Source organism: Narcine bancroftii, chromosome 11, assembly GCF_036971445.1.
Source record: "Narcine bancroftii isolate sNarBan1 chromosome 11, sNarBan1.hap1, whole genome shotgun sequence".
NCBI classification, from domain to species: domain Eukaryota; kingdom Metazoa; phylum Chordata; class Chondrichthyes; order Torpediniformes; family Narcinidae; genus Narcine; species Narcine bancroftii.
The window spans coordinates 79216916-79793631 of NC_091479.1; the positions used below are offsets into that span (position 1 = coordinate 79216916).

The window sequence follows — 576716 nt, forward strand, 5'->3', positions numbered from 1 at the left end:
ATTTACCCTCACTAATCCTTTTCCTTTTTAAGTACTCTGCTACCTCTCTCGGCCTGTTTTATGTTTCCTGCTAGTCTTTTCATATTGCATCTTGTCTTTATCAATTTCTTCATTCTCCACCAAGTTCTAAAATACGCCTTTCCCTCGGGTCTATTACTTCCAGCAAGTATGTAAGCCTTTATCTATAATAGTATTTGTAACTTCACTTCTTAACTAATCACTATTCCTTTTGAAATTATTTTGTTTTGCAACTTTCACATTATTCTTTTAAATGTTAACCATTGCCATTCCACCATCATACCTTTCAATATAGTTTCCCAACTAACCACAACCAACTCTCTTCTCACACCTTCAAAATTTCCTTTGCTTATATCTGTCCTAATTTTCCGTTGATTTCAGTCATTGTAAAATACTTGAAGTAAACTAATCTGCACAGAGAACATTTTATGTTAATTAATTTTATTTAGGGAAATTTTATCTGCATCTTAATGCTCTCTTTGCCTTAAGGGAACCTAATAGAGGTGTACAGAATTATGATGGGCACATTTTGGTGTGGACAGTGGTAAACTTCCCCCATTGCAAAAGTATTGACAACTGGATGGTGTAGGAAGCTTAGAGGGGATACAGGGAACATTCTTTTTTGACACAGAGTGTGGAAGGCAGAGACTATAGTCGAAACATTTATGAAGTATCTAGAAGAGCAATGAAGTACACTTCTGGTTTGATCTTCCTGAAGTCAACAGACATCTTGCTTTTGGAGACGATGAGTGTGAGGTTGTTGTTGGTGCACTATTCGGCCAACTTTTCAATCTCCCTCCTGTATGCTGACTCATCGCCCCTTTTTATACAGCCCCCCTACTCTGGTATCATCAGTGAAAGTAAAGCCAAATTGTATTCTTCATTGAGATTATGTCATCATCCCTCAACCATGCCACTTGAGGCCAGAATATCAAATAATTGTGTATAATATGGATGACGGAAAATAATTTTTAAAAATCACATCATGGTTGGTGTCGCAGTTAGCACAATGCCTTTACAGCACCAACAGTCGGGACCTGGGTTGAAATTCCGTGTTGTCTGTAAGGAGTTTGTACATTCTCCCCGCGTCTGCGTGGGTTTTCTCTGGGGGCTTTATTTCCCTCCCACCCTTCAAAAATGTACCAGAGCGTAGGTTAATGGGGTGTAAATTGGGCGGCACAGACTCGAAAGGTTGAATTGTCCCGTTACCATGCTCTGTCTATACAGAAATGAAAGGGATGCCAGTTTAATGGTAAATCTGGAACTATCCAAGTCAGGAATAATGTGTTCATGTACAGGATGGGAATGGTAGGGAGTTAATAGAATGGGGTTGCTGCTTCCCCAGAGCTCATTATAAGGGATTTTGTTGGATGCAATTTTGAGTATATGAAAAATTTCTTCCAGAGGAAGGCCTTGAAATGAGTACAATTTAGAATTACAGGATTAAATCTTGGGATGGCCATGTTGCCTTATGAAGAGCAGTTGAGGGAGGAGTCACGTGATGGAGTAGTGGCCGGTCGGGGAACTCTAGCCCTCTCCGGAAAAGTTTAAAAAAAACACAGAAAACACAAAGGTACAAACATAAAAATTAAAATAAAGTGAAAGTAAAGGTGGGAAGAAAATGGCAGCGAAGAAAGAAAAGTCGAAAGCAACGGGAAGAAGAGAAGAAGAAAGGACGTTGGAAGAAGAAGGTGAAGGCCTTACCTGTCCGAGGAGGCCCGCCGCAGAGAGAGAAGCCCGCTCCCTAAGGTCAGTTGAAGTCCCGAGCTCGGGACTACAAAAATGGCTCGCGGAGCCAAGCAAAAGTGCGCAACCGTGCATGACAAAAAAAACACTGATGGGAGGGGGGACCAGCTGAGGAGTCGATCTCCACAGCTGAGAATGACAGCTGCAACACAACAACAGGAAGAGAACATAGAAAACAACAAGAACAAGAAAGGAGAGTAAAAAGAAAAGAAAGAAACAACAGATGACCAACCCAGAGGAAGAAGAAGAAGAACATAGAGAAATGGAAGAAGGGAAAGGCAAGACAATGGATTTTTTTTTTAAAGAATATATGGAATCAGTAAAAGAATGGCAATCACAAGAATTTAGTGAAATAAAAAGAAGAATTAAAAGTACAGAAGAAAAAATGAATAGATTAGAGATGGTCATGTCAGATATAGGAAAAAGAGTGGACAAGGTGGAAGAACGAGAAACAGCCATAGGAATGGAAGTAGAGGACTTAAAAAAGAAATTCGAAGAATCTAATAAAAAAGTTAAAGAGACACAAGAGCTGTTAGCTCAGAAGATAGATATAATGGAAAATTATAATAGAAGAAATAATATAAAGATAGTGGGCCTTAAGGAAGATGAAGAAGGCAAGAATATGAGAGAATTTATAAAAGATTGGATCCCCAGGGTCCTAGGAAGTCCAGAATAACAGGAAGAAATGGAAATAGAAAGGGCACATAGAACATTAGCCCCAAAACCACAGCCACAACAAAAACCAAGATCCATTTTAGAAAAATTCCTAAGATATACAACAAGAGAAAATATATTGGAGAAAGCAATGAAGAAAATAAGAGAAGACAAAAAGCCACTGGAATACAAAGGTCAAAATTTTTTTTTCTATCCAGATATAAGTTTTGAACTCCTGAAGAAGAGAAAGGAGTTTAATACAGCAAAAGCGATCCTATGGAAAAAAGGATATAAATTTATGCTAAAGTACCCAGCGGTACTTAAAATAGTTATTCCAGGGCAGCAAAACAGACTATTCTCGGATCCGGAGGAAGCACGAAAATTTGCAGAACAACTACAAAACAGACAGAGAGATGAAGACATGTAACGAGAGTAAAAATGACCACGAACTATATGTATGTGTGTATATGGGTATATATATATATATATATATATATATGTGTGTGTGTGTATGTATATATGTGTGTACATGAGTGTATCTGTATTTAAAGGAAAATATATAGAGTATAGATAAGAATTAATAAGGGAAAGAAAGGGAAGAGAGGAAGTAAGGAGGGAATTAAGAGAGTGACCTTTTGTTATATATGAAAATTAAAATCTTTTCTGGGGGGAGCTGGGTGGGGAGGAGTTACGGTCACTGCGAAATCAGTTGACACCTGCGAGTGAATTCGCAAATCCAAATGGAGAGGGGAGATGTGGTTGCCTGACAAGGGATAAAGGGCAACTCAGGAAGGGGAGGGGATAGTGGGGTTAAAGAAATTTTAGATAGGAGAATAAGGGAAATGTTTGATGTTTTAGAAATGTTGTCTTATAAAGTGTTCAAAACAAGAAAACAGAAATGGATAAGAAGGAAAGGTGATGAACAAGATAAACAAAGTATGAAATGGCTACGAACTACATGACTTTAAATATTAACGGAATGAAGAGCAGTTGAGGACACTGAAATTTGACAAAATGAGAGATTAAGGGGATGGAATGCTGATATCAAAAGGCACTCCCTTTTGGTTGTCTGCCCTAAGTTTCAATTTTGTTTGCACGATATTTCAATAAAGCCCTTTGCAACCAGCAATTTTCTTTGAGTCAGATGCTGCAATTAATGGCAAAGAAAATAATGCCTGTGTCCATATTTCTTTGGAAACTATTTTCATTGGTTCATCAGGTGCTAGACCATATGTGCCTCAAACTTTTCAGAAGTCTATTAGAACAGCATTCAAGATGTTTTTCATCCCTGAGGTCACTTGCAGCTGAATGACATGTCCTACATTTGGCAACATAAAAGACGCAAAGATAATGGTCACAACTTGATAGCTTGTTCGCTGCACCAAACTTTGAACTACAGTCATTAACATTTTCACCAGTCTTTTTCCATTAGTGATGTTTGTGTTTAAAAAAAAATTGTTGCAGCTAAGAGCAGTGGCATGAGCCAAATGTTTGAACAAGTTTGAGAAGATGCTGTGATACATGTTATGACACATTCTATTTGGCATTCTGTCCTGCTTGGGAAACTTTGAAAGGTTCTGGGCAAAATCTGTGCTGTTGTCACATGTGGAAAGCTTTCCACCCAGTTAAACATGCATGTTTCCAAAGAGGAGGGAAAAAATGCACTGTAGAATCCCATCAAAAACTCTAGCAATTAAATAATAAACAGGAGCCTTCACACCCTGAGCTCCAAAACTTGTTAAATGGCAGCAAGTTGTGCAAGAGTTGCAACAATATTTTGACAATTCACATAGGGAGGAGAGTAAGATTTTAGTTATTTCAAACAAATCCACATGATTTGTGATTGAATGTATTTGAAAATACTTCATACGGCATGAAGATGTGAGAAAAGCACATTAGCTATCATCAGAATTGGACATGGAATACTTTCAAAGAAAAACATAAGGCATTGACAGTATTATACAGTAAAATCCCTGCTCTCTGGAATTTGAGCAACTGGCAAACTCAAGCAACAGGCAAAAAAAAAGTAAAATAAATGTAAAATTAGAATACAATATTTTAATACATAAGTTTAAAATTGTAGAAATAAATATTCTCTGAAGTAACACATAAACCTTTGGTGAAGATGGGAGCATTATTTTTCAGACAACAGATGCCTTGGTCGTCCTTTGCTCGTGGCAGCTTTTTGAATAAAGTTATGTGAAACAGCGATGGTATTGCCCAGGATGAAGAGCTCTTTGGCGCCACTTACTGCTGGGTGACTTTCTTAATATGTCTCATCCCTGCTTAGTAAGAATCCCCCTGGTCAGAGGCTTTATTTGGGGGGAGGAGAGGGTGATTGTCTATAATGTAAGTGCTCATCTTTTGGACAGCTCTGTGAAGAGGGAGATGCAGTGACCATTCAATGCTTTCAAAGAATGTGACTAAAAATAAAGTAAAATGCTTTGTTTATATATTCATGCAAGTGACATTTGCTCAGAGTAAATACAGTGCAGGTTTTTGTCTGTTTTAACCTATTTATTCTTTATGCAGGTGTATTAGTTACGCATTGTAAGAGCAAGTCTAAAGCAACCGGAAAATATGCTTATCCGGCATCTATCGATTCCCATGGATACAAGAGGTTTTACTGTATTAGCAAGTTACCAATAGATATATTGGAATATGCAAGACCAGTATTTCATTAAATTAACGTGCTGTGCCTTGGGGGCAATGTCAGCTCATTTGGCCCTCTGCCAGTGCCAGGGAAACACAAAGCTGCAAGGGGATTATGGGTAATGAAGCCAGCCATTGAGCCAACCGCCAACGTAAGTTTTAGTTTAACTATATGTGTAATTAAGTTTTAACGGGAGGGGAAGGGGGAGGGTGCAATTTCAATGTAAGTATAAGTGCAAAATGTGTAAGTAAGTTTTAACAGGGGAGGGCACAATTTCAGTGCTTGTCATAGGCACTAAGTTCCCTAGATATGCCACTGGTAATCACTGAATGTATAGTGATCTGAGTAAGCTAGCATTATTTCATGAAGAATAATTAAGACTATTTCAATCTTACCAAAACTGACATGCAGGGTGGGAGGTGAGGACTCTTTTGGGAGGGTGGGGTGGGGGCACTGCAGTCGCACTTCCCCCTCATCGCACAAGCGGCAGCCGGCACTATTTAGGACCACGAATGTATCAGCAGGCACAATCTAAGACCCCCTTAAAATAAATGTTACATCCCCCGCAATACCTCAATCGGGCACTACCTATATTCATTCAATCCTTAGCTCATTCTCTTCCAGTCATCTGTCAATGACAACATTTCAAGATTCTTGACTTGAAAATGTGCCAGTTTTTTAATGTTCGTATTATGTGATGGAGTAGATTATTCAAATCAGCACCTATGTTAGTTTTCTCAGTGTTAACCACTTGAGCCAATCCATTCAGTTTTGTTGTAGTTTCTATGATGTTATTTTTAAATGTGTCTATTTGTTTTACTATTCTTCCTTAGCAAATATGGACTATTTTTAATCATGCATTTTGTATCTGAAAATTTCTCAATACATATTTCTTCTCACTTTTTATTATATTTACAAACTTTGTTTACCATTGAAATTATATTTTCCTCATCTGTGTCATCAGAGTCTTGATAATTTTCATCAGCTTCCTCAGCTTTTTTCTAAACTTTTTGAACTCGAGTGTTTCCAGAAATAAATTTTTCAAACTTTACTTGCACATTAAAGAATTTCTTCTCCATGCTCTCCATAATTTTTACATTATTCCTAAAATAAAGTTAGAAAAATATTGACACATGGCAACACTGGTGTGACAAAAGATATAGAAATGTTTTTGGGAGATAAATTGGGAAAGGTTTGTTAGAGTAGGTAACATACAAACACTTTAAAACAGATCTTATTTAAAATATTGGAGCTCTGCCCCATGCTAGACATATCGGCTCCGCAACTTTTGCAAGAGCTTTGAAGAGTGCTCAAGAGACTTCACTAATGGATTGTTGTTTACAAAAGGCAACAGATGAAAGATCATGTCAGAGCCACCTTCAATCTGGAGATGTTCTAAGAGGGTCATGTGGTTTGGCAAGCAGAAAGAGTCAAACAGGATTTCTCTCAGAGGGAAAGACTGAGACTGTAACAGGGCAAGCTGGCAAGCTTGTGGAAAGCTTTTTTGGAAGATGGCCTGGTCAAAGCCCTTGTGGTTCATGCAAGAGTAGAGGAGTGGCTATCTAATGTTTTGCTTGGAATAAGAGAAACACAAAGGAACTCTGTGGTGACCTGAAAGAAAGAGGTTATCATCTGGAGAACCCGAAGGGGCAAGTTTTGTCAGCAAGACACTGAAGTGATTGATGGAAGTACATCAGTTGTGGACATCCTGAAAACCAACAAGAACTTTCCTGAGTGATAACCATTTACCTTTCAAGCACCAAAGCCTGGTGAACTTTATAAATGTCAAATTCTGTGCACAGTTTAAGAATTGCCTGCAACCAGTGAACTTGGAGGAATGAGAAGTGAGATTGGACTATGAACCAAAGAACTTTTCTGAATTTACACACACCACATACATGTGCGCTTAGAATTAGAAGGGGGTTAAGTTAGGTTAGAAGTTAAGTTAAAGTGTGATTCTGTTTTCATGTTTAAAGATAATTAAAAACAACTTTTATTTAAGTAACCATTTGTCTTGGTGAATATCTATTGCTGCTGGGTTTATGGGTCCTCTGGGCTCATAACACTGGAATCTAACCAATGCTTTCCTGGTTTTGGTATTAACTTTTTCTTTCAAATTCCATTTGTATAAGAATAAAACTAAATATCCTGCTTTAACTATTGATAGCCCTGTGTTATGAACTAACTGTCCAACCCCCCTCCCCCGTTAGTATGAACACAGGAACAGAAAAAGATTTGACAGACAGTTCTTATTAACTCTAAACTTATGTAACTCAAAGCTTAACCCCACTATGCACAAATATAATTGTATAAATGTGTGTGTGTGTATTGAAGTCTGAACTATTTCAGTTTAAACTCAAGTCTGAAAAGTAATTTTTAAGGCCCAGTATTTTAAAGTTGTGTTGAACTTGTAGGTCTATTAAATTGTAGTTCAAAAGTGATTATGAAACATTAATTTATTTTAAATTGTTGCTCAAAACAGTAATGAAGTATTCAAACTCACAAATCTTGTTGAGCTGTTTTTCCAGGAAGGGATTTCTTCTTAAATCTCGCACTGGTTTTCTTCACTCCCTGTTAGCTTCTTAAGAGTTCTGAAGCAATGAGGCTGCCTTCTAATACCAGAGAGACAGTCAGAGTGGTCTTGCTTACTTTAAAGTCATTAGAACAGCACTTTCTCCAGTATTATGTATATATATATATATATATATATATATAGAGCCAGCTCTTCAGCGCTTGACGTCCTGCTTTGCGGAAACTGCCAAAATGTTTGGCCTGGAAGTCAGCCTGAAGAAAACTGAGGTCCTCCATCAGCCAGCTCCCCACCATGACTACCAGCCCCCCCACATCTCCATCGGGCACACAAAACTCAAAACGGTCAACCAGTTTACCTATCTCGGCTGCACCATTTCATCAGATGCAAGGATCGACAATGAGATAGACAACAGACTCGCCAAGGCAAATAGCGCCTTTGGAAGACTACACAAAAGAGTCTGGAAAAACAACCAACTGAAAAACCTCACAAAGATAAGCGTATACAGAGCCGTTGTCATACCCACACTCCTGTTCGGCTCCGAATCATGGGTCCTCTACCGGCACCACCTACGGCTCCTAGAACGCTTCCACCAGCGTTGTCTCCGCTCCATCCTCAACATCCATTGGAGCGCTCACACCCCTAACGTCGAGGTACTCGAGATGGCAGAGGTCGACAGCATCGAGTCCACGCTGCTGAAGATCCAGCTGCGCTGGATGGGTCACGTCTCCAGAATGGAGGACCATCGCCTTCCCAAGATCGTATTATATGGCGAGCTCTCCACTGGCCACCGTGACAGAGGTGCACCAAAGAAAAGGTACAAGGACTGCCTAAAGAAATCTCTTGGTGCCTGCCACATTGACCACCGCCAGTGGGCTGATAACGCCTCAAACCGTGCATCTTGGCGCCTCACAGTTTGGCGGGCAGCAGCCTCCTTTGAAGAAGACCGCAGAGCCCACCTCACTGACAAAAGGCAAAGGAGGAAAAACCCAACACCCAACCCCAACCAACCAATTTTCCCTTGCAACCGCTGCAATCGTGTCTGCCTGTCCCGCATCGGACTGGTCAGCCACAAACGAGCCTGCAGCTGACGTGGACTTTTTTACCCCCTCCATAAATCTTCGTCCGCGAAGCCAAGCCAAAGAAAGATATATAGACACACTTAAAATCATATGAAATTACATCATCAATGAGGTCAGTCTTAATTCCTGGAAAATGTGATCAGTTATTGAAATTTTAAACAGTTGCCAACCCCAGTTTCTTGTAAACCATGAGATCTTCTAACTCTGGCTTGCAGACGTCACAACTCTGAAAGATGACCTCTCTTCTGTTTCAAGAGGCTTAAGTATATCACTCGAATATCTCTGCATTTCATTTTCTTGCTCAAGAGGCCTTAATTCCTTTGAAGAACCACACCTGGTACTTGAGTTTCAATTAAGAACACTTCTGTTCCATTATGACACTGCAACTCCAAACTGACACTTTGCTCAATCTCCATCAGTACCGGAGTACCACAGGGCTGTGTTCTTAGCCCCCTACTCTACTCATTGTTACTGTGTAGCTCAACACGACAATAACACCATCTACAAATTTGCCGATAATACCTAGTGGGTTGTATAGAGAAAGGTAATGAGTCAGCAATCAGGAAGAAGATTGAAAACTTGGCTAAATGGTGCACCAACAACAACAACTTTGCACTCAGTGTCACCAGAACCAAGGAGATGATTGTTGACTTCAAGAAAGGAAGGCCAGTGAATCATTGGGGGATCAGAGTTGTAAAGGGTGAGAAAATGTGTTCTTAGGAGTCACTATCTGGGAGGATCTTTCCTGGGCCCAATACACTAATAGCATCGTGAAGAAGGCAGTCAGCACCTCTACTTCCTCAGGAGTTTGCGGAGATTTGATCTGACATCAAAAAGCCTGGTAAATTTCTACAGATGTGTGGTGGAAAGTATGCTGACTGACTGCATCACAGTCTGGGATGGAAACACCAATACCCCTGAGCTCCAAATGGTAGTGGACACAGCCCAGGACATCACAAGCAAAGCCCTCCAACTATTGGAAGAAGTATAGGTGTCACAAGACTTGCGCCATTGCTACCCCTCCACCATCAGACTTCTCAATGGCAAACTTAGTCAGAGACTCACTTAAGGACTCGTGCACTTTATTGATTTTTTTTCTCTCTGTATTGCACAGTCAGTTTGTTTACATTCATTAGCTGTTTACAGTTCTTTATTTGTTTACATTGTATATTGTGTACAGTTTTCTTTGCACTCCCAATAAGTGGTAATTCTATCTCACCCACAAGAAAAGGTTCTCAGGGTTGTATGTCTTTTTCTTCTTTCTTCTGGCTATCCATCCAATAGTATGATGATGGTTCCTTTCAGTCAGTTTGTGGGGTTTGATATGAGGATACCCCACTCCTCAGAAAGGAACAGCATGTGTGTGAATGGATTTTAAGTGATTAGGGGTTGCACAGGTCCAGACCCACCCTCTTGACATCCCCTCCCAGATCCAGCAGCATAGTAAGGTCCAAGATGGCTGGGGAAAGTTCTGTGGTAGTGAATGCAAGGGATGTCCTTTCCATACTTCATGGCACGTGTTTGTTAGATGGCCGATGACCCTATGAGAGAGTTCATCCGCCCTTTGACAGGTTTGTTCTTCATCCTGCAGGGTGTCTAGCCACCCTCCGCACCAAGAAAGCCTGATGGGGAGCCAGTTTAGTCACTGACCACCTGACCATGCGACTGGGTTACATGGTACCGGTAGCACTCAGACAAGTGACCTGACCTGACCAGGTTTGCACATACTCTGATAATAAATCTAAAATCTGAAACAAACACGTTCCAGATTTTATTCAAGGTTGTTTGTGTACATTTTTGTTTGATCATGAAGGAATTACAACACTTTTTAAACATAGTTACCAAGTTTCACGGCCCCATAATGTTTGGGACATTTGGCTTCACAAGTGTTACTGATTACTCAGGTATGTTTAATTGCTTCATTGGTGCAGGTATAAGAGAGCTAGACTTGCTTTTAAGCTTTTGATCACCTTTGGAGTCTGTATTTGCCATTTTTCAGCATGTAGACCAGGGTTGTGCCAATCAAAGTCAAAGATGCCACTATGAGGGTGAAAAACAAAAATAAAACATTTAGACGTCACCAAAACCTAATGATTATAAAAAAAACAACAGTTTGGAAAATCATTAAGAAGGAAGCGTGTATGGGTGAGTCAGTAATCACAAAGGGACTGATATTCCAAGAATGACCTCCACCGCTGATGACAGAAGAATTCCCACATAATAAAGAAATATCCCCAAACACCCATCCAACAGGATGAAGATCTTCAAGAGGCAGGTGTGGATGTGTCAATGACGGCTGTCGCAGAAGATTTCATGAACAGAAATACAGAGGCTACATTGCAAGATGCAAACCACTAGTCAGGCCCCAGAAATAGAATGGCCAGACTAGAATTTGCCAAGAAGTATTTAAAAGAGTCTGCAGAATTCTGGTTAAATGTCTTGTGGACAGATGAGACCAAGATGAACCTGTATCAGAGTGATGGCAAGAGCAAAATGTGGAGGCATAAATGAACTGTCCAAGATCCAAAACAATCCACCTAAATTGTGAAACATGATGGTGGGGGTGTTATGGCTGCTATTGGTACTGGCACACCTGTCCTCATTGATGATGTAACTGCTAATAGCAGTAGCAAAATTAATTCTTTGTCCCAAACATTATGGAGGGCACTGTATTTACAACATTTGCCATATTCCTTTATCAAAATGATACTTCATTCTGTGGAACAAAGATTGAATCCCTCAGAGTTATCTCATATGAGCATAACCAAGATATGGAAAGTGCTGAACACCAATAATGGCTCAGAATGGCTATACAGTAACATAAAAACAGTGCCACGAGGAAACTGGAATCAGCAAATGGATTTTTGTGTTAATCTCTCAGCCTCTCAGATAGTGTTCAAGTTTCAGGCCACATTATAATCATATGCAAGAACTGGGGATTGAACCTTCTGACCAGAATATGGGAAAGCGGCCAATTCATTTAACCAATTTTAAAAAGCAGAAAATAATTAGCTTTAAGGAATGAGTCATTAATGAGATCAGCATCCTCGACATACATACGATCTGCACACTTTACATGTTAGTCTCGTCATTGTGTTTATGTTACTATTTTCTTTTTTTTTGTGGGTGACAGAGGTAAAGCTTTTGCTGAAATAATCATTACACTGCGCTTTCACCCGTTAAACATTACATAGAAATTTAATTCAGATGTATTCAGCTTTGTCTTGGACAACTTGGCTACTTTCCACTTCCTTCTCTCTCTCACACAAACACACACACACTCTCTCTCTCTCTGATGGAATTCTTGCCAAACTGCAATTCCTTTTAATCAGCTCCAACATTGCCTTCGGCTCCTACAGATACAGCTTGTGAGGAACATATTGGGGACTGTGCAGCTCTGGAAACAAGAATACTGTGCATGTCAAAATATCTCCACCAGCAGAAACACCAATAGATATATTCTGTAAAATTTGTTGAGTATACTTTTCCCAACATTAGTTGTTGGAAAACCATGGAAAATGCTTCAGAAACTAAAACTGAGCGGAAGGAAGACGCTGTATTTTTGAGGAAGAAAGTTGGGTTGTTTCGAGCCATTTCTTTTTTAATTGGTACAATAATTGGCAGTGGTATATTCATTTCACCAAAAGGAGTTTTAGTCAATTCTGGGAATGTTGGAGCATCCCTGGTGATCTGGGTGGCCTGTGGAGTACTCTCAATGATGGGTGAGTGCACAGTTCTCAAAAGTGAATTCTTATTGAGACCTGCCATAGTAATAAATATGTGGTAACATCTTAAATGCTTTGATGCCTCAATGGATCATAGCACACACTGTAATTTCTTTAGCATTATGTTTATTTAAAATTTACACTAATATTTTTCACTTTCTTAGCTTAACTTGATAATAAGCAAACAGGGTATTTGGAGAAATTTCATATTTCTCCTTCATTCTTTGAAATGAAATAAAATACCCAGCTTCATAACAATCCTCTACCAACTTAATTCCTTCTGTTCCCACATTTTTAGAAGCTGATTATTTAATGAAAATAAAGTAAGTTTATTCTGAAACAAAGGAGTTTTAGCCGATATTTTATCTTCGTACCAATAATTCTATTCTTCCTAGTCCATAACTCCATTAGATGCTTCAACACCTGTAAAAGCTGAGAATTCCATTTGTAAATAAAATCTTCTCATCAATCTGAGATTATTCAATCTTAGCCCAAACCAAAGATTTATTCATTTCAAACATTCTATTAATAAAATTCAACTACGCCGATTCATAATAATTCTGAAAATGAGGAAGTTGCAGTCCTCCTAAAGCATATTTCTAAGTCAATTTCTGCAATGATACTCTCTCCATTTTACCTTTCCATAGAAATTTCCACACCAAAGCATTCAAATCTTTTTTTAAGATTTTGGGAATTCTGCAAGGAATAGACTGAAATAACTATTGAATACGAAGAAAGACATTCATTTTCACACAATTAATTCATCCGATTAACGTTATTAGTAAATCTTTCCACCAATTTAAATCATATTTAATTTTAATGGATGTACTGAAGCAGGTGACGGAGACTGTTTTTTTTTCTGGTTTCTTTTTTCTAGAGCGCTTATTACAGTTATTCCTAAGAAAGATAGGGATCCTTTGAAAGTGGGATCGTATTAGACCTATTTCTTTACTAAATGTGGATTATAAAATTGCTGCCAAGGTTCTAGCTAATAGATTAGCTAAATACTTAACAGATTTGATTCCTGTAGATCAGATGGGTTTCATTAAAAATTGGTATTCAGTGGATAATATTGTGAAGTTGATTTCTTTAATTAATATTTCACGGGAGCAATTCAGCCAATCCATGGTAATTGCTCTCGATGCAGAAAAGGCCTTTGATATAGTAGAATTGAGGTTTTGTTTAAGGTGTTGGAAAAGTTTAAATTTGGGCCCTTTTTGATTGGCTGGGTTAAGGCTTTATATAAAAATCCTATGGCCAGAGTTGTGACAAATGGACAGGTATCTTCTTCATTTGTACTATCTAGATCGACTAGACAGGGCTGTCCTTTGTCACCAGCTCTATTTGCATTAGTTATTGAACTAATAATATTAAGGATGTTAGGGTGAAAATGGACGAATATAAAATAAATTTAGTTGAAGACTAAATGATGTTTTGATATATTTAACGCAACTTATGCAATCTTTGGGGAGTTTGTGTGCACGACTGGAACCATATGGTGCAATATCGGGATACAAGGTTATTGGGATAAGAGTTAAATTATGCCTTTGGCTGATGTGGACTACTCATTTTGTAAACATATTACAAAATTTAAGTGGTCTGATCGAATTAAATAGTAGATAGTAATTATAATCATTTGTATGAATTGAATTATTTACCTTTACTGTCTAAAACTGGATAGCTTAACTAATTCATTAACCTACATTGTAGGCACGTGGACGTTTGAAAAAATTTTTCTACAGAAAGAGTAATACTTTCCTAATGTTAGTCCTATGTGTGATAGAGATAAATCACAAGTGGCCACACTAATGCATATGTTTTGATCTTGGTCTGTATTGGATAAGTATTAGACAGGTATTTGTCAGATATACTGGGTATTAGATTGCAACCTAATTCATTGACTGCTATATTTGGAATCCTAGTTCCAGAGATGGATTGAGTTCCCATCTCTGCACATCCGGTTGTAGCCTTTACTACACTGTTTTAAATGGAAAGAACCTAATTCACCTACTTCGATGCAAAGGCTCTCTCAAGTTATATCATGTTTCAGTTTTGAAAAAAATTAGAAGCTAAACTTTTGTTACCTCTGTTAAATTTGAAGAGACTTGACGTCCTTTCATATGAGTTCAATTGTATTTTGACTTTACCTTCCAGACTGTTCTGGATTTCTGTTGGGTTTTTTTTATTATTGGCAAGGACCAGATAAATAGTTTGTACTGATCTGTTGTAGTGAACTCTCAGTTTAGGCTGCCCAACCTTTCTTTGTTTTGTTTATTTTAGTAGGTTAGATTGGGTTTTAACAATAATTTTTTAAATTTATTTTGAATATTCCAAATTGAGGAGAAAGGGAGAATATTGTTAGACTATTCGATTCTCCTCATGTATTGTTTACTACGTTTAATAAAAAGATTGAAAAAGAAAGAAAGAGTCACTCTGTGCCTGTGATGTAAGGGCTGTAAAATGGTCTAGTTTTTTTCAATACTGTATGTGATAGTACAAATTCTATCACCAATGTGTATATGTACATATGTACAGATGGTAGTGTAGGATGACTGTGATTGGCTGAGAGTGTAGCCACATCTATTGGCAGGTCTTAAAGGATTGCTCCTAGCCAGACCAGGTCATTCTGGACTGGTCGACCTAGTTGTGATATGCTCCAGTCTTTTAGTTAATAAAAGCCTTGGTTTGGATCAACAAATCTTTTGTTCTTTCGATGTGCATTACACTGTACAGCTGTTTCAGTCGTACTGTTTAGTGACCATTTGATGAATAGCATTGGCAAAGAACAGAAATGTGAGACTAAGGAAGACTGGAAGTATTTTAACAAGATCTAAAATTGCATGTCAGAGCAAGCTTCAAATCAATGCTCAAACAGTCTAAATTACAGGAGTTACAAAAAAAGTGAATTTTTTGATCAAGGTGAAATTAAATGAATCATGAAATATTAAAGCTAAGTCAACCCAAACTTAGATGTTAAAAGTTGACATTTGCACATAAATGTTATGCAGAAATATCCTCAATATTTATTTCAGATGACTGCAGTAGGCACCATCTTCAGCCTACTGATGCAATTGATCCCTGACAACTGAACTTCCAACTTCTAACCCATTCCCCTCCAGAGTTGAGGGTAAGGATTTAGTCTGGTTCTTCACTGCAAGCAATACATAAAAGAGCTGTTCTATTAGAAACGTCTTTCAGATGGGATTTTCAAATGTGATCTTCTCAAGTAAATGCCAAAGATGCCTTGCTGCTGGTCTTGAAAACAATGGGGGCATTAATGCTTTGCTTTGACTAACATCCATCCACCGATAGCAATTTTTAAATATATATGGTCATTATCAGCTTGCGTCAGTGGAATCTGCTGTGTGAAATTGACTGTTATATTACCTCCCTTTTAACAATGGCTACAAAGGCAAATAGCGCCTTTGGAAGACTACACAAAAGAGTCTGGAAAAACAACCAACTGAAAAACCTCACAAAGATAAGCGTATACAGAGCCGTTGTCATACCCACACTCCTGTTCGGCTCCGAATCATGGGTCCTCTACCGGCACCACCTACGGCTCCTAGAACGCTTCCACCAGCGTTGTCTCCGCTCCATCCTCAACATCCATTGGAGCGCTCACACCCCTAACGTCGAGGTACTCGAGATGGCAGAGGTCGACAGCATCGAGTCCACGCTGCTGAAGATCCAGCTGCGCTGGATGGGTCACGTCTCCAGAATGGAGGACCATCGCCTTCCCAAGATCGTATTATATGGCGAGCTCTCCACTGGCCACCGTGACAGAGGTGCACCAAAGAAAAGGTACAAGGACTGCCTAAAGAAATCTCTTGGTGCCTGCCACATTGACCACCGCCAGTGGGCTGAAAACGCCTCAAACCGTGCATCTTGGCGCCTCACAGTTTGGCGGGCAGCAGCCTCCTTTGAAGAAGACCACAGAGCCCACCTCACTGACAAAAGGCAAAGGAGGAAAAACCCAACACCCAACCCCAACCAACCAATTTTCCCTTGCAACCGCTGCAATCGTGTCTGCCTGTCCCGCATCGGACTGGTCAGCCACAAACGAGCCTGCAGCTGACGTGGACTTTTTACCCCCTCCATAAATCTTCGTCCGCGAAGCCAAGCCAAAAAAAAGAAAAAAGGTTGTTGGCTAGAATGCACAATGGGATTTATGAAAGGTCCTTTATGAGACCAGATCATTTGGATTAACTTAAAGAGATCTAAAGATGGATATTTGGCCTAAATAAAGTAGTAATTTCATGAGATATAGACCATACCTCATATCAGAAATGTCAGTGTGGTTGTGTTCAACCATATTTTGAATTTTTTCTTAAATTTTAATTTTTAATAAATTTAGACATACAGCGCGGTAACAGGCTCTTTTGGCCTATGAGACCGTACTGCCCAATTACTCCAACCTCAGTATGTTTTGAACAGAGGGAAGAAACTAGAGCACCTGCAGGAAACTCATGCAGACACGGGGAAAGCATACAAATTCCTCACAGATTCAAATCCCTATCCCGGTCATTGGGCTGTAACAGCATTGTGTGAATTGCTACATTAGTTATGCTACCCTTGATGATGAAGGTGATTATCTGGAGAGGTTGAATTTCCCCAGATTTTCTCTGTTCCCTCAGTGGCTTAACCAAAGTCAAGATCTTGACACACTGACAATGCTGAATCATATTTATTTTGATACATGCTCCAAATGTATAACATTAAACTGGGTCCTTGTGACCAATTATAAATCTATTAGTTGTACTTTGTTGCATGAACAGGTATGTGGCTAGAGAAGAGACCCCTGTGATAGTACAGATCTATCACCAATGTATATAGTGTATATAGTTACTGTATCTAGACTGTGCTTACAGCGATTGGCTGAGAGCTAAGCCACGCTTACTGTTTGGGCCTTAAAGAGTTGTGTCCCTAGCCAGGTCGGATCATTCCGGACTGGTCGGCCACCTGTGAAGAGCTCCTGTCTTTTGCTAATAAAAGCCTTGGTTTGGATCAACAAGTCTTTGGTTCTTTCGACAACCCCTCATGAGGAAAAAAGGACAAGATGACTGTCAATTTGATGTTAGCACAAGTGGTTTATATGGAATTAAGTTAGACAGCAACTCATTGGTTCATAAGCTTGACGGGTTAAATTGCCAACTCCTCTTCTTTGTTCCTTTGAATCCATTCACCTGGAGAAAAGAAAAGAGGTAGCAGTGAGCATGAACATTATCAATTTCTCCTTCATAAATATCAGAACAAAATGTGTACAAGGATACTAAAGACAACAAAAATAATAAAGAAAAACATTTGATGAACTGACGTGAATTAGGCCAACAGTGCTCTGAGACCTTTTTTTCTATCTACTTGGGTACCAGGAGCTCTATCATATGCAGAACTTGGAACAAGTATTAAGAAATCTGGTGGTCACTATATCTATATTCTGGAGACTTTGGGCCCACTTCCAGCCTTTCTTCGCTTATGGAGTGAAATCATTATAATCAGGTATGATCCAATGGTTGTTTTTAATAACGTTGAACTTTCTGCCAAATTGAATATGCAGATTTTTACCACACAAACCTTCAAATAGGTTTCATTGATTTTAAATGAACATTATGCTTAAGATCTGTTTATTGACATACTGGAAAATATATGCACATGTGGGAAATGTTTGTACAATTAAAGTCATGATAAAACATAACATCTGATCACTTAAATACCCAGTGAATCTTCTGTGGTGTCCATCTGGTCTTGTTGCCATGGGGAGATCCAGTGGTTCTAAGGAAGTAGATTCAGCTGTGCTCTCATTCATAGATCCACCACTGCCACTCCACCACTTTTACTGTGGTTGTTTTCCAAAGCTATACCTCCTGGAACAAGTCAAGGCTGATCAAGCCCATTAGAAGTCTCCATCACTGCAATTCAGTGGCACCATGCTGTAGTTACTGGAGCAGCATTGCATGGGTGCACAACATAGGCAATGCGCATGAAAGATAGGTGCTTAAGAACTCCAGAGAGTTAATTAATTAATGCCAGTGTTCAAGTTGGGATATTTAGATATATTTATCTGATTTGGAATGTTTGTTTTATTTAAATTTAGACATACCACATGGTAATAGGCTCTCCAGCCCACAAGCTGTGCCCCCCAAATACACCAAATAACCTACAACCCTTGCACATTTTTGAAGAGTAGGATAGAACCAGTGCATCTGGAGAATACCCACACATACATGGGGAGAACATACAAACTCCTTGCAGACAGCATTGGATTCGAACACAGGTTTCTGGTGCTGTAATAGCGTCGCAGTAATTACTACACAAACACTGCAGCATTACCATTGTGCTAGCTTTTGATTTGGTATTGTGGTCAAGAAGATGCTGAAGTGGTCTTGCAGAGATGAGGCAAGATGAAGGATTGTTGATGAATGGGGAATTGGGACGGATGTCAATACGCTCTGTTGCCCAATCTTGGCCTAATGAGGACCCAGGCTCTGATCTTGCACCAGCTATATAGTGAATGCATATTGAGGAGAGAAAGGAGAGAGGGAGGGAACAAGCCTCTCTCTCATCTGACTGGCAGGGCAACCCATCCAAATATCAATAAACAAAGTGCAAGTTTTTTGTTCGTCACTTGGTGTAGATGATTTTTAACTACTGCTGCTCATCAAAAATTGGGCCTTTGTTGAGGCCAGTGAGCAGCACTCAATCTTAGCTGAGCAGAAAGCTGCAGTTTAATATGCTTAGTGCATGAGAGGCAACAAATGATCTCTGAACTTTTTTTTGTGAGTTATTAAGTGGCAAGCAGCCAAAGTGGGAAGCCTTTGTCTCTGTCTAAATACTGAGGGGGATGGTAGGAACGTTAATAGTTTCTCAGTAAAGAAACATTGTTGATCACATCTTTGTCTAAATACTGAGGGGGATGGTAGGAACGGTTAATAGTTTCTCAGTAAAGAAACATTGGTGATCACATCTTTGTCTAAATACTGATGGGGATGGTAGGAACGGTTAATAGTTTCTCAGTAAAGAAACATTGGTGATCACACTGTGGTGAATATTAAATGCTTTAATTCATTAAGGACCCTTCGTGTGCTTCGATGGCTGCATGAGGATCGTTTATATCAGACAGACAGCATGGTAAGAGGGCCTTCAGACCCATGAGCCTGTGCTGCTCAAATGCACCAATTAACATACAAATCCTGAACACTTTTGGAGGGTGGGAGAACTTTGGAGCACCCTGATAGTTGTTATTTTCCACAGATGAATATAGCCAGAGCAGAAAATCTAAGAACCCTTTCATACCAGTTACTCATATTCACGGTGAAGGTAATATATTCATTGATGATGCTGAAGAGGACACAGCTGACTTTCTTGATCCATTTATGAAGTACAGACGGAAAGATAAGTTGCTCATTGTGGCCTCCTGGAAAATAAAACCAAAGGCAAGGTAACTGCCACTGCTTAGGCAATGAATATTTTTACTAAGTGCTTCTGAGGTGGAGGACTCAGATCCTGGTCAGTTGTTTTCTACTTCCTTTTATTCAGCTGATCCCCTCACTCTACTTTAATCATCCAGATCTTTGAAGGATGCGATATTGAAGATAGGTGCCCCCTTTCGCTTTCTGAAGTTGAGTTTAGGTGTAAGTTTGATACTGGTTTTATTGGTTCGTGTGATCATACAATGAGCCCACCTCACTGACAAAAGGCAAAGGAGGAAAAACCCAACACCCAACCCCAACCAACCAATTTTCCCCTGCAGCCGCTGCAACCGTGTCTGCCTGTCCCGCGTCGGACTTGTCAGCCACAAACGAGCCTGCAGCTGACGTGGGCTTTTTACCCCCTCCATAAATCTTCGTCCGCGAAGCCAAGCCAAAGAATGTAGTAAGATATTGTAAGAATTCAAAGCTACACTATGGGTACAGATTGAATGAGGTAGGAGAACTTGGGGAGACAAAATAGAGGATTGAAAGAACGTGTGACAGTGAAACACATATGATTTATGAACAATATTTGCCTGTTGGGTTGGAGTGGAGAGATCATAGCAGATTATTTTGCAGATGTGAAAGATTTGCTGTCAGTGAAAACACTGCAGAGGAAGGAAGAATTCACCTTCTGAGTGTGGGTTTCCCATTCTTCAGTGTTGATTTAAAATGACTAATATTCATTTTTAAACACAATTCTTTTGGTATCCTACTTCCGTGATTCCTGGTCTATATTTTGTCAAAAAAAATGAAGTTGAAACATATTAAAAAAAGGAATATCATTTGTCCTCCGCTCATCAGCCACATTCTGTATATTTATCTCAAAGCCGCAATTCATCTTCACAATAATACCTATTAACATTTCCTTCACATATTCTCTTTCTTTTGAGCAGACCAGCAATCACAGCTGTTGTTGGCTTGTCGTTTGGGCGCTATATTGTTGAACCATTCTTTGACCCTTGTCCAGCTCCAGCTTTAGCAATAAAACTGCTCACAGTTGTTGGAGTCTGTAAGTACCATTGTTTTGCTTGATTGTCTCAGAAAAGTGATCTGTCTGTCACAAGGTTAAAGATCCAGGCCTAGATTTCTCCCAATTAAAAAAAAATTACTAAATGGCATTCTGGAGTTCCAGGATTTGAACTTGCACTGTTTCTACAGCTCATGTGTGCCAAATGATGGCATGTAAATATTTCTGGCACAGCGAAAAGCCACTTAAAATATAAACAGCACATTTTATTTTAATCAATGGCATGGAATATGGCTTATTTCAAAAAAGGGAAACTAAACACACATTGTTGGTGGTCCAAGGTATATTAGTTAAATCACACTATGCTCTTGCACCTTGTTTGGAAGCCATGTACCAAGCTTCTAAGTCTAGGAAATGGTTGCTTATGTAAAATCCTGAGAGATGGAGGGGATTCACAGGAATTTGAGGGCCGTCTAGTGTTGGATCTATAAATCTGGTATCTTCCCTTTTTTTCAATGTAAATGAAAGAAACAATTAAAGATTTTTTTTCCCAATGCTACTCACTCTTGAGGCGCCATATCAAAACACTTAGTATTTCCCCATTGCCAATTTTCCTGATTCTGCCTTGGCAGAACATGGATGATAATTTGTAGAACGGTGCGGAAAGTATTTGACTTACAGGTTGTATACCATATAAACAGGTATAATGGAGCTAATAACTTCTTCATTCATAGAATATGGACATCACTGGTAAAACCAGCATTAATTGTCAATTCCAAATTGCCTCCAAACTGCAGAATCAGTTAAGAGTCAAACATGTTGATGGGTCTCGAGTCACAAATAGCCCATACCAAGTAAGGATGGCAGTTTCCGTTAGTTCACAAAGGAGTTTAACTGCATTCCAGTAGTTTAGTATGTACTTTCTTTTTAAAATAATTTTATTAAGTTTAACAAAAACCCTTTACACAAGACATACCAATGATAGCATAAATCATATTATACACATATCACATATCAATTGTAAATTAGAAGTAAAACCATACATTAACTTGTTTTGTTCAGGACATCAAATTATATAATTATTAAACCATTATGTCCAAAAATAATATTGAATACAAAAATTATAGAAAAAATACTCATAAAATTTCCTTATGTCCTTATTCCTTACAAACAATTTCCTTAGGCATAAAGATATTTTGTGCTTCTCTGATGTGATCATGTTTTCTGTGTTACGATCTGTAATCTGTAGTTAAACCCCTTCCCCTTTTACTTACTTGTCTTCATAATAAAAAAGGAATAAAACAGCTAAATTAGAGAGAGGGGGTAGATTAGTAGGGATGAAATAAAAAAATCTTTTTTTTTCCTTTTATTATAAAGTTTAGTATGGGCTGAGGTGGGTTTTTTTTTAAATTCCAGACTAGCTTAATTACTTGGATTTTAATTCCCCAACTGCCAAGGTGGGATTTTAATTTGTGTTTCTGGATCAACTGTCCAGGATTCTGGATACAAATCCAGTGATTTAACCACAATGCTCCCCACTATTCTCCAGCCATGAGCTATAAAGCTTGTCTCTTGATCTCTAAGAAATTCAGACCCTGGACAAATTTGTAATGAATGCTGCCAGTTGCCTTGCATTCATTCAATTGGTTCTGGGGATGAAGAATTATAATTTGTGGAGAGATTGAGTAAAATTGACCTATTCTCACTGGAGTTAAAAAGAATGAGTGTGAGTGACTCAGTCAAATATTAAAGATTCTGTTCTTTCCAATTGGTGAGTTAAGAACCAATGGGCTGTGTCTTTGGGGTTGGCCATTTAGGATTGATATTTATCTTCACAATCTTTGGAATTCTGCACCTGAAAGAGCTGTAGACGCTCAGTCACTGAATACCTTCAAGGGTGAAATGCATAGTTTTTTTTAAACACTAATAAAATCCAAGGGTGAAGAGATTAAACTAGAAAATGGAGGCAGGCACAGGATCACTCTGAAGGGCTGGCCAATAGGTGCTGACTGTGCCACTCTGACACGGAATCTTTAAAAAGTTCTGTTTGCATTTAGTGTGCAACACAAACCTAACAAATGTTTTGTTTTGTTTTATTTCTATTCACTGCAGCATTGATAATGTGGATAAATTCTTGGAGTGTGAACTGGACCGCCCGAGTTCAAATCATCCTCACAATTTCTAAACTGGTGGCACTGGGATTAATCATCATTCTAGGGATGATGGCTTTGGCCCAAGGTACGGAGTATCCAGGAAAAGGTTCATAATACAACATTTCACCTATTAATTACAATGCAGAGAGAGGCCATCATGTGCCAACCAATTCAATCTAGTACATTCACCTAAATTTCCCTCATTCATTTTAATTCTTTCTTCTTCAATTATTTATCCAATTCCTTTGAAAATATATTTTGAATTTTTCTTCCACTACTGCCTTCATTAAGCTCATCGCTATCTGAACATACCTCCATTCAAATAATCCCCAAGATAATTAGGTCAGTGGTTTTTGTCTACTCACATGCCACTTTAAGTAATCCATAGGTGCTCTGTGGTTAGTAAGGGATTACTTAAGGTGGTATGAGAGTGTAAAAAATGTTCAGAACCACTGCATTAGGTGATGACATTGGATTTAGATCCAATTACTGACTCACAGATTAATGGAAAGAAATGTTACCAATTTATCAAAATCTCTCATGATTTTTAAAAGCTGTATTAGATCTCCTCCTCTTTGATCCCAATGTCTCCAAGCTCTTTCCTCACAACTAAAGAATCATGTTCAGTGCAGACTTTATGTGCCAAAAACTTGATGCTATGCTTTCCTTTCTGTGTTCTATGTAAAGCCTCTCCTGTCGGAGATCACGATACATCTGTCTCTGGAGAAGAGACCACAAAGTTTCATGTCTAGCTATGTACATATCCTATATATAAAAAAAATATAAATACAATATTTCAAGACATTATCTTTTATCATACATTAGCTTAAAGCTTTTTTGGCTGATTTTTAAAAATAAATTATTCAGTGAACCCCCTACCCAAGTTGCCGATCAACAAATGTAAGAACCACATGATTAGTTGAATTTAAAATGCAAATATATGCATGAATTGGCATTTTTATCTAGACCAGTGGTTCTCAACCCTTTTTTCCCCACTCATGTACCACCTTAAATAAAAGGTTGAGAACCATTGGTCTCTTTCATTATTTATCTATTAGCATTCTACATCAACCATTTAATATCCCAGGTTGCTTTAAATAAGTTTTATTCTACAAACAGAGTGCCACACTACAAAAAAGGTAGATAATCCAAACTCAATCAAACCAGAGAAATTTTGAAGTCTTTCTTAAAGGAAAGAAATAGAACTAAAGAAGTTGAGGGAAACCACCGATTAATTTGTTAGTTGAAAGGATGATCAAAAGAGGAAGCATAAATATCTGAAGGTTAAAGAGCTGGAGGAAATTATAAAGATTGGGAATGATGAGACTGTGGAGAAGCTAATGTGATCAATACATACATAGGTAGAAAAGTTTCAAATGAATGCTATGGAGAGCACAGCAAGAAGACACTGACCAAAAGAGTGTTGGAATAATCAAGATTAAGTTTAAATAAGTAGTACAGTGGGAAGGGTTCTTCTGTGAACAGACCAACAGATTATCTTTGAGTTATGCTCTGAGCTGCATTCACTACCCTTCTGCAGTTCCTTCTGACCTTGAGCAGCTCCCTTTCCACTCTGTGATTCATCCAGGAAATACTGTCTGCACCTATCAGTTTTGTTGAGGTATAAAGGCATAGATGAGAATTTTAGAAGCAGATCAGGTCAGGTTGTTGGAGATAGTCAGTGCAAAACATGCAGACACACGACCAGACATAACACACAGAGACAAATAATACATATGTAGGATTAGTATTTTATTTATAAAAACAAATAAAATAAATTTTGTACTAATGAGAGTCTTGGATAGTTAGTGTGAGTAGTTCCTTTGGTTGTTCAGCATTCTCACTCTCCATGGGAAGAAACTGTTTTTCAGCCTGGTGGTTCTGGTTCTGATACTCCTGTATCTCTCCCCCAATGGGAGCAGTTGAAAGATGCTGTGTGCAGGGTGGAAGGGGTCCTCAATGATTTTGCACGCCCTCTTCAGACAACGATCTGGATAGGTCATGTCGATGGGGGGGAGGGGGGAGGGAGGAGACTCCAATTATCCTCTCTGCCATTCTTATGGTCCTGTGGATTGACCTCCAATCCAGTAAGTAACTGTACAATTGCACAGTCAGTACTCACCACTGATTCAAAGCTCACAAGCAACTGACTCACTTTCAAGCATAAGTCAGGTAAAGGGATAGGGGGACAGATTCTGTGCTGACTTAGGTTTCCCATTATTTTGTTGCAAATTTTCACTCATCCACTACTGGCAACCTCTCATTCTACAGAGGGTTGGTTTAGCTATGCAGAATAAATGCACTGCATCACCTTTGACAAATGTACTTTCAATGTCCCTAAATGAAGCATGACCTTCTGCATAATATTTCCATAATAAGGATCTGAGAAATAAATATTTATTTGCATATTTAAAATGTATCTTAAAGAGATGATTGAACCATAGATTTGGTTTACATTTGGAGTTAACTTGTTTATACAAACCTTTAGATTTTTACTGTTTCTATTTCATCTATGTGGAAAAAAAATGGTTTGTTTATAATCTTTAATCGCCCCTTAAATTTGTTATTCTTTCAAAAGAAATGAGAAGCTGGAGGAACTCAGCAGGCCAGGCAGCATCCACGGGCCCTTTTATCGAGCATAACAAGGAGAGAATGAAAAGGGGAAGAAGCTGGGGGAGGGGCAAAGGGATGAAAGGTTATTGTATCAGCAGTGGAGAGACAACTGAAGGGAGAAACCACTGGCAGTGGGGTGGGTGGGGGGGGGGGGTGGGGGGGAGGTTTGTTGGAAGGTTAGAGAGTCAAGAAGGTAGAGAGATAGAAACCAGGGAACTAACGGAGGTGAGGGTTACCTAGAGTTAGAAAATTCACTGTTCTTCTTTCACCTTTTTATATTTGTAAAATATTGTTTTTAACCTAAGCTTTAATTTTTCATCTGACCTTTGTTCTTTCTGTTTGCTTTCACTATTTGCCTTGATTTTCCTTAGCATTATTTGCTTTATACCTGTCATATATTTCTCTTTACATCATAGTTCATTTTCTGTATTCAGTAAAGTGTCCCAGCTTCTGCTGGCTTCTCTTGGTGAAATATGCATTGCTCTTTAACCTCCTGGTGGAACAATCACTATTTTGTTGTTCACTCCCCGATATATAGATTTTCTATGAATTTTAATTAAATTAATTCACTTTCAGCTTATTGTTTTCTTTCCACTTTCCATCAATGTATCCTTTTCTAGTTTGAGGCCAATTATAAAACTTGTTTCCATTATACAATCTACTTAGACCAAGTAATAAATGAACTGATTTTTTTTCTTGATGGACTTTACAGAGGCAATACCATTTTCTGAATGAGAACAATATTTCTATACGACAAACCCAAATCACACATATTTCCTGTTCAATTTTGATTGGTTGAATACATTGATCTATAAATATAAACAAAGCACCTAAAAGTTTCCCATTATTCCTAGTGGACAATTGTTTATTATATTGGTGATTACTTGCAAGGCAATGCCTTTAAACCCAGCCTCAGCAAACGGCGGTACATTTTATAAAGACGGAAAGCCATGAAATTGAATTGAATTCTCCTTCTCTTCTCACAGGTCACAATGAAAACTTCCAAAATGCTTTTAACAGTAGTTCTGTCACACTGGACAAAATTCCCCTGGCTTTCTATTCGGGCATGTTTGCTTATAGTGGCTGGTACGTAAGCTTTCTCAACTCATGCAAGGTAGCATTAAGAGACTTGTATTCACAGTTTCAAAGGGTCACTTGGATTAAATTTGTTTTTCTTCCCATTGTTTTTAATTAAACCAAAATTTCTAATTAGTGACTGTTTTTAAAGTGAATCTTTGAATTGATTCTGCATATATATTTATTTGTAGAATGCCTTCAGAGAGTAGTTTAGATACTGTTATACTCCAGCATCCTTTTTGTGCAGTGGTTCTTAACTTTTTTTCTTTCCATTCACATACCACCTTACTGACCACAAAGTACCTATGACAACCTATGCCAAAGATTTCAGATTTTCAGATTTATTGTCAGGGTACAAACATGACATCACATACAACCCTGAGATTCCTTTTTCCTGCAGGCACAACAGAATTGCCACTAATTGGTTGTGCAAAAAATAAACTGTGAACAGCATAAACATGTAAACAAATAAAAGAACTATAAACAGAAAACAGATGTAAACAAACTGACTGTGCAATACTGAGAGGTCAAAAAGAAAATCAATAGAGTGAACAAGTAAGACTCCTTAAATGATGGTGGAGGGGTAGCAGCTGTTCCTGAACCTGGTAGTGTGAGCCTTGTGGCACCTATACTTTGTTCCTGATGGCAGAGTGTGTGCTGGGTGGTGAGGGTCTTTGATGATTGGTGCTGCTCTGTAGTTAGTTAGGGAATATTTAAGGTAGTATGTAAGTGTGTATTAAAAAAAAAGTGGAGAACCACTGTTTTAGTCATTCTGGTCCATACACAAGGAACAGTAGATCTAGAGACTATTTCCTTGTGTTCATAGCATGAATAGAACCTTATTGCAGACTAGTTGAATAAATGTGTTTTATACAAGTGGATCTGGCATTAATTATGATTTCACTTTTCAAAAAGCCAAACTGAATATGAAAGTAATTTAGCCAAAAATAAAAAAATATTTAAATTGGTAGAGTGTTAAAATTTCTAGCCCATTTCGAAGTTCAAATTTAGTACCCAGTTTGGTCTTATCACTAATTAGCAAAATTTGAATCAGTCTAGAAGTACTGATCTGAAATTTGCAGTTATATCATTCAAAAGCACCCTAATCCATCAAAACAGAAATATACATATGGTCTGTTTGCCATTGACACAGAAGATGTGGACTGTTCTTGTTTACACGTGTTAAAAGATAGTATGGATGGAGACCAAGGGATAGAGCACATGTGATACTGATGGCGGAGCTAATGCGAGTGGATGTTGCTTATCTACAGAAGAGAGAAGCCCATCTCATCCTCCATTCTTTCTTTTCTGAAATAGTAGGTGGTGTCCAGTTTGGATTCATGCTGTCCTGTTCCTTGTTCTGATCAATGTGTTCTCCCAGCAATATGTCAAAATGTTCCAAATCTCCCTGTACATTCCTGTTGGGCAGCACTAATCTTGTTTTGTTGAAACTATGGATTAATTGTTGATAGAGTTTGCGTGAAGCCTTGCTAAAGTGTCCTGTCCTATGTTCAGAAGTTCTCTCGACCACTCCATTAACACCATCTTGATATAAAATGGAGTAAGTAGCGATTGAAATTGGCATCAATGTTCTACTTATTTCTCAGTCAGCTGGCTGCTCTTGGAAGGGTGTGTTAGCTAAAGCTCCAAAATCTTGTGCACACCCCTTCATGAGAACTAGCAGATTACGTAAGTAGATTAATAATGTGAAGCAGTTTTGAAGAATACTTGTATGAAAGCTTAAATTGCAAACTTCATGATAAATCATCACTGGAAGGCCTCAATCTATCCTAATTCGATTTCTAAACTACCATGGTAGAGAGAAGATTCTTGATTTAGCAATGAGGAGAGTTAGAGAATATGGACCTTTGAATTATGAAGGGGATAAAATTTTTGTTTATCCAGATTTCAGAAATCCTCACGGGGGTTATTCCAACTTCACTGTTGCCTTCAACTCTTCCCAAGCAACTGTCTCCTGAAGTTAATCAGCAGTTGCTCAGAAGTATTTTTGCTGTTTAGACCTGGTACTGGTTTGATGATGATTTAATTCAGGGAAGAGTAGCTCCCAGATTATCAGGTGAATTTCAGGTATTTTAAAATTATGTGAATTAATTAAATCTAATATAATTGTTAATTTAAAATATTAAGTGTTTTAATTTTTGTGGGTCTAACTGTTATAATTATTTTTACTTGTTTCTTTTTCTTTTTAAAATATTTTAATGATTTTTAATACAAAGTGAACAAAAAAAGGTGCAATTCAATAAGACAATATGGACAGTTACACAAACTAAATAAGACATTCTGTATATTTCTAACATACATACATTGTAAATCATATCCATAATTCATATTCCAAATAGTATGCATTTTTTTTTAGAAAAAAAACTTCTAATAATGTAAACAAAAAGGAAAGAAGAAAATAGTAGAGGAGAAAAACTCAAACCCCTTTCCTAACCATGTTGCCAGATGCTAAATATGATTGGTATTAAAAGAAAAATGAAGGTTAAAAAAAATCACTGTAAAAAAACTTGGAAAAGATACAAGTTGTTATTTCTTGTTTAAAACAACCTGATTTTAAAATTTAGATTAAAGCCCACTGGTTGCTCAACTCATGCAGAACTTATCTCAAACATAGCTTCTAAATTACAAGCAAAATTTTTAGTTAATTGACAGGATTTGGATATTGCTGGCAAGGTCTGCTTTTATTGTCCATCGTCACTTGCCTTTTGGAAGGTGGAAGCGAGGCACCTTAATTTTTAAACCTTTTTTTAGACATGATGCACCGTAACAGGCCCTTTTAGGCCACAAGCCAAATTGCACCCAATTGATCTATAGCCCTGGTATGTTTTGAAGGGTAAGAGGAAACCAGAGTACCTGGAGAAAGCCCATGCAGACACAGGGAGAACGCACAAACACCTTACAGATAGCGGTGGTTTCAAAACCAGATCACTGGTGCTGTAACAGCGTTACACTGTCAGCTACGCTAATTGTGTTGCCCAAAGTAATTTGTTATTACTCCCATGTAATCTAGCATTGTAAATTACAAATCTTCAAGCCTTCATTCAGTTTATATGTGGTGAGGATTCCTGCCTCCACTGCCTCTTCCAGACCCCTGTTATTGGTGGGACTTGATACGTGGGGGTAATGGGAATTATCATGCAACTCAGCAAACACTTGAAGAGCCAAATGGCTTCCTTCTTTATTGTTAAAAAATATGAAATACTGCTCTTCTGCAAGAAAAATAAGTCTCAGCTCCTCTCTAATCCTTCCACCATATAAGTCTTCTGCTCATAGTGTCTTGGGCTCTCATGTAAAATCTCCCCTCAGAATCCTTTGATTGTAGTCCCATCAGCCTTTGCTCAATACTATAATCCTCCAGGCATAAGAGCCATTGTCATAGAGTTGGAAAAGTGAAGAAAAGGGCCACTCAACTAATCATCTTCATGTCACCCATTGTACCTATCTACATTAGTCAAGTCAAGTCAACTTTATTGTCATCTGATTGTACAAGAACAACCCAACGAGACAGCGTTCTCCAGTTCTTGGTGCAAAAACATGCAGACACACCACCAGGCATAGCACACATATAGACAAACAATACATATGCAAGACAAGTATTACATCTATATAAATAAATAAATATAGTTTCATGAAAAGAGTCTCGGTTGGTTAGTGTGCGCAGTTCCTTTGGTCGTTCAGCATTCTCACTGCCCACGGGAAAAAGCTGTTCCTCAGCCTGGTGGTGCTAGCACTGATACTCCTGGATCGCTTCCCTGATGGAAATTGCTAAAAGATGCTGTGTGCAGGGTTGAAGTGGTTCTCAATGATTTTGCTCACCCTCTTCAAACAACGATGCCAGTAGATCACGTTGATGGGGTGGAGGCAGTGGTGTATTAAGCATTAGCCAGTGTAGACTGATGCCTAGGGACCTGGAAGGTAAGGGGGCCTGGCAAACAACAATAGAAATAAGAGATACAACAATAAAAATATTACTTTAATGATACCAAATGGAATTAAACCACAATATTAAAATAATTTAAAAATTTCAACAATGCAACTTTCACTCCTATCGATTGGCATTCACCTATTCACTGAAATAAAAAAATAACGGGCCTACTCAGGATGGCGGCGGCAGCTCAATGTGGGATCAATGGGTGATCCCACATTGTTACCCATAATCCCCTGAGCATCTGGAACCACTCTGAATTTCCCTGACGCTGGCACTGGTAGAGCAGTTCCAGCTACGTGGGGGATTATGGATGATGAAGACAACCTTTGATCCTGCATTGAGCCTTGGCCGCTGCAATTTTCCCAATCACTTCCAGCCTCATACACTGCAGGGCACTGGCGTGGATTGCATGTGTGAATCGCGCGAGCACAAGGCGTGAAAAGAATTTGATGTTCCAACAGTAAATCGGAGAGATGAGATCAGTAAGTAAAATGTTTGTTTTATTTAAAAACTGAATTGATTTGCAAATTGTGCCCCACAGTTCAAGGGGAGGGTTTGGAGTCAGCGTCGGGTCCTCCAGTCACTGGAGCTCCCAATGCCCAAGTCCCAACTTCAAACCCTCCTCTGTCCCTTCGGCCTACTGATATGTTTCAGACAAGACCAAAGCTTCGGCCTCCCCGGCAATAAATCATGCATTGCTGGAATTAAATATATTTTGCAGCTGTTTTCATGAATTGCAATTTTTTTTTCAAAAATGGAACATTTTATTTTGTATTAAGTGCAATGTTAATGCTTGCATGTTACATCTCTGCTACTATTTGAAAGCGCCTCCATAATTGAAGCCCTGTGGTGGTACACCGCCGGCCTACTGCAGGGAGCAACCTCTGAACCTGCAGGAGTGTAAGGGTATAGGACACACCTGGCCGGCTGCCAATCAGTCAGCCTAAATGGATCAAGCCTTACCCGGTTGGGTGTCAATCACCCTCCGGGATATAAGCCTGCGCCGGCCTCCCGCGGCCTCACACTGAGTTGCTGCAGCCACAGCCAGCCTGGCTTTATGGATTAAAGCCTGTTGTTCAGTCTTTACCTTGTGTGTGTGGCTGATTTTGTCTAACAGCGCACCACAAGCCCTTGACTAGATGCCATGAGATTATCTGCCTCCCACCTCCAACTACCCTCTATGTGAAAAAATCCCCCCTCAGGTCCATCTAAATCTTCTATCCCTTACCTTAAACCTAGATCCTTTTGTCTTAGACAAACAAACGTGCCATGTGGAAAAAAAATGACTCTCTACCCACCCATTCCCTCCTAACTTTATATCCCTTTATCAGGTCAACCCCTGAGCTTCCTCCACTACACCAAAAGCTAACTCAGCCCATCCAATCTCACCTTATAATTGAAATGTTCCAATCCAAGCAACATCCTGTAAAATCTCATAAAACTCTGCATCCTCAGGTGATTCCTTCAGCGTTATAAGCAAAATGGTACACAGTTCCCTGGCTGTGACCTAACTGAATTCATACAATTCAAACATCACCTGCCTGTTCTTATATTTGCTGCCTCAAGCAATTAAAAGCAAGTATCCATATCTATTATTAACCTTCTTATCTTCTCCCCTCGCCCCTCACCTTTTGGAGTTTGTAGAAATGCACTCCAAGATCCCTCCATATTTTACATGTCCTGGTACTCTACCACATACTGTATATTCCTTTGCCTTGTTTCTACTCCCAAAAGGCCTCACCTTAAACTTTTGTGGATTATTTTCTATTGACCGCTTCTGTTCGTTGGTATCTTTTTACAGTTTAGATATTCTTTTCTCATTAATTTGTAAAATAAGAGGAGTCACGTGATGGAGTAGTGGCTGGTCAGGGAATTCCAGCCCTCTCCGGAAAAGTTAAAAAAAAAACACACAAAACACAAAGGTACAAGAGTAAAAATTAAAACAAAGTAAAAATAAAGGTGAGAAGAAAATAGCAGCGAAGAGAGAAAAGTCGAAAACAATGGGAAGAAGAGAAGAAGAAAGAACGTCGGAAGAAGAAGGTGAAGGCCTTACCTGTCCGAGGAGGCCCGCCGCAGAGAGAGAAGCCCGCTCACTCAGGTCAGTGGAAGTCCCGAGCTTGGGACTACAAAAATGGCTCGCGGAGCCGAGTAAAAGTGCGCAACCGTGCATGAAAAAAAACACACTGACAGGAGGGGGGATCAGCTGTGGAGTCGATCTCCACAGCTGAGAGAGACACCTGCAACACAGCAACAGGCGCAGAACAGAGAAAATAACGACAACAAGAAAGAAGAGGGTAAAAAGAAAACAAGGAAACAACAGATGGTCAACCCAGAGGAAGAAGAAGAAGAACAGAAAGAAATGGAAGAAGAAGAGAAAGGCAAGACAATGGATATATCTTTTTTTAAAGAATATATGGAATCAGTGAAAGAATGGCAATTACAAGAATTTAATGAGATAAAAAGAAGAATTAAGAGTGCAGAAGAAAAAATGAATAAAATAGAAATGGTCATATCAGAGATAGGAAAAAGAGTGGATAATGTGGAAGAACGAGAAATAATCGTAGAAATGGAAGTAGAGGACTTAAAAGAGAAATTAGAAGAATCTAATAAAAAAGTTAAAGAGGCACAAGAGCTGTTAGCTCAGAAGATAGATATAATGGAAAACTATAATAGAAGAAATAATATAAAGATAGTGGGCCTTAAGGAAGATGAAGAAGGCAAGAATATGAGAATAATTTATAAAAGATTGGATCCCCAGGGTCCTAGGAAGACCAGAATTACAGGAAGAAATTGAAATAGAGAGGGCACATGGAACATTAGCCCCGAAACCACAACCGCAGCAAAAACCAAGATCCGTTTTAGTAAAATTCTTAAGATATACAACAAGAGAAAATATATTGGAGAAAGCAATGAAGAAAATAAGAGAAGACAAAAAGCCACTGGAATACAAAGGTCAAAAAATTTTTTTCTATCCAGACATAAGTTTTGAACTCATGAAGAAGAGGAAGGAGTTCAATACAGCAAAAATGATCCTATGGAAAAAAGGATATAAATTTATGTTAAAGTACCCGGCGGTACTTAAAATAGTTATTCCAGGGCAACAAAACAGACTATTCTCGGATCCAGAGGAAGCACGAAAATTTGAAGAACAACTACAAAACAAGCAGAGAGATGAAGACATGTAATAAGAGTAAAAATGACCACGAACTATATGTATGTGTGCATATGGGTATATATATATATATGTGTGTGTATGTATATATGTGTGTACATGAGTGTATCCGTATTTAGAGGAAAATATATAGTATAGATAAGAATTAATAAGGGAATGAAAGGGAATAGAGGGAATAAGGAGGGAATTAAAAGAGTGACCTTTGTTATATATGAAAATTGAAATCTTTTCCGGGGGGGGCTGGGTGGGGAGGAGTTACGGTCACTGCAAAATCAGTTGACGTTTGCGAGTTAATTCGCAAATCCAAATGGAGAGGGGAGATGTGGCTGCCCGACAAGGGATAAAGGGCAACTCAGGAGGGGGAGGGGAGAATGGGGTTAAAGAAGTTTTAAATAGGAGAATAAGGAAAATGTTTGATGTTTTAGAAATGTTGTCTTATAAAGTGTTCAAAACAAGAAAGCAGAAATGGATAAGAAGGAAAGGTGATGATGGAGAAACGGAAAGGGAAGATAAACAAAGTATGAAATGGCTACGTTGAACTATATGACTTTAAATATTAACGGAATACATAACCAAATCAAAAGGAAGAAACTGCTAAATTTACTGAAAAAAGAAAAAATTGATATAGCATTTATGCAAGAAACACATTTAACTGAATTGGAGCACAAGAAATTAAAGAGAGATTGGGTAGGACATGTAACAGCAGTGTCGTATAATTCAAAAGCAAGAGGAGTAGCTATATTAATCAGTAAACATGTACCAATTAAAATAGAAGAGGAAATAATAGATCCAGCAGGGAGATATGTAATGATAAAATGTCAGATATATTCGGAGTTTTGGAATCTACTCAATGTATATTAACCTAACGAAGAAGATCAAAAGTTTATGCAAGATATTTTTTTGAAGATAGCAGATACGCAAGGGAACATATTAATAGGAGGGGATTTCAACCTTAATTTGGATTCAAATATGGATAAAACTGGGAAAAAAATTAACAGAAAGAACAAAGTAACCAAATTTATAATTAAATCGATGCAAGAAATGCAACTTTTGGATATATGGAGGAAACAACACCGAAAGGAAAAGGAATATTCAAATTATTCGGGTAGACATAAAACATATTCAAGAATAGACTTATTTCTGTTATCAGCTCGTATGCAAGATAGAGTAAGAAAAACAGAATATAAAGCTAGAATATTATCGGACCATTCACCCTTGATATTGACAATACAGTTAGAGGACATCCCTCCAAGAATGTATAGATGGAGATTAAACTCCATGCTACTTAAAAGGCAGGATTTTAGAGAATTCATTGAAAGACAAATTAAAATGTACTTTGAAATAAATACGGAATCAGTGAAAGATAAGTTTATACTATGGGATGCAATGAAAGCATTCATTAGAGAGCAAATAATAAGTTATGTAACAAGACGAAGAAGGACTATAATCAGGAAACAGAGCAGTTGGAAAGGGAAATAGCAAATATAGAAAAATAATTAGCAATGAAGGAAGATACAACTAAAAGAAGAGAATTGGCTGATAAAAAAATAAAATATGAAACACTACAAACATATAAGGTGGAGAAGAACATAATGAAGACAAAACAGAAATATTATGAACTAGGGGAAAAAACGCACAAAATTCTAGCATGGCAGCTTAAGACAGATCTAGCTAAGAAAATGGTATTGGCATCAAGGAAAAAAGACAAACAAATCACATATAATCCAACGGAGATCAATGAAAACTTTAGAGAGTTCTATGAACAATTATACCAAACTGAAAACGAAGGGAAAGAAGGCAAAATAGATGAATTTTTAACTAAAATTGAACTACCAAAATTACAAATAGAGGAACAAAATAAATTCACAGAACCATTTGAAATAGTAGAAGTACAAGAGATAATAAAAAAACTACCAAATAATAAAACACCAGGAGAGGATGGATTCCCAATAGAATTCTATAAAATATTTAAAGATTTATTAATTCCTCCCCTCCTGGAAGTAATCAACTAGATTGACAAAACACAAAGCTTACCAGATTCATGTAAAACAGCAATAATTACAGTAATACCAAAGCAAGGGAAAGATCCACTCACACCAGCGTCATATAGACCAATATCATTATTTAACACAGATTATAAAATAATAGCTAAATTATTAGCAAGCAGATTAGCAGATTATGTACCTAAAATGGTAAATCTAGACCAAACTGGATTTATTAAAAAAAGACGCACAACAGACAATATTTGTAAATTTATTAACTTAATTCATGCAGTAGAAGGGAGTAAAGCGCCAACAGTAGCAATTGCTTTAGATGCAGAGAAGGCCTTTGACAGAGTAGAATGGAATTATTTATTCAAAGTATTGCAAAAATTCAGTTTACCAGAGAAGTATATTAATTGGATTAAAGCATTGGCGAAAGTGACAGTAAATGGATATATATCAAAGCAATTTAACTTAAGCAGATCAACAAGGCAGGGATGCCCACTATCACCCTTATTGTTCGCGTTAGCTATAGAACCACTAGCAGAATTGATAAGAACAGAAAATAATATAAAAGGGATAAAAATAAAAGACAAGGAATATAAAATCAGTTTATTTGCAGATGACGTTATAGTATACTTCTTTTCTTTCTTTCTTTCTTCTTTGGCTTGGCTTCGCGGACGAAGATTTATGGAGGGGGTAAAAAGTCCACGTCAGCTGCAGGCTCGTTTGTGGCTGACCAGTCCGATGCGGGACAGGCAGACACGATTGCAGTGGTTGCAAGGGAAAATTGGTTGGTTGGGGTTGGGTGTTGGGTTTTTCCTCCTTTGCCTTTTGTCAGTGAGGTGGGCTCTGCGGTCTTCTTCAAAGGAGGCTGCTGCCCGCCAAACTGTGAGGCGCCAAGATGCACGGTTTGAGGCGTTATCAGCCCACTGGCGGTGGTCAATGTGGCAGGCACCAAGAGATTTCTTTAGGCAGTCCTTGTACCTTTTCTTTGGTGCACCTCTGTCACGGTGGCCAGTGGAGAGCTCGCCATATAATACGATCTTGGGAAGGCGATGGTCCTCCATTCTGGAGACGTGACCCATCCAGCGCAGCTGGATCTTCAGCAGCGTGGACTCGATGCTGTCGACCTCTGCCATCTCGAGTACCTCGACGTTAGGGGTGTGAGCACTCCAATGGATGTTGAGGATGGAGCGGAGACAACGCTGGTGGAAGCGTTCTAGGAGCCGTAGGTGGTGCCGGTAGACTTAACAGAACCAGAAATATCAATAAAAGAATTATATAAGAAATTGAAGGAATATGGAGAAGTGTCAGGATACAAGATTAACGCAAATAAAAGTGAAGCAATGCCAATGAATAATGCGGATTTCTCAAAATTTAAGAAAGAATCACCATTCAGATGGCAAATGCAAGCAATAAGATACCTAGGTATACAAATAAATAAAAATCTCGGCCATCTATATAAACTCAATTATTATCCACTAATGAAAAAATTACAGGGCGATTTAGAGCATTGGAAAGATTTACCATTAACACTAATAGGAAGGATAAACTGTATTAAACAAATGATAAAACTAAACAAAAATGGGAACAAGATTTAAATATAAAGATAAAAAAGGAAACATGGGAGAAGTTATGCTCTGGAATGATGAGAAATACAATAAATACGAGGTTACGTATGATACAATATAACTGGATACACAGGCTATACATTACACCTCAAAAGTTAAATAAATGGGACCCAACAGTATCTGACAGATGTTTTCATTGTAAAAAAGAAATGAGAACAACAATTCATGCAATCTGGACATGTGAGAAAGTAGAAACATTTTGGGAAGATCTAAACCAGATATTAAATAAAATTACATAAAACAATATACCAAAAAACCCAGATATCTTCCTCCTAAGTAACATAAAAAACAAAGAATTTGGACTTGATTTGGATGGTGCACAAAAAAGATTTGTTAAGATAGCTCTAGCCGTAGCAAAAAAATGTATTATGTCAACCTGGAAATTGGAAGATAATTTGAGAATACAACAATGGTATATAGAAATGAATAAATGTATTCCGTTAGAAAAAATAACATATAGTTTAAGAAATAATATTGAAATATTTGAACAAATATGGGAGCCATACATGAAACACAATAGAGAAAACCTACCGGGCACATTTACCACCTAAATTAACGAAAGGAGAAGGAAATGAAAAGAATTGACTCAGTGGAATTTCTTGTTTATTTTTATTGAATGACAACATTGTTTGACTGGTTTAATGTATCTTAGATTTTGTTCTTTAAATGAATTGGGGGTAGGTAGGGAGGGTGGGATGGGAGGAGGGAGGAGGGAGGGGTGGGAGAAAATGACACTATATATTTGAAAAGGAAAATGTATGTATCTTGGTCAATGTGGTTTATGGTGTGAAAAATAAAAAAATAAAAAATAAAAAATTTGTAAAATAAAATAAAATTGTAATTGTTCACATTACAAACTGAGTGATTTTGAACTTGGTCAGAACTTCCCACTGGCCCCTCTGCAACCTCCTGGGCAACCCCAGCTCTGCTTCCTATTGCCTCAACAACCTGCTTTGAACTCAGGTATAGAAGGCAGGAGTTTTCTGAATCCAAGTGGCTGGCATCCTGGGTGATAGGTAATAGGCCTCAGCTCCAACTCCTGTTGATATATTAAGCGACCAAGGTAATACTTTAAAAAAAAATTAATTAAGGATTTTCAATCAACATGGAGTTACAAAACAAATAAACATCACAGATATATACAATAAAACGCCAAAACCGAACTACATGTTGATATTCAAAGAAAGAAGAATCAACACGTTATCACAGTAATTGAATTCTGCACTGTTGTTTATAAATACAAAATTACACACCAGGCCGATCCTTAAAAGAAAAGTAGGCGACAGAAAAATGAAAAAGAGAAAGACACCCTTCCCCAAAGAAAAAGGAAAAAAGAAGAGGTAATTCTCCCATATGATGTTACAAAATCATCTGTTTTCCAAAAGCATTAATTACATACAGATGAAGCATTACGCGATTCTCCTTCCTCCCTGGAGAAGATAACTTACAACCTCAGAAATTGTTACAACTTTTTTTTAAGAATATGGAACCCGTATTTAAGATATATGGGGGCTAACCTTTGATGACTCCCCCATCCAGTCTCCAATAGCACTATTTCCAGTATCCCTAGCGATGTCTATGTTCAGATATTTATCCCTTAAGGAATGAAGGTACATAGTTTCTAGCTGAAACCTTATGTAAATTATGTAAGGTGTTGGTGATTGGAATCTGTTAATACGATGTGTGTTGGGGTGGGAGGGGTGGGAGGAGGGTGGTGGTGGAACCAGCATTTGTTCATATGGAAGATCTGTGAGTAGCAGTGCATTTTAACATCCAAGGAACTTGTGTGTCAAATGGAAGGGGCCTGAGAAATTTGTGTTTTACTGTAGAAGAGATGTGTGAGTACTGTATATCTATTTAGTGGATACATATGTGAAATTGGTGTATGTCAATAATGAGGGGTTCAGGAATGTTATATTCATAACAAATTGTATATTGATATTTATTTAAATGCTATAAATTTTGCATTTCCCCGCTAGGTTTTATATGAACTTTTTCACAGAGGAGGTTATTAACGCAGAAAGGTATGTAATTGCATTTTGTCAGTGTGTAAGAACATCCAGTTATAAATACATAATACTTTCATGAAAAGGTTATTATCTTAAACTCACTCCAGGTGCTGAAGTGTTTAATCTCAGTGCTACATTATCGTTTGAGTTGAATTGTCAAGTCTGCCTTTTTGCATAGATGGAGGTGTTTGCATGGCATGATTTTAAGGGCAGAGAATCTCTGGTCATCATTTTCCCCTCAAGTAAAAACATTAACAAATATATTGCCTATTCTCATAAAGTCATAGAACATGGACATTGGGATATTGTGTCCACACTGATCAATGTGCCCCACCTACCTGCATTTGGCCTGGATCACTCAAATCCTATCCTATCCATGAATCCATCCAATTGTTTCTTAAATGTTTTCCTCATTGGGAAATGTACGTTTGGGAAAGTATTTTTTTGTAGAAAATCCATATTGCTGATTTCTATTGGTTCTTAATCTATTGATCAGAAGTTAATCAAAGCCTTACACTAATCCTACTTACTGATAGATTTTATTCATTTTTGCTTTATTCCTGCCTACTCTTTAAAAAAAAATCTTTTCTATCTTGCATTATACCATTATATACACACCATTATATGAAAGAACTGTGGATGGAAAAGTGATTCCACTCATCTTAATTCATTCATTTGAGATGAAACCAAGGGCCTATCATAGAACCATAGAATATTACAGCACAGAAACAGGCCCTTCAGCCCTTCTAATCCATGCCAAAATATTATGCTCCCTAATCCCACTGACCTGCACCCTAACCATAATCCTCCATACCTCTCCAATCCATATACCTGTACAAATTCTTCTTAAAAATAAAATACAGCCCACATTCACCACTTCAATTGGCAGCTCATTCCACACTCATACACACACTATGTGTGAAGATGTTGCTCCTCACATTACCCCTAAACTTTTCCCCTTTCACTCTTAATCCATCTCCTCTGGTTTGTATCTCGCCTAACCTCAGTGGAAAAAGCCTAACCACATTTGGTATCTAGACCCCTCATAATTTTAAATCCCTCTATCAAATCTCCCCTCATTCTTCTATGATCCAAGGGATAAAGTCCTAACCTATTTAACCTTTCCCTGTAGCTCAGTTCCTGATGTCTGGGCAATATCCTAGTAAAATTTCTCTGCACTCTTTCAATCTTATTGATATCTTTCCTGTAGTTAGGTGACCAAAACTAAATACAATACTCCAAATTTGACCTCACCAATATCATGAATAATTTAGCCATGACTTCCCAACTCAATACTTTGATTTATGAATGCCAATGTGCCAAAAGCTCTCTTTACAACTTGATCTTCCTTTGGTGCCACTTTCAGAGAATTATGTATCTGCATTCACAGATCCCTCTGTTCTACCACACTCATCAAATGCCCTACCAGTTACCATGCATGTCCTTTTTTGGTTTGTCCTTCCAAAATGCAGCACCTCATACTTGTCTGCATTTAATTCCATCAGCCATTTTTCAGCCCATTTTTCCAACTGGTTCAAATCCTTCTACATGCTTTGATAGCTTTCCTCATGTGTCCACAACACCTCCAACCTTTGTGTCATCTGCAAATTTGCTGATCCAATTTACCTCATTATCATCCAGATCATTGATATAGATGACAAACAACAATGGTCCCAGCACTGATCCTTGAGGCACAGGCCTCTAGTCTAAGAAGCAATCAACCGCCATCACTCTCTTGTTGACTATCTCACAATGAATACCTCGCATCTGAACTTTTCTGATTATCCTCCGATGTGGGACCTGGTCCAATATCCTGGTAACATCCTTGAAAAACTCTATAAGATTGGTTATACATGACCTACCATGCACAAAGCCATGTTGGCGATCCCTAATCAATCCTTGGCGATCCAAATGCTTCTATACACGATCCCTAAGAACACCTTCCAATAACTTACCCACTACTGAAGTCAGGCTCACCAGTCTATAATTTCCAGGGTTACTTTTGGAGCCTTTTTGAAACAACTGAACAACATGAGCTACCACACCTGTGGCTAAGGACATTTTAAATACTTTTGCCAGACCCTCTGCAATTTCTACACTAGTCTCCCTCAAAATCTGAGGGAATATCTTGCCAGGCTCAAGGGATTTATCCACCTTTATTTGCTTTAAGACAGCAAGCACTTTCTCCTCTTTAATCTGTATTGGTTCCATGACCTCACTGCTTTTTTTCCTTACTTCCTTATACTCTGCACCAGTTCCCTGAGTAAATACTGATGTAAAAAAAATTTAAGATCTTCCACATCTCTTCTGGCTCCATATAAACCGACCACTCTGATCTTCAAGGAGACCAATTTTGTCCCTTACTATCCTTTTGAAACCCTTAGGATGTTTGTTTACATTGACTATGAAAGCAACCTCTTTTAACCTTCCTGATTTCTTTTTTTTTCTTGCATTTTTATACTCTTTGTGTACCTCATTTGTTCCATGTTGCCTATATCTGTTATACATCCCTCTTCTTCCGAACCAGATCCCCAATATTCTTCAAAAACCAAGGCTCCCTATGTCTGTTTACTTTGCCTTTAATCCTAACAGGACCTTACAAATTCTGTACTCTCAAAATTTCACCTTTGAAGGTCTTCCACTTACTGAACACATCCTTTCCAGAAAACAACTTCTCCTAACCCATGCATTCTAGATCCTTTCTCATTTCCTCAAAATTTAGAATCTCCAATTTAGAATCTCATCTTGAGGCCCAGACCTGTCCTTCTCCATAATTAATTTGAAACTAATGACATTCTGGTCACTGGATCCAAAATGTTCCACTTTTGTCCCATCCTGCCTTGTTCCCTAATATTGCACTCTTTCTAATTAGTTCCTCTAAATCTGTGGTTCTCAAACTTTTCTTTCCACTCACATACCACTTTAAGTAATCCCTATGTCATCGGTGCTCTGTGTATGTGAGTGGGAAGGGAAGGTTGAGAATTGCTGCTCTAGACTCAATTGTTACTGAAATATTTTGCTTGAGAAAAATTGTTATTGGTGCATTTTTTTTGGAGTTATGAACCGTGCACATAACGAGTCAATTAGATATGATTAAAACAGTGGTTTTCAACCTTTTTCTTTCCACACATACCTCCTTAAGCAGTCCCTTACAGAGCATTAATGGCATAGGGAATACTTAAAGTGGTATGTGAGTGGAAAGAAAAAGGTTGAGAACCACTGTTCTATACATTGATTTAGAGAACTTTCCTGAACACATCTGGTAAACTCCAAGCCATCTACAGCATGGGAGTCCCAGTCAATATGTGGAAAGTTAAGAATATCTGACTATCACAACTTTATGTTTCCTGCTGCTCTCTGCAATCTCGCTATAGATTTGCTCCTCTAAATTTCACTGACTATTGGGCAGTCTACAATACAACCCAATGAATCTGGTGATACCTTTCCCGTTCCTCAGTTCCATCCATATAACCTCAGTAGACAAGCCCTCTGGTCTGTCCTGCCAGGATCTAACTAACCATAATGTGATCGCGAGACATTAACCTATCTGCAATGCATTTCAAACTTCTACCTTCTCCCTTCTGCTCAAGTCTCATTTCCTCAGAGCCACAATTTTAAATCTTAACCTCCTGTCAAACTTTAACCACTTGGTTCAGCAAATATGAAGGCATCACTTGTGATGTCATTTTTCTCAGTTAAGGAAAATTAGAATATGGACACTTGATGCTTGCTTTACACTCTGTTGAACCCTTTTCCAAGCTATGTATTGAATAACTGCAGTGTTGTGTGTATTTTTCCTCCCAGTATGTAAAACTGTCCATCAGCACACAACATAAATTACCTCAAAATGCTATTAATCACTCAGACTTCCAATATATTTTAAGCAAGTCTAAATGTATTAGAGGTTTGAGGTTATATTTTGTGTTTTTATAGGAATATTCCTTTGGCAATCATCTCCAGTATAGTAATTATTACAATACTATACCTGCTTGTAAATGTGGCTTACTATACTGTATTGACAGCAGATGAGGTGATGGCATCTGGTGCAGTAGCTGTGGTAAGTAACTAATAACATCAGATCTGTTTTTCTTGCTGCTTTGCCTGTTCAATAGTTGATTATGAATTTTGATTATAACTTACCTAGATGTATAATTAAGAAAGAAGCATGCATATGTTTGTTAGAAATATAGCTCATGCCTAAGTTACTCCCACATTCTAAAATAGATTAATTGGCCATTGTTTGTAGGAGAGTGGTGAAATTCAGAGAGAGTTCAGAAGAATTTGGGGACAATAAAAATTGTGATTAATGAGGAATTGATGTAAAGAGGTGCTTTAGGTAGTTGGTGTAGTCTCAGAGGGCCAAAAGGCATGTTTCTATGCTGCACCTCCCAATGATCCTGTGAATCGGCTCGATGTGAGCACAGTAGAGGTCAGTTTGGACCATTGTACTGGCTCCAAGATCTCATTTTAAAGAGAGTGCCTAAAGCAATTTATCGAGTCCTTCTTTTGTGACTTTCAAATGCACGATTGGCCAACATCTACTTGGTGGCCCGATTTCATCAATGTTCTGCTGGGCCTCTGATGGTAGTACACTGGAGCTTCCATATATAACCATATAACAGTTTACAGCGCGGAAACAGGCCATGTCGGCCCTTCAAGTCTGCGCCAGTTCACTTGATCAACTCCACTAGATCCCCCCCCCTCCCACTCTCGACCCATAACCTTCCAACCCCCTCATATCCATGTACACATCCAACCTTCTCTTAAATGACAGAAAGGACCCTGCCACAACTATCTCCTCTGGAAGATCATTCCATTCTGCCACCACTCTCTGAGTGAAGAAGCATCCTCTAACATTTCTCTTAAAGTTTTTCCCCCTTTCCCTTAACTTATGCCCTCTTGATCCAACCTCCCCTGTCCTCAAGGGAGAGAGTCTACTCACTTCTAGTCTATCTATTCCCTTCATAATTTAAAAAACCTCTATCAAATCGCCTCTCAACCGTTTACGTTCCGATGAATAAAGTCCCAGTCCCCTTAATCTTTCTCTGTACTCTAGATGTTGTAAGCCAGGTAACATTTTTGTTACCTGCACACTCTCCACCTTAACTATATCTTTCCTATAAGTTGGAGACCAGAACTGACCACAGTACTCCAAACCTGGCCTCACCAATACCTTAAACAGTTGCAGCATCACTTCCCAGCTCCTATACTCTATGCTATGATTTATGAAGGCCAGCATACCATATGCCCTCTTAACCACTCTGTCTACATGGGAATCCACCTTCAAGGATAACTCCAAGATCTTACCATAACTCCAAGATCCCTCTATTCCTCTGCATTCCTCAATGCCCTCCCTTTAACTACATATGTCGTATTTTGGTTATTTTTTCCCAAAATGCAGCACCTCGCACTTGTCTACATTAAATTCCACCTGCCATCTTTCAGCCCACTTTTCCAATGCAGATGTTGCAGATCCTGGACTGCCCTTTCCTGCTAAAAGTAACATACGTTCTGAGGCTGTGGATGGAAAGTTCTGGGCCACTGTTGTTGCTGGTTTTTCTAAGTTAAGCCTAGTTTGTTGCTTCTTCTATTTGAGGTTCCACCAAGATTAAAGTTCTGCCGCAATTGAGAACCAGGAATTTCTAGCCTGATTTAGAAAGAACATCAAAAGGGCACAAGTCTATAAAAGTCTTCATCCAAAACTAATCCCTATGCTATAGGTGCTCTGTGATTAGTAAGGAATTACTTAAAGCAGTATGAGAGTGGAAAGAAAAAGTTTAAAACCACTGTTTTAATCATACCTAATTGACTCGTTATGTGAATGGTTTCATAACTCCCAAGGAGTTTTGACAATTGCCAATGACAATTTCATCAAGCAAAATATTTAAAAATAACAGTTGGGTCTAGAGCAGAGGGATTACTTAAGGTGGGATGTGAGTGGAAAGAAAAAGTTTGAAACCACTGATCTATACATTGTTACATGCCTTTGGACTGCTGGTTAATGTTTCAGAAAAAGAGAAATAGAGGAGAAATTATTTGCAAGTAATGATACTTTTTCTTCAATTAGACTTTTGCAGAACGGACTCTGAAATCCTTTTCCTCAGTGATTCAAATTCTCGTATCACTATCATGCCTTGGGGCAATAACTGGAGGACTCTTTTCTGCTTCAAGGTAGTGTTGGGGACATGTTTGTGGCTATCTGACATAATAAAGTGCTCTCTTTAACTTTTTCACCCCATGATGCCAAAGGCTAGAATCTTAGTGTTGAATGAATTCAAAATCAATAAAAATATTGTACCTTTTGATATTTTTATATTTAAGTAAAGAATAAGAATTCTGTGATTAAATCTGTTGCAACGAATTTATACAATTGTTCAGTGATACTTTTAATAATCTACTTCACATTTTATAGTCTGCCCCATGCTGAAGGAATGCTTATTCTTCCATTAGCCATAAATGAAAATAATAAATACAATAAAGAGCACATGTATCAACCAGGTGACCCAATGGATGTAATATTAACAAATTGGGTAACAAGGCATATTTTGTGGAGAATTATTGTTGATTGAGCATTAAAGAACGATCTAAGCACCATGTAAAGATTCAACAATACTATCATGTCATTGCTACAGGAATCAGAAGCTGACACTAAGATACAGGGTGAATACAGCAATTAAATTATTGAACTCATGATCCATTGATTCAGAAACATGGGTTTAATCCCACTTGGACATCTAAATGTAATCAAAAATATATTCTGAAAATGGCAACCATGAAATTAAGAAATTCTTGTCCAAATTTAACTGCTTTACTGATGTCCTTAGAGACCAAAATCTCCTCTCCCTCCCTGGTCCGTTCTAAATGTGAATTTGGAGCTCAAAAATGTAATTGGCTTTTTAATGAGCCTCAGAAATGAATTTATGTGTGTGTTAATCCAAGGATTAAGGAAGGCATTAAGTGGTGCCCTTGCTAAGGATATATACTTGTTGTGAATGACAACTGCAAATATATTTGACAATGTTCTTGACAAGGTGCTATTTTCTCTCCTTCAAAGAGTATTCTTTGTAGCTTCAAGAGAAAACCAATGGCCAACAATCTTCTCCATGATCCACATCCGGCATCATACTCCACTTCCAGCTGTAATTCTGATAGTGAGTACAGATTGCAAATGACTTCTGTACTTCCCTGACCACCATCTAATAAATGTACAGACAAAAATATTCCGCATCAAGTCTGCTGACTTGTCCCAACTTGTTCAGAATTATATTACAGTACTATCAGTCAGATAACTAGAAAGGACATCTTTTTTTTTATCACAACTACTTTGTTGCCAAAATATTTTCATAAGTATGTTTTCTGTTTCACATCAAATATCTGAGAGAACCAGACATTATAACAGTTTTCAAGTGTCACTTGAAAAATCATCAGTTCAATGGGATCCAGGTGTCCTGGGGATACCCATAATCCCTTAACATGGTTTGCCCTGGTATTGAAAGTGCTATGATACTATTGAAATGAACAAACAATGCATTATTCTGTGGTCTGTGCACTGGAATGGAGTATTATTCATTTTGAGATGTGTACAATTTGTGTACTACACCATCCAAGTCTTCAGCATCGCTGACAGCGACTCCATTCTCAACATCAGGTGTGGTGCCAACTGCATCAAAGATGCGGGCACCTGGTTGGAGCAGGGACGAGGGGTTTCAGGTAGGGGCGGAGACCTTGGGCTCCCAACAGGAGTGGGGACCTTGGGCTCAACAATTTTTTGATCCCAAAAGATTAATCCCTTCCCCTGGCATTTATTGACTCCTTTTCAACCCCCTGGCATTTCTCATCCCCAAGGGATCAATATTGACTACTTTGGAGACCCCTAATTTACAGGGAAAGATTAAACAGGTTAGGACTTTATTCCCTGGAGTGAAGAAGAATGAGGTTTACAAGGTTATGAGAGGAATAGGCAGAGTGGATGCGAGAAAGCTTTTTCCTCTTAGATTGGGGGAGATAAATATGAGAGGTCATAGTCTTAAGCTGAAAGGAAAAGTTTAGGGGGAGCATTAGGGAAAAGTTCTTCACTCAGAAAGCGGTGGGAGTGTGGAATGAGCTACCATCAGGTGGGGTGAATGCGGGCTTGATTTTGACTTTTAAGAATAAATTGGATAGATACATGGATGGGAGAGGTCTGGAGAGTTATGAAGTGGGACCAGGTCAATAGGTCTAGCGAAATAATGGTTGGCACAAGCTAGAAGGGCTGAATGGCCTGTTTTCTGTGCTGTAGAATTCCATGGTTCTAATTTGTTTCAGACTGCAAAGGTGGATAACATCAGATGTACTGTTATAAATTAGTTGTAGCAAGGGTGTTGATTTTTCAAACTCATTTCAGTCAAATGAATTTCACAGACAATGTACATTTTAAAGCCAGTAGAACTGACTGCTGGCAGTATAAAAACACAGCAACATTCTATTCACATAGGAGCTAAAAAATAAATGTGAAGGTTCCATTATTGTTACATAATACTACATTTTAGAATGTAATATACATGAAATTCTTTAGCATTTGTCTACCGTAAGGCAGACTTTGTCCAGCGCCCCTCACAGAACCTGCAGCACCTGGTGTTTCTAGACCGTCTCCCTCCAAGTACTGATCAGTCCTGTGGCTGCTTAGCTTCCGAGATCAGTCAACTCCAGGTGTATTTTGTGCAGCTTCTTTACCAGAAAATTATTCTTATTCATTATTCTTCAAATAATTTCCCAAGGGATTCATTGAATTATATGTGAACATTATCCTCTTGGTGCTTGCAATGTAAGTGCTGTATTTGGTGTATTTACTGCAATGCCTGTGAACTATCTCTGTCTTTTTCAGTATCCACTGGTCATCCTGATGATTTTCATTGGTGATCTGTACGGTTTGCTGAATTTAAACAGCTTTCCCCGTTGGTTGTTTATGGGGTTTGTAACTTTTGGACTCATCCGACACCGTTATAAGCAGCCTGATCTACACCGTCCATTCAAGGTACAGTATAACACTCCAGTCCCAACTCTTAGCTCATGATTGTGGGACTATTTTTGGAAGAACAGAGGGTTTTGTAAGGGCTTGTCTCCCATTCAGTCCTCCATGATTTTGGTATTGATGACCCCGATCTTTACTAAGACATCTGCAGGTTTCTGTGCCCTCTTGAAGATTCTCCCTGGATCTCCTGGTAGGGGGAACCATCCTTCCAATATACCAGTAGATAGTTCTCTTTAATTCAAATTCCTCATGGCATAATTAACAAGCCTTGATTAGGAGGATGTCTAGTATCAAATGGAATTTCTGCCCATCTGAGGTCAATTGTCCTTTTGAGCGTCAGGGTTTCTCCTTATCCAGAAGCAATTGGGGTGTTGCATATTCAGCCACCTCCACTCAAGCAGCCTATTCTTGTCCATTAAAATGTAGCTGATGTCACCAGCTCTATTATTTTTACCTACTGCAGCACAGAGGGGTTTCATCCCCAGATATGGTTACTATTCCACACATTCTTCCAGTGAAGTTAAAAAACATGGATAGGTACCACTTGTTGTGTACTATAAAATGTAATTAATTGTCCTCTATATTCAATCAGCAAACCTTTACGTGTTGCTAACTTGTCAGTGTACACATTGCCATCCAATGATAAGCTCCCAGTACACGAAATCTATTACGATGGAGCTGCACTGGGCTCTCGAAATTGGGTGAGGTCAGTCCTCGGTGATGATGTTGAAGTGAGGACTGCCTCAATTTTTGTATTCATAAATAATAAGCAAGCTTCAGTCCATTGCGATTGCTACGACTGATTGATTATTGATAAGAAAAATAAATCAGAATGGATCACATCAAATCATAGAGTTGTTAGGGCACAGATGTCTTTGTCAGGATGTCTTTGCCAGCTCCAGTACTGCTCACATCATATGTATTTTATATTTTTTTTAAATAAAAGATAGAAGATCCTTGGCAGGAGCATCAAAGAAGAGGGCATAGGTTTAAGGTGAGACAGAAGTGGTTCAAAGGAGATTTGAGGGCATAAAAAGTTTTACACTGAGAGCGTGGAGTCAGATTCAATCATTGCATTTCGGAGACATTTGGACAGGCAGTTGACTAGACAAGGCAAAGAAGGATAGGGTCCTAATGTGATTAATTGGGATGAGTGAGATGGGTAAAATGGTAGGTGAAAGGGCTTGTTTCTGTGCTGTTCTGAAGCAGTTAAATAACACTAATTTTAAAAGTAATGTGGAAATGTTCTGTTCAAAAATTCCTTTATTTCTTTAGGTTCCAATGATCATACCTGGGCTATTCAGTGCACTATGCCTGTTCATAGTGGCCACATCCCTTTACTCTGATCCTCTCAGCACTGGGATTAGCTGTGCTTTAACCCTTTCTGGGGTACCTGTCTATTACCTGATGATAAATAGATATCAAGGACCAGCTTGGTGCAGAAAAGCACTTCGTGAGTAACAAAGTCACAATATTTACCTGTATGATTGTACTAAAAATAGGAATCCATAGAAGATGATTAATATGAAGTACTATATTAATATATGTTAATATATGAAGTACTATATTTGTTCCAAAAAGAGAAAATCTTAAAAGAATACTGCAAGTTAAACAGCATCTATAGAGGTAAAAGGTTTTGGGTCATGACTCTGCATTGGGGTTATAATATTTCAAACATGTGAACGATTTGACTTTATAATACCAGTTCTGTAGCTTTCATTCTCTTTTATTTTAGTAGCAAGTGCAAAATGCTAGGATTTACTGGGATGCTTCTTGCTGGCTCATGCTTGAAATCTGAATGGCGCCACTTTGTTTGAGACTTGTTTCACTGTAAGCCCAGAAGTCCCAGACTTGCTATCCAACTGGGAAAATTGAATTTGTAAATTCATATTTGTGCTGGATTCTACATGGAGTCCATGGACACAGTCTTGCTGAGATTCCAGCAGTATCTCTATTGATTTCAACAGGGATTTGTTAATGTTTAAATTATGTGCATATTTAATATTATTGATTTGAAGGTAAAGGTTCCATTATTGTCACATAATATTACATTTAGATTGCAACATACATGAAATTCTTTAACTTTTGTCTACCGTAAGGCAGACAGAGAATCACCACTTTTGTCCAGTGCCCCTCGCAGAAACCCACAGCAGCTGGAATTCCTAGGCGGTCTCCCCTCCAAGTACTAACCTGCTTAACTTCCAAAATCATTATTTTAATGTTTTTGGTTAACTTTTATAATAGAAAACTAATTTAAGTTTTTACTTCAATTTTTGTTTGTTTGTGAATATGAACAATATTTACAAACTATTAAAAAGCTACATAGCTCTTACAGATGACAAAACTAGCATGAGAGGTTTTTACGGTGTCACTGCTTTCAAGACTATTTATGGGATGTCCTGGTGACTAAACTGGTATAGATCCTCATTGAAAATACTTTGTTAAAATTCTAGATTCCTTGCATCTGTGAGCTTGATCCTCTGCATCTGGATATTTTATGGTGACAATGCCAGGCAGGGAACTGACCCAACAGGATCCAAATCACATTTTCCCATTGTTGGATTTGAACACAGCTTTGAGGTTGTTAGTTCAGTACTGCAATAACCTTGCCTGGTAATGTAATGTAAGATTATCACGAGAAACAAAAATATGGCTCATTGACATTCCTTTTACAACGAATGGTCTGCAGTAGGTCTGTTTGTGTAATGAGATGTTTAAGTGCCTGCCACCCACAGTATCACTGAAAGTAAATCTGTTTATTTTTGCAGATCTCTTCACTGTCAAACTGCAAATTTTAATGGAAGTAGTGGCACAAGAGATTGTAACCTACTGAAAATCTACCACAGAAAACTGATCCCTGTGTATTTGCATTAGAACCATTGCAAAGCACGCGTCTTGAACGATAGAGTATAATCAGAACGTAAAAACTTCATTCATACCAACTTGTGTGTGAAATTGTTAAGCAAGAAAATATGTTAATTTCACTTGTTTCAGCTGTTCCTGCTTCCTTGATGCGAAATACTGGATGGACTATGCATGACAGTCAAGGTTTGGATGCATAAATGGATTTCAATAAATTCAAGTGAGTGGACTAAAATTAGATAAAAGGTAAAAATAAAAGATAGTAACTTATCACTGTTCTGATACACGTTGCTCGGTTCTGCAATGACAAATAGATGTGTGAATTAATACATTGATTGATAAAACTTGCACAAAATTTAGAGGCTTGAATTGACAAACGGTTTATGAGTTTCTAAAATGTCTCATTTTCTTTGAACTGGACAATACTGAATAATGTATGGAATCAGCAAGCACTTGGACTTAATTACATTCTATTGAGAGTTATAGTCAGAATTCACCAGTCTAATAAAACTTCAGGTGAACTACACTTAAAAAAAAATTCACAAAATAAACGATTAAAAATTCACCAAGTACTGAAGATTATTTTTATGGTGCCTTCCAGTCTTTTCAAGAAAAAGCAAAGCAGATAATTTTCAGAATATTGCAACTGTGTTCTGTTCTGCCATATAACCATATAACCATTTACGGAGCGGAAACAGGCCATGTTGGCCTTTCGAGTCTGCACTGGTTCACTGATTTTATGCGCCCTCTTCAGGCATTAGTCCCGCTAGATCTTCATTCAATAACTATGGGCGAATTCAATGCAGGTGGAATCAGATAATAGCAAAATTATGAGCAAATAGATTGGCTGTCTGTGTACCAAAAATATTAAAACTTGATGAAACTGGATTTATTAATTGTAAATGGAGGTGAGTGTATAAATCATTTGTGCATACACGATGAAGATGATGGAAAATTGTGTGCACAATGCTGGTGAAAAGAACTAGATGATGGACTCTGTGGTTGCATAGTTCTGGTTTCATTTTCTTTGGCTTGGCTTCGCGGATGAAGATTGATGGAGGGGTAATGTCCACGTCAGCTGCAGGCTCGTTTGTGGCTGACAAGTCCGATGCGGGACAGGCAGACACGGTTGCAGCGGTTGCAAGGGAAAATTGGTTGGTTGGGGTTGGGTGTTGGGTTTTTCCTCCTTTGTCTTTTGTCAATGAGGTGGGCTCTGCGGCCTTCTTCAAAGGAGGTTGCTGCCCGCCGAACTGTGAGGCGCCAAGATGCACGGTTTGAGGCGATATCAGCCCACTGGCGGTGGTCAATGTGGCTGGCACCAAGAGATTTCTTTAGGCAGTCCTTATACCTCTTCTTTGGTGCACCTCTGTCTTGGTGGCCAGTGGAAAGCTCGCCTTAGAACACGATCTTGGGAAGGCGATGGTCCTCCATTCTGGAGACGTGACCTACCCAGCGCAGTTGGATCTTCAGCAGCGTGGATTCGATGCTGTCGGCAAAATCTTACATATCAACTAGGAATCTTACAGCTTCATAGAAAAGATAGGTATCTTCAAAAAACTGACAATTCAAATGTCCAGCATAAACTGCTATGCCCAGCACTAGCAAGGAGAATCCAATAGCCTTGTTTGAATTTGGCTATCTGTGTGACCAGAAAGTTATAGCAAAATTCATCATTTACATGAGAAAATTAAAGTTTGTTGTGACCTGCTGCGAACTCTGGTTCGACGTCTGTTTGACTGTCTTTCAGAAACACCTTCCTCATTCATCTCCAGTTGAAAAAACAAATTCATAACTACTGTTCATCTACTTCACGTGAAAATGCATTTTCTTCCACGGGACATTATTTGACCCACATATACATTTTATGCAAAATATTTATCTGATTTCTAGGATGTATTCCTTAACTCCGTGGTCCTCCATAATTGACAAATTTGTGTTGATCTTCTGAATATAGTTAATTTCTGTTCATTCGTATCTGTAGTGATACCAAGTTTAAATCCAGAGGCACCTATCCCAACATAATTCTATTTAATAAATCCCTCCTGGTTTTTTTTTTACCTCCCCCATGATTTACCCAAGGAAATATATAGATGCTGCAAATTCAGATTCAGAGTTTTTTGGATTTATTATCAGAATACATTCATGACATCACATACAACCATGAGATACTTTTTTCTGTTGGTGAGGCACAATTTATTATCGTGAACAAGTCATGAACAGTTTGGTGTTTTGTGGCAGCATCAAAGTGCAAATCTTCATATTATAACCATCTTACAACGTTACTATAAAAAAAATAGTCCAGGAAATGTAAGGCAGTGTCTTTGGTTCATTGTTTATTCAGGAATCTGATGGCAGTGAGGAAGAAGTTGTCCTTGAGCTGTTGAATTGGATCACCTGGCTATGCTCCTCTTGCCTTCATTCAGACAAAGCCTAACAAGAGCGGCCTTGGAGATCAAGAGGCAAGAAGGTGGTCACAGGAGGCTGAAGAACAGTTACAGCTTAGGCTCCTGTACCTTTTTCCCGATGGTAGCAGAGTGAATAGGGCATGGTTTGGGGGTGGAGGTCTTTGAGGATAGAAGCTGCTTTTTTAAGACTGCCTTGTGTAGTGTAGTGAATGGAATAGTCTGGTGCCTGTAATGTTGCAGGTCGAGTTAACAACCCTCTGGGGTTTATTCTTGTCCTGAGAGTAGGCGCCTCCATACCAGGCAGTGATGCAATCAGCCAAAATGCTCTCCACAGTACACTTGTAGAAGATTACAAGAGTCTTCGGTGACATACTGTATCTTCTCAGACACTTCAATTACCACGATTTGCCACTTATTGGCAGTGCAAAACCTGACTCAATGTACATTTAAAACTGACTCAATGGCTCAGTGATTTTCACCAGAGTTTATATCCCTCCCAATGCCGATTACAAACAGGAACTTGCAGATTTGCATGATGTGGTCAGTAAACAAGAGACAGCCCAGCTCAATGCACTACAAATTTTAGTTGGCGACTTTAATCAACCCTGCATCAAGAAAACCCTGCCCAACTACTGCCAGCATGTAACCTGCTTAGCAGAGGTTCCAGCACACTCAATCACTGCTACACCAAGATAAGGAAGGCCGACTATTCTTTCCCGAGACCACATTTGGCAAGTTGGATCACCTGGCTATGTTCCTCCTGCCTTCATTCGGACAAAGCCAAAAAAAACGGCCTTGGAGATCAAGAGGCAAGAAGGTGGTCACAGGAGGAGGAAGAATGGTTACAGGACTTCCTTGAGTCAACGGATTGGGCGGTGTTCAAGGACTCAGCTGAGAATCTCAATGATTACACTAGGGCTCAAAAGAATCAACAGAAACACACAACAAAAAGAGGAAATGATTTCCACAGATGTACCTGCCAGGCCATGGTACACAGTGGGAGCTGACCCGTTCACCAAGAATCAACAGTAGTATTTAATAGCAGCCTGTTACTACTCTGTTTCCATTCATCAAAAGGGTGAAAGACCTGAGAGTGTCAACTATCACTTCGGTAATGAGAGCACTCCTTGCTGAACAAGGAATACCCGAGCAAGCAATATGTGACCATGGAATACAGTTCATGTCACAAGAATCCAGAAAGCTGGCTGGAGAGTATGGGTTTGTTATCCCCATACTACCCCAAAGGTCATAGGTTCATTGAAAGACAAGGGCAAACTGTGAAATGCACACTTGTTAAGTGTCACAAAACAAAAGAAGACCTATCCCTCGCTCTTCTATCATTACGAGCAACACCTTCAAGGGCTGACCTGAAGTCCCTGTCAGAACTTCTAAATGGCAGGGGATATAAAACAACTTTGCCAAGCAAATATACCCTCCAGAAGACCAGAAGAAGACTGGCTGACACGTAAGAAGAAGAACACCAGCATTATAACAAATATGCACAAACATTGCCAGAACTCTTCAGAGGGCAGCATGTGCATATTTAAGAGCCGATGTTGAAAACATGGACCCCAGCAAAGGATATCAGAAAAGCTGAGACACCAAGATCATATATTGTCGAGACAGACTCTAGCAATCAGCTGAGGAGGAACAGAATTTACATCCAGCCGACACAAGACGTAATGAAGCAGAAAGCTTTACTACCAGCAAAGTCTGCAACAACAATATCAAGTGAAGAAACCACAACCACTAATGCTGAAACGCCAACACAGCAGTTGTCAGGTGAAGCACAACAAGTTGCATCACCTGCACATCTACCAGCAATACAGAGCCCAATGGTCACAGCCAAATCCACAAGATGGCGAAGCAACATAATGCCGCCAGTGCGATATTGATAAGAACTATTTAAAAATAGTTGTGTAAATAAGCTAGTGTATAAGTTCAGTTACTTACTTTGCATTGGAAAGAAAGTGATAAGTAAATTTTTCTTCATCTGGAGAAGGAGGGATGTTATACCATCAGGATAATGTGAACTATTTTGTAACCAGGTAAGAATACACCCTTCTCACTGTAATAACTGTAGGGCACCACTGTGGGGCGTATGTATATGTGAGTGTGAACAGTTTCCTGAGTTGGTGGAAGGCATCAGTAAGTAAAGTCACTTGTATCTAAGTTATTTAAGAAGCTTCCCAAGGAATACAGAGACATGACACTGGAAGCTCTGGTGCAGCAGGTTACACACTGGTGGAGTTAGGGTTTTTTCTTGACACAGGCCTAGTTAAAATGACCAACTGAGATTTGAAATGAGTCGGGCTGGGCTGTCTCCTGTTTAGTGACCACATCATGCAGGTCTGCAAGTGCCTTTTTGTAATACCATACTATATCTGAAAAGAAAATGGTCTCCTGACAGCACACTGGTGCACTTAGTAGAGCTGCTGTTTTACAGCTTCGGGGATACGTGTTCCAAAGTTGACCTTTGGAATTGTCTGTGTGAAGTTTGTCCATTCTCCATCTGTCTCCTGAAGGAGGCTCAGGCCCCAAACGACGACTGTGCTTTGCTGTGAGACCTGCTGAGTTTGTTCAGCACTTTTGTGCGCTCTATAAGGGGTGGCTTGGATTTCTTTTGGCTACCCAGCTGTTCACTGTAAATTGGCCTGAGAGTGCAGGCGAGTGACTGAAGGTTGGAGAATTTGAACCTCGAATAAATGTGATTGTTGGAGGTTTCATGTGGATGGTTGGTGTGCTTGCAGTGGGAAATTTGAGGTGGTACACAGTCGGCAGACACATTCTCCACCCAAAATAGATCAACCGACAGCCAGCGGTGATTTGATAGGTCAAAGGGCTGCAGTCGTGGCAAAGTTCATTTTCGGAGGCATCAAAAAGGTAAGGGATGTGGGGCCATGGTGTGTTCGAGTTGCTTCATGGAAGGTGGGGTGAAAGAGGGGGTGTCGTGTCGCTGATGGAACTTGGAAGTAACTAACACAAACTCCCGCAAGTCGCCAACACAGTTCATGTTAACTTTGGAGCAGTGACGATAACTTAAATGTTAACCTAATTGGGGGGGGGGGGGAGCCACTTTAAACGGGAGGTAGCAATGGGCAATGAACTGCTGGGGGGGAATGAGTAAGTGGCGGCGCCTTGGTGCCGAACGGCGGCGGCAGATCGCTCCCTGGGACCGGCCGAAGCCCGGATCTGGGGACCGGCCAGCGAGCAGAATATTCTCCTCTGCCCGATCTAGGTGCCTCTCCATAAAGATTAGTTTATTTCCAACGGTGCCATCCCTCTGTATCTTTCCGATTTGGTCGCCGCTGGGACACATTTCTGCTACATTAATGTAAACGATGTTTCAATTTGATTAAAATTCTGCTCGTCTTGTCTCTGGCCCTACAGAATCGAGCAGGAGGCATGTAGAACTTATAAACAGTAAAACATAGTGACTGAGAAATTCTAAAATGCTTAAAGATATATTAATGGGATCTGCCCAAGAGACTGTTTGAATTTTGGGCAAAGTCACTGGTGATAGGGTTCCTCTATTGTATCTAGTTATTGCCTGTTGTCTATGTGGAGCTGGCCAGCCCATGGATGACTCATATCCTATGATTCCTCCAACGTTGTCCTCGGCCATAAGCTTAATCGTCTAAATAGTTTCCAGGTCCCTCTGCAACTTTCAGCCATTGTAGTTCCAAAGCTCTGCTGAATGACTAGAGCAGGGTTTCAAAGTGCCTCCGCTTTCACCAGATTACCAATACAGAAAAGAGACCAATGATCAACTTCTGAATTTAATTTTGAAAATTCACACCATCTCAATCAAAACATTAACATGAGGTTTTTTTTTAAATCTCTACTTTGCTTATCAGAACATGAAACACAGAAGCAGGAGTTGATCATTCAGCTCCTGCTCCGCCTCTTTGTGATTTCAGGGTTGATCGTTTATCTCAGTCCTTCTCTGCACTAACCTAGTATCTCTTGGCCCCTTAATGGTTAAAAATCAGTGAAATCTCTGGCCTGACTACCTTGAGTGACTATGTTGAATTCCCTTGGATAGGGAATGCCAAATATTCACTGCTCTCTGTGTTAAAGGATTTCTTTGAATTAAGGAATTACTTATTATTTCTGTAACCCCAAGTTGTGGAGATATCCCAACCAGAAGAAGCATTATCCCTGATCAAGAAGTGTGTATGTTTTAATAAGACACCCTCTGGAGTTTAGAAGAAGGAGAGTTATACACTCCCCAGAAATGATAAGCCTGCCACTGTTGGAATTGATAGAATGAAGATTCATTGCATCCCCCTATCATGTATATCCTTCCTTGGGTAAGAAGATGAGACCTGTAAACAATATTCCAGGTGTGGTCTCTCTCTGGCCCTATATAATTTCAGTAAGATCACACTAGACAAAATTTATTTTCATAAGATTTGCTTCCTGAAAAAAAAAGGATTATGATAGACAAATTCAAACTGAACAGATTTGCTGTAACATGAAGGAAGTTGGAGAAACATTAATTTTTATTGTATTCAGCATGTTTAATTGCATAATGATGCTAACAAATTGCATTATTTCAAATGACCTAAAAATATTTTGCCGCTGATTTTCATTTGTACTTAGCATCTGATGCCTCTCATGTTAGTGTCCAACAATAGTCAGCCAGAATTGATGGATTCCCTGATACTGCTTTTCTATGGTGGCAATGTCCTGGTGAAACCTTACACCATGTTCATCACTGACTGCACCAAGATCAGCAGGGAAGATGTCCAAGTGTGAAAATGAATTTTCAATGACAAATTGTACTTTGTGGTTTTGTCTGCTTGAAGTAGACTTAAAATATGATAGGAAATCACAAAAATAGGTTATATCTTAAAAAAAAACAGAATGTGATAGGATATTTTTAAGGTGATTTTCATGATCAGCAGCTCAAAATCCATAAAATACCCCCAAAATGTTCAGGAAGCAAAATTTTTGTTGTCCATTGTTATTCTCACTCTATTCAATTTCTCCTGCAATAAAAGCCATTTCCTAAATCTTTATCTTAACTTTCACCCAGGTTTTCCTGAGCACTAACACCTTTCAACTTCTCACTGTTTGGTTCAACATAACTATGCTTAATCTCCTTGGTGATTGATTTTTTTACCCCCCAGAATCTTTTCATCACAGTGAAAACTGCAGCATGATCCCTAAGTTAAACTGTCTTTCCCAGAACAAATAAAATGAGTTGAATGAAAGAGTAAAATCACTATTGCTGCCTCTTCATCTCAGATGATCAATGTCAACTTAAATACGAAGTCAGGAGAGATGAGACACTGATCACTGCCTTGATTTTGTCTCCTCCTTTAGCACCTGTTTTTATCGGAGAATGTGGAGGAAGATTTCTCTTTCTCTACACAGACCTAATATGGAATGGGTCTGTGGGACTGTCCGAAGACTTCTCCATGGTTTGTTCACAATTTTCTTCCTTTTCCATTGAAATTTCTTCTACTGTACATAAGAAATGGAACAGGAAAAGTTCATTTCACTGCTTCAGCCTGCCTGTCATTCCCTAGGACATGGAAGATCTGAATAAAAGATCCAAGTATCTGCCTTTCATCTACCTCCCTCAATATTTTGTCCAGCAATGTACATTAACTTGAGATTCAAAGTTAGCAAGTGACCCAACATGATTTGTGCCTTGTGGAAAAAAGTTCCAAACCAGCACTCCCTGTTGCTGTGTTCCCTGCTCTGCTTCTAGTCTGTGCCCCAAGTCCTCCATTCCTTTCATTTCAGTGTTCTATTCAACCTCTTATTCTCTTTTGCTATCAACAAATTATGGTATTTTTTAAATTTCCATTCTAATATTCATCAAACATATTTTAGTTTGTTCAGGATGGGACAATTTTCTGCATGTTGTGAAGAGGTTGGGGTCAATGTAAAACTTGATTGCGTCGGACACTGCCTCCGTACCCTGTCTGCTGCAGTGTGCTGTTTGTATTCTACCACTTCAGTTTCATGGCTGTGGAAATTTCAAGTCTGACACGATTTGAGAGTATTTTCACTCTCATGTCTGCCTATTGTGTTCATTACACTGTACAAAGAGACAAAATTGTATTAAAATAGATGTATTAATTTCTTTTTAAATTACATACTAAAATGTATTAAAACAGATTTTAAAGACAAAGGGGAGGCATAGCAAATTGGAAAGCCTGAACATGCCCCCTCCCCCAATCATATGAATAAGATATTTCTTCCTATAAAACTTTTAATTTATATAGCTTATTCTCACATTTTATGGATGTGCCGTGGGATTGTGCACTACCTCACAAATCACAAGTACGTTTGTTTATCATGGTACTTGGACATGAGAAATAGGAGCAGAAGTAAGACATCTGGCCCTTCAAGCCTGTTCCACCATTCAATAAGATCATGGCTGATCTGGTAGTTGATTCATCTCCACCTTCCTACCTTTTCCCCATAATTCCTCTACGATGCAAAAAATCTATCTAACTCTGTCTTAAACATATGTATTGAGGCAGCCTCCACTGCATCCTTGAGCAGAAAATTACATGGACTTACCACCATTTGGGGAAAAAAAGCAGTTCCTTCCTCATCTCCATTCAAAATCTCCCTAGAATCTTGAGACAATGTCCCCTAGTTCTAGCCTCATTTACCTGTGGAAATAACTTTTCATGCCTCTACCTCTTTCATATCTACAAGATCCACTTTCATTCATCTAAATTCCTGCAAGTACAATCCCAGACTACCCTCATCTCTGGAATCAACCCAGTGAATATCCTCTACATTGCCTCCAAAGCTAGTATGTCTTAAGTAAGGGGATCAGAACTGGCCGCAGTATTCAAGGTGCAGCCTGAACATTATCTTGTAAAGTTGTTGCAAAACCTCTCTGCTCTTAAGGATAATCCATTTAGCAATGAAAACCAACATTTGGCTTCTTGATAACCTGTTGCATCTACAAACCAAATTGTTGCAATTCATAAATGAGCACTCCCAAGTCCCTCTGCACAATAGCATGCTGCAATCATAATAAATTGATCTAGTTTTCCTTCCAAAGTGACTAACCATGCATTTATTAAATTGTACTCTATCTGCCAGACCCTTGCACACTCACTTAACCGATCTATATCTCTGCAGAATCTCCACAATCTGCACAATTTGCTTTTGTGCTCAATTTAGTGTCATTAGATGCTCTACACTCAGTCCCCTTCTCCAAATCATCATTATTGTATATCATGAATAGTTGTGGGCCCAGCGCCAACCCCTGTGACACTCCACTCACCACTGTTTGCCAACTCGACAAACACCCATTTATTCAAACTTTCAGCGTTCTTCTGTTTATGTTTTCATGCTACATCCTCTAAACAGGCAGGTGTAGACACAGCTTTAAGTTCTGATTAAAAAGTGGTGCGTCTGTGGCAAGTCTAAAAGACAGTAAATTCATGGTCTGTAATGAGGTTAAAATGCTGTGATAAGGGTAAAAATATGTTTGAAAGGAATGTACTTAAATAAGACCCCAACAATGAAGACGCTGTTTACATCCGGTACCGCACGGATGGCAGTCTCTTCAATCTGAGGCGCCTGCAAGCTCACACCAAGACACAAGAGAAACTTGTCCGTGAACTACTCTTTGCAGATGATGCCGCTTTAGTTGCCCATTCAGAGCCAGCTCTTCAGCGCTTGACGTCCTGCTTTGCGGAAACTGCCAAAATGTTTGGCCTGGAAGTCAGCCTAAAGAAAACTGAGGTCCTCCATCAGCCAGCTCCCCACCATGACTACCAGCCCCCCCACATCTCCATCGGGCACACAAAACTCAAAACGGTCAACCAGTTTACCTATCTCGGCTGCACCATTTCATCAGATGCAAGGATCGACAATGAGATAGACAACAGACTCGCCAAGGCAAATAGCGCCTTTGGAAGACTACACAAAAGAGTCTGGAAAAACAACCAACTGAAAAACCTCACAAAGATAAGCGTATACAGAGCCGTTGTCATACCCACACTCCTGTTCGGCTCCGAATCATGGGTCCTCTACCGGCACCACCTACGGCTCCTAGAACGCTTCTCCGCTCCATCCTCAACATCCATTGGAGCGCTTACACCCCTAACGTCGAAGTACTCGAGATGGCAGAGGTCGACAGCATCGAGTCCACGCTGCTGAAGATCCAGCTGCGCTGGATGGGCCACGTCTCCAGAATGGAGGACCATTGCCTTCCCAAGATCGTGTTATATGGCGAGCTCTCCACTGGCCACCGTGACAGAGGTGCACCAAAGAAAAGGTACAAGGACTGCCTAAAGAAATCTCTTGGTGCCTGCCACATTGACCACCGCCAGTGGGCTGATAACGCCTCAAACCGTGCATCTTGGCGCCTCACAGTTTGGCGGGCAGCAACCTTCTTTGAAGAAGACCGCAGAGCCCACCTCACTGACAAAAGGCAAAGGAGGAAAAACCCAACACCCAACCCCAACCAACCAATTTTCCCTTGCAACCGCTGCAATCGTGTCTGCCTGTCCCGCATCGGACTTGTCAGCCACAAACGAGCCTGCAGCTGACGTGGACTTTTTACCCCCTCCATAAATCTTCGTCCGCGAAGCCAAGCCAAAGAAAAAGACTTAAATCTTATAAACAAAGATGTGTTCAAAAGGTGCCTAAAACAGTAGAAACTCATAAAATGGTTAAAAGGCCAAAGTGTTGTTTATTTCATTCTTTATTGGTAAGAATAGCTGGTTTCAGGTGCATTCTCTGTCAAGAATGCGCCTGCCAAAGCGGATGCAGAGCTTCGGAATCGTTGTTCAGGTGGCAACCCTGAAAGCAGTGGGCTGTCCACCTGAAAAGGGACAGCTGCACGGGAGGTGCCTCCGAGTGCACTCCGGCTCCTGTCCACTGTAGCTTTCAGGCAGCTAGGGGGACTTCAGTGCTCCGGCAATTATCCCTCCCGGAGGAGGGTTCGATAGTGCGTCTCAGAGGCACCTCCTTTTCTCTCAGGTGGGTAATTCATAGGGGTAGAATATGCCACTTTACATCGGGGTATTCTGGTCACCTGAAGAAGCCTAATGGAACCATAATATTATTACAGTGTCTCCGCCCACATTGCCCAGAGGGAATTGTGGTATGTCCCTCATTTGAGTAAATGCTCCCACTGAGGAAACATCACCTGATCACTCTTGTGACTATATTTCTGCCCATTTTTTGGAGCGTAGCACGTCCAACAACAAAGCAATCCTTCGAAAACTCTCAGGGTTTTATGTGCAAACTTGATGGGGCTGTGCAAGGTCTTAATCGATGGATATACAATATAAAAAGTAAATAGAGAGAAGCTTTCCCCATTAGTGATTGGTTTAATGATCAGACTCAAAGTGATGAACAAAAGATACAGGGAGATCTAAAGTAAAACTCTTCTTAAACAGAAAGAGGTTATAGGAGCATGTGGAACTTTTAAATTTAGGCATACAGCTCAGTAATAGGCCATTTTGGCCCAATTTACACCCAATTAACCTGCACTCCTGGTACATTGCAAATGGTGGGAGGAAACTGGGGGCCCTGGGGAAAATCCATGCAAACATGGGGAGAAAGTACGAACTCCTTACAGATAGCGCTGTAAAGGTGTTGCGCTAACTGCTGTGCCAATCGTGCTGCCCTTTGAGTGATGGGAAGAGTCAGCTATAACTTTCAAAGTGAATTGGATTACGTCTTGGAGAAAATATTTGCAGAGCTAAGAGAAAAGAGCATGAGAATGAGATCCAACTGATTGCTGCATATGGAACCAGCATGAAATTAATAGGCTGAATGGCCATCTTCTAAATTATAGCTTCTGTGAATCCCAAAATAACCTTGAAGAACCTTCTAAACTATTAACTTTTTAATACCAAATGAAGCAAACCTGCAGCTTAATATTTGAGCATCTTGGATCAGTTTTGCCCATCTCCCAGGAGCTGGAGCTGGCTGTTATGTGACTTAGGAATGGTCAAAATGGGACCAAATAAAATATTGCAAATTAAGAAAAAAATGTTTGATATTAATTTGTTGCAGATGGACTTCTTAAGCTCCACCCAGATGTCTCAAAAGCAGTTGCCAGTCAAAAGGCTGTGGTGGCTTTGGAGAGCACGATTATCACACATGGTATGCCATATCCTCACAACCTGAAGTAAGTGGACAATGACAAGGTTCTGGAGTTGGGGAGTCTGGGATTGACACTGATGCTCATGATCAGAGTTCAAACCAACCTTCCTGCAAAGAGAATCTCCTCACTGAAAAAGCCGGCTCCTGCCAAGAATCAAAACGAGCCTATTCTGAAATATAAACATTGAATTATGTTTTTCTGAAACCTATGATCTGAAAAGTTAATGTCGAAATGTCACCGTTTCATGATTTTCCTGGAAAAAAATGATTTACAGAATAGAAACTTTGGGAAATTCTGTCTGATAAAAATAATACTGTAGATGTTAGGTAATCATGATTCAGTTAGCCCAGTTTTAAACAGATGGTATTCCTACAGAATAAAACTTGGTACAGAAGAGCGTCAGTCACAATCTCATCATCTGGAATGAAGAGGTGATATGAGAAGCAGAATGATTCAACAAACACAGTATACTAAAAAAAATAGTATTTACGTCAGGGGTGGCCAAACCTTTTTGGTTGTGGCTACATAGAGAAAAATATAAAGAGTTACGACCAAACAATTTTAAGTCCAGCAGTCTTCAATGATGTTTTTAGATCAGGATATCTCTGTGGCATCAAAAATTCATTTTCTATCAAATTAACTATATGGCACTACTGAACAGTTTAACTGTTGACATTACAATGGTTTATTGATGTACTAACATATTACAATAGGCATTTGTGTATCTGCTACTCTTAAATTTAATTTAAATGAATGCAATTAAACTCTTTAAAACTCTCATTCAAAAAGCTGTGCAAAATAAAAAGCTGGGTTCAAAATAAGAACAGGAGAAAAGATTAAGGCAACATTCCTCCACAACTCAGTGAATACAGTTCATGGCCAAAATGTCCACCTTGATGAATATGATGCAAAATGTAAATCTGTAGATAGGCTATTAAAATTACCAGATTCATTATAAATCAAATAAACTTTCCCTTGATTTCTATGAAAAAGCATTCATTTTCCCACCATGTCTGAAATTTTCAACACTCCCTTGCTATTTTCCATCGTTCGTTTCCACCATGTTTAATGAATTGCAGTAAACATTTTTTTTTAACTGAGGTAAACATTTTCATCGATGATACAGTGGTCGGTCTTGGAGTTGTTCAAGTGTGGAAACTAAGTGCAATGTACAGACAGTGCAATTTATTGTTAAGAGACTATGTTCTAATGGGCCATATTCCATTTTATTTTCAAAATTCACCCTGGACCACTTAAAAATGGACAATGGGCCCATAGTTGGCCTGGGGTCATAGTTTGGCCATTCCTGATTTATGTGATTGAAATCATTCAATTAAAAAGGGAACTGTAAGGTTGTTATAAACCTTTCAATAAAGAAAAGAAACGCACTTGGCTCCAACCAAAATGTGCTTTGAATTCTAATACAAAAATGGGGGAAGCAGGATTAGATACTATTTTAGTTTCCTGTGTGTTCTGGGTCAACCTTGTCTCATGCGATGGAATCAAGTTCACAAGCCATATTTAAAGCCAGCCCACTCATTCCTTCTTGTGCCTGGATAGCCCAGTACAGAGGTGTGAAATCCCTTCTGTGCCCTGATGCTGGTTCCTTTAAATAAGATCAAAACATGGTTTAATCCAAGAGTCCTTTAATTTGTTTCAGTACTGCCAAGGAAGTTGAACAGATAGTAAAAGAACACAATGCAATTCCTGCAACAATTGCCGTTATCAAAGGCGAGGTACACGTGGGACTGTCAGAGAGCAACCTGGAATATCTGGCAGAAAGCAAGGATACAGTGAAAGTGTCTCGGAGAGATCTTCCATATATTCTCAGCAAGGTGAGAACTCAATTAGATTAAGTCTAGTTTCTTCCCTGCATCAATTCCCTCCATTAGTAAAGCAATATAGTAGAAGGATATTTGCAATGTGGTTATTAGATCAATAGATCATTATTTATCAAGAAGAGGGACGTGCCAACCAAATAAACACTGTTGCTGTGGCACTAAATGCTCAGAGGGTGTGGTGATACACCACTAGCCTACTGCAGGGGGTGATCTCTACTTGCAGGAAGATCACCAGAGGACAGATCACACCTGGCTGGCTGTCAATCAGCCAACCTGAATAGGCCTAACTCCACCTGCCCGGCTGTGAATCAACTGCCCGGGATATAATCCTGAGCCGGCCCCTTCCGAGCCAGTCACTCGGGAGCCACCAGTACAGCTACCGCTTTAGCAGAGACTTTTAACTGAATAAAGGCTGTTGTACAGTCTTTCTCGAGTTTTGTGTCTCCTTACTGCTGCAGCAGGGCATCACAGAGGGAACATTGAAGATTCCTCTCCAACCCGTTAGCATTTAGAGTTAGGGGTAAAGAGTCATAAAATTATGTTAATTTTTTTTGTTGACATCTTTCAGTATTTTCTCAAGAATAAAAAAAATAAAATGCCACCAAAGTAATTTAAGATGCTCTCAGTAATAGTCTTCAAAAAGCAACCCTCAAATGTTGAAATTTAAATAGTTTCTTTAATTTTTGATTGTTTTATAATCAGAATATCTTGCATTTTCCTGAGTTGGTTGTAATAGAATTAAGTGCCTGAATAGTAATCTAAGGGAATGACTGAAAATTAAATTCAGTCATTAATAAATACAAGAGAACAGAATATATATCTGCAATGAAGGCAGATACTTCCCTGTTTCTTTATTCATGCCCCTTAATTTTGTGTCCTCTGTTCACTAACAATTCTCATCATATCTCCTTTAAGATTTTGAAGAACTCTACGAATTTCCTAACTTCCATTGCTGTTAGAAGGACAAACTCAGAACACCTCTCACTTCTCCACAACACAGAAGTCATTAATTGCTGGATGCATATCAAAATCTCCTCAGCACCATTCCTGTAAATCTGCTCAATGATCTCTTCTAAGCATTGATATCCTTGTTAAAGTACATTGTTCAGAATTTGCGGCAACACTTAAGCTAACCGATAGCCAGCGTTTTATGAAGCTTACCTTAGCTTTGTTGTGTTTGTTCTCTATTATCTCTGTAAGTCAAAGCAATCACATATGACTATTTACCATCCTTCTCAAACTACCTTTCCTATTTGAAGACATTACATTCAGAAACCATCTCTTCCCCTCCCCTTCACACATGGCTTTTGATTCCATCTCCTCTCTAAATTTTTTCCATACTTACTGCATGAAAGAACCATGTTATACTTCTCTGCATTCATTCTCATCTGCCAAATGTGTTCCTATTTCACTAACTGACAAGGTTCCCCTCAAGTTTGTTCCAGTCTCCTTCCTTGCCTACTGTAATGCAATACACATAACTGCTGGAGAAACTCAGCATGTCACACGGCGCCTACAGGAAGCAGAGATATAACCAACATTTCTGGCCTGAACCTTTCATCAAGGTTATATCCCTTTACTTCCAATAGATGCTACACTTTTTGTGTATTGTACTTACAATCACAGCATCTGCAGACTTTGCTGTTTGCACATTGTAGTATTGCACTTTGTAACACATGGAAACATTGAAACTGTGGCTTATATTACTTAAAACCCAATGATTAATGTTTAACAGAGAGAGCAATGGTTCAAACACCAAGCCCTGTGGGATGCCCCCTTGTTCAGTGCAACTTTTGCCTTTTGATCTCAAGGACTGTATTCTGTTAACAAATGGGTTGTTTTGAAAAATTTTGTTTGAAAGTCCATTATCTGCCCTCCTCTCATCTACTTTCCACTATTTTATCAAATCACTTATTTTTGTATATTATTACTGATGACGTTGACAAGGCGAGCTAGTTTTCTTCCATCACTAATTGACCTTGAGGATGGTTTTTTTTTTGACATACAGGGTGGTATTAGGCCATTTTGGCCCACGAGTCCATGCTGCCCAATTTACACCAATTAACCTACACCCCCCGATATGTTTCGAATGGGGGAGGAAAGTGGACCCTCCGGGGAAAACCCACACAGACACGGGGAAAAAGTGCAAACTCCTTACAGACTGTGTGGGATTCGAATCCAGATCTCAATGGCTGGCCAACCACTACACCAACCATGCCTCCCGCTGTAGTGGCAACTCACCTTGACCTCTGGTAATTCTTTTGGTGAAGGTGCTCCCACAGTCCAATGAAAATGAAGGAATGTGAATTTATTTTCAAGTCAATATTGTAACTTGATGAGGAACCTGCAGGTAGTGATGTTTCCGCTGCCCTTTTTAATAGTATGGATAAAGGATTTGGGAGTGCTGTCAAACCTGCCTGCAATACATTTTGCACACGGCAATTACTGCCCTCACAGTGCGTTTGGAGAGTGATCTGGAATTGCGTTTCATTCTTAGGAGAGTTCCATCATACTCCTGATTTTTGAATTCCAAGTGGGAGAAAAATGTAGATGAGTTACTTACTGCAGGATGCCTCGCTTCTGAAAGCAAAGATCTGGACTCACTCCAGTTTTTCAATCATCGCAAATCGCTCCACGGCAGATGCAATATCTCTGGCTCTTCACTCATTTCTGGATCACCTCGAAAACAGCAACATACACATGGCTGCTCTTATCGACTACAGCTTGACCTTTAATACCATTATTCCCTCAGTGCTGGTCATGAAGCTACAAACTCTTGGCCTCTGTATCCCCCTTCTGCAATTAGATCCTTGACTCTCTCATCAGAAGCCCACAGTTAGTATGAATTGGAAACAACATCTCCTCCTCACTGATCATCAACACAGGCGCACCCCAAGGATGCATGCTTAGCCCGCTGCTCTACTCATTATACACCCATGACTGTGTGCACAGGAACAATTCCAATGCCATCTAAGTTTGCCACAGTTCTCAGCAGAATCACGAACGGCAATGAGGAAGGGTACAGAAGGGAGATAAATTAGCTCGTTGAATAGGGTAACAAACAACCTTGCACTCAATGTCAGCAAAACCAAGGAGATGGTCGTGGACTTCAGGAGGAAGTCTTCATCGAGGGCTCAGTAGTGGAGAAGGTCAAGAACTTCAAATTCCTGCCTGACAACATCACTGAGGATCTGTCCCGGAGCCTCCACATTGATGCAATCACAAAGAAGGCTCGCCGGCAGCTATACTTTATGAGGTGTTTGAGGAGGTTCACTCGTCATCGAAGACCCTCGTAAACTTCTACAGGTGTCTGGTATGGAGACGCCAACCCTCAGGACAAGAATGAACTCTAGAGGGTTGCTAACTCAGCCTGCGACTTCACAGGCACCAGACCTCACTCCATTGAGGACATCTACATGTCTTAAAAAAGCAGCCTCTATCCTCAAAGAACCCCCACCCAGCTTCTTCTCCGCTGCCATCAGACTCCTGAATAATCAATGAACAAAAGACACCTCTTTACCTTTCGTCCATTGGTATTGTTATTATTATTTTATTTTTATAGTAATGTCGTAAGATGGTTATAATAGGTAAGTTTGCCCTATGATGTGCAGCAAAACATCGATTTTCATGTCTTGTTCATGACAATAAATCCTGATTCTGGTGTGCTGTTGCAACTCAGGTTTTATGTAGTAGATGCATTTCCAGTTCTGGTTACTGACGATTGCCATGTGACTACTTCTGTCTGATGTTCCTTAGCATTCTTGTATGCCGTTGGTTTGCCTCCTTGCCGATCCTTTCCAATCTTGGAATTCTGTGCATTCCTCTTTTATTTCATCAATATTCCTACAGTGACATTCACTCAGTCCTGCTGAGTTATAACTGATCTGATTCAGACGGTGCAGTCCCAGTCGCTGCAACGGCATTGTGTTTACTGTGCCACCCTTCGGTCAATACCAAAAGCTCCCCTCATTACCACTGAGTAAGATACTAGACCTATCCTTGTTGTCTGTTGCATTTTAAACATTATTAGAAGGGATCTGCTATTGCTACTGGGCTGTTTTTAAAAATGACCAGTTCTCAAAAAAAAAATGTTTATCTGAAATAGGACCGGTCCCAACCACTTCGGATAATGGGAGTTGTACTCTATTTTTGTTTCTATCTTTCACCAACCATTTTGCTTCTATTGAATTTTTGAAATGTTGAGGTTTTTCACTGATTTTTGTTTTGTTGAATTGTTTTCTGTAGGGTTTATCAGGTGGCACCACTGTGTCAGCCACCATAACAGCAGCACACAAAGCTGGCATCCACTTGCTTGTGACTGGTGGCATCGGAGGGGTCCATCGGGATGGACAAAACAGTAAGACATTTGTAAGCTCCTTTCCAAATGTCCAAGACCAGTACTTAATCACAAACCTCAGGAAACATTGCAAAGCAAAGTTCTTTAATGCAATAACATAGTAACCCTACCTCCACCACTTAATTAAAATAGATAATGGCCCTGATTTTTAATCAGAGATGTCTTTGTGTGATAATAACATTCAAGGGCACATTGCAGTAAATTAAACTCATCTAAGTGGAAATAAATGTTGCTGCAATGGTATGGTACCACAACACAAACCTGGGAGAGGCTGTTATAGGAGAGACCCACGAGCCAACCAACTCCAACTCCATGGCCCATTAATCATCCCTTGCCTTCCTCTTATGAGTTCTAAGCCTCCTGTCATTACTGTGGGTCACTCTCCGCAGTGTCCACCAGATTTTGACCACTTTCATGGTTCTAGTGTACTCAGTCCAGCAGAGAGGGTCACTGTGTAAATTTTGCTCTGGGAGTGTATCAGTATAATTAAGGTGACACTATTGCAGAATTAATTACTGTGTCTTGCTTAAAGGGTTTTCTCTTACTGATATAAATCCAGGAGAGAGCATCACAATGAATGTTATCTGGTAGAAAGCACTACACTCTCAATTTACTCATACAGTATCAATGCACTCAGTCCATGTGAAACTGTTCCTTTGCCACTTTCCTTTGTAATAGCATGTTAGAGTACCACTATGAACAATTGGGTGGGACATTTTAGTACAAATACAGAAGATAATATAAATGTATGTCTAAATTTTAAGTACCCATATAAATTAATTGAGGAAAGTATTACAGTATCCAGGAAAAGTATTACAATAATAGTATATCCAGTCTTGAAAACTATGTCACAGTACCAATATATTCTTTTTTTTTTTAAATTTTTTATTTTTCACACCATAAATCACATTAACCATGGTACACACTTTTTACTTTTCACACATATACAGTGCTATTTTCTCTCCCTCCTCCCATCCCACCCTCCCTACCTCCCAGTACCAATATATTCAATGATGTACATCATATGTACTCATTCTGGGACAGTGTTTAATACTAATGAACCCAGACGAGTAGGAGTATTGCATTACCAATAAACTCTTGAGGAGTATGTAACGGTATCGATATGAGCATTTTGTTAATACCCAAAACATAAAAGCAACTGATGGCATTTTCTAAACCTCCAAAGAGCATCAGAATTTAAAGTGAACAGATAAACTACTTTAAGTCTTTTTACATATTATGTTTTTACTTGTTTCTTGGGATAGCACACAGTAATTTTAGACTGGCAATGAAGTAACTGGCCTCACAAATGCTGTTATTTTATTATATTTGCAGCACTGGATATCAGTTCAGATCTGACAGAATTGGGTCGCACCCCTCTGGCTGTGGTTTCAGCAGGAGTCAAATCCATCCTGGATATTGGACGAACACTGGAATACTTGGTACATCCTTCTTTGTTTTGTTTCATTGTGTAAGTGCCTGTTTAGTTCTGATTTTTGTTTACCACTCTTTCATTCCTCAATTGTTACTTCCCTCCCTTCCTCACATGTAAGTATACATGAGCTTTTTGTTTTACGTTTCTCTGATTTTTTTATTGCTGCCTCTATCTCTCCTGCCTTTCCTTTGGCACCCAATACCACCTTCTCATCTGCTTCTATGTAAGTTCCTCAGGATTGAGGATACTTTGCTTACACTCTGGTTTTGTTAGTTATGAGGTAACTGTCCCACTGAAGAAGCAGGGGATGAGCAGGCAGTGGACAATTTGAAGTGGTGCACTCCTTCCACTGTTTAAACAGATCTTCTGTTGCCTCCTGATGTGTGACCTCAAGGTCCTTAACACTATGCCCAATGCCCCTTGTAAAGGTTAAAACTTTGTGTTTTTGATTCTTAGTTAATGTTGTGCCTATCTCTTTAAGAGAACTTTTGTAGTGACTAGGATGTAATATGTTGTAATATCCGCCCAGGCTAAGTTCTTGCTCTCATTTTCTACAAGATGTGAAGGAAGAGTGAGCACGAGAAATTTTTCTTTTGACTTTAAGATCTCTTTAATATTTTGTATTTTTATATACTTTTTATACCTCTATATATCTTTGAATCGTTGTACAGTAAATGCTTTATATTATTCACTGTTATGAAAGTCTTAATGCGAAGCTATGCAAAATGTTTATCCGTTCTATCAATGAATTAAAACTATATAAAGTAATAGCCACAGAGTTTGATTTGTTGGGTTAAAGCCATTGAACTTTGTTCATGCTTTGGAAGAAAATGCTTTGAAATTAGGATATATTAGAAAAAGGAAAGTGTTGTCTATACCCCTTCTCTACTTCAATTGATTTTGGGCCAGAAATTACTAGTGGTTAGTGGGGATGTTGTATTTATTTATTTACATACAAGTTGCGAGCACATCCTTGAGTCTTTTCCCCATGTTGTCTGACCCATGAGGAATGGATCTATGAGTGATAGATTAAAGTCATAGCAAACAACTCTCATTTTGGATAAGCTAATGCTCTATTTTTCTCACTTTAGGAGACACAAGGGGTGTGCGTGGTGACATTTGGCAAGACATGTGACTTCCCAGCATTCTTTCTTCCAAAAAGTGGCTTTCAATCTCCTTACAATGTCGCAGATGAAGAGGAAGCAGCCAAGCTTATTGGTGTGATTCTTCCCACTTGTTCTGCTTTAAAAAAAACACGATAAGTAAATGGCATATTGTCATTCCTTCATAGACGTCTTCATACATCTGCATCCAAGTAGAAGGATGTGTTGTCATGGCATTGATTAGTGGTAATTCTGCCATGCCCACAGGAAAAATGAATTTCAGGGCTGTAAGTGATGTCATGGATGTACTTTGACAATAAATCTGATTACTGATATATGAATTTATTGATTTTGATCACAGTTGCTTAAATCTTCCCATTGACCAAAATCCAGCGTCAAACTATAATCAGGGAAATAGATCCAAATATCATTCAGTGGAGGGTGGTGGGGAGAGGGAGAGACCCTTAATTATAACTGCCTCTAAACACTCCCTCAAATTGCACCCAATTGAGGTTAATGCTTAAACTCACAGTCTGGACCTTGGACTTCATATCTTTAACGAAATAAGGATCAACCCTGTCTCTGCCACATGGTGCCTGTCCTTAAGTCCTTCCCCTGATCCTATATGTTGAAGTTCCAGGATTTGAAATGTTTTAAGGCCTTTGTGTCTGAGAATTTACTTTCCCTTTCACCATTTAACCTAATGACTAAAACAGTTAATATTAAGAACAGGGTCCTCAAAGAGGCAAGGCCTGGTTCTCACAGTAGGCCTCCAAGTTTAGATTCTATAGTGTGTTTGAAATTATCAAATTAAACTGTTGGTAATGTAAGATGTTCAATTTCAGTTTGACAGAAAATCTTCTCTCTTGATTCATTGATCCAATAAATCTTGGTCATCCTATTTTGCTCTTCAGCTTTTGCAGAAGCTTCAGAATAGTTGGGAGGTTGAGGCTATGGTTTGAAAACCATTGATAAGTTTTGAATTCTGTTCACAAAGTGATATCTAACCTTTCTCTATTTCTATTTAAATCAAGAGAGGTAGATAAAATTTGCATTTAATATTTGGTTTGGTTGTAGTCTTCAAAGTGTCCCAAATGTAATTCATATCTGGGTGGCTTGAACCGAATGCAAGATGGATAAGTCTAATGAGGGAGATGTAACTTGCTGGATAATGAAGTGAAAACCTTTGTTGTTTTTATTTTTGAATAGCCAATATCTATAGGTTTGGCCAGGATAGTGGAGTGTTGATTGCTGTCCCTATTCCAGAGGAACAGGCTGCATCAAGCTTGGTTATTGATAATGCAATCCAGCAGGCTGTGGAAGAGGCAAGGTGAGCAAGACATGGATGCATATGAGGAATGCTATTTTGGGTTGAATTTCCCTGTTAATTTCCTAATTTAATTGTATTACTTCAGGGTACGAGTTTATTATCATACAATTGTTAAGTACAACTGGACGAAACAGTTCTTTGGTCCTAGGTGTAAAAACATGCAAACTCATATATAGAGATAGCACACATATTTGCAAGTGGTTTTTATGCAGTACGTATCTAAAAATAAATAAATATTGTTAAATAATGGCAGATCCTTGAAGGGATTGTATGAGCAGTTCATCGGTCAGTCAGCAGCCTCACTGCTCGTGGGAAGAAGCTGTTTCTCAGTCTGGTTGTTCTGGCTTTGATACAGTAACTGGAAGATGCTATGTGCAGGGTGGATGGGGTCCTTAATGATTTTGCAAGCCCTCTTCAGAAAACGATCCCAGTAGATCATGTTGATGGGAGTGAGGAAGACCCCAGTGATCCTCTCTGCTCTTGTTATAGTGCTGTGGATTGTCCTCTGATCCAATGCTCTAAAGCACACATGTCAAACTCTGGTTTGGCCCGCAATATAATTATATTTGGCCCATAAGATCATATTAAATATATATTAGAGTTGGCCCGCTGGCCGCCGCGCCAGTATAGCGCATGCACACTGAAGGTGTGGAGGGATCTCAGAGTCCTGAAACCCGGCGATCGGAGCGCCGCACTCAGCCCGCCCGGCTCCCGGACACACAGACGCGGCTGGAGTTGGGGACCATCCTCGCTGGGTCTGCGCTTCAGCGGCGACGCCGGACCGAACGTCTCGTTGGCGATGCCTTCCCCCTCGCTCCGTGCGCAGCGGACCCTGCCTCCCGCTCCTTTTGTTGGAGACGAGCCCGGTGCCGTGAGATCGCAGTTTAATCCCTCTCCAACCATGGGAGGGGGGTGGGAGCAACGCGCTCTTCTCAGCCAATTCCTCCACCGCCCCGGACGCCGGCGTTTCAACGGGGGATTCGGGTGCCTTCGTCAGGCGACAAGACAAGGGGAGAGCGTACAAACTCCACACGGACAGCACCTGAACTCGGGTGAACGTGGAGCTGCGACCCCACATTCCACATCAGGACTGTGTGTAAGATTGGGAGCAGTGAGACGGAAGCTTATTTTGTTCCTATGATTTAAGCCTTTCTTGGGGTGGGGGGGGGGTCCTTCTCTGACCACTTGCCTAACAATTACCTAATCAGATGTGGAGTTACCACAATACAACAGTTCTCAACCTTTTTCTTTCCACTCGCGTCCCTGTGCCATTGGTGCTCTGTGATTAGTAAGGGATTGCTTAAGGTGGTCTGTGGGTGGAAAGAAAAAGTTTGAAGACCACTGCTTTAATCATCCCTCATTGACTCGTCATGTGCACGGTTTCAGACGCTAAAGGAAATGGGCCAATGACAATGAAAGAGTTTATCCAAAACTATTATTAAACATATATTTTAATAAAAGTTTAACATTACATATGTTGAAAGAAGAGAAAACATGCAGATGTTGTTGAAAATTTTCAATAAATATTTAGTTCGGCCCTCGACTTAGTCCAAGTTTTTAATTTTGGCCCTCCGTGAATTTGAGTTTGACACCCCTGCTCTAAATCAACCATACCACACCATGATAGAGCCAGCCAAGATGCTCTCGATAAAGCTCCTGTAGAAAGTTGACAGGATGATGCCCACATCAGTCTTCTCAGGAAGATGAGTAAGTTATTTGTCCAGGACATACATGGCTTTTCTGCCAAAGTTATAGCAATCAAGATTTTTATCTCCTATTGGCAAGCACCTCAGGCAAGCACTGTTGGGTCAGTGTGCTGGGAATCAGCAGTCCTATGGCTTGTTATGCAGCTGCCTCCATCTCTCAATAACCTTTCGTGATGAAAAGTGAAATGAGTGGGATGAGCTACAAATTCAACCTAATATTCCAAGTTGGAAATACTTCAGCATTGAACACATACAAATTGTACAATCACAGGGGACAACTTTCGGTGAAGTTAACCCCCCTCTGATCAATGAAATAAAGGCATCTCCCAAGATGCAGAAATCTGTCTCAAAGCCCAGGCAACCAATTTTTCCATTTGTTTCTATTTTATATTCATTGGCTTTTCTTGATTAAATGTTGTCAGCCTGTATGCTTAGAAAACACTGCTGCTTCATTGGTTGGTGAATCTTAAATCAGAAAAACAGTGTCAATTTGAGGTCGTGCCTCGAGAAATATACTAATTAGCAAGAGCATGAGGTCAAAGTTCCATGATATCTAACTGATTGTGGCTATGAAAATATGAACTTGGGTGCGCTTGATTTGGAGGAATGAACTGAATATGACATGACTTTCCTTGTTTCTTTCTCCACCAGAGATAAAGGCATACATGGCAAGGGTGTAACTCCCTTCATTCTAGGACGGATTTATGAGCTCACCCAAGGACTTTCCTTGACCACCAGTATCCTTTATATTTGGACCACATTCCTACTAGTATCTTATCTTCCACAGAATTTAGTTCAGATAGACAAGAATCAGAGAACAGAGGAACTAGATAGGCAAATTGAAGGTTTGCAAAATTAAGTTCTGCCGTGGACTTGTGTGGCCTTCCCTGCAGACACAGGTGTATCAGACAAATGTTGATCAGAGAATAATGAATTTGAACATTCTTTTCCAAGGTGAAAGCATTGGTTCCAACAATATGAGCTTCTCCATGAGGCAGAATTTTAGGGTTGACTTGTTGAAAGCAGCCTTTGTTGTTCTACTGAAGAATCGTGAGTGGAATGTAGAGCTGAGGACAGGATGCTGACAGCAGAGTGTTGAGGCAATACATTCAGATAGGGTTATCTAAGTAAACTCAAATATTGCTTTGTATTGATTGGGATTGAAACCATTCACCTAATGAGCTACTGTTAATTTGGATCAACTCTGCCATTCACTTTCAGGGTTGAGAACTCCAATTGTAAATCCTCTTTGTAAATAGTCTTCCAGGAATAAATCTTCCCTCCTCTTCTGAATTAGGATTGCGGATGAATCCCCATCACGTCATAAAAACCATATGTTGGATTTCATCACAGTATAGATTGACCTGAACTCAAGGGTCAGTGAAGAAGGAATAATGTGCTTAACCTCTCCACCAACTCCGCTTTTTGGTTTTTATTAACATCTGAAAGTAGAGATTCATGATGAAATATACTACCGTTAAATTTATAGCGCCACCTGGAACTATCAGCTATATTCTTATATTCACAGGAACTCTCATCAATGGGCATAGAAGGGAACAACATTTGATGTGATAGAACTGAAAAATTCTGGTTCATATGAATTTAGAATCCATTGGGTTAAATAAGTGTGAGTACTCATTTCAAAAGCCAGAGATTTAAAATTTTTAATTACTTATAACTTATTGGCAATGAAGTCTCGTTAAAGCAACTTTAAAGAAATTTTTTTTTTAATTTTTTATAATTTTTTTAATTTTTCATACTGTGAACCATATCAACCAAAATATATACAAACGTTTCTCATTAAATATACACAGTGGCATTTTCTCCCTTTCCCCCCCCCCCCTACCTTCCCTCCCCCCTTCCCACCCCCTCCAAAACCAATAAATATTCAACATATACAATACAATAAAACCATTAAACAATGTCATCACACAATGAAAAATAAACAAGAAAAATGTGTCATCTACTTTTACACAATGGATCAGGTCGTTTTGTCTTCTTATTTTAGGGGATGGAGGTCCAAGGCAAGCCCTCCCTGTTATGTTCCATATACGGTTCCCAAATTTGTTCAAATAATGTGACTTTATTTTTTTAATTATATGTTATTTTTTTCCAATGGAATACATTTATTCATTTCCATGTACCATTGCTGTATTCTCAGGCTCTCTTCCATTTTCCAAGTTGACATTATACATTTTTTTGTTTCAGCTAAGGTTATCGTAATAAATCTTTTTTGCGCTTTATCCAATTTGAGGCCTAATTCCTTACTTCTTATATTACTTAGAAAAAAGATCTCTGGATTTTTTGGTATGTTATTTTTTGTGATTTTATTTAATATCTGATTTAGATCTTCCCAAAACATTTTCACTTTCTCACATGCCCAAATGGCATGTACTATTGTTCCCATTTCCTTTTAAGAGCGAAAACATCTGATAATGTTGGATCCCATTTTTTAAAAAACTTTTGGGGCGTGATATATAACCTGTGTAACCAATTATGCATAACCTTGTGTTTATTATATTCTTCATAGTTCCAGAACATAACTTTTCCCATGTTTCATTTTTTATCTTTATGTTTAAATCCTTCTCCCACATTTGTTTGGGTTTATAGCTTATTTCATCCTTTTCCTTATCTTGCAGCTTAAGGTACATGTTCGGTATAAATCTTTTAATTATCATTGTGTCTGTAATCACATATTCGAAGCTGCTTCCTTCTGGTAACCTCAGTCTGTTTCCCAATTTATCCTTTAAATAAGCTTTCAGTTGATGATGTGCAAACATTGTACCATGAGTTATTCCATATTTGCTCTTCAACTGTTCAAATGTTAATAGATTATTTCCCAATAAACAATTTTCTATTCTTTTAATTCCTTTTCTCTCCCATTCTCTAAAGGAAAGGTTATCTATTGTAAAAGGGATTAGCAGATTTTGCGTCAATAGTAATTTTGGTATTTGGTCATTCGTTTTTTTTCCTTTCTAAGTGAATCTTCTTCCATATATTGAGTAAATGATGCAATACTGGTGAGCTTTTCATCCCACTTATAAAGTAGATGTTCTGGTACCTTCTCCCCTATTTTATCTAGTTCTATCTTAGTCCAGTCTGGTTTTTCCCTTGTCTAGTAAAAATCTGATAAATATCTTAATTGTGCTGTTCTATAATAATTTTTAAAATTTGGTAACTGCAAACCACCTTGGTTACACCTCTCTGTTAATTTATCTAACGCTATCCTCGGTTTCCCCCCTTTCCACAAGAATTTCCTTATTATTCTCTTTAGTTCATTAAAGAATTTCTCTGTTAAGGGAATTGGTAATGATTGAAATAAGTACTGTATCCTTGGGAAGACATTCATTTTAATGCAATTTACCCTCCCTATCAACGTTAACGGTAATTCTTTCCAATGTTCTAAGTCTTCCTGTAATTTCTTTATTAGTGGCTGATAATTTAATTTGTACAGGTGGCTTAAGTTATTATCTAACCTAATACCTAGGTATCAGATTGCTTGTGTTTGCCATTTAAAAGGTGTTTCTTTTTTAAATTCTGTATAATCCGCATTACTCATTGGCATCACTTCACTTTTATTTGCGTTGATCTCGTACCCTGATATTTCTCCATACTCCTTCAATTTCTTATGTAATTCTTTTATAGATATTTCTGGTTCTGTTAAATATACCATGATGTCATCTGCAAACAAACTGATTTTATACTCCTGCTCCTTTATTTTTATCCCTTTTATTTTATTTTCTGTTCTCATCAGTTCTGCCAATGGTTCTATTGCTAAAGCGAACAGTGAGGGGGATAATGGACATCCCTGTCTAGTTGACTTACTTAATTTAAATTGGTTCGATACATATCCATTTACTGTTACCTTCGCCAATGGTCCATTATATAATGCTTTAATCTAATTAATATATTTTTCTGGTAGATTGAACCTCTGTAATACTTTGAATAAATAATTCCATTCTACTCTGTCAAAGGCTTTTTCTGCATCTAAAGCAATAGCCACTGTTGGCTTTCTATTTCCTGGAACTGCATAAATTAGATTAATAAATTTACAGACATTATCTGCTGTTCGTCTTTTCTTAATAAATCCAGTTTGATCTTGTTTTTTGGTACACAATCGGCCAATCTGTTTGCTAATAATTTTGCTATTATCTTATAATCTGAATTAAGTAGAGATATTGGTCTATATGATGCTGGTGTTAGTGGATCCTTCCCCATCTTTGGTATTACTGTAATTTTTGCTGTCTTACATGAATCTAGTAAGTTTTGTGTTTCTTCTATCTGGTTCATGACTTCCAGGAGAGGAGGAATTAATAACTCTTTATTGTTTTATAGAATTCTATTGGGAATCCATCCTCTCCAGGCATTTTATTGTTCGGCAGCTTTTTTAATATATCCTGTACTTCTTCTATTTCAAATGGTTTTATCAGTTTGTTTTGTTCCTCTTCTTGCAATTACAGCAGTTCAATTTTAGCCAAAAACTCTTCTACTTTATCATCTTTCCCCTCATTCTCAGTTTGGTATAATTGTTCACAAAATTCCTTAAAGTTCTCATTAATCTCTATTGGATTATATGTAATTTGTTTGTCCTTTTTCCTTGATGCCAATACAGTTCTTTTAGCTTGTTCTGTTTTAAGTTGCCAGGCTAATGCTTCATGTGTTTTTTCTCCTAGTTCTTAATACTTTTGCTTTATTTTCATTATGTTCTTCTCCACCTTATACGTTTGTAATGTTTCATGTTTTATTATTTTGTCCGCCAATTCTTTTTGTTATATCATCCCTTTTTACTAGTTCCTTTTCTGTACTTACTATCTCCCTTTCCAACTGCTCTATTTCTCGATTGTAGTCCTTTTTCATCTTAGTTACATAACTTATTATCTGCCCTCTAATGAAGGCATTCATTGCATCCCATAATATAAAATTGTCTTTCACTGATTACGTATTTATTTCAAAATATGTTTTAATTTGGCGTTCAATCAACTCTCTAAATTCCTGCCTTTTAAGTAGCATGGAATTTAACCTCCATCTATATGTTTTTGATGGAATGTCCTCCAGTTCTATTGCTAATAACAGGGGTGAATGATCAGATAGTAATCTAGCTTTATATTCCGTTTTCCTAACTCTCCCTTGAATATGGGCTGACAACAAAAACATATCGATTCTTAAGTATGTTTTATGCCTACTTGAATAATATGAGTATTCCTTCTCTCTTGGGTGCTGCCTCCACCATATATCCATAAGTTTCATTTCCTGCATTGATTTAACCATAAATTTGGCCACTTTATTCTTTTTGCTAGTCTTTTGTCCAGTTTTATCCAACTTTGGATCTAAATTAAGGTTAAAATCCCTGCCTATCAATATATTTCCTTGTGTATCTACAATCTTCAAAAAAATATCTTGCATAAACTTTTGATCCTCTTCATTAGGTGCATATATATTAGGCAAATTTCAAAATTCTGAATGTATCTGACACTTTATCATTACATATCTCCCTGCTGGATCTATTATTTCCTCCTCTATTTTGATTGGTACATTTTTATTAATATAGTGACCTGTTAATCCCATCTTTTTATTTCCTGCCTGTCAACCAATTTTCTATCCATGTCAGCACCCTACCCCCAATACCTTGCTCTCTGATTTTCCTTACTAATTTCCTAAGCAGGACCTTATCAAAAGCCTTCTGCAAGTCCAAGTACACCACATCCACTGGCTCTCCCATGTCCACCCTCCTCGTCACATCCTCAAAAAATTTCAGAAGATCAGTCCAGCATTATTTTCCCTTCAGAAATCTATGCTGACTTGTAATGACACTATTATTTCTCTCTAAGTATTCTGTTATTTCTTCTTTTATAATAGATTCTAATATCTTCCCCACTACTGACATCAGGCTAACCGGTCTGTAATTGCCCTTTCTCTCTCCCTCCCTTCTTAAAAAGCGGCACAACATTAGCCACCCTCCAATCCACAGGCATCTCTCCTGAATCTATAGAACATTTGGAAATTGTCAACCAATGTGTCCACAATTTCAAGAGCAACCTCCCTAAGCCTCCTGGGGTGCAGTCCATCAGGCCCTGGGGACTTATCAGCCTTCAATCCATTCAATTTACTCAAGACCACATGCTTCCAAATTTGGATTTCCATCAATTCTTCCATTACCGTTGGAATTTCTGTCAATTCCTTCGATACCATAGGACCTCTTCCCCTTATCTGACCTTTCCCTGTTTCTTCCCTGGTGAAGACAGATCTGTTAAACTCATCAGCTATTCCCTTGCTTCCCATAATAATTTTGTCCGTTTCTGTTTTTAAGGGCCTAATTTTGGTCCCAACTTATTTTTTCCTCTTTTCATACTTAAAGAAGCTTTTATCACTACTCCCTTTTATATTATTGGCTAATTTACTCTCGTACCTAATTTTTTCCTCCTATATAACTTTCTTAGTTATCTTTTGTTTCCCAATCCTCCAGTTTCCCTCTCCTTTTTGCTATATTATATTTCCTCTCCTTGGTCTTGATACTGTTCTTGACTTCCTTTGTCAACCACAGTTGGCTTTTGCTTGCCTTAGAACTTTTCTTCCCCTTTGGAATGAACTGGTCCTGTACCTTCTGAAAAATGCCCAGAAGTACCTGCCATTTTTGTTCCACAGTTCTCCCAGTCAGGGTATCCTTCCATTGTATTTTGACGAGCTCTTTCCTCATGGCTGCATAATCCCCTTTATTCAATTGTAATGCTGATACTTCCAATTTTCTTTTCTTCTCCCTTTCGAATTGCAAATTAAGACTTGCCATATTATGGTCACTATTATGTAATGGCTCCCCTACTTCAAGGTCCATTATCAAATCTGCCTCATTACACAAAACCAAATCCAGAATTATCTTCCCCCTGGTGAGGTCCATCACGAGTTGCTCTAAGAATGTATCCTGGAGACTCATTTTCTTGCAGTCCCTGCAGGTTGAAATCCCCCATAACAACTGTATCATTACCATTCCAACACGCCAATCTTAACTCCCGATTTATTCTGCCTCCTGTATCCAAGCTACTGTTTGGGGGCCTGTATATGACTCCCATTGTGGTCCCTTTCTTTTTCCTCTTTTCCTTTTGTAGGGGGATAGAGGGTGGAGGGGTGGTATATAGGGAAGTTTTCTCATTTTTTTTCTCTCTTTATAAGCCACGTATTGATTTGCATTATTTTTAATCATGTATTTTTTTGTGGTTCTAAATTTTTAAATTTTTTTTTAAAGAACCAAGTTTGTTTCAATTAGAGAAATTCCTGTAGTAAAGTAGGATTTGGTCTTTCAGCAGGTTGAAGGAAACAGATAATGATAGTTTTAAAAGGGAGCAGCCAAACATGAATAAAGGTCCAAAGGTCTGGGTTTTTTTGCCTTCCTTTCACAATGAGATGGCTTTGCTATGTTTCACATTCCATGAAGATTAACTCCAGTTTAAATGAAATGCAACAGTTTCTATCTGTCCGGGCCAGCAGGTATCTTGTTAGAGCTGGAATTGTTGTAGTTCTTGTTTGTGGAGCGCAAGAACCGATTTCACAAACAGTTTTGCATATTTCCCTTCTCTCCACTCACTTTATTGTGATCATGAGCTAGGCAGGTCCACAATGCAATATAGTGATGGTTGGATCACACATACTTCACTCTTGTATGCTTTTTACACTGTCCTTTCCTTCCAGGACATTTGATCCTTTTTCCCAGAATGCCTGCAGTGTTAAAAGCACTGAGATGGAATGGGGGGCAGTTGTGGGAGAGGGAAGGGTGTCATTCCAGTCCTGACTTTTCTCCAGCAATGGATCTAGTAACATTCCTGGAATGCTGGCAGTGAAAAAGGCACTTCATGCATTCCAGGACCAATTCAGGTGAAGATTTATATGAGTACTGTAATTTTTTTTTAGTGTATTTATGGGTAAGTTTTTAAAACTTGGACAAATCGTGCAAGTAGGACAACAGGAAAAATCTTTTAATAATAATACTGCTGTCTCGCTCTCTCCCAGCAGCCCACTATCCTGCTCTGACCCAGCTGCCCACTGCCTACTGTGTCCCAGCGGCCCACTGTCCCGATGTCTCCCGGCGGCTCACTGTCCCGCTCTATCCCGGCGGCCCACTGTCCCGCTCTCTCCCGGCGGCCCACTGTCCCGCTCTCTCCCGAAGGCCCACTGTCCCGCTCTCTCCCGAAGGCCCACTGTCCCGCTCTCTCCCGAAGGCCCACTGTCCCGCTCTCTCCCGGCGGCCCACTGTCCCGCTCTCTCCCGGCGGCCCACTGTCCCGCTCTCTCCCGGCGGCCCACTGTCCCGCTCTCTCCCGGCAGCCCACTGTCCCGCTCTCTCCCGGCGGCCCACTGTCCCGCTCTCTCCCGGCGGCCCACTGTCCCGCTCTCTCCCGGCGGCCCACTGTCCCGCTCTCTCCCGGCGGCCCACTGTCCCGCTCTCTCCCGGCGGCCCACTGTCCCGCTCTCTCCCGAAGGCCCACTGTCCCGCTCTCTCCCGAAGGCCCACTGTCCCGCTCTCTCCCGAAGGCCCGATGCCTGCACTCTGTTGCTGTGGGCCACTCATGGAGCCCTGGGGTGAGGGGAATCACAAAGTGTGGCTGGGTCCAGCATCAACTAGGCAAGGTATCATTCCCAGTACATCATTGATTTGACACTAGGTCTGCCAGATTGAGCAAAGGTAAAAGGCAGAGTCAATCTTGTTGACAGCGAGTAGTTCACTAGGCAGGCGCTTGGGGTTTAGCCCATCTTGGATGTGTATGCATGCTCCCATAAATGCAGGTCTGAAATGAGCTGGAGATGAAATAAACTGATGGTGAAATAATGATGCATCCTCGACTAGACTCACTGTTTTGTTGGGAGGGTGAAGCACTGATGTGTTGCTGGGAGGAGAATGAGATTTAATTCATAAATACATAATTCATAATATACATAAATACATCATTCATAATATACATAAATACATAATCTATAATACATAAATACATAATTCATAGTTTTGACAGGACAGGTGGCTGTTGGCCTTTCAAAATAGGGCTTGATCATTCATGAATAAGATAAGTATGTATCAAAGGGTACTGAATCTGGAACTTTACAGTCACTACAGTTACTGAATGTGTTCAAGACAGTCACTGACAGATCTTCAAATATTAAGGTAGAGGAGATTAGGGTTAGGGAGTGGCTTTGTGATAGAAGACCATCCCCCACACTGATCCCATTGCCTTGCTCTCAGCTGTCTCCAGGTGTCTCTAGTCACCTTGTGCTGTGAGCAAGCTGGTCTGTGGGTTTATCCTCAGTTTGAACAGTCTGAAGCTCACTGCCCCACTCCCCTCCCACCCCCCCAGACCCGACAGCCCGCCACCAGCCCTCAACTATAGATAACAGTGATTAGTAGGGGATTACTTCAGGTGGTATGTAAGTGGAAAGTAAAAGTTTGAAATCCACTGCTATAGATCAATGTTTGCAGTAGATTTTCCAACATTCTTATAAATGGTGCGCATATATTTTATTAAATTGTGCATATTTTTTTCCCATGCTCTTTTATAATTTGTGCATGTGTGTATTTTATTTCCACTACAATTTTTCCAATCCTTCCCTCTGTTAATCCTTAACTCTGATAAAAGATATTGCTCTCATCAAAAACAATGCAAAAGTGGGCAGCCGCATAGCATGTGTACTATCCAGGTGGAACATGCACAGATACAACCGCTTGTCACAACCACCCAAGGGCAGGGATGGAGCTCCTGCAAAGCCAGTCAGTGACATTCATCAGGCATTGTTTGTTTCTAATACTGCAGTAAATCCCATTCTTTCATCAAAATGTCTTGTAGTATTAGCAATGAAGCAAGTTTATGTCCATTTCTGTTGCCATTCTCATTTTCTCATTTTATTTCAATTTTTCAGAAAGTGGGCACCACTGGCTGTTTAATGCCCATTTCCAATTAACTTTAAGAAAGTGATGGTGAGCCACTTTCCTGATCCACTATGGTCATTTGTTGTTGGGGAGTAAGCTCTCGGGCTTCAGATCAGTGACTATGAAGGAGTGACGATTATACTTCCAAGACAAATGGAATATGACATGGAGGAAAACATACAAGCATTGCATGGGTTTGGAGGTGTGGTGAAGATGAATTACTGCAGTGCATTTGCACGAGATTTAGTGGAGAGAATAAATATTTGGTATGATGGATGGTGTGTCATCAAGTATGCTGGTTTGTCCTGAATGGTATCAAACCTCGTGAACATCTGTTGTATCTACTCTATACAGCACCCTCATAATATTTTGGACAAAGACACTTTTTTCCTTTATTTGCCCCTGTGCTCCACAATTTTAAATTTGTAATCAAACAATTTACATGCAATTAAAGTGCACATTCCAGATTTTGATCAGGGCTATTTGTATACATTTCGTTTGACCATGTAGAAATTACAACATTTTTTATACTGTACAATGGTCCCGTCATATCAGAGCACCATAATGTTTGGGACATTTGGCTTCACAGGTGTTTGAGATTACTCAGGTATGTTTAATCGCTTCATTGGTGCAGGTATAAGAGAGCTAGGTTTGCTTCTAAACTTTTGATATCCTTTGGAGTCTGTAGTTTCCATTTTTCAACATGAGGACCAGAGTTGTTCAAATGAAAGTCAAAGATACCATTATGAGGCTGAAAAACAAGAATAAAACAGTAAGAGACAAAGATACCATGGTTGGCATCTTGTAGTGTAGCTTGAAATTGAGCATTTGGATGACCTTCATTTAAATTATTAAATTAACACTGGAGAATGGTGGCATGTTTATATTTGTCATTCAGTTTCTGGTCCAGTACACAGCAATCCAAAGTTCTCAACATTCTCATGTTTCCTTAAAATAGTTCGAGCCTATTTGGCCATTTATGCTGGTTCTTAGAGCTTTCCTATCAATCGTGTTCTATTTATTTCCCTGTTACCTCTTCTCTTCCACATACTCATCCACCGCTTCTCTTCCCTCCCCTACTCCACCACCCTCCACCCATATAAATTCTCCTGTCACCCACAAGACACCAGGGGTGGGGTACAATGGTCAGCCAATGTGCCAGCCCATTTTTGGGATGTGGGAGGAAAGAAGCTCGCAGGGGAAATCTGTCTGATCACAGGGAGGACAAGCAAATTCCATACAGTTAATACTAGGTCGTATGATTGGATCTGTGTTCCTGCAGCTATGGAATATTACCTTCTGGTTTCTGACTTGAGTGTTTTTTTTGCCTGGCTTGGCATTAAAATATCTACAGATTTGGGAGATACACTCTTTCCCATTCAAATCAAGCAAACCTTAAACTAAATTAAAGGGATTAACTTGTGTGGTTCTCAGATCATGTATTCTGCCATTTGGTGTTGATTAGGGTTATTTCAACAATCGATTTAAGGTAACAATGTCAAAAACGGCAGCACATGAAATACAGGTGTTATTGAACTAAGATCAAATCCTTTCTCCTGAATGAATCAGTCACAATTTTTCCCATCTGTTCACCAATTCCTCTTTTCTGTTTCCACAGGTCGTGATTGGTGGCTGCAATGTTGATTTCATTGTCAAGGTGAAGCAAGGTGATATGATGGTATGTGAGCATGGCAACAAAGTTGTATAGACATGAAACAAACTCTTGTCGATATACTCAGATACCGTTCAGCTTTTTAATCCAATTATCCATTATAAAATGTACCTCTTAATTCCCTGTGGCTTATCAAGTTTTTCTTTAAACATTGTTAATGACTTCCTTCTGCCTCCTCAGATACGTATCATAGATAAACTTTCTATTTTAATAGTTCTTTGTTCATTTTATAACTGACTTGGGTAGGAAGGGTGGGTCAGTAAGTTTGCAGACGACATGAAGGTTGGAGGTGTTGTGGATAGTGCAGAAGGTTGTCACAGGTTACCACAGGATATAGACAGGATGATGCAGAGTTGGACAAGAAATGGCAGATGGGAGTTCAATCTTGATAAGTATGAAGTGATACACTTTGGAAGGTTGAACCTAAAGGCAGCATATGTGGTTAATAGCAGGATTCTTAGCAATGTGGAGGAACAGATCCCTCAAGGTTACCACCCAAGCTGAAAGGATGGTTAAGAAGGCATATGGTGTGCTCAGCTCAATGAACAAAGGGGTAGGATACAGTCTCACCCAGAGAACAAAAGAGCAGAACACAGTTTCAATGAACAGAGAGCAGGTTACAGGCTCATTCACTGAACAGGCTGGTACATTGTATCAAGGACTCATTCTATGTAAATTAACACAATAATAGAGAGAAATAATGCATTTAAATAGTAATTTTTTAATGATCTCAAAATGTTTTACAATGGTTTATAGACAATGACGTTCTTGGTCCAAGGAAATGATTGTGGACTTCAGGAGGGAGCCAGGGTAACATAACCCAGTCCTCATTGAGGGCTCAGTACTGAAGAGGGTCAAGAACTTCAAATTCCTGGGTATCAACATCTCCAAGGAGGATGTCCTGGAACCTCCATGTTGCTGCAATCATGAAGAAGGCCCGACGGCAGCTATACTTTGTGAGGTGTTTGAGGAGATTCGGTACGTCACGCAAAAACTCTCGAAAACTTCTTCATGTGTACCGTGGAGAGCACACTGGCTGGTTGCATCACTGTCTGATATGGAGGCGCCAAATCTCAGGACAAGGAAAAACTCCAAAGGGTTGTTAACTCGCCCTACGACATCATAGGCACCAGACTCCACACCATCGAGGACATCCACATGAGGCGGTGTCATAAAAAAAGCAGCCTCTATCCTCAAAGATCCTCACCACCCAGGCCCTGCCCTCTTCACTCTGCTACCATCAGGGAAAAAGGAGCCTAAAAAGAGCACTCAGCAGCACGAGGACAGCTTTTTCCCCACTGCCATCGGATTCCTGAATAACCAATGAACCAAAGGCACGGCCTTTCTTTTCGTGTACGACTATTTTTATTTATTGTTTTTTGTTGTAATATGGTTAATAATATGAATGTTTGCACTAAGATGCTGCCGCACCACACCGAATTGCGTGAGTTGTTTGTGACGATAAATTCTGATTCTGATTCTAAATTGTCTAGTCACCATCAGAAAATAATGATAATTTTCTAGCAGTGTTCATTGAGTAATAAATATTGACTACTTCATGAAAAGTGCTTTGTTCTTTGAAGAATAATTGGTGGAATTATTTACTTCTTCCTCTTAAGGATTCATCTAAAAGACCACACCACAAATAGTGCCGGCCCAGACTATCTGCTCAAGTTGGGGAGTGGTGTTTGAGTCCACAAACTACTGCTTCTGGGAAAGGCACCTTTCACAGGGCAACCTGAAATGGAGCATGGTCTTGGAGTGAAGTTTGTTATTGGAAGTAAACTGATTGCTGTTTTTCACTTGTAGTTTGGCGGACCTACAAATCCCAGCATCATACGTCAATCGTTAGGAGGAGTTGGCAGAAACCTGGCTGGTATGTAAATCTTTCAGCACATGGCAATTTGGGAGCAATAAGACGCACAATGCATAAGAAATCTGCTCTTCTTGCTCCTGTAGTGATATATGAACATATTAATATATCTTCAACCAATATTTGTTACAATACTACAAACATCATGTAAACGGATGATATGATCTCTGCGCCACAGGGTGAGGTATGAATATTGGGTTGTAGAGCTCGTCGAAAGAATCAAAGACTTGTTGATCCAAACCAAGGCTTTTATTAGCAAAAGACAGGAGCTCTTCACAGGTGGCCAACCAGTCCGGAATGATCCGACCTGGCTAGGGACACAACCCTTTAAGGCCCAGACAGTAGGCGTGGCTTAGCTCTCAGCCAATTGCTGTAAGCACAGTCTAGATACTGTAACTATATACATTGGTGATAGATCTGTACTATCACATGGGTAGAATGACATTGTGAATCAAATATTATCATGAAATCTTTTGCAATCATCTGACTGCCTCTTGTATGTGGTAACACCACTGCATTGTAACAGAACAGGCATGAGTTGTCAGCTAAAATTTGCGTTCAGATTCATGGTGTGGTCAAGTTTGATTCAGAGGTGGCAGTAATATCAGCCAACATTCCTCAATCAGACAAAATAATTTTCTATTTTTTGTATTGTTTATCAGATTTCTTAACTTAGTTCACATTTCCCCCGATAAGGCACATCTCTGCACTGTATTACAATGTTCACCCCCACGTCCCCTGATGATCCTCCGCTCCAAAGATGACGTACAGGCTGCCTTCAGGAGAGTGAAACCCAAGGGAAGTATCAGGTCCAGACAGAGTTACTCAGTTGAATACTGAAAACTTGTGCTGGTCAATGTATTCATGGATATCTTAAACATCTCACTCCGGCAGAGCGCAGTACCAACCTGCTTCAAACATGCCTCAGTTGTGCCAACTCCGAAGAAAAGTGTGGTAACCTGCCTAAATGACTACCCACCAATGGCACTCACATCCTCAGTGATTAAGTATTTTGAGAGGCTAGTGTTGAAGCACATCAGCTCCTGTCTGAGTGGATCCATTTTAATTTCCCTACTGCAGCAACATGTCTACAGCAGATGGCATCTCATTGGCTCTATGCAAGACCCTGGAGCAGCTGGACAGAAACAATGCATACATCAGGATGCTCTTTGACAACTACAGTTGTGCATTCCCCTCAGAATTGATCGGAAAACTTCAAGACCTGGGCCTCAATAACCCACTGCACAATTGGATCCTGGATTTCCTCACCTCCAAACCCTAATCAAGACCTGGGCCTCAATACCCCACTGCACAATTGGATCCTGGATTTCCTCACCTCCAAACCCTAATAGGTGCAATTTGGCATGAATATTTCCTCCACAATCTCCATCAGCACCAGAGCAGCACAGATTTGTGAACATCCCCCTGCTCAACTTGCCTTACACCCCTATGACTGTGACTGTATGGCTTGGTACGCCAAACACACCATTTACAAATTCGCTGACAATATCACTGTAGACAGCAGTATAAAAAGGGGCGAAGAGTCCGCTTACAGGAGGGAGATTGAAAACTTGGCTCAATGGTGCACCAACAACAACCACTCACTCAATATCACCAAAACCAAGGAGCTGATTGTAGACTTTATGAAAGGAAAACCAGAGTTGTACAATCCAGTGATTATTGGGGGATCAGAAGCGGAGAGGGTGAGCAAATTTAAATTTCGTGGAGTCACTATGTCAGAGGACCTATACTGCACCCGTGAAGAAAGCATGTCAGCGCCTCTACTTCCTCAAGGCTTTTATGAGATTCAGGGTACTTTATTGGAAACCACAGCAAACTTCTACAGATGTGTCGTGGAAAGAGTGCTGACTGGCTGCATCATGGCCTGGTATGGGGTCAGCAATACTTCTGTGTGGAAAGCCCTGCAAAAGGTAAGTGGATACAGCCCTGTGCATCACAGGCTAAACTCTCCCCACTGTTGAGAACATTTACCTGGAATGTTGCCGTTGGAGAGCAGCAACAATCATCAAGGATCTATTCCACCCAGGACATGCTCTGTTCTCACTGCTGCCATCAGGAAAGAGGTAAAAGTGTCACAAGATTCCCACTGCGAGGTACAGGAACAGCTGCTACCCCTCCAACATTGTGATAGTACAGATCTATCACCAATGTACATAGTGTATATAGTTACTGTATCTAGACTGTGCTTACAGCGATTGGCTGAGAGCTAAGCCACGCCTATTGTCTGGGCCTTAAAGGGTTGTGTCCCTAGCCAGGTCGGATCATTCCGGACTGGTCGGCCACCTGTGAAGAGCTCCTGTCTTTTGCTAATAAAAGTCTTTGTTTGGATCAACAAGTCTTTGATTCTTTCGACGAGCTCTACAACCGTCAGACTCCTAAAACAACAAACTCAATCAGGGACTCATTTAAGGACTCTTACTTTGTACATTATTTATTACTGAATATTTGTTTCTGTATTGCACTGTCAGTTTGTTTACATATGTTTCTTTGTTTATATTTCTCTTTTATATACTTATCTTTCTTCTTGAGTATAATTTACAGTTACCAATAAGTAGACATTCTGCCTGGGCCACAGGATAAAGAATCTCTGGGTTGTATGTGATGTATGTACTCTGACAATAAATTTGAACTTTGACTTGATTTTGACTGTGATGTATACCCATTTTGCCATGCAAAATAGTCAATTCAGTGCATTTGCTTGTACAATAAATTGACAAATCCCCTTAAGTTTCATCGTAAACCTTGGCAATTATTGTAATTCACCAACTATGTTTAGTATGTGAGCAAGGAAGATTTACTGCACAACACTTACCAGGATGCACATGTTTATCTTTTCTTTAGATTGTCTCAGCCGCCTGGGCTTGAATCCACTCTTCATCTCTGCTGTCGGAACGGATTCCAATGGAGACACAATTCGACGCTTTTCCAGTCACATGGTAGTCCATTAATATAAATGTTTAGCTCAAAATAAGCATTATGTATAAATGAATAAAATAATTTTACTGTTGTGTGATGCCTATAGAATGGAAAATTGCATTTTTGTAAAGGAGTCTTTCTCCACCTCCTGCTTTGCTTGAGTCCCAGATGAGAACAAGGGGAGGTGCCAGAATAGACCCCACCACCAGGTAGCATGAAAGCTCAGTCTGGGAGTGTTGTGATTCACAATGCAACCATAAGTAAGAGGCGGGTTGTCTCTGCCTTTCGAGCACTAGATGAAAGAATTGCAAGGTGGATGGGGGGGAGGGTTTCTAGACTTACCTATCTTTGATCTACCTAGGAAGGTAGTCTCAGCAATGGAGCGTATTTAAGGGGTTTATGATTACATTGGGTGCCATCCACAAAATGTCCTCCTGTTACTTACCTTACACCTATCACCAAGAAGGGGAGAGCAGAATCAAGTGCAGACTCCAATCCAAGTCACACAGCTGCACAATTAGGAAATGTCTCAGCATTGTTAGGTCCAACTCTTCCCAAAATTGCAGAAGCGCCTTCAACTGAAGGACTGAAAAGATTTTCAAAGGTGGGTCTGAGACAATCTGAACCATGGCACCCAGGAGGGTACATAGCCTCTTCGATCTCACGATCTTTTCCACAGAACCTCTTATCTGTTCTCCTAACTATTGAATCCCCCATTACTACAGCTCATCTCTTCTCCATTCCCCTTTTAGCCACAGGACAAGACTCTGTACCTGAGACCTGACCGCCATGGTGTTATTGAGGGGAACGGCCACAGGGGCATCCTGCATGGACTGTCTATTCCCTTTCCCTCTTCTGACTGCCACCCAGAAACCTTCCTCCTGCCTCTTAGGTGTGATTGCATCTATGTATCACTCCCACAGCCTCCTGAATGATCCAGAGTTCATCCAACTCCAGCTCCCATTCCCTGACATAGTTAGTAAAAAGCTGCAGTTGGATGCACTGCTCACAGATGAAGTTGAAAGGGACTTCATCTGTGAGCAGTGCATCCAATTGCAGCTGGGTGGAAGGAGATGCTCCACTTGCACCCACACCTTCCCCCTTCACCACTATTCAGGGCTCCAAACAGTCTTTTCTACAGCATCTGATGATCCTGTTGTGGTCTCCACTATATTGGAGAGGCTGGAATATCATTTTGTTGAGCACCTTGGTTCTGTCCACCGCAATAGCATGAAACTCCCATTTCAATTCCCTATCCCATTCCCTTGCTGACAAGTCTGTCCAGGGTCTCATGCACTGCCAGACTGAGGCCACCCGCACATTAAAGGAGTAACACCTCATCTTCCATCTGGGCACCCTCCAACCAGATAGCATTAATATCAATCTCTGGTTTCCATTAAAACACCCCTCCCCCTCCCCCTCCATCTTTCTCCCCTGTCTTCTTTCCCCTAGTTCTCTCCCTCTCTCTCTCTCTCTTGCTCTTTCCTTTTTCCTCTGTGCCTTTCAGAGTCAAAATCAATTCTCACCTTTCCTCTGATCGTACCCAATTAATACTTTTTGTCTGTTAGTCTGAACTGCCTTTCCCATGCTCCCCCCTTTCTCCAATCTTATTCAGATGCATGCCTGCCTGCTTTTTCCTTATGTAGGTCTTATCCCTTTTTACGTAATTCTGAAAACAGAGCATTTTTTTTTACTGCATGTACAATATATTTTCAGGTGTTTAGCTTAGATTGAGCCAGTTTAAGTTTGAAGTTTTACTGTACGTTTTACTTAAAAATACAGGGATTGTTCTGCAAAACTTCAGCAACCCCTGCTGAAAGGGTATTTGACAAAGGAAGCGGCTCGGTGAAAGAGTGCCAGTACGACTCGGGCAAGCGAGCGGGGAGAGAGCAGCAGCGTGACTCGGGCGAGCGAGGAGGGAGAGAGTGGCAGCATGGCTCGGTCGGGCAGGCAGAGTGCGGCTGGGTCGGGCGGGGAGAGTCTGGCAGCACAGCTTGGGGGAGTGGGGAGAGAGCAACAGCATGACTTGGGCGAGTGAGCAGGGAAAGAGCGGCAGCGCATCTAGGGAGGGTGGGTGAGTGAGTGGGGAGAGACTGGCAGCGAGACTCAGACAAGCAAGCAGGGAGAGAGAGTGCCAGCGCGACTTGGGCGAGCAAGCGGCAACAGCAGGCGAGTGTAGCAGTGAGACAGAATGGTCTATCTTTATCTCACTTCATTTACCACTCCCCCTTATCCAACACCACCGTGACCCCTCCCCCTCTACAATTACTTTAAAATACCGCCATTTTAATATTATTCCATTATCCAAAAAATTACATAATCCAAAAAGTGTCTGGTCCCAAGGATTTCAGATAAAAGATTAATCACCTGTACTTTGACGTTACCTCCAATGGACGCTGCATGGCCTGCTGTGTTCCTTCAGCATTTCCGTGTACTAGCTCCGTGCTCTCTTCACAGTTTCCCACTCAATATAGTGTCATCAGCAAACTTAGTACATTCATAGAACTTAGAATAGTACAGCACAATATGGACCCTTCGGGAATGATGTTTTATAAACCTATTCCACGTTCATCCAATCCTACCCAACCTTACAAGCCATAATCCTCTCTTTTTCTTCAATGTACTTATCTCAGCAACTTTCAGTGGAACTTGTGATCATTTATATATATATTGTGGAAAGTTGTGGTCCCAGCAACAATGCCTGTGGCAAGAACACCATCGATCACCTGCTAGAGAAATATGTATTTATCCCAGCTGTCTGTCTTCTATTGGTTAATCAATCCTCTATCTACGCTAATACATTACCCCAACTCTGTAATGTGTACATATGATGTAGCCCATCATTGGGTACATACAACACCAATTCCCCTCATTCAAATGAAGCTGACTGAGCTCCCACCCCAACCTTTCACCACCAACTGAGGCTACAACCTTATCTGCCACTCCTTCACCTCACTTCACCCAGGGGATCCTCATCATGAGTCACAGATGGACGCATGGGCAAATCTACGCAAAATGACACGGGTGGTCAATCCGTCAAAATAAACAGTGACTAGATTTTGCAAGACCTGGCCTTGGTGTATTTGGCGTTGTATGTTGAGAGCAAACGAGGAAGGAGGGTGGCAGGGAGTGGCAGTGGCACTGGGGGGTAGTGGTGGCACTGATGGGGGGGGGTTGCAGCTCTGATGGGGGTGGCAGCAGTGCTGACAGGTGGCAGCACTGATGGGCATGGCAGCAGGGGTGCACTGGCGCTTAGTGATGCACCCCTTCAAGTGGCGCTCAGGGCACATGCCATGCCTGCCATACCCAAGATACAGTCCTGGATGAACGTCTATCTGAGACCCACTGTGGTGGAGTTTGTGAAAACCCATTTGTTGGGCAATGTGCAGTTGAATTTTGCTGCAGAGGACCATCACCAACTTTATATATCTGAACTCGTAAAGAAAATTGCGTTGCCAGCTACATTTTGTACAGTGCTGTCCGTTTGCAATTAGTAAATAAGTGTTCTCCCTTTTTCTAGGATACCAGTGCTGTCGCAATATTTCCAGAGCACAGCACAGCGGTGTACTGTGCAGTAATTGCGCCTACAGGAGAGCTAAGCCTGGGCCTTGGAGATATGGATATCCATTCGCAGATAACAACGCAGTATGTAAGGGAAACCAAGCTCATGATTCACAGTGCATTTCCACATTCCAAACTGACTCTTCAGCTGTTTTGGAAGGAGAATGAAACTAAGTGAATGATTTTGTATAAGTACATGGTGTGGTATTGAAGTTGAAGGTCCCAGTCTGCCTCTTGCTCAATTTTGTCCAACTAAATCTGTTCAATTAAGCAGAAAGCAAGCAAGGTGTCTGGCCCGAGTCACCTAGTTCGACTTAGGTTAAAAATCAAGATTAATGGGTTTATATTTTTGCCTGCCCCTAGATACACTCAGTACTCAGAACTAAGTATGGTGATTTATGTGAGATTTCAATCCTCTTTTCCCTTTCCCATCTCTCATGTCTCCTTCAATACAATTCTTTCTGTACATCCAAACTGCTTGTATTTTTTGTTAGGTTTCCAGGTTTGAGGAGCAAATCCGAGTGGCCTCATTTGTGTGTCTGGATGGGAATATCCACATATCAACAATCAATTATGTCTGCAGTGTTGCGAAAGAACACAGCATTCCAGGTAATGGACTGCATCAGACAGATAAACTGCATTCCACAGCAAACTGCCTCCCTTGGGGAAGAGCTAATGATCCAGTTACAAATAAAACAGCTGTGCTCTCAAGTGAAATACAGTACCACTGCCTTGTAAATACTGATTTGAGGGTGTTTTGTACATTGCAAAGGGGTGCAGAATGCAAGGAACTCAACCCCACTGCTTCTAAAAGACAGGGCTGAAGAATCAACAATGTTGATTTATGCTTCTGTACTTAAAGGTTTGTTTGTAACAGGAGCACCATTTAAAATGTCATTGGTGCATTGGTGAAAAAGTCAAGGAAACCTGATCACATTCTTTATCTTTTGGCTTGTTTTCAGTGTTATTTGAACCTACAGACCTCACCAGTGCTTGCAAACCATTTGTGACAGATAGTTGGAAAGCCCTAGCATACACGTCACCTAATCTGATGGAGCTGCGGGCAATGAACCAGGCACTCGGGTTGCCAGTCCCAGCAGGTAGTCCTTTCTAACTTGTATTTTGAGACATTTTTCAAACTGGATTAATGTCACTTTGTTTTGTATTTGGTCAGAAGTGAGATGTGGTTTTCTTGTTTACTGTAGGGATGTTCCCCCCCCCCCCCCCCCCCCCCCCCCACCCCGCAGTTTGCATTCTCCACTACAACCGCAACTCTGTTGTGATCAGGAATTCACAGAGTGTGTGAGGAAAATTTTGTATGTGAGGACTGATCAGATTCAGATTTATTGTCAGAGTACATGCATGGCATCACATACAACCCTGAGATTCCTTTTTCCTGAGGCTGGGGTAGAATTAACTGGTAGTGCAAAAAATAAACTGTTGCACTGTCAGAAACTGCACCATCTAGGTCCTGTGCAAAATGTTCCATTCCTTTGGGAACAGTGCTGTGTGAGTGCATTTTAATGAAAGGTTTATCAGTCAGAATTTATGGTCATTAAAATATGTCACGAAATTCATTGTACTGCGGCAGCATTACAGGTCCAAAATTGCTATAAATGACATTTTTAAAAAATTATCGTATTTGATGGCATATAGGACCCCTTTTTTTACCCCCCAAATATTTCCTCAAGAATCACCTATGTGCAAAGGTGACATTTTTGTCACCGGAATACAAACCACTCAAACTACTCACCGAACTTCAAGAAGCCCGCAGAGGTGCTGTGGCTGTTCAGGAGGTTGGCCCGCAGCTATGCTGACCACCTTCCCTCGGGCGGCCCGTGATTTCCAGAGCCGCCGCCACTCACTTCCCTCATGAGAAGGCCGACTACGACTGCCCCCACCACAAGAAGCACAATGGCTGTGTTTGTAATCCACTCTGATGGTACAATCACTTGCTTTGAGGGGAGCGCTGGGCCTTTGATCAGGCTCCACGCTGAGCCTTTGTTCAATGAGCACGGCCCCCCGATCAAATTGAATGAGGCGCAGTTGGGGAGGCCTGCCTCTCACCAAACCGCCCCACCATCATACCCTCAGTACTGGTAAAATGCTCTGCACCCCCTTCTGCTCCTGGATCCGTGACTTCCTCATCAGAAGACCAGTCAGTATGAATTGGAAAAAATGTCTCCACTTATAATCAACGCAGGTGCACCTCAAGGATGCACGCTTAGCCTAATGCTCTACTCATTATATACCCATGACTGTGTGACTAGGTACGATTCAAATGCCAGTGAGACCATAGTCATTGGCAAAATCACAGTCAGCAATGAGGAAGCATACAGAAGTGAGATAGATCTGCTAGTTAAGTGATTGCACTACAACAGCCTTGCACTCAACATTATCAAAATTAAGGAACTGATGGTGGACTTCAGGAGGGGGAAATCAGGGAAACACAAACCAGTCCTCATCAAGTGGTCAGCAATAGGCAGGGAAAGGGTTAAGAACTTCAAATCCCTGTGTGTCAACATCTCTGAAGATCTGTCCTGGGGCCTCCATGTCGATGCCATCACAGAAGGCTTTCCAGCGGCTATACTTTGTGAGGAGTTAAGGAGATTTGGTGTGTAATGAAAGGCTCTTGTGGATCATGGAGAGCATTCTGACAGGTTGCATCACTGTCTGTTATGGAGGTGCCAATGCGCAGGACAGGAAAAGATAGAGAATTGTGAACTCCACCAGCGCCATCATGTTCATGAGTTTTTACTCCATCAAGGATATCTACTAAAAAAGGACCCTCACCACCTTGGCCATGCCCTCTTACACTGCTATCATCAGGAAGGAGTTGCAGAGCCTTTAGTCACCCAAGCAGTACAAAAATAGGTTCTTCCCCTCTGCCGACAAATTTCTGAATGGACAATGAACCACAAACACTACCTCACTTTCTCTTCTCTTGCACTTTTTTTAGTTTATAGAAATATTTTCACCTTTAATTTACCGCAAAACAATGAATTTCGTGACAATAAATTGTGATTGTGATTCTCCTTCTGAATCAGGAGACAGCCTCACGTTTCTGCTGACTTAGTTTGCCTTAAAGCAGCATGTGCATCTGAATGTAGACCAGGTTGCTTGGACAGGAGACAGGAAACAAAGCTAATGACATGGCTTCATTGGTTTGAGGTGATAAAGTTGACTGCCATATGATGTGCGACATTTGCCAATCCTGCTAATCGTAAATTCAACTTGATCCTTATAAGGTTATCACCCAGTTTTCCTTAATTGTAGAGCTGCCCTCAGTGATGCATGAAGTCATTGATGTTGCACTGGGAATGTCACAGCCATTGTTAAAATACTTGCAGTGTGTGATTGTCACCCTGGGTCAACAAGGTGTGCTCTTGTGTGGCAGAAGTGAAGATGGCACAATTTCTCTTCAGCCAAGGAAAGCCTCTCAGGTCAGTCACCAGTGAATGACAAGCCTACAGCTTCTCAAAACTCTCACAGGCTCTGGGTCCCTCCACGCTCTGGGCCCCTCCATACTCTGATTCTGTGCAACCTCTAGGTCTCTCCGCACTCTGGGTCCCTCCTCCCCTTCAATCCCTATTCAGCTTCTCACTCTGGATTCTAATTCATATTTGGTTTCTCACTCATCTTGTGTTCCCCTTGTCCCTGGGTTTCTCTCGCACTTCAGGTTTTACTCGCTATGGTTCCTCTCTCACTTTGTCTCCCAACTCACTCCAAGTCCCAGCCTCTCTGGGTTCTTGTTTCTCCAGCAGGTAAATACTTACTCAGGCAGGCTTATAGCTCAATAATTCTCCCTTTCAAAGAATGCCAGTTTGTTGCACTGCAAGATGCAAGGGAATGCTGGGAATGGGACTGATGAGACAGGTGAGAATGAATGGGGCATTCCCCCAGTTTACTTCCAACTTTGATCAGCTTCTCCCAGTGACATCCTGAGAGCTGGCTAATACACCCTTTCAAAATCATTGCACTTGCCCCGTTGTTCCATACCATGGTTAATCCCCGATAATGAGAATCATTGTATTGATCTATTTTGTTCTCTCCCAGGTGTCACCTGGTGGGCTTTGTGCTGTCCACTACCCAGCCATTGGTGTCAGACCAAAAGAAGTATTGAATGTTTCTGGCGCTGGTGACAGGTAGGAGATCTTCACAATCTTCACCTGACCTGTGTACATGACAATGGGAACACTTGTCAGGATCCAAGATGATGAACAAAGCTTCAAGCGGTTGTTACATTGAGGAAAGGAAGAGAAATGCTTCAGTTCAGGCCAGTCACGTTGGTCAGCTTGTTTTAGTCAGGTTTGATCCAGTCAATGCCATTTGTAAGAGATGTAGGTTTCTTATCAAGCAGGTGGTGGAAGTATATTGAGAAATATGGTTTCCTCCCTGTGACCAGTATAGTTCATCATTTCAAGAGGAGTATAATCTAACATTACTGGTATTTCTCTCAGCTGTTAAGATAGCAGAGCTCTATTTGGGGAGAATCTTGAATTTAATCTCTTCACTGTACTAATCAGGCTGGCCACTAGTGGAGAGGAGAATTGTCAATCGTTCCCACACCTTCTCATATCCACCCTCCAACCACACTTCAGTAATGGTTATCCCTTGGTACTAAATAGTGCCACAAATTCACTGACCTCATGACAAAAACAATGGGCATTTAAATAATGACCTTTTAGAATCTAGTAATGTTTGTGCCTTTTGCATTTGATTTTTCTGTACTCCACTCTTGCTTTTCTCTTTTCTAACATTTGCTTTTGTCTCTGCATTGCTTCCCTCTGTCTTTCTGCCTGGATTCTCAACCCCCTGCCATATTGGCTGTATCTCATTTGTTAGCAGGACTATTGTGCATTTCTTAGTGTGCAGGACTTTGTAAATTTACACATGCAGGAGGTAGATTAGACTTTAAAAAATCTCTATTCTTCATTCCAGCCAGCAGTCATTCTCCAGGTGTGCAGGCTGCTGTTATCATACAGATCAATTACTTTCTTGAAATTGCCACATTCGTTTTGGAAAATTTTGCTTAAATTTCCTGTGTTTTTCTTTACAGCCTGACTGCTGGAATAATTGCTGGTCTGCTGACAGGACAGGAGACCCACACCTGCATCAGGATGGGACTGTTGGCCGCTAGTTACTCGGTCAGGTCACAGGAGGCAGTCTCCAGATTGATCAGCGTCAACAGTGTGAATCCACAGCGGGTCATTGAGAGGTTATGGCAGCAGCCCATGTATCATTACAAAAACAAATCTCCCACCAACAGGGAACAGTAGCTCCTTAGAGATCGGATCCCAGGTACACTCATGATCATTTTAACTCAACTAGACCATTACCTGGCTGTGAATCAAATCAGGCAGGTTGCTTGACCACATTAGAATGGTCACTCATCACCTAGTCAGCAAGAGTTAGTTGGCACACTACATTAGGGACGCTATAGATTAATATACCCACACTCCTGTTCGGCTCCGAATCATGGGTCCTCTACCGGCACCACCTACGGCTCCTAGAACGCTTCCACCAGCGTTGTCTCCGCTCCATCCTCAACATCCATTGGAGCGCTTTCATCCCTAACGTCGAAGTACTCGAGATGGCAGAGGTCGACAGCATCGAGTCCACGCTGCTGAAGATCCAGCTGCGCTGGATGGGTCACGTCTCCAGAATGGAGGACCATCGCCTTCCCAAGATCGTGTTATATGGCGAGCTCTCCACTGGCCACCGTGACAGAGGTGCACCAAAGAAAAGGTACAAGGACTGCCTAAAGAAATCTCTTGGTGCCTGCCACATTGACCACCGCCAGTGGGCTGATAACGCCTCAAACCGTGCATCTTGGCGCCTCACAGTTTGGCGGGCAGCAACCTCCTTTGAAGAAGATCGCAGAGCCCACCTCACTGACAAAAGGCAAAGGAGGAAAAACCCAACACCCAACCCCAACCAACCAATTTTCCCCTGCAACCGCTGCAACCGTGTCTGCCTGTCCCGCATCGGACTTGTCAGCCACAAACGAGCCTGCAGCTGACGTGGACTTTTGGATAATCTTCGTCCGTGAAGCCAAGCCAAAGAAGAAAGATTAATGACAAAATGATCAGTGGGAAGTTTATGGACATGTGTCTCTGAGTTTGCAAGCTTCAGGTGAATAAAGAGCAGTGAAATGGGACCGATAGAACTGCTCTCCTGAGAGCTGGAATGAATTCAGTGGTGTGATTTGCTTCTGTGTGCATTGTTGTAAGTGTAAGACAAAACTAATCCCAGGGTTGTCTGTTTAGAAATTATTCATGGTGATCCAGACCTGAATAAACTTAATGTTGCACTGGAGATAGCATCTGAAGCGATTCTTTTCCTAACATTCTTGCTATTATTGAACACAAAGTATGACTAAAGGATTTATTTTCTCCTCCATGGGCTGATTTTATTTGGATTGTTTTGATTGCTGAGGGAGGTTTCACTGCAATATACACACGGTCGACCAGGGAGATGTCGCAAATATTGTACTCATAAGACAATGCAAAGACAACTATTCTTCCACAGCGATTGATGCTAGTTATGGTTAGCATGGTAGCATCAGAAGCTCAGTTGCACACTGATTTTGATTTGATAAACACATATTTTAGCAACAATCATACATTACATTAATTAGAACAGTTGAGGCTGTATCAATCTGGCCCAAGGGTCAAACTGCCTGCCTTTGTCAGATTGACTACTGGCAAGGAAAGGCCTGACTGGGTTTCTTTTGCCTGGATTTAAGGAGGCTGGGTGGGGCGGGGGGGGGGGGGGGCTCTGATAAGTGTATAAAATTACAGAGGGAATAGGGTAGATACTAAAAAAAAATCTTTTTCCTTGTCTAAGATGAGGGGTAGGGGATTTTAAATGGACCTGGAATGAAGAGGTGATGGAGGCAGATACTCCCACAACATCTATACAGCATCATTACAGAGTCACTTTTAGATTTAAATTTAGACATACAGCACCGGTTACAGGCCATTTCAAGTCCATGCCACCCAATTTACACTCCATTAACCTACACCCCCCAGTACAATTTGAATGGTGGGAGGAAACCAGAGCCCCTGTAAAAAACCCACGCAGACATGGGGAGAAATTGCAAACTCCTTTCAGACATTATGGGATTCAAACCCTGGTCTGGTCTCGATCGCTGGCATTGTAAAGGCTACACCAACCGTGTCAACATAGAATAAGAATAGGGAATTCTGTAGTCTTATTTGGGCAATGGTACAAGATTGTGTGGATGGACCCATTCTGTCTTGCATTAGACATTGATGCCCTTTCTTTACTTCCATAGCCCAAAAAACAATGTTTCCTCATCATGACTTATTTTTGTTTCCAGGACATTTCTTCCAATATTAGTCAACCATCTGAATTGTTCCTGTAAACTTAATGCAGCTCAGGTGAACACTCCCATAAATATCCATTGAAAGAAACAGCACTATGGCTGGCTAACAATAATCTTTAAAACACATTTATTCTATCTGCATAAAGCCATTAGAAACAGAGTTTTTCCTATTTTATATTGAGGCTAAAATGTTTATCATTCAGTAATTTGTGGTATCAACAGTTGAGTTTACTGACAGCCAAACCAACATTTCCAACCAGCAATGTCTTACACCACAGAAACAGACCCCTTGGCCACTGAGTCTGCTCCAATCATTCCATGCCCATTTACAACAACTCTACATAATCCTGTGTTATTGTCCTACATCAATGTCCCATGGATTCAACCACAAGCCTACACAATAGGGATGTGGCAAAAACTGGGAGAAGCCTATATGGTTCAGAGAGAATATACAAACTCCATAAAGGCAGCTCCTAAGGTCAAGATCAATCCTATCTCTGGAACTGTGAGGTGATGGCTCTACTAGTTATGCCGGGGCACCCGTTCAATCAACTCGGAGATCTGATTGGACAGCAAGGGAATCATATTCTGCCATCAATATCTTTGACTTTCTTTTCTGTCGGTCCCACCATTTACTTCAACGTCATTCTAGGCATGTAGTTAATGTTTGGATTACCCTGCAGGTGCCTGAGTTGATTGATAAGTACCAAATGGCAGAATTCTGCACTCATTTGTTGTACGTTCCAAGTTCTGTCAAGAAGGAATCAGCTGTTCAAGTGCTCCACCTGGTGGCAAGATTAAAAATAACAAAACTTGCCGAAAGAGTATACATGTGCAGCTGCCAATCTAAATAGAATGCTGCCTGGAAATGGCCATTCACTCCATCTGGTCTACACTGCCTCTCATGGCAATCCCTCATTTGGGACATAGAAGAAAGCTATTTAGAACTCTCATAGAAGTTTTGTCAGTCTTAATGCCCTGTACCCCATTCCTTCTCATATGGACATCAACTCCAATTACTCAGTTAAACAGGATAATTTATAGTAGCAAATTCACCAACTACAAGCCAATAAATGGGATGTGGAAGAAAACCAGATGACATGGGTAAAACCCAAGCAAACTCCAGAGACTAAATCATCTGGGATTAAAGTCACTCAAATGTATGTTTCTATAAGATCTCATTCTTCTGAATTTGAGTGAGTATAGTCCCAGGTGATTTAGGGTTAGATAAGAGGCAGAAAAATTGTTTTCACTGGTAGGTATGAGACACAGCCTTCAAGATTCAGGGGAGTAGATTTAAGAAGGAGATGAGGAAAAACTTTTTCCTAGAGAGTAGTGAATCTGTGGAATTCTCTACCCAGAGAAGCGGTTGAGGCTATTTCATTAAACATATTTACGGTTCAGTTAGATAGATTTTTACATAAAAAAGGAATCAAGGGATATGGGGAAAAGGCAGGTAGGTGGAGTTGAGTCAATGCTCAGATCAGCCAAGATCTTATTAAATGGCAGAGCAGGCTCAATGGGCCAGATGGCCAACTCCTGCTTCTAGTTCTTATGTTATTATGTATGTTCACAGACAGGAACGGAGTTCTGGATTGAATTCAGATCTCTGGAATTTTCAGGAAGTAAGCAGTAGTTGTGTGGGCCTTTGCGAGGTCACCCACACATTATCAATTTGCAGTGGCTCTGAGGTGAATCTCATATGTTTTAAAAGTTTCCCAAATTTATTTTCATGGGGTTTGATTCTTGTTCTTTGGTTTAGAGTCAATCTTGATTCAAAATAACCTCACTACTTACAGAGTCTGGAATAAACAAATTAATACTCAGAAAATTGTGGCCTGGAGAATATGGTTTTGGACAGGGTATCTGAAGCAATTGAACACAGAAAGTTATTCAGATTATGTTTGCCAAGAAAGCAACTGGAATGGGCAAGCCGGGGGGGGGGGGGGGGGGGGTTAAAGACAAAAATAAGTAAGTTGCTATAAACTGTACTCCACAGTTAAACAACAAATAGAAACTTACTGCTGCACTCATATACAGAGGAATAGAATGCAATAAAAATGCCAATTTAGTGAATAAAATCTTGCTGTATAGCTTTCTGTTTGGATAATGTTCACAGCACTGAATCACAGAACAAAAGGCAGGAAAGGAGTGTGGGTTGCACCAACAACCTTGCACCCAATATTGACAAGGCCAAGAAGATGATTGTGGATTTCAGGAGGAAATCAAGAGAACACGAACCATCGAGGGATCAGCAGCGGAGAGGGACAAGAACCTCAGGTTCCTGGGGGTCAACATCTCAGGGGATGTGTCCTGGAGCCTCCACGTTGATGCAATCATGAAGAAGATTCACCAGAAGTTTGAGGAGATTCGGTACGTCACCAAAGACTCTTAAAAACTTCTACAGGAGGACCATGGAGAGCATTCTGGCTGGTTGCATCAATGTCTGGTATGGAGGCGCCAATTCTCAGGACAAGAAAAATCTCCAGAGGGTCAACTCACCCCACGACAACACAGGTACCAGTCTTCATTCCCTTGAGGGCATCTACAAGAGGCAGTGTCTTAAGAAAGCAGCCTCCATCCTCAAGGACCTCCACCATCCAGGCCATGCCCTCTTCACTCTGTAACCATCAGAAAAAAAGATACAGGAGCCTGAAGGCGAGCACTCAGTGGCACAAGGTCAGCTTCTTCCCGGCTGCCATCAGATTCCTGAATGAACAATGAACCACAGACACTGCCTTTTGACTTTTTGTTGCACTATTTTTATATATCATTGTAAGGTGGTTTATATAAACGTTTGCACTGTAACGCTGCTGCAAAACAACAAATTTTCTGAGGTACCACGACAGATTGAACAGGTTGGGTCCTTTTCTCTGGAAAAGAAAAGACCAAGGAGGCCAGGTGGCAATTTTGACAGGTTGGTATTTGTTTTGTCGAGGTTACACAAGGAAGTTACATGTCAAACAGGGGAAAGAACATTTTAGTTTTTGTGTTTCTCTGGAAGAACACTTTGCTGACTGGCCTGAGATGCTGAATTCGAGAAAAAAAACAATTGCCCATACTAATAATCCAAAAACTAAAACATTCATGTTCATTTCTGCAAGCAGCTTCATATTCTGTGACATCAGAAAGTGGTGATAGGTTGATGACAATAACTGTGGTGGTCCACCACTGGCCTACTGCAGGGGGAAACCTCTGTACCTACAGCAAAGTGCACCATTTCATCAGATGCAAGGATCGACAATGAGATAGACAACAGACTCGCCAAGGCAAATAGCGCCTTTGGAAGACTACACAAAAGAGTCTGGAAAAACAACCAACTGAAAAACCTCACAAAGATAAGCGTATACAGAGCCGTTGTCATACCCACACTCCTGTTCGGCTCCAAATCATGGGTCCTCTACCGGCACCACCTACGGCTCCTAGAACGCTTCCACCAGCGTTGTCTCCGCTCCATCCTCAACATCCATTGGAGCGCTTTCATCCCTAACGTCAAAGTACTCGAGATGGCAGAAGTCGACAGCATCGAGTCCACGCTGCTGAAGATCCAGCTGCGCTGGATGGGTCACATCTCCAGAATGGAGGACCATCGCCTTCCCAAGATCGTGTTATATGGCGAGCTCTCCACTGGCCACCGTGACAGAGGTGCACCAAAGAAAAGGTACAAGGACTGCCTAAAGAAATCTCTTGGTGCCTGCCACATTGACCACCGCCAGTGGGCTGATAACGCCTCAAACCGTGCATCTTGGCGCCTCACAGTTTGGCGGGCAGCAACCTCCTTTGAAGAAGACCGCAGAGCCCACCTCACTGACAAAAGGCAAAGGAGGAAAAACCCAACACCCAACCCCAACCAACCAATTTTCCCCTGCAACCGCTGCAACCGTGTCTGCCTGTCCCGCATCGGACTTGTCAGCCACAAACGAGCCTGCAGCTGACGTGGACTTTTTACCCCCTCCATAAATCTTCGTCCGCGAAGCCAAGCCAAAGAGAAGAACAGCAAAGTAAGGGGACAGGACAACACCTGGCTGGCTCTCAATCATTCAGCCTGAAGGGATCAAGCCCCACCCGGCCGGGTGTCAATCGCCCTCCAGGATACAAGCCTGCGCCGGCCTCCCGAAGCTCACTCAGAGTTACTGCAGCTACAGCCAGCCTAGCTCTGTGGAAGTCTTTGTGGATTAAAGCCTGTCGTACAGTCTTTACCTTGTGTGTCTGATTCTGGCTAACAGTGCACCACAATCACTTCAGCATGAATTGGGTGCACATGCTCTGTCCACAGTTCTTCTGTCCACATGACTTGCTTGCACTTGGGTTCTATAGCTGATGAGGCCAATGGACAACCTGCACGAATTGAGGACTTTTTTTTTCAGGGAGGCCTTGGGAACATCTTGAATCTTTTCCTCACTTCATCTAACAATCTTTTGTCATAAGAGAACTCAAAGTCAAGTGCCTATAGTGGGAGTCTGGTGTTGAGCATTGGACTGCATGGCCTGTCTGACAGAGATCACTGAGTGTAATGCAAGCTTCAATGCGAGCAGAGCTGGTTTGACAGCAAGCCTACAGCATTTCCTGCTCAGAAAAAAATCCTCAAAGAAGTAACAACATTTGTGATAAGGTTTCCTTTTACAATGCCCGCTGACTTCAGGCATCAGTTCAACACAACCCAAGGCATCCAATAGATGATTATCAGCTGACCAAACATCTAATTGAGGAATTTAGAGTGGAAAACTGGAAACTATTTTAAAATGTACACATTATATGCAGTGCTACATTTTTTTTTTAAATCTTAATCTAAATTAATCAAAAATTAATGTAGGAACTAATATAATAAACATTCAAAATATTTCAGTTTCAAAATTCATTATATACTTTGAATGATTCAAGACAAAATTGCATCAAATTGATTTGCCAAGCAGTATGTTTTACTGTTACAAGTCCAACTCACTCAATGCCAAAAACTGAAGAATTTTCAGCATTTGCCTCTGAGTGATTGGTCTTCTAAAAGAATATCTTTAATAGCTTCTGTGCATTGAAAATTAATTCACTAACTTTAAAAAGGTGACGTAAAATGTAATGACAGACATTTGTTTAAGATATCATTCACTCACAAAATAAATGTAATGCTTTTCTGTGTTACTTTGTGGAAAGACTGCAAACATGTCTGATTAAATAGAGAATAATAAAACATGCAGAAAATTATTATAAATGGCAAAATCCATCAGTTCTGCATATCCTGCAACATAAGCAAATGGGCCCATTATAGAATTTGTCAACCTTTCTGAAATTTTTTTTTCATTTTTATGGAAAATAACCGGATATCCATTTACACATACAACACTCCCATTGTTTAACATTATACTATTTCCACAGAAAATATATTGTTAATATCACAGCAATTTTGTTCTTGTATGTTTGATCATTGTAACTCGTACTTACGACAGAACATTTAATTCCATCCCAACTAAATATTGCATAAAATTATACCCTTCACAGCACTAATTAGACTTTTCAAGAGCTAGGAAATGGGATTAGATTAGTTAGCTCTTTTTCACCTGGCATTTAATGGCCCCCTAACAATGTTACAGATTTTTGATTCTCTGTCAGTTGTCCACTAATGTGATATCCCTTCTGTTTTCTTACATATGTTCATATTTTTCCTATCCAAAACTTATGGCATTCATTTTAAAATATATTAGCCTTCATCTTGAAATACATTATGAAAACATCCTTTGAACTTCCATCTTAATTCATATATATATGCACACACATTTATATTATATATATATATACACACACACACACACACACACACACACTAAATATATATATATATAAACACATTTTATGTATATACATTATATATATAAAACACACCATATATATATATATATATATACACATTACATACATACACACACACACACATATATATATATATATATATATATATATACATAAACCGTGCATCTTGGCACCTCACAGTTCGGCGGGCAGCAACCTCCTTTGAAGAAGACCGCAGAGCCCACCTCACTGACAAAAGGCAAAGGAGAAAAAACCCAACACCCAACCCCAACCAACCAATTTTCCCTTGCAACCGCTGCAACCGTGTCTGCCTGTCCCGCATCGGACTTGTCAGCCACAAACGAGCCTGCAGCTTACGTGGACATTACCCCTCCATAAATCTTCATCCGCAAAGCCAAGCCAAAGAAAAAAAAAATATATATATATATATATACACACATTTTATATATTTCCTGCTGACTTTTAAACTCAGAATTAATCTCCCTGCCTTGTCCTTACAAAATCTTATTTTTTGTAATATTTTATAGAACAATCAACAATCATACCAAATATAAAACATCAAGAGAACCCCTCCCCTCTATATAAATCCTATTAAACAGAGAAAGGACGAAGAAAAAGAAACAAAAAAAGACAGTGTGTACAGAAAGACATGGAGACACAATAATACAACAGTTAAAATCTTTACAGAGGTCTACTGGCCAGCTAGTAGCAATTGTAACCCTATATTGGTACCAGTGAGATGCCTATATGTTCTAAATGAGGCTACCACATTATTAGGGAAGTGTTATATCCCTTCCTGAGATTGTACGTGACCTTTTCAAGTGGGATGCAGTAATTCATCTCTGAAGACCACCTATCCATGAGTAGATGAGAGTCAGACTTCCATGTTACTCCTATACACTTCCTGGCAATTTCTGTAAATTTAATTTGAGAATTGGTTAATGATCCACCAGCCATGGTGAATTCCCCAAAAGACAATGCTCTGGGTCTACTGGGAAGATGACTCCCATGATCTTGATTAGGGTGTCACAGAGGTTTATATCAGAAGGGCCTCACCTTCCTGCAAAGCTAAGTAGAATGTAAAAGGGAACCAATCTCTGAATTCGTCCATCGTTATTGAATGAAGATCTACCGGGACCAATGCCTGAAGAGGACAGACAAAATCAGTGAACCGGTGCGGACTCGAAAGGCCAACATGGCCTGTTTCCGCTCCGTAAATGGTTATATGGTTATTAAACCACACCTAAATCAGACAATTCAGGTTTATATTGGTGTAATTTCTGTGGGGTAAGGTGCAGTTGATGGAGAAAATTATAATGGACCAATCTATACCTGGCATTGATAGTGGCCAACAACCTTCCCTGATGCAGATCTGACCAGAGTTGTTCGTCAATTGTTGTGTCCAAGTCTGAACTCCCATCTCACACTAGACTTGCACATACCTGGCTTTGGGCTCTCACTCATCAATAAAAAGTACATTCTAGAAATAAACATATACATTTCCTTCATGGAGTAGTTTCTCCTTTTCAGCGAGTCCTGGCAGAGTTATTTCAGTACAAAATCCTATTTTAAATATTTCTATTAGATTCAACCTCCTCTAATGATGAAAAGACTTCATAAGCATAACCTTCAATTCTGGTATTATTCTAGTAAACTTTGATGAACCCTTTTAAATTAGTCTAAAATTGTATACAAGTTATTTTTTGGATATGGACCAATGATTTATCCAAAGTAACATCTGCATTCAAGTATCTTACTTATTCAAACTCAGTGAATATTTGTCATTTCTTATTTTCCCACTCTTGAAGTCTTAACTGCATTTATCCTTAAAGATTCATCTGCATTAACTTTTGAAATGATGTAGATATTTGAATGTATTTCCCTCCCTGAAAATGTTGACCTACTCAACAATAGCAAAATACATCATTACACAAAGTATTATTCACATCATTGTGGATTATAAATTAAGAAACCTCAGGTCAGCCCTTTGACATGCAGCACACCACTTACCATTTAGTTCTTACTGAGAAGCCCAATTACTTACATGATCATCACATGAACAACTTTATCAAATGCTCTCTGAAAATCCAGGCAAACTGCATGGTACATTTTCACCTTTGGCCCTCCAGCAGGGACCATTGCAGCCAGGAATAATGAAATGAGAAGTTCTAGGCTCTTATATTTTCCATTCAATATTTCAATTAGCAGATAATCTTTGCAGCCATGTCACACAGATGAGCGCATTCCCAATATGTTTAACTGTAAATTATTGAATTACCTTGGCAGAGAAGTAGCTGGATGTTGATCAATAACAAAGAATGAAATGATAGTTATTTGGGATTTTTCAATACATATATTTCTTTATATTTAATCCCTTTCTCTTTATACAGGCACATAAATCCTTGCCTACATTAACATTTCAATGTTCTCTCAGTCTTCAATTCACAACTTTCAGCCATTGTTATTGAGGAAAAGACTGTTTATTTCAGTGTTCAAAGAATCGTGAATAAAATACATAAAAGTATGTAATTTGTACCATTTTTTCATGTTTGTATCACACGAGGTAATTTCCCTGAAAATTATAGCAATTGATGCGTCCTGCAACACTCATTTTATCTAAGCCAAAATAGTAATGTTTAGTGTAAAAAAACAAATACATTCCTACTTTACATTGCAATCATACCTGCAAATGTATAATAAATTTTCATGAAAATGGTCATTCAATTACAAAAGATTCCATCCCTTTAGAAAAAAAGGCTTATGAATCCATATTACCCAAAGCCACTATAGCAACTACCATGTCCTAGATTCAGACCCCTACCTTCCTATCAGATGTAAGTGTATATGTCAGTTAAATAATATAAGAGCTGAACACAAGGTTAATTGTCTGAAATGCTACACATTCCTTCAAGGGCAATGATTCAAAGAACATTACAATCCACTTTCATATTGTAACTGCTTTGGTTATCAGGATTCAATAGACAATAAAAAAGATGAATAGGAGAATTGATCCGGCTAAGTTACACAGGTTAAACTGTAGAAAATGCATTTAGCACAATATGCAATTCTGTCTAAAGATTGAAATGTAGAAATTACTTCAGTAGTCCTGCAATCTGAGCTCATACTGCAATCAAATGGGCATTCTTATAAATCCAGTAAAGAACATAGAAAAACACATTGCAGTGAAACATGAAAGTCTACAGATTGCAGTAAAGCACAAAAATGCTGGAGGAATTCATCAGGGTCCAGAGGAGGTAAAGATATATAACCAATGGTTTGGCTTTGAGCTCCTAATAGTCAAGATCAGAATACAAGGAAGATAATAGTTGTGCTTTTATATTATGAAAGATATGTTGAATAAGTTAGTACATGTATCTTTGCATCCAACTTAATTTTTGATGACAATGGCAAGGAAGTTTGAAAATCTGGTAGTGTGCCATGTACATTCTTGGATGAGTTTGTGACATTGTTGTAAGGATTTAAACAGGATTATCTGCAGACGCTGTGACTACAGTGCAATACACAAAACTGAATTTCTCCAGTACTTTTGTGTTTTGCATTAAAATAATTTGATTCATTTAAATGAAACCAAAGTAATTTACAATCTATTTTCTGATGTAGAATTGGGGAAAATTCGATTGGGCTTCATCTGATACCCTTTGTTAACTTTTTCATGAATTTGCTGAAAGGGGTACATGCAGATTAGTGTGTACCATGCCAAGAACTTTATGTAGAAAGTTACTGCCACAATAAAGCCATCGCTAAAATCAATAAAACAAATTACATTAGGCTGGTCCTGGTGAACATTTTCCTAAATGAGCAACTGTTACATTCTACAATGTTGATGCAAAGGAACTATACAAATTAAACAAAATAAATGTGGTAGATATGGTGTGAAATGAAAGGATTTAGTTGCATGTTTGATAAATGATCAAGATAAATCACAGTTTGCAAACTTGCATCTCTTCCTGATTTCAGTCATTTCTGTTGCTCTTTTCAGCTTTGGTGACATCTTGTAAATCAGACCTCTGTATGTTTTTGAATCAAAACAAGCTGGTAGCAATCAGATTAGAGAATTGAGTGAATAATGACTCATTTTCTTTCATTCTGCCTTTATTTTGAATGTTAGAATTTTTGGTTAGAAGGTGAATGTCACGGAAAAATAATAATAATGTTCCAGGTGGGCAAATCTCCAGCTGTATTGATACAAGATTACTTGAGAATAAAACAAAAAAGTTTGCAGATACCATGGTTGTAGTAAATGTACAAATTTTCTGGAGAAGCTCAGCAAATCCCGCAACATCCATAGGAGGAACTAGCTTTGCCTCCAACAATTTTGTGTAGTCTACTTGGGAGTTTTAATTAAAAAATATAAACAGGAATTTTTAAATTGAATAGCTAATGCAAAACTGTGTCAGAAAGTATAAACAGAATTCCTTAGTGATTTTTCTTTGGCATAAAAGCTTTAGTGATTTGGCTTTCATCCTCTGATGTTCCCATTAGCTCACGATGATTGACTGTCTGTTTGAATTTCAGACATCCTTGCATTTCCCCAAAGTGAATCACATCAGGGAGGGAATATTTAATCGCCCTCTTGTGAGTGGAAAAGTTAGGACAAATGAGAAATTAGTATCCCAACATGTGGAAAGGTGTTTAATTCTTGAACCTCATTTTCATATTGGACCATTGGTTAAATGGCAGGAATTGTGGAGTGGATATTAGAAAAGGGCCTCAAGCAAAGGATTCTGAGCATTAATGCTACAGATGGTTGAGAATAAACTCAAATAGAATAGCAGGACCAGGAGAGAGAAGACCTGATACTTCAGCCTCACAGGAAAACTTCACATTCAACAAAAATTCATCTTTTGGTTTCTCTGGTCTTACTCCAAACTACCACAGGTTTTTCTGGTGATCCAGCACTCTGAGCAACCTGGGGTTAAAAATTACATCAATACCTCTTTAAACAGGCCCAAAACTATCATCATCTCCCAAACATCCCCAAGCACGGGCAACAATATAACATAAGGGGTGAGGTTCTACACTGTTCAACCACCATTCACACCCCCTCTACCACCCTCTCCACTGTCAAGCTTACAATACAGTTTACAATACTAAAAAAAAAGAAACATTTGTATAAATTACTGCCATGAAAATCAAAGGCAAAACACTGTTTAACAAGAGTAGGTAACACAATTTTTCCAAGAAAATTTTGATCTGGAAATGAACACAATTTCAAACAGGTATTTTAGTGTTTCTGGATAAGCTAATTCTAATGCAATGGCATGACCACGATCATCACACTGGCAGTGAAACCAACATGAAAAAATACCACAAACACCCATTAAAGCAATGAATGTACACAGTTACCAGTAACAGTCATACATTCAATTTCATATTATATTTCAAAGGTTTAGAAAATGTAAATGTGACCCAGCACTTCTCCCCCAAAAAATCTTAAATATCTAAAGAAAGGATTTAGAAAACATTATTTCTATTATTAAAATTTGACAATTAAAAAAAAGACGTCCACCACCTGGGTGAAGTAAGTGAGCAAATATGCTGCTTGACCAAGACCAGCTTTGACGATCAAGCACTGGGCTTGGTTTAGGGTTTGTACATTTTCCACCCAATTGCCACACCCAGCACGGCAACCATGAAGATTCCAAACAGCCATTTCAGGATGGTAGTCTCGATAGAAAGGGCAGTGGTCTGTAAAACAAAAACAAAAGAAACTCAAGTTAACAAACAATATGTTACAAGCTGCATCCACTCTGCTTCTTGTTTCTTTCTTAGCACAGTTTTAATAAAAGGACTGCAGTAAAAGTCCTAAAATCCAAACTGCTCGGAGATTGGGTCCAGATTTTCTGGATTCTTGGGCAGCTCTTTTAAAATTCAAATTTAAAGAGAATATTTTGATAGTTTGTTAACATGTTTTCAAACAAAATACAAATTATATATTTTTTTTAATTCTTACATTTCCGCAACTGACTTGCTGGTTGCCACTGTGCATCTGTGATGCTTACTCAGGCATACACACACACAAAAGCCCACTACACTTTAAAAGTTTGAGAGTTTTCGAGAAGTCTAGATTCTCGGTGGGTCCAGATTTTTACTGTATCTGCAGCTCCTCACTTCAAATCTTAGTGAGAAGACATTTTTCACAAACTGCCATTATTCATCTGTGTAAATGCCAGCAAGCTCAAGACTTTTTGAATATGCATTTCTAGACACAAATATCCTGGACATGCTTATAGATTCTTGTTGACAAAATTTGCACTACACTGTTTAGAGTCCAGCAGTGGAGGATGTATCTAATTAGAATCACCTCGCAATTATAATGAAGAATTCTGTGCAAAGCAAACCGGTAAAAATAAGGTAAGTTACATACTTTTTAAACTGCTTCTGGTTCCTCCAAAAGGCTTTAATCATTTGAAAAGATTTTCGGTTTAGCCTTCCAGAAAAGAATCAAGTAAGTGAGTAGCAAACATAAACAACAAGGGAAAGAGAGGGCCCAGAGTCAGAGTCTTGGAAATGAGATATGCATAAATACTGCTGTTTAATAAAGAACGATGATAAATGGCAAACAGATCTGACTGAAACATTGACAAGCAGAGGGATTATTTGTACATAAGAAATTTGACTGGAAGTGGGAATTTTTTAATTTTTTTTTAAAAAAAGGTTCTCATTTCACAGGATCTGGACATCAAATGGCAAGGCCAGTATTAGTTGTTCATCTCTAATTGCTTTTGTGAAAGTGATTTCTTTGAGCACCTGACAGTCCTTCTCATGATAACTCCCTCACAGGGCTATCACTGAGGAAGCCCCGGGATTTAGACCAGTGGTGGTGAAGGACCACTGATATATTTCTTAGTCAGAAAGCTGTGTGATCTACAAGAGAACATGCAGATGGTTCCCCCTGCACCTGCAGCCCTTATACCTTTTGATGACAGAGATTGAAAGTTGGAGAGGAGGTAGAGGTATGGAAGCCTAGAAGAGTATATACAGACCATTTTGTAGTTGGGACACACTGCAGCTACTATCTAACATAATGGAGGGAATGCAGGGTACTGTGTCCTGAATGGTGATGGACTTGCATGATTTTTTGAAGCTGAACTCATCCAAGCAGGTGAAGTATAGCCCATCAAAAAGGGTGGCACAGTTGGCGTGGCAGTTAGCACAGTGCCTTTACAGCACTAGCAATTGGGACTAGAGTTTGAATCCTGCGCTGTCTATAAGGAGTTTGTATGTTCTGCTTGAGTCTGCGTGGGTTTTCCCTGGGAACTCTGGTTTCCTCCCACCGTTTAAAACATACCGGGGGTGTAGGTAAATTTAGTGTAAATTGGGCAGAGCAGATTCATGGGGCCAAAATGGGACGTTACCGTGCTGTATGTCTAAATTTTTTTATAATTTAAAATGCTCCTTATTTGTGCCTCGTAGGTGGTGTGAAATCTTCAGTATATCAGATGAGCTACAGGCTACAAAACAACCAGCTACTGTCATTGTCCTTGGTCCGCTTAACACTGCAGTATGGCCAAGCCCCAAGCTCAACCATCTAATAAATAATAAAGCTAATAAAACCATGATAATAGCATTAATGGTGAGTACATCACTAAAACAGCAGAGACCTCTTCAAGTGCTTGTTAACTTTGTTGTGTTATGAAAATAATTCTTAGGTGTCCAAATCACAATATTGTCTTGAGAATGAGACAATTTAAAATCGAGATTGGGAACATCCCTTCCCTCTTGGTTGTAAAAGATAATTTATCCAAAAAAAAAAGCACAGAAAATGATCAGGAGGGGAGACATCAGTGATCAAAATGTTGATCACCTTATCTTTTTTATCCATTTAAATGATGCTATTATGTCAGATGGAAAATGCAATTTGATGGGGACCAGAATGAGGAAATGGATATTGAAGGAAAAAGCAAGAAACAGAAAATATTGGGCTTTAATGGGTAAGTAGAGAGACAATTGCTGTACCTTTCTAGAAAATAAAGTCAATAGCTATTTCCTTTGGAAAAAGTAATTGACCCCCCACCAATCCAGATGCAAATATTGGTAAAGATATTCTGCTGTCATCAATGGCAATTCATTATATTTGTTCATCAGGATTTCCTCATATCTAATCCTAACTAACTCTCATGTTTACATATCAATGCTTAGAATCTATCTTACTTTTCTTTAATTTCTCAATAACAAATAATTGAGGCAGAAACTCAATCTTACTCATAACCCATAGTATATACTTACCCAGCCTCCTCGCCCAGCAATCCATTGAGTGATTTGATTCTTTTCTATAATCTTTGCAACCATTTCTGTAATTCTGTCAAAATATTCCATAATTCCTCTCCGAGAGACATATCTCACACCATTGTGAGGCAGGGTGATGGTTTGACGCCAGTTTATTTTACGAGCAAATCTGTGCAGTTTAAAATTTTTATTTAAAAATTGTTATATTTTATCAGTTGTTAGAAATAAATGATCATGAAACGACATTAATATTAGTCATTAGTTGCATTATATGGTTGATCTTTGAAAAAACTCTGCAAATTTTTGAATTATTTTTAAAGTTTCCTTTGCGAGGACTGAAAGTATAATGGAATCTAATTGCTCCACAGCAGATGCAATTTCACTGGCTCTCCACTCGGCCTTGCATCACCTAGAGAACAGCAACACATCCATCAAGCAACTTTTCATCAACTACAGCTCAGCGTGAAATACCATCATATGCTCAGTACAGGTACACAATCGTTTATCTGGACATGTAAAATCCAGAAAGCTCCAAAAAGCCGCATTTTTTTTTTCCTGGTGCTGGTACAGCAGAGAGAGAGAGAGAGAGAGAGAGAGAGAGAGAGAGAGAGAGAAAGAGAGAGACTCGGGTGGACGAGGGGTGGGGGAGACAGCAGCGTGACTTAGGTGGGTGGGGGGAGGATTGAGGCAGCGCGACTGGAAGGGGTTTGATACGGCAGCGCGACTGGAAGGGGGTGGATACGGCAGCGCGACTGGAAGGGGGTGGATACGGCAGCGCGACTGGAAGGGGGTGGATACGGCAGCGCGACTGGAAGGGGGTGGATACGGCAGCGTGATTCAGGTGGGCTTAACTCTGGGGCAGCTGGCTTTTGTTCTGAAATCCAGAAAAATCCAAAATTCAGAACACACAGTCCCCCAAGGGTTCCAGATAAAGGAATGTGTACCTGTACTGATCAACAAGCTTCAAAACCTGGGCCTCTGCACCCCTCTCTGTAACTGGATCCTTAACTTCCTCATGGGAAGACTGCAATCAGTATGAATCGGAAGCAACATCTCTTCCTCAGTGACAATCCACACAAGCGCCTCTCAAGCATGCGTGCTTAGCCCTTTTCTTTACTCGCTCTACACCCATGACTGTGTGGTTTAGCACAATTAAAATGTCATGTATAAATTTTCCAGTGACACCGTGGTCATTGGCAGAATCACAGACGGTAATGAGGAAGTGTACAGGAGTGAGAAAGATCAGCTGGTTGAGTGATGTCTCAACAACAACCTTGCGTTCAAAGTTAGCAAAACTAAGGAACTAATTGTGGACTTCAGGAAGGAGAATCAGAAGAACACAAACCAGTCCTCATCGAGGGATCAGCAGTGGAAAGAGTGAAGAACTTCAAATTTCTGGGTGTCAACATCTCTGAAGATCTATCCTGGGGCCTCCATGCCGATGCAATCACAAAGAAGGCTCGCCATCAGCCTCACTTTGTGGAAAGTTTAAAGAGATTTGGTATGTCACAAAAGACTCTTGCAGATTTCTGTGGAGAGCATTCTGACTGATTGCATCATTGTCTGGGATGGAAGTGCCATTGCACAAGACAGGAAAAGACTACAGAGAATTGTGAACTCAGCCAGGTCTACCTTCACTCCACTGAGGACATCTACAAGAGGTGGTGTCTCTATTCTCAAGGACCCTCATCACCCAGGCCATGCCCTATTCACACTGCTACCATCAGGAAGGAGGTACAGGAGCCTGAAGATGAACACCCAGTGGTACAGAAACAACTTCTCCCCCGTGCCATCAGATTTCTGAATGCACAGTGAACCACAGACACTACCTCATTTTTCTCTTTGTTTGCACTAATTTATTCATTTCGTTTAAAAAAAATGCAATTTATAGCAATATTTGCACCTGTGATTCTGTCACAAAACAATGAATTTTGTGACATGTTCATGACAATAAATTCTGATTCTGACTAAGTAAACACCGCTTGGCAGCCCAGTGGATTATTTTAAGGTTGGTGTTGGGATTGCACCATTGGTAGCCTGGGCGATCCCAATCAAAAGACAGGGAAACCATTGCTCTGTTAGATTTTTAAGACAACTTTTGACCACATAAATTGTGAACTAACCTTTCAGCAAAACTGTACAAGTACCCATAGCCATCTTGAAATGCAAACAGAGGATACACCTGCCTGCTTTGAAGTTCTTGGTTCTTTTGTTTATTGAGCTCATCTCCAATAATTGCCAGTTGACGCCCTATTTCCAATGAGGAACTAAAGAGATAAAAAGTAAAAATCATCATCAAAAAAAATCCAATGATTCATTTTATACCATGTCAAGTAAATTTAAAAAAATTTGAATTCTAAAGACAGCAAAGCAAATTCCATGGACTAAACATTTACTTTCCTCCACTTCCATTAATTTCTACTCTGTAATGTCCTTTTCCATCCAGGCCAAGATCTCCAACACCATAATTTAAACACTTTTGGAATATTATTTCACATATAACTATGACACATTTGAAGTTTTGAATATTTTTATGAAAAATAAAAAGTTCCAACTCTCAAATTTCATTCATTAGCTCCAAAGGTAAGATAGTGAGGATTGCAGAAGTCATTGTGCTCACTTCTCTGAGCCCATTTCTTCTGATTTTGAGGGAGAACACTACTAATTAAGCCATATTTTATTCAAAAGATTATATGTAAATGATACATGGAAAGATTACAGAAATATTTTCATTAATCTTTTAAACAGAACCATATTCCAAACACAATTCCCAGGCTCTGGGAAAAATTGGTACACTTAAAATAAGAGAAGATTCACCAATGGTGAGACTGCAGAGAAGGTTCTGCAGAATGTTATCTAGATTGGAGGACTTTAGTTATGGGAGAGAATAGATGTACTTCCCCGAGTGTTATGACTCTTCGGTCTGAGAAGAAGGCGGCTGAGGGGGACCCAATATAAGTGTATAAGATTATGGAAGGGAGAGTAGGGTGGATAGTCAAAATCTTTTTTCCGACGGTAGGGGTAATAGAGCAAGGTGACATCGATTTAAGGAGACACTTATGTAGTCGTGAAATAGGATACAGATCTAATGCAGGTGAATGAAATTGTGTAGATAAGCAAATGAGCCAGTAGGCCCAGTCTGTGCTAATACAGTATAACTCCCGATTATCCAAAATCAGATTACCCAAAATCCTCCTTTATCCAAAATTTGTTTGAACCCAGAAGTGCTATCTGTTTGCCTCCAAAGAAATTTGGATAACTGAGGATATTTGAAACAATTAGAAATACTCAGTTATCTGAAATTTTTTTGGAGTCGAACTGACCTTAAAAATAAAATTCACCTGACATAAAATTAGAACAATGATTTTCCTTATTTCAGGTAACTCCCTCCCCTCTCTCTTTCCATTTCTTCTTTACCTTCCCCTATTGACTTTTCTCTCCAACTTTCCCTCTCAAGCTGCGTGTCAGTGGTAGGAAGAATCCCTTGTCCTGGAGTCATCAAGGAGAGCAGCCTCCTGGGCAGGAGCGGGGTCCTCAGGCCCCTGGGCAGGAGCAGGACCTTGGTGGAAACATGTTGGTGATCATCGGCGACTGTTGGGAGGGGGAGTGTGTGCAGGCGAAGGCGAAGACTCCAACATCAAGAACCAGGACACAAAGCCGGAACAACCCCTGCTGGAATGAGCCCACAGGGAAACAAGAGCCTGCCGACTCACCAGTGAGTGTTCCACCGGCCCAAGAAGCCTTCCCAGTGATCAGTGGCAGCAGTGGGGACCTGTCTGGGATCGGTGGAGGCGATTGGGAGGTCTCAGTGATTGGTGGCGACATTGGGCATGTGTCGGGGTTTGGTAGTGACCATCATTATTTTGGTGAGAATTAAACATTAATTTAATCCTTAAAAAGCCTTTCCTTGTTGTAGAAATGTTTAAACAACAACAAACAAGTGATTTGCTGTTGCTACTGGGCTGTTTTTAAAAATGACCAGTTATCCGAAAAATTCAGTCATCCGAAATAGGTCCAGTCCCAACCATTTTGGATAATCGGAGCTGTACTGTAAACCCTCATCTCTATACCTGGAATATGCTTGCAAGTGGTTTGTAACCATTGGGGTGCCAGGCATCGTCACGCCATTGTCTAGATTGGCTTCAGCCACATTCTGGTATTGGCAGTAGACATTATTCTGAAAAATATCCTCTGCTTCTTCCACCTTGTCTTGGTCTGTAAATGAGGGAAAAAGCATAGAATAAGCAATTAATTCAAAAAGGAATAAGAAGTAGATAAAAGCAATGTACATTAAAACTCACCTATCATTTTATAACAATTAAGGAACTGTTATACTCTGTTTTTCTAACATTAGCTCAATAAAGCATTGTAAATTTACTTGTTTTTTTTTTCTATTCAAGCCTTTGTTATAGGATTATTAATTATTCTTGGTGAAGTCCTGCTTGAATTGAGCCTAAAGGTTGCTGCTCATTTACTACATGGAATAGAAAATAAAAGCAATTTCATGAAGATGTCAGCAAGTCTCCAACACCTGCTTTAGGAAATCTGCAAAAAAAGTTAGCTACCATTTTGTCAATGTCAAGTAGATGGGTAAAGTTTGCAAAACACATTCAATATCCCTGGAAAATAGGCATGGAAAATCAGCATGTACTGCCTGTATTCTGCCTAACCATGATAATAATTGCTTATTTAATCAGTGCAAACCTAACCGTTGACAAGATGAAAGACCTGACAATGGCTTTCATGAGTTGTACATAGTTGCACTGCTGAGAGAGAGAGAGATTTGTTGTTGAACTGAAGCCAAACATGTTGCACAATTAAAGAGAGCTAAACTAAACAGGGGATTTGAGAGTATTGGATAAAAGACCTTCGCCAGAAGAAATGATCATAAGCCCTTATGAGACATGGATGAGGCAGATTTAAATTTTGTGTCTTTGAAGAGGCAGTTTGAAATCTGATGTTCAAGACTGGTTCATTTGGGAGATATCTGGCCATCGTCATTGACACACAGGAATCATTAACAAAATTCACCAAAAGTGCAGCCTTTGGGTGAGTGAAGAAAACCCATTTTGAAGAATCAAATGCATATCAAGGACCAAGCTGGGTAAAGTTCAGAGGTGGCCTACAGCTGGGACCCAAAAAAACCGCCAAAAGATAACACTGCAAATCCACTGGCAAGGAAGGTACACCATCAGAGTCTCTTCCAGGCCATTATGCACAGCATCACAGCTGTGAACACACTTTAAAACAGTTTAGAACCACACTGTGGCTGGGCCACGTGGTCCACAAGCTTGATACAAGATTCTCAAAACCAGCACTTTACTTGAGTTCTGTCACAAGAAATTTCCAATGATCCTCTTGAGGAGCTACTGATTTGTTGGGGCAGCCTACGTCACCACAAGGAGAGTTCAATCTGTGGTACTTGCTCACATGGATCCCATGTGAAGTTGATGTGCTCTTTAAGTAATTTGAAGGTGAATTTCCAACAGGAAGTGCATGTGTTAAGAATGGTTAATGCCATTTAATTACCAGTTACAGTAAAATCTGGAACAATATCATGGTGCTACATTTACTAATAATATAGCCGCAGATTTTTAAATAATGAGGCTTATCAAGTAATTTTAAACTTAGAAATTCAACTTCTGCTTGCAATATCCATTTTGCAGACTAACTCCCTTCAACCAGAGGTCACCTATAAAACAATTTAATGATAGATCAGTTCTGAATCAATTTATCTCTCACTACAATTGCTGCCAAACCTGCAAACTATTTCCAGTATTTTCTGGTTTTATTGATTTGCTGTCGCAATTAACAGCTGTTAGGTAACTGATTAAAACCTTGCTTCTGTAATGATAGTTATCATGCTTGCAATGCAACTAGCACTGCCTTAAGGATTATAGCTCCCATTTGATTATACTTGGCTGCCAGCAGGGGGCTGACACATAGTATATAAGATCTGTAATGGAGGCTTGCAGTCTCATGGCATGCCTCATGATGTTGTTTACAACAACTTTAAAGTGAAGAACCTTTTCCTTCATCCATGTGTTGTCTAAGAACTCACACACATGAATATAAGATGAAACATCTTCCTTTATGCATCATTTGTGTATGCTGCAGGAATAAATTTTATCTAAAACTTAACTAATAGTGAGTTTCCATAAACTTTATATTCATGAACATTCAGTTAAGACAAATGTAGAAGTTGTAAAGCCAAAAAAAACCGCAGAATTTTGAAATAAGTAATTGTGAAAATGGGAAGCCACCTGTTTAAAATGAGTAATTTTGGGGCCAGAGAAGTTATAAAGGTATAATTAGAAATCTATTTACAGGATATTCAACAGAATGCATCATTTTCAGAGATAGGCAGTGAAAGTCAATCATGTAAATGTGTTTAAATCTGTTTGACAGTTCAGTGATTCATTAGATTATTCTGGAAAAGATTATAACAGTTTTACCTCAAAATTTGGACTAAAATTTGTGTTAATGTTCCTTTCCCATCACCATAATATTCAATATGGCCATACACACAAGGTGACCAGAACTGAATAAAGGAATATAAACAGCCTGGTCAAATTTACACAATGTACTCTATCCTTCTAGACACAAAATATTTGGTTAACTTCAATTTTAGCAATCCTTCCTAATCTTTCATTTCTATTTAAAAAGCATCATCATACAGTACATATAGGAGACTTTCTATTTCATTACGAGCATTTATTGTCTCAGGTAAATCTTACCATTACATAAAATATTTGCTGGTTTAGCAACTGAGTGTTTCTACCATTTTCTATGTGAGTGAAACAGGAAGGTCTGGTGATTTCAGTGAAAAAACAGAAATGCTGGAGGAACTCAACAGGTCTCACAGTGTCCATAGGAGGTAAAGGCTCAGGCCCGAAACATCGGTTACATAGCTTTGCTTGTTGTGGACGTGGCGAGACCTGTTGAGTTCCTCGAACATCTGTGTTTTCACCACCATTATCTATTTTTGTTCACATTTCTAATACTGCAGCACTTTTCGTTCAGTATTTAAAAGACAAACAAGGGTAGATCGGCAGAGACACTGAGCTGAAATCCTCAACCTATCTCCTAGCTGTAACAATGCTTGCTGGAAGTATGGCCAACTGTATCTATAATACACAGAAGAGTTTGTGCCCACAATCCAGAGGAGGAAGTAAACATGGTCACTTACAGGAGCCCAGTCTTACACTCATTGTCAGAGAATCTATCACCGAGTACAAACATGATGCATTTAGCAATGAATTTAATCTCACAATGTTCGAGGTAAAGCCTTCTATCAAATGAACGGTCATTTTAAGGATTGCAACCATGAAAGATAATTGTATTTTTAATTTGCAGTTACATGAGGACATTCATTTAAGATGAGGGAAGGAATGTTTAGGGGAGACATAATGGATAAGTTTATTTTTAAATATAGTGAATAATGGGTGCCTGGAATGGGTCCCATGGTGGTGATTTAGGCTGATAAAATAGGAAAATTTAAAAGACTCAGACAACCACATGTTTGCAAGAAACGTAGAGGGTTATGGATGTGAAGGTTTAAATCGTTGAGTAGGCTTATGTAGGTTGGCACAACAACGTAGGCTGAAGGGCCTGTACTATTACAAGGGTGGCATGGTTAGTATTGTGGTTAACACAAGGCTGTTTCAGCACTGGTGACCGAATTGGGGAACTGATGAAGCATCAATAACTTCAAAGACTAGAAGATGTAGAGAAACTGATAGGCTTTTATTCACAATAGAATGGATGTCCTTCCATGCTGGTTGACTGTCCTGGACTGAGAAAGGGGCAGTGGCACAGATGCATTTGATCAGGGGTGGGTGGGGAAGCCTCAGGCTTAGTCAGCAAAGGGTGTGACCTAACACATCCAAACATACATGCAGTCATTTACCACATTCTTCCCTTATTTTAGAAAGAGTCCAGTGGGGTGAAGTGAATTAAATGATCTTACAAATAGAGTCTGTTGGGTGGTCTGGTCTGCTGCTGTGACTGTCATGGTACCAGCTGGAGTGCAAGTGTTGAATCTTGGTTGGTCTGGGACATCTGTACGTTGCCATCAGCATTGGTTTGGTGGATGCATGGCAATGGATCTGACATGTCATCCACTGTGGCAAGGGTAGCATGTCGTGACACTGGTGCATCAAGGATAGCAGTAGATGAAGGGAGTGTGGGGTGGCTTAGGGACTCCTGAGGGTGCCAGGTCCCCAACAGAGATGGTGTCCCCATACCCATCAAGGTACACCATGCAGGCGCATGAGGGTTGGCGTGGAGGAGATGGACCCTTTTGACCAGTGGATCAGACATGGCTCCTTAAGTGCTTCCGGAGTAGGACCAGCCCTGGGGACGTCAGCCAGGATGGCAGCGTGGTCCCTGAAGGAAAACTTCCTTTCATGTGGAGTGGCATTGGTAGTGGTACATAGGAGCAATCTGATTGAGTGAAGCGCAACAGGGAGGACATCTTGCCAGTGGGAGGATGGAAGGCCACTACACCTCAGGGCTAGGAGGATTGCCTTCCAGATGGTAGCATTCTCCCTTTTCTCCTGCCCATTCCCTTGGGGTTGTAACTGGTGGTTCTGCTTGTGGCAATGGCTCTGGCCAGCAAGTATTGACACAGCTCATCACTCATAAAAGAGGACCCCTGGTCCCTATTGATATAGCAGGGGTACCCAAACAGGGTGAAGAGATTGCATAGGGCCTTGATGACTGTGACAGTGGTCATATCTGGGCAGGGGATGGCAAACGGGAAACGTGAGCACTCCTCAATGTTGTTGAAGAAGTACACATTGCATTCAGAGGAGAGGCCCTTTGAAATCAATGCTCAGGTGTTCAAAAGGGTGCATTGCCTTTCTGGAGGCACTGTGGCTGGTCAACTAGAGTAGGTTATGGGCTGGATCTTATGCCTGCGAAATAGGCGTCTCTGATCAAGTCCTCTATGTTCATCGCAGCGGTCATGGCCTTGTAGTTACAGGCCCATCCGAGAGCTTGCAGGGCCCTAAGGAACTCGGCGCCTAATTCTCTAAGTAACTGTTTTAGAGTAGACAGGAGGTGCCTAGTGTAGACCTCATTTGCCTTCCTCCGGTACTGGCTTTTCAGAACGTTCATTGCCGCTAGGTACGACTTAGCATCCTTGATCATCGAGTATACCAGGGCCCCAACCCAGGAATACAGTACTTTCAGCCTGTCGTCCTCTGATCGAATGATAGTATAGGGAAATCATTTCAATGGTGCAGTTGATTTTGTGTGTGTGTGTGTGTGTGTGTGTGTGTGTGTGTGTGTGTGTGTGTGTGTGTGTGTGTGTGTGTGTGTGTGTGTGTGTGTGTAGATAGATGGATAGATAGAAAGGAAGAAAGATAGCTAGATAGATAGAAAGATAGATAAATAGCTAGAAGAATGGATAGATGGATATATCGATGGATAGATCGATAGATGGAGAGATAGGTTGATAAATGGATAGGCAGATAGATGGATGCACGCACAACACAGTAACAACTAGAAAACTAAATTATAGATGGGATAGAATTGCAAACAGGATGCAACTTTTGGAAGAACTTTGAAAATGCAAAATGTTGATTTAAGATAAAGATTAACCTTGAAAATATTTAAACAAATCCAATGAAGAACTGACTTTAAACCATGGTGTTTTTTCATGTCTGAAAAAATGTACATTTGCAGAATTTTTCCTCCCTTTACAGAAGTGCGTGTATATTAACATGAATTACAGAATGATAAATCATGGTATATATTGTTTATTTGTAATCTATGCTGGGTGTTTATAGGATGGAATACCATGACATTCCTGTACATGATGATAACTACTCGTCCTGGAAAAAAAAAATCAGCCCATCAACTCCTTACTTCACAAGTGAAATATAACCTCAATTCCAAAGCTATATGCAGGCTAACAAAGTAAACACGGCATTATTATTAAGACTTAGAAGAGGTAACCTTTTGAAAACTTTCTCATTACTGGCTTCCTCGAAGAAAAGTTGATATTTGCAACCTAACAGTTTCTCCTTCTTTCTGTCCCATATTTTACATGCATTCATATAACCACTAGGAGAATAAAGTACACATTGCACAATAAAATCATCTGACAGTCTAATGGATTAGAACACCTTTTGAGTTGATCCTACCCACCCCTCAACAGTCAAAAGAACAATAGCCCCAAAGAGTAAATGCTTAATAAGACTAGATATGCAAACAGTAACCATCAATGAACTGACAATGAACCAACAGAAAATGAAATTGCCTCATTGATCGAGATGCTATTGGACAACTTTCTTTTGGCAACAATTTGTTGATGCACAGTTAACCTTTAAATCTGTTAATGCAGGAAGTTCCAGTGCCACAGGTTCCTTGTGCATCAACCAAGATTGTGCCTTTAGAGCCACCAACACAGATGGAGTTCCAAAAGTTTCCTTTGGCCAATTCAATGCCTCCTTCAACTTTCACCATTTCAGGCAAAATTATTACTCAGCAAAAACAGAAATCACATTATTACAGATCTACCAAGAATCATGTCATGTTTATTGTCATCTGATTGCACCAATGAATGTGTTCTCTAGTTTTCTGTGCAAAACATCCAGATATACAACCAAATATAGCATACACAAATCATACATACACAGGACAAGAATTCATACATATAAATAAATATTATTTTATAAACGTGAGCTTTACATCTGATTAATGTGAGCAGTTCCTTTGATCATTCAACATTCTCACACTCAGTGGGAAGAAGCTGCTTCTCAGCCTGGCAGGGCTAGCTCTGATACTCCTGTATCTCTTTCCCAACAGGAGCAACTGAAAGATACTGTGTGCAGGGTGGAAGGGGTCCTCCATGATATTGCACACCCACTTCAGACAATGTCAATGGAGGAGGAGGGAGAATCCAAATGATCAGCTGCCCCTATTATGATCCTGTGGATTGAACTCCAATCCATTTCTCTGCAACAACTGACCACACGGTGATGCAGCCGCCAGGACACTCTTGATAGAGCTCTTATAGTAGGTTGACATAATAGTAGCCGGTAGCCTTGCCCATTTCAGTCTTCTCAGAAAGTGTAGTCACTGTTGCGCCTTCCTGACAAGTGATCCATGATAGATCACCAGTTAAGTGAACTCAAAGGAACCTGGTGCTTTCCATGCTCTCTACTACAGAGGTGTTGATGTGTGGTGGAGGGTGGTCATTCCTGGATATCAAAGACTTTCAATTTTTATTTAAATGTATAAAGCCACAGTATCAAATGGAACAAGCTACAAAGAAGCAGCAAACAATGAATTGCTGGAGGTAGAAATGATTTCTACTCCAAGATGCTGCCTGACCCATTGAGCTCCTCCAGAGGCTCATTGTTTGCTCAAGATTCCAGCATCTGCAACTTCAGTGGTCCTCAACCTTTTCCTTTTCTTTCACACCCCACTTTAAGTCATCCCTGTGCCATCGATGCTCTGTGATTAGTAAGGGATTGTTTAAGGTGGTCTGTGAATGGAAAGGAAAGGTTGAGAATCACTGCTCTCGACCCAATTGTTACTGAAATATTTTGCTTGAGAACAATGGTCATTGGCCCATTTCCTTTGGAGTTATGAAATCGTGCACATAACACATCAATTAGATAGGATTAAAACAGTGGTCTTCAACCTTTTTCTTTTCACCCACCATCTTAAGCACCTAGAGCATAGGGAATACTTAAAGTGGTATACGAGTGGAAAGACAAAGGTTGAAAACCACTGCTCTAAAAGAAGCAGGCTGATTTTCATTTTACACACCTATTTTGATTAATATATTAATATATAATTACACTGCTGCTCTCTGGGAGGTAGAAAGTTAGGGAGTGATGGCTCAATTAATTCAATTGGTAGACTTTCCCAAGCCAGAAGTATTATTTATAATAGAATCAAAGAGTTCCTTAGGACTGTGTTCAAGGCCCATATACCTTAAATATACAAATCAGAAGCCAGGATGTTTACAGATGCTTGTACAATGACTTATTGCATTAGCAGCTCCTTGAGTAATAAAGCAGCCAGTAGCCAAATTTGGACATTATTTAGACATAGGAATTTTTAAAATAGAGGAATCACTTAACAGAGTCAGTAATTTTTTTTTTGCCAATCCTCAATTGGTGCCTTCTTGAATTGCAGCAATACTTCTAATGAAGGTACCCCCACAGTTCAGTTGGGAAGGGAGTTGCAGAATTTAGATGAGGAAATGATGATGGAAACATTAACATATTTCCAGAGAAGGACAATGTGGAACTTGAAGGGGAAATTGGACCTTCCCACCTTCCTGGTAGCTTTGTCTTTCTTGAAGGAGATGATCAATGATTTGGGACAAGGGGTATGGGGTAATCGGAATAAATAACCCTGAGAAAATTCTGCGGCACTATCCTTGGAATGACTGACCTCCATCAACCACAGCCATCTACCTTTGTGTGATGTACGCTGGAGGATTTCCCTCAGATTTACGAATGTTGACAATCGAGACTGCCAATGTCGGATTTTGGAGCAAGAAATTAGCTGTTGGAGGAAGTTAGTGGGCTTGACAGAATTGTGGTGGCAAAGACATTGTTGGCATTTGGGGTTGAGACCCTGCAGGAGTCCCAATATAGGGTCTATACCCAAAATGCTAACCATCTCTTTACTTTTGAAGATGCTGCTTAACGTTCTGAGTTCTTCCAGTGACTTTTTTGGTCAAATGTTGCTTTAATGGCAACTGCAGGGACTTTGATCCATATGTAATGCAAAACTGTGGTGCAATCTGGAGCTGAGTACGCCTGGTAAATCCCAATCAGTACACTGGTGCGCATTATTATCAAGTAACTACCAGTTGATCACATTGTTGATAACACCTTCCACCTTCTGGTGATGTTTGAGAGCAGATGATTGGCAGAAGTGGTGATTAGCCAATTGGATTATATGGTGAGGACAAGCTTGGGTTCTTTCCTGACAAGTCTGTGGAACAGTGCTCCCATTTTATTAACTATTCCCCAAATGGGTTGGGAGCCTCTATTTCATCAACTGGGCTGGGAGCAATTTCGTGGTGTTCAAATTCAGTCTTTGCTGGATGGTCCTTGTCCTTATTCAAAGTAGCAATGAAGATACAATGGAATGTCTTGCCATTTCAAATGGGAATTTAAGAATTATTCACATTGCTAAGGGTCTGGAGTCATACATAGGCCAGTTCTCGGAGGGCATTAATGAACCAGCTGGGTTCCAATGACTGTCCACAATTTTCATGGTCTAAATTATTATGGTGATTAGAAAAAAAAATCATAAAAAAGACAGTTTAACATCCAGAATATGCCAGGAGACCTGGCCTTGATGGTGGCACAGTAGTAGGCCTGCAGCAGCCTCTTGGGGACCTGGTGCTTCTGTCCCTGTGCTGTTTGTAGTTGTTATGTTGTTTTTATGTAGCATCGCGGGTACAGGGAAAAGCTGTCTCATTATTTTCTTAAAGCGACAAATAAAACCTACTACAGGTACTACTGATACTATCACTCAACAGATTTGCAGTCATTAACTCCCCTGAAGTTCCTAACCTGAGATTTCAAATGACGACTACATTAGCTCCCTAAACAAAGCCTTCCCACCATTTACCAGAAGTCAATTTTTTACAAAAATGCCCAGGTTATCTGGAGGAGTGCAACTTTAATTCTCAAGAAACTCCCTGAGTTAAAACCGCTTGCTTGCTTGGCATCCCAACTATCCAATCCCCCAAATACATAATCCCTCCCTCTCCTGGGCACCATGAATGCAGCATATACCATCGACAAAATGCCTTGCAGGAACTTACCAAAGAATATTTGATAGTACCTCAGCCACGTGTGAGCTACTATCAAATACAGCCAAGAAGAAGAAAGGGAGCAGGGACATGGAAACATTATTCCTCCAAGTCACCCCTAGGAATTCCATATTTCACACTGAATAAAGAATTCTACTGTACTTAAAAAGTCTTGTCATCATCTAAGGAGTTTTTTTTTAATTCAGGTACTCTCTGACATGAACAATATTATTATATGCGATTTCTGGGTCAGAGCACATGACCATTTCATAATAACACTGGACAACACAGATTTTGTTTCCTGAATACTTTTGGGTGTATTTTATGGATTTTGGGCTGCTGATCACAAAAAAAATCACCTTAAAAGTTTCCTATCACGTACTTTTTTTAGGTATAACCTATTTTAGTTATTTCCTGTTTAAGTCTAAGTTTAAGTTTAAGTCTACTTCAAAACCATGAAGTACAACATGCCATCGAAAATTCATTTTCTGCATTCGCACTTGGACTTCTTCCCAGCTGATCTTGGTGTAGTCAGTGATGAACATGGTGAAAGAATTCACCAGGACATTGCAACCGTAAAAAAGCAGTTTCACGGCAACTGGATTCCATCAATGCTGGCCAACTATTGTTGGACACCGATATGAAAGGCATCAGGTGCTGAACACAAAAGAAAATCAGTGGCAAAAGAATTTTAGGTCAATGGAACTCACATCAGTATCATTATATGATTAGACATGCTAAATTTAATAAAAAGCTAATTTAATGTTTCTCCACCTTCCGACGTGATATAACAAATTGGAAATTATCTTTGTGTTCAGCTGCAAGTTGTCTATCATAATCCAAAATTTTTTTTCAGGAACTAAACCTTTTGAAAAAAATTGCTGTCTAGTGTAATTAGACACTGCAAATCATCTGTTTGGTTAGATCATAGCATGAGGAGAATGGTGTAATATTTACCATTCACATTGAAGAATATGTAATTTGATCACATGTTCTAATACTCTCCAAACAGAATCCAAAGTGTTCACCTCTCTATTACCTTACTCTGTTCAATTTATGCTTTATTGGGAATTATTAGGGCTTGGGGCATTTTTTAAGGAGTTATGGAATAAGGAGAACAACTTGTTTACAATGAAAGATATTCACATGTAACCTTCCCTCAACATTCAAAACAGACATATTAGTTTAAATCAGCAGTTTTCAAGCTTTTTCTTTCCACTCCCACTCCACTTTAAGTAATCCCTATGCCATAAGTGCTCTCTGTGATTAGTAAGGGATTGCTTAAGGTGGTATGAGAGTGGGAAGGGAAGGTTGAGAATCACTGCTCTAGACACAATTGTTAATTGGCCTTCAGTAAAACTCAATGATGAAATTAGGAAAGACGTTAAGTGGGCATCCCCTGTAATAACACATCATTAAAAACACGTCCCTGTTATTTAATTTGCAGTTCAGGACATGCCTATTTTGTTAATTAACATTCTGGCTACATGTACAGGCAGCAAGCCATCCCTCAACACTGTTAAAAAAACATCTATTCTATGTGTCTGGTGTTTTTAGCCCAGATTCCCTTGGACTAGCCAATAGTATTTGCATATTCAAGGAGATTTTGCCAGTTATAATATGCTTCCATTATAAATTGTAATTCTGCAAAATACCTGTCAAAATGATAAAGTTAAATGGGTAATTATATTCATGAAAACTACTTATTTGCTTATTGTTTTATACTTTTAAATACAAAGATAACAATGCTGTAACTGTTGAGCATCAGGTGAGATGAAGTAAATTCTCCAGCACCTTTGCTGTCTTCTGCTACATTATGGACCTCGCAGTGGCCAACTATTTTAATTTACACACCACTGCCACACTGACATGTTTACCAACAACATCATTTGTTGCCAAGATGAGGCCACCTACAAATTAGAGGACCAATACTTTATACTTCATCTCAGCAGTCTCCAACCACACAGCATCACTAGTGAACTCTCTCCCCTCCTTTTCCCCACCCCATTCCCTTCCATCCCCTCAGAGAGCTCTCTTTCTTAGCTCTCTGCCCCCTCCCCTAGCAATTTTCAGTTTCTCTTTCTTCTTCACCCTCCCATTTGTATCCGCCTATTATCTCTCACCTGTTAGCGTGTGTTCCTCCCCCTCACCCACCACTTCTTTATTCAGGTACCTTTCTGATTTTTGACCCTCCTAATGAGGGTTCAGGCCTGAAATGTCGACTGCCTTTCACTTTCTATGGATGCTGAGTGACTTTTGTGTACTGCATTGGATGGCAATGACGGTAGATTTTATGGTTTACCTCTCCAGAAGACTTGCATGTTATGAATGAAGATGTTTTACATTGACCAGATTCATTCTCCAGTGGTTTAGTCAGTCACAATATACCTTACTATCGTTTTCTCCCATGTAAATTCCTACTAAATATGCACAGGTATTGACAGAGGCAAATATGATATACTTTCTTCCATAATTAATCCTCCAGTTCTTTAAATTTAAAACAAATATACACTTGAACTCATATAGCAACCTCAAAATGAAGACGTGCATTTTATTTTTGTTGACAATTGAAAATATCTATGGATACTGTAACTTGTGTTGTACAATGAAACAAATAAATCACATTGTTACTCAAGTGCACCATTTGCAATCCATCATTTGGTGGAAATGAACAAGCTATAAATATTGTGATGAATGAGAACTGTTTGGCTGCACTGAGGATCATTTAATTCTTTTCTTTATTATATTTCGTGTCAAAATCGATAATTTCACACATTCACCACTCACATTACATGCCTATAGCATCCTATGTCCTCTTTGCAACTTACTCTCCTACATGAGTTGGTAGCTAAATTTAGCCCCTTATCTTTGGTTAACTATTATGCAAAGTCAAAGCCTCTATACTGATACCTGTAATTAGCCTCTTGTTTCTTCTTGACAAAAAAAAATCAACTTATGCCAAGTCTGTTTCCTATTAACACCCGATCTTTTTCATGTCAACTTGTTACCTCCAACTTTTTTTTTTGGTAATAACCTCTGATTCTGCACCATATCAACTACCTTCTGTAAATATAAAGCTGGGACATTCACCAATTTCCTTGATTCTCCTTCAAAAAATTCTAATAAATTGATCTACCGTTATTTCCCTTTTACTAACATATTGAATTTGCCTCTTAATTGTAGACTTGTAACAAGTTAAGATCAGTGAAGTAGCTCCATATATAAAAATGCTGGAGAAACTCAGTAGGTAGCGCAGTATCTGAAGGAAGTAAAAAAAAAGCCAACATTTCAGGCCTGAGACCTTCATCAAAGTAAGAGCAAAAAAGCAGGCAGGTGCCGCAATAAAAAGGTGGGGGGAGGAGGAAGGGGGGAGTGTGAGGTAACAGGCTAACAAGTAAGAATGGGAGAGTAGAAGATAAAAAAAAGCTGAGAAGTGATGGTAGAGGGGTAGCTTTCTCAATGGAGGGGAAAAGGGAGAGGTTGGAGAGCTGGAGGAAAGGAGAGAGGGATAGCGAAGGAGAGAGACCCAGGGAGGGATTTAACAGAAACTGGAGATGTCTACGTTTGGTAGTGATAGACATGTCAGTATGGGAATGGTTCATGGAAATAAAATGGTTGGCCACTGGAAGGTTCCTGTTATTGCTGTGGATAGAGCAAAGGTTACCCAGAAGTTGGAGGAACAACATCTATTATCCCATTTGGCCACTCTACAACCAGATGGCATTAACATCAAACTCCCAACTTGCTCTTTGGAACAGGGGCACCATTAGCCCCAAAGTAAACATCCTAATCTTCCCTTACAGCCTTCACATTTGCCTGTACTCTGCCATTTCATTTCAAGTTAGCTAAACAGTAGTTGTCATCCTAATCACATTTTATGGTTCATAACACTTAAGAAAATGTGTTAGTCTATGCTCATAAAGTTTACATCCAAGAGGATCAAGGCTCAGGAGAACTGATGCATTCACTAATACAGGCAAACAAAACTTTGGAAGTCTCTGATTTCTTCGCCTCTCTGACCAGAATGAGATTAGAACAAATGCATATGAGTTCAGAGGGTGGGGAAGGTAAATTTATGTTGACTTAATAATTAAAATTCAATTTAAATCGTGGAGTGAATGTTTTAAAATTAATGATGAAATGCTGACACGATTAAAAATTCAGTTATGTAAAACATTAAAAAACCAGTTGCATTTTCTTAAAGAAAACTATGAGTTTATTGTGAGTTGCTAGAATCTTCAACTGAAACTAGACTAGCTCTAAATGAATATTTCTGCCTTAAATATCGAATGAAAAGGTGACTTGTTAAATATACTGTATTTAAATTAAAACAAGTTTCATGTGTGAGTGATACTCAGCAACTATTTGGAATTATCAAATCTGGCACACTCGACATAAATATGGTAGCTTACTAATTTAAAGAACAGACTGGTGCCAACGTCTGGTAAATCTCATTGTGGCTTATTATGAAAAACATCATCAATGCCTAGGATTGTGACGTGTATTTATTTCCTATGTGCATAGGTATAATGGTAGAAAACCTAATAAAATTGGGGCGGGGTCGGGGGGAAAACACAATATACTCTAATAAATCTTATTTTAAAAAAAGTAAAACTAAAGATTTATGATTTCACTTAAAAAATAATATTAGAGCCTGCATACTGAAAATCTACAGTTAATAAGTAAACCAGACAATGTAAACACATCCAACAAAGGCTCAGCGTTCAAATTCCAAGTTTGTTTGAATATCAATGCAAATATAGACAGATGCACACAGCCCCTGGGAAGATCCAACTGTCACAGGGTTATTGATTGCCAGGTCCTGGTTCAAAGTATTTGTTTGTTCCCTGCAAATTTTATGCTCAGTTTATTTTCAGTACTTGTTTCAAACTGCAGCACAAAGCAAGGTCAATGTAAAGGAGATGACTGCTGGTTCTTCAATTATTCCCTGCCCCAAATTTGTACCCAATTCTTGCCCACCTAATACAACTGAATACTATTGCTGACTGCTGGATATCCAACACGCAAGATGTTTAGAGTTCCCTCGAGGGAACCAGAAATGTCATTAAAAGTAGTTGTAGGATGCCATCCAGATCATTATGATGGTCCCAAGCCCACAATTTATCTTTAGCTCCATTAAAAAAAATTAAAATTTTCAATTTGTTTTTAAACATTTTGTAAAACTTCCCTTTTTTCAAAGTATCTATTTCACTTTTCTCAGTTATATAGTTTGAATAGCAACAACTACCAGTACTTAAAAATATGTAATAGAAGAACATTTGTAATAGAAAAACAGTTTGAGAATAATTAGGTTTTGTTTCCTGACAGAAACGATCCCAGTTTCCTGACAGAAACGATCCCAGTTTCCTGACAGAAACGATCCCAGTTTCCTGACAGAAACGATCCCAGTTTCCTGACAGAAACGATCCCAGTTTCCTGACAGAAACGATCCCAGTTTCCTGACAGAAACGATCCCAGTTTCCTGACAGAAACGATCCCAGTTTCCTGACAGAAACTATCAGCGAGTCCAAGCAAGGCAGCAGGACATTAAGAGTGTGAATGGCATCACAGAGAGCCAGAACAAAGAAAGCTCAAAAAATAGGTGAAAAAGAAGACAACCAACAAAACCACATCCCCAACTGTGTATCAAAAACAACTTCAAACATTCAAATAAATTTACAAATACAAATAAAAATAAAACAATGTATTTTCAAATTTAAAATTAACCAAAAATATTAACATAAACCACTCAAAAATTGTAAAAGTACTTAGCCCACTGCTCTACATCCATGCTGTGTGGCTAGGCACAATATAAATGCCATCTACAAATCTGCTGATGACACCTTAGTTGTCAACAGAATCACAGACACCAAAGAGGAACCATACAGGAATGAGAAAGATTGAGTCACAACAACCTTGCACTCAACATGAGCAAATCTAAGAAATTGATTGTGGGATTTCAGGAAGGGGAAACCAGGAGAACATAAACCAAACCTCAACAAGGGATCAGCAGTGGAAAGGGTAAAGAACTTCGAATTCCTTGGTATCAACATCTCTGAAGATCTATCATGGGGCATTATGTTGATGCAATCATGAAAAAGGCTCGCCAGTGGCTAGATTTCATTAGGAGTTTGAGGAGATTTGATATGACACCAAAGACTCTTGCAAATTTCTATGCTGAGGAGAGCATTCTGACTGGTTGTATCACTGACGAGTATGGAGGTGCCAAAGGTTACAGAGAGTTGTGAACTCAGCCAGCACCATCATGGGCATCAGTCTTCACTCTATTAAGGCCATCTATATGAAGTGGTGTCTCATGAAAGCAGCCTCCATCATCAAGGACCCTCATTACCAAGGCCATGCCCTCTTTCCATGGCTACCGTCAGGGAAGAGGTACAGGAGCTGGAAGACGATTACCCAACAGTACAAAAGCAGCTGCTTCCCCTCCTCCTTCAGAATTCTGAATGGACAATGAACCACAAACACTACCTCACTTTTTTTCCACTCTTCTTTTGCACTAGTTTATATATTTTAAAATCGTATATTTGCAGAAATGTAATTTACAGCAATGTTTTCACCTGTAATGGAAGGTACTACTGCTGCAAAACAAATTTTACGACACATGTTCATGTGTAAACCTGATCTTGATTCTGATTAAATACATGCAATTACCCAAAAACCTACCTTTGTCTTTCACAATTGCACCTTTGTTTAACACAGTATATTCAGGTTGGTTTCCTTACAACAATAGGAAATTTGTACTCCATATCTAACCTACATTGAAGTCAAAAGATAAAGTATATTCAGGAAGGAAAGTACCGACACGGCGCAGCCAGCAAATTTAGAACTTCCACCTGGATACTCTCTATAAATGACTCCAAAGACTGAGTGAGGAACCACAGGCTTTAATACACATTAGATTTCAGCTGGCCCAACGCCATGTGCTCAAATGAATGGAAGGGGGGGTAGGGAAGTCGACCTTTATGGCCAAGTCACAGGGGGAGGGGTTACAGGGGATTGAGTCATCGGTGGGCAGGCTAACCACATACACAAAACAGAATATACATATCACTACATTCAACCCCTCTTTAAAAACAAAACCCAGTCCCAAGGTTTAACCGGTCAGGTGGCTTCCTCTGCCTCTGTGACCTGCGCAGCTCCACCAGGGGTGTACTGGTCAGTTCCGTTGCTGGTCAGGTGTCTTGAGGCAGGAGGGGCAAGGCTGTCGCCATGGAGGGGTGGGGTTTAGTTGTCTATGGGGGCGGTTGTGGTGGTCAGTTCATCTGGGTGAGGGTCCCAGGCATGTGGTGTGGATGCCCGGGGGTGGGGGCATCACTAGCCTGCAGCGCCCCTGTATGGGGACAATGTTTGTGTATGTGGTGGTCGGAGCCTGGGGTGGGTGGATCTCTCTGGCATGTGCCAGGTCCCGGAAAGTGACGGTGTCCTCATGGTCGACGGGGTACTGGAACATAAGCGTATTGTGGATTTGCGTGCAGGAGCTGCACCTCTTCCACCAATGGATCGGTCTTATGGCCCCTCGCATGTCAACAGGACGGGTCCCAGAGATGAGAGCCAGGGCAGCAGAGTGGTTCCTCCTGGGGAAGGAAAGCATGCGTTCATGTAGTCATATTTGTAGCAGTGCATAGGAGAGATCAGATGGCATGGACCTAAGTAAGGTCTTTTGACTTAAGGGCCAGGAGGATTGCTTTCCAAATGTTGGTGTTTTCACGCTCCACCTGACCGTTTCTCCGGGGTTATAGCTCATGGTCCTACTAGTGGCTATGCCTCTAGCCAACAGGTACTGCCACAGCTCATGGCTCATGAACGAGGACCCCTGATCACTATGGATATACTCCAGGTACCCAAAGAGAGTGAATATGCTGCAGAGTGACCGGATAACCGTCACAGAACTCATATTGGGACAAGGGATGGCAAATGGGAATCTGGAGAACTCGTCTATGTCATTAAGGAAATAGACACTCCTATTGGTCAAGGGCAGGGGTCCCTTGAAATCAACACTCAGTCATTTAAAGGGGCACATAGCCTTGATGAGTTGTGCTTTGTTGGGCCTGAAGAAATGTGGTTTACATTCTGCACAGTGTCTGGTCAGAGACCTAATATCCTCAATAGAGTTTGGGGGAGGAGTCACGTGATGGAGTAGTGGCCAGTCAGGGAATTCCGGCCCTCTCCGGAAAAGTTGAAAAAAAACGCACAAAACTCAAAGGTACAAGAGTAAAAATTAAAACAAAGTAAAAGTAAAGGTGAGAAGAAAATGGCAGCGAAGAGAGAAAAGTCGAAAACAACGGGAAGAGAAGATGAAAGAACGTCGGGAGAAGAAGGTGAAGGCCTTACCTGTCCGAGGAGGCCCGCCGCAGAGAGAGAAGCCCGCTCCCTCAGGTCAGTGGAAGTCCTGGACTCGGGACTACAAAAGTGGCTTGCAGAGCCGAGTAAAAGTGCGCAATGCAAATGAAAAAAAAACACACTGACGGGAGGGGGGAACAGCTGTGGAGTCGATCTCCGCAGCTGAGAGAGACAGCTGCAATACAGCAACAGGTCCAGAACACAGAAAATAATGACAACAAGAAAGAAGAGGGTAAAAAGAAAACAAGGAAACAACAGATGGTCAACCCAGAGGAAGAAGAAGAACAGAAAGAAATGGAAGAAGAAGAGAAAGACAAGACAATGGATATATCTTTTTTTAAAGAATATATGGAATCAGTGAAAGAATGGCAATTACAAGAATTTAATGAGATAAAAAGAAGAATTAAGAGTGCAGAAGAAAAAATGAATAAAATAGAAATGGTCATATCAGAGATAGGAAAATGTGGATAATGTGGAAGAACGAGAAATAATTGTAGAAATGGAAGTAGAGGACTTGAAAGAGAAATTAGAAGAATCTAATAAAAAAGTTAAAGAGGCACATGAGCTGTTAGCTTAGAAGATAGATATAATAGAAAACTATAATAGAAGAAATAATATAAAGATAGTGGGCCTTAAGGAAGATGAAGAAGGCAAGAATATGAGAGAATTTATAAAAGATTGGATCCCCAGGGTCCTAGGAAGACCAGAATTACAGGAAGAAATGGAAATAGAGAGGGCACATAGAACATTAGCCCCGAAACCACAACCGCAGCAAAAACCAAGATCCATTTTAGTAAAATTTTTAAGATATACAACAAGAGAAAATATATTGGAGAAAGCAATGAAGAAAATAAGAGAAGACAAAAAGCCACTGGAATACAAAGGTCAAAAAAAATTTTCTATCCAGACATAAGTTTTGAACTCCTGAAGAAGAGGAAGGAGTTCAATACAGCAGAAACAATCTTATGGTAAAAGGATATACATTTATGTTAAAGTACCCAGCGGTACTTAAAATAGTTATTCCAGGGCAACAAAACAGACTATTCCCGGATCCAGAGGAAGCACGAAAATTTGCAGAACAACTACAAAACAAGCAGAGAGATGAAGACATGTAATGAGAGTAAAAATGACCACGAACTATATGTATGTGTGATATATATATCTATATATATCTATAAATATCTATATATATAGATATATAGATATATCTATATATAGATATAGATAGATAGATATATATATATAGATAGATATATATATATAGGTGTGTATGTATATATGTGTATACATAAGTGTATCCATATTTAGAGGAAAATATATAGAGTATAGATAAGAATTAATAAGGGAATGAAAGGGAATAGAGGGAATAAGGAGGGAATTAAAAGAGTGACCTTTGTTATATATGAAAATTGAAATCTTTTCCGGGAGGGGCTGGGTGGGGAGGAGTTACGGTCACTGTGAAATCAGTTGACGCTTCCGAGTGAATTCACAAATCCAAATGGATGTTTTAGATGTTTTAGAAATGTTGTCTTATAAAGTGTTCAAAACAAGAAAGCTGAAATGGATAAAAAGGAAAGGTGATGATGGAGAAACGGAAAGGGAAGATAAACAAAGTATGAAATGGCTACGTTGAACTATATGACTTTAAATATTAACGGAATACAACCAAATCAAAAGCAAGAAACTGCTAAATTTACTGAAAAAAGAAAAAATTGATATAGCATTTGTGCAAGAAACACATTTAACTGAATTGGAGCACAAGAAATTAAAGAGAGATTGGATAGGACATGTAACAGCAGCGTCGTATAATTCAAAAGCAAGAGGAGTAGCTATATTAATCAGTAAAAATATACCAATTAAAATAGAAGAGGAAATAATAGATCCAGCAGGGAGATCTTTGGCTTGGCTTCGCGGACGAAGATTTATGGAGGGGGTAAAAAAGTCCACGTCAGCTGCAGGCTCGTTTGTGGCTGACAAGTCCGATGCGGGACAGGCAGACACGATTGCAGCGGTTGCAGGGGAAAATTGATTGGTTGGGGTTGGGTGTTGGGTTTTTCCTCCTTTGCCTTTTGTTTGTGAGGTGGGCTCTGCGGTCTTCTTCAAAGGAGGTTGCTGCCCGCCAAACTGTGAGGCGCCAAGATGCACGGTTTGAGGCGTTATCAGCCCACTGGCGGTGGTCAATGTGGCAGGCACCAAGAGATTTCTTTAGGCAGTCCTTGTACCTTTTCTTTGGTGCACCTCTGTCACGGTGGCCAGTGGAGAGCTCGCCATATAACACGATCTTGGGAAGGCGATGGTCCTCCATTCTGGAGATGTGACCCATCCAGCGCAGCAGGATCTTCAGCAGCGTGGACTCGATGCTGTCGACCTCTGCCATCTCGAGTACTTCGACGTTAGGGATGTAAGCGCTCCAATGGATGTTGAGGATGGAGCGGAGACAATGCTGGTGGAAGCGTTCTAGGAGCCGTAGGTGGTGCCGGTAGAGGACCCATGATTCGGAGCCGAACAGGAGTGTGGGTATGACAACGGCTCTGTATACGCTAATCTTTGTGAGGTTTTTCAGTTGGTTGTTTTTCCAGACTCTTTTGTGTAGTCTTCCAAAGGCGTTATTTGCCTTGGCGAGTCTGTTGTCTATCTCATTGTCGATCCTTGCATCTGATGAAATGGTGCAGCCGAGATAGGTAAACTGGTTGACCGTTTTGAGTTTTGTGTGCCCGATGGAGATGTGGGGGGGCTGGTAATCATGGTGGGGAGCTGGCTGATGGAGGACCTCAGTTTTCTTCAGGCTGACTTCCAGGCCAAACATTTTGGCAGTTTCCGCAAAACAGGACGTCAAGCGCTGAAGAGCTGGCTCTGAATGGGCAACTAAAGCGGCATCGTCTGCAAAGAGTAGTTCACGGACAAGTTTCTCTTGTGTCTTGGTGTGAGCTTGCAGGCGCCTCAGATTGAAGAGACTGCCATCTGTGCGGTACCGGATGTAAACAGCGTCTTCATTGTTGGGGTCTTTCATGGCTTGGTTCAGCATCATGCTGAAGAAGATTGAAAAGAGGGTTGGTGCCAGAACACAGCCTTGCTTCACGCCATTGTTAATGGAGAAGGGTTCAGAGAGCTCATTGCTGTATCTGACCCGACCTTGTTGGTTTTCGTGCAGTTGGATAATCATGTTGAGGAACTTTGGGGGACATCCGATGCGCTCTTGTATTTGCCAAAGCCCATTCCTGCTCACGGTGTCGAAGGCTTTGGTGAGGTCAACAGAGTTTAGGAATCTACTCAATGTATATTCACCTAACGAAGAAGATCAAAAGTTTATGCAAGATATTTTTTTGAAGATAGCAGATACGCAAGGGAACATATTAATAGAAGGGGATTTCAACCTGAATTTGGATTCAAATATGGATAAAACTGGGAAAAAAATTAACAGAAAGAACAAAGTAACCAAATTTATAATTAAATCGATGCAAGAAATGCAACTTTTGGATATATGGAGGAAACAACACCCAAAGGAAAAGGAATATTCATTTTATTCGGGTAGACATAAAACATACTCAAGAATAGACCTATTTTTGTTATCAGCTCGTATGCAAGATAGAGTAAAAAAAACAGAATATAAAGCTAGAATATTATCGGACCATTCACCCTTGATATTGACAATAAAGTTAGAGGACATCCCTCCAAGAATGTATAGATGGAGATTAAACTCCATGCTACTTAAAAGGCAGGATTTTAGAGAATTCATTGAAAGACAAATTAAAATGTACTTTGAAATAAATACAGAATCAGTGAAAGATAAGTTTATACTATGGGATGCAATGAAAGCGTTCATTAGAGGGCAAATAATAAGTTATGTAACCAAGATGAAGAAGGACTACAATCAGGAAACAGAGCAGTTGGAAAGGGAAATAGTAAATATAGAAAAAGAATTAGCAATGAAGGAAGATACAACTAAAAGAAGAGAATTGGCAGATAAAAAAATAAAATATGAAACACTACAAACATGTAAGGTGGAGAAGAACATAATGAAGACAAAACAGAAATATTATGAACTAGGGGGAAAAACGCATAAAATTCTAGCATGGCAGCTTAAGACAGAACAAGCTAAGAAAATGGTATTGGCATCAAGGGAAAAAGACAAACAAATCACATATAATCCAACGGAGATTAATTAAAACTTTAGAGAATTCTATGAACAATTATACCAAACTGAAAACGAAGGGAAAGAAGGCAAAATAGATGAATTTTTAACTAAAATTGAACTACCAAAATTACAAATAGAGGAACAAAATAAATTAACAGAACCATTTGAAATAGTAGAAATACAAGAGATAATAAAAAAACTACCAAATAATAAAACACCAGGAGAGGATGGATTCCCAATAGAATTCTATAAAACATTTAAAGATCTATTAATTCCTCCCCTCCTGAAAGTAATCAACCAGATTGACAAAACACAAAGCTTACCAGATTCATGTAAAACAGCAATAATTACAGTAATACCAAAGCAAGGGAAAGATCCACTCGCAACAGCGTCATATAGACCAATATCTTTACTTAACACAGATTATAAGATAATAGCTAAACTATTAGCAAACAGATTAGCAGATTATGTACCTAAAATGGTAAATCTAGACCAAACTGGATTTATTAAAAAAAGACACACAACAGACAATATTTGTAAATTTATTAACTTAATTCATGCAGTAGAAGGGAGTAAAGCGCCAACAGTAGCAGTTGCTTTAGACGCAGACAAGGCCTTTGACAGAGTAGAATGGAATTATTTATTCAAAGTATTGCAAAAATTCAGTTTACCAGAGAAGTATATTAATTAGATTAAAGCATTATATAAGGGGCCATTGGCGAAAGTGACAGTAAATGGATACATATCAAAGCAATTTAATTTAAGCAGATCAACAAGGCAGGGATGCCCACTATCACCCTTATTGTTCGCGTTAGCTATGGAACCACTAGCAGAATTGATAAGAACAGAAAATAATATAAAAGGGATAAAAATAAAAGATAAGGAATATAAAATCAGTTTATTTGTGGACGATGTTATAGTATACTTAACAAAACCAGAATTATCAATAATATATAAGAAATTGAAGGAATATGGAGAAGTGTCGGGTTACAAGATTAACATAAATAAAAGTGAAGCAATGCCAATGAATAATGCGGATTTCTCAAAATTTAAGAAGGAATCACCATTCAGATGGCAAATGCAAGCAATAAGATATCTAGGTATACAAATAAATAAAAATCTCGGCCATCTATATAAACTCAATTATTATCCACTAATGAAAAAATTACAGGCCGATTTAGAGCATTGGAAAGATTTATCACTAACACTAATAGGAAGGATAAACTGTATTAAAATGAACATTTTCCCAAGGATTCTATACCTATTTCAGGCATTGCCAATACACTTGACAGAGAAATTCTTCAAGGAGTTAAAGAAAATAATAAGGACATTTTTATGGAAAGGGGGGAAACCGAGGCTAGCACTAGATAAATTAACAGAATGGTATAAACAAGGAGGCTTACAATTGCCAAACTTTAAAAATTATTATAGAGCCGCACAATTAAGATACCTATCAGATTTTTATCAATCAAGGGAAAAGCCAGATTGGACTAGATTAGAACTAGATAATAGGGGAAAAGATACCTGAACACATATTATATAAATGGGATGAAAAATTGGTACAACGTAGGAATTCTCCAGTATTACATCATCTGCTCAATATTTGGAAGAAGATTCATGTAGAAAGGAATAAAACAAATTACCAATTACCAAAACTAATAATGATGCAAAATCAGTTACTCCCTTTTACAATAGATAACCTTTCCTTTAGAGAATGGGAGGAAAAAGGGATCAAAAGAATAGAAAATTGTTTTTCAGGAAATAGATTATTATCCTTTGAACAAATGAAGGATAAATATAATATAACTCAAGATACAGTGTTGGCATATACCAATTGAGATCCTACTTGAAGGACAAATTAGGAAGTAGTCTGATGTTACCAGAGGGAAGTAACTTTGAAAATGTGATTACAGATACAATGACAATCAAAAGATTTATAACAAATATGTATATTAAACTGCAAGAAAAGGAGAATGAGGAAACAAATGGTAAAACTAAACAAAAATGGGAACAAGATTTAAATATAAAGATAACGAAAGCAACATGGGAGAAGTTATGCTCTGGAACGATGAGAAATACAATAAATACAAGGTTACGCATGATACAATATAATTGGATACACAGGCTATACATTACACCTCAAAAGTTAAATAAATGGGACCCAACAGTATCTGACAGATGTTTTCGTTGTAAAAAAGAAATGGGAACAACAATTCATGCAATCTGGACATGTGAGAAAGTAGAAAAATTTTGGGAAGATCTAAACCAGATATTAAATAAAATTACAGAAAACAATATACCAAAAAACCCAGAGATCTTCCTCCTAAGTAACATAAAAAACAAAGAATTTGGAATTGATTTGGATGGTGCACAAAAAAGATTTGTTAAGATAACTCTAGCCATAGCAAAAAAATGTATTATGTCAACCTGAAAATTGGAAGGTAATCTGAGAATACAACAATGGTATGTAGAAATGAATAAATGTATTCCATTAGAAAAAATAACATATAATTTAAGAAATAATATTGAAATATTTGAACAAATATGGGAGCCATACATGAAACACAATAGAGAAAACCTACCGGGGACATCTATCACCTAAATTAACGAAAGGAGAAGGAAATGAAAAGAATTGACTCAGAGGAATTTCTTGTTTATTTTTATTGAATGACAACATTGTTTGACTGGTTTAATGTGTCTTAGATTTTGTACTTTAAATGAATGGGGGGGGAGGTAGGGAGGGTGGGATGGGAGGTAGGGAGGGTGGGATGGGAGGTAGGGAGGGTGGGATGGGAGGGGGGGGAGAAAATGACACTGTATATATTTGAAAAGGGAAATGTATGTATCTTGGTCAGTGTGGTTTATGGTGTAAAAAAAATTTTAAAAAAAGAGTTTGGGAGGCTTTTATGAAGTGGAACAACCTCGTGACTCCAGGGTGGCAGAGGTCATCGTGAAGATACTGGAGGCAGTGGAGATGCACGCTGGTGCACGTCCCCCAGGATAGGGCATCCAGGGGATCATTGAGTTTGCCTGGTCGGTACAGGATATCGTAGTTATAGGTGGAGAGTTCAATCCTCCACCTTGGGATTTTATCATTCTTGATATTACCCTCCAGTTTTGTGTTAAACATGAAGGCGATGGCCTGTTGGTCCATAGCAGGGTAAATCTTTTCCCGGCCAGGTAGCGTCACCAGTGGTGTACTGCCTCAACGATTGCCTGTGCCTCCTTCTTGACTGAGGAGTGCCATGTCTCGGGGCTGTGGAGAGTGCAGGAAAAAAAATGTCACTGGCCTGTCCACCTGGTTGAGAGTAGCAGTCAGCGCAAAATCGGAGGGATCACTCTCCACTTGGAATGGGATGGATTCGTCCACGGCATGCATTGTGGCTTTAGTGATGTCTCCTTTGGTTTGGTTGAATGCCGCCTGGGCTTCTGCCGATAAGGGGAAGCTTGTGGACCTTACTTAGAGGTAGGCCTTATCGGCATAATTGGGCACCCATTGGGCATAGTAAAAAAAGAACCCCAGGCACTGTTTCAGCACCTTGAGGTTGTGTGGTATCAGGAGCTCCATAAGGGGACGCGTCCCCCACCTTTAACAATGCTACACAGTACCCCCGGATCTCCACGGATTGGTCCTTTGCGGCCATAGAGATGGTGCTGCTCATGGATCTGTCAGAGAGAGAGAGAGAGAGAGAGAGAGAGAGAGAGAGAGAGAGAGAGAGAGAGAGAGAGAGATAGATATTCTGGGCAGTGTCCGGAGCAATAAAGCTCTTTGTGCTCCCACTGTCAAACAGGCAGCTCGTTCTTTTCCCATTTACCTTGATCTCCATGGATGGAGGGCCAGGCGAGTGATACTAAACACACATTTATCCTTGTAATAAGTCAAATTAAGGAACTTGGCTGTGCGGAGAAATTTTGAGTCATGGTCCTTCCTGCTCTTCATGGCTGCAGATGGTGATATTGTCAAATTAGGGGAACTTCACTGTCAGTTTATGCCTGTCTACCATCCGATCCACCTCCCTTTGGAACACTGAAACCTCGTTGGTGACTCCAGAGGGCACCCTGAGGAAGTGATAAAGTCTGCCATCCGCTTCGAAAGCGATATATTTGCAGTCCCCCAGGCCAAGGGGGAGTTGGTAGTACACCGATTTCAGGTCAATCATGGAGTACACTTTGTACTGGGCTATTTTATTGACTATATTGGCTATCCAGGGGAGAGGGGTGGGGGGGGGGAAGCATCTAGCTGAGTGAAGTGATTGACCATTTGGCTGTAATTAATCACCATACAAGGTTTGCTCCTCCCATGACCACCACAACTTGGGCTCGCCACAGGCTCGAACTGGGAGCTATGATCCCCTCCGCCAGGAGTCGCTGCACTTTGGACTTTATAAAAGCCCTGTCCACGGTGCTATAGCGCCTGCTTTTCATCGTGATAGGCCCGCATTCCCGGGTCAAGTATTCAAATAATGATGGAGGGGATATACGGAGGGTGGAGATGCTGCAGGAGGGGGCTGTGAGTTGGGGGATGCGCACCGTTATGGGTGGTTGTGGTCCTCCGAACGCCATCATCATGCTCCTAAAATGGCTCTGGAAGTCAAGGCCCAGGAGTATTTGCGCACAGAGCTGTGGCATTACAAGCAAATGAAAGTTAACGTAACATTCACACCCCCCCCCCACCTTTAACAATGGTACACAGTACCCCCCCAGATCTCCACAGATTGGTCCTTTGCGGCCATAGAGATGGTGTCCGGAGGAATAAAGCTCTTTGTGCTTCCACTGTCAAACAGGCAGTTCGTTCTTTTCCCATTTACCTTGATCTCCATCATCAAGTGGGCGATTGGATGAGGGCTGCCCTGGTTCAGAGTCTCGGAAGCCAGGACTGGGTTATCATCGTTGTTGTCAGAGGGGAGACCTGACCTGTAAGATGGTGACCATGTTGGCCATGCTGTCGTATTGGAGGAAGAGGGAGGAAGTTTCATCATCTGGGCAGCGGAAGGCAGTGGTGACATCATCCAGGAGGGCAGAAGAGACACTAGGTAAGATGGCAAGAGTGCTGCCAAGCTGGAAGGCTCTCTTTAGGGGCAGCTTGTCCTCCTCAAGCAGTTGCTGATGAATGTAGTCAGACCTCACTCCAACCACGCAGGCATCCCGGACCAGCTCCTCCACACGCTGGGCTAAGGGCATGGGGGCTGTAGCAGTGCCCCAGCAGTCTCTCCCAGGTTGCACAGTGTTCGGAGGAACTCATCCATGGGCTCACCATGTGGTTGTCTTCTCGAAGCCAGCCAGTACCGTGAGTACACTTCGTTCACCTGGGGTTGGTAGAGATTGCGGAGTTCAGCCTTGGCTTCTGGGTAGGTCGTGCAGTTCCGGATCACTAGGTATGCGTGATGGCCCACTCTAGCTTGCGGGACCTTGAGTTTCTTCTCATCAGAGTCCACCAGGCCCACTGCAACTTCGAGGAAGTTTGTGAAGCAGGCGATCCACTGCTTGTACCATTCGGCAGCTCCGAGTGTCTGGGGATTGATTTTGAGTCTGTCAGGTCTAAGCAGCTTGTCCATCCGTGTGGAAAATTAATGTGTATTAAATTGACCTGCACTATCAATGACTCCAAAGGCTTTAATACACATTAGATTTCGGCTGGCCCAACTCCATGTGCACAAATCAATGGAAGAGAGTCAATCTTTATGGCCAGGTTACAGGAGATCGATTCAACAGTGGGCAGACCAGCCACTTATACACAGAACAGAATATACATATCACCACACACCTACAAGGGACTTCCAAACTGGGAAACACCAACAGCTTGGTAATTGGTAGCTGTTACTTCCCTGCAAAATGCAGGACATACTACATTTGGTTTTAAATGTATCAACTTTTCTGGAATTTCTCTTCATACTGAAGCATACTAACTAAATGAGACAAGCTATCACTCGAACAGTCCATTCTTGGCTTTCCATGAAGATGCATCCAAAATTATCATGCATCAACAAAATAACTTGGAGAATAAATCAGAACACAATATATAAAAATAATGTATGTGATTCAAATAAAATCAATGTTACCACTACTTCCTCTAAATAAAATAATCCTGTGAACTTAAACTAATCACTTTTGCATCCAAGATAATATCCTGTAAATTCTACTCCAATGTGAAAGGTTCTGAAATAGAACTGATCAGAAACACTCATATGTTTAATTAATGACTAAGCCATGAACAGCATCATAGTTTCAGTCTCAATGTAAATAATGAAAGTAATATTTCTAAAGAGCTGAAGACTTGCTCACAGTTAAAGACGACATATTAACATTGTCTCGTATCTGACTTATTAAGTGGATGATTGAGACTCAGACATTTTACATAATGTATATACTCATGTAATAGTCGACTTTTGTGGACCAATTTTTAAGGTAATATTTTGGGGGTTGACTATTACACACAAGCTATTTTTGACTACAGTAAACACCTGTGTCATTTGGGACGTCAGGAGGTCAGATAGATGCACAGGTGGGTGGCCGGGTGGCAAGTCCACGTTGGGGGTGTCGGGAGCTCCGATGGTCAGGCAGGCAGCCAGGACCAGGTGCTAAGTCCACATTTAGGGCATCAGGAGCTCGTATGGCTGGGTGGGCAGGGCCTTGGTGAGAGTCCACGGTCAGGGTGTCAGGATCTCCAGTGGGTGGGTGGCCGAGGCCTAGGCAAGAGTCCATGGTCGTGACATCGGGAGATGTGGTGGGTGGGCAGCTGGGGCCAAACATAGGGTGGGGGGAGGGGGAAGGTCAACTTTTACATACCTGATTTTTGGGCCAAAAATAGAGAGGTCAACTTTTATATGATATCAACGATTACACACACGTATACAGTAATACATTGTGTACATGTAAAATTTTACATTATCATCTTCATCTGCAAGTCTTTTTGCGTCTTTGGTTCTAGACAGTGGTCATTCCATTAATTAAAATAAAGTACAAAATTTAATTCCTCTCATCAGTGGAGCAACAGATTAGTTACTTTGCAATCTTCTGGAATTAACCCATAATATCCCATCTTCAGGTATACTAATCTCTTAAGATTTCCCATTATTGCGTTCATCTCCTGGCCTTTCTCACTCTGTTTTTTTGCAGTGCTTTGCTAACAGTGCCTCAATTTAATATCCCATCAAAAAACTATTAGATCATAATTTCCACCATACAGGAACATCAACCTATTGTTTGTGTCTCCTATAACTTAAACTCACAGCTTTCTGAATTAGGTAAAAAAGAGCCATCAGCCTTGTGAAACTACCTTCCAAGACATCAAAACTGAATACGACATAAAAATTGTATGCAAAACATTTAATTTTATGACATCCTACATCTGTGGTATGCAATTGACATTGGATATTTCAAAAGGTCACATGTAATAACAACTCTAACCAGATCCTGTCACGACACTCTACAATTTTGACTGAGTACTTCCTTGTTCATCAGTTGTACATTCATTAGTATCATTCCCCCATATGCTTCTCACAAAAGAATGATCAATTCTCCTGATAATTCACCCCATGGCTACATCAATCCTACTGTCCCCACAATTAATTTCTTCCTCTCCCTCTCCCCTTCATCTCCACCAGAAATTCATCCCTGTCCAGACCATCTTCCCTTCCCCACACTACTATTAGGCCTCAGTCCTTCAAGATAGCATACCCAATGCACTATCAGTCATCCGTGAACCCAGCCTGTCCTGAGTGGTTAAATACGGAATATGGAAATATGCATTGTCTGTTCATTTATTATCACATAAGTTCAATCTAACAGAATGCGCAAAAATTTTAAGCCTAAATGCATTTTATGTGAGAAACTGTTGATTAATCACATATAACTTGTTACTGTTTGCAAAACATGGATTCCTAGTGACACTGGATTTAGAAGATCAAAATAGTCCCACAAAAGCCACTATGCATCACATCAACCCAACCCTTATCCAATAATGTTTGCATATATAACAACGGCTGTCTGGAACTTATGCACATCCCACTGTCCCCAAGAAGGACAATGCACAACAAAGAAGGAGGTTTTCAATTTTGGCAGATCTGCAATGGTCCTATATGAAGAAATTTTCCCATAATGATTCAGATACCCTTTTTGAGGTAATGGCCATTGATGACCATTAAGAAAAATTCTTACATATTGTATTTGATCTTGCTTGTCACACACTACAGATATAATGCATTAATTAATGCAAAATAAAACAAATGTTAACCAAATCCTGGCAACAGCATACGTTTTTGGAAATCCAAAGATCACTGGCTCCCTTCTGAAAATTACATCACCTCATAATAAAGTAAACATTACTTATTAAAAGACCTGATATCTCTGACAACCAATGGAGGAACTCAAAAGGTCAAACAGCATCTGTGGAATTAAAGAAATGGTCGACATTTTAGAGAGAATAAAACCCAAGTTTTAAGTTGGAGAATGTAGGGAACAGACAGAAAAGCAGAAATGATAGCTTTGATGGGGCGTGTCCAGGAATACCCCAGTTTGCAGAGGGCAATTAGAGAGAATAAACAAAGTGAGATGCATATAGAACAACTGTCAGAGGTGTGTAAACCTGAAAAACAGAATGTTGAAAACTCAATAGAATGCTGCAGTTAATGTTACAGCAGAAATGGCAAATTATGACATAAACAGGAAAAGTGAATGATCTCAAATTTCTGAATACAATATTGAATCTCAAAGGTTACAAGATGCCCAGACAGAAAGTGAGATGCTGCTTCTTGAGTTTATACTCCATTTACTTTGAACATTTGAGAGGCCATAGACAGATTAGTTGGAGGATGCATAATGATGGGAAATTTACTTGAAGCTCCTGGTCACCTTTGTGGACTGAACAGAAGTTTTCTACAAAGCAGTCACTCAATTTACATTTAGTTTCCACAATGCAGAGGACACCATAGAGTGCACAGAATGCAGAACGTCAAAATGGAAGAATTGGTCCGACATCTAACTGTTTCTATTTCATCAGATTCTGCCAGAACTGCTGATTTAAGTTTCAGATTTTCAACAGCTGCAGATTTTGACACTTACTCCAATTTTATGTTGGTTCTGAAACCCTGGTAATAGAAAACCTTTGATCCATCACAGTCCCTGGCACCATTGAAGAATGCATCAAAAATTCCACATCACATGACTGCCAGCTATCTATTTACATTGAATGGAGACAAACCTGTATCAATCTTATTGGTCTTCTTTCCATCTGGTGAACATGAACTGCATGAATCACCTTCATTTCCAGATGCCATGCTCTTGTAGTTCTGTTAACAGGATGAAACATGGTTTCAAATAAAGATAAGTATTTAGAAAAAAAAACCTTTACACAACATCAGGTACCAGAGCTTTTTAAATGACAAAAGCCTATTTTCCATCTTTTCAATAAAAGAATTGTGCATGTGGAATTATCTTTAATTCCAATCAAAATCCTAATTTCATAATTTGGACAATCTAGGTCTGTATTTCACCATCATTGATCATATTTACTTATTTCTGTCATTCCATGAAAAACTGAGCCCAGTGCCCTGTGCAAAGTACAATAAAGACTTTTCCCAGCGTTTGGACCAATAATCTAACTTCAGTCAGATATATCATAACAGATTCAAGCCACATCTATTCATTTCCAATGTATGAGATTTTGGTGCATATTAATCTACTTCTAAAGCAACTTATTAAATCTGAAGCATTTTCAAATATTCTACAGGAAAAATAATGACTATGCAACAAATACAGAACTTTAATCTACCCTTGAAAACTTGAAAAAAGAAGTCACCAGAGAAAGGTTAGCACTTGAAACTCTTTCACCTGGTTGACACCCATGGACACTGAGTGAGATCAATTTGGGATCAGGTTTCTTGTGTATCTCCTCAAGTGAGCCAAGACAAGAGGAAAAGTAAGTCAAACGAAGGCCAAGTTCACAAAATGGAAATGATGATGTTAAAACTCAAAAAAGTGAAAAGGAAAACTATCAACTCATTTGATTACATTTCAACGAAGTACTTTATTCTATGCTACTTACAAATTCTGATCCACCTTCTCTTTCCAACCTCCAACAGAAGAGTGAAACAGCACAGAAAAAGATCCTAGGATCCACAGCAGTCACACTAACCACCGAATACCCATCCATACTAATCCATCCAGCACTTGGCCCACATTCTTTTATGTCTTGGTGATGACCATCATTATATTGTATACAAAAGTCAAGTCCCTCTACAGCCTCCTCCATTCCAGGTAAAATCATCATTAAAGGGAACATCCCATTAAATCTCCTCTGCACCTTCTGCAATGTAATAATGTTCATCCTAAAATATGGCAGCATTAGGCTGAACCCATGTTTTATAATTACCATGTCATTACCTATCTGTACTTGTATCCAATGCTCCGGATTATGAAGGTAAATTAACTGCTCCTTATGATCTCATCTATTTATAAGGCCATTTTCAGAGCTCCATGGACCTGTCCCTCTTTTATGCAACGCTCCCTAGGGTCCTACAATTCGTTTTGTATCTCCCCGATTCAACACATTGCACATTGGGATAAAATTCCATCTGTTATTACTCTGTCCATCTTGCAAACTGATCAGTATCATGCTACAGCCTTTGATTAGCCCTGTTTCTTCAAAGTATTTATGAATACCTTACCTGCTACCTGTACACCATTTAATTGTGTGACTTCATCTGCAGAATCAATAATTCAAATATATTCTTCCTTTAACTTTATTTATCCAGATGCAGAGATTATGAATATAAAATGTTAGGGATGACAACTCATGACATGCTCATAAAAGAACACTCAACAGATCATCTGCGATATCAAAACACTGATTGTTTTCAAAGCAAATGCGTCTGTCACAGAAGACAAGTGGGATGGGATGCAATTTCTCTCCAAGACCAGAAGAGACTGTAAAATGATTCCCAGTTCTGAAAAAAAATCAACACCACAAGTAATCTTGAAAAGCACCTTGTTGTGGCAGGCAATAGGTTTAATTTTGGTGTCGGAGTACCTTTGACTGAGAACCAGAGATCAGCCTGGACACAGCTACTGGCACCAACTGCAAATTCAACATCTACTCTAATAGATAGGTCAGAGCTGGCTGCTTCTGGACCTCTGTCTGGATGGTGGAGGGAGGGGCAAATCCTGCCTCTGGATTCCTTCCTGGAGAGTGAAGTGGAGCAAGGTGTGGTTTTACATCTTTGGCCCCCATCCTCAGATCACCCAGGTGAGCATCAGCTGTGAGGCGTGGGAGGCCTCTGGGATCCCTGGTTGGACGGGCTGTTGATCCCAGTTCACATCAGGGAATCTCTATTGGGGTGGTGGGAGGCGAGGTGGGTCACCACTAGGCCCAGCCGCCCCTCAGCCCTGGGTTAACCTCTGTTCCCCCCGCCTGAAGCATCGGCTGCGCTTCGCCAGCCCTTTGTCGTCTCGGAGCCGCTCCGCCCGCCGCCCGATGCTGCCCACCCGGGTCTACCCTGCGCCTCTTACCCTTCCACAGCCGGGATAGCGACAGCCGCCCTGTAGGCACAACACAAAGCAGTAGATTAGAGTGCAATTCAGTTACTCGCGATCGCTCTGACGTAGGTTTTTAATTTCAAACCCCGAGCAGAAAGCTGGCGGTACTTACAGCAGCGTCACTCGCTCCGGGCTCTCGCTGCCTCTCACCTGGACCCAGTCAGTCCACCTGTGCAAACAGCGACGTCACCTTCTGGCAGCTGCTGTGGGAGGAGAGCACAGGTGAGCCGCCCGCTTACAGCCAGACTCCACGCCCTTTGGTCATGATGAATTATAAAGGGGAAGAGGGGGGAGGTGGAGAGATCCCAGAAGCCGTCACAGTTTCCCCAATTCCCCCCCCCACCTTCGTGGTTTCTCACTCACTATTGTCAGCTCAACCATCCCCTGGCACTTTCTCATGTAGGAAGAACAAGACCTGCACCTCACCTCCTCCTTCATTACCATCTAGGGATCTAACCACCCCTTCCCGGGGTGGCGGAGGCTCACCTGCACCTTTTCCAACCTGCTTTAGTGCAATCAGAGCCCATGATGTGGCCTCCTCTGCATCAGAAAAATCAAGAATAGATTGCACCATCCATCTTGAGCTTCCAGTTGCAGATTATTTCAACTCTCCTGGCTGTCTTTGGGCTACTTTGTTGCTCCAGAGATACCAAATATGAATTGGAAAAACAACATCTCATATTCCACAATGAGCTTACAACTGAATGGTACAAACATTGAAGATTCCACATTCCGGTAACTCCCAGCCCCATTCCTCTCTCTCTCTCACACACACACACACACACACACAGACAGAGTTTTCTCTACCCTTTGTTCATCTTTTCCCATCTATCTCCCCCACCTGGTTCCAGCTGTCCTCCATCCCCTCCCCATCTGAATCCAGCTATCTATCCCACCCTTCATCATTCTGCTTTATATTGGCTTTCTTTCCTCTTCACTGATGCAGGGTCTCAACCTGAAACATCAATTTATATCTTTTACCTCCATAGATGCTGTATGACACACTGAGCTTTACCAGCATTTGTTTTTGTTTCTTATATTGAGAAGTATGACAGGTTAATCAATTATTACAGAAAACAATGCCTTGGAAGCAAATGGTATCTACTGAAATTCTAAAACTTGGAGATAAAGAACTTCACATACAAATTCACAACCACATTTCTCATGTCTGGAGAAAGGAGGACATACTATAGAACCTTAGAGCTGCTATAATTGTGACCACTTTCAAGAAATGCACAACTTTAGTAACAACTAATGTCCAGAAAAGTCATCACCTAGGAACAACTTTAAAATAAATGCAGGGGGCAGCTTCAATCACTATTTGTGGCCTTTCTCAACCTCCATAAGGCACAAAGTCATTTCTAGCTACCCACAGAAATTAATCTCCCATCTTATATTTGTTCCACAATAGCATATAGCTGTAGTACTCAAAAAACCCAAACTCATTGCCCTCATGCTTTTTTTCCAATCTTTCTCACTCCAATGTCACAGCTCACCTCCCAACAACATTCCCATTGGAATGGAACAAATCTATAAGATGGGAAACATTTAATGCCTATTACCACTCCAGAAGTAAGATCAATAGTCGAACTACTCTTTCCTGATGACGCTTGCATTGGTATGTATTCAAGGTTGACTTGTCCACTGACATTTGCAAAACAAAGGCCTTCTACTGATCTACTCCTGCTACAATATACTCCACTCTAACTCTAAAGACCACAAACAAAGAGTATTTGAAGAGCATGGCCTCAAATCTGCACAAAGCTTATGATTTACCAAACTGCAATAATGCCCATCTTCTTTCTGCTTCAGGGACATGGACTACCTATAGCAAACTCCTCAAAGCATTGGAGAGTACCACCAAGTCTGACTGCAATATCTTCCAAGTCCATTGGCAGGATAAGTGAACCTAACATCATAATTCTTCCCTCGGCAAAAATTTCCAGCATCAAGTTTCTAATTACAACTTCAGACTCTAATGTTCTGGTCACATCAGACTCCTGAAATAGATACTCCTCTCCAAGGTCCACCATGCCAACAGTGCCATGAAGGCAGAGAAAATGCTATAATGATCTTCTAAAGCTTTGTTGAAATAATGTAGCATCCTAACTGACTTGTGGGAATCAGTGGCCCACAAGAAATATAAATGCCGAAGATAATTGTGGGGTGGTTCTGATTAACCTTCACTGAAAATGGAGAGAAATCCAATGAAAATGGTGGACTATCCACATGCTCATACTTCAAGCATTTCCAACCCGACCTGTGGCAGAGTCTGTGGATCCTGTGGAAAGGAAACAAAGGTATCCTTAACCCCATGGGATTGATTAAATAGAAGACTTGGTTATGGATTAAATTTTTTTCTACACATACAGAGCATTGATCAGATGTGAAAAACTCACTTGTCATGAAGGTTTTGATCTCCTAATTATATTGGTGAAGCTGTGTTCTATTGTTCACTTTGTTTTATTTTAATCCAGACCACACCTTGTGTTTACAGAAATATTTGTGGGTAATTGAATAATGGAATATGTCAGCAGATTGACTTGTGGCTTCACTTATAGCATTGAAAGACAATGAGATCATCCTCAGTTCTTCGATCAGAAACTAAATTTATTTTGGAATGAAAGAGGCTTTTCATGAATCAAAAAGGAATTCAATAAAAAATATTGTAATGAATGGATGGAATTCTAAACAATCACGCTAATGGAAGCATGAAGACTTTTGACTGAAACCAAATGACTGACAATTCTGCTCATTCTTTAACACTGGGGAAAAAAGTCTTACTTTTCTCCTGGGCTGTAAAAGTTCAAATTTACTATTAGAGTACATACATGACATCACATAAAACCATGAGATTCTTTTTCCTGTGGGCGAAGCAGAATTTCTACTTATCAGTAGTGCAAAAACTGGTATTCAAGAAAAAATACGTATACAAAAGAGAAATGTCAACAAAAAAATGTAAACAAACTGTGAAATACGGAAGGAAAAATACATGTACAAAGTAAGAATCCTTAAATGAGACTCTGATTGAGCTTGTTGTTGAGGAGTCTGATGGTGGAGGGTAGCAGCTATTTCTGAACCTGGTGGGGTGAGTCTTGTGGCACCTACACCTCTTTCCTGATGGCAGCAGTGAGAAAAGAACATGTCCTAGGTAGTGTGCATCCTTGATGATTGTTGCTGCACATGGACTGCAGTGTTTCATGTAGATTTTCTTGATGGTGGGGAGAGTTTTGCCTGTGATATTCTAGGATGTGCCCACGACCTTTTGCAGGACATTCTGCTCAGAGCTATTGATGCCCATGATGCAGCCAGTCAGCACACTTTCCATCATACATATTTAAAAGTTTGCCAAATCTCCACAAACTCCGGAGGAGGTAAAGGTGCTGACGTGCTTTCTTCATGATGACATTAATGTGATTGGTCCATGAAAGATCTTCCAATATAGTGATTCCCAGGAATTTAAATTTGCTCACCCTCTCCACCACTGATCTCCTAGTAATCACTGGATTGTACAACCCTAGTTTTCCTTGCCTAAAGTCCACAATCAGCTCCTTGGTTTTAGTGACATTGAGTGTGAGGTTGTTGTTTGTACACCATTCAGCCATTTATTAATTCTCTCTCCTGTCTCCTGACTCATCAGCCCTTTTTATAAAATCCACTAACATGGTATCATCGGAAAATTTGTAGATGGTATTGTTGTCGTACCAAGCCACACAGTCATAGGTGTACAGCAAGTAGAGCAGGGAGCTAAGAACACAGTCTTGTGGGGCTCTGGTACTGATGGAGATTGTGGAGGAGATGTTCTTACCAAACCTCATTGATTGAGATCTGAAGGCGAGGAAATCCAGGATCCAATTACTCAGTGGGGTTTTGAGTCACAGGTCTTGAAGTTTGCTGATCAGTTTTAAGGGAATGATGATGTTGATTGCCGAACTGTAGTCGATAAAGAGCATCCTGATATTTGTGTCTTTGCTATTGAGATGTTGCAGGGATTTGTGTAGAGCTAATGAGATACAATTTGCTGTATACCTGTTGCTGCTGTAGCAAATTGGAACTGATCCTTGTCATCTCTAAGACAGGACCTGATACATTTAAACACCACCCTCTCCAAACATTTTGTCACTGTGTATGTGAGTGCCTCTGGTCAGTAGCCATTTAGGCACGTTACCACACTCTTCTTGGGGCTGAGTACAATTGGGGCCTGTTTGAAAGAAATGGGTACCATGTCCTGCCAGAGTGAGATGTTGAAGATATCTATGAATATATTGGCAAATTGGTCAGCACAGGTTTTCAGTACTTGACCGAGTACTCCATCCAGTCTGGATGCTTTCCTTGGATTCACTTTCCTGAAGGCAACCTGCCCATCATCGTCAGATACTGACAGTAGAGGGTCATTAGGAGACATAGGGATGTGCAGTCATTCTTCCTTGTTCTGGTTTTGGTTGCCAAATCGAGCATAGAAAGCGTTGAGGTTTTGCTACCTTCTACTGCACTGGATTATAGCAGGTTATGTCATTTAGGCCCTCCCACAGCTGTCAGATATCCTTTACTGTTTGCATTATTACCCAGAATCTTCATTTTGCCCAGGAGATGGCTTTATGTAGCTCGTACCTATTCCTGTGCAGTGTTCTGGATCTCTGGATTTAAATGCCTGTCATCTGGCTCTCAGCAGGTTCCAGATTACATTGTACAATCTGGGCTTCTTCTTCAACCCTGAATAATTTGGTGGGAACACTCATCCACAGCTGCTTTGATAAAGTCTACAACAGCCCTAGTACAATCATTCAGATTCTCAACTGAGTTCTTGAACACTGCCCAAATCCACTGACTTGAAGCAGTCCTGTAACTGTTTGTCAGCCTCCCACGACCACGCTCTGGCTGTTCTGATCTCTAGAGCCTCTCTCTTTAGGCTCTGCCTGTAAAATGCTGTCTTGGGAAAGAATAGGAGGCCTTCCTTATCTTAGTGTAGCAGTGATCAAGTGTGCTGGGACCTCTACTACATCAGGATGAATGCTGGTGATAAATGTTTTCTTGAGATAGGTATAGTTAATGTCACTGACTACGATTTATATCTTATCTTGTACTTACAAACACTATATCTTGTTAATAAAAACAAATGACTCATAAGAAAATAAATGAAATGTGTTACCAGAACAATGTGAAAGAAATATATCAAAGTTTAGTAGATTGTAATAGACACAACATTCATATTTGCATCGATCACATAATTTATCTACCAGCTCTTGTTCATATTGTAAATATCACCATCTCCTTAAACCATTGTCTTCTTTATCAATTTTGAACTATCTTGTTATTCTTCCCCAGTTCCAAACACTTTAAAGTTCAGAATATATTTCTTCTTGTTCTATTTTAGTAACCCTTTGGAATGGAGGATGACGTCTCCATTCTGTTTTTGTAGATTCTAAGTTGGCTAATGAGACCAGAGTGCAGATGGGGCTGATGGGATGGGTATGTGGATCCCAAATATTCCTTCTTCACTTTAAGCTGTCCTAGAAATCACTGGAGATATGGCATTTCTTGAAGGAAGCTTGAATGCATCCTTGATCTCATTGCATGTGAGATCTTGAAATAGGGTAACTTTTTCAGGAGTCTGGTGCAAAGCAGGTAAACATTGTGACCTGCTTCAGGTACATCTAGAATACTTTTATACTTGGGAGGGGCTGGATAGAGGAGGACAAGATTTGATAATATTTTATTATAAGGCCAATATTTTTCTATGACTCAGTGAGCAAGTCAGTGATACTTTAGAGGTCGATCTCCAAGTCTGCATGTGCGATGTTTGCCTACTGCTGCTTAGTGGCTCAAATTGCAGTGACTCGAATTATGGAGCACAGGAGGAGATCAAGTTTGGGGTGCCATTCTCTCGTTTCTGTGGAGCAGTCCAAGAATAGCAGGTCAGTGGGAATGGGATGAGGGCTTGAACTGGCCACTATATGCACAAAAAATTGCAAAGAGAATGCAGGTACCCTGGAGATTCTCCATCAAGTCCATACTTAGACTTGCCAATGTGAAGGAGGCCACATCATGAACACCAAATGCAACAGATCAGATTAGAGGAAGGACACATAAATCTCTACCTCGCCTGGAAGATGGTGGTGAGGGTGGAGGTGAAGGGACAAGTTTTGCACCTCCTAGAGTTGCAAAGAAAAATGCCAGAGAAAGGGGAAAGGAAGGTGGGAAGAGATGAGCTGATCAAGGAGTCTCAGGGAAAGACTGTTTCCTATATATAGTAGAATGAGTAAAACACAAAAGTCTGCAGATGGCATAACTGAAGTAAAAACACAATGCTGGAGAAACTCAGCAGGTCAAACTGCGCACTTTATATAGCAAAGATAGATAGATATCCAAGAATTTGGGCCTGAGCCCTTCATCAATGTATGAGCAAAATATAAGCAGGCCCTTAAATAAAATGGTGCGGATGGGATAGAGGAGCATAGGCCCATAGGCAGAAAATAATAGGTGGATGTGGGAGGGAGGGTACAACAGCAAACAGGGGAGGGAGGGAATGAGTCTGTGAATGGAGAGGAAAGGTGGTGGAGAGCTGGAGGAAAGGAGATAGAGGGATAGGGAAGAGAGAGAGAATGGGGAGTGGTCCAGCAGAAATCAGAGAAGTTAATGTTAATGCCATCTAGTTGGAGACTGACTGGACAGAATATTAGGTGTTGCTCCTCCAAATTACAGGTAGCCTTGGTTTGGCAGTGCATGAGGCCTTGGACAGATATGTCGTCGTGGGCACAGAATTGAAATAGCTAGCCACTGGGAGATCCCTATTATTAATGTGGACAGAGCAAAGGTGCTCAGTGAAGCAATCTCCGGGGCGTGCCACGCGATGACTTGGGGTTAGACTGATAATCCCTGCTCTCCTCAAAAAAGTTGAGAAAAAGTGATAAAAAAGACTACGAAAGTTACAGAAACTGTCTGAAGGCATACAGAAGTCATTAAAAATGCCTCCAAAGAAGAATAAAGGTTTTACTGCAAAACAAGAAACCAAGCAAGAATAGGAAGAGAAGCCTACCTTGAGAAAGGATCCTGAAGCTGCCTGTAAGGTAACATCTAAAGGAGAGCAGCCATAAGCCAGGGAGACCTTGGACACTGCTGTACAGGATCTCCTCTGACGATGGCTACCGACATTGACTGAAGTGACTCTGTGCAGGCGTGACTCCTCGTGCCTGCGCAGAGCGTATAAAAAAATGGAGGAAATTTTTTAAAAGATTCAAGACTCCCACAGCTCCAGTGATCAAGAAGAGGACCTGGCAAAGCAAAGGGAAGATCAAGAATGACCTACAATCAAGAAAAAAGCAGAAAAAGGTGCAGAGGCTTCTGGAGAACTGAAGCGATTTTTAGACTTTTTTCGACAATCTATGGAAGTATTAACTGATGAAGTAAGGAAGAATGGTGAGACAATGGAAAGATTAATGCAACAACCACAGAAAGACTTTGCACTTTTAGATGTTATCTTAAGATAAAAAGAATAAAAAAGTGTTTGAAATAAGCCACTGCATACTCTTGAACTACAGGGAATAAAGGGCCCTGACCTGGAATGGTGACTGACCATTTCTACACATGGATACTGCCTGACCTGCTGAGTATCTCCAGTAGCTCACTGTTTGCTGTCTTGAAATGTTGGCAAGTCAATAAAACATCCTGGGTTTGGCACATGACAAGAAGCCAGTTAAGACCATAAGACATAGGAACAGAAATAGGCTTTTCAGTCCACCGAATCTGTTCTGCCATTTAATCATGAATTGATCCATTTTCCCACTCAACCTCACTACCCAGCCTTCTCCCATAACCTTTGATGCCTTGGCTAATCAAGAACCTATCAATATCTGCCTTAAATACAACCAATGACTTTCCCAATAATCAGAATCACTGTTAATGATGCAAAGAAAATCACATTTTATTGTAGTGAGGCACTTTCAAAAGCATGTTTTGGAAAATATTCCTGTAATTTAGTTGATTTCTTTTTGAATCTGTTAGTACTAGAAGAAAAATAAGTAAAAAAAATAATTGTTGAATTAGTCAGACATCTAAAAAAGGTATAATTATTGGGTTGCGGGTGTCCAAAAATTCCCTTATTCTAGTGACAGGTATTTAGGAAGAAATGCATTACATCCTTCACCACAAAATGTTTCCTTTGTGTGTGTGTGTGTGTGTGTGTGTGTACACAGGTGTTTATGAATGTGTGTGGGTGGGTGGGATGTGCATGTGTGTGTGTGTGGTTGTGAGTAGGTGCGTGGGGGGGGACGATTGTGTGCGGATAGATGTGTGTGGGTGGGTGGGATGTGTGTGTGGTTGTGAGTAGGTGTGTGGGTGGTGGGGGGATTGTGTGCAGGTAGATGTGTGTGGGTGGGTGTACACGGGGGTGTGTGTGGTTGAGTGCAAAAATATGTGTGGTTGTGAGTAGGTGCATGGGTGGTGGGGGGGATTGTGTGCAGATAGATGTGTGTGGGTGGGTGTACACGGGGGTGTGTGTGGTTGAGTGCAAGTATATGTGTGGTTGTGAGTAGGAGCGTGGGGGGATTGTGTGCAGATAAATGTGTGTGGGTGGGTGTATATGCATGTGTGGGTGGGTGGGATGTGTGTGGTTGTGAGTAGGTGCGTGGGTGGTGGGGGGGATTGTGTGCAGATAGATGTGTGTGGGTGGGTGTACACAGGGGTGTGTGTGATTGAGTGCAAGTATATGTGTGGTTGTGAGTAGGTGCATGGGTGGTGGGGGGGATTGTGTGCAAATAGATGTGTGTGGGTGGGTGTACACGGGGGTGTGTGTGGTTGAGTGCAAGTATATGTGTGGATGTGAGTAGGAGCGTGGGGGGGATTGTGTGCAGATAGATGTGTGTGGGTGGGTGTATATGCATGTGTGGGTGGGATGTGTGTGTGGTTGTAAGTAGGTGCGTGGGTGGTGGGGGGGGGATTGTGTGCAGATAGATGTGTGGGTGGGTGTACACGGGTGTGTGTGTGTGGTTGAGTGCAAGTATATGTGTGTATGGGGGGGGGGGGAGGTGGTGGACATAGGAATGTGTGTGCGGATGGATTGGAGTATGCGCCCGTAGGTGTATCCTCCGGCGAGATGCTGACCTTAATATTTCTACACATTGATCTATAATTATTAATTAAGCAGGCAACATCATTCCAAGAGAATAAAAATAGCTATCCAAATAGGTCCAAAAATTGAAACACTGCTGCAAGGTGAAATTGCCTCCCAGCCCAATTCATCCAAATGCCAATTGTGCAGCGAATCGCCGCCTACCTCTCACCGGTTGCTCGGAAACAGGCAAAAATGCGGGAAGAAAGCCCGCACGGTGACTCCGTTGAGCCACAGGCTGGGCTGCTGCTTTCCCGGGTAAGTTTCGCCCCCGGGGAGGGAAGTTTATACCAGAGTCCGGGGTTGGATTCGAGCAAAAATGTTCCCTTCGAGAGCGAAAAGAACATTCCAACGGGGATTGGTGTGCACCGAAAAAGCGGGGGGGGGAGAGGGGAGAGGGGGGGGGAGGAGAGAGGGGGGGAGAGGGGAGAGAATCAGGCGCAGCTTCGGTCTCCGCTGCTGTGTGGCCGAGAGGAGCCGTCTGCCCTGGTGTCAGGCTCCATCAGGGGAAGGGCGCTCGTAGGGTCCGGGTCGTTGCAAGTATCCGAGGAACTAGATTCGCTGACAAAGTTGGGGGGCTCCACCAATTCAATCGGACTTCCTTAAATTTATACTCCAACCCTCGAGCAGGAAGTACAACTGAGCCTCATAAAGTCAAATCATATGCAGCTAATTGGTGCTTACATGTCTTTGTCAGTGTATCACTTGGTACCACCAATCAGACAGAGGATCGTGATGACTAGGCTTCAATCACCTTCAAGTGTCAGCACAGCTTGCACGTGGCTGGCCCGGTTCCTCGGCAGGTACTGAGGGCGGGGTTTGGCCTTTATGGGGATATCCGGAAGGGAGGAGTCACAGGTTCAGGGGGGGCGGGAGGAGTCACAGGTTCAGGGGGGGCGGGGGGAGTCACAGGTTCAGGGGGGGCGGGAGGAGTCACAGGTTCCGGGGGGGCGGGAGGGGTCACAGGTTCGGGGGGGCGGGAGGGGGTCACAAGTTCAAGGGGGGCGGGAGGAGTCACAGGTTCAGGGGGGGCGGGAGGAGTCACAGGTTCGTGGGGGGCGGGAGGAGTCACAGGTTCGGGGGGGGCGGGAGGGGGTCACAGGTTCGGGGGGGCGGGAGGGGGTCACAAGTTCAAGGGGGGCGGGAGGAGTCACAGGTTCAGGGGGCGGGAGGAGTCACAGGTTCAGGGGGGTGGGAGGAGTCACAGGTTCGGGGTGGTGGGAGGAGTCACAGGTTTGGGGGGCAGGAGGAGTCACAGGTTCAGGGGGAGCGGGAGGAGTCACAGGTTCGGGGGGGTGGGAGGAGTCACAGGTTCAGGGGGGCGGGCCAGCCCAGACATTGACACACAATAATGGTAGCACCATACACTTGTTTAAAATATTTGTATTCCTCTTCACTCTCACACCTTTCTGCTCGAGGGACGATTAGTACAACACTGTTACAGAATTGGGACTTGGGTTCAAATCTCACGCTGTCTGTAAGGAGGTTGCACGTTCTCCCCGTAGCTGCGTGGGTTTTCCCCGGGGATGAAGGTCTGGTTTCTTCCCACCGTTTGAAACGTTCTGGGGGTGTAGATTAATGGGGTGTAAATTGGGCAGCACGGACTTGTGGGCCAAAATAGCCTTTTATAATCTAAATTATATTCCATCTCCCACCTTCGTAACTGTTCTTGACTGCCTTTGCAGTCTTCTCGCATCCTCTTCACAACTTGCCTCTCCACCTAACTGTATTTTAGCAAACTTGGATCTGTTACAATCTATATTTCATCCAAGTGCTCCCTATTCCTTCAGCACAACATAGAAATGCTGGAGGAACTCAGTCATTCTCGCAGTGTCCACAGGGGGTAAAGATTTATCACTGACATTTTCTCACAGCTTGAAGAAGGGCTCAGGCCCGAATCATCAGTTATAGATCTTTACCTCCTTTAGATGTTGCAAGATCAGCTGAGTTCCATCAGCATTTCTGTGCTTTTACTACAATCACAGGCAGCATCTGCAGACTTTCGTGTTTCATTGCCTATACCTTTGAACAACTTCTGCATTCATCTTGTAGACATTGTTCCCTTTTTTTCTATTATGAGTGCCAGTTCCTTGTTCTAGCACTAATTAAATGTACACTGTCTATATTCTTAAAGAGGGAATTCATTGTTACTACAACAGATGTAGTTAGTTGTGTAGGAAGTGAACTTCATTTGAGGAACCGTGAGTGAGAATCATATTTGAGAGAGTGAGTTGAAGATGTTAGATGTCTCACGAAAGGCCTTAAAGGAGGAAAGAGAAAGGAAATAGTCTGTATCAGAGGGGGGAGGGGTGGCAAGCAGGGTCCCTTAGCATATCCTTGGGAAGCATGGGAATAGGCTGTGTTGGAGGTTATATCCATCAGGGTGCAGATTTGCCAGATTCAATAGCCTCATTGATATGTTCAAGGCCAGTGAAAACATTATCATATGAAATTTCTTATCACCTCAACATCTTTAACCACCATTACACATTTCTTAATTTCTTTTCTTTGGCTTGGCTTCGCAGACGAAGATTTATGGAGGGGTAATGTCGATTTAATTATAAATTTGGTTACTTTGTTCTTTCTGTTAATTTTTTTCCCAGTTTTATCCATGTTTGAATCCAAATTAAGGTTGAAATCCCCTCCTATTAGTATGTTCCCTTGCGTGTCTGCTATCTTCAAAAAAATATCTTGCATAAATTTTTGATCTTCTTCGTTAGGTGAATATACATTGAGTAAATTCCAAAACTCCGAATATATCTGACATTTCATCATTACATATCTCCTTGCTGGATCTATTATTTCCTCTTCGATTTTAATTGGTACATTTTTACTGATTAATATAGCTACTCCTCTAGCTTTTGAATTATATGACGCTGCTGTTACATGTCCTATCCAATCTCTCTTTAATTTCTTGTGCTCCATTTCAGTTAAGTGTGTTTCTTGCATGAATGCTATATCAATTTTTTCTTTTTTCAGTAAATTTAGCAGTTTCTTCCTTTTGATTTGGTTATGTATTCCGTTAATATTTAAAGTCATATAGTTCAACATAGCCATTTCATACTTTGTTTATCTTTCCTTTCCGTTTCCTCATCATCACCTTTCCTTCTTATCCATTTCAGCTTTCTTGTTTTGAACACTTTATAAGACAACATTTCTAAAACATCAAACATTTCCCATATTCTCCTATCTAAAATTTCTTTAACCCCACTATCCCCTTCCCTTCCTGAGTTGCCCTTTATCCCTTGTCGAGCAACCACATCTCCCCTCTCCATTTGGATTTGCGAATTCACTCGCAAGCGTCAACTGATTTTGCAGTGACCATAACTCCTCCCCACCCAGCCCCCCCAGAAAAGATTCCAATTTTCATATACAACAAAGGTCACTCTCTTAATTCCCTCCTTACTTCCTCTCTTCCCTTTCTTTCCCTTATTAATTCTTATCTATACTCTATATTTTCCTTTAAATACGTATACACTCATGTCTTTGGCTTGGCTTCGCGGACGAAGATTTATGGAGGGGGTACACTCATGTACACACATATATACATACACACACATATATATATATATATATATATATATACCCCCATATGCACACATACATATAGTTCGTGGTCATTTTTGCTCTCGTTACATGTCTTCATCTCTCTGTCTGTTTTGTAGTTGTTCTACAAATTTTCGTGCTTCCTCCGGATCCGAGAATAGTCTGTTTTGCTGCCCTGGAATAACTATTTTAAGTACCGCTGGGTACTTTAGCATAAATTTATATCCTTTTTTCCATAGGATCGCTTTTGCTGTATTAAACTCCTTTCTCTTCTTCAGGAGTTCAAAACTTATGTCTGGATAGAAAAAAAATTTTTGACCTTTGTATTCCAGTGGCTTTTTGTCTTCTCTTATTTTCTTCATTGCTTTCTCCAATATATTTTCTCTCGTTGTATATCTTAGGAATTTTACTAAAATGGATCTTGGTTTTTGTTGTGGCTGTGGTTTAGGGGATAATGTTCTATGTGCCCTTTCTATTTCGATTTCTTCCTGTAATTCTGGTCTTCCTATGACCCTGGGGATCCAATCTTTTATAAATTCTCTCATATTCTTGCCTTCTTCATCTTCCTTAAGGCCCACTATCTTTATATTATTTCTTCTATTATAATTTTCCATTACATCTATCTTCTGAGCTAACAGCTCTTGTGTCTCTTTAACTTTTTTATTAGATTCTTCTAATTTCTCTTTTAAGTCCTCTACTTCCATTTCTATGGCTATTTCTCGTTCTTCCACCTTGACCACTCTTTTTCCTATATCTGACATGACCATCTCTAATCTATTCATTTTTTCTTCTGTACTTTTAATTCTTCTTTTTATTTCACTAAATTCTTGTGATTGCCATTCTTTTACTGATTCCATATATTCTTTAAAAAAAAATATCCATTGTCTTGCCTTTCCCTTCTTCTTCCATTTCTCTGTGTTCTTCTTCTTCCTCTGGGTTGGTCATCTGTTGTTTCCTTGATTTCTTTTTACTCTCTTCTTTCTTGATTCATTGTTTTCTATGTTCTCTTCTTGCTGCTGTGCTGTGGCTGTCATTCTCAGCTGTGGAGATCGACTCCTCAGCTGGTCCCCCCTCCTGACAGTGTTTTTTTTGTCTTGCACATCGTGCATGCGCGACTCCTCGCGCATGCGCGGTTGCGCAATTTTGCTTGGCTCCGTGAGCCATTTTTGTAGTCCCGAGCTCGGAACTTCGACTGACCTGAGGGAGCGGGTTTCTCTCTCCACAGCGGGCCTCCTCGGACAGGTAAGGCCTTCACCTTCTTCTTCCGATGTCTTTTCTTCTTCTCTTCTTCCCATTGCTTTCGACTTTTCTTTCTTCGCTGCCATTTTCTTTCCACCTTTACTTTCACTTTATTTTAATTTTGTGTTTGTGCCTTTGTGTTTTCTGTGTTTTTTAAAAACTTTTCCAGAGAGGGCTGGAGTTCCCCGACCGGCCACTACTCCATCACGTGACTCCTCGAGGGGTAATGTCCACGTCAGCTGCAGGCTCGTTTGTGGATGACAAGTCCGATGCGGGACAGGCAGACACAGTTGCAGCGGTTGCAAGGGAAAATTGGTTGGTTGGGGTTGGGTGTTGGGTTTTTCCTCCTTTGTCTTTTGTCAGTGAGGTGGGCTCTGCGGTCTTCTTCAAAGGAGGTTGCTGCCCGCCGAACTGTGAGGTGACAAGATGCACGGTTTGAGGTGATATCAGCCCACTGGCGGTGGTCAATGTGGCAGGCACCAAGTGCTTTCTTTAGGCAGTCCTTGTATCTCTTCTTTGGTGCACCTCTGTCACGGTGGCCAGTGGAGAGCTCTCCATATAACACGATCTTTGGAAGGTGATGGTTCTCCATTCTGGAGACGTGACATACCCAGCGCAGTTGGATCTTCAGCAGCGTGGATTCGATGCTGTCGGCCTCTGCCATCTCGAGTACTTCAATGTTGGTGATGAAGTCGCTTCAATGAATGTTGAGGATGGAGCGGAGACAACGCTGGTGGAAGCGTTCTAGGAGCCGAAGGTGATGCCGGTAGAGGACCCATGATTCGGAGCCGAACAGGAGTGTGGGTATGACAACGGCTCTGTATACGCTAATCTTTGTGAGGTTTTTCAGTTGGTTGTTTTTCCATACTCTTTTGTGTAGTCTTCCAAAGGCGCTATTTGCCTTGGCGAGTCTGTTGTCTATCTCGTTGTCGATTCTTGCATCCGATGAAATGGTGCAGCTGAGATAGGTAAACTGGTTGACCGTTTTGAGTTTTGTGTGCCCGATGGAGATGTGGGGGGGCTGGTAGTCATGGTGGGGAGCTGGCTCCATCAGCCAGCTCCCCACCATGACATTTCTTAATAATCTCAATCAATTACTCATGCCTAACATTAATCAGCTCCTTTTCCCCTTAGACATTTGGCATCTCTCAGTGTTTCATGTGATCATGACTCTGCCTCCCTTATCTTGTTCATTATTCTCTTCAGTTTTCCACATTGCCTCAACAGATTCCATGCCAAGGACAAATTTATTTTCTTCTCGCAGAAGATGGTAAACTTCTTCAGACCCTGTAGCTAGCCTTAATGGTTCTATGCTCATGGGCCAGAAGGCCTGTTACCACGCTGAATCTCTAAAAATTAAAATAAAAAATCATATTTCAAGCAGCATTCTAATTCCATGTCTTAGATTTCAGGTCCACTGAACTGAAATATTGAATGAGGAGCTAACCAGGAAGTTTGCATGTCCAAATAAAATGGAGGAGACTACCCTGACCTTTACTGGATTGTAGTTGATGCGTGCACTAATGATGTTGGTGTCCTCATATGTAACCTTTTTGTTCTTTCCACATTCTCTTCCTTTCAATCCACATCCTTTTGTAAATCACAGATTGCAGAAGGTGGAAACATTTCGAATGTTGAAAGGCATGGACAGGGTAGATATAGTAATGTTGTTTCCCATGATGGGAGAGTCTAGGACAAAGGAGGGTGAAGGGTGTCTGCTTAGAACAGAGATGGGAGGAATTTCTTCAGCCAGAGGGTGGTAGTCTGTTGAATTTGTTGCCACAGGCAGATGTGGAGGTCAGGTCATTGGGTGCATTTAAGGCAGAGCTTCAAAGGTTATGGGAAATGGTTGGGCTATGGGGCCAAGTGGGGAAAATGGATCAGCTCATGATTAAATGGTGGGGCAGACTTGATGGGCTGAATAGCTTATTTCTGCTCCTATGTCCTTATGAAAACTCTTCACTTCCTTGCTTCCTTAGCCTTGGCTACAATAAGGAACCCAAGACAAAGCAGCGAAGGATCAACAAAAAGACACTCCTCATTTGATTTCACATTCACAGTCATCAGTTTAAACATTGACGCTCTTTCTGCCTGGTTGTCTGTTGGGAACAAATCTGAGTACAATACTGGTAACGTACTCCTGCTCCTATTTCCTTATGTTTTTGTATACACATGTTAGCCACATAACATTCTGTTTGTTTTTGACAGGGTTAACTGAAGCTGTGGCAGCTCAAGTGTTTCTAAAGATTCATGGCAGGGAAACTCAAATGGGTTACTGATGTTGACAAATCTGTGCTCATAAATAACTTTCAAAAAAGAGGCTGGATCCAGGTTTCAGAAAATGAAAACTGGAATTTTTATTGGTGAGTAAATTGCTTAACAGTAAAATGCAGGGTTGTCATATTTATGGTGCAGTAGTTAGAATCATAAATAAAATTCCTGAGTTTGGAGCATATTGAAGACAACATCTTAATGCAGTAACATAGTGTTCATACTTGCAGGAAGGAGAAAATGAACCTGTATCTTTGCAGCAAATGAGTCTATTGTTTGGAGATCTTCAAATATGGTCGAGAAGAACTTTCTCAATGGTTAATTGTGAGAGAGCGTCAATGGGAAGGAGGGAGATTTTGTATAGTAGCAGTCAATGCAACTGCAATTTTTTTTAAAAGGGAAGTTCAGGTTGTATCATGAATTGGAAGAAATGCACCGCAAAAGTCTGGGAATAAAAATGAAGGCAACAGAGTTTGTACGTGACCATTGAAATGGCATCCCATTCTACAAAAGTATTTAATATGACTTATTGCTATCAGGAAGGAGGTACAAGAGTCTCAAAATCAGGTTGGAAAATAGCTTCTATTTGCAGGCAGTGAGATTGATGAATGGAATCCTGAAGATTGGACCTCTTAGAAATGAAACAAGTAAATTATTCTAAAATATATATGGTTTTTTTTTTACACACACGCGCACAAATACACATTGTGGGAGGCTGATGAATGGTTACAGGACTGCTTCTGGACAGTGGAGTGGTGTTCAATAACTTAGCTGAGGATCTGAACGATTATATCAGGTCTATTACGGACTGTGGACAAATGTGTCACCACCAAATCATTTCAAGGTTTTCCCTAACCAGAAGCCCTGGAAGAAGAATGAAATCCAGAATCTGCTGAGGAGCCAGAACACAGGCATTTACATCCAGAGATCCAGACCACTACACAAGGAGCAGGTATGACCTGCAGAAAGCCTTCTCTGAGGCTGTTAATCAAAAGCAATTGGATCAACCTATTTCCCGTGAAGAAATTGTCGAGGCTGTACATTCCCTACACTCTGGGAAGTCACCAGACCCTGATGGATTTCCTGGAGAATTTTATTAGGCTTTTTCCTCTTTACTTGCACCTTATTTATGTTCTGTTCTTTCAGATTCTTTTAAACTTGGCAAGTTGCCACAGTCTTTTTATGAGGCTTCTATCTCATATTCTTAAAAAGAATAAAATCTCAGTCAAATACTCCTCTTATAGGCAATTTCTTTACTCGGTGTTGACACTAAAATTCTATTTAAAGTTTTGGCTTGTAGACTTGAAAATATTTTGCCACTTATTGTATCAGATGATCAGACTGGATTTATTAAAAATCAGTACTCCCATTTCAATATACACTACTTGTTAAATATTATGCACCCTCCTTCTAAGGAGGTTTCAGAATATCTCTGGATGTGGAGAAGGTGTTTGATCAGGTAGAATGGAATTATTTATTTAAGTCTTTAGAAAAAATTTAATTTTGGGGTTGGCTTTATTCAATGGATTAAGTTACTGCCTGTGTTCTTACTAATTTTAAGAATTTTAAACCATATCGACTTTTTCCAGAGTGGAACTAGACAAGGATGCCCTTTAAGTCCATTGCTTTCTGACCTGGCTTTAGAACCCTTAGCTATCGCTTTTCAAAAATCTAATGATATGACAGGCATTTTCAGGAAGGGCAGAGCCCACAAAATTTCGCTTCCTGCTGATGATTTATTGCTTTTATTTTGAATCTTGAGGCTGTGGCGGCACGCCATTAGGCAGGCAAACCAGCCCCACTTGTAACACACGCAGTGGGGCAGCTGGGCAAAATGGCGCCATCGGGGGTTTCCCCTTTGACCTCAGCACCGGGCTCAGAAGCCAGTGCTTGGGGACACACGTGACACCCTGGTGACGTCAGCGCCCCCCAGCGCGGTTCTCAGCCAGGTCCGGGCTGGGAGTACGTCCAGCCCGGCAGCCTGCAATAAATCAGTTCTGCTCACTGAGCTCAACCCGTCTGGTTGTGTGTTATTTCAGTTAGCTGCTCACTGACAAAAGGCAAAGGAGGAAAAACCCAACACCCAACCCCAACCCACCAATTTTCCCCTGCAACCGCTGCAACCGTGTCTGCCTGTCCCGCATCGGACTTGTCAGCCACAAACGAGCCTGCAGCTGACGTGGACATTTACCCCCCTCCATAAATCTTCGTCCGCGAAGCCAAGCCAAAGATAGCTGCTGCTACAATTGGTGACCCCGACAGGTTCAAACGCCTTTGAACGCAACATGAGCGACCCTTCGATCAGTGCTATAGCCATCAAGCTCCCTGACTTCTGGGTTTAGGAGCCAGAGACCTGGTTCAGCCACACAGAGGCTCAGTTTCACCTCATCAGACACAACCAGGTTCTACCATGTGGTCGCCGCCCTCCACCAGGCCACCGCCAAACATGTGCTGCACCTCGTTCAACACCCACCCGCGGAAGATAAATACGGGACCATCAAGTGGGTGCTCACTGGCTCCCTCAGACTATCCAGGCGCCAGCGTGCCGCTCGGATGCTGCACCTCAATGCCTTGGGGGACAGGTCCCCGATTGAGCTAATGGATGAGATGCTCACACTCATGGACGATCACACCAACTGCCCACTTTTTGAGCGCATCTTTCTCGACCATCTGCCGGAGGACGTCCAGCCACTACTGGCCCAAGAGAGCTTTGCTGACCCGAGGAAGGTTGCTCAGAAGGCTTAAGAGCTATGGCTCGAGCGATTTCCCAGAGGGCTCAACAGTCCAGCAGGTCGTAAGACACGGGCACGACCACTCCAAGCCTTCCTCTAGCGCTGCGGTAGAACACCTGGTCTCTACAGGGGCCACAAAGAGCATAACCAGAGGCAAGGCATCTGCTCCGGGCCTCTGCTTCTACCACCATCGCTGGGTAGCCAAGGCTCAGAAGTGTCGTCAGCCCTGCTCGTTCCAGGGAAATGAGCAGGCCGGCCGCTGTTGATGGCTGTGGCGGCTGATCAGAGACACAGCCTTCTCTACCTGCGGACTCAGTCAGCGGCCGATGTATCAGTGTCATTCCGGCCATGGCCATCGAGTCCAGGAACCGGCCTCGAGGACCTCCCCTCTGTGCAGCCAATGCAACGGAGATCCAGACGTATGGAAACAAGACCATTCACTTCCAGATCGGCCGGCAAAAGTTCTCGTGGAGGTTCACCATCTCGTCCCTTCTGACCGCCATCCTGGGTGCCGACTTCCTCTTCGCCCACAGGTTCCTGGTTGATATTCGAGGTAAGTGTCTGGTAGATGCCAGTACCTTCCAGGCCATTCGCCTCAACACCTCCCGCAGAGAGCAGCCGCAGATGGCCACGATCAACTCGCCCAAGGATGAGTTCCAGCATATCTGAACGAGTTTCTGGTCCTCCTCAAGCCATAGTTCTCCGCTGGCTCACCGTGCCACGGGGTGTTCCATCACATCCCCACTCAAGGCCTACTGGTTCACGCCAAGGGACGCCAGCTCCCGCTGGATAAGCTCCAGGTGGCGAAGGAAGAGTTTTTGCATCTGCTGGAGCTGGGGATCATTCGGCACTCCGACAGCCCTTGGGCCTCACTGCTCCACCTGGTCCCAAAAGTCTCCAGCGGCTGGCGCCCCTACGGAGACTACCAGCCGTTCAACGAGGTGACAGTTCCTGACCGTTACCCGATCCCTCACATCCAGGACTTTACAGCCAACCTGCATGACACGAGGGTATTCTCCAAGGTCGACCTGGTGTGCGGATATCACCAAATCCCAGTGCACCCTGAGGGCATACCCAAGACGGCCATCATCACCCCCTTCGGCGTGTTCAAATTCCTTTGCATGTCATTCGTGCTCAAGAACTCCACTCAGACCTTCCAGCACCTTATGGACTCAGTGGGCAGGGACTTGGATTTCGTCTTCATTTACTTGGACGACATCATTATTGCCAACAGGGATCAGGCGCAGCACAAAGCCCACCTGCGCACCTTCTTCTCTTGACTGGCTGACTTCGGCCTCATGATCAACCCAGCCAAGTGCCAGTTAGGGAAAGAGTCCATGCAGTTCCTGGGCCATACCATCACGGCTGAAGGAGCCATGCCCACCGCTACGAAGATCACCGCAATCATGGAGTTCCCATGCCCGGACAACCTCAAGGGGCTGCAGGAGTTCACGGGTATGGTCAACTTCTATAACCGTTTCGTCCCAGGCGCTGCGCGCATCATGCAGCCACTCTTCGCCCTCATCACGGCCAAACACAAAACACTTGCCTGGACTCCAGAGGCCTGCAGGGCATTCGAGGCCACGAAGGATGCCCTCGCAAATGCTACCATGCTTCCCCACCCACACACCGACCTGCATATGGCGGTCTCCGTCGATGCCACTGTCACAGCTGTTGGTGCCATCCTGGAGCAGCAAGTAAATGGACAGTGGAAGCCATTGGCGTTCTTCAGCCGGCTTCCGAATCACCTCACCAGCGATCAAGGCACCCAGTTCATCTCTGCGCTCTGGGACAGCTCGCCAACAGGCTGGGGATCGAGCTACACCGTACCACGGCCTATCACCCGCAGGCCAATGGGCTGGTCGAGCGACTACACCACCACCTTAAGTTGGCACTTATGGCCCGCCTCACCGGTCCTGACTGGGTGGACAAACTGCCTTGGGTGCTCCTGGGCATCTGCTCGATGCCCAAAGAAGATCTACAGACGTCATCAGCAGAGCTGGTCTATGGCGCATCGCTAGAGCTACCTGGTGAGTTCTTCAATGCACCTCACAGCCCCCAGTGGTCACCGCATGAGCTACTCCCCCACCTCCAGGCCCAGTTGGGCTCCTTCGTACCCCACCACCGCCCAAACACGGCACACGGCCCTATTTACGTCCCCAAAGAGCTGCACTCCACGGAGTATGTTTTTGTTCGGTGAGGCCCATCCACGGCACCTCTGCAGAGGCCTTACGAAGGGCCGTACAAAGTCATTCAGCATTCAGGGTCCACGTTCACGCTGGACATCGGCAGTAGGAGGGAACTGTTCACGGTGGACAGGCTGAAGCCAACACACCTCGACCCCACCAAACCAGTAGTTGTGGCCCAGCCCAAGAAGCGAAGCCGCCCGACTAAAAAGGATGTCGGCGCCAGATCTGGGTGGGGTGCCTGTGTGGCGGCATGCCATTAGGCAGGCAAACCGGCCCCACTTGTAACACACACAGTGGGGCAGCCAGCCAAAATTGCACCGTCGAGGTTTTCCCCTTCAACCTCAGCACCGGGCTCAGAAGCCCACGCTTGAGGACACACGTGACGTCCTGGTGACGTCAGCGCCTCCAGCGCAGTTCTCAGCCAAGTCCGGCCAGCCAGGCAGCTTGCAATAAATCAGTTCTGCTCACTGAGCTCAACCCGTCTGGTTGTGTGTTATTTCAGTTAGCAGTGTAGCTGCCGCTACAAGACTTCAATGCCTTCTATCCTTTAATTTCTCATTTTAGTCAATTTTAAGCTTATCAATTAAATCTTCATAAGAGTGAATTTTTTTCTTTTGAATAATTTGGCACCGATAAATACTAACCTTCCTTTTAAAATTGTAAGAAATCAATTTAACTATTTGGGTGTAACAATTACTAAAAATTATAAAAGGTTATTCAAAAATGTTTTTGTGAAAGAGCATTATCAAATTGGTCACCACTTTTCTTTTTGGTCAAATCAACTCTATTAAAATGAATATATTACCTACATTTTTATACCTTTTTAAGGCTTTGCTTGTTTTTAATCCTAAAACTTTTTTGATTCCCTTGGCGTAATCTTATCTTATATATGGAAAAATAAATATCCTTGCCTAGATAAAGTCCATTTACAAAACTTTAAAAGAATGGAGGTTTAGCCTTGCCAAACTTTGGACAATCAATATACAAACCTTGCGTTTTGGTTATATTATATTAATCATGAAGACCCATCCAATGTGAGTCTCTTTGGAATCTAATTCTATAATAAAATTTTCTCTTCTTTGATCCTCACTTCCTATACTTTTAAATAAGTTAAATAATATTCCGGTGGTTAAACATACTTTGAAGACCTGAATACAATTTAGAAAACATTTTTGTTTAATGAGATTTTCTCTATCTAGTCCTTTTTTTTCTAATTATTTCTTTAAACCTTCCAATGTTGATGTAATTTTTAAAGAATGGTATAGATTGGGCATTAAATGTTTTAAATATATATTTTTGTCGAGGGGAGTTTCACTTATTTTGAACATCTTTCAGTTAAATATAGACTACCAAATACATTTTTTTTCAGTATGATAAGAATTTAATTGCAATTTTTAATTTACAACTTTTCTATAATGGCTCAATATCTAACATTTATGATATGTTTTTGGGAATAAAAGAGACTCCCTCAGATAACATTTAAAAAGCCTGGGAACAGGATCTACAGTTTTTAATTTCTGAAGAAACTTGGAGGGTAATTTTCAAATTGGTTAATACCTCATCTTTATGTGCCCACCATTCTCTCCTCCATAGGGCTCACATGTCCAAAGTCAAGCTATCTCATTTTTTATGTATATCTCCTCGTTGTGATAAATGCGGAGATGCTTTATTCGTTCATCTGTTTTAGACATGTCAGAGTCTTGAGAGATGTTGGAACAAAGTATTTCAAACTTTTTCTGCAGTTTTTAAAGTTCATTTTAAACCTAATCGCTTAATTGCTTTATTTATTATTGTTGGAGAGAATGACATAACTTTAACAGCATCTGATCTGCATATATTAGCTTTTATTTCTGTTATGACTAGTTGGGCAGTGTTGCTTAGATGGAGGGATGTTGCTTCTCCTACTCATGTTCAATAGGTACAGATATCGCCCCCTGCAGTAGGCTGGTGGTCATATCACCATATTGACCCCTTTGAAGGATACCCCGTCAGACTTCCCCTGAGCTGAGCTGCCTGTCACGTTAAATGTCTATCCTACATTGACCTCTCTTTTCTCTTTGGCCTCTGACAATCTTCCAATACACTCAAGGAGCAATCTTGAAGTATTGCAAATCACTTCCTCAAGTACAATTTAAGTTTGCCAACAATGTGAGTCTTGAATCTTATATTTCCAGCATTATATTTTTCCCCTGCTTCCAATTTACACCTCTTCCACACCTTAATCTCCACTTTCAACTAACCCCACTACCATTGCACTGCGTGTTAACAGATAGCCCAGATGTTACTACCTCTCTCACCATCGCCTGTTGAGTGTAGTGTAATGGAAGTTGCCCCTCTCCTTGTTTGCCTGGCCAGCATGTTACCATATAGAATTCTCCATGCTGGAAGTTATGGCTTCCATCATCCCTAACAGGAAGTTATAACAGAGTCCACAAGATACATCCAGCACCAGCTCTTGTAGGCAGCCTCTCCACACAGAACCATGTGTGACTCCTTGCTGTGAGGTCACCAGGGACAAGGCGTGTGTGCCAGGTTCCCAGCACAGCAGTGTGCAACATGTAAACAGGTGTTTTTTGGGAAAGGATGGGAGGCATATACCTACCTGTGAGTGTTCAGACTGGAGGGATAATGAATTAGTGCTATGTGGGGTTGTGTTCGGTGCAGTAAAAACAGAGGCACATGAACTTATCTATTGCTTTGAAATATTTCAACTTGGTGAATTTACTCTGCTATGAAAGCTTGGTTTTAAGTCATGCAATATGGAAGGAATACAGATCCAGCCAAATGGAGCTGCAGTATCCAGTATGTACAACATTCCTGTGATGTTGCCATGGCAGCTGATGTTCCTTCATTTACCTTTAGTGTTGGTGAAAGAGGAGATTTGACTGGGTGGGGCAGAAGAATCATATTTCAGCATTAGCTTTGGTGAAGTTTCTACTTTATGTTTGCATTTTTTATCCTCTATACTTAACATACAATGCAATGACTTGAGGTATAAAAACGATAAAGAAAGGGTTCAAAATTTGAAGTGGTTAGTATGGAAAGGGAGAGGATGCAAACAAAGTAGATGTAAGACCTGTGCAAACTGGGAAGGTTACTGAGGTTTGATATGTTTACATTTGGTCTCCCCTGATGGTTTTGGAAACATGTTCCAGTAAATCTGATGGCTGTGGAGCCCGTTATCATGTGTGGAGTTGCCATTCTGCAAGAGCAAAATAATTAGGGCAGTGTAGATCTAGCAGACTGCAGAGGGTGCAGCATTAAAAGGTTCCAGATGTAATGTGGTTTGCCAGGATTATGCACAGGAGCAACTAAACAAACTACGGGAAAATTTACATCAGAGAAAGTCATCACCATCTACCTCCTCCTTAGTTAAATAAACTGATAGTTCTTCATGCTTGGTTGTGAAGGATGCTCATTGGACCTAGGTTTACTGACATATTTTTGTAAAACCAAAGCCCGAGATTAATGTGATGAACATGTGTCTTGATAAAAGGCCCCAATCCAAAACATTAATTGATCTACTCATGGCCGCCAGATGACCCAGCAGCGATTACATACCCAAGATTCCAGCGCCTGCAGTTTTTTTTTGTGTTTCTCTTTTGCCCAAGATTAATCCTTGTTTTTGAAAAAGGAGACTTGGGAAAAGAAATACTGGCCACTAAAACCGTACTTGCTTTGGATCAATCCTCAGGATATTAAAAACATTTCATATCCAGCATATACAGATGCGCTAGCATTGATTATGTTCTGGGTTGAATCCCACCTGAGTATTTAGCCATCAAAAGGCAGTTTGGTATCACCATCCATGCAGTATTAAGAGAGAAAGTGATGAATGATTGATAAATCTGTTTGTTCCACCTCTAGAATTCAGCATTAAGACACTATGATGAAATTCTTTAGCATTTATGCCAGGGTATTATATCTTGAATACTTTAACAGGTTAGATCAAGTATGAGATCAAAAACCCTACTGCTTTCCAAGGAGAGTGTAGGATTACAAATAGGGAGTAAAAGCAAAGACATTTTTGTACTTATTCCGATATGACTCCCTGGTGTCAATTCATATTTATTTATCGTTCATACCATGCTCTCATGGTAAAGGCGAAATAGCGGTTCTCCAAGACCATGGAGCATATTTGCATAAATATAAATTAGAATAGAAGTTAAACACATTGAAATATTTAAATATTAAGGCGTATGCAGTACACTATCCACATATGTTTTGGGAATTCAGGATCCTGTTGGCTTGGGGGGGGAGGGGGGGGGGATAAACTGTTGCCGAATCTGGATGTAAGGATCTGAGTGCTATGGTTCCTCCTACCAAATGGCAGAAGGGAGAACAGTTTACATGAAGGGTGTAGAGTCTTTCACAATGTTTATTGCCTTTTGGCTGCATTGAGTGTTGTCGATGTCCTTGATGGTGGGAAGAGAGCCCCCACCATGATCTTTTCCACTGACTTCACTATCCTCTGCAGGGTCTTGTAAATTAAGTAAAACCTTGACAGGTCAGTGGGACTAGGCAAAAAAAAAATGGTGCGGCACAGACTAGAAGGACCAAAGGGGCCTGTTTCAGTGCTGCAGTGTTCTATGGTTCTATTTTCTTGCTTATGTCTTTTGAAGAACGTGGAAAACAATGCTGGAGAGATAGGTCTGCTGCAACCTTCTCAGGGCAAACAATAATTGACAATAAATAACATCCCTGACAGGATATATATTTGCAGTGTGAGTTCCCCCATTTCTCATAGAAAATTGTTTTGGATCATACTACATTTTGGATATTTTATGTTGTTTTATTTTATGTTGTTTCTTATACATTTGTATTTCCTAAGGTCATATATTTTAGCAATATATTTTCTTCCCTCATTTTAACTGTACAGGATGAATGTACAGACCATCCACAATGTCTTCAGTGCTGAAAATGGCTATCGTCTTTCAGATGATCAAATTGTAAACCATTTTCCCAACCACTATGAGCTGACCAGGAAGGACTTAATGATAAAGAATATAAAACGTTACCGCAAAGAGCTCAATAAAGAGGGAAGTCCTCTGGCAGAAAAGGATGAAAATGGCAAATACATTCACTTAGGTAACTATTTGTATATTTTGCAGCTATTTGCATCAAGACTCTTCAAGATTTTGTACGTCAATTAAATCACCTCTCACTCTTGTAAACTCCAGCAGATAAAGTAGCCAGTTCAACCTGTTACTAAAGATAACATCCATTTCAGCCATCTGACTATTAAGCCTCATCTGAACTCCTTCCAATTCACTGCATCCTTAAATCAAAAGACCAGTACTGCACACCAGACATGGTCTTACCAATGCCACTGGTTGTGGATGTATTTTGTTGGAAAACTTGTGCGCTTATTAGTAGAATTGGAAAAATTGCTACTCTTCAAGTATACCTGATTGATGTTAGATAAATCATTAAGGATATGTGAAATGGTAAATGTATCTTTTCCTCCTTCTTGGAGTGAAGTTCTCCATCTAGTGGCTTTGTTATAAACTAAATGAATTTACTGACCAGATATCTGTGATAAGTTCCTGCTGATTAAATTAAAAGCTATTGACACCAATAGCATCCCATTACGCTGATCTGCAATGGCCAGTCATAGCACTGTAGGAGATAGAATCTGTAAAAATCCTAGACTGACCAAACCTTTATTGCAGAAACAAAAGAAAGACAGAGGAATGGCTCTCCCTAATTTTAGATTTTATTATTGGGCTATTAATATCTGATATATTACTTTTTGGATTTATTATTCAGATGCACATGAATGTCCTTTATGGGTAGATTTTGAGAGGAGTTCAGTTAGGGGGTACTTGTTGGCCTCATTGCTGGGAGCTCACCTACCCTTTGCATTATCCAAAATTAATAGACAAGATCTTAACCCATTCTTAAGCATATAGTAAGGATTTATTATAAGGTTCCAGTTTTGAAAATTTGTTGGGTTTAATAATTTTGTTTTGTCTAGTAAAATGCATCTTATTTTCTTTTTTAAAGCATCATTGATTGATAAAGCATTTTCAGTATGGAAAATTAAAGGAGTAATAACCTTTTCAGACCTATTTGCAGGAGATTGCTTAATATCTTTCAACTAGTTAACAGACAAATATGATTCGAGCAAGGCATAATTTTTTAGGTATTCGCAAATTAGGACTTTCTGCATACTTTACTTCCAAACTATCCTCTGCTTAACCATTTAATATGATAGACACTATTTTTCAGGTGTATCTACTTCAAAAAGGGTTAATAGCTACAATATAACTTGCAACCAATATCCAACGATAAAATTACTTGGGAATTGGAATTCCAGGAATTGCTTCTGGATGATCAATGGGATCTTTTTTTTTTGACTAGTAAATACTTCATCAATTTGTGCCCATCATTCCTTGATTCAGTTCAAGGTGGTACATTGGGCACATATATCTCAAGATAAGTTGGCCCATATTTTTCCCAAAGTAAATACTACTTGTGATAGGTGCAAAGTTGAGGAACCCACTTTAGTTCATACATTCTGGTCATGTTCAAAACTAAATAATTTCTGGAAAGGTGTCTTTGAAACCCTAGCAAAAGTACTAAGATTAGAATTACACCCAAATCTATTAACAGCTATTTTTGGAATCATACCAGCACACAGTGAAAAATTGCCTTTTCAATATTATTGGCTAGAAAAGCCATATTACGTAAATGGAAGGATCCAAACCCACCTATTCTACTTCAATGGCTTTCTGCTGTCATGTCATGTTTAAGTTTGGAGAAAATTAGGAATCCGACATTTGATACATCTTTTAAATTTGAATAAGTTTATTCAATATTTCCATATAGTTTAAGAATTATAATTCCATACTGGATTCTCTCCTATGGTAAATTTGGTTTTAATCAGGAAACCCTTTGTTTTCCTACTTTACTTTCAGAATTGACTACCCAGTCCATTTTTTTTTGATTAGTTAGAGGAGATTTTGTAATAAAAATTATTTTTAGTCTCTTTTTTTCTTTTGGTTTTACAAGAGGAGAAGAAATTTATTATTAATATATATTTGTAAAATACTAATATGTTCTTTTTCTAATACACGTAAATACATAAATGTAATGTAACTCTCCTCTTTTATATCTTTGTTTCTTTGGCTTGGCTTCGCGGACGAAGATTTATGGAGGGGGTAAAAAGTCCACGTCAGCTGCAGGCTCGTTTGTGGCTGACCAGTCCGATGCGGGACAGGCAGACACGATTGCAGCGGTTGCAAGGGAAAATTGGTTGGTTGGGGTTGGGTGTTGGGTTTTTCCTCCTTTGCCTTTTTTCAGTGAGGTGGGCTCTGCGGTCTTCTTCAAAGGAGGCTGCTGCCCGCCAAACTGTGAGGCGCCAAGATGCACGGTTTGAGGCGTTATCAGCCCACTGGCGGTGGTCAATGTGGCAGGCACCAAGAGATTTCTTTAGGCAGTCCTTGTACCTTTTCTTTGGTGCACCTCTGTCACGGTGGCCAGTGGAGAGCTCGCCATATAATACGATCTTGGGAAGGCGATGGTCCTCCATTCTGGAGACGTGACCCATCCAGCGCAGCTGGATCTTCAGCAGCGTGGACTCGATGCTGTCGACCTCTGCCATCTCGAGTACCTCGACGTTAGGGGTGTGAGCGCTCCAATGGATGTTGAGGATGGAGCGGAGACAACGCTGGTGGAAGCGTTCCACCACCTCTTTTATATATGTTTGATATAACTCAATAAACAGATTGGAAAAAGAAAAAGGAGGTAGAACCTGTGATATCATTACAAGCTGGGAATATTTATCATTAATAATGTCCTGGATTTTGTAGTCAGAACCAAGTGATCACATTTGGCATTGACATTGAAGAAAGCTGCCCATGAATGTTTAACCAACTTTCTAGTTTGGTCTTCCCTTTCCTATCTTCAAATGTTATATGGCAACTGTTTAAGAGACCCCAGTCAACTGCATCAAGCATGCTGAACAGCCCAGCACAATGAGAAACTTTGACGGACAGAAAAGCAAGAGGAAATAACTTTTAACTATTTTTCCATTAACTTATGGCACATGATTGTCACTGACAAGGTTAGCATTTATTGACCATCCCAAAATGCTCTTGAAAAGAAACTAGTGAACTGCTATGCTCAATTTACTGAAGGTAGCCCAAAGAGAAAGATTTAGAATTTTGATCCATTGCAGATAAAAAATGTAATAATTTAAAAATCCAACATACTTTAAAGGTTAGCTGAGGCAATTTCAATCCATGAACATGAGATTTGTATTTGGTACCAGTGCTAGGCAGTAAAAATGATGAAATGTTTCATTAAAATATCACTTATCCCTCTTGTAATAAAGCACATGTTCAGGATATTTCACAGCAAGAATAATTCGCAAATACTTGGTATTTTTATTCATGGCATATCATAATAAGTTCCATCATGTGACCAAACACTTTTTGGTATATCTACAGTCCTTTCTCAATACCTGAGGCAATTAAATTCAGTATCTGAGTCTTGTTCGTGGCCTTGCTTTCTGGAGAGCTGGTACTTGCGGTATGATATTTCCCTATAACATTTCCTGCACTGTTATCCACTTAAGTGACCATGTGTAAAATGATCCTCCAAACTAGCTTTCAGCATTTGCGAGCTACCAATAAAGGAACTGGCACACAACAGAGCAAGTGATAGGACATCTTCTGATGCTGCTGTGGTCTTTCTCCACTGGGTGAAGGGTGTCAACATTTTCAACAATGAAGAACAGGCAATACTTTGTCTTGTGATGGAGAATAGAGATTAAAGAAATGCTTGTTTAACATCTCTGCACTTTATAGTATGTAATGAAGATACATTAGAAGAGACATATAGAGATTTAAAGAAACCATGTGAGCAAGTTTTTTCTTAATGAGACCAGAGAATGAGTTTAGAGTTGAGTATTCACTATCTCTACACCATCCCTTCCTATGACTGTCATATACCTCCTCAAGGGAATATTTCTGTGCAGATGGACCTTTACTTCTTTGTTTCTGCCCCATTGATTAAATATTTCAAGAGAAACTTTATAACAGTACATCTTTTAAAGCAGCACAAATTTTAACAGATGAAACTCAACATGTGAATAATTTGCATTGAATTTTATAACTGCTGTAAATCATTTGTTTTTTTTTTCCAAATTAACACAGTAGTCCCACAATACCTTCATTCAACATTATCATTTGCCTAACAGTTAAGATTTAGCAGGAGTGATTAAACATATTAAAGTTAAATTTACTTATGATTTTCATATTCTTTAGTTACAATTACCCAGATACTCAAATTACAACTTGTGGTTCACATCTTACCAATTGAAGATTTAGGAAAATCTGCACATTTTGTTTAAGTAATATTTTTATGTCACTTATCTGGTTTCATGAAGGACTTTATCCACAGTTTATGATACAGACATTTGATCTATAACCTTGAAAGAAAATATAGAGACAGATTGAAACTGTGGAGACCGACACCTTCCAGAACTGGAAGTAAACCAAAGTTAGAAATGATGTTGGATAAAAGTTATACTGGTAGGTTAATTAGCTACAGATGAGTACATGTCTTAATTAATTTTAGATCTTACTTAGAATTAGTTAATTAGGACAGATCTGTATGACAAATTTATAATATGGGGGACACAGTATGTTAGACCAGAGATTTTCAACCTGTAGAAATTTGTCTTAGGCATATTCTTTAATACAGTGGCTTATACGTTTTGTAGTCCATAGTTTTCTTGCTTGTTTTTATTAGTTTTAGTTCACTACTCCACAAACTTCTGAATCCCCAAAGTTAATTTAGTGAACTTGTTCTGTGTGTTCTCTACAGTTTTAATGTTCATTAAAAGAAACTCAAAACTATGCACATTATGCTAAATGTGAACTAATCATACAGTTAATGATTAATTAACTTAGTAATTCACATGATTCCTAGTTCTTATTAGAGAAAACAGCAAATGAAATACCAGAAATATTTATTCAGAAACTACAAAAACAACTCTAGAAAATGAAGAGCCCTGGCAATGTGCTTCACATATATTAGGTAGATTGCATCGTATTCTTTTGCGAAGGCAACATAGTTAGTGTCATGGATGGTGCCACGCTATTATAGCACCAGCAACCTGGGTTGGAATCTGGCACTTGATGTAAGAAGTTTGTATGTTCTTCCCTTAACTGTGTGGGTTTTCCTCGAGTGCTCCAGTTTCTTCCCACTCTCCAAAACAGGGGTTTCAGCCAGAATCGTCTTCTACTGCGCTAAAAATAAATAAATATACAGGGTATTGATAGTAATCCTTTTTTATTTTCCTATAATATTATACATTACAACAATTTTAATTTGCAGGATATTGAATGTTAATGAACAAAAGATTTCTTCAGTTTTAATTAAAGAAAAAGTCAAACAATTGATTTTCTCTTCCTATGAAATCAATTACTGTAAATATTCGTGTATAATGCGTTCCGTGTATAATGCGACCCCCTCCCTCATTTTTGAGGGGAAAAAGGGAAAAATTTTTACCCCCATGTATAATACGACCTCCCCTCCCCTCACCCGCCTGAGTCGCACTGGCGTCTCTCCGCTTGCCCACGCGCCCGCCTGGCCTCCTGAGTCATGCTGCCGACTATCGCTCACCCGGCCGGCCGCCTGAGTTGCACTGCTAACTACTGTTCACCACCTGTCTGCAGAAAAATATTTTTTTAAATTTACTCTCATGTATAATGCGACACCCCCCCCATTTTTTTTTTTGTAATTCTTTATATGAACTATATCAACCAATATATTTACAGGTGCATCTCTTTAAATATTCACAGTAACATTTTCTTTATTTTTCCTCCCATCCCTCCCTTCCCCCTTTCCACCCCCCTCCAAAAACAGTAAATATTGGACATATAAAATACAGTAAAACAATATCTTTATACAAAAGGAATACAAACAAAAAAGACATCATCTACTTAATCGCATTAAATCTGATCGTGTTTATCTTCTTATCATTTTAGGTGGTGGTGGTCTGAGGCCTGCTCTCTCTGTTATGTTCCATATATGGTTCCCAGGTTTTCCCAATCATTATAACTTTGTCTTTTAAATTATATGAGATTTTTTTTTCCCAATGGGATACACTTAAACTTGGTTATATATTCCATTAATGTTTATAGTCATATAGTCCAACATGGCCATCTTATATCTTTATTTTCACTTCTTTTCCGCCTCTTCACCACCTCAATCCCCTTTTTATCTATTACTGTTTTGTAAGTTTTCCTTTTTAATCTCAATATATGACAATGCACTTAAGACATGAAATATCCCAACAATCCCCACAAGCAATAACCCTTTAACCCCAAATGAACCTCCCCTCCTTGAATCGCCTCCTGTCCCTTGGCGGCAACCACAACTCCCCTTTCCATTCGATTTGCGAACTGACTCACAAGCTTCCACCGATTTTGCAATGACCCTTATTCTCCCACCCCCAGAGAACACTATTTTCCTATACTTATAACAAAGCTCCCTCTTTTTTCTTCCTTCTTCCCCTTCTCTTATCCATCTTTAAATCTTTATATATACACATTATCTTTACTTTATATTTATTACATACTTTTGTATATTTTCTTCCCGGTCATCCTTCTTGTCATTCCTCCTCCTCTCTTCTCCTGCCCTGCAAATGTTCAACAAATTCTTGGGCTTTCTTTGGGTCCTAGAACAGTCTATTCCGTTCCCCAGGAATGAATACTTTGAGTACCGCTGGATGTCTTAAGATAAAGTTATACCCTTTCTTCCATAAGATCATTTTCGCTGTGTTGAATTCCTTCCTCTTCTTTAAAAGTTCGAAGATTATGTCCGAGTAAAAAAAATATTTTTTGTCCCTTATATTTCATTGGCTTATTGTCTTCTCTAACCTCCTTTCTTGCCTTCCAGTATGTTTTCTCTTGTCGTATTTCTTAGAAATTTTACCAATATGGATCTCTGTTTTTGATGTGGTGGTGGTTTTGGTACTAGTGCTCTATGCGCCCTTTCGATTTCTATTTCTTCATGTGAGTCTGTTATTCCCAGCACCTTTTGGATCCATCCTTTTATAAATTCCTTCATATCTGACCCTTCTTTGCCTTCTTTCAGGCCCACTATTTTTATGTTGTTTCATCTACTGTAGTTTTCCAATACGTCAATTTTTTTGTGACAATAAATCTTGTGTCTCTTTAATTTTTTTTTTGCTCTCTTCCAACTTCCCTCTTAAATCATTTATCTCCATTTCTACAGCAGCTTCTCATTCCTCCACATTTTCTACTCTTTTCTCTATTTCAATCATGACCAACTCTAAGCTTTGCATTCTGTCTTTAGCTCTTTTGATTTTTCTTTAGATTGAACTAAATTCTAATGATAGCCATTCTTTTAATGACCTCATTTGTTCTTCGAAAAAGGCTTTATCTAAACTTTGTCCTTCTATTTTACCTTCTTTCCTTTGAAATTCTTGGTCTTCTTCCTCCTTTTCTTCTGTGTCTGTATGTATATCTGTGTCATCTTCTTCTCTTCTCTGTATCTTTGTATCTTCATCCTTCTCTGGGGAGCTGCTTCTGTATCCTTGGTGGGCCTCCAGCTGGTGTGTCTCCTGTTGTTGGGCCTCCTGCCGCAGGTCGTCCCCCTGCCGGTCGCCCCGTTGTCGCTCATCTCTTCCCGCCCTTTGTTCTCTTTCTCGCCATTCTTCTTTTCTTCTTTCTTCTGTACTTCCCCCAGCCGAATGCCTTGATACTGGGTGTCTCTCAGCTGGCCGTTCCGCAGCTGGCCACTCCTCAGCTGAGTCTCCCTCCCATCAGCGTTAACCTTTTCTTTCACTTGCGCACTACACATGCGCAACTCTTTGCGCACGCGCAGTTGCGTACCTCTTCTTGGCTCTGAGAGCCATTTTTTAAGTCCGCCGGTCGGGAGGACACCGCTCCTCTGGGAACTCACCAACATCGGAGATCGGCTGCTCCTCTCCACGGTGGCTCTCTGCTCCGACGTGCAGGTAAGGTCTTCTTCTTTCTTCTCCAGTGATTTTCCTTCTTCCCTTTTCTCTGTTATTCTTACTTTTTCTCTTTTTGGCACCATCTTCTGTCTCTTCTCTGTAACTTTATCTTTCTCTTCCTGTATTTTATGTTTATTGCACCCCCCCACCCTATTTTTGAGGGGAATTTTTTTTCGCATCATACACGAATATTTATGGTATACATTTTACTGCTATCTTAGTTGATAACAAACAACTTTGCCTCCTTAAGGCAGACAATAGACTGGAACATGGATCTTTCATACATTGCAGATTATTCATGGAACTACTGTAGCTTTATGCCATCTGTCAATTAAAAAATTGCTCCACCTAAAATCTACTGTACTTTATTGTAAAGATAGCCCTAAGTTAAGCAAGCAGAGAGATATTAATAGGTTGTGGATAGGTTAAAAAAATATGGCAAATGGTATATAATATAGGGGTGTTCATTTTGAACAAAAGTATAGAGTATAATTTCATGGAGAAAAACTGCAGAGAGCTGCAGCACAAAGGGATTTAGTGGTCCTTGAAAAACAGAATGCTTGCTCATATGTTCACCAGATCACATTGGCATTTACTTCAGGGGCTTGTATTATAAGTGCCAGGGAAGTCTTACTGCATTTGCACAAGGGACGAGACCTCATCTGGATTATTCCATAGAGTTTTGATAGTTTCCATTTTAAGGAAAAATATCATTACATTGGTAAGAGTTCAAAGAAAGTTAATTGATATGGGATGAACCCAATGCCCTGTGAGGAAAAGTTAAATAAAACTACAGTAGTATCCAGTACCTTGCACCTATGCGATTGGTAGATGATTTGCCGGTTGTTTGAGATTATATGTGGCGTGATTGGGAAACTAACCACTGGGTGGCGCCAATGTAAAAATTTTCATGTCTTTTATCTATTTATTTTCTGCAAGATTTTTGCCAGTTGCTTGAATTCTGGATAATGGAGATTTTACTGTATATAGAATAGTCTAGATATTTTTTGGGGGGGGGGGTTAAAAGAATGAGAGATGATTAATTGGGAACTAAACAGGATAAATGCAGTGGGTATGTTTTCAGAAATGGAGGGCATGGTCTTTGAATAAGGGGCTGATATGTGGATGAATTTCTTCTCTCACAAGGTTGTGTACTCTGTAGGGCAGAGTACATGTGTATATTTAAAGCGGAGATAGAAAGATTTATAAGGGAGTGAAGGGTTACGGGGAAAAAGCAAAAGTGTTGGCAAGGAGATTGTCAGATCAACAACAATCCTACTGGATGGCAGAGCAAGCTTGAGAGCTTATATAGCCAACTTATGGTTGTGATTTTAGGACTGTCTATGATGCTTGGGGCCAACAGCCGCAAAACTTTCACCCAATAAGATTGACAGTATTCTACAAAAGTTGGAAGTGATAAATGTGATGTAATTTTAATTGAACTACAAATTGGATTCCTCAAAGATTTTCATTTTGTTTATGAAGATTTTATTCCAGTCACGTTTATGCTGCCAGCAGACTATAATCTGTTTGTGGAAGAATTTAGAAGAACTCCCTGTAGCACTTGGATCATGAAGCCTTGTGGGAAGGCTCAGGGGAAAGGAATATTTCTTATCAACAAGCTCTCACAAATCAAGAAATGGTCTCGTGACAATAAATCCTCCAAGTGAGTACAGAATTTCTTCTTTACTATGTCTTTATTAGTAGGAATGCATGGATCAATGCACTTCAATAGATTACGAATGCTGCAGAAGCAACCAAAGTAAATTTACTGGCTCCATAGGTTCTTCAAAGACTATAGTGACCAGCTCTGCATGAAGATGAGAGCATTTTATAATTAGGTACAATAGTTAAACTGAATTTGATAATGGCATGGTATCACCTTCTTCCTGGACCATCCCTTGGAATTGTCAAGACAGTGAGCCAATATCTATTGTAGTTAAATCACTAGCTTAATTAATATTCAAAGGCCTAGTCCAGCCATTCTCCACATTTTTTAGCTATAGCCCCCTTAACCACACTGCTGAAAGTTTATGGGGGTCCCATTCCTTGTCAAGCAGTTGTTAGTTTCTTCCATACTTCTCTTCTACCGACTACATTTTTTTTCTGAAAAAAAAAATTTATGATTTCAGTGCACAGCCTCTCTTGAGAGTGGTTGGCCTTGACAATAGAGTTATTGATGTGAGTTCAAATCCCACCTCTACATCTTAAAAAATTCAATTAATGCAAATAAACAAGCCTGCAATACTCATGATAACATTAAATTTTGTGAATTAGCATAAAAACCCCATCTAATTTAGTGATATATCATTCTGGGAATGAATTTTACTGTCCTTTGTAGTGACCGGAATATAATTTGATACCTATCACAATGTGGTTTGCTCTTAATCAATGTTAAAATGGGTCAGCAGCAAATTTGGGAAAAATGTCAGGAGCACTCACAGTTGAATAAAAATAAAAGTCCATATTTAGCCTTTGTGAGGATACAAGCTATGTATATTTGCGGTTCATGTTACAATTTGCCTGAAATGCCTAATACAACTGCAGTTTGGTTTTATTTTGTTCCCTCCGCCATGTCACACTAAACTTATTTCAGTTCCACCCCCAAAAGAAATAAATTCAGAGAAAAGAACAGTTGAAGGGGCCAATCAAATAAAAAGAGTTTCTGACCTTGGAAAATGTTTCCCAGTTTACCTTCTCAAAAACACTAATAGTTTTGAAGCAGTCAGATTTATCATAATTTGCATTGTTCTTATGGTTGAAGCCCCTATTTTTCCTGCAGCTAAAGGCATTCAACCCTGATCGCAAAAGAGAAAATCTCTTCCAGATCTGACATCCTTTAAGTGGAATATCCAAAGTAGAGCACAATGGCTCTGATAGAGAGCATACCAGTAACTTAGTGGCAGTAGTTTGGCTCTAAATGCAGCAATTTGCCTCTGGATTTTGTGAAACTAACATATGTAACTACCTTAAAGAGCAACAATTGGATAAAAAAAAAATTAGGTGTACATCCCAAGAGTCTATTGGATCTCGATGAAGACATGTACTTATCTTTTGCCCCTCTCTGTAATTATGTTATACGTCCTCTGAACATCATGTAAGGCCCATTGCCAGCCTAAAGATTCCAGTACTGATTATAATTCCTTTTTCAGTTATGTGACATCCTCTTCCAAGGAAACGTATGTCATTTCCCTCTACATAGACGGCCCACTTCTAATTGCTGGGAAAAAGTTTGATCTTCGATTTTATGTGCTAGTGACTTCATTTCGTCCATTAAAGTGTTATTTGTAAGTACAATACATTTCAACATTTTATCTCTTTATTTTCAGTTAGTAATACTGAATATTAGAGAGTTTGAACATACTGTTGGAAGTTAAGAATGAGAGCAGCAGACATCTAACACTGAAGAGGCAGAAGTAATCTTGGGTATGGAAAATGCTGGGTCATTCTAACTCTATGCCATCCTATCACTGGCAAAAACCAAGATAAGTTCAGAAATTTAACCTTAATGTAGACCTCTTACAGACCAGAAAGGGCAAGAGTATTCCCTGGGCTCTACAAGGATTCCTTGCGTCTCAATAACCTGCCCTTTTCAGTTTCAGATTTATTGTGGGAGTACATACATGGCATCACATACAACCCTGAGATTCCTTTTCCTGTGGGCAAGGCAGAATTACCCCTCTTTGCTAGTGCAAAAAAGAACTATACTCAATGTAAACATCTAAGTCAAGTTTATTGTCATCTGATTGTACAGTACAACCTGATGAAACACCGTCCTCCAGTCATCGGTGCAAAACACAGACACACACCCAGACATAACACGCATACAAAGAATACATATGCAGGACAAGTATTTCATCTATACAAATAAATATTGTTTCATGAATATGAGTCTCCGATGGTTAGTGTGGAAAATTTCCTTTGGACGTTCAGCACTCTCACTGCCGATGGAAAGAAGCTGTTCCTCAGCCTGTTGGTGCTAGTCTGACACTCCTGCAACTTTTTTCCCCCAAAAATAGAGAAGTGTGAACAAACTGTCTGTGCAATAGAGAGTGAAATCAATCAATAGCATGCAAGAGTAAGAGTTCTTAAATGAGTCCCTGATTGAGTTTGTTGTTGAGGAGTCTGATGGTGGAGGGTAGGAGCTGTTCCTGAACCTGGTGGTGCAAATTTTATGGCACCTATATCTCTTTCCTGATGGTAGCAGTGAGAACAGAGCATTTGTTGGGTGGTGTGAGCCTTTGATGATTGCTACTTCTCTCTGACGGCAGATGTTTCCTGTAGATGATCTTGATGGTGGGGAGGTTTGGCCTGTGATGTCCTGGGCCGTGTCCACTACCTTTTGTAGGGCTTTTCACCCAAGGTTATTGGTGTCCCCATACCAGACCATGTTGCAGCTGCAGCACACCTTCTATCACATATCTGTAGAAATTTGCCAGGGTTTCTGTCATACCAAGCCTCCACAAAATCCTGAGCAAGTTGATGCCCTGATGAGCTTTCTTCATGATGCCATTAGTGTATTGGCTCCAGGAAAGATCGTCTCAGATAATGACCTCCAAGAACTTAAATTTGCTCACCCTATCTACCTCTGATCCCCAATGATCACTGGATTGTACACCTCTGGTTTTCCCTTCCTGAAGTCAACAATCGGCTCCTGGGTTTTGGTGACATTGGGTGCAAGGTTGTTGTTGGTTCACCATTCAGCCAAGTTTTCAATCTCTATCTTGTATGCTGACTTATCACCCCTTTTTATACAACCCACAACTGTGGTATTGCCAGTGAATTTGTAGAAGGTGTTGTTGTCATAATGAGCCACACAGTCAGAGGTGTATAGCGAGTAGAGCAGGGGACTAAGAACACAACCCTGTGGTGCTCTGGTACTGATGGAGATTGTGGAGGAGATGTTCTTTCCAATCTTCACTGACTATGGTCTGGAGATTAGAAAATCAAAGATCCAATTCCCCAGTGGGGTGTTGAGAGTCTCGGGTCTTGGAGTTTCCTTTTTCAGTTTTGTTGCGATGATGGTGCTGAATGCTGAACTGTAGGGTAGGTGTTCCAGCGCTTTGTGTAGAGCCAGTGAGATGGCATCCGCCATAAGCCTGTTGCTATGATCATTGAATTGGAATAGATCCACGTCGCCACTCGTACAGGAAGTGATGAACTTCAACATCAGCCTTTCAGAACATTTCATTACTGTTGATGTAAGTACCATTGGTCAATAGTAATTTAGACAGGTTACCAGACTCATTTTGGGCACCAGTACGATTAATACCTGTTTGAAACAGGTGGAGACTATGCTCTGCTGGAATGAGATGTTTTGAACACATTGGTAAGTTGGTCAGCACAGATTTTAATACTTGGCCAGGTATTCCATCTGGACCGGATGCTTTCCTCGGATTTACTCTTCTGAAGGCAGCTTGCTCATCGTCCTCAGATACAGACAGGAGAGGATCATCAGGGGACATGGGGGTGGTGTGCAGTGTTGGTTCTTCCTTGTTCTTTTGGTTGAATTGGGCAGAGAAGGCATTGGGTTTATGTGGGAGTGAAGATCCAATTGCACCGGATCTGGTTTTGTAGCAGGTAATGTCAGGCTCCTTGACCCCAAGTGGTGTTAGCTCTTCCCTTCTAATATATTTCCTATGGTGATCTTCCCATCATGTTTGGGCAGGAGACAGAACTTTAAAAAAATAAATTGGGTCCAGCAGTTAAATTGTATGATTCTTATTTTCTGAGCTTTCCACCTCATTCCCACATTATGTTAAGATTGACTCCTACCTAATTCTCACACAACTGAAAAATCCTTCACGGGTCACTTTAGCTACTCCACTATTTATTGAGGAAGCTGAATATGAATAGAGCCCCAAGGCTATTCTATTTAATTTATTTTCCCATCATTATCTCTCTATGAAATTAAGTATATAAGTCCTGGTATTTCATTGTAATTGTCCAATTCCTTTGTATGCAACTCTTTTCTGTAATTGACATTAAAATCAATGACTCATTTTTGGATTGAAAACAAAGACTTCATAAAACATTTTTTGTTATAGGTATAAGTTGGGCTTCTGCCGGTTCTGTACAGTGAAATACAGTCAAAATACCAATGAACTGGACAATGTGTTTGTGCATCTTACAAATGTTGCCATACAAAAACATGGGGTAAGGCCTGGTTAAAACAGAGGATTCACTGTGTTAGCCATCTAGGAGTACAATTGTTTAATTAAGATCAATTACCAATTGTGAACAATTTAGTAACAAAATTCTTATTTATTTTGAACTATTTTGAGCACCAATGGAAAACTTAAAATACTTTTGAAGGATGACTACAATCCCATTCATGGTGGAAAGTGGACTGTGGCAAATTTGAAACTCTACTTGGAGAGCACACGAGGAAAGGAAATCACTGATAAACTGTTTGATGAGATTCATTGGATGATGGTACATTCCCTCAAAGCTGTAGCCGTGAGTATAACTGATATTTAAGTACTATTCAAAAGTCGAATAAGATAGCTGTAAAGTGAAAATATTGAAAAGGATATTTGGCACATAACTAAATCTCAAAGAAACTTTAGACACCCACCACCCAATTCAATTTTATTTATTCACTTGATAACTGCTTGGAGGAAAATATATTGGTGATGGTGTTGTCTTATGCCTGAAGCCGCTTTTGTTCTTGGCAATGGAGCTTTGAGGTGTTATCAGAGTAGCCTCCTGGTGCACTGTAGCCATTGTGCACCTGTGGTGCAGAGAATGAATGTTTAGGGTGATGGATGGCATATCAAGTGAAGGAGATAGTGTTAATAGGGCAGTTTCAATCAGATTGGATTTTAAAATTAAAAATAAAATCTGAATCCAGCCTGTCAAATTCTGGTTTTAGTTTTCTCTCTCTCTCTCTCTCTCTCTCTCTCTCTCTCTCTCTCTCTCTCTCTCTCTCTCTCTCTCTCTCGCTCTCCCCCTCCCCACCCCTTTTCCCTCTGTCTTCTTTCACAGAGCCAAAGTTTATTCTCACCTTTCCTCTTATCATTCTTCCACCTTTTTTCTCTAGTCTTTAATTAAGATGTCTGCCTGCTTTTTGCTTCTACTGTACCTTGAAGAGGGCTCAGACCTGAAATGTTATATATCTTTACCTCCTTTGGATGCTGTGAGACCTGCTGAGTTCCTCCAGCATTTCTATGTGTTTTTCATTTCCTGGGATGGTTTAGCCATATGAATACCATACGAAGACTTAGTGCCTCAGACAAGCAAATGAAATCTGATAAATACAGATGCTGGAATAAATTGGAAATAAAAGCAGAAATGCAGGAAACACTCAACTGGTTAGGCAGCATCTGCAGAAAGAGAAACAATTAATATTTCAGATCAAAACACTTCCGCAGAACTGGGAAAGAGAAAAAAAATACAAGTACAGTAAACAAAAAGGCTTTAAGCACCCAAATTAGAAAGATTTTGAGAAATTGTACAAGTGTTTGGTCGGACCAAGTATAGATGATCACATTCTTTTATTTGTCTTTTTAGCTGAAGTAGGTGACACACCATCAACAATCACAAGAGACTGAAGTTGTGAAAATGATAGTCTTTTATTAACTATAGACTGGAACAGCCATCAACCTCATTGACTGATCAAGGTGGAGTGGAATGGGAAGCATGCAAAGAGCTATAGGCAGGATCAGTCTCGGGAGGCATCTTCAGCTGGCAGCAGTTATAGCATATCAGTGGACCACATTCACTTCTCCTTTTTGAGAAGAGGCCTATGGGGTGAGAAAAAAGGAAGATGAAACAATAAAATATATACATTTTACAGTCTGTTGGGGGGGGTCTCCTTTGCTGCAGCAAACGACGTGGTTCTGGTTGGGGTGCTGCCATAGCATCCTGAGTAGTTTGTGAGGTTGGCCTGTCATCATTGTTCACAGTTCATCTAGGGGGGGAGGGGGAGGAGGGGGTAAGGGAGTGTGGTGTTGGTGCATCATGGGTGACAACAGTAGCCATGGGTGGAGAGTGGTCAGCCGCAGGTTCAGGGACCCTTAAGGTAGAAGTGGGGGTGGGGGTGTCTGTTGGTGGTCAGTAGTGTTTGGAGGGGGCATCTGATGGTGCCAGATCCCGGATCAAGACCATGTCCTCGTGCCCATTAGGGAAGACAATGTAGGCATACTGGGGTTTATCGTGGTGGAGATGGACCCTCTCAATCAGTGGATCAGTTTTAGATTTCCTGGCATGCTTCCAAAGTAGAACCAGTTCTGGGGAGGTAAGCCAGGTGGGCAGCATAGTCCCTGATGCAGACTTCCTAGGGAAAGCAAACATCGGTTCATGAGGTGTGTTGTTAGTGGCCATACATAAAAGTATGGAGTGGAGTGCGTCTGGGAGGAATTCTTGCCATTGGGAGATGGGGTGGCCATGTGACTTCAGTGCCAGGAGGATGGTTTTCCAGACCACGGCATTCTCCGTTTCCACTATAAAGATTTATTGATGCTTCTTTATATGGAGTTGGTAGACCAGGCAATGGAGACCCATACCCTCCCAGAATCTTTTTCAACAGCAATCATTACACCGATCCTTAAAAAAGACAAAGATCTGCTAACACCATATTCTTATAGACCCATTTCACTGTTAAACACAGACTATAAGATATTTGCCAAAATCCCTGGCAAATAGATTGGTGGAACATTTGCCAAAACTAATAAATAAAGATCAAGCAGGCTTTTTAAAAAAAAGACAGACAGGAGATAACATTCGCAGGCTTTTGAGTATAATGCATCTGACACAAACCAGAAATGAGAGAGGTTTAGCTGTGGCCCTGGATGCAAGGAAAATGCATTTGACAGATTGGAATGGAACTTCTTATTCAAAGTGTTAGAAAAGTTGGGGTTAGGGCCAACTTTTATAAATTAGGTAAGGGTGCTATAGCATGAGTCCAACGCTAAAGCTGTGAACATTGGGACAAATTTCTCCAGCTTTCCCACTAACAAGAGCAAGTAGACCAGGGTGCCCACTATCTCCAGCCCTGTTCATACTAGCCATGGAGCCATTAGACAAAGCCATTTGCCAGGATCCATACATTAAGGGTTTTAGAGCAGGCCAGGAAGAACGTAAACTCAGTTTATTTGCCAATGACATACTGATATATCTGAGAGACTCACTGTCCAAGCTGCGCTCTACTCTGGAGGACTATTGAGATATCTCTGGCTTTAAGGCTAACTGGGACAAGAGCGAAGCCATGCCACTTACCAAGGGGGATTAGAATTAATAACAAGAAAACAGTAATCTAAAGTGGCCACAAAATGGGATCAAGTTCCAAGGAGTCAGAATAGACAATAACTTGAATAATTTATATAAACTAAATTATATCCCCTTGCTTTGGAGAATTGAGGAGGACTTAAATAGGTGGATGTTCCTGTCCATAATTTTAGTGGGCAGGGTCAATTTTGTTAAAATGAATGTGTTGCCCATGGCATTGTCTCAGAAATTCTTCCAAAATTTTCTCTCACAAATAAGGAGATTTCTATGGTATGGAAAGGTGGTCAAGGTCACTATGGAAAAATTGACCTGGAATTACAGTCTGGGTGGATTACAAATACCAGACTCCAAAAATACTATTGGGCAGCCCAGTTGAGATGCATCGCCTACTCTTTGAAGGGGGAGGTGCACCATCCTAAGCACAAATTGTCCTGCACAGGGTAGATGAGAAGGTAGCAGAGAACTTTATTTTTAAATGGCACGCTAAATTGTTATCTGGGAAAACAGTCAGCCCTATACTAAAATAAATGATAATTTAGAATAAAATTAACTAATATCTAGGAATCAAAGTCGAGTTGTCCCCAAAAATACCCCTGACTACAAATAGATTAATATCATTGATGTAGCTAACATGATCCTGGATGCTTGGTGGTGCGTAGAGGACTGTTATGAGTGGGGGAACCTCATGTTGTTTGAACAACTCAGGCATAAGTATGATTTATCAAATAAGACATTCCAATGCTACCTTCAGATAAGATCTTTTCTGAAGGACAAATTAGGTCCATCTATGGCCCTAACAGTGTGCAGTGACAAGAGACCATGATTTGAAGAGGGATCACGTGGAGGTTCATCTCAGTAATGTATTTCTTGCTCCAAGTGGAAGGACCTAACCAGGCCTTCTCAAATCAAGGCAGAGGTGGGAAACTGACCTACGGATAAAGATTGATGAGCAGTTCTGACCAGCATAACTGCAAACATTAATGCGTGGTGGAGCTGGTACAATACTACTTTCTACACCAGCTGTACCTGACACTGCAAAAATTGAACAGATCTAAACCAGAATTATCAGACCAATGCTTTAGATGTGGCATTGAGACAGGAACCTTTGTGCACACGACCTGGATATGTCTCAAGGTGAGACCCTTTTGGGTGGAACTAAGTCAAGTCCTAGGAAAAATTATAGGTAAAGAATTCTCACAGGACCCTGAGTTGTTCCTGTTGGGAAACATAATGGAAATGAGCCTTACAATGAATCTGCCCAAATTTCAAATCCAATTCGTAATGATCGCATTTACATTGGCCAGGAAGTTCATAGCGGTTACCTGGAAATCTGACTCCTGCCTGAGCATTACACGCTGGAACACAGTAAAATAAAGCTGTGTTCCCCCAGAGAAAATTACTTACAACCTTTTTTAAAATTTGGCAGCCATACTTAAATTCCATAGGAGCATGATTACAGTGTGGACCATCGCACCTCATTGCCCTACCTTACCCGTCTATCCCTCAGTCGGTGGGGGGTCCATCCCATCCCAACAAGGAAAAGTCAAGAAAAGAAAACAACCTGAGCACTACAAGCCCATAAAACTCTGATATATGTCTTATACCTTTATTGTGTATGTCTTGAATGTTGTGTGTTATTGTGGTTAGTTAAGTGTTAAATGTTGAGGGTGGGAGGTGGAGAGGGAGGGGACATAAAAAGAGTTTGAACTCTGCAGAAAACCTTGTATAAAATGGATAATTGTAAATTGTAGTCAATGCTGATATTGTTAACATTGAAATTGATAATGTTGATAACTGAGTTTAAGTTTGGAAAATCATAAATAAAATAATGAAAAAAAAGGATGTGGGTAATATCTTAGCTGTTATGGTCTATTATATTAATGTTTTAATAATATTTTAGTTTTGCATGTTCTAATTGCATGTTTTCGAGTCTTGTGCATATGGGGATACATTACTGTGCCTTGTCCATAATTTTGAGGCCTTGTTTCATCTCAAAACCATAACATGAATGTAATTAATGACAGAAAACCATCAGCAGTAAAAAAATCATTTGCATGAATAAATGTATGACATCTTGATATGTATTTTTTTATATATTAGTAATGTTTAACAAAAAAATTCAATAGTTATTAAATGCTTTTTATTGCTAAAGAACATTGCTTATTTCTAATTGAAAGGATTGTGAAGTCTCTGGTATAATGAGGATTGAATGTCTGCTTAATGAGCATTTGTAAAGTCAAAAATAAATAATCTTCTGTTTGAATTCATACAATAAATGTTTCTTCATCATTCTTGCAGATTTTAAATAAAACTTCTCTTTTGCAGCCAGTAATGACGAATGACAAACACTGCTTTGAATGTTATGGATATGACATTATCATTGATAACAAATTAAAGCCTTGGCTCATTGAGGTAATTACACTGAATAAGTGATAATTGAGATTTACCTAACTGCTACTGTTTATTCACTTTTAGATGAAAAGTATAGTAATATAGAATTATATATAATAGAATAAATAAAACCTGGCTTTATTCCACTATTGGAACTAGAGTAAATGACACCCAGTTGTGATGTGCCCCTAATCCTATTGGAGCATCTGATTCACCTTTTATGGCACTATCAATTAGACCCAACACACCAGAAGTCAAGATTAATAGACTTTAATCGCTATAAACTCACAGCCATTTCTTGCATGCCGTTGGCCCAATTCCAAGGCAGTAAAAATGGAGGGGATTGGGCAGTAACACCTTTATTAGGGATCCTGAAGGGGAGGAGCTACACTATCAAGGGCGGGCCACCAGTACAATGCATGTATTACAGTGTTCCACCATATTCACCCCTTCTCTTGAAACAAAGTCCTGCAGGGTGAAGTGTCAGAGTCCATTTCAGAGTATATTTGCAGGTTCAGCCTGTCCAGTGGTTTTGTTCATCAAAATAACCGTCGCAGTGCTGGCTGTTGACTCTTGGGCAGTTCTCTGTGTGACGGGCTGCTTTACAGCTTGACAGGAATAATGAATGGGCTTGGATTGGGGGGGTGGGGTGGTGGGGTGGGCGGTGTAGGTTGGGATTGGGGTGGTGCAACTAGTTCCAACGGTGGGGACAGATACCTCAATGTCCATGGTGGATCTTGCTCATTGATGTGGGCTGCTCTGGTCCAGAATGATAAACACCAATGTCAGTTCATTGTCCGACTCACTGCTGCTGTATGTATGCCTTGGCGACCTCCAAGATGTCCGCCCCAAAGATGACTGCCCCCATGGTTCACATGCGGTCACTGTTGAAATGAAGCCGGAAATTATGCTTTATATATCTTGTCCAGTATGGAAAATTTTAAAAGTAATTTAGGTTTATACTTGATGAAGTTTAATGAAAAAATAGGTTTTCAGAGGTGACATTTATTATTGAAATATTGAACTGAGTTACTGTCTAACTGCTCAGATGAGTATAAAAAGTCTGTTGGCCATTATAAAGAAAAGGACATTATTACTTCTAAAGAAGTGACTAAAGTGACTGAGTTCATACACAAATCATTTTAAAACTCCTTTTTAAGTTAAAGAGAAGATTTTACTAACTGAGATCATTAAAATGTTTCAAATAACAGTATTTTCCTTCAGAAGTCCATTTGTTTTGATTATTTTCATTTTGGTAAAATCTTTTGTAATCCATGTAGGTAAATGCTTCTCCTTCATTGGCATCCAGCACTGCTAATGACCGAATCATGAAGTATAATCTCATCAATGACACGTTGAACATTGTAGTACCTAATGGTGATATCTCAGCTTGGAAGTTCCACAGAACTCCTGGAAAAGATGCTCTTGGAAATTACCTTATCCTGTAAGTTGTGCTAAACTCTGATTTTTCCAATTTAAAACAAATTACAAAATAAATATTGTCTAAAGAATTTCCAGAGAAATTACTAAGTAATCTCCATTACATCCATAGAGATATAGCATGAAAATAAATCCATTTATTCTTTATTCTCCATTCTCTATATATGACAAAAGAATTGCCTAGCTTTGAAGATATTATGGGAATGTTCACATAAAATAAACTTTCTATATGATGCAAATATTTGACTTTTTAAAATATTGTGTAGATAATATAGTACAGTTTCCCTTGGCACTTTGCAGGAACATTACCAAGCTTTACCAAACAAAAAAAATATATATAATGGTAGATGAGCAAAACTGGAGAAAAGGGTTTTATGAAACATTTTTTAGACCTGCAAAAACACAACAGAAACACAAGTATGTCTTCGACTGTCCCCATCTTCCCAGAGTGGGATAGAAACAGGCCGCTCCAATGTTTTGTTAAAGATATTAACCCTACACATTACTGAGTGGCTTTTGAAGATCCAAGGCTTTCAATTTATATAGATTTATCTTCTGGTGATAATTCAGAATTGCAGCCAATAATGGGATCTATTGCACATAATCACATTATTCCCAAAGCAAATTTTAAAAAAATATAAAATCAATGCTGAATCCTCACCTAAATAAATAGCTGTTTTAGACTTTGAACATAAGAAATTCCTTGTTTTATGCTTCATTGTCAGCTATGATGAAGAATTAGCACTGAATGATGGAGCTGTCTGTGAAATGAAAAATCGCCTGGGTCAGTCTGGTTCAAAAGGTGGAAGAGCAACATATTTTGGACGACCTATCATCACAACTTGGAAATGATGTCTAAATGAAAAAGAAACCTTTGATGGCAGCAGCTGAACTAAAACATTGCTGTTCACACCCATGAGCAAATTGTTCTGGCTACCTAATAAATGACAAAGAAAAAAGTTGTTGTTGGCAGTTTGCTTTTTATTATTGGTTTGAAGAAAATGGGCCAAACATTACAGGGACACAGTTCCCTTTAAGATGCACACTGTTTGAATTATATTCTGTGTATATTCCTCTGCAGAGAACTTCATATAAGGTCCAGAGTCAACCATTTTTTTTATCCTGAGCTTCATGTGAAGCACTTGCCATAATCCCAAAATTTGCAGGAATGACATAACTGGCAGGTAGGAGTAGAAATTGAGCAGGGAACTCTTGAATGACAGCTGCTTGAGTTTAACATTCAGGATTAAGGTTCTTCATTTCATCATTTATAACAACATTCTGATGAATAATAAATGTGGAGTAGACAAGACACATTGCAGAAGGAGGGAGGTTTTAAGAGTGGAGGACCATGAGAATGCAGTACAAGTTCCCATTCATTATTCCTGTCAGGCTGATGAGATAGAGGTGGAGAATATCCCAAAGTCATTTGTTGCAAAAAGTGTGAGGTTTTTTTTCTTCTCCAGAGCTTTTCATGATAGCCTGGAATTCAATATGTATGGGGCAATAGAAAAGGGATTATTATTATAAAGTTGGACTGTTGTAAAGGAACTAATATGGTAAATACTCACAAAATAATAATAATAATCATAATGTTCTTAAAACCCAAAATATCAATATTTATGATTGATCATTGTTTTCTAGAATGAATACTAAATGGATTAATTTATGTATTTCCTAATTCACTTCAGATTGTACAAAACAAATTGTCCAATTAGCTTTTAAAATTTGTAATAATGTTTTATATTGTGATTAGTAACAATGGCATGAATGACCACTTTTGTTAATAGAGCTAGGTTTATTTGTGAGCAAGATATAATTTTTTTTTGTTTTTTATACTAACATGACAACCCCAGAAGATGATTTTAATCAATCTCATTGTAGATCACTGGAATTATATATGTCACTGTTGCTAATCTTAAATGTCATTTAAGATTCTGTAATGCTACCATGATAATCAAATAGTCAATGTAATGGAATTGCTGGGAACAAATTAAAAGAATGTAAACTGCAGATGAATGACTAAGGAGAAAATCTGGCTTGACTTCAGTCTTTGAATTTTTTTGTGTTAAAGAAAATAGAATCTGATCAATAGAATCTGTGGCAAGGTTGCTATAGTGGTTAGTGCAATGCCTTTACAGCACAAGCAATTGGGACTGGGGTTTGAGTCCTGTGCTGTCCGTTAGGAGTTTGTACACTCTCCCCATTTCTGCATGGGCTTCCTCCTAGTTCTCCAGTTTCCTCCCACCATTCAAAACATACCAGGGCTGTAGATGAATTGGGTCGTATGGATTCATGGGCCAAAATGGCCTATTACCGTGAAAATGTCTAAATTTTTTTTTTTTTAAACTCTTAAATGAACTGTTGATTTCAGAGCAAAACAAACCATCTAGTGTTCTGTACTCATTGAAATAATCCTCACTAATCAATTTACTCATATTTTCTATTCAACAAATTGAAGAGAATAGAAAATAATGTAGATAGGAATGAATTCTGCCAGCTTGTACAGAAAGGCTGCAGGGGATAATGGAGGGATGTTTACAGCAGAAACCAGAGAAGTCCATGTTAACGCCATCTGCATGGAAGGTGCTCGGTTGTTCCTTCAACTTGCAGGTGGTCTCACAGTCTGGCAGTGCATGACATGTCAGCAAGGGGAAAGGACGGGGGGAATTGAACTGGGAGATTCACGCAACTGCGGTGGATAGAGCCGAGGTGCTCAACGAAGCGAGCACCTCCAGAGCCGGATCAGCTCTGATCAGGTTCGACAGGGTAGTTGACCAACTGTTTCTTCTTATTTCTTCACCAATATGCAAACCTCAAGAAACAATAGGAAGAGTGTGTAATGGAGGATTAAAACCATGTGCCCAGATGCTTTTTGCTTATGTGGAACTGACGACACTGGGTCCACACGCAGGTCACCTTACTTTTAGAACTAGCAGATGTAATTAAACTCAGCTATGGGGATTTCTCTGAAGATACACTTTGAAATGGAATTCCACTGTGAGGCCCAGGGAAAGCAGTTGTCAAATGCAACACTCTGAAATTGACGAATTGGTCACAACCTGTCTTGCTCGAGAAGTTTTAATAAGTCTTTGTATCTACGAGATAAACCAGGAAATCATAACATCCTGGTTCCATAATAACTAATCTTCTAAATTGTAGAATATAATGTTCAGTTCTGATTTTGACTGACAAATGTTAGAAGGAGTAGGCGCATGATTAATTGTTTTTGGGGTATATAAGCCTGTGGTCCTGCTGCTGAAGTTTAGACTCTCCGAGGGGTGGGAACACCCCTTGTCAAGAAGGAAGAACAGCCAGAGTCCGAGCAACGTCCCGGTCGGGGGAGGTGGAGAAGCTGCTACCAGCGCCCTGACAACCTACTACAAGTGTGCAGTCGTTGCCTCGCTTCGGCAGTTGGGACCAGTCCAAGCGTTGATAAGTATAGTTGGGAAGGGCTTGCGTATTGTAGTGTGAAATCAGCTTTTGAATTTGTAATAAACATTTGTATAAACTGAACTGCTCTCGGTGTGTGTGTCTATTTTCTTTCGGTAGCTCAAACACTGTGACCAATCTAAAACGAACAGAATGAGAGGTATAAGTTTACCCAAGACAGAGTGATCCAACCATGAACCACAGTGAAAATTGCAATCGTCCGAAGATCTTTACAAATCTGCCAGAAGCAAATAGTTTGGGAAATTAACAACTGACAAAGAATGGAAGAGAACATTGAATCTGCGATGACACAGGCGACATTAACATGTCCGCTGATGTTGCTGCATCGACAGTCCAGGGCTCTGCGCAGCTTGATGTCGTCAGTGGACCCGGCGAGCGGTCTACGTCATATACCTGCGCCGCCCCTGTTCGTTGGCTGGAGTGGGGCGAGGGAAGATCGCGAGTTGGCGATCTTTGCGGCTGAGGATAGCGGCTCGGTAAAGGCTGGCGGGAGAGTTACCGTGAGGGGCCTGCGGACAGGTGCCTTCTCAGTCGGACGCGGTTGGTTGGCTTTCTGCGTGGTTCCGAGGCAGGGTGAGGCCGCCGGGCCCGGCGGCTCTGCTGGGGAAAGCGGGGCCACCCACGGCCACGTCGGGCCGACTCCCAGTCCGCTGCCTTGCACACGAAACAGAACAGTGAAGTTACAAGGCAGTGCAAACGGGATCGGTTTGGTTTGCCAATCCTTTGGATAAAAGGGGATTAAAGAAATCCGATCTGTGCAGTAACACGCAGAGCCCGTGGTTAAAGTGAAAACAATGCTGGAGAGGCACAGCAGGTCAAACTGTGTACTTGATAGAGCAAAGAAAATGATACTAACAATGAAGGGCTCAAGCCCTAAACGTTGGTTTTGTATCTTTATCTTTGCTCTATAAAGTACTTTTTTTTTTGCTGAGTTTCTCCAGCATTGTGTTTTGATTGTGACCTCTAAAGTTTAGAGGATTGAGGGGTGTTGGCGTGGAAATATGTGGAGGAGGTATGAGAGTATAGATGCTGGGTTGCGGCCTGAACTGTTGATTATTCTTTTTCTCCTACTGATGCTGTTTGGCTTGTTGAGTTATTTTCTTTTGGCCCCAGATTCCTGTGTCTCCACATCCTTGGCTCGTCAGAGTCTTGAACAAGCGAGAATGTAGCATTAAAGATTGGGGGTGAATTGAGTTGCAACTCCTCTGGAATTCTTGACTTAGAGGGTTCTGGAAACTAGCTCATTGGGGTGCTTAAAGAGGATGTTTTGAAAGTTGGAAAAATTAAGATCTCTGGGGGCTGGACACTCGGACTTAATCATGTTAAGTCGCTTGGCCTGCTGTTTTCATGTGTAATAATAGAAAATGTTGCAAATCAGGTGAAAGGGAAACAGCTGTCAATCAAGAAAATCTGCAGACGCTGAGGTTTTGTGCAGTATACAAAAGTTCTGGAGAAACTCAGCAGGAATTTCTGCTGAGTTTTTCCAGCATTTTTATGTACTCCAAAGGGAAATAGTTGATTGTTTTTGAGTTGATAGCTTTCATCAGGCAGAACCAGGAAAGCTTGAGGTAATATGTTTTAATTGGAAGAGAATAGGAGGAAAGAAAAAAAGGAAAGGTCAGTAATAAGTTGAAGAAAATTGGTATCAGAAGTAGGAATAGGCAAATCGGCACCTTGTGTCCTTAATATTGTGGCTAATATTTTGCTTCACTGCTACTTGTACAAATCCCATATCATTTGATTCATTTGAATGAATATACTGTATGATATTCTCTTGAATATGCTCATTATGTTTCTGAATAGCCACCCTTGTGTTCTGAGTCAGTGATCCTCTGATTCTAGATACCTGAGCCAGAGGAAACTTCAACTTTGTTGCAACTCTGTCAAATCCCATTGGAATTTTGTCCAGGAGAGATTAAATGATGAAAAGATGACTGATAGGTCATGGTAAAGTCCAGTGAAAAACAGAGTAAGTGTAACAGATAATGAATAATATTGCCAGAAGAGATTTGAAACTAAAAAATGGTGAATTCTGGAAATGAGATATTAAAATAGTGCAAATGTGTGAAATGCTCAGCAGGTAAAGCAATTTGGAAGAAAGAAATGGTTAATGTTTCTGCTCAAAGACCCTCTGTCAGAATTTGGAGGGGGGGGGAATAGAGACAAGTTGCAGAGTGGAGGAGATATGGGTAGGGCAGAGAGAATATCTGAGGGTGGGGAAAGGCCTTCATGAAGGCACTGATTCTATTTCCACCTCACTTGTGATATGAAGTCACAAATACTTTTTTTTTTAACAATTTTCTTGTCTCTTTTGCCCAAAATGATAAATCTTTATCTCCTTGTCTGTACAGTGTCTTTCTAATTAAAAATGTACTTTTTTAAATTTAAGGCTTGAATTAACTGGAAGACACAAGTAATGGATATCCGACCCAATCAGACAATTTACATTAACAATGTCAATGATAAAGTTAAAAAAGAAGGTAAGTGGCCATGAAAGATTTCTGATGATACATTACCTGTAGTTGAGTGACTTGGGACATCAAAAATGAATGAAATAATGAGGCAGAGGAATTTTTAATGCAGTCTTAGTTTTTCTTTTGAGATTATCTCTTTTGTAAAGTAACCATTAGACAACTCCTTTTATTCCTTTGCTTCTTGCATAATATATCAATACACTGTTGATTAAAATTGTTCTTAAAAGGTAAACTGTATTTGAGGGTAATCTGAGTAAGGGACAGAATGCAAAAAAAAATGATGCCTTGTTCAGAGATGTATGATTTCTCAAAGATGGATAACAGTACAGAGACAGCAGTGAAGATGTTGTGGTTCACTATTTTAATCAATGCCATGCTGCTTTAATTCTTATGCTGAATTGACCTGACAGTCCATTCATCCAACCTTGGGGTGAGTGTTGCTGCAAGAATGCTTAAAGGTAAAAGAAAATATTTTCAACTTCATTTTCATCATGTCCGAAATGCAGGAAAGTGTGAAATTCAGCATAGTCTAGTATTGGACATGTCAGATTTTGGACATTGGATGTCCAGAAAAAAAATCAAAGTTACAAGTATATATTCAATGCTTTATTAAACAATTGCTGTTCAAATTGGTTGGTGGGGAAGATGGTTGAGTGGTTAATTATTTTCCCATGTCATAGTTGACCATATGGTCCATGGCCAATGCTAGCTCACAGAGTAATCCCACTGATATAATTTGATCACATAAATCAAGCACGCACCAATACCCGGAGCAATTTAGTGGCCAACGAATCTATGAACCGGCACATCATTAGGATAGAGGGGAAAAAAAAAACACTTAGAAAAATCTATGCAGCCATTGAAATGTACAGATGATGCACAGAGAGCATTGAAGGTCAAGATTAAACATGGATTATTGGAGCTGTGAAGCATCAGGTTAACTCGTGAGAGTGGAAAATGTTTATACAGTGAGAGGAAAATGTGAACAGCCTTTTTCTTTCAATATAGTACATAGTGTTGACATTAGAGTTTATCTCATAAATCCAAATTATTATTGGCTCAGGGGATCCAAAGGATCCTCTTTAAACCTGCTTCTCTTCTCCACATTCTATACCTCGATAAAGGGTACAGTGCTGCTCCATCCACTGAGTTCCTCCAGCAGATTGTGTTTAACAGCAGAGGATCCTCGTGATTGGTGGAGGGTCCAATCAACAATCATGGAAGCTTGAGATTTTTTTTTTTAAAAATAGAAAGGAATTGTAAATGCTAGAAATCTAACATAACAGAAAATCTGCAATGTTGCGTTGGACAGGCAGCATCCGTGGGGACATCAACGCTTCATTTCATGTTGATCATGTCATACCAATGGTCTGACTAAAGTTCAGAGAATATTCCATGAATTTGGTACTACAATCAAAAGTATAGCTATTCCTAAATAAGATAGTGGTGAAAATTAAGAATCCCCAAGATGTGTTGTATAATTGAGGGACATAAAATTTGTTTTATTCCTATTTCCACCACATAGCAAAACCTTTCATGCTGCTCTCTGGGTATTATTGTTATGAACTTTCTCCAATGTCAGCATCTGCATTACTTATTTAGCTCCACATCAGAGAATGTTCTCACCCTAAACCTTTGCCTTCTACTTTTTCATGGCTTTTGTTCCTCTGGAACAAGAGGAAAACCGATAGATTTCATGTAAAGTTATTTTTAAAGTAAATTGTGTTGTTTAAACTCAAGGTACTGTTGTGGTATTGAATCCAAGTTTTGGACGTGTGGTGTGGATTTATTTACCTATATATCATTCTTTATTAGTGTTTATTAATTAGGGGTTTGCTTGCAAGATGGATTAATGAAATAGTTTATTTCCAGTGGTGAGGCTCTTGCAGGAAAACATTGAAGCACACTTACTGAACATGCTCTGATGGAAATAGAGTAATTATGCTGTGATTTACAGGCCTATATATATTTTGCCGACGAAATGTGCTGGTACTATGTAACCAATAAAATTTATTTTTGAAATTTGTATTCCATTTTAAAAAAAAATAGACAATCTTCCATTTAAATAACATTGATAAATCCTGTTTATTTCTTAATGAATTCTACCTTCATTTATAAAAGGAATTAACATAGAAAATTAACATTTGCCTTTTGTTTTTCTCTGTAGAATTGAAGAGAGCATTATATGCCCTTTTTTCTCAATTTGGTCAAATTATTGATATTGTTGCTTTAAAAACTATGAAAATGAGAGGACAAGCTTTTGTCATTTTCAAAGAGATCACCTGTGCTACGAGTGCATTACGGCAATTACAAGGATTTCCATTTTATGGCAAACCTATGGTAAGTTGAATATATAGTTGTTTAAAATGAATATGCCAAAACAAGCCCTTTGGTGCACCCTGTCCATGCTGACCATGTAGCCACCTATACTAATCCCATTTACCAGCACATGGTCCAGAGCCTCAGCAGGTCAGATAGCATCCGTGGAGAGAAATGGACAGTCAGTGTTTCAGGGCCAAATCCTTTCTTGGGAGCCCTGTTAGTTGGATTTTCATCAAAAATTTGTAACTAGCTTCGCTGAGGGTCATGACTTGAAATTGGTCAATGTTTAAAATGAAGATAGATTATTGGTGATGCATTTTTCTTGAACTTTAGTTTCATCTTATTTGCTATCAATCCTGTTTTTCCCCTGACTTGTGGGTAGACACCTGTAACTGATTCTCCAAGAAACACCACAAAGTCTAATGCCTGTTCATTATTTTATCAATCAACATGGTATTGATGTAATGTTTTCAATGTTATTGAAACACATACAAGTTTTTTCATTATGTAGCTACACTTCTTGAACATTGTTGCAGCTGAGTGGCTGCTTTAAAATTTACATGTGAAAATCCAGATTTAAAGTTTAGTTCAATAAATTTAGTTTAGTAAAGCTCCAATGCTTCACTGGGATGGCTGATTTTTTTTTGTATGTTTGATTTATAGAACTGTCTAATCATTCTTTTTCTATTTGTAATAAATAAAGATTAGCTTCATAGAAACAGAAAATTAGAAGATAGGAGCAGGAGTAGGTCATTCGACCCTTCAAGCCTGCTCCGCCATTCAACGAGGTCATGGCTGATCTTAAAGTTCAGTAGCCCGTCCTCGCCTTCTCTCCGTAACCTTTAATACCCTTATACTGAAGAAATATATCTAATTCCCTCTTAAATCTATTTAATGAACCTGTCTCTACTGCCCTCTGCGTCAATGAATTCCACAAATTCACCACCCTCTGGGTAAAGAAATTCCTCCTCATCTCGGTCCTAAATGGATTGCCTATTATCCTCAAACCATGGCCCCGGGTTCTGGATTTTCCCATCATTGGAAACATCCCATCTGCATCCATTCTGTCCAGTCCTGCCAGAATTTTATGTCTCTATGAGATCCCCTCTCAATCTTCTAAACTCCAGCGAGTACAATCCCAATTTGCGCAATCTTTCCTCATAAGCCATTCCTGCCATTCCAGGTATCAGCCTGGTGAATCGCCTCTGCACTCCCTCCTTTGCAAGAACATCCTTCCTTAGATAAGGTGACCAAAACTGCACACAATACTCCAGGTGAGGTCTCACCAAGGCCCTGTACAGCTGCAGTAAGGTATCCTTGTTCCTATACTCAAACTCTCTTGATATGAGGGCCAACATACCATTTGCCTTTTTAACCGCCTGCTGTACCTGCATGCTCGCCTTCAAAGACTGGTGTACAAGTACTCCCAGGTCTCTCTGCACTTCCCCATCTCTTAAACTATTGCCATTCAAATAGTAATCTGCCCTCCGGTTTGTATTACCAAAGTGGATAACCTAACATTTATCCACATTGTAGTGCATTTGCCATGTATCTGCCCAGTCCCTCAATTTATCCAAATCACACTGGAGCTTCCTGACCCCCTCTTCCGTGCACACAACCCCTCCTCCCTCCTAGCTTAATGTCATCTGCAAATTTGGAGATATTACATCCAATCCCCTCATCCAGATCATTAATGTAAATTGTGAACAGCTGGGGTCCCAGTACAGATCCCTGTGGCACCCCACTGGTCACTGCCTGCCACTCAGAAAATGAGCCATTTATCCCAACTCTCTGTCTTCTACCTGCCAGCCAGTTCTCAATCCACATCAATACTTTGCCCCCAATCCCATGAGCCTTGATTTTGTAAGCCAGTCGTTTATGCGGGACCTCATCGAAGGCCTTTTGGAAGTCCAGGTACACCACATCCACTGGCTCTCCCCCATCTATTTTACCTGTCACCATCTCAAAGAATTCCAATAGATTTGTCAAGCACGATTTACCTTTTGTAAATCCATGTTGACTCCGTCCGATCCCTTCTCTGCTAGTCATATGCTCTGCTATTACATCCTTAGTAATGGATTCCATCATTTTGACCACTACTGATGTAAGGTTCACCAGCCTATAATTCCATGCTTTTTCTCTACCCCCTTTTTAAATAGTGGGGTAACATTAGCTACCCTCCAATCCATGGGTACTGATCCTGAGTCTATCGAGTTCTGGAAAATAATTCTTAAAAGCATCTGCTATCTGAATGGCCACATCCTTAAGTACCCTAGGATGTAGATTATCAGGCCCTTGGGATTTATCTGCCTTCAATCCCATCAATTTCCCCAAGACCATCTCCTTAGAGATACTGATTTCTTTCAGTTATATTCTCTCTTGTAAAAACAGAACTAAAGTAAGAATTGAATTGGTCTGCCATTTCTTTATTCCCCATTATATATTCCCCTGATTCCGACTGCAAGGGACCTACTCTGGATTTCACCAATCTTTTCCTCTTGACATATTTATAAAAGCTTTTACGGTCAGTTTTTATATTTGCCGCAAGCTTACTTTCGTAATTTATTTTTGCTCTCTTGATTAATCCCTTTGTCCTCCTTTGGTGCATCTTGAACTGTTCCCAGTCTTTGGTTGTGGTATTTTCTTTCGCCAATTGATATGCTCTCTCTTTGGACCTAATACTGTCTCTAATTTCCCTTGTTATCCATGGTTGAGTCACCTTTTTTGGTTTATTTTTATGCCAAACCGGTATAAACAATTTTTGCAATTTCTCCATTAGATCTGTGAATGCTTTCCATGGTCTATCCACAGTCAACTCCCCCATAAACACCACCCAATCAATCTTACTCAACTCCCATCTCATACCATCATAATTCCCTTTATTTAAATTCAGGACCTTAGTCTCGGTTTTAATTTCATCACTCTCCATGTCGAGTGAGAATTCGATCATATTGTGATCGCTCCTACCCAAAGGGCCTCGTACAACAAGATTGTTGATTAGCCCCTTATCATTGCATAATACCCAATCTAAAATGGCCTGCTCCCGAGTTGGTTCCTCGACATATTGGTCTAGATAACCGTCCTGTAAACATTCAAGGAATTCCTCCTCCTCAGTATTTTTACTAATTTGGCTAGTCCAATCTATATGCAAAATAAAGTCTCCCATGATGACAGCTGTTCCCTTATTGCACGCTTTTCTAATTTCTCTTTTAATGCCTTCCCTCACTTCTACACTACTATTTGGAGGCCTATATACCACCCCCACTAACGTTTTCAGCCCCTTGCTATTCCTCAGTTCTACCCATGTAGATTCCGCATCTTCCGAGTTGATATCCTTTCTGTCAATCGTGTCGGTCCCTTCTCTCACCATCAATACTACCCCACCCCCTTTTCTTTCTTGCCGATCCCTCCTAAATATCATATACCCCGGGATGTTAAGTTCCCAGGCTTGCCCACCCTGCAGCCATGTTTCTGTAATCCCAATCAAATCATATTTGTTTATCTCAATTTCCACAGCTAATTCATCTACCTTGTTCCGAATGCTTCTTGCATTAAGATATAAAGCCTTCAGATTTGCTTTTTTCACCCTCCTTGCTCTTTCTGATTTTTTACTTTCGCTGCCTAACCTAACTTTTCCTGTTTTATCTTTTCAGTCCTTTGCCCTATCATACAGGTTCCCACCCCCCTGCCAAATTAGTTTAAACCGCACCTGACGGCTGTACCAAACCTAGCTGCCAATATATTGACCCCTTTTGGGTTTAGGTGTAACCCATCCTTCTTGTAGAGGTCATGCCTTCCCCAAAAGAGATCCCAATGATCCAAGAAGCCAAAACCCTGTCCTTTACACCAGCCCCTCAGCCACACATTCATTTTTCTTAACCTTCCATTTTTGTCCTCAGTTGCACTTGGCACAGGTAGCAAACCAGAGATCACCACCCTGACTGTCCTATTTCTTAGTTTCTGTCCTAGCTCTCTGTAATCCTTTTTCAGTACTTTCTGCTGCAGAGCATTACAACTGTTGAATTTATTGCTAAATTAGTGATGTTTAAATTTGGAGTGCAATACACTTGATTACTGTTTTTTGTACATCTGTGCCTCCTGTACCTGATCCAAACAAAAAAAGCAAAGAATTTAATTTTAAAAGGTGGGAATAGAATAATTGCATTACGTAAATGCAGTTAAGTTTTTTTTAATGCATGGAATCTCATGTCTTGAAAAGCCAACATTTAACACTTGTCTCTAATTATCTTTTAAAAGATGGTGGTAAAGTACAACATTTAATATTGCAGTCCTGGTGGTGCAGGCATTTTTGTCTAGGATCTCCTTTGAAAAATTTTTTTTCCATGTGTGGGAATTGCTGCCAAGACTAGCATTTATTGTCTCCATGCCAGTGCCTTGACCTGGGAAAAGTATGCTCCCATTTCAGATGGGATTGCTTTACTGGTGCAAAATTTATTATCAATTTAAGTAGATTATTTTGATGCACTAGCCTAATGATTAGTTTTAAAAAAATAAATTTAGGTGTTTTTCTTTGGTGAAATAAAATATAAAAGGGCAAAAGTTTTAACAATTTAATGTTCATTTATGGTTTATTCAGCTTTGCAATTGTATTTTTTAAAGAAAAGATTTTGACATCAAAAAGTACATTTACTTTTTAATCTCAGATTGCAAGTCTGATAGGGAAACTCAATTTAATTCCAACGTCTTTTGAATCCTTTATTTCTAGGTTAGGATAAAGCTATTCATGTTTTAATTGTCTAGCAGGTAGAGCAAATTATTTTATAAATAAAATACATTGTTTATGTACCAGACAGCAGCAATATAAATTAGTCCAGACGGTGTTATATTTAAAATAATATTTTAAATTAATAATGATATACCTTGCCTAACTTATTTACTCTTATCTAAACCTATCTAACTTAATCCCCAACTATACGTGAATATACTGGTGTGTGTGTATGGAGTACCCCAAGCCACTGCAGCTCAAGGCCCAATTCTTGAAAGGCAGTTCCAAGTTCAGTTTTGGATATTCAGTGTTGACACGGAGGCTTTAGATGAAATTATCAGTTCATGAAGTGGGTTAAAGAGACTGGAGGTGACAGAATGTTTATAATTTCTGAAACCCTTGTTGAGATGCTTCCAAAGAAATGACCTTTTTGGACGTGCCAACCAAAACTCCTCTCTTCTTTGACATAGGGGACCCGAAGCAAGTGATACTCACAAAGCTTACAGAACCCTTTCCGTGGGTCAGCCGAACTCGAATGATTCTCACTCTGGTTACTATCCAAGCACAGTATTTCTTCTGCAAGTAGAACCCCTTTTTGTGAGTCAGTTGAACAAAAGTGACATCACTCTTTTGGTCACAGAGTAGTATTTCTCATTCCTCTATAACAAACAGGAGGAAATCAGACAGATTGCCTATAACTATGTGTGAGGCCAATCTACACAGCATTTCTACTTCAGAGAGCTGTTTGCTCCTGTGCTGGATCCTTAAAATGGTCCCCAAGCAAAGCTGTGCACTGCTTCTTCAATATGCTGGTCTTGTGGTCTTTGCACCTGAGATTTCCACGGATTCTCTCCTCATTTGCAAATGTATCCAATTTAGGAACCTGCTGTAACAAAAGCCTGCAGGCTTTGAACATCTGTTCTCTTAGAAAGTGTCAGTCCCACACAAATGAAAATGAACTGAAAAATGGGAGGATGGGACCTGAAATTCATCCCATGAGGAACAAAGGTTAATCCACCGCCAAAACTTTCATTTTATTTTCACTGTATATCAATTGTACATTTGCTGAAATGTGCATATTTGATTGTTTTTTTTCCTTAGCGCATTCAATATGCAAAAACTGATTCTGATCTTGTGTCAAAAATGAGAGGCACCTTTGCAGATAAAGAAAAGAAAAAAGAAAAGAAAAAGGCCAAAACACAAGAACAAGTAGCTGCAAACAAAAAAGCCAATCAGGTATATACAACTTGTTACTAGCAACATTTTTGAAAACTCATTTTGTATTCCTTTTAAGTTTTAATTTGTTGTATGATGTGATTCATTAATAATTATCTTTGAAGCTTGTATTTTATATCATGTCCAGGAATAGCCTAAAGGAAAAAGCTGTGAAGAATACTAATGAATTTTGTGTTTGAGAACAAAACAATAACATTGCAAGTGTGGTGTTTAAATGTTAACCTTTCATAGTTGTATTTTAAAATTTTTTCACTGACTAAATGAAGAGAGAAAAATTAAAGAAAATAATTGGGTCAGGCAGCATTTGCGGAAAGAGAAACCGTACTATTGCCATAGATACTGTTTAACCTGTTGAATTTTCCTAGCATTTTTCATTTCAGATTTCCAGCATTCCAGTTGTAATTTTAATAAAAATAATAAACAGCCTGAAAATATCTTTCCAATAACAGTGTTACTTGCAATTGTTTAGGGTAGATAACTAGCTTTACAGGAGTTGAGGGAAATGCTTGTTCCTTAAGCCATTTGCTTTTTTTTAAAAAAAGCTATGCAGGGTAGGGGAATTTGGGGGGTGTGGGGGTGGGGGGGGATGTTCTTTAGTGCTTGTTTGAATTTGATATGACATTGTATTAAATATCTCCTCCCATGAACTTGTGAAAACTCCTGGACCATAGTAGTTACCAATTGTGACAGTACTTTCTTTATTCATAAGATACCAAAAAAAGTTTAATTAAGGCTTATTTTGATTTTAAAATAAAAGTTTCAATTTTGATGAGATTTGTTTGTCCCTCTTTTCAAGGGGGTGCATACTATTGCCCACTTTATGTAAAACTTATTCCTGACAGGGATTGCTCTTAATATCCTTACTCCTGTCAGGATACTTGGATATGGAGCAGGTTTTGATTTAATATTTAAAAATTGTAAATATTAAAGTTGGTCACAATTTGTTATGTAACTCCATTGTTGTGGGGATTGCATTAGAGAGAACATTTAACTCTATGGTGAAAGGCAGTTATTAAAATTGTGTGTATTGTACTGGAATAACCAAGATGAAAATGAAAAGCAAATTTGGTAAACTTCCACTTTTTTTGTCTGTGGTGCTTAATTTTAGGGAACAACACAGACAGCAACTGCAAACTCTAACCAAACGACCTCTTCGGCAGCTCAGCAGGTATGACTTTAAAGATGATTTTGTTAGAATTGCACCTTCAGTAGATAATGCGCTAAGATTCTGACTAATAGATGGTAGGTTTTCTCCAGTTCCCTTCTCAATAATTGGACAGGCAGTAACTGACATGGCAGTCACGTTAGTTATTTGCAAGCTCCTCCTGTCCCGTACGTAGAATCTCTGAGCTCCTAATCATGAACATGAGATTCTTAATTCCATTCCAATACCCCTTCTACACTTGGAACTGTTGACCCAGAAGCCATGAAGGCTTTAAACACCTGCTTGTGTTTGAATGGATCCTGTTTTGGGAGTTGCACATGTGAACAACATGTCCTCACAACTTGTCTACCTTTTGAATCACCACCAAACTTCCATACAAAGGTTCTTTCATGAATGTCATAAGTTATGTCACAAGTTATAAATAGATAAATTATTGTCCTACTGTGTTTTTTTTAAATAAAGCTTGTTGATTTAAAACATGTAAGGAAATTATGTTGGACATTTATAAAATGGAGAAGATAACAGCATCTGTTAATCAAAAGTTGGAACTATTTGATTCATACTGGGGAAAATAGTTTAACTACATAATACCTCATAGGCCTGACCTTGTTCTTTCAAATCATTTATTGTTTTTTTTAAAAAATCACTCCCTACTTGTATATAGTTTTTTTTTCTTGTTCTGTGTTTTCTCTCTACAAGTGTATATCTCAGAAAAATATTATGTAGCAAATATGAATATATGCTACACATAATATCTAAAATACATCTTATGGAAATGTTTGTTTAAACTTCAATAAAAAATAAATAATAAATAAAGCTTGTTGGATATCAGCCATATAAATGTTTAAATTTCCATGAGTATGAAGTTCAGTATTCTGACCAATGCATTTCACTTTTTGATGTGAATTGTATTGTTTAAAAAGTATATTTGTGCTTTAATTTATTATAGGGTACTTTAAAAGTTTTCAATCCTATCTTCCTTAAAGGTACCAGACAATCCGCCCAACTACATTTTGTTTCTCACTAATTTGCCTGAAGAGACCAATGAGATGATGTTATCTATGCTGTTTAATCAGTAAGTAGAAATTGGAAACATTTGTATAAACATGACCAGGATAATTTTTTATATTGCTGTAGTAAAGTACATTTTTCATGATCAGTTTTTATTGGTATGTATCTTCTACTTGGTGGAGCTTTTTTTGGTTGGGTGGGGGTTGATAGAGATTGGTGGAATGTTGAGTTTTTCTTGCCAGGACCCTGAAAAGTTGATTTAGAATATTTTGGAGCTATGTCATTGAAAATAATCTCCACCTGAGTATATTTGTAAAATTGATGAGCAAGCTGAAGATGCAGAATCTACACCTATAGGATATCTTGGTACTCTTCTCGCAGTTCTACTGATTTTTAACTGTGGTTTCCATCGTTTCCAATGGAGTTGCCCAGGAATGCATGGGTACTCTTCTATAGTTAGTACCAGAAGCATTCCAGCAGCAATAGAAGAAAAAATGGCTATTTCTAATGAACCATTTCACAAAAAAAGTACTATGTATCCCTGACAGCATTTAATGTTCATTGCCTACTTCACAGTAATAAACTTGGCAGGTCATTCCAGATAGTGGTCATTCTCATTTGAGGACATTTTTGTGTCATTTTTTTTGGACAATTCATGCTGATCTATTTTTTATCCATTCCATTGGATATGTATGATTAGGCCATCACTAATTGGTGTTCTATTATTACTATTAAGTTGGAGATTCATTGGCATTGTCACTAACATTTTTCTTCAAACTATTTTAACTGAATGTAAAATATTCTTGATTATGGTGGAGTATAACCATGACTTTAGTAGATCACTGTAACCCATGACTTTAGTAGGTCACCACTGCCTTCTCCAGAGCAATTAAAGGTGGGTTCTATCTAATTCCTGGACGCACTAGCCAATGCATGCTATTCTGCAAAATTGTTAAAAGTATTGTATTAATAATTTTAATTGACTTTGGCCGTGCTTCCTTATTCATGTTTAAGTGACTTGGAGGAAACACAACGAAAGAAATGGTGAATTCTGAAGTATGATGATATTTGGAACTCCAAGAAACATTGCTTAGCGGTGAAGAAACAGCAGGGGAATGGGAGTAATCCAATATGAATGAATTTGGTCTGTGATCTAAATTATGCCCCCAAAGCTGTTTAAGTTCTGTTAACCAATAAGGACCAAATTTAAAAAGTCCTGAAACTGTTTTTTTTTCAACATGGTAATTTCCTATCAAGTCTGACTCATGATCTATTTAGAGTTCAGAGGTATACAGCAGTGGCCAGGATCATCATTTTAATGGAGATTTCTCTTTAGTAATATAATTTTAACCATTAAATTGATTAGTTTCACATCTACCTAAATGTAACATTAATCTTTAGCATTCAAAATATTTGTTGTACTTGTACCAAATTACTTTTTTTTTAAACTACCTAGGTTCCCTGGGTTCAAAGAAGTTCGTTTGGTGCCAGGCCGCCATGATATAGCATTTGTGGAATTTGAAAATGAAGGACAAGCTGGGGCTGCACGTGATGCATTGCAGGGATTCAGAATTACACCGTCACATGCAATGAAAATCACTTATGCCAAGAAATAATTTTGAGGTTACTGGAAGAAAAACTGTTCCATTATCTATTACGTGATCACTCAAACCCCCCCCCACAAAACTTCTTGGGTAATTGTAGACTTGTCAGTAGGATTATATTGTCAGTAATTGAAATGTGCCTTCTGTGGTTGTTTCCCTGTTTGATATTGACTGCAGACATCTAAGAATGTCAAGAGACTAGTTATTTTATATAATAAATATGTTTTACGAATACTTTTGTTTTTTCAGAATGATGTCTGTTATTTCATGGGAAAATTTGCAAACTATTCTGACATTCTAAAAGCTTTGATCTAAGATTAACTGAAATTCTCATTTTAAAATTGCCTAGTTTTTGTGTGCTCAGATTAATGTGGAAACTAGATACTTGCTACAACATTCTAAGTGTTACTGATCTAAGTTATGTGGTGATTTGATAAATTGTGTGTGAGGAAAAATCTGGAGCTGAAATATGGGAAGCTGCATTAGCAATTTGAAGGTGGAGTTTACCTTTGCTGGAAAAGAATTGTTATTCATTGGTTGAATGTTAGTATACCCAGAAGGAGGCCAGAAAGATAGAAAGAGATAGGAAGACAAAAACATCAGTGGGGCTTTATAAATATTTTGTACACTGAAGTGCCAGGGTGAGGTGAAAACCATTATATTCAGGCTAGAATAAGTATATTGTTAATTAACAACCAACCATAAGTGAGGAAAATATTGGCTTAAAGATTCTGATCCCAGGAATACCTAATATTTTGTGGTCCTAACAAGAATTTACCGTCTAACCACTGAGTTTGACCCTGCCCTCTGCTGTCAGTGTGGAGTCTACACCTTTTCCCTATGACTGTATAAGGTTTCTGTAGCGTCCTCCAAATCTCAGACATAAAGATGAACTCTCCACCTTTTCAGGATTAAAGGATAATTCCCTGGGGATGGATACGATTTATCTCTGGCTGCAACAGGAGGCAAAGGACGAGATTGCTTAGGCTGTGACTGGGAGTGTCAAATCTTTACCTGACCAAAGAGAGAAACCAAGACTCAGGAGGACAATAAACATGGCCCCCCTTTCAAAAAATAGTGGGGAAAGATCTGTGGGCCTAACATCAGTATTGGGGAGAAAATTTTGAGATTACTGATCACTTGGAAAGATGTACGAGTTGGAAGCAGCGTGAATTTTACAAGGCAAAAACAGCAGTGGCACAGGAATCGGGAACAAAGCAGAATGTTGGTAGAACTCTGGGTGAAGCAGCATGTGAAGGCAAAAGATAAATGTAAATTTTGATATGTAGCATGTCCACCCCATGAGCCCGTGCCACCAAAATACCCCAATTAACCAACAGCTGCATGTTTTTGAATGATGGGAAGAACTTGAGCATCCAGAGGAAACCAACGCCAACATGGGGAGAATGTCCTTTGAGATGGAGCCAGATTTGAACCCAGGTTGCTGGCACTATTAATAGTGTTGTGCTAACAGCTAGATGATGTTTTGGATCAGGACCAGTGTCTGAACTGCTGATGCAGAGTTTCAACCTGAAATGTTGTCTTTTTTTTCCAGAGCCTGTTTGTTTAAAAAAAAAAAAAATCTGATACATTTTGGAAGTAAGGTGTGAACCACATCAACTGCACCACTGAAAGCAGTGCAGTTTATGTGGATTGTAATAGGACATTTGAAAAGGTGGAACATGGGAGGCTGGTCCTATAATATGGCCCATGGTATCCAGGGCAAATTGGAAAATTGTCTCCTTTTACCAAGACAATTTTGAACCCAGAGGATAGTGGAGAGTGTTTTTTTTTAGTGTGTGTGTTTGGTTGCCAGTGACTAGAGGGATTGGTGTTAGGACTGTAATATTTGGATGTATGAAACATGATCAGAAAGTTTGTAGATGTGAAGATTGGTGCAATTATTGATTAGTGTGGAGGATAATTTAAAGATTGATGTGTTGGTGAAATGGCAATGAAGTTTCATGTCGATAATTTTAGTTCCAATGAGGCCAGGACATGCATCATGAATGTTTGTGTTCTTGGCTTATTGAGGGATCTTGGTGTGCAAGTCCAAAGATCTTGGAAAGTGGCAGTACAGGTTAATAATGTGGTTAAGAGAGTAAATAGGATGCAGACCTTCATTAATTATTGAATACAAGAGCAGGGATGTTATGCTCCAACTTTATAAGATATTGGTCAGACCTCAGCTGAAATGCAATGAAGTTCTTATTCCCACACGAGGAAATATGTGATGCAACTGGAGAGGATGTAAAAGAAATTCATTAGTATATTGCCTTAGCTTGGGCATATCAGTTGAGGAGAGGTTGAAAAGGCTAAGTGGGACATGATTAAAATGTATAAAACTTGTAAAGCCTTTAAATATTAGTCCAGAATTCGTAGGGAGTTCATTCTTCTGGTATTTATCCTGGATGCATCGATGTTTTTAACATTAGATGTTCCAATAATGGCCAAGTATTTACTGTTTCCGGCTACAGTCGCACCCTAGATGTTCTTCTCCAACTGATCAAGCTCCGTGGACAATTTGTTGGCTATAGTCCAAAATGGGACTCTTCTGAGCAGTCACATCAGGGATTCTGCCTGCGGAACTGGAGTAGCAAATTGTTTATTGAATGGATAAGAAATGCTGCAGGGAAGGGCAAGTATAAATAATTTAAAATAAAATTACTTGAATTATTTTCAAAGTTTGAGGTATAGTTTCAAAATATTTTCTGGTTTACTTGAGTAAAAATGTTTGGCTTTCTGAATGTTGGCCATTTAAAACCAAATATTTAAGAGCAGTAAAGATTGTACAGTGCACTTTTAATTTTTTTTTAGGTTTGCCATTTTGGAACAGGGCCTCACCAACAAATTAGCATTGGGATCCACAAAAATTCTTTTACAGGTAGGATTGGCTTGCTTAGCAGCAAATTATGGCCTATTAATCAATTACTGTAATTTATATTGATAGTAAACAGATCTTAACTTTTTATTCACACAGCTGAAATTTAACATTCTGTAGACTATATTGATAGAGTTATAGAATCTCAAAAGCACAGAAACATGTTGGCCATGTTTTCTAAATGGACTAATCCTATTTATCTCTCTCCCATCTGACTACTGGTCCTTTAAACTTTGAAATTGTATTTATTTGTAGAATTTCCTCTGACAACTTGTTCCATGTATACACTGTCCTGTGGAAAATATTCCTGCTCAGGTCCTCTAAATCTTTCCTTTTAAACACACGTTCTCAACCTTGAGAAAGATCTGACTATTCACCTTATCCATGTTGTTAAATTCTTCACTATAAAGGTCAATCTTTTTTCTCCCCTGCTTCAGGAGGGAAATAAAGGTCCTGGCCTGTCCAGTCTTCTTCCACACCCTATCTAGTTGTCGCCACTTTCAGGGAGCCATGTATTTGCACCTTTGTGCCTCTGTTCTACAACACCTTCCAGGGCCTTACCCTGTACAGTATAACTCCCAGTATCCAGCACCTATGGGGATTGATAAATGCCAGATAAGTGTACTGTATTTTCACGCATAAAACATTAATGTGCATATAATGTGGGGAAAGTCTTAAGCTATGTAAAAATATTCTTGTATAGCGTATGCATTTATCGTGCGAGTGTTCTATTCTACATTCCAACTCACAACCAATTTGCATTTACTTGGGGTAGGAGGGTCACATTCCATAATCCCACTATCTGCAACAGATAATCTCCCACTATTTAAAACCCATTCAACTTCCCCTAGACGTGTCAATTGCCCATTATATAGATGATATCCTGCTGCAAGGTCCATCTTGCTGTCCACTGTAACATCAATTTTGGTAATGTTTCAGTTCAAAATCTCTTGATGGTAATGCTTATCTGTTGATTAGCATGGTCAAAAGAAATCTGTTCACCATTGGATCCACCAGTGTGGGATTTTTCTGTCTGCATGATTTATTTGAAAATAATATTTTCTGTAAATTATAATCAAAGTTATAATCATGCAGAATCATGGGTAAGTTGCCTCACTTTGCTTCTGGAGACCGTTCAAATCTAGACTTGCTTAAAAGAATGAATCAATTTATTGTCATGAACATGTCATGATATTCTTTGTTGCAATCACAGCAGGTTATGAATATTAGGGTGTATTAACCAGGAACTTGCAGAGTTTTCCATAAAGATCAGGAACATGCAAAAACATTTCTTGTTATTTCATTATTAAATGGTCTACACTTTGAAGAGTGGCCCCTGTGGTCTTAATCTCATTAGCTCAGGAAAATAAATTCCATCTACTGTTGAATTTTGAATTACCAAGAAATATTCAAGTTTCAATTGGGTCAGCCCTCAGTTTTCTAAAATCTAGAGAAAGTGGGCCTTGCTTATTTGATCTCTCCCTCAATGATGTTCCCACAGCCCATTCACTATTCTGCTGATTTTTCACCCTTTGCTACATTTCTTCAATGGGCCAGGAGTGGGCCCATATGGCCTGTTGAAACTGCTCTGCTGTACTACCTGTTTTCACCATAATCCTCAATTCCCCAACTATGCAAAAATCTGTCTCAAATATATTCATTGAGGCAGCTAACACTTCTTTGGGTAGAGAAATCCACAGATGAATTGTACATGGGTCCAAGTATTCATTCTATCTGTACTAATCCATTTCCAAACACAATGTGGACAGTTGCCCAGATTATGTTGTGTTCGATTGACAGGATAAACCCTCCCTTGTTAATTGGCACCAAATTGATGGTAGCTGTCATCAAGAGAACCATCAAGTGGGGAATACCAAAAATCTGCCCTGATGCCGAGTTTGGATTTCACCAGAAAATGGACCAGAAAATCACAGCCTTACTCCAAATGTGGATGAAATGAGTAAATTTTTGACATGAAGAAACAGTGGTCAATGCTGCAAGAAACAAGACACTGATTCCTCCAACTGTGTCTCAATACCAGCGAAGCAGGTTTAATATTGATGTAAAAACATTGCTGAGGAAATTCAGGTCAGACAGTGTACTTTTATAGAGCAAAGGTAAAAGATGCATAACATTCGGCCTTGAACCCTTTGTCAAGGAATGAGCAAAATTTTTTTTTTTTTTAATTTTTTATTTTTCACACCATAAACCACATTAACCATGATACATACTGTTTCCTTTTCAAATATATACAGTGCCATTTTCTCCCCCCCCTCCCTCCTCCCATCCCACCCTCCCTACCTCCCCCCTCCCATCCATTTAAAGTACAAAATCTAGGATACATTAAACCAGTCAAACAATGTTGTCATTCAATAAAAATAAACAAGAAATTCCACTGAGTCAATTCTTTTCATTTCCTTCTCCTTTCGTTAATTTAGGTAGTGAATGTCCCCGGTAGGTTTTCGCTATTGTGTTTCATGTAAGGCTCCCATATTTGTTCAAATATTTCAGTATTATTTCTTAAATTATATGTTATTTTTTCTAATGGAATACATTTATTCATTTCTATATACCATTGGTGTATTTTCAAATTATCTTCCGATTTCCAGGTTGACATAATACATTTTTTTGCTATGGCTAGAGCTATCTTAACAAATCTTTTTTGTGCATCCTCCAAAGCAATTCCAAATTCTTTGTTTTTTTTATGTTACTTAGGAGGAAGATCTCTGGATTCTTTGGTATATTGTTTTCTGTAATTTTATTTAATATTTGGTTTAGATCTTCCCCAAATTTTTCTACTTTCTCACATGTCCAGATTGCATGAATTGTGGTTCCCATTTCTTTTTTACATCGAAAGCATCTATCGGATACTGTTGGGTCTCATTTATTTAACTTTTGAGGTGTAATGTATAGCCTGTGTATCCAGTTATATTGTATCATACGTAACCTCGTATTTATTGTATTTCTCATCGTTCCAGAACATAACTTCTCCCATGTTTCCTTTTTTATCTTTATATTTAAATCTTGTTCCCATTTTTGTTTAGTTTTACCATTTGTTTCCTCATTCTCCTTTTCTTGCAGTTTAATATACATATTTGTTATAAATCTTTTGATTATCATTGTATCTGTAATCACATATTCAAAGTTACTTCCCTCTGGTAAACTTAGACTGCTTCCCAATTTGTCCTTCAAGTAGGATCTCAATTGGTAATATGCCAGCACTGTATCTTGAGTTATATTGTATTTATCTTTCATTTGTTCAAAGGATAATAATCTATTTCCTGAAAAACAATTTTCTATTCTTTTGATCCCTTTTTTCTCCCATTCTCTAAAGGAAAGGTTATCTATGGTAAAAGGGAGTAACTTGTTTTGCGTCAGTATTAGTTTTGGTCATTGATAATTTGTTTAGCAAAATGATTCTTGATCTTTGTTATGACCACTGATGAGTTTCTCCAGCATTGCATTTTACTTCAACCACGGTGTCTGCAGCCTTTCGTGTTTTGAGATTGGCCCTCGTTTTGTGTAGGTGCAGTTTGGTCCGTACCTCATCTGAAAGATGAGCTGGCTGGGAGGTTAATGGGAGGCTGGCGTTGATGGTGGTAGCAGGACGAAAGTTTCACTTCCTGGAAAGTCACGGCAGAGCCTCAGGACACGTCAAATCGCTACGGGAATGGAGCAGGATCAGCCCTGCCCACAGAACAGTTCAACCTCGGATCCGTTTTAAAAAAGGAACTGAATGAATTGAAGCAAGATACACCGATGTTTCCACGCCTCCCTCCTCTCTGCAATGATTCCACCGTTGGACTCAGAGCCGCATGGACCCGTTCACGTTGTTGCCTTGCCGTCTGGCGCCCAGCTGGGGAAGTCCCGGGGTGGTCGTGACGCCCCCCCCCCCCTCCCAGGTCACCGAGGGATGGGGCGTTGGGGTATTCAGCAGGGGCTCCGCACCATTCAATGGAAGACGGTCAGCCGCCGCCGACCATCGGTGACGGACGGAGAGCGGGAGCGCGCCCCGGATCTGGCGGCGCGCGGGGCGGGGTTGACGCGCTTGCGCGGTGCCGAGCGGACAGAGGCGGGGGGGCTGAAATTAGTTGGTGTGAAAGTGGAGCCTGTCAGTCAGCCGGTGAATGTGGGACGAGCGCAGTGGAGAGGCACCGGCCTTTCACGGTGAGATTGGTTCTCTTTTGGGGGGGGGGGGGTGAGGGTGGTGGGTTGGGGGGGGGTGAGGGTGGTGGGTTGGAGAAACAATTGAGCTCAATTGCGTGATTTGGAGGTGATCTTCGGGAGGGCAAAGGCCCCGATCTGTCCCAGTGAGCGCAGAGTGAAGGAGGGTGGGGAACGGACCCGGGGTGGGGGTGGGGGTGGGGGGGGGGGGGAGAATTAAGTAAATGGCTTACTTAAGATCCGCCTGCCCCGCCCTCCCCCCGGGAGCGAGGGGGGGGGGGGAAGAAGTTTGAAGGTAAATTGACTTCGGCTTCCTAATGACATCAGGTGACGCAACTATGTTGGTATGTGCTTGGGGCTTGGCTGTGCAACGAGCAACTTTGGCGTCCGCTTCCAACTTGCTTGACGCCCTGGACAATCCGCTCTTGTCCGACTGGGTGGGTGGGAGGGAGGGAGGGACCCTCCAAGGTGACGTGTCGCCGAGGTCCTAGCCCGCCCTGTTCCGCGCTCGCGAAAAGTGCGGAAGTTCTCAGACCCCTCCTTCCCCCGCTGACTTATCGAGTTGAGGAGCAGGGGGACCGAGAGTCGCTCTCGCCCAGTGGTCTTGGGGGTGGGGGGGGGGTCTTGACACTGGCGGGTCGTCAACGTTAACGACCTCCTTCTCCTGCGTGGACGCTGGAAGGGGAACTTGTATCATGTGAGAGAGCACGAGTGGTGGGCTCTGTTGGCTGGGTGGCGAAAGGGCAAAGCTTTCATTCGGGGAGGGGTCTCAGACCCCCCCCCCCCCTCTATGTGATGCACGGTGATGTGAACCGTCATCGCATGGCTGAGACTGACCTGCGTCCTCGTTCCCCCTTCATCTTTGGAAGGAAGGGGATCTCCTTGGGAACTTGGCTTGTGTTGAGAGCTGTGACCGAGGATCGTATTACGCTCAGGGGTTAGTCAGACACAATCCTATTCGAAACTGATCAAAATGTAAAATCGTCCCCCTGTGCAGAATTTGTGAAATTAAAGCTTCTGACTGTAAGCCGGACATGCACATTGACCACCTCATTCCTGACACTTCCTCGTCTTTCGGTGATTTGGGATACAAATTACAAATCCAAAGTTAATAATTGTTCTTCAAGTGAAGATGCAGCATTTTCTTTGAGGCCTCCGTGATTTAAAGTTTGCATTAATTCCATCCCAAACAGAGGAAATAATTTGTTCAGGGGAAAAAAAAAATGCTCTTATTTTCAGAGATTAGATTAGAAATTGGGGATTTGCGTTTCAAGATGCGTCAGCACTTTTTCCTTGGGATTTGTGTGAGTAGCGTTGAACCTGAAGGAAATTGCAGCCTCCCGACTGTACTTGGTCAGGCTGGTTAATTATTGTCTTTAAAAATCTTCAGTTTTGTTGGTCTGACGTCAATTTTAGTAATTCTTGTCTTGCTAAAAACTTTTTTTTTTCTCATTCTAATTTTTTTTGGATCTTTCAACGTCAGGAAGTATGGAGTAGTCTGGTTGTAGGTAACAAGATTTAATGGCAATTTTTAAAATCTTCCCCTCTGACCATGAAACTCCCCAGTGTCAAAACCTCCCCAAAAAGCGAAAGATTCAAAAAAAAACTGCATCCCTGTCTGCGTGAGGAAAGTAATCTCTTTCAGTTGATTCTCAGGATAAGGTGATCACATGCAACACAGCTATTGTTTATATCTTATTGACTTGGGTTAATAGATGCTTGTCTAAAACCGTTGGAAGGGATTCTCAGTCTGTAAGGTAGGGAGGTCACTAATATTAATTACTCGTGAAATAACGTACTCTATTTGGGATATTGCACTGGGAATTTAGAAGTAATGGTGCTTCCCATCTTTCTGCTCATTTTGTATTTCTGGTCTTTGCAGAGAATATTAAAGACCTCCTGGTGACCAGAGCTTTTCATTTTCTATAAAGAAAAAGTAGCATCAACTGTAATGAAAGTGTTTGTAGAGTTATTCCAATTGATGAAAATATTTTTGTTAGTTAATTCTACCATCAGCCATCACATTCTATAATAAAAAATAACGTTGAAGCATTTGGTCTTAAAATTAAGGCTCCAGTTGATTACGTTATTTAATATCCATTTAAACAGATGATGTGACTTGTTGGTGCTTTGTAGATCATTGATGTTTGATTCACAATTGTTCGTGCTGTTCTCACTTTTTTTTTATCCAAGAAGAGAATGATCTTTTGTAAATGAAGGAGAGAAAAAAAAATCACCTTGTGGTGCTTGCATTCCAGCATTTGGTACAAAAGTTGAATGCTTGCTTTGATTGAAGAAAGTTTCATTTTTTTTTGTCTATACCTCTCACTCAGGCCTGGATTAACCATTAAGCAAAAATAAGCATGTGCTTAGGGCACCAAGGGAAGGGGCACCACAGAGGTGGTTCCAGTACTGGATTGACCATGGTGCAGCTGAACAAGGGCCCCACAAAAAGGCCCCCCCCCCACAATAAATGAGGAAAAAAAACCTCATGTATATATGCACATTATATTTAATATAGTTGTGGGGTCTGGCCTGGAAGAAAACTGAATTTTTAATCTATTATTTCATATTCAGCACTTATTGAAGTCTTAATGTCTTGTCAGTTCGACAATGGAAAAGTCAAGGGGGAACCATCATTGAGCTGTGCTTAGGGCATCAGTTGGCCTTAATTTGGCCCTGTTCTCAGTCATAAATAAATCACATTTTTGCAGGGGGTGATGGCAGTGATGGTTTGTAACAAGGCTCAGAATGTTATATGAAGAGTAAATCAGCAGTGATGGAGGGGAACTTGTTTGATTTGGTTGTTCATTTTTGTTGATATGCTACCAGCATAAACAATGAAATAGCTGATGAGTGAGCCATTAGGGCACTCGTGAATCTGTTCTTTAACATGTATTCTTGATTTATTGGGCTATTCAATACAGTAGAACTGTAAAAAAAAAATTCATGCCATATGAGGCACATTTCCCCATGCCTGTACCAGTTGTCCCAGCCCATCCCTACTGTTCAGTTATAAGTTTTTAGGTCATAGTTCTTCAGGTGCGTGTTCAAGTACACTTTAAATGCGATGAAGATTTTTGCTTGTGTCATCCCCTCTGACTCATTGGGATTTTAAAATCCTAATTTCTTTTATTCCTTCCACCAGTTCCTTTAACTTTTTGTCACCGGTCTTTTGACAGCCTTGCTGAGAAAAATAGGCCCTTTTTATTGCTGCATGGAGCCAACCTGTAATTTTATATACCTCAGTTAACTCTCCAAGGGAAAATAGCCTGATATTTGAGGAAAGGTTAGCTAATCTTTCTAATCCTGGCAACATCTATATTTAGTCTCTTTTCTACCCCATCCAGTAGTGTTGCATCTTTCCTGTGGAGAAACATGCAGGCACTGTGATTGTAGTGAAAACACAGAAATACTGGAGGAACTCAGCAGGTCTCACAGCATCCACAGTAGGTAAAGATGTATAACCAATGTTTTGGATCCTTCTTTAAGGTTGAGTAAAAAGCAGGAAGACACGTAAATTAAAAGGCAGGAGAGAAAGAACTGAAGGGCAGGCGGGAGCACAGACAAAAGGTGGTAATGGGCCATGGATAGGACAGATGAGGAAAGGTGAGAATTGGTTGGGGGTGGGGCGGCTCTGTGGATGTAGAAGAAAGGAGACAAAAAGAAAGAGAGACAGCTAGAGAAAAGGAGAAATGGGGATAGATGGGGAAGGGGGGTGGAGGGGACTAACAGAAGCAGAAGTCGTCAATATTAATTCCATCCAGTTGGAAGGTGCCCAGAAGGAATATGAGGTATTGTTCTTCCAATTTAGGATTGGCCTCAGTCTGGAGTGCACGATTCCATGGAGAGACATGCCAGCATAGGAATGGAAGAGAGAATTTAAATGGGTGGTCATTGAGAGAGCTGGGAGATCCCCTCTATTCTGGAGGACAGAACTCAGATGACCAATGAAGCAATCTTCCAATCTGCATCCAGTTTCTCTGATGTGGAGGAGATCACAACGGAAGCATTAGATGACCCCTGTAGATTCATGTGAAGTGTTCTTCACTTGGAAGGACTGTTTGGGGTCCCAAATCGTGATGAGGTAGGCGATGTGGGCACAAATGTAGCACTTCTGTTGTCACTGGAGCAGGTTTCAAGGGGGCAATTGGTTGGCAGTGAGGAGTGGATGAGGAAGTTGTGGAGGGAGTGGTCTGTGTGGAAGGAGGAGAAGGGAAGATGGTGGTGGGATCATGTAATAGGTGGCAGATGATATTGTTGGATGCAGAGGCTAATGGAATGGGAGGTGAGGACAAGGGGAATCCAATTGATGTGGGGGAAGAGGGGGCCAGGGAAAATGTATGGGTATTGAGGATATGAGGGTGAGGGCCAAGTTGATGGAAATGAAGGGGAAGATGTTTTTTTTTGAAGGACAACTTGGATGATTTGGCATGGAATACCTCATCCTGAGAGCAGATGCAACAGAGATGGAAAAATTGGAAAGGAATAGAATCCTTACAGGGTGTAGTCAAGGTAGTTGTGGGAGTTGGTGAGTATGTAGAAAATGTCTGTCGAGAGTTGTCTCATGATGGAGAGAGATCAAAAAGAGGGGGGGGTGTTGCTGGAGAATGTGAATTTGTCAGGGTGAAAGTTGGCAGCAAAGTGGATAAAGTAGACAAGCTCATCATGGGTTCATGAGATAGCACCAAAGTAGTTGTAGGTGAAGCGGAGGAAGAGTTGAGGGGCCTTACCTTTGAAGCCTGGACTGCACCATGTAGCCAACAAAAAGGTAGGCATAACTGGGGCTCATGTGGATATCCATGGCTACCCTTTGAGTTGAAGAAAGTGGGATAAGGAAAAGAAGTGTGTCAGATTATGCTATATTTTATATTGTATGTTTTAAAGGAGATAAATTGCGGTAGGTTTTTAGAGTAGGTCACAAACAAACACTTCAACATAGATCTCATTTAAAATGCCAGAATTCAGCTCAAGCCAGACAGTTCAGGCTCCGAGTACCTTTGCAAAAACTTTGTAGAATCATGTAGAGACTTCACAAGTAGGTGATGTTGTGAAGTAATGGATTATTGTTTTGGAAAGAAACAGATGAATGAACTTGGAAGATTAGGTCCGGTGCTGCAGTCTATCTGAATGCAGTTTCCTATTCTATGAAAGTCATGTGGTTTTGAAAGCAGAGAGAGTCAAACAGGTTTTTCTCTAAGAATTCAGTTCTACATTTCAGCAACAGTAGCTAGGACTGGAACATGACAAGCTGGCAAACTTGTGGAAAAACCCCATTTTGAAGATGGGTGGTGAGTTCCTAGTTCAGTCTGTTCCAAGCCCTTGTGGTCCATATAAGAGGAGATGGCTAACTATATAATGTTTCACTTGAAATAAGAGAAACAGAAAAGGAACTCTGTGGTGACCTGAAAGAAAGAGGTTATCATCTGGAAAACCCTGATGGGGCAAGTTTCTTCATCAAGATACTGAAATGGCTGATTGGAAGGAATCAGTTTGTGTCCATCGAGCAACAAATCTCTCTATGAAAACCATTAAGAACCTTCTTGAGTGGTAACTATTTACCTTTCAAGCCCCAAAGAATTGTCATGAAAGTGCCACTCAATTTAACACCATAAATGTTAAATTCTATGCACAGTATAAGAATTGCCTGATACTGGTGAACTTGGAGAAGTGAGATTGGACTGTGAATCAAATAAATTTTCTGAACTTGCACACACTACATACATTTGCGCTTAGAATTAGAAGGGGGTTAAGTAATAAGTTAAAAGTTTGATCCTGTTTTCATGTTTAAAGATGATTAAAAGCAGCCTTTGTTTCAGTAACTATTTGTCTTGGTGAATTTCTATTGCTGCTGGGTTTTGGGGAGTTCTGGACCCATAACAGAAGTTATTGAGGGTGTGGACAAGCATTGCTGGCTGGAGGAAGGGCACTGGTTGGGATTGTTCAGAATCAGAATTTATTGTCATGAACGTGTCACTCAATTTGTTGTTTTGCAGCAGCATTACAATGTAAATATTGCTATAAAATGATGTAAAAATAAATAAATTAGTGCAAAGAATAAGAAAAAGTGAAGTAGTGTTTGTGATTCAATGTTCATTCGGGAATCTGATGACAGAGGGGAAGAAGCAGTCCTTGTGTTGCTGGGTGTTAGTCGTTAGGCTTGTGTACCTCCTTCCTGGTGGTACTAGTGTGAAGAGGGCATGGCCTGGGTGGTGAGGGTTCTTGAGGATAGAGGCTGCTTTCTGAAGTCACTGCCTTGTAGATATCCTCAGTGGGGTGGAGACTAATGCCCATGATGGCACTGGCAGAGTTCACATAGTCTGTAGATTTTTCTTGTCCTGTACATTGGCACTTCCATGCCAGTTTGTGATGCAACTAGTCAGAATCCCCTCCATGGGACATCTTCAAGAGGTTTTGGCGACATATCAAATCTTCTCCAACTCCTCACAAAGTATAGCCGCTGGCGAGCCTTCATTATTGCATCAACATGGAGTCCCAAGGTCAGATCCTCAGAGATGTTGACACCCAGGAATTGTGGGTCCCTTTGTCTTGTCGCAGATTCCAAAAGTCCTAAGTGTATTCAGTTACATTTGCTGTATTTCTGCCCAACTGACCAAACAATTAGATCTTCCTGCAGTGAAACTTTTCTCTGCACTATCAATCATGTGGCCACTTTTTCATTCATCTATAAACTTTGTTATCCCTACACTTAAGGATAAATCATCAATTTTGAAAATGAGAATTAAGGATCAAATCTTGTGAAACTCATTTGAGTGGTTAAAAAACAGCCTTCAAACTATTTGTTTCTTCTCTGAGCTGACTTGAAAACAATTTGCCATTCTCCAGATACCATAGTGTCTTGGAATTGTAGGCTTTTAACTGTTATTGACCCCTTTAACAGGACCCCACTAAAACCATCCTTCAGATGTGGCTGGTTATGAGGAAAGCAAATGGGATTTTCATCTCAAAAAGTGGATTTGAATGCAGGAGTTAGGATGTCTTGCTGTAATAATCTTGGTGAGACTGCATCCAGTTTTGTGTCAACTTTGATATTCTTGACCAAATAAAACAGTTGTACTTTCAAAGAAAATGCAGTGAAGATGTACTCGGCTAGTTCCAGTAATTATTGCAGTACTGGACGAGCTAGATGTAAGAACCATGTTTCCCAATAAGGGATATTCAATTGAGATGAGAAGAAATTTCTTCATCCAGAGGGTGGTGATTGTTTGGAATTCTCTACATCAAAAGACTAGAGACTGCTCAGTTCATTTATTATTATTTGATTGTACATTTACAATCTGATGAAACACAAAAACACACAATACACTGTGCATGATTGCATAAATAATCAAAATAAATATTTAAATGTTTGGGATTATTTACATAATTACAGGATACTGTTCATCAATCTCACAGCCTGCGAGAGGCAGCTATTACCCAGCCTGGCAGTCCTCATTTTGATGCTCCTGGATCGCCTGAATGGTAATGGGTTAAAGATATTGTGCGCTGGATGGAAAGGGTTTCCTCTTATTCCTTGGAAAGAGAGACCCCAGTGATCTTCTTGCCTGTTTAAATGATCCTCTGAATAGACTTCTGATCTGATGCCTTGCGGTGATCTACCACACAAGAGCACTCTCTATTGTGGTTCTTTAAAAGGTTGTGAAGATGGGGGCCAGTAGCCTTGCTGTCTTCAGCCTCCTTAGAAAGTATAGGCGTTGATGATTCATGAAGAGGTAATTTAGGATAGATCATCCTTTATATGCACGTCAAGGAACTTTGTGCTCTCCATTCTCCATGATGGAATGATTGATGTGCAGTAGTCTACTTGCTTTCTTTTTTAATATTTTACATTTTTATGTAATAATACATGCAGAAAAAGATTGATGCATAACACTTATATAGCTATAACAAAGTAAGCAAACTCATTGACATAAAAAATGTTTTAACATTAAAAAAAATTAAGTAGTCCACTTCCTGAGAAGAAATAAGTGGTCAAGGCTACAGGCCACCATCATGTCAACCTTCGAGAGGACCTCTACTGAGAGCATCTTGGTCAGCTGCATTCAAGTGTGGTAACATTGCTGTAGAGAAGCGGATCAGAGATCAATCCACGAGACCATGTGTGGCAGGGAGGATCACAGGAATCTCCCTCCTCTCCCTCACCCCCTTTGACGTGGTCTACCCGAATCATTGTCAGAAGGCATGCAAGATCGTTGAGGACCCCTACCACCCCACACACAATATCTTACAGCTACTCCCATCGGGGAAGAGATACAGGAATCTCAGAGCCAGCACCACCAGGCTGAGGATCAAATGATCTCTAAATGAATAAAGAACAAAAACACAATGAATTAAAGTAATAATACCGAGACTGCCTAATAAAACCCATCCTGCCATAGGGGAGGTCAGGACCATGGTAAGTATCTGAGTCATCAGGAGCTGTGAGTCCACGTTCAAGATGTCAGATGCTCTGACCTGCTGGCGTCTGGGGCAGAGTTGAGAGACTAGGGTCAACTTTTCCAAGAGATGTATGGTCCAGAACAGGTCTTTGGAAATATTTACTTTCAAAAACTTGAAGCTGTCTACTCTCCCCTTTAGAACAATTGATGTGGATAAGGATGTGGTCTCTACCCCTACCCTAAGGCTAGTGATCATCTCGTTCATCTTATTGATGTTGAGAGATTATCATCGCACTATAAATCATATTGTAACACAAATTTTATTGAATGTGAGATTTTAGTATGTTTGTGGTTGTCACAACTTGACCAAGTGAAATCCATCTCTTCTGTCAACATTTTAACCTCTGGCATCAAAAATCAGACTCATAATTCTTGTCTACATCAACTCCAGGGATTACAGCCCTCTGTCCCCTTTTTTTTCTCCAAAAGCCATGATGCATTTAAACATTTCTGTGCAGTGTGAGACTCTTTTTGATGCAATGTATTGAGCTGGATAAGTAGACCTATTGACAACTGGTTATTCTAATATCTGTTTGTTTTTAGATTTTCCTTCCAGTTGGTGATTGGCGTTAACAAAAACTGCCCATTTGCAGGTGAAGTGGAGTATACTGCTTGAAACTGCAATCTCTTGGCATTGGAGGGTGGCCTCTTACAGCAATTAAGACCTTGGGCAGCTGATTGCCAGGAGGTTTCTGGGTTAGACCATATGAAGGAATAGGATCTGTGACCTTGCGATGTGGGGTTGTGCCTGGTGCATTGTGCTGGCAAGGATAATTGCAGGAAGTAAATCAAAGCACAGATCAGATCAAGTGACATAATTTGCTGTTTATCATAATTACCCAATTTCCTCCTTATTGAAATAAGGCTTCTTGATCCTCTAGCCTACAGCACTTTCACTCTGTTTCAGCAGTAAGTCAATTTGCATCAATTGACCAGCTAATGCTGTTGCAAAAAATCAACAAACTAATAATGTGGAGATTTTGAATTTACATTTTGTGCACATGCAAGTGGACAAATTTGATGTTAGTGACAGTGGAAACTTTTATTCACATGTCAATTTGTAACATTGCTAAGAGGGGTATCTGAGGCAAAATTTATAGGGAGGCATCCAGGCAGAAATAAAGGAATAAAAAAGAACATAGTCCAACAACTTTCAAGGAGACACACAATCAAGATGAAGTATGATTTCACACCAGATAGGTCATTTTTTGGTGGTGTCGCAAATTCCATTTTACTAAAAGGTGCAGTTTATCCCTTCAAGGCTTGCTTACCAGTTTGGAGGGACCACTCATTTGTTAGTGTAACTCTTACCATGTTTACCTGAGCAATCACATGACATCATGATCTTTTTTTTAAAAAGTTGCCTCACGGTCCTGGCAATACTCAATCTTTGGCCAACCGCAGCAAAACAAATATGGTATAATTAATCGTGTTTATTTACGTGGAACTTTTGCTGCATGGCATTTGGCTGCTAAATTTGTCTAACACTCTCCATTTCAAAATTTTGCGAGGTTTTATTTTAATTTTTCAATGATCTCGGGTATAAGGAACTCCCAGGCATAATTTATCCCCAACTAAGCACCAAGCCAAAACAATATTCATTATCTCTAGAAAGGAGACATGTTGGGCCTTCAGCCTGGCTTCTCTGTATATTCACTGAGTAATGCACCTTCAATGACTCCAAAAGACTGAAGTTGAACAAACTGATAGGCTTTTATTAGCTTTAGAACAAAAGCATATACATGCTGCTTGACTGTTCTGCACTGGGGAGGGGGCTGTGAAACATCTCCTTTATTCTGGAGCCTGTGGGAGGAGCCATGTACAATCGGCCAATGGGTGTGCCCAAACATAAATATATATATACAGTGGCTTGCCACATTCACTCCTTATCTTTTTCTTGGTGGGGTGAAGTGGTGATGATACAGTTACAAAATAAGTCTATCAGGTGGTCTGGTTTTTTTCACTGAGACCGTTGTTGTGGTGTCCTGGGCAGTCTGGGGTGCCTGTGTGCAGTTGTTGGTGTTGGGCTAGTGGGTATATAGCAATGGGTCTGGCATATCCTCTGTTGGGATGAGGTAATGTGCCATGGCCCTGGTGCATCGTTGGTGGGTAGAGGTGAGGAGGGTATGGAATAATCGGTGAAGGTCTCCAGGGCCCCTGAGGGTTCCAAATCCCTAATGGAGACAGTGTCCTCATGCCCATCAGCCTATGACACATAGGTATATTGGGGGTTGGCGTGGAGGAGCTGGACCCTTTTGACCAGAGGGTTTGGAGAATAGGACTGGCTCTGGGGACATCAGCAATGCCGGCAGCATGGTCCCAGTCACAGTTTTCCTGGGAAATGAGAACATACAGTGTGGCATTCATGGCAGTACATAGGAGAGACCTTATGGAGTGAAGCACTTCTGGGAGGACGCTAGACCATAGGGCTAGGAGGATGGCCTTCCAAACCGTGGCATTCTCCCTTTCCACTTGCCTGTACCCCTGGGGGTTGTAGCTGGTGACTCTGCTCAGCATTGCCTCTGGCCAGCAGATACTGATGCAGCTCATCACTCGTGAAAGAGGATCCCTGGTCGCGACGTATATATTCGGCTGGGGAAACCGAATAGAGTGAAGAGACTGCGTAGGGCCTTGGTGGCTATGGCAGCTGTTATGTCAGAGCAGGTGATGGCAAATGGAAAATAGGAGTACATATTGCAGTCCATGGAGGGCAGGGGTCCTTTGAAGTTGACACTCAGGCGTTCAAAGGGTCAGGTAGCCTTTATCAAATGTCAAGACCTGGCAGCTTTTGGTCATTGACCTGATCTCTTCAATGGAGTACAGCAGGTTGTGGGCTTTGACGAAGCTGAAGAACCTGGTAACCTCCAACTAGATGCATATCCCCCCTCCCCCATATATCAGATATGGTGAACCCAATCGCACAGTATTGGGTTTTTTGTGAAGGGCTTGTCAACAATCAGTCTGTTCACTGGTGCAGATCCTATGAGATGGGGCATCGGGGCTCATTGATTTTCCGGGCTGGTACAGGATATCATAATTGTAGATGGACAGTATGATTCTCCAACTCAATATCTTCTCATTCTTGATTTTACCCCACTGCTGATTATTGAACATGAATGCAAGAACCCATTGGTCAATTAGCAGGGTGAATCGTTTACCGGCCAGGTAGTGTCTCCAGTGTTGTACTCCCCTGACAATGGCTTGGGCCTCCTTTTTGATAAAGGAGTGCCAAATTTCGGGACCATGAAGGGTATGGGAAAAGAAGGCCATGTTAAGGACATCGCTTTCCACCTGGAACGGGGAGGATTCATCCTCTTTGTGCATTGACACCATGGCACTATCTGCCTTGATGAGGCTGAAAGCTGCACAGGCCTCTTGTGTCAGAGGGAGAGAGGTGGATTTGATGAGGGGGTGGTCCTTGTCTGTATAGTTAGGGACCTACTGGGCACAGTAAGGGAAAAAGCCTAGGCCCCTTTTTAGGGCATTCAGGCAGGGGGGAGGGGGTGTTCCAGGAGTGGGTCTAGACCAATGACTCCGTTCTCAATGACACAGCCGAGGATGGCAAGGCAGGTAGTGCAAAATACGCACTTGGCCTTATTGTACGTGAGATTGAGGAGCTTGATGGTTTTGAGGAATTTTTGAAGGTTAGTATCGTAGTCCTGCAGATGGTGACATCAAGTAGCCATGGTAGATACTGATCTACCATGCAGTCCATCTCTTGTCGAAGGGGACCTACAAGAAGTGGTAGAGTCGGCCATCTGCCTTGAACCCAGTACATTGGCAGTCCTCTGGGTGGATAGGGAGCTGATAATATGCGGATTTCAGGTTGATGGCTTTTAAAAAAAAAAGCAATACTGTCCACGACCTCCTGATACAACGTGGTGTCCATGATAATCGAGTACACCAGGGTGCTATGCAGAGCAGTACCTGTAATTTGTCAGTCTCTGACTGCACAATGGGAGAAGATGCCTGCAGGAATGCCTCAAAACACCATAACCAAAGTTGATAGATTGAGGGTCAATTTCCATCTTCTCTGGCTTCAGGATCTGCTCCATTCTAAAACTAACACTAATAAAATTGATGCACTGTCAATTACTCTAAAAGACTGAAATTGAGCAAGCTGATAGGCTTTTATTAGCTTTCGAACAAAGGCACATCCATGCTGCTCGACTGTTATGCATTGGGAAGGGAGCTTTGGGAGGAGCCACAGGTACAGTTGATCAAACATGGTTATATTAGAATCTAATTATGATACTGATCTGTGTTTGGTACTGCATGCCTTTGCAGCTATGTTTCATATCTACATATCCCTGTGTCTGAGATTCTAATTGGCCAACTACAATGTATAAATTTAAAACCATTTTTGCAGGGAGGTGCACATGCTTCTTATTCATACATGCACTTCAGTTTGATTTCTCTTTACACAGGGCTGCTCTTGAATTGACTTTGCTCACGCCCTCTTTATGTTACTGCAATGGGATTTGTTCTTAAACAATAATAATAAGATCTGATCTTAAATGTGCTCAAAATCAATTTATTTCAGTACGAGGCCTTAATTTTGAGGATGAAGAGCTTGTTTCTTTGTCACCTGGGTAAGGTGGGGAGTGGTGTCTTAAATTCTGGCATCATCATGGACAAGGTGCAATCACATAGTGTTCTCTCTTCCTCTTGAAATTAGTGTGCCACAGAAGTCAGTGGTAAGCTGGATTTTCAAACATGGAGAGCTTGACAGGACAACTCATCGTTGACAAGTAGCTCTTGAGATAAATGGAGGTGGTAAATGTTGAGTTGGATATTGTTTTGTCAGTTGATGATTGACAGTGATTTTCAGTTGTTCAATATCGAATCTGTTTAAACCATAGTTCAACCTCCTGCCTGCCTCTTGTCACTCAATGCAAGCCCTCCTCCTTGCCTTGTTTTAGTTGTTCACATTCTCAGAGTCGTTTTGTAAACCATCTCACCGACTGAGCATTCAAGCCAGGCTTGGCTTGTCGAGTGGTGAGAAGAGCAGATTCAGTACAACTCCACTAATGATTCTTCTCCACATTAAGACAAATATCAGGTTCTGCAAGATGTCAGTGAAAGCTGCTATCTGGTCTTTTCCAGAATTGTGCTAGACCTGTCTCATTTTCTAGATTACTGGTTATGATCCTGACATGTACTGACTTTATAAAGGGCGAAGTGTGCTGAGCCTTTATTTCTGAGATGGATGAGAAAAGCCTTCCCTGTCAGGTCGTTTGTGCACCCGGAGTCTCGGTGTTGCCACACAGCCTTCAAAGTTGCTCTGTGCAGAAAAAGACATTGGGCTACTTCTGGAATGTTTGAAAAGAAGGAGCATCTGGAAGGAGTAGCAGTGTTTTTATTTGTAAAGGTTAATCCTTTATAATTCACTTGCAGAGAAAGCTTGTTCCAACTTATGTGTTCAATTGCAGGAAGGCTGTAAAATTAGTTTTTTTTTGTCTTATGGACCTCTGACCAGTTCATTCCGTTATCTCAGGACATTGCTTCCACCAATACTCCTGGCAGTGTTTTCCAGACACCTATTGTTCTTTATGTATATTAAAAAAAAATTCTTGGCACTTCTCCCTTCAACATCCCCCCCCTCACCATAAATGTATGTGATATTTCTGCGCTTGGAAAAAAGATTTAGATGCCTCTCATAATTTTCTGAACTTATCAGCTCAACTTTTGGTTTCTGACATTGCTGAGAAAACCCAAATTTTTCCAACCTCTCCTAATGGCCTCATAACCTCTGATCCACGTAACAACCTGGTAATTCTCTACTGTATCCTTTCCAAACCTCTATATAATTTCCTGTAATATAACCAGAAGTGGACATAATATTCAAAGTATAGCCTATCCAAAATTTTTTATAGCTGCAACATGATTTCCTTTTGTACCTCAATACCCTGCCCAATGAAGCCAAGTATATCATTCATCTTTTCACCCTACATGTCTGGCCTCTTTCAAGGATATCTGGACCTGATTTATCCTGCCATATCTATAACTGATCTATGTCCTTTTGTATTCTCTGATAGCCCTTTTCACTGTCCATAGTTCCACCAAACTAATGATATCTTCCTCTTTATTAACCCACCTACCTACTTTTTCATCCAAGTTATATATTTATCACACACAACAGGGATCCCAAAATCGATCCCGACAGAACACCACTGGTCACAGGCCTCCAGCCTGAATAACACCTTTCCATCACTACCTACTATTTTCTAAGGGCCTGTCAATCCAAATCCAAGTTATTAATTTACCTTCTGGATTAGCCTACCATGAGGGGCTTTGTTAAATGCCTTACTAAAGTACAGAGCATCCACCCTCCCTTTGACAGCCATCTCTGTCACCTCTTTGAACAGCTCGATCAGGTTTGTAAGACATGACCAGCCTGCATGGAGCCAAATCGTCTGTCCCTAATCAGATATTTCCTTCGCAAATGTGTTGACATCCTATCCTCTGGAGTAGTTTCCCTACCATTGATTCTAGGCTGACTGGTGTGTAATTTCTTGAGGAGCTGGGTACAAAGATACTCCCAGCCTCTCTGCCAATGATCTAGGGGTTAATGGTGGTGAGAGGTGGTCAGATGTGCTGCCACACTTCAATCTATATTTTCATTTACTGTTTTTTTTCCTGTGGAAATTGATGAAAATTTGAGGTCAGCTGTGCTCTTAACAACAAATCTAATCAGTTGATGGGAATTATTTAATGCACTAATAAGCAGCTCTGCAGGGGGAGATAAAAATCTCCTTTAGATCCTTTGAAGAAGATAGAATGCTCATATTAGAACTATAACATTTAAATAGAATCTCCTCTTACAATGAGATCACCTCTAGCTAATACAATATTTTAAAAAATATATATTTTATAGGCGCTTTTAAACCGCAGCACCTGGATAGCCCTCCTGGCACCCAGGTGTGATTACTGGGGCAAAGGTGCTGGAAGCACCTTTTAAATTGCAGGGGGATCGACCCATTAAATTGCCAACCCCGCGATTTAAGGGGGATCCCGTCCCTGCGATGATGCGGTAAGTGATGCATCACGCACACACGGGAACTATTGGTAAGTCTCCCTGCCCCTCCCCACCTCCCATTAGTCACTACCCACCATCAATCACCATCCCCCAATCATTCGCCACCCCTACTGTCAATCAACACCCACCCCATCAATCGCGCGTCTACCCCCCCCCCCCCCCACCCCCCCGCAACATCCCACTGCCTCAAACGTTAAGCTGTCACTGTGAACTGGAGTGGCGTTTGCACCAGCGGCAGTTCACAACCCTCACTCCCTCTCCCCGCTGGCGTGCGGCAGTGACTCCTCTCCCCGCCAGGAGTGCGACCCCTCTCCTCATCCCACCCCGGCGTGCAGCAACACCCCCTTTAACTCCCCGACGCGCGGCAGCGACCCCTCTCTTCCCCCCACCCCCTCCAACATGCGGCAGTGACTCCTCTCCTCCCCCCTCCCAGATTGCGGCAGGCACTTCAGCTAGGGGGTTTCCCTGTGATGCTGGCGCGCAAGCACTGTTGTCACAGGAGTAACCGGGTCTGCTATTTTCATTTTCAAGTTGCTGGTGGATGTGACTAGTTAAGTTTAACTGGGTTCCCTGACTCCCTCTGAGGTACGTCAGGGACCTGGTTGGATTAGGACCACACTGGTCAGATCAGACCCTTTCAAGCTGCCATGTGAGTAGGCTGCTAACCGGGAAAATTGCCCAGTTAACTCCATTTTACACGGCAGCTTGAAAGGGCCTATAGAAAACCTACTTTGTCTTTTAAGCAAGTTCATGAAAAAAAGCAGGGTCCTTGCCCAAACTTGTGTCTGTGATAACCTATGTGTGGCAACTTAATTTAGTTATCTTTCACTACTATAGTAAAGACTGGAAATGGCCTAGGCCTTTTATTTAAAAAAGATGTTGCTATAAAACCGTCTGTTTTAAACTTGAAATAAATACTTTGGTGGCCCTTTTGGAATTTGGGGGTGTAGGCAGAACTCAACTTGCACATGCTGTGTTCAACTTGGGAGACAAGTGATGCGTTTTGTTAAATAAAAAATTAAAGGCTATGTAACATCAAAATATGATGAATGCCAAAAGATTTTAAATGAGCAGTATGCTGATGTGTCATTGAAATTTGATATGAAAAATGTTTAAATTTTAATCTGTAATTTTATCACTTGACAGAGCAGGTTTTGAGGGGCTAAACATTGTTTTTCATGTAATTTATGTAAAACTTACCTAACTGGATTTTGAAAGATAGTTTGTATTTGTACAGGCATCAACATGATAAAGAATATTCAATTTGGATATGAAGTAAAAACACTGGTTGAAAAAAAATTAAATTCTAACATGTTACCAAGGGTAGCATCTGACCATATATCATGTGAACCATTTTATTAGATCATTGTCAACTACAAGAGTTTTATTCTCATTTTTTAACAAATAAAAATGATTACATAATTAACTGTTCATTTTTAAAATGGTACGTTCTTGTAATCTAAAACTAAAATATATGGCAAAGGTGGAGTTGTATCTTAGGTCAGTCATGATTTCCTTGAATGTATGGCACTAAAGTTGGCTAAATTGGCTTTTCCTGTATTAAATGATTAATTTGCTGAATATAAATATAGTCTTGACTCAGTGAAATGTTTAATAAAATGTTTTTTTTTGAGATAAAGAGGGATAGAATAAGAAACTAAAAATGCAGATAAAATAATTTTATATGTATTATTTGTTCATCTTTTGAATAATCTTATCTTAAGGTACAGAAAATAATTTAAGCAGTGTAGTTTAAAGAATTTCCTTATAGTGCATGGCATATATTTAGTCAATTTCTTAAATAGTTAATTTACTAAAATATTTTAAAACCTATTTCCTTGTACTGGACCTGAACAGACACAATTGTCATAACATTTGGGCAGCATATGCTTGGCGTAGTGGTTAGCACAATGCCTTTACTGCACCAGTGATCTGGACTTTGATTCTAATCCAATGCTGACTGTAAGGAGTTTGTACGTTCTCCACATGTCTGAGTGGCTTTTTCCTGGAGCTCCCACTGTTCAAAAAAAAGTTCTGGGGGTGTAGTTCAATTGGGTATAATTGGGCAGCGTGGACTCGTAGGCCAAAATGGCCTGTAACTCTGCTGTATGTCTAAATTTAAATTTAAAATTTTGTATCATTAATTTGATCTGTGGGTGTAGCCGCTTTGCAGCCAAGGTAGGTTCCCAGCATGTTTTGTTTAAGGCTTTCTTGTATTAAGGCATAAATTGTGGGCATCTTCCACTGTATGGAAAGTATCATACTTGTGAGCTAAGTTGGTGCCTTGTTATTTAAAAGCAGCAGTTTGTTTAGAGAAAGCAACGATGGGGATGGCGAGGTGGTGGTAAACATGAAAATTTTGATTCGACAGGACATGGGACAGGCAACGAAGGAGTCAAAAATGTGTTGGCTTGTTTTGCTTTGTTTGCATGTTGGACGTATGGGGTTATTAATTTCCTCAATAGATAAAATTTGCAGTCTGCGCAGTATCAAGAGAGCACATTTTTATGAATAAATCTGTCTTTTCAATGAGAAATTTTAATGCACAGGTAGATCTCAGTGATTAAAGATAATATGCTATGGCCATCTTTGTGATTCAGTAATATTCTTCCAGATTGCAATTAAAAATTAGTACAGCTACCTCCCAGCTCCAGCCATCCAGGTTTGAATCTGACCTTTGGTGTTGGCTTTGCAAAGTTTAACACGTTTCCTCGTGCCAGTATGGGTTTCTCCTGGCTGCTCTAGTTTCTCCCACGTTGCAATTTAAGTGCTGATTGGCCACTGTAAAGTGCTCCTAACATCGGAGGTAAAGGGAGAATCCAAGCGATAAGCACGTGAGAAAGAATAGGCCACAGAAAGATAAAGGTTCAATTGGTTTGGTTTGTTCTGAGAGCTGACATAGAATCAACAGATAAGTCACCAATGTTATTATGAAATAGTAAAATTAAATCTTCATGCCTTAATACTGTTTTTATGCTTAGTACATTAGGTATATCCTCATAATAAAGATCAGACTTGAAGAATGGTATGGTGTTGGTGGTTAGGTATATTTTATATTTAATCACTGGTTAATCCATTCTTGATGTGAAAGGGGCTATCTGATAATATTTTGGGGGTTGGAATGTAATTTAATTTAGTTAAATGTGTTACATTACAAAATGGAGTTTAAATTTGTGTTATTTAACCAACCTCTAGAGTGCAGAAAAGATGTGTGGAGTTCCTCATGCTACCACATCCCTTTTATTGTGTGATGACCAAAACTGAACACAATATTCCATGTATGGTCAAACCAAGTACTAGTACAGCTGGAATATGATGTACCAACTCTTATACTCATTACCTCTCTCTGCCTTTGATACCAAGCAAGCTGAACACCTCTTTCACCTGTGTCAACATTTTGAACATATCTCAAGGTTTCCCTGTACATCAATGCTTCTGAAGTCCCTGTCATTAACTATGTGTGTCTGTCCATTAAACCACCCAAAATGGGTCTTTTTTTTTACCCTAAAGGTGATGACACAACTTTGTTCTGATTATAAATTGTGATTACAGTGTTGAAGAATGTTTTAATGTAATAAATTGTATAATATCAGCATTTAGATTTCTGTTCATGCCCCACTAATATTTTTTAATAAAAGTTATGTAACATACAGACTTCTAAGTTGGAATCAATTTTTTTTGGCATAATCATCTCGAATCCAACTTGAACAAGACTCAACTACAACTCCTTTCACACCTATGTCCAGGACACTTTGCATGCTCTCCACAATTTTAACAATTTCCAATTCCCTGGTTGCAGCTCATCTTTACCATGGATGTTCAGTCCCGATGTATTTCCCTTCACCATCAGGAGGGTCTTGGGGCCCTCTGTTTCTTCCTAGAATTCAGATCCAATCAATTCCCCTGTACTAACTGTCTCCACCACCTATTGGTATTCATTCTTACCCTGAATTTTTTGATGCCCCTCTCTTTCTGCTAATTAATGGTGTACCTATGGGTACTTAGATAAGCTATGCCTACCTTTTCCTTGAGGATGAGGATTTCTACTCCCAAGACATTTGAAATGTCCATCTTTTCCTGTAAATGTTGCTTTTTTCCCCCACTGTAGTTGATGGAGTTTTCTCTGGCATCTCCTTCATTTCCCATACTTTTGCTCTCACCCTATGGTTCCCCCAGACACAGCAAGCCCTTAATTGTAACCCCATCAATCTCTATAGAAGGAACATCATTCTTTTACATTTTGACCAGTCACATCTTCTCCGTACCACTTTCTGTTTTCCTCATCAGCTTACGCAGCATCTATAGGAAATAAAAGGTAACCAATATTTTGGGCCTGGTCGGCTACTAAAAGACTGCACAGGCCAACTAATGGAGGACCTAACGGAGATCTTCAATGCGTCATTGCAGCAGTCCTCATCCCCGCGTGTTTCAAAACATCCTAGTACCAAATAGGGTGACAGTAACAGGTCTCGCTCAGCAACAACCACTCAGTGGCACTGTCTTCCACCATTATGAAATGCTTCAAGCATCTGGTTATGGAATTTATCAAAGCACACCTCTCAGAAACACTGAGCCCATTTCAATTCACCTACAGATGAGCCTCCACTCCTTCCTGACCCACCTGGAAATGACGCCTCATACACCAGGCTTCAGCTTGGCGTTTAATAGAGGAGAAGCTGTCCTTGCTGGGACACAACACACCTCTTTGCAACTGGATTCTGGACTTCCTAACGGATGTTTTCAGCTGAAACTCTTCATCAGGACTGATGGTGCTAAGTTCTTCCAGTAAATTGTGTTTGACTTCAGATTCCAGCAACTTCACTCTTTTGTTCAGTGTCTTGGCCTATGAAGGCAAGCAAGAAAAATGTCATTTTCATTACCATATCCTCTGAGGTTGTCACTTACGGAAAAATACTCACTTGTAGCCCAAGGCCTGTCTATACATCAACACTCCTAAGCTCCTTGCCATTCACTCTATACACAACACCCTCCATAATGTTTGGGACAAAGACACTTTTTTTCCTTGCCCCTGTGATCCACAGTTTTAAATTTGTAATCAAACAATTTGCATGAAATTAAAGTACATGTTCCAGTTTTTATTCAAGGTTATTTGTGTACAGTTTGTTTTGACCATGTTGAAATTACAGCACTTTTTATACATAGTCTCCTCATTTCAGGGCACCATAACATTTGGAACACTTGGCTTCACAGGTATTTGCGATTACTCAGGTAGGTTTAATTGCTTCATTGATGCAGGTATAAGAGAGCTAGGCTTGCTTCTAAGCTTTTGATCACCTTTGGCATCTGTATTTGCCATTTTCTTTTCAACATGAGGACCAGAGTTGAGCCAATGAAAGTCAAAGAAGCCATTTTGAGGCTGAAAAACAAGAACAAAAAAGTAAGAGACATCGCCCAAACATTAGGATGAGCAAAATCAACAGTTTGGAACATCATTAAGAAGAAAGAGTGTCCTGGTGAGCTCAGTAATCGCAAAGAGACAGGTAGGCCAAAGAAGATCTCCACTGCTGCTGCCAGAAGAATTCTCATAATGAAGAAAAATCCCCAAACCTATGTTTGACAGATCAGAAACCCTCTTCAGGAGGTAGGTGTGGATATGTCAATGAGTACTGTTTGCAGAAGATTGCATAAAAAGAAATACAGAGGCTACACCGCAAGATGCAAACCACTAGTTAGCCACAGAAAGGATGGCCAGATTACAGTTTGCCAAGAAGTATTTAAAAGAGCCTGCAGAATTCTGGAAAAGGTCTCGTGGACAGGTGAGACCAAGATCAGAGTAAAGGCAAGAGCAAAGTGTGGAGGCGTAAAGTATCTGCACAAGATCCAAAGCCTACCATCTTTGCCATGGTTTGCATCTTGCGTTGTAGCCTCTGTATTTCTGTTCATGCGGTCTTCCGTGGACAGTAGTCATTGACATATCCAGACCTGCCTCCTGAAGAGTGTTTCTGAGCTGTCAAACATACATTTGGGGATTTGTCTTCATTACAATAATACTTCGGTCATCAGCAGTGGAGATCTTCCTTGGAATACCAGTCCCTTTGTGATTACTCAGCTTACCCCTATGCTCTTTTTTTTTCCTTAATGATGATCCAAACTGTTGATTTTGTTAATCCTAATGTTTGGCAGTGTCCCTTACTGCTTTATTCCTATCTTTCAGACTCATAATGGTATCTTTGACTTTGATTGGCATAACTCTGGTCCTCATGTTGAAAAATGGCAACTGCAGATAGTTCTCTTAAACCTGCACCAATGAAGCAATTCAACATACCTGAATACTCAAGGCCCTTCTGGATAGATCTGGAACAAATTATAAGAAAACATTTTCCACAAAATCCATCACGGGTGTAAGACCTATAATGAGGCTGTCCAAATTTCAAACACAATTTGTAAAGATCACACTTGCGGTGGCCAGGAAATATATAGTGGTTACCTGGAAGTCTGATTTCCATCTAGGAATGGCACGATGGAATGCAGAAATGCAAAGTTGTGTTCCCCTTGAGAAAATCACACAGTTTGAAGAACAAATATGATGTCTTTATCAACATTTGGCAGCCGTATTTACATCTTTAGTTCCCTACTCCCCATCCCCCTCACTTTGGAGCACCCTGTCTGTACCCTTCCCCTGGACCTAGAAACCCTGGATAATTTAAGGCCCAGAAAGTGGACGATGCATACCTGACAACCTCTCATTTTTTTCTCTCTTTTTAGTTTAGTCTAAAACTATCTTGTTTTCTTGCTCTCTATTCTTTTTCTATTTTTCTTACTTCAGGGATGGGGAGGGGGGTACGGTCAATTACAGTTAGACATGCAATAGCTATTATTTGATGTATATTACTATTTTTTTGCAAACTTATTTTGTCCTTTGCACTATTTGATTTGAAAATTTATAAATAAAATATTAAAAAAACATACCTGAGTACTCACAAACACCTGTGAAGCCAAATGTCCCAAACATTATGATGCCCTGAAATGAGGGGACTGTATAAAAAGTGCTATCGTTTACAAATCACCTTGAATAAAATCAGGAATGTGCACTTTAATTACATATGAATTGTTTGATAACAAATTTGAAGCTGTGGAGCACAAGGGCAAATAAAGGAAAAAAGTGTCTTTGTCCCAAACATTATGGAGGCCACTGTACGAGAACAGAAGTTGCCTTCTTGAAATGCATTGCCTCTTGTTTGGATTAAATCCTACCTGGAATTGCTCTCCCCAACTTTCCAACTGATCTTAAACACTTGTCTTTGCAAGGTACAACTCCATTAATTTTTTGTGTTAGACCTCTATTCCAAGTTCATTTTATATTCACAAACCACAAAAGCTCTGACACCAATCCTTATGGTGTTACAGATTTGGTCCTTGTCAAAGGTCCAACAAAAGTCTATATAAATCACATATACACCTCTGACGATCAATTTTCTTAGTTACCTCTTCAAAAAACTAGATTTTTGATGTAAGATCTCCCTTGTACAAAACTATACTGACAAAATTAGATATCCTCCAGTTATGGTACCTCACTCATGGCTAACGAAGATAAATAAATCTCCAAGAGTGCCTCCCTTGTTTCCCTAAGCATCTTGGGATAGATCCTGTTAAGACCTGAAGATTTATTCATCCCAATGTACCATTATTTCTAGTACTTTCTTTTTTCGATATGAATATGCTCCAAAGTATTAGCATCACCCTCCCTTGACTCTCAGCCTCCAAATATTGGTTAATACAGAAATCTTCACTTAACATTTCACTTCCAAACCCTGATCTACACTTGGCTACTATCTTGCTTCTAATATACTTATAAAAGTATACTTGCCAAGGTCATTTCGTGGACCTCTTAATTTGTTTACTTCTATATCCTCGTTAAACCTGAAATAACTTGTTTGATTCCAATTTCCTTTGGCTGAGATGTGCTTTCTCATTTACCAATATCTTTTGATTACCATGGGTTCCTTTCTACTTTCTTTACCTGCTGACTCTCTTACTATTTTCCTTTTAAATGCGTCCCACTTATGAAATGTTTTCCTCTCAAGCAGCTGCACAGAATCTGCTCCTCCCAGATTCTGTCTCATGCTATCAAAATCCAGAATCCCCCTTGTTTCATTTCAGCTGCCACCATAAGCTATTAATAGAGGTTGTAATTTCACATCATATTTTCACAGGTTCAAAGGTTGTTGACATTAATTCTGTCAGCTCTAGATGATTCATTTTGTCAGGGAGGTGTAGATAAAGGAGTTGAATTGCTTACACATTTGTCTAGACATGGATCAAGTGGCAGCTGATTTTTCAACACATTTTGTGCAATTAAGGACTCTGCAGCTTAATTGTACATGGTTGCTCATGTGGCATTACCGATTTGAATAGTTACCAGAGAAGCTAAAGGGGGACTGTTGATTTATGTCTATAGATTGCTTTAGACCAGAGGCTCCCCAAACTTTTTATATTATCTATCTCTTTCTGGAATCCTTAATCCTTCATAGACCCCCAGGCATATAAATAAATAGGTCGGTCCATCTGTCGACGTGCATCAGTGAGGGAAACTGCATACCATATGCACGGTGTCTGGGTCTCCCAGCAACAACCCATACTTTGTTACCACACCCCAATTGCCAAGTTAAAAAAACTTTGCTTCTGGCTGGGAAGATGCCAATCTGAGCTTGGTCCAAGTCTTCAGACGCCGCTTCCATTCTCAACATCGGGTATGATGCCTTCTGCATTGAAGAAGTTGCGTGCATGTGATTCCTAAACCATTACAGCTTATTCACAATTCTGGAAAGTCATTCTAAAGTTCAGTCTTGAAGATCCATTGTTGAAACACAGACTTTTATACTGATGCACAAAAGTAATCACAAAGGAGATGGGAGACACTGAGTGAACAGACTGCAGATAACTGACAAATCCTTGTCAGGTTACTTCCAGAGAAATATCCTTTTGTACAAACGATTGTCACAACTCCTCTTTTTCTTATGTAGGGGAAACAAAACTTGATGCTTCCAAAACCCAGGTACGGGTCCATCGAAATAAGCATTACTTTGTTCACGATCCGATGTAGCAGTTCTCTTTTGCTTTCGGTCATGGTCAGGTTCAATAATTCCTCTGACCAGGAGAATCAGCCAAATTATTCATTACACACAGAGTCATTCCTGCTCCATGTTTGATGAGATGGCTGCTGGTCATGAAGTCTTATTCCTTCTGTGTTCCACCTGCATGATTCTCTCACCACCTGTGTTCCTGGAAAAAAAAACAACACAATGACCTTCCTTCTCTCCAAAGTAGCAAATTTGGGAACACCCTGTACTTGCTGTTGCCACCCAGTCTCTCCAAAACTGTGAATGGTTGCAGCCTGCACTGACCTTTAAAGTGATAGTCAGACTAAATGAATCACAAGCTCATTATAATTGCCATCTACCTTGTATAATGTTTATAGGCACATGGGTACCAAATGGGTACTTTTCAATTTCACCGTTTACACCAAAAGCTTTTCTCACAATTCAGGCTTTTTCTATATTCTACTGGTCTACGCAGATGTACAGCATTAATGTACTGTAGAAACTTTATCAACACAGCAACATTACCTTCAGGTTTAAATGTTGTGTCCTGTATATTTAATAAATCGGTCATGTATTAAATGGCCTGCAGAAATGTTCCACAGCGATGATTTTTTAAAAAACTTCAGTTTCAAAACACATAACCCAATTATGCTAGATTATAATTATGTTGCTTTTGTAATTGTACTGATGCATTTTTCTCTTTATTTTCAGTTTTGGAAGATTTCTAACTGTCAGTTCTGGAAATTAGTTGATCTGCAAGAATATTCTCATCACAATCATGTCATATGATGATTCAATTGTGATTGAAGCACCCAGTGACAGCTTTTGGGAAGTATGATTAAACTTGTTGCTTTGTATTTTATTTTATGTTTTTATTTTTCTGGATTCAGTTTTCTGAATTTGTACATCAAATCAACATAATTTATTTTACTTGAAATGCTTGATCATACACTCACCCCTTGTTGGTCAGGAATATGTTATTCCCATTTACAAATTTTCACCTCAAATATCTGTGGAACATGGTGATCAGTTTCCAGATCACTTGTTTTATTGGCTCCCTGCAGTGTAATGTTGCAACTGTTGATCCAATTGAGAGTGTCTGTGTTTACCCAATTGCACTTTGTCTTTTCAGAATCAATCACAATTTGTAATCAAACTGCATCTTGTTTGTGTCAAGGACTCCTATGTTAACTATATACTCCTTTAAAAAAAGCTGTTTCACAGACCATCTAGTAGTTTCTGAACCTGCATGCATACTACAATTTCTAAACTTGTGACATAATATACTTATCATTTTATTAAAACATTATGATATTGTCACTCCTTGGCAAGTGAATTCAGCTTATACCGTACCCATTACGCAGAACCTGTGTTTCCCATGATCGCAATGACATTTTGTATGATAGTTAACTTTGTGCAAAATTTGACCGCTTTAAATGCTTTAGGCACCGTAACAATTGTTCCCCAATCAATCTGTTCAGTTTTGACCAACACATTGTGTTGTTTTCAACTTTGATTCTTTCCTGTTGAATCTTCAGTACGTATTATACCAGACTATGCTTGAAATAATTCTCATGATATTGGACAATGCATTAGGAGGCTCTATGCCCCTTCACGATGGTATTCAAATCTTTGAGCTTCATATTGTTCTGGCAGTTTATCTAAAGAGGTCACTCGCAAAGCATTCTTCTAATCCACTTTTAATTTTTTGAGCCCAATTTTTCATAATAGTTGATCGGTTTGTGTTGTCAGTGGCTATAATTGGTAACTTCACTTTTTTAACCATCATGAGAAACTTTAATGAAACAAGTGAAGCTAAAATTAGTTGGAGTTCCACAAATAGGTTTTCCTCAACGTTAACCTCACAGTGATTACCAAATATTGATTGACATGTTAGTACAAAATATCACAGACAAAATCTTTTATGACTCTGACCACTGTCTGAAATCACTACCTACATTCCTTCTTAACCTATGCTCAACTGAGATGAGTGGAAATTATTGTTCTTATTGACGGTTTACACAGAAGTTAGCAGGTCTCAGTGTCAACTGTGCCTCAGACAGCCTGAGCATCTGTCACTCAGGAAGTCACATGTGAATAGTTTCAGAACTGCAGAGTAAACAAGCTTCAGCCAACATATTTTCAACTTGTTAGTTAGCCTGAACATTTTAGTTATCATCACTGAGAGGAAAAATGGAAAATTCTTGAACTCCTTAGAGTAAGCATTTCCATTGACCTGATCGGGTCCAACCACATTAGCATAATAGCCAAGAAAATGTACTGTGTTTCTACAAAGCCTGAAGAAATACAGGATATCATCTATGTCCATGAGCAACTCCTACAGATAAACCTCTGGAAATATCCTGTCGGGAAGCATCATTGCATACGTGAATGACACGAGAATCTGCAAAGAGTTGTGAACACGGCTCAGATCATCACACAACACATCTATCCTCCACTGACCCAATCTTCATTTCCTGCTGAGTCAGAAAAGCAGCCAACATATTAAGTGACTTGTACCATCGCAGCCACACTCTCTTAAGGACAGTTGCTTTCCAACCATTATTAAACTAACAAACAAACCTCACATGGACAAAATGTTACCTTTGCACTGTTCTAACATCTCTCTCTCTCTCTCTCTCTCTCTCTCTCTCTCTCTCTCTCTCTCTCTCTCTCTCTCTCACTGTGTAATGCCACATTCTGCCCTGTGTTTTTAACTGTTACTATGTCTGGGTTGGCTAGCTGGACTACTTTCAAAATCAGTACCTTGGTACATTGGACAAACTTGAATTTATCTAGAGCAGCTAAGGTAGTATCCTGTGGAGAAAGAAATGAGTAATATTTCAGGTAATTGACCTATCATCAATTCAGAAAATCAGAAAACAAATGCATTTAAAATGTAGAGGTAAGTGAAGGACATGTTTAGTATAAGGTGGGGATCAGGTTCATCAAGGTAACAATGCTTTTGGAGCAGTATGCTTAATAATTGAATAAGGGCAGTTAACCTTTCTCCCAACAGCTATCTCCACCTTTTGGACCATTCCGTAAGTTGTTGAGCATAACCCTTCTCTATACAAGCACGCTCATGGATGCAATTCATAAGATCATAACACAGTCTGTGGCCATTGTTGATGCGCTTTACAGAGCGCTTATAGTTGCCAACCTGTGCACACCAAGAGAAAAAGAGATGAAACTGGTTTAGTAAAAATATAATTGCAATTATAATGCAATCACTGTGAGGTTAATGTTTAGGAAAACCTATATGTGAAACTCCAACTAATTTTAGCTTCACTTGTTTCATTAAAGTTTCTCATGATGGTTAAAAAAGTGAAGTTACCAATTATAGCCACTGACAACACAAACCGATCAACTATTATGAAAAATTGGGCTCAAAAAATTAAAAGTGGATTAGAAGAATGCTTTGCGAGTGACCACTTTCTTTCTCCACAGGATACTGCCTTAGCTGCTCTGGATAAATTCAAGTTTGTCCAATGTACCAAGGTACTGATTTTGAAAGTAGTCCAGCTAGCCAACCCATACATAGTAACAGTTAAAAACACAGAGCAGAATGTGGCATTACACAGTGAGAGAGAGAGAGAGAGAGAGAGAGAGAGAGAGAGAGAGAGATGTTAGAACAGTGCAAAGGTAACATTTTATCCATGTGAGGTTTGTTTGTTAGTTTAATAATGGTTGGAAAGCAACTGTCCTTAACTTTTTTTTTAAAGTGCTGGAGTTATAAATGCCAAAACTCACCTGTTGCCATAAATCTGAAATGAAAGGCAATGCTGGAAATGGCCAATGGAGCAGGCAATATCTATGAGAAAGAAAATGGGTGGTTCAAGGGTGCAGCTGATAGATCTTCTTCCTCAGAGCTCACAACTGGGTTCATTCTTGACTTTGACTTCTGATTTATGGAGTTTGAACGTTCTCCCTGTGAGTGAGAGCTTCATGCAGATGTTTAGGTTTCCTCCCACACTCCAAAGACATCTGGGTTGATGGATTAATTGGTTTCTGTAAATTTCCTCTGGTGTTTAGATGAGTGGTAGAATCTGGGAAAGTTGACGAGGATGTGGGGAGGGGAAAAATAAAAGGATTAAGGTAGGATCATTGTAAGTGAGTGGTTGATGTGTCCTCGGTAAGCCAAAGGGAAAGTTTCTGTTGTATCTCACTATGAATTGATTTTAAGACTATTGAATTACTCTTAGAAATGGATGGTCTTCATCAGACTGATGTGAAATGAGATAAAGCTATTTATCTGAAATAATTGAAGTTAACATTGAGTCCTTTGTGCTGTAATAAACCTTAATGAATTTATGTTGGGTTTCCTTCAGTGGAGTTGGCAAAGAAAAGTGGTCTGAATGGGATGGAGAAATAAAATCACAGGTACAAGGTCAATTTATCTAGTCATGGATTATAAAGTCATCTATCTGCAACAATAGCCCAGCATTTCTTTCTTTGCCTGATCTAGGTATTCCTGGCATTTTCTTTTGTCCAACATGCTCTTTCATTAATCATTCTCTTTGCGACTGCCCTTGTTTATTAATAAATTAGACAGCTTCTGAAACATTGTGTTCTTGGACCACTCTATCGCAGACATCACCATTGTTCTCATATTCAGTTCAGCCCGGTTGGCATAGCAGTTAGCGCAATGCCTTTACAGCGCCAACGATTAGGATCAGGTTCGAATCCCATGTTTGTACATTCTCCCTGTGTCTGCGTGGGTTTTCACTGTGGGCTCCAGTTTCCTCACACCATTCAAAGCATACCTGGGGTATAGGTTAATTAAGTTCATATTGGATGGCACAGATTCGAGAGCAGAAATGCCCTGTTACCATGCTGCGTGCCTACATTTAAAATTTTAAATTCTTCCCACCCCCACCCTCAGCAACATGAAACATGTTTTCTGACTTCACTTCTGAAAGGTCACTGACATTAAATATTAACTCGAGGAGTCACGTGATGGAGTAGTGGCCGGACGGTGAACTCCAGCCCTCTCCAGAAAAGTCGGGAAAAACAAGAGAAAACACAAAGGCACAGAAATACAAGTTAAAGAAAAGTGAGTATAAAGGTGGAAAGAAGATGGAGACAAAAGGAGAAAAATCAAAATCAACGGAAAGAAGAGAGGAAGAGAAGACAACGGAGGAAAAAGGTGAAGGCCTTACCTGTCCGAAGATGCCCGCTGTGGAGAGAGGGCCCCACTACCTAAGGTCGGTAGAAAGAGAACTACAACAATGGCTCACAGAGCCGAGTAAAAGTGCGCAACCGCGCATGCAAAAAAACACACCGACGGGAGGGGGGACCAGCTGGGGAGTCGATCTCCACAGCCGGCAACGACAGCTGCAGAACACCTGCAGCAAGAAGAGACCACAGAAGACAATGGAAACAAGAAAGAAGAGGAGGAAAGGGCAGCAAAGAAACAACAGATGGTCAACCCAGAGGAAGAAGAAGAGGAAGAGTACAGTGAAATAGATAAAGGGAAAGGCAAGGTAAAGGATATACTTGCTCTTGTTAGAGGATACATGGAGTCATTTAAAGAATGGCAAACACAGGAATTCAATGACTTAAGAAGAAGAATAAACAACACAGAAGAGAAAATAAATAAAATGGATATGACCTTAACAGAAATGGGGAAAAAAATGGACAAGATGGAAGAACGGGCAATAGCAGCAGAAATGGAGGTAGAAGACTTAAAAAAGAAATTGGAGGAATCTAATAAAAAAACTAAAGAGACACAAGAATTACTAGCCCAAAAAATAGATATAATGGAAAATTATAACAGAAGAAATAACATAAAGATAGTGGGCCTTAAGGAAGATGAAGAAGGCAAGAATATGAGGGAGTTTATAAAAGAATGGATCCCTAAGGCCCTAGGATGTCCAGAACTACAGCAAGAAATGGAAATAGAAAGGGCACATAGAGCATTGGCCCCTAAACCACAACCACAACAAAAACCAAGATCTATTGTAGTAAAATTCCTAAGATATACTACAAGAGAAAAGGTACTGGAGAAGACAATGGAAAAAGTAAGAGAGGGCAACAAACCACTGGAGTATAAAGGGCAAAAAATCTTCATTTATCCAGATATAAGCTTTGAACTCCTAAAGAAGAGAAAAGAGTTCAATACAGCAAAAGCGATTTTATGGAAGAAAGGATATAAATTTACACTGAAGCATCCTGCGGTATTGAAAATATTTATTCCAGGACAACAAAACAGACTATTCTCGGATCCAGAAGAAGCACGAAAATTTGCAGAACAATTACAAAAATAGACTGAGGGATGAAGACGGGTAATGAGAGCAAAAATTATCACGATTGATATGTATGTGGGTAAAGACAAAAATAGACTGAGGGATGAAGAAGGGTAAGGAGGGTAAAAATGACCACGATTGATATGTATGCGGGTAAAGAGGTATAAGAGTGAATAGAGACAATGGGCATATGTGAAAGTATCTGTAATTAGAGGAAAACATAGAGAGTATAGACAAGAATTAATAAGAGAAGGTAATGGAATAGAGAGAATAAGGAGGGAATTAAAAGAGTGACCTTTGTGACATATAAAAAGCGAAATCTTTTCTGGGGGGGGCTGGGTGGGGGAAAAGAGCGGTCACTGCAAAATCAGTTGACGCTTGCGAGTGGATTCGCAAATCCAAATGGAGAGGGGAGATGTGGTTGTCCGACAAGGGATAAAGGGCAACTCAGGAGGGGAAGGGGAGATTGGGGATAAAGAAGATAGAAATAGGAGAATAAGGAAAATGTTGGATGTTGTAGGAATGTTGTCTGGTAAAGAGTTGAAAATAAGAAAACAGAAATGGAAAAGGAGGAAAGGTAATGATGGAAAAACGGAAAGAGAAGATAAACAAAATATAAAATGGCTACGCTGAACTATATGACTCTAAATATTAATGGAATACATAACCAAATTAAAAGGAAGAAACTACTAAATTTACTGAAAAAGGAAAAAATAGATATAGCATTTGTCCAAGAAACACACTTAACTGAATTGGAGCACAAGAAATTAAAGAGAGATTGGGTAGGACATGTAACAGCAGCATCGTATAATTCAAAAGCAAGAGGAGTGGCTATATTAATTAGCAAAAATGTGCCATTTAAAATAGAAGAGGAAATAATAGATCCAGCAGGGAGATATGTTATGATAAAATGTCAGATATATTCAGAGCTTTGGAATCTACTTAATATATATTCACCTAACGAAGAAGATCAAAAGTTTATGCAAGATATCTTTTTGAAGGTAGCTAATACGCAAGGGAACATACTAATAGGAGGGGATTTCAATCTGAATTTGGATCCAAATATGGATAAAACGGGGAAAAAAATTAACAGGAAGAACAAAGTAACCAAATTTATAATTAAATCAATGCAAGAAATGAAACTTGTGGACATATGGAGGAAACAAAACCCAAAAGAAAAGGAATACTCATACTACTCGACTAGACATAAAACATACTCAAGGATAGACCTATTCCTGTTATCAGCCCACATTCAAGGGAGAGTTAGGAAAACGGAATATAAAGCTAGACTATTATCGGACCACTCACCCCTGTTATTGGCAATAGAGCTAGAGGACATCCCTCCAAGAATGTATAGATGGAGATTAAACCCCATGCTACTTAAAAGTCAGGATTTTAGAGAATTTATTGAAAAACAATTAAAAATGTACTTTGAAGTAAATACGGAATCAGTGGAAGATAAGTTTATACTATGGGACGCAATGAAAGCATTCATTAGAGGGCAAATAATAAGTTATGCAACCAAGATGAAGAAGGACTATAACCAGGAAACAGAGCAGTTGGAAAGGGAAATAATAAACATAGAAAAAAAATTAGCAATAAAGGAAGATACAACCAAAAGAAGAGAATTGGCGGATAAAAAAATAAAATATGAAACATTACAAACATATAAGGTGGAGAAGAATATAATGAAGACAAAACAGAAATATTATGAACTAGGTGAAAAAACACACAAAATCTTAGCATGGCAGCTTAAGACAGAGCAAACTAAGAAAATGGTATTGGCAACAAGGAAAAAAGACAAACAAATTACATATAATCCAAAAGAAATTAAGGAAAACTTCAGAGAATTCTATGAACAATTATACCGAACTGAAAACGAAGGGAAAGAAGGGAAAATAGATGAATTTTTGACTAAAATTGAACTACCAAAACTACAAATAGAGGAACAAAATAAATTAACAGAACCATTTGGAACAGTAGAAATACAAGCGATAATAAAAAATTTACCAAATAATAAGACACCAGGAGAGGATGGACTCCCAATAGAATTCTACAAAACATTTAAAGACCTAATAATACCGCCCCTCCTGGATGTAATCAACCAGATTGATGAGACACAAAACTTACCAGATTCATGTAAAACAGCAATAATTACAGTGATACTAAAACAAGGGAAAGATCCACTCTCACCAGCGTCATATAGACCAATATCTCTGCTAAACACAGATTATAAGATAATAGCTAAACTATTAGCGAACAGATTAGCAGAACAGGTACCGAAAATGGTAAATTTAGACCAAACTGGATTTATCAAAAAAAGACGCACAACAGACAATATTTGTAAATTTATTAACTTAATTCATGCAGTAGAAGGAAATAAAGCACCGGCAGTAGCAGTTGCTTTAGACGCAGAAAAGGCCTTCGACAGAGTAGAATGGAATTACTTGTTCAAAGTATTGCAAAAATTCAGTTTACCGGAGAAGTATATTAATTGGATTAAAGCATTATATAAGGGACCGTTAGCGAAAGTGACAGTAAATGGACATGTATCAAAGCAATTTAACTTAAGCAGGTCAACGCGGCAGGGATGCCCACTATCACCATTATTGTTTGCGCTAGCTATAGAACCACTAGCAGAATCGATAAGAAGAGATAATAATATAAAAGGAATAAAAATAAAAGACAGGGAATATAAAATCAGTCTGTTTGCGGATGATGTGATAGTGTACTTAACAGAACCAGAACTATCAATAAAAGAACTATATAAGAAATTGAAGGAATATGGAGAAGTGTCGGGATACAAGATAAACGTAAATAAAAGTGAAGCAATGCCTATGAATAACGCGGATTTCTCAAAATTTAAGGAGGAATCCCCATTCAGATGGCAAACGCAGGCAATAAGATACCTAGGTGTGCAAATAAACAAAAATCTAGGCCAATTATATAAACTCAATTACAATCCACTAATGAAAAAATTACAGGACGATTTAGAGCATTGGAAAGAGCTACCACTAACACTGATAGGAAGGATAAACTGTATTAAAATGAACATTTTTCCAAGGATACTATACTTATTTCAGGCATTGCCAATACAACTGACAGAAAAAATCTTCAAAGAGTTAAAGAAAATAATAAGGAGATTTTTATGGAGAGGGGGGAAACCGAGGATAGCACTAGATAAATTAACAGAATGGTATAAACAAGGAGGCTTACAATTGCCAAACTTCAAAAATTATTATAGAGCCGCACAATTAAGGTACCTATCAGATTTTTATCAAACAAGGGAAAAACCAGACTGGACGAGACTAGAATTAGATAAAATAGGGGAAAAGATACCTGAACACATATTATATAAATGGGACGAAAAATTGGTACAACATAGAACTTCTCCAGTATTACACCATCTCCTCAATATATGGAAGAAGATTCATGTAGAAAGAAATAAAATAAATTACCAAATACCAAAACTAATATTGACGCAAAATAAGCTACTCCCTTTTACAATAGACAACCTTGCCTTTAGAAAATGGGAAAAAAAAGGGATTAAAAGAATAGAAAATTGTTTTTCAGGAAGTAGATACTTATCCTTTGAACAAATGAGAGATAAGTACAATATAACTGGAGATACAGCGCTGGCATATTACCAACTGAGATCCTACTTGAAAGATAAATTAGGAAACAACTTGAGTTTACCAGAGGGAAGTAACCTTGAATATGTGATTACAGATACAATGTTAATCAAAAGATTTATAAAAAATATGTATATTAAACTGCAAGAAAAGGAGAATGAGGAAACAAATGGTAAAACTAAACAAAAATGGGAACAAGATTTAAATATAAAGATAAAAAAGGAAACATGGGAGAAATTATGTTCTGGAACGATGAGAAATACAATAAATACGAGGCTGCGTATGATACAATATAATTGGTTACACAGACTATACATTACACCGCAAAAGTTAAATAAATGGGACCCAACAGTATCTGATAGATGTTTTCGATGTAAAAAAGAAAGGGGAACAACAATTCATGCAATCTGGACATGTGAGAGAGTAGAAAAATTTTGGGATGATCTCAATCAGATATTAAATAAAATAACAGAAAACAATATACCAAAGAATCCAGAGATCTTTCTCCTAAGTAACATAAAAAATAAAGAATTTGGAATTGACTTGGAAGATGCACAAAAAAGATTTGTCAAGATAGCCCTAGCCGTAGCAAAAAAATGTATTATGTCAACCTGGAAATTGGAAGATAATTTGAAAATACAACAATGGTATATAGAAATGAATAAATGTATTCCATTAGAAAAAATAACATATAGTTTAAGAAATAATATTGAAATATTCGAACAAGTATGGGAGCCTTACATTAAATACAATAGCGAAAACCTACCGGGAACAAACATTACCTAAGTTGATGGAAGGAGAAGAAAAGAAAAGAATGGACTCAGTAGAATTTCTGGTGTATTTCTGTTGAATGACAACATTGTCTAACTGAATCAATGCAACCTAGATTGTATACCTAAAATGGATGAGAGGGGGGGGGGTGGGGGGGTGGCTTGGGAGGAGGGAGGGGGGAGGGAGAAAAAGTCACTGTAAATGCGTGGAAAAGAAAAAGTGTATATCATGGCTATTGTGATTTATGGTGTGAAAAATAAAAAATTAAAAAAAAAAAAAATATATTAACTCTATTTCTCTTTGCACATGCTGAGATGCTGAACTGGTTAGTATTCCAGCACTAACTTTTTATTTTTGATTTCCTGCATCTGCAGTTTTGTTTTGGATTTTTAGTTAGAAAGAGGTAAGTTTGCCTTGTAATTTGCATTCATACAAAATTAATTAGCTTAAAAACCTGGGTTTAAAGTAATGTATAGACAATAATTAAAGCTTCTCTCATGTTCATTTGCAATAGCTTAGCATTTTTTATTGCCTAATAAACAAATATTTGTGAGAAAACCAAAGAGAACGTCCCTACTGTTCAAGTGCAATTAAATTTGTTTCGTCCTTGTGAGACGCCAACTGGGAGCGTCAGTCTCTTATTGTGCAGCATTATTTGTTACTACATTGAATAAGGGAGGCACATTCCTACAGCCTTCAGATTCAGAGGCCTATTGCCACTGCTGAGCTAAACCTGATATTTTAAACTATTGAAAAAGCAAAATATTACCGATGCTGGCAATCAGAAATAGAAAATGTGTGTAGGGAATGTTTAATTTATGTCAGGTAGCATTAGAGGTGAGAGAAACTGAATCAACTTTCAGGTTACTGACCTCTTTGCAGAAAGGGAAACAGAATTTTCTCCTTTTGAGCATCTCCTTTGGAGCATTTGCTCCAAAATGTAATTTTTACTAAACCAGTTTCATCTCTTTTTCTCTTGGCGGGCACAGGTTGGCAACTATAAGCGCTCTGTAAAGCGCATCGACGATGGCCACAGACTGTGTAATGATCTTATGAATTGCATCCATGAGCGTGCTCGTATCGAGAAGGGTTATGCTCAACAACTTACGGAATGGTCCAAAAGGTGGAGACAGTTGTCGGAGAAAGGTTAGTATGGTTCAAGTTTATTATCAATTGTACATGTACAACCAGATGAAGCAGCATTTCTCTGGACCACAGTTCGCAGACATAAATACCATAATACATTTATCATACAGCATATAATGGCAAAGGAGGAAAAACCCAACCCCAACCAACCAATTTTCCCTTGCAACCGCTGCAACCGTGTCTGCCTGTCCCGCATCGGACTGGTCAGCCACAAACGAGCCTGCAGCTGACGTGGACTTTTTACCCCCTCCATAAATCTTCGTCTGCGAAGCCAAGCCAAAGAAAAGAATAATAATCACTTACATCCACAAAAGAATAATATGAAATAAATATGTAAAAATATTCTGGAATAAATTACTCTATTTCATTCATAAGAGACCCAAGGTTACAGGATACCATTCAACAATCTCTCAGCTTGCGGGCAGAAACTATTTCCCAGCCTGGTAGTACTAATTTTGATGCTTCTGTAACTCCTACCTGGTAGTGAGTCAAAGGTGCTATGTAGTGGATGGTAGGGATCCTCAATAATTCTATGAACCATGTTTAAGCAATGGTCCTGATGAATGTCATCAATAGAGGAAAGTGAGACTTCAGTGATGCTCTCTGCTGTTTTAATGATCCTCTGCACTGACTTCCTGTTCAACGCTTTGCAGCTAGTCAGGAAACTCAGTTGTGCCTCTGTAAAATGTCAATATGGGAGCCTGCATAATTCATGACCAATTATCCTTTATATCAAGAGGACTTGAAAGCATTTATTTGTGAATTGAGCCACAAAATCATTTTCCTATTTCCAGGACCACAGTATGGGACTTTGGAAAAAGCATGGTTAGCATTAATGACGGAGGCAGAAAAAGTTAGTGAGCTGCATCTGGAGGTCAAGAGTACATTAATGAATGAAGATTTTGAAAAGATCAAGAACTGGCAGAAGGAGGCCTACCACAAGCAAATGATGGCAGGCTTCAAAGAAACAAAGGAGGCAGATGATGGATTCCGTAAAGCACAGAAGCCATGGGCCAAAAAATTGAAGGAGGTATGTAGAAACAAATGGTCTGTCAACAAGACATTTGAAGCAATTTCAATTGCTTGTATATTGCAATGGTATATTAATTTTTTTTTAAGGTGGAAGCTACCAAGAAAGCCTATCATGCAGCTTGTAAAGAGGAGAAGTTAGCAACATCCAGGGAATCGAATAACCGGTCTGACTCAAATACAAATCCAGAACAATTGAAGAAACTGCAAGATAAAGTTGAAAAATCTAAGCAAGATGTTCAAAGGGTAAAACTACTCTATGACTTGCAAAAAAAGTTAATTGATATTTAAGATTCAGTCAAATTATAATAAAGCCTGGCATTGGATTGAATTTTTCAACATCTATGTTGTGTATTACTGTATGTAGTATAAAATAACAAAAACACTAGCAGGCATGGAATCAGACTATATTCATAGTGTTGATCTATTCAACTCTAAAGTCTTCCTCAATGACGTCTGACTACTGATGGCAGACTTTTAAAAAAAAAGTACATGCAGGAATGTAATTGGAGTTTAAATTAACTTGCTACGTTATTTTTAAGATGATATTAGGGCATGTGTTATGAAATTCAATTCAACAAGTATGATCTAACGTAAAAAAGTAATTTACTGAATTATTTTACAAACCAATAGAACTTTTCAAGGAAGGAAAACTGAGATTCCCAATTAATCCTTATATTTCTGACTGATATCCTACAATATGTATTTGACAATCAAGGGCCAAACAAATAACTGTAGCTCGATCTTCTTGTGCTCACCAAGTCACATTCGACAGCTGCTTTCTCCCAATCCATCTATCATTATCCCTTTGTTTGATCTGTTCCACAGTTGGAGACAGGGGCAACCGTTCTCAATAGGGGCCGTACCACCAACACCCCCACCTCCCACCCTGAGGGCCACAGAATATTTGGTGGGGGGAGGGGGGTGCACAGACTGGAATCAAATTTTTTTAATGTAGTTGGTAGGCGCGAAGTACAGAAGAAACCAACTAAACTTGACTGCTTCACAGGGAATGGGGGCCATAAACTTTGAGCAGAGTCCTCAGGGGGGCATAGTTTAAAAAAAAAGAAGAGAATGCCTATATTAGGGTATGGGGCTCCTGAAATCCCAAGAAAGTTAATGATGTCATGATGCAAAACTGAAGGACCCCTCTTTGTTTTACCAACTTCCCATCTGCTCAACTAACAGACCAGAATTCTTTCACACTAGTGTGTGTGGATCAGTGATTGATCTTACTGAGGGGTAGCTCCTGTAGTATGTGGTTACACTCAATCTGTACCTAGCCATATATTTGCACAAATTTGGCCCACCAAATGCCGATACGATTATTACAGCATTGATCAAAAAGACTACTAAATAGGGTTATAAAATTGAATGATTCAATTTGGACAGCAAAATCTCGAATTAATTCTTTTTTCTTAATGTTAAAACATAAAATATACTTTGATTTTAATAGAATTATGAAACTACTGTAAGCTAGTATTATATGTATGTCTCAAATCATGGTACTTGGCATATTATGCATCAACTGATGAAACTTTCTCAATTGGTTTCATACTTTTTTAGACAAAGGAAAAGTATGAAAAAAGTCTAGATGAATTAAATAAATGTACACCGCAATATATGGAAAATATGGAGCAAGTCTTTGAGCAGTGCCAACAGTTTGAAAGCAAACGGCTAGATTTCTTTCAAGAGGTCCTTTCGGAGGTTAAACAGCACCTTTACTTATCTGCAACCAGGTATGAAATAAAGTCTGCTTGTAATTATATTGAAATAAAACATTTTTCTGTTTTAAATATGGCATTTTAAATGACAAAAAAATCTACTGAAAGAACATTGTCTCAAAGCACTTAACAGTTAATAAGAATTTTGAGGTCAGTCACACTTGTGATACAATGAAATACCATAGCAAATTAGGCACAAACAACAAAAAGGGATTGCAAACATTTCTTTAAGTATAATCTTTATACTCGAATTGTCATTTTTGTTTTGGGATTATGGCTGGCATCTAGGTGAGCATCTCACCAAAGAAAAGCATTAATTGAAATTGTTTACTGCACTACCACACATCGACATACTGTATATCCTATTGTATGGGACGATCCACAAAACTTAAATTTTCACGTCAAAATTAGGGGCTGCCGTCTTCCTGCCAGCTCCAATGCAATCTCGTGCATCCACTATTAGAGCCATAGAACATTACAGTACAGATATAGGCCCTGTTGGCCTTTTCTAGTCAGTGCTGAACCATTTTTGTTTGCCTGGTTCCACTGACCTGCACCCAGTCCATAGCCCTCCATACCTCTCCCAACCATGTACCTGTCCAAATTCTTCTTAAATGTTAAAATTGAGCCCACATTCATCACTTCAGCTGGCAGCTCGTTCCACGTTCCCTCCACTCTCTGTGTGAAGAAGTTCCCCCTAAACTTTTCCCCTACCACTCTTAAATCATGTCCTCTGGTCTGTATCTCACCTACCTCAATTACTCGAAGACTATTGTAGAGAAGCCAATAGGCTTTTATTCACTTAAAGACAGAAGCACATCCATATTGTTCAGTTGTCCTGCACTGAGCTGCAGGGGGCTGTGGAACAGTCACCTTTATACAGGAGCCTGTTAGAAAGGGCCACGAGTACAACTGGCAATAGGTGTGCCTAACTGGAAAATTATCACAATGGTTTACCACAAAGCCTATCTATATCTACTCTGTCTGTCCCCCTCATAATTTTAAATACCTCCAGGAAATAAAGTCCTGTCCTGTTTAACCTTCGCCTATAACTCAGTCCAGGGAACATCCTTGTAAATCTTCTCTGCACACTTTCTATCTTATCACTCTCTCTCCTGTAGTTAGATGACCAAAACTGCACACAATTCTCCAAACTTGGCCTCACATATCTTACATAACTTTACTATTACATCCCAACTCCCTACTCAATACTTTGATTTATGAAGGCCAATATCCCAAAATCTCTTTACAAACCTATCTACCTATGACATCACTTCCAGATCCTTCTGTTCTAGCGCACTCCTCAGGCCCCTTCCGTTTACTGAGGCTGCCCTTGGTTTGTTTGTCCTTCCAAAATGCAACACCTCACACATCTGCCATTTTTTTATTAGCCTATTTTTCCAGCTTGTTCAGCTTTGAAAACCTTCTTTGCTGTCTACAACCCTCAAATTGTCATGTCATCTGCAAATTGCTGATCTAATTTAGTACATTATCCAGATCATTGATACAGGTGAAAAACAATAATGGTCCCAGCACCGATTCCTGAGGCACGCCACGAGCCTCAAGCTTCCAGTCTGAGGAGCAATCATCCACCATTAACCTCCAGTTTCTCCCGTCCAGCCATTTTCAAATCCAGTTCACTACTTCACCATGATACCTAGCATCTGAACCTTCATGACTAACCTCCCATGTGGAACCTTGTCAAAGGCCTTACTAAAGTCCATGGAGACAACATCCACAGCCTTTCCTTCATCAACTTTCCTGGTAACCTCCTCAAAAAAACTCTATAACACAACCTACCATGCACAAATCCATGTTGACTATCCCTAATCATTTTATGGCTATCCAAATAATTGTATATCCATTCTCTTGGAACACCTTCCAAAAATTTACCTACTACTGACATCAGGCCTGTTCAGAGCAAACAGAAGTCAGACTGGGCGGATGGACTCCACTGTTACAGGAGCTGACAATGGTTTATTTAAAATATACAAGTAAAATTAAAACCTTTAAATGATCAATTGTTATTAAAATATTGTGATTTTCTTTTAACAGCATCCACTGGTTAATGGTAAATGCCAGATTTTTGGCGGGGGTGGGGGTTGCCTCATTCAAAGGTTATTGCTCAAAACCAACATTTTAGGTGAAAAGTCCAGGGTCTTTTTATACAGAATCATCCTATACAGTGACATTAACATCACCAAATGCACCTGTACATAATATGTAGCTCTGAGATATAGTAATTCTGAGATTTCATTTAGGGCTCTTTTTCTAAAATCTGCATACGGCTTATCTCCTCTTGGATTCTCATCCTGTAATCCTTACCATCTGTCATTGACTTCATTTACAATCTGCAAGAAAATGGGTTAAAGCAATTTCTTTGCTTTCCAAATGTTACAGAATACAAATCTGTATGCATCAAAAGAATTTGGGTGGAAATAGTGAAACTGATTTTAACTGTGCTGAATGATGGAAGTAGTAGTAGTGGCTTTAAAATGCTGGATCTCCTCTTTACACTTATAAGAGCTAGGAGACTGAATTGGCAAATAGTGTGTCTGCCTTTTTCAGGCATCAGGCTGTTTTTAATAATAACAGGACTAGTGCAGCAAAAACAATTTGGAACGATTTTTAAAAAATTACAACGCAGAAGGAAGCTATTTGACCCAACAAGATAGCCAAGGTCCTGCAGAATTTTTATATCTAGTTCTATAAGAAATGCACCCACCCTCCCCCCCACCACAAGTTCTCCAATGATAAAGCCCTTATCTAGATCTCCCTCCCTTATCCACCTATTACCTCCTGCCTTTGGAACCCTGGTCCTTCCCCACCAACCCCCCCCCCCCCTGCTCCCCAACCATCAGGAACATTTGGTGATGTAAATGCCATTGTATAGAATGACCCTGGAATTTCCCCACAACCATTTTGTTTGGGCACCTGCTGACATTTGTTCATACCTTGATGAAGGGATCATGTCCGAAACATTGGTTATAAATCTTTATCTTTGCTACATAAAGTACACAATTGACTAGCTGAGTTACTCCAGGATTTTACTTCGACCATGGTGTCTGCAGACTTTCGTATTTTACTACTGGTTCCTCTGTTTCCATTTGTCCTTTACCTGGTAGTGTTCTCAGTTTTCTCTAATGCCTTCCCACCTCCCTGTGGTCTCCTCTCCTGCCTGACTCTCCACATCTCCCACCTTTATTTGTCCAGTATCCTATCACTGCTTGTCCCATTTCCTGTCCCCACCCCCCACTTTTTTTTTTATCCATGCTACCTCCTTTTCCCATTTTAGTCTTAGAAAAGGGACTTAACTCAAAACATTAACTATTTCTCCATGGGATGGTACAAAACTGCTGAGTTCTTACAGCTTCTCACTGTTTGCTCATGATGACAACATCTGCATTTTCACTTTCTTTTCTCCGCCAGCTGGACTTTATACAATCTCTACTAGGTTGGTTTCTGCATAAAGCCAGGGTTAAACAATGTGGTATAAACAGTTCCTAAATAAGCCCATTTTAATTGAGATGTCCAAATTGTGTAGGGCTGGGTCATACTGATAGAAATAGGCTCTTTGCAGCAATTGAAGAGTCCAGAATAGAAGGGCAAAGATGAAGGATTTGGGTGTGATCTCATTTGAAATCTGAAACTAACAGCCTGGAAAATAAAATGTTAATTGCTCTAATAAGTCCTGATCCCTCTTCCTTTCACCTGTCCAACTCCAGATACAGGAGTTATAGAACCCCAAGTTTTGATTGGAAGTAGATATTCTCCTGCGGTTTAAAAACATTGCCAATTCTTGGGTATACCTTAATTAAAAATAGCCACAAAATGATTTAATGCTCCAGAGATAGGACTAAAAGCTGAACTGCTGCAAGGGGTGGGAGAACAGTTTTCACACTAACATTGTGGTGTTGCATTCAAATATATGGCTGAAGGAATTCTCATTTCTAATACTTGATATATATGGTATAATGTCTACTGTTTGATAAACTTATTTTGTTTCATAGCTATAAAGCTATCTATCAAGAGTTGGAGAATGTTGTTAAATCAGCAGACCCTCGGGAAGATCTTAAATGGTTCAGGTGTACTCATGGTCCAGGAATGCCTATGAACTGGCCCCAATTTGAGGTATGTAGGCTGAGTTAAATTCAATGGTATGGTAGAAATCTGCCTTCTTCAATTTGCATTCTAATAATATTATAATATTTTGCACCAAAAAAGTCTACATTTTGTTGCATTTGAAGTTATTTGAAGCTAGGGATATAATGACTGTGTTTCCACAAAGACTAATACCTCTTGTGGACCAACAGCTGGGCTTACATTTATTGCAGTTTTCTCTCTTTAAATATTTTTGACCTGTACCCTCCCCACAACCATTATTTTACTTTGCCACTGACTACATAATCCTCATTATTAGCAACTGTGATCCCAAACTGATTTTCTAACCCTAGATTCTACAAAGACTACTGCTATCTATATAACACTGCCTGTTACAATTCCACTCCAGCAATCTGCTGTTGAAACTTAACTTGAAATAATGCAACTTGTTGTATCTCATACCTTGACGAATGGCTCAGGCCCAAAACATTAGTACGACCCTACATAAAGAACACTGTGTGACCTGCTAAGATTCTGTAGTACTTTTGTGTATTGAACGTGTCCTACTTGCAAAATGTCCCAACTTTATCCTTGCGCTCACTGACCATCTTGACTCCTGATTCATATACATCATGATTTTAAAATTCTCATTCTTCTGTTCAATTCCAATCAATGTTAGTTAGAGTTGGACTGCTGGCTATATCAAGTTTGGCTACTTGTCTGCAAGCAATGAGGACATTTAAGAATGGCCAATGCACTGTTTCAAAATTATCTACAAAATAGACAAAATAAAATTTTAAAATTCCCAATCACTGCCTTGTTTTACTAAATCTGTAATATTGTCCAGCAATTATCCAGAAGAAAGGCTTTTTAACCCTCTATCTTAGGCCTTGTATCACACCCTTCTGTTCACCCCAGTGTTGACCACTCTGTCTTTAACTGTTTGGGATCCCTAAACCTCCTGAATAACCTTCCTAAATTAAGCTATAATTACCCATCATGAAAATCAAAAAGAGATGCTATGTTTGTGGGAACTATCTTGGAGCATTTTCCTGCAATAAAGAAATAATAATGCAGGATAATGAGGTAGTCTTGCAATAAAAGGTCAACTATGGCCTTATTAAGTGACAGCTTCTTATGTTTTTATAAGTACAGGTTATTTTTCATATTGCTGCTCTGATCTTTGCATCAGTATCTGTAACCAATGAATGTTTATTCCTCAGTAACAATGAAATATTTCCTGTAAATTGAAGAATGTTGGATTTATACTGTGCCTCTGCCTATAAACTGCATTATTCATTAGTATGACGTTAATATCATTTGACTTTCTATGTGAATTAAGATTACATAGGAACATAGGAAGTAGGAACAGGAGTAGGCCAAAAATGGCCCATCGAGCCTGCTCCGCCATTCAATACGATCATGGCTGATCTAATTTATGACCTAACTCCACCTACCTGCCTTCTCCCCATATCCCCTAATTCCTCTATCATGTAATTTAGGAATTATATAAAAACTTGAGCCTCCCTCCACCTTTTGTCCTGGAATAAGAAGCTAAAATTTTGGTTTTGTTCTTTGAACTGTGTTCAGCTACCATCAGATTTTCCGGTTAGGTTTTTTTCTTGTCACAGTTAAGAGGATAATCTTGGTCATGGGAAGTTTACAAAATGTGGATTGATCCATTGAAATTCTGGACATATTTTCTAATACACATCTAGTCAATGGTCTACAAACATATGTTGAAAATCATTTTAAAGTTGAGTACCAGTAAGTGGAATAACGGGAGAATAATCAACTTATATTAAAAATTTAAACTACTCCTAATGAAACTGCATTATGACAACAGTTGACAATGCAGGATATGATCAACCATTATAAAGTAAATGCCAACAATTCTGTATGTTCATTTCAGTATAAACCGAGCAATTGATATTCAGCAAGGATAAAAAAAACTAAATGGTTAAACATTTTTTTAAATAAAAACGTTGTTTGAAGAAAAACTAATTTGCATTTAAATAGTAAAGTCTGCAGTCACTGTGAATGTTGTGCAACACACGAAAGCACTGGAGAAACTCAGCAAGTCATGCGGCATCTTTCAGAAGTAAAAGGTAACCAAGGTTGGTGGCCTGGTCAGGTATGAAGGATTGTGCAGACCAATTAACGAAGGTCCTTGCAGAAGTCCATCATCTCCACAGGTTTCAAGACAGCCACTATCATCCCGGTACCAACAAGGGTGACAGTAACAGGCCTCAATGACGACAGCTCCATGGCTCTGACCTCTACCGTTACGAAATGCTTCAAGTGTCTGGTGATGGAATATATCAAAACACTCCTCTTGGAGGAACCCATTTTAATTCACCCACACGTGGAAAATGATGCCTCGTTCACAAGGCTACTGTTCATCAACTTCAGCTTGGCATTTAATACATTCATTCCCCAGAGACTGGTGGAGAAGCTGTCCTTGCTGGGATTCAACACCTTTCTCTGTAACTGGATTCTGGACTTCCTAACAGAAAGACCACAGACTGTCCGAGTCAGAAGAAGAACGTCAAACTCCTCTGAGCTGCGTGCTCAACCCACTCCTGTTCACGTTACTGGCCCAAGACTGCAACGCCAGATCCAACTCCAATAGAGTCATCAATTTTGCAGATGACACGATAGTAGTTGGTCTCATCAGCAACGACGATGAGTCACCTTATAGAGGAGAGGTGGAAAATATTGTGATAGGAGTCTTAATGTGGGCAAGACAAAGGAGATGATTGTAGACTTGACGAGGGATGACCACCCTCCACTACACATTAATAGCTCAGCAGTGGAGAGACTAGAGAGCACCAAGTTCCTTGACCTATCCTGGACACAAACCATCTCCTCACTTGTCAGGAATGTGCAACAGCATCTGCACTTCCTGTGAAGAATGAGACAGCCATGGCCACCAGCCACCATCCTGTTGTTGTTCTACAGGAGCTCTATCAAGATCATCCTGGCCGGCTGCATCACAGTGCGGTATAGTTGCTGTAGATCAGAGATCAATCCATAGGACCATAAAAGTGACAGAGAAGATCACTAGGGTCTTCCACCCCCACACCCCCCACAATTGATGTGATTTACCAGAATCATTGTTTGAAGAGGGCTTGCAAAATCTTCGAGTACCCCTGCCACCCTACACGTAGCATCTGTGAGCTACTCCTGTTAGGAAAGAGATAGAGGAGTTTCAGAGCCAGAGCCACCCAGCTGAGAAACAGCTTCTTTCCATGGGCAGTGAGTCTGCTGCACAACTGAATGAATATATGTAGTGCATATGTATCTTTTTTCATATATATGTTGTCTGGATGTATGTTACCATGTTTTGCACCGATGACGGAGAACACAGTTTCGTCGGGTTGTACTTGTACAATCAGATGATAATAAATTTGAACTCTCTGTTTAACTCCATTAATCTGCTCCATTGAAAAGTCTCTTTGAGGGATGCCTTATCCTAAAAAAGTTCTCTTTTCGAAGAGAGTTCTGTGAGAGTATCTCACTGATTCCCTTCTGCAATCCCTGCTGCTCTCAAGCTCTATGGCTATGTGCCCTATCTGTCTCCTTTCCTCCAGCTCCCCCCACCACCTTCCCTTTCTATTGTGAGCCACCCCCTCCCTCTATTATCTCAACTTTTTTCCCTTATTCCCTTCCCCTATGTCCTTTTACCTGTTAGCCTGTACTCCTCCCCATCCTTTCCTCCCTTCAACTTTTTATTCAAACACTTGCCTGGTTTTTGCTCATACCTTGTCAGGCCTGAAACTTTGATTACCCTAATCTTCTAATAGATGCTGGGTGACCTCCACTTTTGTCTGTTGACTTCCCTATTTAACAGTATGTATATAAATGCTATATTTGTGCTTGTAAAATTGTTCCTTGTGCATCAGTCCTTTGCATTTTATTTACATTAATTTTAATTTTGTGCCACTAGCAACTTTATCATTTTTCTTGTAAATTGCTTTACTATAGCCAGCACTTGGCTGCGTACAGCCTCAAAGCATACAACTCCTATGATACCCTGTGAAATTTTGAATTAGTCCTCTGTTACTACACTACAGCAGAAATGCTAAGTTAAAAGCACAAATGAAGCTGGAAACAACTGTAAGAGTAGCATAGTGTTTTCTCTCATTTTCTGTGTGTGTGATTTTTTTTTAAAAGATCTAGACTTGTTTCTCATTTTTTTGTGAGCACGGCTTGATAGATGTAAGACTAATTTGTGATCTGTCAATATTGCCTCAAAAAATGTATGAAAGTACATAAAGCTCGCTTCACAACTCCAAATTTTTGGTCTGAATAAAATGCTGTGGATATGGATTTTTTTTGGTGATAAACTGTTCATGTTTGAGATCATTATCCCATTATTTTCATATTCAAATTCAGCTAGCCAACAAATCTCTACTTGGAAAATGTTTTAGTGATTTTTCAAAATTGGAGAATAACTACCTTTATTTCTGAAATCTTTTCAAAAAATTAAAGGCAAACCACAGAAATATCAAAATCAAACCTGCTGCAATTTTATTTCATTATTCTTTTGGTAAAAGGTTGTACAGGTGTAAACAAATGTCCTCAGAATTATTTTGTTTTTTTAAATTTACACAATAGTGACGCAAATGCAATAAAACCCCAACAATCTAGTTTGAAAATCCTAAGATCGTTTAAAGCTCCTTAGAGCCCTTCTTCTCATGCTCCCCTTAAACTGCTGCTCCTTTTAAACTTGTTAGGTTTGCATGAAATCGTATTATATTTCTGGATATTGTGGGGGCTTTTTAAGTGAAATAGGCTATATATATTGGATTATTAAAAGGGAATAACATCCCTTTGGGGGGAAAAAATGCTGTTCAGGCATGACCAAAATCTCAAATGTGGTAGATTATAGTTTTATTTTAAAGAGAAAGCCAGAAAATCAAGTCAGTCAATCATTATAAATACAAATAAAATTAAATAGATTTTTTTTTCTAACACTTTGCAATTGAATGAAGACCTCCCTACTTTCCCACCCCTTAATTTCTTAACGTAGTTATCTACCTGGGCAGTTGATGTGTTTTGATCTCCAAATGATACCTTGCCTCTATCCAACCCCTCCCCCCACCTCAATCTCCCTTTTTTGTTTTCCTCTCTGAGTCTTGGCATAATCCTAGTCCAATTCCTCTTTGCCTTTGTCCAACCTCCCCCAAATGAACACTGCATTTATTGTTACTAATGACATTTTGTGAATCCCTAGCTAATAGCACCGTCAGAAAGCTTCACCCCATGGGCTGCAGATGATCTGAAGATCCCTTTATCTTAACACCATTTAAGAATGAGTACAAATGAATATCAGAGTATTTCATATCCCATGCATGTTTTTTTTTTAATTGAGTTCCATGTTTTCAAGTTTTCAGCTTACTATTGGAATCTTGATTTTCCAATAGGTAATTATTCCTGATTATCCATGCATTTTGCTAAACCAATTCTGTGCAACTTTATCTGGCCATCACAAAGTATTTTTTTCATGTATTAACTGGTATAATAATTTTAAATTTCTATATTGAAGCTTAAGCACAATAGTTTTATTTTGAAGGAAGTCTTAAAAATGCATTACATTTTCTCGAGACATCTTAATGATTTGTTTAAAAAATAATTTGGTACCATGCCATTGCAACAAAAATAGTACAACCTACTTGTCCTTAATTATTCAGTTTTTAAAATGTTGAAAGGTATTACGTGATAGTGTTTTGCTTTTTGCATACTGATTTCTGCATAGTCCTTGCTGTATCTCTTAATTCCTTTCCCATCAAAACCTTCTAAAACTCAGATTCATAATGATAAAGGTGACCATTTAGCCTTTTTAACTTTTTCCTTACAAAAAAATAGGCAAATTAAATTTTCATAGGGGCTTGTAATTAGTTTAGAGAAGCCTTTTAGCATTAGAAAATGTACAATGGTTATTTTTACCTTTATCCAAATGTATGCAAAGAATATTAAGATTGTTCATTTTTAGAATTTAAATCATCCTCGTTAAACCTTTGTTGTTTTTCTCACTCCCAAGGAATTTTTGATGTGACTCTGAAGTATGGCATGAAAAAATGGTCAGACCAGGGTTTTTTAAAACAGTTCAGTTTTGAAGCAGTCAGGGTGCAGAAGGGTTTTACAGTGAACTCCATAATGTTTTTGACAAGAGAAACTTGTTTTCTTTATGTGCCCCTGTGCTCCACAGTTTTAAATTTGAAATTAAACAATTCACATGTAATTAAAGTGCACAGTCCAGATTTTATTCACGGTTGTTTGTATACATTTTGGTTTGACCATGTAGATATGACTGAACTTTTTATACATTGTCCCCTCATTTCAGGGTATCATAATGTATGGGACATTTGGCTTCACAGGTATTGGTGAGTATTCGGGAATGTTTATTTGCTTAATTGTTGCAGGAATATGAGAGTTAGATTTGCTTTTAAGCTTTTGATCAACTTTGAAGCCTGAAGTTGCCATTTTTCAATGTGAGGACCAGAGTTGTTGCAATGAAAGTCAAAAGAAGCCCTTAGGAGGCTGAAAAATGAGAATAAAGCAGTAAGAGACCTTAGGATTACCTCAACAGTTTGGAACATCATGGCGGCGTGGTTGGCATAGCGGGTCGTGCAATGCCTTTACAGCGCCAGCAACTGGGACTGGACCTGGATTTGAATCCTGTGCTGTCTGTAAGGAGTTTGTACGTTCTCCCTGTGTCTGTGTAGGTTTTCTCTGGGGACTCCAATTTCCTCCCACTCTTCAAAAAACATAGTGGGTGTAGGTTAATGAGGTGCCAATTGGGTGGCACGGACTCGTAGGGCTGAATTGCCTGTTACAATACTGTATGTCTAAATTTTTTTTAAGAAGAAAAAGTGTACTGGTGAGCTCAGTAATTGCAAAGGGACTGGTATTTCAAGGAAGACATCCACTGTTGATGATAGAAGAATTTTCATCATAATGAAGAAAAATCTCCAAATAGATGTCCGACAGATCAGAAACACTCTTCAGGAGGAAGATGTGGATAAATCAATGATACAGTCTGCAGAAGACTTCATGAAAAGAAATACAGAGGCTACACTGCAAGACACAAACCACAGCAAAGGTGGTATGCTTTGGATCTTGGGGAGTTCCTTTACACCTCCACATTTTACTCTTGCCATCTCTCTGATACAGGTTAATCCTGGTCTCATCTGTCCACAAGACCTTATTCCAGAATTCTACAGATTCTTTTACATACTTCCTGGCCATCCTCTCTGTGGCTAACTAGTGTTTTTCATCTTGCAATTTGTGGAATGTCTCTGACTGTTCTTGTTTTTCAGTCTCATAATGACTTCATTGACTTTCATAGTAAAACTGTGGTTCTCAGTTTTAAAAAATGGCAACTACAGACTCCAAAGGGTATCAAAAACTTAGAAGCAAGCCTTCCTCTCTTATACCTGCACCAATGAAGCAATTAAACATGCACATAACAAACACCTGTGAAGCGAAATATCCCAAAAAGTTATGGTGTCCTGAAATGAGGGGACTGTGTATAAAATGTGCGTTAATTTCTACATGGTCAAATCAATGCGTATGCAAACAACTTTGAATAAAATCTGGAAGGTGCACTTAAATTACATGTGAATTGTTTGATTACAAATTTAAAACTGTGGAGCATGGGCAAATAAAGGAAAAAAATGTCTTTATCCCAAATATTATGGAGGGCAAACAAGCATTTTAAATAATGATTTAAACAGTGTGAATTTTACTCCAAGCTTGCATACATTATTTTGGCTTTTTAAAATGCATGTCAAAAACTATGTAACAACTCAGATGGTGTTACATTTTGTAACCCTTCTAAATTTTTTTTTCTCTGGCAATTACGTAGTATTTCTTTTGCTTAAACCTTTTAAATTAAAACAAATCTATAATGATTTGAAAGACTCCAGTTAATTCATGCTTTCTGATCCCTTGAACTGATTGTAGAAATCTTTAGTGTAATTAAGGATGGCACAGTTAACTCCACACTGTTACAGCCCCAGCAATCTAATCCTGCGCTGTCTGTAAGGAGTTTATATATTATTTCTGTGTCTGTGTGGGTTTCCTCGGGGTGCTCAGGTTTCCTCTCACCCTTCAAAACATACTGTAGGTTAATTAGGTGTAATTGGGTGGCATGGGCATGTGGGCCAAAAGGGTCTGTTACCACCGAGCAGTCTGTCTAAATTTAAAATAAAATTAGATACAACTATTCTTGTCACCTTTTGGTTACTCTTCCAAGCAATAAATAACAAAACAATAGCTTAAATTTGCCAATTAAAAAGAATTTGCATGTTTTTCCCCCTTGCCTACAAATGGCAACATGGTTGGCAGACACTATTACAGCACCAATAACCTGTGTCAATGCCAGATATTCCTTGTGACTGTTGTGTAATCAGTTTTGAAATTTAATTTTTTTCTGATAAAATTTGTACACACCTTCCAGGTTTACCTTGTGAATATCACTTTTGAATATGGTTCTTGTTGACAGTTGTTGCAAGAGCCAAACTGTCATAGGCCATCAGGGAAGCAAAGCGTGCGCAAGCCCAGCGCATTCATCGTCACTTCCTGGACAGCAAGGACATGCCACGCATGTGGAAGGGCATCCAGGATATCACCAACCACAGGACTACACTATCTATCTGTGCTGGTGATGCCTTCCTCCCAGATGCACTGAACAACTTCTATGTGTGTTTGGAGGCGAAAAACAACATGGCAGTGAACAACTCCACCTCTCCTCCAAATGATCAGGTGCTGTGTCTTTCAGTGGCCGATCTGAAGAGGATATAGGCAAAGTCAACCCACAGAAAGCTGCTGGACTGGATAACACTCCCAGCAGAGTGCTCAGGGGATCTGCAGCTCAGCTAGCAGGTTGTTCTCACCGAGACCTTTAACATTTCCCTGAGAAGCCCCATGGTTCCAACATGCTTCAAAGCTGCCATCATGGTCCCCTTGCCGAAGAAGTCGTCTGTGTTCTACCTCAATGATTACCGCCCTGTCACACTCACGACCATCGTCTTGAAGTGCTCCGAAAGGCTCATCATGGGGCACATCCTGCTCCTGTGGCTCCCATCACTGGATCCTCTGCAGTTGGCAAACAGATCCAATGACTCTATGGACGATGCCATTATCACCACCCTCCATCTAGCACTCATCCCTGGAAAATAAAAATTCATATGTTCGAATGCTGTTTATTGACTTCAGTTCGGCATTCAACACAATCATACCTCAGTACCTGATAAGGAAGTTGAGCCTGCTGGGTCTAAACACCTCCCTCTGCATTTGGATTCTTGACTTCCTGTCGGGGAGACCTTAAGAAGTCCGGATAGGTAACAGCACTTCCAAGAGCATCACACTGACCATGCCCCCCCTTCCCCCCCCCCCCCCCGCCCCCAGGCTGCATGCTGAGTCCACTGCTGTACAGTTAAAAGTGGCTCAAACCACATCATCAAGTTCGCTGAAGCCTTTTTGTAAGAATGAGGAGTTAGCATAGAGAGATGAGGTGCAGTTGTTAACAGACTGGTGCAGAGCCAATAACCTGAATTTTAATGTTAATAATACAAAAGAGATGTTGTCAACTTCAGGAGGGTCGGGGGGGGGGGGGGGGAGACCACGTTCTGCTGACCATTGGTGCTCGACCGTTGAGGTCATCAAGAGTATCATGTTCCTTGGAGTGCATTTGGTGGAGAATCTCACCTGGTCCCTTAACACCAGCTCCATAGCCAAGAAACCCAGCAGCACCTCTCCTTCCCACAAAGGCTGAGGAAAGTTCATCTCCCATTCTACATCCTCACTACATTCTACAGAAGATGTATTGAGAGCATTCTATGCACTGCATCACTGCCTGGTTTGGAAGCTGTACCACCTCGGACCACAAGACCCTGCAGAGGATAGTTAAGTCAGTGGAAAAGATTATTGTAGACTCTTTACATGAAGGACATCGATGCAGGCATAGGGCAATAAACATTGTGAAGAACTCCACACACCCCTCACGTAAACTGTTCTTCCTTCTGCCATCTGGTAGGTGGTACCATAGCACTCGGGCCCTTACATCCAGATTGGGCAACAGTTCTCTTCACCTCCCCCCCCCCCACCCCAGCAATCAGGCTCCTGAATTCCCAGAACATGTGTCGATAGTGTACCGTGGACTTTTTCTGTATACATCCTAATATTTTAATGTGTTTAACTTCTATTCTAACTTATATTTATGTAAATATGCTCTGTGGTCCTGGAGAAATGCTATCTCGTCTTTACCACGTGAGCATGGTAGGAACGATAAATAAGAGTAAGTTGACTTGAGTTGAGACTTAACTCCCATTTTAAAATGGTACACTGAGACAGTTAGCAGAAATTGTACATAGATTTTATTTTTTTAAGATACTGATATTTTCAGATAAATATTTCAGCTAAATATTGAGCTAAATGGGGATGGAAAGTTTGTTTTTTTCAATCCATCTTATTTGTAACACTAGGAATGGAATGCAGATCTCAACCGCACACTCACGAGAAGAGAAAAGCCCAAAAAGACTGGAGATGGAGTGATTTTGACAAGTGTCAGTCAGACAGGTGATCAGGCATCTCAGCCTTCCAAATACAGCAGGTGAGAGATTGCGTTATTTATTGTAAATTACTGTCAGTTTATTTTCGGGGAAAAGTAACAATAATCTTTGGCCATTGCAGATGGTGCAGTAGAGAATTTTGATAACTTTATTCAGATGACAAAATACTATGAGACAGAACTGAGTGCCCTAATACCTTTGAGACATAAAGTTAACATGCAGATACGACAAGTAATTAGAATGTTTGATGTTGGCCACTAATTATAAAAAATAAATCTTGCTACAATTGCATTGGGTATTGGGGGACTATCTGGAATGCTGTGTATAGTTTTGGTTTCCTCAGTTATGGAAGAGTCCATGTATTGGAGGATCACTAGGTTAGTTCCTGGGAAGAAGCGTTGTATTAGAAAGAAAGAGTGAGTAGTTTGGGTAGCTGCTATTGTGAGTCATACAGCACAGAACAGGCCATCGGCCCAAGTAGGCATTCTGTACTAGTCCCATTTGCCTGTAGTGTGTCTGTACCCTTCCTATCCACGAATCTGTCCAAATGTATTTTAAATGTTATCATTGTACTCACTCCAATAGCTTTCTCTCGTAGTTTATTCCAGATAAGGGCTATCCTTTGAGTGAAAAGGGTGCTCCTTTGGTCCCTGCTAAATCTTCCCTCTTTGACCCTAAACCAACGGCATCTAATTCTAAAATCAGTTACTCTGGGAAGGGAAAAGACTGTGAGTACTCAATTTATTCAAACTATTCGTGATTTTATACACCTCTATAAAATCACTACTCAGATTCCTACACCCGACCTATCCAATTTCTTCTTGTCACTCAAGCCCTCCACGTCCTGGTGGATCTCACCTGCACCTTTTCCAATTTATTAACCTTAGACTTAGCAATACAGCGTAGTAACAGGCCATTCTGGCTCAAAAACCTGTACCGCCTCAAACACACCAATTAACCCACCAACCCTGTTATGTTTTTGGAGGGTTGGAGGAATCCAGAGCATCTGGAGACAACCCATCCAGACACGAACTCCTCACAGACAGCGCCACATTCAAATTTGAGTCACCGGCACTGTAATAGCATTCCACTACATTTAACCATGCCACCCTGTCATAATTTCTGTCGTACAGCTGGGATACCGGGACTACACATTTCTTCAAATGTGGTCTTGTACAGCTGTATTAAGAGATCCCAACTTTTGAACTCGACGCTCTGCCAAATGCAAGCAAGTTCAAAGACCAAGGTGATTTTTATGAAACACTGTAATGAAGCAGAGAATGTTTTCCCTTGTGGGGAAAATTTATAAAAAGGATGTACAAGAAGCAGAAATTGGCCATTTGCCACTCTCTATCCTCTTAACAAGGTCATGACTGATCCCTTGTCTCAGCAAGAAAGTGCTGGACCAACCCCATTTCTTTTGATTTCATTAAACTTTATTGATTGCACTCAATGAATTAGTTTCCATGAACCTTGTGTTATTCCTAGGTCATAGTTTTAGATGGAGTTGAGAAGAAATTTCCTTGAGGAAAGTGAATTTTTGGAATCCTATGCTTCAATGTGGCATTGGAGATGAATATACTGAATGCAGAAATAGTCTTTTAAAAAAAATGCCTTTGAGGAATTGAAGAGGTAATAAGGTGGAGTGGAGGTCAACATCACATCAGCTATGACTGAGAAGCCTGCTCCTGATGTCCTTAGATTTATAATTAGTCATTTGAAAAATCTTATTACGCTTATTACATAAATGTTGCAATGTTTATAAAACTGTGGGTTCTGTACAGAAACCTGGATTCTTTTTAAATCACACTTCATTCGACTCTTACAGATTTGTATGGAACTAGACAACCATTTAATAACTAACCAAAAATGTTGGTTGCTTCAGTTCTAAGTTCTTTATTTGATTGGCAACATTAAGATTCTTCTTTAAAATATAAACTCTGCTGTACAGATTGCAACAGATATTTTAACTCATATTATTCTCAGATTAATTTCTCAAGTCTGAAGTTGCATAAAAGTAATTTTCTACTGCTTCAATGTTACCATTAGACAGTTCCCAGATAATGTGCATTGTCACAGGGGTTTTATCACCGTGTCAGCATTAAACTTGAAGTAATTTTTCAACACCTGTCACCATTAGAGGTTGTTTATTTAATCAACTGGCTTGGAAAACTACAGACAGGTCCTTCATAAAATTTTAAATGACCTACCAGCTTAAAAGCTGCAGATAAATTGTGTTAAATCTTCACAGAAATCTGACTAAAACTTGCACCATATATGAAATCTTGATATGCAGACGTGCTTTTTTGCTGCTAAAGTATAGATTAAAATTGGGCTTCATTTGCTAAAATTAAAACATAACTGTCCTGATTTACTGCAAAATGTTTTTTCATGTGAATGAATTCATGTTTGGAAAAATCATGTCAATGTTATTTAACAAGTCTGATTCATGAAGATGTTCAACTGGATAACGAATCTTATTTCTGGCAGCTGACAGAAGAGAATTATTGAATCAATTTCATTGTGAAAGAAGCCTGTACTTAATTATGTTATTTCAAATGACAGTCTTAGTGTCCGGAGTACTACTAACTCGATACGTTCCAGTTGTAACCCATTTGAGGAGGAGGAGAATCAGAAAACTGTCGAGAAGGAGAGCACAATATCAAAAAAGTTGGTGAAATATTGATTTTGATGAAATTCACAGTTGCATTCTGCTGCTTATTCTTGGATCAACAAAGTCTTGGAGTGATTCATGCATATTACTTGTGCAGTGTGGTTGTGTTCTTCAAAGAGCTCCAAAGAGAGTACACTGTTTCTTCCTTTCAATTACTTGGATTAGTGTCTTATGTTCCTTCTGATACAAAACTATATGTCACCTTAATTAATTATGCTTATGTGTTGATCTGCCGCTCTTCTACATCTGTGTAATGTGATATTCTTGAACTCGAATCTTTCGGTATTTGCATGCTGAATTTACATTTAAAAGGCTTAAGAATTTCAGTTCGTGAAAAGCTTTTGCTATTTTGGAGGAAATTGTCACTTGAGTTGGATAGTGGAAGAATTATTAGAGCAGTCATGATCCTCAGCTTCACCAGCAAAAAGCATATCCTGTTGATTTAACTTTAAAAAAATACATTCAACTCAACCTAAGTGTTGAAGTAGGACTTTCATAATGTTTATTTTATTTCTCAGGCTACTTCCTTTGCGACCTGAATGTATCCCCTCCCCACTTGTAGCTACGCAGCCTGCTCCAAAGTAATGGCTAGTCACCCTCCACCTTCTTTGTACATTTTTCATCATTCAGTTAGATCATATTGTTTCACTGTTCCTTGATGCCTTATCATTTATTTCAGTCTTGATTGCTAAAATCTATGATCTTTTTGGGACTAAAAAAAGCAAGCTATTTAACTAATCTTTTGTGTGTAAAATAGGGTTCCTTATTTCATTCAAAAATCACTAAAATTGTGCTTTTTTCAAAAAAAAAAATCCTGAGTTCTTTCACTGAGCTTCACTGAATATCTTTTGCAACCACTTTATCATTTTAGAAGGCAATGTTCTATCAGGGGCATATATATTTCTGCAATTATTTTAAGAATTAAATTTCTATATTGCCTTCCATTAAAGAAGTCAGACTGTGCTGCCCTCTGCCTTGAGGAATGCATACACCTCATCCTACGTAATACGTTTTCATTTTCTGTTGTTGATCCCGAGAAGATGTATTCAAATTGTGTGAAAATTTAAAAACATGCTCTCAGGCCTGACAACGTACCAATTTTCATGACTTTCCTTACAAAGTCTAACCCATAGCAATAACCATACCTGCTTTTCTCATCAATATGGCAAGAAATTGCTTAATAAATGTGGACTTATTCACTGTTCATGTCAAAGAACAAATACTTTGCTCGTTCTCTGATGATCTGTTTAGCTTGCTTTTTAATGACATTGAACAGTTCACTTTTATATGTAGACAGTTTAAATTGCTTTGATAAATGTACTAATTTGATTAATGGTTATTGCAAAGTAGCGTAATTTTATATTTTCTTTTGTCACAGTGTTAGCAGTTATGAAAATAACCCAAATTACACAGAGTGGTCAGACGATGAAAGCAATAATCCTTTCAACTGCAATGAAACAAATGGTGATAATCCTTTTGAGAATCATTCAGCAGAATCAGAAGTGCGAGTACGAGCATTGTACGACTATGAAGGACAAGAACACGATGAGCTTAGTTTCAAAGCAGGTGATTATCTGCCTATTTCTAAATGTAAATCTGAATAATTTTATTGTTGAATTCTAAAATAATGACACTTAATGTTTGAGGATTATTAGAGTATCTGGTATTACTTGTATTCATATTGTTTATGGTGAGGAAAAAGCTCAGGATATAGAAAAGCTGTCGCTTTTTCTAAGTGACTTGCATGCTAGGTCAGAGTCAGAGGCCAACCAGGCTGTTCAATATTTGGGATTCTGAAGAGAGTCAATCAAATAGATTTCTACCAATTGGAGAACTTTGCCAGGTTGAATGAAGAAAATTATTGGTGTGGTGAATGGAATAAAAATAGAAGAGGAGCTAGAAAGGCTTGACAAAGAGCTCAGGCCTGAAACATCGATTATGTATCTTTGCTTCTTATGCCTGCTGTGTGACCTGATGAGTTTCTCCAGCACTTGTGTGTATCACACTATAATCACAGCATCTGCAGACTTCCTTTAACTAGAAAGGCTGGTATTGCCTAGCAATTTTCTCTGTTTGACGGTGCTAAGCAAACTAAAATAGCACTATCTGCATATTATACTCCCCTTCCAAAATTTGTTCCGTGTCTTGGTGTTAGATATCTCATGCAATGCTGCCAATTAGCTACTTTAAATTAATTGCGTCCTGGGTTTCTGAAAGAATTTTGGAAATTATAACACTGCTGACCTCAATCTGCTTTGGATGGTGAGGAATCTCCAAAGAACAGGAGAACTTCAGCTCTTGTACTCTTGTTCAAAAGAGGAGAAAGGTATTCCTGGTCTATTTTTTAAAATAGAAATGGTTGGAAACATTTAAAAACAACATTTCTGGGAGAAATAAAAAAAGGCACCTGGACAGAAGTGACAAAAATATTTTTTTTAATGTAATGGAGATTTGTTTAAGGAACATATAAAATAATGGTCAGTCGGGTTAAAGTTCGCAGAGTTTAAGGTCATTTAGCAGCACAGATGCTAAACTGGTGAGAGTATAGGAAAAAGTTCTGGTGAATTGTTGTTTCAAGATGGAAGGAAATGTATGGGGTTGAGTCATTGAAACACTGATATACATTGATGAGGGGGAAAGTCATAATTTTAGAATTTGCTATTGGAATGAAACACGGAAGCTTGTAAACAGTGAGAAAAGAGATAATAGAATTTAAGACAACATAGGCCAAGAGAAGAGGCTTAGAATATGGCAAATAAAATCTGTGCAAAATGGTACCATAAAAATTGCAAAAGAAGTGAAAACCAGGAGGAGTCATTAAAGAACTTATGTTAAATCGTCTGTAACAAATTACTCCTAATTTTTGCATTGTAACATTTACTGCGTGGATGAAATCTGAATTCTTCAAACTAAATTATTTTAGTGCAGGGAAATGTATATTTCTTCCTGTCATTAAGTATCACTTATTTTTATCTTTTTGAAACAGGCGACGAACTGACAAAGGTAGAAGATGAGGATGAGCAGGGTTGGTGCAAAGGACGACTAGAAAACGGCCAAGTTGGCTTGTACCCTGCCAATTATGTTGAAGTCATCCAGTGATGTAAAATATACCACAAATGCTATATCTTGCAGTTAAATACACAGTTACATCAACTTAAAATAAAAGTGTATTGTTGTAGAGAATGTACAAATTCATTATATTAAGCACTATTGCTTCGGTTTGAGGAGAATTGTTTTTTTTAAATCAGTGAACAATGCATTTTCGCAGGATCAGGTCTTCTGAAGTTCAGGAAAGGCTTTGTGGTAACTGTGATGTTGGTCTTAAATATTATCTGTCAATGCAATTTTAGTTTTCAAAGACATAAAGATTGTAGAAATGGATTTTAATAACTTGCCTTATGTGACTGCTGAATACTAATTTTAAATATTTGTGTTTGCTTTAAGGCAACGTTTCTAACAAGTAATTCCCTTCAATTTTTGAAAAAAAATGGTTTATTGTCCATCGTTGATTTTATTTGTAAAATTAATGATCTGAATATTTTCCCATTGGTTATTTTAAATATTTAATCTTGAAATTCTCCCTTCATAGAAATAGCATTCTATTAGATGCATGAGATACATACAGGTAAGAAATGATGGCCTCATGCTCTTTAATTTTCCTTAGTAATTACAAATATTTAATCATTTATACTTCCTGCACCAAATATTTAGGAGATCAGTGAAACACTGGGATGTGTTTTAGTTAAGTACTACTGCACTTGTGGCTTGTTGCTTTAATGATGATGTATCATAATTGAAAATGATACAGCATTAAATGTAAGCATTCCACAATATGAAAATTGTGGATTTTAATCTGGAATCAGAGTACAGGACTCTTTGGCTTTTCATATTGATGTAATGTGCTTTTGCTCCTATCCAGGGGCTTTAGAAGGGAGCAGCCTGTAAATGGTGAAGAGAATGTATGCCAATGTTTCAGTTATTTTCGATTGTTACTACACTGGTCTACATATTTCTCCTATCTGTAGAATTTTGAAACTTTTAAAATCTATGTTAAAATGCAGCTGTCCTTCATAGCAAAGACTTCAGAACCCTTGTAATGTTTAAAAGTTTCAAAAATTCAATGTGAACAATTAATTGTGGACTTTGGTGAATGTTTTCTGGTGAGATTCTGCTTTGTAAAATCCTTCCAAGTAGTCTTCACTGCTAGAACTAAAGTAAAAATTGTATGCAGAAATAATAATGTATACTTTGGATTTTGAATGCATTTCTGGGCATCAGGGAGTGCAGAGGAACATTAAAACTCAAAATTTTTAGATAAGTACAGGTTTATTGGAATACACCGCATTATAATTAAACTAAATGGTCGCTTTAAAAAATTAATAGTCTCCCTGTTGCGTGTTTGATCATGTGAAATGAATGTATTAAATACTGCATTGTCATTTAATTCAGTAACATATTGACCAAGACTTAAAAGACTTTTCTCAAACTTCTTAGTAAAATCTCTAGTCAGTGGGTTTAATCTGTATCTTCATTGCAGACTAGTTACAGGTGAAATCTTTGAGATTAAATCCACCCTTTGTCTCCAATATTTTGAATATCTAATAAATTTAAAGAAAATCAAAAACTGCAGATGCTGAAATCTTGAGTGAACAAAGAAATGCTGGAGGCAGGTCTGAAGCAGCCATGGAGAGACGTGGTCTTTCAACATTTCAGTTATTCCCTTTCTCAAGTCAAAATAGGAAGGGGTGGTATAAAATATATAAAGGGAGCTTGGGAGAGACCAAGATATAATAAGGTATTGGTCAGAAGGAGAGGTGGGAGGCTATTAGTTTATTTTTACAAGACTACTTATTTTTACAACTTGGAGGTTTTGATTTGCTAAAATTCAGAGCACTTTCAGATTGTCACAAATATTGGTCATATTATCATTTCAAGGTTCATTTATTTATCATAATAATAAAAAGTGTCATGTTATATGTAATTTCTTTTTGCCTTCTGCAAGACAGTCAGATTCACCTCCTGCAGGAATTGCCTAAGCACCTCTTAATCTTATAGTTAGACTTACAGAGAGAGAGAGAGAGAGAGAGAGAAGCAAAAGAGAGTTCCCCCCAGAGTCACCGAGTATCTGTAGATTTGCCTCCAGCGCTCCTGCAGCCATAGTCCATTCCAAACCTCTGGCAATCTGAGGTCCAGATCCGAACCTCTGACTTGGTCAGGAACCCTTCTGCACCCTCAGCACTTCTTCGCATCCCAATTCTGATATCTGGTACCCCTCCAGCCAGTTCGACCCAGTCTCCAGCAGTTCACAACCCAGCGTGAGTCTCCTGACAGCAGTCTCCAGCAGCCCACAGTTACTTGAGAAAATATTTAGTGACCAAATTTAGTATCTTTTTGAGACTTCAGTATGCTTGCAGAAAAGTTTTATTTGGTAGTAAGATATTTTGTACAGCACTCTGAATAATTATTGAAGATAATCAAGAGTGAATTAGTCAAACAGTATGAGAATTGAGATGATGAAAAGAAAAACTATCTGACCATAGGGATACTTTGTGAACAGGAATAGTGAGTCCATCAAGCTCCTGAAGCTTGCTCTGCCATTAAATAGCTTTACCACTGATCTAATTGCAAACTTAGCTCTGCATTCAGTCTACCTCAGTGGTTTTCAAACTTTTTCTTTCCACTCACATACCATCCTAAGTAATCCCTATGCTTGAGGTGCTATGTAATTAGTAAGGGATTACTTAGTGGTATGTGAGTGGAAAGAAAAAATTTGAAAACCACTCTTTTAATCATACCTAATTGATTTGTTATGTGCACAGTTTCATAATTGAAAAAGAAGTGGGCCAATGACAATTTTTCTCAAGCAAAGTATTTCAGTAACAATTGCATCTACTAGAACAGTGGTTCTCAACCTTTTTACCTCCTTTAATAATTCCTTACTAATCACAGAGCACCTAAGGCATAGGGATTTCTTAGGATGGTATGCGAGTGGAAAGAAAAAGTTTGTAAACCACTGGTGTACCTACTCATTATCAAAAATCTATTTATTTCTGCCTAAAAACATTCAAAACCTACAATTTAAGAGAGAATTTCAAAGACATTCCCCCCCCCAAGTTCTATATTCTATCACGAGGAATATCCTATCTACATCTATCCATTTGGGACTCTGGATATAACATATCTTAGTTGTCTCCTTTTGCTCTTCTAAAGACCAAGAGATAAAAACTTAGCCTTTCCAATGTTTCCTCAAAAGGCAATGACCCATTCTAATTATCAATCAGGTACCACCCTCCATTGGTGTCGCTCTTTCCCTCATCTCTCTATCTCCCTTCAGCTCCCCGCTCCCTTTCCCTTCTTCTCTTAACAGTTATCCTTAGCTCCACCCCCCCTCTCCCCTATCACTTTTCAACTTCTTCTACCCTCCACCTGTATCCACATAGCCTCTTGCCTGTTAGCCTGTGCTCTTCCTGCATTCCCTTCATCTCCCCCTTCCAACCCCACCCCAACCCTACTTGGGCATCTAGTTGATTTTTTTTTCTTATTCTTGACAAGGGGCTCAGGCCTGAAATATTGATTTATATTTCCTGCCTGTGGATGATGCATGGACTGCTGATTTTCCCCAGCTCTCTTGTGTACTACAGCAGACCTCAACATCTGTAAATCTTCTTGTTCTCTATCAATCAGGTAAACCTCTGAGCTGCTACCAATGCTATCTTCCAGGTGTGATCTGTCAATAATGTATAACCAAGACCCCCCCCCCCCCCACCCCACTTTAATGTTGTATTCTGTTTTCCCAACAATATATCATAACAATCTTTTTGGCATTCCATATTACTTGGATCTCCACGATATCCACATGCCAGTTCTTTTGTGTATATGCATTAGTATCCCCCAGCTTTCTCTGCATCTCAGGAGTTCTGTAATCTCTTACTGTATAGATTTTCATTTTTCCAGCCAAAATGGAAAATTACCCCTTTTTTACATCAATTACAACAATGGTTTTCAACTTGCATACCACCTTAAGTAGCACCTATGGCATAGGGATTACTTAAGGTGGTATGTGAGTGGAAAGCAAAAGTTTGAAACTTTTAAAATCTGTGTTACATGATTTACAACAACTTGGTCCACTTACTGCATCTTTTATACTTTGTTGATCCCATCTTTCTTCATAATTTTCTATTTGTATGTTATAAGCAAATTTAGTAACTATCCCTTCAGTGTCATCATCCAAGTGAGATACATAAATTACAAAAGGTTAAAGCTCAGCACTGGTTGCACATCATTCATAATATGTTGGCAACCAGAAAAAGTCCCCTTTATACCCATTCTGTTTCAGTCCATTTTCTATCCATGCCAATGTTTTTGTACTCATTTAGTTTTCATTTCTGCAATAACCTTTGCTGCATCTTTTTAAAAAATTGTTTGGAAAATTAGGGATTTTTTAAAAATGTGGATTAGAGGCTGGGGAACAAGAAGCAACTCACACCATGAACAAGGTGTCAGATGATTATAAGCTACAGTGAGGCTTAAGGTGGTTTTAAAAATGTAGATGAAGATCTTGAATTCATAATTTGTGTATTTGAACCAGAATTGACAGTGCAGAATTGAATCCGGCATTTAAATGAATGATCTGGGGAGACTTGTACAGCGAGCGCTGAAGAAAAGAGTGGTATAATTTTAGGAATCACACACCCACACCCCCACCCCTTCAGAGAGAAAAACAAGACGTTTCATCCATTCCCAATATTCATGCAGTTTGGTTAGCACAATTCAGAAGCAGATTGTATACCTACATAGTTAATCATCTGGTGAAGTTAATGAAATCCAGGGGCATGTAGGTTGTAGTTATAGACAGATGGTTGATTTGAGTTTATTGCGCATACTGAATGACTGCAGTAAAAATGTACTGCAAAATTAAAACTTCATGGCAAAAGAAGATCAAAACACGGGAAACAGCTCCTGTTGGTCAGTTTTCATCTGCAAAGATCTGAATATAGAATTAATGTTTCATATTTGACTCTTTATTGTAGCCAGTCAACATCCCCTCCCCTCACCTACCACCAGTACCATTTGTGAAGGAAAGACAATTCCAGAAAAATACAAGGTAGTTTCATCCTTTTTTTTTCCTCTTAGATCCTGGCAACTTGGGCAGCACACAATTAAGTACAGTTTCTGGGTGCTCTGAATTCTTCCATGGTGTTAAAACTGAATGGACATAACATGAGTTCAAATTCTCTGCATTAAACAAATCGCTTTACAAAAGACATAGTATTACTGGATTGTATTTGCACTCTTGCAAATCTCAAAATAGATGCTGAAATTGGTAAATCAGTCACAATCAATTTTCTGGTTTCTTAGTCCCTTAATGTAATACAGACAAATTGAAAAGTCATTTATTTTGATTCGTTGCAGAGCTTTTCTCTCGTATTCTTCACAGTTAAGTCAATTTTGTAGTTTTAATCTTAAATGTATTATTTAAAGATAAGAAACGTGTTCTTTAATAGCAAATAGATATTGACATTGATTTTAAAATCTGTCAAGAATGGTGCAGTAGTCATAATATGAATGGTCAGTATTGTTGATAATGTCATGTTTATGGTTCAAGTGTGTCAAGGATACATTGATACCATGGACATAGTAATACAGATTTTCTGTTCGGTTTCACCACAGACCTGAATGAAACAGTTTGAAGTTAGAAGTGTGGATGAACTATCCTCTCTAAACATGCACATTTCTAGTTGTGTGGAAAAAAAGTCATTATTTTGTGTCACATCCAATAAAAACTCATGCAATGGAAAGTACTTTGTTAGGTGTGAAAGTGGTCAGAAGGATGGACGGTTATTCATTTCAGACTATTACAGGAGAAATCAGTTACAGCCAATAATCATTGTGCAGAATTAAGAAGCAGTAATTTCCCCACATTGTATTGACTTTCACCATTTACCCTTGCCTCATATCTCTTTTAAAACTTTCCCCTCTCACCTTTAAAGCCATGTATTTTAGTATTTGAAATTTCTACCCCAACACTCCTGTCTATGCCACTCATTTTATATATTAAGTTGCTCCTCAGCCTCTGATCCTTCAGAGAAATCAAAATTTGTTCAACCACATAATTAAAAAAACATTTATGAAGTTTAAATGTTTTAAACAAAAAGTCAAAAGAAATCAATTTCCCCCATCAAAAGTTTGATTTTTCAATGACAGAGATTTATGCAACACTGATAAATACCTGAAATAATGGACATTGTTGAACACATTAATATTGAGGTACAAAGTAATCACTCTGACATTAAAAATTATACTGGAAGTGTATTATGATGCTGTAGCAAATCAGAAAATATCCTCACTGAAGTACAGTTTTTTGGGCAATTTTATATGCTGCATATTCTGTAACACTCAGAAAGGCACATTACAGAACAGCTAGAAAAGTTGTCTACCAATAACAGAAAGTGTGCAAAGAGGAGCCCAAGGCAAAAGATTACATTAATTTGATTCTTAACATTTATTGTAGATATTCAGTGTCTGCCCCATGAAAATGCATCTCCAAATGACACATTTGGAGGAGAAAAGTTAAAAAAAAATTGGAAGCAGCAAATCAGGTTGCATCTGCAGAGTCGAGCATCTGCAGTTACATTGTGTCAACAGTTCACAGCTTCAATCTTATTCTTACTGCTTGATGTCATTAAATAATATTTATATAATGGTTTTGATATGCAGGAACAATAATTAGCCATATTCTTGTCTAATATGTTCTTCATTTGCACTGAAATAAAGTTTATTTTGGCATGAAATAACCACAGGTGAAAAGAACACCGAGTACTGTTTGTAAAATTCCAAATATTAGTCAGTGCAATGTTGGGTGGGGAACATGAAAAGATCGGTTGAATGTATTTGCAATGGAATTTTCATTTCAAAAGCACTGTCAAGACCAACAGAATTGCACATTTTTATTATAATAAGGCAAATTATTCTTAATCCCTGCAGTTTGCATAATTGGAAAAATGTATGCATGTCTGTTTGGGTTGTAAAGGAAATGGAGAGCTGAAGCAAACTACCATTTTATTGCCTCCACTTGGAATTCAAATTCCTCTCATGAAATACTTAACAGGAAGAACTTGCAAGTCTTGTGGGAAGTCTTAAAGCACTGAAAATTAATTACATGCCTTAAAAGTACGGCACTATTGTTATATTGACAAACCTGAAAGCCAATTTCTGAACAGCAAGGTGCCAGAATGATTAAATGAGACATTTAATCTCATAACTACTGTATATTTTAATGTGCAAATATAGTTGGGGATTTTTGTACTACATAAATCAAGTCATGGAGTAATTAAGATAACACACTGGTGGCTTGATTGTTGGGACAATATTGTTTCTGTAGCAATGCTTCTGTGCAAGTTCTGGTCCCTGAATGTTTTGGAAGATTCAATTAAATATCCATAATCTATCATTTTAAAATTTAGATTGTAACTCCTGAATCTACATTGATGGAGCGAGTAGATGCTATACATTCTGGCTATTCATCCCATCGGATGATGATGGTTCCTTTCAGTCAGTTTATGGGGTTTCATATGAGGATAACCCACTTCTGAGAAAGGAACAGCTTGTGCATGAATGAATTTAGGTGAGTAGGGATTGCACAGGTCCAGACCCACCCTCTCGACATTGCTTCCCTGATCCAGCGGAATGGTGAGGTCCAAGACGGCTGAGGGAAGTTCTGTTGTGTGAATGGCTTCAATTCAAGGGATGCCCTTTCCATGCTTCACAGCATGTGTTTGTTAGATGGCCATTGACCCTTCAAGAGGGTTCGTCCACCCTTTGACAGGTCTTGTTTTTCATCTTGCAGGGTGTCTAGCCACCCTCCACACCAGGAAAACCTGGTGGGGGAGCCAGTTTAGTCACCAACCACCTGACCATGCAACAGGTAGTACTGCGTTACATGGGTTACCAGTAGCACTCAGACGAGTGGCCTGACAACATGCAAACTTGCAATTTGTATAGATAGACTAAATATGAAAATCCTGTTCAGTATTTGAGGAACTGCAGATTCAGATACTTGGTGCATGTGGTTGGCCAAGGAGCCAATGGTGTGAAGCAGTCATCAGTGGGCAAGGACTGAACATCTCCAAGTCATAATCCCACCTAAAAGTAATGAAAGAATCTAATTTGTTAGGTATCACTGTTCCTGTCTCTGACCTTTGATTTGGCATTTTTGTATATTTAATTAATTGGTAAATAAAGGATTATTAACTTTAGCTTGTCTTCTACACTTCAATAGGTGTCAGCATATTATTTACTATCAAAATGTTTTTGAATGAATTGAAAAATGGTGTGCGACATTATAACCATTCCTGATTACTCAATGTCTTCATGCTTTCCCCCAGTCTTGATTCCATTAGTACACCAACTTGTCTCTTTTGATGAAAAGTCTACACTGAAACACAGTAGATGTGAGCAATAAATAAATAGCAAATGTAGAGGTAAATATATTTACTGGAACAATCAACAATTTATGTTATTATGCCTCATTGCAGATCTTTGAATCTTAGTTTTTTTTTTCTCTGAGTTATCACTACAGGTGCTGGGTTGCTTCTTTAATAGTCAATATGTTAAATATGGAAATAGCTGTTACATACTGGATAAAGTGCTTTGAATATACTAGGAATCTGAAAAGGAAACAAAAAAAAATGCAAGTAATGGCTTGTGTTGCAGCTTCTGGGAAAGAGCACACTTTTAATTCTTCCAACTTGTTCTACAACTCAGGTTGTAGCTGGCATGTAGCTACAACCACTCCAAACACTTAAAATTTTCTATAAATTGGCATGATTGAACTTTCAGATAAGTTCCTTTTTTATTTGTTGCCTGATTTCTGTATGGACAAACAATAGACTTTGTCTTCTCTGTAAGCAACACACTTCCCAACCCCACCCCTCCATCTTCCTCAATTATAGACTCCATTTCCCAGCAACAATTGTTATGTTAATTGATCTGTAATTGTGATTTCCACCTCTCTAATTAAATAGCCAAGTGATTTGAAATTTTCTGATGCAAGAAGAACATTGCTGAATTGAGACTTTGAAATACCCTTTGTAAAACAAAGTTATATGATCTAAGATGAAAACAGGGCTTGGAAATTTGTCACTTTTTGATTTCTCATTATTGTAATTTTTGTTCGTTTTAATATCTTCCGACCCCAATATGTTGATCTTTTTCAGTACATGACAGTGACTGCTTAAATGTTGAATGATCTATTGTATTGTAATGTAAATTTCCAATTTATTATTTGATCTGAATAAAGCTTTATTTGCATAATGAAAAACACTGCTAACCATTGTGTCCAAAATATTTTGGTTAGATATTTAAATTGTGTGTGTATGTGTTTACTGACATATACAATGTACAGATGCATTGAAATTCTTACTTGCTGCAGCCATATAGGTATATAAGATACTCCAATAGTGAAATATAGTAAAATGCCATGACAGCAAAAGAGGTAATAAGGTAATAAATATTCAGGGATAGATGAATTTTCATAGAGTGAAACAAGAAAGTCTGCAGATACTATGATTGTAGTAAATACACAAAAATGCTAGAGGAACTCAGCAGGTCATGCAGCATCCATGTGGGGGGGGGGGGGGGTTAAAAAAAGTTACCAATGTTTCAATTACCTCTTGGATAAGATATGAGCAAAAACCAGGTAGGCACCTAAATAAAATAAATATTGACAGTTTAGATAGTGCAGGAAAAAAATAAACTATAGTAGTGTGGACAGATCCTTGAGTAGTTTTAGTTAGGGTAGTATAGAGAGATTCAAGAACCTGATTGCTGATTGGATAGATACTGATAGTGAACCTGGAGGTGCTGGGTCTTGAAAGTAGCAGTAAGAAGAGATTGTGATGGAGGTCATTTATGATGTTGGTAGCCCTCAAGGCAGCACTGCATAGATGTAGATGTTTTCAATCGATGGGAAGTTAGTGCCTGTGATGGACAGTCATGCTTGCAACTTTCTGCAACCTGTGTTCCTGGCCACTTGTTTCCAAAAGAGGTTGCAATGCCTCCCCTTCCTTAAATCTGCAATAACCTCCATAATCTGGTGACATTGAGAGCAAGATTGTTATTTTGGGATCACACAACCAGATTCACAATCTGTATCCTATATTCTGTCTCATCATTCCCAGTTATTCTGCCAGAATGATGGTGCCATCAACAAATATATAGATTGCTTTGGAGCCAAACTTGGCAACACATTCATGAGTAAAGATTACTAGATTTTAATTGATGATCAAAATTTCAGATCCCAAAGCCTTCAATGAAACAAAGGGTTCAGACAGAAAGGTTGACTGCTTCCACAGATGCTGCCTGCTTTGCTGTGTCTTCCCAACATTTGCTGAGATCACAAGGTCATTGTGAACAGCTTTGAGGATTTTGATTTTTGTGGACTACCACATTACTAAAGAAAAATTGAAGATCGTGGTGTACAAAAGACCACAAAATGGACTCAATTATGAAAAGAAGTTTGTGTTATTCAGGAGTTAAAATGAGTATATATGAGAGATACACAAGTGATTCCAATGAGGTGTAGCCTGGCTGCAAATTAATTGACCAACATTTATTGATTCTCAGTCAGGAAGGAGTTTTCATAGCTAATGTATTCAGTTAGTAATTTGCATACCTTGATTATGATTCATGAGAGAGAGGTGTTAGTCATGCCACGAGAGATATTAGTCAGTTGTGCAATTAATTTTATTAAATACATTTTGGCAAACGTTTTCCACCTATCATTTGGAGAGAGTATTACTGGGCTCCATTTTATTTTGATCATATCATTTTAATGATTAATGCCAGTTGTGAAATTTTCAGAACCCTACTTTAAATGGGATTATGAAATGTGGTTACAAGAATGTCAGATGAAATTGATTTTGTTATCAAGGGGACTTGCATCCTTTTAGGTAAGGGTTTATGAATACAGGACACTAATCTTTCACCCTAAGTTATATTATTACATTCTACAATATTTATATTTTGTCAATATGGCATCAATAATTCTATTTCCAAACACTCCATCAGCAACAGGACAGAGATTACAATGGACAATTTTTTTTCAAAGGGTTTGTTTCCGCGGGAAAAAAAATTGTGATTACAATAGACTTCAAACTGAATACAAAGATAATTTCAGATTTGTTTTACCATGTAGGAAGTTGAAGAAACATTAAATGAACATTTATTGAATTTAGCAGGTTTAATCATACAATGATACTGATACATTGCGTTAGTTCAAATGAAAAAAATATTTTACCGCTGATTTTCATTTGAACTCAGCATCAGATGCCTCTCATGTCAATGTCCAGCAATAGCCAGCATTAATGGATTCTAGTTTCCCTGATACTGCTTTTCCATGGTCTCAATGTCATGGTGAAATCTTTCGCCATGTTTGTCACTGACTGCATCAAGATCAACAGAGTGCTGTCCAAGTGTAAATGGAGAAAATGAATTTAAATGACATGGTGCACTCCACGGTTTTGAATGCTTTAAGTGGTCAGGAAATTACAAAATATGTTATATCTTTTAAAAAAAGATACATGATAGGAAAGTTACGGTGATTTTCAAGACCAGCAGCTTAAAATTCATATACACCCAAAAGTACCTGGCTGTCCCTGAGAAGGTTGATACTGGGGGTCTCTGTTCTCAGTGCCTGGACGTCCATGAGAGGGTAATGCCAGGGGTCTCTGTCCTCAGTGCCTGGCCATCCCCGAGAGGGTGATGCCAGGGGTCTCTGTCCTCAGTGCCTGGCCGTCCCCGAGAGAGTGATGCCAGGGGTCTCTGTCCTCAGTGCCTGGCCGTCCCCGAGAGGGTGATGCCAGGGGTCTCTGTCCTCAGTGCCTGGCCGTCCCCGAGAGAGTGATGCCAGGGGTCTCTGTCCTCAGTGCCTGGCCGTCCCCGAGAGGGTGATGCCAGGGGTCTCTGTCCTCAGTGCCTGGCCGTCCCCGAGAGGGTGATGCCAGGGGTCTCTGTCCTCAGTGCCTGGCCGTCCCCGAGAGGGTGATGCCAGGGGTCTCTGTCCTCAGTGCCTGGCCGTCCCCGAGAGGGTGATGCCAGGGGTCTCAGTCCTCAGTGCCTGGCCGTCCCCGAGAGGGTGATGCCAGGGGTCTCTGTCCTCAGTGCCTGGCCGTCCCCGAGAGAGTGATGCCAGGGGTCTCTGTCCTCAGTGCCTGGCCATCCCCGAGAGGGTGATGCCAGGGGTCTCTGTCCTCAGTGCCTGGCCATCCCCGAGAGGGTGATGCCAGGGGTCTCTGTCCTCAGTGCCTGGCCGTCCCCGAGAGGGTGATGCCAGGGGTCTCTGTCCTCAGTGCCTGGCCGTCCCCGAGAGGGTGATGCCAGTCGTCTCTGTTCTCAGTGCCTGGCCGTCCCCAAGAGGGTGATGCCAGGGGTCTCTGTCCTCAGTGCCTGGCCGTCCCCGAGAGGGTGATGCCAGGGGTCTCTGTCCTCAGTGCCTGGCCGTCCCCGAGAGGGTGATGCCAGGGGTCTCTGTCCTCAGTGCCTGGCCATCCCCAAGAGGGTGATGCCAGGGGTCTCTGTCCTCAGTGCCTGGCCGTCCCCGAGAGGGTGATGCCAGGGGTCTCTGTCCTCAGTGCCTGGCCGTCCCCGAGAGGGTGATGCCAGGGGTCTCTGTCCTCAGTGCCTGGCCGTCCCCGAGAGGGTGATGCCAGGGGTCTCTGTCCTCAGTGCCTGGCCGTCCCCAAGAGGGTGATGCCAGGGGTCTCTGTCCTCAGTGCCTGGCCGTCCCCGAGAGGGTGATGCCAGGGGTCTCTGTCCTCAGTGCCTGGCCGTCCCCGAGAGGGTGATGCCAGGGGTCTCTGTCCTCAGTGCCTGGCCGTCCCCGAGAGGGTGATGCCAGGGGTCTCTGTCCTCAGTGCCTGGCCGTCCCCGAGAGGGTGATGCCAGGGGTCTCTGTCCTCAGTGCCTGGCCGTCCCCGAGAGGGTGATGCCAGGGGTCTCTGTCCTCAGTGCCTGGCCGTCCCCGAGAGGGTGATGCCAGGGGTCTCTGTCCTCAGTGCCTGGCCGTCCCCGAGAGGGTGATGCCAGAGGTCTCTGTCCTCAGTGCCTGGCCGTCCCCGAGAGGGTGATGCCAGAGGTCTCTGTCCTCAGTGCCTGGCCATCCCCAAGAGGGTGATGCCAGGGGTCTCTGTCCTCAGTGCCTGGCCGTCCCCGAGAGGGTGATGCCAGAGGTCTCTGTCCTCAGTGCCTGGCCGTCCCCGAGAGGGTGATGCCAGAGGTCTCTGTCCTCAGTGCCTGGCCGTCCCCGAGAGGGTGATGCCAGGGGTCTCTGTCCTCAGTGCCTGGCCGTCCCCGAGAGGGTGATGCCAGGGGTCTCTGTCCTCAGTGCCTGGCCGTCCCCGAGAGGGTGATGCCAGGGGTCTCAGTCCTCAGTGCCTGGCCGTCCCCGAGAGGGTGATGCCAGGGGTCTCTGTCCTCAGTGCCTGGCCGTCCCCAAGAGGGTGATGCCAGGGGTCTCTGTCCTCAGTGCCTGGCCGTCCCCAAGAGGGTGATGCCAGGGGTCTCTGTCCTCAGTGCCTGGCCGTCCCCGAGAGGGTGATGCCAGGGGTCTCTGTCCTCAGTGCCTGGCCGTCCCCGAGAGGGTGATGCCAGGGGTCTCTGTCCTCAATGCCTGGCCGTCCCCGAGAGGGTGATGCCAGAGGTCTCTGTCCTCAGTGCCTCGCCGTCGCTGACGGCCGTTCAGTCTCTAGTGCCGCCGTTCCGTGTGCAGCGGCTCGGTTTTCGTGGCCGGCTCTTTGCGCCCTGGGGGCCGGCGCCCGCGTCCGCCAGGATCAGCGGCCGCTCCACGTCCCTCCTCCCCGGGCCGGAAGTGTGACGTCTCCAGCCGCCGCCGCCGCCGCCGCTCAGCCTCGCTGCAAGATGTCGAATCCGGCCAAGCAGGACATTGTCTCGATCTTCAAGCGTCTGCGCTCGGTTCCCAGCAACAAGGTGAGATCGGCCGGGGAGCTGGCGCCTGGGTCGGCCGGGGGCCGCGGCGGCCAATTCGGCGTGGGCGCGGGGGGGGGGGGGGGGGGGGTTGGGGGGCGGGTGAAGGCGGTTGCGATCCCGGGCTGGAGTGACACGTCGCACGGCCCGACTGGACTGGGCCCCGAGCGGGCCGAGGGCCACGGCGGCTTTGCGCGGGAATCCCTGCCGGCCGAGGCGCGCATTCGCGGTCAACGGAGCAGGGCTGCGGGCGACCCGCACTCCGCTGTGGGCCAAGAGCATGGCGTTGACATGGAGTTGGTGGGGAGGTTGAAACGTGCACAGGTCTCAGCCGGAGTTATCATCTCCAGGGCCAAGGATCTGCTACTGTCCTGGCAGGCGAGGGACCTCCTCGGTCGTGCTTGACCCTCTCCTCTCAGATGCAGTTGAAACTGAGGAGCGAACGCTGGGGAACCTCTGAATAAAACTAATGCAGGTGCAATGTCATTGTCTGAGCCACGAAATAGTTTATGGAATGGAATGCTGTGCTTCGGTGGCTTCTTGGCAGATTTCCCCAGGTTGGAGTGGGCAGATCCTTGAGTAGTTTTAGTTAGGGTCGTCTAGAGAGATGCAAGAACCTGATTGCTCCTCCTCCTCAGCCAAAGTTGAAAATGATGGCATAGGAGACAAACTTCTTGGGGCAAAGGGAATAGCCAGGATAGATCTTGCCCATCTGGGGTGGGTGCTCATCCTCCATACTGGAGAAGATAGGAGCAGGAGGAGGTCATTCGGCCCTTCCAGCCTGCTCCGGGCTGATCTTAAAGTTCAGTACCCCGTCCCCCGCCTTCTCTCCTTGACCCCTTATACTGAAGAAATATATCTAATTCCCTCTTAAATAGATTCAATGAACCTGCCTCTCTGAGGCAATGAATTCCACATTCCATAAAATTTGAAAAATGATCGATGTCTTGAGAGGGTTTATTGAACAAGAAAACCGCGCTCAGTTTTAAAGTGTGTTAAAAGAAAATGAAAGCGTCATCTTTTAGGGAAGAAGGCACTCTTTAACTGTATTTTCTTCACCGTATAGAGAATGTGGAGTAAAATTTTATATCTTACTGATTCGAGGTTTAAAAGTAAAACCAGCCTTTAACAGTTTAACCTGTCAAAAGATAGTTTCACACAAACAAAAGATCATCAGGCATTATAATAATGCATTGAATTACTAAACAATATATTTAATGCTTTTGACTAGGTTAGAAAGGGATGCAGGTTTGATCTCACTCAGTTTTGGGATCAGGTTCAAGTGAGTTGTTCGCTAAGCTTAAGCAATTTCTTGAAAGGAAAAGAACAAGTGGAAGGATAATCATCTTTGATCCATAACTGCTGAGTTGGAACAGCATTGGCACAGAGTCAGTTTACCTTATCACATTTGATGGCTCATGACTTCAAGAGAAAAAAAAACGATCTTTTTTAAAATAAGTATTCAGTTTGACAACATTGATTTACTTGGCCATTTTTTTGGAATCTTCTTCCAAGGAGATGAGTTGGAATATCATCAGATGAAAATAATTTTGCTGTGATTTTTACAGTACATTTTGGCTGAACACCAAGGCGATTCCTCAGGTGAAATGTTTGTTTTTTGAAGTATTGATCAGAGCCATTCTGACCATAATGTCTTTCTATGCTGTCCCTATTTGCCTTCCTGGCACTTATCGCTCTATGCTTTTCTTACCCAAGTACTTATCCAAAAGCCTTTTAAGCATTGTAGTTGTGCCTGCTTCCACCACTTCTATTGCCACCTCAGTCCAGATGTACATCATCCTCTTGATCCTATCCTTTTGATCTTTAAATTTCTCCCTTCTCACCTGAAATCTGTGCCTCAAGTTATAGAATCCTATGTCCTGGGAGGTGGGGGGGGGGGAGATTCTGGCTATCTATCCTCATAATTTTTTTCAACCTTCAGATGACCATCTCTCAGGCTTCTATGTTCCAATTAGAACCATGGAACCATAGAACATTACTGCACAGAAACACACCTTTCAGCTCTTCAAGTCTGTCCAAAACTATTTTTCTGTCTAGTCCCACTGACCTGCACCTGGTCCACATCCCTCCAGTCCGTGTACCTGTCCAAACTTTTTCTTAAATGTCAAAATTGAGTCTGCATTTAACAATTCAGCTGGTAGCTTGTTCCACTCTCCAACCACTCTCTGAAGAAATTGCCCCAATGTTCCTCCTCAACTTTTCCCCTTTCACTCTTACCCATAGCCTCTAGTTTTCTTTAAATCTTACTTAACCTCAGTGGAAAAAGCCTGCTTACATTTATCTATTTATATCTACAGGTATGCTCTATCTAAACCCATCATAATTTTGTATACTTTATCAAATCTCCCCTCATTCTTCTCTGCTCTGAGTCCTAACCTGTTTCGCCTTTCTCTGTAACTCATTTCTTTAAGTTCTGGCAACACCCTTGTAAATCTCCTCTGCACTCTTTCAATCTTCCACTAGTTAAGTGACCAAAACTGCACACAATACTACATATTGGGCCTCACCAATGTCTTATACAACTTTACTCTAAAACATAATGCTTTGATTTATGAAGTCCAGTGTTCCAAAAGACCCTGTCTTCCTGTGCCACCATTTCTGGGGAATTATATAATCTCTATTCCCAGATCACTCTGTCCTACCGAACTTCTCAGTGCCCTACTATTTTCAGTGTATGTCCTACCTATGCAATACCTCACATATGTCTGCATTTAATTCCATTAGCCATTTTGCAGCCCAGTTTTCCATCTGCTCCACATCCCTCTGAAAGCTTTGAAAACCTTTCTCATTGTTCACTACACCTCCAATCTTCATCTCATCTGCAGACCTGGTGATCCACTTTACCTCCTTATCATTCCAAATGATCTTTGATCCCAGCACCAATCCTTAAGGCACACCACTGGTCACATCTCTTCAGTCAGAGAGGCTATCATCCACTATCACTTTTTGGCTTCTCCATAAAGCCAATGTTTAATCCAATTTATTACTTCACTATGAACACTGGGTGATTGAACCTTCCTGACTAAAATCCTATGGGACCTTGTCAAAGGCCTTACTAAAGTCCATGTAGACAATTTCCTTCATCAACTTTTTTAGTAACATCCTGGAGATTGGTTAAACATGACCTACCCCACACAAGCCATGTTGTCTATTCCAAATCAGTCTCTGTCCATCCAAATACATGTATATCTGATCTCTTAGAACACCATCCAATAACTTACCTGACATCATGCTCCCTGGTCTATAATTTCAAATTACTTTTAGAGCCTTTTTTAAACAACATGAGCAATCCTCCAACACCTCATTTGTGGCTAAGTTTTTAATTATTAGTTCCAAAATAGCAGATGGAACTGTGAAAGGATTGGTTTGAAAGTTTATTTAATTTAGTTCTGGTCATTATAAAGAGCTTTAATAATTGAAAATATTGGCACAAATGGGCATTTGGAATTTGACTCCCATAATCGTGTCACCTAGTGCTGACAATTTTTTTTCCCCTAAACTTTATTACTTTTATCTAACAAATAATAAACGATGACCTGTATGAAGGATAATAAAGGTGGTGATTTTGGTAATACATTCCCCATTTAAGTTCTTTCAAATTTAATTTTGAATAGATCCAGAAAGACCAATAACTTGGAGTTCCTTATTATTGAGAATTAATAGAAGTTGGTTGTTAGGAACTTAACAGTCAGTACCTTGATTAGAGCTCACTTCAGGAAAAAAAACATTCAGTTAGAGGTAATTTTAGTAGCATTGGCCTAACTCTTATGTTCTCAAAATTTCTGGAACAAGATTGGATCTAATTCAATTTATCGAGACTGTCCAATACTGTAGATTTTGAGTCGGTAAATCGGTGTTTAGTGTCATAATAGCAATTTGTGAGGGAGTATTCCAGATATTGATAAAATGAGCTAACAGAATGGGTGGCTTGGAACACAACAGCACAAAATAGACCCTTTGGCCCATGATGTTGTGCTGACCTATGTAAATCTACTTAATAATCCAATTCTTCCCAGGCTCACGCCCATAACTCTCTATTTTTTGACAATTCTGCTTTCCGATCATTCACCACTGAATGTCTCATCATTGTTTTCTCCCTTTGAAACAGGATTTACATTGCATGCACTTCAAAATAGACAATACTGGTAATAAGCAGGGTAAATATCAGTTTCCATCAGTATATATAAACCTAATTTTAACCAGTTATAATTTTGCTCAGAGTTGAGGAAATCTGATGAAAATATGTATCTCCCCGCACACTTCTGTGGGTTAGTTAGAAAAAAGGAATTATTTGAGACCGAGTAAAAATCCAGGATGAAGTCCATCAAATGGTCAATATTTGTTATTGATGGTTTGGAATAATCATAAATAAACATATATAAAACAAACATATATAAAAATATAAACATTTCAATCTCAGGGCATTTACATGATAGTGGCCCACACATATTCGCAGACAACTGAGTTAGGTCACTTAACCAGTATACTAAAAGAGTCCTTTGTCCTTTCTGCCAAACAGGTTGAAGTATAGTCTTGTTTATATATGTTAATGATGTCTACAAATACCATTGTATGTAACTGACCCCTATATATCACACCCAGTTGGGGAAAAAAATAACAGCTGAAGATTAAATTTGTTCATTGAAACAACCATTATAAATGCAATTTAAATGGTGGTCATCGCTTTGATCTTAAGACACCAATGACAGAGACTTATTTTGTCAGCTAAGGAGTGACTCAAGGAAACTTTAAAAAAAGGTAGATGCCTGGAAAATATTGTTATGAAAGATGAGCCTCAATAGTATAATGTGTTACATGAAATATTGTAAAAGGCATCATGCCGAATGTTATTTTTGGAACTAAAATGACAGCTGCTCAGACCAGGAAAAGACGCAGCAGAAACTGTATCAAGTTTTTGCTGTCTTAATAATTGTTAAAGTAGAATGTTGCAATACAGGGAAGCGATCAGACCATTGTGCCTGAGCTATCTCTGAAAGAGGTATCCATTCAGTTTGATTTCTTTTTCCTTTTTTTCAAATATTCTTGGGTGATCTTTATCAAAAGCTGTCTGCTTTCATTAGACATCCTACTCATAGCTTTCTAACAACTCTGTAATTAGAAAATCCAACTCTTTTCATTGTTCTTTTCACATACAGTATTTAACATTTTTATGTTTTTCATGCAATGTAGGAGGCCTTTAAACCCATGGAGACTTTGCTAGCTCTCTCGTTAATATCATTTCTGCCATTTATTTCCTTGTAACATGTTCTTTCGAATATGCTCATCAAATCTACCTGATTTTGCTATCTCCGACTTGTACCAGAAATATTTATAGAACCCAACTTTACCACCAATTCAGCATGTCTTTGGAATGTAGGAGGAAACCAGAGCACCTGATGGAAACTCCTGCAGTCACTGAGATGAATCTGCCAGATGGAGTTTTGAATCAAGCTTGGGTTACTGGAAATAATTTTCTCTTAATTACAGCTTCCATCAAATCTTACTATTTGTGCTTCAATGAAAATAATCCAGCTTCCTCAATATAAATCAATATCTTAAAGTAGTATGCCTGTCAGGGGATGTCATTTTTCTAATGGTATTCAAACCAATAATTTTCATGTTTAACATTACCTCTGTTATTGATCTCTATGCCCCTTTATAAAACTAAAAATATTGCATCTATTTAAAGTAAGTTGATTTACTCTATTTAGAGTTATTAAATTATTCTGTTTGTGCTTCAAAGACATAGGATCTTAAGCTTATGCACATCTTTTAGTTTCATAATTAATTCATTTATCCTTTTTTTCCTTCTTAAATGTATAACTCAAATCTCTTTATTATGTATTTCATCTGATAGCTCCTATCTACTCCTATCTGATTTTCCTAAGCCATGTGCCCCTAAATGATTGATTGCCATTTATAGGTCAAAATAATAACTTCTGTTTCTTGTACACAGTGAAGTGTGAAATATGTCTCCCATTTTCCCACTTACTTGCTGATTTCTTACCCACTTGAAGTGGGAGTCATTAGTATATAAATGCTGTTAGACAACTCAACAGTGTCGGACATCATGAATCAGCATGTCATTGGGCCAACACCAACCATCAACTCTCTATTTGCAACAATCCTACAGAAATCCTATTTTTATACTCCTTGCATTCTCATCAACTTCCCCTCGATTCCACCACTCACATACATTGAGGGCAATCTACAGTAGCAAGTTAACTTTCCACTCATCCAAACATTGAGGCAATTTACAGTGGCCAATTAACCTACCAATGCTCACATCTTCAGAATATGGGAGGAAGTAGGAGCTCTCAGAGGAAATCCATGCCATTGCAGAGAGAACGTGTGCTCTCTAGATGGGTCAAGATTAAGTCTAGATCACTGGAAATGTAAGACAGCAGTCTTTTCCACATGGTAGAAGAATCTAAAACTGGAAGCCATAGGTTTAAGATGAGGAGGAAATGGACGGGACCTGTGGGTGAACCTCTTCCCATACAGGGTGGTGCATATATGGAATGAACTGCTAGAGGAAGAGATTGAGGCTTATACAGTTACAACTTCTGAAAAAAATTTGGACTGGTCCATGGATATGAAAGGGTTAGAACTGCCCCCATAAACTCACATTCCACCTTAAGCAATCCCTATGTCATAAGTGCTCTGTGATTAGTAATGGGTTGGCTTAAGGTGGTTTGTGAGTGGGAAGAAAAAGGTTTGAAAACTACTGTTTTAATCGTCCCTAATTGACTCGTTATGTGCATGATTTCATAACTCCAAAGGAAATGGGCCGATGACAATTTTCCTCGTAACAATTGGGTTTAGAACAGTGGTTCTCAACCTTCCCTTCCCACTCACATACCCCCTTATCACAGAGCACTTACAGCACAGGGATTGCTTAAGGTGGAATGCGAGTTTGGGGGGCAATTTGAAAACCACTAGGAAAATGGAATTAACTTAAGACTAGCTTCAGTGCTTGGTAATCGTTTTGTAGTTTAGATGGCATAAGGGCATGCATTATTCCACATGTCAAATAAAGCTCCTGTATACTGTTACAACTACCTCCCTGCTTTTGAATTTGTTTTCTCATCTCAGTTGCATTCTTCAAGACATTGCCACTTACAATTGCAGCATATCCCAAATGATTCTTCAGTTTTAACAGATATTTGATCTATCTTCTAATAAACCAGAGGATTAACCGGTTTTGATCATATTTATCCCATAATCGGAACTCCAATTTACATAATCTTGTAATGGTACCTCTGTGGCTTGATTATTCAACCCTGACACTCGAGCAGTACTCTGTATCTTTATGTACTTTTGTCAGATTTCATTAAAAGATGCTAACAGTAAATACCCAAACAGATATGTTTAGTAGGCCTTTAGCTATTAGTCATATGTGATGGCTGCTACTATTTTCATTTGAAGCATTCTCCATGTGTATCATAATGCAAATAAATATTAAGCCATTATTATTGGCCCATAACATAAATTGCATAAGCTACGGTTCTCTCTGAGGTTGAATCAGGCTGTTGGTAACCATGGTGTCTTGATGTTCAGCTGAATTTCCATGCCTGTTATCTTTTCACCACTAGCAGAATGGAGCATGTAAGTTGCATATTAAGATTTGATTGCTGGTTGGTGACATCTATTTCTTTAGTCCCTCTGTGATATGCAAGTTCAAGACAGGAGTTGTATTGTTGCTCATTGACTGCAATTCACAGAGACACACTTCAGCACCTCCTAGCTCTTTAATGTTTAGAGTCAGACAGCAACTGGGCCTTCGGTCCAATTTGACCCTGCCAATCAAGTTGCCCATCTGAGTTAGGGGTGAAACACAAAAGTCTGTAGATGCTGTGATTGTAGTAAAAAACAGAAATGAGACTAACTCAGATGGGCACAGAAATGCTGGAGGAACTCAGCAGGTCTCAAAGTCTCCATAGAAGGTAAAGATATATTAGGGACATTTCAGGCCTGAAACATAGGTTATATTATCTGTACCTCCTATGGACATTGCAAGACCTGTTGAGTTCCTCTAGCATTTCTGTGCCCATCTAAGTTAGTCGCATTTCCCTGCACTTGGTGCATATTCATTTAAACCATTCCTATCAATGTACCTGTCCAAATAGCTTTTAAATGTTGTAATTAATCTGCATCTACCTCTTCCTTTAGCAGCAGCTTCCATATATACACCTCCCTATATGGCAAAAATGTTGCCCCTCAGATCCCCTTTTAATTCTACCATTCTCACCTTAAATTTATGCCATCTAGTTGTAGATGCATTCTTTATATCAGTCTTCATTAGCAAAAATCGATGCATAGATGGGCTAAAATTGTTAAAAGGATTATATCTATTAATTGCACTAAATTACCTAGTCCAGTTGGGATGCATCCCACGTCCCTGAGAGAAGTAATTGAGGAAATTGCATATGCCTTAGTCATAATGTTCCAAACATATAGATTCAAATTTAGTGGTTATGGAACTGGAAAATGTGTAAATATAGTAGAGATAAGACAGTCAGTTTAAACCTCGGTGATGGAGAAAGTCATAAAAGCAATAATCAGGGACAGAATTCAATCCAGATTGGAAAAAAATACAAAAAGAGCAGTGGTAGCATGTTAAGAAAATTGGGAAATAACAGAAAAAAAGTGTAAAAGTGAAATATTTCTCAGACTGGATGCAAGTACATTGCAGGGTTCTGCAGGGATTTTTGTTGGGGCACTGCTTTTCATTGTGGAGTTCTGCAGGGACACTGCTTTTCATAATAAATATATTTATGGCTTGGATGGGTGTCTCAGGTACAATTTCCAAATTTGCAGTTGACATAAGATGTGGAAGCCCAGTGAACTGCGAGGGGAGTAACAGAGATCAAGAAGCTAGGTATAGAAGAGTGTTATATCTTGGCCTGGAGATAATATATTTTTAAAAAGCTTGCAAGAACTAGCTTTGAAATGATTTTAAAAAGTGAAAGCAATCCTAGGTTACATTAATGAATAAATATTCATGGTAAAATATTATTTTGGCCATAATTGAAGTATATTGGGTCATGCATTTCATAAAAAATGTAAAAGGTTGAAAGAGGATGAAGAAGAAATGTATTAAAATAGGAAATGAGGTAATTTATTTGAACAGAGAAGTTTTACTTGAAACAGGTGGTTGAGAAAAGATCTGTTGGAGAGATTTTAAATCATGAAAGAGTAGAGGGAAACTTTTCACACTGGCACACGTCAAGGACACTTGAATGAAGATGATATGATTATTTCTGTGCCCAGGGAGTGGTTAGGCTTTAGTGTTAGTTAGTAGTAGAGGCAGATTCACTGGTAAAATCCAAAAGGGAGCTGTATAAATATCTGAAAAGAAAAATAATTTATGGAAAGATGTCAGGAAAGTGATGCAGGCTGTATTGCCCTTACAGAGAGCTGGTAAAGACTTGATGGACAAAACAGCCACTCTCTATGCTTAACCTTTCGTTGATTCTGAACAAGCTTATTGAGGCAAAATGCCATGTATGTCTCATGTTTGGAAGGAAGGAGGAAATAATTCTGAAGACCTCTCTACTATTCATGTTGAGCTGGTTCTTACTACTTTCCATGAGAACATCATTCCGAGGCTTTATGAAATATTACTGCAACTGTCCAAATTAACCTTTCTTCTTTGGCTTGGCTTCAATTTTTCAGGCATGCTTTGACTGTTCTGCCAAGAATCCTAGCTGGGCAAGTATTACCTACGGTGTCTTTCTATGTATCGACTGTTCTGGAACACATCGATCGCTTGGTGTTCATTTGAGTTTTATCAGGTACTATAGCTTCTCGAGTGAATATCATACTGGTTGTATGGAAAGCCTTTGTCTCCTAGAGTTACTTGGATGTTTGAGTATGCAAATATTAATGATTTTACATTAAAATATTTGTAAAATATGAAAAATTGTGTATCCACTTTATTGATGAAATTTCAGTTAAAACATAATGGCATTAAAAGCTTGACAAGGTAACTTTGAAACTGAAAGTCAGTAAACGTTCTTAATGATCACAACCTATGTATGAGATCGTAAGATATTGGAGCAGAAGTAGGCCATTCGGCCTGTCAAGTCCGCTCGGCCATTCCATCATGAGATGATCCATTCTTACACTTAGCCCCACTCTCCTGTCTTCTCTTCATAACCTTTGATACCCTAGCTATACAAATACCTAATCAATCTCTGCCTTAAATGCATATATAACTGCCTGTGGCAGCAAATTCCAGAGGTTCACCACTTTCTGGCTAAAGAATCTTTTCAATGGACTCCCTTTTACCCAGCAGCTGTACTCACTTGTCCTTGACTCCCTTCCATGTGACATTGCCACATCTACTCCGTCCAGGCCTAATTCAGAATGCTTCTACGAGGTCCTCCCTCATCTGAACTCCAAAGAGTACAGTCTAAGAGCTATAAAACATTCCTCATCTGCTTATCCTGCCATTCTAGCGATCATTCTTGTAAATCTATCAGCCCTCTCCAACGCCAGCACTTCCTTTTGTAAATAAGGAAACCAAAACTACACCATATTCAAAGTTAGGACTCACCAGGGCCTTATAAATTTTCAACATTACATCCCTGCTCTTATATCCTATTTCTCTAGATATGAATTCCATCATTGCATTTGCCTTCTTCACCACCGTCTCAACCAGGAGGTTAATCTTTAGGGTATCCTGTACGAGGACTTTGCCCTTTGTACCTCCAAATTTTGAATTTTATCCCCATCCAAATAATAGTCTGCCTTTTTAATTCCTTCTACCAAAATGCACGACCGTATACTTTCCAACATTGTATTTCATTTTCCATTTCTCTGCCCATTCTCCTAATCTATCCAAGTCTCTCTGCAGCCTCCTCACTACCTGCCCCTCCACCTATCATCTGAAAACTTAGCCACAAAAGCCATTTATTCTGGATTCCAAATTATTACCATACAATGTAAAAAGAAGTGGCCCCCAACACTGATCCCTGCTGAACACCACTGGTAATTGGAATAGGATCTTTTTATTTCCTTCCGACCAACCAATGCACTACCCATGCCAGTGCCTTTCCTGTACTTCCATGGGCTCTCATTTTGTGAAGCAGCCTCATATGTGGCACTTTTTCAAAACATTTTGAAAGTCCAAATGTACAACATCCACTGCATCTCCTTTGTCCAACCTACTTGATGTTTCCTCAAAAAATAGCATTAGGTTTGTCAGGCAAGATTTTCCCTTAAAGAAATCATGAGCTATTTTGTCATGCACTTCATAACCTCATCCTTGACAATTGACTCTCAACAACATCCCAACCATATATGTTAGGCTAATGGACCTCTCTCCCTATTTTTTCTTGTGAGAGATAGCAGAGTTTGTGATTGAGCAATATGACAAAATTCCTCTGAAATTTTGCACATCAATTTATTCTCTTAAGGAAACAATTCGATTGGTTAAGAGCTTATGCATACTTTAAAATATATTTTGTTCCTATAATCGAGCAAACATTTACATAAAATCAGAATAAAGGATAAAAATAATTCCACAAGGCAGTATTGGGTGGCATAATCAGTCATTGAAAATAAATAGATGATTAAATGTCAAAATAACCTTTCTATATTTTTATATTAAAAAATCAGGAAAAAAATTTAAACACAAAAGCTGTTAGTGAATATGATAATATGTGGCCTGATATATATGAAAGTCTTCATGTGAAACTTTAAACTTGTTTATGGATGCATTCACTCTTTTTATTTGATAGCCAACAATTAATTTGTATATGGATGTTCAGACATAATAAAATTTATGTGATAATATATCTGACATTTTCTAAAATAGATAACAATATTTATGATCACTAACTTGAAAATTAGATGATAACAAAGACTGGTGAAAAGGCATTTCTCAACAGTGCTCACTATTTTCCTATAAAACGGACTTTTTTTTCTTCTGAATGCCCTTTTAGGTCCACAGAATTGGATTCTAATTGGTCCTGGTTTCAACTAAGATGTATGCAAGTTGGTGGAAATGCAAATGCTGTAAGTGTGATTTTTACCAATAATTCCAAAACCTTGTTGACTGTTTCATGAACATTTCCATTCTGTGCCTAGGAAATTTGCATTTGACAAGTCTCTCTGCAACCTCTCTGTGTGCATTTGACAAATAATGAAAATAAATGCCCATAACTGCTTTATTTGCTGTATTTGTTTTAACGCCTTGGTAGAGGTGCCCCCTCCCCTACTTACGATGGTCTGACTTACAATTTTTCAAAGTTACGATATACTTTTAATATCGAATTCCGATCTGTTCCTGCATTTGCAATATGCGGTACACTACTCTCTCACATCCCCACCATCCAGCAATTCATTTTAGTTCAATGCTTCAAACCTTCTTCATCCCCAGTGTGCTTTCAGCTGTGTACACTTATGGTTTTTTTTCTCAGTGCGGAATAAAGGTATTCAAAAATTTTTAAATGGTAGGTGTGGTATTTTTTTGATGTACGATTTTTTTCGACTTACGATGGGTTTGCTGGAACGTAACCCCATCTTAGGTTGAGGAGCACCTGTAATGAATTAAGCCAAGCAAGTGTATTTGAAGGTGTGATCAAAAAGCAAAAAAAAGCTTCAGATGGTGAAAATTAGAAATAAAACCAGAAATACTGGAAGCTCAGGTCATGAAGCAGCAATGGAGATAGCAATGATGTTTCATGTGGATGAAGGAAGATCATTGATTTGAAAAATTAATTCTCTTATCTCTCCACACAGGCTACCTGACCATTTCTATTTTTTTAAGTTATGAGAAAAAAATATGGAGAACCTCTGGAATTAGATCATTATCAGTTTCTGAGCTGCAGTGAAGGCATTGAATGTTAATAGTGATTCCAAATGTGTTTTAGTTGCTCACTTTTCATTTACAAGTAATTTAATTTTACACTCACCTAAAGTACACTAGACATTATTCAGTCAAGGTTTTAATATTTTTAACATGAAACCTTTGTGTTTTTAGAAACCAAATACACAGCTTTCACATACAACAATTCTGCAGTATGCAATTACAATAGCAAAAATGGTATGCACAGCAGCCACAAAGTACATTGGAAAATATCTTTCTTGCACTTTTGACTACAATTGCATCTGGACTGTCTTAAGACAGATAACTTTTCTAATTTTTGTTTTCAATAGAATGCTTTCTTCTGTCAGCATGGTTGCAGCACTAATGACACCAATGCAAAGTACAACAGCCGTGCTGCCACACTTTACAGGGAGAAACTCCGATCACTGGCAGTTGCTGCAACAAGGAAACATGGAACTGAGGTAAGTAAGATCATTACAATTTTATGTATGAAACATTTTGATTAAGGACTGTTCAAGTTTAACTGTTCCAAATAAGATGGTTGTTTAAAGATTTTTAAAAATCTTTAACAAGTGCTTCATCTTTTCTTAACCATGTCAGACAGGATGTCAGCAGGGTAGCATGGTTAACATAGCGGTTACCACAATGCTGTTACAACACCAGCGATCGGTACTGGGGTTTAAATCCTGCACTGTCTGTAAGGAGTTGGTACTTTCTCCCCCTGTATGCATGGGTTTTCCCCGGGGGTTCTGGTTTCCTCCCACCCTCCTTCAAAACGTACCGGGGTTGTAGGTCAATTAGGTGTATGGATTTGTAGGCCGAAAGGGCCTGTTACGGTGCTGTCTAAATTTTTTAAAAAATAAAGATGATGTATATAAATATAATAGTTGCTTTCTTGAACAATTTGTACACAAGATTCATATGACACTTCAAAATTCCCCTTCAAAGACAAGTGGTACAATACTTCAGATTCTAAGAAGTCTGTTTCATTCTGGAGTCAGGTTGGGCCTTAACTTAAGATTTGCCTGCTGATGCCAAACTGGTAGCATATATTTACTCTCCCTGTTACAGCTGTCATTGTTCAGATCTATTAAAAGATTGACTTTCTCCAAGTATTTTGCAGGGAATTAGTGAATTTGTTAGGTTTCTCTATTTTTCACGCAAAAGTGCCTGGTCAGTGTACGATTCTGATAACAGGTGTATATACGTAAAACTGTAATCTATTTTATCTATGTTAACTCAGTTGCTGTACATTTTTGTGTTTTCTAATTTTATTATAAAGTAAATAAAAATAGATTTATGAACAGAGGTTCATAAAGAAGGAAGCCTGTCAAAACAGGAAAAATTTTTAAAAATATTGTTTTTAAGGAAGTATAATTAATTAAATTTCTTTATAAATATTGTGTGATTCAGCTATGGATCGATGATTTTGGAAATCCACCCTTATCTCCTCAGAGTAAAGATGAAGACTTCTTTGCCTCACACACAACAGTAAGTTATTAAACTCTTTGAAACACTTTGATACTTTTTTGGTGGAGATAGTGAGTGAAAGGGGAAATTTGTTAAAATTTTTCAGGCTGAGTATTACAGCACTCTCTGTTCACCTTCAACATTATGTTGACAGTAATATATAATGTAATTTACAAGAAACAAATCTATCAGGTTGCTCTGAAGTTAAAGTTACTTAAGAGCGAGATGCACAATTAAATAATAACTTTCACACAAGCTTGATAAGAACCCGAATTTATTGTCATGAACATGCCACAAAATTTTTGTTTTCCGGCAGTATCACAGTGCAAACATTGCTATAAATTATATTTTAAAAATAAATAAATAGTGCAAGAAAATAGGAAAAAGTGAGGTAATGTCTGTGATTCATTGTCCATTTAGAAATCTGATGGCAGAAGCTGTCCTTGTGTTGCTAGGTGCTGGTCTTCAGGCTCCTGTACGTTTTTTCTGATAGTAGCATGGCCTGGTTTTGGTGGGGGTAGTTGAGGATAGAGGCTGCATTAATAAGACACTGCTTTAGGATAAAAAGCAATATCAAGGCATTATTTGACTAAACTATCATTAAGGGAACCCTGATAAACCAGAAGAAAATGGGCATCAAGGCTGGAGTTGTTCTTCCTATCAGACCAGCCCAAATGATAAAATTGAAATGATACAGAGATTAGTGTGTCCCCTGATGGCATGCAAATCAATAAACAGTTCCATATTAAAAAAAAGGCCCCAGAACATTGTTGTAGGAGTTCCCTCAAAGTGTTCTCGGTTCAATAATTTTCAGTTGTTCCATCAATAACCTTCCTTTCAACAGGGAATTGCTGATTGCGCATTGTCAATTTCGTTCAGAATCAAGAATGTGCATCAAGTTTGACCCTACATTTCGAATGATATTTTCACTTAACTATTTACCTATTCTAGACATCTAATTACATAAACATTACTGACACCCCATGCACCAAAACTCTTTTAAAATTTGTTCCTTGATCTTCCCTGATCTAGCAGTAAGAGGTATTCACAAACAAAAGAGAAACTATGCATGTCTTCAAGCCAAAAAAAAACTTTATTGTGATTACACCAAGATTATATAAAATTACTCATCAAACACTTCAACAAAATACAGAAGGAAAATACTTATAAGCCACTCCAATTCAATGTTATGGGCAAGTGAGAAGAGGATGTGACCAGTGTGATGGGACCCTCTATCATGTTGGCTACCTTGTTAAGGCAGCGCCTCACATAGATGTCTTCATCCGATGGGAGGTCAGAGCCTGAAATGGACCTAGAAGAGTACAAGGAGATTTTAAAGTTACACAGATAGGTTACCAGTGTGAAGGGACCCTTTATCATGTTGGCTGCCTTCTTAAGGCAGCGCCTCACATAGATCTTCATCCGATGGGAGGTCAGAGCCTGAAATGGACCTAGAAGAGTACAAGGAGATTTTAAAGTTACACAGATAGGTTAATTTAGGAGCCAAATGTGAAATTGTGTTTTCTAAATAATGAGAGATTGTAGAAGGATCTGATTCATAAAAATTAGGTGAGGCAAAAAATTAGGAAGATTGATAGAATGTAATAATTCATTATTAAGGGAATTGAAAATAAAAGCGGAAAAGTTACATAGGGCATTAATTAGAGCAAATCTATTGCCTTGCAGTCCATATTTAAGGAAGTTAATACAATTCTTTGTGGCTTCACAATCCACTGTTGATTTTAATGTGTCTTTGGTATATCTAATATTATTTTTCTATATTGGTGCCATGTAATTGTTGGCTACTACTGTTATGTCAATTAATAATTTAAAATAAGTTATTGAGATCAGAGGAGGTAAACAAGAAAATCTGCACATGCTGGGGTATAGTGCAGTACACAAAAGTGCTAAATAAATTCAGCAGGTCACACAGATTCGAATTAAAAGGTAGTCAGAGTTTTTTGGCAAAACAGTGTCATTGAGTTTTATTGCTAACGAATGATAGTTTTTTTGCTGTGGATTTTCATAAGTACTTTACATCTTATTCCAGTCAGCCAGTGATATGTCATCAGATCAGATCTTTGATTCCACCCATCCAGAGTTGTCTTCTGAAAAAACACAGCAGGCAGACAATGGTAAGCTTTAGGTTTGTTTTTTTTAAATCAGAGGTTGTAAGCATGAAATAATGCTTTTTGTGCAACATTGTAAACTGAAAATAAATCTACACAAGAACTGATTGTGGTGACTGGGATATTGATATCTGCCTTTTTGATTATAAGAACATAAATCGGAGGCAGGGGTAGGCCATCTGCTCCATCAAGCTTGCTCTGCCATTCTCTGAGAACATAGCTGATCTGGCCATGACTCCTCCACCTACCTGCCTTTCCCCATAACCCTTAATTCCCAACAGTGTATCAAATATATTTAATGGTGTAGCCTCCACTAATTTCTTGAGCAGAGAATTCCACAGATTTTCTACTCTCTGGGAAAAGCAATTCCTACTCATATTGATCCTAAACCCTGAATCTTGAGACTATGTCCCCTAGTTCTACCAGTGAAACAACTTTCTTGCCTCAATGTTATCTATCATACCTTTCAAAGTTTTGTATGTTTCTCTAAGATCCCCACTCATTCTGTTTCTCTAAGATCCCCACTCATTCTGAATCTTGAGCTGTGCTTGGCCTTAGTGCATATTGGCCAAATTTGAGGGAGTTCTGAAACATTGTTTTCAGTTAACTTCACCTCTAGTGCATTTACTGTGGCTATCTTCAAGGTGGACAATAATGTTTTGGGGTGAACACCCAGAAAATGTAAAATTCAAAATAGAACAGAAAAAAAAGTTAGTTTTTTTAATTAAATTCTGTAAACCAAATCATATTCTAGTCATATAAAAGCAAATAAATGATGAATTGATTATTTCTATCCTTCCTTGGACTTCAATTTGATCTCTTTAAAAAATTAGAATAAAATGAACTAAGAGTAAAAAGTGAAAACATTGGAGCCCTATTTAGAAAATAAATTGTTATACAACCATTAGAACTGTGAAGTATGAAAATGTTCTGATTTGAAGCATTTTTTTTTTAAAGGTGAGCCGGAACATGGCCCAAATGTTGATTGCCTCAGCGTGTCTCCTAAGGAAGCATTAGGTACTTAATTTAGCCTGAGCATTGCTGCACGATTTTTGATGCATTTTTATAGATAGTTTATGCAGTTCATTAAATTATGTATGTTTTTAAGAAATGTGAAATATGTATTTGAAAACTGCAATAACACAAAGGTAATTTTGCATGTGTGCAATATCCTGAAATATTGACAAATAGAACAGAATCATAGATCTATTACAGTAAAGGAAATCTTTACTGATGTCAGATGTAAGCAAACGCATCTATAGTTTGTGGGATTCAGTGGGACACGAGTTGAATTTTTTTGAGGAAAGAACGGTGAGTAGATATGAGAATATGTCACAAATTTAGCTTACATCTTTATTCTAATATTCAAATTTAAAATATATTTAAGAATAGCTAAAATACTAGGCAACAGTGTATAAATGTTGGAATAGTGTTTAGAATTCGCTATTCACCACTACTTTTTTAAAAATGCTTCATTAATTGGAAAAATTGCACTCTGGGGATAAAATTATCCTCATGACGAATAGAGTAAAATTACAGAGAAGCAAAACTAAATTTCTGACTGCATCAAAAGTTCATTTAATTTCCACATTTACGGTATTTTACTGATGCAAAGCTTCATGTCCCAGAAAAATTGGATGGTATCCACACAATTTTCTCTCTTTCATTTTCAGGACTGTTAATTTCTAAATGTTTGATTTTTATTACGGTACATAAGTCTTTGTACAGGTACACATTCCTTTATCCGGATCCCTTGGGGGACAGTGTGTTCCAAATTTTGGATTTTTGCAGATTTCAGAAAGCCCACCTGAATTGTGCTGCCATATCCACCCCCACCCCCTTCCACTCACCCAGCTGTCTCCCACAACTGCTGGTCCCTCTGCTGCCTCCCCCAACCACCGGTCCCTCTGCTGCCTCCCTCAGCCTCCGGTCCTTCGGCAGTCTCCCCCAACCGCCAGTCCCCACTTGCCGGATTTTGGAGCTTTCTGGATTTTAGATGTCCGGATAAAGGATCGTGTACCTGTAGTATGAGATAAGATGAAAATATACTTTAAGGTGGCAAAAATTTGTGGAAAATGGAATAGTGACATTTCTTAGAATACTATTTATTATGGGATCTTGAAACAGGGAAAAAATGTTTTTGGGCTTAAAACAATTAACCTTCCCAGTAAATGTCTGATTTAATGAAAAAGAATATTGTTGAAAAGAGCTTCTAAAGAAGGTTGTCTAAAACTGGGATTTTTTTTGTTTCAAAGTACTTGCAAAGTCTTGGGAAAGAGTTTTACTCTTTGATTTGCTGAATTTTGGTTTTTTAAAATTTATGTTTAATATTTCATTTCAAATGTAATTTTGGGATTTTGATCATGAAAATGCCATATTTTAGAGTATATGGAACATAGTAACTATGAGGAAAAAATGTTTATGGCCTGTGTTACTCAGAAATTTTCATTTGTTTTTCCCTATTTTAGCTGACACAATGAGTTTAGTTTCTGCAGGAGTCACACCTAACAAAGGTGACTGTTAAGGTGTTTGTGATCTACCATTGGGTGCTTCTGAACCAAAGTGTACAGATGAACTTGGGCACAACTCCACGAACTGGAGAGAACTACTGTTTAACTCCTCAAAGAAAGACCTAATGCATTAAATGGACCTAATGTTTGCAGTTTTTATCAGTATTTTTAGAAAACTGTTTTGGGATCAACTGATTAATTTAACACTTTCCAGCTTGCATTTTATTTTTGTCTTAGTCATTTCAACTATTGCATGATTTTATTTATGTGTCTCATATCTTGCTTTCACTAACTCGCTTCTTCTTTCTTTCTCAACTTCTCTCACCATCTCTCTCTGTCCATTTTTCTAATTGCTTGTCTTGTTCTTGATCTCTTCTTCATTTCTCTTTCATCTCACTCCCCTCTGCACATTATTTATTTTCCTATGTGTCTGTTACTGAAAACACTTTGCCGGAATTAGCATCCAAATATTTTTGTATGCTAGTCTTTGATTTGTAACATTACTTAATCCCACTAGAAATGTTACAAATCAAAGACTAGCATACAAAAATACTATTCAACTGCCTGGTAATTTTAATCTTCATTTTCTTACTGCTTTGAAATAACTTTTACAATAGCATAATGTAAATTTATGTGATCTTTTACCTTTATAGTTTTTTATAAGTGGCTGGAAAGGGTTAATTTAATTATTTTACCTTGTTTTACCTTCCCATAAAACTAATTGGTGAAATGCTTATTTTAATTTTCATCTATAATTTTGCATTTCTTAACTTTTTATGGCAAAGGTCACACTGCAGTTCACACTGTGCTGCTACGCTTGTTTATAAAGCTTATAGAGACCACAAAATACTTTTATCATCAGTTATGTTGATTAATAATGTGGGCCTATAAATCTGCAAGTGTACCCTGAGCATTGCATATAGTTCAATGTAATCGCTATTGCATGAAGATGTATTCTTAATTGTATATGATGAAACATTATCTTTAATGTATTTAGCCTAACATTCATGAGAAATGTCTGAGTATGAAAATATAATAATTTGTGATTTGGATTTGTTGACAGAAGTCAAGTCCTCTATCATAACAAAAAAGAAGTCTGCTGCAACAAAGAAAATGGTGTGTATTTCAAGTTTTTTTCTCATATGTTTTAGTTTCATTTGGGCCTGCAATCAATAGTGCTATTTAAAACACGTAATTGTTTGCAATTGTTTTGAGGTTTTCTCAACATTTGGTTCATGCATTAAGTCTACGTATGTAGTTAAACTTGGGAATCTAGTATTGGGAGATGAGTGTTGACCTCGGACCATAACAGTGTACTGAGCTGCAGGCTTCATCCAGAGTGAACATTTCTAAACTCTAGTTTTTAGCAGCACTTCCAATTAATGCATTTTTTAAAAAATTATGTTTTTATTTGTAATTGTATTAACAGTGATCATAACTGTTCTTGGGCAGACCTTCAGAAATTAGGACGATTTACTTCATCTCTGACTTTGTAGGTTCAGAGATGGCTACTGAGGCCAATGTGGAAGCCACAGACTCAATGTTATAAGGTGTTGGAGGGTAGTAATCTTTCTATGACAGCTTGATATAGGGCGCCCATTTTGGGAATTATCTGGCCTGCCCCCTATCTCCTCTGTTCCAAACCCAGCCTATCCAGTCTTTCCTCATCAGTGAAACTCTCCACCCTATCCAACATCATGATGAATCTCATTTGCACCCTCTCCAATACTATCATATCCTTCATAAAGTGTGGCATGCAAAACTACATTGTTTTAATAAAGGTATACCATAGCCTCCCTGTTCATGTTTTCTATGGTCCAGATAAACACTTGTTCTGCCTTCACCTACTGTGCTACCACTTTCAGTGATCCTTGGACTTGTACACAAATATCCCTCTGCTCGTCAATATCCCCATCATTCATTATGAATGTTCTAGCCTTATTAAACTTGCCAAAGTGCATTATGTCACACTTATTTGGATTAATTTCCATCCATCATTGCTCTGCCTATCTTGCTCACTAATCTATATCATTTAGCAGTTTAAGATGATCCCCTTCACAACCATCACCATCTGCAAATTTACTAAGCATACCCATTGCATTCATATTTATTGTATATGTTATTATTTTTCACTTTTCAGAACATTTAAAATATTAGTTAAAAATTTGTATTTTACTTCCTGTTTTGCTCACTGTGAAAAACCTTTTGTACGATATTTGGCAGTAACCACCAATGAGAAAATGGGGTGATCAGTAACTCAATCTTCATGGGGAGCTGACTCAAATCTTCATCAGTTGGCATCACTTAGTGACTAATTGCAAAATTCATGTTGGATTTTTCTTGGAATATATTTTTGAAAAGGGCACATCATTAGCTTTTTCAAAACTACTACTCACTTTACAAAAATATCTTGTGTTTTCTGTGGCAGTGTCCTCATCTATTCTGAACTGAATTTTATCACTTAGTTTCCCATTTACAGGAATTAGGCTCTGATTAATTTGAACTGAATAGTAAAATAAATATATTGATTAGAATGATGAAATATAATTTTTAAATGACATTGAATAATGCAAGCAAACTTTTCTGTCATCATGAAGAGAGTTGGATCGTTTAAGGGCAAATCCTTGTGTTAAATTAAACCATTGCTATTTAAATTATACTCCTAATATTTAATTTTTATGGAAGTCAACTTGATAGAAAAAAGGAAAAAGTTACAATGTAATTATATAAAGTGCTTCCATGTAAGGAAGAAGTAAGTAGTACTTTTTTCACTGTTTTTACAGCTGGGCGCTAAGAAGGTTGGTTTAGGTGCACAAAAAGTAACTAGTCACAGCTTCAATGAAATAGATAAACAAGCTCAGGCTGCAGACCGAATGAAAGAACAAGAAGATTTGAATAGCAGGAGGAAGATTGAGATGGAAGAATCTGTGTACGTAAAGTTTGAATTTCAATTTTGTGTTCAAATGCTATCTTTATGTAAATTACTCTTAAGATGTTTACAATTTGTGAATTCAAAATCAACATCTATTGCATAAGTCAAAAATAGTTAACAGTTGGCGAAAAGAATGTCGTAGTTGGTTCAATCTGTAAGAGATATTTATTTGTTATCATGGTCCTTTGTGATCTGAACTACAGTACTTGTAAGCTACTGTGCAATTTATGTTAGATATTGTACATTCAGGGATAACTGGATTTTCCTTGAAATTACAGTTCAATTCTGTGCTCGAATTTTTCATGGTTAGTTCTTGTAACATAACAAAGAAGGAAACATATGCTATCAAGAACAAATATTAATATAGTCCTTGTGTCACCTTTATGTTCTGTTGGGTTACTCATTGAAGATGCTATCTTTAGTAATCTCAGACATCAGATGATGTACCATCTAATTTTGGATACTTTAAGTGTACGTGTACTCAAAATAAGCTGTTTCCCTGTATCTTTCACACGTGGTTGTGAAGAAATCATCCTGAGGTATGCTGGCTGACTTTGTGAGCAGCCCAATAGGCCATTCCTTGGACAAGGAATGACTTCCTGTCATAAACATGATAGTTGCTAAAGTAGAGAGATAGGACATGAGTTCATTGGTTTGGACAATGTTGAGGACTCTTAAGGGATTCCTACCGGACAACATCACAAAGCTGATGCCACTGGTGGATCTTTCTTTCAATTTGGTGAAACGGAACAAAATCAGAAATATTGGTGGAGAAGATTGGAAAAATTGCCTAAAAGATGGAATTCTGATTGTATAATGGTTTGCTTGTCTAATCTGTGGCACAGATCATATAATGTTTGTAACTCACGAGAGATTAGGTAGAATTTGCATTGACATCTTGGCTAAATATTATTCTGTCATACCTGCAATGAAACTATGAAGTCTGCGAACTTTTTCTCGCATTATTTTATGCAATCTTTGATTCAATAGTGATAAAGTGTTTTGAAAGGCTAGTGATGATGCATATCAGCTCCTGCCTAAGCAGTGACAGATGAAAGAATTCTTGGAGCCGCAGGCTGTCTGGAATGGAACTTGCTGTTCTAAGAGGGTCATGTGGTTTTGCAAGCAGAGAGAGTCAAGCAGGCTTTTTCTCAGAGAGAGAGAGAGGTGGGGGGAGGAAATCATTTCTGCAGTTTTACAGTCAGCGGCAGCAGCTGGGACTGGACAGGACAAGCCGGCAAGCTTGTGGAAAACCCCATTTGGAAGACGGTTGTGAGTGCTTAGTTCAGCCTGGTCAAACAAAGCCCTTGTGGTTTATGTAAGAGGAGAGGACTGGCTGCCTAATGTTTCACTTGAAATAAGAGAAACAAAAAGGAACTCTTTGGTGACCTGATGGAGTAAGTTTCTTTGGCAAGACACTGAAGTGGCTGGTTACAAGGTGTCCAGCAAACAACAAATCTCTCTCTAAAAACTGACCAGAACCTTCCTGAGTGATAACCATTTACCTTTCAAGCTCCAAAGCCTGGTGAACTTCATAAATGTTAAATTCTGTGCACAGTATAAGAATTGCCTGCCAGCAGTAAACTTGGAGGAATGAGAAGCGAGATTGGACTGTGAATCAAAGAACTATTCTAAACTTACACACTCACTCATTACATACAAATGCACTTAGAATTAGAAGGGGGTTAAGTTAGGTTAGTTAAGTTACTAGTGATGTTAAAGTGTGAAAGCAACTTTTGTTTAAGTAAGCATTTGTCTTGGTGAATGTCTATAGCTGCTGGGTTTTGGGGTCCTCTGGGCTCATAACAATACTTCATCTAGGTTCAAGGTGAAATCTCAATCGGCAATTTTACTCCCTCGAGGAATGAAGGACTCAGACACATCTTCAGCCAATTCTCTTTATTTAATACACAGGGCTTTGGGAGTTCCGTCAACTCTTTAATGGATCAAGGAGCTCCCTGAACATACAAATGCATGGGTTTATAAATGCTATCTGACATTAACTAATCACAAAACTCTTCTTATGTGGCAAACATTATCCCATCATCATTAAGCTACGCAGTGTCCACCTATGTGTTCCATCATTTGTGGACCAATCACAGAGACATGTCCCCCTGCCAGCAGGTATTTTTACAGTTTCAGTTCCCCTAATTTTTGTAAGTTACGTGATTTCTGAAAAATCAGGGCTAGTGGAATTTTATCAGCTCGGCTGTCGTTGCCAGGCAACATACATCCTCCCCCCCGCCCCCACTGTCCTTTGATATCAAGTTGTATTAATATTTTTGTTAATTAATGTGCTAATGTATTTGATGCATTAATCAACATCAATCTAAACTAGGAAGACCCTTACTCCACACTTCACTTGTGATGGCTTTTATGACAATCTGGTTATTTCAGTCAGGAAAAGTGGCAGATTAACTACCACCTGGGTTTTAGTAAGGCTCCCCCTGACCTTGCCCTGCTGCCCCGCCCCTTGGTTGAATAGAATAAAATGACATTAAGTTACGTTAAATAACATATCAATGTACTATGTATTACATGTATAAGTAAGAAATTTAATTGTAGCAAAAACCCTCTCCAGAAGTGCTTTCATGTGATCACGTTCTGACTCGTATAATCGAGTAATCAAGCATGGTCTTCACTTGAAAACAGTTTGCCGTTAAAATAGAATGCCTTACCTGTGCTTGGAAAATAGCGCAGCCAACTTCTGATTTTCTTGCCATTTGTAAGCGAGTGGCAAAACATGGACTTATTAAAGTAATGTTTCTGTTTACTGTCATATTTTATATATTTCACAATACTGGCATTCATGTTCTAATAGGATTCGCTCCCTAGCTGTAACCAGTATACGCACCAACTTGTGACATAATAACATTGTCATGGTAAACACAATCTCACGGCTGCAGTATGAAGTCCTAAAGGCATTTCTTCTAAAGGTTTATATGTTTGGAGCCTAATTTAGAAAGCAAAATAGTATTTGTAAAAAATATATGCAAAAGTACCGAAATATCATTCAAAATGCTCGTGTACACTCAATTAAATCTTTTTATTTTGCTCTCTGGCCCCTAGGTTTAAGCCTACCCAGCCTAATGGTTAATCCACCACTGATCAGGAATATGGATCTAGCTTTCTTTTCATTCCAGATTAATTTTATTAACTGCGTATCAAATCTCCAACTGCAGTGATGCTCATTATAACATCTAGGTTTGGATCATTGGTTCAGGCCTATGTACTACTTGTCTCGTGATCTACCCATGCCACTCTATTACTTTTTCCATTTGAATGTATTATACACCAAATTAGCATCCATATTCTTATTCTAAAATTCATTTGATGAATTTTGTTTGATTAATCAATTAGACTTTTAACTGTTAAGTTGATTCATTACCAGAAAAGAGAGGAAATAAAGAAATTCTCCATTACAGAGTTTCATCTCTTCGCCTGGCATATCAAGACTTGGAAATACAAAGAAAGAAAGAAGATGAGAAGATTAAGAGAATGGAAGGCAAAAAGAAGGAACAAGCAGAGAGACTGGGCATGGGGTTCAGCAGTAGAACGTAAGGACCTTAAAGGGACCTTGGGGAGAGGGAAGGAATAGTTGGCAAAGTAGAAAGAACATTTCACCATGATTAAAACTTAGAAACTGATTGAAGGGAAAATACAGAATTATGTGGCAGCAGAAGTTGTGATCACTTTTAGTCATTTACATATAGTCTTGCAATATAAAGCTCCCAGAATGGTTTAAGAAATCGCTTGACTAAGAACCAAAAGGATCTCTAATTATTGCATTTGAGCGTTGGGCTGCACAAAATATATTACCCCCCTGTATTGAGTGCAAAATGTACTGTGAAATTATTATAAGTAGGGTTTATGATTCAAAACAACTTTCGCCAGTTCAAATTTGACAATTTGTGCTCTAACTGGTACATATTTAAAATCATTATTTTATCACATTGATTTCAACTTTATTCCAAGTAGATCCTAGTGCTCATGTTTGTAATGAAAACTGCCTTTGTAAATATGGTGTCATTTCCTTTTGTAGGTATTGAATATTCATTGATTCTCATTGTTGCTTCTCTCAGTTTCTCAGTCTGAACTCTATTGCTGTTTTGCCAGAATACTCACTCCCCTTATTCTTAATTTTCTTGTAATAAAAACAGTGTCACATTATACAAAATTGATTTTGTCTGCTGTAAGGCAGACAGATTCGCCATTGGCAGAAACTGCCTGAAGTGCCTCTTCCAGAGAAAAAGAAGCAAAAGAGAAGTCCCTCCCAGAGTCACCAAGTGTTTGTGGATTCACCTCCAGTGTTCCCACAGCCTCCGCAGCCACGCAGAGTCCAGTCCAAACCATTGGCAACCGGAGCTCCAGATCCAAACCTCTGATTCGATTAGGAATCCTCAGCATCCTCTCGCATCCTGGTTCTGATACCTGGTACCCCTTTAGCCAGTCTCAAGCCAGACTCCAGCAGTCCACAGCCTGCCATGAATCCCTCAACCGCAGTCGCCAACAGCCCACAGCCTCCATGGGTTCTCGCCTTGAGAACTGCAGAACCCATCACTAGTCTGCCACCGTGGTCACAGTCCCGTGGGTTATCTCTTCTGCTTCTTAGACAGGGGTGGCGGGGGCAAGGTCTCCCTGTTCTCTGGTGCCCTGCCCCAGTCCTCTGCTTTCCCATAATCTATAAACCCCTCGTGCTGCTGCCAACAATCATATGTGCCACCATCTTTGGTCCAGACCCCACGGTTGCAGGATTTTAAATAAAACTACCGTTAACTTCTTTGATGGGCCGTTTAAAGCCTGTACAGAGCTGATGGCAGTCGAACTGGGTGATTAGACCCTGCAGAAACACTGTGTCACCTCTCCATGGGTCTGGACCAGCAGCAGTGCTGCCGGTACGGCATCTCCAGCAGCACCCCCTTTTGTTTTTAGTTAGTGTGTAGGTTAGAATTATGCTGTTACAGCTCCAGCAACCCAGGTTCAAATCCACCACTGACTGTAAGAAGTTTGTTTGTTCTCCACAGTTCGGTATTCAACACGATCATACCTCAGTACCTGATAAGGAAGTTGACCCTGCTGGGTCTAAACATCTCCCTCTGTAATTGGATTCTTGACTTCCTGTCAGGGAGACCTCAGGCAATCCGTATCGGAAACAGCACTTCCCAGACCAGGGAAGTGAGCCCAGGGCTGTGTGTTTAGTCCACTGCTGTGGACTTTGCTGACTCGTGACTGCAGCAAAACACAGCTCAAACCACATCATCAAGCTCACTAATGACACGATTGTGGTGGGCCTTATTAGTAGGAATGATAAGTCAGCATACAGAGATGAGGTGCAGTCGCTAACAGACTGGTGCAGAATCAACAACTTTATCTGAACATTAATAAAACAAACGAGATTGTTGTTGACTTCAGGAGGGCCCAGGGATCGCTCTCCACTGACCCTTGATGGCTCTACCATCAAGAGTATCAAGTTATTTGATGTGCACTTGGCGGAGAACTTCATCTGATCCCTTAACACCAGCTCCATAGCCAAGAAAGCCTCTACTTCCTGCGAAGGCCAAGGAAAGGTCATCTCTCACCCTCCATCCTCACTACATTCTACAGAGGATGTATTGAGAGCATTCTGAGCAATATCACATCCAGATTTGGAAGCTGTACCTCCTCAGACTGCAAGACCCTGCAGAGGATAATGAAGTCAGTGGAAAAGATCATTGGGGGTTCTCTTCCCACCATGATGGACATCCACAACACTTGATGTACACAGAAAGCAATAAACATTGTGAAGGACTTCACACACTTCCCATGTAAAAGTTTACATAAGGGCACTTGGGCCCTTATGTCCAGATTGGGCAACATTTTTTTACCCCAAGCCATCAGGCTTCTGAAGTCCTAGAACATATGTGGATAGTGTACAGCAAACAGTTATTAAATATTTTAATATTTTAACTTCTGTTTTATATTTATGTAAATCTGCTCCGTGGTCCTTGAGAAACACTATCTCGTCTTTACTGTACAATACATGGTATGAACGACAAATAAAGGTGACTTGACTTAACTCATGACCTACATGGGTTTTCTTCAGGTGCACCGGATTCCTCCCACCCTCCAAAACGTACAGGGTTTGTAGGTTAATTGGTGTAATTGTGTAACAGGGATTTCATAAGCTAGAAGGACCTTCTACTCTGTTGTGTTGATGAGTTTTATAAGCTTAAGAAACAGAACCTCATTTTGAGCATAATATGATCTGCAGGACTTGATATTGAATCTCCAACTTCAGAAAACTTGCTCTTTCAGTTTATATGAGGATTGGCCATTTTTACCTGCCATTCCTCTTTTCTGTTTTACTGCCCATGTTCTCGTAGGCCAGACCTCATCCAAACTGAATAAAGTCAGTAACACGTGACAAAAAGGACCATAACTCTCCATTTAATGGATACATTGTCTCACCCAGTTGACTATTTCCATATTCCACCATTGCCCTCCCTGACCTGTCTTTCTCGGTTCTTACGAAGTATCTTCCACCGAAACATCAGCTGTTTCTCTTTTTACAGCAGCTGCTTGACCTGCAAATCGTTCCTGCATAAGAACCAATCAGTTATTATTTTAAGTAGAAAATTAACATTGATATTCTGTTTGTCCCTGTGTTTGTTTCTTGTAGTGGCGTTTCCCATTCTGTATTATCGGATATGCAAACTATAGAACAAGAGACTCCAACTATTGCAAAATCTTCCAGGAGAAAATACGACGAGGATGAAGAACCAGCCTTTACTACTAGTCGTTCCAGGTGCGTGACGTTTCATTTTTACTCTTTCCATATTTCAAATATCTGATAATAAACCACCAGTGATTATTAAGCCAGATGTGTGAGAAAATGAACATTACCTCTCAACTTTCAGTCGTTCCTGAATTAAGTTTCTTCATGTTTTGCAGAAAGTTGTTTTTATTACGTTGACAATTATTGGTTAAAAATGCCACTGGATTGTTTTGTCGCTGATATGGATTCAGAATCCATGGTTAGTGTTGATATTTAGTGGTGTAACTTGCCTTATACTTCAGGTATTTTGATGATCCGCTGGATATGGGAGGAACATTTTCAAAATGGGACGACAACAGTGATTCCTTTTGGAAGACGGAAAGCAGCAGCAGAGAGAAGGAGAGATTTACTTCAAAAATGTTATTAAATGACGGGTACAGCCTTTAATAAAAACTTATTTCCGTATTGCTACATCGGTTCAAAGTTACCACATGGCTTGAGCAGATGAAAAATACAAATCAACTTTAAAAAAAATTTCATTCTAGTTAAGTACCAACATTTATCATAGCCTAAAATTACCTTTCCTTTGGCTCTAAGTAGGGAATATTTTACTGAGTCAAAAATCTACATTTGTTAGAAAAATAAACATTTATATTTTATTGTAATTCTAAAGATTATGTGTAGTATATTACATTTAAACTTTTAAAATGCTAACACATGAATTCATACAGATTGATCAGTTATGTAAATCTCTTTTCATTTAGATTTTGTGTTACAACCTGATTTCTCTCATTTGTCCCCAGGCCTGCACGTCGTAAACCAGAATTAGATTATGGAGTTGTCACTGAGGATGCACAGAAGAAATTTGGTAACGTCAAAGCCATATCTTCGGATATGTATTTTGGGAAACAGGATTTTGCCGAGGTGAGTATTGGAAACAGGATTTTGCCGAGGTGAATATCGGTTAGTCTGTTCCCTTAGTACAGCATGTTAAATCCTCTATCTATTTTGTCAGCAGTGAAAACAACATTTTCAGTCTTGCCTCAGTCTGTCTAGGAGTGTTTCTCAGTAATACACTAGTTCACAATTAGTGGCTATACATTCTTGTACAATGTGTTGGTGGTTTTTGATGTAGAAAGTTAGCTACGGTAGTTTGAATAGAAACACATATTGATTCCACAGGAACATTTATAAAATATTCTGCCCTACAATTATTTCAAATTGAATATCTCAAGCTGCAGATTTGAAATAATTACGTTTTCCTTTGTTTTTTTTAAAACAATGCGTTAATATATTATATCACAGTGGGTTTATTTGTGACCTCAGGTGTATGCAATAATGTGGGTATTAAGTAGACACAGCTAGGTGGGTGTGGGTTTAATTTACAAAAGTACATTATCTATTAATAATTGGTGCTAAATTTAGCATTCTTCTGTGAAATCAACAAGAATATATTTATTGACATATTCTAATTGTTTCTGGAATTCCGATAATTTAAGGAGGGTATTTGTCTAATAAAATGCATCATGCCCACGTGCTTATTTGGTATTTATGTATTTGATCATGCTCTTACTTGGTTCTGTTCTATGCGGGATGAACCTTTCTTCAGAAGAATCCTGCTATCTAACTCTAGCTCTTGTAGAAGTAAACCAAGTCTTTTCCTTTTCTGGTTGAAAGAATTTTCTTTGAAGCAGGAATAATACATAACATTCTTAAATTCATATTCTCTTCAAAATGCCTGTAACTTCACAACTGAACATAAAGACCAGAACTTATAAGGCACTGTTCTATTTTAACAGCAGTTAACTGTCAATTATCCCAGAATGAACCCCAGTATTTAAATATTGGTTTTATTTTTGGGTGCAGTATGAAACCAAATCCCGACTGGAACGATTTGCTGGAAGTTCATCCATCAGCTCAGCTGATCTATTTGAGGGTGATAAGAAACAAACACAAGGTAAGAAACAGGAGCTTTTGAAGCTGAGAGAAAATTGCCTCCTCAGAACTAGGGACCACAGGATTTTGTAAGGAGTAATTTCTCTGGGTTTAATTGATTCACTGAGCCTCTTTTCCTTCTTAAGAATGATTAGTTTCACTTTATTGTAGAGTTTTTTGTGTACCAGGGGTTAAATAATCCAAAATGTTGAGGAATAATCTTTCCAGCTCTTATCTAGGGGACTTGTACTGTTTCCCTGTATCCTTGATTTCTACTTTCTTTCACCAAGTCCCTAAATTGTTGTTGCTTCTCCCAACTGGACTCTCCTTAAGCTGAAGAAATAACACATTCATCTACAAGACAGCATGCATTAAAATATTACACATTTTAATTAACTCTTTCGCTCAACTTTATCATGTTTAAGATTAAATGTTCTTCTTTACGACTGTTGTAGCTGATTAACATTCAAATTTGTTGTTTGCAAGGAGCAAAGCACAAATAATTGGAATGTGAAATATGTGGTTACAGGATCTACTGTCACTTTACCAATCATCCTTATTTAACTCACCTCATGTTTATCAATAGATGTAAACGATTATGAAATTTGTTGCAATTAATGCATTCCAATAGATATTATCATTGTATCTATGTAAGCATCTCCATGGAACAATTCTTGCAAGCTGGAACATTTCCATAATTATTTTACCACAATATAAACAACTCCAGGAAAAAACATTACAAGTAATCTCTATAAGTGATTAGAGATAACACACTGCATTTCACACCATGTGGCAAGTGCCGTCATGCTGAGAAGGGCTAAAGTACAATCACCAGTCACTATATTTTGCTATATCCCTCTGACCTTTTGAAAACTGCATTCTATTGTTACACTGTCCAAGGTCTGCTTATTTACTCCACAATTCAATACAATCTCTTGCATGAAGAAAACTATAACGATTGGCTGATACGAAGCCTCAGTTAGTGATTTGTTAGACATCAAATGAATGAAAAACATTCAGTTCACTGAATGAAGATGCAATAAGCCAAATAAAATTGACCAGATTACACCTTTTATTTTTAAAAACTAGCAGACTAATTAATTAAAACCACTATTTTGAGATTTTCATTTTTGAAAATGTGACAGTTAACATTATGACCTATGATCCCCACAGTAGAATTCTAAATAAAATCCTTTATTTACTCCAAAGTATTAATAAAGTCTTTAGAAAACATTTTCTTGCAATGGCCTAATTCTGAATCAGTAATTAAAACACATGTATGATGAGTCCAAGACTGGAGTTTGATATTTTTGTTTGATATTTCTTGATTAATCATGAAATATTGATTCTGCTCATAATTGAATCCTTTTTTTGCATTTTAACAAGAATTCATATCAAAGAACCTGACCTCTTGAGCTTAGTAAGCACCACATGCATAGGAGCTAAAGAAGACCATATTCAGGAGTATTTTTATATTCACAAATGAGTATATATATATATATATATATATATGCTCTGATTCTTGAGTACAGAAATGAATACCAAGTTGATATTGTTCTTGAGCCATTAAAATAAACAGGGCTACATATGTTCCTTCAGTTGGCCATAAAAATACAATGATCATACTTCTAGTTTGTTGGTTGTGGAAGCTTCCTGTGCGCACTCTACCATTGCAGTTCTTATGTTATCGCAGTAATGTCAGAAGTTCTTCATTGCCTATAAAGCACTTTGGGATGTCCTGAAGTTATGAATTGCACTAGACAAATCCAAACTATTCCATTACTTTAAATTATAAAAAACTATAAATGTAATAATTTTACAAAATATTTCAATTGTGGAGTTTGTTTCATGTGATGTTATTCACCATCAAATTAAGTTAAAGAAAAAAGATACTTATGAAACACAAAAGTCTACAGATGCTGTGATTGTAGTAAAAATACACAGAAATGCTGGAAGAACTCAGCCGGTCTCACAGCTTCCATAAGAGGTAAAGATATATTACCAGAATTTCAGGCCTGAGCTCTTCTTCAAGGTATAAATGAAGAACAGGAAGACATCAGAATAAAGACTGAAGAATGACAGGGGAGGAGTCCAGACCAACAAAAGGTGTTCATTGGATATGATAATAGGAGAGGTGTGAATTGATTTTGGTTCTGTGAAAGGAGACAAAGGGAAGGCGGAAGAGAGAGAGAGCTGGGAAAAAGGTTACAAGGGGAAGAAGAGGGGGGGGGAGGATTTAATGGAAACTGGAGAAGACGACGTTAATGTCATCAGGTTGGAGGATGACCAGACGTATGATGAAGTGCTGGTTCCTCCAATTTTTGGGTGGACTGGCAATGCATGAGACCATGGACAGACATATCAAGAAGGGAATGGGACAGAGAATTAAAATGGATGACCAATGGAAGATCCTCACTATTGCAGTGGACAGAACTGAGATGCTTAACAAAACAAACTCACAGTCTGCGCCCAGTCTCTCCAATGTGGAGGAGACCACAACGGGAGCAGTAGATAGCCCCTGCCGATTCATAAATAAAATAGTTACAGAGAAGCTACATACTCTGTTGGGAACACATTATTAAAACATTTGGGCGGCATGGTTGACATAGCGCAACGCCTTTATAATGCCACCAATTGCGACTGGGGTTCAAATCCTGCACTGTCTGTAAGGAGTTTGTATATTCTCTTCATGTCTGTGTGGTTTTCTTTGGGGGTTCCAATTTCCACCCAACATTCAAAATATACTGGGGGTTGTAGGTTAATTGGGTGTAATGGGGCGGCATGGACTGGTGGGCCGAAATGGCCTGCTACCATGCTGTATGTCTAAATTTAAAATATTTTGGAATAGGGTTAGGATTTCCTTTCAGACAAATTGCAGTAAATCTCTTAATTCAGAAGGTTGTGTCTGCTTTATTAATTTAAATATTGAAGACCAGGATCAAAGGTTCACCCCCACCCCACTCACCAGACAGGGATATTATGGATATAGGTTAAAGATGGGTAAGAGGGTTGAGGTACAGAATAGCCATGATCTAGAGCAGTAGTTTTCAAATTGCCCCCCATAACTCATATTCCACCTTAAGCAATCCGTATGCCATAAGTATTTTGTGATTGTTAAGGGATTGCATAAGGTGGTATGTGAGTGGGAAAGGAAGGTTGAGAATCACTGCTCTAGACTCAGTTGTTACTGAAATATTTTACTTGAGAAAAATTGTCATTGGTCCATTTCCTTTGGAGTTATGAAACCATGCACATAACGAGTCATTTAGGTACGATTAAAACAGTGGTTTTCAGACCTTTTACTTTCCATTCATATACCACCTTAAGCAATTCCTAACTAATCACAGAGTACATTGCATAGGGATTGCTTAAGGTGGAATGTGAATTTAGGGGGGCAGTTTGAAAACCACTGGTTAAGTGAAAGAAGGAACAGTCTAGAAGTGAATAACCAATGGACTTGAAATTCAATAGTAGCAAATTTTGCATACAGGGCCTTCCATAAAGTTTGGGACAAAAACTTTTTTATTTTATTTGCTCCTGTGCTCCAAAGTTTTAAATTTGGAATCAAACAATTCACATGTAATACAGTGCACATTCCAGATTTTATTCAAGGTTATTTGTATGCATTTTGGTTTGACCATTTAGAAATTACAGCACTTTTTATAGATAGTCCCTTCATTTCAGGGCACCATAATGTTTGGGACATTTGAATTCATAGGTGTTTATGATTTCTCCAGTATGTTTAATTGCTTCATTGGTCCAGGTATAAGAAAGCTAGGCATGCTTCGAAGCTTTTGATACCTTTGGAGTCTGTAGTTACCATTTTTCAACATGAGGATCAGAATTGTACCAATGAAAGTCAAAGATGCCACTATGAGGCTGAAAAATAGGAATAAAACAGTAAGAGACATTGCCCAAACATTAGAATGACCAAAATCAACAGTTTAGAACATTATTAAGAAGAAAGAGCGTACTGGTGAGCTCAGTAGTCGCAAAGGGACTGGTATTCCAAGGAAGATCTCCACTGATGATAACAGACAGTTCTCAGCATAATGAAGAAAAATCCCCAAATATATGTCTGACAGACCAGAAACACTCTTCAGGAGGCAGGTGTGGACTTGTAAATGACTACTCTCCACAGAAGACTTAATGAACATAAATACAGAAGCTACACTGCAAGATGCAAAACACTAGTTAGCCACAGAAAAGATGGTCGGAGTACAGTTTGCTAAGAAGTATTTAAAAGAGCCTGTAGAATTCTGGAAAACAATCTTGTGGACAGATGTGACCAAAATTAACCTGTATTAACCTAGCAAGAGCAAAGTGTGGAGGCGTAAAGTAACTGCTCAAGATCCAAAGCATACCACCTTTGCCATGGGTTGCATCTTGCAGTGTAGCCTCTGTATTTCTTTTCATGAAATCTTCTGAGACAGTAACATTGACATATCCACCGGTAATTGTATTTTATTACGCTGTGAGTAATATAAGGTTAATCAAGATTATTTCTTTATTATTTGGTTTGATTTGTTATTCTCTTAAGCTAATGTGTCTCTGACCAACGTACTACCATCAGCTCCTGATATGGCGCAATTTAAGCAAGGTGTTAGATCTGTGGCTGGGAAGCTCTCTGTGCTGGCCAATGGAGTGATGACTTCCATTCAGGTTGGTAACAAACAACCTTTCAACAGCTTTTTCAGGAAAATTATTGTGACTAATCAGTATTTGGCAGTACATAAAATTCTTGTACAGGTACACGATCCTTTATCTGGAACCCTTGGGGGACAGTGTTTCTGAATTTCGGATTTTTCTGGATTACGGAAAGCCTTCTTGAATTGTGCTGCCTATCCACCCCCACCCCCTTCCAGTCACCCGGCAGTCTCCCCCAATGGCCGCCTCCCCCAACCGCAGCTGCCTGGCTGCTTCCCCCAATCGCGGTACTTCGGCTGCCTCCCCCGACCGCCGGTCCCTCGGCCGCCCGGCCACCTGCCCCGACCGCCGTTCCCTCGGCTGCCCGGACGCCTCCCAACCGCTAGTCTCTTGGTCGCCCGGCTGTGTCCCCTGACCGCCGTTCCCTCGGCTGCCTCCCCCGACTGCCGGTCCCCACGGCGGATTTTGGAGCTTTCCGAATTTTAGGTGTCCGGATAAAGAATTGTGTACCTGTATTAAATATGCATCATTTAGACCATGATGTAGGATACATTAATTTTCTGATTAATTTCTGTCTTTAACAATGTTCTGTTTTACAAGTACAAGCAGCCATGATTACACACATAATAGGAAGAACTTAAGCAATGGCCTTGAAGGAGCAGATCATGTTCAACAGCTAATTCAATATTGCAGATCTAGTCTGTCAAAAGATCCACTAGAATACTTGTTTTTTTTTAAAGATAACTTGAAATATAATTTTATCTTTTATCGATACAGTTATATATTTATTTATTACTTGAGAATTTTGCAAATTCATTCAATGACGTCAAGATTTTAAAGTGGAAACCAATATTGCTTGAGAATTGTTTTGAAAAGGAAATGTTAATAGTTTACCATTTAAACATTGCTTTTAAAATGAAAAACTGCAAGAGGAAATAGTTAAGGGAGTGGTTTGGCACATCACTCTCTCTCACCTAAGGGGTATTATTCAGTAAAAACTGGTTATAACAAGATACAAATTGAAACCCAGTCCGTTGTTATCAAAATGGATAAGCCTTTCAGTGTAAAAATCTTCTTGTGAAGTTTGGCTCTGTAAAATAATAATTCCTACTAATTTCATAATATTAAGCAGTAATTAAATTGTAAATTCACCTTTTAAGCTCAAAACATTGTTGTTCAGTTGAACATGGATGAACCTTTGTAATTTACGGATCTTTCCTGTAAGGTGTAATCACTGGCAGCTTGTGCAAGATTTCAATTCAATGCATTTTGTTTATAAATGTTAAGGCTCATATACTACACAGTTGGCTTCATATAAAAGTTGGCTTTATAAATTATGATGAGTTCCAATGCACTGAAGACTGTGAAATTGTTCTCAAATATTCTCTTCAAGGAAAAAAAATATCAGTAATTCATATGGATTCATTTTAGTATCAATATAAATTTATGGAGATCCTGTCGTGGTGAATGTGAATTCTTTTTCATTGACTTCTGGCTGTTTCGTCTGGAGTTGCTGGGATCCACAGCTGCTTGGCAGAATCAATTTTGTTTTGAGACCTATATTTTTTTGCTTTGCCATACTATGAACAGTTTCTTTATGCTTCATTTATTTGGTAGTAATAAGTCCCAAAGACCTTTCTCGTCAACAGACCATTCACTTGTCTTTTTCAGGATCGATATGGCTCCTAACAGGATGTAAACAATATAACGAAATGAAACCTTTCCGAGGTGATTTACATTTGGGTGCCTGATACATGATTGATTATCAAAAATATTTTAAAGGATTATTCATTTAAAATGAAACTATTTTGCACAGTTCGATGCTTACTTTGCATCTGCTGATGTCTATCCTTGGTCCTACTTGAGTTTTCCCAGAGTCAAACTGCCTCAGGTGAAACTGCTTTGAAAAGAGAGGGAATGGGAAATGCTCAAAAAATGAAGATGGCAAATTAATTTTCAAGTCATTAGAATGGGATTTTTTTTTCTTGTTTTAAACCAGAGAGGAAGGTGTTAAGAAAGTAGAGCTTTAGTTAGTTTGGGAAAAGGGTGCAATATTCAGTTTTTAAAAAAAAAGAAAAAAGCTATACAGATATATATTAACGTGTGGGTAAATGCACAACTAAAAAGTGCTCTTAAGAATTTGGTTTTGCTTCTTTAAAGAAACAGTGTTTGTCTAACTAAAACGCTACCCTGAACACTCAGAAAGAGAGAGTGTGTCTTTTCATATCTGGATTGTTTGTTTACTGGAACTGATCACCTTTTTGGGTTGGTTAAACATTTGTAAGGTAGAATTAATTGTTTATTGGTACTTCAACCAGATGATGTGCCAAACCCCCTTGTTTGTGTTTAGAAGTATGTAGGAAATTGGAATATGAAATTTAAAATGGTGAGAAGACTGCAATGCACCATGTTGAGAATTACAGACAGTTGGAAGGTGATTGTCAGCTATTTCTGTTCATAGCAGAAACCTGTGAGATGTGCTTTTTGGAAAACAAATTTATTTCTATTCATGGGACCAATGAAATTAATGTAAATGGTAATATACTGTTGTATATTGTAATGAAACTTTAATTTTGGGTCATTATGTTTAAATTGCATACTTTTCTCATGGTTAAAAAGGTGGACTGAGATTTGTAACAACATGTATTTCTAAAAAAAAATACATTTGCTTCAAGTAAGTGATTCAATATTGGAAATGAACAAAGTAGGAAGCCCCAAGCAATAAATGGATGATTATAATAAGATTTCAACAACTGAATGAAGTAAATGTATTACATATTTGGACTAAAGTACCAAAGTTCATCAGCATTAAAGATTGGCATCTGGACTGCAGAACAACAAAATAGTTGTGTTATAAAATGCTGACCTAACGATCTGAGCATACTTGTGTGTAGAAAGAAAAAGATGTTTCCCTTTATGAAAATAAATTTCTTCCTAGGGGAAAAATAAATGTTAGCCCTTGTTTGGAAGTTTTAATTTGATGAAAGAGAGGAAAACATTTCAAGAGTGATATTGTTGCCAATATTTTTTTTGTGTGAAGATTCATGGTTGCCTCAATGCATTAAGGTGGAAAGCATGCTGAATCGGAACTATCAGCTGGAGAATAAAGTATTTTGTCTGTCCTTGCTCTCGCGTCTTGACCTGGTTCTTCTCTCACATATTTCTGGAATCTAGCCTGTAGCATCTCTTGATGAATTCAGGAGTTGCTGCAGATTTGTAAAGCTGTTGGATATTAAGCATTATTTACCCCATGGAGAATCCAGTGGATCGCAATGAAATCTGCTTATATTTGATTTCAACAGTTGAATGTTGTGACATGCACTAAAACAAAATGTGTTGGAACTACTCAGCATCAATGAGAAAGCAACAGAATTTAACTTTCAGATCAATTATCTGTCATCAAAATGCTTAGGGGCGGTTGGGAACAAATTGGAATAATTCCCATTTAAAGTGGATGACAGTTTGCAATTGGAATCCACCCTCCTCTTGTCTCTCTGGTGACAATTAGTGAACCCTTATACCTTAATACTCATTTTGTACTAATGCACCATATGAGGTGCACCAGATGTGTTAATGCACCATATGGATAGGAATACACGATAGAAAGGAAGCTTGGAAAACATAGCCTTCTATTCATATATGATAGATGGTAATGAGAAAGAAGTTACTATTAAAATGATGGCAGCAAAAAATAGTGGTTCAAAGAGAATGGAAGGAAATTGAAGATGTCCTAAATTTCTGTATTTATTTCAAAAACACATGCACCTATTTGTCTTGTGTTTGCACTGAATCTTGATGTAATATAGAAGTTTCTAATGTAATGATCTCCACTAAATCATTGCTCTCTCAGCAGCAGCTGTGCTCGCAATCGCCCTCAAGTGGCAGAAATGGGCACAATTTGTTTGTAATTCAGTTTTACCAAAAGTCTCTTTAGAAGTGGCATGTCCTTTCAATATTCCCAGGAAACCCAGTGCCTTCAGACTCATCCATCGTTAACCAGGTATCTTTATTTCCATGCAATGGCCATTTGGTTTGGAACATATCCAAGAATGAATATGCAACAGGTGTGACTTAATCAAGACCTGCATGGACGAGTGTGTGCCTGTTCGCACATACCGGTGTTCCCCAACCAGAAGTCCTGGATGAATCAGAGGATTTTCAACCTGTTGAGGGTGAGCTCAAGGGCATTTAAGCCCGGGGATCTAGATCTCTACAAGAAGTCCAGGTATGATGTGCAGAAGGCAGGGGAAGCTAGAGACAGATACACACCAGCTATGGTAGGGAGAGCAGGCCATTATAGCCTACAAAGCGAGGGCAAGCACCAAAGATGGCTGTGATGCTTCATTATCCAATGAGCTGAACACCTATGCCCGCTTTGAGAAGAACCTTACAGAGCCTACTAGAATCCCTGCAAAGGATGAGGACTCTGTGATATCTGTCTCAGGGAGATGTTAGAGCATCATTCAAGAAGGTGAATCCTCGCAAGGTGTCAGGCCCTGGCAGGGTACTGAAAATCTGCACCAACCAACTAGCTGGAGTATTCACGGACATTTTCAACATCTCATTGCTGAGTCAGAGTTTCCCACCTGCTTCAAAAAGGCATCAATCATCTCAGTACCCAAGAGGAGTAGAGTGAGCTGCTTCAACAACCACCACCCAGTAGCACTAACTTCTACTGTGATGAAATGCTTTGAGAGGCTGGTCATGGCCAGAGTTAACACATACCTAAGTAAAGATCTGGACCCACTGCAATTCACCTATCATCACAATCGTTCCTCAGCAGATGCAAACTGCTCTCCACTCAGCTCTAGATCACCTCAAAAATAGCAATTCTTACATACAGCTGCTCTTCATCGAGTACAGCTCAGCCTTCAATACCATTATTCCCTCAGTGCTAGTCAAGAAGCTACAAACTTTAGGCTTCTACCCTCTCTGCAACTGGATCCTTGACTTTACCTTTGGAAGACCACATTCAGTACGAATTCTCCTCCTCACTGATTATCAACACAGGTGCACCCCAAGGATGCACGCTTAGCCCATTGATCTACTCATTCTACACCCATGACTGTATGGCCTGGCACAATTCCAATGCTATCTACAAGTCTGCTGTGACATCACAGTTGTTGCAGAATCACGAACAGCAATGAGGAAGTGTACAGGAGGGAGAGAGATCAGTGGTGTAACACCAACAACCTTGAGCTCAATGTTAGCAAAACCAAGATGAAAGTGAACTTCAGGAGGAAGTCATGGGAACATGACCCAGTCCTCATCGAGGGATCAGTAGTGGAGAGAATCAAGAACTTTAATTCCTAGCTGTCAACATTTCTGAGGATCTGTCCTGGAGCATCTATGTTGATGCAATCACGAAGAAGGCTTGTCATTGGCTGTTCTTTATGAGGTGTTTGAGAAGACTCTCTAAAACTTCTACTGTACTCTAGAGAGCATTCTGGCTGGTTACATCACTGTATGTATGGAGGCGCCAAATCTCAGGTCAAGAAAAAAACTCCAGGGGTTGTTAACTCGGCCTGCAATATCACAGGCACTAGACTTCACTCCATCAAGGACATCTACATGAGGCAGTTTCTTAAAAAAAGCAGCCTCTATCCTCAAAGACCCCCACCACCCAGGCCACGCCCTCTTCACTCTGTTACCATTGGGGGTAAAAGTACAGGAGCCTAAAGCCTGACTTTTATGTTACTCCAGAACCAATGTAGCTAACTCTTAACTGAAATGGCCACAGAATCCACTTGATTCAGTAAACAGTAGGAGCTCATCCATTCAGGCTTAACTTAGATCTGCCTAGGCATCAGAATACACTCAGAACCAGAACCCCCATATTCAAACATCTATCTGAAATAGTTATACTCACAAAATCAATAGCCCGTGGATTCTCTTGTTGGTGAAGATGTTCCACTTTTTCAAAGAAGTATTGAGAACTTCCTTAAAGGACCCTTCAACCACCTGACATTTCTTGCTGTGACAGAGCTTAGAATGAAATTCCTGGTTGAGGAGTTTGGTATTGGGAATAAACACTGATGTTAGTTACCTCGTCTTGTGAATGGAATATTGGTGGTACTTCCCAAAGCAGATCCAATATTATGACAGTAAACAATCAGGAAGGAGCAACTCTAGGGGTGCTCAAAATTAATTCTGGCTACCATGAGTCCATGGCAAATCTATGGAATTCTCTGCCCATTGAAGCAGTGGAGGCTAGCTCATTAAACATATTTAAGATAAGATTGAGTAGATGTTTGCATAGTTGAGGAATTAAGGGATATGGGATAAAGACAGGAGCTGGAGGAGAGCCTATCAATAGATCAGCCATGATCCTATTGAATGGAGGAGTATGCTCGATGGGCCAAATGGCTTACCCCTGCTCCTCTTTCTTATGAAGGAGTGGATCCAATGACCAAAGAAATCTATTAACAAATGTCATCTGTAGTCCATCCAAAGATGATAAATCATTTGAATTCCATTTTACATATTAGTTGACATAGGGCCTGGGAGCTTTATGGGTGAGAATATATATTCCAGAAATGGTCTTCATTGTCCATTAGAAAGAAAACACAATAAGACAAGAAATCTGGCTGTCTTAGGATAATGAGGGAACTGGCATAGAAGATCCGGATGTGACCTTTCCCTCATTGATCTATCTGTCAGAGCATCTGTCCAAGACTATGGGTAAAATTGGCCACAGTGCAGAACCTAGGGAGATGAAAATGAAACACGATAGGCGGCAGACACTGTGATTGTAGTAAGCACACTGAAATACTGGAGAAACTCAGCTAGGTGAGACATCAGATGGTAGCAGAGGCAAATAGCCAGGAAGGACACGTGGCTGTGAAAGTGAGTGAGTGAGAACATGGTCACAGAGCGTGAGAGCAGCAGGAAGTACAGAAGGGAAGCAGTGGGGGAGACTGCTCACAGAGAGACTCTCACAGGACTCTCAGTGGCCACCCATTTCAATTCTCCATCCCATTCCCTTGCCGACATGTCTGTCCATGGTCTCATGCACTGCCAGACTGAGACCACCCGTAAATTGGAGGAACAGCACCTCATCTTCTGATTGGGCATCTTCAAACCGGATGGCATTAATAGCAACTTCTCTGGATTTCGTTAAACCCCACCCACCCACCCCCCTTTCCTCAGCATCTCTCCATTCCCCGTCTCCTTTTGCACAGACGTGATAAATGCTCACCAAGTCCCTTATCATATCCAATTAACACCTTTTGATGGTCTGGATTCCTTCCCCATTGTTTGAATTCTGAGACTTTCTGATATATCCTGCTTTTCTGATTTTTCCTTGAAGAAGGGCTCAGGCCCGAAACGTCGGCAATGTATCTGTCTCCTATAGATGCTGAAAAGACCGGCTGAGTTCCTCCAGCATTTTGGTGTGTTTATGGAGATGAAATCTCAATTTCACACCCTCACCGTGTGACAATAGGTTCATGGTAAAAAGGAGTAGTTTCAAATTCATCTAAAGCTCAAACTCGGAAGCACGAGACCCTGGAGGCTGTTCACACTGAACATACTCAGTACAAAACTGTACAGGCTCTTCATGTCAAATTAGGGAACCTTGTCAGGTATTGGATACCTAAAAACAACATGCCAATTTGAAGTAAATAACTTGCTACAAACAATGGAAAAGATGAACGCTTTGAAGTTCTGACATGGCTGTGAGTGTTGGTGGCACTTCTCCAATTCTCGTTTTTCACTGAATGATCGCCAATGGGTCCAGAATTACCGGAGGTGTTAGTGAGCAGATTTAATCCATTTGGACAGAATAACTAAAAATGACAACTCTCATGGTTAAGCCAATCCAACCAATGTAATATCTTGCGTGTAATGGGAGTACTGTGTGGGTTTTCGGATCAGCATGAATCTTTAGACAGGCAGTGAAAGGATGTAACTTATTTTTAATCCCTTTTGCAAGCATGTACACTTTGTTATGGAAAAATACATGCAAGCATTTTACAACTTCATGGTAAGAAGATGGGAGGCAATTAAAAAGGACGGAAATGTCACCCCTCATTAAATTGAAGATCAATAATAACAGAGTAAGATTACAGAAAAAGAAAACAATAGTGATTAGACGAGGTGTTGAAATAGAATCCGAGCAACCTGGAAATATTTGCACCCAGCATTTAAAAAATGAGAGAACAATTTGTCATTAATGTATTTACATGGAGAAACTTTCTCAAATTATAGCTGAATCAAGATAACTTGAATCACATAACCATTTTTTAAAACTGGATTCCCTTGAATTATTTTCAACACAAGACCACATGCATATTGTGCTTTTCCAAGATTCACCTCAGTTAAGGCAGTTGGATGTATTTCTCTCCCCTAGTCCATGGTAACTCATGCTAATACAATCTAAATACAAGGTATAAGAGCAGAAGTTGGCCAATCGGCCCGTCGGGTCTGCTCTGATCCTTATCACTCAGCCCACTCCCCAGCCTACTCCCCATAACCCTTGAGGCCCTGACTAATCAAATACCTATCAATTTCTGTCTTAAATACACCCATTGACCTTGCTTCCACTGCCACCTGTGGCAACAAATTCCACAGATTCACGACCCTCTGGATAAAGTTCATAGAAATGCAAATATACACTGTTGTAAAACTCCTCGAATAATTTAAATTATTACTAAATAAGTAGCCCAAAAACACAAGAGCAAATGTGGCGTGGTCTGTTTTATTACTTGTCACAAGAATGAATGTGAAAAAGTTAGAGACAAACAACTGAATGGGATTGAGGTTTTCATTCTGATGTAAAGCACCGAAATGCTGGCGGAACTCAGCTGGTCTTGCAGCGCCCATAGGAGGTAAAAATGTATTACAGATGATTCAGGCCTGAGCCTTTCCTCAAGGTTTTCATTCTGATGACAGGCTGTGACAGTAATATTCTCTCATAACCTTGCAAACTTGAAGGACCACTGACATTCACTTTCCACCTTGTTGAGAACTGTTATTAAGAAATCAGAGGAGATTAAAATTAAGGTCCAAAAATATAAATAAAATGTATCGCAGTTTGTATATATATGAAAATTAGTTGATTGAAAGAATATTTACACTGTATTAAAATGGAGTTTCCTTATGAACTTCAGTGTTCCCTTCCATCCTCTCTTCATGATGAGGTTTTGTGTTTGGGCAGAAGGGAATATATCTCCTCCAAGCACCAGTGCAGCATCTGGTGCCAATGCCAAAAGGTAAATTGTAGCAATCACTTTCACTTGCGACTTTATCACCATCATCAAAGAGAGTTTGCTTCCAACTGACTATGCCTCGTTCTTTCTCTGTACCTGAGAAACATAGAAATTATTCTGGCGCACAGTTCACTGCATGCATGTGTGTTAATGAACAACTGTTGAAAATTTTCTCATTGGGTTTGTGCTCGTACATATATTAGTGAGTGCATTGCATATTGTGCATGCATTTTGGGACATACTGAATTAGTCATTATGTTTTTCTTTTCATTCCATTGATAACAGGGCTTACCAAACACCTTAAATTGACCAGAGATCTCCCAGACTGGAAGGTGATCTCCTGGGCATGGCAGTTGGAGGAATAGAAGATCTCCATGCTTGAAATTTTACACTGGCATACTGCCCACCACTTTCCATGATGTCACCACAAACTCTCACCCTGTGACTCACTCATCACCGTGTAGTACACCTCAGATTTCAGACTTGTTGTCAGAGTACATACATGACATTACCTACAACCCTGAGATTCTTTTTCCTGCAGAATTTTAAAAAAAATCTACGCAGCATAAATGTAAACAAATGAACTGTAAACAGATAACGAATGTAAGCAAACTGACTGTGGAACAGAGAATTTAAAAAATAAAGTGCACAAGTAAGAGTCCTGAAATGAGTCTCTAATTAAGTTTGTCATTGAGGAGTCTGATGGTGGAACCTTGTGGTGCGAGTCTTGTGGCACCTAAACCTCTTTCCTGATAGCAGCAGCGAGAACAGAGCGCGTGCTGTGTCATGTGGGTCTTTGATGATTGCTGCTGCTCTACAATGGCAGCATTCCCTGTAAATGTACTCAATAGAGGGAAGGGTTTTGCCTGTGATATCCAGGGCTATGTTCACTACTTTTTGGAGGGCTTTACGCTCAGGGGTATTGGTGTCCCCATACCAGACTGTGATGCAGCAGTCAGTACACTTTCTACCCCACATCTGTAGAAATTTGCCAGGGTTTCTGGTATCATACCAAACCTCTGCAAACTCCTGAGGAAGTAGAAGTGCAGACGTGCATTCTTCACGATGCTATTGGTGTGTTGGATCCAGAAAGATCCTCCGAGATAGTGACTCCCAAGAACTTAAACTTGCTCACCCTCTCCATCTCTGATTGCCCCAATGATCACTGGATTGTACACCTCTGGCTTTCCATTCCTGAAGTCAACAATCAGCTCCTTAATTTTGGTGATTAACTGACCTCAAATTGTCTATTCCAGGTGGGATGTTGGCAACTGATAGAAACTTGGAAATGGGGAAAAGAATGTTTTCAAGCAAGAGAAGTAGTTGAATGGAAAATGGTAATAGGTATTGGGGAGACTAGCAACTGGTTAAGTGTACCTTATTAAATGGACTGAATGATGACAGCTCATTACTATCTTCTAAAGGCCATTTAGGGAGGGCCAATACATGCAGGCCTTGAGAATTAATTAAAATAAGAAGTGGGGTCTAATGAGAGAGAAATATTGGGAAGAATAAGAATAATAGAGTTAGAAGAAGTAGTAAATTGGCAACTGTAAATAGATAATGGGGGTAGGAGATGAAAATACATGGGGAGAGAATGAATATGTTGCATTTCTGATTTAGGAGATTTAAATTTTATAATTTAGACATACAGCAAGGTAACAGGCACTTCTGGCCCATGAGCTCATGTTGCCCAATAACACCAATTGACCATATGTTTTGAAGGATGGGAGGAAACCAACATAGACGGGGGAGAATGTATAAACTCCTTACAGACCGCACCAGATTCGAACTTACCAGCATTGCACTAACCTCTACGCTAACCATGCCGCCCCTAAGATGGAAGAAGAAAGGGTGAGGTCTCTAAGCAAATGGAGAAAACTGGGAATGGGGGCCAGAAGATGAGATTAGGGATAAAGAGAGACTGAGCCCATTTATTCCATGTTTTTCTGGAGATGGACCTCAAGTCACTTTTGAAATGGAAACAAGAATACCATTTGAAAGGGGAATTAAATAATTGTTTATAAGGAAGAAATATGAAAAGATTTGAGAGATTGGTCTTAGAGGGAAAGCAAAGTTCCTCCGTACAATCTGTTGGTTTAATTCTGTTTTAGTTGAGGTTCCCATTTCAACATCATCTTCACTTTGAACATGGATTCAAAGTAGAATTAGTGGAGGTAGAGAGGGAAGGACAAACAGGCCCAGTCTCATTTTATTGGAAGCACTCGAGGATTCAGCATATGTTTACAAAATCCAAGGGAGCTTCAGGGCTACTGCAAGTTACAGGTAGGATATTGGGATATTGATCAATTTTCTACCAGTCACATAAACTTCAGTGAATGATCATTTTACTGATCCTTATGAGGAGGACACTGGATGTTACCATTGCTATTGGGCATTAGCGCAGTTTCATCAAAGTTAGCATCAATTACTGAGGATTTAGTTTCCCTCTGCCTTTTCTCGGTATTTTTATTACTGGAATTTTCAAATTTCTTGAATGACAATTGCAAGCATAAGACGTAAAACAAAGATACTGAACGGCAGGCACCTTACATGCAGGCCATATACTCGTATTTATTCCTGATGGAATAAATGTGGTGCCATATACATCCACCTTGCTCAAACATTGCATGCTTTTATCAACAGGATTGTTTCAGATCATGTGGGCAGCTATGTTGCAGATGGTTACCTAGCATCTGATTTTTTTTATTCCAGGGATGTGGTCTTAGGTGAACACCTAAAAACGCTGAAGCAAAAAACCTGCTGGAGGAACTCAACAAGTCAGCTGGACAGCATCTATGAAGGCAGAGGGATGGTCAACATTTTAGGACCTGATGCTGGGTCCCTCTGCCTCCACAGATGCTGCCTGACCTGGTGAGTTCCCCAAGCAGTTTGATGTTCTCTCCAGATTACAGGGTTTGTAGTTTTTTTTTTGGTCTCCTTGCACACTGCAAACGTGCATTTATAGCACAGCAACTGATTAGAACCCAAAGGCTTTGCAGATCTCTGAAGCTTCAGACCTTGGATCGAGGTAAACGTAACGTTAATTGGACAGTGGCACAGCAGTTAGTATTGTCACTGCAGAGCATCACCCACATAATCTAGATCCTGACCCCAGGTGCTATTGGTTTGGTGTATCCACGTTCTCCCTGTGACCGCGTGGATTTCCCTAGGTGCCCTGGTCTCATCCCACATTCCAAAAACATGCTGATAGGTCAATTGCCCCTAGTTCAGGTGTGTGGTGGAAATATTAGGGAGATGTTGATAGACGTAAGAAATTGCAAGGAGATAAGTGATGGGTTGGAATTGCTTATTTGGGCTGAATGCCCTCCTACATCATTGGGAAATACAAATGAGTACACCTATAAACATACAGCATGACAACAGGCCCTTTCGGCAAATTGCACCCAATTGACCTACAACCCCTGGTACATTTTTGGATGGTAGGAGAAAAATGAAACACCCAGAGAAAACCCATGCAGGCATGGGGAGAACATACAAACTCCTTACAGATAGTGCAGGATCAAACCCAGTCGCTGGCACTGTAACAGGGTTCCACTAACGACTATGCTAATCGTGGCGATTGGGTCATAAATGAATGCCCAAGTTGTGATCTTCTGACTGAATGTTATCGTAAGATCTGTGAATAGTGCATTTTATGGCCAGCCAGTATAGAGGTCTGAATGTATCCAGGGGACTACAATTTGTATGCAATTGATTAGACAAGAAGATGTGTGCTTCTGTGTCCTATTGTTGAACAAGGCTGATTCCCCTCTTATGAAGTCCAACCGAATAAGATGTTGGTTCCTTTGTGTTCTTACCCATGTTAATCTTCTTTACCTCAACTTCATTATCACAACATTGCAATTTTATTGCTTGTAACATCACAATATGTGGGAATGGAAGCTTACCTGGAATGGTGTTATCAAGAAAGAAACCCCAAAATCCTCCAACAAACATATTGGTCGTTAAAAGTACTTGTATGACTTGATCAACTGGAAGTACTCCTGGGAAGCAGAATATCTAGTTTAATTTTTTTTGTGCTTATTACCATTTTCATGGAATCCTGGCTGAATTACATAGAATGTCCTTATTTTATAGCCCAAAGGTGAGATTGGATAAGAGACAGAGAGATAAGAGATGGGGTTTTGGCCACATTACAGTAAGTTTATTGCATCAGAAGAATCAGTAAAGATGCCAAACATTTCCCTGGGACAGTGTGTACATAGAGGTAGAGGTAAGTGTTCATCTTCACCACTCATGTAAAAGATCTTGTAAAAGGTCCGACATAAATGCAAGAAACATTATCCATTTCCAACTATAGTGAAACACAAAAGTCTGCAGAAGCTGTGATTGTAGTAAAAACACAGAGATGCTGAAGGAACTCAGCAGATCTCACGGCACCCGTAGGAGGTAAAGATATATAACCAACGTTTCAGGCCTGAGCCCTTCTTCATGGTATGGGAAGAAGCAGGCAGGGCCTGAATCAAAGAAAAAGGAGAGGAGTTCAGACCAATAGGTGATAACTGGATATGGAAAAGAGGGCAGGAGAAAGGAAAGGTAAGAATTGATGGGGGTGGGGGTGGGTGGGCAGTTGGCTCTGTGAATGCTGAGGTAAAGGAGACAGAGAGAAAGAGAGAGAGAGAGCACTACAGGAAAGGAAACATGGGGTCGGGGGTGGTGGTGGAGAAGTCGATGTTAATGCCATCTGTTTGGAGGGTTCCCAGACGAAATACGAGGTGAAGTTCCTCCAATTTGGCAGGGCATGAAGCTATAGGCAGGTGTTTCGGTAAGGGAATGGGGTGATGAATTGAAATGGGATAGAAATCCATTTTCAATTAGACTTATTTGCAAGCTTGTTCACAAGTCACAAAATGGATGATATTTTTTTTCAGTTAATTTATTTGCATAATTATTCACAGATCTCGGCACAAGGGTGTGTTCCTACCTGTTTGTATAGAATCTGGATGTTTGTTTACCCAGTTGGGTATGACCATGCCAGCAAACAAAGAAAATCCAAAAATAACAACATTTCTTGAAGAGTTCATGTCTACAAACTAAAGGGAATAAAAAGAATAATAAGTGAAAAGGATGCTTGTCTTTACCTCCACAGTTCAAAGTATGGAAATATAATGACACAAACAAAAATAGATAAAGCATCAAATGAAGTAAAAAAACCCTTGAATCTTTGCAAAATCAACCAGAAATATAAAATATCGACAGCTCTGCAATCCACAGACTAGAATTTCAACCACCCGAGCCAACTTTGCAGGTGTTGATTGGACTCAAAACCATTGGTTGTACTGGACCAGAATTGACATGATAATGAGCTGGAAGTGTTTCATCTACCCGACAAAACATTCAGTATGCACAGTTCCAGCTGAAACAGTTGTGAGATAGAAATGAAACATGAAAGTACTGTAGATGCTGTGATTGTACTAAAAACACCATGCTGGAGAAACTCAGCAGGTCACACAGCATACTTTTGTGATATGTTTCCTCCATTGTATATAGTTAAGATTGACTACTGTACATATGGAGCTGGCCCGCCCTCTGACAACTCATACCCTATGACTCCTCCCCTGTGGTCCTGGGGCATAAAGGTCGAGCCACCTCTCCCTTCCCGCCATTCCAAAACCTGGATCCAGGCCAGCAAGGTCCTTCCGTACATTAAAGCCTATCAGTCCCTCTGTCTAGTCTTTGTGGATACTGGTAGTGCATTACAATACTTTATGTGGCAAAGATAAAGTTACATAATATAGTTCGGGCTCAGGCCAAAAACATTGTCTTTATGTATCTTTATGAAGAGTTCAAGCCCCAAACCTTGGTTATGTAGATTTACTATATAAAGCTTGCTGAGTGACCTGCAGCGGTTTTTTTTTAAAAACTGCTGTGAGATAGGTTGCTGACCTTCTTCTTGGCAATTCCTCAGGGATGAGGATGACTTGTGTCTGTTTTTGAGGTGATGGGCAAGGCCTGCTTAGGGAACCAGTTTCTTCCACAGATATAGCAGGAGCTGAAAGACTGGTCAGATGGTTAGGTAGTGTCTGAAATTATCTGCTCCTTCTATGCACTCCTGTTGCATGGCATTGTGGTTCTAAAGATGATCCTAATTGCTCCTTTCCATGGGCTTGCAGTTGCCAGGAGTCGGTGAAGATATTTACTTCTTCAAGGAGGCTTCAGGCATGTCATTGAATCTATTTCTCTGACCTTTCAAATAAATGGCATTGACATTGACTTCTCCAATTTCGGTTAACCACCCCCTCTCCCTTCTTACCCCTGTCACTTTTCCACCAGTTCTGTTTTTTCCCCTCTCTTTTTCCCTGTTCTTGGTCTCCTTTCACAGAGCCAAAATCAATTCTCACCTCTCCTTTTTTCACATCCAATTAACATCATTTGTTGGTCTGGACTCCTCCCCCACCAGTCTTCAGCTGACACCTTCCTGTTCTTTGCTTATTCCTTGAAGAGGGGCTCAGGCTCGAAATGTCGGTAATATATCTTTACCTTCTATGGATGCTGCGAGACCGGCCGAGTTCCTCTGTGTGTTTTTACTTTTTATCTGATGGCCTGGTCATCTTTTCTCATGATAGTGCTTGGAATAAAGTGTTTGCTTTGAACACAAAGTGACCTCCCTACTGTAGCTGACTGAGAGCAACCAGGAACTCATGAAGGGGTTGTCAGCCTGGAAGATGATGATCTTTTTGAATTTTTATTTTATTTTTACAGCAAATTTTAAGGACTTTGCAAAACAGCTGTGGACAAGTATATCCCCACCAAATCATTCAAGGTTTTCCCCAACCAGAAGCCCTGGAAATCCAGAACCTGTTGAGAGCCAGATCACAGGAGTTTGAATCCGGAAATCCAGATCACTTCACAAGGAGCAGGTACGACCTTCAGAAAATCATCTCCCAGGCAAAGTGGAGATTCTGGACGAAAATGGAAGCAACAGCTGTGGCAGGGCCTAAATGACATAAGCTGCTACAAACCCAAAATCTAGATCAGTAGGAGACAGCAAAGTTTCATTCCCCAATGAACTCAATGTCCTCTTCACCCGGTTTGACCACAAGAACAAGGAAGGTCCACCACTGTGCATTCCCATGTCCCCTGATGATTCTCTCCCCTCCGTATCCGAGGATGGGGTCGAACTGCCTTCAGGAGAAAGAATCCAAGGAAAGCGCCCAGTCTGGATGGAGTACCTGCCCAACTATTAAAAATCTGTGCTAACTAATAACAAAAGTATTCACAGATATCTTAATCATCTCACTCCGGCAGGGCATGGTACCCACCTGTTTAAAACAGGTGTCTATCGTACCAATGCTCAAGAAGAGTGAGGAAACCTGCCTAAATGATTATCAACTAGTGGCACTTGCATCAGTGTTTTGAGAGGCTGATGTTGAAGCACATCAGTTCCTGTCTGAGCAGTGATGCAAATCTGTTCCAGTTCACCTACTGTAGCAACAGTTCTATGGTGGATGCCATCTCACTGGCTCCAAACAAACCCCTGGAATTCCCAGATGCAAAGATGCATACATCAGGATGCTCTTTATCGACTACAGTTTGGAATTTAACACCATCATCCCCTCAAAATTGATCAGCAAATTCTAAGACCTGGGACTCAACACCCCACTGTGTAATTGATTGGCCATGGATAATCTACTTGATCTTCATTTCCCATCATATCCCTCAATGACCGTTATATCCAGAATCCAATCTATATTTTGAAAACCTGATGTCTGAGCCACGACTGACCTTTTAGGGAGAGCATTCTGAAAATTCACCATCCTCTGACTGAAAATGTTCCCATCTCAGTTCTAAATGGCCTATCCCTTAACCTGAAGCTGTGCATCTGTGTCCTGGATCCCTCCGCAAGGAGAAACATCCTCAAGCCTGTCTTGTCATTTAACAGCTTTGAACATTTTGGTGAGATCACCTCGCAATCTTTAAGCCAGTGGTTCTCAACCTTTTATTTTCCCAATCACATACCACATTGCTCTTGTATTGAAATAGAAAGTAATGGCATGAGATTTTTCTTTAAATCTTAAAGCAGGTAATGCTACAATCCCTTCAAGTTTGGGATGTGAAGATAAAGATGAAGAGGGCTGAAGGAGATGATTGGTATCAGAGAAAAGAAGCCACCCTTACTAACCACAGGGCACCTCCTATGGCAACCAACCTGCAAAAGGTTGAGAACCACTGATCTAAACCCTGGAAATACAGTCCCAATCTATCAAACTCTTCTTCTTTGGCTTGGCTTCACGGATGAAGATTTATGGAGGGGTAATGTCCACGTCAGCTGCAGGCTCATTTGTGGCTGACAAGTCCGATGCGGGACAGACAGACACGGTTGCAGCGGTTGCAAGGGAAAATTGGTTGGTTGGGGTTGGGTGTTGGGTTTTTCCTCCTTTGTCTTTTATCAGTGAGGTGGGCTCTGCGGTCTTCTTCAAAGGAGGTTGCTGCCCGCCGAATTGTGAGGCGCCAAGATGAACGGTTGGAGGCGATATCAACCCACTGGCGGTGGTCAATGTGGCAGGCACCAAGAGATTTCTTTAGGCAGTCCTTGTACCTCTTCTTTGGTGCACATCTGTCTCGGTGGCCAGTGGAGAGCTCGCCATATGACACGATCTTGGGAAGGCGATGGTCCTCCATTCTGGAGATGTGACCTACCCAGCGCAGTTGGATCTTCAGCAGCGTGGATTCGATGCTGTCGGCCTCTGCCATCTCGAGTACTTCGATGTTGGTGATGAAGTCGCTCCAATGAATGTTGAGGATGGAGCGGAGACGACGCTGGTGGAAGCGTTCTAGGAGCCGTAGGTGATGCTGGTAGAGGACCCATGATTCGGAGCCGAACAGGAGTGTGGGTATGACAACGGCTCTGTATACGCTAATCTTTGTGAGGTTTTTCAGTTGGTTGTTTTTCCAGACTCTTTTGTGTAGTCTTCCAAAGGTGCTATTTGCCTTGGCGAATCTGTTGTCTATCTCGTTGTCGATCCTTCCATCCGATGAAATGGTGCAGCCGAGATAGGCAAACTGATTGACCGTTTTGAGTTTTGTGTGTCCGATGGAGATGTGGGGGGGCTGGTAGTCATGGTGGGGAGCTGGCTGATGGAGGACCTCAGTTTTCTTCAGGCTGACTTCCAGGCCAAACATTTTGGCAGTTTCCGCAAAACAGGACGTCAAGCGCTGAAGAGCTGGCTCTGAATGGGCAACTAAAGTGCCATCGTCTGCAAAGTGTAGTTCACGGACAAGTTGCTCTTGTGTCTTGGTGTGAGCTTGCAGGCGCCTCAGATTGAAGAGACTGCCATCCGTGCGGTACCGGATGTAAACAGCGTCTTCATTGTTGAGGTCTTTCATGGCTTGTTTCAGCATCATGCTGAAGAAGATTGAAAAGAGGGTTGGTGCGAGAACACAGCCTTGCTTCACGCCATTGTTAATGGAGAAGGGTTCAGAGAGCTCATTGCTGTATCTGACCCGACCTTGTTGGTTTTCGTGCAGTTGGATAACCATGTTGAGGAACTTTGGGGGGCATCCGAGGCGCTCTAGTATTTGCCAAAGCCCTTTCCTACTCACGGTGTCGAAGGCTTTGGTGAGGACAACAAAGGTGATGTCGAGTCCTTTGTTTTGCTCTCTGCACTTTTCTTGGAGCTGTCTGAGGGCAAAGACCATGTCAGTAGTTCCTCTGTTTGCGCGAAAGCCGCACTGTGATTCTGGGAGAACATTTTCGGCGACACTAGGTATTATTCTATTTAGGAGAATCCTAGCGAAGATTTTGCCTGCAATGGAGAGCAGCGTGATTCCCCTGTAGTTTGAGCAGTCTGATTTCGCGGAAATACAGTCCCAATCTATCAAACTATCTTTGTGGTAAATCCACCATTCCTGGAAGCAGTCTTGTGTATCTTTGGACTTCCTCAATGGCAAGTGATTTGTTTTGGTAAGGGGACTCAAATTGTACACAGTACTTTTTTGTACAACTGCAATAAGATTTCCTTTCTGAATAGCAACACTCTGCAATCCTTTAACTAGTTATCAATTTTTCTATTATGTTCACCAAATTAGATGAGCTCACATTTTCCACATTATATTGCACCTGCCATGTTCATGTCTGCATCCCTGGTCACAATCCTGCCTAGTTTAACATTGCCAGCACACTTAGCAAAGTGTCATCTGGTCCAATCAAATAAATTATTGACACAGATTCTGAACAGCCATGGCCCAAGTATCCCATTAGTCACAGCCTGCCAACATGAGGAAGGTTCAACCCATTCCAATTCCCCGCCCCATTCCCATGCTGACATGTCTCATATCCTGGCAAACTGAGACCACCTGCAAAATGGTGTAACAACACCTCGTATTCTATGTAGAGACCCTGCAACCAGATGGCATTAACATCGACTTCTCTGGTTTCAGTTGGGCAACCCCTCCCCCCACCCATCTCTCTCTTACTCTCTCCCTCTTCCAGTTCTGCATTCGCAGAGCTACTCCCTCCACCAATCAATTCTCACCTTTCCTCTCCTGCCCTCCTACCCATGTCCACCTGTTGCCTGTGCCCCTCCCCCTGCCCCTTCTTCCCTCCTCCCCCCCCACCCCACCTTTTTGTTTTGGCGCCTGCCTGCTTTTTGTTTGTACCCTGACGAAGGGCTCAGGCCCAAAATGTTGTCTCCTATGGGCGCTTGGGACCCGCTGAATTTCTCCAGCACTTTTGTGTGTTAAATACAATCACAGCATCTGCAGACTTTCATGTTTTACTCTATCATATTATTCTTTTCAAAGTGTTCACTTTTTATATCCTTTGCTGTTTCATTTTGGAATTTTCCCTACCCCTGAGGTTTAGCCAATAGATCAGTTGTTCCCCGTTTGATTTCTCCCTCCTTTCTTAAATGGCAGGGTCACATTTTCTCCAATCCCAAACCAATTTCAGAGATTACAGAATCCTGAAAAAGGACAGAGTTCATCCATTTTTCATAAAGTTTCTCCTGCAAAATGTTGGAAGGAGGCTTTTTTTTAAACAGGCTACCAAATAGTACTTGCGATACTGGATGCATTATGACTCAATAGCAGCAGGAGGAACATGACAATCATTGGAGATTAACCTACGTACAAAAATGGGCAAGTACCATTTGCTGCAATGAATTATGGAATCCAGATGAATTACTAGGATCCAGTTCTTGGGATGGATCCGTTTCCAATTCAATCTGTTCCTCTGGAGCATTTTCCTGACTAATATTCAAGACACAGAAAACGCTAGAGGAACCCAGCCGGTCTCACAGCATCCATAGGAGGTAAAGATATATCACCGACGTTTGGGACCTGAGCCCTTCCTCAAGGTATGCGTGAAAGAAGACAAGCCTATCTTTACCTCCAATAGACGCTGAGAGACTGCTGACCTCCTCCAGCACTTCTGTGTAGTATCTACTACAATCGCAGCATCTGCAGGCTTTCATCTTTCACTCCTTCGGCTCTTCGTTCTTGCCTGCCCTTAACTCTCTAATATGTCCTGCAGGTTTTGGCATTTTCTTCTGCGAAGACAGACATAGGAGAATTGTTTCAATCCTCTGCTTCTTTCCTTGTTCCCATTATAAATGTCCTTTTTTTTTGTCAGTAAAGAACAACATTTACTCTCACTAGTCTTTACCTTTTCAGATTTCTATGAGAGCTCCTGAATATTTTTTTAAGTCTCTCGTCATTCCAGTCCTATGTTCTGACATGCTGTTTGTGATAGTACAGATTCTATCACCAATGTGTATATGTACAGATGGTAGTGTAGGACGACTGTGATTGGCTGAGAGCCATGCCTACTGGCAGGTCTTAAAGGATTGCTCCTAGCCAGATCAGGTCATTCTGGACTGGTCGACCTACTTGTGATATGCTCCAGTCTTTTAGTTAATAAAAGCCTTGATTTGGATCAACAAGTCTTTGGTTCTTTCAACGCGCTCTACACTGTTCTTTATCCATTTCTTCATCCTGCTGAGTTCTAAATTATTCCAAATCCTCAGGCAACTTCTAACAACTTCATACACCTCTTCCTTTGACTTAATACCAACTTCTCATGGCCTTTAAAGGAACTTTTTTTTGCCACGCTGCATTATTTCTTCAAGTGCAGATCACTGCATGGTACTATTCACTGAAATCAATAATTAACCATAGCCAACTCTCCTCTCACAGCCACACGCTTTCCTTTGTTGAACTACATCACTTTCAAACTCAATGTCAAATTTAACCACTCTAGCTGACAACAAGAACATCAATTTTGTCATTGCATTAATATTATCTAAGTAATCCACAAGAAAAACAGAACATTCATCCGGTCAGACAACATCTAGAGAAAGAGAAACAGAAAAAAAAACATTTCCAAGTCTTTTCCAGAGGGGTTGCTGTCTAACCAGCTACAGAGCACGAAAGTGCTTAGAGAAACTGCGCAGGTCATGCAGCCTCCAGAGAAAGTAAGAGGCGGTTGGCATTTCAGGCCTGAGCCCTTCAGGAGTACCAGAAAACAGGCAGACGCCAGAATAAAAAAGTGGGAGGGGGATCAGCAGGGGAGGAACATGGACTTAGAGTCAAGAGGCTATAGGTGCATGGACATGGGAGGATGGAAACTGAGAAGTGATAGGGGCAAGGGCAGGGGACTAAGAAAGGTTGTTCTCTAACAGGAGAAGGAAGGGAAGGGCTGGGGAGAGAGGAAGACAGAGAGGTGAGAGAAAGAGAGAAGCTAGGGGAGAGGGTGCTCACGAAATTGGAGGTCAATATTGATGCCGTCCGGTTGGAGATAGTTGAGTCAGAAAATAAGGCGTTCCTTCAATTTGCAGGTGGCCTCAACATGGCAGAACATGAGACTTTGGTCAGATATGTCAGTGTGGCAATGGGTGTGGAATTGAAGTGGATGGCCACTGCGAGGCCTTTGCTGTTACAGTGGACAGAGGGAAGGTTCTCATTGAAGTGATCTCCCAAGCTTGTCCAGTTTCCCTGATGTCTAACCTGTTGTAAAACCTCCAGCATTTTCTGTTTTAAAATTTCATGTTTCCAGCATTTGAACTTTTCGATTTTCATTTACACTGTAATACTCTTTATCCTTTGTTGGATCCCTGACATATTGACCTAGAAAGAAATTCAAATACACTCTGTTGTCCTCTTGTTGCAAATTTGATTTGTCCAATTTGTACGTTAGTCCCTAATGACAATGACATTTTTCTTGTCATACACAACCTTAGTTTACTGAGTTATGCCTGCATCTAATTTTACAAATACTATTTTGTGGCCCATAAATTACTTCCACCAATATTTTCTGCCCTTTGCCATTGCTAAGCTGGATCCAAATTGATACTAATTCTACATCATGACCAGTCTCACCAAGTTTATTCCATGTCTGTAGGTGAAAGTTTTCCACAATAACTATATTGCCCCTGACACATGCACTGTTAATTCCCTGGTTTTGGCCACACTCAATATTACAATTACATTTTAGTTGCTTATAAATAACACTTATCAGTGTTTACTGTTTTTTATTAAATCTTGTCTCCACCCAAATCAATAATGATTCTACATTATCGTACGTCAGTCAACCCAATATCGTTTCTCATCAGTGCACTGATTTCCTCTCCTATTGGCAGTGCCATACCATCCCCTCTTCCTGAATGTTGCCTGTTTTCCCTTAAATGCTAAATATTCTGCAATATTTACTTTCCAGCTTCACCCTGCAGCCATGTTGCAATAATAGCATTTCGATTCAGCTCATTCCATCTTTAGTTGGCCTTTAATTAATTTGCCTTTCCAAAATTCCTGCAAGTGTTGAGATACAGTGCCTTTTATCTTGTAACCTTTAACATTTTCTGCCTTTACTGCCTGATATTATTTTTGACATCTGTTTATTTCATTTACTTATTTTCTAATTTCCCTCTTGGTTTTTCCCCTACCTGAACTCCCATTAAGGTTTGCATCTCCTTGCCAGGCTATATTAAATCCTCTCGCACAGGGCTCGCAGACCCCTGGCAAAGATATTGGGTCCCAGACATGCTGAGGCCAATGTCCCATTTATCCCTAATTTACCTGCTTTTTCCATCACATTTTTTTCTGCTTTACCTTATGTGGCCGACATCATAGACTAGAAATATAGAATCCTTCAGCCATTGCTCATCAGGCATGTATTGTGTTAACGCTTAAAAGGAGCTGAGACCCAGTTTTCTTCCCCATTACTCTGTAAATTCCTCTTCAGGTACATAACCAGACAGCTCTGGTCTCGAATCTTTTTCCCATGTTCTTCCAGTAGTGTGTTCTAAGTCTTAATATTTTCTGCTTTTAATGCCTGATATTATTGTTGACGTCTGTTTATTTCATTTAGTTATTTTCTAATTTCCCACTTGGTTTTTCCCCTACCTGAACTCCCGTTAAGGTTTGCACTTCCTCTCCAGGCTATATTAAATCCTGTGAAGAGATCCCTTCTCATTTTCCGGCATTTGGTAATTATTCTAAATCTTTCATGTTGGACCAGTTGCAAGCAGAAATAGATTGATTTTTTTATTAATTTGAAAACTTCTATTCTATTCCCTCTTCACTTCATCTACTGGAAGGACATCGACCTCAGTTTCTATAACCTCTCTAGAAGTGAGGACCAAGTTTCATGCAATAGTAAACAACGTAATATTACTTGAAATTGCCTTCTGCCGGCCATAAGGCAGACAAAGAGTCACCATTGGTGTCTCCCAGTGCCTCATACAGCAAGAGAATCAAAAGAGAATCTCTTTAGAGTTACTGAGTGTCTGGGGAACCACCTCCAGGATCCCCGCAGCCTCTACAGTCATAGACCATAAGGTAAAGGAGCAGTCAGCCATTCAGCCCGTCGAGACCACTTCGCCATTCCTTCGTGAGCTGATTCATTCTTCCACTCCCTCTGCCACACCCAATGTCATTTACATTTTAAGACTTGTGGAGCTCCTTTTCTAACTGTATGACACTCTAAACAAACAAAGGATACTTTTGAGGTGCAGTCACCCCAATAAAATGAGAGAGTCAGCAGCCAATCCATGCACAGCGAGTGCACTATGTGGCATTCACCCTCCATGTACAACCAGGTGCAGCGGGAGCCTTGAGGAGTCTCCTAGACGTAATGTTGCCCATTGGAAGGAGACATCTGCAGCTGACGTGAACCCTAGAGGTGACGCAGCTGTGCTTCATCCCCAACCAATCACATTGAATTGATGTCTTTTGTGGACAACATCCCAGACTGTGGAATGTTTGGGACTTCTCTTTCACAGCCTTGGCATCAGCAAGTTGTAGGGAAAGCAGCTGCATGTTAGAATCAAGATCTGGAACTAAGTGGTCCCAGCAGAAGCCAAACTGAGCATCAGATAGTGAAGGTCACTAAAAGATACTGCCAGCAGGTTCCGTGGGTACCCTATTTTCAGTTTAAGATGGTGATATTAACAGGTGAACTAGTTTAATAATAATAATGGAATTTGCACGTCATTTAATTAATCAGGCTTTTAAAGCAGTGGATTATATTCTTTTGGTTATCCGACAATCTTTGGTCTTTGCATACCTTCTCCCCATTTCAAATTAGTGACTTGCTGAAAGGATGAGCAAAAATATTTACATGTGATTCAAAAGAAGCCATATCTTTGTGTCCAATGAATGCAGTTTGGATCTGAACATATAGAGTTGATGGGTAAAATGGAAACAATGAACATGATTTTCTATGCATTATTGTACCTGCAAATTGGAAATGCCGGCAGCTGTGATAACTCCAAACATCACCATCAACATCCCACCGATCACTGGCTGTGGGATGGTGCTAAAAATTGCTCCAACTTTTACGAACATTCCCATGCAAATCATGAGTAGTCCACTGGTGAGAATAACTATCCGGCTGCCCACCTGCGATTAAGGAGAAAGAGAGAAGATCACAACATAATTTCAAACTTTTTACATTGGCGATTTTTCAAAGTAAAAACTCCAGCAAAACTCACTAAAATTGTTTGTTCCTTTTGAGCAGAGCTTCCACTGCACATTTCAACCCGTCGACACTGCTCCAAACACAAGTTATGTCGGGACTTTGCTGGGGCAGATCTGGAAATATTCAACCCATTGGGCTGAAACTCACTGTCCCACTTGTTCTCTCATTGAATTTACTGTTTTTATTTAAATATTTTATTGAAATTGAAATTCCACATTGAAAAATACAGAGTGCATTAAAAGTCAAAAAATAATACATTACACTTAGATCATGCCAGTTCATCCAAATTATATTACAGTAATATTTTATTATAAAAAGATCTAAATCCACTACCAAAAATGAAGCTATTTGGCAAGGAGAGGAAAAAGGAATTCCTTATCCAAGTGATAAATGATCTTATTAGTCAACACTTCTGCATTCATATCAAATCAGAGATTCTGAAAATAATTCATAAAAGGTCCCCACTGTGTTTGAAAATTTAAATCAGAAATTGAGCATCTCATCTTCTCTAAATTTAAACATGACATGACGTCACGTAGCCATTGAGCATGAGTAGCTAGATTTACTGTTGACCCCTGAAAGACTGGCTGGACTGCCGTACTGCTCCTAGTCCTGCTGATCCGAGTCCAAGGAGAAACTAGGTGCTTCTCTTAATGACCCAATACTTGCAGCACGCTGTGGTAGAGAAATACAAAGATTTAGTCCTACGAGTGGAGAAACTCCTCCTCGTCTCAATACTGAGTAGCAGCCCCTTCTCTAGAATTCTTGTAAATCTAAGTGCTTTATCATTTATGTAAATGTTAGCATGGCAGAACATGATATTTCTATAAAAAAGGTTTGCAATATGATTAAAGAACATCTATGATACAAAGAGAATATTGAGGGCACTCTTCAAAAGCACAGATTTGCAGTGTTTCAGATGTCTTCCAAGTAAGGCATCTTCCATGTGTCCTTTACAACATTGGTCAACTGGCAAAATACATATTTCATGATGACAGTCAGATATGTAAAACCCATTGATTAAAGGAGTCGCTCAACAAGCCATGATAGGATTGAGAAACAGACCTGCGAAGGAGAGTGTCAAGCCAGCTGGAGAACTAGATCAGGTCAGGTTGTCCCTGGGGGAAAGGTGCCCGGGTTTGGAGTCAGTGAAAGACAATGTGGCACATTGGCATAGCTAGTGGAGGAGTTGCCTCATGGTCCAAGTGACTTGGGTTCATGTCTGCTTGGTGTCTGCATGTTCTCCCTGTGATGAGTGGATTCCCTCCAGGTGCTGCAGTTTCCTTTCACATCCCAAAGGTGAGCAAGTTGATAGATTAATTACCACCACTGCATAGGTGAGTGGAAGAATCTGAAGGATGATGGTTGGAATGTGGGAGTTTTGATTTTAAAATGGGATTAATGCAGGATAGTGTGAATGGGTGCTGACTGGCCAGTGTGGATCAATGGGCCAAAGAGCTTGCTTCCATGAGTCAACTGCATGACTTGATCAGCGATTCGCTTTTCATGAAGAGTTGAGACTTCCCACAAATCTTTGTGGCAAGAAATTCAATGGAAATGTCTACATCTGCATTGGAAAAGTCCACGTGATTGGTTCACAGGAGTTTAAAGACAATGCCATCAAACCATAGCAAGAAGTATGGAAGGGCAGCAACATCAACTGAATCCAGCACAGAAAATACTGATGGAGAAGTTGAGAACTGCATGAGATCTGGAGAAAAGAACTGTGTCTATGCAACTGATGGTCTTTAGAGAAATGGATGCAGCAGAAAAATGAGTCAGAGGCCAATCCACAGGACCACAAGAATGGCAGAGAGGATTACTGGAGTCTCCCTCCACCCATTGACCAGGATTGTTGTCTGAAGAGGGAGCATAAAATCATTGAGGACCCCTTCCACTCCATGCATAAGCATCTTTCAGCTGCTCCCGTTGAGGAAGGAATACAGGAGTGTCGGAGCCAGCTCCATCAGGCTGAGGAATAGCTTCTACCCACGGGAAGTGAGAATGACCGAAGGAAATGCTCACACTAACCATCCGAGACTCTCATATTCACAAAACAATATTTATTTGTATATCTGGATACTTGTCCTGCATGTGTATTATTTGTTTGTATGTGTGTATTGTCTGGCTGGTGCCTGTGTTTTTTGCATTGAGGACTGGAGAACACTGTTTCGACGGGTTGTACTTGCGCAATCAGATGACAATAAATTTGATTTGAGTCGACTTAGAGAATTGCTGAATAGTACGGATCAAGTGAAGATCAAATTACATGCATTATTATAAAGATCTAAGATCCTTTGAATTACTTCAGTGCAGACGAGAACTCATGAATATAAGCACAGCACATCATGGGTGGGTGCAATGTGATCATCTGAAAAGAGTCACAGAGTTAGACAGCAGAGATGATCCAGAAGGGAAAGTTAGAAGAGACATTTGATGTTTTAAATTTGGAAAGAAAGTGGAAACAAGGACAAAGAAAAGGATTTGTATCAACAAGAAGTTAGGGTTGGAGTTTGGATGCAAGACAGTCTGAAAGCAAAGATACAAAGATGGAGAGTCTTAGAAAATAACCAAGTAGAAATTGCTTAATTGAATTAATAGTATTGAGTAATGTACCAAATACAAAGTTGTAACCCACTTTAAAGTACACCAGCATTCTCCTTTGCTCTGATGGGAGATTACTGTATAATCGCATGTAATAATCTAATTTTGTGGACCAATTTTTAGGATAAAATTTAGGGGGTCCAACTATTACTCCCATACTGCTTTTAGCTGTGGTTCAGGGCATCGGGAGCTTGGAGGGTGGGCAGGTGGCCAGAACCGGGTGGTAAGTCTGAGTTTGGGACAATGGTCGGACGGATAGCTGGGGCCAAGGCAAGAGTCCGTGGTCAGGGCTTTGGGAGCTCGGATGGCAGGGTATCTGGAGCGTTTGGAGCTTGGATTGGTGGGTGGCTGGGGCCTGACAGAGAGTGTTGGGAGCACCGGTGGGCAGGTGACTGGGGCCAAAAATAGGTGGGGGGGGGGTGCGGTTGACTTTACACGCAACATATGGAAAATATCAGATTTTGGGGCCAAAAATAAGGGGGGAGGGGGTCTACTTTTACATGGTATCAATCATATCTACAGTACTTGTTGCCAACTGGCAACTTGGTGGGCCAGACGTTTAATTATTCATGACACTATGCCTCTAAATGGTATTGGAGAGAAGCAATCTCTCATTACCACTTCAGCCAATACCTTGGTGATACCCAGAGCACCAACATTCTCACTGTAAGAGGTGGTTCCATTGCCTGTTCCCCATGCTCCAGCAACAAGACAACCGATTCCTTCAATGCCAATGCCTCGATTAATGGCATCTTTTGGAGGAAGAGGAGCGCCACAGAGCCGGGCACAAGCATGATAGTCTCCGACTGACTCGATCATTGAAGAGATTACTCCAGCCAGAATTCCAAAGGTCCCAGCGAGGCTCACCGTTGGTAGTCCCCACTGTCCTGAACAGAGAAAGATAAAGTCCGTGATATTACAGGATACATTACTGGACTGTGTAATGTCACAGCCCATCATTTGACAGTGTTTGACACTCAGAGCACTCAACACACATCCTCAGCTCAATGGTGTGAGGCTTGGGAGAGTTTCAAGTGTGTTGCTTTAGATCCATCTCTCACTGATGAGAAACAGTGACAGACTGACAAGCACTATGGGGAATGTCAGGCACTAAAACACTGCTAGTGACAGAGGAACAGACCAGTATCTTGGGAGAATATAATCTTCCTTGAACAATCTCGAAAAACGTCTTTGCTGATCCCACAAAAAGAAATACAAAAAAAAAGTGGTTTCCTTCATGTCTCTCCTTCTACTCCTGATTCTTCTATCGAAGGCAGCTTGCAGAGAGACCACACCAATTTCCCTTTGCAGGGTCACTTGAGAACCTGTTCAAGATCAGTAACACATCTGGTCATCAAGCTCCATATTTAAAGAGACTTGATAGTTTTCATTGATGTCATATCCTCTACTCAAGCTGAGATGGAGCATTTGTGAAGAGAGCCAGACTGTGTGTGTATAACACACAGGCAATTTTATTGAACAGTTTTTTTTGCCACTTAAGCCAGTTGTGTCGTACGCTATGATGCATACCACTTACCAGATAATGCACTGTGTGTTTCTACAATCTGAGGAGATAAAGTTTGATTATACTCTTAGAACATCTCAGAATACAAGAACATCTCAGGTCACTTTTAGACATTTGCTTTTCAAAGGATGGATCTTATGAACTCGTAATTTCTTTAGTGTAATTTTATCTTAAATTGTGAGTTAAAAATCACAGGACCATTGAATGGAAAGAGTTAATAACTCCAACAAATAATGAACCATATTAGTATTACAGGAGCTGGCGACTGTATCTCGCTGACTGCAGCAATAACCAGACTGAATTAATAAGAAGTTACTGAGACTGAAAGTTTGAGAGAACTATTTAGCTGCGTTTGTTATTGAAGTTGATATGCATAACAAGCCTAGCAATCTAGGATCTTTTGCAGATTATTTACATTATCAGGAGTATTCTAAAAAGAACTTTATAAAAAATTAGTTAGATCACAGTTGGAGTACCCTGTCTAGTTCTGGTCATCACATTATACGAAGGAAGTAACCACCCTAGGTGCAGAGGAGAAACACCAGGAGGTTACCTGGGACAAGTGTTTCAGTTAGAGGGGAGAGAGTGGATAAGCTGGTTTTCTTCTCTTTGAAGTGGTGGAGGATGAGGGTTTACTTGGTGTACAAAATTAGGAGGGACATAAACGTTGCAGAGGTGTCTAAAACTAAAAGGCATGAGCTTAGGGTAATGGATAAAATGTTTAGAGAGGATTTGGGAAAGAATATATTCTCCAGAAGGAGGTTACACACTGGCATAGTCAGTGGAAATAAATAAGCCTTCCTTCAATGTAACTGGGAGAAAAGCCTGAAACTCCAGATCAAAAGCACTGGAGGTATATTTCATCATGTACATCACAATGATCCTGGACTTCCGAACATAAACTTTTCTTTCCTTAAAATCAACCTGTATGTTTGAAAAAGGCTTTGATAATCTGCTTGATATCTTTGGCTTGATAAGAAGGTTTGTTTGATAATGTTAAACAGGAAAGTGTCCAGACACTGTATTTGATTATGTTCTTGATAGAAGCTCTGAGGTGCCTCAGTATATTGGAAGTACTATTGATGCACCATCAATTACCGCAAAAGACTGAGATTGTGAAACTGATCGGTTTTTATTGACTATAGACTGGAGCAGCAACCAACCTCTTTGACTGATCATGGCAGGATGAATGGGAAGCACGCAAAGGGGTAATGGGTAGGATTGGCCTCAGGAGGCGTGTCCAGCTGGCAGTAGCCAATCACAGTATAACAGTGGTTTACCACATTCACCCCTTAAAAAGAAGAGTTCTGCAGGGTGAGAGAAAAAGAAGAAACAAATGTATACACATATACATATTTTACAGGACAAGTCTGTCAGGAGGTCTCCTCTGCTGCAGTGAATGACATGGTAATGGTTGGGGTGTCCTGGGCAGCTTGTGTGGCTGGTCTGTCATCACCAGTTACAGTTCGCAGGTGAAGGGACAAGGGAGAGTGGTGCTGATGCATCATGTTGCTGGGAGTGGATGTGGTCAGCAGTAGGGAGCCCCAAGATGGCAGAGGTGGTGGGAGGTGGAAAGAGTGTCTATTGCTGGTTGATCGTGGTTGGAGAGGCGTCCAAATCCAAAAAGTGCCAAATCCCGGATGGAGACTGTGTCCTTTCGCCCTATGTAGGTGTACTGGGGATAGCGTGGAGGAGGTGGACCCTCTCAACCAGTGGGTCAGTCTTAGATTGCCTAGCATGCTTCTGAAGCAGGACCAGTCCTGGGGAGGTCAGCCAGGCAGGCAGTATAGTCTCTGACATAGACTTCCTAGGGAAGGCAAACATATGTTAATGAGGCACAATGTTAGTGGCCATATATAAGAGCGACTGTACAGAGTGGAGTGCATCTGGGAGGATCTTTTGCCAGTGGGAGACAGGGAGGCCCTATGACCTCAGTGCTAGATGGTTTTCCAGACTGTGGCATTCTCCCTTTCCACCTGCCCATTCCCTCTGTGGTTGTAGCTGGTGGTCCTGCTCATGGTAATGTCCCTGGCCAGCAGGTACTGCCACAACTCATTGCTCAAGAATGAGGTCTCCTGTCACTGAGAATAAAGCAGAAGTACCCAACGTGCATGAAGACAGTGCAGAGGGTCTTAATGACTGTAGCTGTGGTCATGTCGGGCAGGGGATGGCGAAAGGGAAGCGAGAATACTTATCGATGACGGTGAGGAAGTACGCCACTTGCAGGTCGAGCACCTTCTGCTCCAGCAGTCACTGTTTTATGTATCTGGACCAGATGTTGGCCACATTGGCATTCTGGATGAGGTCCTCTGCGTTCTGAGTGGCCAACACGGCTTTGCAGTTGCACACCCTGCAGAGGGCCCGGAAGGCTTGTAGGTACTCAGTGTTCGACCTTCCATGTCACTGCTTCCTGGTGGCCAGGAGATGCCTTGCATTGACCACATTCACTCTTCTGCGATACTAGACCTTCAGTATACCCATGGGCTCCACATACGATTTGGTGTTGTTGATCATTGGGAAGACCAGTGGGTCCGACTTCAATCTGTCCTTGTCCATGTTAACAATATTCACGGTTGCCGTCAGGACATCCTCGAAGCAACGTAGCCAGAGTTCAAATGCATTAGGGGCGACTGAGGATCGAGGGTCTATATTGAGTTTCTCTTGTTTCAGATATTGCTCCATTTTCTTTGAAAAGTATAGTCAATAAAATTGATGGACCATCAATTACCACAAAAGACTGAGGTGGTGAAAGTGATCGGCTTTTATTGACTATAGACTGGAGTAACAACCAACCTCAACAACTGATAATGGCAGGAAGAGTGGGGAGCACGCAAAAGGGTTATGGGTAGGATCGGTTTCGAGAGGCGTGTCTAGCCAGCAGAAGCCAATCACAGAATAACTGAGGTTTACCACAACCATTAAAAATGCAAGTTATTGGTGTTTAAATGCCTGATTTTTCAGGTAGAACTCAAGGCCCAACGTTTACATTTTAAACAAGGTGGAGGCTTGATCAGAATACAACATGAACCCAATATATTTTACTTACCAGGGTATGGAAAGCGAAACCAGCTAGCACGAATAATAACATCACTCTTTATATCTGTTCTTGCATAATATCCGTAAACATTAGGATCACCAGGAAAGACGTTAAATTGTGTCAGTAGAAAACAAATAATCCATGAAACCACAATCCCTAAAAGTACCTGTAAATGAAATAAAAATACATTGTTTGAAATAATCACACTATTTCAGAATAGTCTCAAATCCTCTGATTGTGGCAAATAGCCACTAGAAGATCCATTGTTCCTCGGTGAAGTACTACTTCCTCTTCATGTGATAGGGACTGATATTTACAAAAAGTTGGTTTAACCTGACTAATTTGGATTTTCCTACCAGCACTTTGCATAATTTGGTTACCAGAAAAGAAATATTCCTTGCATTGAACTTGCTCTTCATTGGTCCGCAGCAGAGCTCAAAAAACAGTCCTAACGCTACAGCAAGCTCATCCATCAGAGTTGAGTACAGAATTTCTGAGCTACGAATGCAGGGACAGGCCCTTCCTTTACCAATCAATGTTTGAGGTCTGGGTCTTTTATTGACCCTTTATAAGTCTCAATAAAGGGTCCAGACAAAAAATATTGACTGGCATTTCAACCCGTGGATCGGGTCCGACCCACTGAGGTCCTCCACAAATCATTTGTTTCTTCAGAATTCCAGTATCTGCAGTCTTTTTGTTTCTCCAGGCTATTTGATTTCTTGGGAACATTCACTAGAATCACCAACCATGGGAAGAAGAAGACATGACATTTCAGGTCAAAGTCCCTTTAGCAGAACTGGAAAAAACAAGAATATTATGTTGCAGAAAGGCTCTGAGTGAATAAAATGGGGTTGACTGTGATAGAATGCAGACCAAGGTTGTCAGGATAACCCTTCATCAAGACTGTTTTGACTTGAAATATTGACAATTCTCTTGCCCCACTGATGCTAGTTGGCCCACTAAGATTGCTTTTTGTTGAGGTAATAATTTCAATAGTGTCAGTTGGAGTCAGTCAAGAAACATAATTGAAACAGAGGAGGATAATCATGTCTGCAGAAAGAGAGAGAAAATAGAATGATTACCAGAAATTCAATATCAAGTCCCTAGAGCTTCCACATTCCTAGCTACAAGATGACGTGTGTTGTTGGACATGGCTGGAACAATACAGGTGGCGAAGACTGAGTAGTCAGAGAGGGTGTCGATGGGGAAAGAAATTGACAGGTGGCTGGGAGTTCAGCGAGGCCCTTTGGGCCTGAACAATGGTGTTCTACAGTCTCCTGCTGATTTTTCCATTGTGAAGACTGAATGTCATATCCAAAATTGGAAGAAGTCCATATGAAATACTGCTTCATGTGGAAGGACCATCGTTTGGTCCCCAGAAAGTCAGAAAGCAGGAGTTAAAGTGGCAAATGTTGCATCTCCTTCAGTTGTATGGGTAAGTGTTGTGAGAAGGGGAGCGGTTGGTCATGGAAACATGGACTAAGAAGACATGGAGGGAATGATAGTTTCTTGCTAAAAATCAGTGGGATATAAAATGGAACTGTAGACCATGATACCCTTGACATGAGTGAAGCAGTGCTGCTCTCGAGAGGACAAGAGTGAGTGATTGCTTCATTCGCTCTTTTTGTTTATGTAAAAACTAATTTCCTCCAATTTTTCAGAGAGGCACTATTAATTTAAATTACATATAAAAATAGTGAGAAAAAAGGTGAGTGGATATTTCATTTTGGTGTGGGTTGATGGATGACTGAACACTGCCAGAAAAAGGGATCATACAATCACTACATCTTTTAAGGGAAAAGCAATAAGGATGTGGAAGACATCCAATGTGGATTGAGCTGGATTCATATCAATGCACCCATTGGATTCAACTGTTGTCATATTATACTAAAGAGTCACTGAAAATTCACAGAATTCCTTGTTAGGGAATTGGAAGTGGTCACATCAGCAAAATTGGTGGTGATTTTCTAGGAGGAGGTGAGTGAAATTATTGTGTGAGAGCAGAGAAGTTGCTTTCAATCAAACAGTGATCTGATAATCTTGCTTTGATTGCCTGAAAAAGGAAAGAACACGAATATCCCATGAACAAAATGGCTACCAAAAACAGCAAAGACTTCGATAGTGTTCTTTCATAGTTTACCTGTTGCAGGGAGTTTAGGATGGCATCATGCATTCATTTATTTTAATTCTTACAAGATTATACTTATTATTGTAAATGTTATAGATACATACCGGGAACATTTGGAAAATGTTCATCCAATTAATATGACACTTTTTACTCCTGCTATAAGCAGGAAGAGGTACTGGTACATCCCGCAAATATTGGGAGAATATTACAATGAGGCTTGTAGTCCTGAAATACAATTCCGTTACCAAGGAAGGTTAATGTTCAAATCTACTTTGAAAAATTCTTATCATAGCTACAATAATCCAAATCTGATTAACTGGAAGTTTACTAGAAGGTGCCCAGTGCCTATCATTTCAAGTAGGTCAAACAATTCCAACAGAGGGTGGCCTGCTCCCTCACAGTTACAGTGGCCTGGGTTTTAACCTGACCTCTGCAGCTGTCGTGTGGACTTTGTATCTTCTCCCCGTGACTGCTAACTGGCCACCGTTTGTGTAGGAGAATCGGTGTGGAATTCATGAACATGTGAGAGAGATTAGGTTGCAGAGAACTAGGGCAGATGAATTTGCTCTAAGAAAGCCAGCTGAATGACCTTGTTTCATTTTGAGAGAAATCTGAGAAACATTGTGCTACTTAACAATTACATTCAAAAAAACTAGTTTAAACTTTGATCAGTTGCTGCCTTCCTGAATAGTTCAGATGAAGCACTTGCAAAACACTGAATTCTTATTAACTTTGAGCACTTACATGCCTGAAATACCCCAATGGGCTCCTGCGTCATTTCCTGCTGAATCAAATAAGGCCAGTCCAATCAGTGAGATGGTCGGAGCAATGGTTAAAGGGCCAATAAAACGCATTAAAAGTCCAATCAAACCAGAAAATCCCACTACTATTTGAAAGCAAGCTGCCACCATGATTGCTCCCTGAATCTGCAAATAAGGAGATGATGTGTTTACTTTGTCCTGTGTCAGACAAGATGCAAACAAAGCAAAGAATCAGTTTAAGAATGATTCACTGACTTATTGGTTGCATTAAGTGGTGAAAAGAAAAGCAAAAGGTTCCATTATTGTCACATAATACTGCATTTAGAATGTAACGGACTTGAAACTCTTTCACTTTTGTCTACCGTAAGGCAGACAGAGAGTCGCCACTTTGTCCAGCGCTCCTCACAGAAACCTACAGCACCTGGTGTTCCTAGACGGTCTCCCCTCCAAGTACTGCAATCAGACAATCTCATGCATATTCAGACTATTAGGCAACTGGGAAATCCATTTTCTGCTTAAAGTAGGTCATTTCCTGGGTCCGTGGAAATGGTTAGGGTTATGAAATTATATCAATTTATTGAGGAACTTGGGAAATAATATAAAATTTCAGATTCACGTCAACCAGACCAAATCATCGCATTCTTCGGTCATTACAGCCAAGCGCAGAAAGACAGGGAGTATATCTGTGGCCTTAGAGGATGTTGAAAGGAGAGTACATCATTCCCCTTGTTTCAATCCACTACATTTCTCAGTCAATGTCAGAGAGTCAGATAGGATAAAAGGAGACCAGCCAGTCCACCTTATCCAGATTGCCTCTTGGAAAGTATGACCAAAACAAGACAAATTCTTGTTAACACTGCTAGGTTAAGTCAGTATCGTGAAATAGAATATTTCCTTACTTCTAATATTCAGAAATAGAATAAAATGGCGTCAATTTAAGACTAGCATTAATTAGATGCAGACCTATGGTCATTTTACCCCATCCCAAACATTTGGCTTGGCTTCAACCACTTCAGAGTATATTCTTTCTGCATTAATTCTTCATTCTCATATCAGCCGTTTGGTTAAATCATCATGTTACGATTACCTTTGAAACTAAGCCCCATTAGAAAAAAGATTACATTTGGCAAATTTCTGAACCTTTTCAACAACCATGCAAAGACATCTTGAGTGAACAGCAAGTCCAGGCCCTGGATCAATCACTCATTGTATCAGGCACCCTCCATATATGTACATTTTTGACGTACCTCTCTTAAGCGCGTCTGCCAGACTTCAATGAAGATAGGGTCACTAGTATTGACCATTGTCTTGTTGAAGGTCCATTCTGGGCATTTAAACTTGGGCAAGGACAACATGGCCAAGGTCGGAGTCAAGAAAGCAAATGTCCCCCCTTGAATAATGGGCAACCTGAAAAAAATACAGCATTTTGCTCAATTTTCCTCACTGTTAAATTATATGAATGCATTTTTGAGGAGTTTCTCTTTTTTTTAATGTGCCCATAACATTTCAATCTTTGCATAAGTACTGTGAATGGCCCTTGGGTAACCTGATCTCATCAGACTGCGGTATTAAGAGGTTCCTTAATTTACTAAAGCAAACAGATACAGATACAGAATTCAAGCATTGGGCAGCCTCAAGCAAGAGGGCAAAAAAAATTGCAGAAAATAAATAGAGTAGATTAAAAAATACAAAAGTTTAAAATTAGCGGTCAGTTCATTAATCCGGCAACACACAATCTCAAGCAACCAGCAAATTCACTTTTTTGGCACCTGCCAATCCCATGTAGGCACTGGATATCGGGTAGGGGGGGTGGTTTACAGTACTACAATTGATACATATGCTGTGTTTAAGTGAAATGCAGAGCAGGGCTTTGATGAGGATTGATGGGAGTAGGCAGTGTTATTGGCTCTGAGAGTTTGATCTTCCTTTCCCCATTGCAACTCTACCCACTGTACTTGTGCTCTTGCTTTTCTTTTTTTATTTGGCTGTATGTATGTTAGAGTTGACCCCGCAGAAGAACCTTTCCCATTGAGAAGGTGAAGGCCTCAAGGACAATGACCATGGTGGGCTCTGCAGCTGAAGGACACACACAGGCGGCAAGCTGTTAGTGACATGCAGGCGAGGAGCCCACGCAGGCTGCTGGCAACTTGAGGTCAAAAGATTCACACCAGGCTGCAGGAGACTGGAGACTGGCTCTCATGAGAACCAGGCATCGGAACCAGGATTCGAGGGGGAGCTGAGAGCAAGGAGGCCCTGGGCCCTTGGCTTCTTCATCATGTTGGAGGTTTGGACCTAGGCTCAGGTTTGAACAGAACTAGAGTCTTGTGTGGCTGCAGAAGAGCTGGCGGCAAATCCGCAGACACTCAGTAACTGAAGGGAATCTATTTTGATTCTCTTTCTCTGACTGTAAGGGGCGCTGGACAATGCTAATGGAAAATCTTTGTCTGCCTTCATTAATATGACACTTCTATTTTATTACATGACAGTAAATAGTATCTGATCTGATATCGCATAAATAAACATCAGGTAATCCAATTTCTAAGTCCATTTTCTCAAAAACTTCCTCCTAACTCTAAGATTCTTTAATCATTTGAAAAGTAATTTATTGACATTAATCTGCTAAAGCAAATAGATTCCTTTATCTATGTTTAATTCTGCAATTGCAAGGTTATGATTTAATCTCTTATTTCTGTTACTTGCACAACATTTTATTATTTAATTCTCGGAAACTACAAGTAGAAGATAAGTCAGTCTTTCTTCTCATGCCATTTGTTTTAAGTCTCATCCTTTTTATCTTACCTTTTTAAAGTTTTGAGATCCAACACAGTAACAGGCCATTTACCTACAAACCCAGTATGTTTTTGAAGGATGGGAGGAAATCAACACAGATACAGGAGAACGTACAAACTCCTGACAGACAGTGCCAAATTCAAACCCAGGTCGCATGCAGTGTAAAAGCATTGCACTAACCACTAGGCTAACAATGCTGATGTTGGAAAACCATTCTTGCATCTTCTTGTGAATGCTTTTTTTATTTTAAAAATCATTAATAGAAAAACAATATACAATCCAATATAAGTAATTTTATATAATTATATATAAAAAAGAAAATTAAAAACATAAAGACAAAAAAAATAAAAAAGAATTAAAAAAAGGAAATACCCCTCCCACCCCATCAGCCAGCTTTCTTAAGGAGAGCTAAAAAAAGAAAAAATATATAATACATCAAAGTACATCTAAATGCATATATTCCAAATATGATGATGAAAAAAGAATAATTATCATGCAAATTATATGTCATTTTTTCCATAACAATACAAGCTTTCAATTCATTATGCCATCGCATTATACTAATCACTGTGTTATCTTTCCATGTACTTGCTACACATTTTCAAGCTACAGACAGTACTAAATGTATAAATGCAATTTGAAATTTATCCAACCCTAATCCCTTTAAAAGAACCATGTAACCCATTAAAAATAGATGGATCTAATGGTAACTTAATGTTATATAATTTTTTTCAAAATTAACCTAATTTCTTCCCAAAATGGCTGTGCATAAACACAAAACCAAACAGCATGTAAAAAAAAGTACCAGTACATACACCACACCTAATACAAGAATCCGAATTACTAAAACCATATTTTTTCAATTTCTCTAGAGTTAAATATAACTGATGTAAAAAATTATAATTAACCATACCATACTGTATTTTCATCAATTTAGTTACACTGTCATAACACATATCTGCCCAATAATCCAGGAAAAACAAAATCTAAATAATTTTCCCATTTAAGCTTAGACTTCTCCCATTCCGTTTTCTTGTAACATTTGATACATAACAGAAATATAACCCTTTTTTGGTGTAGAAGAAATCAAAAATTCAAATTCCGTCAATACTCTGGTTGGGCTCCTGTCGATATGCATTGACCAAAGTAATCAATCAAAGAATATTATCTGATGCATTTCTATTCTTAATAAAACCTGTTTGATCAATATGTATCAATTTAGGTCGATTTGCTAACACTTTTGCTATAATTTTATAGTCTACATTCAAAAGAGAAATAGGTCTATACAAAGACACTTTCAATGGAACTTTTTTTGGAATTAGAGTAATTAAAGCACTGGAGCAAGATTCCGGTAACTCATGCTCTTCAGTTACTTGTTGTAATACATCCTCAAACACAGAAGATAAATCTTCATTAAAAATTTTATAAAATTCCACAGAAAATCCATCATCCCCCAGTGACTTTCCATTTGGCATCTCCTGTATAGCTTCCTTACTCTCAAATTCTGTAACGGAGCTTCCAATTCCACAACATCTTCCTCCTCTAATGCTGGTAACGTTAATTTAGATAAATAAGATTCAATAGAACTACTATCCTCTTTTCTCCTCAGAAATATATAATTTTTGACAAAATGAATAAAACTGGTCGTTAATTTCCTGAGGTTTATAGGTAACTATTGAATTCTTTTTAACAGCATTAATAATCCGTGAAACCTGTTCCATCTTTAACTGCCATGCAAGTACCTTATGTGCCCTCTCACCCAACTCGTAATAACGCTGCTTAGATCAATTAATTAAACGTTCAAATTGATAAGTTTGCAATGCATTATAACGTAATTTCAAATTAGCCAAAACCACTTTTTTAAATCTTCTCCAATTCATCAATTTGTGTCTCCAGTTCGAAACTCTCTGCCATATACTGTTTCTTAACTTTAGTAGTATAACTAATAATCTGCCCTCTTAGATAAGCTTTTAGTGCATCCCACAACACAAAACAACTATCTACAGAATTATCATTCTCAGTCAAGAACAAAATAATCTGTTCTTTAATAAAGGCAACAAACTCTGTTTTCTTTCAACAACATTGTGTTAAATCTCCATCTATAAGATGAACGTACCACTTCTGAACTTACACAAGAGAAAAATAATAAAGAATGGTCCGATATAACCCTACTTTTATACTCCGCCTGTGACACTTTTCCTTGTAAATGTGCCGATACTAAAAAGAAATCTATTCTAGAAAATGAATCATGTTGAGACGAAAAAAAGGAAAAATCCTTCTCCGTAGGATTGACTCTTCTCCAAATATCCACCAAATTTAAGTCTTTCATCAAGGTCCCAATTTGTATTACCATCTTTGATTTCTTTATACTTTTTGGAGATCTATCTAATAAAGGATCCAGAGCACAAATGAAATCTCCCCCAACTAAAATATTTTCATTGGCCTGGTTTAACAACAAAAAAGCATCAGAAATAAAATGCTCATCATTTATGTTAGGTGCATAAACATTAAGCAAAGTCCAAGATCCAACAAAAATTTTACAATTCACCCTTAAAACCCTCCCAGCATTTCCTTCCATAGATTGTAATTCAAAAGGCAAATTTTTATTAATTAAAATCTTCCTCTTGCCTTGGAATTATATGAAGAAAAAAACACATGACCAACCCAATCTCTCTTCAATTTGAGGTGTTCTTTTTCAGTCAAATGTGTTTCTTGCAAAAAACAATATCAATTTTCATTTTCTTAATATAAACCAGAACTAGTTTTTGCTTAATCAGATTATTTAACCCCTGAACATTAAAAGTTGCAAAATTCAAATTAAACATCTTTACAAATTAACAATATAATCACTCACTACAAAATATCACTCCCCTCATAATATCTTGAAATCACTATCCCTCCCTTAAATTTTATTATCCCCCCCAAAAAAAACTACCCAAAGGTAGTAATGCCCTAAATAATCTGGGTGTTGTAAACCCCACTAATGGCAGATGACTATCAGAGATTTCAGTGCCATCCACCCACCCCCCCAACAATGTGAACATTGTTCACATCAACACAATCAAATACAGTAAATATATTCAACGATTGACTCCAATCCCAATGAATGTTCCGGGTCTTTAATGTCAATAAGACTTTGAGTTAACACTTCTTTCTTTCCATTCTTCCCATTTTGTCCATTCTTCCCATTTCTCCCATTCTTCCCATTCCCATTGCCATTTCCATTTCCATCTGCCTTCCTTCTAGGTGACGATAGTGAGGATCGACCATTTCCTCGCAACTCTGGTAGTGAATTAGCAAAATTAATGCATCATGGTCATTTTCAAAAAAATGAGATTAAAAGTTACCATAAAAGACTTTTAACACTGCCGGGTAACAAAAAGCAAATTTGTAACCCTTCCGCCACACTTCTTTCGCCGAATTGAATTCATGACATCGCCTAATAATCTCCTGACTCAGATCTGTGTAAAAAAACTCTGTTATTTTGAATCGTTATTGGAACTTGAATTTGTCGTGCCTTCTGCACCGCCAACCATAGTATCATTTCTCTGTCCTGATATTTCAGACAACAAATTAAAACCGCCCATAACTGTTGTCCTGGAAGTGGTTTCCTCCGCAACGCTTGATGTGCCCGGTCCAACTCTAGGGCTTCCGAAAAAAAACTCCTTGCCCAACATCTCGGGATTCCATTTCTTTAAAAAATTTATTGGGTCAGAACCTTCAATATCTTCTGGAAGACCCACAATCTTCACATTATTTCTCCGACTTTGATTTTCCAGTGCATGAATTTTTTCAATAATTCCTTCTTCTGAATTCCCCAATCCACAAAAGAATCTTCCATTTTCTCCACTTTTTCCCTATTATGTTCAACTTGAATTTTACATTCAAGAAAAGCTGTTTCAATTTTTTGAAAATTTTCTTGCACTGTATCCACTGATTTGATACATTTATTAACATCACACTTAACCGCAGTCATATCTTCAGACATAGTATTCATTTCGGTTGTCACTTTCAAAAATCCTCGGGTCATTTGTTTAAACATATTATCCATTTGATTAGCAATCCCTTCCAAAACAGCAGTCATAGACTCCATTCCAGATTCCAGTAGCTTTTTTTGAGGCCTACCTTCTCTAGTCTCCACTGCCAGTTGCTCCTGTGTGCTGTCCAGTAAAAGTAAGTCTTCTTCCTCTTCAAATGTCGTTGCCCCTTTCTGGTGCAGCCGCTAGTCTGAACACCCAATGACGGCACCCCGACCACGTCGAGACGCCACCGCTCGGGCCCCACCCCCCACCCCCACAGTCCACACCCGATCCAACAACACCTGAATCTCGGAGGCACCGCGCATGCCCAGTAAGGCCAGGGACTGCGCAGGTGCGTCTTCCAACGCCACTCTGCACGTTCCTGGCCCTCCCGACGCTAGCGTGGGCTCAAGGGCTCCTCTCTCGGCCAAGTACCCCACGCGCCCAACATCGCGGGGCGCGCAGTTCAGCACCGGCCGAGCTCGGCATCGAGCCAGCGCCATCTTGCAGAGGCAGGATCAGCGCCGGCGTCATACCTAACCAGGCAGTGGTCCTCTGTGGCTTAGGAATTCCCAAAGTTGTTCTTGTGAATGCTTGCCAGCTTTTCAAATCCTCATGTATTTGCCAATCTGCATGGTGCTGTGAGCATGCGGGTTATGACACTACTGGATGAACAACAAAATCTATACACCCCAATTATGTGGTCTTGTAGTCCATGTTATCTAAGAAGAGCAAAAATCCACATCCTAATTACCATTGCTTTGTATTCAAGCATAAACAAATTGATGTGAGACTCCACAAGCAGCTGGGGTCACATGTGACACTGCTAATGTTGCAGCCTGGAGCAACAAAGAATCTGCTGGCGGAACTTGGTAGGTCGAGCAGCATCAATAGGAGAAAAAGAATGGTCGGCGTTTCAGGGCAGAATCCTTCATCAGGACTGAGAGTGTACAGGGAAGATCATTAGAATAGTGCAGACAGGGTGGGAGGAATTGGTAAATTAGGGACAGTTGATGGATGATGAACAGAGGCAGTTGATTGGCAGGTGCCAGACAAGAGAGAGAGAGAGAGAGAGAGAGAGGCAAAAACTGTTGAATAGCATTAGTACAATGCTATTTCATCACCAGTGACCCAGGTTCAAGCAGATGCTGTTTGCGTGTTCTCCTCATGACCTGACTGGGTTTGCACTTCACGGGGCTGCTCCAGCATCTCATCGGGCCGCTTTGGCTTTCGGGGCTGCTCAGGCACTTCACAGCGGCGGCTGCTCAATGTGGGATCAATGGGAAAAATGGCCATCTTCCTTACCCATAATCCCACACACAGCTGGAACCGCTCTGTGCTTCCCTGGCGCTAGCATTGACAGAGCAGTTCCAGCTGGTGGGGGATTATGGGTAAGGAAAACAGCCATTTTTCCCATTGATCCCTCATTGGGCCTCTGGGAAGTAGTGCCCTTCAGAGTGCTGGAAGGCTGGGGGGATCCAGCCTAGGTTGTTTACAAGAGGCCAATAGCTCAGTGCCAGCAAGGTAAAACCAATTACAACAGTCAATGGCCCAATGCCAAGAACAGACAGGTTGGGGAGCCCAGCCCAGCCCAGGTAATTTATAGGAGGCAATCGCTCAGTGCCTTCAAGGTCAAACCGATTATAAAAGCCAATGGCCCAAAGCCAAGTACAAAGGAATTTAAATTGACCAATGCAAGAGGTGCCCTTAATGGGTGGGGCAGGCCAAACCTTGATTGGCAATGTTGGGTAGTGCTGTCATGACCCTTCACTGCTTCACAATACAATAAAGAATGGTGAAATGGTAATTCAATTCTTCAGATTATATTTCCCTTTTCAGTCACACACTAACTTGCTTTTAATTCACGTTTTAAAGATGATACACAGTACTCTGTCAATGTCGCAAAGATGATACTCTGCCTTTCCCCGGTACTGGCACTTGCAAAGGATGAAATGGCGTACACGTGGGGGCACAAGATGGCTGATGCAGGCATAGCACTGATGCTCTGCCAAACGATCCCCAAGTCTGACCTTGGTCTCACTGATGTAGAGGAGGCCTCATTAGCAGCATGGAATGCAGTAGGTGAGATTGAAGGAGGTACACATGAACCTTTGCCTCTCCTGGAAGGGTTGTTTGGGTCCCCGGAGGGTGGTGAGGGAGGTGGTGTAAGAGCACATGTTGTTCCTCCTGCAATTTCAGGCAAAGTACCAGGGGTCACGGAGAGATGGTGGGGAGGGATGAATGACCAAGGGAGTTGCAGAGGGAGTGATCAGTGTGGAAAACAGAAAGGGGTGGTGGGGAATAGATGTGCCTGGTTGTGGGGTCTAGTTGCAGGTGGAAATTGATGATGATGTGCTGAATCCAGAGGCTGATGGGGTGAAAGGTGAGGACAAGAGGACCCCTATCCCTGTTCTGTTTGGTGGGCGTGAGAGAAGAACTCAGAGAAACAAAGAATATCTGGGAAGTTGCTCGACTGATCACAGTGGAGGGGAAGCCATGTTCCCAAAGAAAGGAGGACATTTCAAATGTCCTGGAATGGAAGGTCTCATCTTGAGAGCAGATGTGGCATGAGCAGAGAAATTGGGAGAAAGGGATAGTATCTTTACAGGAGACAGGAGTGGGAAAGGGTGTAGTCGAGATAACTGTAGGATTTGGCGTAAATGTGAGTTTCATAGCTTGTTTCCTGTGATAGAGGCAGACAAGTTCAATGTTCAGATTTATTGTCAGAGTACATACATGACATCATATACAACCCTGAGATTCTTCTCCTGCGGGCCTGGCAGAACTCTTATTTATCAGTAATGCAAAAAACTTTACTCAAGACGTGTACAAAATAGAGAAATGTAAACAAACTGATTATACAATAGAAAAAATATTCAGTAATAAATAATGTACACAGTAAGAGTCCTTAAACAAGTCTATGATTGAGATTGTTGTTCAGGAGTCTGATGGTGGAGGGGTAGCAACTGTTCCTCGAGATAGTGACACCCAGGATTTTAAATTTGCTCACCCTCACTGGATCGAACACCTTTGGTTTTCCCCTCCTAAAATCCACAATCAGTTCCTTGGTTTTGGTGGCATTGAGTGTGAGGTTGTTGTTGGTGCACCATTCAGCCAGGTTTTCAATCTTCCCCCTGTATGCTGACTCATCATGCCTTTTTATACCACCCACTACTGAGGTATCTTTAGCAAATTTGTAGATGGTGTTGTTGTTGTACTGGGCCACGCAATCATGGGTGTAAAACGGGTAGAGCAGGGGCTTAAGAACATAGCCCTGTGGTCCTCCGATACTGATGGAGATCGTGGAGATGTTCTTACCAATCCTCACTGACTGGGACTGGAAATCCAGGATCCAATTCTTCTTCTTCTTTGGCTTGGCTTCGCGGACGAAGATTTATGGAGAGGTATGTCCACGTTTGCTGCAGGCTCGTTGGTGACTGACAAGTCCGATGCGGAACAGGCAGGCATGGTTGCAGCGGTTGCAAGGGAAAATTGGTGGGTTGGGGTTGGGAGTTGGGTTTTCCTCCTTTGTCTTTTGTCAGTGAGGTGGGCTCTGTGGTCTTCTTCAAAGGAGGTTGCTGCCCGCCGAACTGTGAGGCGCCAAGATGCACGGTTGGAGGCGATATCAGCCCACTGGCGGTGGTCAATGCGGCAGGCATCAAGAGATTTCTTTAAGCAGTCCTTGTACCTCTTCTTTGGTGCAGTGGAGAACTCGCCATATAACAGGATCTTGGGAAGGCGATGTCCTCCATTCTGGAGACGTGACCCACCCAGGGCAGTTGGGTCTTCAGCAGCGTGGATTCGATGCTTGCGGACTCTGCCATCTCGAGTACTTCGATGTTGAGGATGGAGCGGAGACAGCGCTGATAGAAGCGTTCTAGGAGCCGTAGGTGATGCCGGTAGAGGACCCATGATTCGGAGCCGAACAGGAGCGTGGGTATGACAACGGCCCTGTACGCGCTGATCTTTGTGTGTTTCTTCAGGTGGTTGTTTTTCCAGACTCTTTTGTGTAGTCTTCCAAGGCGCTATTTGCCTTGGTGAGTCTGTTGTCTATCTCTTTGTCGATCCTTACATCAGATGAAATGGTGCAGCCGAGGTAGGTAAACTGGTTGACCGTTTTGAGTTCTGTGTGCCCGATGGAGATGTGGGGGGGGGGGGCTGGTAGTCATGGTGGGGAGCTGGCTGATGGAGGACCTCAGTTTTCTTCAGGCTGACTTCCAGGCCAAACATTTTGGCAGTTTCCCTAAAACAGGACGTCATGCACTGGAGATCTGGCTCTGAATGGGCAACTAAAGCAGCATCGTCTGCAAAGAGTAGTTCATGGACAAGTTGCTCTTGTGTCTTGGTGTGAGCTTGCAGGCGCCTCAGATTGAAGAGACTGCCATCCGTGCAGTACCGGATGTAAACAGCGTCTTCATTGGTTTTTTTTTAAATTTTTTATTTTTCACACCATAAATCACATTAGCCATGATACACACTTTTTCCTTTTCACACATATACAGTGACATTTTCTCCCCCACCCTCTCTCCTCCCAACCCACACCCCCCCACCCCCCCCCCATCCATTTAAGGTATACAATCTAGGATACATTAAACCAGTCAGACAATGTTGTCACTCAACAAAAATACACCAGAAATTCTAGAGTCCATTCTTTTCTTTCCTTCTCCTTCCATCAACTTAGGTAGGTTTTCGCTATTGTATTTAATGTAAGGCTCCCATATTTGTTCGAATATTTCAATATTATTTCTTAAACTATATGTTATTTTTTCTAATGGAATACATTTATTCATTTCTATATACCATTGTTGTATTTTCAAATTATCTTCCAATTTCCAGGTTGACATAATACATTTTTTTGCTACGGCAAGAGCTATCTTAACAAATCTTTTTTGTGCATCCTCCAAATCAATTCCAAATTCTTTGTTTTTTATGTTACTTAGGAGAAAGATCTCTGGATTCTTTGGTATATTGTTTTCTGTTATTTTATTTAATATCTGATTGAGATCTTCCCAAAATTTTTCTACTTTCTCACATGTCCAGATTGCATGAATTGTTGTTCCCATTTCTTTTTTACATCGAAAACATCTATCAGATACTGTTGGGTCCCATTTATTTAACTTTTGAGGTGTAATGTATAGCCTGTGTATCCAGTTATATTGTATCATACGTAACCTCGTATTTATTGTATTTCTCATCGTTCCAGAACATAACTTCTCCCATGTTTCCTTTTTTATCTTTATATTTAAATCTTGTTCCCATTTTTGTTTAGTTTTACCATTTGTTTCCTCATTCTCCTTTTCTTGCAGTTTAATATACATATTTGTTATAAATCTTTTGATTATCATTGTATCTGTAATCACATATTCAAGGTTACTTGCCTCTGGCAAACTCAAACTGCTTCTTAATTTATCCTTCAAGTAGGATCTCAATTGGTAATATGCCAGCGCTGTATCTTGAGTTATATTGTACTTATCTTTCATTTGTTCAAAGGATAAGAATCTATTTCCTGAAAAACAATTTTCTATTCTTTTAATCCCTTTTTTTTTCCCATTCTCTAAAGGAAAGGTTATCTATTGTAAAAGGGAGTAACTTGTTTTGCGTCAATATTAGTTTTGGTAATTGATAATTTGTTTTATTTCTTTCTACATGAATCTTCTTCCAAATATTGAGTAGATGATGTAATACTGGAGAACTTCTATGTTGTACCAATTTTTTCATCCCATTTATATAATATGTGTTCAGGTATCTTTTCCCCTATTTTATCTAATTCTAATCTCGTCCAATCTGGTTTTTCCCTTGTTTGATAAAAATCTGATAGGTATCTTAATTGTGCGGCTCTATAATAATTTTTAAAGTTTGGCAGTTGTAAGCCTCCTTGTTTATACCATTCTGTTAATTTATCTAGTGCTATCCTCGGTTTCCCCCCTCTCCATAAAAATTTCCTTATTATTTTCTTTAACTCCTTGAAGAATTTTTCTGTCAGTTGTATTGGCAATGCCTGAAATAAGTATAATATCCTTGGAAAAATGTTCATTTTAATACAGTTTATCCTTCCTATTAGTGTTAGTGGTAAATCTTTCCAATGCTCTAAATCGTCCTGTAATTTTTTCATTAGTGGATAATAATTGAGTTTATATAGTTGGCCGAGATTTTTGTTTATTTGTACGCCTAGGTATCTTATTGCCTGCATTTGCCATTTAAATGGAGATTCCTTCTTAAATTTTGAGAAATCCGCATTATTCATAGGAATTGCTTCACTTTTATTTACGTTTATCTTGTAACCCGACACTTCTCCATATTCCTTCAATTTCTTATATAATTCTTTTATTGATAGTTCTGGTTCTGTTAAGTACACTATAACATCATCCGCAAATAGACTGATTTTATATTCCTTGTCTTTTATTTTTATTCCTTTTATATTATTATCTATTCTTATCAATTCTGCTAGTGGTTCTATAGCTAACGCAAACAATAAAGGTGATAGTGGGCATCCCTGCCGCGTTGACCTGCTTAAGTTAAATTGCTTTGATACATGTCCATTTACTGTCACTTTCGCTAACGGTCCTTTATATAATGCTTTAATCCAATTAATATACTTCTCCAGTAAACTGAATTTTTGCAATACTTTGAACAAATAATTCCATTCTACTCTGTCAAAGGCCTTCTCTGCGTCTAAAGCAACTGCTACTGTAGGTGCTTTATTTCCTTCTACTGCATGAATTAAGTTAATAAATTTACAAATATTGTCTGTTGTGCGTCTTTTTTTGATAAATCCAGTTTGTTCTAAATTTACCATTTTCGGTACATGCTCTGCTAATCTGTTTGCTAATAGTTTAGCTATTATCTTATAATCTGTGTTTAGTAAAGATATTGGTCTATATGACGCTGGTGAGAGTGGATCTTTCCCTTGCTTTAGTATTACTGTAATTATTGCTGTTTTACATGAATCTGGTAAGCTTTGTGTTTCATCAATCTGGTTGATTACATCCAGGAGGGGCGGAATTAATAAGTCTTTAAATGTTTTGTAGAATTCTATTGGGAATCCATCCTCTCCTGGTGTCTTATTATTTGGTAATTTTTTTATTATCTCTTGTATTTCTACTATTCCAAATGGTTCTGTTAATTTATTTTGTTCCTCTATTTGTAGTTTTGGTAGTTCAATTTTAGTCAGAAATTCATCTATTTTCCCTTCTTTCCCTTCGTTTTCAGTTCGGTATAATTGTTCATAGAATTCTCTAAAGTTTTCCTTAATTTCTTTTGGATTATATGTAATTTGTTTGTCTTTTTTCCTTGATGCCAATACCATTTTCTTAGCTTGTTCTGTCTTAAGCTGCCATGCTAGGATTTTGTGCGTTTTTTCACCCAGTTCATAATATTTCTGTTTTGTCTTCATTATATTCTTCTCCACCTTATATGTTTGTAGTGTTTCATATTTTATTTTTTTATCCGCCAATTCTCTTCTTTTAGTTGTATCTTCCTTCCTTCAATGCTAATTTTTTTTCTATATTTACTATTTCCCTTTCCAACTGCTCTGTTTCCTGATTATAGTCCTTCTTCATCTTGGTTACATAACTTATTATTTGCCCTCTAATGAATGCTTTCATTGCATCCCATAGTATAAACTTATCTTCCACTGATTCCGTATTTATTTCAAAATACATTTTTATTTGTTTTTTAATAAATTCTCTAAAATCCTGCCTTTTAAGTAACATGGGGTTTAATCTCCATCTATACATTTTTGGAGGGATGTCCTCTAGCTTTACTGTCAATATTAAGGGTGAATGGTCCGATAGTATTCTAGCTTTATATTCTGTTTTTCTTACTGTATCTTGCATACTAGCTGACAACAAAAATAGGTCTATTCTTGAGTATGTTTTATGTCTAGCCGAGTAATATGAATATTCCTTTTCTTTTGGGTGTTGTTTCCTCCATATATCCAAAAGTTGCATTTCTTCCATTGATTTAATTATAAATTTGGTTACTTTGTTCTTTCTGTTAATTTTTTTCCCAGTTTTATCCATATTTGAATCCAATTTCAGGTTGAAATCCCCTCCTATTAATATGTTCCCTTGCGTATTTGCTACCTTCAAAAAGATATCTTGCATAAACTTTGATCTTCTTCGTTAGGTGAATATACATTGAGTAGATTCCAAAACTCCGAATATATCTGACATTCTATTTTTACATATCTCCCTGCTGGATCTATTATTTCCTCTTCTATTTTAAATGGCACATTTTTACTAATTAATATAGCCACTCCTCTTGCTTTTGAATTATACGATGCTCCTGTTACATGTCCTACCTAATCTCTCTTTAATTTCTTGTGCTCCAATTCAGTTAAGTGTGTTTCTTGCACAAATGCTATATCAATTTTTTATTTTTTCAGTAAATTTAGCAGTTTCTTCCTTTTAATTTGGTTATGTATTCCATTAATATTTAAAGTCATATAGTTCAATGTAGCCATTTTATACTTTGTTTATCTTCCCTTTCCGTTTTTCCATCATTACCTTTCCTCCTTTTCCATTTCTGTTTTCTTATTTTAAACCCTTTATAAGACAACATTCCTAAAACATCAAACATTTTCCTTATTCTCCTATTTAAAACTTCTTTAGCCCCAATCTCCCCTTCCCCTCCTGAGTTGTCCTTTATCCCTTGTCGGACATCCACATCTTCCCTCTCCATTTGGGTTTGCGAATTCACTCGCAAGCGTCAGCTGATTTTGCAGTGACCGCAACTCCTCCCCACCCAGCCCCCCCCAGAAAAGATTTCACTTTTCATATGTAACAAAGGTCACTCTTTTAGTTCCCTCCTTATTCCCTCTATTCCATTTCCTTCCCTTATTAATTCTTGTCTATACTATCTATATTTTCCTCTAAATATGGATACATTCATGTATGCACATTATACATATACACATTTATACCTCTTTACCCATATAAATCGTGGTCATTTTTACTCTCATTACACGTCTTCATCCCTCAGTCTATTTTGTAATTGTTCTGCAAATTTTCGTGCTTCTTCTGGATCCGAGAATAGTCTGTTTTGTTGTCCTGGAATAAATATTTTCAATACCGCTGGACGCTTTAGTATAAATTTATACCCTTTCTTCCATAAAATCGCCTTTGCTGTATTGAACTCCTTTCTCTTCTTTAGGAGTTCAAAACTTATATCTGGATAAATGAAGATTTTTTGCCCTTTGTACTCCAGTGGCTTGTTGCCCTCTCTTACTTTTTCCATTGTCTTCTCCAGTACCTTTTCTCTTGTAGTATATCTTAGGAATTTTACTAAAATAGATCTTGGTTTTTGTTGTGGTTGTGGTTTAAAGGCCAATGCTCTATGTGCCCTTTCTATTTCCATTTCTTGCTGTAGTTCTGGACATCCTAGGATCCTGGGGATCCAATCTTTTATAAACTCTCTCATATTCTTGCCTTCTTCATCTTCCTTAAGGCCCACTATCTTTATGTTATTTCTTCTGTTATAATTTTCCATTATATCTATTTTCTGAGCTAACAGTTCTTGTGTCTCTATAACTTTTTTATTAGATTCCTCTAATTTCTTTTTTAAGTCCTCTACCTCCATTTCTACTCCTGCTTCCCACTCTTCCATCTTGTCCATTTTCTTTCCCATTTCTGTTAAGGTCATATCTATTTTATTCATTTTCTCTTCTGTGTTGTTTATTCTTCTTCTTAAATCATTAAATTCCTGTGTTTGCCATTCTTTAAATGACTCCATGTATTCTTTAATAAGAGAAAGTATATCCTTTATCTTGCCTTTCCCTTCTTCTATTTCACTGTACTCTTCCTCTTCCTCTTCTTCTTCCTCTGGGTTGGCCATCTGTTGTTTCTTTGTTGCCCTTTTCTTCTCTTCTTTCTTGTTTTCATTGTCTTCTGTGCTCTCTTCTTGCTGCAGGTGTTCTGCAGCTGTCGTTGCCGGCTGTGGAGATCGACAGCGGTTGCGCACTTTTACTCGGCTCAACGAGCCATTTTTGTAGTCCACTTTCTACCGACCTGAGGGAGCGGGTTTCTCTCTCCACCGCGGGCCTCTTCGAACAGGTAAGGCCTTCTCCTTCTTCCTCCGTTGTCTTCTCTTCCTCTCTTCTTACCGTTGATTTCGATTTTTCTTTTTTTGTTGACATCTTCTTTCCACCTTTATACTCACTTTTCTTTAACTTTTATTTCTGTGCCTTTGTGTTTTCCTTTGTTTTTTCCGACTTTTCTGGAGAGGGCTGGAGTTCACCGTCCGGCCACTACTCCATCACGTGACACCCCAGCGTCTTCATTGTTGAGGTCTTTCATGGCTTGTTTCAGCATCATGCTGAAGAAGATAGTAAAGAGGGTTGGTGCGAGGACGCAGCCTTGCCTCACGCCGTTGTCAATGGAGAAGGGTTCGGAGAGCTCATTTCTGTATCTGACCCGACCTTGGTGGGGTATTGGGATATTGCCAGAATCCAAGTTCTGATCTAGTCCATGAATGGTCTGGTTGGATTGCAATATCTGGTGTATTTTCTATTAGCCAGGTCTCAATGCAGCAAACTACTGAGATTTGTCTCATTTTTCTTTGAAAAAGCAGGTGGTCAATTTTATTTTCTAATGACTGGACATTAGGGGAGGTCTCAGTCCCTGCACTTCAGTCTGGTTTGGATCCCAGCCCTCGTACTACGTTTCTGGCCTTGGCCTTGGTGATGGCCTGGCCCTTTAAGACCTATGCATTCCAGCCGACCTGACTCAGTTGATGCAGGGGAAGGTTAAAGATTGTTAATGGAGTTCACCATGGTTGTTGAGAAGAATGTATGCTGCCTATTGCAGTGAAAGCAGGTCAGAAGGTGAGTATTTAAAAGGAAAGGTAGTAAGGGTTTCTGCAATCCATAAAAAGTTGCCGTCGATCACCAGCACCATTTCCTTGCATGTCCAGAAAGGGGACAGAAGTGTCAGAAATAGGACAAGTAAATTTGAAAACAGAATGGAGGTTGTTATTAAAAGTTATAGATGACAAGTTCTATCGAGTTGAGGTTGAGGGAGGAGTGGTACTGGGGTACGTTTGGAACAAGGACTGTTCCACGTAGCTGGGACATGGCTACACCCTTGATTTGAAGGAAATGAGAGGTGTTGAAAGAGAAATTTCTGTTGGGTGGATGAGGGTGTTGATAAAGAGAAACAGGTCAGAACATTGTTCTACAATGAAATAGAGGGTTTGAGACCTTCCTAACAGGAGATAGAGGTGTACAGAGCCTGGGCATCCGTGGTCAAGATGAGATGGTGGGGGCCAAGGAATCAGATGTTGTCAGTGGTGAAGGGCATGGGAGGTATCTTGGATATAGGTGGGAAGGGACTGAACAAGGAGAGAGAGGATGCAGTCAGATTATGAGGTGAGTCAGGGACAGGTGGAATCAATGGGCCTGCTGGCACAAACGTTTGTGTGGATCTTGGGTAAGAGGTTGAAGCAGAAAGTGCAAGGTTGGGGAATTGTGAGTCTGAAGGCTGTGGAGAGCAGATCGCCTGATGTGATGAGATCAGTGACAGTGCAGGAGACATTTTCATTGGTGGGGTTATGGTCCAGAGGTAGGCACGTCACCTGTCTTCTGCAAGGCATTGGTCAGTCTGCCAGACCCCCTTGTTGGCCAGAAGAGGTTAAGTCTGCAAGGCAGTTAACATAATTAAACGCAAAGACAATCAGTATTGAACAACATTGGCTGCTATGTGAAAGAAGAGCAAGGATCACTTCATTCTATGTTCTTGGTTCACCACATGGATAACCATCCATAAAACTAGTAATTACTCTGAAGAACCATTATGAAGCAGACCCTCACGCCCAGGGCTCAAAAAAGGATTGATCATCTGGCCAACAAAAGATTCTTTTGGAGAAGCTGTTGGTGTGAATTGGAATGTAAGTTGAGAAGATATCAGAGCAAGTGAGGGACTCCAATGTTAGAAACACTCAGATTACATTGTAATGAATGCAATAAAGTGCTACATTATTGAACTAGCTGATTGCCTAATTTGTGTTGACCTCAGGTCAACACACTACAGCACCATCTTTGTCTGTGGATTTGATAACAAGAGCAGTTTGTGGCATTCTCCTTGATATAACACTGTTTCCATAATTTAATACATGCTTTGATTTACAGTGGAGAATTTCATTAATTTATAAATCAATCCCAAGCTATGTTAAATTCTCTGTATCAATTATTCCTACTGCAATTTCACAGAGATTAGCCATTCCAATTTTAACCAGAGGTTGAGCTTAGTTTAAAATAAAGTTACCTCTGTTTTCTTGCTGGCACTTTGCCAGGAAATGACTAGGACTGATGTGACAAATCTTGAGAGTAAAGATATACTGAACACTTCACAACTGATGAAGAAAAATACTGGTATGCATTGTTTACCACTGAGAATTTTAGCAGTTCTCACATGGTCTCAGCTTAAAAACATAAGAATTTATGAACAAAAGTTTATTTAGTTCATAGCTGATCATTTCTCCATCCACCTCCCTCAGATTAGTATCAGTCAATTAATTCATGCCAGAATTTACTCTTCATATGGAGTGTGGTGGAACACAGTATTGCAGGTGGGGACCTTACTGGGCTACTCAGGTGGGCCCACCTCTGACCTGGTAACTCCTCCCCGTAGTTTCCAAATAAAGGCTGATATCCCTAAACTCCTCCCCAGTGCCAGCTTTAGATTCAGGCCAGAAGCATGTAGTTATGTCCAGGATAATTCAGGATATTAAAGCCTTTAATCACTTGTTTTGTGTCTGCTGGTGGTTATTGATCACGTTATTTGAGTTAACATGTAATTTTTTTTGTGGTTGAAATTGCCACAGTTCTGCTTCAATTTGGCACAACCTCTTTTTGGCATGGTCTGACTATCAGTCTTAACATTCTATATTCCAGAGAGAACATGGCCCATTCGTTAATTTCCTTTGTTTATGTTCTTGTTTTAGAGTTTTATTATCACTTGTTCAACTTATTTCTCTCTAACTGCTGTTATTATCATATCAAACAGAGAGCATCAGTAACAGCTTGTCACCATGATGACATCCTCTCTGCAATTTCAATCTACATTGTTTCCTCATGAGGTAACAAAGAAAATTTGCAGAAGATGGGGGTCTAGATTCTCCAGCACTGGTGTGCATTTCAGTTGTTTCCTCAGGATTTCCTGATGCAGGGTCTTGACCAGAAACAATGATGGTTCCTTTCTCCCCTCAGATACTGTCTGACCAGCTGAGCTCCTCCAGGAGTTTATTTCAAATTTATTTTCCATCTATCCCAATTCTGCTGGAAGGTCTTTGACCCGAAACATTACCTGTTGCACTTTCTGCAGATACAGTCTGCCCTGCTGAGTATTTGCAGCATTCACTCTTTTTATTACACTGGATAACAACTTTTTTCAAAAGGTTTACTTCCTGAAAAAAAATTGGGGATTTTGATAGACATCTTCAAGATGGTCACAAAGATAATTTCAGATTTTCTATATCATATAGGATGTTGGAGAAATATTAAAATAACTTTCATTGAATTTAGCATGTTTACTCGCATAATGATGTTGACACCTTGTGTTACTTCAACTAAACATCTTTGTACTCAGCATCTGATGCCTCTCATGTCTGTGCCCAACAATAGTTGGCCGGTATTGATGGACTCCAGTTGCCCTGATACCGCTTTTCCATGGTGACAATGTCCTGGTGAAACCTTTCACCATGTTCGTCACTGACTGCACCAAGATCAGCAGGGAAGATGTCCAAGAACGAATGCAGAAAATGAATTTTCAATGAGATGTTATACCTCTTGGTTTTGTACACTTGAAGAAGACTCAAAATACGATAAAAATGATTTTAAAAAAGGTTGAGTCTTAAAATGTTTGTGATAGAAACATTTTAAAGTTATTTTTTGTGATCAGCAGCCCAAAATCCATAAAATACACCCAAAAGTGTTCAGGAAGCAAAATCTTTGTTGTCCAGGGTTACAGATCTCCACTATGGTTGTTAGGGTTTTCAAACACTTTATTCTTATTCACAAATCAAATACTTCAACGTGTGTTGTCTTACCTGACACCAAAAAGAACTTGAAGGAGTGTGCAGATTCCTGACACAAAGAATATGGTGCTGATAAGCTGGCTTTGGGTGATGTAATCATGTTGTAAACAGATCTCCCGAGACAGGAGGAGAGGAATGGCTATTATCCCACCCACAGCCGTCAGGTAATGCTGAAGATATCATTTAAAAAATAAATTAAATCAGGGTCATTCATGATTTTTTTAAAATTGCTCACAAATTGCAACTTGTTTCAATCACCCTGCTTCCTGCCACACACCCCTTCCCCCCCCCCCCCCCCGTCTTTCTAGTATAGGAGGAACATACTTGTCTCTAGAATCTGTACAACATTTTATTTCTTCTCTGTGATTGCACATTAGATTGCCTTCAGTGCTGTACTAAGGGAATGCTGTAATGTGGAAGGATAATTAAAGGGATGTAAATAAATATCAGGAGAAAATATTTTGATGTTTTTGGTGTCCTGTCCTATTTGTCTACCAAGAGCAATAAAAACATTAATACAATTTTTCCATCAGTTTTGTGTTTGGTAGAATTTAAATGTACTTAAAATGGCTACAATGCTCACTTCCTTGTCAACAATGCTTGTCGATTAATCGATTGGGAAATAGCTTGGGATCAACCATTTTGTTTATTACCTCACCAGAAAGGCTAAAATTTATTGTCATTTTATTTAGAACATGCTACTCCTTGAAGCTCTTAATTTCGATATTGAAGAATTTTCCACAATTGAGCGTTGAAAGATTTTGAATAAGTGCCAATAACTCTCCAAATCAGGATTTAACATTTGAAAAGGAGATTGGAATGGTGCTCCTGCACTTGGAATTCTTCTCCTTTTAGGTGGAAGTTTCTAAATACCATAATACATTCTATAGGTGGCCACACTGCAACTATATGATGTTTAAGAAATAAATCTCCCTTCTATTTTCTCTTTATCTCTCTCTTCCCATCTCTCTCTCTCTCTCCATCTCTTACCTGAGTGCCAAGAAGAATGCATAAATACCAGGGCGGCCTATCAGTGACAAGATATAGCATCTTGTTTGCCTTCTCCTTAGGAACTCTGTTTCCATTTTTCTTCAGAGTGTTGGTGTGATGCGTGTTTCCATCTACATCCTAAATAATAAGGAAAAAATGTCTGCAACTGGCATCATTTCAGTTCAACTCTATGTTAGAACTACTTGATGCTGGAATCATCAATCATTTCTTTACCCCCCCCACCACAGATGCTGCTAAACCCACTGAGTTCCTCCGACAGTTTTTTTTAAGCTTGTCATTTTTTTTGGATCATTCTTAAACTATTGCTATTTATGTTTACCAAAAGAAATATAAAATATTTCATTACATGTAGAACATGTAAAATCTAACATAACTGGGCAGCCAGTGGGCTTGAATTTGGTTGAGAGCACAGAGTGAATAAAGCTATAAAACCATATGTGACCTCTTCTGCCACATCTTGAAAATATTGGCTCTTGCTGGAATAAAGTTTTTTTTACCCTCACCCCAAAAAAAAAGACTTACCTAGAAAGGACATGGACAAAGTTCATAATGGCATCATAATGAGCTTGAGCTGTCCTCAACCTACACACATACGTTCTAATACACCTAGCAAACAAGAGCAGTTATATGAAAGGCTGTTTTACAGGCTTATCTCCTCCTAGCTTGTCAGGAAGGCACAACAGCAACTGCACTTCCTGAGAAGACTGAAGAAGGCCCCACAAGACAGATCCCCTAGTAGAAAAAGTGTATCTGGTACACGTGAACTCACAATAAACATTTATGCGGAACCAGGAAGGGAGGGAGGGCACGGTGTCAGTACAAGACCTGGCCCAGGCAACATCCACTAACACTGATCAGGTGACCCCAGAAGAACAAGACAGACAATCGACCCAGAGCCCATCCACGTCTCAAAGCTTTGATGGACTCCCGCCACCCACCCCCAGATAACCTTCGAACCTCCCCCAGTAGCATCAGTCATGTCAAGCACCTCCGGCAGTCAATCCCACAGAGATCTCGCCAGCATAGCATCCACCCCAACAGGCAGTGAAGGGCTAAGTAACCAAAATTCCACCCACACAGGTACACAGGCTTGGTGCAGGAACAACAGGGGCCTCAACCAGCGCCTTGGAAGTCACAGAGGATCATGAGACCACCGGACAGGCTGAACCTGTGTTGGACACTATGAACGATGTATAAATGTAATAAAGTACAGTATATGCTCCGTGTTGCCACATCACCCCACCGGGTTTTATCCCAAAGAAAGGGCGAATGTGATGAAAGGCATTTGCATAGATGTATGGACTGAACCTCCCTGACCTTCTCTAACCCCTCCCATGGTTCCTCCCTGGATTTCCCAATAAAGACTGGCATGCCCAGACTTGTCCCCTCTTGGAACCTGGCCAAGTAGTGTATCAGTAATGCTCAGGTTTTTGGTAATTAAAGTCGTTTAATCACTCCATCATGTCGACGAGATTATTGTGTGCACCACAGGAAGAGGAGAAAACATGACTGGCAGTGGGACCACATTGTAGGTGACGGAAACTGAAGAGGACAACACGTTGGATGCAAAGGCCAGTAGGGCAGCAGGTGAGGACAAGAGGATCCCCACTCCCATTGCATCCAGGGGCAGACAGAGCCAGGGCAGATGAGCAGGAAACAGAGGAGATGTGGGCAAGGGGTGAGCTGATGGCAGTAGAGGGGAAGCCATGTTTTTTGAAGAAGGAAGACATTTCGGATGATGTGGACTGGAAGACCTCATTTTGGGAGCAGATATGATGGAGACAGAAGAATCAAGAGAAAAGAATAGAATCCTTACAGGGACCTGGGCGCGAAGAAGTGCAGGAGTTGGTAGGTTTGTAAACTGTCAGTATCATTGTTTCTTTACTCACAAGCAAAAGCTGCCCATAGTCTGAACTGGAGTGGAAGCCCAGAGAAAGAGAGTGAGAAAGGAAGGAGAAAAGAGAGAGAGAGACTTAGGGAACAGGAATGATCATGGCTTTGTCTTTGTTCCATTTCCTCAGAACAGAAGGACTTTGAGCAGGTGGAGCACCCTAGGAAATTGAAGTAAGGGGGATGACGATGAAAACTACTCCAGGAGTAATGAGTAGGTTAGATCAGAGAGAAAGGCATGTCATTGGGAGATATACTTGACCCTGGTAGGCTGGTTCTGGCAGAGGGGAGCGGGGGATGCTGGAATATGGGGGGGGGGGGGGGGTGGTTGGAGGAGGAGAGGGCTATCTACAAATCTGTACTGCCTTGGAGGGTAGGGTAAGGACAAGGTGATGCACCATCAATAACTCCAAAAGAATGGATGTTATGTAAAACTGATAGGCTTTTATTCACAATGGAATGGAGTCATGTCCATGTTGGTCAACTGTCCTGAACTGGGAAGAAGGCTGTTACATTCTGTGGGAGAGCCACAGGTACGGTCAGCCAAAGGGCATGCCCAGACAGTTAAATATACAAACAGCAGTTTACCACACAAGGATTGGGATGCTTTCATGCAGAATAATGTGGGTGTACAATTATGTAATTAATATATTGTCAATACTGCTTTGGAGACAACAATGAACACAGATGACTCCAATGTTTTATCAAGAGGTTGTGTGGAGAACTACACTCTGAAGGCTAGGCACCTCTTTGGGGGATGGGGAGATTGGCAATGATTCTTTCGCCCTGCCCTTCCTAGTACAGTGACCGATGACTGTGGAAGCACAAATGGAGGCTGTGTAAAATCTTCTTGTTGCCATGGGGGGGGGGGTTTAGAGTTCTGACATAGCTGGATGCTGTGTAGAGCACTCAACATTTTGTTTTGCAAACTTCTTTAGGATCAGAATCAAAAAGGCAGATCAAAAGTTTGGCAAAGACCTTCCCGTCTTTAGTATTTGCGGTGGGATCGTGAAGAAAACAAACTTTCAATTTATGTCTACTCACATTGCTGTAAGAAGCAACCTGAATAATCTTAATAGCAAGCAAAAGAATTAGTTTGAGCACATCGTTTTGGAATATACTTGAGCTTTCTTTGGTTTTTTTTTGCTTAATATTTAATAGAAACTATCAAAAAATAAAACTGTACTTACTATATAGCCATAATTATCCAATCCATTGAGTTCTTTCTCTGGAGACATCACAATTCAAGGCAGAGATAAACAGTAGAATTTGCTCACAAGTAATTTTCAGGAGAGGCAGCAAGTATTGAGTTTCTGATAATCGCGAGCCAAGTAAATACAGATTGAAATTACTGTCCAAAACCTTTTTTAAAATTCTTCCGATTCCAGAGCTGAGGAAGTATTGCTGTACAGAGCAAACAAAACCAGGATTGTACAGTACGATTAATCATTGCGTCTTGTCGATTTGAATATTGTAACTCCACCTACTGTGAATTAAAACAGTCATGTAATACATTCAAACAGAAACTTTCAGTCATTGCCACCATAATTAAAAGAGAATGAGTCCAACTACTCGAAACTGTAATTTTTTTTCTACTACAATTTTAAAAAAAACTAGAGATAAACACTAACAGTGGAAATGTGTCAATGCAACAATACTTCAGAGAAAAGAGGCAGAATTTCAACACTGCTTGAAATTAAGATTTTGTTATTTCTTTCATGGACAGTTGGTCCTCCACAGTCGAGCATTTCATTGAAAATATTTTTCAATAGATCAAGGAAAATAAGATCCAAGATAAAATCTGTACTTTGCCACTTTCCCAAACATTACCCTGATATTGCCTTTGTTACCTCCTCTGGCTATAAATTGTAGAGAAAGTACAAGGAACGTGCAATATGACAGCACAGTACAGTCCCTTCAGCCCATGATGTTTTAATGACTGATGGAACCTGCTCAACAAATTAAACCTTCCCTACCTCACACCTGTGACTCTCTATTTTTCTTGTATCCATGTGCCTGTCTAAAAAGTCTTTTAAATGTCTATATTGGACCTGCCTCCACCACCACCCCTGGCAATGAATTCCAAGTGCCCACTACTCTCTGTAAAAAAAATCATGCCTAATGTCTCACTTAAATTTTCCTCCTCTTACCTTGCACAGATGACCTCTCGTATTTGCTATTCTCACCCTGGGAAAAGGCGCTGGCCATCCAACCTATCTAAACCTCTCATAATCTTGTAAATCTCTATTAAGTCATCCTTTTTCACTCCAAAGAGAAAAGTCTTGCCTCACAAGACACATTTTCCAATCCAAGCAACATCCTGGTAAATTTCCCCTGCACCCTTTCCATAGCTTCCACATCATTCCTGTAATGCAGAACTGCACAATATTCCAAGTGTTGTCTAACCAGAGTTTTATGGAGCTACAACATTACTTTGTGGCTTTAACCATGTACCATAAGTCTTCCTATCTCGGCTGCAAGGATCGACAATGAGATAGACAACAGACTCGCCAAGGCAAATAGCGCCTTTGGAAGACTACACAAAAGAGTCTGGAAAAACAACCAACTGAAAAACCTCACAAAGATTAGCATATACAGAGCCGTTGTCATACCCACAGTCCTGTTCAGCTCCGAATCATGGGTCCTTTACCGGCATCACCTACGGCTCCTAGAAAGCTTCCACCAGCGTTGTCTCCGCTCCATCCTCAACATTAATTGGAGCGACTTCATCTCCAACATTGAAGTACTCGAGATGGCAGAGGCCGACAGCATCGAATCCACGCTGCTGAAGATCCAACTGCGCTGGGTAGGTCACATCTCCAGAATGGAGGACCATCGCCTTCCCAAGATCGTGTTATACGGCGAGCTCTCCACTGGCCACCGAGACAGAGGTGCACCAAAGGTACAAGGACTGCCTAAAGAAAGCTCTTGGTGCCTGCCCCATTGACCACCGCCAGTGGGCTGATCTCGCCTCAAACTGTACATCTTGGCGCCTCACAGTTCGGCGGGCAGCAACCTCCTTTGAAGAAGACCGCAGAGCCCACCTCACTGACAAAAGTCAAAGGAGGAAAAACCCAACACCCAACCCCAACCCACCAATTTTCCCCTGCAACCGCTGCAACCGTGTCTGCCTGTCCCGCATCGGACTTGTCAGCCACAAACGAGCCTGCAGCTGACGTGGACATTACCCCTCCATAAATCTTCGTCTGCGAAGCCAAGCCAAAGAAGAAAGGTAAGTCTTCTTAACTACCCTATCAACCTGTGCGGCAACCTTGAGAGAGCTTTGGATTTGGACCCTCTGTTTTTCCACTCTGTTAAGAACCTTGTCATTAACTATGTACTCTGCCTTCAGGTTTGACCTACCGTATTGCATCACTTCACACATGTCTGGATTGTACACCATCTGCCATATTTCCACCCAACTCTTCATCCTGTCTAGATCCTGTAGTAACACACAGATTCACACTTTTCCTCACAATGTCATCTGGACAAATTCCTGATGAATTCATGCTCTAATATGTTTGCCAGTGTGTGTTCAAAGTGCATCTCATGGACATTTCACTGCTACTTTGCAAACCTGGAAAGTTTTCAACACATATTATTCTGACTGAAATATCAGAACCCTGAATGTAAAACATTCTTTCTAAGCCAGAGAAATGTTGGTTCTCTGAAAGTGGATCAGAATCAGAATTTATTGTCATGAAATTAAAAAAACAAAAATCTGCAGAGACCACGAATGAAGTAAAAACACAATGCGGGCGAAACTCATTAGGTCAAACAATGTACTTAATATAGCAGAGATAAAGTTATATAACCAATGTTTCGGGCTTAAGACCTTCAATAAGGTATGAGCAAAATGTAGGTAGGCACCCAAACAAAATGGTGGGGGGGGAGGGGCACAGTTTCACTAGCAGGAGGTATTAGGTGGGGAAGGGAGGCAGGGGACACCAGTAAACAGGGGGAGGGTTATGACTGTGACTGGAGAGGGAAGGAAGTAGAGAGTAGAGGAAAGAAGACGGAGGGACAGAGGGATGGGGAAGAGAAGGCTCATTGAAAATTCATCACAGTGCATGAGGTGTAGTAGTCTATATAGCAGAGTAAGAGTTGAGGGAGCTTGCCTGGGTTGGCTTGCATCATGGATTGCTCCACAAATCCAACTGTCCCACGCAGTCTCTTCCATCACCACCCTCCTCTGGCAGAACTCATTTTCATCCTAAAAATCTTCCTTTGACTAATCCCACTTTTGCCAAGTCAAAGGAGTAGCCATGGGTACCTATAAAAAGAAGAGGAAGTGATGTATTGTCTTTGGTTCATTGTCTATTCAGAAATCTGAAGGCAAAGGGGAAGAAGCTGTTTTTGTACCACTGGCTGTTCATTTTCAGCCTCCTGTACCTCCTTACTAATGGGAGCATGGCCTGGGTGGTGAACGTCCTTGAGGATAGAGGCTGCTTTCTTAAGACACCACTTCTTCTAAATGTCCTCATTAAGATGAATGACTGATGGCACTGGCAGAGTCTTTATAGTCTTTTCCTGACCTGAGCATTAGCACCTCCATACCAGGCAGTGATGCAGCCAATCAGAATGCCTTGCACAGTACATTTGTAGAAATTTGCAAGAGTCATTGCCAACATTCAGAGGCATATTTAGGGCCTTGCAACCCTGTGCTCCACTTGCGGGGGGGCGGGGGGGGGGGGTGCCACTGTCCTAGCCTTGTCCACCCAATATCCGAATCCCTAGCCCTACACATATTCGTCATCCCGCTTGAGTGCCCCAGAGCACCACTCCAGCTCCTCACTGAGCCTCTCCAGGCCTGCATCTCATCGGGTCGCTTCAGGGCTGCAGCTATTTTGGGGCCAAACCGATTATCCTGCACAAGGACCCCCAAGTCCATTTGCACTTCCAAATTTTGAATTTTCTCCCCATCCAAATAATAATCTTCTTGTTTATTTTCTCTTCCAAAATATACAACTGTACATTTCTCAACATTGTATCTCATCTGCCATTTCTTTGCCCACATTCTTAAACTGTCCAAAACTCACTGCAACCTTTCAGTTTCTTCAACACTTCCTACTCCACCCCTTATCTTGATGTCATCTGCAAACTTTGCCACAAAACCATTCAATCCATAATCTAAATCATCAATATACATTGTGAAAAGAAGCGGAACGCCGCTTGTAACCGGCAACCAACCAGAACAGGATCCCTTTATTCCCACCCTTTGCTTCCTGCCTATCAGCTAATGCTCTACCCAATCTAATATCGTTCCTGTAATTGCATGGGCTCTCATCTTATTAAGCAGCCTCTTACGCAGCACCTCATTGAAGGCCTTTTGAAAATCCAAATACACAACATCCACAGCCTCTCCCTTGTTCACCCTACTTGAGATTTCTTCAAGAAATTCCATTAGGTTGGTCAGGCAGGATCTTCCCTTCATGAAACCATGCTGGCTTGGACCTATCATGCCATGCACCTCAATGCAATGCAACGTGTGAAATTTACAAGGCTATGTTGGGCGGTATGGATGGTGTAGAAGTTGGCGCCAGCCCAATTGTGTGAAAATCACCCAACTTTATGTGCATTTTTTTGAAGAGGGTGGGGGGTGCAATTTCAATGCTTGCCACAGGAGCTATTTTCCCTAGATACGCCACTGGCAACATTCCAAATCTTATCAAACTCCTCACCATGTATAGCCACTATAGTCAACATAGAGACTCCAGGGCAGATCTTCAGAGATGTTGACACTCTGGAATTTGAAGCTCTTAACCTTTTCCACTGCTGACCCCTCAATGAGGACTGGTTTGTGTTCTGATTTTCTCCTCCTCAAATCCATAGTCAGTTCCTTAATTTCGTATAGCACATTATTTTGACAAAAGTTTGTTTCTGATTTCGTGCTTCAGGGTATGAAGAACTGAAATTGAACTATCAGAACAATTAGTACTCTGGTTCAGGAGCCTGCTAACAAGTGTAATGCTCTGAATTTGTCTCTTTGATATCAACAAGCACTTACTTTATGAGCCAGATTCTTCTGATGTTTGCTGTCAGCCGTGGTAAAATACAGGAGCTGCTTGACCATGAACATCTGGTATGACATGTTGAATGGACCCCTCAAGATCCAGAAACCCTGACACACCAAGGTCAAGGCAACTGGCCTCTTTGTACTTCTGAGATAAGCTTTGGCAATAAAGGGCAGCATGGTTAGTGTAGTGGTTAGTGCAGCACTGAAACAGTCTCAGCGACCTGGCTTCAAAATCCAGCGCTGTCTGTAAGGAGATTGTACATTCTCCTGTGTCTGCGTGGGTTTCCACCAGGTGCTCCAGTTTCTTCCCACTGTTCAAAAATGTACCTGGGTATAGGTGAATTGGGCGTAATTGGGCAGAGTGGATTTGTGGGCCAAAAGGGCCTGTTAACCTGTATGTTTGTTCGGCTCCGAATCATGGGTCCTCTACTGGCATCACCTACGGCACCTACAACGCTTCCACCAGCGTTGTCTCCACTCCATCCTCAACATTCATTGGAGCGATTTCATCCCTAACATCGAAGTACTCGAGATGGCAGAGGCCGACAGCATCGAATCCACGCTGTTGAAGATCCAACTGCGCTGGGTAGGTCACGTCTCCAGAATGGAGGACCATCGCCTTCCCAAGATCGTGTTATATGGCGAGCTCTCCACTGGCCATCGTGTCAGAGGTGCACCAAAGAAGAGGTACAAGGACTGCCTAAAGAAATCACTTGGTGCCTGCCACATTGACCACCGCCAGTGGGCTGATATCACCTCAAACCGTACATCTTGGCGCCTCACAGTTCGGCGGGCAGCAACCTCCTTTGAAGAAGGCCGCAGAGCCCACCTCACTGACAAAAGACAAAGGAGGAAAAACCCAACACCCAACCCCAACCCCAACCAACAAATTTTCCCCTGCAACCGCTGCAACCGTGTCTGCCTGTCCCGCATCGGACTTGTCAGCCACAAACGAGCCTGCAGCTCACGTGGACATTTACCCCTCCATAAATCTTCGTCCGCGAAGCCAAGCCAAAGAAAAGAAAGAAAAAAAAATTTTTTTTAAATGTCTAAAATAAAATATTGACAGGTACCAGGAGAATACAAAACACACAAAGTAAACAAAGGTCCTCAGGAAAAACATTTAGGAAGTTCCTCAGGAATAGTAAGGTGGCAAGAGTATCCATCGAATAATTAACATGGGATTATGCGCTGGGAGGTTTACAGTTCAAAGATTTTTTGAAAATATTATTGGGCAGCCCAGTCGAAGTTTATCACATCTCTCTTTGAGTGGTGGGAGGGGGGCAGAATGATAGACCATCCTAGGCACAAACTAAGCTGCACGAGATGGGCAGGAGATTTTATTTATAAATGGAATGCTAAATTGGTTTCAGGAATAAGAGAAACCTCACTCTTAAAACATGTAATTAATGTTTGGTATAAATCAGCAGATTGGAATTAAGATGGGGCTATCACCAAAAACATGCCTGACTCAAAATAGATTAATACCATCAATACTGGATCCTGGACACCTGGTCTCCTCAGAAAGGGATCGGATGTATTGAGGAGTGTTATGAACAGGGGCAACTTATGGCATTCGATCAGCTAAAAATATGTATGGTTAGTTAAATAATTATTTTCTCTGCTATCTTCAACTGAGATCTTAGTTAAGAGACAAATTAATTCCATCAATGCAGTGAATTGGAGATTGATTCAAAAGGGGATTAAAATTTTTTTTTATTGTAGTAGCGTATTTCCAATTTCAAGCAAAATCTACTAAAAAGGGGTTACATCAGTCAAGACAGAGGTGGGAATCAGACTTGAACATAGAACAGTGCTGGTCTGATCTATGTCGAGACAGGATGACAGACATAGTTAATGTTAGATATAGACTGGTACAGTGTTATTTCTTGCATCAGTTATATCTCATGCCGCAAATATTAAATAAACTTAAATCAGAAATTTCAGACCAATGTTTTAGATACAGCACAGAGGTGGGAACCTTTCTACATTCAACCTGCTCATCTTCCAAAGTGAGGCCTTTCTGGGTAGATCTAGGGAATTTTCTGAAACAAATTATAAGAAAACATTTTCCACAAAACCCAGAATGGTTTTTACTGGGAAACACCATGGATGTAAGACCTATAATGAGGCTGTCCAAATTTCAAACGCAATTTGTAAGGATCGCATTTGCGGTGGTTATAGTGGTTACCTGGAAGTCGGGTTTCCATCTAGGAATGGCACGATGGAATGCAGAAATGCAAAGTTGTGTTCCCCTTGAGAAAATCACACAGTTTGAGGAACAAATATGATGTCTTTATCAACATTTGGCAGCCGTATTTACAGCAAATAGCTGTAAATCTTTAGTTTCCCCCACCCCCTCGCTTCGGAGCGCCCTGTCTGTACCCCTCCCCTGAACCTAGAAACACTAGATAATTTAAGGCCTGGAAGGTGGACGGTGCATACCTGACAACCTCTCATTTTTTCTCTCTTTTTAGGCGAGTCTTAAACTGTCTTGTTTTCTTCCTCTTTATTCTTTTTCTATTTTTCTACTTTTTCTCAGGGGGGGAGGGAGGTACGGTTAATTATAGTTAGACTTACAGAAGCTATTCATGGATGTATATTACTATTTTTTCAGTAACTTATTTTGTCCTTTGCACTATTTGACTTGAAAATTTGTTAACAAAAAAGGTCCCAAGAAAGATACTTACTTACTGATTTAAAGTGTTGTGATAAGATCATTAAAAGATAGTTTGGACAGAAAATAGACATTTATTGAATCTTATCTCCTATGCATTATCAGCAAAATGAATGAAATGGTTCTGTAGAACAGCCATTCCCAACCTTTTTTGGCTATGGCCCTTCCATAGGATTCTGCTCAAAGTTCCCTGTGAAGCTGTCATGTTTAGTTGGTTTCTTCCATACTTCTCTCCTACTGAATGCATAAAAATATTTTATGATTTCAGTCCGTGTCCCCCCTCCCTTACATGTGCTTTGTGCCCCCCACCCCACAAGGGGGGAGGGGGCTTTTGAGAATGGCTGGTGTAGAAATTTACCTCTCAGTTGATCTTCTTTCACTTACATTCATGAACATCTTCCTCTTGTGACAGAGCATATAGAGTATATAGAAATGTTTTTGGGAGATAAATTGGGAAAGGGTTGTTAGAGTAGGTCACATACAAACACTTTAAAACAAATCTTATTTGAAATACTAGAGCTCTGCTAATGCTAGACATCGCGGCTTCTCACTGCTTTTGTAAGAGCTTTGAAGAGTGCTCAAGAGACTTCACCAATGGATTGTTGCTTACAAAAGGCAAGAGGTGAAAGAGAATGCTGGAGCCACTGCTGTCTGGAAGGAGAGCTTGCTGTTTGTTGTAAGAGGGTCATGTAGTTTTGCAAGCAGAGAGTCAAACAGGCTTTCTCTCAGAGAGAGAGATATAGAGATCATTTGTACAGTGTTACAGCCAGCAAGAACACCCTGGGACTGGAACAGGACAAACTGGTAAGAAGCTCCAGTTTGGAAGATGGCCTAGTCAAATCCCTTGTGGTTCATGCAAGAGGAGAGGACTGGCTGTCTAACATTTCACTTGGAATAAGAGAAACAAAAAGGAACTCTGTGGTGACCTGAAAGAAAGAGGTTATCATCTGGAGAACCTTGAAGGGGCAAATTTTGTCAGACACTGGAGTGACTGATGGAAGTACATCAATTGTGGATGTCCTGGAGCAACAAATATCTCTCTGAAAACCAACAAGAACCTTCCTGAGTGGTAATCATTTACCTTTCAAGCACCAAAGCCTGGTGAACTTTATAAATGTTAAATCCTGTGCACAATATAAGAATTGCCTGCAACCAGTGAACTTGAAGGAATGAGAAGTGAGATTGGACTGTGAACCAAAGAACTTTTCTGAACTTACACACACACACATTACATACATGTGTGCTTAGAATTAGAAAGGGGTTAAGTAAGTTAGTGATAAGTTAAAGTTTGATTCTATTTTCATGTTTAAAGATAATTAAAAGCAATATTTGTTTAAGTAACCATTTGTCTTGGTGAATATCTATTGCTGCTAGGTTTTGGGGTCCTCTGTGCTCATAACACTCTTCACAATCTTCCACAGAAAGTTAATTATAGAACAGTGCCTAGTGAACTCCACACAAAAAGATCCACAACAGAAGATGAGAAGCAAAAGATTTTTCTGCCTGGTACCACCATTGAGTAACTTGCAGAATTCTTTTGTAATTACATTGCTGAGATTTTTTCCAATTAGTTTATTCTGTGGTGAATTCGTTCACTTGCTGGTTTGGGGGCTCATACAGGTTATGTGCTCTGCTATTCCACAAAACAAACTGAGTTAGAAACAATGGGAAACAGCAGTTTTTGTATTTTTCTTCAACCTCTCACACTTCCTGTGGGGTTATATGTAAAAGGACCAGTAAATCAGAATTTAAGAACCTGAGGGTCAAACTTCAAACTGTTTTGGGCAACATTTCAAGTCTGTACATAATAGTTCATTGTTGGGGAAGATTTCCTATTTGCTTGGTTAAGTGCAAATCCAATACTTTTATGGCAGCAAAATGACATCTCCCTTTACACTTGATCAATGAAACCCATTAGGTAAGCTGCTAAAGGACAGTGTGACCACACTGACTGCCAAGTCTATTATATGGCATTCAGGTGTGACTAATTTCTCAGCTAATGGCATTCTGGGATTCAAGAAGGGGAAGGATAGTCCTTCTGACAGCAAAAACAGTTATGCAAGCAGAACTCGGTGATATTGACCTTTTTGCAAAATTAAAAATAACATTCAAATCCCACTCTGGTCAGGCATGACAATCTGTAGCAATATCAACAGACTAGACAATTCCCTTATCTGTTGTTATGGCTTTACCATTACTGAAATCCAAACCATCCACATCCTGGTGGTTTTAAAAAACACTCCGAAATGCTGGAGGAGTTCAGTATCCATAGGCGATAAAGATATTCAAGGGCCTGCACCCTTCTTCAAGGAATGAGTAGACTGGCTGAGTTCCTCCAGAACTTCTGTGTGTTTGCAGACTTTCATGTTTCACTCAATCTCCAGGAGGTCACCACTGAGCAGAGGCTCACCTTGAATAGTCATTTAAACGAGTAGGTTGGAATCTGGATATCTTGAGGGGAGTGTTCCTCAATTTCCAGATGTGATGAAAAACTTCTCTGTTTCCCATATCAGTGCAAATCCAACAATACTCAAGAAGGTTAAAAGAATTCAAGAAAAAGCAGCTCACTTGATCGACAGTGCAATGGATCTTGGTCACGAAGGATCTAACTTCCATTGTCCATTGTGAATGAACAGGGTGCCAAAGATCTCGTAATGTTTAGCACAGTGCCTTTACAGCGCCAGCAATCGGGACCGGGGTTCAAATGCCATCCTGTCTGTAAGGAGTTTGCACGTTCTCCCGGTGTCTGGGTGGGTTTTCCCGGGGGCTCCAGTTTCCTCCCATCTTTCGAAATGTACTGGGGGTGTATGTTGATTGGTTATAAATTGGGTGACATGGGCTCATGGGCCAAAATAACCTGTAACCAAACTGTTAAGTCTAATTTTTTAAAAAAATTAACATTTCTGCTCTTGTTGACCGCACAAAGGAAAATCAGAAAACTGGAAAGAGCCTTTTCTGATTCCCACCACCTCTCGTGCACTTCCTACTGGGTAAAGTCATGGTGGCCAGTGTTTAGCCTGAAACCATTGTTGCCCATTAAATCTCAATGCATCAATAGATATTTAATAAGCTTAGCCCAACATTCAGTTAAATATATAAATTAGTGAGATAATCCAAGACTTGTTCAAATTGCCTTGTTCAAATTAATTGCTTATATGAATAGTGCTGCCAAATATTTGGGCTAATATCAAACCCTCTGCATCATTGAATGTTACATTGATTACAGGGGGTTAATTCATGTAAGACTGCATGCATGTTCTTAAGCGAGGAAAGCATTTGAAAGATCACTACAGTATCCAAAAACAACAGGTTCTTGCATTTGCTATTTGTTAACGAGATACATCCAAACACCTTCACTGCTTGTGTTCTTTTCATTCCATTTGTTTCTCATAGTTGCAGAAAAAGCCAAGTTAAAGCAATTATAATGTAAGTCAGATGTACTGAACATGTGCATATGCACACATAAGAACATTCATTGTCAATCATTAATTGAGTCATCTGAAGGGAACATGTATTCTGTTCATATGGAAGTAATGAAGACTAAGCTTATGTTGAATATTTCCTTCCAGTCTATTTTTAACTTTGCCCTTATTGCTTCAATTCAATTAGTTGAAACTTTCAAACAAAAATAATTGTCTGTGGCTTTCAGTTTAATTTCTGAAATCTCTCTTTACATAATACAGCAGGGATCTATATTATCCAACAGACTCCACTCACACGATAACTCCAGAATGACTGCCCCTGCTTAAATCTCCAAGAATTGTGAAATTATTTTCCCCTTTTTGGGAATGCTTTATTGCCATCAACCATAACTTAAATAGAGGACTCAGAATTATGGTGCTGGGCAAAGGTATTGAGGAAAAATTGATTGTGCAATGTGGTCTGTTTTGGTATGTACTGCTGCAAAGGTGAGAGTAAAAGAATTACCGTATATTTCAGCATATAAGTTGACCAGAAAAAAAGTAGGGTCTCAATTTTCAGCCTCATTTGAGTGGTTTTATCATATATCGGGTGTACAAGTCGACCCCAAAATCGCGATGACTGAGCTGTTGGGCGTTGGCTGAAGGTGGTTGATATCATGGAGGCTCCAGCAAAATGATGAAAGTATGAAGTGAATTTTAAGTTAAAACTAATAGAAATGGCCAAGAAAATCTGATAGACATGAGAAGTTGGTAAGAGATTGGAGAAAGAAAGAAGTCTTTAAGAAAAATACCAAAAAGGCAATATTTGATGAGAAGAGGAATCGTTCATTGGCCAGAGTTGGAAAATCATGTTGCAGAATGGGTACATGAACAGAGGCAAGATTGCTACAAAGTCACGTGGAATAAAATAAAGAGTGTTTGCATTGAAGTCGCACCCAGAACACAGTAACGCTACTGTCGGCTGGTGCAACCGTTTCATGAACAGGAAAAATCTGGTATTACGACAAAAACAAAAATTGCTCAGGATCTATCAAAAGATCTTGATCATTAAGTTGTAAGTTTCCTCCAGTTTATTTTATGTAATTGGCAGAAATGCATAATTTGCTTTGGCAAATATCGGAAACATGGACGAAACCCCCATGAATTTCGATATGATAGGCTATAGGAAGTAAAGGTGTGAAAACTGTGAAAACCAGAGTACGGGTCATGAAAGGACCAGGTTTGTGGTGGTGTTATCGTGCATGGCCAACAGGACAAAGTTCTTTTTTTATAATTCTTTATTTATCGCACTATGAACCATATCAACCAATATATTTACAGATGCATCTCTTTAAATATACATAGTGATATTTTCTCTTTTTTTCCCCATCCCTCCCTTCCCCCTCCCCACCCCCTCCAAAAACAATAAATATTGAACAAATAAAATACAATAAAATAATATCTTTATACAAAAGGAATACAAACAAAAAAGACGTGTCATCTACTTATACACATTAAATCTGATCGTGTTTATCTTCTTATCATTTTAGGTGGTGGTGGACTGAGGCTTGCTCTTTCTGTTATGTTCCATATCTGGTTCCCAGGTTTTTTCAAACATTGTAACTTTGTCTTTTAAATTATATGTGATTTTTTTTTTCCAATGGGATACACTTAAATTTGGTTATATATTCCATTAATGTTTATAGTCATATAGTCCAACGTGGCCATCTTATATCTTCATTTTCACTTCTTTTCTGCCTCTTCACCACCTCCATCTCCTTTTTTTCCATTACTGTTTTTTAAGTTTTCCTTTTTAATCTCAATATATGACAACGCACTTAAGACATGAAATACCCCAACAATCTCCACAAGGAATAACCCTTTAACCCCAGATGTAGCCCCCTCCTTGCGTTGCCCCTTGTCCCTGACAGCAACCATGTCCCCTTTCCATTCGGTTTGCAAACTTACTCGCAAGCGTCAACCGATTTCGCAGTGACCCTTATTCTCCCCCCAGAGAACACTATTTTCCTATACTTATAACAAAGCTCTCTCTCTTTTTTCCCTTCTTCCCCTTCTCTTATCCATCCTTAAATCTTTATACATATATATATATAAAGATATATATTCTTTCTTTGGCTTGGCTTCGCGGACGAAGATTTATGGAGGGGGTAATACACATTATCTTAACTTTATATTTATTATATATTTTCTTGCTGGTCATCCTTCTTATCATTCCTCCTCCTCTCTTCTCTTGTCCTGCAAATGTTCAGCAAATTCTTGGGCTTTCTTTGGGTCTGAGAACAGTCTATTCCATTCCTCAGGAATGAATACTTTGAGTACCGCTGAATGTCTTAATATAAAGTTATACCCTTTCTTCCATAAGATTGTTTTCGCCGTGTTGAATTCCTTCCTCTTCTTTAAAAGTTCAAAGCTTATGTCCGGGTAAAAAAATATTTTTTGTCTCTTATATTCCAACAGCTTATTGTCTTCTCTAACCTTCTTTCTTGCCTGCTCCAGTATGCTCTCTCTTGTCATATATCTTAGAAGTTTTACCAATATGGATCTCGGTTTTTGATGTGGTGGTGTTTTCGGTACTAGTGCTCTATGTGCCCTCTCGATTTCTATTTCTTCATGTGAATCTGTTGTTCCCAGCACCTTCGGGGTCCATCCTTTTATAAATTCCTTCATATCTGACCCTTCTTTGCCTTCTTTCAGCCCCACTATTTTTATGTTGTTTGGCTTACTGTAGTTTTCCAATACGTCAATTTTCTATGACAATAAATCTTGTCTCTCTTTAAATTTTTTTTTTGCTCTCTTCCAACTTCCCTCTTAAATCATTTATCTCCATTTCTACAGCAGTTTCTCATTCCTCCACATTTTCTACTCTTTTCCCTATTTCAGTCATGACCAACTCTAAGCTTTGCATTCTGTCTTCAGCCCTTTTCATTTTTCTTTAGATTGAACTAAATTCTAATGATAGCCATTCTTTTAATGACCTCATTTGTTCTTCAAAAAAGGCTTTATCTAAACTTTGTTCTATTTTACCTTCTTCTTTCCTTTGAAATTCTTGGTCTTCTTCCTCCTCTTCTGTGTCTGTATCTATGTCTGTGTCATCTTCTTATCTTCTCTGTATCTGTGTATCTTCATCCTTCTCTGGTGAGCTGCTTCTATATCCTTGCTGGGCCTCCAGCTGGTGTTTCTCCTGTTATTGGGCCTCCTGCTGCAGGTCGACCCATTGTTGGGCCTCTTGCTGCAGGTTGACCCACTGCTGGGCCTCCTGCTGCAGGTCGTCCCCCTGCTAGCCACCCCGTTGCCACTCATCCTCTTCCTGCCCTTCATTCTCTTTCTTACCACTCTTCTTTTCTTCTTTCTTGTTTGCTTACCCCAGCCAAATGCCCCGATACTGGGCGTCTCTCAGCTGGCCATTCCTCAGCTGAGTCCCTCTCCTGCCAGCATTAACCCTTTCTTTTTCTTGCGCACCTTTTCTTGGCTCTGAGAGCCATCTTTGAAGTCCGCCAGTCAGGAGGACTTCGCTCCTCTGGGGACTCACCAACATCGGAGATCGGCCGCTCCTCTCCAAAGTGGCTCTCTGCTCCGACGTGCAGGTAAGCAGGACAAAATTAAGACCAAAAGTCAAGCGCAAATTTAAACCTAAAATAAAATTCCCAGCAGGTATTTTTGTACATTTTCATGAAAAGGGATGGATGAAAATGGTGTAAAACTACACATGGACAATATGTGGAACACGTGGTCTGGTGGTTTACACAAGGAATAGAGTTTGCTGGTCTGGGATATGTTTCACAGCCACTTAACTGAGAAGACTAAAAGTACAGGTAGTCCTCAACTTCTGACCTACGCGAGTTACATCTACCCGCACATACGACCAAGTATTTGTTTAAAATCTTTATTAAAACTACTGTACAAACACATATTTTTAATTAAAAGTACTATATACAGTGGTCCCCATTCCCTCCTCCCCCCGCCCCAAAAGTCCGAGGTTCCCTTTCCCCCGGCAGCCAAGTTTCCCGCTCCCCACAGCAGATGGGGTCCCCATTAAAGGTTCATTTGTTAAAGGTGGCATGACCTCGGGCATGCGTGGTGGAGCGAATCCAATTTATGGCCAACCCAAATTACAACCAATCCTTCAGCCCCCATTACGGTCGTAAGTCAGGGACTACCTGTAGATTAGCACTAAGTAATACTTAATGCTAGGTGGTTTGACGTCTCTATTGCAACCTCTCGATGTCTGCTTGAACAAGCCATTCTAAGACCACATGCATGAAGAATGGAATACATAGATGTTGAGTGTAGAAAAATCATTCACAAAAGGTGGGACAATGCCTGCTGCATCACTTGATATGCGGTGTAACTCTGTGCTCAAAGCCTGGAATAAAGTGTAAATAGAGACTAATAAAATGTTTAAAAAGTGCGATATCTCTGTGCAACTGATGGTATGGAAAGGGGACACTGATGTCAAAGCTGAATCCGCCTCATCAGATACAGACTGGGACCCGTACGATGACTGTTTAAACAATGAAAGTATGGATGTGTTTGTCACAATCTTTGTCTCAGACAATCATAGTAATTATGAAGGATTCTAAATGTGTTTTTTTTCAATAAAAACTTTGTTCGACTATACTGGCAGCATGAAAATTTGTTGTAGTTGTATATTGTTTTTGGATTTTCAAGTGTCACCTTATACACCGAATTAGCATCCAGTGGTTTTTTGAGTTGAATTTAAGGTCTCAAAACTATATCTGGTGTACAAATCGACCACCATTTTTTGAGAGATTTTTGAGGGATTCAAGACTCAACTAATACGGTAACTCTACCAAGGGAATGGGAGAGGAGAGAGGTATAATTTACCATAATTGGGGAGTTTTCTGCACAATTGTCACAATCAAAAAATGCAGAAGAAGTGATCATAGAAGAAGTGATCATAGTTCACCACGATCCAGCCAACTCTCCAGATCCATTTTGAGTGTGCTGTTCCCCACCTATTTTCCTTCTGTATGGGCCAGAACTTACACCTGATTCAATGGTGGAACCTTTGCCTCATTTAAATTTTACTACAGAAATTAGACCATTTTTTTTCTCTTGAATCTTTGGAACACTATTTTTCAAATGGAAATCATGTTTTCAATATTTATAAGGAAGTCAGATTCTAGATAAGAAAGAAATGAGAGGATATGGGAACAAGAGGAACTGCTGAATTTACAGGCAAGAAGGACTCCCAAAGGGCTTGGACACTGAAGGCTTCCTGATCATAATGGAGCCTTGGAACTGAAACTCGGCTGGATGGATTGAACAGGAGACTGTGTGGCTGCAGAGGCTGCGGGAGCATTGGAGGCAAATGCACAAATACTCGGTGTCTCTGAAGGGACGCTCTTTTGCTATTCTTTTTCTCTTATTGCGAAGTGCAATGGTCAATACTCATGGCAACTCTTTATCTGCTTCACGGCAGGCAGAAGGAAATTTCATGTTATATTTTCTGTATTGTTACATGACAATAAAGGAATCTTGAATCATGTTCAATTCCAAAGTAGATTCAAGGGTTGAGTTACATACTGCTCAAATGCTTATGTGTATTTTATGAACTCAAGCTGTGTGAAATGAAGTCCCCACCATTTCAATCTAATTTTGCTCATCAAAAACTGTAACTCTGAAGATTGGTATATACAATTAAAGACTTGCACTGACAATTATGTACAATTCTTTCTTGTGAAATGAGCAAGCCAAGCCATTCCTAGTTGCCTTAAAAAAATGTTTATTATTTTTCTTTCAATTGATTAATGTTTGAATATAATTTCTGCGCCACATCGTTGGAAAATGCAAGGTTAACAATGTTAATATAGGACTGGAGCCACATATATACCAAATCAGGCAAGAAAAGTGATTTTCCTTCCTGAATCCACATTAGCAACCTTGCAAGGAATCTAAGGCAATCCAACAAATGATCTTTTACTTCCATACTTCTAAAACTCTATTCAAAAATCAGATTTGGTGGGATAGCACTCTCTTTGATTTATTATCAATATTATCACTGCAATTGCATTTACATGATGTTGTTGAATATTTGTAGTATTCCATTTAAAACAATTGATATCAAACAACCTAATATTCCACCAAGATAAAAAAAAACAATGTCTTAATAGGTAATAGTGATGTTATTGTATTTAGTGGGAACATACTCCCCTTTCCTGTTGGATAAGGTTTCAACCATCTCCATGTGTGTCCTTGCAAATCAGTTCTTTCTACCTCAGGGTGTACGATAGATAAATCTGCACATCTTCCAGAAGGAATCCACAAATGGCAATCAGAATGTTGGCTAAATGTAGTAATCCTACCACTAGTTCAATAGGATCTGAATTCTTAGATCCAACAAGAAAGTAAATTCATTGCAGCGTTTTAAATGAGAGGCTGACTTGCACTCAAATCCCTCGACAGATTTTCTCCATCGCACAACGCCACTATCCCAACAATCAAGAATTATGATGAGACTCTGAAAAATATATGTAATTCTCTACATCTCTCAGTAATATCAGACATTGATTATGAAATTAAACACCCATTCCATCAGTTTACTTTATCTAGCTTGAAGCTATTTTCTATTATTCCGAAGAGACCCTTTAGGATTATGCACTTTAATGACATTTTGTACTGTTGACTATTAAAGACTCCAGAATTATAGAGATACACAGGACAGGTGGAAATCATTCAGCCCATCGAGTGCATGCCAGCCAAACTCTACTTGACGTTAATTCAATTTCTTTGCACTTTTCCACAGCTATGCTGCCAATACTTAAATGTTATCCAAATACTTTTAAAAATTGATGCAAGATCTCCATTTCTTATTGAATGAAAATATTTCCCTTGACTCCATCCACTCTAATCCTTTTACAAATTAATATAAATAAACATTGACTAATTATCTTCTTTGCAATGGGAAAAGATCACTCCTATCAACCCTCTCAAAATTAAATGCCCCATCTCCTTCATTGTTAATAACTCCAACCTAAAATCTCCTACTCTTAATATTTTTGCATTTCTCATCAATGTGTTTCCATATAATTCGACCAGTTTATCTTCAACTGTAACATATAGTGGGTTGATTCTGGAGAAGCCTTCCTGCTTTCCACAGTCCTGATGTAGGGTCACACTTGATACGGCAATCATCCCTTTGCCTCCACAGATGTCGCTTAATTTGCTGAGTTCTTCCATAAGACCAGAAGACTTAGGAGCAGATTTACACCACTCAGCCCATTGAGTCTGCCATTCAAATTATGGCTGATGTATTTTTCCATTCAATCCAATTCTCCTGCATTCTCCCCACACCCTTTTACACACTTACTAATCAAGAACCTTTCAACCACTGCTTTAAATATATCCATTGACCTGGCCTCCACAGCTGTATGTGGCAACAAATTCCACGGATTTAAAACACTCTGAGGTACCCTCTCTTTTGCTTTTATGCTGTCTTTGATTTCCCTTGACAATACCTCCTGTTAGAAAACTTCTTTTCTTTGGGATGAAATTATCCTGCATCTTGTGAATTAGCATCTTTCGAATTATTGCTAGAAACTCCTGCCGATTCTGCTCTTCCATCTTCCCTGCTTGGGTCCTCTCCCAATCATCTTTGGTTACGTTCTTTCTCTTGGCTCTGTAGTTACCTTTACTCAACTCTATTATCGATATCCAGTTTTAGTTTTGCCCTCTCAAACCACAGAATGAATTCTATCCATATGTGATCATAATGTCCTAATGGTTCTTTTACCTTAAGCCCCTCATTCAAATTCAGTTCATTGCACTGGTTGTGGTATTGATCTTCCAGCACTTTATTATTTTCTCTATCTCCCTTTCAACATATGTTAAAGCTCACTTCTGGAAATGCGGCTGCCTTTATTTTGTTCGCTGACACCATACACACGGTATTTCATTCCTCTTCTCATCTGTAATTGTTTCCTTGCCTAATGCTACTACAATTAGATCAATGAGCCGCACATATTTGATTTGGCACAATCAATGGCTTAGTGCAAACTAACATCGGGCTTAATTTTCTCTACATTGACATCATTGTCCATCTAGTTGTTGATAAAGTAGATAAATGAAGAGCAGAGATCACTTGCTTTATTCCATATGAGTTTTGGGTACTTTGCATTGTGAGTCAGATGGTTACATAGTCCATTTATAAAATCAAAGACTGAGGTAGAATAATAATTCATGCATTCTGCATACTTATATTGTGTTTCAAAGGTTCAACAATTTTTAAATTTAAATTTAGACATACAACGTGGAACAGGCCTTACAGCCAACAAGCCCATGCTGCCCAATAACCCCTGATTGAACCACATCCCCGGTACATTTTGAATGGTGGGAGAAAATTGGAGCCCATGGGAAAAATCTACTCAGACACAGGAGAACATCAAACTCCTTACAGACAGCATGGGATTCAAACCCTGGTCCCGATCACTGGCGCTGTAACAGCGTGGCATTAACCACTACACCAACCATGCAGCCCAATATCATTGTATTTCTGATGTACTGTACCTTCTGGAAGATATATCAGTGTGTCAGAGGGTAAGTCATCTGCCATAGGAAAATGTACCCTTGTTTCTGACAAATGGAAGTCCTCTTGCCCCTGCAAGGAGAATAGAGAAGAAATCTAGATAAAGCACTGAGCCTTTTGAGTTTCTGCTACAGGACCACATAAAGACATCAGGAAGACCCTTTCTGAAAAGTATACAGAGGACAAGAATTATTAAGTCTTGTGCCATGATTGTGGCGTCCAAAGGTTCATTTTATTGTCATGAAGAAATACATTAAAAAGTTAATATACATGATAAACAACTTTTGTCTGCCATAAGGCAAACAGAGAGACCCCCAAGAGCATTGCCGGGTGCCCCTAATAAGAGAAACAGAAGCAAACGCGAGTGCCTTCATTGACACTGAGTGTTGGTGAGTTCGCCTCCTGCGCTCCCACAGTCCCTGCAGCTGTACAGATTACGGTTCAAACCATTGGCAACCTGAGCTCCAGATCCAAACCTCTGAAGCAATCAGGTAGCCTCAGCGCCCGAGGCCCTTTGCGAGTCCTTCTTGCCCTCAGCTCCTTATCGAATCCTGATTCCAATACCTGGGGTGGCACGTTTTAGCTAGCTTAGTGTTTTTTTTTTAATGTTTCATTTGCACATTCCACTATTCCTGCTCCCTGGGTTATTTTTAAATATTAAAAAATAAAGGAAACCTTGCTGGCTTTGGCCTATCTTGTCATGTCTCCAAGTACTCCATAACCTCATCCTTTACAATCCACTCCAACATCTTCCCAACCACTGTCATTAGTCTGTAATTTCCATTCTGCTGCCTCCCCCCCTTTCTTGAATAGTGGGGTGACATTTGCAATTTTACAGTCTTCCGGGATCATACTAGAATCTATTGATTCCTTAAATATTATTGCCAATGTCTCCATAATCTCTACTGCTACTTCTTTCAGGAACCAAGGTCCAATCTATCTGATCCAGGAGACTTATCCACCCTTAGAGCATTCAGCTTTCTCCTTTGAAATAGTAACTGCGTTCACCTCCCACTGATACCCATTTGCAATTTTACAGTCTTCCGGGATCATACTAGAATCTATTGATTCCTTAAATATTATTGCCAATGTCTCCATAATCTCTACTGCTACTTCTTTCAGGAACCAAGGTCCAATCTATCTGATCCAGGAGACTTATCCACCCTTAGAGCATTCAGCTTTCTCCTTTGAAATAGTAACTGCGCTCACCTCCCACTGATACCCTTTGGCATCTGATATGCTGCTAATGTCATCCACAGCGAATACTAATACAAAATACTCGTTTAGTTCCTCTGCCATCTCCTATTTCCCATTATTATTTCTCCAGTGTAATTTTCTAGTGGTCCTATATCTACACTCACCTCACTTATTCTTTATATACCTGAAGAAACTTTTCATATCTTCTTTGATGTTATTTTCTAGCCTACTTTTATACTTCATCTTTTCCCTCCTTATGAGGTTTTCAGTTACCTTCTGTAAGTTTTAAAAGCGTCCCAATCCTCTCTTTCCACTATTTTTTGTTTCCTGGTATGACTTCTCTTTTACTTTCACATTGTCTTTGTCTCCCTTGTCAGTCACAGTTGTGACATTTTTCCATTTGAATATTTCTTTTTCTTTGGTCTGTATTTATCCTGCACCTTCCCCAGTTCTTGCAGAAACACCATCCATTTTTGCTCTGCTGTCTTCTCTCCTCGTGCCCCCTTCCAATCTACTTTGGCCACTCCCTCCCTCATGCCCTAATTCCCTTTCCCCAACTGAAATACCAACACATCTGGCTTTAGTTTCTCCTTGACAAATCTCAAACTGAACTCTCAATCACATTGTGATCACTCACATCTAATGATTCTTTTACTCTAAGCTCTCTAATCACCTCTGGTGCATTACTCAAAACCCCTGTTGCCGATCCCCTCATGGGCTCATCAATAAACTGCTCTAAAAAGCCATCTTGTAGGCTTTCTACAAATTATCTCTCTGGAAATCCAGTCCCTGCATGGTTTTTCCAATCTACTTGCATGGTAAAATTCTCCCATATCTACCATAACATTGCCCTTTTGTAGTGTGGATTATGTTGGCTCATGCGACATCTTTGGCCGGAACTGGTCAGAATGTGGATTGTGAAGGGCTATGTGACCTCTCCAGCTTGAACCTGGTTGAAATGTGGATTAGGGAGGGCCATGTGACCTCTCTGGTTGGAACCTGGTCAGAAATCACCATATCTGTCAATCAAGAACAAAAGCATCCATGCTGAGCACTAACCTTGCAAATGACCTTTTCAAAAGATCACACATGTCACCACTTGCTGTGAAAATCATCTGGGCTGGCCCCACTGACCAGTGGGGGAGAGGGAGTATGAATCCAGATACAGAGCTGCCGGGTCTCCTTTTCCCCAAGGAACGAACCCGTACTCCACTCCAGGTCACATGTCAGAGCCTGGAGAATCAAGATCAAGGTGTGTGCCAGTAACAGGTGCAGGGTTTTGTGGTGTACACTGATTAATAATCATTGTACCGTACTTCATTTTCCTTATTTAATGTTGGTGCTGTTCCTGCACTAGGTCGAGGGGTGGTGGGTCCTGTTGTTGCATTTTGCTCTACTGTATATCTCTATCTAGCACAGTTTATAGTTATAGCTTGTTTAGTTGTATCCAATACGATTGCTTTCTGTACTTCATGAGAGTGTGTGAGTGATTGTGAATTTCCCTCACGGCAAATAAAGACTATTGTCACATTTGAACTGTGCCTAGACTTGTTCCATCTCAGTCCTGTCAAACCTCTTCCTCATACGACACCTTCTGACATGCCTTTTCTCTCTGCTGTTGTAATTTGTTGTGCACATCCTGGCTACTGTTTAGAGGTCTCTTTATACCCTTGCCATTTCTTAAGTCAACCCCCAATCGATGGAGTTTCTGCTTAAAACACTATTGGCTCCTTTAACAGGCCATTTAAAGCCTATAAGCAGCCGTTGGGAGTAGGACTGGCCAGTAGAATCCTGAGGAGGTGTGTCCTCTCCCCGTTCTCCCCAGGTCTGCACTGGCGGCAGCTTCCCTCAGCGCCAGCATTTTTTTGTTAATCTGGGAAATTCACAATATGGGGATAGATCCTCTTTTGGGCAAGCATTTCCTTTGCTGCATGTTCAAGTTAGGAAATGGCATGAGATTTTGTGTACCCTAGCTTCTTCAGTTTTGAGGGGAAGTAGGTGAGGGTTCAACCTGCAGAGTGTTCCAGATTTTGTTTGCCTCAGAAAAAATATGCTCCATTTATCTATTGGAGTAATCAGAGTTGATGCTGACTTTGTGCTATAGTCTAAACTTGGTACCTATTAGCCAACACCCATTGTATTCCCTACAATCAATGTTCTATTTGTTAGATCAATGTGCAAATCTAACTAAAACTAAAACTGGGCCCATTGCATTGTCTATTTGTTGAGAAAGCAGATAAGTAAGGAGCAGAGATCACTTAATCCTTACATCCACCTCATTTAAGTGTGCTGGCACATTGCATTGTGTGTCAGCTGGTTAACATGCTCCATATCTGCCAGTTATAGGTAATGTCAAATGTTGAGATTGACAAACAATTGAACCATTCTACTTATGTGAGTTGCGTTTCAATTGAGGTTGACAAATAATTTCAATATTCTGTTTATTTGTGTTGTATTTCAATTATTCCTAGTTCTTAACTTTCATCTTGGTTTAAAAATAAATGGCCATCAATTTATAATGGAGATTAGTCATTTTTTTTCTCTCGGAATGTGGTGTCTTTGGAGCTCAAAGTGATCCATCAAAAGTAGAAGCAGAGTTTGAATATTTTTAAGTGTGGTTAGATAAAAGCTTGATAAGCAAAAGGGTGGGACAGAAGTTATAAGAGATCTTGTACAGTGGCAGAGAGGCTGGTGGGACTCATTGGCCTGCTTCTACTCCAGATTCATATAGGTCTAGCTACTGGAGTGGGCATTTTGTTTTCCACTTGAGTAGAGCTGCCATATAGAGAGCAAAAGAGTCATATGTTAATCTCATCTACTTATTCCCACTTCGTTTGGAATCTCTAGAATAACCTGCTTCCAGGAAGAAAGGTAATTGATTTAAATACAGAGAATCAAATATCAAGTATCTGATACAGCATAGTTTCAAACCCAGAGGGTTTCTGTCTTGGAAGGAAATTTGCAGATTACTCCCCTTTCACCGACTTTCCTTAACCTTCTCGGAGCTCAGTGGAGAGGATATCACTATATTCCTGATGTTCCTTGTGGATGGTGGAAAGGCTGTGGGATGTCAGGAGATGAATCACCTGCCACAGTATGCTGATCTGCTGATGCGGCCACAGAATTTATATGGCTGATAAGCACTGAGGTATGAGGCAGAATTGTCAGCAATTCTAACTTGAACTAGCATGTTTCAGGCCAATGTGATGGGCTGATAAAAGAAAACATGGGCTCTTGAAAGATTCAGATTGGAATGACTAAAAGGAAACAGCCAACTACCTAAATGTTAGTTTTATATGTGTACATTGTGAAAAATGGAAAATGTCTTTGGTGTAGAAAACCAAAAACTTGATTGTTGTTTTCATCTCTCTTAACAAGAATTCCCATTCAGGACACAGCTATCAGCAAGAGATACTTATATCTTAATTAATTGCATCCGATTTGCAGAGAAAATGAAACAAATAGAATGCTTGTGATTTGAAAATAAATTCTGATGGAATTTAATTACAATATGAACAACATTACAATCCACAACTGTCCCAAAGGCTGGGAACTGAAACTAAGATAGTTTTAATGAAAAACTGTTTTAAAACAATGTTAAATCCAGAAAATATAGTGTCACAAGAATTTCAATCAATTCCCATCACAAAAGAAGATTCTACTGTTAAAAAGATCTTACTTAGTTGTGATAATTTACCTCTTCTTAGTTATTACAAAGCAGCAAAAGTTATTTTTCAAAACACTTGAGCATGACCCCTCCCAGTGAATGAATTCCAAAGAGTTTTGAAAGAGGAAAATTGTCAGTTCTTTGTTCCAGAGCTTCTTCATCCATGGCTTTTTTAAAAATGGACTGTGATATTCTGTAATTTTAATGTTGACCAACTAAATACTACCACCAGCAAAACACAAACCCAGATGATTAATTGAAGCTTAAAACTAATTCAAAATCGGAGGTGCCAGAGACATGTTTCAAGTGTGGAGTAGAGTAGGGAACATTTGTTCATGCAACATGGTCCTGTGCAAAGGTGGGCCCGTTTTGGCAGGATTTGGCCGATATACTAACCAGGATAATGAAAGTAACCTTCCCACCGGACCCAACGTTGTATCTCCTGGGGAACCTCATGGACATAAGCTATAAATTAACCAAATTCAATTCAAATTAATTGCTTTGTCTGTAGCAAAAAAATGTATAGCAATGACCTGGAAGTCTGATTCACCTCTTCTGATCAGTAGGTGGACTATAGAGATACATAGCTATATTTCCATGGAACAGAAAATCACGTACAATCTTAGTAACCGACACAGCGCCTTTGTTAAAATTTGGCAGCCATAGCTGACATACACAAGAGCACAGCTGTAGCCACACCCTGACAAAAATTACCAAGAGGTGGATTACAAACTCTCCAGACATTCATCAGAAGCACCGACCCCATGCCCAGCATTGTCTTTTTCTCTCTTTCTTTCTTTTCTTTTTCAAGGGGGATGGGAGAGGGAGGAGGAAGTATCACATGTTTGTAGATTGTTGGGGGAATATCTGTACATCTTGAAGCACTCTGTGATGATGTTTCTTTGTTTATTGATGGAAAATGAAAAATAAAATATTCAAAAGAAAAGTTTAAAACTAATTCTAGGATTAAGGAAGCTGTTGTAGTCGACCATCTATAAAACAATCCCTTTATGCTAATTTATGAATTTGAACACTACCTAATTTACTTACAAAAAGAAATTCCTACAACAGGATGGAACGACAGTCTTAACACCCAGGGACTCATCCATACCTGCTATATTATTTACAATGGATGACAGAACTGAAACAACTTGAGTAAAACCCACAGTAGTGGCTTCCATTCTCCTGTGATATAAAAATGTCAGTAAACAAGTTTCTTGATAGGAATGTCAAAAATAAACTGTTAAGATTATGATTAATGTACATGGTTTTGGAACAAATATTTTAAAATGCAGAGAAAATATCCCCTTTTCTTGTTTGACCTCGAGATCAAATGGAAGAAAAAAACGATGGCAGAAGCAAATACAACTCATTTATCTTAAAAGTGATAGTCTATACTTATTCCTTTATAAAATTATTTTGAGAATGGTTTTCAGTATGGTTTGATGCCTTCTGTCAATCAACAACATTCATGTACTTCAATTAATTCAGTTTAAAAAAAAACTTAATAAAGATAGAAGTATATGATTGTAGGAGAGAGATGGAGGTAGTGGAGGTGCAAGTACTGTAAATTTAGAATATTTTCTATCAAAGAAATTTAAAATAAAAATTGGAAAAATTGCTAAAGCAAGTTACCAGTGGTTAAAGATATTGTGAAAGCACTGTGCTCAGCTAAACAGCTAAATGATTCATGCTAACTTGGACTGATCCAGTAAAATTTTGAAACAAAAAGATCCATAAACACTTAGATAAAAAAGGTTTGTGTCAGCTAAAACAGGTGCTTGATAAACTCTGAAGGGGCTCATATAACATTCTTAGCCTAATGGAACAAATACTTTAGAGAAAGGCAACAAGTTCCTAAAATATAGAAGAGAGATCATAACTCCAGGAATGTTTACATGAAACAATCACAGCATGAATATCTACTTAAAATATATCAAATGTACAAGCTCAAATCTTTTAACACATGGGCCACCCCAAAATTATTATTTTCATGCACTCAGAAAGAAGAATAAAGTTCGAACAGTTTCTCCCCTCTCTTAAACAACCTCTGAAAACTTACTTTTACCACCAGATTGCCATTCTGCTTAATCTAGATAACAATTGTCATAATACAAGTTATAATGTTGTATAAGGTTCCTGTACTTCGAAAACATGGAATAACCACAAGTACAAAAAATATCTGCCAAACACCTTAGGCTAACACACTTACATTTTTACAACATACTGTAGCCAGATGTAAAGGGATAACAAAAGATGCTGCCACTAACCACACTAATATAACCACTAGATTGCTATCACTGAGCAGAAAATTCTCAGTGAAAATATGTATCCTTGTAGAGGATAAAAATTCAATGAACAATTTACTTTTTTACATTAATCAAACACATTTTAAATTGTGAAGTCATAAAACTAGTGCCAAATTACTTCTGGAAATATTTGGCCGATATTGCTGTGAGCTAATCACCCGGGTGTATCAGAACTTTGTAGTAGTTCCATTAGTTAGAGATCATCGTCAAATGTTTCTGTGCATCTCAGGAGGACTGTCTCATCATCAAGATTTGGAGAACTTTCCTAGAGAAAGTTGAGAGTCATTTAGCACCCTAGGATGGGGTGAACACATCACCTGCAAACAATCATGTGCCTGCTAAATCAGTGTTCATTTAAAATGCCATATGCCCTTCTGATGGGATCCTTAAAGCCACAATCCTGTACATAATACAGTAAAACCCCTGTTATCTGGAATTCAAGCAACCAGCAAAAAAAAATATATATATATAAAAAAATATATTGGATGAATAGGAATAAATAAAAGTTTAAAATTGTAAAAGTGAAATGTTCTTTGGATCTATGCTGAAGATAGGAGCAAATATTCAGCCAGCAGATGCTTTGGTGGAGCTTTGCTTGTAGTAGCTGTTTGAATAAAGTTTGAATAAAGTTGTGTTTGAGTAAAGGTTGATGCCACTCCCCATTCGAGTGACTCTCATAAAGTGTCTCCTTATCACTGCTTAATAAGAGTCTTATCTTTATTAGTATATTATTAACTACAGTATATTAGTAAAGCTTTATAAACTTGGGATAGGGTGGTTAATTGTAATGGCGGCACGGATAGCATACCAGTTAGTGCAAAGCTGTTACAGCACCGGGATTCGAACAAATTCAAATTTTATAAGTTTTGGAATGACCTGATTAAGAACTACAATACTGATTATTTTCTAACTACATTTGCACTGTCTTTTGACTTTTAAACTGTTTATTTTTAATGATGATGTATTAGTTAGGCAATGTAAGAGTGAATCTCAAGCAACAGGAAAACTCGCTAAATGATTACCAGGGGTTCTGCTGTATATTATAGTGTATTCCACAATCATACAGGAGCACTCAGAATAACCTGGGATATTACTTGGGATAACTGATTAGCATTAACATGCACAAGTCTCTGCATTAATTGAAATCAGCAGGTTTGAAGGAATTATACTTGTAATCTAATCTTTGTGATAAAGATGGTATTTATTAACTCCCCTGTCAGAGAAAAAGAGGGTTTTTTTTTAAACACATATCTACTTAACTGAATAATGTAATTTGTGCATTAATATGTAATGAGCTGATATTGATCTCATCCTGATATCTGGACTATGCAGAAAAATAAATTAGGTTGCAATCCAAAAATATGTTTTGACTGCTTTCTGTTTTGTTCTCACACTCCAGGTACTCTCTAAGGCAAGCAGTCACTAAAAGAGATAAGGCACTGTTCATGACTACATTAATTTCAGTGGTGAAAGGGGTATCCCTTGAGATTGAGTATGATAGGCCCAAACTCCCTGGTTTAAAAGAATGATTTCATTGAAAGATAAGATTTTTAATAGTTTGAAAGGATACTGATTGAGAAGTCATTTTTACTTCCTAGAGAATAAAGAATCAAGATGTTTAGAAGTAAAGAAACATTTTCATTCAGAAGGCTCCAAGATTTTAGAATTCTCTCTTTCAGCGGCCTTTAGATGCTCATTCATTAAGTATAGTCAAGGCTGAAATTACTCGCTGTTTTTTGGATTTTCAAGGAATCAGGAAGCATGGGTTTGGTCGATTAAGTGCTGAGAGGATAATCAGTCACAATATTTAATAGTGGAGCACACTCTATCAGCCGAACAACCTGGCTCCAATTTCTCATTACTGATGAGAGCACAAAACCAACTGGCAACACACGGCAATGAGGGACAATTAAAAATTTGGAGGCTGCTATTTGACTGGTTGACTTGAATGAAAGTGAACAACATTATGTAGCCCCAATTTTTGCATGTTACAGGGTCCAATTTCGACATTTCCCTGAGCAGATCATGTTGGAGATAATTTCCAAGTGAAATTATAACAAACACAAAGTTTGACTCTATACTCAATTCACTTTAGCATACCTAATTATTTCATAGTGTTAGACATACACCAAATTCTGCCATTATTTGCATTACCCTCATTTTCAACTAGCATAGAAATGTGCATAATGACTGTTTTTCTGTACTTGTGTATGCCCCTCAGCCCTATTACTAAAGGCACAAAACATACTCAAAGAAGCATCATTTTCTTCTAATTTATTTGGTCTTGGAGATATTCCCTTTGTTCCAGTTATTCATCTCTCACCTTCTCTGCTACTTCGTTTACTCTCTCAGTTCTGATAAAGCATCATTAAACTGACCTAAAACAACAATTCTGTTTCACTTTCCACAGACACTGCCTGGACTGTTGAGTTTTTCTAACATTTTCTGGGGTTTTTTAAATTATGGAGATTCATTTGGTGTATAATCCAGCCAACCACATATAATGGGAAATGTCAGAAGAAAAGCAGTTATGAGACCCAGAAACTGAAAAGCACAAGGGGAACAGCAGCAGAAAGAGGAAGGTGCTTATTAAAGGAACCTCTGTTCAGCCTCCACAACCTCACTACGAGAAACAATATGATTCATCTTTTTGACCAGATAAATGGGAAAAAATAACATTAAAGACAATGTTACGTGATTTCTTACATATGATTACAAAAATTCTTTAGGTATGTCTACTTGTTTTTAAAATTTGGATCTTTAAAATTGCTGCACTTGGCATCAAATTTGAAACTTCAAGACTAAGCCAAGAGCCTTTATTTAATAGTGTAAACTTGCCTGTGAATTGAGTGTGACTGTTCCAGATCGAGCCATCACAAAGTTAATTATCTGCTGGTACAGCATACAAGTCTCTTCTGGATTTTCAGAGCAGCAATAAGCGAAATTGGCGCTTTTAATCCAATTAAAGAGAAAATAAAGGTAGGCATCAGTACAGCAATATCCATGTGGCCAAGATAGTGGTACAAGATAGTGACTTTCCTACAAAACACAGCACTTATCTATAAAATATTAAAATATTAATTCCATTTTACAATAATCTATTTATTGTTCTCACATTTGAACAACTATTCAGTTAATAGGACAATCTTAAAGGTGGGATGTGAGTGGGAAGGGAAGGTTGAGAACCACTGCTCTAGACCTAATTGTTAATGAAATATTTTGCTTGAGAAAAATTGTCATTTGCCAATTTCCTTTGGAGTTATGAAACCTTCCACATAACAAGTCAATCAGGTACGATTAAAACAATGGTTTTCAACCTTTTTCTTTCCACTCACAGACCACTTTAAGTCACTCCTTACTAATCAAAGAGCACCTATGGCATAGGGATGACTTAAGATGGTCTGTAAGTGAATGGTACAAACAAGATGGTTTGCAGCTACCAAACTTTAAAGATTATTATAGAGCAGCACAATTAAGGTATCTATCAGATTTTTATCAAACAAGGGAAAAACCAGATTGGACCAAGATAGAGCTAGATAAAATAGGGGAGTAGGTACCAGAACATCTACTTTATAAGTGGGATGAAAAACTGGCGCAATATAGAAGTTCACCAGTACTGCACCATTTACTCAACCTATGGAAGAAGATTCACGTAGAAAGGAAAAAAACAAATTACCAACTACAAAAATTATATATATTTCTTTATTTTTCACACTATGGACCATATTAACCAAACTACACACATTTCCCTCTTGAATAGACACAGTGTCATTTTCTCCCCTTATCCCCCTCCCTTCCCACCCCCCTCTCCACCCACTAAACATTCAACATATACAATACATTAAACCCATTAATCAATGTCATCACACAATGAAAATAAACAAGAAAATTGTGTCATCTACTTTTACACACTGGGTCAGTTCATTTCGTCTTCTCATTCCGTCATTTTACTGGGTGGAGGTCCGCGGTAGGCCCTCTCTGTTGTGTTCCATGTACGGTTCCCAAATTTGTTTGAATACTGTGACATTATTTCTTAAATTATATGTTATTTTTTCCAATGGAATACATTTATTCATTTCTATGTACCATTGATGTACTCTCAGGATCTCTTCTGATTTCCAGGTTGACATAATACATTTTTTTGCTACAGCTAAGGCTATCATAATAAATCTTTTTTGTGCTTCATCCAAATCAAGGCCAAGTTCTTTACTTCTTATGTTACTTAGTAGAAAGATCTCTGGATTTTTTGGTATGTTGCTTTTTGTGATTTTGTTTAATACCTGATTTAGATCTTCCCAAAACTTTTTCACTTTCTCACATGCCCAAATTGCATGTACTGTTGTTCCCATTTCCTTCTTACAGCAAAAACATCTACCTGATACTGTTGGGTCCCATTTATTTAAATTTTGGGGCATTGTGTAACCAATTATATTGTATCATGCGTAACCTCGTGTTTATTGTACTTCTCATATTCCGGAGCATAGCTTTTCCCATTTTTCATTTTTTATCTTTATGTTTAGATCTTATTCCCACTTTTGTTTTGGTATACAGCTTATTTCATCGTTTTCTTTCTCTTGCAGTTTGATGTAAATGTTTGTTATAAGTCTTTTAATTATCATTGTGTCTGTAATCACATATTCAAAGCTGTTTCCTTCTGGTAACCTCAGCCTGTCCTTCAAGTAGGCTTTCAGTTGGTGATATGCAAACATTGTACCGTGAGTTATACCATATTTGTACTTCATTTGTTCAAAAGATAATAAATTATTTCCCAAAAAACAATTTTCCATTCTTTTGATCACTTTTCTCTCTCATTCTCAAAAGGAAAGGTTATCTATTGTGAAAGGGATTTGTTAATTTTGCATCAATAATAATTTTGGTAGTTGGTCATTTGTTTTTTTTCCTTTCTACATGAATCTTCTTCTAAATGTTGAGCAGATGGTGCAGTACTGGTGAACTCCTATGTTGCACCAGCTTTTCATCCCACTTATATGGAAAATGTTCTGGTACCTTCTCCCCTATTTTATCTAGCTCTAATCTGGTCCAATCTGTTTTTTCCCTTGTTTGATAAAAATCTGATAGGCATCTTAATTGTGCTGCTCTATAATTATTTTTAAAGTTTGGTAGCTGTAAGCCCCCTTGTTTGTACCATTCTGTTAATTTATCTAGCGCTATCCTCGGTTTCCCCCCATCCATAAGAATTTCTTTATTATTCTCTTTAGCTCATTGAAGAATTTCTCTGTTAAGGGAATAGGTAACGATTGAAATAGGTATTGTATCCTGGGAAGATATTCATTTTGATGCAATTTACCCTTCCTATCAGTGTTAGTGGTAAATCTTTCCAATGTTCTAAGTCATCTTGTAATTTCTTCATTAATGGCTGATAATTTAATTTGTATAGATGGCCTAGATACCTAGGTATCGGATTGCTTGTGTTTGCCATTTAAATGGTGATTCTTTCTTAAACTTTGTGAAATCCGCATTATTCATTGGCATCGCTTCACTTTTATTTGCATTGATCTTGTACCCCAATACTTTTCCATATTCCTTCAATTTCTTATGTGATTCTTTTATTGATAATTCTGGTTCTGTTAAGTATACTATGATGTCATCTGCAAATAGACTGATTTTATATTTCTTCTCTTTTATTTTTATCCCTTTTATTTTATTTTCTGTTCTTATCAGTTCTGCCAAGGGTTCCATAGCTAACGCGAACAGTGAGAGAGATAGAGGATATCTCTGCCTTGTTGACCTGCTTAATTTAAATTGGTTTGATATATATCCATTTACTGTCACCTTTGCCAATGGTCCCTTAATCCAATTAATATATTTCTCTGGTAGGTTGAACCTCTGTAGTATTTTGAATAAATAATTCCATTCTACTCTGTCAAAGGCTTTCTCTGCGTCTGAAGCAACCGCCACTGTTGTACTGCATGGATTAAGTTAATGAACTTACAGATATTGTCTGTTGTTCGTCTTTTCTTAATAAATCCAGTTTGATCTAGTTTTACTATTTTTGGTACACAGTCGGCCAATCTGTTTGCTAATAGTTTAGCTATTATCTTATAATCCGATGTTAAGTAGAGATATTGGTCTATACGATGCTGGTGTTAGTGGATCTTTCTCCGTCTTTGGTATTACTGTAATTATTGCAGTTTTACATGATTCTGGCATGTTTTGTGTTTCTTCAATCTAGTTCATTACTTCCAGGAGTGGAGGAATTAATAATTCTTTAAATGTTTTATAGAATTCTATTGGGAGTCCATCCTCTCTTGGCGTTTTATTGTTCGGTAGCTTTTTTAATATATCCTGTATTTCCTCTATTTCAAATGGTTTTATCAATTTGTTTTGCTCCTCTTTGCAATTTCGGTAGTTCAATTTTAGCTAGAAACTCATCTATTTTGTCTTCTTTCCCTTCGTTCTCAGTTCGATATAATTGCTCGTAGAATTCCTTGAAGTTTTCATTGATCACTGTTGGGTTATATGTAATTTGTTTGTCCTTTTTCCTTGATGCCAATACCATTCCTTTAGCTTGTTCTGTTTTAAGCTGCGTTTTTTTCTCCTAGCTCATAATACTTCTGCTTTGGCTTCATTATGTTCTTCTCCACCTTGTACGTTTGTAGTGTTTCATATTTTATTTTTTTGTCCGCCAATTCTTTTCTTTTTGTTGTATCTTCCCTTGTTGCTAGTTCTTTTTTTGTACTTACTATTTCCCTTTCCAGCTGTTCTATTTCCCGATTGTAGTCCTTCTTCATCTTAGTTACATAACTTATTATCTGCCCTCTGATGAAAGCTTTCATTGCATCCCATAATATAAATTTATCTTTCACTGATTCCGTATTTATTTCAAAGTAGATTTTAATTTGGCGCTCAATGAATTCTCTAAAATCCTGTCTTTTAAGTAGCATGGAGTTTAATCTCCATCTATATGTTCTTGGTGCGATGTCCTCCAGATCTACTGCTAATAACAGGGGTGATTGATCCGATAACAATCTAGCTTTATATTCCGTTTTCCTAACTCTCCCTTGGATGTGGGCTGATAACAGGAACAGGTCAATCCTTGAGTATGTTTTATGTCTACTTGAATAATATGAGTATTCCTTCTCCTTTGGGTGTTGTCTCCTCCATATATCCATAAGTTGCATTTCCTGCATCGATTTAACCATAAATTTGGCTACTTTGTTCTTTTTGCTAGTCTTTTGTCCAGTTTTATCCAAATTAAGGTTAAAGTTCCCTTCTATCAGTATATACCCCCGCATATCTACAATCTTCAAAAAGATATCTTGCATAAACTTTTGATCTTCTTCATTAGGTGCATATACATTGAGCAAGTTCCAAAATTCTGAATTTATCTGACACTTTATCATTACATACCTCCCTGCTGGATCTATCCTTTCCTCCTCTATTTTGGTTGGTACATTTTTATTGATTAATATAGCTATTCCTCTGGCTTTTGAATTATATGATGCTGCCGTTACGTGCCCTACCCAGTCTCTCCTTAATTTATTATGTTCCACTTCAGTTAGATGTGTTTCCTGCACGAATACTATATCATTTATTTCTTTTTTCAGTAAATTTAATAGCTTCTTCCTTTTGATTTGGTTATGTAGTCCATTAATATTTATAGTCATATAGTTCAACATGGCCATTTCATACTTTGTTTACCTCTCATCTCCGCTTCCTCATCACCACCTTTCCCCTCTTCCCCATTTCCATTTCTCAGTTTTCTTTTTTTGAATGCACTGTATGACAATACTTCTAAAACATAAAATATTTCCACTATTCCCACATCCAAAATTCCCTTAACCCCAAATGTGTCCCCCCCCCCTCCTCTCTGAGTTGCCCCTTGTCCCTTGCCAGGCAACCACAACTCCCCTCTCCATTTGGATTGCGAACCCTTTCGCAAGTGTCAACTGATTTCGCAGTGACTGTTATTCTCTCCCACCCAACCCCCTCCAGAAAAGACTTTTATCTTCACATATAACTTCATCTTCAGCAGCTCAAAACTTATGTCTGGGTATAAAAAAATTTTTGACCTTTGTATTCCAGTGGTTTTTTTTGTCTTTTCTCATTTTATTCATTGCCTTCTCCAATATATTTTCTCTTGTCTTGTATCTCAGGAATTCTACTAAAATGGATCTTGGTTTTTGTTGTGACTGTGGTTTCGGGGCTAATGTTCTGTGTGCTCTTTCTATTTCTATTCCTTCCTGCATTTTTGGCATTCCCAGGACCTTTGTGATCCATTCATTTATAAATTCTTTCATATCTTTGTTCCTGTTACATCTCTTCATCTCTCTTTCTGTCTTGCAGGGGTTCTGCAAATTCCTTAAGGCCCACTATCTTTATATTGTTTCTCCTACTATAGTTTTCCATTATATCTATCTTCTGATCTAACAACTCCTGTGTTTCTTTAACTTTTTTATCACTTTCTTCCAATTTTCTTTTTAAGCCTCTCTCAGCTGGTCGTGCTGTGGAGTTTCACTCCACAGCTGGTCCCCCCTCCCATCAGTGTTGTCTTTGTCGTGCATCTGTTTGGCTCCGTGAGCCATCTTTGCAGTCCTGCGTTCGATGGGTTGCGACCCTGCGAGGTCTCCACTGACTTCTTTCCATGGCGGGTCCCTGCTTCTTCGTACAGGTAAGGCCTTCACCTTTCTCTCCCTGCGTCTTTCTTTCTTCTTTTCTTCCCGTTATTTTTGGCTTTTTTTTAGGTGCCATTTTCTTTACACCATTATTTTTTGTTTGTTGTGATTTGTGTGTCTGGGGCTTTTCTTTTCTTTTCTTTTCTGGAGAGGGCTGGTATTCTCCTACCAGCAACTACTCCATCACGCACCTGCTCCCCCTACCAAAATTATTATTGATGCAAAATCAACTAATCCCTTTCACAATAGATAACCTTTCCTTTAGAGAATGGGAGAGAAAAGGAATTAAAAGAATAGAAAATTGTTTTTTGGGAAATAATTTATTATCATTTGAACAAATGAAGTACAAATATGGAATAACTCATGGAACAATGTTTGCATACCACCAACTGAAAACCTACTTAAAGGACAAATTGGGAAGCAGACTGAGATTACCAGAAGGAAGCAGCTTTGAATATGTGATTACAGACACAATGATAATTAAAAGATTTATAACGAACATGTACATCAAGCTGCAAGAGAAGGAAAATGATGAAATAAGCTATAAACCCAAACAAAAGTGGGAAAAAGATTTAAACATAAAGATAAAAAATGAAATATGGGAAAAGTTATGCTCTAGAACTATGAAAAATATAATAAACACCAAGGTTACACATGATACAATATAATTGGTTACACAGGCTATATATCACACCCCAAAAGTTAAATAAATGGGATCCAACATTATCAGATAGATGTTTTCGCTGTAAGAAGGAAATGGGAACAACAGTACATGCAATTTGGGCATGTGAGAAAGTGAAAAAGTTTTGGGAAGATCTAAATCAGGTATTAAATAAAAATCACAAAAAGCAACATACCAAAAAATCCAGAGATCTTTCTTCTAAGTAATATAAGAAGTAAAGAACTAGGCGTTGATTTGGATGAAGCACAAAAATTATTTATTATGATAGCCTTAGCTGTAGCAAAAAAATCTATAATGTCAACTTGGAAATCAGAAGAGAGCCTGAGAGTACAGCAATGGTACATGGAAATGAATAAATGTATTCCATTGGAAAAAATAACATATAATTTTAAAAAATAAAGTCACATTATTTGAACAAATTTGGGAACCGTACATGGAACACAACAGAGAGGGCCTACCGTGGACCTCCACTCCCTAAAATGATAGAATGAGAAGACGAAAAAATGACCTGATCCAGTGTGTAAAAGTAGATGACGCAATTTTCTTGTTTATTTTCATTGTGTGATGACACTGTTTAATGGTTTTATTGTATATGTTGAACATTTAATAGGTTTGGAGAGGGGTGGGAAGGAGGGAGGGAAGGTAGGTGGGAAAAAGGGGGAGAAAATGGCATTGTGTATATTCAAGAGGGAAATGTTTGTGTGTATTTTGATTGATATGGTTCATAGTGTGAAAAATAAAAAATTTTTAAAAAAAGATGGTCTGTAAGTAGAAAGAAAACATCTGAAAGCCTCTCTTTTAATCGTACATAATTAACATCAAGAGGAGAGCTTTTGGCAGTCTCTCTCTTTTGGTAGCATTTCGATGTTGGAACAATGCATGAAAACATTTCATTTCCACATTTGAGAGAGTAAAATTAACAGGTATAGTGTTACCTTTGGCATAGACTAGGGTCTATGGGGGGTCGATGGGAAGATCCAAGAGGTTGAAAAATGCGAGGGGGTCAAAAGGGAACATTTGGAGTCAAAAGAATTGTTGGACCCAACGTCCCTGCTTCTACCCAGGAGCCCAAGGCGACTTCTTCGATACGGGTGGCACCGCATCCGACGTTGAGAATGGAGTCGCAGATACTGAAGCCTTGGACCCAGCTCCGTTTGGCATCTTCCCAGCCAGAAGTAAAGGTTTTTTTTTTACTGTTATTGTAATCACTCGTTTGCTTAATTTACAGATTTGTTACTTTGGTTGTTGCTGGGAGGCCTGGACACCGTGCACATGGTATGCAATTTCCCTCACTAATGCATATGGAAATATTTATTTACTTGTACAGGCCTGGGGTTCTATGAGGGATCAAGGATTCCATGAAGGGGTCAATGGTTAAAAGGTTTGGGGACCTCTGGCGTAGACAGTGAGGTCGGCAGTGGAGAAATGGTGTTATCAATGATGACTTCCCTGATGCAACAGTGAGCATCAAACTGAGAAAAAAAACAGGGATCAGCAGCTGGGGTAATCTTAAGAACATAAGATAAGAAATAGGAGCAGGAGTAGGCCATCCAGCCCATCAAGCCTGCTCCACCATTCAATGAGATCATGGCTGATATATAACCATATAACCACTTACAGCACAGAACAGGCCAGTTTGGCCCTACTAGTCCATGCCGTAACAAATCCCCACCCTCCTAGCCCCACTGACCAGCACCCAGTTCATACCCCTCCAATCCTCTCTTCTCTATGTAACTATCCAGTCTTTCCTTAAATGTAACCAATGATCCCCCCTCAACCACGTCTGCCGGAAGCTCATTCCACATCCCTACCACCCTTTGCGTAAAGAAATTTCCCCTCATGTTCCCCTTATAATTTTCCCCCTTCGATCTTAAACCATGCCCTCTAGTTTGAATCTCGCCCACTCTTAATTGAAAAAGCCTATCCACATTTAATCTGTCTGTCCCTTTTAAAATCTTAAACACCTCTGTCAAGTCCCCCCTCAATCTTCTACGCTCCAGAGAAAAAAGCCCGAGTCTGCACAACCTTTCCCTGTAACTCAAACCTTGAAATCCTGTCAACATTTTTGTGAACCTTCTCTGCACTCTCTCTATTTTGTTTATATCTTTCCTATAATTTGGTGACCAAAACTGTACACAGTATTCCAAATTTGGCCTCACCAATGCCTTGTACAATTTCAACATAACCTCTCTACTCTTGAATTCAATACTCTGATTTATGAAGGCCAACATTCCAAATGCCTTCTTCACCACACCATCTACCTGAGTATCAGCCTTGAAGATACTATTTACCATAACTCTTAAATCCCTTTGTTGCTCTGCACATCTCAATAGCCTACCATTTAATCCATATGCCCTAAATGTAACACCTCACACTTATCTGTTTTAAATTCCATCAGCCATTTCTCAGCCCACACCTCCAGCCTTCCTAAATCACCTTTTAACCTACGGTAATCTTCCTCACTGACCACAACACCACCAATCTTTGTATCATCCGCATACTTGCTTATCCAATTCTCCACCCCTACTTCCAGATCGTTAATATATATAACAAACAATAGTGGACCCAGCACCGATCCCTGAGGAACTCCACTAGTCACCAGCCTCCAATTGGACAAACAATTTTCTACCACTACTCTCTGACACCTCCCATCCAACCATTGCTGAATCCATTTCACTACCTCCTTATTTATACCTAATGCCTCCACCTTTTTTCCTAACCTCCTGTGGGGAACTTTGTCAAAAGCTTTACTAAAGTCTAAATAGACAACATCCACAGCTTTCCCTTCATCTACCTTTTTTGTAACCCCCTCGAAATCTGATAATCTCCACCTATCTGCATTTTCCCCATATCCCTTAATTCCCCGACTATGCAAAAATCTATCCAAACTTGTCTTAAATATATTTACTGGGTAAAAGGTGAGGACCAGGGGAACTCAATCTCTTTTTCGCTTGGGGAGATGGGGAGTGAGAGCAGAGAATTTTTGTTCGGAATTGTGTGAAAGAATTTCTAGTCATGCTTAGTCTGGACTCAGGGTTTTCAGCACCATTGTGCTTCATAACGGACACCGTTTCCTTTCCAAAAAGAAGCTAGCATTTATTTATGGCAGTGTCAATTACTCCTCTCTTAGTGTATACATTTCATGATTTTGAGCCATGGAGATATTCTCCTCTTTTATAAAGAATTTTCCAACTATCTTTTCTTCTCAGAGTCAGTAAATGGCAGAATCATTTTGATGCCACTTTCAATATGAAAGGTCACAATTTTTACTACCACTAAGTTAACTTTAGCTTATTTAGATTTACATTCGCTGAATAGAGTCAATGTTTCTCAAGCCAGTTAACAAATTGATGTCTGTTCCAATGAATATCCTTGGCCATTATGCCATTCTGAACACCACATCAAATTGAGACACTTACTTTCTCAACTGATTCCAAACAGGAGAATGGATGTTAATACTGGCACGATCTCATTCATGAGTTAAGCAGAAACTTGCCAGAAAAGCCTTTATGTGTAAAGCAGGAAAATGCATAATTAACTGGTAGATTTACAATCTAATCCCAGGCGATCAAGACCTGGAGATAAACTGTAATGTTACAGCCACCATTTACTATCGATCTCAGATAAAAAAAGGTTTCAGTTTGTAGCTACTGCCAGGAGGTTCTGCATGAAGTTACTGCTCCTTAGGATAATGAGGATCAGAAGTAGGGCTAACAAGATAAAAGTACTTAGAGAACATTAAAATGGTTAGTATGACTTATTCATGTTTTGGAAGCAATAGATAATCTTATCCATCCATTTGTTGAATTATATTGGATCTCACTGCACTAAAGGTTTCAACCAGCTGCTTAATTTACAGAAGTATAAGTGGAAATATTGGTGAATTTACAGTAAGTGTTCTAATTAGTCAGGAAAGAGAAATTCCTGATCATAATGGAACGCAGGTTCTGAATCTATCTTCAGTCCATGACCTGAACATTGCAGCAAACTACAGAACCCAGAACTAGGAAATAGAGACCACACCTAGAGGTTCACAAATCTGGAACCACAATATGAGTAGCTATTGTTCAGGATTTATTGCATCATTTTCTACAACACTCACTTTTTAAGACTGTGAACAAAAGATGTCAAAAGTTTGATACCTGCTCTCCTCCGTTATTCCTGTCAGTGTATTCAGCTCTGGTTTTACTAGGAATCCTGGAGCCAAATCAAATGCATCTTTAAAAAGTATCTGTGCAGAGGGTGGAAAGGCAAGTTTATTTATTATGCAAGAGGTGGAAAAAAAGACCATTGTAGCTCAGATAAATAAACTAAATTGCTGGTAATATAGTAAAATTATAAAGAGTTAACCTTGATATTTGCAAAATTGGAAGTCAGATTAAAGCCCAAATTCATGCTAGTGTTACTAATATAATTTCCAATAATGAATTGTGCCAAATTCAATAATTGATGTAATTAATTTTAGGACAAAAAAACTGGAAGTGCACAAAATACTGGAGATACAAGAGACTGTAGAGAATGGAAATCTGGAGGAACTCAGTGGGTCAAGTACCATCTATGCTGGGAAAGGAGTTGTGTAAAACACTCATGATGTTTTAAAGGCAGCAAATTATTATAGTCACCAGAATAAATTGGGAACATCCATCTTCCTAAATTACAGAATGGCTGTAATCAATCTAGTTTGTCTTCTTTGGCTTGGCTTCGCGGACGAAGATTTATGGAGGGGGTAAATGTCCACGTCAGCTGCAGGCTCGTTTGTGGCTGACAAGTCCGATGCGGGTCAGGCAGACACGGTTGCAGCGGTTGCAGGGGAAAATTGGTTGGTTGGGGTTGGGTGTTGGGTTTTTCCTCCTTTGTCTTTTGTCAGTGAGGTGGGCTCTGCAGTCTTCTTCAAAGGAGGTTGCTGCCCGCCGAACTGTGAGGCGCCAAGATGCACGGTTTGAGGCGAGATCAGCCCACTGGCGGTGGTCAATGTGGCAGGCACCAAGAGATTTCTTTAGGCAGTCCTTGTACCTCTTCTTTGGTGCACCTCTGTCACGGTGGCCAGTGGAGAGCTCGCCATATAACACGATCTTGGGAAGGCGATGGTCCTCCATTCTGGAGACGTGACCCATCCAGCGCAGCTGGATCTTCAGCAGCGTGGACTCGATGCTGTCGGCCTCTGCCATCTCGAGTACTTCGATGTTAGGGATGAAGTCGCTCCAATGAATGTTGAGGATGGAGTGGAGTCAATGCTGGTGGAAGCGTTCTAGGAGCCGTAGGTGATGCCGGTAGAGGACCCATGATTCGGAGCTGAACAGGAGTGTGGGTATGACAACGGCTCTGTATACGCTTATCTTTGTGAGGTTTTTCAGTTGGTTGTTTTTCCAGACTCTTTTGTGTAGTCTTCCAAAGGCGCTATTTGCCTTGGCGAGTCTGTTGTCTATCTCGTTGTTGATCCTTGCATCTGATTAAATGGTGCAGCTGAGATAGGTAAACTGGTTGACCGTTTTGAGTTTTGTGTGCCTGATGGAGATGTGGAGGGGCTGGGAGTCATGGTGGGGAGCTGGCTGATGGAGGACCTCCGTTTTCTTCAGGCTGACTTCCAGGCCAAACATTTTGGCAGTTTCCGCAAAACAGGACGTCAAGCGCTGAAGAGCTGGCTCTGAATGGGCAACTAAAGCAGCATCGTCTGCAAAGAGTAGTTCACGGACAAGTTGCTCTTGTGTCTTGGTGTGAGCTTGCAGGCGCCTCAGATTGAAGAGACTGCCATCCGTGCGGTACCGGATGTAAACAGCGTCTTCATTGTTGAGGTCTTTCATGGCTTGGTTCAGCATCATGCTGAAGAAGATTGAAAAGAGGGTTGGTGCGAGAACGCAGCCTTGCTTCACGCCATAGTTAATGGAGAAGGGTTCAGAGAGCTCATTGGTGTATCTGATCCGACCTTGTTGGTTTTCGTGCAGTTGGATAATCATGTTGAGGAACTTTGGGGGACATCCGATGCGCTCTAGTATTTGCCAAAGCCCTTTCCTGCTCACGGTGTTGAAGGCTTTGGTGAGGTCAACAAAGGTGATGTAGAGTCCTTTGTTTTGTTCTGTAATGAATCATGTGTACAACTGCCCTTCCCTTCCCTTTCAGCACTTTATATTACCACATTTCTCTGCAATGTTAAGTCTCTTGTAAGGCCCAATTAGTAAAAGGAATTCAAGAACAGGGTCCTGATAAGTTTGAAAACAGACCAGCACATGAGAGTCTTAGTGAGTTAAATTAGATTTGATTTATATAACCAGCCCAGGGCATTGAACAGTGTTATGAGCCCAGAGGACCCCAAAACCCAGCAGCTATAGATATTCACCCAGACAAATGGTTACTTAAACAAAAATTGCTTTTAATAATCTTTAAACATGAAAATAGAATCAAACTTAAACTTAACTATTGACTTACTTAACCTAACTTAACCCCCTTCTAATTCTAAGAGCATCTGTATGTCATGTGTGTGTAACTTCAGAAAAGTTCCTTAGTTTACAGTCCAATCTCACTTCCCATTCCTCCAAGTTCAATGGTTGCAGGCAATTCTTATACTGTGCACAGAGATTATAAAGTTCACCAGGCTTTGGTGCTTGAAAGGTAAATGGTTACTGCTCAGGAAGGTTCTGGTCAGTTTTCAGAGAGAGATTTATTATTCCAGGACATCCACAACTTATGTACTTCCATCAGCCACTCCAGTGACTTTCTGACGAAACTTACCCCTTCAGGGTTCTCCAGATGATAACCTCTTTCTTTCAGGTCACAACAGAGTTCCTTTTTGTTTCTCTTATTCCAAATGAAATATTAGACAGCCAGTCTTCTCCTCTTGCATGAACCACAAGGGCTTTGACCAGGCCATCTTCCAAAATGGGGCTTCTTGCCAGCTTGTCCTGTTCCAGTTTCAGCTGCTCTTGCTGGCTGCATCACTGTACAAGTGATCTCTCTCTCCCTCTCTCTCTATCTCTCTCTCTCTCTCTCTCTTCCTCTCTCTCTCTAATTCCCTCTTAAATATATTCAATAAACCTGCCTCTTCTGCTCTCTGAGGCAATGAATTCCACATATTCACCACCCTCTGGGTAAAGAAATTCTTCCTCATCTCGGTTCTAAATGGTTTGCCTATTATCCTCAAACCATAGCCCCGGGTTCTGGACTCCCCCACCATTGGAAACATCCCTTCCGCATCCATTCTGTCCTGTCCTGCCAGAATTTTATATGTCTCTATGAGATCCCCTCTCAATCTTCTAAACTCCAGGGAGTACAATCCCAATTTGCGCAATCTTTCCTTATAAGTTATTCCTGCCATTCCAGGTATCAGCCTGGTGAATCGCCTCTGCACTCCCTCCATTGCAAGAACAACCTTCCTCAGATAAGGTGACCAAAACTGCACACAATACTCCAGGTGGGGTCTCACCAAGGCCCTATACAGCTGCAGTAAGGTATCCTTATTCCTATACTCAAACCTTCTTGATATGAAGGCCAACATACCATTTGCCTTTTTAACCGCCTGCTATACCTGCATGCTCATCTTCAGTGACTGGTCCACAAGAACCCCTAGGTCTCTCTGCACTTCCCCATCTCTCAATCTATTGCCATTCAAATAGTAATCTGCCCTCCAGTTTGTATTACCAAAGCGGATAACCTCACATTTATCCACATTGTAGTGCATTTGCCATGTATCTGCCCAGTCCCCCAATTTATCCAAATCACACTGGAGCTTCTTGACCCCCTCTTCAGTGCACACAACCCCTCCCAGCTTAGTGTCGTCTGCAAATTTGGAGATATTACATCCAATCCCCTCATCTAGATCATTAATGTAAATTATGAACAACTGGGTCCCAGTACAGATCCTGTGGCACCCCACTGGTCACCGCCTGCCACTCAGAAAACGAGCCATTTATCCCAACTCTCTGTCTTCTCTCTGCCAGCTAGTTCTCAATCCACATCAATTCTTTGCCCCCAATCCCATGAGCCTTGATTTTGCATGCCAGTCGTTTATGTGGGACCTTTTCGAAGGCCTTTTGGAAATCCAGGTACACCACATCCACTGGCTCTCCCCCATCTATTTTACCTGTCACCATCTCAAAGAATTCCAATAGATTTGTCAAGCACAATTTACCTTTTGTAAATCCATATTGACTCTGTCCGATCCCTTCTCTGCTAGTCATATGCTCCACTATTACATCCTTAATAATGGATTCCACCATTTTGCCCACTACTGATGCAAGGCTCACCGGCCTATAATTCCCACTTTTTCTCTACCCCCCCTTTTTAAATAGTGGGGTAACATTAGCTACCCTCCAATCCATGGGTACTGATCCTGAGTCTATCGAGTTCTGGAAAATAATTCTTAAAGCATCTGCTATCTGAATGTCCACTTCTTTAAGTACCCTAGGATGTAGATTATCAGGCCCTTGGGATTTATCTGCCTTCAATCCCATCAATTTCCCCAAGACCATGTCCTTAGAGATACTGATTTCTTTCAGCTCCTCCCTTGCATTAGTCTCTATGTTTCCCAACATCCTTGGGAGGTTATTTGTATCCTCTCTTGTGAAAACAGAACTAAAGTAAGAATTGAATTGGTCTGCCATTTCCTTATTCCCCATTATATATTCCCCTGATTCTGATTGCAAGGGACCTACTCTGGATTTCACCAATCTTTTCCTCTTGACATATCTATAAAAGCTTTTGCAGTTGGTTTTTATGTTTGCCGCAAGCTTACTTTCGTAATTTATTTTTGCCCTCTTGATTAATCCCTTTGTCCTCCTTTGCTGCATCTTGAACTGTTCCCAGTCTTCGGATTTGGTACTTTTTTTTGGCCAATTGATATGCTCTCTCTTTGGACCTAATACTATCTCTAATTTCCCTTGTTATCCATGGTTGAGTCATTTTTTTTGGTTTATTTTTATGCCAAACCGGTATAAACGATTTCTGCAATTCTTCCATTAGATCTTTGAATGCTTTCCATTGTCTATCCACCGTCAACTCCCCATAAACACCACCCAATCAATCTTACTCAACTCCTGTCTCATACCATCATAATTCCCTTTATTTAAATTCAGGACCTTAGTCTCGGTTTTAATTTCTTCACTTTCCATGTCGAGTGAGAAATTGATCATATTGTGATCGCTCCTACCCAAAGGGTCTCGTACAACAAGATTGCAGATTAGCCCATTTTCATTGCATAATACCCACTCTAAAATGGCCTGCTCCCGAGTTGGTTCCTCGACATATTGGTCTAGATACCCGTCCCGTAAACATTCAAGGAATTCCTCCTCCTCAGTATTTTTACTAATTTGGCTAGTCCAATCTATACGTAAATTAAAGTCTCCCATGATGACAGCTGTTCCCTTATTGCACGCTTCTCTAATTTCTCTTTTTATGCCTTCCCTCACCTCCACATTACTATTTGGAGGCCTATATACCACCCCCACTAACGTTTTCCGCCCCTTGCTATTCCTCAGTTCTACCCATATAGATTCTGCATCTTCCAAGTTAATATCCTTCCTGTCAATCGTGTCGGTCCCTTCTCTCACCATCAATGCTACCCCACCCCCTTTTCTTTCTTGCCGATCCCTCCTAAATATTGTATACCCTGGGATGTTAAGTTCCCAGGCTTGCCCACCTTGCAGCCATGTTTCTGTAATCCCAATCAAATCGTATTTGTTTATCTCAATTTCCACAGCCATTTCATCTACCTTGTTCCAAATGTTTCTTGCATTAAGATATAAAGCCTTCAGATTTGCTTTTTTCACCCTCCTTGCTCTTTCTGATTTTTTACTTTCGCTGCCTAACCTAACTTTTCCTATTTTATCTTTCCTGTCCTTTGCCCTATCATACAGGTTCCCATCCCCCTGCCAAATTAGTTTAAACCGCATCCGACGACTGTACCAAACCTAGCTGCCAATATATTGACCTCTTTTGGGATTAGGTGTAACCCATCCTTCTTGTAAAGATCATACCTTCCCCAAAAGAGATCCCAATGGTCCAAGAAGCCAAAACCTTGTCTTTTCACCATCCCCTCAGCCACACATTCATTTGTCTTAACCTTCCATTTTGTCCTCAGTTGCACTTGGCACAGGTAGCAATCCAGAGATCACCACCCTGGCGGTCCTGTTTCTTAGCTTCTGTCCTAGCTCGCTGTAATCTTTTTTCAGTACCTCCTCCCTCTTTTTATCCATGTCATTGGTACCCACATGTACCAAGACATCAGGCTGCTCACCCTCTCCTTTCAGAATACTCTGGACCCGATTTGAGATAACCCATACCCTTGCACCAGGGAGGCAGCACACCATGCGGGTATACCTATCTGGCTCACAGAATCTCTTGTGCAGAGTAGAGCTTTACACATATTCTACAGAGCAGCATTCTGCTTTCCGCCAAACAACATCCTAATGGGGATTCATTTTGTAAGGAGATGTGGGTTGAAAAGCTGAGGTTCCAGATAACAAGTAGCAACTAACAAAATAACCTGATTTACACATAAAAATAGAGTAGAAGTGCAGAGGCTGAAATTAGTTACAATGTTAAATTTATGCAAATCATGGGATCCTTCTGATGTTCAACTGTGTGCTGATAAAGCAGTCTCACGTGGAGCAGGCTACTAGAAACATTCAAGTACTGAATGAAAACTTGAAAAATACAAAATACAATTCATCCCAATTGCTCAATGCAGTGAGCCACTCTCAACATGGAGAGGGCCAAATTTGCAGAGAAAGGCCCTTTAGATTTGAAACACAAAGGAATCAAGAAATTTTCAAATTTTAAAGAAATAAAAAAACAATCTCATTTTGTGCTATTATGTTATTAGTGAATCCCAATGAAAGATCTACTCATTCACTTTATATGCCAAGAGAGTAAGTCTCACACAACTATTATAATTTTAAACATTGTGATTCTTGTGGATGGAGATACACCAAGGTAACACTGGACAACGAAGATTTTCCTTCCTAAACACTTTTGGGTGCGTTTTGATCATGAAAAACACCTTTAATTTTTCTTATCACGTAACAATGTTTAGATATAACCTATGCTTAATGTGTCCTTCAAGTATACATGCTTCATGCTTCAAGCATACAAAACCATGAGGTGAAAATTTATTTTCCTCATTGGCACTTGGACGTCTTCCCTGCTGCTCTTGGTGCAGTCAGTGACGAACATGGTGAAAGGTTTCACCAGGACATTGCGACTATGGAAAAGCGGTATCAGGGCAACTGGAATTCATCAATGCCGGCCGACTATTGTTGGACACTGACACGAGAGGCATCAGATACTGAGTACAAGTGAAAGTCAGTAGCAAAACATTTTTGGGCCATTTGAACTAATGCAATGTGTCAGCATCATTATGCGATTAAACATGCGAAATTCAATAAAAGTTCATTTACTGTTTCTCCAACTTCCGATGTGATACAGTAAATATGAAATTATCTTTACGCTCATCTTGAAGTTGTCTATCATAATCCCCGATTTTTTTTCTGAAAGCAATCCTTCTGAAAAAAATTGTTGTCCAGTGTAATTTTAAAAAAACCTCTTCTATTGCTGAATAAATAGACTATTTTTATGTAACAAAAAAATTCATCAATCTAATTTTTAAACTTTTTGGTAAGTTACCTCATCATGATTGGATTCTGAAGAACCACTGGCTCCCTGACTGTCTGATACTCGGTCCATTGTAGTATAGTCCATTTGCAAGGGTATCTGCAAAGTGGTTTGCTGGCCTGGGGAGAAGCCCACCCTTTTTAAGTTGGCTGTCTTCCCTTCCACAGACATTTCCTGCCAGAGGTGCGAAATTGCTTTTGATACAATGGGAAGCATGACTTGTTCCAAGGACACAATCCTATTCTCCACTAAAAGGTCCACTGTTTCTTTATAAAAATTCAAGTAACTGCCAGAAAGAAACAAAAACAGCATTTTAAACAATGTGAGAAAAGAACAATTTAGCAAGTTTTAGTGCCTGATTTATGCACCTCCATCTATTAGTTGGACGCCACACGTTCTTAAGGCCCTCCTGCCTGTAGGACATAGATATCATGACAAAAAAAAATTGATGTGTGAAAATTACACGTCTGTATCGAGTTCAAGTTCAAATTTATTGTCAGTGTCTATACATGAAATCACACACAACCCTGAGACCCTTCTTCTTCTTGTAGGCCAGGCAGAATTTCTACTTATTGGTAGTGTAAATTGTACTCAAAAAAAGTTACATATATAAAAGAGACAAATGTAAACAGAGAAAGAAATGTAAACAAACTGATGATGCAAATAAAGAAAAAAATAAATAGTAATAAATAATGTGCAAAGTAAGAGGTTCTTAAATGAGTCTCTGATTGAATCTGTTGTTTAGGAGTCTGATGGTGGAGGGATAGGAACTTTTCCTGAACCTGGTGGTGTGAAGCTTGTCTAATGGCAGTAATGAGAACACAGCATGTCTTGGGTGTTCTGGATCCCTGATGATTGTGGCTGCTCTCTGATGGCAGCATTCAACGTATTTTCTCAATGGTGAAGAGAGTTCCGCCTAAGATGCACTGGTCTACTACCTTTTGCAGGGCTTTCCACTCAGAGGTCATACCAGCAGTCAATACATTTTCCATTGCACATCTATAGAAGTTTGCCAATGTTTCTGAAGTAATACTGAAACTCTACAAACTTCTGAGGAAGTAGAGGCAATGCAATGACATGCTTTCTTCATGATGACATTAGCATTTTTGGTCCAGGAAAGGTCCTCCAAGATAGTGACTCTCTGGAGTTTAAATTTCCACCTCTGGTTTTCCCTTCCTGAAGTCTACGATCAACTCCTTGGTTTTAGTGGCATTGTGAGAGATTGTTGTTAGTGCACCATTCAGCCAAGTTTTTAATCTCCCTCCTGGATTCTGGCTCATTTCTCCTTTTTATACAGCACGCCACTGTAGTATCATCAACAAATTTGTAGATGTTGTTGTACCAAACCATGCAAATGCAGGTGCAAAGTGAGTTGACCAGAGGCTAAGAACGTAGCCCTGTGATGCTCCGATACTGATGGAGATTGTGAAAGAGATATTTCTCCCAATCCTCACTGATTGTGGTCTGGAGGTGAGGAAATCCATGATCCAATTACACAGAGAGGTGTTGAATCCTAGGTCTGGGAGTTTGCTGATTAGTTTTGAGGGGAGGGGATGAAGGTGTTAAATTCCAAACTGTATTCAAGAAGGAGCATCCTGGGAGGAGTCATGTGATAGAGTAGTGGCCGATAGGAGAATACCAGCCATCTCCAGAAAAGAAGAAAAAAAGTGAAGAAAAAGCAAAGCCCCAAAATCACAAAACACAACAAATAAAAGATAAAGGTGTGGATAAAATGGCATCTAAGTAAGAAAAGACGCTGGAAGAGAATGGAGAAGGCCGTACCTGCACGAAAAAGCAGGGAACTGCCGTGGAAAGAGGAGCCTGCTCCCTGAGGTTAGTGGAGACCTCCGCAGGGTCGCGGCCTACCGACCACGGGACTGCAAAAATGGCTCAATGAGCCAACAGAGGTGCGCAACTGCACATGTGGAATGCGCACGACAAGGAGAACACCGACAGGAGGGGGGACCAGCTGTGGAGTGAAACTACACAGCATGAACAGCTGAAAGATGCCCGACAGCAGGGCTCCCAGCTGGAAGAAAAAGAAAGCAACAGGAAAGGGAGAGATGAGAAAGAAAAACTGAAGCAGGAGGCCCAACAGATAACCAGCCTAGAAGAAGAGGACCAACATCAAGAAACCATGAAAAAAAAATACCCAACAAACTGAGACAAGCAGCTCAACAAGAAAGTCAGAAGAGACACAGATACAAGGAAGAGAAATTGAAGACACAAACCCAAGAGCAGACACAGAAGAAGAAGAAGAAGAAGAAGAAGAAGAAGAAGAAGAAGAACACCAAGCTCTGCACAGAGGAATAGGAGGTAAAATGAATGGACAGTAGATAGATTTTAAAAAATTTCAAAAACAAATGAAAGCATTAAAAGAATGGTTGACACTAGAATTTAGTGAAATGTAAAGAAAAATGAAAAGTACAGAAGAAAAAGTGAGTAGAATAGAGCTGGTCATAACAGGTGTAGGGAAAGGATTAGAAAATGTGGAAGAACATGTAATGACGGTAGAAATGGAAGTGAATGACTTAAAAAGAAAATTGGAAGAAAGTGACAAAAAAGTTAAAGAAACACAAGAGTTGTTAGCTCAGAAGATGGATATAATGGAAAACTATAGTAGAAGAAACAATATAAAGATAGTGGGCCTTAAGGAAGATGAAGAAGGCAAAGATAAGAAAGAATTTATAAAAGAATGGATCCCAAAGGTCCTGGGAATGCCAGAAATGCAGGAAGGAATGGAAATAGAAAGGGCACACAGAACATTAGTCCCGAAACCACAGTCACAACAAACACCAAGATCCGTATTAGTAAAATTTCAAAGATACATGACAAGAGAAAATATATTGGAGAAGGCAATGAATAAAATTAGAGAAGACAAAAAATCACTGGAGTACAAAGGTCAAAAAAAAATCTTCTACCCAGACATAAGTTTTGAGCTCCTAAAGAAGAGGAAGGAGTTTAATGCAGCAAAATCGATCCTATGGAAAAAAGGCTATAAATTTATTTTAAGATATACAGTGGTGCTTAAAGTAGTTATCCCGGGGGAGCAAAACAGATTGTTTCAGAGAAAGCACGAGAATGTGCAGAATGCCTGCAAGACAGAAAGAGAGATGAAGAGATGTAACAAGAATGAAGAACGATGACAAACTACATATAAAGATGTAAAAATAATGTATAAGCAAGAACTAAAGGAGGGAAGAAAAGGGAAGTAAGGGAGAAGGGGGGAAAAGAGATGGAGTTAAAAAAAAAGAAAAAGAGAAGAAAAGAGGGAGAGCTTTGTTTTAATGTGAAGATAAAAGTCTTTTCTGGAGGGAGTTAGGTGGGAGAGAATAAGTCACTGCGAAATCAGTTGACACTTGTGAACGGGTTCACAGTCCGAATGGAGAGGGGAGTTGTGGTTGCCCGGTAAGGGACAAGGGGTGACTCAGAGAGGGGGGGGGACACTTGGAGTTAAGGAAATTTTAGATGTGGGAGTGATTGAAGTATTTTATATTTTAGAAGTGCATTCAAAAAAGAACTGATAAATGAAAATAGGGAATAGGGGAAAAGTAGTGGTGAGGAAGCGGAAATGAGATGAAAACAGAGTATGAAATGGCCATGTTGAACTATATGACTATAAATATTAATGGAATACATAACCAAATCAAAAGGAAGAGGCTATTAAATTTACTGAAAAAAGAAAAAAATAGATATAGCATTCGTGCAGGAAACGCATCTAACTGAAGTGGAACATAATAAATTAAGGAGAGACGGGTAGGGCACGTAACGGCAGCATCATATAATTCAAAAGCGAGAGGTGTAGCTATATTAATCAATAAAAATGTACCAATCAAAATAGAGAAGGAAATAATCGATCCAGCAGGGAGATATGTAATGATAAAGTGTCAGATATATTCAGAACTCTGGAATTTGGTCAATATATATGCACCTAATGAAGAGGATCAAAAGTTTATGCAAGATCTTTTTTTGAAGATTGTAGATATGTTGGGGAATATATTGATAGGAGGGGACTTTAACCTTAATTTGGATTCAAAGATGGATAAAACTGGACAAAAGACTAGCAGAAAGAACAAAGTAGCCAAATTTATGGTTAAATCAATGCAGGAAATGCAACTTATGGATATATGGAGGAGACAACACCCAAAGGAGAAGGAATACTCATTATTCGAGGGGACATAAAACATACTCAAGGATTGACCTGTTCCTGTTGTCAGCCCATATCCAAGGGAGAGTTAGGAAAATGGAATATAAAGCAAGATTGTTAGCGGATCACTCACCCCTGTTATTAGCAATAGAGTTGGAGAACATCGCACCAAGAACATATAGATGGAGATTAAACTCCATGCTACTTAAAAGACAGGAATTTAGAGAATTTATTGAGTGCCAAATTAAAATGTACTTTGAAATAAATACAGAATCAGTGAAAGACAAATTTATATTATGGGATTCAATGAAAGCCTTCATCAGAGGGCAGATAAAAAGTTATGTAACTAAGATGAAGGACTACAATCAGGAATTAGAACAGCTGGAAAGGGAAATAGTAAGCACAGAAAAAGAACTAGCAACAAGGGAAGATACAACAAAAAGAAGAGAATTGGCGGACAAAAAAATAAAATACGAAATACTACAAATGTATAAGGTAGAGAAGAACACAATGAAAATAAAGCTGAAAAAAATGCACAAAATACTAGCTTGGCAGCTTAAAACAGAACAAACTAAAAGAACGGTATTGGCATCAAGGAAAAATGACAAACAAATTACATATAACCCAACAGTGATCAATGAAAACTTCAAGGAATTCTACGAGCAATTATATCGAACTGAGAACGAAGGGAAAGAAGACAAAATAGATGAGTTTCTAGCTAAAATTGAACTACCAAAATTGCAAAGAGGAGCAAAACAAATTGATAAAACCATTTGAAATAGAGGAAATACAGGATATATTAAAAAAAAAGGTATCGAACAATAAAACGCCTGGAAAGGACAGAGTCCCAATAGAATTCTATAAAACATTTAAAGAGTTACTAATTTCTCCTCTCCTGGAAGTAATGAACCAGATAGAAGAAGCACAAAACTTGCCAGATTCATGTAAATCAGGAATAATTACAGTAATACCAAAGACGGGGAAAGATCCACTAACACCAGTATCGTATAGCCTAATATCTCTACTTAACTCAGATTATAAGATAATAGCAAAACTATTAGCAAACAGATTGGCCGACTGCGTACCAAAAATAGTAAAACTAGATCAAACTGGATTTATTAAGAAAAGACGAACAACGGACAATGTCTTTTAGTTCATTAACTTAATCCATGCAGTAGAAGAAAATAAGACACCAACAGTGGTGGTTGCCCACTTCACTGACAAAAGACAAAGGAGGAAAGACCCAACACCCAACCCCAACCAACCAATTTTCCCTTGCAACCGCTGCAACCATGTCTGCTTGTCCCGCATCGGATTTCTCAGCCACAAACGAGCCTGCAGTTGACGTGGACATTACCCCTCCATAAATCTTCGTCCGCGAAGCCAAGCCAAAGAATAAAAAGAGATGCAGAGAATGCCTTTGACAGAGTAGAATGGAATTATTTATTCAAAGTATTACAGAGGTTCAACCTACCAGAGAAATATATTAATTGGATTAAAGCATTATATAAGGGACAATTGGCGAAGGTTACAGGAAATGGATATATATCGAACCAATTTAAATTAAGCAGGTCAACTAGGCAAGGATGTCCACTATCTCCCTCACTGTTCGCTTTAGCAATAGAACCATTGGCAGAACTGATAAGAACAGAAAATAAAATTAAAGGGATAAAAATAAAAGAGAAGGAATATAAAATCAGTCTATTTGCTGATGACATCATAGTATACTTAACAGAACCAGAATTATCAATAAAAGAATTACATAAGAAATTGAAGGAATACGGAGAAATATCGGGGTACAAGATCAACGCAAATAAAAATGAAGCGATTCCAATGAATAATGCGGATTACACAAAGTTTAAAAAATAATCACCATTTAAATGGCAAACACAAGCAATCTGATACCTAGGTATTAGACTAGATAATAATCTAGGCCATCTTTACAAATTAAATTATCAGACATTAATGAAGAAATTACAAGATGACTTAGAACATTGGAAAGATTGACCACTAACACTGATAGGAAGGGTAAATTGCATTAAAATGAATATCTTCCCAAGGATACAATACTTATTTCAATAGTTACCAATTCCCTAAACAGAGAAATTCTTCAATGAACTAAAGAGAATAATAAGGAAATTCTTATGGAAAGGGGGGAAACCGAGGATAGCACTAGATAAATTAACAGAATGGTACAAACAAGGTGGTTTGCAGCTACAATTAAGATAGCTATCAGGTTTTTATCAAACAAGGGAAAAACCAAATTGGACCAAGATAGAGCTAGATAAAATAGGGGAGAAGGTACCAGAACATCTACTTTATAAGTGAGATGAAAAACTGGTGCAATATAGAAGTTCACCAGTACTGCACCAACTGCTCAACATTTGGAAGAAGATTCACGTAGAAAGGAAAAAAAAACAAATTACCAACTACCAAAATTATTATTGACGCAAAATCAACAAATCCCTTTCACAATAGATAACCTTTCCTTTAGAGAATGGGAGAGAAAAGGAATTAAAAGAATAGAAAATTGTTTTTTGGGAAATAATTTATTATCTTTTGAACAAATGAAGTACAAATATGGAATAACTCATGGTACAATGTTTGCATACCACCAACTGAAAACCCACTTAAAGGACAAATTGGGAAGCAGACTGAGATTACTAGAAAGAAGCAGCTTTGAATATGTGATTACAGACACAATGATAATTAAAAGATTTATAACAACCATGTACATCAAGCTGCAAGAGAAAGAAAATGATGAAATAAGCTATAAACCCAAACAAAAGTGGGAATAAGATCTAAACATAAAGATAAAAAATGAAATATGGGAAAAGCTATGCTCTGGAACTATGAGAAATATAATAAATACGAGGTTACGCATGATACAATATAGGTGGTTACACAGACTATATATCACGCCCCAAAAGTTAAATAAATGGGATCCAACATTATCAGATAGATGTTTTCGCTGTAAGAAGGAAATGGTAACAACAGTACATGCAATTTGGGCATGCGAGAAAGTGAAAAAGTTTTGCGAAGATCTAAATCAGGTATTAAATAAAATCACAAAAAGCAACATACCAAAAAATCCAGAGATCTTTCTTCTAAGTAATATAAGAAGTAAAGAACTAGGCGTTGATTTGGATGAAGCACAAAAATTATTTATTATGATAGCCTTAGCTGTAGCAAAAAAATGTATAATGTCAACTTGGAAATCAGAAGAGAGCCTGAGAGTACAGCAATGGTACATGGAAAAAAATAACATATAATTTAAAAAATAAAGTCACATTATTTGAACAAATTTGGGAACCGTACATGGAACACAATAGAGAGGGCTTACCGCGGACCCTCACACCCTAAAATGATAGAATGAGAAGACGAAATGAACTGACCCAGTGTGTAAAAGTAGATGACACAATTTTCTTGTTTATTTTCATTGTGTGATGACATTGTTTAATGGGTTTATTGTATTGTATATGTTGGGTTTCGAGGGGGGTGGGAGGGAGGGAGGAGAGGGGGAACAAAGGGGAGAAAATGACACTGTGTATATTCAAGAGGGAAATGTTTGTGTGTATTTTGATTAATATGGATCACAGTGTGAAAAATTTTTAAAAATTTAAAAAAAGGATCATCCTGATATAAGCATAATTACTGTCTGGGTGTTCCAGGGTTTTGAGTAGAGCCAGTGTGATGGAACTTTGGAATCAATTCATGTCACCGCTCAAACAAGAGCTGATATGTTTCAACACCAGCTTCTCAAAATACTTCCACTGTTGACGTGAGTGCCACTGGTCGATAATCACTTAGGTAGGTTACCACATTCTTCTTGGACACTAGTACAATTAAGGCCTATTTGAAACAGGTGGGTACCACACCCTATCAGAGTGAGATGTTGATGATATGAATGGAAACATTGATGGCCAGCACAGGTATTCAGCACTCAGCTGGATACTCCGTCCGGACAGGATGCTTTCCTTGGATTCACTTTCATGGAGGCAGCCCGCATGTCATCCTTGGATGCTGACAGTAGAGGATCATCAGGGGACACGGGAGTGCGGAGCGGTTCTTTCTTGTTCTGGCAATCAAATCAGGTGTAGAAGGCATTGTCTTCATCTGGGAGTGAAACTTTGCCATCTCCAATGCACCATAAATTTGATCCATAAACGATAAGTTGAGGCACTGTTCCTTACAGTACAGTATCACCTCAATAGACAAGGTATATTTAAAGCTGTCATTCTCTTTGGTATTGTAGTGTGGATTGTGGAGAGTCATGTGGCTCTCTGTCTGACACCAGGTGGGAATATGGATTGTAGATGGTCACATGACCTCTCCGTTTGGAACCTAATTGGAAGATGCATCACCTGCCAATCAAGGTTGAACTGCCCATCCATTAGTCCACACCTCACCATTTTCCCCTTGAAACCACTTAGTGATTACCTGGGCTGGACTCCCCATCTTATTGCATTTTAAAAGGTTATTATGTGCAGCAGGCTCAGTCTCTTGGCCCCCTGATCCTGACTACGAACACTGTTCTATGCCTGATCACGAACTGTGGACATCGCTGGAGGAGTCATTGGTAGGATGTGCACTGCACTGAGAGTGGGACCATAGTATTGCATGTCAATACTTAGCAATTGAGCGGCACCCTGTGGAACAGGAAGTACGAGTTGAAGTCCCTGTATAGTAAGAGTGTGCCAGGTACTGAATATTACTGCACATGTGTGTGAGAGAGTAAGCAGGCACTGGTATAGGAGATTGTTGTATTCGATGTGACTGCTTACGTTGTTTAAAGTATCGGTGTTGTTTTGTGTCTTCCCTGTTGCTATTTTCCCATGTGTGCAATGAAGATCATCCTTTGTTTTTCCCATGTGTGCAATGAAGATCATCCTTTGTTTATTTAGCCTGTGTCTGGACACGTTTCTCTGTGAACCTACCAAACCTGATTTGATCACACGTAACAGGTATCCTAAGCTCTATTTGTACTTGATGTCCTGGACTGCCAAATTATAGCGCTTCCATGCTTGTGAAGAGCTTGTTTTCTCAATGGTGAAACCGAATTATTTAAAACAGAGAAATGCCTCCACTGAAAGGAGTGAGGGAAATCAGATGGCCCCGTGCGCAATACAAACCGTTCAAATTCTAGGAGTTCAGCAGAAGATTTCACAGGAGACTGCGAACAGACTAATTTCACATCATTCTCTGTGGGGTGACCTCTATATTCCCGCAGCCACTGCCAAAGGGTGACTCTTGCTTTACCAGGTAGGTTTGTTGAAGCCATGTCACTGTGAAGGCAGGAAAATTACTGTTACAAGTGTCAGATCATGAATGTTTTTAAAAAAAAATACTGGAACATGGGGACAAATTCTTCCCCATTGTACAATTTAATGATTATAGTTAGCAGTTATATGTTTTTAGTTACACTTTTAACTTCATCGTGGCCTGATGCATATCAGCTGCCACAGCATCAGTTTATGCAGTAGTAATTCATAATGTGTTGAACTTTGAACTTTCTGCCTTGAACAAAAGTAAATTGGTATTGTTTTTGCACAGGCAGTAGAGAATGCAACTGCCACTGTATAATTTTAAATCAGGAAAATAACTCTTTTGAAATACCAGCAAATTGAATCCTCGTGGGAACCTCATTATTTCTATGACTTTTGACAATGTATATAGAACTAATATATAAAATATATAACGGATATTAGTAATAAATACATAATCTTACTCAATGAGAAATGTCTATCACAAATTTATTTTCTATTTGCTTGCAATTTGGCTAAGAGATAAAAATTCTCTTTTGCAGCTGAATCACCTCAGAAGAAATTTTAAAAGATGGATTTCCATATGATGAAAGAATATTCCAAGTGCCCATAACATAACACCTAAGAACTGTGTGTGACCCACTGTGGGAAATCAGTAATTCAGAGCCATAATATAACTATCAAACAAGAGGGATAAAAGCAGTGGCTTCTCAAGGTAAAGTAGTGGCCTAAGGCAAGCACTGACACTGCTCTCTCTCCCATTAAAAAACAGCACCAAAAAAAACTACACACCAACTGTGCCACCCGACATAGTATATGAGCAGCCGATCAGGTACTGTTACAGGGTGGCCGGCAAGGGTTGGGGGCTGTCAGCGGGCAGCCAGCGGGGCTTTCGGGTGACAGCCGGCAGGGCCTTTAGCGGGTGACCAGGGCAAGCTCCAGCCTCCGGCACCTCACCGGGTTGCTTCGGCCTTCGCAGCCCTTCGTCAGTGCCAAAGGCTTAATGGGCAAAATGGCCTGTCTTCCCTACCCTAATTCCCCATGCAACTAGAATTGCTCTAAATTTCCCTGGTTGGTGCTGCCACTGGCAGAGTGGTTATAGCTGTGTGGGGGATTATGTGTAGGGAAGACAGCCATTTTATCTATTGATCCTGCATTGATCCACCGCCAGGTGCCGCTTGCATGCTGGAACGGCCCCGAAGCGGCCGGATGAGATGCTGGCCCGGAGCAGCACACAATGGCAATAAATACAGTATATGGAGGTTCAAATAATTAACATGGATTAATAATCTAATTGGAACAAAGGAATTATTTGATATTCATAATCAACCAATGAAACTTATAAATCTGTTGATTTTTATAATGTACCTGTGTTCCTTGTAATAACCAATATATTGTTCTTTTACTTCTTCCAGGCTTGATGGCTGACCATCTTTTAAATGATATGTTTCTGTCATGAAGCAAAATATCAGAAGGATTAATCAGATGTGTGTAATGGTCAGTTTGCTTTGAAATGTTATGAAACTTTCTTTTGGCAAATAATGAAATGAATGAATGAGAGCAAGCAACTAAGCAGCACAGCCCCCTTTGGAAACCGAATTCTGAACATTCATTACACCCTAGACAAACAAGTTTCTTCTTATTTGTCCTGAATGGCCGACTTTTTATTTTAACAGTGACGCAAGAGACTGCTAGTACTGGAATCTGGAGAAAAATGAACTGCTGGAAGAACTCAGTCGGTCAAGCAGCATCTATGGTGGGAAAATTCCACAATTCCTTCCCCCACACACCCCTCCGATACTGTTCAACGAGTGAGATCCTCGAGCTGTTTCTTTTTTGCTCTTTGTTTTTAGAGCACGATTCCTGCTTCTAGTCACCCCAGCAAAAGAAATGTCATCTCTCCGATTAAATCCCCTTTCATGCTTCTGAATTCCAGCGAGTATATGCTCAGTCCTTCCTCGCAGGACAGCACTCAATCTTCACAACCCCCACTTGATGGATATTTCTTTTTATATCATTGGCGTACCAGGGCCACAATCGCTGCTCCCTCCAAGCTGTGCGCACGTATGCGTGCACACACATTTTGCAACCAGTGCACAAAGGAAATTAATGTGAGCACAAATGTTAGTTGCCTAAAATAAGATAGTAATTAATAATTATGCTTACTGAAAATAATCTCTTAGCTAACTGTTTCTGTGAACTAGTTAGTCAGTTAAACAAGTCGTTAATTATACTTGTATTATATTAAAACCTGCCAACAGTTTTATGACCCATGAGAGACAGGCTGTGCCAAAATGATCTTGAAACAATTTCAAATTTACCTTTCCACAAGCATTCAGTGCACACATACTTTTGCCACAGGAAATAAAATCACACAACATATTTTTTGCGCACACTATCTATTAAAAATTAGAGGGAACATTGGCTGCAATATGAACTATTTGCAAAATGGCCTGCAAGTATTTTTCCAGGTTACTCTGACTGTATGTTCCAAACCTGTGACCTCTGCTGCCACATAGGTTAAGAGCATTGGGCACATAGGGACACTGGTGCTTGCAGGATCCCCTCAAGTCAGATGCTATTAAGATCTGAAAATATATTTTTCATCGTTCTTTCTTTGTCACTAGGTCTAAATCTTTGAATTTTTTATTGTTTTCTTCATAGTTAAGAAGGCCTATGGGGTGCTGGCTTCATTACTTGGGGGATTGAGTTCAAAAGTTCAGAGGTCATTTTGCAGCTCTACGTACCTCTGATTTTTCAGATTCAGATTCAGATTTCAGACTTATTGCCAGAGAACATACATGACATCACATACCACCCTGAGATCCTTTCTCCTGCGGTCCAAGCAAAATGACCACTTACTGGTAGTGCAAAATAAAATGTACACAATGTGCACATGTAAATAAATAAATAAGTGTAAACAACTGTGTGACAATACAGAGAGGAGAAAAAAAGCAAACAATAAAGTGCACAAGTAAGAGTCCTTAAATGAGTCCTTGATTGAGTTTGTTGTCAAGGAGTCTGATGGTGGAGGGGGAGCAGCTGTTCTTGAATCTGGTGGTGCAAATCTTGCAGCATCTATACCTCCTTCCTGATGGCAGCAGTGAGAACAGAGTGTGTGCTGGGTGGTGCGAGTCCTTGATCATTGCTGCTGCTCTCCTACGGCAGTGTTCTCTGTAGATGTCCTTGATGGTGGGAAGGGGTTTGCCTGTGATGTCCTGGGATGTGTCCACTACCTTTTGCAAAGCTTTATATTCAAGGGTTTTGGTATCTCCATACCAGACTGTGATGCAGCCAGTCAGCACACTTTCCATTCTACCACAGATCTGTAGAAATTTGCCAGGGTTCCTGATGTCATACCAAACCTCCACAAACTCCTGAGGAAGTAGAGACACTTACATGCTTTCTTCATGATGCCATTAGGGTGTTGATGCATGTTCAATTACATAAAGATTGAAAGTTGCCGGAACTGAGGACTTTTATGCATGACGTAAAAGCATAAAGGCTTCCCCATAAAGGCTTGTGGCATGACAGCCTTTATGGGGAAGAAAGGGGAAGAGTCACAAGGCGGCCAGTGAGAGCAGGGCCAACCAGGAAAGGACATGTTATTTACATATGACAAATATGTACAATAGTGGTTTTACCACAGGTGTTCAGTCCAGGAAAGATCGTCCAAGATAATAACTCCCAAGAATTTAAATTTACTCACCCTCTCCACCTCTGATCCCCCGACGCTCACTTCAGTAAGGGAAAACCACACATTTGGTTTTCCCCTCCTGAAGTCAACAATCAGCTCCTTGGTTTTGGTGACATTGAGTGCGAAGTTATTGCTGAGGCACCATTCAGCCAAGTCTCCCTCCTGCATGCTAACCCATCATCACTTTTTATGCAAGTAAAACCACAATGCTGGAGAAACCTGCCTCATTTGATACAACCCATTACTGTGGTATTGTCAGTGAAGATGAGACCATACTTAGAATATTGTGAAAAATAAGTCTTATTCGGCACAGTTAGAAGAGCTAGAGCTTTTCACTTTGGAGGAAGAAGGATAAGTGATGACTTAATAGAGGTCTCCAAGATTCTGAGAGGCATAGATAGTGCCTTTTTCCCAGGCAGGAGTAGCCAACACAAGAGGACATCTGTACAAAGTGAAGGGAGGAAAGTTGAAGGGAGGCAGGCACATAGATGAAAGAAAAATTGAGGGTGACAAAGTAGAAAGGGCTTAACTTTTTTATTGGTAGGAATATATAGGTTGGCACAACATCGAGGCCAAAGGGCCTGTACTGTGCTATGTTCATGGCACTGTGGTGGTCCACCACTGGCCTACTGCAGGGGGCAACCTCTGTACCTGCAGGAGAGTAAGGGGACAAGACAACACCTGGCCGGCTGCCAATCAGTTGGCATAAATGGATCAAGCCCCACCCGGTCGGGTGTCAATCACCCTCTGGGATATAAGCCTGCGCCGGCCTCCCGAGGCCTCGCACTGAGTTTCTGCAGCCGCAGCCAGCCTGGCTCTGTGGAAGTTTTTGTGGATTAAAGCCTGTTGTTCAGTCTTTACTTTGTGTGTGTCTGATTCTGTCTAACAGCGAACCACAGGCACTTAGGGATCAGCAATGAATATGCTTTTGCTAGTGAGATGAACACACTCTTGTATATATTTGCCAGATGTAAATGTCATGACCTTTCCTGGTTGACCCTGCTTTCACTGGCCAGCTTGTGACTCCTCCCCCTTTCTTCCCTCTAAAGACCTCCCCAGTTCGAGTCCAGGTCAACGTGAGCGACTAACATGGGGATGCTGTCCATCTCTTGCAAATAAAAGCCTTCAGTTTCAGCAACTTTCAGCCTTTGTGCAATTGATCGTACTTCAGTTTTATTTACAAGGTTCTTTTGAAAACATGGACAAGTACATGAAGTTGGATCGCCTGGAAATCGACTGGAGAGAACCTGAGGCAACCAACAAGTTCATGCTCTGGCGCCACTGCTTTCAAAAGTTCCTCACAGCCTCCGCAGCAGCTATCCTGGATGACGAAGACAAACTCCAACTGCTGTACTCATACATCGGGCACCGAGTCTACCGGATGGTCCAGGACTGCCAAACATATGGAGTCGCAATGGACACCCTGAAGGACCAGTATAAAGCCCAGGTAAACGAGGTCTATGCATGGCACGTACTCCATTCACGCAGGCAGCAACTGGGGGAAACCTTCAATGACTTCGCCAGGGCTCTGCAGGAGCTTGAAAGGGTCTGCAAATGCCAGACTGTGAGTGCAGAACAGCACACACAGCTGCTGATCAGAGATGCCTGCGAAACAGGCGTCCGCTCTGATTACGTGAGGCAGAGGCTACTCGTACAGAGACAATTGAGCCTACGTCAGACCATCGAACTGGCAAACAGTCTCGTGGTAGCCATCCAAAATGCCGAATCATTCTCCAATAAACACGCGACTCCCTCACAGGGAACACAGGGCCGCCATCTTGGGAGGTGGCATTGCAAGCTTCCTCCCACTCATTAGCAAGCTCCCAAAGTGCTACTTCTGCAGGTGGGCTACGCACCCAAGGAAAAGTTGCCCTGCCAGGGATGCCATCTGCTCCAACTGCAGGAAAAAAGGACACTTCGCGAAGGTCTGCACCCAAGTTCCAGCAGCACTGCGTGCGAGCGGGGGCAGCCACCTTTGATGCTGACACTTCCGCCGTCAGTTCTGAGGACCTGGGACAGCCACGCACGCACACCATGAAGCCTGCTGCCCGTGATGACGTCACATCTGTCTTCATCCCCTTCCCTTCCGAGTCACGTGCGCGCTGGGGGGCACCATCTTACTAGACAGCCAGCAGCCAATGGAACTCCTCAGACAATGAGCCCTCACTGGCATCGGTAACCCTCAATCAACTCTTATCAACTCTCCAAGTCCATGATGGTAACTGGCCACCCCACCACTTGCCTATTCGACAGTGGAATCGCTGAAAGCTTCATTCACCCAGACATTGTTCAGCACAACTCCCTTGGGGTGAAGCCCATGAGCCACCACATCTCCATGGAGTCCAAATCTCACTCGGCAGAGATTTGTGGCAGTTGCACAGTAACACTGTCTGTCCATGGCATAATATACCAGGACTTTACACTCCTCGTACTGCTGCACTCTGTGCACTCATCCTACTGGGATTAGGCTTCCAGTGTAACATGAAGAGCATCGCCATGGAGTAAGAAGAGCCCCATCCTCCCCTCACAGTCTGCAATGAGCAGTTTTTAAACTGCCCACCCTCCTCTCACCACGTGGCCAACTGTCAGCCCCAAACCCAATCACCTCGTCTGACATGTGGTCTCTTCACGTTCTGGATCTCTCCCCCACCCTTATTCACCAATTTCACCCTCACTGTAAGCCCATTGCCACTAAACGTTGGTGATATAGTGCTGGGGTCAGGGCATTTATTAAGTCAGAGATGAGACACCTCCTGGCTGAGGGGGTGATAGAACAGAGTACAAGCCCCCGGAGAGCTGAGGTAATGGTGGTGAAGAGTGGGGAGAAACACCAGATGGTCATTGATTACTCCCAGACCATCAATAGGTTCACCTGGCTAGATGCATACCCCCTTGCCCCGCATAAGTGACATGATGAATCAGATCGCACAGTACAAGATGTTCTCCACCTTAAATCTGCCTACTACCAGCTCCCCATTCACCCTGAAGACCACCAGTATACTGCCTTTGAGGCAGATGGCCGGCTTTACCACTTCCTTTGGTGTCATGAATGGAGTTTCAGTTTTTCAGAGGGAAATGGATTGGATGGTGGTCGAATACGGGCTGCGGGCCACTTTCCCATACCTTGACAATGTCACTATCTGAGGCCACGACCAGCAAAACGCCTAAATCTAACATATAACACAGGGAAATGTGTCTTCAGCACATGTCGTCTGGCTATACTAGGCTGCATTGTGGAGAATAGAGACATCAGCCCCAACTCCAACTGCATGAGCCCCCTGATAGAACTCCTGCTCCCCCACTGCCTCAAGACCTTGAAAAGGTGCTTGGGCTTTTTCGCTTATTATGCTCAGTGGGTCCCCAGCTACATGGAGAAAACCTGACCCCTCATCAAGGCCACCGTTTTCCCCTTGTCGGAAGAAGCCCACGAGGCATTCAACCATATCAAAGCCAACATCGCAAAGGCCGCGATGCACACAGTGGACAAATCCATCCCATTCCATGTGGAGAGCAATGCATCTGACTTTGCCTTGGCCACCACACTTAACCAGGTAGGCAGGCCTGTAGCCCGTACCGAGATCCCATCGAGAAAGAAGCCCAGGCTATCGTTGAAGCAGTACTGCACCTGGAGACATTACCTCGCTGGTAAGCATTTTACCCTGCTGACTGACCAACAGATGATCGCCTTTATATTTAACAATCAGCAGTGGGGTAAAATCAAAAATGATAAAGTCCTGAGATGGAGAATCGAGCTCTCCACCTATAATTACAACATACTATACTGGCCCAGAAAGCTTAGCGAGCTCTCAGATGCCCTGTCTTGGGAGACTTGTGCCAGTAAGCAGATGGAGGCACTGCACGATGACCTCTATCACCCGGGATCACCCATCTTTTTCACTTTGTCAAGGCCCGTAATCTCTCCTACTCCATCAAGGACATCAGGACACTGACCAGAAATTGTTGGGTCTGTGCGAAGTGCAAACTGTGTTTCTACCAGCCTTGTTGATCACACCTGATCAAGGCCACTCGTCCCTTGGAACGTCTAAGCATGGACTCCACTAACCGCAACGTGTACTTCATCAACAGCAAAGATGAGTACTTGTGGTTCCCCTTTGCCATCCTCTGCCCAGACATGCTGCAGCTACCGTCATAAAGGCTCTGCACAATCTGTTTACCATTCTCGGATACCCCAGCCACGTCCACAGCGACAGAGGTTCATTCTTCATGAGCGACAAGCTGCGTCAATATTTGCTGTCCTAGGGCATCGCCTCTAGCCAGATCACCAGCTATAACCCCAAAGGGAATGGCCTGGTGGAGCGGGAGAATGGCACGGTCTGGAAGGCAGTACTACTGGCCTTAAAGGGGCTCCCCATAATTGCTCATTATAAAAATAAAAACAAGTATAATAATAATTCTGAACAAACTAACCTTTGAGCTTCAGTAGATTTCCAAGTTTTCTTTCTAGATCCAGGATGTAGTTCTTTGCCCTCCGTAATACCTGCCACTGCAAATAAAATAAAACTTCAAGCAAAGGTTTAACTTTTATTTAACTGTTATTTAAACTGTTATTTAAACTGTAATTTAAAACTGCAGTATTGTTGCAATTGTGAAACTTTTGTTGATAAGTCCCTACAGTACTGCTTACGTCAACGCCAGCTCTCAAATATGTATATTGTGCTCCAGGGAAATTTGAACAACTGAACCCCTGGGTTATAAAACTTCAAAAGTTCATCTTTAGCTATAAATGCTTCAGGGTGACCTCAGACTGTAAAAGGCAGCATTCATATCATTCATTATTATTAAAAGAGTTTCACTGGAGAAACACAGCAGGTCAGTGTACTTTATATTTCAAAGATAAAAATGTATGCATTTCGGGACTGAGGCCTTCATCAAGGTATGAGCAAAAAGTAGGCAGGGGCCTGAATCAAATTGTGGGGGAGGGGCAGGAGGAGGAGCACAGGCAAGAGGTGGATAAAGGACACACAACTGCAAACTGGGGAGGAGGGAATGGTTCTGTGAATGGAGAGAGAGGGGGTGGAGAGCTGGAGAGAAGTAGACAGTTAACATCGACTTCTCTGGTTTCTGTTAGACCACTCCCCACTCTCAATCTCTTCCCCATCTCTCTGTCTCCTTTCTTCCAGCTTTCTTCCCTTCTCTCTTCATTCACATAGTCATCTCCCCTCCCCCTGTTTGCAGGTGTGCCCTCCCTCCCTTATCCATCTATTATCTTCTGCCTGTGGGACTGTATTCCTCTCCCTGGCCCTATATTTTGCTCACTGTACGACCTGCTGAGTTTCTCCACCACTGTATTTTTACTTCAATCATGGCGTCTGCAGACTTTCATGTTTTACTTACTTTTGAAGTTGTTCCCTTGGCCTTCCGCGAAAGAGGACATACTGTGTCTCGCAAGTGATTGAAAAGACCTGCCAGCTTTGCTCGATGTCGAGCCTGAGAAAGGCGGCGACGAGCTACACGAGGTTCCACTTCCTGTAGCATTGCCATGAAGCTTGGACTAGCATCTGTGTAAGGACTAGTGCATTCTTCTGAACTCTCCATCTAAATCTGACACCCACAAATTATACATAAAAATGTTAGCGGTAGAAAATGTGCCACAAATCAATCAATGAAATTTCCTTATAATTCTGCCTCAGAAATATTTTGTGCAGTACAGTAGTCCCCCCTTATCTGTGGGGGATATGATCCAAGACCCCCAGTGGATGCCCGAAACCGCGGATAGTATCAACCCCATATATATTATGTCTTTTCCTATATATATATATACACCTATGATAAAGTTTAATTTATAAATTAGGCATAATAAGAGATTAACAACTAAAAATAAAATACAATTATATTAAAAAAAAGGTTACTTGAACACAAGCACTGTGATACTGTAACAATCGATCTGAACACTATCTAAATGCGATCTGTGGTGATATGTAATTACACTACTTGGTCACCAGGGGTCATCCTGGTGACCTTGTATATAAAGCAGTCCAGAGCTACAGTCCAGACTTCCAGATTTGTCTTGCAGAGAGACAAGACCTCTTAATGTACATATTAGTTGATTAAAGCTGTCTTATACTCACACTGCCGGTGTGGTTATTGTCAGTACAATTTAATAAACTAATATCATAGTTACTAGGATGGAAGCTGCTTCTGCTCCAATCCGCATTCCCGACCACCTGGAGACTCTTCCTGAGGAATGGAATCCGGGGATGACTAGCACACACGTGCATCCGAGGACAGAGAAAACGACGAGGAACCGCTGTACTGGAATCGTGGTGGAATGGAGGGAAGACCACAGAAGTACGATAGGGCAGGTAAGAAACGGCCAAGAGCCCTGCCTCCCTGTGGGTTCGCCAGTATAGGCGCCGCCGACACTAAAGCCCGGTCCGATCAGAAAGGGGCCACTACAAGTGCGGGTGGAAGGAACTCCACAAGTCATGCTCCTGATCGCCACATATCTGCAGAATTCCCAACCACTCCAGTGCCAGTGAAAGCAGATACCGCTACCGTCACTCCCCCAGCAGCAGTTTCCCCAATATCACGGAGACCTGACGCTACCGTTGGGATCCTCCCTAAGCCTGCTGCAAATGTCCCAAAGCCAGAGACTCAGCCAACAGCCCCAAGCACCCAGGTTACTCTTCCAGCAGACACAAGCCCCACAGAGGCTCTACTAGCAGCTCCCAGTACCCCAAGGTCCACCCTTGCTACACCTAAGGGACCAGAGACTGCGGCTTGGCCATGTGCTGCGACCAGCCAGGCCAGAGCTCGACCCCAGAAATCCCGGAGCTGGCATGCACTTTGGCCGCTGGCAGAGATGCTTTCTGAATTACGTAGAGGGTGCTGAGGCATCAGATAAAGAGCTATTAATGCTGCTGTTAGCCCAGCTGGGAGACTACCCTTAGTCCTTTATACAGGATGCCAGGTCCTACCAAGAGGCAATGAGCATTTTACAGAGGCATTACAGTAAGGGGCACAGTGAACTCCACTCCCGGTACAGACTCATGACCAGGTCACAACAAGTAGGGGAGTCTGCCAGAGACTTTATACTCTCTCTAAAAGACCTGGCGAGAGGCTGCAACTTTAAAGCAGTATCAGCTCAGGAGTATGCGGAGGACCTTATTAGGGGCAGAATTGTTGTGGGCATACGATCCACTGAGATGAGACATCGATTGCTGGAGAAAGGAATGGTGGGGCTAGATGAGGCAGAGACAATTGCAGAAGCTTGAGAAAGCACCTGTTAAGAATTGGAGGAGTACTCACAGGACCCTGGGGCTTGGACAAACATCACACTGCTGGACTCTCTAGCCCCACGATAAGAAAAGTATGGTGCCTCACAGGAATCCACAGCAGCAGCAGCACAACTTGAGGGTCCCAAGTGCTTTTTCTGTGGACAAAGAAAGGACCCCCAGAGCCCTCTGCCCTGCCAGAGAAAATGTCTGTTCCAACTGTGGAAAATGTGGGTATTATGCAAAAGTCTGCAGAAGTCCCAAGGCCACAGCCAAGGCCCATTCTCATGCTAATGAGAGGTGGGAAAGTTCTTCTTTCTCCACAGACAAACAGAAGAAGAAGAATGCCGTGTGCAGCCGGCCATCTTGGACAAATGCTACAGAGGACACAGTCTTCAGGAGACGAATATGACACTGAGTACTATCAGATGGAAGGACACGAAGGACACGCCAGACTTGCTTCCTTACGCATGATACAGGTGAGTCCACACAATTTTTCTGTCGCCACTGTGTGCATTAAAATTAATGATGTGAGGGTAAATTGCTTAATAGATAGTGGAAGCACTGAAAGTTTTATTGACCAGGGGTTAGTCAACCGCCTTGCCCTCCCCACATGCCCAAGTGAGCACCAGATCCTGTTAGCAGCCAGCAGCCTTGTGGCTGAGGTAAAACAGTTTTGCAGCGTTACTCTAGAAATCCAGGGCACAAAATACAAAGGGTTAAAATTACTAGTACTCCCTCACCTCTGTGCCCCGGTACTATTGGGGTTAGATTTACAGTGCCAGTTAGAAAGCATTACAATAGTCCACAACAGGCCTCACCCCCCACTAAGCCTTACAAAGAAACACCACAGTCTGTCTGTCCTGAACATAGAACCCCCTCCGCTGTTCACACACCTGACCCTAGAATGCACACTAATAGCCACAAAGAGCAGGAGGTACAGCCCGAGGGATAGAGCCTTCATTAGGACAGAGGTCCGCAGGCTACTACAGGAGGGCATCATAGAGCAGAGCACCAGCCCCTGGAGAGCTCAGGTGATTGTAGTAAAGTCGGGAGAAAAACTGCGCATGGTAGTGGATTACAGCCAGACAATCAACAAATTTACACAACTAGATGCCTACCCCCTGCCATGCATAGCAGACATGGTCAACAACATTGCGCAGTATAGACATGAAGGCAGCATACCACCAACTGCCCATTAGAAACAGCAATCACATTTACACGGCATTTGAGGCAGACAGCAGGCTGTATCAATTTCTGCGACTTCCCTTTGGTGTCAGTGTCCCTGTTTCAGAGAAAAATTGACTAAATAGTAGATGAGTTCCAACTGAAAGCGGTGTTCCCCTACTTAGACAACGTGACAATCTGTGGCCACACTCACGAATTTAAAACGCTTCTTCCAGGCAGCTGAGGAAAGGAACCTAACATACAACAGGGAAAAATATGTCTTTAGAGCCAGGAAGTTGCCAATCCTGGGCTACATACTGCAGAATGGGGAAATCAGCCCAGATCCAGCCCTCTCCTAGACCTCCAGGTGCCACACACGCTGAAAGCACTAAAAAGGTGTTTGGGGCTGTTCGCCTACTATGCCCAATGGTTCCCCAACTACACCGACAGGACCCGCCCACTTATAAAAGCCTCAGTTTTCCCACTGTGCCCAGCAGCCACCTGAGCATTCAGGGACATTAGGAACCATATCGCTAAAGCTACCATGTGGTTCATAGATAAGTCAATCCCGTTTCAAGTAGAAACGGATGCCTCCGATGTGGCTCTGGCAGCCGCCCTAAACCAAGATGGACGACCGGTGGCCTTTTTCTCGCGAACCCTACAGAGGTCAGAAGTAAGACACTCAGCAGTAGAGAAGGAGGCCCTAGCCATTGTGGAAGCAGTAAGGCATGGCGACATTATCTGGCATGCAAACACTTCACCCTCGTCACGGACCAATGGTCTGTGGCTTTTATGTTCGATAACCAGAACAGGGGGAAAATTAAGAATGACAAAATCCTGCGCTGGCAGACAGAATTGTCTACATTTAACTACAACATTCTATAGCGCCCCTGGAGACTCAACGAGCCCCCGGATGCGCTGTCCAGAAGCATTTGTGCCATCCTTAACCACACGTCCCAGTTGCAAAACTTGCACAATGAGCTGTGCTATCCGGGGGGTCGCTAGACTGTTACACTTCATTAAAACCCAAAACGTCCCATTTTCAGTAGAGGAAGTGAGGTCAGTGAACAAGAGCTGCCCCATCTGTGCGGAATGCAAACCGCAATTTTACTGGCCAAACAAAGCCACCCTGATAAAAGCTACCAAACCTTTTGAGCACCTCAGCCTTGATTTTAAAGGCCCGCTCCCGTCCAATAATAGAAATGTCTATTTCCTAAACGTAATAGATGAATATTCCCGTTTCCTCTTCGCAATCCCGTGTTCTGATGTATCAGCAGCCACTGTTATAAAATGCCTCCAACCCATCTTCAGCATATTTGGGTACCCGAACTACATACACACAGACAGGGGTGCTGCATTCATGAGCGCAGAAGTACAGCAGTACCTGCACGAGAGAGGGATTGCTACCAGCCGCACTACAAGTTACAATCCCAGGGGGAATTGACAAGTCGAAAGGGAAAATGCCACTATTTGTAAAATGGTCCTCTTGACTTTAAAAGCACAAGACTTGCCTGTTACTAGATGGAAAGAAGAGTGGCCAGAAGCCCTACACTCTGTACGTTCTTTGTTGTGTACTGCCACTAACGTGACCCCACATGAACGTATCTTTTCTTTCACAAGAAAAGCCATGATGGGCACAGTTCTGCCTAAATGGATGATGACACCGGGACCTGTTCTCCTCCGGAAGCACTGTAGACCCCACAAAGCGGACCCCCTGGTGGGAAGACTCGGTGGCCACCAGGGATCTCGCGCCGGCCGGATGTGTGAACAACGCGAGGAAACACAGATGTCTACGGATCAACAAGGAGCGTAGCAGCAGTCACTAGAACAGTCGTCCTTCGAGTCACCCCAGAGGACTATACCACCCACCCCGAAAATCAGGACCCTGGGTACGCTGCCCCACAAAATATCACCACCCTAGACTTGATGGCAGGACCAAATCCCTTACAAGAGGATCCTCAGCCCACATGGCCACATGCCCATCTGTACTTCCCACCCCCACAGCTCCACCAAGAAAGGCTGAAAGGCAGACCGCACTCCCCAGCCCTATACCACTACCGAGGTCCAGAAGGCAACGGAAGCCATGAAAAATTTTGGACTTATGAACTTACAAACAAGGGAAGGAGGATGGGGGGGAGAAATAACCATTTTTTAAGGGGGGGGGGTGAATGTGGTGACATGTAATTACACCACTAGGTCACTAGGGGTCATCCCGGTGGCCTTGTATATAAAGCAGTCCAGAGCTACAGTCTAGATCAGGGGTGTCAAACTCAAATTCACGGAGGGCCAAAATTAAAAACTTGGACTAAGTCGAGGGCCGAACTAAATATTTATTGAAAATTTTCAACAACATCTGCATGTTTTCTCTTCTTTCAACATATGTTAAACTTTTTCTTATTAAAATAAATGTTTAATAATAGTTTTGGTTAAACTCTTTCCAGAAGAAGCATTAACAAATGAGAAATAAAATATTCAATAAATAATATTTCTCTATAGCCTTTAAGCTCCTTTTAAATGTATTTTTTTTCACAAGCCAACAAGTCAAAAAAATAACTTCATTGCTTCAATGAAAATCCAATCTTTCAACGATGAACAGTCCAAAGTTAACCAAAGAAAATATGAATCCAAGCTTAGCTTGTTACACTGTGATTTACTCTGATGCACCTGGGTCTAAACCAGATACTTGGCATCTCTTCTTAGATGCAAGTTCATCAAACTCTGGGGTCAGAGTTTTCCTCCCACCTGTCTTGAAAGGTCCTGTTTTCTGTCTTTCGTTTGGCCATTTTCCGTAAGGGGTTTATTACATGTGAGTTGGGCGACAGGTCGCAGATGCCAATGAAAGTAAAGAGAGGAGGTGGGGGCGATTAGCAGGCTGACGGGCCAGCGCCAATGCATTTGCAAAGCATTCTGGGATTTGTAGTATTAGCTGTGCATGCGCTATACTGGCGTGGCGGCCAGCGGGCCAGCTCTAATACATAATTGATATGATCTTACGGGCCAAATATAATTATATCACAGGCCCGCAGGCCTGAGTTTGACATGTGTGGTCCAGACTTCCAGGTTTGTCTTGCAGAGACAAGACCTCTTAGTGTACATATTAGTTTATTAAAGCTGTCTTATACTCGCACTGCTGTTGTGGTTACTGTCAGTACACGATCTGTACTGTATTTTCGGACTGCGGGTAACTGAAACCACGGATAGCATAACTGCGTTTGGGGGGGGGGGGGGGGAGGTGGGGGGGGGTGGAACCACTGTACTTCCCTTGGATCAAGAAAGTAAAACAGTTGCGGCAAAATTTCTTTAGCCAAAGGGCCATGAGTCTGTGGAACTTGTTGCCAAAGGTGTCTGTGGGCACCAGGAGGTTGGGGGTATTTATGACTGAGATTGACAGGTATTTGATTGGTCAGGGCATCAAGGGTTACGAGAGAAAGCCGGGGAGTGGGGATGAGTGGGAGAATGGATCAGGTCATGATAGAATGGCAGAGCAGACTAAATTGGCCAATGTGTTCCTATATCTTGTGACCTTGTAGTCAAGGATTAAAGGAAGTTCTCAATTAGATTCTATCTGTTAAATTATATATTAGTATACATTATCAGCTTCCATAGATCAAGGAAAATAAGAAATTATTTAATCTTACATGCTTATTATAGTCAATGAATTTATGTATGTCACTATCTGCAGGTCTGAAACACAACATCTAGCTGGTCAATGCTAATATTTTTATTTCATAATAGTCTTCCCTAATTTTGCATAACTTTTTATTTGCCTTTTATTTAAATTATATTTTTCAGGGTTTGGCGTCACTTACAACTTATTGTACACCCATAATTGGTCTCTGATTAAGGAACTAGCTCATTGCTGTTGAATATGTAGCTGCAGGATTTATACTCAGTGACAAAGAAGAACCAAAAGCATATTTCCATCTCAGGATGTTAATCAACATGCAAGTGGCAGCGTCTTTTTGATGAGAGCTTGCAAGTTCAGGACGTAATCTTAGAGTAGTATGGAAAGTATATTTTGCAGATACTAGTCAACAGCAGTCACTTTTTGCAACTGCTGGAAGGAACGAACATTTAGCATATTAATGGGATGTCAATCAAATAGGCTGTTCTTACAGCACAATATTTATATGGATAGTCTATTTTAATTTCTGATTAATGGCGAAGCCCAGGATGTTTATGGTCTGTGCCTCAGATATTGTAATGCAATTTTATGTCAAGGATGTGAATGAGATACTCTCTTGGAGATTTTTGACAGGAATATATTAGTTGCCACATTTCAGCGCACCACTGTATGTGATCTGGGTCTTGGGATGCATCATTTGTTGAAGAGTTTTGAATATAATCAAACATGATGCAATCATCAACAATCATCTCCACCTGCATCATGATGGAAGGAAATTATTAATAAAGCAGATGAAAATTGTTGGCCCTGGGTCCCTGACTGAAGGAACTCTTGCAATGATAACCTGGGGCTGAGATGATTGACCTCCAACACCACACTGTTTTGTTTTGCGAAGAGTATGACTCCCACATTTGAAGAGTTTTCACCTGGATAGTGAATTAATTCAAATTTACCAGGGAGCCTTGATGTTACATTTAGTGAAAACAAAACTCCCATGACATCAAAGGGAGTCACTCCCACCTCACTAATGGAATTCTTGTTCCTTTGAATAAAGACAGTGATGAGGACTGAAACTGAATGATTCTGGCAAAACTCAAAGAAGGCATTAGTGATTAGGTTCCTGGTGCATATGTGCCAGTTCTGGAGAACGAGTCTCAGTACTATACTTCAGAAGGGATGTTGATTGTTATCATGACCTAAAATGAGTAATTAAATTGGTTATATGTTTTTTGGCAATTCCAGCTAAAGACGGCAGGAAATGCTTCAGTCTTTTTAGTTCTTATACGTTCAGGTTCCCCACGGCTGTGGGTGAGGATGTTCTTAAATTTGCCTTTTGTATTAAGTAGCAAACCTCTTTATTATGCTACATTGAGTTTCAGACAACTTTAATGAGGAGTTGCACCAATATTTCCTGTCCAAGGGCATAGTCACAAGCAGGACCAACAGCTACAACTTCTACGGGAATGGGCAAGTGGAAAGGGAGAACGGCACGATCTGAAGGACAATCCTCTTGGCCCTCGTCAAAAGGGATTTCCATCTCCCAGTGGCAAGAGATCCTTCTGGAGGCGCTACTCTGTACTGTTACAAACACCACCCCACATGAGAAACTGTTCTCCTTCCCAAGGAGGTCAGCATTGGGAACCAAGTTGCTGGTCTGGCTGATGACCCCAGGGCTAGTGCTTCTCTGCAGACTCATGAGGACCCACAAGGCAGACCCGCTGGACAAGGAAGTGCACCTCCTGCATGTGAGCCCCCAATGCGTACAGTACCCGGATGGGCAGGAAGACACAGTGTCCATCTAGGAACTGGCTCAAGCAGGGGCCCTGGCAGAGGAGGTGCACCCAGAAGTCCTTGTCAACGACAAGCCGGTCCCACGTATTGTCCAAATAACCACTTGAACCCACCACCACCAGTGCCCCTCAGGCCTCCGCTTCCGCCATCCCTACAACCATGAACTGAACCCCCAACACCCCCACCTCCTCTGGAACCCGTTTGGACTAATGCAGTTCAGCCCCGGACACTCAACCCACCTACAGGAGCAGACGACGCAACCAGTGAAGACTGCAGAACCGGTAACCATGGACCCTGTCCCACTTCACCCCGCTGGACTTTATCTAAAAAGTAGGGGTGAATGTGGTGGAACATGATAGTGCAGGAGGTGACCTCACTCCCCTGAACAGGATGGGCCGCCTCAGACCCTGTAACTTCTCCCCTATAGATTCCCAGTAAAGGCTGATTGCCCTAATCTCTTCCCTCCATACCAGCCTTGGATCCTGGCCAGCAGCATGGAAAGAAGTGCCTGAAGTTTCAGGCTATTAAAGCCTTTAATCACTGGCTTCCAGTCTGCTTGTGGTTACTGATCGCTCTACACTGCTCATCCCAATCTTTTGCACATGTAGGCGTTCACTCTCAATCTGCTCTCCCTCCGACTGCTCTTGTTGACGCTGACACCAGCGTTTTCCTCCAGCCCCTCACCTTCCTCTCAGTGGTGTCACTTTCTGGATCTCGCATGCCTCGCTCCTCCTGGGAGTTCTCACCTTCTACCACTGAGCCACTCTCACTCCCTTTGATTTGATTTTCTAACCCTGGCATTCACCGCTCCTTGTTGCTAAGTTCCTTCCTCGCTCTGCCTTTGTCTCTTGTTTTGACACGTTGCGTTCCATTTTAATTTCTGGGCCAATAGGGTGCTCCTCTTAACGCCGGGTAGCAACTCGGCAACCAATGGCTGGCGGCAGCTACGAAGGGCGGGAAGATGTTCCCCTGCCTGGCAGTGGGACAGGGTGCCGCGGACAAGGAGGGGGGCCGTGGGATGAGGGGCCCCGGGCAAGGAGGGCGACGGGGGGCCCGTGGGCAGGGGAAGGCGGGTGCTGGGACGGGGGAGAAGCCGCCAGGGTTGGGCTGAGTGAGGGAAGAGCCGAGACGAGGTCGTTGGGCACCGGGATGGGAGTGGGGCCACTGGAAAGGGTCCAGGGTGACGGCGAGGTCGGTGAGGCCACGCAACAGAGAGCAGACAGGGGAAGCCGGAATGAGGCCGGCGATTGGGACCAAAGATGGGAGTGGAGCACGAATTCAAGACAGGGCCTATTTGTCCCCAGTCCTGCAGGACAGGACCATATCTGGGCTCGTATTAATGGGGCAGTGAGCTCATAACCAGCACCACATGGTGTTCTGAAGTATGCCTTCATGTGAGAGGATGGCAGAAGAATAAGCATTGTTGGAATGAAGGGAAGGAGGCAGTGAACTGCCAGGGTAATCAAATACTCAGTATAATTTTGCAGCCCGTATCCAGACTCTCAAATCCCACATCAAAAGTAAGTGGGCTTGGGCTAGTCCGATTCGGATATTGGGAGGGTAAGGCGACGGCAGTGGCGCTCCTGTTCTCTGCCTCACCTGCCATCCCCGAGATACCCCTATGCATCTAATACCCCTACTCAACCAGTGAAGACTGCAGAACCGGTAACCATGGACCCTGTCCCACTTCACCCCGCTGGACTTTATCTAAAAAGTAGGGGTGAATGTGGTGGAACCTGATAGTGCAGGAGGTGACCTCACTCCCCTGAACAGGATGGGCCGCCTCAGACCCTGTAACTTCTCCCCTATAGATTCCCAGTAAAGGCTGATTGCCCTAATCTCTTCCCTCTATACCAGCCTTGGATCCTGGCCAGCAGCATGGAAAGAAGTACTTTCTTTCATGCAGTCATTTAAACAGGACTCTGAGAATCTTAGTTCAGGCAGTTGATAATGTTATAGCCTTTGTTTTAAATAAAGCGTTTGCTCGTTGGAAATAAGGAATTCTGCCCTTTATTATAGCTTTTGGGGGTGGGGGAAGTGTTTGGTCCGGAGTTGGTGAGCGACGTGACTTGATTAGAAAGCATTCAAACAATTCAATAGTTCCATTTACAACTATTTGCTATCAATATCCAAAGAATCAATGATTCCAGAGAAGGTCATCAGGCATTCAAAGAAAAAAAACCATTCCTTTCCTAAAGAACATTTTTGGATTCCTGCTTCTTATCCTTTCATTTTCCCTCTCTTATTTCCTTTTGCTCTCTCGACCCTTTGCTGTCACTTGTTTTTCATCTCTAATTTCCTCCCTAGGTTGTTGGTCATCCATGGAGCACTGATATTTATTTCCCCATCATGTGACTCTATTGCCTCTGCGGCAAAAAGGCCTCCCATTGATAGCCCAAATGCCTATTTTATTTCCCATTGGCACCTGCCTTTCACCTGTGGTTCCTGTTGCCCTGTCTCTGGTTGAAGTTCCTCAGTCTAGACCCCTCAAGGGTCAAAATCCAGACGTGAGGGCGATCATGAAAGGTTCATAGGCGTTTCCTGGATATTAGCATCGGCCTTGAGGAGATTGCTGTGTGAGGGTGGAGCTCTGGGTTCTGGAGAGGAACCTGCAGCGCTAAGTGTGTGCATTCTCACACCCTTTGAACCTGAAAAGGAAGCCAGTTCTCTGCTGCAGAAACTGGCTGCCAGTCACAGAACTTGAAGCACGAATCTAGTCCTCCATTAACCTGCCACATGCGCTAATGATACTGATAATAATTCTGAGATCAGTATCCTCGTGGTTTGAGTCTTCGCGAGGGATTCAATGCCCGCCCTTTCGTGGGCGGAACGCATCGTGGAGACGGCGGCTTGTCGCCGGACGACTTGACACGCGGGGACGGCAGTCCCATGTGAGCCGGCGGAAGCGGAAGCGGAGGGGGGAAGGGACGCGGCGGCGGACTGGAGGCTTGGCTGAGGTGTTCTGGGTTGCCTTGACATGGCAAAGCTGCTGAAGACTCTCCGCAGTCACTGGAAGAAAACCGCGGTCGGGGTCGGCGCGCTCGGCTGGGGAGTGAAGTGGATGCACGGCCGGCACCGGTACGGATTCGCCAGCCGACCGTCCAGAATAGGCGCTCTCGGTGTCAACCTGGCTCCGGCTTTAGGATTGCATTCACTTTGGTCACTCCGCCCTGCAAATGAGGCTATGTTACAGTATTGAAAAGCTGCAAAATAGTCGCGATACAACATGTGATGAGCTCGTTGGCGCATTGAGAAGTTAAGAGTGGCTCCGGGTTGGACGGCATCCCTGGATGGAGACGATCTTTAGGCCCCGGCCCGAAACCTTCCACCCTCTAGCAATTCTTGTGCTTCTCTAGTGTTCTTGTTTATTTGTGGACTGGTGGTGGGATTTTATGAGTGAAGTTTTGGGCTACACACTATGTTCTCAACCCCCCCCCCCCCCCCCTCACCACCACCACTACCTCTCACATACCCTTACTAATAACCACAGAGCATCTATGGCATAATATGGGACTAGTTAAGGTGTAAAATGTGAGTGGACAACAAAGTGTTGGATTGTGACTGGGGTCCAGGAAAGGCTACCTTTGACCTTCCATTGGGTGGAAATATGTACAGACTGCAGCAAAGTCCAGGGTTGTAAATTTGGAACAGCTACTTGATGACTGTATTTAGTAAAGTCCACTGAGAGAAAAGTGAAATGGACTTCGAACCCTTTGAGCCAATAAGGACAGAAGTAGAAAGGATTTTCCTCTCTAATTGGGAGTTGGTGAGCAAGATGCATTAGTGCAGAAAACCCTTTCGTTTTCAGGACTGTATTGAAAATGTAGGTGCAATTTTAACCTTGTGCTGACTTCAAAACTTTGCCAAGTTGCTAAGCGTCTCCTATTTGCTATCGCTGTAATGTTGTTCTTGGTCATTTGTAAGTATTGAAAGTTATAGCTCCCAGTTCAAAACTATCCAGTCATCACCTTCCTTATTCATTTAATTATGTCAAATTTGCAACAGTACAATCCTTCAGTTAGGGTTTTTTTTAAAAAAACTTCCTGTCATTCATATTTTGTTTTCTTGAACCCAATATGGATTGCCTCAAACTTCCCATGCTGACTTCCAAAGTAATAGCTTTACCCATGCATTAAATCTTTCCATCTCCTTTCATTGTTACATGGGTTGGTTTTGAGGCTATGTAGGTCTGTCATACTCAAGATAAAGTTTGGATGTGGACCCATGAACACTGATGATTTCCAGGTCGTTAATACAGAGACTGTAGATTTGGAATAACTGGAAAAACACACAAATGCTGGAGAAACTCAGAGGGTCAGACAACATCCATAGAAGACAAAAGATTGTCAATGTTTCAAGGCCAAAACCCTTCAGGAATAGCAAGAAACAGGTAGATGCCCAAGTAAAAAGGTGGAAGGAACACAGATTGGCAACTGATAGTAGGAGGGACAAGAAGTGGGGGGGAGGGGGTGGTTAAGAAACAAGCTCGGTGATACGAGGAAGAGGCAGAGGGCTGGGAAGATGCTTTCTGATAGAAGGAAGGGAAGGGGATAGGGAGATAGAGGAAGAAAGGTAAGGGTGATGGGCAGATGAACAGGCCAGAGGAGGGGAAAGGAGAAGAAATGCTTTTTCACCTGCCAACTTGTGCTCAACTCCCATCCAACCCGGACCCTTTTTTTCAGCATCTGTTTATTTCTGGCTATTGCTGGTGGTGTCTGAAATATTGACTATCTCTTGCCATCCATGGTTGCTGTCTGACCTGCAGAGTTCCTCCATCATTTTTTTTGTATTTCTCTAGCTAATGAACATTAACTAACTGCTTCATCTCATCTTATCTCGTCTGAAGCTCTGAACCATCAACTTTAGACCTTTTCAGTGATGACTCTGCTATCTGTCCCAAGTTCATGATGAATCAGCAGGTTGATAGATGTGGAATGTCAGAAGGGATGCACCACTCCCAAATCTTGAGATAATTTAATCAGAGGCCCTTTATTATCTTAACTAAATTAAGAAAAAAGTTAATTTAAATACTTTTCAAATGTATTTGAAATTCACAAAGAAAAGGTATGTATTTTTGCAGGTTGAAGCTTTGTGGTTAGGTACTGCCATCTGGTGGTGGGGACTAAAAGATGGTGACAATTTTATTTTTTTTACATAACATTAGAGTAAACAGGAATTGTGCACCAGGTGCCAGATTCTTCATGAGTTTATTTTTGAATTAATTACAAATGCTGGAACTAGAATGTCTGTACAAATCCTGAAAGAGGGATGATCATTTTTATAGTTAGGGACCATTGATTCTGGACAACAGTAAAAATACATTTATTTATTGGACATTATCAATCTTGTAATATCTTGCTATAAATTTATTAATGAAATGTTACTTAGTTTCAGCATTTGGGTATTGTATTTATAACATTTATTACAGGCTGCAAGGGTTGTAACTTTTTTGAAACAATGAATAATCTTTTCAGAAAGAATGCATCAGAAGATTCTTATGGTGCTCTAATAATTATTTTTATATTTAATTCAGAGACAATCTGCTGCGTAGGGTGGCATGTCAAGAAGCACAGGTATGGTAAATTCAAGTTATCACATTTCGCTGCTGGCTTAAATGTAAATTGAGACATTTGGCATGGTAACAGGCCACTTCAGCCCACAAGCCCTTGCTTCCCAATTCCACCCAATTAACCTACAATCCCCAGTACGTTTTGAATGGTGGGAGGAAATCAGAGCCACCGGGAAAAACCCACACAGACACGGGGAGAACGTACAAACTCCTTACAGACAGTGCAAGATTCAAACCCTGGTCCCAATCGCTGTTGCTATAACAGCATTGCGGTAACCATGCCTCTTGTTAGCCTCTCTCTAAGCAGATCAGATCTCCCAGATGACATTGAAATCTGCTTCTTTAACTCTGCTTTATAGGTGGAATAGCAAAGGCATGGTGGACTATCTAATCATTTGTGTTCTCTAATGAGTAATTCTGCAAGAATTGTCTATACATTTTGGTTATGCTTTTGGAATAAGTTGTTGATGATGTTTTCTCTTGTGTTTATGTCTATTATTCATAAGCCTTTTAGTTACTGATTGTACCTTTGTATCTGTTTTGAAGTCAGTTGGATACAATTTAGTATGAAGTTTGATTTTGGTCATGAAAAATGCTGGATAATTTGCTCTATTCTAAACAGTCAAGAGCAGGGGTGTCAAACTCAAATTCACAGAGGGCCAAAATTAAAAACTTGGACTAAGTCGAGGGCCAAACTAAATATTTATTGAAAATTTTCAACAACATCTGCATGTTTTCTCTTCTTTCAACATATGTTAAACTTTTTCTTATTAAAATAAATGTTTAATAATAGTTTTGGTTAAACTCTTTCCAGAAGAAGCATTAACAAATGAGAAATAAAATATTCAGTAAATAATATTTCTCTATAGCCTTTAAGCTCCTTTTAAATGTATTTTTTTTCACAAGCCAACAAGTGAAAAAAATAACAACTTGCTTCAATGAAAATCCAATCTTTCAACTATGAACAGTCCAAAGTGAACCAAAGAAAATATGAATCCAAGCTTAGCTTGCTACACTGTGATTTACTCTGATGCACCTGGGTCTAAACCAGATACTTGGCATCTCTTCTTAGATGCAAGTTCATCAAACTCTGGGGTCAGAGTTTGCCTCCCACCTGTCTTGAAAGGTCCTGTTTTCTGTCTTTCGTTTGGCCATTTTCCGTAAGGGGTTTATTACATGTGAGTTAGGCGACAAGGTCGCAGATGCTAATGAAAGTAAAGAGAGGAGGTGGGGGCGATTAGCGAGCTGACGGGCCGGCGCCAACGCATTTGCAAAGCATTCTGGGATTTGTAGTATTAGCTGTGCATGTGCTATACTGGCGCGGCGGCCAGCGGGCCAGCTCTAATACATATTTGATATGATCTGGCGGGCCAAATAGAATTATATCACAGGCCCGCGGGCCTGAGTTTGACATGTGTGGTCTAGAGGTTTGTATGTTAATTGGTCACGTGGTGTATTTGGGCAGTGCTATGCTTATTTGAATTACTTTTGACTTTGAATCATTTTTATTAGCTTCTTGGATGATAGAAATAATCCAAGCAGTGAGTTTACAGCATCCAGTTGGTTTAGTTTGGGATTCTCCTGGCTCACAGCAGCGTTTGATTTAACTTTGGGCAGTAAACATCATTTGGGTTGTGTCATCAAGAATATATGACTGAGACAATTGTTTGTGAACCCTGGATGATAGTGCAGGTGGATAAGAAATCTATTGCTTTGCAGGTTGGTGTCTCCATAGCCTCTCATTTCATCATTCCAGTTTGACCTATCAGTTTAGCTACCTGTTCCATAATATTGAACCTTGAAATGTGCAGCTGAGAGCACTTGTATAAACATCAAACTGGTGCACTGTGGAGGCAATTGTTGCCGTTGTATCCTGGACAACTTTGTCTTGCTGTGCCACTTTGAACAACCTCCCACTGACTTCTGAGAAATAGGAGCCACCATTTTTAACTGTTGTTAGACTATGATTATATGTAAATGACTTGTACAGCTGTGTCAGACCTATAGTATGGTATTTTCAGAGATGCTGCAGTAACTTTTTCTATACATTTTTATAGTGTTTGGCCAATGTGCTGGTAGCATTGCATTAATTTCATTTTGGTGTCAATAGACCCCCAGCAATATTATTATTGCCACATAATTGGATTTTCATAAATATAAAAAGTTCCGAGTTCTTTCAGCTACCTTGAGCCACCACTTGTGTGACATTCAGCTAATTGACATATTCAGCATCCATTACTCTGGCAGCTGTTGATCAGAATGGAATAAAGTTCAAAAGTTAAATAAACATCAAGCATTTGTTGGAGGGCTGGATAAATTTCAAATTGCATTTGTACACTTAGTGTTGTCTGTAGCACGAAAATGTGTAGCTAGTACATGGAAAGATAATGTGGAGATTAATATAGCACATTGGCATAATGAATTGAGAGCTATGGAAAAAATTACATGTAGCTTACATGATAATTATTCCTTTTTTGTTAAAATGTGGTCTTCCTATTTGGAGTATATGAATTTGGAAATACTTCAAATATTGTATATATTCTACGTTTTATTTTTATATTTGGCTCCCCTTAAAGGGGCTGGCTGAAGGGGGTGGGAGGGTTTTTTTATATATAAAAATTGATTTCTTTCTGTTGTTTGATTGTAAGCTGTTTAAAAATCTTTTAAATAAATTTTTTTTAAAAAACATTTGTTGGAGATCTGCAGAATTCAAAAGCATTTTTTGAGATTTTATTTTAGTTGTCATGACCTTCAGGTCTTTTTTAACTTCCTTCTTGCACCTTGTTAACGTTTTTGTCAACCTAAACGCCTCGTTATATCACTCAAGGTTTGGATATTTGAAAATAAATTGAATGCTCATTTATAGAATTAATAGTCAAACGTGACTACAATCATGCGTAAGTCCATCTATTGGTTAAAAACATGGTATAATCAGTCCACCATGTGAAAGAGCACCTATTGGTTAAAAACATGGCATAATCAGTCCACCATGTGAAAGTGCATCTACTGGTAAACAAAAAAATTTGCAGATGGTGGGGTCTAGTGCAAAACACAAAAGTTCTCAAGAAACACAACAGGTCATGCAGAATCCATAAGAAGTAAAAGACAATCTGCGTTTTGGACCTGAGCTCTTTGTTGTTTATATGGACAAACGGGAAGATGCCTGGATTCTGCATGATCTGCTGAATTTCTCCACCACTTCTGTATATTGCGAAGTGCATCTATTATCAACTTTACTCCCTCTGAAGACTTAACTTCTGTTTTTCAATTCCACTTATTTTAATGGCTTTTCTTGAGTGAGACTGGTGCAGTAAAATCCCTGTTATCAGGATTGGTAGATGCCGGATAAATGAATTTTCTGGTTGCTTGAGATTGTGGATTCCGTGATTTGTTTTTGCCAGTTGTTTGAGACTGTAATTGCTTGAATTCCAGATAACAAGGGTTTTGTTGCATTTACGTTTCTTGCAAGTTGCATTTTAGAACATGATTTCAAAGAACTACCCCAATTGTATGTTGAAAAGTCTGCAGTGGATTAGGACTGAATAGGAACCAATAATACCGTGGTTTAAACTGTTGTCTAGATTTCTCATGATTCTGAGAGAGATACTTTTGGTTAGGCTTCAGTTATGTGTCCATTTTCTCAACCTGTTGTTTTCTGTTCAGAAATTTGGAAGCCAGTTACTGCCCATCACATCAAAGGCGAAAAAAGCCACTGTCTTTCTCAATCCTGCTGCTTGCAAAGGGTAAGATTTTTTCTGAATTTGTTCATTCCAGTTGGTTAATTTAGTCCTTCTGCTTATTAATGGAGTCACTGGACACTGTTGATGCATTTTATCATCTGATATTCATCAGCAGAAAAGAACAAAGGACAGTGCCTTCTTGCTGTATCCCTATCATTCTGGGCTGTTTTATCTATGGAGTACTTTAGATCTTTTCACTAGAATGCTGTAGTCATGTGATCTTTTCTAGTCAAATGTGACAAAATGTAATCCTTCTGGCACAAAATTTATTATGTCACAATGAGTCAGAAAGTTTAGGTGGACATGAAATTTGTATCTCTTTAGAAATAAATGTGCGCCACTGAGCAAGAGTTTCACTAGTTCTGAAGCATTTTGGAATAGCAAGGCTGTGAATTTTTTTGAGATTAAAACCAGACAATGGTGGAAATACTCCGCATATTAGGTTGCGTAGGAAAATGTTGGTGTTTCAAATTAATGACCTTTCGTCAGACTGAAATGTTAACTCTATTTCTCTTCTCACCGGCATTGCCTGACATCAGTATTCTCAGCATTTCTGCTTTAATTCCCCAAATTTCTAGTACATTTATCTGGTATTTTGCTTTTGAGGTTGGAATGTAGTGTGAGTAACAGCCGACGACTGAATAGGGATGTATAAGAGAGAGAGTGTCAGCCAGCATATTTTTCCCAGGCTGGTCATGGCCAATACTGGAGGACATCCATTTAAAGTGAGCAAAAGAAAGTTTTGAGGAGATGTCAGAGATAGATTTTTTTTTACACAGTGGGTGCTTGAGGCTGATATAATTAGGGTTTGTAAAAGACTCATACATAGGCACGTGGATGCAAGAAAAATGGAAAATTATGGGTTGTGAGGGAGAGAGGTGTGGGCTATATGGGCCAGCACATCATGGGCCGAAGGGCCTGCACTGTGCTCTACAGTTGTAAAATCTGTATGGAGCAACAGCAAAACCTAAATTCTTGGTCTAAATCTACAATAGATTGTAGAGGGAGACCAGCAAACTGTATACAGCCATCAGTAACTGGTTCTAACTTGCTTTCATTAGTTATGATTTGTCATAATATTCTTGATCAACACAAACATAGCTCCACTGTTGGAATATCAATTAAAAGTGGAGCTTGAGAAACCGCTCCTGGTTAGTGAAAGTTTTGCATTTGTTTTGTTTGGTGAATTTTTCTGTTTATCATTGGTAATTAAGTCATGTATAGTTATACTTTGAATTGCTAGTCATGTAGCACTTTTTTATTAATTAATTACATGGGAAGAATATCAACGAATACGTTAGTCTAATCACTTATTTATGTCTAATTCCTCAGAAAAGCAAGAAATCTCTTTGAAAAGAATGTAGCACCAATTTTACACCTTGCTGGTCTTGATGTTACAGTGGTTAAGGTGAGGATTAAGTCAAAAAATTGGGTTGAGTAAAACTTTTACTGGCAGTGAAGGAACCCCAGAATGAAGTGATAACTAGCTCAGTGAGATACATTATACATATTGTAGTATGAGATATTTGTCAGATACATCGTCATTAACATACCATTCCTCACGTTATATAATTGAAAGTAATTACTTTCACATTGATCTCAGTTAATTGGATTAATTTGAAAATATAGCTTGCTTTTATTATTAGGTTGTGATCAGTGTGCTGTGCAATGAACAAAAGAAAAAAAAATACACACACAGAAGCTGTGAGTGAGTTGAACCAACCAATGGGCTTTGCCCCATACCTCACCCCCCGCCCCCACACCGGGACCCTTGTGATGTCAACCTCGTGCAATCCTGCACCACTGTGCGGATCAGTACAGCCCACTACATGACACCCCACCCCACCCCAGAACTGGTGTTCGGAGGTGCCAAGTCCACAGTTCGTACGTTTGGGAGGCCAAGCTCTCCACGGCGGGGCTGGAACAGTTATCGGTTGGTCGAGGTCAAGTTATGCCAGTTTGAGGTGGTCAATTGTAAATATTTCCTGCTTACCCCAATGTCCAAAAGGGACATAGTCCTGTTGTGTCATAACACCTTGTATGGATCGTCTTAAGGGCGCTGAAGAGGAATCTGGCACGTGCCTCTCTTTATGAGGACGTATTTGCAGTCTTCGAGATCCTTCAGGATGGAGCTGGACCATGGCATGAGGTTGGGACAGGGGCCAGAATGTCCACCTTCTCGTGAAGTTGCGTTAGCAGCGCCAAAGGTGTTTCCTCCTGACTGTGAGCTGCTAGCATGAACACTCCTGGGACTGTCAGCAGGGCCCCATAGACGAGATCAGCAGAGAACGTTGCCAAATCCTCCTTCAGCACTTTGCAAATGCCAAGGAGCACCCAAGGCAGGTCATCCACCCAATCCGGGCCTCTGAGCTGTGTCATGAGGGCTATCTTCAAATGCTGATGGAACCTTTCCACCAGGCCATTAGACTGTGGGTGGTAGGCCAAGGTGTGATGGAACTGGGTCCCTAGGAACTGTGCCAGGGCTGCCCATAGGCCAGACGTGAACTGTGTCCCCATTGTCCGATGTGATATTAGAAAGAAGCCTGAATCGGGCTATCCAGTTGGCGATGAGGGCCCTGGCACAGGATGTCGTGGAAGTGTCCGAGAGTGGGACAGCTTCTGGCCATCTAGTGAACCTGTCCACCATCGTGGAAGGCTTGAAACACACGTCTTCCAGCGGTAGCCCTGAGACTGCTGTGCAGTAGGTTGATATCTCACCATCCTGTCACTGGGCCTCTGCAAGCGCTGTATAGTCAATTCCATAGGATAGGGAGTGCACAGACAGGACGGATGTTAAGGACAGAGCATCAGCCACGAGATTGTTCTTGCTGGAAATGTGGTTGATAGCCTTCGTGTATTCTGAGATATATGAGAGATGACACTGCTGCCTTGCCGCCCATGGGTCCAACACTTTGGCAAAGGCAAAAGTGAGGAGCTTGTGATAGGTGAAGACCGTGAAATCCCATCCTTCGTGGAAATAGTGAAAATGGCATATGGCAAGGTAGAGGGCTAGCAACTCCCTGTTGAACACACTTCTGCTCCAGGGGCTGCAAGTGTCTGCTGAAGAAAGCGAGTGGTTTCCAATGTCCGTCAATGTTCCAGGACGCCGCCAACGGCCGCGTTAGATGCGTTGACTGTGAGGGAGGAGGACACATCAACACACGGATGCACTGGAAGGATGGCATTAGCCAGAATGTCTTTGGTCTGGTTGGAAGCTGCCAAAGACTCCGCGTCCCAGCTGAGTTCTTTGGTCTGACTGGGCAGCAGTTTGAAAAGAGGGTGTGTGATCCTGGCAGCTGACGGCAGGAACCAATGGTAGAAGTTGAGCTTCCCAATGAAATCCTGCAAACCTTTTACCGTAGTTGGCTTGGCAAACTTACAATTAGCCTCAACCTCTGATGGAAGAGGGACCGCCCATGTCAATTTAATGCAGTGCCCAAGAAAATTGATGGCCATCAGGCTGAACTGACATTTTGCTGGGTGTAGTTGCTCAGTTGCTGGCAGAGCATCTGGAGATGTGTTAGGTGCTCCTGTTGCGATCGACTAATGATGAGGATGTCGTCAAGGTAGATAAAAACAAAATCCATGCTGTTCCCCAGCAAGTCCATGAGTCTCTGGAAAGTCTGTGCAGCGTTTTTGAGGCCGAATGGATTGCGGAGGAACTCGAAAAGGCTGAACAGAGTAATGAGGGCTCTCCTGGTGACATCACTGAAGTGCATTGAGATCTGGTGGTATCCCGGGACCAGGTTAAAGATTCTCGCTCTATGTAGATTGGGTGTGAATTCCTGGATGTGGGGAACTGGGTACTGGTTGGCTGTCATGGCATCGTTGAGCCGGCAGTAGTCCCCACAACGTCTCGATTCCCCAGAAGTGTAGAGGAGAGGTCCATGGGCTGTCCAAGCGCCGAACAATTCCCATCTCCTCCATCTTCCCGAATTCTTCCTTGGCGAGCCAAAGCTTGTCGGGAGGAAGCCTGTGTGCCCAGGGATGTAGCGGCTGTCCATGTGGGGATGGGGTGCTGGATTCCATGTTTCAGGACTTCAGTGGAGAACTGGTATTCTAAGGGCCAGGAATCTTGTCAAGATTCCGGCAAGCTTGTTGCCCGATAAGGTAACCAAGTCGAGGTGGGGGACCGGGAGCTTGACTTCTCGAAGGGTGAAGGTCCTGGAATTGACCAGATGGCACCTTTTCAGGTCCACCAGGAGGCAGTGGGCTCAAAAGAAGTCTGCGCCCAGTAGAGGCTGAGACACGTCAGCCAAAGTGAAGATCCAGGTAAAACGGTTGGAGCTGAACTCGAACAGGATGGTCCGCACCCCATATATGGGTATGCTGCTATTGTTGGCGGCGGTGAGGGACAGTCCCAACTTCCCAGCACGGGTATCTCATTTTAATGGGGAAAAGGCACTGACCTCCACCCAAGTGCAGCCGGCTACAAGATTTTTGTATGTGATGGAAATTTTACAGCTTGAAAGATGGCAAATTGAACTTTCTGACATTTTATGGAAAAATGGATTTCCTGTCATTACTTTTTATTGGTGCTCTTGAAGGTCTCTTGACGACCTTTAGCTAAAAGGATGCGAAGAAAAAAAAGCACTTGTAGGTGAATGCAACCAACTAAACCCTGGTACATACAGCTGTGGAGGCCAGATCATTGGGGGGGGGGGGGAGTTTAAGGGGAAATTGATAGATATCTAATTAGTCAAGTTATCAAAGGATATGGGGAAAAGGCCAGAACTTGGAACTAGTTGTGAGAACAGTTTAGCTCAGGGTGGATTTGTGGATCAGACTCGATGGGCTGAATGGCCTACTTCTATTCCTTTTTCTTGTGAAGTCCTTAACTATAGTGTAAAGTGAAGGATTTTTTTTCCATACTTTATGCACCAGTTTATGAGGGAGATGCTAGAAATGTGATGGATCACCATTCTCCATTGCACTATCAATACTGAAGAGAGGTCATTGTAACATCATGCATGGAGTAAGCAGCATTGGTAGATGGCATGGAGTGCATAAAAGAGCTAAAATGCGAAAGGCTGCAGACGCTGGGATTGAAGTAAAAACACAATGCTGGAGAAGCTCAGCAGGGATAAACAGCGTATTTTATACCATAAAGATGCATAACCAATGTTTTGAACCTGAGCCCTTCATCAACCTTGATTAGGTATCTTGGTTATGCATCTTCAACTTTGCTCTATAAAATGTGCTGTTTGACCCCCGAGTTTCTCCAACATTATATTTTTACATAAAGGAGCCGTTCCATCCTCCCTCTGCATTGCTGGGTGGGGGGTTGTATCCTTCCATAAAATGAATTTAACCTTGAAATATATTCACTAACCAATGTTAAAGGCATTGGTTAGTGAATTTATTTGAGTGCAAATCCTATTTCTTTCCTCCAACAATTACATGAGATGGTTTTGGGATGTCAATAAGATGAGAGAATTCATCTCTCCTCACATACTCGCAGGAGGCTGGCAACAACTTAAAAAGAGTTTACAATATACAAATTTGCTTCACTCATAATAAGAAATCACTGAATTTGAGTTCAAACAATAGGAGACCATTTCTGCTAATTTTACAAAACATGATGACCAATGTAAATGGAAAGTTGGTAGAAAAGTTGCTACAAAAGCTCAGGACTGTTAATGTAAAGATTTCCCATCAAAGTATCTGATTAAATACAGTTCTAATACTGCTTAAAATACTGGTTACAACACTCAAGATTCAATATTCTGCTTTCTTTACCACTATTATTTCATATTTTAATGTTTCAGTTGTAACATGTTGTAAATCATTAGTATTTCTTGTATATGTCATGATGTTGGTTGGGTTGATATTAATAATGTTTCAGGATCTTGGTTAAATATTATGCAATAAGCATCATGTTTGGATTCATTGCATTTATATATTTGCGCATCTCAGCGTAACCTACATATTTTTACAATGTGATCTTGTCTCTGTTCCAATTACAGACTGATTATGAGGGCCAAGCAAAAAAGCTTATGGAGTTGGTGGAAGTGACTGATATGATTGTTGTTGCTGGAGGTGACGGCACCTTACAAGAGGTACAGACAAAGTATGATGTCATTAATTTCCACAGAACTGTTTAAATTTCAATTAGCGATTAAACCTGCTGTGTGACTGCACACAGGTAGCAGCAAGGGAAGTTGCAAGATTGTCCGGAAACCACTTGATCACAAGCTCTAAATAATGGATATGCAGCATTTTGTTAAATGTGTGTTTTGAAAGAGGAGTGAGAAGCTTATTTGATTCTGTATTTTCCTCAACATTAATTGGCGCACTGCAAAGTAGACGTTCAAAAAGAACCATAATGGAGTCATTCCAGAGTTGTCCCCAAACAGATTAGCAGCAGTATTAGCTGCCCTCTAAATTGAGGGCTTGTGAAGCAGAAATATATTAGAAATTAGGACTTCTTTTTGTAATGGAACAATATTCACAATAATGTCAAATCGTAATTTTTGTTGATCTTTCATGTTCATAGAAACTTCGAATAAAATTCAGTTGTTTCTCCAATATAATCTAACCAGGAGGCTAAGCTGTCCAGCATGGTAGTACCTCCAACTCCATGATATTTTATTACCATTTTTGGGTACTACTTGAACAGTGATAGCTTCTTGTTTCCATATGTACATTGTATGAAGTTATAATTCCAGCAATGAAGATGTCATGTCTTCAGTGTTGCAGAAAGGAACAAATCAAAAGCTTATACAGTTGAATAGTTTTGTGATGTCTTGTTCAAAATTGCAGAAAACTGAAATATTTGATGTCTTGTTCAAGTTTACAGTAAACTGAAGCACTTGAGCTATTTTAAACTAATGGATTGGAGTGCCCTGGAAATGCAGGGTGTTTAAATCCAATATTTTAACACATTTTTGATTTAAAAAAAAAAAAAAATCTCCAATCACTCCATCAGCTGTGCATGTAAATTAAGGAAAAATGTAAGAGGGACAAGTATGGATGATGTCCTGAGGGAGATATTTTCTGCTTCATTCTTGAACCTGATGTATAGTAGTTAAAATTAAATGACTCAAATCCAAATTATACTTTTTCAAAACTAGAAAAACAAAACAAATTTGTTACTGCTGCTTGGCATTTGCCCTATAACTAACTCCTTGTTTAAGTTGCCTTTTATTCCAACCTTGCCTCACCAAATAGGTGTCTTTGGATTGATGACACTTGAATATTTGAAAGAATTTTGATGGATTCAGGTTGTAAACCACCCACACTTGGCCAAATGCCGGGAGCCAGTTGAGTTATTCTTTGCATCTGGGAAATGTCTGAGTGCAAGAAGGAAGTAGCCCCTTCAACCCAAAATGCCTCAACAACTTGTGTTGCCTCAAGAATGTCTCAAAGCTTGTCTAAAAGGTTTTGGATGTTTTTTATATTTAAAATCTATCAACGTGTTATACGTACTTTAAACTAAATCATATACTTTAAAATACTTGGAGCTATTTGAACTCAAAAATGAATAAAAAAGTTGAAAGTTAAATAACTTGCCATTTTCTTCCCAATCTGCAGGATAGAAAGCCTTATTAAGTTAAATGGGAACTCTGCATGTTACAACTTGTGTCACCAGTGTTGGGTCAGAGTGGTGGATTCCCAGCAATGGTTTAAAATGTCAAAGGTACTGACACCTGTCACTTGTTCTAGCCCAGAATGTCTACATAAATACATCAGTTGACAGGGAGTGGGTGTTAGTTCACAGTGGAAGCACAGGCCACTTCCTGTGTGGTTCAGCCCACTGCTAATGGTTGCTTTCATTTAACCTTTGATTTACTTATTACCAAAGGCTGCCCTTTTAAAGCATAGCCTTAATTTGTTCTGATCACACAAGGCACACCTGAATAAGAAGTGAGGATTACTTACTCGGGTCAAATATGCATGCATTTCCTGACAAAGGGTCAAAATGTTGGTTACCCTTTATGTCCTATGGTTGATGCATGACCTGAGTTTCTCCAGCACGTTTGTTTATTGCACCTATTACCATCAGGCAGATCAATGCTGAAATATTGTGTTACACCAGCTGGTGCTAATTAAGCTTTAAACTGTGTATACCAAAAACTAAGAGTTGCTGAGTAAATTTTGCTTCTGAAGTATTGACGCTGGATTGTGTTTTCTCATTTTTCTCATTTTACATTAGGTAATAACTGGACTTCTTCGCAGAGAGGATGAGGTAAGCAACTTGGACCACATTTTATCGTTCATTTCAATCATTTCCACTTATACAAATTAATAAAATGAGTATCAACATTTTTACTGATAAAGCTACATTAGACATGGTTCCATTTGGAAGTTTTATTTTTGAAAATCATACTTCTGGGAAAATAAAATGTGGAGTTTTTTTACTTGTCTTTGACGTCTGTTAGATCTTGCTAGCCTTGATCAAATCCCTGAATTAAAGGAAAGAAGGTATCTGTTTTTCAAAACACACACATCTTTTAACTTGCAGACATATTTTTCATCTTTAAAATGTTTAAACTAAGAGCCTTTTTAAAGTATTGCTACTCATTTTTTTTATGGTCAAGAAGACATCTTTGTTCCTGGTCTATTGTCTGAAGGAATTGGGAGATAAACTGCTTTTTTATTTCTGCTTCTGCTTTGTTTAGGCCACCTTTAGTAAGATCCCCATAGGATTTATTCCATTGGGAAAGATGAATTCCTTGAGCCAGGCACTGTATCCTACCAGCAAAGAGCAGGCTGGGTAAGTAAGGTGTCATTACTGAAATTTGAACTGGCTTTGAGAATGTGCATCTTTTTTGGAGTTAGGTTGGCTATAATGAATTGCTTTATCTTTAAGGTACTAAATCTAGTTTGGTCAATCATATAATTGTGCAAATTATTACCTTTCATGCTAGTTTTTTGCAGATAATATTTCATTTCTCTCCTTGTAAACAACTCCTAGTAATGACTAACTATCTCTGGTGTAGTTGACTGCTGATGTTCTGTGATATTGTGTGTTTGTTATGTATGGAAAATTAATGATGACCTGTTTCATAAGGAAGAGGGAGAAAGAAGTGGATGCCTATTTTATTTCCAGTCATTGTTCACTTATTTTGAATTCAAAGTTTCACATTACCTTGCACTTTTTCTCACTGTTCTGAAATGGATACAAGAACAGGGTGGATTCTTACACTTTTACAGTTGTTTGAAAAGTAAATTTCTTCCTCCCTTCTCATGAATATCCTGACTGTGTTTGATGTAGATTCATGTGTACCATCTGCTTTTTTGTGAGTGCACTAAAGACTATGACATTTACCAGAAAGTAAGCCAGGGGCAGATCTGAGATAACCTGATTACTTATCTAATATCCATATTTATAGCAAATATCCAGGCAAACATTTTAGACCATAAAAACCACAATACAGGAGCAGAAGCAGGCTATTCATCCCATTGACTCCACTCTGCCATTCCATCATGAGCTGATCCATTCTCTCACTCAGCCCCACTCCCCTGCCTTCTCACTATAACCTTTGATATCCTGGCTGTTCAGATACCTATCAATCTCTTCCTTAAATAACCCAGTGATAGCCTCCACAGCTGCCTGGGATATCAAATTTCCGAGTTTCACCACTCTCTACCTGATGAAATTCCTCTGCATCTCTGTTTTAAATGGACACCCTTCAATCCTGAAGCTGTGCCCTCTTGTCCTAGACTCCCCCACCACGGGAAACCACGTTGCCTCATCTACTTTGCTCAGGCCTTTCAACATTTGAAATGTTTCTGAGGTCCCTCCTCATTCTTCTAAACACCAAGGCATACAGTCCTAGAGCCTTCAGACATTCCTCATATGCTAATCCTTCATTTCAGGAATCATTCTTGTGAATCTTCTCTGAACCATCTCCAATACCAGCACATCTTTTTCTTAAATACGTAGCCAAAACAATGTCCCATATTCCAAGTGAGCCCCCATCAGTGCCTTGTAAATCCTCAAAATCACACCCCTGCTCTTGTATCATGTTCCTCTAAATATGAATGTCACCATCTATTCAACATCAATCTTGCTCATACAAACCCTCAAAGATGCGACTATATATTAAATAAAATTTATTTATTTTTATGTTTGTCTATATTTGCTGTGAATGTTGTCTTGTTAAGCAACTTCATGTGGTATGTTTTTATTTTGCGCCTTGACACCTTTCTTGCTGGGCACTGAGGCCAGTTATAAAACCCTCTGTTTGGCTGAGATTAGCGAATTGCTGACATTTGAATCATTTGACCTGTTTGGTTTTGTTTCGCCTTCTGTGCCCTTGGTTCTAATTCGTGACTATTTTTGTAATGATGGCTGAAAAGATCCGCAGAATTGCCGTGGCTGAGCTCGAGCTGCTTTTGTTCGTTGGTCACATTTCCTTTGCTGTGCATTGCAGACTCATTTTAAATGCCACACTTGCAATTGTGAAAGGCGAGACAGTTCCTCTGGACATTTTGGAAATAAAGGTAAGAAGTGAAATATTTTCTAATAAATCCTAATTTTTGTTTCCACTGAAAGAATGACCAGAATTACTCTGGTTTAATTGGTTGAAGGTCATATAAAAACCACGAATGGCTGTCTTGTGTGTCATGAATGAATAGTCAAGGATTTTGTGGAAGCATTCTGTTTACTGTGAACTTATGGGCCTAAATATGATGAACGGACATGCAATGTCAGACAAAAAAAGTGCTTCATAATTACTGCACGTCCTCAGCACTGCTTAATGAAGTCCAGGGTACTTTGATTTAAATGGACACTGTAGCAACTGTTTAAAGTAGTCACCACTCCATTTAACTAGATCATATAAAAGAAATCTTGGTGCCTGCCACATTGACCCATCATGAGCTGATCCATTCTCTCACTCAAATGGAACCCAGTGGGCTGATATCGCCTCCAACTGTGCATCTTGGCGCCTCACAGTTCGGCGGGCAGCAACCTCCTATGAAGAAGACTGCAGAGCCCACCTCACTGACAAAAGACAAAGGAGGAAAAACCCAACACACAACCCCAACCAACCAATTTTCCCTTGCAACCCCTGCAACCGTGCCTGCCTGTCCCGCATCGAACTTGTCAGTCACCAACGAGCCTGCAGCAGACGTGGACATACCCCTCCATAAATCTTCGTCCGCGAAGCCAAGCCAAAGATAAAACACCTTTTCACTGGAATACTGAGAGAACCCTCAGGTGCTTTTCTCCACATGCTTTAATCCTGTTTCCCATCATCTCCACACACTTTCAAAAAGTATTCAAGGAATCATCCCACTGAGAATGAAACAGCCCATCAGCTGTCCTCACTGTTTTTCTTCCTTCTGCTATTCCACTTGGGCACACATAAAGAAATGAAAATATAAAATCATCAAATGCTGGCGATTGTCAGAAGCAGTTTGTTGGGAATTTGAAAGTGGGTGAATGTTTAATCAATGATGTTTCTTCAGAAAAGTTAACTGTTTCCTCTCCACCAATAATTTTCTGTTTTTATTTTTGATTTCTTGCATTAACACCTTTTTGTAAATTTCTTTTCTCCCCAACCTGAGCTTCAAACTTCTGTTTTTACTAAATATTACTCACCTTATGCTTTCTGTAAGTTCAACTTGTCAACAAGGCTCTTTGTTTCATTGTTTCTGTCCTATTCCCTCTTAAAATTGAGAATATTTCTGTTGACTCCCATGCTTAACTGTGATTAATTAACCTACTCTCAACTCACTGGAATCCTTTGGCACAATTGCCCAAAACATCCCCTATTATTCTATCATTGACCATCTTAGTGGGACATGATTTACCTAGTTTTATATTAACTAACCAATGGTAACCACAACTGATGTCAGTAGCATCTTTACATGTTGTGCCTGGTGTTCTCTGGGAATCAATCCTTGGTTTGGCTTCTCTTCACAAGGTTCCCTGGGAAACCTTTTCAAAACATAAGGATCAATCTCCAATCAACAATCTCTATCTTACTATAACTTTAATAACCTTTATTTCTTCACCAGGTAATTAGATTGTTTGACCAACATCTACTATACCACAAGATTTAACTCTGTTTTAAAAAATTTTTTAAAACACTTCATTCCTCGTCACAAATTTTCCACAACGGTTGAATCTTTAATTTTCCTAGGGAGGTGACTAAAACTGTATCAGTTAAAGTCTTGAGACTATTTTTTTTTAAAGCTGATTATCTTGACTGCAGATCCATCCCTCCGAACTGTCTTTATCCAGTTTTATAATGTGGCTTCAATGAGTCCTGCTTTGCCACATTGTTGAGTAGACCATCGCTGATGACTGTTTACTCCAGACTTGGCTTTTCCCATGCACTTCTGGTTAGTTACACTTGTTCTACTCTTTTTTATATATATATATATATATATATATATATATACACACACACACATATATATATATGTTTGTGTGTGTGTGTGTATATGTATATATATGTGTATATATATATATATACATATATATATGTATATGTATATATATGTATATATATATATGTATATATATACATATATATATGTATATATATATACATATATATATATGTGTATATATATACATATATATATATATACACACACACACATATATATATGTGTGTGTGTGTGTGTGTGTGTGTGTATATATATATATTAAAAAAGAGGATTATCTATAATCCTTCTGTGCATTTTCCCCATTGTGTCCATTCAGCAATGTAGTACTTCAGGTCAACTTTGACCTTCTGCCTCAGTCTCCCTCTTATCCCTACCCTGAGCAGTTTTCCACCTTTCTCTTGCCCCCCCCAATCATTTTTAGAGTTTATTCAGGCCTATTCTTCAAGAAATTTGGTTGGCTCATTGGAAGATTAGAAGTTGACTTCCAACATGAGAGCCAGTTAAACTGGAAATAGTAAGTCTGAAATGAACTTTCACAGGAATGGCATGTTACACACAGGAGCATTGTTGATAACAGAGCATGTTTTGATTGATTGGTGAACTGGTTGGTGAGTTCCTCTGCAATTTTAAAGTAATTTCTCCCAATGTGCTTTCAGGGTGATAAGGATCGTCCAGTGTTCGCAGTGACCGGTTTGCGATGGGGAGCCTATAGAGATGCAGCAGCTAAACTCTCAAAGTAAGAGACACTCTATGAAGATGGTGGAAAAAAAAGCAGGCTAGGGCAATTGGATGCTTCATTGGAATCTACATTTTAATATTTAATTTGAGATGGCGCATCATTTTATTTCTTAAATTATAGTTATGGATACATTTACACTTCTTGGTTTAGAACTAGCTGATTATACAAATGACTTCCCTCAGTACCTAGGTACAGATGGACAAGATGCGCTGTAATCTATTAATTTCAGTTATGACCCACAATACCATGCTTTCAGAGATTTGGCTTTGGAAACAGTACCATCAATAAATGTTCCAATATATGTGGGGTATCCTTTTGTTGAATAGCACATCCAACCAGGGCATTTCCATCTAATTTTTGCCAATAGTGTCTCACTACTATTATTTGTTTTAAGTCATGATGTATAATGTGCAGTGCAACTGTTTCACTTTATACTGCATCTTAAAAATAAAAAACAAGTTTTGAACCTCTCAGGCATGGTCGTAAATGTTCAGGAAGAACACAGCAGCACATGATAAAACTGTATAACTATGAGTGATTATATATATTTCACATCCATAGTTTCATAACTGCTGGTATAGTTAGCAGAAAATCTAATCTTCACAAAGGTGGGAACAGCCAGTGCTACAAATACCAGTTCTCAAAGTGGCTGTCAAGAGATATTTAGCAGGTTTGTGACCAATTAGGACCTTGGTCCAACATTTTGGTACTGACTGGAGGAAGAGATTAAAAGACAATTGTTTGAATAAAAACACTTTAATTTCTGCTCCATGTAAGTTTGAATCAGTGCATTAGGTTTACAGTATAACCAAGGTGTAGACAACATTATTAAATGTTGTTACTTTGGCTGTCAAGAAGGGATCCCAAAGGGTGCTGAAGGCTTCCTGATCTTATTGGAGGTTTGGATCTGAAGCATGGGTTGCCAATGGTTTGAATTGGAGTCTTCAATTACAGAGGCTGTGAGACCACTGGAGGCAAATCCACAGACACTCAGGGTCTCTAAAGCAACTCCTTTTTGCTTCTCTTTCTCCTATTGTTAAGGGCACCAGGCAATTCTCATGGGAATTCTTTGTCTGCCTTGTGGCAGATGAAAGTTGAAGCATATCATGTATATTAGATTTTTAATGTATTATTATTTGATAGTAAAAGGAACATTGAATCAAGGATTCTGAAAGATACAAATACATGTTTTCTTAATACGGTAAAGGTCCTCAAATCCAAACTGCTCAGGGATTGGGTCAGTCTGGATTTTTGAATTTTCTGGATTCTTGGGCAGTATTTTTTAAATTTAAGGAGGAATCGAGATGAACAGGTACATTTTGAAAGTTTATTCACAAGCAAATACAGCACACTTCATTTATCAAATGAGCAGTTTTTAAAGTCAAGACTTGACAAAAATGTAAACTTTTTTAAACTACAAAAAAGTGTGTAAGGCTTGAAATTAAAATTATGTTTAGAAATTAATATTATTATAGAAATATACAGTATACAAATTAATTTCTTTGTGAAACGATTACCTGTATTGTGTAGTCGCTTGATGCCGCAGTGTGCATCTGTGTCGCTTACATGCATATGCATGCACACAAAAAAAAGCCCCCTAAATTTAAAAAAGTTTGAGAGTCCAGATTCTAAGGTGGTCTGGATTACTGGCATCTGGATTTTTGGACTTTTACTGTAGTATGGTTTCTAATGCATTGCCTAGTATTTGTGTTTAATAATGTTTCAACCATTCACAATATTTCTTCAGTATTATTCCATTGCAGATATTGGTACCTTGGACCTCTCAAAGACAAGGCATGTCATCTGTTCAGTATATTAAAAGTGAGTGCTTGATTTTTATCTTATTATTTTTATTGAGCCATGTTGGAGATTATGCAAGTTGAGAAATTTTTCTTCAAATTTTGTATATTTTTACTTTTTCAGAGAAATATTGGTGTGACTGGACAAGCTCCATAATATTATAACTTAAAGCATTCCACTTAATGGGATCACTCTTTACTCTTTGTAGAGGTTGTGTACTGATGTGACTGTTTAAACTGGAATGGAAAAATAGGAATGAAATACCGTAATTGTCATTTGCCCTTCTCCAGGTGATCCGTTACAGAATAGCTCACAGGAAATATGTCAAAGTTATGCAGCTCTTTGTCCCAACTCATTCATGCTGGCCAAGTATACCTGAGCTCGTACCTGTCTAAATGGATTTTAAATGTTATAATTATACTTGGTAGCTTGTGCAACATACCCAATACCCTCTGCATGGGAAATTATTGCCCATCAGTTCCCTTTTAAATCTCCTTGAACCTTAAATATATGCCCTCTATTTTTGGACTCTCCTACCTGGGGCCATTCACCTTGTCTTTGCCCTCTGTAATATCACCCCTAAACATCCCAAGCCTATCTAGTCTTTCCTTCTAAGACAAGCCTTCTAATCCCAGTAACCTTGTGCATCTTTTCTGCATAATTTCTAGCTTTATTACATCCTTCCTTTAACAGGGTGACCAGAACTGCTCAAAATAATGTGGTCTCACCAATGTCTTGTACTGTTAAGTCTTCAAGTTCTACAACTGTGGTTCTCAACCTTTTCTTTCCACTCACATACCACTTTAAGCAATCCCTGTGCCATCGGTGCTCTGTGATTAGCAAGGGATTGCTTAAGATGATATGTGAGTGGGAAGGAAAGGTTGAGGATCACTCCCCTAGACCCAATTGTTACTGAAATATTTTGCTTGAGAAAAATTGTCATTGGCCCATTTCCTTTGGAGTTATGAAACCGTGCACGTAACGAATCAATTACATACAATTAAACAGTGGTTTTCACCCTTTTTTCTTTTTGTGTCCATGTGGGTTTCCTCCCACCGTTCAAAACATATTGGGCAACATGGGCTTGTGGGCCGAAAGGGCCTGTTACCATGCTGTATGTCTAAATTTAAAATTTAACCTTCTGGATCAGTCTACCACATGGAATTGTCAAGGGCTTTGCTAAAGTCCATGTAGACAAGCTACTGCCTTGCCTCATTAATACTCTTGATTGCGTCTTCAAAAAAAAAAGTTAAATTTGTGAGACGTGATTTCTCATGAACAAAGTTAAGCTGACATTATTCTTTTCCTTTCTAAATACAAATAGAATTTTTTCTCACAGAATGCCCTCCAATAACCTTTTCACAACCAATGTAAGACTTGCTGACATGTTGTTACCTGGCTTGACCTTGCAACCCTTCTTAAGTAAAGGAATAATATTAGCCTCTCTCCAGTCCTCTGGTACATCACCTGCTCCTAATAATGATAGAAATATCTCTGCCAGGACTTGATAAATTTGATAATATTGTAGGATGCACCTGGTAAGGACCCAAGGGCTAGCCATTTTTATAGGGAAAGCATCTCCTCTTTTGTAGAGTGGGTATGTTCAAAGAAAATAGTAAATCTGATTATATGGCCATAATTTAATATTGTAAATCAACATTGTCGCATGTGGTTGGAAATGACACCATGTTCTTGCATTCCCTTTTCTGAAACATCATTCAGTTCGCCTAGCTTCCTCTGACACTTAACTGCTTGTGTATGCCTCCCTTTCTTAGTCCGTGACTAACTTTAAATCTTGGCAATGTTCATGAATTGCCAACCCATTTTTCCTCTGCCTTCTCTTGAATCTGCTCATCAACTAGTTCTGGCCATGCGTTTGGTCCCCTGTCCGAATATCTCATCCTTTGACTTGGGGTCAGTGTCTGTCTGATAGCATTGCACCCCTGAGATGTGCTTTAGAGTGATTAATTACATCTATTTAATTGTTGATTTGTATTTTAACTTCACTTAAGGCCTTTTTTTTCCCTAAGATGACTGTCAACCTGAGCACAGTATAGGTGTTACTAATAGCATGCTTTTTTCTCCCCCCACATTTGTCCAGAATTGGCCTCCAACCCACCAGGCCTCTATTGCATACTTGGGTCCCACAGAGAGACCTCCAGACCAATGTGAAGAGAATCTCCTGAGACCCAGCCTGTGGCGACGAATACTTAAAAGGCTAGAATTGTACTGGGCAACTCCCAAAGAGGGTGAGATGCTCTGGTTATTTTTATCTGCTTTTGGTGTCATGAGTGTTCTTGACTCTCTATGCAGTTACCTGGTTGTGCAGTGGTAGGAATTGTGCATACTTCACAGGACTGGAGGTTCTGTACATCCTGGAGGGAAAACGCTACTTTGTTTTAAACACCTTCCTTGCGAATTCACACTTACTAGCTCCAGGGTCATGATGCACCCTTTGTAGCCAAACTGTTTTCAGGCGGAAATTGTAGCAATTCTAATTCTGGAATGAACAGAAAACCCTGAGGCAGGGGCAGGGAACCTTTTACCATGTAACACCGTGTCAACGGTTGAACTGATGCTAACATAAATGAAATATATAAAATAAATAAATGAAATTTTTAAAAATATGTTAAAATGCACTCATTCACTCAGACTTGAAAATACATGCTTTCAAATTACATACACAATAGTTGCATATCCACAAATTAACTGAAGTAGACATGTTGAGAAACCCATACTCAATAATGTACGGGTTTATCTACGCAAAGTTACATCTGTAGCAGGGGTGGCTAATGCATCAAAATAAACGGCGACCAAGGTCTTGCGAGAGCTAGCTTAGCGGCTATCATGTTGTATTTGGCGTTGTATAATTTGAAAGCGAATGGTGGGACAAGGAAGGATGTACGGAGCGTAGAAGAAACAGGTATATTTCTTGTTTGTCTGGGGGAAGAGGGAGGTGGCGGCATTGACAGTGGGGGGGGGGTCAGATATTGCCTGAACAGACGGTAAGCAATCCAACCACGGGCTGCAGGTTCCCCACCCCTAAGGGATACTCTTGTACTGTGGTATTTTAATATTTTCCAGTAAAATTGATTTTCACATTACAATTGATCAAGGAATTGAGCCTCTTCCCCAGTGTTTCACAGCATATTTGTTGATATTTTGTTCTCCAGCTGTCAAATCACAGAAAGTGTTCATGGAGTTCTACAATACGGAACAGGCCCACAGATACAACTTGTCTGTGCTGAACAAGATGCCCTCCTGCTTTTGTTCCACTTGCCTACATTAGACATATACCCCTCCAAGCCCCTCCCACCCATGCAGTTATAAAGTGTTTCCTAAAGAAAACCTATGTTCATGTCTCTATCACTTTTTCTAGCAGGTCATTCCATATGTCCAAGAAGTGAACTGTCCCCACAATCCCAACACCCTTCACACTCTTTTGTCTTAGATTCTCTTACTCTAGAAACACTGTGGCTGTCCACATTATCTATACCCCCTCATGATTTTGTAGACCTCATTCAGACCCCTTTCAACCTCCTATGCTCCAAAGAAAACTACCTTGTTTTTTTCCATTCATTGAATTGTGTGGTGATGTATTCAATTATCTAGCTGTTCGGAAAAGGCTTCATATATAAGTACTAACCAGAGTTGATTAGCTCTGGAAAAATTTGCAGCAATTATTTATGAGTGGCTCATCTGAAAGATTCACTGGATGTCTAAATATTCCAGGAATAGCTCTTCCTTGCAGGATGGTCAAAAAAAAAAACCATGTACAATATGAGCTATGTAGTAATATGAGCTTACAGTGAGCGTTTTGAATTCCTTGACCACTTTAGGGATTCTTTTTCAAGCTTATGTCCTGGAATTATTATCGCACAGTTGGAAACCATTGGATTGAAGTTACCATCATGTCTTTAGGTAGAACAATACCAATTGTTCCAATTTCATTGCTCTTTTCCCATATTCCTGCAAATTATTGTACACCTGTAGCCATGGGCGGCACTGTTGACATAGCATTCCTCCCACTGTTCAAAACATACTTGGGGGGGGTTGTAGGTTAATGGGTGTAAATTGGGCAACATGGATTGAAATGGCCTGTTACCGTGCTGTATCAACGTCCTAAATAAATACATTTGTTATCTTAGACAACATGAATTAAGATTACATCGTTTTGATGTCCTTGAGAGGTAGTTCTCAGCAGTTTCCCTGGTTTTCATTGCTACAGTGACATTGAACCCAGGGGAGCCAGAACACTGGGAGGAGATAGAGAAGGCAGCAGTGGAGGTGACCATTAGTACCCTCAACAAGCAGGCAAACCTCAAGGTGAGAGTGTTGATTGTTCATAAGTACCGAAACAAACAATAGGAGTAAAGATTATATTTCATAATATTGTTCAGAGATTTGCTTAAAGCTGATAACTTTATTCCTATGGGGATTAATCTGGTCCAATTAATTTATGTATACTAACGCATACATGCATCTGTGATGTGTCTTAATTTGTGGTGAAGCAGTCAGTCATAAAATGGGAAACCTAAATGGGCTCCAATCTTTGCCTGGTCCTGTACTTCATCTAGTTTCACATTTGAAAATCCCTTACTTGGACAAGAGAGTGAACTTGCTTTGATTGGAAAAGAAAAGGGAAGAAATTTGGAAATGAGTGAAAATTTCCGACAGAATGCACAATTCTCCTTGTGGATTCCACTGGGGCACTGGCCTATTAGCCGTTCTCTTAATTCATTAATTTTAATGCTTCTGTCACTTTTGTGATGTCATAATTTGAAATAAGTATCTGATGGCTAATTTTTACGTTCTGTGGAAGTCGCTTGAAGGTGCTAAATGGAATCTAATGTGTTCAATTTGAAATGGGGGCAGAAAATATCTTGCATGGGGTGTGATCTCAACTATACTGCCAGTAGCAATCTATTTGTTTTCAGGGTTTCAGTATGCTGCACAGATTTTTGGTTTTTTTGCTTGTCCTATCATACACATTGATATATCCTAAATATATCCTACCTTGCCTATTAACTTCACGAAGATGTTGATGGTGATATTCTGAATAAACACCTCAGTGGCTTATCCTTTTTGCTACAGCGCACTGAAGACTCCATGAATATTTGTATAGAACCAGACACCATCAGCAGAAGGCAGTTTCTTACAACAGGGTAAGTATAATTTGTGGAAGTGTACCGGATAAGTGTTTCTGTATTCACATTGTTGACAGGGATAACAGGATCACATTAAAATGGATATTGTTAAACTTTTCACAGATTGTGTTCTAAAATGGTTTCTCTTCCCTGTGTTAATTCCAGAGACTTGCATTATTCTTTAAACCAAATAATATGTCAAAAGAGTTTGGTTTCTCAAACCTTGAGGTTTCAAGTGCAAACACTAATTATTTGGGGCTCCAATTCAACAAGTCATTATAAAGGCTTAGCTGGAAATCGAAGGCAAAATAATTTTTAAAAAATTTAGTCATACAGCATTATAACAGGCCAATTTGTCCCTATGAGTCCTTGCTGCCCAATTTACACCCCATTAACTTGCACCCTGCTATGATTTGAAGGGTGGGAGGAAACCGTAGCCCCAGAGAAAACCCACGCAGATACAGGGTGAATGTACAAACACTATGCCAACCATGTCACCCAATGTTCTATGCATTTCATGACCAGGTTTTAAATAATCCTAACGTGCATGTGCATAGTTTGTTGTGCATATTCCTATAGGTCAAGATGGAAGTCAGGTCCTTGAGCTAATAGTAAAGGAAATTTTTAAAAAATTAAAATTGTGCATTATGTTGATGAGGCCACACTTGGGAATACTGAACAATTTTAGACCTTCCATTTAACAAGGAATACTGGCTTTGAGGGCAATTCAGAAGAAATTTGCTGAGCTAATTCCTGCAATGAGAGGATTGTTCTATCAGAAGCAGCTAAAAAGATTTGTATTCTTTAATGTTTAGAAGAATGAGAAGTGAATTTATTGTAACATAAAAGTTTCAGAGGGTAAATGTTGAGATGTTTTCTCAGTGGCAAGAGAACATTGGTACAAGGTATGGGGACAATACTTTAAATTGAATTGCATAGGTGTTTCCTCTCTGAGGATAGCATATCTCTAGAATTCTGTAGCTCCATGTTGTGGAGGCTAAATCAAGGAAAATGTATAAAATGGGAGGGAGAATGTGTTGAAAGATTGGGAATTGGTACAAAGATAAAGCCTGAGGCAGATCAGCCATTATCATATTGAAGGGCAGGCTTAAGTGGTTTATTGCTGCTGTTATTCAATTTTGTGTTCTCCCACTTGTATTTTTTCCTGAGAGGTGGTGATCTGCTCATAGAGCCACACCAAAATAGAGATGATGAGACGAAGATCAGCTGAATGGCTATGATATGAAATTTGACTCTCGTTCTTTTTTATTGTCTCTGAAGTGTATGAATTAGAAGCTAGCTGGTACTAGTGCTTTCTGTAAATTATGTTTTAAGTATTGCCCATCCTATGGATGAGATCACTTCAAACATATTATACTGTATTGATGGAAATTTGAAATGAGGATGTTAAATATGAAATAAATCCATTGGCATTTAGAAAAGTTTTAAAAAAAGTTATCACTTTGAGTAAAACACTTTATTCACACTGAGAGGTGCAGTCCAGAGGAATGCAGAATAGTGTCAGTAATCTAAATCTTCCACAAATTGGCAATCTATAGATTTATTTGCCTGAAGATACTGGGATTGGATGGGGCTGCACTATTAGAATTTGCTTCTGAAATCTCTTAATCCACTGGATTGATCCACACTGATCTTAATTTATTCAAAGTAAACCATGAAATGACTGGAGCCCTAGAATCGAAAGTCAAGTTAGCTTGAGGCCATAGTAAGTGGCTCGTGAGTAAAGCCAAGAGTTGATTAATGCCTTCCACATCATTGACCAGTATATAACTGCTTTTCCTAATCCTCTTCTGGGAAACCGGTAGTTGATGGGCACCTGATTCATCAAAAAACATAGCATATTGTCACAAATTTTGTGAGACGTGTTATTTTGTTTATTGCACACAATTTCTTCCCTAATCCTTTAACAGGAGTGAGAAGTTGACTGATCCGCTCTCATGCCCTGAAGGCAGCCAAACTCTCCAAGCCAGTTTCTGTAAATTACAACTACCAAAGGTAAGGTCTTACTGCATACCTTGAACATTGAGAAAATCCAGGAAGGGCCACAGTTTTCTTCTACAGATCGCATGAGGGGCCCTTGCATTCATACTTCAGAATTTATCTTCAAGATGTAGCTAATTTCAGTTTCCCAAAGTATTAAATTGTTCAGCTGTCTTCACACCAGTCTTAAATTGACCAAAAGGGAGAAAAAAATATTGCCTAATAGCTCAGGACTGTTGAGAGTGAATTCTACATGTTTTTGGCTTTTTGTTTTCCACCAAGACTTAGCCCAAATTTACATTTTATTAATTAACACCGCCTGTCAGAGATTAAAAATAATAGTCTGTAATCTCGTGAAAGAGAATAATGTTACTTGTAAGATAAATCGAATACTATTTGATTTTGATGAAGATCTTATTTGGATTTGACCTCTGCCCTTGCATCCACTGAGGATATCTATGTAAGATGCTGGCTCAAGAGGGCAGCCAAGATCATAAAGGATCCCCTTCACCCTGACCACAACCCTTTCTCACTGTTGCCTTTGGGGAAAAATCCAACACCTCTAGGTCCTTGAACCTCCTCCCCCTTCTACCTTAACCAGAAACTACTTCAGAACCACAAAAATATCCATCTGTACTATTTCATTTACTGAGCTATTATGTCCTTGCACTAACTGTAACTATTTTTAAAATTTTCCAATTTAGACATACAGCACGGTAACAGGCCATTTTGGCCCATGAGTCCAGGCTGCCCAATTTACACCCCATTAACCTACACCCCCAGTGCGTTTTTGAACGGTGGGAGGAAACCGGAGTCCCCAGGGAAAATCCATGCAAACACGAAGAATGTATAAACTCCTTACAGACAGTGCCAGATTTGAACCCCAGTTACACTATAACCATATAACCACTTACAGCACAGAACAGGCCAGTTCGGCCTACTAGTCCATGCCGTAGCAAATCCCCATCCTCCTAGTCCCACTGACCAGCACCTGGTCCATAACCCTCTAGTCCCCTCCTATCCATGTAACGATCCAGTCTTTCCTTAAATGTAATCAATGATCCCGCCTCGACCACGTCTGCCGGAAGCTCATTCCACATCCCCACCACCCTCTGCGTAAAGAAATTTCCCCTCATGTTCCCCTTATAATTTTCCCCCTTCAATCTTAAACCATGCCCTCTAGTTTGAATCTCCCCCACTCTTAACTGAAAAAGCCTATCCACATTTACTCTGTCTGTCCCTTTTAAAATCTTAAACACCTCTATCAAGTCCCCTCTCAATCTTCTATGCTCCAGAGAAAAAAGCCCCAGTCTGCACAACCTTTCCTTGTAACTCAGACCCTGAAATCCTGTCAACATTCTCGTGAACCTTCTCTGCACTCTCTCTATTTTGTTTATATAACTACTATACCAACCGTGCTGCCCTATTATCTCCTTCCAAACAAGGGTAATTTAATGTATAATATTGCAGTTTATTTAATAAGTCTTTGGCTGCAGCAAGTAAGAATTTTTGTACTATATATATTGTAATTGTGTATATGTAATAACAAACATTGACCTTTATATTAAAAAAAATACATCCAGTCTGAATGGTTGTGTAATTATTTTTGATTTTTCTCTTCCTCTTTCCTCAGGGAACTGAAGGTTTCTTCAGTATAGATAATGAAGATTATGAAGCCGTCTCTGTAGATGTGAAACTGCTTCCAAGAAAACTGCAGTTTTTCTGTGATTCCAACAAAAAAACTGCCTTGATGAAACCAATTCAAAGCTCAGTAAAACCTATTTGTAATACAGAGAATATGTGAAAATGAAGAGCTTTGTTTCCCACAACCCCCTCTGGTTCAGGAAAATTGGTAAAAGTATTGCTGAGAAATATGTAAAGTTGCCTCCTCAAAATGTCAGTTGCTTAAAATAACATTATAGCGATAAGGGAGGTAATTTCTCGCAGTACTTTCCCTACTTGGTGCTTTTCTATTTCACCATGGTTTGTGGCGGTGGGGCCTTGTGACTTGGTGACCAACAGTTATTCTTTAAATACTTTGCTTGTCATTGAAAGAAGAACATGCCTTGGAGTTGCACCTGAAACATCGACCATTCTTTTTCCCTTCGCTGTTGCCGCTCCACTCACCAAGTTCCTCCAGCAGATTTTTTTTTTTGGCTGTATCTATGCAATATTTCCTTGTGAATTGAACATGATTTTTCAATTTGGTATTTTTAAAAAAAATGTCTTTATTGATCATCCATACCCGAACAATTAATCTGACAAAATACAAACAACAGATTTTGATTAATTAGGTCACTGCAATAAATAGAAGTTTCCTTAAGTTACATGAACAGATCCCAGGATTTGTAGCACAATATTCAAGAAGCTATGTGAATGCTAGTTAGGTGGGTCATTTCATTTTTAGCATGCTCCTAAATCCCATTTTTGATTATTAGACAAAGAAGCAGTATCCTTAGACTGTAGTCAAAATATTGTGGGCTTGTGTGTGCTCACAATTTATTCATCATGGAGCTTGTATATCCTCAGGTTTTCTCCTACAATCTCTAGACTCCCCCAGCAACTCTATAACTCCCTAGGAGTTCAATATCCCAAGCAAGACAAGATGGTACGTCTTTGGTTTATATGTGCACTTTAAATTTGGGCCTCCTTGTTAAAAAGCCAGTCCAAAACCCTTAAAACCATGCTCTTGCTGTCGAAGAATGATATTACCTATTCACAAACTTTTTTTTAAAAAAGGTGAACATTTGCAACTGCTGAAGTGAACACAATTCAGCATTTAAAATATGCTCCTACTAATGTGGAATATACAGAACCCCCTAGCATCAAAGCAAAAGGTCTGAGTTCTTCACACAGTGCATGTTTTTTAACAATCTGTGGAGTCTAAAAACTTTCCTCCCAAGCAGTAAAATCCCCAACTAAAGTTGATACTATTGTATTTTATGATGGCCACTTACAGTGATGGCTCTTGTCACCAAAAAATGATTCAGGTTTAAATGGGAGAAGAGATTTAAACAAGTGGAAAAAACAATTGTATTTTATTCCAGGGATCAGGATCAAAGGCCAATGCGGAGAGGATACATGCTAATCAAAGACTGAAAGGGTGTACAAGTGCTACACTGCTTTGTCCAATGTTTTCAAACTGTCTTTCCAAATGATCAGCTTTACTCTTGAATTACTTTACCAGGAACTTGTAAACCAAGAAACCATTGTGATCATGTTAATAATACACTGTGTCAAATCTAAACTATACTTACATCTGCACCAGAACTACATTACAGTGATTGAACATCAGTGCCCTTTTAACTGTTTGTTTCAATTCTTACAGTTGCTTTACAATTTTGCTTTACCTCTGGCTATTGTAAACATGGTGAGATCATTCTTATTTTTAGTACCATCTTTTTTGAGTCCTCAGGCAACCTGTGAAGGATCAGCGCTGCAACATACAAGCATTAGTAAGCATACCCGATTCCTTAACATCATCTTGAGACATTGCGAGAGAATGTTAAAATCTCTGAATAAGGAAAAAAGAATCACATGCTACAACATCGCACCTCACAGATAATTTGGTAGTTGTGTGGTCTTCGGTCAAAGTGGCAGTTGTTCTTCTAAGATTGGTTTGTAAACTTTTGATTTTTTTTTTTCTGACACTGAAGTCAATCCAAAGCCATAGTCATAAAATCTATTTCATGTTGGTTCCTGCTTGTGGGAATTACTTGTCTTGGCCAATGTTAAAATGAATTCTTTGTGATACTTGCTGTTTATTACAGCATTATGGCAAATTACTCAAAAATTTTGACTTCTACACTAAAATGAACCCTGGTTTACATTTTTGGATTTCCAATGGTTTAAACATGGGCAGATTGGAACTCATTAATAACTCTTGCTGTACATTGATGGTTGTGTGCTTTGAGATTTGGAAGTCTTTTACACTGTGACAGTAATATACAGGGAGCTCTATACTGCATCAAGTACATTTTATATCCATCCCCTCAGAGCATTCAGCTGTCCTCATACAGGGAGTAGGATATGTATTTTCACCTAGGCCCATTATACCTTTCCCCATGGAACAACATGGTGCAAGACTACATCCAACTGATAGATCAATTGTTTTAATGATTATCTGATTTCTTGAGGATAAACCCGAGTAAAAACAATTTACAAATCAGTTTTATATAAAAAGAATTCACACATTTACAAATGTAATTTATCTCTTTTCCTCATCTTCTGGAACTTCCAGCTCTGATAAAGCCCTCTTAAATGATGCTTTCTTCTCTCTTGTTTTTCTACTTATCCAGGAAACTTGTTCTTTACCATACATTGTCACGTATATTGTCACGAGTAGAAGGCCAAGCTGAGATGGTGCAGACTTGGAATGATTGAACAATAGAGAACCACCAGATGTGATTTTACTCCCCCTCAAGGCTTTCACATTTAGAGTGGGCAGAGCTTTGATATAATGGCCTCCACGTGTATTGATGAATTGCCAATTTCAGATTCAAGAACCACTAATTAGAGAAAAAAAAGTGTGCGCTGGTTCTAGCCGTCTTTGCCATTGGATGCTTTCCAAAGTTGGTTTACTTCTTGTGAAGAAATTTCATTTTACTACCTAGAAAGTCATAAACACTTGTTAAACATTCACAATGTTAACACCCTGAATATCTGTGCAAAAACATTAAACACCTTAGTGCAACTATCACAGCAGTAGAGACTCAGATTCAAGTCCATTGCTGTCTGTAAGGAGGTTGTACTTTCTTTCCATGACCATACGAGTTTTCTCTCATACTCCAAACACATGGGTTAGTAGATAAATTGGCCACACGAGTGTAATTGAGCAGCGTGGGTCGTGGACCCAAGAAATGGCAGTTTATACATCACAAAAGACTGGTGATAAACTCATCAGATCACAGTGCATCCTTAGAAAATGCAATATACAAAAATGCTGGAGAAAATCAGCAGGTCCTACAGCATCTATATACACTATTCCTTAAGAGTTTCCCCAGTACTTTTGTGAATTGCATTATTTAACTCCCTTTGGTGAAATTCTTTACAGTAAACAATTTATCAGAAAAACTTTACCTAGTCCTCTAAGAAATCGGTTCATCCCTCTTCGTTCACTCCCAGGAAGAGTTTCCAGGTAGTCCTGTGCTCTAACTTCAAATAAGCCTAGAAATTTAAAAAACATAGAACATAATATCAATTCCAAGTAATGCCTGAGGGCTGGTGGAATGGTGAAAATCCACGGAACGCATGCTGGGGCATATCTACTTTCTCTTGCTTCCTTCCTTCTTCAGTTATGTAACATTTATCAAGTAAAATTGTATAGTCTGGCTGTAGTGAGACAAAGTTAGACATGTATAATAAATATAAATCAAAATTAATTTTATTCCATAATTGAGGAACTTTGGTCCTTCCTCTGATACTATTCCAATGGGGTTCAATAATTCTACATCACAGGTGTTACTGCATTCTCTCCCCACAGAAACTGAATGATTAGCTGAATTAGTGCAAGATCTGCCTGCTCCAAGATAACTTCTTTTTCACCAAAGATTTTTGGTAAACTGAGTGAAATAAAGTATTTCCAGAAAAGATCTTTAGTGTAGGTGGTTTCAGACTTTGGAAAATTTATATATCTGTTTACATTGGGCATTTATCCACCTAACATTCTGCTTTCTTCTCCAAAACCAGGCCAGAGAAATGGTTGGATTCTGCAGGATCTAGCTTTGGCTCAGCTAAACGTAGATAAATCTTTTGGAGGCCAACTGTTAAATACTTTTTCAACAATGTCTATTGCGTCATGTGGAAATCTGAATCCCAACTAAATTTTACACAATGGATTGTGGAAATGCAGGGTTGTGTTCCCCTGGAGAAAATCACGTACAATTTAAGGAGGAAATATGACACATTTGTTAGAGTGTGGCAACCCTATTTGAAACTCCTAGGTATACAGATTATAAATTTCAACCCTTCAGAATGAAGGAACCTGTTCCAGCAGGGAAACGATTGGGATCAAAGTAGGTCATGGTGTAGACATGATTTTTTTTTGGATAATTTACATAACTTTTTTCTTTGTATTGGGAGGGGAGAGACGGAAAAACAGACTCAGTATGTTATACACAAGTGTTGTAAGAAAGTGTATTGTTGCCTGAATTTATAAGAGCCTTTCAAAATTAAAAATAAAGTATTCAAAAAAACAATGCCTATTGCAGTTTAATTGTAAATAAGTAAATCAATCTAAAGCGAATATTTGCCTCTACACTAAAGTTGCTTTGTTTGCTCTGTCAACACAAGGAGGTCACTCTCACCTCTAATGCAAAAACACAGCTGCATATCCAAGCAAGGAAGAGCAGCACTGCAGCGAGACTCTCAGACAAGGTTCTCTCCCAATCCTTCCAACAACATTGTACAATTATCTTTTTATGCTAGAGTAGCATAAAGAACAATTTCACTTCAGTTGTGACTGGATAAAAAATTTGATTCCGTTTTATTAAATGCTTCACAGGGCACTAACTTGCATTGATTCGATTGCATCATTTGTTTTATGTAGGGAAACCAGCTGACGAAAGATGTGAATGAGTTAACTTAAGTGGTGGGAGAAAAGAGAGGAAGGAGGAGGCGGTACCATGACCCAAATCTTCACCTTTCACCCCGAGCTTCCTCAGCTCCCGATCTTGAATGAATCCTCCAAACATCTGCGTCTCCATGAAAACCTCCAGGAATCGACGAACACTTTTTGACGTGATGGATTTGCGAAATGCCTCCCACAGGAAGATTCGTTCATCCTTTTCATTGGAAGACATGTACAAGGAGTAGTGACCTACTATCTCCACAAAGAAGCGGACGAAGGTCTCAGATACCACAGTGTTCAGAGAACCAAGACCTAGAAAGTGAAATTCATTTTTTTTAAAAAAACAGCATCTATTTGATCAGATGGGCTTGGATTGACCCATGAGGATAATGTCCTCAATGATTAAAAATTAATATTTCTGCTTTCCTGTATTCATTTGCTTTTCATGTCATCTTACATTAGTGGCATCTCCCATGATTATTAATAAAGAGTTGAATTTGGATGCACTAAACTTTTTTTTCTTTGGCTTGGCTTCGCAGACGAAGATTTACGGAGGGGTAATGTCCACGTCAGCTGCAGACTCATTTGTGGCTGACAAGTCCGATGCAGGACAGGCAGCGGACTTGTCAGCCACAAATGAGCCTGCAGCTGACGTGGACATTATCCCTAGTTATGTACTAAAATGTTGGAAATGGTTAGAACGTAAGCATAGTATCAATAACATGAAGGTGTGAATAAACAACTCTAAAGCTTTAAGATGAAACAGAGTAAACAAATGAGCAGACAGTGCACTTTAAGAGATAGTTAAAAGTATAGAACAAATTATGGCTAGGGGCATTTGAATTATTAGCATATGAATTTAATTTTTTAAATTTAGACATACAGCACAGTAACAGGCCATTTCAGCCCACGAGTCCATGCTGCCCAATTTACACCCCATTAACCTACACCCCTGATACAATTTGAACAGTGGGAGGAAACCGGAGCCCATGGGGAAAACCCACACAGACAAGAAGAACGTACAAACTCCTTACAGACAGTACAGGATTTGAACCCAGGTCCTGTCCTGATCACTGGCGCTGAACAGGTGTTGCACTAACCACGACAATTGTGCCGCCCTAATTTGGACTGAGATTTTTTTTTTCCCACATTTAGACATGTAGCACGGTAACAGGCTTCTTTGACCCAGAAGCCCGTGCTGCCCAATTAACCTACAACTCCAGTACGTTTTGAATGGTAGAAGGAAACCAGAGAATCCAAAGGAAACCCATGCAGACACGGGGAAAATATGGGGCAATAATTTGGTGGTATAGCACTTGTGTCATTTTCAAGCATCACACTGCAAAACTGTAATAACTAATAACTTTAACGTGCTAATACACAATTCAAACAGACAAATATTTTAAAGTTTAACATTGTATCGAGAGGATTGGCAATGAGGTGAGAGGATATTCTTAAAGTATCACTGAGTAGACAGAATCTAATAGCTCAGCTGGGATAGATTTGTTCCCAGTTACAATTTCTTTAGTTCCAGTTCAGTTTTTTTCAAAGGGTGGTTGAATTACATCTGAAGGGATATATGGCTTATTCTTCTGAATTTTTCTTAAAGGGAGAGGACTTCTTGGTGGAAAAGACATGGGACTTTGTTTAAGGCACATGAGCCCAGGCCTTGTGTTTTTAAAATGTAATTTTAAATATCAGAGGAGTACAGATTTAACTATTTTTATAAAGGAATGTTATTGAACTATTTTACACTGTGATTCTTTTGATATATTTTAAAAGTATGATGGAAGATGATTCAGATCAAGTGGGAAAAAAAGCATTAGTGCGGGCCAACGCTCAGCGCTAGACAAACTCGGCAGGTCAAGCAGCATCCATGGAAGACAATAGATAGTCAATGTTTCAGGCTGGAACCCTTCATCAGGACTCACAGGTATCACTTTTCAACAGCATCGTAAACAGGACAGATGTCCTTTTTTTTGTTGTGTCATTTATTTCATTTTATGTTTTATCTCCAGTTTATCTGTTGTTATTAATGAACCTAGCCCACCCATTTACGGATTACACTGCAATCTGGAAGCACCTGTAGCACTGCTTTGAACAGATTCAGAGATAATCCAAGTGATGGAACCAGAGTGCTGGCTCAGAGCAGTTACAGTTTAGAGTGAGGATTCAAGTCCCACTCCAGAAATTTGAATAAAATCTAAGATTTCAGCACAAATCAGGGATCATCACATTATCAATGGTGCCAACTGATCATGAGGCGTTAAAACTTGACACCACTGAAGAAAAAAAAAAATCCATGGCATTATTTTGAGGATCTCTAGAACCGATAAAGGACTAAAACAAATCATCTCGTCATTATCAGATCAATGTTGGGTTAGGTGTGATAAAATATAATTGTATATCCAATATTTCAATGTAACTGCTCTGCAATGATGGAAAATTACTTTGGAACAGCCAGACACCAAATAAATGCAAAGTTTTGCCTATCTGACACATCCAATAACCTAAGTATATGAGTTAAATCCAAAATATTTCTTGTCCATCCCATGAGGACAACAACAGATCATGTACAGAATTTGTGACCTGGCTTTTAGCAAGGTTGACAGGATCATGGGGCAGGTAATTTTGAAACTCAACTTTGCAATCATCTAATTGCCAGATTAGGGTATCCTACAATCTGTGCTGCAAACTGCACGTTTACTTTCTGTTATCCCTCATCTTCAGCCACTCCTGTTAGTTCTGTAAAGGCATTAGAAGGGGTTTCTTGATTCCCTTACTATCCAGGAGAGTGTCCTCTTCTTGAATGACCAATTCATTACGCATTTCCAAGACATGCTCCAGTGTCACCTGCAGTTTACGTGGTAGAATGGAATACTCATCATCCACCTGATAAAGGAGACAAATAGTGACTAGTCACGTAAGTGAACATTACCATTAGGATTCTGTGGCAATTTACTGGAGGTACCAACCATGACACCTGTCTCTGTGCTGACAGTAACTGGTCTGTACACTGCCTAGGGTACGCCACATATCATTGGAAGTTGTTCCATTTAGGCACCAAGCAAAGAGTAATCCAAAATTGACACTTAAAAGTCCTTTGGCAACTTTTTTTTTTAAGTGCTTAAAGTTTTGCCCAGAATCTTCAGCAACTTTTATCTCTTAACAAGACCCAGATTAACTGGTCAATCTTATCACTTTGTTTTATGGGACTGGCTTCTTGAATATCAAATCTACAATTGCCATCTAAAGAGGAAGGAATATATTGAAGATGTACTTTATTATACATCACATGCAAAGTCCTTTGGGCCATTCTGAAGAGGAGCTAGTTCTTGAACCCTTTTTGGTTGGATTAAAACAGTCAGTGAGACTGGAGTCACTAACTAATCTGAACCAACGTTATGGAGGTTGACTTTGACTCTGAACATTTATTAGAGAATCATGAGTCAATTTTACATCACTCCCAATATTTATTTCCACTGACTCCATCTCTCTTATGGGCATGATACAAAAGGAATGGCAGAAGGCTTTGTCCTTCCCCCGCCTGTTTCTCCTCATCCTCCAATGTGGGATTGCTTTTCCAACATGTCCTCTAGGCACACTTGCAATCCAAATGTCATCATCCTATTCATCTATGAAACAGAAGCATCACTCACCTGCCTGAGAAACTTGTTTGCCCCAAGATTAACTACAAGCACCTTAAAAATAAAAGATATTTTCATTCCATTAATCTCAGACCCTCCAACCAATCAACAAAAGTAACATAAGCTAAAGGTGTCAGAGAAAAATATATTGTACTTTGTAGACAAAATGTTAAATGAAGATTTTTCAACTCACAAACCATGAAACCAACATCACTGGGAAGTTGGCTGGTTAATGGTATGCACAGGATGAAGTCAATGGAAGGTTGGCCTCAGAGACCAGACGAGTTTGGAGAGAGCAGATTCTTCACTGCAGAAGGCTGTTATTTATAGCTGAACTGGATTCAAAGAGGCCCTAATGTGAGAGGATGTTGTGCGAATGACACAGTACATTGTTTATTGAAGACCCTCATATCATTTAGGTTTTTTTAAAATAATCAGTGCTCCAAGGCAAAGATAGAAACGGCTGTAAAAATTCAGCAGATCAGTGGGAAGAAAAGCTGAGGCTGAAGATCTTTATCAGACCCTTCATTTTTAATCTGTAGCCCTTTTTTCATCGAGAAGCCACCTTATTGCCCATCTCACTATCTACGTAAAAGGGAAATCTGAAAGGTGGATTCAGCGTTCACGCTGCTGAGTCCTTTTACATAGGGATCTGACTTCCCAGGGCAAAAAGGGCAGGATGTGATTCACAGCAGTACTGCCCTCTGCTGTGGCGTGGGGGCTTGGGGGCTCAGAGCACGATATTTACATTCACCCAGCAATGCACCAGTTCTAATTGGGCTGAAAGTTCAAAACCTCGCTGGGAATCTGTCCTGGTAGCTGACAGGAGTCGTGGGACAACTGTTGCAGACCAGTTTACTGTGAGCTGACCAGGCTGGGGTCTCACGTCTGCGATAGAGCCTGGTTCTTATGAAATTCCTTTTTTAAATGGTGCCCCGCTCTCTTACACTTTCTTGCAATGCTTCCATGCTTTAACTTAATTTTCATACGAGCTGTTGCAGTTCGGTTTTCAGTTTAATGTGTATTCGCAATTAATTGAATTTAAATTGTTTACTCGTGTGAAAGAAGGAAAATAAACTTGTCTGCAGACAAATCCCTAGGGTGTGCCACCATTGAGGAATGGGCAGACTCACCCAACTGCTCCCTCCACACATCCTCGCTCAGTTTAAGGCAGTGGCTGTTGTCTCCCCATCCCTACAATCCTGCCGGGGGTGGGGGGGGAGGTGGTGGGTGGCCGTGTGCAAAAGGGCAAGGAACTCTGAACTAAGACTTGGAGCGTTCGCTCTCAAACTAATCCGAGAAGCTGCCCAGGCTTTAATGCTGGCTCGGCTGGATGTGACTCCCTCCAAGAGGAGGAAACATTCCCTTTCCTTCACTAGAACACTTAAGAGCAAAGGTTAATGAGCTGCAGTCATTTGTGAGGAGGTCATGTGCCGCTCTCCTGCAGGCAGGTCAAGGGATATCCTGGTTAAGTGCTGAGCTCCAGCCCCAGCACCCAGTGGCTTAGGCCACATAGCTGGGGTGGGGGCACAGGATGAGGATGTCATCACAATGTCATCAGCCATCCCCATCTAGAGCCGGTTTCAGCTCTCTTCCATTTAGGCAAGAGATGGTACGACTCGGAGGGAACCTGACACAGATTAACCTTTCCTGCATTCAAGCAGGCAGGTGAAGCATACAAAATCCAGGGATAATCCATCTTGAAAGCTCTATGTAAAATGGGCTTGAATCATTAACTGTGTCTCTTCCCACAGAGGATTCTTGACCTGTTGAGTATTTCCTGTTTTTGTTTTAGATTTCCAGTATCGGTTGGGTTTTTTAAGATTTATTTTGTGTTCCTAAGGACGCTGGAGAACAGAAGTCCAAAGATTAGGAAGCCACCAAATCTTTTTTAATCATCCATTTAGATAGAGCATCAAGACCCAACACACAACTGGAGTTTTTATTTCAATCATATGGAAAAAGAATGTTTGGCATCAGTCTTAAATTCTCCTTTATAATTGTTTAAAGCTGTGATTTCTTCCCTTCAGTAAAATCAAATTTTATTTCACTTCTTGTTCCATCTTGGGCAAGAACATGGAGGCTAAAAGGAGCAACTTCTCCCATCTTCCTACTTATTCCACCTCTTTGATAGTTGTGACCAGGCAAATGCCTCAGTGCTGTCTATGATGGAGGATTGTTTCCTTTGGTTTAGTAAACTAACCATTCTGTACTCAAGGTGTGGTCTGATCAGAGCACTGCATACTTAGACCACAGCTTCTTCTATCTTGTTTTCTTTTATATTGGCTAAGTAGTTAATTTTTAATATGCATTGACTGAATAAATCTTCTAGGTCTTGTTCAGCTTTATCCTTTATTGTTTCAGCACCAAGTAACAAATATTCACTTCACTGTTATAATTCATGGCATAACTGAATAAAACACTGCTACCTACCTCTTCGAGTGGCAGATCCTTCAGCTTGGGCAGAGAGCTGGAGAGAAGTCCTATCAAAAATGGAGTGGGAGAGCAGGCGATGTCAATCATGGATGGAGGTAGCACAGGGATGTAGGTGTGCTGCCAGGCAAAAGGATATAGGAGAGCCATCACTGCGTGGCAGCACTTGGATAGGGTGCTGCAAATGGAGAATAAAAAAGTGCTGAGAATTTCTGTACTCCCTGAGAGCAGGCCGCACAGTTATCGGTCTCTGAACACATTTTAATAGTCCTGATAAACACAAGACCACCAGCCAAAGGAATCTGTTTTCAGTACTGTGTTGTGGTGTGCATACCAAGATTTAAATGATTACAACTTATTATTTTTCTTTTGATCAATTTTTGTTCAGAATTAATATCTGTCAACAAGAGAACTACATTAGGTTTCATTTTGTTAAGTTAATATACAGAATACTTACTTGACAACTATTAAAAATCAAATTTACTTGCTGGAGTCTCAAACAGCAGTACAAACACAGTGTTAAAATGAAATGTGGGCAGTGGGATTGTAATGATTAATATGGATCTGTTTGGCCAAGTTCATGCTCTCTGCCATAATCATGAGCTCAGCATCCAGGACGCGCCCAATCTGTTTATTGCCTCAGTGCATCAGAGGTACAATTTCACGTCCCCAACGTCAATTCAAACTGGCTTGCTCTGTGCACGATCTTGAACATGATCAAGAGGAAACATCCTGACTTTCTAATATACATTCAGTTCTTTAATTCCATACACTAAAACAGCAATGGCAGGAGACAATTCCAAGGTCACTGCTAGGAGAGGAGCTCCAATCCCACACTCAGGGCTTCTGGTGACAGCACCCCCTCTCCCAGCAGTCTATAAACCTTGCTGTTGTGAATAGCACTTTTCACATTTTTAAAATGTCCCTTACATTCAAAAACAGTACAAATGATTTCCATGCTTTTTTTTAAAAAAAAGAAAAATATAATACAATTAAAATCATTGTTAATGATTTTAAAACAACAAGTACTCAGAGAAATAAACAAAAACTTAGATTTACTAATAGGTAGGCCTATTCTGATGGCGGGGGGATCCCTGTTTATGCTCCATCTACCCTCTGCTCGTGTAAAGTCGAGAGCCAGACTAAGAGTACATCCAGCATCTCTGGAACTTGAGGAAAGTCCAGCACTAGAGCAGGAAGTTAGATCCTCTGACCTACAGTGTGACTCCCCTGCTGTGCAAGTTGAAGGTGCATTAGAAAGCCAAGGAGGCAGTTTGGCAGAAATCCACAACTTGACCCATTAAAAACAATGCCAAAAGAACTTCATTGACCTCACATGTGCAGTCAAAATCAATTCATCTTTAAACATCATCTTCCATATCTCACACTGCTCACTTATATAGCAAACATCCTCAGTACCTGGACCTAGCATTTTCTTTAGGCCTACTTTACTTATCATGAATTTACTAAGCCTCCAAGCCACACACCCAAACATTGGACACAATGAACATTCACAGCTAATCACTCAAATAAATTGCAAGACTTTAACTTTCCTCTCACAGGACAGAGTAGTGAACAATCAATGACAACTGGTGATGGGTGTGTACAAATGTGAAACATGAAGGTCTGCAAACCCTGTGATTACAGTAAAAACATATAGAAATGCTGGAGGAACTCAGCAGGTCTCACAGCGTCCATAGGAGATGAAGATATACAGGGCTCAGGCCCAAATATCGGCAATATATTTTTACTTCCAATGGACGCTGTGAGACCAACTGAGTTGTTCCTGGCTTTCCGTGTACAAATAAGGCCCACAATGAAAGTCTGCTCAGCATCATTTTGCACCAATACACTACTACAATCCTGCTAAATCTACATCTTTTGATTGCTTGCAAATCAAAAATTGCAGATACAGGTTCATAATCTTTTATCGGAAATTCTGAAAACCGAAACCTCTGAAAACCAACCATTTTTTCCACTTGAAGTTACAGTGATTTACGATCACCATGTCGTCTGCACATCAAAGCTCGTGTTTGGTGCCAAACATGATGTGACGCGGCCCACCCCCTTCCAGCACTTCTCAATTATCCTACCAGTCGGACATGCCTCAACTGCTCACAGACTTTGAAAACTGTGAAAATGTCAAAAAGAGCTGCAGAATCTCCTATGGGTAACAGAGATGCAGAAAAGGAAGTGTCTGTCATTATTGATAGAGCAGAAAGTAGAGTAATTGCAGAAGCTTGATGGTGGTGTATCTGTGCAGTGTCTTACTGAAGATTATGGTGTGGGAACGACCACCATATATGACTTAAAGAAGCAGAAAGATACGTTTTTGAAGTTTCGCAGTGACAGGGATGACCAGAAACTGATACTAGTAATTTTATGGTCTATCTTTATCTCACTTCATTTACCAGCTCCCACCCTATCAAACATGGCCACACCATCCCTCCCTCCAGCACCGCCACAAACCCCACCCCCCACCCCGTCCAGAGACCCTTCTAATTGCAGGGTGTCTTGGTTTTGCACAAATCTGAAATCAGTACAATTACTTAACTGAATCGCTGTTACTATTATTTTATTTTCCAGAAAATTCCAAATTCCAAAAAGTGTCTGGTCCCAAGGGTTTTGGCTAAAAGATTATGTACCTGCATTGAAAAACAAAAAATGCTGGAAACACTCAGCAGGTCAGGGCACATCTGTGAGAAACATGGATAACATTTCCTACTTGTGATGAAGGGTCAGAAATATCCAGTTCATTACATTTGTGTGAGTTCCACTCTCTGAACAAATACCCAAAATGGAACATGTCCCTTTCCCAGTATTTAAATGCTCTTCAAACCAAAGAATAAACAAGCCAATTAAAAGATGCAATAAATTTAAGTCACAATAAATTCAAAATTTATATTTTCATAATCTGGAAAAAGATTTAAAGTTTTAATAAAAAGGCAAAGGGATTCATTTTACTTTATGACTGTGATAATGCAATAGATTCAATACAAGGCAAAAGAAATCAACACAAGATCCAACATGTCAACATTAATTGAATACAATTATCTTAATATGTTTCCACTACTGTTGTTGTTAAACTGGACCACTATCCTACAAATTAGTGAATGAAGGTGCAGACTGTGGATTTGGATCCCATTCCTCTGACTCCGAACAATCACCGATGTTGGAGAGGATTGTTTGGTGTTTTTTTCCCACTTTAACTCTCCTGACTTAAATGCATCAATAGACGTTGGCAAGATCCAGTGAAAGGCCACAATGTGTTTGTAGCAGAGTTATATGTGGTGTGGATGTGACAGTGCCTCAGGATATGGTGGAGAGAAAAAAAATATTGGAACAGCTGCTTTCCATTAGGCCCAGGAACATCAGAATTTGAAAAGAGTGAACTCCGTCCCATCTCCCTGAGCATGTCAGCTGCTTCTCACACAGGAACTTAAACTCTTAAATAAATAAACTCTGCTTAAAGTAGTAGTTCCTCCCTGGAAGATCTCTGGGAGATGTTTGGGAAGAGACACGGGATCCATTGGAATTTGAAGTTGCAGTGATTTACGATCACCATGTTTCTGCTGGGTATGTAACAGTTAGCAGGTAATCACCGATAATGTAGCAGTAATATGATAACCACTCCTTTGTTATAGTTATCATCTCTTCTGGTCTGCATATGTTGGCATTGCCCTGTATGTTTCTGCTTTGCAATGGTATGTTTCTCAGCTTCAACATTCTGCAATGTCATCCACTTCCTTGGCTGTCACATCCCACACTGTGGCTGAGTGCAGCCTGATTGATTTGCTGTTTCTCACTGCCTGCTCTGGAAACTACACTGAGATAGATCAAGGATCACAAGGCTGCCACACAGACTCGGATAAAATTTATTTGCAAACCTTTTGTATAGAGCATAAAGAATGCACATACTCATGTACCACCATCTTATGTTGGAGCTCCAGGCGTTGCCTTCATTTTGAATAGCAAAAATTCAAAGTTCAAATTAGAGTACATATATGACATCACATACAACCCTGAAATTCATTTTCCTGTGGGCCAGGCAGAATTTATACTCATCAGCAGTGCTCAGGATACATAATACAAAAGAGAGAAGTGTGAAGAAATAAAGAAAGAAATATAAACAAACTGACTGTGCAATACAGAAAAAAATAAATATTCAGTAATAAATAATGTTAGAGTCCTTCAATGAGTGTCTGATTCTTGTTTAGAAGTCTGATGGTGGAGGGGTAACAACTGTTCGTGTATCTGGTGGTGTGAATCATGTAGCACCTATATCCCTTTCCTGATGGCAGCAGTGAGAACAGAGCATGTTCTGGGTGGTGTGGATCATTGATGATTGCTGCTGCTCTCTGACGCTAGCATCCACGTAGATTTTCTCGGTGGTAGGGAGAGTTTTGCCTGACATGTATTGAGCTGTGCCCATGACCTTTTGCAGGGCTTTCCGCTCAGAGGTATTGGTGCCCCCAAACCAGTTCATGATGCAGCCGGTCAGCACACTTTCCACTACACACGTTGAAGTTTTCTAAGGTTTTCAATGTCATACCAAACCCCTGCAAACTCCTGAGGAAGTAGAGGCACTGACATGCATTCTTCACGATGACATTAGCATATAGTGTGAAAGATCCTCTGAGACACCCAGGAATTTAAATTTGCTCTCCCTTTCCACCTCAGATCCCCCAACGATCACTGGGTCGTACACCTCTAGTTTTCTCTTCCTAAAGTCTACAATCAGCTCCTTGGTTTTGGTGGCATTGAGTGTGAGTTGGTCTTTAGTGCACCATTCAGCCAAGTTTGCAGTCTCCCTCCTGTTTGCTGACTCATCACCCCTTTTCGATACAACCCACTCCTGTGGTATCGTCAGCAAATTGCAGATGGTGGTGTTGTCGAACTAAGCCACAAAATGTACAGTAACTTTACAACTTCAGGAGTATCTGGATCCCAAATATTAACAAGCCATCCATTAAAAGAATCAGTAGGACTGCCAGCAAGGACTGGGGTGGGGTAAAGGAGGAAGTGGGAGGTAAAAGGGGATCATTGCTATACAGTAAACACTCTATTATCCAGAATTCAAGCAAACGGCAGCCTCAAGCAACTGGAAAAAATATTGCGGAAAATAAGTATAAATACGGAAGTTTAAAATTGGCATGCCTCACCGTTAGTTCGCCAATCCATGCAACATGCAATCTCAAACACTTATTTAGCATCTACCAATCCCCATAGGTGCCGTATACGCAGGGGTTTTTACTGTATTAAGAAGGAAACCATTAGGGCTTATCAAGCCTAAGGAGGGCTTGTGCAAGGACTATGGCACCATGTGAAGCAGTGGGAAGCTTGATGTTGTACACAAGTGATAAAGGAATAAAAGGATCCACTGATAAGTCATAGGAAGAGGACTGTGTGGGGCATAGACCCCTGTAGAAGTGACACGAGCTGATCAGTCTGCTTCTCATCAGTCCATCCACATTTCTGTCACTCATTTTATTGTAAGACTGAGATGCTATTTCCACACTTGGTTCCATCCATCCTCTGCATTTTTTGCATTCCAGTTTCAAACATTCCTCTCTTTAAAAAGTGCAGAAAATCATTTCCGCAGATGTTCCAGGGAGAAAAACACCAGCACTTTTTCACATTTGAAAGGTTTAAAAGAGTTGCTCTGGTCACTTCAAGTCAGTTCCTCACAGCCGGTTTCTTGAGTCAGGATTAAATGAAAGGGTTGGCCAATCTTCTGGTGAGTGTAATCACCAATTGGTAAGTAGAAAGATAAACATTTGATATCCGCACCGTGATTAAATAGATGTCAGCGTTGGGATTCTTTGTTGCAGACATATACATGATGCATCTAACTAATAGAAAACTGCAAAATGAACATGGAAAATAAACATGTGCAAATTAACATGATAATTTAACTGGAATTAATTTGTAATGAGAATGTTAACAGTGTAGATGAGGAACATTAAATTTTGAAGCAATGATCCAAGTCCGAAAATTTTGGGTTACGGTTATTTTATCTTTTTTTTTTAAACCGGGGCCCATTTTTTCTGATTATTTCACGTTCCCTGTATCTATCCTAAAATTTTAATTTGTAGACGAAAAAAAAGAGGTCCTGAAGAGCAATGCTTCATTTTCAATGGATGATCAATTGAAGCAATGGATAGAGGAAAAATAGTAATTGTTTCTTGCAAACACTGATGACGCCGAACAGGCCTCACATTTCCAGCTGCTTCAATACTATCATTTGTGTTCAACATCTGTTCTGCTCTTCCTCCACTTGGCTGGCTACAGGACTTTAGCGTTAATATTTTCCCACCCCCTTAAGACTTAAATTTGAAAGAAAAACAATAGTCAGACCCCTTTACAAGTGCTGGGCTGCATTCCAACAAGTGAAGACTTTCTGATGATTGATCTCTATTGCTCCTGAGAAGATATCTTGTCCAGAAGATTTCCAATGTCACTTTCAGATCTCTCAGGCTGCAAGCCAGACTTTAACAGCATCTCCCTTTAAAAGAGTAAAATGAAACCTATTTGACAAGAACCCAACTGGATACCAAGTTCTCTCTGGAGTCTTGATGAGGTTTCCATGGTAATAAAAAAAAACCCAGATATAACAGCATTCCTTCCAAATTCTCCAAGAACTAACTTGAGCCTGGAATGTGTGACACATCAGTGATTATAGCACCAAGTGATACAACTAACCAACTGACTTTAAAAGGATCTACAATTTAACAGCAGTTTACATTTCATTCATTTTAAATTGGATACTTTATAAATATATTTCTTCTTCTAAAATACTTCTGTAATTCCTTTTAATTACTAGCAGTGGGCTTGAATTATTCAGATTAAAAACAGCTACGTATATATTCCTTCATTTTGAACATATTCCCCCTTCTTTCAGAGATATGCTAGAAACTGATACTTTTACAATAACATTATAGAAAGAGCACAAATTCCAAAGGAGTTGATGTGATAACCGGGCTCATCAGTGATGCCCATTGCACCAACTAGTCACAAATTTGTTTGAAAATAATAATAGAATCCTGCTGGAAGCTATAAAATCACAACAAAACATTTCCCTACAACTCCTTTTCATGATCTCCAAGGTGAAATGAACCTTTTTTTGTTATTTCAAAAACATAAGATTTATAAGGAATACACGATTTTAAGTATCATTATTTCCTACTCTGGAGTTAGGAAGTTGAATGGTCATGATCTTGGATGTAATTCTCTCCTTAAACATCGACTATGATTGATTATTCACAGGACTGACCACAGAAGATCTTCTGATCAACAATTCATCCAAGGAAAGCAATTGTTCACCAATACACTGGCCCGATCACTGCCAATTGAGCTGGGCCAACTCATTCTCTCAACCATCAGTAACATTATATTAATGTTACTCTGTTGGTTCTATGACATAATGTGATCTAAAACTTCAAGCGGAAATTACTTTTCCAATTGATTCTGCAGTTCAGTTAGATGATGAACTTTTGAACAGTATGTTCAAGAACTCCACCATAACCTTAGATACTTTATTCCCAGATGGAACAAGATTTCTCACATGATGAGATGAAGCATTATTTCACAATCTGAATCCCGAGCAACATTACCTGATTGCTTTAGTGGCTGACAGATTTCTTCATACATTCCTGGTTTACAATATGTTGCTTGTTTTAAATAACCAACATTTGATGTATGGTAGCTGAGATTTACACCCTCCTGGATACATTGGCATTAGCTTCCATCTATCCATTATTATTCATTTAAAACGACTTTGACATTCACAAACATTTTTCTGAGGGCAAATTGAATCTGCCTACATATTTAAAAAGATATTACAAGTTATTAGTGAGGGTAATGTGTTTGTTCCAGTGTATGTAGATTTTAGCTAAGCTTCAACACAGTCTCAAATGTCAAAGAACATGGCACTTGGAACGTGGCAAGTTTCCAGCTGTTGATGCATCTAAGGTTAATGGATCTGAGGGGTATAAAATTATGAGAGACAGAACAAGGTGAACAGGAAGGATTATTTATGTGAGTGGAGATGTCGATTTGTGATGGAGAAACCAATTACCTCAAAATGACTCCTGGGATAAGGGGGTTGGTACCGAGGACAGATTCAGCAGACTGGGCCTCTCTGAAGCTAAGCTGAGAATAACAAGAGCAATCTCTGTGGAATATACAAGATTCATGCAGACTACATAGCGCAGATACAAGGATAATGTTTCACTAAACTGGGATGTCTAGACCTGGGGTCACAGTTTCAAAATACAAGGTCAGCCATTCTTCCTCTCCCAAGGGCCAATAAGTTATATGAATTCTCTGACCAAGATGACTGTGGAGTCTCAATCACTGGGTACATTAAGGACAGTGATCAATAGATTTCAGTTGTCAAGGGCATCTAGGGATTTGAGATGAGTACAGAAGAATGAGACCGAGATAAAAAGATCAACCATAATCTGATCAAATGAAAAGAAAGCCCAGCTGATCATATGTGCAGCTTCCTCAAAGATTGTTTATGATCCTGGGAATGCCTTAGTTTAGAATCAGTTAAGGTATGTGGATGGTGGGATTTACATAGCAATTTGGAGGATTTTCAATGTGACACTTTAAGGGAATAGAGGAAGTACTGGTTAGAAAGAAAAATCCGATATTTACTGGCCACTGAAAAACAATTCACAGTTTTGCATCAACCATGATCTTAGTAATTTGAATGAATAAAAACATAACCAGCTTGTGATACTACAGATTCTATCACCAATGTGTATACGTATAGATTGTAGTGTAGGATGATTGTGATTGACTGGGAGTGTAGCCACACCTACTGGCAGGTCTTAAAGGGTTGCTCCTAGCCAGACCAGGTCATTCTGGACTGGTCGACCTATATGTGACATGCTCCAGTCTTCTAGTTAATAAAAGCCTTGGTTTGGATCAACAAGCCTTTGATTCTTTCGATGCGCTCGACACAGCTCTAAGCTGATGTTTTGGAATGACAAGCAATGATCATTTCAATGGACATACAAAAGGCAGAAAAGCGAAAATAGAGTTTAACCCTTAATTTAAAAAGGCATTGTTTACTTGGGAAAAGTAAAAATGGGTCATTTTGGAGCAGGGTATTTGAAGCGAAGGATGCAATCTACCTGGATTTTACTAATGTTTTTTAAACAAGATCCCACACGGCAGGCTGTTCAAAAAAGTAAAGGCCCATTGGATCTCCAAGAGAGTGGCAGATTACCTCAGGAAGCAAAGGCTCATGGTTGGGATGTCTTTTGCAAATGAAAGGCTATTTTCAATGGGCTTCCATAGGGCTCAATATGCATCTCCTTGGTTTTTTTTAATGTATTTATTAATGATTTACACCTAGACACAGGAAACAAAATAAACATTAAAGATGTTTTTTTTCCCCCTTTTAGCCAACTGGGAAGGGGAAACGTCTCCCTGAGGTTTACTGTATTGTCAGCCGCTTGGGCTGCTTCAACCTCTTCTCCAAGGTAAGATGCTCGTCAATAGCCCCTTTTCCAAAAATTGGCCAAGTGGTAAGCAGAGTGGAAACCATTGAACCTTTTCATTCCCCATGCATCTCAGAAGAAGCAGCAAATGTTAAAAAAAAATTGACCTCCTATGCTTCAATACTCAACTATTTTATTACACCTACTGTAATAAAACATCAGCCCAGAAATAGATCGGTGATCCCTGCATTACAACAGTTTGGGCTATTGCCTTTACTTCCACCCAATTCAAATTTTTCAATACACTAAAGGCCTCGGAGAAATATTTTCAGATTATGCAGCTACATTACACATGATGTTGAAGATGTAAAAGTGTCGTGCATATATGACACATACACGCCTTTCATGCTAGGTAGTACATTCTGTGATTAATCAGCAGGAGGTGCGATTTAGTGTGTTTAAATACATTTCTCAAGGTGACAGCTGTTCGCTGATCACTGAACCTCAAAGCTGACTTTCCTTTGTCCATCACATTTCATTGTAAACAGCAACAATGACCATTATTCACCTGAGTTTATCTGCAGTGAAAATCACCCTCCTTTCCAGTAGAAGGGAAGCAAAGACTTTAATCAACTGGCGGATGCTCAGTGAAGAAAAAAGACACTCAAAGTCCACGTGTTCTAGTCGGGAGTCCAGGGGCCTACACAACTGGATCACCTGAGAAACAGAGGCACCTATTAGTCAGTTAAGACCACCCTTACTGGCCTCCTGCTGGTTTATCTTGTGGATCCGCCAAGAAAATCTTGACTTCTGGGGCACATAGTTGGAGTAGCGGTTAGTGGAACGCCTTTACGGCACCAGCAATTGGGACTGGGGTTTGAATCCCATGCTGTCTATAAGGAGTTCTCCCAGTACCCAGGGGCTCCACTTTCCTCCCACTGTTCAAAATAATCTGGGGCTGTAGGTTAATTGGGTGTAAATTGGGCAGCACAGACTCATAGGCTGAAATGGCCTGTTACTGTGCTGTATGTCTAAATATAAAAATAAATTTAATTTCCATCAAGAAACCTGACATGCATCCTCCGCTGTAAAACGTGGCCTCAAAGCCTGTGTAGAGACAGAAAGCTGGAGAAAACTGCAAGGTTTTCCCTCACCTCATTCCCTGATCCTGGAAGAAAGTTTCTGACAGAGATGGTTCGCCCTGGAGCAGGGAAAGGTGCTTCCATGATGCTTCTCATGAACGGTTGGACAAGAGCAGGAGAAATCACTCGTCGCTTCTCTACCTCATCCAAGATCTGCATAGAGCCATGAACAAACAGCAATGAGTTAGTCTGGGAACTCGTGGAGAAAACATGACAGCCTAAACAAACACGGGAATATAAAAAAAAATGAACATATAAAAAAAAGCAGTGGCATTTTCAAATTATGATCTTACTACTTCAGACATATAAAGTTGTGAAATCCAGGGTCTCACAAATATGGATATTTAACATTGCTACCCTGATATTTTGTTTCTGTATAAATATTGGACCTGCAGCAAGAAGCCACAAATACTTTGCTTTGCTGTGAGGTATGAAGTACATCTGATTCTGGCTGATTGTCTGCTGCGTTACAATTGCATTTCATTGACTGGGCAATGTGAATAGTTAAAATGGAATATTCTGATCACTGGTTTGAACAAATTCAAATGCAAACACTGTATTTCCATTTTACTTCATACTCAGATAAGTAGGAAATACAAATGAATGGCAGGTAAGAAGGATTCTGTTCACATTAAAACAGAATAAACATTGTCCTTGTTACATCCTGAACTGGATGTTCAACAGGCAGAACTCAATTCATCCATTCTATCACAACATATGTCCAAAGATTTAGCCAGGCAAACAGGGTATAAACAACCTAATTAAAACTTGGGTTTCTGCTTAGATATGTGATTTAATTTTCTTTTCAGCTCCTTTTAAAGAACTGTGGAAAATTTATCAAGGGATAAATTAGACAAGTTCAGATTAATAAGGGGAGAGCACCAGAAATTCAACTCCAACAATATAGAGAGGAGATTGACAATTAATTGTTTATCGAGTTTCTCAATCTAAGGGAATTCCAGTGAACCACTGACGAACAATGGCCCCTTTTCCACAATTAACTGGGACAGAGTCCAGTGGAAAAACAGTCAGCACGTCGGCATCAAATGATGTCATTTCATGCCGGGAATTGACCGTCTCCATGCCTACTCATATCCCTGGTGTCAGCTGATGCCAGTATGCCGATTAAACAATTGGAAAAAGGACAGCAGAAAATCACCTGTTTCTAGCTGAAGGTAGAACACCCTGATCGCCGGGGATGAATTGTGCTCAGTGGAAAAGCAGTCGGTGTCCCAGTTAAAGGTGGCCCAGTGGAAACAACACAAGCGGCTTCCTATCCCAGGACACTGCACAGCCAATTAACCAGGATGCCAGTGGAAAAGGGGCTATTGACGAGCATCTTACCTTGGAGAAGAGGTTGAAGCAGCCCAAGCGGCTGACAATACAGTAAACCTCAGGGAGACGTTTCCCCTTCCCAGTTGGCTAAAAGGGGGAAAAAAAAAACATTTAAAATGTTGCCACTCAAATTATATAATCATTTTAATTTGTGGCCAGATTGTTGATGGAAATCCTACCAGCAGGCGCCGACAATATCCAAATCGTCTGCTCCCATCTTCTCCAGTCAGCACAAAAGAAAAGGTTTCACTGTCCCAATGAAAAACAAGGAAGGTTTGTTAAAGCACTCCAAGCTATTGTAATGGGAACATCATATCGTGTTCAGGGTGAGGATATTTGGAACAAACTGCTGTAAAGGCAAAGGAGGAAAAACCCAACACCCAACCCCAACCGACCAATTTTCCCTTGCAACCGCTGCAACCACGCCTGCCTGTCCGCATCGGACTTGTCAGTCACCAACGAGCCTGCAGCAGACGTGGACATACCCCTCCATAAATCTTCGTCCGCGAAGCCAAGCCAAAGAAGAGAAAGATATACATCTGAAGTGCCAGTTAATGAAGAAATTGAAGGCTGTGTAGTTAACCAGGAATCATGGTTTTTATTAGTAGAAACTCAGTAGTACAATAATCAATGATAATAGGTGCATACAGTTATAGCCAAGGGGAGTGTCTTTAGTGGTAGAGATAATACACGTCTAATGTCAGTAGAGCAGACTAAGTACAGCGAAAGACTGACAGCATGACACAGATTCATCACAACATCTAATGAAGAAAAATATTTCACATACAAAATACCTTGCCAGGCTGCTCTCAATATATCTTCATTGATGTATTTTTTAAAATCCATTTTTGAGGATGTCATTAGTTAGCCCAGCATTGGTAAATGTTGGTCTTACTTACCCCTCCAAATGCCCTGTGTGGGCATCAATGCACTGTCTTCTTAACCACGGCAGTACTTCTGATGAAACTACTACCATGGTTGTGTTCGGTAGGGGGTTCCAGGATTTAGAAATGACAACACATTTTCAAATCAGAATAGTGCCTGACTTGGGAGAAGAACCTGCTATCCTTGTCTTTCTTGATGGCAGAGATTGTGAGCTTGGGGAACTAGCCCAAGGAAATTATTGAAGTACATTGTGTGGATGGTGTGTACTTCAGCCAATGTGGAAGAAACTGGGTTTCTCTGACATGCATGGTGTAGATGGCCTTGAGAGTTGTTGGAATTCTCCAGGCAAGTAGAGAGTATCCCATCTCAACCCAACTGTACTTTGTGGATGGAGAAAAGGCTTTGGAAAATCTGGAGTTTTGTCATTTACTGCAAGATATACCCATCCTCTGACCTGCTCTTGTAGCTACAGTATTCATCTGGCCAGTCCAGATGAGCTTCTATTTAATGGAGACCTCTGGGATGTTCATTAACTATTTAAATGTATCTACCCTTGTGGCACATTCCTTACTGTAAGTATTTAACTCTTTCCAAAGATAAAGGTGAAGAGATTTAATACTTCTGCCAAAAACACCAGTAGTCTGGGATTTCTCAACTTCTACACAGTTGATGACCACTCTGGCATTCAAGTCCAGCAAAGCAGCACAGTTTTTCTGCAATATGAGTGACTGCAAATCATAGCATGGTGGAATCTACTTGCTAAATTTATGCCAGGTTAGATTTAACATATATATATAACAATTACAGCACGGAAACAGGCCATTAGGCCCTTCTAGTCCACACCGAACCAAACACCCCTTTCTAGACCCACCTCCCTGCACAATGCCCATAACCCTCCATCTTCTTCTCATCCATATACCTGTCCAACCTTTTCTTAAATAATACAATTGACTCCGCCGCCACAATTTCCCCCGGAAGATCATTCCACACGGCTACCACTCTCTGAGTAAAGAAGTTCTCCCTCATGTTACCTGTAAACCTCTGCCCCTTAATTCTTAACTCATGTCCTCTTGTTTTAATCTTTCCTCCTCTTAACGGAAATAGTCTATCCACATCCATTCTGTCTATCCCTTTCATAATCTTAAATACTTCTATCAAATCCCCTCTCAACCTTCTACGCTCCAAAGAATAAAGACCCAATCTGTCCAATCTCTCCCCATACTCCAGATGCTTAAACCCAGGCAACATTCTGGTAAACCTTCTCTGCACTCTCTCCACTCTGTTTATATCCTTCCTATAATTAGGCGACCAGAACTGCACACAGAACTCCAAATTAGGCCGCACCAACGTCTTATACAATCTCAACATTACCTCCCAACTCCTATATTCCATGCAATGATTGATAAAGGCCAGCATACTAAAAGCCTTCTTCACCACCCTATTCACGTGAGTTTCTACCTTCAGGGAACGATGTACCGTTACTCCTAAATCTTTCTGCTCTTCTGTATTCCTCAATGCTCTCCAATTTACCACGTATGTCCTATTCTGATTCTTCTTACCAAAATGAAGCACCTCACACTTATTAGCATTAAATTCCATCTGCCATTTTTCAGCCCACTTTTCTAAGCAGCCCAAATCCCTCTGCAATCCTTGAAAACCTTCTTCATTATCCACTATTCCACCTATCTTAGTATCGTCTGCATATTTACTAATCCAATTCACCACCCCATCATCTAGATCATTAATGTATATAACGAACAACAATGGGCCCAATACAGATCCTTGAGGCACACCACTGGTCACCGGCCTCCAACCTGACAGACAATTATCCACTACCACCCTTTGGCCTCTCCATTTCAGCCAATGTTCAATCCAGATTCAGTGATCCCTTCCTTTCTATGGAGAGATTAGCTCCAAGGGAGGCATGCAAGTAATTTACAATTTTGCTTTAATTTAAATTATTTGAATGCTGTAAATGTTTCTAGCATCTTTAAGTAATTTTTTGAAAAAGAGATTCAATGCTTAAATGTCCTGAATTTTTATATTTCTATAAATTTCAGATATATTCATTATACCCCAATTTATGACCATAATGAGGACATATCTTGGATGGACGCAAGTCGAAATTGTGCCCGATCGCTTGGAGTACTGAAGTCTTAAAGCAAACTTTTCAGTTAAATCTTTTATTCATCGAACATTTGACGGTAACAACTTGAGGTTTCCTCAATTTGTCGATTAACCTTGATGAATCTTTTCCCATTCTGGTCCATGCTTACCTTGTTAGTCGACGTATGTACCAGGGTGCCAGGGCTGGGCGTGACCATCTTGATTCCTGTGCACATGAGCTAGTCTTCGGTTGGTGCATGCACAAGCCTTCGGCGTGTTTGCATGCTGGAGTTTGGTTGGTGCATGCAACCAATCAAGTGCCCTGATGATATTGAAATCACATCCTCAACTCTCGTGCCAACTCTCCAACCGAACTCCAATATGAGAACCCACCACTCGTGTGTATCGAACACTCACGTATTCACACAGGAATCAAGATAGCCACACCCAGCCTCAGGACTGGAACACCAACTAACAAGGTAAGTATGCACATTTTGGCTCTTACGTGTCTTGTATCCATTATAGTTTTAAAATACAACATAAACCATGTACATTTTATTTTTTTTAACATTTAAAAACAAATTTGGTCATATATGCTGATGGTAGCAAGTCAGGGACTACCTATAATTCAGGCTCCTTAATAGTCATGGCCATTGGTTCAGCCTACGGGAATGGGCAAGTCCTGCACAGCCCAACACCTTGCCAGTCTCATTGGAGTCAGCTTCTTCAAACAAGTTTGCACAAGATAGCCTCCTGCGAGTTAGATCAGGCTTATCAGTTTGGTGACTGACAATCACAGGCAGTGACCTTTGAAAAAAATGTTGGGTCATTTCTATCATATGTACTTTAATGTCATGGGAGCCGCATGCCAGAAAAGTAAAAAGGCTAGAGATTATATATCAAGCTTTTGCTCATTGGTCACATTCATATCTGTAAGGCAGAAGATCATATGTTCAAGCAAACCTGCAGAAAATGAGAATGATACTAGACTGGCAGTGCAGTGACGAGGGATTGTTGGACTGTTAGAAGCGATGTTGTTCACAAGAGATGCTGAACTGAGACTGAGACTATCAGGTTAACATTTAAAGCCATGCAATGCTGCTTAAAGAGTTTAAGATATCCTACACAACTGGCTTACGAGAGGTTTAAGAAGATAGGGATTGACAGAGCTCTAGAGAATTACAAAATTGCCAGCAAAGAGCTTAAGAGAGGACTTTGGAGAGCCAGAAGGGGCAATGAGCAAGCCTTGGTGAGCAGGATTAAGGTATTTAACAAGAATGTGAAAACAAGAATATAGGATTGGGCGCATCAAGGGTGACAGTGGAAAAGTGTGCATGGAGTCAGAGGAGGTAGTGGAGCTCATTAATGGACATTTCAGTATTTACCAGAGAAAAGGGCCTTTGCAATTGTGAAGATGACTTAAAGAGGGGTGAAATGTTTGTGCACATTGGCATTAAGGAGAAGAATGTGTTGGCGCTTCTGAAAAGCAGTAAGTTAAATAAGTCACCAGGTCCAGACGAGATATACCCAAAGCTACAGTCGGAAGTGAGGGAGAAGATTGTGGATCCGCTGGCAATGATCTTCACATCATCTCTGGGGACAAGAGGATTGAAAGGTTGCAAATGTTGTTCCCCTGTTCAAGAAAGAGAGTAGCGATAACCCAGGAAATAATAGACTAATGAGTCTTATTTCAGTGGTGGGCAAATTGATGGAGTAGATCTAGAGACAGGATTTACAAGCACTTGGAGGGCCATAATCTGATTAGGGATAGACAGCATGGCTTTTTCAGGGGAATGTTGTATCTCTCCAGCCTGTTTGAATTCTTGGAGGATGTGACAGAGCACATTGATGAAGGTAGTGGATGCTGTGTATATGGATTTCAGTAGGGCATTTTGATTAGGTTCCCCGGGCAGGTTCATTCAGAAGGTAAGGAGGCATAGAATCCAGGGAGGCCTTGTTTTGTGGATAGAGAATTAGCTTGCCCAGAGAAGGCAAAAAGTGGTTGTAGATGGTTTGCATTCTGAATTGAAGTCGGTGACTAGTGATGTTCTGTAGGATCTGTTCTGGGACTCCTCCATTTTGCAATTTTTATAAATGACCTGGGTGAGGAAGTGGAAGAGTGGGCTCGTAAGATTGCAGATAACAAAAAGGTTGGTGGTGTTGAGGATAATCTGAAGGATTGCCAGAGGTACAGCGAGACATTGATAGGATGCAGAGCTGGACTGAGAAGTGGCAGATGGAGTTTAACTCTGAAAAGTATGAAGTGAATAATTTTGATAAGTCAAATTTGAAGGCAGAATACAATATAAATGGGAAGACTGAGAAGTGTAGAAGAACTGAGTGATCATGGGGTCTGTCTAAATAGTTCATAAAAGCTGCTGCACAGGTTGATAAGAGGGTGTATGAACTTTTGGCCTTCATTATCTGTGGAATCGAGTTCAAGAACTGTGAGGTAGGAGATCTTATATATAAATGGGACACTTAATCTCAATGAACTTCATGTAATTAATCTCATGTACCTCAGACATGGCATAGAATAAATCAATGCATTGGATTGAAGGTGGGGGTATCTCCCAAAATGCCCTTGACCCATAAAAATGTAATACCCATGACTCTGGACAATATGATCCTGGGCACCTGATGCCAGAAGGGGATTGTTGCAAGCAAGGGCAGCTCATGCTGTTCGAGCAATTGAGGAATAAAATATGATTTGTCTAATAGAACATTCTTCTGCTATCCTCAACTTTTTTGAGGGTCAAATTGGGACCATCTACGACCCTGCCCACGTGTAGGGACATGGAGATTCTAATTCAAAGGGGGAATGTGCGTAAGTTTATTTCTATGATGTATTTTATGTTCCAAAGTGAGATCCCGAAGACGGGCTTACACAGGTCGAGGGTTGGACACAACAATCCAGAGTGGTGCTGGTCAGATATGTGACTGGACAGCATGACAGCTATCCTTAATGCCAGGTACAGGTTGGTGCAATACAATTTCCTGCATCAACTGGACCTCACACCACAAAAACTAAATAAATCTAAACCAGAAATCCCAGAAATGTGAGGAGATTGGAACTTTTATCCATTCAAACTGGCTGTGTACAGAGGCAAGATCCTTCTGGAAGGAAATGGGGGACATTCTGAAAAAAAATTACAAAGTGGATTTTCCACAGGATCCGGAATTGTATCTTCTGGGAAACATAGACATGAGTTTTAAATTGTCGAAGTACCAAATTCAGTTTGTGAAGATAGTCTTGGCAGTAGGCAGAAAATGTATAGCGGCCACGGGGAAGTCTGACTCTCAACTAAATATTACACGGTGAAATATGGAAATGTAGAGTTCCATTCCCCTGGAGAAAATCACATATGATTTAAGAAGAAAATATGACACATTCATTAGAGAAATATATTGGTATGCAGATATGACTATTCCCTTCAGATTAAGGGTACTGAAATAATCTGTCCCAACAGGGAAACAATTGGGATGAACGAAGTGGGACATGGCACAGACGACGTGCTCTATTAGTTGTTTTTTTTCTTTTTATTGTTTACCTTTAGTTACTCAGACACCTTGGTGGTTTTGTCCTGGGCTTTTCCTGTATCTTATATGACTTTATTCTTAGTTGTATTGGGGTGGGGGAGGGGGGTGGTGGGGGATAAAAACGGACTCTGTATGTCATATTGGGGTTGAAAGAGATTGTATTGTGTGTTTGAATTTATACGGGTTCGTGAGAATCAAAACTAAAATATTCAAAAAATAAAGAACTGTGAGGTAATACTCAAGACTTTAGATTGACCCCACTTGGAATATTGTGTTTGGTTCTGGTCACCTCACTACAGGAAGGATGTGGAGTGGGTGAAGAGGAGCCTTTTAAGGATGTTGCCTGGATTGGAGAACATTCATTATGAGGATTGGTTGAGTGAATTGGTCTTTTCTCCTTGGAGAGACAGAGGATGAGGGTGACCTGATAAAGGTGCACTCGATGATGAGAGGCATTGATTGAGTTGAAGGCTTTTTACCCCTGGCCTGAAATGGCTAACATGACAGGATATAGTTTTAAAATGCTTGGGAGTAAGTACAAGGGGGATGCAAGAAGTAAGTTTTTCCACACAGAGAGTGCTGGGTACATGGAATGCGTTGCCAGCAATGGTGGTGGCAGCAGAAACAATAGGATATTTTAAGAGACTATTAGATAAGTACATGGAACTTAGAAAAATAGAGGGTTATGCAGCAGGGAAATTCTTTGAAGTAGGTTATTAAGTCAGCACAAAACTGTGGACCGAAGATTCTGTACTGTGCTGTAAATTTCTATGTTCTAAGAATTGCCCATCAACCAAAACAGCTGAAAGAGATTGACTGGTAATTTATTTCATTGCTTTTTATAAAACCACATAAATTGGTAATAGTCTTTACTTGTGTAACAACAGTTAATAAACTCCATATGTTCATTATGGGTTGTGAAAATCTTTGGGATGTTCTGAAGATATGAGTGGTACTGTAAGAGCATATTAATCTTTGCGATGTGCTTGTATGGACACCAAAAAAAAAATCAATGGCTTCCATACAAACTTACAGACTTCATCTATTACATTTAACCCATTTTATTTAATGCTTGAAACTACATTTTTAAAATCATTGATCATGTCATTTGCAAAAGACATTGGTTTGCTGCAAATGGGATTCAACTTTTCCCAGCCATTCTTCCAACCACCCCAATTGAATAGTGGAGAAAAAGCATGACTGAACATAATCATTGAAAATATACACCTGGTAAATTCCAAAACAGGAACCCAGTCTTTGGCATCAGGGAAGCAAAATTGTGGGATGACTTTTAACTGATCTTCCGTTTCCCGCATGAACTTGAATGGTTTATCCAGCTGAACCACAGGGGAGAGAAAAAAAGCATTAACTACCATGTTGTGTTCAAGCTTTGCACTCAACACTTTGTGACATATATGGACATACTGCTTATTGCCAAACTTCCAATACATGTGGCACACAAGCTCTCACACACAAATGCGCACACATCACATGCAAATGCACACACAGTTCACACATGCACAGCACAAACACCCACATAAACACAAGTCATCATGGTTTTTCTTTACTATCATGCATTAAGCTGCAGAAACCAGACTGATGGGCCAGATGAATAAGATGAGGGGACACAAGTTTAGGGGAGACATTAGGGGTGTTTATTTTTAAAAAAACACCAGAGAGTAGTAGATGCCTGAAATGCATTCCTGGGGTGGTGGTGAAGGCTGCTACAGTAGAGATATTTAAAAGAATCTTAGACAGACACATGGATGCAAGAAAAATAGAGGTTTATGAGTGTGTTGGGGAAGGTTTAGATTGTTGAGTAGATTCATATAGGTCAGCCCCTGGAAAATGTGGCACTAGCAAAACTCACAGCATTTCCCACAGCTAATGTGCTTTTGTACTGTTCCAGAACAGCTCCTAGCCTGCAGTAATATAAATGGAGCCATTCATGAATGCAAACAGTTGAACAGACAAGAAGAGAAAAAAGCCTGTAATGAAAGAAGCCGCATGCTACTGAAGCAACTTCAGCGAGTACATGTTTTCACCATTATCCTTTCCAAGAGAAAATGAGAGGGAACAAATTACATTTCATCAATGTTTTGGTCCTTTTTTAAGTGTGGCAATTAATCATTTGATTATCCTTCCTTCACCTCGAATCATTGCATGAAAAATTCATGAAATATATTGTTAAAACCTGTATGCTGCTCAAAATCAGCCGATGGGAAGAAATGGATGATAGAAAGGGATTCCTGCGTCTTCATACCTTCAAAGGAAATTGTTGGGTGACCTCAGGAACATACACATTGCTTCCCTTCCTCACATGCAGGGCAACTACCACAAAGAACTCAAACAACTGCCATTCCTGGAATTCAATTAGATCTCGCTCCAAGGTTCGATAGCGACGCTTCTGTTTCAGCAAGGACTTAACCAGCACAAGGCGCTGACTGTGAGCTATGAGTAAAGGAGGAGATGGGAATTAATTTGTAAACTGAATTTTAAAAAGCTGTAGGTGCTGAAAATCTGAAATAAGACCTGAAGATCCTGGGAACATTCTGAGGATGGGTATTGGGCTTGAAACTTTAACTGTTTCCCTTTCCACAGATGCTGCCCGACCTGCTGATTGTTTCCAGCATTTTCTATTTTACTGTGTACTTCCGTACTAATATTTGAAATAAAATGGCAATAACTTCAAAGAATGATTTCTCCGCGTTGTTTAACTTCAAAGTTGCAACTATTCACAGATGTAGTTTCACTGTGAGAGATTAAAGGGTTTGCTGAAAAGAAATCATCTACATTTTAAATGGGAAACACCTTATTTTTTCATGATAATTGAATTCTGAAGAATGAATTTTTCCTGCACTCCACATCCATGTGACCTGCATCTTACAATTTGCAGACCCTTATTTAGGTCGAGGATAGTCAGGATATTTTGGGCCAAATTACTAGCATTATGCAGTGACAGTCTGAGAACAGATATAGGAAGACATTCGGTCTGTTCGGATAGAGCCACTTTTATTTGCTTCTGGCATCTCCCTTGAAAGTTCTGGTTACTGACATGGAATTAAATATATGTTTTGAGAACCATAGAAAACTACAGCAAGAAAACAGGCCATTCAGCCCTTCTAGTCTGTGCCAAAATATCATTCCATTAGTCCCACTGACCTACACCCATTTCATAACCCTCCAGACCTCTCCCATCAATGTATCTACCCAATTTATTCTTAAAACTTAAGAGTGAGCCTGCATTTACCACGAAATGGCAAATGAGAGCTCTTTCCAAACTCCCACCACTAGTTGAGTGAAGAAGTTCCCCCTAATGTTCCCCTAAACCTTTCACCCTAAAGCCATGTCCTCTCATATTTATCTTTCCTAATCTGTGGAAAGAACCTGTTCACATTTACTCTGTCTTTGAATTACAGAATTCACAAAAATTATAACTTAAAAATAACCGATGACAAGAGAAAAGCGAAACAAATGTCTTTAAGACGATGTGAATAATCTTTGTTGACAGTGAATTGCACAGATTGTTCTTGTGCTTGTATAAATTGGAGCATGTAATCTAAGTGTTCAGGATTGTAGTCTCATGCACATATAATGTTAACAGAACAATGGAAATTGGAGTTACAATTCACAGCATTTTGATCATATTTTGCCATATTTCTTCAAACAAAGGCTCTCCTTTGTCTTTCTTATTGCGACGGGGACTGATGATTATTTTCTTTCTCAGCCTTTGGACTACATTTTATAGCTTCTTAGGTTTCCAATTATTGAAGCAGACACACATTTTATAATAATAGATCGTGGAGAGTGAGAAAACAGTATATGTACTAAAACCACATTGAAAGGTTCACAGTTTTCCCAGCTGCTAATGCACTGCAAATGCATAGACTGACTGATGCAATTATTATTGTAGTCATTTTCCTGTATTACTGTTGGTAGTTTTTGTTATTATACCATTAACCATTGATGCCATTTCTCCCAGTTAGATCACTAAAAAAGTACTCAACTTAGCCTAATATTACCCCTCTCACCTTATTCATCAATGCAATGGGTCTGTATCTACTCCACACTGAATTCTAACTCCAAAAAAGTTATAGAAATTCAGAGAACAGTAAGATTTGTCCCAATTTTCATCTCTAACTGGAGAAAACAATTTTCAGAAAGCGATCTTTATTTGTGCCCAATGCCATTCTTCCACTGATTGCCCAATATTATTTCCTGGACAAGAACTACCTCCTAATGACTGAAAATGTACCTTGTAACAGTGGAAGATCATTAACAATCACCCAGAACAGGAATTTACTTACCTTTAAGTTTCTCTTCCGTCTCACTGTCAGTTTCGCTGTTTTCATCTGTAACTAAATTGACATAAATGGTCTTGTGAAGGAGCATGCATTGACAAAATGCTAATTCTATTACAGGAAATTTTTTTCTGCGTTAGGGTATGTAATCGGGTTCATCAATTTATGAATGAATCTTACATCCCTTCCATGAATTTACTCAACTCCTCCAATATCTTTATGGTTCTGATGAGGAGGAAGTAGTAATAAGCATACTTTGTTTTTAAAACTGCAAAATGTACAGTCAAAGTCCAAAAATCTGGACTGCTCGGGGACTGGGTCGTCCAGATTTTCGGGATTCTCAAGCAGTACTTTTAAAATCCAAATTTAAGGAGAAATAAAGAAGAGTTGAGCAGGTAAATTTTGATTGTTTATTCATTAGCAAATGCAGCATGCTTCAGTTACCAAAACAAGCAATTTTAAATAAAAATAAAATCAAGTGTGGCTGCTTGTTGCCGCTGTGCATCTGCATCACTTGCCCATACGCACAATACACGCCTGCTAAATTTAACAAATTTGAGAGTTTTTGAAAAGTCTGGATTCTCAGGTAGTCCAAATTTCTGGCATCCAGAATTTTGGACCAAGTGTAACACTAAACTTGCATTCTAAAGCAATTTGTCTTTTATAGAAATGTTTTACAAGGAAAGCAATGAAATATGATTCGTCATTGCCATTAGTAGGAACAGAAGAGAAGATTGACATTTACTAATCAGTAGTTCCCTAAATGGCAATCTCAAAAGACAGGTGTTCCCAGAAACTAACTAATGAGCTGCAATATGGGAGGGAATTCCAGGTCTAAACTGTGTGGTGTCTCAGTATCTACTAACTGACCCAAGAAAAATGAAATGCAAGTGAAACCACTTTTCAAAGTGGTTCCTCTAGCTCAGGGGCCCCCAATCTTTTCAGACTATCGACCCCTTTCGTGGAATACCCAATCCCTCATCGACCCCCAGGCAAGGAATTCCGGCACTGGATGGGGGGGTGGGGGGTGGCAGCACTAGACCGACGGTGGCCCAAGTTAAATACAACATGGTGGCCACCAAGACCCAATCTCATGAAAGGTTGGCCAACCCTTCTTAGGCGCTGTTTTCCAATCGATTTCCGCCCCCTCCCGACCCCCTGAAATTTATCGACCCCTTGGATGGTCCCATCAATCCCCAGGAGACCCCTACTCTAGCTTCAATCTATATGCCCCCGGAAACCAAATTTAGCACCATTTTAATGACAATATTTCAGTTGTCAAAAAAAAAATCAGAAGTTCCAAAATGTAGCAAGACCTCATCTAAGACTTGTATAATAAAGTGCATTGTATAATCTATAAATTATTACGACTTTAGTATTGTGGGTCATTCTAATGTTGTCTCGGAACGTCATGAACCAGTGTGATGTATTCTATTGCAAGCTCGTATTGCAGCAGAAGATGAGCGATAAAAGCAAAAGTAATCTATTCAGTCCCTTGCATCTCTTCTGCTCATTGATGCCATTTTCCTGCATTGACACCAGATCACTTATTTGCTTAATTTCCAGAAGTTTATCTTTTGCAGACTTGGATACATTCAATGACTGAATCTGAGCCTTTTCATCTTGGACTGATGATTCACAACTCTCTGGATAAAGAAATTTCTTCTAATTTCTGCTGTGAACGGCTAACCCTCATTTTAAGATTTTTGATTTCTGATTCTAAGTCTCATTTCCCCTCATCTCCCTCTGGGAAGAACATCATCCCTTCATCCCTGAACCTATCCCATCAAACCCCATCAGAACTTTGTGCATTTTAATGAGGTGAGTGTATGGCAGACAGGTCTTAAAACAACATAGCACAATGTCATCAACACTTCCTACTTTAGGGAGGTGTTACTTAATAAATGGAAGCTGCAATTATGAGAGGGATTGGGACTGCTCTTGGGAGTGAGGTGGGACCTTCATTATTGGGGAAAAACAATGCTCTTTGTGAAATGGACCAAAGGGAATTCCTTAGGTCTACAGGCAGGTTTACCTTACAGGAAGTCCTTAGAAAGGTGTCATATTGCACAAGAAAAATCTGGTCTTAACTTCTAGAGTATAAAGTTTGAATAACCTTCCGAAGGCAGCAGTGAATAGCAAACTTTGAGGTGTGGTAGGTATCCAAAACAGCCTCGAGTAATCTTGAGGCTTGGAAGGCAAGAGTGAACATGTTCCATGCCTCTGAGGACAATGCTGTCAAGAAATGTGCAAGGCCACTGAGGCCAAAGAATGCAGTTTGAATATTGTCCTTTTACCCAGCAACAGTTCCATGAAATGGAGTTAGAAAATCTAATCACACTGCCAGTAGGTAAACTTTTATTTTCAGCTCAGTGAACTTGCCAATCAAGCTGAAGCCAAATGTTTTGTGTTGTTCTAACGCTGGGGCCATCGGGAGATTTAGGATGCAGAATTTGAGGCCATGGACAAATAACACCTTAGCAAATGAAAATCCTGCTGAGTAAAATTTCTAAATGGACACCTGCTCAATTCAACATTTAACCACATGGGATTATTATTACTAGAATTGTGCAAAGGAATTTCTTTCCCTTCATGTTTAACAGCCGATTAATATTTTGTCTTAATAATTCTAAAATTAACTTTGTATAATTCATCTATTTTCATGTCTATTCACAATACTAATCGATTACAAAAGACTATATAATAATAATCGTACGCAGACATTACCTCTTCCCATGTTGGCCTCAGAAGACTGAGTGATCCTCCTCACTTTTTTCCTCCCCCTCCTGGCCTCAAAGATTGCATTAATTTTCAGCACCACCTGTGTTCAATAACATGATGAATTCTACCAAATATTTAGCATCGCTGTACATAAATTGTTGCTGATGTCCGTATCTAGAATTGTCAGTTTTAAACAGATCATATCAAGGCTACGATCAACCAGTGTTCATATCTGAGGCATTGAACTCACTCTATTAGTTGCTATAAAAGATGGACTACGTTACATGTCATCAAGAATTGTCCTCTTACCAAACAATGGAATAGACTCACAACTCAGCAAACAAGGAGGTTATAACATTGGCTATGTGACTGTGCAAATTCAGTAGCATAAATGTAAACTGCTGCTCTGAAGTGAAGAACAATACTGTGCCATTCACATGGGACCCATTGGAGTTGCTTTATAAATATTGCTGCGGGGATTTCTGGCAAAAATCAGCACCCTGCCCCAATCTCAGCAATTGTGCAGGTAAATTCAGGTGAAGATTAATTGACACTCAGACTAACTAATAAAGAATCACTGATGGGAAGATACAGACCTTAGGAATCTTTTTTCTTCTTTTTAGTAATTGAGAGTCTCCCGACAAGCTCACTGTATCATCTGGACTGCTCGGGGTGGAAGGTGGGCTGGCTTTTGGTGGTGAACTAATGTCGTCTTTATTGGTTTTTCTCACATCCAGCAGTTTGAAGCTCCTTCTCTCTGAGGATTGTCGAAAGAAGGAGGGAGTCTTCAAAAGAAGCTGCAAAAAAACAGAGCAGACATGACCAAGACTAGAAATATACAATGCCTGGATTATAGCTTCAGATTACAACCATAATAATCAAATCCCATGTAGAAAAAAACTGAAGTAGTGCTGAGGAGATGGTCCTCCATTTTACAAGACTGCAAATCTTTATCACTCTCACACTGCTGATCCTATCTCATCTTCTGGACTTGCATTTCTGTGTTCAGATTAGCAAATGCACATTATTCTCATTTGTAATGCCTATTTTTGAAAGCACTGGCATTCCATAAAAAGGCCAACATTAAAACAAATCTTAGCTGTGAAGTTTCTTTCGTATCATGACCCAGTTTTCAATTAGTGTATTAGCCTATAGATGGTTAGAAAATTTCCCTCCCAGTAAAAACTACCTGGACTTGTCCATCCGTAAGGATTCATCAGTCAACACGCACAAAAATTAGCCAGGTTGAAAATGTTAAGCAATTTCTTTTACAGGTTTCTGTGCAGGTGACAAAGACAAACATTTGACCCATTTGCATTACCTTTGTAGGTGTGTCTGGTCTATTTTCTGATGGAGATCCTGGTTTGGGAGTGGAGGAAGCAGAAGAAGTATGAACCTGGATGCACCGTTTCCTAAGCATGTGCCTGTCCACAGATTCTACATCTTCATAAGGGTTTTCCTTGGGAACATCTGTGATATTAATTTAAGTAAACACACCAAAATTATAATTTTCACCTCTCATCTGGAAAGTTAATTGTTCCTGATCTTCACTCATTCTATTCCCTAACATTAATCATTTCCATTGTTGTAGCAGTCATTGTTAATTTAAAATTTAATGTTTAAATTGTAAATTCTGCCTTAGTCGATGATTGCCAAGGTGACCATAGCATGGACATTCCAATGGTAACTGTGTTACAGCTATTATTGCTCCTTTGAACTCAGTTCAACAACATTGAGTCAATGATTTCAGAGATGATTTGTCACAATATCCCGCAACCAAAAGAACTTTCATAACCAAAAGTCCTTTCAGCCAGCTTTGTCGCATCTTAAAATTAAAATCAGTATCTCATAACTCATTTGCTGCCAGAAATCCATTGTGTACCATACTTTCTCTTACACAATAATCATTCAACATTTACTGATGCACCCTACAGTCACCAATAACCCTCGAACAAACCAGACTTCACGGTAGTTGGACAACAGAATCGTTGTTCTACTCCAGGTATTTTAATCAAGCAAACTAGTTAGTGGCCTTTGAGTCTTCAGATGCTTTTATTCAGTTTCTTACATTGCCAGCTCCCACTTCAAGAAAGTGGCAGTGGTACCTTGGGATGCTGGTACCCTGGCAGTAAAGGTAAGTTCTCAAAGTACTATCAACTGGGAATTTGTCCACTTTAATACACTTCAAGGATGCTAAGACCTCCTACCTGGTAGTTCTAATACAGTTCAGTACCTTTGTATTCATATCCTCCAATTTCTTGACTTCCACATTAAAGACTAATGAGAATGACAATAAATTCATCGTATTTATTATGAAATATTCATTCAAAATCCCACCCATCTCTGTGTGGCCTTGTTGATCTTTAATGAGACCAATTCTTTCTGGGCCACACCTGTTGAATCTCTTGAGATTCTCCTTTTATTTATCTGCTAGCTTCATCTCAGATCCTTTTGGTTTTTTTACCCTCCTAATTTCCCTCTTAAGCATACTCCAAAACTCCCTTCCTGTACTCAAAGGATTTGCTTGAACCAAACTTCTTAAATCGGACTGAGCCTCTGCACTTAAACTCAATAGCCCCTTTTCCACTGGCACCCTGTTCCAGGAGTTAACTGGGAATTTACTGGGACAGGGCCCAATGGAAAAGGAACACAGTCAGAACACCGGCATCAAATGACGTCTTTTCACATCAGGGATTAACCATCTCTAACTCTACTCATGTCATTTGGTATGCTGATAAAACCAGTGGAAAAGGGACAGCAGAAAGTCACCTGTTTCAAGTTGAAGGTAGAGCACTCCAATCCCCGGGGATGAGTTGTGTTCAGTGGAAAAGCGATTAGTGTCCCAGTGGAATTGGCACAGAGTGCTTCCTATCCTGGGACACTGCACAGCCAATTAACTGGGATGCCAGTGGGAAAGGGGCTAATTAGAGTTCTGACATGGACACTGCCACTTCTAAGAAGGACACTGCACTGGACCTACACTTCCTTTTACTGGCTGCTTGTGACGCCTGACCACTTTCAAATCAGACTCGACTGCTTGTTCCTGCATCCTCCCTCTCCCTCTCAACTCTGGTTTGATCATATAAGAGTAAAGAATCAAATCTCCAGGAAAGAATGGTTTCTAAAATGGAACATGCTTAGATTTAGAGGTTAACCTAAATTTCAACTCCAGGAGGAAGAGTGCATTTGGAAATGTGCATTTGAAGCTTTCAAGGAATAGAAGCAAAAGTTTCAGCTTTGCATTCAAAACTATAATGGCCAAAATGTACCAAAACTAAATCTTGCAACACAAAGGACATAAGAACATAACATGGCCCTGGTTGTTAGAGGCCATCACTACAAGAATTGCTCAGGCCCATAATTCCCTCCTGCATACCAGAGTTCCTCCTTCAAAGATTCTACATTAAATTCCATCTTAGCACCTCTATATGCAAGATCTGTACTAGATCAGTGGTTCTCAACTCTTTTCTTTCTACTCACATACTACCTTAAGTCTTCTTTGGCTTGGCTTCGCGGACGAAGATTTATGGAGGAGTAATGTCCACGTCAGCTGCAGGCTCGTTTGTGGCTGACAAGTCCAATGCGGGACAGGCAGACACGGTTGCAGCGGTTGCAGGGGAAAATTGGTTGGTTGGGGTTGGGTGTTACTAACCACAGAGCACTTATGGCATAAAATGGCATATGGTGGTATGTCAGTGGGGTGGGGAGGTTGAGAACACTGTCCTAGATAAAGATTAGCAGCAACCACCAGAAAGTTTGAATAAATTCCTTCTTTTGGTTCAAGTGAATCCTTTGAGTACAGGAAGGGAGTTTTGGAGTATGCTTAAGAGGGAAATCAGGAGGGTAAAAAACCAAAAGGACCTGAGATGAAGCTAGCAGATAAATAAAAGGAGAATCTCAAAAGATTCAACAGGTGTGGTCCAGAAAGAATTGGTCTCATTAAAGATCAACAAGGCCACACAGAGATGAGTGGGATTTTGAATGAATATTTCATAATAAATACGATGAGTTTATTGTCATTCTCATTAGTCTTTAATGTGGAAGTCAAGAAATTGGAGGATATGAATACCAAGGTACTTAACTGTATTAGTTCCATGAAATGGAGTTAGAAAATCTAATCACACTGCCAGTAGGTAAACTTTTATTTTCAGCTCAGTGAACTTGCCAATCAAGCTGAAGCCAAATGTTTTGTGTTGTTCTAACGCTGGGGCCATCGGGAGATTAAGGATGCAGAATTTGAGGCCATGGACAAATAATGCCTTAGCAAATGAAAATCCTGCTGAGTAAAATTTCTAAATGGATACCTGCTCAATTCAACATTTAACCACATGGGATTATTATTACTAGAATTGTGCAAAGGCCCTGATGAAGTGCATCGTCACATCTTGTGGGAAGCTGGAGAAGAATTTGAAGAGGTCCTTAGTGAGATATTTACATCATCTTTGACCTTGGAGGTGGCTCTCATTTTGCCATTATTTAAAAAGGGCAACAAGGACAAGCCAGGTAGTTACAGGCCAGTGAGGTTGATGTCAGTGGTTGGAAAATTGCTGAAGGGAATTTACCAGAATGTGGATAATCAGGGACAGACTGGGGGTAGTTAGCATGGATTCATGCGTGGCAAATCATGTCTCGCGAACCTGATAATGTTTATTTGAAGAGGCAACTAAGAGGGTTGATGAGGGCAGGGCAGAGGACATTGTATATATGGACTTTAGGAAGGCCTTTGACAAGGTCCAACGTGGAAGGCTGTAATACATGGGATTCCAGGTGGATTCAAAACTGGTTTAGTGGAAGGTGATGTGGATTTTTTTTTCTGATTGGAGGCCTGTGCCCAATGGTGTGCAAGAGGGGTTGGTACTGGGGCCACTGCTGCTTGATATCTATATTAATGATTTGGATGGCTGTGTCGTCAACTTGATTAGTAAATTTGGGATGACACCAAATTTGGTGGTGTCAGGAGGATATCTAAGTTTTACCCAGGATCTAGATCAGTTGGGAAGGTGGTTCAAAGGAGTAGCAAGTGGAATTTACTCTGACTAGTGCTGCACTTTGTGTCAGACCAAGGCAGGACTTGGACTTGCACAGTGAAGGGTAGGACCTTCAAGGGTGCTGTAGAACAAGAGAGACCAAGGAGTACAGGTGTATAGTTCCTTGAAAGTGGTAATGCAGGTGTAACAGGTGGAGAAGACAGTGATTTGCATGCTGGCCTTCATTGGCAAGGTATAGAGTACAAACGTTGTGACCTCATGATTTAGCTGTTGGCTACATGGGGTATTGTGTGAGATTCTCATCACCCAGCTACAGGAAGGACATCAATAAATTGGAATGGGTCCAGGGAAGATTCAGCAGGGTGTTGCCAGGACTGGAGGGGTTGAGTCATAGGGAAATGTTGGGTCATTATTCCTTTGAGCAGGAGGCAGCTGAGAGGTGATCATATAAGGTTTACAACGTCATGAAGGGCAAGATAAAGTGAATACTCACTCTGATAATATAGGTCTAAAGTGAGAAGGGAAAGATTCAGGAAGGACCCGAGAGGCAATTTTGTCACTCTGAGGGTAGTCAGCATCTGAAATGAGCTGCAATGGAGTCTGTAGAAGTGGCCACAATAGCAACATTCAAAGGACATTTGGACAGGTTTTTGGAAAAGAGGAGCTTGGAGTGATATGCACCAAGTTGGGGCAAATGGGATTAGCCCAGAATATTATAATGGACAATGTGAAATAGCTGAGCTGAAGCATCATTTTTATGCTGCATTACTCTTAAGACTATAATTCAAGCAATGCATCACTTAATTACTTCTGCTTGGAACATTTCATTTCCTTTTTTTAAACTTTCTACCCAATTTATTCAAATCTCTTTTCACCTGGTTTTCCTGAATTATTTGAATCCAATTCATTAACTAATCAATTGCAATTTTAGCCAGTTAACCATTCAAAGTCACTGATACAGCATAAATCCAATAATTTACACAAAACCATGAAATCAGGTTCTCAGCAAGAGACAATTGTGTGCTGGAGATTCAAGTTTACAGATCACGAGGCTTACCCAGGATATCCTCATATATGTTTTCTTCTGATAAAGCGCAGTTCAGTGCCAACTTCGACTGGGCATACCAATCTACTTGCCCATTTCGGCCAAAATTGGAAGAGTGGAGCCTTTGAAAGTCTCTTACGTCTTCAAATTCAAAAGATTTCCGACTGTATCAGTAAAAGCAGACGACAAGTTTAATTCATGTCTCGATTTAATGCATCACTCGACAAAAAATTCGGATGACTGTTTTATTTTGTTTATAGATGCCAGGACTTTGGTAGAAAGGACTGAATTTCAAAGTGTACATATGACACTCGCAAGTGATAAATCTTGATGAGAATGGAAACAGTCTTTAGGGAGACATGAAGATGGAAATGGGCAGGCTGTGATAAAACAGGCAGAGGGGTCAAAGTAAAACCCCTGGTATTTGGAATTCAAGCCACCGGCAGCCTCAAGCGACTGGAAAAAAATAATTGAGGAAAATAAATTTAAAAAAATAGGTAAAAATAGGTGTTTAAAATTGTCAAAGTAAATGTTCTCTGAAGTAACTTGTAAACCTTTGGTGAAGATGGGAGCAAATATTGAGCAAGCAGAGTGCCTTGGTCGTGCTTTACTCAAGGCAGTTGAATAAAGTTAGAATAAAATTGTGCTTGAATAAAATGGCATTGCCCAGGATGAAGAGCTGGTTGATGACCCTCGCTATTGGGTTGACTCTATCTTAAAAGTTTCTCCTTAGCACTGCTTAGTAAGAGCCACCAGGTCAGAGGCTTTATCTGTAAACGTGGGGGAGGAGGTAGTTAATTATCTATAATGTCAATGTTTTTCTTTCCTTGGAAAGGGAGGAACCAGCAGGTGCAGTGGCAACTAAACGATTTCAAAGAATGTGACTGAAAATAAAGTAAAATGCTTCAAGGTTTATATATTCATGCAAGTGAAGTTTGTTCAATGCAAATATAATATTTTTGTTTTTTGTCTTTTAAACTGATTATTCTTTATGAAGGAGAATTAATTAGGCATTGTAAGAGAAAGTCTCAAGCAACTGGAAAATTCCCTTATCTGGCATCTACCAATCCCCATGGGTGCCAGATGCCAGGGGTTCTGCTGTATTTTTGTAAAGGAAGAACAGACAGAGGCGTTGCAAACTAAATTTCTATAATTTCAAAAAGGGGCAAAGGAAACTGGGATAGGTGCTTGGCAAAGGTAGTTAAATGGGAAATGGCATTATGAATGGAGACATACCTGTAAAACTAAGCTACTTTAGGCTAATATCTTCTTTCAAGCTAATGCCATGAAATAATCATGTCCAGGGAAAGTAGCTTGGTAACCAGCAATATAAGGGCTCACACTTGGTGAAATTCAAACATACCACCATGATTTTTAGCTGTGTTCTTGATTGATTAGAAGAGGATTTGATAGTACACACTTGCAGGTGTAATTGGAAGATACTGTGAGAGTTTTGGAAGTTAATGTTATGGCTTACAGAGGTGTCTTATTTGAGGCCAGACCAGCAGGATGCTTACAAGGTGGTTTTGGTGGCCACACGTTGCTGGAGGAAAGAGGAAGAAGGAAGATGGAGGAGAAGAAAGGACTTGGAGCAGTTTCGGCAAAAGTACTTCTCCAAAAGTAACTCAATAGGCAAGCAAAACTCGAGGAGACTGCTTCTCTGAGGGGGTTCTCAAGGACATCTGACACATCCTACAACCACACCTTCAGACAAACAGTGAGGGCATTTTAAGGGCAGTGAAGGTAATGGTTATGCTGAATTAAGCTTCTGGCCAGTGGCAGAGATGCAAATCACACCTTGCAATTTCCAGGGCCCAGCTGCATAAGGATACAGAAGCTCACTGTCAAGAACAGAAAAGCTCTTCTCTTTGATGGACAGAGGAAGGCCGAGGAAAAAAATGGAATAGCAAGATTCCAAATGGTGCAAGAAATTGTTGACTGGACTCCTCACTGAGAACTTCACAACAGAACAGGAATTGAAACAGATATCGCTTCTTCAATGACCATCTGAACTCCAACCATGGCCAGATTAAAATAATGATCCAAATCTGGGGAATAGCCATCAGGCTATTGGGACAGGCTGTTGTGCCCTGTGATTTTTCAGCCATCAGCTCAGGTTAAAGAGGACTATTTAGGAACAAAGACAGCAAGTCACTAGGATCATGAATGAACTGCTGGAATCTAATCAAAAATACCATTTGAAGGAGAACTCGATGGCGACTTGAATGGAAATTCAGGGACACTGGAAAAAGAGTGGGACAATTGCCCAGTTCTGATCAGGAGTTAACACAAGCTGCAGAAGAAACGTGGGTGTCCTGTAACCCTGCTGAGAGCAAGGCAGTTTTTATATTTGAATTGCCTTTTTGACTGAATCTTCCCACCTTACATACTGGCATCAACTCCACCAAAGTTACATCTGGAAGACCCAGGGCAGCAAGCCAGTTTAGACAGCACTCTGCTCTGTAACTTGCTTCCTGTCACACCATTCCTGAAGTCCATGAGAAGAATGCAGCCATGAACTTAGAACAGACACTATTTTGTATTATGTGCAGAGGCTTTCTTGCTGTGCTGACTCCCGATGGTATATGCACATTTCCCCCTTCATCTTTTATATTATTTCATATCATTGCAATCAGCACTGCAGATTTCCACATCATGACTCGAGATGATTTCTACAATCCCACTGGGACGAACATTTCTAAACACAGAATTTGTCTGCTTACCGGTTATCCTTAGAGTTTAACCTGGGTCTCCCAATTGCTGCCCCTGTGCTGACAGTAGGAGGAGGAGTTAATGGGAGAGGTGGGGGGATGGCAGGCAAGTCAGGCAACTGCCGAGTGCTCTTCCTTAACATACAAAGACCAACCACCTTCTCAGTACCATACTCAAACGTTCGCTTGGGCTTGGGCACAGGATTCACTGAAAGGTCCTGATTGAGAATTCCAGGTTCTGAGTAGACATTCTCCACGTTTCTAATTTTACAGCTTGCCCAAGTGACCTTCACCTTCTCCACAGTCCCAAAGATAGGCTCGCTCGCTTCTGAGTCAGAATTGGATTGGATGTGCTTGCGCTTGAGCTCCGAGCTGCAGCTGCCATCTTTTTTCTCCTTGGAGGGTGATGTTCCCTGGGCAGCTAGTGCCTTTTGAAGTCTCTGAGGGGTATAATAATCACCAGGTAGCTTCAGCTGGCTTGTCATTGAATCATCCTTAGCCTTTTCCTCCAGTTTCTTAATGTGGCTTAAAACAGTTGTTCTTTCTCTTGTCAGGGGCTGCATTGTAGCCAACTTAGTGCAGGCAACTTCTTTAGCTTTCCCACAAACCTGTTGCAACATATCAGACTTTACTATCTCAGTCTCTCTGCCCCCAAGCAACCCACTTCCAGTTTCCAAAGTTCTTGGTTTCCCTTCACCAACTTTGTATTCATTTTCTTTCCCGGCATCCTTGCTATCTCCATTCCAAATATTAGCACGTTTACCTTCAGCCTTCTTAACAACATTCTCCCCAACCAAATTCACTCGGACAGACTTGCTATCAAGTTCCTTGGCTTCATTGTTTCCCAATTTTAATTTTTCTGTTGAAAACACCAGTTCTTTCTTGCCCTCCCATTCTGAAATTTTTTCCTTGATGCTTGGATTCCTAACTATGATCCCAGTTTTATTGGGAGAATAGCTTTGCCTGGAAGTGTTCTTTAATCCTTTCTGTGTGGAATGTTCATTTTCTGAGTTGCTGTTGATGTCCAGCCTTGGGCCACTGATCACAAATTTTGAGTTCAGCATTGTTTGCCTGCTGCTTGTCAGTCTGGGCTTTGTAACGTAGCTGTTGACTGGCTTTAATGGATGCTTTGCCTCCGTGCCATCAACTGTCTCTGTACCATTCAGGATTTTTGTTGAACTCTTCTGAGCAGAATTCAGGTGTTGATTTACAATGTGCTCAGGCTCCTCGACAATAAGTAAAAATTTCTCACCATCTGTTTTCATTCTGGAAGGTAAAGAGATTACTCATAGTCACAGAACAAAACAGTAAAATCCCTGTTATCCAGAATTCAAGCAACTAGCAACCTCAAGCAACCAGAAAATTCCCTTATCTGGCATCTACCAGTCTCTATAGGTGCAAGATACAAGGGGTTTTACTGTAGTTGCTGAGTTTAAAGAAATACATGAAATAATTTTTAGTTGACCTTGGTGTGTCAAAGGACTTTAAATGTTCTTAATTTCACTATCTACTATTTTTGGATTACCTTCTATTCTTACACCAAAAGAGAGTGCCTCGCTGATCAGAGACATTGGGGTCCTGAATTTTTAAGTGAAATTAATAGGACCAAATGAACCAAACACTCTCTGCTGGTGGAACTCAGTGGGTCAAGTAGCATTACTGGGAAAAAAAAAGAACGGCTGACGTTTCAGGCGAGGTCCTTTATCAAGTCAGGAGAAATGCAGTGGAGAAGCCAGTGTAAAGAGATTGGGTTATCTTCACTTTCCTAAATGTGCCGTGTATCACAATTCTACTTCATTTTTGCCAGATCCACTTCTTCAACCAACGTTTCTTTGTGTTCCTGTCCTCCATGAAGGATCAGAAACTCATTCAACTCCAGACTTTCGAATACCTCTGGCTCTTAATCCCCATATGGAGCTCCCACTCTCACTCCCCATTTCAGACTCCTGATATTCTGCCTCTTCAGTCTATTACTCTGCTCCTGGCTCACCACACCCTTTGGCTCACTCCTTATCCCACCACTGCATTAGCCACAGCCCTCCATCCTCCACAGACTTCATATCTCACCCCCAGCACTGTTCCACACCCCATCAGCCTTCCCTCCTTCCCCCACTGCTACACTAACCACAGCTTCGCCACCCACCACCTTTGCTGACATCACATCCTATTCTTCTCCCCTCCTTCTCTCTTCTTACCTGAGCCCTTCCTCCTTCATGTTCCTTCCACACTTCTGGTCCCACACTGGGCTTCTAATCCCTGCTGGGCCTTTACCATCCCTCCTGACCTCCCCTCCCTCTTGCTGAGTGCCAGGAACCTCACCTTTGTGCCCCTGCTCACATAGAGTTCTGTGTCCACTATGTCTTCATGCTTTCCTTCCACCACCTCTGCACCCACCTCAAAGGCAAAGAGTCTTCACATGCCACTCATTACCCCTTCTATTTCCACCACTCTTCATCTTCTTGAACATTCTCTTTGAGGCCTTTACCCTCTCTTGACCTTTTTATGTTTTTAATTGCCAATAATATCACCTGCCTCAACTTTGCAACTCCCCTCACCATTCCCACCTCAACCCATCTGAACACACAGCACTCAACTCTCTTTACACCAACTTCAACTGCACACTGACCCCACCTTGCAGAGGCCAGATGTTAGCCTCCTCGTATCTACTGCTGAGCGTGACCCCACCAATGAATACTAAGCCAATGTCTCCCACACTCTCAAAGATCCCAACCTGCTCTAAAATGTAATTGGACCATTTCTGACAATTCTTTCCCCTTTCTACATTTGTCTCCAACTCAGGACACAAGCTATCTACTGACATTTGTTGCAAACCCACCGACTCCCACGACTACCTCGAAGATACCTCCCACCTAGTCCTCTGGAAGGACACCATTCCTTTCTCCCAGCTTCTCCATTTTCACTGCATCTGCTCTCAAGACAAGGCATTCCACTCCAGGATATGTGAAATGTCCTTTTTTAAGCACTGTGGCTTTCCCACCACTGTGCTCAATAGAGCCATTTCCCACATTCCTTCAATTCTTGGAATTCATCTCTTACAGCCCCTCCTTCCAAAAAAGAGATAGAGTGCTCCTTATCCTTACCTTTTTCCCCACCAACCTCCACATTCAGCACATCATCCTCTGTTATTTCTGTCAACTGCAACAAGTACACCACCAGACACAACTACCTTTCCTAATTCATTTCTGCTTTCCATGGCTCACTTTTACCATGATTCTCTTGTCCACTCATCCCTCCTCACCCACCTCTCCATGACTGCAGGAGGAACACATGCTCGTACACCTCCTCCCTTACCACCATCCAGGGACCCAAACAGCCCTTCCATACTCACATGCACCCCCTCTAATCTTATCTCCTGCAATCAATGCTCTTGATGTGGGGACAGTTTCACCAAGCATCTACACCCTGTCCACGTTGGTCATCTTGAGCTCTCGATTGCTATTTGAAATCCCCTTCCCATATCAACCTGTCCATCCTGGGCTGTCTCCACTGCCAGAAATGATGAACAATAAGGGAACAACCCCTCATATTCCACCCTGGTACAGTCCAATGGTATGAGAATAGAATGTTGATTAAGACATAGAGCAGAAGGAAAAGGTCCTTCTCAACAGGCTTCATGCAACTGTTTATGCTCCATCGTTCAAGATACATTGAGCTGGAACAAGCATATTTTATCAGAATTGCAAAAATGGAATCTCAGGTTAGAGTTCATACTCTTCACCCAATTCACAAAATATTAGTTCATTCTTCAGCTGATGTCACTAAATCCACCTTAAGAAAATGAACAACAGTAGACCATGGATTTTCTTTCTCTTTGTCAACTAAATGAGATGACAATCATGTAATCTGAAGGGCCTTATGGTCTTAGACCAGTACACCATAGTAAGTCTCATCTCTGCATTTATGTGACAATGTAAAACATTGTAATAAAACTCCCTCTTGAGGAAAGCATTGTTATATTGTGGGAATGCATACAATTGACTGTAATGCCTCAAATTTTCATTAACCTCAATGGAAAACAAGTACCGTGGGAAAATGCAATTAGGGTGCTCTTTTTAACTTCTTTCTACATAGCAGTGATAACCTTTCAAGCATTTAGACAGGAAAAAGGACCCTTAACTGAGGCACATGGTATTACAAGATAATCACTTCCTGCATGATACACTGGGAAATCTCAAATAATCTTCAACATGCAGAACACTCTTTGAAGCCTTGAATTGGTGGCACCGTTAGCACATATTATTACAGTGCCAGCATCCCAGGTTCCAATCCAGCGCTGTCTGCAAGGAGTTTGAACATTCTCCCCATGTCTGCGTAGGTTTCCTCTGAGTGCTCCGCTTTCCTCCCACTCTTCAGAACGTACAGGGTTTGTAGGGGACTTGGTGTATTTGGGCAGCATGAACTTGTAGGTCAGAAGGGCCTGTTACCATGCTGAATATCTAACTTTGTTTTAAAAAGCAACATTTTCTGGCGAGTTCTCAAGGAGAATCTAGTTGCTTTGTTCTCTAAATTCCAGATGACATATAGAATTAAAAATATGGCTTCACTATGAAGCAATAAAGCACCCTGTGGGGATACTTCATTTTACACCAAGGTCAATCACATTATTGTACTTGTGCTGCAACATACAGGGGTGCATGCTTGGGACATCTGTTGGCCCATTACAGATGCAAATCTCCAGAAAAACAGGGCCTTTTATATGATAATTAATAACCTGGAGCTCTAAACTATTCCTCCATCTTCCACTTCCCCTCCAAACTAGGCTTTTTCACACTGGCTGACCTGTCATTCAATTAACTAGTTAAACCTGCCATTTTTGCCATTAACACTGGACTTCTGTTAACCAATTCTCTGCGTCCTTTCACCTTCACCCCCAGATATCCCCAGGGAGAGAGGCGCCTATCCTCCACTGGTGATGTCTGAGTGACGCATTGAGCGATGCCCTCCTAGAATTCCATGTGGCAGAGAAACCCCTCCATGAAAGCTCCGTGCATACAGCCCTTACTCTGCTGTCCGGAATTCTGGGAGGGCAGGTCCGCCATCACTCTCTCTCTCTCTCTCTCTCTGCAACTTTCCAACAGTCTTTATAAATTTAAAGAGGTTTATATAGGTCGACACAACACCAGGGGCCAAGGGCTCATCATTAATGCTTAATTATATTATATTCCATTTTGCTTAAATGGAAGATCATAATACATTGATCAGGATTTAGTTTATACCTTTTTAATTTTTTGTTTCCTTCACATTAATGCACTCATGCCAAAACATCATCAACATGTCATTACTTTGTCCCTGGATAGTCCATGTCCCTTTCACACTGAGCTAATCGCCACGCAGGTGTGAGATGACTCCAGGGGTGATACACCCTACCTAGGCAGTCCATCTCCAGGGTGAATTGAGGCATGTGTGCTGATTCACGAGTGTTCACACTTGCTCTTTAACCGGGTGCCAGTGTGAAAGGGGCAAGAGTGCCTTTGTGGCATCAGAGTGTCAAATTGACTGAGATGCTGCCAATAAAATGTCAATTACATTGGCCGATACCTGGCTTGCTGCAGGATTGAATCTTCAGCTCCTGTTCTTTACTGACTTGATATGGTCCTAAATTTCAGTCAGCCAATAAATAATTTTCAGATTTGTTCTCCACCCAGACATTATCTTCTCAGTTAGGTTCCTTCACAATTGCTAATGCTCAGGGGTCTTTTGATTTCACCAAGGTTCTCAGATTGTTGAACAAATTCTCTACCTTTAACATTGCCGTCTGTGATGATCATACTGTCTTCCAGCCCAGATTTTGGATCAGCAAGTATCAAAGTTAAAAGCAAATATGCACTTCCCGAATATGACAATGAGTTGGCTGAAGCATACAACGTGACATGTTTTCATTTTCTCCTCTACAAATGCCCTACTAGAGTAGCTAATCCCCAGACTCAATAAGTACATAAAAATATTCACAAGTTTTTGATAACTTGTAGCTTTTTAAACAACATATTCTCCTACATCACATTCTCAGATGGGGCACTACATTCACTTTCCCCTATTCCTGCAAGAGTTTGAGTGCAGTCCAAGTCGAGCAAAGGCTGAGTCAGATTGCTACACTTGAGAGCAAATCTGGAACGGACATTGTAGGGAACAAAGTTGGCTCCTGGGTGTGGAGTTGTGATGAATATCATGGATCATTACATGCCTGTAACACTTCATTCAAAAGCGGCAGGCGAGGCAAAGAACTGAAATTTGAGATGACTTGTAGTTTTTTTTAAAGTAAAGCAACAGAAATATACAGAGTGAGACTAAATAAAAATACAGCTGTTTTTTTTCAGACCCTGCTGCACATTTCTTCGACTCTGGTCCTAAACCACAGTCATGTGCTGTGGTTAGGTCCTGAAAGGTCACTGATTGATCCGAGGAGATCTCTACTTAAGCTAAGCATTTTGAACAAATGCAACCTCTCTGAATAAGTCAGGAAAACCAATAACCTCCACAAGAATGCATGAACAGTCCCAGGCAGGAGCAGCGCTAACTTGAATGTTCTTGCAGCATACTTCCAATTTTACTGCTGCTAAAGTCATGTTCTTAAACATCACACACAATTTGGCAAATTAAGTGACTGAACACGATAGAAAAGGAACTGATTTGTAAAAACGGACAGTGGTTGATAAAAGCGCAGAGCAAAAGTGTCCTGCGTGAGAGCAGCTTGAACTGCCGAGAACAACTACTGACCTGCTAATCCCCCTGTTTGTCTGGGATCAATCTTTCCATGACAATTTATGCCGAGTAGATATAAACAAACAAATTCAAATCTTCATCTATTCACTTTGAAATAAATAGAAAATATCTGTTCCTTTAAATAAATGTCATCCCACATACACTTAAGTGGTTCAGTGATAAATATTCATACAAGACACTAGTTCAACAGACAGGTTTCCAACATGGGACCCTTTTTGGAACTGATTATCTAAAAGCGAGAGATGGTCATTTCAATTGTCTTTTGGAAAAGAGTTAGGGGGTGAGTTTATGGATCATGTTGTGGGGGTGGGGTGGGAGAAACTCTTGTGAAATATTTGTGGGCTACTGCCTTTTCAAATTGTATGGACAAATTCATGCTTCCACCACCCCTATTTTTGTTACATTATTTTGATAACCTGCCAATAATAACTAGTCTTCTTATTTATTTTAGGTATTAAAATACCTAAAATTGCTCAAAATTCTGGACTTCTACTTCCTGCCCTACATTGTGATGGAGGTCTGAAATCCTACTGTAATATTCTCACCTTGTACATCTATCAATAAGACTATCCAGAATCCAAAGGCAATAGGTTTTTTCCATATTCCCTTCAACAGTTTAACTTAATTTTCTCCTTTGATTTTTCTGCTTTAACAGTCCTGGACTAGCTTCCAAAGTATTTTAACTCCAGTTTGATAGCATCAAGTAGAAATTGAGTATTACATTCACAAACTTCTTCCAATTAAGGAAATTACTGCAAAACAATACAGTTTTATAATGTTATCTATACTACAAGGTATGTGGATGGTGATCAATACTACTAAAGGCCAAAATCTCAACAGATTCATTGACATTAATTTCTTAAATAGATCCATGTTATTTCAAATTATAGGATATTGAGAGATGCAGAACTCATCTGGCACACTTAACATTTGCATGTCTATTATCTGTGTTATTCATGTAGACCAATTAGATCCTCGAACTAAATTGTTCTTTCGCCAAACACAAATAATGGTTGCAACTTACCAAATCCCAAATGTAAATAAGTTTTTGGACACCATCTTCAAACATTCAGATCCAGGTATCATATACAGAATTTCTGATTTGTTCAGTCATAAAAGTAACTGGCCACCACCGTTCCAACAATTCTCTCTCACTTAGCTATCGACTGCAATTCTTCCATAATAGAATCAATAACTGACCAAAGCATTCAGCAGTTGGAGGCAGCACGTGCTCTGAAATGCGTGGGAATTGACTGAGATGTCAAGCAAAGGCATATTCCAAATGAGAGAGACCACCCTCTGAAAACATCCTCATATACAAAACAATTGATAATAGGAAGTTAGTTTGATTGGATTGGAAGAATGTTTCACTTTCTACAAACACAGCAGGAATATGCAGCAAGTCCTGGCTAGAAACTAAACCAAAGTAGCACGATAAATGCACAAGCTGGAACTTGAGGCCACATTAAAAAGACTGTAGTTCAACATATTCCAAGCAATTCATCAAAGATCTACCAATAATATTAAAGTGCAACAAATGCATGTGCCTATACCAACTTCCAGATGTCCCCCTTCATTATAAATACAAACCAATCTCAAATGGGAGTGTTTTTCTGAATTGCAATTCAAAATAACAATGGAATCCGAGTGTTCCTGGCCTTAGCCTAACGTGTGCATTAAAAAAAAACACTGAAAAATCTAAGGCAACAAAACCTTTTTTAAAAAATATATTATAAACAGTTCATCCTACCCCTCCAACACCGATTTTGGTGTAAGTGAAAATTGGAAACAAGGGGCCCATATAAACAATGCCATGAATAATCTAAGATGTCTATTTAGTCACATGACTACAATGAGTGAGAAAAATATTAATATTCTGTGAATAATTAAAAAACCCTTGTAAACTTTTTTTCAAATTCTCCGACTTTGGGTGTGCATTCTACTGCAGATACCATCATTGCCTGCTCACGTCTGTCCACAATAGAAATATCCTACACTTGTAGCATATCATGTTTCAGAGATTACACACTGTTCCATGTAAATTCTCTGTCACTTCACATGTAATGCAAGGAAAAGATCTGCAGCAATTGAAAAGATGAGAGTCATGCAATCTCATGAGAAACATCTCACTGGCCCTACACAAAGCCCTGGAATACCTGGACAGTAAAGATGCATACACCAGGATGCTCCTTATCAACTACAGTTCGGCATTTAACACCATCACCCCCTCAGAATTGATCAGCAAACTCCAAGTTCTGGGAGTTAACACCCACAGTGTAATTGGATCATGGATTTCCTCATCTCCAGACCATAATCAGTGAAAATTGATAAGAATTTCTCCTCCACAATCTCCATCAGTACCGGAGCACTACAGGGCTGCATTCTTAGCCCCAATCTACTCATTTTACACCTACAACTGTAAATCGTAACACTATCTACAAAGTTGCTGACTATACCATGGTAGTGAGTTGTATAAAGGATGGGGATGAGTCAGAAAACAGGATGGAGATTGAAAACTTGGCTGAATGGTGCACCAACAACAACCTTGCACTCAATGTCACCAAAACCAAGAAGCTGATTGTTCACTTCAGGAAAGGAAAGCCAGAGCTTTACAACCCAATAATCATTGGGGGAAAATCAGAGGTGGAGAGGGTAAGCAAATAGGATCTTTCCTGGACCCAACACACCAATGGCATTGTAAAGAAAGCACACCAGCGCCTCTGCTTCCTCAGGAGTTTGCGGAGGTTTGTTATGGCACCAGAAACTCTTGCAAATTTCTACAAGGTGGTGAAAAGTGTACTGACTGGCTGCATCATGGTCTGGTATGAAAACATCAATACCCAAGTGTAAAGCCTTCCAAAAGGCAGTAGACACAGCCCAGGTCATCACAAGCAAAACCCTCCCCACGACTGAGTACACCTACAGGAAATGCTGTCATCGGAGAGTAGCAGCAATCATCAAAGACCCAAACCACCCATCACACATTCTGTTCTCACTGCTGCCATCAGTAAAGATGTATAGATGCCAAAAGACTTACACCAACAGGCTCAGGAACAGCTGCTACCCCTCCACTATCAGACTCCTCAACAACAAATTCAATCAGGGACTCATTTAAGGATTCTTACTTGTGCACTTAATTGATTTTCATTTGTTCTCTCTGTATTGCACAGTCAGTTTGTTTACATTTTTTATCTGTTACAGTTCTTTTATTTGTTTACATGTTTATGCTGTGCACAGTTTATTTTTTGCACTACCAATTAGGGATAATTCTGCCGTGCCTACAGACAAAAAGGAATCCCAAGGTTTGTATGTGATGTCTTGCATGTACTCTGACAATAAATCTGAAATCATAAACCTTCAATACTTGCAACTCTATCTTATCCACTAGGCCAGGATTTTGAGCTTCAGCTTGAGGGTCAGTTTACTTACTAAGAATAAGTTAACCTTTGAACAGAAAGAGCTTTTTCCTCTTTGTTAATTTAATTGGATCAAGGATACTCTTCTGTTACTGTTAGTTTAATATTGTTGAGTTCCTAAAAATTTAAGTGGTGTCACATTTAAATGAGCAATTTTATATGTAGAATTCTTGGTTTAAGTTGCACATTTGAATTCTACACATTTCTTTAATGCTCCTGGTCCAAGCTAAAATTAATATCCATAGACATTCAAGTTGCAGCCAATATGCTAGAGGATAGAGTTCATTAAGGATTATTTTGTGCACGTTTTGTCTTCAATGGTTTTTTGCAATACATCCTACACTCATTAAATTATACCACATTGATTTTTCCCCCAATTTCAATTAATTTTTGCATCTTTTTAATAGCAGTTGTGATCAATAAACTGAATACATCATCAATTGTAATTTAACATACCAGTATATCTACAAGATCTGTCAATCTGCCCATCACATAACCCCGACAACTCTCACTCACCGATCAGAAGGCTCTGAATTGTAAGTTGTTCCTGCCCAGTTTAATACCGCCAACTCATTGGCCATCATCCTGTTGGTAATAGGCATGTTCCTTCACCTGAGGTTAAAAAAAAATACAATAAACCAGTCAGGTTTATGTTACTATTAATAAAATCTGATAATAATAACCTTGCAACTACTAACATAGTACAATTCTAATGATTTTTAGCGAAGCTATTACTATGGCTTAATCCTAGTTTTAATACATTAGAATTATAAACTATTAATTGAAATGTTGGTAAGTCTGATTGAATCCATTTTCTCCACTCTCTCTATTGCTTCAGTGTACCCTTTTCTTAAAAAACTGCAGCTGCTTAATCTTATTTCACAAGATTCTTCCTGGAATAGATTTGAGAGATCAGATTACCTCATTTTTTTGTTGTGTAATTTGAAGAATTTAGGCACCACTTCAACAGCTATTTGCTCATTTTAGGATTTTCAAACTTCAACATTAATTGGGAGGTGGGGGGGGCAACTTGACACCATGTAATTTTCACTCTCGTTTACTTGTCACAGTAAATGAGCAAAACTGTTTGACTTAGTTTGTCCATAGAGATCATTTTGCTTAACATTCTGGGATTTATACATGTACTTCCTACATTGATAATTCCATTCCATGCAAGGAACTCGCTGATAATTTCCAAATAAACCACCCAGTTGAAACCTATAGCCCAATTTCTCACTGTATCCCAGTCTCAGAAATTACTCTGGTGAAGAAACTGTAAGTCCAGACCCAATCGGCAAATTTTCTGCTTATTATTGTCTCTAAGGCTAAGCTATACATCCAGGAGATGCCAATTTTAATATTTGTCCTCAATGATATGATGCCTAAAGAGGCAGGGGAACAGACATTGTTTTCCCCCTCTGATTGCTACTTAAAGTCTCTTCCCCCCCCCCCCGCCAATTCTAAAATGTCTCAGCATCAATTATTGCTGCCGGTTCTCTCTTTGTGAAGGAACATATTTGGTTTCTAGTTTTTGTCATACTCCTTCAAGATTATAAAGCACATTTTATGGTTGTGATCAAATAGATTCAGAGAATAGGATAAGCAATGTATTTAGATCACAGATATCCCTTGTGCAATGGTCTAGATTGACAACTTCATCCATGAGAATTCTGCCAGAGCTGAAATAAGCAAGCCCCATTATGTAACTGGATAGAAACTTAAGACAAGCCAGTCTTCTAGGTTTTAATGACATTAATAATTTAGACGTATAGCTTGGTAACAGGCCATTTCAGCCCATGAGCCCGTGCCACCCAATTTACACCCAATTAACCTACTCCCCCGGTATGTTTCGAACGGTGGGAGGAAACTTGAGCCCCCAGGTAAAATCCACAGAGACATGGGGAGAAATACAAAATCCTGACACACAGTGCGGGATTCGAAACCCGGTCCCGATCACTGGCGTCGTAAAGGCATTGTGCTAATTACTACACCAACCGTACCATACTACACTACCATGAACTGATAATAAACATAACGGGGGTGGAAAAATGCTTTCAATCATCCAAAAAAGGAATACAGGAAGTCAGCAAATAGAAAATGACACTTTGCAGGTTTGGTTCTTGGTCCACAGAAGTGTAGTTTATCCCAAATGGCCAGGAGAGAAGAGTTAAAACAATTTATGCAACCCTGATATATTACACAAAATGGTCCTGGGATCTAACATCAATTATTATACAGTGACCCTCTCATACCCAATCTGAACCTCAACCCTAACTATCACCTTCTATGATTCAAGTCCAAGTGCAAATTGACAAAAAGATTGGGTCTAATTTTAGTTCAGTACATAATTCAAACTTTGGATGTTGCTAGGTTTTCTTTCCTTGTCTGTTCCAAACCATTATTCTGTGCATTCTAAGTGTTGAATTATGATAATCCTATAAACGTGCTGATGAGAATGTGTCCTGTAATGCACGAGTCCCTGAGGGAAACTGGCAGGTGGGTGCTACCCAAACAGCTATTTAATTACAGGAAAATTAAGTTCAAGTTCAATTTTGTTTATCATCCAATCTGACAAAACAGAGTTCCAGATGGTCTGTTTAATGTCTGAAGGTCACTATTTGATCCATATCTTTACATTATTTTCTATAAGGTAACCTCGATCAGAAGGAAGGGTAGATTAGATTTAGTTTTAGGTTTTTTTGTTTACTTTTTTTCTTTTTTTTTCTTTTTTAGGGTTAGGGTTATATAGTTAAACTATAGTTGTCTTAGATCATATCATGAAGTTAGACAGAAATTACTCTGTGTCTTGAACAAAATATTGTATAATGCAACTTATTTGGTCTCTATCCAGAATTATTTTTAAGAAATAATGTTATGTAAACAAATATGTATTGGTATTTTGAATTATATTCATATTAATTTGTGATATGTATAGGATATGACATGCTATTTGTTACATTAGTAGACTTTGCTGTAGGATTTATATGTTAAATTCAATACAAATATTTTTAAAAGAAAACAGAATTCCCCGGTCCTCAGTGCAAAAACATGCAAACACACAACCAGACATCACACATATGCAGAACAAATATATAAAAAGAAATAAATATTGTTTAATAAATACTAGAGTCTTGGAGGGTTAGTGTGAGCAGTTCATCTAGTTGTTCAGCATTCTCACTGCCCGTGGGAAGAAGCTGTTTTTCAGCCTGGTGGCCTGCTGTCCCTGATACTCCTATATCTCTTTCCCAACAGGAGTAGCTGAAAGATGCTGTGTGCAGGGTGGAAGGGGCCTCAGTGATTTTCCACACCCTCTTCAGACAACGATCCTGGTAGATCACGTCGATGGGGGGGGGGGGGGGGGGGGGGCGGGGGGGGAAAAGAGGCTTCAATGATCCTTTCTGCCCGTCCTGTGGATTGACCTTTGATCCAATTCTCTACAACAACCATATCACAATGAGATGCAGCTGGCCAGGACGCTCTTGATAGAGCTCCTGTAGAAAGTTGATATGATGGAGGCTGGTAGGTTTGTCTGCTTGTCTTCTCAGGGAGTGCAGTCACTGTTTCACCTTCCTGACAAGTGAGGAGTTGTTGTGTGTCCAGGACCGGTCACTCGTTAAGTGAACTCCAAGGAACTTTGTGCTATCTACTCTCCATACTATCGAATTATTAATGTATAGTGAAAGGTGGTTGCTCCTGGTTCTTTTGAAGTCCAAGATCATCTCTTTCGTCTTGTCCACATTGAGACTTGGGTTGATATTCTCACACCATTTCTCAAGTTTTTCCACCTCTTCTTAAAAGAGCAACTCATCGTTGTTGCTGAAGAGGTCAACTAATGTTGAATCATCTGCAAACTTGATGGCTCTTTTGGAGCTGGATCTGGGCAACACAGTCTTGGGTCAGTGGCGTGAACAGGAGCGGATATAGTAATTAATGTTCTAGTACAAAACTGAGTCAAATCTACATTATAAAAATACAGTTAATCTACCTCTAGTTATTTAATTATTCACTTAGAACCGTTACAGGAAAATAAACAAAGGAATCTATCGTTTATTAGATATTGTTACAAAGCCCCTGCCTCTTTTTGGTTGGACTGTATTTAATTTAGCTGTTGGAAATGTGCCTTGTCATGGAGGAGATTGAGGAGGTAGCTGAAATCCCTGGAAATGATGTTTAATGAATTGATGCACTCGATGAGGATCATTTGCATTAAAGACATAGCTGGAAAGAATCACTGGCCTATTAGAGGGTGAAAGATAACAAATACAGTGCTGTTGATGTAGACTTGAGTTTAGATTTATGACTATGAAAAATACTTTCATGATCCTACCTATACTAAAGCCAGGCTGGTCACCACATTGCATAGACCATTATGTGCGACAGTGTTTTGGACTACAAGTCCAATACTGAAGGGACTACCCTTTCCCAAAACACCTTTGCTTGAATTCCTCTATGGGTGATACAGTGAGTCCCATATTCTTTATTTTGTAGAAAAGTCTGTGCCTTTGATACCTTATTCCCTACTCAGTATACCCTACTCAGTATTAATATTTACAGCTAATTTAAAAAAAACTGCTTTATGTGTCCTCCTTGACCAGCAGGAATAAACTTAGCCCAAGAATGAGTGAGCAGAGATTTCACACTATATTATACACCCACTGTATGAACTTCTTCTAAAAAGGTACATGCAAATCTTGCAAAGGCCCAAAGGGAAATACAGGGAATCTTGCATAGTTGCTCAACTCCAATCAAAGCTCATTATTCTGTTACAGTAAGAGTGAAATCAAAAGTGGATAACCATAGCAACACAATTGAAGATAAATAATAGGACAACACCATTGCCTGTCAAAAAAAGCCTCAAGAAAATATGCAAAATGTTCTATTTTTCCAGACACTACATTTCAGCTCTGGCAGTGTGCCCAGCACTGGGAAAAATTCAAACTCTCTTCCTGGCTTCTTCCTTTACTTATACGTCATTAACTAAATTAAACACACAAGGAGATCAGTTATTTTGTGACTAAATTTGGTCAAAAAAATTCTCATGACAATCACGAGCTGTATTAACCTGGGAAGATAATTCTTCAGCTTAGTTTGTTCATGAAGCAGCTGAGTGATTGAGCTAGTGTTTCAAATAGATTTTGTCCTCTGCTAAAATGGCCACAGAACAGAGAACTCTATTTCCTCTGTATAGCAGAGTGGTCCCACTATTTCTAAAGAAACATTTTGATCCCCCTGTGACAGAGATCATCTTGTGGCATAGATAATATAAAATGGAATTATTCAGTGCAGGGTCGGTTAGTAGGATTATATTTGACCTTCTGCTTCAACTCATTTTCCTTATCCCCATAATTTGCAGATTCTAAATATGTTCCCTGGGTGTCTAAAGTTGGTTGATCTCAGCCAAAAAAAAATGATAGTTTTAGTGCTGGTACGGGCAAGGATGGCAGGGAGAGGGGAGTTTGTGAGCTTACACAGGTGTTCATAGATTTAGAATGACACATCATCTTCCTTTTGAGGTTAGCAGGCATGGCTTCAAACAGGGCTAAATAACTTGGAGTTAGCCATTCACAAAACTAGTGATGAGATCAGGTCCAAGACAACATGCAGCATAGCCAGCAGTGGTCAGCAGTGGCCAGCCAGCAAATACAAGTTACTGAAGGAAGGTTATATTGGCTTTGGGCTGATTTAGCCACATATAGGTTAAGCATTATGATCCCAGTATTCATTTCCCAATGCCCTCCCAATTTACCACTTGATTATTTTCAAGGAAATATCTTAAGAGTATAATACAAACACAGCAGCCATTTTGTACGCAGAAAGATCCCACAGAAAAACGAGGTTTTTTTTTAGTGGAGATGAATTATTAATTACATTGTCAAAAGAGTTATCAGATCATTGCTACCTGTATTCAAGTTGAAAATATGACCAGAAATATTACACTCCTAGCAATGCATTCCTCTCTCAAAAGTGCACAAAAAAGTCTAATAGGAATTGAAGAGTATTCATAGCTATGCTCTGAATAATACTTCAGCCACATGTATTCATTTCACATACAGTCAGAGATTTCGATCTCGAGTCTGTGCTGTTGATGGGGGTCACCTGAGTGACCACCTGTGGTGGGATGGAGGGACAATTCACGAAGAGGACACAGAGTACATGCCATTAACTGGGTTGAGCCTTTCATTCCTGCACCACCTCTTCGGTCATTTTGATCAATGCTGGTTTGGTTGAATAAAGTTTATTTGCCAAGCCCAGTTAGACTGTATCCAGTTGCATTCAGGGAAGCTCAACTTTGCATAGGGAACCTCAAACAAATGATGCCCACCCCAACCATCCCACTGAAAAAAATGCAAAGTGATGTGCGCAAACCACATCACTTTGAGAAAGCATTTCCCACCCAACAAATCCACACTTTCACCTGAGAGGTCAAATGTGGAATTCTAGCATTTTGTGTAATTATCCTCTAACTAAATACTGAGTGGGGGCTAGAGCCTGATTAAACAGCATCACTGGGCAAGGATGTTTTTGTGGAAAAAAAAACACACACACAGTAAATGCTTGAGAAACTCAGCCAGTCTCGCAGCACCCAAAGGAGGCAAAGATATATTACCGACGTTTTGGGCCTGAGCCTTCAGTGTATAAGCAAAGGACAGAAGAGAATAAAGACTAAAGGGGGAGGAGTCCAAACCAACAAAGGGTATTAATTGGATATGATAAGAGGAGAGTGGATTTTGGCTCTGTGAAAGGAGACAGAGGGAAAAGAGAAGAGGGAGAGAGAAAAGAGGAGGAGAGGGAGAGGAGAAAGACTCACACACACAGCTGGGGGAAAAGGTGACAGGGGGAAAGGGGGGTTGTTTAACAGAAAGCAGGGGTCAATATTAATACTGTCCGTTGGTGCTCCCAGAATACGCATTGTGAACTTCTTCTCACCACGTTCTTTATTCCTCGGGTTCTAACAAATGGAATTCAGGAAAAGTGCAGAGTTATAACCTTGGACTATAGCCAGAATGCAACAATACCTGTGAAACAGGGCAAGCTTCTCAGAGGTTCTGCCCCAAAAACGTAAATTTTTCAGCCAGTGACATCCCATTAGATTGCAGAGAAACTCCCTGTACATGGTAGGAGATATCCCAAAGAGAAAGGTTGACAGAACACTTCATTGTAACAGTTCTGATGAAGTCAACCAATTAAAATGTGAACTACACCTTTTGTTCCTCCAGTCCATGCTTAGCATGGAACGTTACAGCACAGAAACAAGCCCTTCGACCCATCTATTCTGTGCCAAACTAATATTCTGCCTTGTCTCATTGAGCTACACCTGGACCATAACACCATGCCCCTCCTATTCATGTATCTCTCCAAATTTTTCTTAAATGTCAAAATTGACCCCACATTTACCAATTCAGCGGGCAGTTCGTTCCACACTCTCACCATTATCTGCATGAAGTTCCCCTTAATGTTCTCTTCCAACATTTCCCCTTTCACCCTAAAGCCATATCCTCCCATTCTTCTCTCCCCCATCCTCATGTTGTTTTTCTTTGAAATTTCCAGTATTAGTGGTGGCAACCTCAGCTCTTTAAATCAGAGGATTAGCCGAGCACGGGTCAAAATCTTCCCCAGTGAAAACTTTGACATTCCAAAGGGGCAAATAAAAGGTTAATCTTTAAATTTACATTTGCAGAGAAGACATTTCATACATTACAAGGGGAATCAGGTCAATGCTGAGGAGAATCTTGAGAGATGAGAAATTCTTGCCTCACAACAAGTTTAGGTATGCACACCTCTCCAGCTGATTAACTTTCTTGCTTTTCGTTTGTCAGTCTCGCTCCCTTGGGGATGATCCAAATGCATAAAGTAACTCAAGCAGGCCTCAAAATTATTCTCAAAGAGTTTGGCTAAAGGCCAGGCTCATAGAAAAGCAGCTGGAGAGAGAGAAAACCAGGATTCTTGTCTGTAGTATGTAAATCTTCAGGGAGCAGGCCAGTAAGTCAGTGTGCAGTCAGAGCCTCTAGGATTAAACATTGCCAGGAATAACCCATTGTCCGTTGAAACAAAAGCAGAAGCTCTCACAACCAAGGCAAAAGGGGCCATCTGGCTATGCTGCATGAAAACCAGCATTAAGAATGTGACCTGTGGTATATCATTATTTGTGCTAGCGAGACAGGCACTGGAAAGAAGCAGAGGACCATGCCCTGTGTGCAGAGGTTAAGTTTACATGCTGTACTGAATTTAACAGACAGGGAAGTTAACTCCTACTTCACCACAGGAATTGAAGAATCCAAAATTGATGTTACAGAAATTTTTTATATGTACCAACAGCTCATGACATAATTAAATCCATGAGGACCAAGATCTTCTCTCACTGCTCTATTTCTATACTTCTGCAAAATCTCTACTTGTTCACATTTTCTGACTTACAGAAGAGTTTCCAAAATTTTAATGTCAGATACATGTCCACTGAGGGAGTGGGAACAAAGACAGAATGACAATATGACTCCACTTATATCATAAACATATGCCAGAGTTGGTCACAATTATGGAGCCAACTACATGTGGAACAGTATGTTTCACTTTAACCAAATTACAGCAATTCTCAGACATACATTCTAAGTGCCTGCTGGCATTTTTGTGCCTGCACGTCTAGGAGCACAGATATCAGCACCCAACTCCACATCTACCTGCTGCTTTTAGAATGAGAAACAGGAAAAGCTGAGGATATTCTTGTGAGGAAAAAAACCTTCGTCCACAACCACATTGGGATCACTGTTCTTGGGCAAGGTGCCAACAGAAAGTACAAAATGTGCCCAAAATACACAAAAATATCCTCAACTAAAGTTCCCTGTAATATTTGTCACACCACCCCCCCAGTGTTTTATTAATATTACTGGGTGGCATTGTTAGTGTAGCGGTTAGTGCAACACTGCCTCAGTGCCAGCAACTGGGACCAGGGGTTCGAATCCCACACTGTCTGTTCTCCTCATGTCTGAATGGGTTTCCTCCAGGGGTTCCGGTTTCTTCCCACCGTTCAAAGTTGGGGTGGAGGGGGTTTGTAGGTCATTTGGGTGTAATTGGATGGACCAAAATGGCCTGTTACTGCACTGTATGTCTAAATTTTTTTTAAATTACATTTAAAAATTAGGTTACATGATGAGCTCATTCCCCCAGACCTCTGAGTGCAACTATCTGTCATAATCCTGAATTCATGAATGTTTTTGAGACTAAGAAAGCTTTTCTTCCCACATGGTTTGCATTTACTTGGCCTCTCAATCCAAACTTCAATGCCCCAACCACCCTCCCATCCTGTTCTACTCAGCACTCCCACTGCTGCCAACTTTGCCACCAATCCAACCCTACTTAGATCAGGAAAATATTCTAAAGTGTCATGGATACCCATTCACCACAAATAATAAACAAGTCTTCAAATCAGGAGTGATGACACACCTCCTCCACCATCATCCTCAACACTGGATCCCAGCAAGGTTGTATACTCAGTACCCCACTGTACTCCATGTACACCCATGGCTGGGTGGCCACACACAGATCCAATTCCATCTGTAAATTCATCACTGTTATACACAGCATCTCAAACAATGGCCAGTCAGAGTATAGAAGGTCAAGAGAGGGACTCATGGCTTGGTGCCAGGACAACAACCTCCCTCCCCCACCAATGTGAGCAAGACCAAGAGCTGGATATAGACTCCCAGAAGAGGGGCAGAGCTCCCCCTCCCCCACTGCATCAACATTAACAAGGTGAAGATAGTAGACAGTTTTAAGTTTTTTTTTAAATTTAGACATACAGCATGGTAACAGGCCATTTCCGCCCACAGGTCCCTGCCACATAATTTAAACCCAATTAACCTTTAGCCCCCAGTAAGTTTCAAACAGTGGGAGGAAACCAAAGCCACTGTGGAAAACCCACGCAGACATGGGGAGTACATACACAGACAGCACGGAATTCAAACCCAACCGTTAGCGCTGTAAATGCATTGCACTAACCGTTATGCCAAGCATGCCGCCCAGTGACTTGACCTGCACCCAAGGCTGCAGAAGTCCACTAGCACCTCTACATCCTCAGAATCTTGAGGAAGTTTGGTACGTCAACTGCATCCCTTAGAATGACATCTACAGATGCACCAACTAATGTATCCTATCAGGTTACATCACTGTCTGATAACCTAGTATAGGAACTGCTCTGCCTAAGACCACAGGAAATTGCAGGGAGTTGAGAACACAGCTCAGACCACACATACCCCCTCCTCTCCATCAACTCCATCTATACTTCCTGTTGTCTTGGAAAAGCAACAAACACTTTAAAAGACTCAACACAACCCCTCCACAATCTCTTCAAAACCCTCTTGTCTGGAAGAAGATTTACACGTTTGAGATCACTAATTTCAAGGACAGTTTGTCTTACTTTTATCAGACTTCTGAATGAATCTGACCATAGTATAATTATCTGCCTTTGCTCTGTACTGACTGATTTTGGTAGATAGTCAATCGGTGAATCACAAAGTAAAGATGTGTCTGCTGGCACCAATGCAAAGTCAACAGTTTCTGAACAGAAGTTCAATATGTAGTTTCATGGGTTTTGAAGCATTGGAAATCACCTGAACTCCAAAAAATAAAACATTTCCCATCCTTGGCATGTTGTGGCAGATTTCAGATTTATTGTTTGAGTAAAGTCAAGTTTATTATCATCTGATTGTACAAGTACAACCCAAAGAAACAGTGTTCTCCAGTCCTCGGAGCAAAATCATGCAGACATACAACCAGACACAAAACACATACAGACAGATAATAAGAGTGCATACATGACATCCTACAACCCTGAGATTCTTTTTCCTGTGGGCGATACAGATTTAACACTTATTGGTAGTGCAAAAAAGAAAACTGCATACAGCACATGCATGTAAACAAATAAAGAACTGTTAACAGATAACAAACAAATGTAAAAAAACTGACTGTCCAATGTGAAACACTCCTCTGCTGGATGAAACATTGCAATTATTACAAACTTCTGCGTTCAGAACTAAAATATTTAATTCATGGGTGATTTCAGTCTTCATTGAAGTCCTCTTGTCCAGGATTCATTATTTGCAAAGATAAGAGGCTACGTTATACTACAAGTTCTCATTCCAATTATCAAATATATTTGATGATTAGATATCGCTTCCATACTTCCTTACAATGCTGTACACATCTCCTAACACTTCCCTCCAATTCCACTAGCAGCCATCTTTATGTGGTTAATTTATAGTAGCCGATTTACCTAACCAGCATATCCTTGGGATATGGAGAGAAACCAAAACACAAGCAGGCAAATCTGTCCACTGGGCACACAGGATAACACTGGGTCAATGGGATTAATGTAAGTGGGCAAAGTCAGTATGAACAGTGGTGGGTTGAAAGGGCCCATTTCCATGCTAATGACACATCTGGTCAAAGAGAGAGTCTACAAACTGCACCAGGGATCAGAATGGAGTCCAGGTTATTGGAGCTGTGGGCCAGCAACACCATGTTCAGCATCTTTGTGCATTGTGTAAAACATGCAAGTCTGCAAACACAATGCTGGAGAAACTCAGCAGGTCACACAGTGTACTTTATATAGCAAAGGTAAAGGTACAAAACCAACGCTTTAGGCTGGAGTCCTTCGTCAAGTTAACTTGATGAAGAGCTCAGGACTAAAATGTTGGTTTTGTTTCTTTATCGTTGCAGGGTCACTTTTCTTCTCAGGATGTCTTCAAATAGCCAGTGAAAGGAGCCCAGTGTCACAGGTTGTTATCTGCAGAACAGAGCAGAAGGTGATATTGGCTGGTGCACCCATTGGGCCAGAGTCCTGCTCCCACATGGGACCAGCTCAGGTACTCCAAAGGAAAGGGCTCGATTAGATTAGCATATCTCATGGCTGAGTTCTGGTACTAATAGTCTGTGGTCTAGCAGGAGGTGGACCACAGGAATGGAGGCTAGTTTGGGTGCTGACTCAGACAAGTCCCAGTAGGGAGGATTTTAGAAGAAGGATCTCAAGTCTAGGAGCTTGGATTAGTGTTTGGCTCAAAAAGACGGGAAGGAGTATGCAGGAGGCTGTTCTTACATTCTCCTGGATACCAATGAAGAGCCAGGAGAACCTCACTTCCATTTGGCAGTGATTCGGTCTTTTAGGTCAGGCAACAGCAATGTCAGGGAAACCTGACAGCTGAAGCTGCAGGTGAGATCTTTAAGGAAGACAGGAATCTCAGTGCCTGCATTTTTTCCAGGTTGAGAAAGCAATGGCTTATGCATCTGAAGTTGAGGCACAGTCCTGGGCCTCCTACTAATGTTGAATCAACAGCATATTATCAGGGGCAGTGAAAGACATGAGTTTTTCCACCAGGGTTGAGGCAGCCTTGTGGTAAGTTTCATGCACTGGTGTTTGCAGGTTGGAGAGGCCATTATGAAAACCTTCATTTTGGTGAGCTCAGATTCATGAACACGGGTTGGGACGTCGCAGTCTGCAAAGACCCCAGTTCATCATGGGTACTCTGCTTCCAGAGCTGGAAGGTGGACACCCAAAGGAAGTCAAAGGGTTTCCAAAGTTACATGTGGTGAGTGGATATAGGTTCTTTTTTTTCAGCAAGTTTTCTTTAGAACCAGATATTTTGTTTCTTTAAAGTTGTCAATCTACTCGTGCAGCTTGTGCCAAGTTTAACCTAACCAACCACAGATTCTGTTCATGCTTTATTCTTTCTCCTTGCCCTCAGTTACCCTCATGAAGACACATGCACAGAAGTGGTCCCTTTTGCCCACCTTGTCCAGGCTGACCACGATGTTGGTCTATGCAAACTCCATTTGCCTCCATTAGGCCCTCATACCTCTACTTCTTTCCTATCCAAGTACCTGTTCAAATCCCTTAAAAACCCCACATTGTATCTGCCTCTCTCTGTCATTTTGTTCCATATAACTATTGCCATCAGTGTGGGAAACCCTGCCCTTTAGATCTCCTGTAAAATTCTGACCCAAAATATTAACCTTTTTTTTTAAGCTTCCCCCACCCAAAGAAAAAGATTCGACAATGTACCAGATTTACGCCCCTCAATTTTATAAACCTCTATAAGATTACCCCTCAGCCTCCTGTGATTCAGAAAGAATAAACTCAGGCTATCCAAATTTTCCTTTAAGGCAGGCAACAACCTTGTTAATTCCTTTTACATTTTTACAAATCCAACACATCCTGTGGTGTAGTGATAAGATCAGTTGCCAAGGCTTCAAGTGTGGCCTGAATAATTGTACAGCTGCAACATGACATCCCAACTCTTGCATCCAATGTCTTGGCCTGTGCACACAAGCATGGAGAATGCCCTCTTCACTTTCCTATCTGCATGTCACCATTTCCAGAGAACTATGAAAGTTGCTCTGTACATTGCCATTTACTGTACATGACCTGTTAGTATGTCAGGTTTCAAAATGCATTACCTCAAATGTACAGCTTCATCTGCCACCACCACACCCAACTTTCTAGCAGACCAGTGTTCCTTGGTATCCTTTCACAACCTTCTGCACTATCTACTTCTCCATGAATATTTGTGTTGACTTATCAAGCTACCATCACAAGGCCACCTGGGAATTACTCAAGCTAAATTTGTGTTGTCTGGCATTAGAAATTAATCATTGCTATTATCAGGCTCCCTTTAGAGCCAAGATTTAATTTAGCGATGACAGTGGATTCATGCAGAATTATGTTTTGAAATAGGGACTTGCTGTAAAGACAGAGTTTCATCACAAATTGTATCACTACAAAATGGCCCCATAATGAGTAAACATGCCATCGGCAGAGGCCTAGTGACTGAACTGACATCAGATGCCAATGCAGTTTGGCATCTTGAAGCTTCAACACCCGTTGTTTAAAACATAAATGTTCACCTTTCAAAAGTTACTATTGGGAGAAGAATCTCAATAAAAGGAAGAGACAGATTTGTCTGGCCCAAGGGCCTCATTGTGAAAGAAACACAGCCATGGAACTGTGCAAAGATATCATGGAATCAGGAGGACCCAAGTATGGCTGACAGTGTGATATTAGGTCTGTAATTATACAGGGACAGCTCCTTCCCCTCTGCCATCAGATTTCTGAATGGTCCAATAAACCAGGGATAATACCTCACTTTCTCTTATTTTCTTGCACTATTTATTGATTTATAGCAATATTTGCACTGGAATCCTGCCGCAAAATGACATGTTCACGTCAGTAAATTCTGATACAAATTGATATAATCAAATGGATTACATTATTAGGTGCACAAAGGCATCAGCTGCAAACTGTCCCTGTTCTGACCTCGGCATTTTCCTGATCCAAATTTCACTTGACCATTAAGTGTTCTAAGTGGGCGATGCAATAAGGGCTTAAAGAGTTGGGAAATGAAAGGATACCATTGAGATATTCAGTCTCCGAAATTAATTCAAGATGTAGAAGGTGGTAGGCTTGAAACTTAAGTAAGCATGTTGTCAATGAGGAATCAAAAACATTTTTCCAAGCTTCACAATGATCTGGACTCGGAGTTACTCAATTATCTATTTATTTCTAAGTAAGCTTCTGTTACAATGTCTGGCTGAAAGTGAGCATTAAAGTAGGATCTCAGCCTGCTGTTTAAGAGAATGCCTCTGGCCATTTTTTGTTCAAGAACTTCCTGGAAATCAATGTCAATTTTGCAGCATGGGTGCACTGTAAAGGTAAAGTAATTTATGCCTCCAACAGACTGAAAATTATTCTTTTAATAATATAGTAGTCTGAATAACCTTGCCGATGCATAAATGTTTTTTGAATAAGTGTGCAGGAAGTGGGCGCATTCATTGCAAGGTTTGAGCAAGTCCAGCATGGCATTGCCATTGGAGAGGATAGGAACTAAGTGGTTTCTCACCATCATTGCCCTGCTGTGAAGCTCCCTGCATTCACCCTGGGGTATCTCTTCGCCCTGCCGTTTCTGCCTCTTTTGCCTGCTGGTTCACCCCTTCTCTTGTTTATCTGTATCAGACAATACCACCTGATCCAATAGACAAATGATTCAGTTCAAAGAATGACAACTTGTTGCTAAATCATCGCAAAACACAACCAGGATAATGCCTCCTCGTGTTGACAGAGTCGCTGACACTGATGTGGTGGCAACTGTAGAGTTGCTCTCCTGGTGCATTGGAGGTGCTAGTGGAAATAGATCTTTCAGGGCAGCCCAGTGCACCACAGGCAAAAAAAGTCATGTAGCTGCAATAGACTGAGAATGTGTTATGAGAGCTGCTCGCAAACCCAAAATTGACAAAAGTGAAAACACAATGCTGGAGAAACTCAGCAGGTCAAACAGTGTATTTTATATAGCAAAGATAAAAATGTATAAATTACATTTCAGGCTTGAGCCCTTCAGCAAGGTGGGAGCTCAAGCCAAAACGATGGTTATGTATTTTTATCTTTGCTATATGAAAGACACTAGCCCCTTTCACACTGCCAACCCGCTAAATAGGTATGTGAATGATCTGTGATGAAATAGTGGGTGGGCTGTTCACACTGGACCGTAAAATCCCAGATCCGTGAGCCCTTTAAATACCCGGTATTGCGGAGCTAAAGTGTGACATCCTGAGTGACGTATTACATACACACAGGGCAGCGAAATCATAGCGGGAATAAAGCACAATGAGCATGGGAAAAAATGCAGCAATTTAATAAGACATACTCACACAATTTTTAAAGGTTGTGGGAAAATCTACTGAAGTGGGCTTCAAACAGAGGACAAACCTACAGACCAGCTCCCTCACAATCTGGCAGACCTAGTGTCAAATCTAGGTCCCTGAGTCTACAGGTGACCCTCTCATATAAGAGACCATCCTTTGTGGTGCCTGTTATGTTTGGAGATTTTCTCCTCGGCCCTTATCGAGGAGCTCTCACACCTCCCGGTCTCCCGAGTTGGCCACACACTAATACTAAAAGTACACTAACACTATACACTAATACTGACATCTACTCAAAAAACCTTCAAAAACAAAACACTAGCCTGGTCAGACTGAATGTTTCCTGCCAGGATGACGCACATAGGTAATAACATCACTAATGATAACTGACATAGGCTGTTCACATTGGAGCAGAGTTGAAACAACTCAATCCCAAGTCGATTTGTACTCCCTCTACCAGGTTCAGAATGTTCACACTGGCAGGTGAACCACTCAATTCCCAGGTTCAACCCATGTTCAACTGGCAGTGTGAAAGGGGTTAGTTTGACCTGCTGAGTTTCTCCAGCATTGTGTTTTTACTTCAATCACGGGGCCTACAGACTTTAGGGCTTTACTTCCAAAATTGACACAGGTCCTCTGACCCCCTCTGATATGTGCTTGTTGTGAGAATGTCACATCTTTATGTTAATGGATAATTGTATGCCGCAAATGGGAGTTGCACTGTCCACATCAGTGCTTGCTCCATGTAATTTGGGGAGCCTGCAAAGGCATCGAATGTCTACACTTCATCTGCTTGCTTCTGTGAGCTGATGGACAAATGCAGAATATCTGGTATTAATCAAGGAAAGCTCCAAAGTAGCAGCAAGCTGCAAACTGTGATACATGGCATACATTAGCTCCTGAAGGCTGGAATGTTTCAGAGACTGAGCGGACTTTGTCTTAGACAATGAGTTTGTATTTTCTGGTGCACATATCATTTTGATGAGTCCGACAATGGAGAAACAGTATTAGTAAACACAAAAATTTCATTCAAAGCTCCATGTATAATTAAAGTGATTGGCAGTAGGTTGTACAAAATTGCTTTGAAATGCAAAAGTCAAAGTTCAGATTTATTGTCAGAGTACATACATGACATCACATACAATCCTTATTTTTTTTCCTGCAGATCAGGCAAAATTTCTACTTATTGGTAGTGGGGGAAAAAACTGTACTTAAGGTACATATACAAAAGAGGGAAATGTAAACAAAGAAAGAAATGTAAACAGACGGACTTGGAAATACAGAAAAAGATAAAAATTCAGTAATAAATATTAAGCAAAATAGAGTTCTTAAAGAGTCTCTGATTGAGTTTACTGTTGAGAAGTTTAATGGTGGAGGGGTAGCAGCTGTTCCTGAACCTGGTATGCAAGTCTTGTAGCACCTATACCGCTTTCCTAATGGTAGCAGCGAGAACAGAGCACGTATTAGGTGATGCGCATCCTTGACGATGGCTGCTGCTCTTCGACAGCAACGTTCCATGTGGATTTTCTCGATGGGAGGGAAAAAAAAGGTTTTCCTGTGCCCACAACCTTTTTCCAGGGCTTTCCACTCAGAGATATTGGTGCCTCCATACCAGGCATGATGCAGCTGGTCAGCACACTTTCCACTACACATCTGTACAGGTTTGCCAAGGTTTCTGATGTCATACCAAACCTCCGCAATTCCTAAGGAAGTAGAGGCTTTTTTCACAATAACATTAGTGTGATGGGTCCAGGAAAGGTCCTCAGAGATGGGGGACTCTCAAGAATTTAAATTTGCTCACCCTCTCCACTTCTGATTCCCCCAATGATCACTGGATCATATACTCTGGTTTTCCCTTCTTGAAGTCCACAAATCAGCTCCTTGGTTTTGGTGACATTTGAGTGAGATGTTGTTGGTGTACCATTCAGCCAAGTTTTCAGTCTCCCTCTTGTATTCTGAAACATCACCCCTTTAGATACAACCCACCACCATGGTATAGTCAGCAAATTTTTACATGGTTTTGTTGTCATACCAAGTCATAGGTGTAAAGCGTGTACAGCAGGGAGCTAAGAACACAGCCCTGTGTCACTCCAGTACTGATAGATAGTGACAGAGATGTTCTTACCAATCCTCACTGATTGTGGTTTGGCGGTGAGGAAATCCAGGATCCAATTACCCAGTTGAGTTCGGAGGACCAAGTCTTGGAGTTTACTGATTAGTTTTGAGAGGATGATGAGGTAGTCAATAAAGAGCATCCTTATGTGTGTGTCTTTGCTGCCCAGGTGTTCCAGGAGTTTACTGATTAGTCTTGAGAGGATGATGAGGTAGTCAATAAAGAGCATCCTTATGTGTGTGGCTTTGCTGCCCAGGTGTTCCAGGCTATTGGGCAGTGAGTTGGCATCTGCTGTAGACCTGTTGCCAT

At 40.1% G+C, this 576716-nt stretch overlaps 11 protein-coding genes and 4 long non-coding RNA genes across 52 annotated transcripts in view; 8 read left to right on the forward strand and 7 right to left on the reverse strand.

The window, feature by feature from the left end:
• Positions 1-3929: 3929 nt before the first annotated feature.
• Positions 3930-17861, forward strand: LOC138745978 (uncharacterized). Of its 2 annotated transcripts, none has more exons than XR_011346639.1 (3): positions 3930-4675; positions 4951-5222; positions 17781-17861. It is a non-coding gene; the product is annotated as an uncharacterized lncRNA (long non-coding RNA). The 2 variants fall into 2 exon arrangements; XR_011346638.1 differs by lacking the exon at positions 17781-17861 and adding an exon at positions 6419-7020.
• Positions 17479-67363, reverse strand: LOC138745977 (uncharacterized). Of its 3 annotated transcripts, none has more exons than XR_011346637.1 (4): positions 67278-67325; positions 30528-30636; positions 19702-19822; positions 17479-17594 (listed from the first exon to the last, which is right to left on the reverse strand). It is a non-coding gene; the product is annotated as an uncharacterized lncRNA (long non-coding RNA). The 3 variants fall into 3 exon arrangements; XR_011346636.1 differs by lacking the exon at positions 30528-30636 and adding an exon at positions 66821-66852; XR_011346635.1 differs by lacking the exon at positions 30528-30636 and having other exon boundaries at positions 67278-67363.
• Positions 19342-51306, forward strand: LOC138745976 (cystine/glutamate transporter-like). 2 transcript variants are annotated; one of them, XM_069903606.1, is made up of 12 exons: positions 19342-19536; positions 19660-19846; positions 20774-20889; positions 22960-23085; positions 26600-26699; positions 39407-39451; positions 43370-43493; positions 45504-45607; positions 46491-46587; positions 48300-48449; positions 49722-49899; positions 51215-51306. In XM_069903606.1, the coding sequence occupies exons 2-12, from the start codon at positions 19782-19784 to the stop codon at positions 51277-51279; spliced, it is 1170 nt and encodes a 389-aa protein (XP_069759707.1). In that variant the 5' UTR covers positions 19342-19536; positions 19660-19781; the 3' UTR covers positions 51280-51306. The 2 variants fall into 2 exon arrangements, with proteins under 2 accessions (XP_069759707.1, XP_069759708.1); XM_069903607.1 differs by lacking the exon at positions 19660-19846.
• LOC138745975 (uncharacterized) lies at positions 51447-101180 on the forward strand. 4 transcript variants are annotated; one of them, XM_069903602.1, is made up of 19 exons: positions 51447-51528; positions 59045-59142; positions 63728-63842; positions 65479-65653; positions 69905-70016; positions 71352-71458; positions 72543-72669; positions 73764-73884; positions 76242-76327; positions 85204-85334; positions 87112-87171; positions 88975-89041; positions 91901-91995; positions 95496-95624; positions 96031-96145; positions 96499-96636; positions 98813-98979; positions 99593-99681; positions 100596-101180. In XM_069903602.1, the coding sequence occupies exons 1-19, from the start codon at positions 51509-51511 to the stop codon at positions 100813-100815; spliced, it is 2172 nt and encodes a 723-aa protein (XP_069759703.1). In that variant the 5' UTR covers positions 51447-51508; the 3' UTR covers positions 100816-101180. The 4 variants fall into 4 exon arrangements, with proteins under 4 accessions (XP_069759703.1, XP_069759706.1, XP_069759705.1 ...); XM_069903604.1 differs by lacking the exon at positions 51447-51528 and adding an exon at positions 55816-55861; XM_069903603.1 differs by lacking the exon at positions 51447-51528 and adding an exon at positions 56240-56596.
• Positions 101181-111026: 9846 nt separating this feature from the next.
• Positions 111027-164640, reverse strand: LOC138745982 (bcl-2 homologous antagonist/killer-like). 3 transcript variants are annotated; one of them, XM_069903626.1, is made up of 9 exons: positions 164550-164640; positions 154872-154962; positions 154733-154762; positions 152427-152514; positions 121007-121151; positions 119060-119203; positions 116937-117105; positions 115075-115137; positions 114308-114395 (listed from the first exon to the last, which is right to left on the reverse strand). In XM_069903626.1, the coding sequence occupies exons 4-8, from the start codon at positions 152500-152502 to the stop codon at positions 115108-115110; spliced, it is 564 nt and encodes a 187-aa protein (XP_069759727.1). In that variant the 5' UTR covers positions 152503-152514; positions 154733-154762; positions 154872-154962; positions 164550-164640; the 3' UTR covers positions 114308-114395; positions 115075-115107. The 3 variants fall into 3 exon arrangements, with proteins under 3 accessions (XP_069759726.1, XP_069759725.1, XP_069759727.1); XM_069903625.1 differs by lacking the exon at positions 115075-115137 and having other exon boundaries at positions 111027-114395; positions 119123-119203; XM_069903624.1 differs by lacking the exon at positions 115075-115137 and having other exon boundaries at positions 111027-114395.
• LOC138745985 (uncharacterized) lies at positions 137621-139238 on the reverse strand. The gene is made up of 2 exons (XR_011346641.1): positions 139084-139238; positions 137621-138326 (listed from the first exon to the last, which is right to left on the reverse strand). It is a non-coding gene; the product is annotated as an uncharacterized lncRNA (long non-coding RNA).
• LOC138745980 (polyglutamylase complex subunit TTLL1-like) lies at positions 164035-203487 on the forward strand. Of its 4 annotated transcripts, XM_069903615.1 has the most exons (11): positions 164335-164668; positions 170630-170779; positions 170859-171013; positions 180722-180930; positions 190325-190505; positions 191992-192126; positions 194887-194995; positions 195155-195298; positions 200393-200479; positions 201739-201902; positions 202624-203486. In XM_069903615.1, exons 3-11 carry the CDS (start codon positions 170901-170903, stop codon positions 202748-202750), a joined length of 1269 nt encoding a protein of 422 aa, XP_069759716.1. In that variant the 5' UTR covers positions 164335-164668; positions 170630-170779; positions 170859-170900; the 3' UTR covers positions 202751-203486. The 4 variants fall into 4 exon arrangements, with proteins under 4 accessions (XP_069759717.1, XP_069759716.1, XP_069759715.1 ...); XM_069903616.1 differs by lacking the exons at positions 170630-170779; positions 170859-171013 and adding an exon at positions 164035-164123 and having other exon boundaries at positions 164563-164668; positions 202624-203487; XM_069903614.1 differs by lacking the exon at positions 170630-170779.
• LOC138745984 (uncharacterized) lies at positions 196395-205710 on the reverse strand. Its single transcript, XR_011346640.1, has 3 exons — positions 205503-205710; positions 201176-201342; positions 196395-196584 (listed from the first exon to the last, which is right to left on the reverse strand). It is a non-coding gene; the product is annotated as an uncharacterized lncRNA (long non-coding RNA).
• A 17-nt stretch (positions 205711-205727) lies between these two features.
• snrpb2 (small nuclear ribonucleoprotein polypeptide B2) lies at positions 205728-220123 on the forward strand. 6 transcript variants are annotated; one of them, XM_069903619.1, is made up of 8 exons: positions 205734-205891; positions 207194-207320; positions 207741-207831; positions 209993-210165; positions 215975-216109; positions 217218-217277; positions 218261-218349; positions 219742-220123. In XM_069903619.1, exons 3-8 carry the CDS (start codon positions 207768-207770, stop codon positions 219899-219901), a joined length of 681 nt encoding a protein of 226 aa, XP_069759720.1. In that variant the 5' UTR covers positions 205734-205891; positions 207194-207320; positions 207741-207767; the 3' UTR covers positions 219902-220123. The 6 variants fall into 6 exon arrangements, with proteins under 6 accessions (XP_069759724.1, XP_069759720.1, XP_069759722.1 ...); XM_069903621.1 differs by having other exon boundaries at positions 205734-205870; XM_069903622.1 differs by having other exon boundaries at positions 205743-205827.
• Positions 220124-226713: 6590 nt separating this feature from the next.
• LOC138745979 (protein kinase C and casein kinase substrate in neurons protein 2-like) lies at positions 226714-295333 on the forward strand. 4 transcript variants are annotated; one of them, XM_069903611.1, is made up of 11 exons: positions 226848-226937; positions 252206-252326; positions 263135-263291; positions 264086-264321; positions 264411-264566; positions 265887-266059; positions 270055-270175; positions 280639-280766; positions 283291-283395; positions 284778-284965; positions 286386-295333. In XM_069903611.1, the coding sequence occupies exons 2-11, from the start codon at positions 252273-252275 to the stop codon at positions 286496-286498; spliced, it is 1431 nt and encodes a 476-aa protein (XP_069759712.1). In that variant the 5' UTR covers positions 226848-226937; positions 252206-252272; the 3' UTR covers positions 286499-295333. The 4 variants fall into 4 exon arrangements, with proteins under 4 accessions (XP_069759711.1, XP_069759710.1, XP_069759712.1 ...); XM_069903609.1 differs by lacking the exon at positions 252206-252326 and having other exon boundaries at positions 226719-226937; XM_069903612.1 differs by lacking the exons at positions 226848-226937; positions 252206-252326 and adding an exon at positions 256473-256550.
• Positions 295334-300160: 4827 nt separating this feature from the next.
• Positions 300161-345491, forward strand: arfgap2 (ADP-ribosylation factor GTPase activating protein 2). Of its 5 annotated transcripts, XM_069903628.1 has the most exons (18): positions 300162-300382; positions 310079-310197; positions 312352-312424; positions 313568-313699; positions 314652-314729; positions 316759-316843; positions 317795-317854; positions 319306-319350; positions 320411-320463; positions 322131-322276; positions 325705-325836; positions 328938-329063; positions 329336-329467; positions 329837-329957; positions 330900-330990; positions 335509-335630; positions 337287-337343; positions 345110-345491. In XM_069903628.1, the coding sequence occupies exons 1-17, from the start codon at positions 300314-300316 to the stop codon at positions 337302-337304; spliced, it is 1602 nt and encodes a 533-aa protein (XP_069759729.1). In that variant the 5' UTR covers positions 300162-300313; the 3' UTR covers positions 337305-337343; positions 345110-345491. The 5 variants fall into 5 exon arrangements, with proteins under 5 accessions (XP_069759732.1, XP_069759729.1, XP_069759730.1 ...); XM_069903631.1 differs by lacking the exon at positions 345110-345491 and having other exon boundaries at positions 300161-300382; positions 314694-314729; positions 337287-338741; XM_069903629.1 differs by lacking the exon at positions 345110-345491 and having other exon boundaries at positions 335542-335630; positions 337287-338741.
• On the reverse strand, positions 344306-395961 carry slc23a4 (solute carrier family 23 member 4). Of its 2 annotated transcripts, XM_069903633.1 has the most exons (13): positions 395751-395961; positions 392650-392787; positions 391672-391829; positions 372067-372226; positions 370803-370984; positions 370163-370283; positions 367940-368096; positions 364002-364255; positions 360521-360685; positions 349773-349881; positions 348736-348831; positions 344691-344920; positions 344306-344583 (listed from the first exon to the last, which is right to left on the reverse strand). In XM_069903633.1, exons 1-12 carry the CDS (start codon positions 395796-395798, stop codon positions 344697-344699), a joined length of 1812 nt encoding a protein of 603 aa, XP_069759734.1. In that variant the 5' UTR covers positions 395799-395961; the 3' UTR covers positions 344306-344583; positions 344691-344696. The 2 variants fall into 2 exon arrangements, 1 of the variants encoding a protein (XP_069759734.1); XR_011346642.1 differs by lacking the exons at positions 344306-344583; positions 344691-344920; positions 348736-348831 and adding an exon at positions 356178-356337 and having other exon boundaries at positions 349805-349881.
• Positions 395962-419937: 23976 nt separating this feature from the next.
• Positions 419938-471058, reverse strand: LOC138745988 (stimulated by retinoic acid gene 8 protein homolog). 2 transcript variants are annotated; one of them, XM_069903634.1, is made up of 9 exons: positions 470923-471058; positions 461776-461982; positions 460849-460924; positions 454092-454173; positions 452592-452744; positions 443325-443598; positions 435854-435942; positions 425232-425343; positions 419938-422658 (listed from the first exon to the last, which is right to left on the reverse strand). In XM_069903634.1, the coding sequence occupies exons 2-9, from the start codon at positions 461974-461976 to the stop codon at positions 422587-422589; spliced, it is 1059 nt and encodes a 352-aa protein (XP_069759735.1). In that variant the 5' UTR covers positions 461977-461982; positions 470923-471058; the 3' UTR covers positions 419938-422586. The 2 variants fall into 2 exon arrangements, with proteins under 2 accessions (XP_069759735.1, XP_069759736.1); XM_069903635.1 differs by having other exon boundaries at positions 470985-471041.
• A 2086-nt stretch (positions 471059-473144) lies between these two features.
• agk (acylglycerol kinase) lies at positions 473145-507779 on the forward strand. 3 transcript variants are annotated; one of them, XR_011346646.1, is made up of 17 exons: positions 473145-473316; positions 475772-475811; positions 479471-479550; positions 480880-480955; positions 485514-485617; positions 487081-487186; positions 487703-487735; positions 488169-488263; positions 489927-489996; positions 492552-492631; positions 494398-494455; positions 496536-496683; positions 498663-498760; positions 499529-499599; positions 501513-501597; positions 503216-507181; positions 507271-507779. XR_011346646.1 is itself a non-coding variant. In XM_069903648.1 (16 exons), exons 1-16 carry the CDS (start codon positions 473216-473218, stop codon positions 503384-503386), a joined length of 1416 nt encoding a protein of 471 aa, XP_069759749.1. In that variant the 5' UTR covers positions 473145-473215; the 3' UTR covers positions 503387-507779. The 3 variants fall into 3 exon arrangements, 2 of the variants coding, with proteins under 2 accessions (XP_069759749.1, XP_069759750.1); XM_069903648.1 differs by having other exon boundaries at positions 503216-507779; XM_069903649.1 differs by lacking the exon at positions 487081-487186 and having other exon boundaries at positions 485514-485606; positions 503216-507779.
• Positions 503793-576716, reverse strand: part of LOC138745991 (DENN domain-containing protein 2A) — a 153846-nt gene continuing 80922 nt past the window's right edge. For 6 of the 10 annotated variants that reach the window (XM_069903643.1, XM_069903644.1, XM_069903642.1 and 3 more), the window contains 19 exons: positions 559130-559225; positions 548469-549722; positions 545758-545909; positions 541034-541182; positions 540309-540509; positions 539719-539812; positions 536998-537048; positions 534954-535141; positions 533918-534027; positions 526339-526408; positions 526169-526246; positions 524837-524977; positions 524251-524399; positions 514231-514408; positions 511810-511851; positions 510934-511042; positions 508223-508462; positions 506662-506748; positions 503793-506191 (listed from right to left, as the gene is read on the reverse strand). In XM_069903643.1, the coding sequence (XP_069759744.1) occupies positions 506160-506191; positions 506662-506748; positions 508223-508462; positions 510934-511042; positions 511810-511851; positions 514231-514408; positions 524251-524399; positions 524837-524977; positions 526169-526246; positions 526339-526408; positions 533918-534027; positions 534954-535141; positions 536998-537048; positions 539719-539812; positions 540309-540509; positions 541034-541182; positions 545758-545909; positions 548469-549722; positions 559130-559215 (3411 nt within the window). In that variant the 5' untranslated portion in view covers positions 559216-559225 and the 3' untranslated portion in view covers positions 503793-506159. Of the gene's footprint in view, positions 506192-506661; positions 506749-508222; positions 508463-510933; positions 511043-511809; positions 511852-514230; positions 514409-516720; positions 516876-520587; positions 520736-521843; positions 522050-524250; positions 524400-524836; positions 524978-526168; positions 526247-526338; positions 526409-533917; positions 534028-534953; positions 535142-536997; positions 537049-539718; positions 539813-540308; positions 540510-541033; positions 541183-545757; positions 545910-548468; positions 549723-559129; positions 559226-566307; positions 566330-576716 lie in introns of those variants that run through there. The other 4 variants (XM_069903646.1, XR_011346643.1, XR_011346644.1 and 1 more) reach the window with 4 other exon arrangements.

Bases quoted from the DNA above. Each gene is read 5' to 3' on its own strand.
- LOC138745976 (XM_069903606.1), top strand. From the start codon at position 19,782: ATGAAGTACAGACGGAAAGATAAGTTGCTCATTGTGGCCTCCTGGAAA. The intron at 26,700-39,406 runs GTACGTAAGCTT...TTTCCCCGCTAG, and splicing joins ATGTTTGCTTATAGTGGCTG to GTTTTATATGAACTTTTTCA. The intron at 46,588-48,299 runs GTGAGTACAGAT...TGTCTTTTTCAG, and splicing joins TTCCAGCTGTAATTCTGATA to TATCCACTGGTCATCCTGAT.
- LOC138745975 (XM_069903602.1), top strand. From the start codon at position 51,509: ATGGATTTCAATAAATTCAA. The intron at 71,459-72,542 runs GTACATCCTTCT...TTCTCACTTTAG, and splicing joins GACGAACACTGGAATACTTG to GAGACACAAGGGGTGTGCGT. The intron at 99,682-100,595 runs GTAGGAGATCTT...TTTTCTTTACAG, and splicing joins GTTTCTGGCGCTGGTGACAG to CCTGACTGCTGGAATAATTG.
- LOC138745982 (XM_069903624.1), bottom strand. From the start codon at position 152,502: ATGGCATCTGGAAATGAAGGTGATTCATGCAGTTCATGTTCACCAGAT. The intron at 119,204-121,006 runs GTATAGAGATGA...TTATCTCTTTAG, and splicing joins CACTTGCAAGCATATTCCAG to TTCCTCATTGGAAATAGGGC. The intron at 114,396-116,936 runs GTAAGTATATAC...TTTGTTTTACAG, and splicing joins TTGCTGGGCGAGGAGGCTGG to ACCACTGCCCTTTCTATCGA.
- LOC138745980 (XM_069903613.1), top strand. From the start codon at position 164,529: ATGCAGCTAATTGGTGCTTACATGTCTTTGTCAGTGTATCACTTGGTA. The intron at 164,669-180,721 runs GTACTGAGGGCG...TTAACTGTACAG, and splicing joins CTGGCCCGGTTCCTCGGCAG to GATGAATGTACAGACCATCC. The intron at 194,996-195,154 runs GTAAGGCCTGGT...ATACTTTTGAAG, and splicing joins TTGCCATACAAAAACATGGG to GATGACTACAATCCCATTCA.
- snrpb2 (XM_069903623.1), top strand. From the start codon at position 207,768: ATGGATATCCGACCCAATCAGACAATTTACATTAACAATGTCAATGAT. The intron at 210,166-215,974 runs GTAAGTTGAATA...TTTTTTCCTTAG, and splicing joins CATTTTATGGCAAACCTATG to CGCATTCAATATGCAAAAAC. The intron at 217,278-218,260 runs GTATGACTTTAA...TCTTCCTTAAAG, and splicing joins CCTCTTCGGCAGCTCAGCAG to GTACCAGACAATCCGCCCAA.
- LOC138745979 (XM_069903609.1), top strand. From the start codon at position 226,725: ATGGAAGACGGTCAGCCGCCGCCGACCATCGGTGACGGACGGAGAGCG. The intron at 264,567-265,886 runs GTAAAACTACTC...ATACTTTTTTAG, and splicing joins CTAAGCAAGATGTTCAAAGG to ACAAAGGAAAAGTATGAAAA. The intron at 284,966-286,385 runs GTGATTATCTGC...TTTTTGAAACAG, and splicing joins TGAGCTTAGTTTCAAAGCAG to GCGACGAACTGACAAAGGTA.
- arfgap2 (XM_069903628.1), top strand. From the start codon at position 300,314: ATGTCGAATCCGGCCAAGCAGGACATTGTCTCGATCTTCAAGCGTCTG. The intron at 319,351-320,410 runs GTGACTGTTAAG...ATTTGTTGACAG, and splicing joins AGGAGTCACACCTAACAAAG to AAGTCAAGTCCTCTATCATA. The intron at 330,991-335,508 runs GTAAGAAACAGG...TATTCTCTTAAG, and splicing joins TGATAAGAAACAAACACAAG to CTAATGTGTCTCTGACCAAC.
- slc23a4 (XM_069903633.1), bottom strand. From the start codon at position 395,798: ATGTCTCCAGAGAAAGAACTCAATGGATTGGATAATTATGGCTATATA. The intron at 349,882-360,520 runs GTACAATAATGC...TATTCCCTTTAG, and splicing joins CCGGCATTTCCAATTTGCAG to TTTGTAGACATGAACTCTTC. The intron at 348,832-349,772 runs GTAGGAACACAC...TCTGCTTCCCAG, and splicing joins TCCAGATTCTATACAAACAG to GAGTACTTCCAGTTGATCAA.
- LOC138745988 (XM_069903634.1), bottom strand. From the start codon at position 461,976: ATGGAGAGTTCAGAAGAATGCACTAGTCCTTACACAGATGCTAGTCCA. The intron at 460,925-461,775 runs GTAAGTAAAACA...TTTTATTTGCAG, and splicing joins CCAAGGGAACAACTTCAAAA to TGGCAGGTATTACGGAGGGC. The intron at 422,659-425,231 runs GCAAGTTTACAC...AACTTTCTCTAG, and splicing joins CAGTCACACTCAATTCACAG to GAAAGTTCTCCAAATCTTGA.
- agk (XM_069903648.1), top strand. From the start codon at position 473,216: ATGGCAAAGCTGCTGAAGACTCTCCGCAGTCACTGGAAGAAAACCGCG. The intron at 494,456-496,535 runs GTGAGTGCTTGA...ACATTTGTCCAG, and splicing joins ATCTGTTCAGTATATTAAAA to AATTGGCCTCCAACCCACCA. The intron at 501,598-503,215 runs GTAAGGTCTTAC...CTCTTTCCTCAG, and splicing joins GTAAATTACAACTACCAAAG to GGAACTGAAGGTTTCTTCAG.